This window comes from Lepidochelys kempii, chromosome 7, assembly GCF_965140265.1.
Source record: "Lepidochelys kempii isolate rLepKem1 chromosome 7, rLepKem1.hap2, whole genome shotgun sequence".
Classification (NCBI taxonomy): domain Eukaryota; kingdom Metazoa; phylum Chordata; order Testudines; family Cheloniidae; genus Lepidochelys; species Lepidochelys kempii.
In genome coordinates this window covers 126,090,176-126,660,190 of record NC_133262.1, presented here as the reverse complement: position 1 = coordinate 126,660,190, position 570,015 = coordinate 126,090,176, and the positions used below count along the sequence as shown (strand labels likewise).

At 50.6% G+C, this 570,015-nt stretch overlaps 12 protein-coding genes and 1 long non-coding RNA gene across 47 annotated transcripts in view; 6 read left to right on the top strand and 7 right to left on the bottom strand.

Moving 5' to 3' along the window:
- Positions 1-51,924, bottom strand: part of ALDH18A1 (aldehyde dehydrogenase 18 family member A1) — a 79,330-nt gene extending 27,406 nt beyond the window's left edge. For 3 of the 13 annotated variants that reach the window (XR_012160103.1, XM_073354706.1, XM_073354708.1), the window contains exons 1-3: positions 32,037-32,901; positions 30,459-30,581; positions 1,273-1,496 (exon numbers count right to left, since the gene is read on the bottom strand). Coding sequence is in view for 12 of the 13 variants with exons in the window: in XM_073354706.1 (XP_073210807.1) it covers positions 1,273-1,496; positions 30,459-30,581; positions 32,037-32,064 (375 nt within the window). In the remaining variant the exon portion in view is untranslated. The other 10 variants (XM_073354712.1, XM_073354714.1, XM_073354711.1 and 7 more) reach the window with 10 other exon arrangements.
- Positions 51,925-95,738: 43,814 nt separating this feature from the next.
- TCTN3 (tectonic family member 3) lies at positions 95,739-155,854 on the bottom strand. Its single transcript, XM_073354693.1, has 14 exons — positions 155,643-155,854; positions 154,964-155,102; positions 149,857-149,978; positions 140,263-140,393; positions 137,606-137,714; positions 137,399-137,517; positions 131,349-131,384; positions 126,363-126,437; positions 126,143-126,259; positions 110,779-110,874; positions 109,891-109,988; positions 103,972-104,137; positions 102,640-102,777; positions 95,739-96,884 (listed from the first exon to the last, which is right to left on the bottom strand). Exons 1-14 carry the CDS (start codon positions 155,755-155,757, stop codon positions 96,663-96,665), a joined length of 1,683 nt encoding a protein of 560 aa, XP_073210794.1. The 5' UTR covers positions 155,758-155,854; the 3' UTR covers positions 95,739-96,662.
- Positions 155,855-156,365: 511 nt separating this feature from the next.
- ENTPD1 (ectonucleoside triphosphate diphosphohydrolase 1) lies at positions 156,366-264,865 on the top strand. Of its 6 annotated transcripts, XM_073354695.1 has the most exons (12): positions 156,366-156,492; positions 157,055-157,100; positions 182,856-182,918; positions 232,411-232,544; positions 234,101-234,218; positions 250,051-250,201; positions 252,560-252,719; positions 253,476-253,706; positions 254,333-254,599; positions 256,486-256,605; positions 257,114-257,251; positions 257,516-264,865. In XM_073354695.1, the coding sequence occupies exons 3-12, from the start codon at positions 182,858-182,860 to the stop codon at positions 257,720-257,722; spliced, it is 1,587 nt and encodes a 528-aa protein (XP_073210796.1). In that variant the 5' UTR covers positions 156,366-156,492; positions 157,055-157,100; positions 182,856-182,857; the 3' UTR covers positions 257,723-264,865. The 6 variants fall into 6 exon arrangements, with proteins under 6 accessions (XP_073210796.1, XP_073210795.1, XP_073210800.1 ...); XM_073354694.1 differs by lacking the exon at positions 156,366-156,492 and having other exon boundaries at positions 156,594-157,100; XM_073354698.1 differs by lacking the exons at positions 156,366-156,492; positions 157,055-157,100; positions 182,856-182,918 and adding an exon at positions 187,324-187,400.
- Positions 264,866-265,921: 1,056 nt separating this feature from the next.
- Positions 265,922-312,197, top strand: CPN1 (carboxypeptidase N subunit 1). Of its 5 annotated transcripts, none has more exons than XM_073354703.1 (9): positions 265,923-266,338; positions 272,956-273,152; positions 289,767-289,946; positions 291,524-291,712; positions 293,343-293,454; positions 296,615-296,754; positions 297,128-297,182; positions 309,362-309,480; positions 311,933-312,197. In XM_073354703.1, the coding sequence occupies exons 1-9, from the start codon at positions 266,116-266,118 to the stop codon at positions 312,062-312,064; spliced, it is 1,347 nt and encodes a 448-aa protein (XP_073210804.1). In that variant the 5' UTR covers positions 265,923-266,115; the 3' UTR covers positions 312,065-312,197. The 5 variants fall into 5 exon arrangements, with proteins under 5 accessions (XP_073210806.1, XP_073210804.1, XP_073210801.1 ...); XM_073354700.1 differs by having other exon boundaries at positions 265,925-266,338; positions 297,128-297,227; XM_073354702.1 differs by having other exon boundaries at positions 265,927-266,338; positions 289,791-289,946; positions 297,128-297,227.
- An 11,745-nt stretch (positions 312,198-323,942) lies between these two features.
- On the top strand, positions 323,943-414,654 carry DNMBP (dynamin binding protein). Of its 6 annotated transcripts, none has more exons than XM_073354681.1 (17): positions 323,943-324,024; positions 355,248-355,402; positions 359,134-359,256; positions 359,699-361,666; positions 384,017-384,204; positions 391,414-391,507; positions 393,504-393,651; positions 394,241-394,258; positions 394,910-395,109; positions 395,447-395,577; positions 395,944-396,048; positions 396,281-396,409; positions 406,746-407,078; positions 407,598-407,780; positions 407,862-408,060; positions 408,281-408,747; positions 410,895-414,654. In XM_073354681.1, exons 2-17 carry the CDS (start codon positions 355,258-355,260, stop codon positions 411,078-411,080), a joined length of 4,617 nt encoding a protein of 1,538 aa, XP_073210782.1. In that variant the 5' UTR covers positions 323,943-324,024; positions 355,248-355,257; the 3' UTR covers positions 411,081-414,654. The 6 variants fall into 6 exon arrangements, with proteins under 6 accessions (XP_073210782.1, XP_073210780.1, XP_073210783.1 ...); XM_073354679.1 differs by having other exon boundaries at positions 391,408-391,507; XM_073354680.1 differs by lacking the exon at positions 323,943-324,024 and adding an exon at positions 352,213-352,236 and having other exon boundaries at positions 391,408-391,507.
- Positions 413,108-478,373, bottom strand: ABCC2 (ATP binding cassette subfamily C member 2). 2 transcript variants are annotated; one of them, XM_073354677.1, is made up of 32 exons: positions 478,262-478,372; positions 474,861-475,034; positions 474,151-474,297; positions 466,349-466,483; positions 465,779-465,901; positions 456,229-456,284; positions 455,547-455,778; positions 454,698-454,873; positions 453,853-454,030; positions 453,082-453,336; positions 452,512-452,577; positions 451,970-452,107; positions 451,183-451,329; positions 448,132-448,216; positions 447,562-447,628; positions 446,615-446,741; positions 444,184-444,360; positions 442,873-443,040; positions 441,941-442,127; positions 439,894-440,017; positions 438,999-439,131; positions 436,171-436,390; positions 435,695-435,849; positions 434,887-435,042; positions 434,514-434,713; positions 429,960-430,086; positions 429,336-429,437; positions 429,014-429,157; positions 419,691-419,849; positions 418,736-418,902; positions 415,744-415,938; positions 413,108-414,385 (listed from the first exon to the last, which is right to left on the bottom strand). In XM_073354677.1, the coding sequence occupies exons 1-32, from the start codon at positions 478,301-478,303 to the stop codon at positions 414,256-414,258; spliced, it is 4,692 nt and encodes a 1,563-aa protein (XP_073210778.1). In that variant the 5' UTR covers positions 478,304-478,372; the 3' UTR covers positions 413,108-414,255. The 2 variants fall into 2 exon arrangements, with proteins under 2 accessions (XP_073210778.1, XP_073210779.1); XM_073354678.1 differs by lacking the exons at positions 413,108-414,385; positions 415,744-415,938 and adding an exon at positions 415,945-416,258 and having other exon boundaries at positions 478,262-478,373.
- A 2,309-nt stretch (positions 478,374-480,682) lies between these two features.
- On the bottom strand, positions 480,683-503,757 carry CUTC (cutC copper transporter). 2 transcript variants are annotated; one of them, XM_073354690.1, is made up of 9 exons: positions 503,619-503,757; positions 497,843-497,914; positions 491,538-491,597; positions 490,764-490,973; positions 487,692-487,727; positions 486,063-486,196; positions 484,023-484,050; positions 483,505-483,610; positions 480,683-481,194 (listed from the first exon to the last, which is right to left on the bottom strand). In XM_073354690.1, the coding sequence occupies exons 1-9, from the start codon at positions 503,662-503,664 to the stop codon at positions 481,185-481,187; spliced, it is 702 nt and encodes a 233-aa protein (XP_073210791.1). In that variant the 5' UTR covers positions 503,665-503,757; the 3' UTR covers positions 480,683-481,184. The 2 variants fall into 2 exon arrangements, with proteins under 2 accessions (XP_073210791.1, XP_073210790.1); XM_073354689.1 differs by lacking the exon at positions 480,683-481,194 and adding an exon at positions 481,967-482,836 and having other exon boundaries at positions 503,619-503,755.
- LOC140915137 (uncharacterized) lies at positions 500,746-504,002 on the bottom strand. The gene is made up of 2 exons (XM_073354692.1): positions 503,804-504,002; positions 500,746-502,178 (listed from the first exon to the last, which is right to left on the bottom strand). Exon 2 carries the CDS (start codon positions 501,985-501,987, stop codon positions 501,349-501,351), a length of 639 nt encoding a protein of 212 aa, XP_073210793.1. The 5' UTR covers positions 501,988-502,178; positions 503,804-504,002; the 3' UTR covers positions 500,746-501,348.
- COX15 (cytochrome c oxidase assembly homolog COX15) lies at positions 503,902-517,727 on the top strand. Of its 4 annotated transcripts, none has more exons than XM_073354686.1 (9): positions 503,902-504,008; positions 505,826-505,995; positions 507,556-507,678; positions 507,983-508,169; positions 508,524-508,691; positions 514,679-514,760; positions 515,153-515,307; positions 516,203-516,316; positions 517,565-517,727. In XM_073354686.1, the coding sequence occupies exons 1-9, from the start codon at positions 503,940-503,942 to the stop codon at positions 517,592-517,594; spliced, it is 1,098 nt and encodes a 365-aa protein (XP_073210787.1). In that variant the 5' UTR covers positions 503,902-503,939; the 3' UTR covers positions 517,595-517,727. The 4 variants fall into 4 exon arrangements, with proteins under 4 accessions (XP_073210787.1, XP_073210786.1, XP_073210789.1 ...); XM_073354685.1 differs by lacking the exon at positions 517,565-517,727 and adding an exon at positions 516,680-517,062; XM_073354688.1 differs by lacking the exons at positions 503,902-504,008; positions 517,565-517,727 and adding exons at positions 506,379-506,833; positions 516,680-517,062 and having other exon boundaries at positions 505,911-505,995.
- On the bottom strand, positions 516,421-522,001 carry LOC140915138 (uncharacterized). The gene is made up of 3 exons (XR_012160102.1): positions 519,399-522,001; positions 518,644-518,828; positions 516,421-518,524 (listed from the first exon to the last, which is right to left on the bottom strand). It is a non-coding gene; the product is annotated as an uncharacterized lncRNA (long non-coding RNA).
- Positions 522,002-524,226: 2,225 nt separating this feature from the next.
- On the top strand, positions 524,227-530,660 carry ATP6V0E2 (ATPase H+ transporting V0 subunit e2). Its single transcript, XM_073354675.1, has 4 exons — positions 524,227-524,399; positions 524,498-524,545; positions 529,064-529,215; positions 529,614-530,660. The coding sequence occupies exons 1-3, from the start codon at positions 524,296-524,298 to the stop codon at positions 529,155-529,157; spliced, it is 246 nt and encodes an 81-aa protein (XP_073210776.1). The 5' UTR covers positions 524,227-524,295; the 3' UTR covers positions 529,158-529,215; positions 529,614-530,660.
- Positions 530,661-530,971: 311 nt separating this feature from the next.
- Positions 530,972-549,421, bottom strand: ENTPD7 (ectonucleoside triphosphate diphosphohydrolase 7). Of its 3 annotated transcripts, none has more exons than XM_073354670.1 (12): positions 549,173-549,421; positions 545,083-545,265; positions 541,798-542,003; positions 541,374-541,524; positions 540,832-540,935; positions 540,261-540,317; positions 539,537-539,685; positions 539,288-539,454; positions 537,288-537,612; positions 535,586-535,671; positions 535,303-535,464; positions 530,972-534,876 (listed from the first exon to the last, which is right to left on the bottom strand). In XM_073354670.1, exons 1-12 carry the CDS (start codon positions 549,178-549,180, stop codon positions 534,648-534,650), a joined length of 1,827 nt encoding a protein of 608 aa, XP_073210771.1. In that variant the 5' UTR covers positions 549,181-549,421; the 3' UTR covers positions 530,972-534,647. The 3 variants fall into 3 exon arrangements, with proteins under 3 accessions (XP_073210771.1, XP_073210773.1, XP_073210772.1); XM_073354672.1 differs by lacking the exon at positions 549,173-549,421 and adding an exon at positions 549,011-549,022; XM_073354671.1 differs by lacking the exon at positions 549,173-549,421 and adding an exon at positions 547,505-547,533.
- Positions 549,422-550,247: 826 nt separating this feature from the next.
- SLC25A28 (solute carrier family 25 member 28) lies at positions 550,248-555,974 on the top strand. 2 transcript variants are annotated; one of them, XM_073354673.1, is made up of 4 exons: positions 550,248-550,642; positions 551,404-551,632; positions 553,137-553,193; positions 554,870-555,974. In XM_073354673.1, the coding sequence occupies exons 1-4, from the start codon at positions 550,355-550,357 to the stop codon at positions 555,385-555,387; spliced, it is 1,092 nt and encodes a 363-aa protein (XP_073210774.1). In that variant the 5' UTR covers positions 550,248-550,354; the 3' UTR covers positions 555,388-555,974. The 2 variants fall into 2 exon arrangements, with proteins under 2 accessions (XP_073210774.1, XP_073210775.1); XM_073354674.1 differs by lacking the exon at positions 550,248-550,642 and having other exon boundaries at positions 551,485-551,573.
- The last annotated feature ends 14,041 nt before the right edge of the window (positions 555,975-570,015 follow it).

Genomic DNA, 570,015 nt, shown 5'->3' with positions numbered 1-570,015 from the left:
CCCCCTCCACCTCCCAGCACCTGGCTTCGTAGTTCCTTTCACAAATCAAGTACCATATACTTCATTGATGCAACAAGGTTTTGTACACACCTATCAAGTATACACTAGATCCGTCCCTCTACAGCTAGGTTTCTGTTTCATTTCAGGCAATACAAGCAAATTACTATATGGATCCCATCCATTCCTGGTGCATGTAAAATAAAAGAGGCCTTCAGAGGCTTTTCCAAAGGTAAGCATGCACATATCCCAGGGACGCAGAAGACATTACTCCTCACTGGTACATGAACTCTAGTACAGATACTGAAATGTCAGTGCTGCCTTCCTACCCAATTGCCTCTTGGGTCTATCTTATTACCTTCCTTTTGCTAAGATTACCTTGGGGGAACATTTCTCTCAGACTGGTTTGTGGGGTTACCCAGTATATCACATCTGCTCATGGGCAAGGAGAAGTATCGCACAGGCCACTGGGGAGAAACCCTACTCAAGTCTTTTCCCAACAGACCATGGGAATCTTCCACAATCTTCATAAGCATCCCCAACATAAATCCAAGTAACTGCATTTTAACGCTAAGCTTTTTGGAGGGGAAGATGTTAACTAAACTCATGTCACTAGAATGAAAAGCCAAGTGGGTGAGGCACTGAGAAAGGGGATGGATTCACAAAGCACTGCAGCATTCTGGGAAGAGTGCCCGTTAGGATAAGAGTCATCAATGTAGCAGAAGTAGGACCAACTCACTAGATGCCAACTGGCAGTTTTTTAACCAGAATTTTAACCGGATATGGATAAGTTTTATTTAACTCAATTATTATACATTCATATGTATCAAGTGCAAGTTACTGTGTAATCCAGGTGTCAGACAGAGCAATTTAAACATCAGCAGTGAAGCTCTGATAGAACATTATTCACTGGGATTATACTCCACAGGTATTTTTCAACAAAAGAAGTGGCAACAAGAGATACTCACGTCCAACTTCATCCCAGGACAAAATGTTCTCTCCCATTCCCTGATGGCCCTTCCTCCTCCAGCTGAAGGCAGGAACTCCCACTACATTTATTTCTGCATACTGCAGGTTCTCCTCTTGCACCACTCTACGTATATTAGGCCACATGTCTCCCTCACTACATCTTCCCCCTCTGCATACAGCTCAGTTTTGCCACATGATGATAAAAGCTGCAGTTAAAGTCTCCTGCTAAGTTTTAATATACAAACTTTAAGGAGACATTGACTAGCCAGTTTGCAAGAGCACTGGGTTTTTTAGCCATAAAGTTACCTGCTCAACAATAGATGCCAACCGCCCAAGAGCCAATCCACACTCATCTCCTCGAGTCACAACAGCACTACCCAGCTTCACCACAATCCTTTTAGCATGTTTCAGCTCACTGCGATGTGCGAATGACTTGCCATGTGTACGACTGAGGGGAATGGTGATAAATGGGATGTTGCTCCAGCAACGGATAGATTCGTTCCTTAACACCAGGTTATGGACAGGCAAATCTGTGGTTAAAAAAACAAACAACCACCACATGAAAGACAGGGAGAGATCCCACACTCCTAAATGTTGAGCCCACAACTTTGAACACTTAGTTCAGACCTCCCCCAACCCCTTATCTGTCAAGATTACCCCATCTTGAACCTAAAATCCCACAATGTGCACTCAATATTCTGACTTCCGAGCCCCTGGAACGTATCCAGTTTCCAAGTGACTGAGAAAGAAGGAATGCAAGCCATTGCTGGGGCAGTGTATAAGACCCATACTGGGTCAGACCAATGGTCCATTTAGCCCAGTATCCTGTCTTCCAACAGTGGCCAACGCCAGGTGCTTCAGAGGGAATGAAAAGAACAGGGGCAATCGTCCAGTCCCAACATCTGGAAGTGAGAGGCTTAGGGACACCCAGAGCATTGGGATTGCATTTCTGACCATCTTGTGTAATAGCCATTGATGGACTTATCCTCCATCACTTATCTAGTTCTTTTTTGAATCCAGTTATACTTTTCGCCTTCAGAACATCCCTTGGCAATGAGTTCCACAGGTTGACTGTGCACTGTGTGAAGTACTCTCTTTTGCTGTTTTAAACCTGCTGCTCATTAATTTTATTTAGTGACCCCCTAGTTCTTGTGCTGTGAAGGGGTAAATAAAACATTTCTTTATTCACTTTCTTCATACCATTCACAATTTTATAGACCTCTATCATGCACCCCCTAGCCATCTCTTTTCCAAGCTGAATAGGCCCAGTCTTTTTAATCTCTGCTCATATGAAAGCTGTTCTATACCCACAGTCATTTTTGTTGCCCTTCTCTGTACCTTTTCCATATCCAGTATATCTTTTTTTGAGATGGGGCAACCAGAACTGCACACCGTATTCAAGGTGTCAGCAAAACATGAATTTTATAGTGGCATTATGATATTTACTGTTTTATTATCAATCCCTTTCCTAATGTTCTATTAGTTTCTTTGACAGATGCTGCAAATTGAACATTGGCAACTGGTTGTCCCATATCCTATGTGGCAGGGTGGACTGATTTAATCAAAGCAATTAAAGTAATTAATTTTAATGTTTCATATTTGTCCTTTAAGAAACACTGATTCTCATTGGTTGATAATCATTAAAATACATTTATTTGCAACTAAATATAGCCTTTGCACTAAATTTGGTACTGTTTTTTGCTAACCAGGTGGATAAACTAGATTTATACGTATTTATTAAAGCAATTAAATAGCAAAACTTATCTTCTTAATTTTTATATTTATTACAGGGCTGTCGATTAATCGCAGTTAACTCAAAAATTAATAATTAAAAAAAATAATCACGATTAATCGCACTGTTAAACAATAGAATACCAACTGAAATTTATTAAATATTTTTGCATGTTTCTACATTTTCAAATATATCAATTTCTGTTGCAACACAGAATACGAAGTGTACAGTGCTCAATTTATATTTTTTATTGCAAAAATTTGCACAGTAAAAATTATAAACAAAAGAAATAGTATTTTTCAATTCACCTCATACAAGCACTGTAGTGCAATCTCTTTATCATGAAAGTGCAACTTACAAATGTAGCTTCTTTTGTTACATAACTTCACTCAAAAACAAAAATTTTAGAGCCTACAAGTCCACTCACTCCTACTTCTTGTTTAGAGAATTGCTTAGACAAACAAGTCTGTTTACATTTACCGGAGATAATGCTGCCCACTTCTTAATTACAAAAAGAAAAGGAGTACTTGTGGCACCTAAGAGACTAACCAATTTATTTGAGCATAAGCTTTCGTGAGCTACAGCTCACTTCATGAAGTAAGTTGTAGCTCACGAAAGCTTATGCTCAAATAAATTGGTTAGTCTCTAAGGTGCCACAAGTACTCCTTTTCTTTTTGCGAATACAGATTAACACGGCTGTTACTCTGAAACCTTCTTAATTACGTCAGCTGAAAGCGAGAACAGGCATTCGCATGGCACTGTTGTAGCCTGTGTCACAAGATATATATGTGCCAGATAAGCTAAAGATTCATATACCTCTTCATCAGGGCCGGCCCTAGGTTTTTTGCCGCCCCAAGCACCGGAATGCTGCCTGAGCAAGAAAAAGAAAAAAAAAGGTGGCCGGAATGCCACCCCTGGACATGTGCTGCCCCAAGCACGTGCCTGGTTTGCTGGTGCCCAGAGCTGGTCCAGTTCTCCATGCTTCAGCCATCGTTCCAGACGACACACTTCCATGCTGATGACGCTCATAAAAAAAAATGTGTTAATTAAATTTATGACTGAACTTCTTGGGGGACAATTGTATGTCTCCTGCTCTGTTTTACCCGCCTTCTGCCATATATTTTATGTTATAGCAGTCTCGGGTGATAACCCAGCACATATTGCTTGTTTTAAGAACACTTTCACTGCAAATTTGACAAAATGCAAAGAAGTTACCAACGTAAAATATCTGAAGATAGCTATAGCACTTGACCCAAGATTTAAGAATCCGAAGTGCCTTCCAAAATCTGAGAAGGATGAGGTGTGGAGCATGCTTTCAAAAGTCTTAAAAGAGCAACACTCCAATGTGGAAACTACAGAATCCGAACCACCAAAAAAGAAAATCAGTCTTCTGCTGATAGCATCGGACTCAGATAATAAAAATGAACATGCGTCGGTCCGCACTGCCTTGGATTGTTATCAAGCAGAACCTGTCATCAGCATGGAAGCATGTCCTCTGGAATGGTTGAAGCGTGAAGGGACATGTGAATCTTTAGCACATCTAGCACATACATATCTCGTGACACCGGCTACAGCAGTGCTATGCAAACGCCTGTTCTCACTTTCAGGTGACACTGTAAACTAGAAGCTGGAAATGTAAACAAACTTGTTTGTCTGAGCAATTGGCTGAACAAGAAGTAGGACTGATTGGACTTGTAGGCTCTAAAAACTTGTAGGCTCTTTTACATTGTTTTGTTTTTGAATGCAGGGTTTTTTGTACATATATCTACATTTGTAGGTTCAGCTTTCATGATAAAGAGATCGCACTACAGTACTTGTATTAGGTGAATTGAAAAATACTATTTCTTTTGTTTCTTACAGTGCAAACACTTGTAATACAAAATAAATATAAAGTAAACACTGTACACTTTGTATTCTGTGTTGTAACTGAAATCAATATATTTGAAAATGTAGAAAACATCCAAAAATGTTTAAATAAATGGTACTCTATTGTTTAACATCGCGATTAATTTTTTTAATCACGCGATTAATTGCAATTAATTTTTAATCACTTGACAGCCCTAATTTATTATGTTAGAAAATGGTGAATTATGCATTTCATATTTACTAGATGATTAATGTTTTACTTGTGATTTGTGTAAAGTTCTATTCAGAAGGAAATTTAAATCAACTAAAAATGCACAAAACCAGTATTTTATTTTTTTTTAATTAACTAAAACTACTTTATGGATATATAAGAAAAGTTCATCAAAATGTTTTGCATTTAAAACTAACTGATTTATGAAATAAAGGAAGTATTCATTGTAGTTAGTAAATTGAACTGATTGTTTCAGTTCGCCATGTCCTTCAAGATTTTAGAACTAACAAATCTCATCCTCACACCTTATTTTTATTCATAGATGGGAAGAGGAAAACAAGCTTTTCCAGCTACTAATTGGTTTCTTATTGAACTAATCATTGAGCTGAACTAGCTGAATAAAATGAAATTAAAAAAATATTCTCTCTGCACTTGCAGAAGAGGCTAGTGCTGTCAAAGGCTGGTTTAGCACTTCAACAAACTCTGGTTTCAGGTGTTTAGCCAGTGACCTCCTCCAGTTGAGCAGTTTGACTTTCTTTAACACTTGGCAGCAAACATGTACTGGTTAATATTATTGTTATATGCAATTTAAATTTTAATATAAATTATATATTATATAATATAATAATCCGTAACATAGGTTGTCAATTTCAAATAATTTTTTTTTAAAAACCCAACCCAGCACCCTGCCCGGAGCGGGGCTGAACCACGTGGTCCAGCTTGCAGACTGGCTTAAAACGGCTCACAGGCCAGATCCAGCCCGCAGGCCATAGTTTGCCCACCCCGTCCTAAACTGTAGTAACTGGAATCAAACTTTGGATAAGTCTAAGGAACAAACAAAGGCACTGCAGGAATGGTGAGCATTCTTCCCTCTAAGTTAGTAATGAACCTGATGCAATGCCTTCTAGCTTCGTGCTGAAAGTGCCATCATAAGGTTAAGTCAGGGGTTCTTAAACTGTGGATCGACACCCCAAGGTGGGTCAGAACCCCATTTTAATTGGGTCACCAGAGCTGGTGTTAGACTTGCTGGGGTCTGGAACCAAAGCCCAAGCCCTGCCACCCGGGGCTGAAGCCAAACCCCCTGGGCAGCAGGGCTCACATTACAGGCCCCATACCTGGGGCTGAATACTCCTTGGGCTTTGGCTTTGCACCCCCACCCCAAAGTGGTGGGGCTCAAACTTTGGCTATCGCCCCCCCCCCCTGGGGTGGCAGGGCTTGGGCGGGCCCAGGCTTCCGTCCCCGCTCCTGAGGACATGTATTAATTTTTGTTGTCAGAAGGGGACAGCAGTGCAATGAAGTTTGAAAACTGCTGGTTTAAGTGGTACAACAGTGATTATGGCAACTTGTCTAATCCTTAAAGATCCAGTAGCCCTTTTCCCAAGAGTCAGGAAATTGAGTGTGCTCTCCTGATCAAACTTGAAATGATTGCAAGAAAATCAAAGGGGCAAAATGTGGCAGTTTCAGTGTTTCACACAATAAGTCATCCAATTTCAAATTAAATGGATATTTTGGATTCACTTTCTCTCTGTCTGGAGGAGAGGATGGGTCAGAAAATCTTACTACAGTAGATAAGAGAAGCTTAGTTAATAATTTCTCTAGGCCATAGTTAAATGCATTTCTCCATCACCATAGACTCCCAGACCATCTTAGTGAGTTAATTATTCTAGAAGGCTGCACTGAAAAATGCTGCATGGTCCTCTACATATTCTGCTTCTTACTTGGGAAAGAAGAGAAAGAAAACGCAACTGTACCTGTATCTTGCTGGGGCTCTCGTTCAAAGGTTATTAGCCCTCTATACAAAAAGACAGATAAAGGATTGAGTGGGGTTCCACTCCCCTGCCCAATTTCGTTGATTTTCAGGGTAACAGAATGACACTGCATACCACACAACATAAGCCAGGAAGGGCTGAAGCAGGTAAAAGCTGACAGTGTTCTCAGCACTGTACAAGACAAATACAGACCTTTTTGGCTAACCCTCTAGGCCGGTCCTGAGAACATCAGGGAGCCCTTGTTGTTGTATCAGTTATGTCAATCAGTATCTAGTCTGAAGTATTCCCAAGCAGTTTCGCCCTCTGAGAAGGAAGCAGCATTTTTTGATTGCAGTAGAGAACTCTGAGGATTTCAGGCAAAGCGTGAACGGCTCACCTAGCTCCTCTATCCCTATGCAAACTTATCTATTCTGATTGTGTCCTGGCCAGCACAGGGAAGAAAGTTAGGTCAGAGGTTACACCACTGAAGCACATTTCTGATGATGTGGGGCTTTGAACCATCCACACATTCCTCCTGTAATTCCAATTAGTTTCAGGAATTCTCACTGCATACAGGGGGAAATTGGTATGGGCATCTAAGTAGCTCTTCCATCAAATTGTACCAGGTGAAAAACTCTCTCAGCATCTTCCTTGCCTTCCAAATATGCCCTGTTGAACAGGACCAGCAGCACTGCAGGAGAAGCACTCACTGCAGCTTTTATGTCCAGCCTGCTGCTAGAATATAAGAGACGTTTCTGATATTCAGTCAAACATTGAATACTGGCAGTTGGGCAATGTTAGCTCCTCTTTAGGTCAGTGCTGTTAAGGGATAATTCACAACATTTCTATGGGTAAAGTTGATGGGGTGTTCACCCCACATAAGGCAGAGCAGATTAAATTAGGTTAGTTTGCTGAAAAAGCTGCACCTGGGGGGGAGTCAACGATTGAAAGGCCAATTGAAGATGGACCCAGAAAAGAACACACAAGTGGGGCTGATATAAAGCCAGGAAGTTGGCAGCAGTCACACCCTAGGAGAAGAAAGGTATGTTTGGGGCTACAGAGTTAAAGTAGCCTGCAGCCACTCCCTGGCAGGAGAGAGTCTTGGCTGCTAAACCTAGCAAAGGGGGAAGCAGAAGATGCAGAAAGGAGTCCAGGGAAAGAGCAACAGGGTCTGAGAGGAAACAGACCACAGTTGCTAATCAGAGAGCGTCCCTGAACTGGAACCCAGAGTAGAGGGCCAGCCCAGGTTCCCCTACCAGTCACAGGGGGAAGCGGCATGGACTGGGATCACTGTCCAATGGGACTTTGATACCCTGGAAGGTGAAGACTATAGTAACCTGGCTGGAGGGCCAAGCCATGAAGAGAGAGCATTCTGAGCTGCAGAGAGAGATGGCAGGATGCACGAATGAGTAGCAGAAGGGGGCATCAGACTTGGAAGGCGCTAATTCCCAGAGCAGCCAGGAGGTGTTGCCCTGGCACAGTAACTATTAGAGAGTTTTAGCACTTTAAATATATGCACTACATTTAACGTTGCACTACTGGAGTCAGCGGAGCCGCAACAGACAAGAAGTGAGGGCAGTTGAGGATAAGCTACCATTTTAGATATTAATTGTTCATACCTGAAAGACTTGGGTGAGAGGGGGGAAGCACTACTCACACACAGACCAAGTATTCATCCCACCCCTGTTGACTCAGCAGGCTCTAGTTGGCAAGGCTACTGAGCACTGATGTCTCAAGTTTTCTTCAAAACCATCAGTATGCAGTCTCAAATGCCTCACAAACGCTCAAGTGACCTCAAGGAGTTGGAGTGTTGTGACTGGTCTGTGTTGGAGTAAGCAGTTAACCACAGCATGCATGCAGTGGTTAACAGTAGAGGGAGCCAGCACTCCATGCTTTCTCCCCTTTCTGAGGTTGGTGGATTCTGTGAAAATTGAAGGACTACATCTTGGAAGTATCAGTCAACTGATCTGGTCCACAATAGAACTGTGACCGATAGAGTAAATGGCTTAATATCTCTAGCCACTACCTCTGGACTTACTTCCAGGTGTCCAAGTTTCTAAGAAGAATTTTGATCTTCGCTCCAAGTAAATTTGGGCCTCACACCCTCCAATACCCATTTTTAGTTAGGGGTTCAAACTGCCTCACTGCAATCAATTCCCATCCCTCAAGTAGGACAGGTTATTTACCTTGTACAATAACTTGAGTTCCAGATCTGTGTGTGTCTATGGGTGCTCCACATCAGGATGTGTGCACCCCCCATGAACTCTTGATGAAAGATTTTAGTCAGCAATGTCTGCAGGTCCACGCCTGCACTTAGGCAGTCTCATGCTGTGGTACAAGGGTATACAAGGAGGGGTGGACCCTTCACAACTCAAGTTCCTTCTCAACCATGAAAGTCCAATACAACTCTGAGGCAGAGCATACTGGAGCATCTGTAGGGACATATCGTGAATAATTCAAGTTACTGTACAAGATAAATAACCTCTCCCTCTGCAAATACTATGGGTGCTCCACGTAACAAGACTCCCAAGCAGTACCTACATCATGGAGAGAATGCTGAGGAAGTGGATTCAGTATGGATCACAGGATGGCATCACCAAAAGTCATGTCAGCTCTGGAAGCAGGCATCAGAGCATAATGCTGGTAAAAAGTGTATGGCAAAAGACCAAGTGGCTGCCCTGAAAATGTCTGAAATAGGTAAATTTTTAAGGAGGGCTACAGAGATAGACTGAGTCCTAATGAAGTGAACAGTTACCCTCAGAGGGGATGAACCCATGAGGTTTCATAGGAGGACAAGATACATCCTGCAACCCTTCTGGACAGTCTTCGGGTGTAGATCGGATGCCCCCTCATTCATTCTACAATGGAGATGAAGAGTCTAGGGGAAGCCTGAAAGGGCCTAGTCCCATCAAGAAAGGCTAGCGCTCTTAACATACAGCGTATGGAGGCTTGCATCTTCTCTCAAAGCAAGACTTGTGGGTAAAACACCAGTATATGAACTTTCTGATTAATGTGGAACTCACGGTATGTCTACACTACCCGCCGCATTGGCAGGCAGCAATTGATCCAGCGGGGGTCGATTTATTGCATCTAGTTTAGATGCGATAAATTGACCCCCCAAGCGCTCTCTCGTCGACTCCTGTACTCCACCGCTGCGAGAGGCGCAGGCGGAGTCAATGGGGGAGTAGCAGCAGTTGACTCACTGCAGTGAAGACACCGCGGCGAGTAGGTCTAAGTACGTCGACTTCAGCTACGTTATTCACGTAGCTGAAGTTGCATAACTTAGATCGATCCCGTCCCCAGTGTAGACCAAGCCTCAGAAAAAAAACTTTAGAAAGGAAGCGAGGGTGTGTATTGCTTTAAGAATGTAGAACACCATGTACAATGGATCAGCCATCAAGACTCCAGGCTCTCGTACTCTTCTGGTTGAGGTACTGGCTATGAGGAATGAAGTCTTGAGGGACAAATGAAGAAAGGAACTCCCCCTTGGCTTAAATGAGGGTTTCCTTAGAGCACTGAGAACTAAGCTGAGGTCCCACTGTGGAGCTGGCTCTTTGACAGGACAGAAGTGGGGAGCAGACCTGCTCTATGACATAGACTCATCAAGTAGCTATGCCTTGGAGGTGAAGCGCCAAGAGACTGGGGTGGTGACTGATCCTGACTCCTGGGTAAGGAGAGCTGGCATCAGGGGAAGGCAGAGAGGAGAATGCAGAGACATGCAAACCAGCTCTGGGATCCACACATCTCAGCCAGGATGGCGCTACAAGGAGGAGTACTAGTTTCTCTTTTTTTCCTGTATGTTTTTGAACTCAAGCTGTAAAAGCATTGAGGGAAAAGCATATAGCAGGATGCGAGGCCAAGTCATTAGTAAGGTATTTCTCATTGAGTGGTAGCTGCACCCTCCCCTTGGGCAGAATCACCTGTGCTTCATATTGGATAGTGTCACAGAGATCCATCTCTGGATGATTCCTGGTAAGACATCTTCTGGGATACCTCATTGTTCAGCTCCCATTCATGGTCGATGCACAAATGTCTGCTAAGGGAATCTGTCACAGTGTTCTGTAGACTGGCAGACACATCGCTGAAGTGTGTATGTGACGTAATAAGCACCTGTTCCATAGTTTTATAGATTTTGTGCATAAGGACAGTGATCTTGCTCCTCTTCGTCAATTGGTATAATACATTGCTGCCTTGTTGTCCAGCATTATCTGATTGGGTAGCCATTTTTGAAGGGTAGGAAGTACTGGCAAGTGTAAAAGTGCTCTGAGCGCCAGTATGTTGATATGGAGAATCACCTCCTGAGAAGTCAATTTGCCCTGAGCTGTGAGGCTCTGGGAATGTGCACTCCAACCTATCAGGGAGGTGTCTGTGGTGATAATTCTTGTAGGAGGCTACAGGAGTGGAACTTCCACATGCACATTTTGTGGGTTCTGCCACCAGTTTAGAAAATCAAGGACTTTCCAAGGTACGGACACCAGCTTGGATAGATTGTGTTTGTTTGGGATGTAGACAGCTCTCAACCAAGCCTGAAGACACCCAGAATCTAGTCTTGCTAATCTAGCATGGGCCATATGGCCCAGAAGTTGTAGGCAAGCCCTTGCTATGGTTTGTGGGCTCTGCTGAATTGTCAAAACAAGGTTGGATATTGTGGTGAATCTCTCTTGGGTAAGTATGCAGAAGAAGAGTCCAGGGCAGTGGAATGGGCAAAGTGCAAAATGTGATACTGGTAGTGGTTCCTGCATGCCACAAAATGTATGAATTATTTGTGCGAGGGATGAATGGCAATGTGAAAAAAAGCATCCTGAAAGTTGGGGGGGGGGAGAATCATGAATCTCCTAGATCCAGGCACGGAACTGTCATTGTTAGGGTCACCATTCTGAACGGTTGGGGACAGACAAATGTGTTTAAATTCTTGAGGTCCAAATTGTTCCCCACGCCCTATTTTTCTTTGGAATGAGGAAGAGGGACAGGAAGGGCAAGGAGCTGAACTGGATGGAACAGCCTACAGAAATCACCTTTAAGATCCATCTGTCTGAGGTGATGAACTTCCAGGAAGATTGGGGATTACCTCTCCCATTTCCTTAGAGGTGAGCGTGGAGGGTGAGGGAGAAGATAGGCATAATGTGGGATCTGGGGTAGGTAGCTCATGACCCTTTACCAATGGGTCAAAACAGACATTTTGAAGGTGTCTCCAACTCAGAGGTTATTGTAGAAGAGGGTCCTTTCTTAGTAAATCTGAGCTTTATTCTGGAGGTGCGGGGGAGGGATGTCAACCTGTCTGGTGGGCTGACAGTAGACACGGCAAGACTGTTGAGTCATCTGGGAGTTACCGTATTTTCTTTTTGTCACAGGTGTATAGATGCCCAAAGATCATATCGTGTCACCCAGAAATCTTTGAGAAACTGATGAGACCCATCTGTGGCATCACAAACTTCGGCCCCTAAAAGGGAAGGTTCTTGACAGTATTTTGTACTTCTCAGGGAAGGCCAGGAGACTGCAGCCAGGAAGCTCAGTACATGACTACAGCAGTAGCCATGGAATGTGCAGCTGTGTTACTGGCATCAAGTGAGGCCTGGAGAGATGCCTTGGCAACTGTCTGGCCTTCTGTAGTGAGGGCCTAAAATTGTGTTACCACTCAAGAAAGAGATCTTGGAGTCATTATGGATAGTTCTCTGAAAACATCCAGTCAATGTGCAGCGGCAGTCAAAAAAGCAAACAGAATGTTGGGAATCATTAAAAAAGGGATAGATAATAAGACAGAAAATATCATATTGCTTCTATATAAATCCATGGTATGCCCACATCTTGAATACTGCGTGAAGATGTGGTCACCCCATCTCAAAAGAGATGCACTGGAATTGGAAAAGGTTCAGAAAAGGGCAACAAAAATGATTACGGGTGGTAAATGGCTGGCGTATGATAAGAGATTAATAAGACTGGGACTTTTCATCTTGGAAAAAGAGATGACTGGGAGGGAATATGATAGGGGTTTATAAAGTCATGACTGGTGTGGAGAAAGTAAATAAGGAAGTGTTGGATATTAACCAGGATGGGCAGTGATGGTGTCCCTAGCCTCTGTTTGCCAGAAGCTGGGAATAGGTGACAGGGGATGGATCACTTGATGGATTACCTGTTCTGTTCATTCCCTCTGGGGCACTTGGCACTAGCCACTGTTGGAAGATAGGATACTGGCCTAGATGGACCTTTGGTCTGACCCAGTATGGCTGTTCTTACGTTCTCTCTGATTCTGAGGCTTTCAACAGAAGATGAGAATTTTGAATCAACTTAAATCATTTTGCCATCAAGACTTGATAATTGACTACTCTGAACTGAAAGGAGGCCAAGAAATAGCTCTTATGCCCCAGAATGTCCACTCATTTTAGCTCCTTGTCAGTGATGTTGCCTGTTTTTTTCATTAACTGCCCTGAGTGAACGAGACCCCAGTGTAAATGTTTATTGGGTCTTTCCACCAATCCAAGGAGTGTTTGACTTAGACAAACTTCTCTTGATGTCTGCCAAACATGTCTGTTTGGTCTGTAAGCCATGCTGAAGTACGTCTGCAGACACCTTATGTGGAGTCTGGCATGAGGTACTACAAATAAACCAACCACCATGTGCCCCAGAAGTTGGAGGCAATGTCTGGCTGATGTTCAAGGGATGGCTTGAACTATCTCCCTACGTGTGCACAGGTTGTAAAATCTGTGCTGCGGAAGGAGTGCCCTTGCTTGCCGTGAGTGGACGTCAGCCCTTATAAATTCCAAAATGTTGTACTGAGTTAAGGTCAATTTTTGTACACTGATTTGCAGCCTCAGGTTCGTGCATATGTCTGGCCTGTAGGACTTCTTCGAATGAGAGGGACTCGAGGAGACAGTCATCCAGGTATGGGTATCCATTGTAGGGAGAGTGGTCACTTTGGATGAGCTATTACCAGCAGGAGAGTGAGTTTGTGTGTGTATGGGAGTGGGGGGGTGAGAAAACCTGGATTTGTGCTGGAAATGGCCCACCTTGATTATCATGCACATTGTGAGGAGAGTGGTCACTTTGGATAAGCTATTACCAGCAGGAGAGTGAGTTTGTGCGGGGGGGGGGGGGCGGAGGGTGAGAAAACCTGGATTTGTGCTGGAAATAGCCCAACTTGATGATCACTTTAGATAAGCTATTACCAGCAGGAGAGTGGGGTGGGAGGAGGTATTGTTTCATGGTCTCTGTGTATATAATGTCTTCTGCAGTTTCCACAGTATGCATCCGATGAAGTGAGCTGTAGCTCACGAAAGCTCATGCTCAAATAAATTGGTTAGTCTCTAAGGTGCCACAAGTACTCCTTTTCTTTTTGCGAATACAGACTATCACGGCTGTTACTCTGAATCCAGGTATGGGTAGATCATGATATCCCCCAGCATGTAAATGAGCTCCCACTACAGACTGGACCTGGGAGAATACCCTGAGAGCTGACAAAAGGCAGTACTCTGTACTGGTAATGGTCTTGACTCAGAGTAAACCTAAAGAATAGTCTGTGGGATGGTAGGATCGATACATGGAAATACGTGTCTTGGAGATTGGTTCTCGGCCCTCAATCTCTCTGTTCCAGAGATGGAATAATCATTGCTAATATGACCATCTTGAATTTTTGGGCCTTCACATATTTGTTCAGAGTCTTGAGGCTGAGTATGGGTCTCCAACCTTCCTTTTTCTTGGGGGATTAGGAAATATCAAGAGTAAAAACCTTTGCCACAGAGATGTAGAGGAATGAGTTCTATGGCTCCTAAGCAGAGAAGGTGATCTATCTCCTGTCACAACAGATTCTCATGAGAAGGGTCCCTGAAGAGGACAGGGGTGAAGTGGATCGAATACCCATTGGAGACAATTTCCAAGCCCCATCTGTTTGATGTTATATATTCACAGTTGTGGTGGAACAGGGCAAGGTGGCATCCAAAAGTATGCAAATGGTTGGGAAGTAGTAGCTGATATCGAAGGGGGTTGTCTCTCAGGGCCTTGACCGAGACATCAAATCTGATTATTTGAAGTGGCAGATTGCGATGCTGAAGACTGTGGCCCTGATGGTTTGCACCTCCGGAGTTTGGATTTCTTTATAGGATCATAGTAGCATTGTGGCAGGAACTGTGGTTTCATAGAATATCAGGGTTGGAAGGGACTTCAGGAGGTCATCTAGTCCAACCCCCTGCTCAAAGCAGGACCAATCCCCAACTAAATCATCCCAGCCAGGGCTTTGTCAAGCCTGACCTTAAAAACTTCTAAGGAAGGAGATTCCACCACCTCCCTAGGTAACGCATTCCAGTGTTTCACCACCCTCCTAGTGAAAAAGTTTTTCCTAATATCCAACCTAAACCTCCCCCACTGCAACTTGAGACCACTACTCCTTGTTCTGTCATCAGCTACCACTGAGAATAGTCTAGAGCCATCCTCTTTGGAACCCCCTTTCAGCTAGTTGAAAGCAGCTATCAAATCCCCCCTTATTCTTCTCTTCCACAGACTAAACAATCTCAAGTTCCCTCAGCCTCTCCTCATAAGTCATGTGTTCCAGGCCCCTAATCATTTTTGTTGCCCTCCGCTGGACTCTCTCCAATTTTTCCACATCCTTCTTGTAGTGTGGGGCCCAAAACTGGACTCAGTACTCCAGATGAGGCCTCACCAATGTCATATAGAGGGGAACGATCACGTCCCTCCATCTGCTGGCAATGCCCCTACATATACATCCCAAAATGCCATTGGCCTTCTTGGCAACAAGGGCACACTGTTGATTCATATCCAGCTTCTCGTCCACTGTAACCCCTAGGTCCTTTTCTGCAGAACTGCTGCCGAGCCATTCGGTCCCTAGTCTGTAGCGGTGCATGGGATTCTTCCGTCCTAAGAGCAGGACTCTGCACTTTGTCCTTGTTGAACCTCATCAGATTTCTTTTGGCCCAATCCTCTAATTTGCCTAAGTCCCTCTGTATCCTATCCCTACCCTCCAGCGTATCTACCTCTCCTCCCAGTTTAGTGTTATCTGCAAACTTGCTGAGGGTGCAATCCACACCATCCTCCAGATCATTAATGAAGATATTGAACAAAACCGGCCCCAGGACCGACCCTTGGGGCACTCCACTTGATACCGGCTGCCAACTAGACATGGAGCCATTGATCACTACCCATTGAGCCCGACAATCTAGCTAACTTTCTGTCCACCTTATAGATTTATGCGGTCTGTGAGAAGACCAAGGACTAAATTTTCTCTTTTATCCCCAGTGACTAAAAAGTGGCTTTGGAGTCTTTTAGTGTATGGAGTGATGCACTGGTCTTCTCAACAAACAACTTTGAGCCCTCAAAGAGAAGGTCCTCTACACAGTTGTTTGCACCTCCTTCAGGAAGCCCAAGAGATACAGCCAAAAAGCTCACCCCATCACAACCACTTTGAGATGGACTGGGCCACTACGTCAGATGCATCAAGCGCTGTCTGTAGTGCTGTTTTGGCCACTAACTGCCCTTCATTGATAGTGGCTTGAAATTGCTCCCGTTGTGATTCTGGGAGATGGTCAATAAAAGTGTTAAATTTGGTATAGTTCATATTTTGCCGTCAGGGCCTGATAGTTTGCAATTCTGAACTGCAAAGTGGCAGATGAATAAGCCTTCTGTCCAAATAGGTCAAGGCACCTCCAATCCCTATTATAAGGGTTGGACTTGAAATGAGGTTGCCGGCCACAGGAATTCACTGCATCCACAACAATGGAATTGGGCAGAGGGTGGGAAAAAAGGAATTTCGTATAACTGGGAGGTACATAATATTTTTAATCGGCCATTCTGCATATCAGTGTGGCCAATGCTGCTGTTTGCCATACAAGTTTGACTGGATCCAAAAAACACCTCATTGGCGGGGGAGGGCTGTCCTGGAGGAGGAGGAGGATGTATGTAAAATGTCCAGAAGTTTATGGTGGGTGTCTTAGCTCCTCGAGAGGTATTTGCAAGGTATCTGCCACCACCTTTGTCAGATCTTGGAAGAGTTTGAAATTGCGTATCAGAGACAGTGGAAGTGGCATTATTGCCTTGTCTGGCGAACAGAAAGAGATATTAGTGTGTGGTGTAACCTTCTCTTCTAGTTGGCTCCTGCTCCTCCAGTATCTCCTCAGGAGGTTCTGAGGCTCTAGAGGCAATAGCTGAGGGGGAATGCCTCACAATCTCAGTGTGTAACACTAGATGCCCAGGAAGAATGGTGCTTATAGGCTGCCATAGATCCCAACATGGCCATTCAGATGGTGGAAGAGGCCTGTGTGGTTGAGCCCATGGTTGGTCATACCACAGAAGTTGAGGTCCATACCAAGGGTATGACTGTGGACTTCCGGGTTAGTACTGGAGGAAACGTAGTGAGAATAATGGGAGAAGACCTCCTCCTGGTCGCTGTCAGATTCTCCACTGGAAAACGGTGGAGCTGCATGACTCAGTGGCGATTCCTGGGCTTGACATGTGCCTGGTACTGGAGACCCAATACCAATTAAAGGAGACTCAGATACCATGAGGTCCTCAGATAATTTGAATTCCTGTGGTGCCATAGTAATCAGTACCATAAGGACAGGTTTCAGAGTAACAGCCGTGTTAGTCTGTATTCGCAAAAAGAAAAGGAGGACTTGTGGCACCTTAGAGACTAACCAATTTATTAGAGCATAAGCTTTCGTGAGCTACAGCTCACTTCCTCAGATGCATATCGTGGAAACTGCAGCAGGCTTTATATATACACAGAGAATATGAAACAATACCTATTCCCACCCCACTGTCCTGCTGGTAATAGCTTATCTAAAGTGATTTCCAGCACAAATCCAGGTTTTCTCACCCTCCACCCCCCCCACACAAATTCACTCTCCTGCTGGTGATAGCCCATCCAAAGTGACAACTCTTTACACAATGTGCATGACAATCAAGCTGGGCTATTTCCTGCATAAATCCAGGTTCTCACATCCCCCCCACCCCCATACACACACAAACTCACTCTCCTGCTGGTAATAGCTCATCCAAACTGACCACTCTTCAAGTTAAAATCCAAGTTAAACCAGAACATCTGGGGGGGGGGTAGGAAAAAACAAGAGGAAACAGGCTACCTTGCATAATGACTTAGCCACTCCAAGTCTCTATTTAAGCCTAAATTAATAGTATCCAATTTGCAAATGAATTCCAATTCAGCAGTTTCTCGCTGGAGTCTGGATTTGAAGTTTTTTTGTTTTAAGATAGCGACCTTCATGTCTGTGATCGCGTGACCAGAGAGATTGAAGTGTTCTCCGACTGGTACCATAAGGGGTTGTCTGTAATGAGTCAGAGGCACCGAGGCAGATGGTGACTTTGACTGCCCAAGCGGGCTGATGAGGGCTGCCTCACAGTTGTCAGTACCAAAGGGGTCCATACTAACGATGTCTTCCAGGAGGCAGCGTGGTCTCCACTCCTGTCCCTGACTGGTGGTACCACTGCTTCAGTTCCTGTGCCCATGGGATCCTTAGGCATACCAATAGTATCAACTGCACTGGATCCATGTGATCTGTGGATACCGTGCTTGGACGCCTTCAATACCGAAGAGATAGAATGTGCTGGAATCATAGAATCATAGAATATCAGGGTTGGAAGGGACCTCAGGAGGTCATCTAGTCCAACCCCCTGCTCAAAAGCAGGACCAATCCCCAATTAAATCATCCCAGCCAGGACTTTGTCAAGCCTGACCTTAACAACTTCTAAGGAAGGAGATTCTACCACCTCTCTAGGCAACGCATTCCAGTGTTTCACCACCCTCCTAGTGAAAAAGTTTTTCCTAATATCCAACCTAAACCTCCTCTGGCTGGTTTGAGGCTCACTAAGAGGGCTCAAAGCTCTCTTTTTGGAAGTCTTACGTGGAAAGTCTGAGGATTTCTTCCTCTGCTCACTGGCCTTTGAGGTGAAAGGCTGTGGAGAAGACTCAATGCCTGGGAGACTCTGGGCACAAGTGAGACACAGGCCGAAGAGATCTCTCCATTAGGAGCAGCTTTAGTTTCAGTACCCTGTTTTTCCAGGATCTGGATTTCAGTTGCTGGCAGAAGTTACACCTCCCCAAGGCAACAGACACAGCGGGACTGCCTGTCTGTTACCAGAATGGACTCTTTGCAGAAATCCAGGTGAACGGGGCATGCTTCTTACTGGGGGCAATTCCCAGTATAGGTGAAAAAGGATAAAGGAAAACACACCCTTTTTTATAATAAGGGAAGAGAAAAAACTAAAGGAAACTATAATACTAGGAGGAAAACCACTAACAACTAGTTAAGAACGAATTTCTAAAGTATCCGTGAACGGACTGTGAATCGCTCTGTCTCTAACCAGGGGAGGTTGAGAAGGAACTGAGGGTGGTTCACCTGTGCAGCTCTAATTAGCCTCAAGGCAGCCCATGGGGAGACGAGAGCGCATGTGCAAGCCAAATGGACATTGCTACCAAAGATCTCTGATCAGAAACGCAGGGACGCACTTACACTTGCAGTGGAAACCCTACGGTGGAACACCCATTAGGACACTACTCGAAGAAGTGACTTTACACACAGTCTAATTGCTCTCAGCTCTAATATATTGATATGTAGACTCTTTTCCCTTGGTGACCAATGAGCTCTAACAAGTTATTGTTTAAATGAGCACCTCATCCAAGTGTCGATGCAGGGGAGGCAAGTATTACTGGTGTCAGAGGGAAATTAAAAAGCATACCCTTCTTTACATTGTGAGCATTTGTTCACGCATTAATGATGTTAAGCCCTGCTGTGGGATTACTAATTTGTGATGCATGCTGTTTAAACCTGATTTGTAATTTATTGCTAACTAGTGTTGAAGATCCCTCATCTCCCACATCTGAAGACAAGCATATGGTGTCACTGCCATGGTAAATGTCAACAGACCCAGCCACCAAGGTTGGGGGGGAGGAGAGGGAGAGAGAAATGGAGGTTTTACTTACTATAACTGGAAGTTTAGAGATACGTGGTCCCTATCTGAATTCCACACGTGGGGACACATGCCACGTACCCAAGTCCAGAAAGTCTAACAAGTAGCGTCCTCTGGCCCACACATATGCAGTAGGTCTCCTTGTGCGCCCAATCGAGGGTATAAGACAGTGTGGGCCAATGCCTCTCCAGTTCCTCCTCTTACCATGAATTCAACAGGATTCTGAAGCAGAGGGGATGGAGGGCAGGTATTTGAAAACAGATAGTTCTTTGAGGTGCGTGGTCCCTATCAGATACAGTAAGTAAGCTCCATTTCTTCTTTGAGTGCTGGTCCCGGTGTATATTCCACACATGGATGATTGGAGGGGTGGGGGTGAAAGGAAGCTGGTAACAAAGATGCTTGCACTACTGCAGATTCCACCACTGCATCTGTAGCAGAGACCTGAATTAACCTGTAGCGTGTAGCAAATGTGTGGATGGGGCTCCTGGTGGCTGCCCTGCAAAGGTGTTGTATTGGAACCTCCAGCAGGGACGATGTAGAGGTGGTCTGGGTACTCATGGAGTGAGCTGTGACACCTCTGGCAGGGGGTGGGGGAGAGGAGGTGTGTGCTAATCTGTAGCACTCTGTGATGCATCCCAAAACCCACACAGAGATCCTTTGAGAGGAAATAGCTTGACCACGTGATAAAACTGTTACTAACCTTTCATAACTGTTGTTCTTCAAGATGGGTCATTCATGTCCATTCCATGTTAGGTGTGTGTGCTCACCACATCACTGGTGCCGAAGTTTTTCCTCAGTGGTATCCATAGGGGACCGGCTCTGGTACTCTCTGGAGTGGCAAGCATACACGCCCGTATAAGGGGCGGTGCCGCCCCCCACGCCCTCAGTTCCTTCTTGCCGGAACTCCGACAGTGGGGAAAGAGGGTGGGTCATGGAATGGACATAAGCAACACATCTCAAAGAACAACAGTTACAAAAGGTAAGTAACCGTTTTTCCTTCTTCGAGTGATTGCTCATGCCCATTCCACGTTAGATGACTCCCAAACAGTATAATCGGAGGCGGGTAGGAGTTCATGGACATGTCGATTGCAACACAGCTCTGCCAAATCCAGCATCATAGAATATCAGGGTTGGAAGGGATCTCAGGAGGTCATCTAGTCCAACCCCCTGCTCAAAGCAGGACCAATCCCCAATTTTTGCCCCAGATCCCTAAATGGCCCCCTCAAGGATTGAACTCACAACCCTGGGTTTAGCAGGCCAATGCTCAAACCACTGAGCTATCCCTCCCACCCATCTCTGGCTTGCTGGGTGATGATGTAGTGCTTGGTGAACGTGTGTAGTGAAGACCACATCGCAGCCCTGCAGATATCCTGGATAGGGACATGCGCCAGGAAGGCAGCTGAAGACGTCTGAGCCCTAGTGGAGTGAGCCTTCACTATCTGTGGAGGCTCCGCCCAAGCTAACTTGTAGCAGGTGGTGATCCAGGGTCCTCTCAAAAGGATTTCAAACTGGAAGGCCCTTCATTCTGTTGGCAGTCGCAATAGAGTTCAGTCAATATACGGAAGGGCTTGGTGCGCTCCAAGTAGAAAGCTAGGGTGCACCTAACATCTAGAGTATGCAGAAGTCTCTACTCATTGGTCTTGTGAGGTTTCGGATAGAACACTGGAAGGAAGATATCCTGGTTGACATGGAAGTGTTACACCACCTTTGGCAGGAAGGCAGGATGGGGCCACAGCTGCTCCTTGTCCTTGTAAAACACCATATACGGGGGCTCCAAAAGTTAGGGCTCTAATCCCGGAGACTTGCCTTGCCGACGTAATGGCTAGAAGGAATATGACCTTGTATGACAGATGTGAGAAAGAGCATGAGGCCAGAGGCTCAAAAGAGGGACTTGTAAACCTGTGAAGGACCAGATTAAGGTCCCATTGGGAAACAGGATCCTGGACCGGGGAGCGAGGGAAATCGGGGGGGGACATCTTCTTGAGGCCCTTGAGGAACCTTATTTTATGGGAGAATACCAACCTTCCTTCAATGTGTGGGTGAAACGCAAAATGGCCGCCAAGTGCACCCTCATCAATGAGATAGCCACACCCTGATGCTTTAGGTGCAGGAGGTAGTCCATAATGGCTTCTAAAGAAGCACCAATGGGGGAGATATTTCACTCCGAGGTCCAGTAAGAGAAGGGGGATAGCATGCTGGTGGATAGCATGCTAGATGCAGAAGTCCCATAGGTGAAGGGCTTCCTGACACAGGGCCGACGACCGGGCTCCCCCTTGTCCTAAATTCCTTCTAAGCTGCGTGGCAGTGCAGCAGCCTATTAAGCACCTCAGGGCTGCAGCAGGAAGAGATGCCTCGCCCCCAGCCCCAGACCTGGCATAGCCAGGGGAGAGGCGCCCCTCCCATGGCCCCAACCCAGCCTCTCCCACCCAGGTGAGATGCTGCTACGGTGAGAGAGAGCAAGAGACAGCTGGGGGAGTCCCCGCTAGTCCCAGCACAGCCTGCACCCCAAGCCCCTCATCCTCAGCCCCAGCCCAGACCCCTCACCCCCAGGTGAAACCCTCACCCCCACCCACCCCAACCCTCTGCCCCAGCCCTGCACCCACACCCTGAGCCCTCACCCCAACCCTGTGCCCCAGCCCTGAGCCCCCTCCCACACTCCAACCCCTCGGCCCCACCCCCACCATTTGAATTTTGTTATGTGCACCAGTATGAAGGTTGCTCTGTCTCTAACCAGGGGAGGTTGAGAAGGAACTGAGGGTGGTTCACCTGTGCAGCTCTAATTAGCCTCAAGGCAGCCCGTGGGGAGAGGAGAGCGCATGTGCAAGCCAAATGGACATTGCTACCAAAGATCTCTGATCAGAAACGCAGGGTGCACATAACAAAATTCATTCCACACATGCGTGGGGAAAAAATTAGAGGGAACACTGTGAACTTGTCTGTTGACATAGAACATGGGGACCGTGTTGTCCGTCAGAACCTGCACCACCCTACCAGACAGATGGGGCAGGAACACCTTGCATACTAGGCAAATGGCCGTGAACTCTCTTACGTTTATGTGAAGACAGAGCTACTCCTGTGACCATAGCCCTGGAGCCTTGAGGGTATCAAGGTGTACTCCCCAACCGAGAGGAGCCAAGCTGTGGTGAGCGGGTATGCAATCTGGGCAATCAGATCTCACACGGCCGTGAACTTGGTTTGATATAGGAATGCTCTGGCTCGAGTAGAGTCAAGGACTGCTCTGATTAACTCTATCCTCTGAATGAGGACCAATATTGATTTTTGTTCATTTATCAACAGGCCCAGGTTGTGACAGGAGGCTTGCAGCACCTTGATATTGTGCCATACCTGCCTCTCAGAACCACCCTTGATTAGCCAGTCATCCAGGTAGGGATAGATCTGGACCCCTCGATGCCTGAGGTAGGCTGCAACCACCACCATGCACTTTGTAAACATCTTCGGTGCTGTTGCCAGGTCAAACGGGAGCGCTGCAAATTGGTAATGCATTTTCCTGACCACAAACAGCAGAAATCTCTTATGTCCAGGGAATATTGATATGTGGAAGTACATGTCCTTTAAGTCGAGGGTGGCATGCCAGTCTCCAGGGAGGGGATAGTGGAGACCAGGGAGACCATGCGGAACTTCAACTTCTTGAAATATCTGTTGAGGTCTCGCAGGTCCAGGATGGGGCGTAGGCCCCCTTTGGCCCTTGGAATGAGAAAGTACCGGGAGTAAAAACCTTTCCCTCTTCACTTCACGGGAACTTCCTCCATGGCTCCCAGGCACAGAAGGGCTTGCACCTCCTGGGCAAGTAGTTGCTCACAAGACAGAACCCTCATGAGGGACGGGGAAGGGGGATGGGAAGGTGGGATAGAACAGAACGGGAGGGTATAACCCACTACCACCGTATTGGGGACCTAACGGTGGGTGGTTATGGTGGTCCAAGCAACAAACAGTGGGAAAATAAGGGACAAGACATATCCTGGTCCTGATTGTACACTGGGAGATTGCCCTCGGGCATCCCTTCAAAATAACTGCATGTTTTTAGGAGGGGCACCAGTCGCGCCCAAATGTGCTCCTGCTGCTGCCATCTGACCTCAGTGGCGTCGATAGCCCTTGTGTCTCTTGGTTCTACTCTGGTCTGGCTCGGGAAGCGGCGGGCTGCAGGGACACACTGACCGCTGTTTCCCGCAGCTCCCATTGGCTAGGAATGTCAAACCGCGGCCACTGGAAGCTGTGGGGGGCCGTGCCTGCGGACAATCAACATCAGCAACATGTCTTGCGGCCCGCAATCAGCTTACCCTGATGGGCCACATGCAGTCTGCGAGCCGCAGATTGCCCACCACTGCTCTAGAGTCTTTCAGGACATGTAACTTGCTGTCCATCTGTTCAGCAAACAGGGCTAAGCCCTCAAAGACAGACTGCTGGACTTCTGCCAAGAAGCCAGATGATTGCAGCCATGATGCCCATATCATTGAGACCACCGACGTCATGACTCTGGCTGTTGAATCCACCGCCTCTGAGGCGGCCTGGAGGGAGGCCCTCACAATCGCTCTGCCCTCTCCAGCACTGCATTGAATTCCTGCTTCATGTCCTGCGGGAGTGAGTCAGCATATTTTGCGGTGTATTGCCACAAATTAAAATGGTATCTGCTGAGCAAGGCTTGGTGATTAGCTATCTGCAGCTGTAGACTTGCTGTGAAATAAACTTTCCCGACGTACAGATTGAGCCACTTGGCATCTTTATTCTTAGGGGTCGAGTTGAAGTGATCATGTCTGTCATGTTTGTTGGCAGCTGTGAACACTAGTGCCCCAGGAGAGGGGTGTGTATACAAGTACTTGAACCCCTTTGGAGGAAAGTAGTACTAACGCTCTGCCCTTTTGGACACAGGTGACAAGGATGATGGGGTCTGCCACAGGGCCTTTACAATTTTGACAATCCCATCGTGGACTGGCACAGCCACCTTTGCTGGTGGTGCTACGACCAGCACGTCAAATAGGGAGTCCGCTGGTTTGGACATCTCCTCTGCTTTTAGCCCCAGGTTTGCCACGACCCATGTAAGCAGCTCCTGGTGGGCTTTTACGTCATCCTGGGGCACCGTTTGCGATGGGTCTGCAACTGACTCATCCTGAGGAGGAGGCCAGCCCCGAGGGAGGGACAGGCTGTGCGTCCTGTGTCTGAGGCACCACCTGCCCTGAAGGGTGTTGGTCCTGGGCCCCTTGACTCGACCTGATCTGCGAGCCTGGGGGGGAGCCACTATTGCTGGAGGTCCTTCCGATGCCCCCGAGACTGAGTGAAGAGTCTGAGGTCCTCCAGCTTGTGGACAAGGCCACGGATTATACCCTGCCAGGGCCCTGGCCATTGACCTTGTGGCCACACACCTGTAGGCTGGCCTGCTGGCTGCACCGGTGTTGGTAGGTCCATGCAACTTTTCACTCTCTGAGCTTGAGGAGGAATACTTTTCTTCTGATAATCATGTTGGCGCCACCATAGGATAGGCCTCCCTCCTGTATCCAGTGGCCTCTCGCTTGCCATTTGGGGAGGGGTACCAGGAGCCCGCCGAACCATGCTGTGCTTCCGGCAATGGTTGGTGATATGTAGCGGCCCGGTAACAGTCTGAGGAGTGATGCCACCTGTGGCGGGCACGATGCACAGTCTCTGGTGATTGGGAGAGCAGGGACCATCCATAACACCACGGCAACTGGCATCAGAGCTTGTGAAAGCGCCTGGTGACTGTCTCCAGGGCTCTATGATACGCACCTGTGGCCTGGTACCACAGGTTCGGCAACTGTGTGTTGTGACCCCGGCGATCGGTACCCGAAGTTTGGCGATCAATGCCCATAACTCGTCTGGTCTCGGATCTGTAGTCTGGGATGCAGTTCTGGAGATTGTTGGCACAGTCCCGGGGACCTTCAGGATGACTTGTGAAGGGGTGCCATTGATGGCTTTCCCCTTGAAGCGGGTGGGAGGGCAGGGTTCCTGGGTCTCTCATCCCATGGAGTTGGCAGTACCACGAGAGAGAATCTCTCTTATTGCCTGCAAGGCTTCTGGGGTGGATGGCACTGTAAGGTACCACATGCCTGCAGCACCTTCAGGAGTGGGGGCCAGCTCATGGAGCAGGTTGGGCCCTGTTGGCGAGGTTGCCACCTGGCTGGGCTCTTTGTCCTGTCCTTGATCTCACAGGTGCCTGGGGAGCTCCCCCTTTCCGCGTGCTTCCTATGTCTTTTGACTGGTACCGGCGATGCAGAGCGATGCCGAGATGAACTCGGTGCTGGTGCTTCTTGCCAATGCCGACGTATTCGGTAACCGAGTCTGAATGTGCCAGCTCTGAGGCCAGTGCCAGCGCGGACTCCATGAGGAGCGCACAAGGTCTGAAGTCTCTCTCCCTCTTGGTCCAGGGCTTGAATCCTGTACAAATGTAGCACTTTTCGCAGATATGAGACTCACCCAGACACTTCAAACAGCTTAGGTGCTTATTGGCATGGGCTTCTTACAGCAAACGCATGGATTAAAGCCCGGGGAACATGGCATGCCCCCTCCCTGGGCTAAGTTCCTCAGGGGACTATTTGCTAAGACCTATTAAGAACTGAAAACTTACTACTAACAACTATTTACACAAAAGTTCAAAGAAACACTGCAGAGCAACCAGAGCTGGCGGTAAGTAGTAACTGGGGTGGGGTGGGGGGGCCAGCAGCACCCGTCAGGGTTCCTTCCCCACTCTGAATTCTAGGGTACAGATGTGGGGACCTGCATGCAAGACCCCCTAAGCTTATTCTTACCAGCTTAGGTTAAAAACTTCCCCAAGATACAAACTTTGCCTTGTCCTTGAACAGTATGCTGCCACCACCACCAAGCATTTTAAATAAAGAACAAGGAAAGAGACCACTTGGAGACGTCTTCCCCCAAAATATCCCCCCCCAGCCCTACACACACTCTTTCCTGGGGAGGCTTGAGAATAATATCCTAACCAATTGGTTCCAAAATCATGAAAGACCCAAACCCCTGGATCTTGGAACAATGGAAAAATCAGTCAGGTTCTTAAAAAAAGGATTTTGTTTAGAAAAAAAAAAAAGAAAGGTAAAAATCATCTCTGTAAAATCAGGATGGAAAATACTTTACAGGGTATTCAGATTCAAAACACAGAGGATCCCCCTCTGGGCAAAACCTTAAAGTTACAGAAAACAGGAATAAACCTCCCTCTTAACACAGGGGAAATTCACATAAAACAAAAGATAAACTAATCCGCCTTGCCTGGCTTACCTACACTAGTTGCAATATTGGAGACTTGGATTAGGATGGGTTGGAGAAGATGGATTTCTGTCTGGCCTCTCTCAGTCCCAAGAGAGAACAACCACGTAAACAAAGAGCACAAAACAAAAGCCTTCCCCCCCACCCCAAGATTTGAAAGTATCTTGTCCCCTTATTGGTCCTTTGGGTCAAGTGCCAGCCAGATTAGCTGAGCTTCTTAACCCTTTACAGGTAACAGAATGTTGCCTCTGGCCAGGAGGGATTTTATAGCACTGTATACAGAAAGGTGGTTACCCTTCCCTTTATATTTATGACAGCCCCTTATACCGGCACATATGCATGCCACTCTAAAGGACACCAGAGCCAGTCCCCTACAGATACCACTGAGGAAAAGCTTCCGGCACCGGTGCATGTGGCGACCATATACATCTAACATCGAATGGACATGAGCAATCACTCAAAGAACTTTCTGCTATGGCAATAAAAAGTCTTGATAACATCCTGATTGGTTTGGTAGTTTACAGGTCGAACACCAGGGCATGCTGGACATCAAAGGAGCTAAGTCTCTTATCTTTGGCAGAAGTGTGGAGTTTGGGGGGGGGGGGGGGAAGACAGGTAAGTAGATACTTTGGTTGTGGAAGAGAGGATGCAGGATTCCCACTCAGGCCATGCAGTGGTAAGAAGGAACTGGAGAGGCATCAGCCCTCACTGTCTCTTATGCCCAGGAGTGAAAGTAAATTAGAGGTACGCCGGAGTCCTGAGCAGGGGGCGTGGCCTCAACCAGAAGAGGCGTGGCCTTAAATCCCCAGGCCCTTTAAATCTTGATTTAAAGGGCCAGGGCTCCAGCTGCGGTAGTGGCGTCTGGGAGCCCAGGGCCCTTTAAATCACCCCCGAGCTACCAGCTGCAGAGGCGGCTGGGAGCCCTGGGTCTTGGGGTTGATTTAAAGGGCCCAGGGCTCCAGCTGCCGCTACCACAGCGGAGCCCCGGGCCCTTTAAATCACTCAGGAGCCCTGGGGGCTCCTGGCTGCCACTGCTACCCCGGGGCTCTGACAGAGCTTTAAAGGGCCTGCAGCTCAGCTGTGGTAGCAGCTGCCAGAGCCCCAAGCCCTTTAAATCCCCACCTGAGCCCTGCTGCCCTAGCTCTGGGGTAGCGGTGGCCAGGCTCCATTGGGGATTTAAAGGGCCCCGAGGCTCCAGCAGCTGCTACCGCCCCGGCCCTTTAAATGCTCACCAGAGCCCCACTGCCACTACCCCAAAGCTCGGGCAGTGGGGCTCAGGCAGGGATTTAAAGGGCCCCGGAGCGCCAGCTGCCGCTACTGCTCCGGGGCCCTTTAAATCCCCGCCACAGCCCCGCCGCCGCTACCCCAGGGCTTCAGCAGTAGGGCTCAGGCCGGGATTTAAAGGGCCCCGGGCAGGGGTAGCAGCGGCTGGAGCTCCAGGGCCCTTTAAATCCCCGCAGCAGCCCCGCCACCGCTACCCCAGGGCTTTAAATTGCCCTCTCGGAAAGCCAATCCTGGTACGGTGCACCGGCTCTTACTGGTATGCCATACTGGGGCATACCGGCTTACTTTCACCTCTGCTTATGCCCTCAGTCGGAAGCACAAGGAAATCCATTGCACACGTGCAGGCCAACAAACGCTGTTAGCATTTCCAGACTTGGGTGCATGGCTCACATGTGTACCCACGTGTGGAATACACATAGGGACCAGCATTCAAAGAACTCGTTGTTATGGGAATTAGGGAAGGAGCTATATAGCCATTTTTACTTCTAAATCTCTCCTCTGTTTAAGAAAAAGAAATCTAACACATATATGACAGATAGTATTGTATATCATCTTGAGGTGGTGGCAGCAAGCAAGCAGCATTCACAGAAAACATCAGTATTTCTTGACTGAAATTGTGGTTTGTCAGAATGGAAAGGATGATACCTCAGGCATTTGCTTGAATAATTATTATTGTACTGAGGAAAGAAGCTGCAGTAAGGACCCAGACCGCTGTCTACAGTTCACTCCAACAGGAGTAGGTCTTGAACGAGAGGGAAAGGCTGCCCATAAACTCCAATGTGGCGCAGAAAGAAGGCATGAAGATAAGGGTATAAGAGATGCTGAGAGACATACCCAGCCCTCTGTGGAGATAGAGGTGGTTAGGGACTATTTAGAAAAGCTCGACGTGCACAAGTCCATGGGGCCGGACGAGTTGCATCCGAGAGTGCTGAAGGAATTGGCGGCTGTGATTGCAGAGCCATTGGCCATTATCTTTGAAAACTCGTGGCGGACCGGGGAAGTCCCGGATGACTGGAAAAAGGCAAATGTAGTGCCAATCTTTAAAAAAGGGAAGAAGGAGGATCCTGGGAACTACGGCCAGTCAGCCTCACCTCAGTCCCTGGAAAAATCATGGAGCAGGTCCTCAAAGAATCAATCCTGAAGCACTTGCATGAGAGGAAAGTGATCAGGAACAGCCAGCATGGATTCACCAAGGGAAGGTCATGCCTGACTAATCTAATCGCCTTTTATGATGAGATTACTGGTTCTGTGGATGAAGGGAAAGCAGTAGATGTATTGCTTCTTGACTTTAGCAAAGCTTTTGACACGGTCTCCCACAGTATTCTTGTCAGCAAGTTAAGGAAGTATGGGCTGGATGAATGCACTATAAGGTGGGTAGAAAGCTGGCTAGATTGTCGGGCTCAACGGGTAGTGATCAATGGCTCCATGTCTAGTTGGCAGCCGGTATCAAGTGGAGTGCCCCAAGGGTCGGTCCTGGGGCCGGTTTTGTTCAATATCTTCATAAATGATCTGGAGGATGGTGTGGATTGCACTCTCAGCAAATTTGCGGATGATACTAAACTGGGAGGAGTGGTAGATACGCTGGAGGGGAGGGATAGGATACAGAAGGACCTAGACAAATTGGAGGATTGGGCCAAAAGAAATCTGATGAGGTTCAATAAGGATAAGTGCAGGGTCCTGCACTTAGGATGGAAGAATCCAATGCACCGCTACAGACTAGGGACCGAATGGCTAGGCAGCAGTTCTGCAGAAAAGGACCTAGTGGTGACAGTGGACGAGAAGCTGGATATGAGTCAGCAGTGTGCCCTTGTTGCCAAGAAGGTCAATGGCATTTTGGGATGTATAAGTAGGGGCATTGCCAGCAGATCGAGGGACGTGATCGTTCCCCTCTATTCGACATTGGTGAGGCCTCATCCGGAGTACTGTGTCCAGTTTTGGGCCCCACATTACAAGAAGGATGTGGATAAATTGGAGAGACTCCAGCGAAGGGCAACAAAAATGATTAGGGGTCTAGAACACATGACTTATGAGGAGACGCTGAGGGAGCTGGGATTGCTTAGCCTGCAGAAGAGAAGAATGAGGGGGGATTTGATAGCTGCTTTCAACTACCTGAAAGGGGGTTCCAAAGAGGATGGCTCTAGACTGTTCTCAATGGTAGCAGATGACAGAACGAGGAGTAATGGTCTCAAGTTGCAGTGGGGGAGGTTTAGATTGGATATTAGGAAAAACTTTTTCACTAAGAGGGTGGTGAAACACTGGAATGCGTTACCTAGGGAGGTGGTAGAATCTCCTTCCTTAGAGGTTTTTAAGGTCAGGCTTGACAAAGCCCTGGCTGGGATGATTTAACTGGGAATTGGTCCTGCTTCGAGCGGGGGGTTGGACTAGATGACCTTCTGGGGTCCCTTCCAACCCTGATATTCTATGATTCTATACCCTGACCAGTGTTATTACAAACAAGTCCTTTCTCTTGGATACTTACAAGGCTGGGAAACAGCTGTGATGTACTGTGGTGAGAAGAGGAGGTATCGTCCAGGGGAGCAGAAGGAGGGGCTCAGAGCAGTTCGACACAACATTGTGAGATGTTTGGGAGGATCAAGGATATCTGCAAGTTAAGGAAAAAAGTCTCATCAATCTCAGTGAACTTGCCTCCCTATTCCCACTACTAAAGTACACACCAATCCTGCACACCAAGATACCCAGCAGTACACACCCTTCTCAAAATCCTCTGTGGCATTAGGCATGTACCAGACTTCACTTCCTCCAAGAGCACTCAATTGCCAGCTGCACTCACAGCAGGCCTTCTGTGGCACGCACAGACCACCATGCATCCTGCTACGCAAAATTTTCACTCCATACACGTTTTGTGATCGTACCGGCATCTATAGTTATATTTAAAGCATTTATCTTGCCACATGTCTTGTAAAGGTGGCAAGATGCCTACCAGTGAGGAAGCAACAGCTGCCTAAATCTCAACAGAATGATATTACTCCAGACTTTCTTCTGTGCCCACCTCCTGCTGGACCACCGCACTGCCAGATGCAGAGCCCCAATATGCAGAGTTTAAACAGTGTGTGATCCATGTGTCTTATATTTAAATTACATACACACAGATTGCAAAATCAAATACTCAAAAGTTAGGAAATGCCAGAACTAAGTTTGCTTGTGCAACCTTTATGCATACATACAGAGGGCTGAATTACGATATAGTTTTCACTTACATGATTACATGCTGTTTTTTCTCATGGGCCCCTATCTCGTTCAGTGGACAGAACAGACTACGCTCACTTAATGACCAGTTCTTCAATAGTTTTCTCTTTGTTGTTCAGTGTGTGGTCATATGCCTTATTCACTGCACACTACTTGAACCCAAGACCGAATTATTAATTTCCTAATGGACTTTTCTGTAATGCTGATCATTATAGTATCTGAGTAGTTCACAAACACTCTGTGATGTGAAAGGGTATTATCCCCATTTTACAGGTGGGAAACGGACACACAAAACAATTAAAGGTCAAAAGAGTCCACTAATTTTGGATGCCCAATTTGAGATGCCTAGAACCTAATTTTTCCAGAGTACTTAGCATTATATGGCTCTTTATATGTTCAAATCGTAGCTTCCATCAACTTCAGTTACAGCTGTGAATGCTCAGCACTTCTGTGCATCAGACCCCAGGAACTCAAGTCAGGCATCCAGCAAATGAGAATACAATTAGTGATCACTTGTGAAAAGTTTGGTTTAAGAGACTTCCCCACATCACACAGAAACTGTGGCAGAGGCGAAGCAGTATGGAAAGAAGGAGGGAGAATACAAATTCAAAAGGAACAGAGGAAGCCAAGAGCAGGGGGTAGGAGGAGGAAAGACATTTGAAGGGAAAAGAATAGTCAAAAGAACTTAAATCTATATCAAGGCAAACACAAGAGACTCAGGTATCTGGGCCAGGATCACAAAAAGTTCTGTCCATCAAAGATAAAAGCTCATCTGTGAAGGGGACAGATTTTTAGGGGCTAGTTGAAGGCTGCAGAATGGACATGATTTAAGAACCAACTCAAACCTCACCATTTTCCATACCAAGTGCAAAGCACATTTCTTCATCTTCCCTTCAATAACAAATATGGTACAGCAAGCCAATTTTTTTTAAACTTCATTTATTTTTCCCCTTGAGGAGAAAGAGGAAGGAAGTAGAAAACATGTCACATATGCTAGATACGTTGCTTAATACACTTCTGGAAGACATTAATATTAAAGTTCATGAGGGTGATATAAGAACCTGCATAGACTAGATTAATTGGACTAGTAGCTACAAACTAAACTATAAAGAAATTTTCCACTAAATATTGGAAACCCCCATTTAAAAGAAGGCATGGTGGGGCAGGGGAGGGGGGGGAGGAGAGAGGAGAGAAGTCACCCTTGTATTATTATTTTTCCAGATAGAACATGTTACCCAGTGTTGAGAGATCATATCTATCCATGGGTCTTTTATGGCCCACATCACCAGAGTATGTGAGCATCTCAATCTTTCAACACATTTATCCTCTCAATACCCCTAAGTACTATTATCCCCCATTTTACAGATAGGGAACAAAAGGACTAAAAGTGACTTCCCTAACATCACACATGGAGCCTGTGGTGGAACAAGGAAATGAACCCAGGTCTCCCAATTCCTAAGCTACCACCTTTACCACTAGACCATCTATACCACAGACAATGGGACAATGAAGCAGAGTCAGTGCTTCCCTGGGGATTTAACTTGGCTTTTCCTGACGTATTGAGAGTCTTAACCTTACTGTTGCAGTCTTTTTTTGTATTTAGTTTCCTTACAGTTTAAGTTTAAAAAATAAAAACAAAAGCATTTAAATGCATCTATTTTTTAAGGTTTCAGAGTAACAGCCGTGTTAGTCTGTATTCGCAAAAAGAAAAGGAGTACTTGTGGCACCTGAGAGACTAACCCATTTATTTGAGCATAAGCTTTCGTGAGCTACACGTTTCCACAGTATGCATCCGATGAAGTGAGCTGTAGCTCACGAAAGCTTATGCTCAAATAAATGGGTTAGTCTCTAAGGTGCCACAAGTACTCCTTTATATTTTTTAAAAGCACTTGCATTTCTTTCAATGCTGAAACAGGACATTACACTAAAAGCCTCCCACCCACAAAATAATCCTTTCCTTAAGAGATTCTGTGCTAAGACAAAGATGAGAAAATTCAGCCCCAAAAACATAGTTGTATAAATACAGCTATGATTCACATCAAGTGGGGGCTCAGAATAAAGCATGGTCTTGCCCACAGCTAGTGAATAAATTCACTCGGGCTTTATAATGGTTTACAAGGGCCAGATGTGAACAACATAGAATATAAAATGTATCCCAGGATGTCAGGAATCCATTCCAGCAAGAAGTTGGACCAGAGAAATCGGCATCCAAAGGCATCAGGGATCCCTATAAGAGGAACAAAAACCTACCTTTTCTTTCAGTAAGAGAATAAATATAGTACACACTTCTATAGTGCTTTTAATCCGAGTATCTCAAATATGAAATGCAATTCTTTTGCAAATGAAGTGACTTGCCCAGGTCACACAGCCAATCTGCAGCAGAGTTTGGAATAGACCCTCAGAGCCCTGCTCTAAACTATCCTGCAACCTGCATAGGACAGACCTTGTTGAAGGGGTAAACTATGTTATTGGCAGGCACAATGGCCACTCAAGCATAGACAGGAAGTTAGTCCAGCTAACTCAGCACAGACTACCAGATGCAATCTATCGCTCTGCACAAATCCTATCACCTGCAAGTGTCAGTCCATGTGCAGAGCGTTCAGAACGGTGAAGAGAATTCGTTTCTGTACCTTACACGTCCTGCTGTGATGTGAGAGAATTTCTGACAGAAGCAGCAGTGAAGCCAACAGCAGCTGCAATGAAGGCAGGAGACAGACTACATTTCTGCAGTCTCAACTGAAGACAGACACAGCTCATTTGCAGCAGCCAATCCCAGAGCTTCTGGCGGTACAAGCCACATCAGCTCCACCAGAGTGTACCAAGAGCTATCCCAGAAGCTGATGTAACCTCACTCTAAACTCTTCCCTCCCACCAGCATACACCTCTCCAACCCTGTCCCAGCAGCTGATGTAACTCTACTCCACGTTGCAGCACAAAATCCAGTTTTAAAACTGCAGTGTCAACAAGTGGTTTATGGGTGGCAAGCCCCAGCGTAGGCCAGACAGTGCTACTCCCACACTTAGTGTGCAGCATGCTAGATTCCCATCCTGCACCCTCCTCTTCTTTCCAGGCCTATTAGTGTTCTGATAATGGTTGCAGACTGGCTGCAGATGCCCTCCTCCTGCTTTCAGGGACAGACTGGCCCTCAATTCTACCTTTACTCCAATCTCCTCCTCCCATTTCCCATAACATCACAGATCCCTTCACCATGGGGGAGAGAGAGACAGTTTGCTCTTTACTGACTTCCTCTCCCCCATCAGTTTGCAGTCCAGTTGCTAAGTTAAAGGGGAAGGCACTCTAGTTTTTTTGGTAATTAATAGTTTATACTTTCTATAGTTCCTTTCAACTTCACAGACTTTACAGAATGCAAGCTGACTTCTGTGCTTGATTCAGACACATGTTATGCAGCCTCAGGGCTGCACCCACTTTGACTCTAGTCCTATTTTGCTAGTGTAATTCCAAATTAATTCCAGTGTTGCAAACTATTAGGATTAGCATAGGTCTCACAATGTTTAGTGTTTTTATTAAAGCTTCAGCTACTGAGGTTGCATTACCCAAGAATTTTAACTTTCATATTCTTTTTTTAAAAGAAGTAAATTTCTAGCCCTCATGGCTGCAGTGAACAGCTTGAAAATTTGTGGACACTACAGACTCTGACACCAGAAAGCAAGCAGAGAGCAGAGAGTGTAGTAGGAAGAGGGCCTGAAACATAAGACCATGTATCAGAGGCCTCAGGCCCAGGCTAAAGTAGTCAAAACCTTGCTGATATAAAGCAAAGTTAAGTTGTGAACAAGAGGCAGGCCCTGCTCACAGAATTTGGCAAGCATAGGGCTGATATTGCAAAAGCACATATTCCTAAGAAATGCAAGGCACAAAGCATTCACGCAAGCACATTCCAGAAAGGTGGTACCAGAACACCCTGATAAACACATTCCCCAAAGATAACAGGAATATGCTGAGCCATCTTAAAGGATAAGGTCCAAATGACAGCATGATGAATATAGATGTTTTGATTGAACCTACCAGCATAGAATCATAGAATATCAGGGTTTGAAGGGACCTCAGGAGGCCATCTAGTCCAACCCCCTGCTGAAAAGCAGGGCCCATACCCAATTAAATCATCCCAGCCAGGGCTTTGTCAAGCCTGACCTTAAAAACTTCTAAGGAAGAAGATTCTACCACCTCCCTAGGCAACGCATTCCAGTGTTTCACCACCCTCCTAGTGAAAAAGTTTTTCCTAATATCCAACCTAAATCTCCCCCACTGCAACTTGAGACCATTACTCCTTGTCCTGTCCTCTTCCACCACTGAGAATAGTCTAGAACCATCCTCTCTGGAACTACCTCTCAGGTAGTTGAAAGCAGCTATCAAATCCCCCCTCATTCTTCTCTTCTGCAGACTAAACAATCCCAGTTCCCTCAGCCTCTCCTCATAACTCATGTGTTCCAGTCCCCTAATAATTTTTGTTGCCCTTCGCTGGACTCTCTCCAATTTATCCACATCCTTCTTGTAGTGTGGGGCCCAAAACTGGACACAGTACTCCAGATGAGGCCTCACCAATGTCGAATAGAGGGGGACGATCATGTCCCTCGATCTGCTCGCTATGCCCCTACTTATACATCCCAAAATGCCATTGGCCTTCTTGGCAACAAGGGCACACTGCTGGCTCATATCCAGCTTCTCGTCCACGGTCACCCCTAGGTCCTTCTCTGCAGAACTGCTGCCTAGCCATTCGGTCCCTCGTCTGTAGCTGTGCATTGGGTTCTTCCGTCCTGAGTGCAGGACCCTGCACTTATCCTTATTGAACCTCATCAGATTTCTTTTGGCCCAATCCTCCAATTTGTCTAGGAAAACATTAGAATCATAGAATATCAAGGTTGGAAGGGACCTCAGGAGGTCATCTAGTTCAACCCCTGCCAATCCCCAATTTTTGCCCCAATCCCTAAATAGCCCCCTCAAGGATTGAACTCACAACCCTGGGTTTACCAGGCCAGTGCTCAAACCACTGAGCTATCCCTCCCCCATCACCTTAGCCTTGCCTGCATCCAGCTTTAGCCAGAGGCTCTTCATCTAGGTGCTGATTTCACAGCCAGGCACTGAGACAGCTGCAAGAAGGTGATGTTATGTTAAACATAAAGGAGATGTAGAGCTGTGTGTTCCGATGATTATTCCAATTTCCTTGTGCTCAGAAATGGTGCCAAAGTCCCTTAGCATATTTCAATTCCTACCAACTCTCCTGTGATGAATCAGGGAATCTGTCTACATAAATTATAACTTCTGGTTGATATTATGACGTTATTATGAAATTGCTGTATCACTGAACGTTTCTATGTAAATATGGAATCCATGCTGGGCTGGCAGGGCCTGTAGAACACAGCTGCTGAACTAGGCACAGTACGGAGTAGTTAGGATACCCACTATGATACTATGGTCATAGTACGGCCATTAAGGAGGTTGGCTGAAGCAAGGAGAACCCTCAACAAGGGTTTTATGGAAAATAGATCCTGTCAGACTAACGCAATCTTTTTTTGAGGAGATTACAAGTTTGGTAGATAAAGACAATAGTGTTGACGTAACATACTTAAACTTCTGTAAGGCATTTGTCTTGGTACCACACAACATTTTGATTAAACTACAATGATACAAAATTAACATTGCATTGACTGGAATAAATACTGGCTAACTGATTAGGTCCGAAAATATAACTGAACAGGTAATCAGTATTAAGTAGGGGTGTTTCCAGTGGGGTCCTGCTGGGGATCAGTTGTTGGCCCTATGCTATTTAACATCTTCATTAATTACCTGGAAGAAAACAAATCATAGATACATGTTGCAGATGACACAAAAATTGGGGGAGTGGTAAATTAGGAAGAGGACAGGTCACTGACACTGAACGATCTGGATAGATTGATAAACTGGGTGCAAACATAAACTGAGTTTTAATATGGCTAAATCTAAAAGTATAAATCCAGGAACAGAGAATGTATGCCATAATTACATCTTGGGAGTCTCTGTCCTGGGAAGCAGTGACAGAAAAGATGTTGGGGTCATGATGGATAATAAGCTGAACATAGCTCCCAGTGTGACACTGTGACCAAAAAGGGTAATGTGATTCTAGGATACATAAACATAATCTTGAGTTGTAGAGAGGTTATTTTATTTCAGTATTTGACACTGGCACAACCACTGCTGGAATACTATGTCCAGTTTTGGTGTCCACAATTCAAAAAGGATGTTGATATATTGGAGAGGATTCAAAGAAGAATTACGAGAATGACTAAAGGATTAGAAAACATGCCTTTTGGTGATAAATAATTTGACCACCTTGAATCTATTTTAGCGAAGAGAAAGTTAAGGAGTGATTTAGTTACAGTCTATAAGGTACCTACATAGGGAAAAAATATTTGATAATGGGCTCTTCAATCAAACAAAAAGGTTAATATGATCCAGTGGCTGGAAGATGAAACTTGACAAATTAGCACTAGAAATAAGGTGTAATATTTTTTAACAGAGCAATTAACCATTGGAATAATTTACCAAGGGTTGTAGTGGATTCTTCATCACAGACAAGTTTTACATGACGATTGAACTTTTTTCTAAAAAAGATCCAAAATAATTCCTAGAGTGTAAGTTCTCTGGTCTGCGTTATACATAGAGCCCGACCAAATTCACGGCCATGAAAAACGCATCACAGACTGTGAAATCTGGTCTCCCCCCATGAAATCTGGTCTTTTGTGTGCTTTTACTCTATACTATACAGATTTCATGGGAGAGACCAGCATTTCTCAAATGGGTTTTCACCCAAAAGGTAGTTGCAGGGGAGCTGCAAGGTTATTGCAGGGCGGTTGCGGTATTGCCACCTGTTTTCCCTGTAAGCTGTGCACTTGGGCGGCTACCAGGAGAGATTCAAGTGCTGCATAGTTGATTAGCAGAGCCACACACATCCAGCCAGCAGCGTGTGTTCAGGTGCCCCTCCCCCACACTGCTTTGCAGCCACATCACTCCTGAAGCTGCTCCCAGGACCCTCCTGCTGGCTGTGCAGAGCAGGGAAGGGGGGGAGGGTGCTGTCAGGGTGTCCCCCTCCCCCAGCTCCTGTATCTTATTTCCAGAGAGCAGGGTAGAAGGGACTGGGCTCATCAGGATTCGCAGCAGCTCTGATATCTGAATAAGCCTTCCTGAGTGCCTTAAAGAGACAGTGCACGGTTTCTCAGACTTCCCCAGCAGCCAGCACACAATCTCTCTCTCTCTCTCTCACACACACACACACACACACACACACACACACACAGAGTCTCTCCTCCTCCCCATGTATTGCACCTCCACAGAGCGAGGAGAGCTTTCAGTGAGTGCCTTAAAAAGACAGCAGACAGGTGTCTCTCAGAAACTTCCCCAACAGCCAGCACACGCGCGCACCCACACACACAGAGTCTGTGTGTCACACACTTTCCAACACTGTTATTGTTACTTCTTGGTACTTTCTGCAATTCAAATATATTCTCTGTAACAATTTTATTCTTTCAAAGTGTGTTATTTTAGTTTTTTGACTGGTCTATGCATTTCATTGTTTTTATTTCTCGCTTACACTTAAACTTAATTCTTTGAGTAATGAGATCTAAAATGCCTAACTTGTCCTGGCTAGAGTAATTATCTGTTAGTAACTTTTTAAAAATATATCTAGGTATTTTTTGTTTCTACTGGTGGTCCTAACAAAATTTATTCTGCACATGGGTGGAAAAAATTAGAGGGAACATTGATTGCCACCCTTACTTCTTCACTGCCTTCAGAGCTGGGTGGCCAGACAGCGGTGGCTGTTGAAGTTCTGAAGGCAGTGCTGCGCCAGCAAAACCATACCAGGCCATCCTTACTTCTGCGCTGCTGCTGGCTGCTCTGCCTTCAGAACTGGGTTCCCGGCCAGCAGCCACTGCTCTCTGGCCTCCCAGTTCTGAAGGCAGTGCCGCCATCAGCAGCAGCGCAGAAGTAAGGGTAGAAGTACTGCAACTCCCGCTACAATATCCTTGCAATCCCAGCCTCCCCCCATCCCCCACAGATCATTTTTGGGTCAGCCCCCCTACAATTACAATACCCTGAAATTTCAGATTTAAATATCTGAAATCATGAAATTTACGGTTTTTAAAATGCTATGATTGTGAACTTGACCAAAATGGACTGCGAATTTGGTAGGGTCCCAGTTATACAGGAGATCAGACATGATCACCATGGTCCCTTCTGGCCTCAGAATCTATGAATAAGGGGCTGGCATTTGGAAAGTGGAAAATTTCCAAACAGGACAAAGATGGAGGCGACAAATCAGTGATTTAAGGAAGACTCATGGTGAAGGCTTTGGAGGCAGATACAGGAAGTTTTAGGCAGGAGAGAGGAAGATATAGGCATACTTTTGTAGTGTGGGACTGTGACAGGGTGCTGGCTAAGGAAATCTCAGCCAGGCCTCTGTCAGGCCAGCTCCAATCAAGAAAGGGGAATTGGAGCTGGCTGAGTAAGCCCAGGCCTGACTGGCAAACGGGGAACAGCTGCTGGCCTCATTATCCAGGGGCTATATAAAGGCTGGCAAGAAAGACGCCAAGGAAGAAGGAAAGGGAAGAGCCAGAGAAGTAGAGTAGGGGGTCTCAAACTGGGGGTCGGAACCCCCCCAGGGGGTCATGAGGTTATTACATGGGGGGTTGCGAGCTGTCAGCCTCCACCCCAAACCCCGCTTTGCCTCCAGCATTTATAATGGTGTTCATTAAAAAGTGTTTTTAATTTATAAGGGTGGGTTGCACTCAGAGGCTTGCTATGCGAAAGGGGTCACCAGGACAAAAGTTTGAGAACTACTGAATTAGAGTGAATGGGGGCTCTTTTTTGCTGGCTGCAGGAGCTAGCAGTCCCTGAGGCTGTAATACTGAAGCTGTTTGTAGCTAGAAGGTGGTGGGAAAGTATACTGTAAATAAAGAGCACAGATGATTTCACCAACGCAGAGATCTCTGGCTGGTTTGTGGGCACAGCAGGGGCAGAACCAAGGAGGGCCCAGTGCTGCCTTGTTACAGGGACCCAGTTTAGCTGATAGACTAAGGTTAAAGCAAGCTCATTTAGCTGGGAGAGGCTCCATTGTTCAGAAATCAAGCAACGAGGTGCAGCAGAAAGATCCTGGACACCCCCAGAGGACCCTGGCCCCCGCCCAAAGAATGTTATGAAGAGTGAGAAAACTGAGGGAGGGAACTGCGTAGTAGTGTTCATTATTTTTGTATAGATCTGTTTCTCATGCTATTAAGTAAAGAGCAATAACGTTTTAGAATCCTGGGCAAAGTCTGTGTGCATGTGCATCACATGCCCCTGGAGAGTTAGCCTGTGAACTCAAAGAGTTTCCACGTGACTCTTGAGTTCTGGGAGAGGGGATGTCTATGCTAAAGAGGAGTCAGCACTGGTCCCAGGGGATAGGCATCTGGACGACGAAGTCTCAGCTACCAGTAGGTTGGTGCCAGACAGAAGATGTACGCCCCAACGGTGTACCTACAGACCCCAAGCCAAAGGCAGTGCCTGGACTCTGCTCAGACTCTGAAGGTTTAAAACACACAACATTCAGTATTTGGATATCCTCACAGCAGTCTGGTCAGTATCTGATAGGGGGAGCTCTGGATCATGGGACTGCAATGCCTGCAACAATGAAAAAGGGAATACAGGTCACCATGTGAACACAGGAAAGACAGAGACATTAAATGCTGCTGTCGATCACTTTTGCTATTTGTGACCTGTCGTGGTTCAATCATCATCAACCAGAATTTGTTTCTTTTATAAACAGAACCTACAATACAGCCCTTTGGAGCTACATTACATAGGTTTAACTCCATATCAGATTGCCAAGATGATGATTTTTATAAGGAGAATTTCTGTGACTGACTTTTGAAATTTGTTTCAGTGCAGTTTTCCTTTAAGTCTGTATGTTAACTTTGAAGAGGGGGAGGAGGCTATCCCTGCAGTCTGGGAAAATAACTATAAAACAGCAAGTCATTGGTTGAATGAGTAAATAAAGACAGAAATAAAGTTCTTAGCAAACCTTGTTAACACATTATATACAGTTTGATTATCTAAAGCAAAATAAACACCTAGAGATGTGCTCATATTCCGTAGAGGAGGTAGCTGGAAAAGTACAAATGCTAGAGATGAAAGTTTTCTAAGAGGAAAACCTATCAAAAACTGGTTTCAGAGTAACAGCCGTGTTAGTCTGTATTCGCAAAAAGAAAAGGAGTACTTGCGGCACCTTAGAGACTAACCAATTTATTTGAGCATGAGCTTTCGTGAGCTACAGCTCACTGAGGTCCATACTCAAGTATCAAATTTGTTAGTATTCCAAGAGAAGGATCAAATGGCATGGGTTTTATAGCTAGGATCAGTGTCTTACTCTGGCCACCCTCAAACATGAGCACCAATAACTTGTCTTCCAATTATAGCAGGTCATTTTATCATCAGTAATGGGAGGTGACAATTAGTAAGGCGCTAACAAGATTTTACTGATTCAGTCCCTTTTGCACACCCTCTTCACAGGCAATCTCCAATTGAGAGTGTATTGTTATAACAACTCCAGTCCATCCTATGCCCATGCCTTCAGAGGAAGGCAAACTCTACCCCACAAACACCTAGACAGCTGTGCAAGCCTTGTCTACACTACATAGGTTGATGCAAGGCAGCTTACATTGACCTAGCCGTGTACATGTCTACAATCAAATTGGTCTCCCATTGCTGCAAGTGCCCTGTTATGCCGACATAGTAACACTAACTCCCCGTGTGGCATACAGCCATAGTCGATGTACTTAGGTTGATGCAGTGTGAGTGCAGACACTGCATTACTTATGTCGACCATATCTGTCCTGCAGCAGCTGTCCCTCAATGCCCCACACTGACTGCTCTGATCACCATTGTGAACTCCACTGCCAGGGGTCACAGAGACCAGAAGCCACGCCCTCCCCTTTAAAGCCCTTTGAATTTTTGAAATTCCTTTTCCTGATTGCCTGGCTTGGCAGCACACCTAGCAGCTCTCCATTGTTGAGTGCAACCACCCAGCTGACCATACTGGCTACATGCTCCTGCCTGGAGCAGACAGGAGATATAGGATCTCCTGGGCCTGCGAGGAGGAGAGGCTATGCAGGCACAGCTCCGAACCAGTTGTAAAAATGTAGATCTCTATGAGCAGATTGCTCAGGGATGCAGGACAAGGGTCGCGACAGGGACCAGCAGCAGTGCTGCGTGAAAGCCAGGGAGCTATGCCAGGCACACCAGATGGTCAGGAAAGCCAATGATCAATATGGTGCCGAGCTGCAGACCCGACACTGCTACAAGGCGCTGTATGCCATTACTCAGCAGAGACACCCCCAGCTCCCCAACAGCACTGCAGATACCTCCGAGTCACAGGTCTCTGCTGTGAGCAGAGAGGAAGAGGTGGTGAATGAGAAAGCAAAGGAGTATGGGCAACAGGTGACTGGAGTATTCAGCTGCACTGTGAGCCTGGACCTGTTTTTGCCTCTACCACAGTCCAGCCAATCCCACCACTCAAGCTCGATGTAGGAGAAGGAACCTCGGGTACATGTGTAGATAAATTTTCAATTACAGGGATAGCAACACCAAAGTAGCAGGATACATCTTTTGTCTTTTCATTAATTTACTTGTACCATCACCTCTTCTAGCACAACCAACAAAGGCAGAATTGCTACCTGTTTTTCACCCCTCTCTAGAGTTCCAAGAGGGTGGAAAGTGTGTGGAACAGTTTGTTTGTGTACCCAGGGATGTCCCTTAACCTCATGAGAGGTCTCAATGAAACTTTCACAGAGATACTCTGCAATCACCTGCCAAAGGTCTGTAGGGAAGGCTGCCTTATTTCTTCCTCTGCAGTCGGACACTTTCCCATGCCACCCAGTGGTACCTTCAGCAAGCACCACTGCAGTACACAGACTAATGGCCTATAGGCCCAGGCAGCTTTGGGACAGCACCACCAGCTGTGCTCTCTCTGCCTCTGTTCCCCTCAGGAGTGAGACGTCAGCTAAAGTCACCACCGCCTGTGGAAAACAGTGCCAGTGCTCAGTGCCATTGCGCTATGCTACTACAATCATGCAACCAAGCAATTCCCTCTTCATTTCCCCAACCCCAGTCAGCCATACTCACCAGGGCTGGATCTTGGACCATACAGCAGTGGTCAGGACTTTCAGTGTTGCTGCGGATTATCACAGCAGCTGGTGTATTGTTAACTACATTTGTGTTATGTTGCATATGGAAATGATCAAGGGGGCACAACTCCCTAGAGAACAGCCAGGAATTATAACCTATAAGTAATGTAGTAAGCCCTCCCCCTCCCAGTGTACTAGACAACCCGGACCCAACCTTCTCGGGCCCACTATACTGGGAAGTCTGGAACACTAACTGGAATAGGTGTAGTATGCCCATACGAGAGAAGGTGCAGGGCACGTGTACTACACAAGGGGCAGTGGGACAGATGGAGCATCGACACCTTCCACCTTGATGCCTGGCCCTTTCAGGAAATGTGTCGCCATATGTCCTATGCTTTCCCTGGGCAGGAGGATCCCAAAAGAAAAAAAAAAGGGGTGGAGTGTTAGGATATAGATATTCAGGCCTGCCTGTAAAGGTCTATACTCTAAGAGTGTAGGTATATGTTTACCATTTAGCTAGTAATAGAGGTATACAAGAAAGAATCTCTAAGGGCCTTCTCTCACTGTGACAGTCTGAGGCCCTGTTCTTAGGCCAATGCCTTTGGCTAAGAAGCAGAGGCAGCCATAAGCTGGGAAGCGTACGGTCACATCCTCACATTCCAAACTAGTCAATATGGGGCTGTTAGCAAGGGGATCCGATCTATCACCTACAGAGAAAGGGAAGAGCCTAGAAGATGTAAAAGGAAATTTAGGTTGATAATTTTCTGTCTGGTAAGAACTCACTTATCAATAGACACAGCTGGGAAACCCTTATGTCTTTATAGATTTAATTGTGAAATCCTCACTTCTGTATTGTTTTGTCATTATAGTTCCCACTTTCCTATTGTTTATTTGCACGGTCTCTGTCTGGTTCTGTGATTGTTTCTGTCTGCTGTAGAATTAATTTTGCTCGGTGTAAACTCATTAAGGTGGTGGGATATAATTGGTTAGCTAATCATGTTACAATATGTTAGGATTGGTTAGGTAAATTTCAGTAGAATGATTGGTTAAGGTATAGCTAAGAATATTACTATATAAATTAGGGGCAAACAGGAAGTAAGTTAGGATTCGAAAATAAGGAAAAAGGAACTTGGATTTAAGCTTGCTGGAAGTTCACCCCAATAAACATCGAACTGTTTGCACCTTCGGACTTTGGGTATTGTTGCTCTCTGTTCGTACGAGAAGGACCAGTGAAGTGGGAGAGTGAAGGAATAAACTCTCTAACACAGTGTAGACTCTTTACATAGCTATAGAAAGAAAAGGAGTACTTGTGGCACCTTAGAGACTAACCAATTTATTTGAGCATAAGCTTTCGTGAGCTACAGCTCACTTCATCGGATGCATACTGTGGAAAGTTTAGAAGATCTTATTATATACACACAAAGCATGAAAAAAATACCTCCTCCCACCCCACGCTCCTGCTGGTAATAGCTTATCTAAAGTGATCACTCTCCTTACAATGTGTATGATAATCAAGGTGGGCCATTTCCAACACAAATCCAGGGTTTTACAAGAACGTCGGGGGGGGGGGGGGGAAGTAGGAAAAAACAAGGGGAAATAGGCTACCTTGCATAATGACTAATTCAAGCCTAAGTTAATTGTATCCAATTTGCAAATGAATTCCAATTCAGCAGTTTCTCGCTGGCTATAGAAGGGATTTTTCCATCACTGTAGTAAATTCCCCACCTTGAGAGGTGATAGCTAGGTTGACGGAAGAATTCTTCCATCGACCTAGCAGTATTTACACTGGCATTGCAGGTCATCATAACTGTTTCAGGGATGTGAATTTTTAGATTTAAAAATTATCAGCAATGGAGAAGTGTAGCTTTTTGGGCATTACACGATTCCCAATTATCACCGACATTTTTCTGATTAAGTTCTTTCTCCCAGCTGATCTGGCTCTTAATTGTTTTCAGCTTTGTAAAATTGGCCCTTTTAAGCACCAAATATATATACACCACTGAGCTGGATTTTGTTTGCACCTTGTAAAAGTGATCAAGTCATGATCACTTGCACCTAAATTACCCTTAATTTTTAGTTCTGTGATAAGTTCTTCTTTGTCATGAAGAGATCTGACATAAAAAAAATTGGCCTGCAACACAGGGGAATTCTGCGTTAGGAAACTCATCGATAATATTTAGACATTCCAAGGGTACTTTAGTACTAGAAGCATGAGACCTCCAGCATATATCACTCAAACTGAAGTGCCCCCTTGGTCATGCAACTTTTGTTCCCTACTCATCATATAGACATGCATAAGGAGCCGACCCTCTTCCCTAGTGCAATTTAGAGGTCTGTAGCAGACACAAGTTTATACCCCATCTTGTGCTTTATCTGTGAGGACACTGATCCATAACTTGGAAGAAAACAATTTTGAATGTAATCAGCAACTTGCAAACAGGTAATGACATTTTGACAGAGTGCCACTCCCCCTCCCCTTTTGTCCACTCAATCCTTCCTAAATAGATTATAACCATTGATTTGTAACATTGAATGACTAAACGTGAAACAAGAAAAGGAGGACTTGTGGCACCTTAGAGACTAACAAATTTAGTTGAGCATAAGCTTTCGTGAGCTACAGCTCACTTCATCGGATGCATGCTGTGGAAAATACAGTGGGGAGATTTATATACACAGAGAACATGAAACAATGGGTGTTACCATACACACACTGTAACAAGAGTGATCAGGAAAGGTGAGCTATAACCAGCAGGAGAGCGGGTGGGGGAGTACCGGGGGGGGCCCCCTTTTGTAGTGATAATCAAGCTGGGCCATTTCCAGCAGTTGACAAGAACAGTAGGGGGGGAAATAAACAAGAGGAAATAGTTTTACTTTGTTTAATGACACATCCACTCCCAGTACAGTATTTTCAACTGTATGCATCCAATGAAGTGAGCTGTAGCTCACAAAAGCTTATGCTCAAATAAACTTGTTAGTCTCTAAGGTGCCTCGAGTACTCCTTTTCTTTTTGCGGATACAGACTAACACGGCTGCTACTCTGAAACCTGAAACAGTAGCTCTGAGACATGTGAGCTACTCAATTCATTTCAAAAAGAAAAGGAGTACTTGTGGCACCTTAGAGACTAACCAATTTATTTGAGCATAAGCTTTCATGAGCTACACGAAAGCTTATGCTCAAATAAATTGGTTAGTCTCTAAGGTGCCACAAGTACTCCTTTTCTTTTTGCGAATACAGACTAACACGGCTGTTACTCTGAAACCTGTCAATTCATCTCAGTGAGTGTGCCCATCCCCCCCCAGTACATGAGAAACCTATGATGTCGTGAAAGTAGAATGAATTATATTGAAATTATAATTCATTAAAGAAATGCTACTTGAAGGGTTTATTGAAATATAGTTGTCAGGAAGAGAAACATTAAGGAGTGTGAGACAATGGGTCCTCAAACTAATTAACTTAGAACTCCTACTGAGCTAGGAGATTAGTAAACGTTAGTATGCAAATAAGATATGTATGTATATTTGTCAGTTTCTGCTTTCTTTTGTCTCTTATGTTAAATTGGCTTTGGCTTAGCTGTATAAATAAGTTATCTTGAGCCTCAGAGAGGGGCTCACATCTGGGTGCATTAGCAAAGCGCTTTGCCAATAAACAGAGTGGTCTGACAAATTATGTGAGTCCTGAATCTGACTTTGACAATGTGCATCAAGTATACAGTGAGGAGTGGAGAACAGGCAGTCACAGCACTGTCTTCTTGGTGCATCTCCTAGCATGCCTGTTCTCACCTCCGCACCCAGAGGGTCAGGACTTTGCCAAATGCTGGCTCACCTGGGGTGCAGGGAGAGGGGGATCAGACTCCAGAAGGAAGAGCCCCCTCTCTCCCCCCAAGATTCAGGCTCACACTGGGGGCAAAGAGATGGGCTCAGACCCTCATCCCAAATCCCAGCACACACATGAAGTTAGGGTGAAGGGTTCAGTCCCTCCCCGCCCCCCTCCATCTTGACACATACACAAAGGAGGGAAGGATATTGGAATGAATTTGTGGTGCACCTGTCCCTTTTCTCCCCCAATTCCCCTACAACTCACCCCCAAGTTCCCTGACCGAGTGCCCCCACCCTCTCCTCCACCTGACCCTCCCAAACCTTCTCCCATCCCCATTACCTCTCTCTCCTCACTCCAGTCCCCCTATTTCCTGCACTGCCACCTAATCCTCCTCCTCCAGCAGGTAAGTGAATGACTACTTTTTTTCCCCTTCAACAATACTTTGATTACATTCCCCATTCTCTCCCCCACACACACACAAAAAAAAAAAAAAAAACCCAAGAGAGATTGTAGCAACAAGTCTTCAGACCTTTTTCTGATTTCTGCACTAGGATCAGTTTATCTCCCCTGAACCACCCAGCTAGGGTCAAAGGTTACTTCTTAACCCCTTGAGCTATCCAGTTGCAGTGAAGCTCTCCTTGCTATAAACTCCCTGGGCTCCTTTGTCTGCACATGCTCAGTGTAATTTCTTATTTTAAGAATGTTCTAGAGCTAAAGAACTAAACTTTTTGGCAAATATTCTGATCTACCAAAGGGACCAATGGTTGTCAAACATTAGTTGAGCGTAATCCTTGAACAACTGAGACTCCTGTTGCCAGGGTTAGAGCTCTGGTTTGATCCCCATGTCTGGGCAAAAAATGTTGGTAGACTGTAAACCTTAGGAAAAGCAGTTTGGAAGGGCCTGTATCTTGGAAACCCCTTTGTCACAGGTCCCCAAATTTGGACTATCCACCACCCTCACAAGTTACACCAAATTTCAAAGTGAGCCAAGTAACTACACAGATTTTAGAGCACTGAAATATAAATACTGGTCTAAAGCTACAGCAGGTCTGGTGGTCCACTATAACAGCGTTTTCAATATTGCTTACTCACAGGGGTAGCGGGTGTGATGGAACGCTAAATTGTATTCTATTGTTCAGCCACCGGTGGCGCTGTGTGCAACACCTTATGTAAGTTAACTTCAGCCCTACCTGGGAGAGTATTAAAGGATCTTACAGCGAACACATCTGGTGTCTCCCATGTTGAGAAGGAAGCTTTGTGGCCAGTCCATATCAGGTACAGAAGCCTGGCCTATTAGTAGAAGCCCTGCAACTTACTATGTACAAAGAATACATAACAGTGGGTCCCATGCACTAGCTGGGGTAAGACTTTAGTGACTGAGATCCTTTGTGGCCCAACCAGAACCATCAGTTGATACACTCCTCAACGTGTGTACAAAATATGAAGTTGTTAGAATCTGTCAATCTTAAAACAAGCTGCTTTTTCTTCCCAGAAGCTGTATCTCAGGAATCCCTTGGTCAAATGACTCCAAATTCGGATCACTAACTCTATTTTGCACCCTCATTAGTCACACCAAATTTCAAGCTAATCCAGATAAAGGACAACTCTTCTAAAATGGCATGGTTAAGGCTGGGAAGTCCTTTCTATTTAACTACAGAGGAGCTGGTGCTCACCTATAAAATAGTGGTCTTGGTCATCAAAAACACCATTGCTGGGTCTCTTTTAAACCTATTATAGTGCAGCAGGAAACAGAACAAACATAAAAATTCATTTTAATTTCAAAGAATAAGGTATGGAAACTACGTTGGTCTTTTTTAAAAAAATATATGCAACAGAAGAGAGTTACATTACATATGAAGAGAGATAAAAATATTATTTAACTCAAAATATTTCTTTGCAGATCAGTGCAATCAAAATAAAACTAGAGAAAGGACAGAAGCTGGACTACAGTATTATAATTTATAGCCTGAGTTTTTCTGAGGGAAGGAGAGTTCGGGCTGGGACAAGTGTTTATGGCAACATATTTTAATCCTACAGCGTAACCATTTCTTATCTAAAATAAGACTACACCCCTCATTTCATAACATATTTTTAAACTTGATCTCTTACTGGGATTTTCAAAAAAAATCTGTGATTCAAGTAATTTGTAAGTACATCCATTGGGTCATCTTTATTTACTATTACATTACTGCTTTCAAACAATGAGCAGGTTAGAGGCACACAATTTATTCTTGCAGAAGCTGTACTAATTTGAGCCTATTATTTCTTTTTGTGGAGATGGGTTATGCAACTGCAACAATCTTATCACTGAGCATTACACTAAAACCTTGGAACAACTGTTAAGTGTCACAGGAATGTCACCTGGTATAAATGCTTGAACAGTTTATCTCCTATTCAGAGGACTAAGCCCCATTGCCAGAAGCAAATACAAAACATTAATGGGACGCACCAATGAGGTTCAGGTGTATCACCTCAACTTTCAGGACGTGTACTTGAAAAATCTTTCAGGATGCTGCTTCTGGGCCTTGTTTTTTAATTATTTTAAAGTCAGCTTCAGCCTATTACGTATCATAAGTTTGAAGTTCACCCCTCAAGCTGCTGGAAGAGAAAAGGGGCCCTCCTCTTCCACGCCCCGGGGTCCCACCCCCACAGCAGCAGGGGTTAGACTCACTAATGCTCTGCCCAAACTGACTGCTGAAAATGTAAGGATGGCTGTTATTTTACCCCAAAGCCCAGACTCCTTTTTTCACACCTTCCTCTACCAAGCATAACTCCAAAAAGTTTGCCTTTGCTACTCACAGCTTTCCAAAGCAACAGCAGAGTAAAACTGCTACTTGACTGCTGCCCACAGGCTGAATAGGAACAAGGAAACAGACTAGTCATGTTAATGTCACTCTGCTAAAAATGCTTAAGAAAGTTCTGCTGAAGTCAACAGGTTAGCCACCCCTCTCCCCACTACAGGTGTAGGAGCCTTCCCTAGTACAGGTCAGGGATCTGGAACAGTTTTCTCTATAAACCATTATCTTAGGATGACATACAACAGCCACAGGGCTGTGTACAAGAGTTGCCAACTGCTCTGCTTATGGGACCAGGCAGCACGTGGCAATTCAGTGTCCCTCAGCAGCCTTCACCATGGTAGTAAGAGAGTCCCTCCTCCTCTGTCTCTATTTCCCTCCTCCATCTGTCTGACAGAGGAGCACACCTCCTTGTCCCAAGAAAAACAACCCAGGAGCAGGTTCAGCTAACCAATCCCAATCCAGGGCAGGCTCCTCTTCCCTTCCCAGCACAGGAGTCTTGCTGTCACTGCAGCAGTGCCGGCTTGTCCCAGCCCAACCAGGGGGTCCGGGAGCAGCCAGGATAGGGCAGTCAGCCTAGCCGGACTGGGAAGCGGCAAATGAGATTGTGAGATTCACAGCTGGAGGGGACCTGGGGCACGAAGTCACCCCAATACACCCCGCAGCCGGCTGAGAGATCATCGAGCACCCGCCACACCCCCATATCCACAGGTCCTGGCATTCTCCACACACACCCTGGATGCCCTCCAGCAGCCCCCACCCTCTAGTCATACCGCCCCCCCCGTGCCCCCCGTCGCCCCCACCCTCTAGTCAGTGCCCCCCTGGTGCCCCCCCCAGTCATACTGCCCCCCGCCACCTCGACCCTCTAGTCATAACCCCCCGGTGCCCCCCGTCACCTCCAACCTCTAGTCATACTGCCCCCCCGGTGCCCCCCGCCACCTACACCCACTAGTCATACCGCCCCCCCGGTGTCCCCCCCGCCGCCGCCTCCACCCTCTAGTCATACCGCCCCCCCCGGTGCCCCCCCCGCCGCCGCCTCCACCCTCTAGTCATACCGCCCCCCCCCGGTGCCCCCCCGCCGCCGCCGCCTCCACCTCCACCCTCTAGTCATACCGCCCCCCCGGTGCCCCCCCCGCCGCCGCCTCCACCTCCACCCTCTAGTCATACCACCCCCCCCCGGTGCCCCCCGCCACCTACACCCACTAGTCATACCGCCCCCCCGGTGCCCCCCCGCCGCCTCCACCCTCTAGTCATACCGCCCCCCCGGTGCCCCCCGCCACCTACACCCACTAGTCATACCGCCCCCCCCGGTGCCCCCCCGCCGCCTCCACCCTCTAGTCATACCGCCCCCCCCGGTGCCCCCCCCCGCCGCCACCTACACCCACTAGTCATACCGCCCCCCCCCGGTGCCCCCCCGCCGCCTCCACCCTCTAGTCATACCGCCCCCCCCGGTGCCCCCCCCCGCCGCCACCTACACCCACTAGTCATACCGCCCCCCCCCCGGTGCCCCCCCGCCGCCTCCACCCTCTAGTCATACCGCCCCCCCCGGTGCCCCCCCCCGCCGCCACCTACACCCTCTAGTCATACCGCCCCCCCCCGGTGCCCCCCCGCCACCTCCACCCTCTAGTCATACCGCCCCCCCCGGTGCCCCCCCCCCGCCGCCACCACCACCTACACCCACTAGTCATACCGCCCCCCCGGTGCCCCCAGCTCCTGGCCAGCCTCCTCCACCGGCCCCGCCACTCCCCCCGCTACACCCAGCTCCCGGTGCACCTCACCCCGCCCCCCGGCACCGGGCCTCCCTCCACTGGCCGCGCCCGCCGGACCGCGACAGTCCCCATTCGCAAAGCCACTTACGTACTTTCCGTTCGCCCGGAGGCCCGGCCGCTGCGCTGCGCCGGTGTCAGGGAAGGCGGCGCAGCACGCCTGAGGCGAGCGAGCGAGGCAAGCTCCCCCTCTGGGGAAGGGCAACTTCCGGTCCGCCCCGCCCCGCCCCGCCCCCCTCACGCGCACAGGGCGCCGGAACCTCCGCCACCTCCCGCCTAGCCCCCCCCTGCTGCCTGCCATCCCCTGACCGCCTCCCCGCGGGCCCCTGCAGTCCCGGGCTGACTTGGTGGCACACGCCCGCCCTGGGGCTCAGGGCACCCCGGGGCCTGTGGCTCCTCGGTGCGTGGCCTTGGGTCTGAGCCGCCATCTGGGTAACTGCAGGCCCAAAGTCCAGCCTCAGGCATGTGGGTGATGCCCAGGCAGATAACAGCTGCCCCTTTGCGTTGGGGGACCCCCACAGGCCCACGAGGAGAGAAAGTTCCCGTGGTTGAAAGCTTTATTTCCTTGTCAAATACAAATTAGAAACAAAATGGTAAGGGACCAAGTTTACTCTGGAAACACGTTGAGCCAGGAAACAGACAAGTTGCATATGCGATCCATGTGTGAACTGGCAACTTCCTGAGCTGTAAGGTTAATAAAGCTGTTACAGAGACAAGGGGGGGTGAGGTAATAGCCGGACCCACTTCTGTTGGTGAGAGAGACAAACTTTTGAGCTTACACGGTGCTTTTTTTCAGATCAATATCCTGGGACCAATATGGCTACGATAGCGCTGCATACCATAAAGTTTGTTATTGCACTTTCTCAGCGAGGTGGAACATGCCATGTCACTGAGACCCAGATAGGTGACACGTGCCATGCAATCAAATCCCAGACGGATAGCATGCACTCTACAACTGAGATCCAGAAGGATAGCACCCACCCTGTAACCGAGATTGGGGCATGTGCTGTGTGACTGAAAACCAGATGATTGCCATGCACCGTGTGACTAAGACCCAGACTGGCAGCCCATGCCAGTCAACCAAAACCCAGATTGAGAGGGGCAATATAGGTGATGACAGTCTAGGGTACAGGGTGCGTGTGGTACTGGGAAGGAGATGGGGAGATGGAAGAACAAATGATTGGTAAATTATAGGATGGAATGGGTAGGAAGAAAGGGTTGAACTCTTACTCACAGGAGATCTTAAGATGGGGGGAAAGAGGTGTACTGTTTGGTGAGGGAAGGGAAGGGAGCAGCAACTACTGAGACCATGTCTACACTACAAAATTACATCCAATTTATAGAAGTCGGTTTTATAGAAAGCGTTTTTATATAGTCGATTGTGTGTGTCCCCACACAAATGCTCTAAGTGCATGTAGTCAGTGGAGTGTGTCCACAGTACCAAGGCAACCGTTGACTTTCGGAGTGTTGCACTGTGGGTAGCTATCCCACAATTCCCGCAGTCTCCGCTGCCCATTGGAATTCTGGGTAGAAATCCCAATGTCTGATGGGGCAAAAACATTGTCGCAGGTGGTTCTGGGTACATATCGTCAGGCCCCCCCTTCCTTCCTTCCCTCCCTCCCTCCCTCCCTCCGTGAAAGCAACAGCAGACAATCGTTTCGCCCCTTTTTTCCTGGGTTGTCCATGCAGATCCCATATCACGGCAAGCATGGAGCCCATTCAGCTCACCGTCACCATATGTCTCCTGGGTGCTGGCAGACGTGGTACTGCATTGCTACACAGCAGCAGCTCATTGCCTTTTGGCAGCAGACAGTGCAGTATGACTGGTAGCTATCGTCGCCGTACTCCAGGGTGCTCTTTTAGCTGACCTCAAGTTGCAGTGGGGGAGGTTTAGATTGGATATTAGGAAAAACTTTTTCACTAAGAGGGTGGTGAAACACTGGAATGCGTTACCTAGGGAGGTGGTAGAATCTCCTTCCTTAGAGGTTTTTAAGGTCAGGCTTGACAAAGCCCTGGCTGGGATGATTTAACTGGGAATTGGTCCTGCTTTGAGCAGGGGGTTGGACTAGATGACCTTCTGGGGTCCCTTCCAACCCTGATATTCTATGATTCTATGATTCTATGATTCTCTCTGCTGGATACGTAGGCAGAGTAGGTGTCCAGTATGGTCCTGAAGCCTTTCCACCCACCACTGGCTCATCACTAGCTGTCAGGGGAGAGCTCATTCAGATTGCTTACAAATCATTACCTTGCTTACAAATCATATAATAATCTCTGTCTGTAGTGTTCAGCCACCAAACTTCCAACCCATCAGAAGTAGAGATGTTGGGTTTCACCTTAAGATTAAATGTGCTTGCTTGGAAAGGGCTGTGTGGTAACTTGCAACTGTTGGCAGTTACAACTGCTTAGAACTTCTCAGGGAAATGAAAAGCTCAGAAGCTGGCCTGGTTAGGCAGTCTGGCTTGCTGGAAATAACATGGTGTAGGCAGGAAACTGTAAAGCCTGTGTGACAGGGTTGGGCTGGATGGCTACAGGAGAGGAATAGAAGGCAGATATATTAGCCCCAGGTTAAGTAGGTCCCTTTTCCCTGGGTAAGGTAACAGGGAAGGTTTTTTTTTTTTTTTTTTTGAAACAGAAAGGAAATTTATTTATAACAATTACAAAGAATACAAAAGGATAAAAAAAAAAAAAAAAAACTTAGCAACAAAACAACGCAATCAGAAGGTATACAACAGCTTTCAGGAGGGAGAGGTGTTCAGGTTAGCCCAGGCCCAGAGCGGGGGGGCTTCCTCGACACTCGTGGTCTTCCACCCTCCTGAGTTACCTGGTGGCCTAGAGCGGGGGGGCTTCCTCGACACTCGTGGTCTTCCACCCTCTCGAGTTACCTAGTGCCGCGCCCAGGGTCACTGACCCACCCTCTCCTGAGAGTGCCCGACAAGATGGGCACGGCTGCGGGGTGGGTGGTTGGGAGGGAGGGGGGTACACCCATGTATTATACGACCCCTCCTAGAAGACAGTAATAATGGTATTCACAGCAACTAACGGCTGTGGCCGGCGGCTCTCGCTCTTTCCCTCATTCAGAGGGTCAGACGGAGGGAACCGGACGGGGTCACCGAGCAGAGAACCCCGGACAGCGCCCACCGCTCCTCGAAGGTGTCAAGGGAGTCGGTGGACGCTGCCCAGAGGAACTCCGCCCGGATACGTGAATGTACTGAGAGTCGGAAAACGGCCTCACAATCGCAGGACGCCTCATGAGCCAACCTCCGCTCTCTGGTCTTATAAATGGCTGTTTTAGCCAAGGCTAGGAGGAGGCTAACCAGGAGATCCCGCGACTTGGTGGGGCCACGGATGGGGAGTGAATAGATAAAGAGGTGGGGGGAGAAATGAAGCCAAAAGCGCAAAAGAATATTTGTGAGGAGCCGAAAAAGAGGCTGCAATCTGGCACACTCTAAATAGACGTGCGCCAGGGTTTCCCTCACGTTGCAAAAAGGGCAAGTCTCCGGAAGGGAGGTAAAACGCGTCAAAAACACGCCCGTGCTCACAGCCCCGTGAAGGAGCCGCCAACTGATGTCCCCGACGGGCCTCGGGACCAAGGTGGAGTACAGGCTGGCCCACTGAGGTTGCTCACCCTCCAAAGGTGGTAAGAGATCTCGCCACTTCGTATCGGGGCGGGACACCAGGGTGCGGGCATGAAGGGTATGGAGTGTGAGTGTATATAAACATTGCCGTGATGCAACTTGAAAACCGACCGGTTGCAGTTCATGCAGCCGGCTTGCAGTGAAAGGATGAGGGGTGTGTTGGGATCGGCAGGGTAGGGGCCCGATGGAAAGGTCCGGCGGGCCTGGGGTAAGGGATGGGCGGGGTGCGCCCTCGCACAAGGCTCGGCTAACATAAGCCCGAGCGGCGGGGGTCAGAGCGGCCTCCACCTCCTGAAGCACGCGCCGGGGGGTGCGAAGGCTGGAGAGCCCCATGCGTCGAGCGAGCGTCAGGGGATCCAGCCAGTCCCCCCGGTCGTAGTCCAGGAGGTCCCCGACCCTCGTAACTCCCGCCAGGACCAACCTCTGGCGCACCGTGCGGGACTCCGCCGCCTGCACACAAAGTTGGGGGTTGTGTAGCAGGGGCTCCGTGAGGAGATCTGCCCCCACGATGGCCGCCACGGACCTGGTCGTTGAAAACAGTTTCCAGGCCCGGAGGAGGTCCTGGTAGAAATCCGGCAGCCCGGAGAGGTCTCGCGGAAAACCTCTCGGGCAAAGATAAAAGAGCTGTCGGTCATATCGGAGCCCATGGAAACGGCGTAAAAAGGCATGCGCCAATATGCTCCACGTCGAACTACCTGCACTATAAAGGAGCCTTTGCAGGGCCTGGAGGCGGAAAACGCGGACCTGAGTGTACAGACACTTCAGGTTCTGCCCTCCTTCCTTCAGGGGCAAGTGGAGAACTCCAACAGGGGCCCAGTGCAATCCTGACCAAAAGAACTCCAGAATCAATCTCCGGAGGTGGGACAGGAAACCCGGGGCCGGGGCTAGGGTGTTGAGCCGGTACCAGAGCGTGGACAGGACTAGTTGGTTAAGCACCAGTGCTCTCCCCCGAAGGGAGAGACATCGGAGTAGCCTCGTCCATTTCCTGATCCGCTCAATCACGCCGCCTTCCAAATTTTGCCAGTTCTCCGGCGGAGAAGGGTGCGTGGCAGAAAGGTAAACGCCGAGATAGAGCAGAGGGCCGGCACTCCACCGGATGGTCTGAAGCGCGGGTGGGAGGGAGCTTACCTGCCGCCAGCCCCCCACCGCCAAGCCAGAGCTCTTGACCCAGTTGACTCGGGCGGAGGAGGCTGCCGAAAAGATGGCTTGGCAGGCCTCCACTCGCGCCAAGTCGCCCGGGTCCTGGACCACGAGGAGGACGTCATCGGCGTACGCCGACAGGACCAGCCGCAGCTCCGGCTCCCGCAGCACCAACCCCGTCAACCTCCTGCGGAGGAGACAGAGGAAAGGCTCGATCGCCAGAGCGTACAGCTGGCCTGAGAGGGGACACCCCTGCCGCACCCCTCGCCCGAAGCTGACCGGTTCGGTCAGGGTCCAGTTGAGCCTAACCAGACACTCCGCGGAGGCGTACAGCACCCGGAGAAAACTCACAAACTGAGGTCCGAATCCAAACGCTCGCAGGGTGCTCAGGAGGTACCCATGATCTACCCTATCGAAAGCCTTCTCTTGATCGAGAGACAGGAGGGCGAACGACAAACCATCTCTCCGCCCGAGTTCCAAAAGGTCTCGGACTAAAAAGAGGTTGTCGAAAATGCTGCGACCCGGGACAGTATAGGTCTGGTCTGGGTGAATCACGTCCGCCATCACGGACCCTAGCCGCAGCGAGATTGCTTTCGCTACGATTTTGTAATCCGTGTTAAGGAGTGAGAGGGGACGCCAGTTTCGTAAGTCGCGGAGGTCCCCCCTCTTCGGCAGCAAGGCGAGCACCGCTCGTCTGCACGAGAGAGGGAGGACCCCGCCCTGCAAGGACTCAGCCCAGACAGCGACTAGGTCTGGGCCAAGGATGTCCCAGAACGCGCGGTAAAACTCCACGGTCAGCCCGTCCATGCCCGGAGATTTATTGGTGGGCATGCGACGGAGGGCTTCCGAGAACTCGGCCAGGGTGAGAGGCAGCTCTAGCCGGTCTCGGTCGCCCACGCTGACCGTGGGGAGTTCCTCCCAGAGCACCCCGCAAGCGCCAGGATCGGTCGGATCCGGGGAGAAAAGGTTCGCGTAGAAGTCACGGGCCCTCCCACACATCTCCTCCGGATCCGTGAGGGGGGTGCCGTCGTCCGCTAGAAGGCAGGTGACGTGTTTTTTGGCCCCCCTCGTTTTCTCCAGGGCGTAGAAGAAGCGGGAGCCGCGATCCATCTCCTGAAGGAGGCGGATGCGGGACCGGACAAAGGCACCTCGGGCCCGGTGGTCCTCGAGGGCTCGAAGTTCCTCCCGCTTCTCCCGGCACGCTCCGCAGAGGGACGGGTCCCCGGGGCTGGCGGCCAGGCGCCCCTCCAGCTCTAAGACCTCCCGTTCCAACTGCTCTATCGCCGCATTTCTCCGTCGGCTGGTGCCCCGAGTGTAGTTGCGGCAGAAGAGCTTGGCACGTACCTTCCCTAAATCCCACCAGCGCCGCACCGAGGGAAAGGCACGCCACTGTTCCCGCCAGGCCAGCCAAAACTCCCGGAAGGACATCACAAAGCTCTCGTCCTCCAACAGGCTGTTGTTAAAATGCCAGTAAGCCGGCCCCGGTCCCTCTGCACGGAGGGAGACCGTGACGGCAACCAAATGATGGTCGGAAAAAGGGGCCGGCCGAATGGTGGAGGAGTGGGCCTGTGAAAGATGGAGACGGGATAGATAAATACGGTCTAACCGAGAGCGGTGTGACCGACGGGCCTCCACCCGAACGAAGGTAAACGTGGAAGTATCATCTGGGTGATGGTCACGCCAGACGTCCACTAGGGAGTGATAGTCGACTATGTCTCGGAGAATGGTCGCGGCGGCCGGGCTCGGCTCGGCCCCCGAGCGGTCCCGCTCCTCGAGGGTGGTGTTAAAGTCCCCTCCCAGGATCAGGCACTCGTGTGGATCTAGGGTGTCAAGAAATTCGGACACCTGCTGGTAGAATTGCGGCCGCTGTGAACTCACTTGCGGGGCATAGATATTAACAAAATTGACCACGAGCCCCTCCAGACGAACTCGGAGGTGCAACAAGTGGCCCGGCACGGCCTCAGTGACTCCTAGCACCTCGGGCCGCAGGGTGGGGGAGAACAGGGTCGCCACTCCAGCTTGCCAAGCCGTGCAGTGGCTGAAGTATACCCCGTCCCCCCACTCCAGCCGCCACCTATCCTCGGCGGTTGGGTCCGTGTGGGTCTCCTGCAGGAAAACCACAGAGTACCCCCCCTCCCGAAGGTAGGAGAGCACCTGGGACCTGCGGAGAGCCATCCTACAGCCCCTGGTGTTCAGGGTTACAATGATGAGAGGTGTCATGTGAAGGGCTGGGGGGGTGGGGAGTTCTCAGTGGTGGGGGTACTCATGGCCCCCGGCGGGTCGCGTAGCAACCCGTGTCCCATCCCGTGAGTAAGTAACTCTTTCCGGAAGCTGCGGGCCCGCTCGTAGGCCGCGGCACCGCCCTTCCCTTGCCCTCTACCCTCCCTCATAAGGGCTCTCGCGGCCCGAAGGAGTCGATCAAAGTCCCCCCATTGCTGGAGAGCCAGCTGTGCCCTATCGCGGGCACCACGGCATCGTTTCAAGAACTCCCGTAGTGCATGCTGCAGCTCATGGGGGGGTAGGGTTACAAGTCCCAGAGCAGTCCCTGGTGGGGCTTTTAATACAGCGTCGTGGTCCGCTAAGGCGGGTAGGCAGGGTGCGGACCGCCGACGGGGTGTCTGGCAGGCTGGGGTTATTAACTCCATCTCGTGCCTTGGGGCGGACGGGGATGGCAGGGGGAAAGGTGCAACTCCTGGGGAGTCGCAACTAGAAAACGTAAAGACTGCTCCCTGGGGGGAATCTGCAAAAGGCGGAAAAAAAATAACCCCAGGGGCGGCGGTAGCCTTGCAGGAGGAGGGAAACTGAACCGGAATAGGGGTGGGGGCAGGGGCAGAGGTAAGGCCCTGGGCTTCAGGAGGCGAGCAGCAAAAAGAAGGTGCCTCCCGAGCAGGGTCGGGGGTTAAGGGGCAAGGGAGGGGGCTCCGAGGAATGCTAGGTACTGGCTCCGGGGTGATCGTGGCAGCCATGGCCTCAGGTGGTAAACCACTTTCCGTGGGGTGCTCACCCGGAAAGGCAGTCAGGGGGAAAGAACATGGGGAGAGGGGGCCTGGGGTGAGATTGCCCAAATCGAGGCCGGCCGGCAGTAAGTCATCCCCTCCCTGGGTGACCGGGGTCAAATCCAGGGCTTCAATCTCTGCGTACACAGAGGAGAGGCCAACTCCCACCACCCCAGGGGCCTCTCCGCTAGGGCCCGCCTCGGCGGTCACGTCGGGGTTCATTGGGAGTTCAGGTGGTATCTGGTTAGAAGGGGCTTCCCCCGGGGCTTCGGAGGGGAGGGTCCCCCGCGGAGGGGGGATTCCACCCTCCAATGCTGGTCTATCTTCACCTCCCGACACCAGTGAATGGATCTCACTCGTGGCCGAGGCGGGAGGCTCAAGGTCGGTACCTCCCTTCCTGGTCTTCCGGGGGGCTTCCGCGTCAGATGAATGCAGCGGAGCTCGAGCCCTCCGCTTGCCTCGCTTCCCCTGGACTACAGTCCAGCCCTCCATGGCGTCGTCCGGGGGTTGAGTAGCAGGGGACGGAGCGGGGCGCGGAGGCAGAGGTTCAGGGGTTTGGGGGGGTAGCGGCAAGGCAACATTAGGGGCGGGGGGTTCTCCTTGGGGCGAGCCCTCTCCTGCACCCGGTAAAAGCTTTGCCACACCCCCCTCCATAGGCTCTGCCGAGGTGGTTACGGCAAGAGTAGGACTCCCGTGGTCGCCCGGGCGTTGTTGGAGGGGTGCCTCTTGGGCCCGGACGGGGGCAGCGGTGGATCGGGTGGGAGGGGGGGTGGTGTCGGGTGCCGGGTGGCCAGGGGTGTCGGCAACAACAGGGCCGATATCCCGCCGGGTCTCGGGGGTCTCAGGTGCCCCTCTCCCCCGGGCCAAAGGGCAGTCCCTGCGGACATGCCCTGCCGAGCGGCAGAGGTAGCACCGGGCCTCTCCGGTGGAATAAAAGACCCTATAGCGGGCTCCCTGGTAGGGAACTAGGAAGGACCCCTCGAGCGCCTCTCCGTCACGCACCCCCGCCGGCAGTAAAATCTGCACTTGCCGGCGGAACGATAGGACGTGACGGAGGGCGGGGTCCTTGCAGCCTAACGGGAGAGGGCTAATAACAGAAACAAGCTTCCCCAGGGCAGAAAGAGCAGGTAACAGGGCAACATTAGGTAAAAAGGGAGGAACGGAGGTGAGGACGAAGCGAACGCCCAGATCTTCTAGCGGTTCCAGGGGGAGAAACACCCCCCCCACCACTAGGCCCTTCTCCACCGCCTCCTGGGCGGCAGTCTCCGAGGCCAGAAAGAGAACGACCTTCCCATACATCTTGGAGGCCGCCACAATGGCCATGGGTCCTACCACTTTCGCCAACGCCTGCACGTATGCCTCCACGTGGGGCGAGGCGGGCACTAGGAGGCAACGGACACCGTGCTTCCTGGTCAGGGCGGGAAGAGGGCCCCGATTGCTAGTAATGGCAGCGGAGGCAGTGGGTGGGCGAGATGAGGAGGCGCCAGGTGAGGGGGGGCCTGTCGCCACCCGGGCATACGTCCTGGGGGCCGGGGGAGGGATGGTCGCAGAGCTGGTGGAGGGAATAGCTGGGAGGGGTGCCGCGATCGATGACGAGGCCACTATGGTGGGGGCGGCCTCTGCCACGGAGGGTCCAGCGGCATTAGCGGGGCCCTTCCCTTTTGGCCCGCTTCGATTTTTCCGTCTAACTGGGGGGGGGTTCCTAGAATCTAGTGGGGCAAGAACCAGAGCAGCAGTAGTAATCGCCCCGGTGCCTCCCACTGCCGATGCCCCAGCGGGGGCGGTGGCAGGGGTTCTAACAACGGAGGCGGTGGGGAAATCTTGAGGGGTGGGCAGGAGGGTAGATGGGGAAGGGGCAACCAATTTCGGTGGAGGGGCCTTGCGTCCCTCCTTCTCTGCCATTGTAAGCAGGGAGAGACAGGGAAACACTGGGAGGGGGGGGGGGCAAAAATCGGGGTCCGGTAGGAGGGGTAGGCTATGGGGTAAACAATCCGGGGGGGGGGGGGAGGACAACCCACCACAAGTGTCCAAAGAGTCTCGCTTGGTTGGTTGTTATGCCTGGTCCAAAAGGCAAAGTCCAAAGCAAACAGCTGGATCCGAAGGCAGATGGCAGATTGCCAGCAGGGACGAAGCAGCGGGGGCCGTGATAGTTGTAATAGTGGTGGGGGGGTTGGGGGCACCGATGGATCTGGGGGTAGCTCCCTGCTACACCCCTGTGCCGCCGCAGGCGCAGCTGAAATGCAGTCAACTCCCCCCCCCGAGGGTAGAAATTCAAAAGAAATCCCTCAGTCTTACGGCCTCTCTCCACGATGATTCATAGCTGCCCGGGAGTTCTCCGGCCTCTGGCGTCTGCTACAGCTGTTGGCACTGTCCCAAGGCTCTCGGAAAAAGTCCAGGCAAAAAACAAAACAGCTGGGTCTGGGGGGGTCCACTCCCCTCTCCGGACAGCAGGTTGGCAGTCCTCCCCCCTCCTCCGGGGGTTTCAAGTAAGCAAGGAGCAAAGTCCAAAAGCAGGCATCGGGGGGGGGGGGGGTGCTGGCGACCGGCCAGCACACTGACGCAGCTCAAAAAAACGGGAAAAAACGAAACCAAAAAAACAAAGCGTCCGGCCCAAACGCGGGGGGGGAAGCTAAGCAAAAGGAAAAGTGTGAAAAATCCGGGCCGGGGGGCTTTAGGAAAGAAAGGAAAGCAAATAGCTCAGGAGCGAGTGAAGAACGATTCCGGCTCCTTAACAGGGAAGATTCCAGAACAATCAAGAACCTTCTGTAGACAATTAAGACAGACAGGCTGATTAGAACACTTGCAGCCAATCAAGAAGCTGCTAGAATCAATTAAGGCAGGCTAATCAGGGCACCTGGGTTTAATAAGGAGCTCACTTCAGTTGTGGTGCGCATGTAAGGAGCTGGGAAGAAGAGGTGCTAGGAGTTGAGAGTGAGAACGCATACTGTTGGAGGACAGAAGAGTACAAGCATTGTCAGACACCAGGAGGAAGGTCCTATGGTGAGGATAAAGAAGGTGTTGGGAGGAAGAAGGGGAAGTAGCCCAGGGAGATGTAACTGTCGCCCAGCTGTTCCAGGAGGCACTCTAGACAGCTGCATTCCACAGGGCCCTGGGCTGGAACCCGGAGTAGAGGGCAGGCCTGGGTTCCCCCCAAACCTCCCAACTCCTGGTCAGATACAGGAGGAGTTGACCTGGACTATGGGTTCACAAAAATGGCCAAACTGAGGGCTGCCGTGAAGCTCCAAGGCGAGCAAATCCACCAATAAGCGCAAGACCCACCAAGGTAGAGGAGGAACTTTGTCACAACTGGTGTTAGCAGTGGCATCTGGTGTCCACAGCACGGCGGAAGAAGCGGGGGGGGGGGAGAAGGGAGAGGGTTTATTTTTTTTCACCACAATGGAGGAGGTAGTGCGGGCACTGATACAAGCCATGGCTGCCCAGCAGGAGGCTACTCGTGTCCAGGCAGCCACCCAACAGGAGGCAGTGCGGCTGTAGCAAGAGACGAATCGCCTGCTGATGGATCAGGCTGCTCAAGATCAGGCTATGTTGCGGGAACTGGTAAACCAGGTAAAGGCCCTTACAGAGCTGAACTGCGGCCATGATGGGACGCAGATAATATGGGCCAGCAATTGGCTGCAGAAAATGACGCGGGAGGATGATGTAGAGGCATACCTCCTGGCCTTTGAGAGGACAGCCCTGCGGGAGGCTTGGCCCCGAGAACAGTGGTCTGGCATCCTCGCTCCATTCCTGTGTGAGGAGGCCCAGAAGGCCTACTATGATTTGCCTGAAGAGGCTGTGGCAGACTACCCCCAGCTGAAAGCAGAGAGCCTGGCCAGATCTGGGGTAACAACCACAGTGCGGACCCAGTGATATCATGAGTGGAGGTACCAGGAAAACAAAACCCCGTTGTCCCAATTATATGACCTCATCCATCTCGCTCGAAAGTGGTTACAAACTGAGTCCCAGAGTCCGGAGGAGATATTAGAAGTTATCTAGACACTAAACTATTTAAACTACTACATGCCACAAGAGGCCACAGCAATGGTTCCCTTAACCCACCCAGCAATATTGTTAATCTATCCAACTATACTCTTAGCCAGCAGAAGAATCTGTCCTATCTCGGGGCCTCTCCTTCTGCCCCTCCACCCCCACAAACATGATACAGTTCTGTGGTGACCTAGAATCCTATTTTCGACGTCTCTGACTCAAGGAATATTTCCAACACACCTCTGAACAACATACTAATCCACAGAGACCTTCCTACCAACACTACAAAAAGAAGGATTCTAGGTGGACTCCTCTTGAAGGCTGAAACAACAGACTGGACTTCTACACAGGTTTCAGAATAACAGCCGTGTTAGTCTGTATTCGCAAAAAGAAAAGGAGTACTTGTGGCACCTTAGAGACTAAAATTGGTTAATCTCTAAGGTGCCACAAGTACTCCTTTTCTTTTGACTTCTACATAGAGTGCTTCTGCCAACGTGCACATGCTGAAATTGTGGAAAAGCAATATCACTTGCCCCATAACCTCAGCCGTGCAGAACACAATGCCATTCACAGCCTCAGAAACAACTCTGACATCATAATCAAAAAGGCTGACAACGGAGGTGCTGTCGTCATCATGAATAGGTTGGAATATGAACAAGAGGCTGCTAGGCAGCTCTCCAACACCACTTTCTACAAGCCATTACCCTCTGATCCCACTGAAGGTTACCAAAAGAAACTACACCATTTGCTCAAGAAACTTCCTGAAAAAGCACAAGAACAAATCTGCACAGACACACCCCTGGAACACCGACCTGGGGTATTCTATCTGCTACCCAAGATCCATAAACCTGGAAATCCTGGACGCCCCATCATCTCAGGCATTGGCACCCTGACAGCAGGATTGTCTGGCTATGTAGACTCCCTCCTCAGGCCCTACGCTACTAGCACTCCCAGCTATCTTTGAGACACCACTGACTTCCTGAGGAAACTACAATCCATCGGTGATCTTCCTGAAAACACCATCCTGGCCACTATGGATGTAGAGGCCCTCTACACCAACATTCCACACAAAGATGGACTACAAGCCGTCAGGAACACTATCCCTGATAATGTCACGGCAAACCTGGTGGTTGAACTTTGTGACTTTGTCCTCACCCATAACTATTTCACATTTGGGGACAATGTATACCTTCAAATCAGCAGCACTGCTATAGGTACCCGCATGGCCCCACAGGATGCCAAAATTTTTATGGCTGACTTAGAACAACGCTTCCTCAACTCTCGTCCCCTAACGCCCCTACTCTACTTGTGCTATATTGATGACATCTTCATCATCTGGACCCATGGAAAAGAAGCCCTTGAGGAATTCCATCATGATTTCAACAATTTCCATCCCACCATCAACCTCAGCCTGGACCAATCCACACAAGAGATCCACTTCCTGAACACTACGGTACTAATAAGCGATGGTCACATAAACACCACCCTATACCGGAAACCTACTGACTGTTATTCCTACCTACATGCCTCCAGCTTTCACCCAGACCACACCACACGATCCATCGTCTACAGCCAAGCTCTACGATACAACCACATTTGCTCCAACCCCTCAGACAGAGACAAACACCTACAAGATCTCTATCAAGCATTCTTACAACTACAATACCCACCTGCTGAAGTGAAGAAACAAATTGACAGAGCCAGAAGAGTACCCAGAAGTCACCTACTACTACAAGACAGGCCCAACAAAGAAAATAACAGAACGCCACTAGCCATCACCTTCAGCCCCCAACTAAAACCTCTCCAACGCATCATCAAGGACCTACAACCTATCCTGAAGGACGACCCATCACTCTCACAGATCTTGGGAGACAGGCCAGTCCTTGCCTAAAGACAGCCCCCAACCTGAAGCAAATACTCACCAGCAACCAGACACCACACAACAGAACCACTAACCCAGGAACCTAACCTTTGTTGTTATCCTTGCAACAAAGCCCATTGCTAACTGTGTCCACATATCTATTCAGGGGACACCATCATAGGGCCTAATCACATCAGCCACACTATCAGAGGCTCATTCACCTGCACATCTACCAATGTGCCATCATGTGCCAGCAATGCCCCTCTGCCATGTACATTGGTCAGACTGGACAGTCTCTACGTAAAAGAATAAATGGACACAAATCAGATGTCAAGAATTATAACATTCATAAACCAGTCGGAGAACACTTTGATCTCTCTGGTCACTCGATTACAGACCTAAAAGTCGCAATATTACAACAAAAAGACTTCAAAAACAGACTTCAACAAGAGACTGCTGAATTGGAATTAATTTGCAAACTGGATACAATTAACTTAGGCTCGAATAGAGACTGGGAGTGGATGGGTCATTACACAAAGTACACTATTTCCCCATGTTAACTCCCCCCCCCCCATTCCTCAGAAGTTCTTGTTAACTGCTGGAAATGGCCCACCTTGATTATTACTACAAAAGGTTTTCTTCTCCCCCGCCCCCGCTCTCCTGCTGGTAATAGCTCATCTTAAGTGATCACTCTCCTTACAGTGTGTATGATAACACACATTTTTTCATTTTGTGTGTGTATATAAATCTCCTCACTGTATTTTCCACTGAATGCATCCGATGAAGTGAGCTGTAGCTCATAAAAGCTTATGCTCAAATAAATTGGTTAGTCTCTAAGGTGCCACAAGTACTCCTTTTATTTTTTAGAAGTTCTTGTCATCAACCGGTACATGAAAGGATTACCGCCAGACCTTCGCGCCCGGGTAAGCCAGAACGAACCCTCCACCTACGACGAGGTTGTCGTGCTGGTAGAAAGGCGAAGGACAGCAAGGGAGCTGACCCGACCAGTTAAGGAAGAAGCACCCCGGGTTAAACTAGCAGCACAAGCCCTAGAGCTCGGATGACAGGGTCACCAGGAGAGCCCAGGTGGAAAAAGAGAGGGGCTGAAGGCCACCAGAAGCCACAAAGAGTCGGAGCACGGAGGGGGAAGAGGATCGTGATGTTAGACTACCCAAACCAAGAGACCAGGGAATGCCTAGGGCTCCATACAGATGTTATGCCTGCAGGGAGTGGGGACACATAGCTGCACAGTGTCCCAATGCCAAGGAGCCTATGCAGTGTAACCTGGGGAACTGGGCAGACCCATGCTCCCTAATCCACCTTGTGGGGGTCTCACTAACCCCACATATGTACACCAGACCAATGAAGCTAAATGGGGTACAGACCACAGCACTGGTTGATTCGGGGAGTGCTATCATGCTTGTCTCGGGGAAGCTCGTGAAGCGTAGTCAGCTGCTGTGGGCTAAGCATACGGGGATAACATGCATCCATGGGACAGTTGGTTGTTACCCCACCATCCCAGTAAAAATCAAGATTCAGGGGAACACTACTGAGGTAGCAGCTGGTGTAGTCTCTAAACTCTCATACCCGGCGCTTATAGGGAGGGACTTCCCAGGGTTTGGAGACTTACTCCCGGTAGGGGAATTGGAGAAAGGCGGAAGCCCTGAAAGTAGTGAGGCATCCACAGTAGACTGTCAACCCTCAACCGTCTCTGAAATATCCCCAGATTTGTTCTCCACTCCCAGACAGCGTAGAAAGATGAAAAGGGAAAGAAGGGCAGCTAAGGGAACCTTTGGGAACCCAAATATTGGCCCAAAGACAGAGGGTTGCTCTCGTAGGTAGGCGGACCCGAGCAGCTGAAAAGGAGGATGGAGAAGCACCCGAATCTGACCCACACCCTAACGCGTCTGAACCAGTAGAGGCAACAGAGACTGGCCCCCTAGATCTCAGGCAGATTAGCCCCGGGAGAGGAAATTTTGGACAGGACCGGGCTGAAAACCCAAGGTACAACAACATTAGGAAGGAGGTGACCGAAATACATGGGGTCCACGTGGAAGGGAAAACCCGGGGACCAGGACCCTACTTCATAATGAAGAAGAATCTCTTATACTTGGTTGCACCAGTACAGGGGCAGAAGGTACAGCAGATCCTAGTACCTCAACACCAGAATGCTGTTAAGTCTGGCCCATAGTCATCTTTTTGGGGGGCATTTGGGGGTAGAGAAGACCCTGGCACGGGTCCTGCGACGATTCTTCTGGCCCAGAGTACATGAAGAAGCGCGGAGGTAGTGTGCATCCTGCCCGGAGTGTCAGCTGCACAGTCCCCATCCCCACTTGAGGACACCTTTAGTACCCCTTCCCATCATAGAGGTCCCCGTTGAACGAATAGCCATGGACCTAGTGGGACGCCTGGAGAAGACAGCCCGCGGCCACCAATATATACTTGTCGTTCTGGATTATGCTTCTCGCTATTCAGAAGCCGTCCCCCTGTGGAAGACGGCCTCTAAAATGATAGCTAAAGAGTTGGTGGGGATCTTTGCCCGAGTGGGGCAACCAAAGGAGATATTAACAGACCAAGGTACCCCATTTATGTCAAAGCTAATGAAGGACCTCTGTACGCTGCTCCATATACATACCCTGAGAACATCAGTCTATCATCCGCAGACCAATGGGCTGGTAGAAAGCTTTAACCGAACCCTCAAGGCAATGATAAGGAAAGTGGTAAGTCGGGACGGGAAGGATTGGGACACCCTACTACCCTACCTTATGTTTGCAATCCGGGAGGTACCTCAGGCCTCAACTGGGTTTTTCCCCTTTGAATTATTATACGGATGCCACCCCCGTGGCATACTAGATATTGCAAAAGAAATCTGGGAAGAGGAACCCAATGAGGGGAGAAATATAACTGACCATATGTTGCAGATGCGAGAACGGATAGCCCGGGTCACCCCTATTGTACGGGAACATTTGGAAAAGGCGCAGGAGGCCCAGCAAACCCATTACAATCGCCAGGCAAAAGTCTGACGGTTCCAACCAGGGGATCGGGTGATGGTGTTGGTACCTAAGGCAGAAAGCAAGCTTTTGGCCCAATGGCAGGGGCCCTATGAGGTCGTTGAACCCGTGGGGGAAGTAACCTACAAGGTGTGGCAGCCAGGACGCCGGAAACAAGAACAAATTTATCACATTAACCTCTTAAAGCCTTGGCACCAATGAGAGGCATGTGTAGTGGCCCAAGAGACCCCGTTCCAGGGAAAAAACATGCAGGAGCAGATCAGGATATCCACTGATCTGACACCAAACCAGAAGAAGAAGGTAACTGAGATGATCAACAGGTACCAGGACGTGTTTTCAACCAAACCAGGTCAGACCACCGAAGCCTATCACCACATTATCACAGACCCTGGGGCAAAGGTAACTTTAAGGCCCTATCGGGTTCCAGCGGCAAAAAGGGAGGAGATCAAGGCAGAGGTAAAAAGGATGTTGGAGCTGGGAGTCATCAAAGAGTCCCACAGTCAGTGGTCAAGCCCAATTGTGTTGGTGCCCAAACCCAATGGCACCACTAGGTTTTGTAATGACTTTCGCCGGCTGAATGAGATATCCACATTTGATGCATACCCCATACCCCGTATCAATGAGTTAGTTGACTACGTGGGCAATGCCCGATTTTTGACCACCCTTGATTTAACGAAGTGATACTGGCAGATTCCCCTTGCCAAAGATGCGAAAGAAAAGACGGCATTCTCTACCCCAGAGGGTCTGTTTCAATATACTGTTCTTCCTTTCGGACTGCATGGGGCACCTGCCATCTTCCAGCGTCTTATGGACAAGTTCCTACGGCCCCATACCAGTTATGCAGCGGCATACCTGGATGATGTGATTATTCACACCCCTGACTGGGAAACCCACTTAGGAAAGGTGGAAGCGGTTCTAGACACGCTAAGATGGGCTGGCCTCACAGCCAATCCAGCCAAGTGTGCTATAGGGCTAGCCAAGGCTAAATACTTTGGCTACCTTGTAGAAAGGGGCATGGTCAAGCCCCAACTAAACAAACTAAAGGCTATCCAAAATTGGCCCCGGCCGAATCGGAAAAAGCAAGTCCGGGCATTCCTGTGTGTGGTGGGGTACTACCGACGATTTATTCCCCATTTTGCTACCAGAGCGAGTCCCCTGACAAACATGATAAAAGCCCGGGGTCCAGACATGGTGAAGTGGACAGATGCCGCAGAGAAAGCATTCATGTATCTACGGACTGCCCTCTGCAGTAACTCCGTGCTTATAGCCCCAGACTTCAACAAAGAATTCATTTTTACAAACAGATGCATCTGAAGTAGGATTGGGAGCTGTCCTATTGCAGATGGTCAGAGATGAAGAACACCCAATCCTCTACCTCAGCAGGAAACTCCTCCTGAGAGAGCAGAAGTATGCCGTGGTTGAAAGAGAGTGCCTAGCTGTGAAATGGGCCATGGAAACACTACGTTATTACCTTCTGGGACGACGGTTTACCCTTGTGACTGACCATACATCCCTCCAGTGGATGCAGCGAAATAAAGAGAAGAATGTAAGGATGACCAGATGGTTCTTGTCCCTACAACCTTTCCAATTCACCATACAACACTGGGCTGGAAGCCACCATGGCAATGCAGATGGCTTGTCACGAGTACACTGCCTAACGTCCCAAGTTGCTCAACCCCATAGTGTTGAGCAGAGGGGAGGGATATGTGACAGGGTCTAGCCGGATGGCTACAGGAGAGAAATAGAAGGCAGATATATAAGCCCCAGGTTAAGTAGGTCCCTTTTCCCTGGGTAAGGTAACAGGGAAGGTTCCAGAACAATCAGGAACCTTCTGGAGACAATTAAGACAGACAGGCTGATTAGAACACCTGCAGCCAATCAAGAAGCTGCTAGAATCAATTAAGACAGGCTAATCAGGGCACCTGGGTTTAAAAAGGAGCTTACTTCAGTTTGTGGTGTGTGTGTGTAAGGAGCTGGGAGCAAGAGGTGCTAGGAGCTGAGAGTGAGAACGCATACTGTTGGAGGACTGAGGAGTACAAGCATTATCAGACACCAGGAGGAAGGTCCTATGGTGAGGATAAAGAAGGTGTTGGGAGGAGGCCATGGGGGAAGTAGTTCAGGGAGTTGTAGCTGTTGCACAGCTGTTCCAGGAGGCACTCTAGACAGCTGCATTCCACAGGGCCCTGGGCTGGAACGCGGAGTAGAGGGCAGGCCCGGGTTCCCCCCAAACCTCCCAACTCCTGGTCAGACACAGGAGGAGTTGACCTGGACTATGGGTTCATGAAAACGGCGAAACTGTGGGCTGCCGTGAAGCTCCAAAGCGAGCAAATCTGCCAATAAGCACAAGACCCACCAAGGTAGAGGAGGAACTTTGTCACAACTGGAAAAAACCCTGGTCAGGAAGGAAAGAAATGTGGGTCTCCACTCAAGAGAGGTGACAGCTGAGAAGCCAGGAGCCTAAATTGCGTGTGCTTGCTGGACCACAGAGAGGGAACACAGGTGCAGGAGCCCTGAACTGTGACAGGAGGCTTTTCCAGAACCTCACCCCTCTAATGGTTAGAAACCTTCCAATTTCCAGATTGAATTTGTTCATGGCCAGTTTTTATCCGTTTGTTCTTGTGACAACATTGTCCTTTAGCTTATATAGCTCCTCACCCTCCCGAGTATTTACCCCCTCACACACTATATTTATAGAAAGCAATCATATGCTCTCTTATCCTTCTTTTTGCTAGACTAAATAAGTCAAGCTCTTCCAGTTACTTCTCACAAGACAGGCCCTCTGTTCCCCTGATCATCCTAGTAGCTCTTCTCTCCACCTCTTCCAGTTTAAATTAATCTTTCTTGAATATGGGTGACCAGAATTGTACACAGTATTCCAAATGAGGTCTTACCAGTGCTCTATACAATGGCATAAGTACTTCTCTCTCTACTGGAAATGCCTTGCCTGATGCATCCTAGGATCACATTAGCTTTTTTCACAGCTGCATCACATTGGTGGTTCATAGTCGTCCTGTGATTAACCCAGACACCCATGTCCCTCCCTTCATTTCTCAAACTCTGCCCTTTTGAAATAAAAAATGGCTTTGATGATCCTTCCATTTAATTTAAACTGAATCAACTCATGATCACTCAATACGTTATTTCCTATGACCAGCTCTTCTATGATGTTCTCACTACTTACCAAAACCAAGTCTAAAAATGTGAATCATTTCTTCTTGGTTTGGTGACAATTTGATGAAGAAATTGGTGATGAATGCAGTATAGGAACCTAGCTACACTGAAGGAATCAGAGTTGTTGGCTTTTCCTTCCTATACAATCCTCCTATCAAGGAAGTACTACAATGATTGTCAGATTACCAAAATTTTGGCTAAAATATCACATGGGCCCAGAGCATCCTTCTTCCCCCAAGGTCAGACCCTGGCCCCCAGGGACCTCAGCAGTACATGTGAACCACCATTGAGATCAGGCATCAATCTTTCCCTTTGCATGGGCCCTTAGCAAAACCTTTCAGCATCTTCCTGCAGGGGAAGGGGAAGGGGATCCCAGCAAAACTTTTCAGCATCCTCCTGCATCAGTCAGAATCCCATTTTTCCTACCTGTGGTGAAGAGCCAAGCAAAAGAGTTTCAGCTGATGTTAAAAGGAACAGGCTACAGCAGGAATAGTGGATCAACTGGGTCTTGCTTCCCAAATTTGTTCCTTTTCCTAGACTGTAGTGGAGTTCTGACCCTGCAGTATCATGTGACATGAGGCAGAGCAGCCAGGCGCAGGACACTGTATTGTTCTGATCTGTTGACTGACTACTTTCATATCATATCACAAACAACTATAAAGCTATAAATCACTCCCACTCCCATTTGGACTTTGAGACTCATTTTCCTGGAGTTGTCATTATAGATTTGACTACATCAAAGTTAATTGCCTCTTCACCTTACCTACCCCAAGATTACAGGGAGGCAGGGCAATGAGAACTAGAGGGGAAACCTGAGATGAAAATAGTACAGTGGAAGATTAATCTGTGAGTGAGAGGTTTGCAATGAGAGATGGAGGGCATATGAGGGTTTGCCAAGGAAAATGTCTGTGCCTCTCGCAGAGTACACAGAGAGCAGCACACTGAAGGTAAGGGACCCCCTGAAGGCTGTGGAGCAGACTGTCAAACTCTGCCACCACATTCTTCCCCTTACCTCTTCTCCTAAGCACAGCACAGACCCACGCTCAAGCACAGTGCTACTGGAGTTCAATTTAACCTTGTATTTTTTAAGCATTTATGCAGTTATCCTCCAGTTCTTATTCATGATTCACGGGTGTACCACTATAGGCCACTGAAGGGCAGCTGATTGCATAGCAACTTCTGTGTACCACTGAAGGGCGACTGTCAAGCAAATTATACCAGAGTGTCAGCTCTGCTATAGCTAAGATTGAGAAGTACATTCTGTTTAAAATGACAACTCTTCTAAGTAAATCCAGACACTCAGATTGTCCTGAAATTTGCTCTGCCTCATGGGTATGGGCAACAGGTAGCAGAGGCATGGGAAGGCTGTGCCTCCCCAAACAGCCTGGCCTGGCCCCACCCACACTCTGCCCCCAAACCCCCTCCTGCCTGCCTGCTTCCATCCATTTCCCAATTCCTTCCCAGTGTGGCCAAGAGAGGAGGCAGGCTGGGGCTGGTACATACAAGGCCTGGGGAGGGGGGAGAGCTGGGTGTCTGGGTGCTGGAGATAGGTGACCTGCTGAGCAGTTTTTGTTAAAGTCTGAGCTTTGGGGGCATGGACCAGACCTGGGTCTGTGTTGCAGCAGGCTAGTGTGTCTGGCTCAACAAGGCAGGGTTCTTGAGTGCCAAGCTGGCAGGGAAAATGGGCTCAGAGGTAATTCCAGCACATCAGGTGACAGTCCCAATGGAGTCTCTGTGACCAAACCCGTCAGACCAGGCTACAACTTTATTAGTCAAATTACATCCTAAGTTCCCATTAGGGACAGCCCACCATAGTCACTTGCACCCCATTGATACTTTGCCAATTCTTGGAGCTCCCACCACACGGGGAGCCAATCGTCACAAATGGAGGCTCTCTGGGCACCGAACCTTGCCTGCTAGCATCCCTCCCCCTTTCAGAGGATGAGGTGAAAAGGGACCTTGACCCCCAGTCAGCACTACCATCAAGCACATTGGTGGGGCGGTCCCCCTGGCATAGTGCCCCAGCCCTGGTTCACATTTGTCCTGAGGGGGTTAGACCCTATGCTCCCATCTCATAAGGAGATGCCCTCGGGATGCCCCTTGTGATACTTTTTTGGATCTGGAGCCTAAATCAGCGAGTTCCTGCACTGACCACCTGCCAAAAGTTGCAACAACTAAAGGATTCTCATATCGGTCCAAACTGTGCCCTCTGGAAAGGGAAGAATTCCAACCCACTGGTTTCCCAAAACCCAGTCCCTAGGTTTCACTGTAAGAAGGGTGAAAAAAACCTAACCAGCCTTTGCCAATCAGGTGGTGTAGGTAAAAAATCCTTCTCAGCCCCAAAATGGCAACTAGTATAACCCACAGCTACCTAGATAAGGGAGTAAGTGAGGGCTGACTGCTGGAAACCAGCAAATAGGAAGTCCTTAACAAATGGCTCTTATCATGGCTCCAAATGTCATGCCAAATCCCACAACACCTTAAGCCTACCCTGGAAGTCCTGTAAGGGCTGGAAATCTTGTGGGATCCAACCCAACCCACCCTATCCCTTTTGCTTTCTCCCATCATGGGAGCCACTAAAATACACCCCTCACTAGATTACACTGGCTTAACCAGGAGACCTTCAATGATCTGAAACTTTAAAAAAAGAGAGTCATACAAGGGGACACTAGGTTAAATTACAAAGGATGAATATAAAAAAACCCAACACACACAAGCATGTAGGGACAAAATTAAAAAGGCCAATACATAAAATAAGATTAAACTAGTGGGAACTAAAAGGGTAACAAGAAAACATTTTACAAACACATTAGAAGCAAGAGGCTGATCAAGGACAGAGTAGGCCCATTACTCAATGAGGAGGGAAAGACCACAGCAGAAAATGCAACAATGGCCAAAGTGTTAAATGCTTTTTTGTTTCAGTTTTCACCAAAAAAGGTTAGCAGAAATTGGCCAACTAACACAGTGAATGTCAGTGTCAATGGGGCAGGATCTGAGGCTAAAATAGGGAAAGAACAAGTTAAGAAATACTTAGACAAACAAGATGTCCTCAAGTCATCAGGGCTTGACAGAATACATCCTAGAATACTTAAGCAACTGGCTAAAAAGATCTCTGGGCCATTAGCAATTATCTTTGAGAACTCATGGAGTACAGGACAGATCCCAGAGGACTGGAAAAGGGGAAATATAGTACCTATCTATAAATGGGGGAATAAGGAGAACCCAGAAACTTATAGTCCAGTCTGCTTAACTTTGGTACCTGGAAAGATATGGAAACAAATTATTTAAAAATAAATTTGCAAGCACCTAAAAGATAATAGGGTTATCAGGAATCATCAATATGAATTTGTCAAGAACAGATCATGCCAAACCAACCTAATATCCTTATTTGACAGGGTAACAAGCCTTGTGGAGAGGGTGAAAGAAGTAGGTGTGATCTATCTAGACTTTAGTAAGGCTTTTGATACTTTCTCACATGACCTTCTCATAAGCAAACTAGGGAAATATAGCATAGACAAACCTACTATAAGGTGGATGCAGCACTGGTTGGAAAATCAGACACTATCAGTGGTTCACAATCAGTCTGGAAGGACATATTGAGTGGGGTTCTGCAGGGATCTGTCCTGGGTCTGGTTCTATTCAATATCCTCATAAATTATTTGGATAATAGCATAGAGAGTACACTTATACAGTCTGTGGACGATACCAAGCTGTGAGGGGCTGAAAGCGCTTTGGGGGACAGGATTAGAATTCAAAATGATCTTCACAAACTGGAGAAATGGCCTGAAATAAATAGGGTGAAATTCAATAAGGACAAATGCAAAGTACTGCACTTCAAAAGGAATAATAAATTTCACAAATACAAAATGGGAAATGACTGTCTATGAAGGCGTAGTGCAGGAAAGGATCTTGGGTTATAGTGGATCGCAAACTAAATACAAATCAACAATGTAATACTGTTGCAAAAAAAGCAAACGATATTCTGGGATGTTTTAGAAGGAGAGTTGAGAGCAAGACGTAAGAAGTAATTCTTCCACTCTACACAGCACCAATAAGGCCTCAACTGGAGTATGGTGTCCAGTTTTGGACACCACACTTTGGGAATGATGTGGACAAATTGGAAAAAGTCCAAAGAAGATCAATAACAATGGTTAAAAATCTAGAAAACATGACCTATAAGGAACGATTGAAAAAATGGGTTTGTTTAGTCTGGAGAAGGGAAGACTGAGGGGGGATATGATAACAGTCTTCATGTATGTAAAAGGTTGTTACAAAGACAAGGATGATAAATTGTTCTCTTTAACACTGAGACAGGACAAGAAGTAATGTAGCAAGGGAGATTTAGGTTAGACATATAGGAAAAACTTCCTAACTGTAAATGTAGTTAAGCACTGGAACAAATTACCTTAGGGAGGTTGTAGAATCTCCATCTTTGGCAGTTTTTAAGAATAGGTTAGACAAACACCTGTCATAGATGGGCTAGATCAGGGGTTCTCAAACTGGGGGTTGTGACCCCTCAGGGGGTTGCAAGGTTATTAGAGGGGGGTCATGAGCTGTCAGCCTCCACCACCAAACGCCACTTTGCCTCCAGCATTTATAATAGTCTTAAATATAAAAAAATGTGTTTTTAATTTATAAGGGGGGGACGGTCACATTCAGAGACTTGCTGTGTGAAAGGGGTCACCAGTGCAGAAGTTTGAGAACCACTGGGCTAGATAATACTGAGTCCTGCCTCAAGGCATGGGGATGGACTAGATAACCTCTTCAGGTCCCTTCCAGTCCTACATTTCTATGATTCTAAGGGGTTCTTGAGATACAGCCCCTGAAAAAAACCAGCATTTTACAAAATAAACAGGTTCTTATAACATTTTGTGCACACACCTGGGGCTCAAACTATGGCTCTGATCATTCCCCAACTGATCTCAGTCGCTTGACATTTATCTCAGCTAGTACATGGTACCCAGCGCTCCTTTGGGGAAGCAATGTTGAAAATGTTATTACAAAAAGAGTTTAGCTGTCTAGAACAATATCTGCCAAATACTCACATGCCAAAGAGACTGGATTTCACATATACAGCCAGGCTAGGAAAACCCAACACACACAAGAGGGTTTCTAGGCAGTCTATTATCACAGTAATTTGGTGGTTCAAAGGGACATGCTGTGGTCATTGAACCTGAGCTAAACCCAAGCACTGTAAATTCAATTAGAATGATCTCTAGGCATGTTGCTACTAGCCACCTCTGTCAGTTTTTTGGGAAGGAGAGAGGGAGGAAATGTGCCATTCTAATGTAGAAGGGGACTATAACTATTTTCTGAAAGATAACAAATTACACATACTCTGCACAGATATGTGAGAATGCCTGCTGGGCATATTGCTACTTTTGCACCTGAGGGATTATTATAGCACAATGCCAGCACTGATTACATAAATTAGCATTGACTAACTATAGAGGGGATGAAAGATAGAATAATATAATCATGTTTCCTGAACAATGGACCTGAGTGTGTTTCAGGTCAAGGCATTCCTCATACACAGCCCATAGCAAGAGATACTAATAACTTTTAAAAATTCTTATAAGCTTTTTGGTGCAGATTAGGAATATGGGGGGCAGAGCAGTGAGGGGGAGTGCATGTGCAAGGGGGAGCAGTGCCGAGAGCTGAAAAAGTGCAGGGAGGGGAGGAGAGATTAGGAGGCAGAGGAGTGGTGCGGGGGTCAATGGGAGAGGAGTTTGGGGCTGGGGCAATGGGGATAAGTGGGGTTGGGTGGTAAGGAAAGGGAAGGGGGTGGGATACTGCAAGGCAGGGGGACATGTGAGTAGATGGCCAGGGGTGTACAGGGAGATTAGGGATGTGGAGCCTGTGAGCCCTACCGTCTACCCTCCTATATAGGCGCTGGAATCTGGTGGCCTTGCTCCTTTAGGGTGGTCAGAGCCCCGCTTCCTGTGCCCACAGCCCCATGTAAACTGGCTTCTGGGGAATCCTTACGCCTCTGTGTAGGAAACTGAGAACAAGTATGTTTAGCTATGCAGTGCTAAGACTGGGATGAGAAGTTGAAATTGGGTGTGCTTGGTGCATATTAGGCTCACAAGCACTGACACTGGGGAAAAAGGGGATGAAAACACCCACTGAGATGAATGGAGCAGTTCCCACCTGTCAGAGCTACTCTTTCCATCTGTATTTATTTCCAAGGAGTGTTCTCATTCAGCTGAGATCACCACGTTGAAATGAATGGGCAACTCCACACCCTTCTGAGTCTTCTATGTTGTAGCAGGATGTGTACAGTCTAGGCCCAGATCTGGGGTAAGGGCTTTGCATCTCCATTCCTCTGACCCCACCTACCACCAGCTAATACATACAGTCTCCACACCCAACCATCTTCTCATGGCTCCTCCAAGCTCAGGAGGAACATGGTGTGGCAAGGAGGAGGGGGCAGCCAGTGCAGGGGTGAGGGGCTCAAAGTAGCAGATGTGTGTGAGGGTGGATTGGAGCAATGGGCTTGGTTGAAGTAATGTTGGAGGAGTTGGAGCTGTGGTTGGTGATTCTGACCATTTGGGGGAAAGTGGGGCTCAGAGCAGGGAGCGGGAGGTGTTGGAACAGTGCAGTGAAGAGTCAGGTAGAAAGGAGGGAGTCAGAGCTTTGCAGTGGGGACTGTTGCGAGGGCTTCAGTTCTGTCCCCGCAGTATCTCAATAGATACTTACGTAGGCTTGGCCAGATTTGATTTATATCAATATTTGTTGGTAAACATTGGTTTCCGCGGACCTGCTGAAATTGTCAAAAACCCATATTGATTGGAAACAGTTGGTGGGAGAGCAGCCTTCCCCCTTGCACCTGCAAGGATCAGGAGTCACCAGCTCTGCTGCCATGGCCCTGCCCCCTCACTCCCATGACAGTGGAGCTACAAAGGGCTCCCTGAACTGCTACAGGACAGATGACATCTGTTCCCTGTAGGCACGAGGTGAGGGGAAGGATGCGGTCCTGGCAGGGGACAGAAGAGAACCCTGACCAGGGCCTTGAGGAGGATGGGCCTCTGGCCACAGCAGAGGCCACCCCACTGCTGTATGGCTCCTGCCTGGAACAGCGCCATTCAGCAGCAAGGTGGCCTGCCCCCTGGCCAGGGTCTGCTCCTCCTGCTCCTGGCCCGCCAGGGACACAGCTTCCCCCCACCTTGTGCCTGCAGGGATTGGGTGTCACCAGCCCTGCAACCATGCAGGGAGCCCTCTGCGGCCCCAGGGTCACAGCCCCATACTCTCACTCAGCAGCGAGGGGAGGTGGAGCTGACCCCAGGCAGGAACTGTTCATCCACACCACTCACCCTGCTCCTTGCACACCAGTGTCTTGGGCCCCTTGGCTGAGCCAGGAGCCCTCAGCAGCTCCCCTGTCAGCACTGCCCTAACCCTTCCTCCTTAATTTCCAGCAACCACAAAAATAAAAATAGAAAAAAAATTCTTAAAAATAAAAATTGATAGTAATCATCAAATTTAGGAAAAAATCCCAAAATTGAATTCTGCCAAGCCTACATGTGTGGCCCTGTCCCCGCAGTCTCGGAGCGCCTCCCAATCTCCAATGTATCAATTCTCAGCGCCCCTGCGAGGCAGGGTAGGGCTAATATTCCCATTTTTATGGACAGGAACTGAGACAAGAAGAGAAAAAGGTATTTAGGCCTGTCAAGGTTCCTTCCCCACTCTGAACTCTAGGGTACAGATGTGGGGACCTGCATGAAACACCCCCTAAGCTTATTCTTACCAGCTTAGGTTAAAAATGTACCCAAGGTACAAACTTTGCCTTGTCCTTGAACTGTATGCTGCCGCCACCAAGCATGTTAACAAAGAACAGGGAAAGAGCCCACTTGGAGATGTCTTCCCCCAAAATATACCCCCAATCCCTACACCCCCTTTCCTGGGGAAGGCATGATAAAAATCCTCACCAATTGGTACAGGTGAACACAGACCCAAACCCTTGGATCTTAAGAACAATGAAAAATCAATCAGGTTCTTAAAAGAAGAATTTTAATTAAAGAAAAGGTAAAAGAATCACCTCTGTAAAATCAGGATGGTACATACCTTACAGGGTAATCAGATTCAAAACATAGAGAATCCCTCTACGCAAAACCTTAAGTTACAAAAAGACACAGAAACAGGCATATCCATTCCATTCAGCACAGCTTATTTTACCAGCCATTAAACAAAAGGAAATCTAACACATTTCCAGCTAGATTACTTACTAACTAACAGAAGTTCTGAGACTGCCTTCCTGATCTGTTCCCTGAAAAAGCATCACCCAGACAGACAGACCCTTTGTTTCCCCCCCTCCAGCTTTGAAAGTATCTTGTCTCCTCATTGGTCATTTTGGTCAGGTGCTAGAGAGGTTACCTTAGCTTCTTAACCCTTTACAGGTGAAAGGGTTTTGCCTCTGGTCAGGAGGGATTTTATAGCACTGTATACAGAAAGGTGGTTACCCTTCCCTTTATTTTTATGACAAGGCCCCTAACTGGTGCCTTTGAGTCTCTGGGCCTGAAATGACATGCTCAAAGTCACACAGGAAGTCTGACAGAGAGAAGAAATTTGAGCCTAGGGGTCCCAGTTCCTAACCGCTGGCCCATCCTTCCTCTCATGCCCTCACTCCGTGTCTGCCCCTGCTTTCAAAAAGTGTCCATACTGACTCCATGCTGGTCCCTCCTCCCTCTCCCCTGTTCCTCAACCAAAAGGTCTCTTAGGCTGATGCTTGCCTCAATGTGAAGAGGACAGCTGGGGAGAGAGAACCAGGCTGTTCTGGCTAGGCAGAGGGATGTGGGATGAGGAGATGACGTAGAAGCAGCGAAAGAACTAACATGCAGCCAGTAATCACTGCCAATGAGCCAGAGCAGAGAGAACTGGGCTCTGGTAAATAGGGGTGCTGAGAATATTTTTTATGCAAGGAAATTAAATGTCCAAAAACTTTAACAGAGTTAAGGTTGCCCAGTGGTGCCTACTGGCCTTCCAGAATGTGCAGAGTGGTTAAACTTAAACCTTTGAAAAATCAGGAAATACAAAGTTAAGGTACATGCCACCTCCACAGCACAAACTTAACTCTTCCCTCTTTGAGCACTGCCCCAGCACCCCAATAACACAAATACTAGCATTCTACCCACACAGATGCTGCAGAACACTTTGAGACCAGAGTGCATGAGCACTATAGGACAAAGTCTAACACCTGCTCTTTGCTAAGGCAAAGCCCAGGTTTAGGTCAGGCATAGCAAACAGGGGTTACCTATTCCTAGAATCATAGAACCACAGGGTTAGAAGGGATGGCAAGGATCATCTAGTCCAACCCCCTGCCAAGATGCTGGATTTATTGTGTTTAAACCACCCAAGACAGATGACTATTCAGCCTCTTTTTGAAAGCCTCCACTGTAGGAGATTATATGACCTCCGTAGGCAGTTTGTTCCATTTTCCCACTGTTCTTACAGTTAGGAAGTTTTTCCGGAGAGTTAATCTAAACCTGCTATGCTTTAGTTTGAACCCATTGCCTCTTGTCTTGATCTCTGTGGCAAGAGAGAGCAATTTTTCTCCATCTTTTGATGGCAGCCTTTCAAGTATTTGAAGACCACAATCATATTCCCCCCTTAATCTCTTTTCCAAACTAAACATACCCAGTTCCTTCAGACTTTGCTCCTATGGCTTGCATTCCATCCCTTTGATCATCTTCGTTGCTCACTTCTGGATCATTTCCAGCTTCTCTACATCATTTCTACACAGCAGTGACCAAAAAATTGGACATAGTAATATAGCTGAGGCCTAACCAGCTCTGAGTAGAGCGGTACTATCACCTCTCATGATTTGCATACTATGCCTCTGTTAATACAACCTAAAATTTTATTTGCTTTCTTTGCAACAGCATTACATTGTTGACTCATGTTGAGGTTGTGATCCACCTCAACTCCCAGATCCTTTCAAGCAGGGCTGCAGCCAAGCCAGTTAATCTCCCATTGTGTTTTTGTGCATTTAATTTTTCCTTTCTTAAGTGTAGCACCTTACATTTGTCCTTGTTGAATTTCATTTTATTGTCTGTAGCCCACTTCTCCAATTTATCAAGAACCCTTTGAATTTGAGTGTTATCCTCTAAAGTATTTGCAACCCCCTCCCCCAGCTTTTTGTCATCTAAAAACTTGATCAGTATGCTCTCTATTCCTACATCCAGGTTATTAATAAAGATGTTAAATAACACTGGATCCCGAGCAAATCCCCATGGAACCCCAACTGGCACCCCCTTCCAATCTGACCATGCCATTAATAGTTACTCTTTGTTTGCAGTCATTTAACCAATTATGTATTCACTTAATGGCAGTTCTACAGAGCCCTCATTTCTCCAGCTTACTTATGAGAATGGCAGTGGGAAGCCTTAAGAGATAAAAATAGATAATACTTCGTCCTGCCTCAATGCAGGGGACTGGACTAGATGACCTTTCAAGGTCCCTTTCAGTCTTACATTTCTGTGATTCTGTGAGTGGGTCAAAAGCCTTTCTAAAGTCCAGGTATATTATATCCACTGCATTACCCCATCCACCACATCAGTTACCTTTTCAAAGGAATGCATCCGATGAAGTGAGCTGTAGCTCATGAAAGCTTATGCTCAAATAAATTTGTTAGTCTCTAAGGTGCCACAAGTCCTCCTTTTCTTTTGAAAGAAGGAAATCAAGCTGGTTTGAATCATAGAATATCAGGGTTGGAAGGGACCTCAGGCGGTCATCTAGTCCAACCCCCTGTTCAAAAGCAGGACCCATACCCAATCAAATCATCCCAGCCAGGGCTTTGTCAAGCCTGACCTTAAAAACTTCTAAGGAAGGAGATTCCTTAGAAGTTTGGCATGTTTTGTTCTTAGTAAATCCACCTTGGCTGCTGGTGATCAGCCGTTCATCCTCCCAGTATTTGCAAATTGAATGTTTTATACATTTTTCTAGTAGCTTCCCAGGAATCAAAGTCAGGCTGACTGGTCTATAGTTCCCCAGCTCCTCCTTTTTAAAGATGACCACTACATTAGCCCTTCTCCAGTCTTCCAGGACCTTTCCTGTCATCTATGAGTTTGGAACTATTATTGTTTTGAAATCTAGGCTTGGTTGCTGACTGTCTGGGCTAGGTTGCCCTGGAGTTAAGTGAGTTAGTACCTGCTTTCTAGCAGAGCCTTTGAAGTGAGAGCAGCGCAGTTTTTGACTGGATAGGCCGGAGATCAGAAGCAGCTGAGTGAGAAGGGGTGAGTTACCCATTCCAGCTGAGTGTGGGGCCCAGGCTTTAAAAAACATACTGGCTCCCAGTGGCAAGTAAGACTCGTGGCTGGTGAGGCAAAGGCAGCAGGGAGACTAAGGGAATTAACCAGTTGAGTTCAACTTTAATTCTTCATTAATGAAGTTTTTTAGAGTGAATTTTCAGTGAGGGTATATACACATTAGCATAACTTACTAAGGTGCAGTGGCTGAGTGGTTAGGAGACTCAACTACAATTCTGCAGGCCGTAGATTTGAATCTCGCTTGATCTCAAGCTAAAAGGCCACATTTAGTTCACTAAGCTGCAAAATGTGTACCTGATCATAGAATCATAGAATATCAGGGTTGGAAGGGACCTCAGGAGGTCATCTAGTCCAACCCCCTGCTCAAAGCAGGAGCAATCCCCAACTAAATCTTCCCAGCCAGGGCTTTGTCAAGCCTGATCTTAAAAACTTCAAAGGAAGGAGATTCCACCACCTCCTAGGTAACGCATTCCAGTGTTTCACGACCCTCCTAGTGAAAAAGTTTTTCCTAATATCCAACCTAAACCTCCCACACTGCAACTTGAGACCATTACTCCTCGTTCTGTCATCTGCTACTACTGAGAACTGTCTAGATCCATCCTCTTTGGAACCCCCTTTCAGGTAGTTGAAAACAGCTATCAAATCCCCCTCATTCTTCTCTTCTGCAGACTAAATAATCCAAGTTCCCTCAGCCTCTCCTCATAAGTCATGTGTTCCAGTCCCCTAATCATTTTTGTTGCCCTCCGCTGGACGCTTTCCAATTTTTCCACATCCTTCTTGTAGTGTGTTAGGATAAAGATATTCAGGCCTGTCTGCAAAGGCCTGTACTTTAAGAATTTAAGTGTATTCTTATCACTTGGCTAGTTCTAGAGGTATAAAAGAAAGAATCAAAATCACTGTCTGCCGGTGGAAGGGCCTTCTCTTACTGTGGCAGTCTGAGACCCTGTTCTTAGGCTAAGGCCTTTGGCTAAGCAGCAGAGGCAGCCATAAGCTAGGAAGCGAACAGTCACATCCTCACATTCCAAACTAGTCACATTGAAATAAGGTGCTATTGGGCTGCTAGGCACTATCAGGACAGAATTGTATTCCTATCACCTCCAGAGAAAGGGAAGTGCCTAGAAAATGTAAAAGGAAACTTAGTTCGATAGCATCCTGTCTGGCAAGAACTCACTTATCAATAGCTGGGATTTGAAATCTTCACTTCTGTATTGTCTTGTCATTATAGTTCCCACTTTGCTATTGTTTGTCTGTATAATCTCTGTCTGGTTCTGTGATTGTTCCTGTCTGCTGTATAATTAATTTTGCTGGGTGTAAACTAATTAAGGTGGTGGGATATAATTGGTTACATAATCATGTTACAATATGTTAGGATTGGTTAGTTAAATTTCAGGAAAATGATTGGTTAAGGTATAGCTAAACAGAACTCAAGTTTTACTAATAGCCTTCTATGATGAGATTACTGGTTCTGTGGATGAAGGGAAAGCAGTGGATGTATTGTATCTTGACTTTAGCAAAGCTTTTGACACGGTCTCCCACAGTATTCTTGTCAGCAAGTTAAGGAAGTATGGGCTGGATGAATGCACCATAAGGTGGGTAGAAAGTTGGCTAGATTGTCGGGCTCAACGGGTAGTGAAAAATGGCTCCATGTCTAGTTGGCAGCCGGTGTCAAGTGGAGTGCCCCAGGGGTCGGTCCTGGAGCCGGTTTTGTTCAATATCTTCATAAATGATCTGGAGGATGGTGTGGATTGCACTCTCAGCAAATTTGCGGATGATACTAAACTGGGAGGAGTGGTAGATACGCTGGAGAGCAGGGATAGGATACAGAGGGACCTAGACAAATTGGAGGATTGGGCCAAAAGAAATCTGATGAGGTTCAATAAGGATAAGTGCAGGGTCCTGCACTTAGGACGGAAGAACCCAATGCACAGCTACAGACTGGGGACCGAATGGCTAGGCAGCAGTTCTGTGGAAAAGGACCTAGGGGTGACAGTGGACGAGAAGCTGGATATGAGCCAGCAGTGTGCCCTTGTTGCCAAGAAGGCCAATGGCATTTTGGGATGTATAAGTAGGGGCATAGCGAGCAGATCGAGGGACGTGATCGTCCCCCTCTATTCGACATTGGTGAGGCCTCATCTGGAGTACTGTGTCCGGTTTTGGGCCCCACACTACAAGAAGGATGTGGATAAATTGGAGAGAGTCCAGCGAAGGGCATCAAAAATGATTAGGGGTCTGGAACACATAAGTTATGAGGAGAGGCTGAGGGAACTGGGATTGTTTAGTCTGCAGAAGAGAAGAATGAGGGGGGATTTGATAGCTGCTTTCAACTACCTGAGAGGTAGTTCCAGAGAGGATGGTTCTAGACTATTCTCAGTGGTGGAAGAGGACAGGACAAGGAGTAATGGTCTCAAGTTGCAGTGGGGGAGGTTCAGGTTGGATATTAGGAAAAACTTTTTCACTAGGAGGGTGGTGAAACACTGGAATGCGTTGCCTAGGGAGGTGGTGGAATCTCCTTCCTTAGAAGTTTTTAAGGTCAGGCTTGACAAAGCCCTGGCTGGGATGATTTAATTGGGTATGGGTCCTGCTTTTGAGCAGGGGGTTGGACAAGATGACCTCCTGAGGTCCCTTCCAACCCTGATATTCTATGATTCTATGATACTATATAATCTGTAGTCAATGAGGAAGTGAGTGGGTGTGGGTGGGAGGGAGATGGGAACAGGGAATGGGGGTAAGAAAATTGGAATCATGTTTTGCTAAAGGGGGAAATGGGAAGAAGGAATGGGAGTAAGGAAGTTGGAATCATGTTTGGCTAAGGGTAGGAATGGGAACAGGGACACAGGTGTAAGGCTCTGTGGTGTCAGAGCTGGGAAGGAGGATACTAAGGAAGGAAACTGGAATCATGCTTGCTGGAAGTTCACCCCAATAAACATTGAATTGTTTGCACCTTTGGACTTCGGGTATTGTTGCTCTCTGTTCATGCGAGAAGGACCAGGGAAGTAAGTGGGTGAACGAATAAGCCCCCTAACATAGTGTGGGGCCCAAAACTGGACATAGTACTCCATATGAGGCCTCACCAATGTCAAATAGAGGGGAACGATCACGTCCCTCGATCTGCTGGCAATGCCCCTACTTATACATCCTAAAATGCCATAGGCCTTCTTGGCAACAAGGGCATACTGGTGACTCATATCCAGCTTCTCGTCCACTGTCACCCCTAGGTCCTTTTCTGCAGAACTGCTGCCTAGCCATTCGGTCCCCAGTCTGTAGCTGTGCATTGGGTTCTTCCGTCCTAAGTGCAGGACCCTGCACTTATCCTTATTGAACCTCATCAGATTTCTTTTGGCCCAATCCTCCAATTTGTCTAGGTCCCTCTGTATCCTATCCCTACCTGCCACCGTATCTACCACTCCTCCTAGTTTAGTATCATCCGCAAATTTGCTGAGAGTGCAATCCACACCATCCTCCAGATCATTTATGAAGATATTGAACAAAACCAGCCCCAGGACCGACCCTTGGGGCACTCCGCTTGATACCGGCTGCCAACTAGACATGGAGCCATTGTTCACTACCCTTTGAACCTGACAATCTAGCCAACTTTCTACCCACCTTATAGTGCATTCATCCAGCCTATACTTCTTTAACTCGCTGACAAGAATACTGTGGGAGACCGTGTCAAAAGCTTTGCTAAAGTCAAGTAATAACACGTCCACTGCTTTCCCTTCATCCACAGAACCAGTAATCTCATCATAGAAGGTGATTAGATTAGTCAGGCATGACCTTCCCTTGGTGAATCCATGCTGACTGTTCCTGATCACTTTCCTCTCATGTAAGTGCTTCAGGATTGATTCTTTGAGGATCTGCTCCATGATTTTTCCAGGGACTGAGGTGAGGCTGACTGGACGTAGTTCCCAGGATCCTCCTTCTTCCCTTTTTTAAAGATTGGCACTACATTAGCCTTTTTCCAATCATCTGGGACTTCCCCCGTTCGCCACGAGTTTTCAAAGATAACGGCCAATGGCTCTGCAATCACAGCCGCCAATTCCTTTAGCACTCTCAGATGCAACTCGTCCGGCCCCATGGACTTGTGCACGTCCAGCTTTTCTAAATAGTCCCTGACCACCTCTTTCTCCACAGAGGGCTGGCTATCTACTCCCCATGTTGTGATGCCCAGCGCAGCAGTCTGGGAGCTGACCTTGTTAGTGAAGACAGAGGCAAAAAAAGCATTGAGTACGTTAGCTTTTTCCACATCCTCTGTCACTAGGTTGCCTCCCTCATTTAGTAAGGGGCCCACACTTTCCTTGGCTTTCTTCTTGTTGCCAACATACCTGAAGAAACCCTTCTTGTTACTCTTGACATCTCTTGCTAGCTGCAGCTCCAGGTGCGATTTGGCCCTCCTGATATCATTCCTACATGCCCGAGCAATATTTTTATACTCTTCCCTGGTCATATGTCCAACCTTCCACTTCTTGTAAGCTTCTTTTTTATGTTTAAGATCCGCTAGGATTTCACCGTTAAGCCAAGCTGGTCGCCTGCCATATTTACTATTCTTCCTCTGATAGTGTGGCTGATGTTATTAGGCCCTGTGAGGGTGTCCCCTGAATAGATATGTGGGCACAGTTGGCAACGGGCTTTGTTGCAAGGATAGGTTCCTGGGTTAGTGGTTCTGTTGTGTGGTATGTGGTTGCTGGTGAGTATTTGCTTCAGGTGGGGGGGCTGTCTGTAGGCAAGGACTGGCCTGTCTCCCAAGATTTGTGAGAGTGTTGGGTCATCCTTCAGGATAGGTTGTAGATCCTTAATAATGCGTTGGAGGGGTTTTAGTTGGGGGCTGAAGGTGACAGCTAGTGGCGTTCTGTTATTTTCTTTGTTAGGCCTGTCCTGTAGTAGGTGACTTCTGGAACTCTTCTTTTTATTCGTAAAAGAATAAATGGACACAAATCAGATGTCAAGAATTATAACATTCATAAACCAGTCGGAGAACACTTCAATCTCTCTGGTCACGCGATTACAGACATGAAAGTTGCGATATTACACCAAAAAAATTTCAAATCCAGACTCCAGCGAGAGACTGTTGAATTGGAATTCATTTGCAAATTGGATACAATTAACTTAGGCCTGAATAGAGACTGGGAGTGGCTAAGTCATTATGCAAGGTAACCTATTTCCCCTTGTTTTTTCCTACCCCCCGCCAGGCGTTCTTGTTAAACCCTGGATTTGTGCTGGAAATGGCCCACCTTGATTATCATACACATTGTAAGGAGAGTGGTCACTTTAGATAAGCTATTACCAACAGGTGAGTGGGTTTTTGTGTGTTGGGGGGGGAAGAAAACCTGGATTTGTGCTGGAAATGGCCCAACTTGATTATCCTACACATTGTAAGGAGAGTGATCACTTTAGATAAGCTATTACCAGCAGGAGAGTGGGGTGGGGGGAGGTATTTTTTCATGCTTTGTGTGTATAAAAAGATCTTCTACACTTTCCACAGTATGCATCCGATGAAGTGAGCTGTAGCTCACGAAAGCTTATGCTCAAATAAATTGGTTAGTCTCTAAGGTGCCATAAGTACTCCTTTTCTTTCAGGAAGGACAGGCAGGGCAGAAAAGGTGGGGGAGTATCACTGTATGTAAGGGAGCAGTATGACTGCTCAGAGCTCCGGTATGAAACTGCAGAAAAACCTGAGTGTCTCTGGATTAAGTTTAGAAGTGTGAGCAACAAGAGTGATGTCGTGGTGGGAGTGTGCTATAGACTACTGGACCAGCGGGGATGAGGTGGATGAGGCTTTCTTCTGGCAACTCGCAGAAGCTACTAGATCGCATGCCCTGGTTCTCATGGGCGACTTTAATCATCCTGATATCTGCTGGGAGAGCACTACAGCGATGCACAGACAATCCAGGAAGTTTTTGGAAAATGTAGGGGACATTTTCCTGGTGCAAGTGCTGGAGGAGCCAACTAAGGGGAGAACTTTCCTTGACCTGCTGCTCACAAACCGGGAAGAATTAGTAGGCGAAGCAAAAGTGGATGGGAATCTGGGAGGCAGTGACCATGAGTTGGTCGAGTTCAGGATCCTGACACAGCGAAGAAAGGTAAGCAGCAGAATACGGACCCTGGACTTCAGGAAAGCAGACTTCAACTCCCTCAGGGAACTGATGGGTAAGATCCCCTGGGGGAATAACATGAGGGAGAAAGGAGTCCAGGAGAGCTGGCTGTATTTCAAAGAATCCCTATTGAGGTTACAGGGACAAACCATCCCGATGTGTCGAAAGAATAGTAAATATGGCAGGCGACCAGCTTGGCTTAACAGTGAAATCCTTGCAGATCTTAAACATAAAAAAGAAGCTTACAAGAAGTGGAAGATTGGACAAATGACCAGGGAAGAGTATAAAAATGTTGCTCGGGCATGTAGGAATGAAATCAGGAGGGCCAAATCGCACCTGGAGCTGCAGCTAGCCAGAGATGGGTTTCTTCAGGTATGTTGGCAACAAGAAGAAAGCCAAGGAAAGTGGGGGCCCCTTACTGAATGAGGGAGGCAACCTAGTGACAGAGGATGTGGAAAAAGCTAACGTACTCAATGCTTTTTTTGCCTCTGTCTTCATGAACAAGGTCAGCTCCCAGACTGCTGCGCTGGGCAACGCAGCATGGGGAGTAGGTGGCCAGCCCTCTGTGGAGAAAGAAGTGGTTAGGGACTATTTAGAAAAGCTGGACGTGCACAAGTCTATGGGGCCGGATGCGCTGCATCCGAGAGTGCTAAATGAGTTGGCGGCTGTGATTGCAGAGCCATTGGCCGTTATCTTTGAAAACTCGTGGCGAACGGGGGAAGTCCCAGATGACTGGAAAAAGGCTCATGTAGTGCCAATCTTTAAAAAAGGGAAGAAGGAGGATCCTGGGAACTACAGGCCAGTCAGCCTCATCTCAGTCCCCGGAAAAATCATGGAGCAGGTCCTCAAGGAATCAATCCTGAAGCACTTACATGAGAGGAAAGTGATCAGGAACAGTCAGCATGGATTCACCAAGGGAATGTCATGCCTGACTAATCTAATCACCTTCTATGATGAGATTACTGGTTCTGTGGATGAAGGGAAAGCAGTGGATGTATTGTTTCTTGACTTTAGCAAAGCTTTTGACACGGTCTCCCACAGTATTCTTGTCAGCAAGTTAAAGAAGTATAGGCTGGATGAATGCACTATAAGGTGGGTAGAAAGTTGGCTAGATTATCGGGCTCAACGGGTAGTGAACAGTGGCTTCATGTCTAGATGGCAGCCGGGTATCAAGTGGAGTGCCCCAAGGGTCGGTCCTGGGGCCGGTTTTGTTCAATATCTTCATAAATGATCTGGAGGATGGTGTGGATTGCACTCTCAGCAAATTTGCGGATGATACTAAACTAGGAGGAGTGGTAGATACGGTGGCAGGTAGGGATAGGATACAGAGGGACCTAGACAAATTGGAGGATTGGGCCAAAAGAAATCTGATGAGGTTCAACAAGGGTAAGTGCAGGGTCCTGCACTTAGGACGGAAGAATCCAATGCACCGCTACAGACTAGGGACTGAATGGCTAGGCAGCAGTTCTGCGGAAAAGGGCCTAGGGGTGGCAGTGGACAAGAAGCTGGATATGAGTCAACAGTGTGCCCTTGTTGCCAAGAAGGCCAATGGCATTTTGGGATGTATAAGTAGGGGCATAGCGAGCAGATCGAGGGACGTGATCGTTCCCCTCTATTTGACATTGGTGAGGCCTCATTTGGAGTACTGTGTCCAGTTTTGGGCCCCACACTACAAGAAGGATGTGGAAAAATTGGAGAGAGTCCAGCGAAGGGCAACAAAAATGATTAGGGGTCTGGAACACATGACTTATGAGGAGAACTGAGGATTGTTTAGTCTGCAGAAGAGAAGAATGAGGGGGGATTTGATAGGTGCTTTCAACTACCTGAGAGGTGGTTCCAGAGAGGATGGTTCTTCTACCACTGAGAATAGTCTAGATGACAGAATAAGGAGTAATGGTCTCAAGTTGCAGTGAGGGAGGTTTAGGTTGGATATTAGGAAAAACTTTTTCACTAGGAGGGCGGTGAAACACTGGAATGCGTTACCTAGGGAGGTAGTAGAATCTTCTTCCTTAGAAGTTTTTAAGGTCAGGCTTGACAAAGGCCTGGCTGGGGTGATTTAATTGGGGATTGCTCCTGCTTTGAGCAGGGGGTTGGACTAGATGACCTCCTGAGGTCCCTTCCAACCCTGATATTCTATGATTCTATGATTCCTCAGCCGCGAGGACCATGCAAAGAATTAATTTAGTTTCTCTGCAATGGCCTTATTGTCCTTGAGTGCTCCTTTAGCATCTTGATCATCCAGTGGCCCCTCTGGTTGTTCAGCAGGCTTCCTGCTTCTGATGTACTTGAAAACATTTTTTATTATTTTTGAGTCTTTGGCTAGCTATTCTTCAAATTCTTTTTTAGCCTTCCTAATTATATTTTTACACTTCATTTGCCAGAGTTTATGCTCCTTTCTATTTTCCTCACTCGGATTTAACTTCCACTTTTTAAGGGATGCCTTTTTGCCTCTCACTGCTTCTTTTACTTTGTTGTTTAGCCACAGTGGCACTTTTTTGGTTCTCTTATTATGTTTTTTAATTTGGGATATACATTTAAGTTGAGCCTCTATTATGGTGTCTTTACAAAGTTTCCATGCAGTTTGCCGGGATTTCACTTTTTGCGCTGTACCTTTTAATTTCTGTTTCACTAACTTCCTCATTTTTGTGTAGTCCTTTTTTCTGAAATTAAATGCTACAGTGTTGGGCTCCTGTGGTGTTTTCCCCACCAAAGGGATGTTGGTGGTCCAGCTATATTCACTTCTTGGACCAGATCCTGTGCTCTACTTAGGACTACATCAAGAATTGCCTCTCCTCTTGTGGGTTCCAGGACTAGCTGCTCCAAGAAGCAGTCATTTAAGGTGTCAATGCATCCCGGCCTGAGGTGACGACCCAGTCAATATGGGGATAGTTGAAATCTCCCATTATTGAGTTTTTTATATTAATAGCCTCTCTAATCTCCCTGTCCTTTAGAACCCTGTCCTCCTGGCATTCCAGTAGTTCCATTTTACAGTAAATATTTCTGTAACCACAGTTTTGGGAATTGGACAGCTATTGTTGATCACATCAGGGTTTACAAGAAAGGCAAAGCAGGATCTCAACTTCTGCAAGTCTTCAACCCTGGCCTGAAATTCATCAAGCAATCCTTGTAATTTACCTCTGTATTCCTCGAGTTTGTGATCTACTTCCATTTCAGGAATTGTGTTTACCCTACTTTTGAGATATGGAAACTTGTTGAAGTCTCTTAGCATTATGTCTCCTTTCAGAACTTGTTCTGGAAGCTGAAGACTGTGTGAATAAGGACAGAAATAACCTTCTCCTTCCCTTGGAGTGCCAAATTGAGAGTTTGCAGATGCTGCATAATATCAGTGAAAAATATCAGATCCTGCATCCATTGCTCATCTTCCAATTGTGGATAAGACATTTCCTTTTCTTCGAGGAAAGCATTGATAGGCTCCAACAGTTCCACAAACCTATTTAAGACACTGGTGGTTGATAACCACCTCACAATACATTAGAAAGAGATGTCATTAGGTTTGTCTTCAAGTTCCAGCTCTTCGATGAAATTTTTGAGTGTCACGGAGTCTTCCCATTTGAGCAGATGAAACTGACAATTTCTAGGACCACTTTTGTAGTTGAAGTATCTGCCTGTGAGATCCTCACCATGGATTATGCAATGAAGAGGGAGAAATTCCAGAAATTTGGGATCACTTTTCAAGAGTCTGATAAGGCCTACTTCCCCCCCCCCACCACCACCACCATTGCAGGTGCTCCATCCATTGCAACACTGACAGGTTTATCCAGTGGAACATCAGCATTTGTCAGTGCTTTGTCCAGTGCATTCTTTACGTCAACACTGTGGGTTGTTTCTTTTAGCATCACTAAGTCCATGTAGCGGGGCGGTCACCCTGCTCCGGCTCAGAAAGGGTTAAAGGCCAGCCCTTGGAGGGGGCTGGGGCTGAGAGCCAATCAGAGAAGCCTGGGAGACAGCCAATCAGAGCTGGCTAAGCCAGTATAAAAGGGAGAAGACCAGAAGAGATAGTCAGTCTCTCTCCAGTCTTGGAGAGAGATGGACCTGGCTGCCGGATAGAGAAAAAGGGGGGCGGGGGAGGCATTAGGGCTGTGGGGAGGCAGCAGGTCCGACCCCCTGGCTGATGATCAGTGGCCATTTTGGACTGCAATTTGCCCCTGAGGGAAGGGCCTAGATGAAGACTGGCAGTGGGTCATTAAGGCAAGATGGGCTTAGAGGATTGGGGTTCCCCGGGGAGGGGAGGACCCTGAGTGTCAGGGTACTGCTGCGGGCAGTACCCAGGAGAAGCGGCACTGCAGGCCGGTGAGGGACATGTAGTCAGAAATACTATAAGTGGTGGAGATTGAGCAGGAAGCAGGTACCCGTAGGGAGACACCAGCCAGCAGGAGGTGCTCTGAGGCTGGGATGAGCTAATTCCCAGATGACCGGCAAGAGGTGCTGTGGCAATGAGTGCACGTTATGCTACAGTCCAACATTTCTTCTCTCGCAATTACATCAGTGAAAACATAGTGAACAAATATCACTAGTTGTGGTTTATCTTGTATATCTGTGGATTCATTGAGAATTCTTTAGATCATTTTGCATCTTGCTTGCAACATCATCACTGATCTGGGAGATCTGCCTCTCTGCGCTATGGCACAAAATTAGAATTTGCTTTATTAGTCATTAAGTTTTGTGTTACTTGAATCTAAAATTGCAACCACTCCTGCAACATTCTTCTTAACAAATTCTCCATCACAATATGGACATTTAGCATGAGTGATATACCATGACTAATAAAACTAGCTTTGCTCATTGTCAGCTTCCTTATTGAACACCAAGTGTAGTCTGACTGTTTAGGCATGATTTTAATGCTTGTTTACCCTTAATTCTGATTCAGGAGGGTATTTAGATGAAAAATTGTGATTCATTTTGTAGTAACATTTCAAATTGCTCGCTTTGTAGTGAGTGAGCAATGCATTGCAGTTAAGGCACAGGGGTTTGCCACCTTTAACAGTGAATGCAAAATCTTCCTCCCATTCTGGCTTAAAACTTCAGTTTTCTTCTTCATGCTTGCATTTCTTACAATTTGAAGATATCATTGTCATCCACAAAATTAACATAGAGTTAACACTTAAATCTAAAACTATTCAAATGAGATTTGTGAACAGTAAACACAGCCTGTATTCTGTGGAATGCAGGGAGACAGTGAGCACAGGAGGTCAGCACAACATTCTGAAAACAGAATGATGCAATTTCCTGATATAATGCACATGTGAGAGCTTCTCTTTCTATTGGCCTCACTCTCACGGTAGCTCAGGGCTTAGAATCTTTTGAAGTATTTCCTGGAGGCCCCACACATACATTCTCTGCCTACCAGCTGTGTGTGGGGCGGTCTTGGGATTTTAGTCAGGGCTCGGGGCTTCAGCTCGTGAGCTCCACTTTAACTGTAAAAGAGACACATACAGCTCACGAGCTGTGGTTTGACCACACCTTGAATAGATCTGTCAAGGCTGATTCCCCACTCTGGAACTTTGAGTACAGAAGGTGGGGGCCCACAAGGATTCTAAAAAATTAATACTAGCCACTCCAGGCTAGTATTAAACTCCCAAGGTTACAGCTTTTCTCTGACCTTGGATGGGTAGATGCTGCCACCACTCAAGTGCAAAAAACCCCTTTTGAGAACCCAGGAAAAAGCACTTGGGAATTCCTTCCTGTGGGGTACCCTCAAGCCCTTTCACCCCCACTCTGGGGAAGAGCTGAGAAAGAAAACAAAGGAAATCAGCTGTTGCCACCAGCTAAACAAACAACATATGCACAAACCTCTTAGGACACAAAAAAGCCAATCCTGTTCTTTAAAAAGGTAAATTTTATTAAAAACAAAAAAGAAAAAATATATCTGCAATTTAGGCTATTGCTAGATTTAAAAAAAGCAAATATAATAATTAAGCATCAAGAATGGTTTCTTGATATCCAGCTTAAAGGTTACAAGCAAAATAAAAGCACCTGGGGTTAGCACAGAGGAGTCCACAAGCTGAGAAGAAATAACCCTAATTGCATCTTCCTAGACATTCCCTGATTTACTTACATATCTGGGGTTTCAGATAAGCAATTCCTAGGTATGATTTGATGGTTTTCCATACCTGGCTCAAACCTCTTATAGCACAGTCCCAGCTCTGTCTCTGCCCTCTCTCTGGAGAACAACAGACAGACAAAGGGAAGTTTTTTCCCCAATTTTAAAAAGTTCTAGCCCTCCCATTGGCTCTTTTGGTCAGGTGCCCGCTCCCTTTTTTTTAACCTATGGGCTTTTTAACCCTTTACAGGTAAAGCAAGTAGAGAACAGCTACCAAGAGTGATTTTATAGCTAACTGGCTGGCTGGGTGTCCATAAAAGGAAGCTACCCCCCCCCACCTGCCCCCTTCATTTATCCCAAGATAATAGAGGTCTTTTCCAGCCCTGAAATCTATGAAATGTCACTGAGACACAGGAGGCCAGGGTCAAACCCTAGGTGTTGCATGACACTGCAGCCTCATAATACGTTGCAAACCTGTTCTAAAATAATTCACTTTAATCTCCAACTGCTCACAATGGCCCATCTCCTATACATCATCCAACATTCACGATGGCTTTCACTGCCAGTATAGCCTCTGCTTGGACCTGAAGCAGTAGTACTTCCCAGTTTTAGAGATTCCTAAACCACCACAGGTGGGGAGTGTGGCACTGAGCCCATACGCATGAGGGAAGAGCTGTAAGGGTGGAAAGGAGAGCTGTCAAGATACCTGGGCATAAAATTCCCAGGACAGTAATCCCAAAGGACGGAACCTCCATAATTCCTTGTGTCTTGCATATTCATCTTGCAAATAAAAACATTTTTATAAAGTAATGCATGTTCAATTGATAATTTTATTTGAAGAGATTAACACAAAAATAAGAGATAAAGATTGACACAGATGCACAAGGCCAGCTTATTTAAAATGGGCCAGAGGAGACTAGTAGATAGGTCATTATAGTACCACTCACTGAATAATAATTCAGATCCCCTAACAAAGGCATACATTCTAAAGACAGTCACAGAGGCACTGATAGTTTCTATTGAAACCATCACTGGATAAATTATATCAGATTTAAAATGTATTATTTACAATTCCACATGGAAAGATGAGGCCCTTCTGTAACAGGGAGCTGAACAAGTGAGCTCCAGACTCCCCACCAATAGGGAGGGAAACTAGAAATGAAAGCCACACTTTTCTCCATACTGCTCAGCTCAGAAGGGACTTTTCCTTCTTGTAGGGGACAGAATAAAGAGAGTTCCTTTTCATTCCCTCTCTCCTCTTTGTTCCACACAGAGACTGCTCCTTCTGCCCTCCCATCCCCCATGAGCAATGCTGGGTTGACCTTCACAAATCTGCATAAAGGGATTGCAGACATGGAAGAATCACAGGTGACAGACGTTAATCATGTCACAATGCACTACAGGAAGGAATAGGGATAGCATGATGATAGGCACAGGGTGAGAACCTGAACAGAATGGAAGAGTCTTTGGTCTGCATCATATTCTGACTGTACCATTACATTAACAGGATTCCCTGAAACACCTGCCTTTTCTAGCTGTCAGATAAACACTTTCTTTGCTGTTCACAAGAACAAAGAGGAATCATTTAGGTCACTGTATCTCTCGTATTGTCTCACCCAGGTGAGGAACTGGCACCAGATATGACACCAGGATACAGCAGGATGGAGTGAGCTCTCTGGTACTATCTGGGCATAAATGTTGCCATGAGGAGCTGAGCACCAGACTTCATTCTCTTCAGAAGCTGAGAATGCTGCAGAATGTGAGAGACATCAGGAAAGCACCAGCCAGGTCTCCTTGACAGCTTATCCCCCCATTCAGTGCAACCTTGAAGGGGAAAAAGAAGTCAAATGGGAGTTTCCAGTACGTGCTGGGCTGGCTACGTGGAGGCTCTGGCCATTCTGTCATGTCAGTGAAGGCAACGACGGTTGTCAAAGGCACCATGGTCATGCTGAGGGACTGCAGGAAAAGGAAAACACCAACAGCTTAGCATTCCCAGAGCCACAGATGCATCTTCCAACATAGGGCATGTTTCTGCAGAGGTAAAGGCTGCCCAAAATGACTGGTGAGGCTCCAAATAGCAAGCAGTCTCCACTAGCTATTACTACCATCTCCTGTAGATAGATCATATTTTCAAAGTGAAAAGAACTCTGACACTGTGGTCAGGCATACCACAGGGAAGTGTTTTGATGAGGTATAAGAGAAATGTAGTACTTTCATGTGTGGGTATACCCCTTTCCCTTTCCCCTTCAGAATGAAGAACTGGGACACTTTACAGAGCAGTGTAGAAGAAGAATAGTTACTTACCCTGCAGTAGCTGTGGTTCTCCTAGATGTTTTTGTCAGTGTGGTTCCCACTGTACGGTGTGCACGCACCTCATACATACAAAACCAGACTTTTTTTTTTATTGCTGTGTCCATTGGGGTCACACATGCACCCTGTACTACCTCATGCTCCCATGACAGGGCACAAAAGGCAGAGCAGCCATGACCTTCTCTCGGTTCCCTCACAATCTGAAGCTCCTAGTAACCAAGGACTCTGAGAGCAGGTCATGAGATCCACACTGACAACATCTAGAAGAATCACAGTTACTGTAGCAAAAAGAAAAGGAGGACTTGTGGCACCTTAGAGACTAACCAATTTGTTTGAGCATAAGCTTTCATGAGCTACAGCTTATTTCATCGGATGCCTGTAGCGTAAGTAACTATCCTTTCTTCCACTATGTATCAGTATGGAGCCCTACTTAGGTGATTGGCAAGCAATATCCCCTCAGGACAGAGGGAATGAGGAATTCTAGCTGCATCAGTCAAATAAGGATTGTAGTTCTTGTGACCCATTGTGATTGGGGCAGCCCTCACTAGAAATGCCAAGATCAGGGCAAGCTGCAAAAGGAAGAGCAGATACTCCCAAGACTGGTGGGTAATACTGAAGTTACACTCCCCAACCAGTCACAAACTGTGCTTCTGATCCCCCACACTGGTTATCAAGAAGCAAAAAAAAAAAGAAATCACAAAGCCCCCTTTATTGCATTCCAATTCTCTGGCTCCCAATCAGCACCTAGGCCCAGTACAGTGAGAAGTTATTTAAAAAACTCTGCCCACATATACAAAATGTTCTTCTGACCCCAAAGGGTCAGCCATGTTACCAGATCAGTATAGGTTTGGATCTTACCCAAAATACCACACTGCCAGCCAATCCCTTAGTGTCTAAAACAAAAGGTTTATTATAAAGAAAAAAGAAAGAACAAGAGAGATGTTAAAGGGTAAAGCAGTCACATACATACAAAGACTTCAAAGTCCATATATCAGGTTCCTAGCAGTATTGGTGAGTTTGCTGACTTGAAAGTCCCTCTGGAATACATCCACAGCTTGGATGGATCATTCAGTCTTTATTCAGAGCTTCAGTTTGTAGCAAAGTTCCTCCAGAGGTAAGAAGCAGGATTGAAGACAAAATGGAGAAGATGCAGCTGTCTTTTATAGTATTTAGATCTAGACTGTTCTCAGTGGTAGCTGATGACAAAACAAGGAGTAATGGTCTCAAGTTGCAATGGGGGAGGTTTAGGTTGGATATTAGGAAAAACTTTTTCACTCGGAGGGTGGTGAAGCACTGGAATGCATTACCTAGGGAGGTGGTGGAATCTCTTTCCTTACAAGTTTTTAAGGCCTGGCTTGACAAAGCCCTGGCTGGGATGATTTAGTTGGGGATTGGTCCTGCTTTGAGCAGGAGGTTGAACTAGATGACCTCCTGAGGTCCCTTCCAACCCTGATATTCTATGATTCTATTTTGCCATGCGCCCTGTGCTTCCTTTGTTTCCAACACAAGCTGCCCAGCACAAGGCTTGGAGGACCTTTTCTGTCCATAGGCATGCCCATGCATGCCTTGCTGAGTCATAAGGTGTATTCTCTGCTGTCTCTCAATGGGTCAGTTGTATAGCTGATGGTCCTTAATGGGCCATCAAGCAGGCTAGGCAGTACTGATGCCAAACTGTCTGGGGGTGTCACCCAGAAGCATAGCATAAGTTTGAAATACAGACATACATATATATCTATAACTCATAATACAAAGGTGATACAAACACATAAATGAAATTATCATATCTGGCAAATTATAACATTTTTGCAAAAAGAAAAGGAGTACTTGTGGCACCTTAGAGACTAACCAATTTATTTGAGCATGAGCTTTCGTGAGCTACAGCTCACTAACACGGCTGTTACTCTGAAACATTTTTGCAGATACCTGGCACAACTCATTACAATTTTACAATATTGATATTCATAATATCCACAAGTATCTCCCAGATTCCATACAGCATCACAGTTCTACTCTCCTAAACTTGGCATCTGATCAGCTAAATCCAAGGCACAGTGCTTGACAAAGGTCAGTGGTTTACTCCACATTTCTGCCTTGCAGATGTCTGATAGTGGCACATATCTGAAAAAGGTGGAAGAAATCACTTGAATGCTGGTGGAGTTAGCCTTGATATTTAGTGGGAGAGGTACACTAGCCAACTAATAACATGAGGATGCATCATGTGATCTGTTTCAATATTCTTTGAGATGAAAGAAGTTGACCTTTTGAATACTCTGGTATAGGGAGAAAGAGACAGGATTGACAGGTGGAATGATTTTGTTCTGTCAATAGAGCAGAGACCTGGAAATGACAAGTGTGTGTAATTTCTTTTCTCCCAGTGATAAATGTGCTTTTCGGAAGGAGACAGGCAAGCGAATGGATAGGCTCAGATGGAATTTTGAGACCACGTTGGAGAGGAAGTTCTGATGAGATCTCAGCATCACCATATTCCAATGGAACTGCATTTGGGTTCAGCCAGGAGCGCCTGAAGCTCACTTACTCTTCTGACTGAAGTGATAGCGACTAGGAAGACTGTTTTCAGAGTTTCAGAGTAGCAGCCATGTTAGTCTGTATTCGCAAAAACAAAAGGAGTACTTGTGGCATCTTAGAGACTAACTCTAAGGTGCCACGAGTACTCCTTTTCTTTCTGTTTTCAGAGTGAGGTGGTCCCAGGAAGCATTCTGAGAGAAGCTCAACGAGAGGCTCCATCAGTCTCAAGAGGAGTACACTGAGGTCCCAGGCAGGAGTGGGTTCTCTGACCAGTGTTTGAGCATGTAGTAGCCCTTTAAGAAACTTTGATACCATGGGGTGAGAGAAGACCAAACATGACTGCACAGGCAGGTGATAAGTTGAAATCACTGTGAGGTGGACTTCAGTAGAACCGAATAAGAGACCTGTCTGCTTGAGCTACAGTAAGTCTTCAAGGATCTTTGGTACTGAGGCCTGGGCTGGGTCTAGGCCATTTTGGGCTATGCATAGTGAGAACCTATTTACCATGCAAGAATATGTCCTTCTGGTAGATGTTTTCCTGGACCTGTATGGAGCAGTTTCTCTGTGTGGTGGTCAGCCACCCACTAGCTATACCATCAGGTGCAGAGACTCTGGTCTGCATGATGTGTCTGGCCACAATGCTGCAAGATCAGATCCAGGCTGTCTGAGAGATGGATCAGAAGCTGAATGGACATCTGGAATAGGTCTGTGAGCCAGAACTGACTTGGCCCATATTTAAGGCACCAGAAAGATTGTAGCTTTGTCTCTTGATTTTGGAAATCACCCTGGGAATGAAGGGAATTGGTGTGAAGGCATACAAGCAAGCCCTTGTTATACTGTAGCAAGAAGGCATCTGTTAGCATCCTTGGACTCAGGACTCTTGTGGAGCAAAAGCTCTTGCATTTTGCATTGTCCTTAATGGCAAAAAAGTCTCTTATGGGAGTCCCCGCGGATGGAATATCAGTTCTGTGATGGATCTGTGTAATGACCATTCCTGGTTGGTCACTGACTGTCCTGCTTAGGAAGTCTTCTAAGTTGTTGCTGATTCCTGGGAGGTGAAGAGACATTGGTCTTACCACATTCTGATGGTACCAATTCCAAAAATCAGTGGCCTCTTGGCGGAGGAGCAAAGAGCAGGTGCCTGTTGCTTGTTTATGTTGTTGCATAGCTGTCATATTGTCTGCAAAGACCTGAATTATCGAGTTTGAGGACAGGCAGGAATGCCAGACAAGCTAGTCTGATGGCTCAGAGATCTACAACATTCACATGAAGCCCCATGTCATTTGGAGATCAGATGTCTTTGATCTGCAAGTGGTCCAAGTGAGTTCCCCAACTTGTCACTGATGCATCCATGAGCAGGGTCTTTGTTTGGGAGGGGTGTCACAGAGTCCCTGGGCAATGCTCTGGAACTGCTCCCTACGAAGCCAGTCAGGACTCTGGGGAAGTCTCCTCTCTGTGAGCAGATTGTCTTCAGGGCAAAAAGCTCACACAGCTTCCACTTTCCTGGGTCTGACCTTGGAGCATTCAGCATCCTCTGCCCCTCTGTGCATTTCCCACAGTGAGTCCACCCAGGCGGGGTCCTGGGGAAGCCAGATGGTCCTGCACCCCAACTTCTCAGTCATATGTGACTCTTAGCCAGCCAGTAAAACAGACATTTATTAGATGACAGGAACACAGTTTAAAACGGAGCTTGTAGGTATGGAGAACGGGACCCCTCAGCTGGGTCCATTTTGGGGGGCAATGAGCCAGACAACCATGTCTGCACTTCACTCCTCATCCCCAGACAAATCCCAACTGACTCACCCTTCAGCCCCTCCTCCTCTGGGCTTTGTCCCTTTCCCGGGCCAGGAGGTCACCTGATTCCTTTGTTTTCCAACCCTTTAGCTATCACTTTGCAGGGGGGAAGGGCCCAGACCATCAGTTGCCAGGAGACAGAGTGCTGGCCCTTTGCTCTGCAACAATTATACTCCCTTATCCCACCACCTAGAGACTTACGAAATGCATAGGGGAAACCGAGGCACCCCTACAGTATTCAGAGGAAACATTAAGAACAGTCCCACTTCGTCACAAGGGGATTGAAAAAGGGACCCCTTTTCATGTGATTGCAGGTTCAAGCCACGAAACCAGTTCTGCAATGACATGATGTAGTACTTTGACCTTCTTGGCTATTGGATGTTTCATCGACGAATAGAGAGCCTTGAGCCAGAACTGGAGGGTACACAAGCAAAGTCTGGCAAGTGGTGTCATATATATGCATACCAACATGTGGCCTAGCACTACGAGGCATATTTGTACTGTTGTGGTTAGTTGTGACATCAAATGAAGTAAGAGTCCTTGTAGCAACTGGAACCTGTCCTCAGGCAGTGCACTCTTTCTAACGTCAAGTCGATTAGCATTCATAGAGCTGCTATTATCTGCGACAGCATGAGTGACAACTTTTTGCAGTTCACTAGAAGTCTCATGCAATTGAATAGGGACAAAGCGCAGTCCCAGCTCGCTGAGGTCTCCCGTTGTGACCTGCCCCAGATCAGCCAGTTGTCCAAATAGGCATTGATATGAATACCTTGACTCCTCAGGTGAGCCATTACCACCACAAGGTATTTTGTGAAGATCCTTGACGCCGTAAAGAGTCCAAATTGCCATACCTTGTACCAATACTGATTCAACTCTATCATAAATCTCAGGTACTTACTATAGGCCAGGTGGCTGGCAATGTGGAAGTAATCTTGCCAATCTATGTGGACAAATGGTAAGATCCCGTGAACTCCAACCCTTCAATACCAGAGCTATATGAAGGATCCCTCAGACTTCATGTAACCCATATCCCCCACGTTATGGCCTTTGGGGGTGGAGATGCATAATAATGGTACTATACCTTCAGAGACTGACACTGATACCAATAACGTGCTCCCAGCACTTGACTTTGTGGGTTGGACTGGAGGCCCACCTCAGCCCACAATACCTGGATGTTCAAGGACACAGGAACCATACAGCAGGAGGCACAATTCCCAGCCTGAGAAAAAAAAAGGGGGGATGTTTTCATAGATTTTAAGGCAAGAAAGGACCATTAAGATAATCTAGTCTGACCTCTTGCATAACAAAGGCCACAGAACCTCACCCACTAATTTTAGCATCAAGCACATAACTTCTGGTTGAGCTAGAACATATATTTTAGAAAGATATCTAGTCTTGATTAAAAATTTCAAGTAATGGAGAATCCACCATATTTCTAACTAAAGTTATTCTAATAGTTAATTACCCCCACCGTTAAAGATGTGCACCTTATTTCTAGTCTGAATTTGTTCATCTTCAGTTTCCAACCACTGGATCTTGTTTTGACTATTTCTGCTAGAATAGGGCCACCTACTATAAGAAATCTCTTCCCCATGTAGTTACCTGAAGACTATGATCCAGTCACCTCTTAATCTTAGGCTAGGTCTACACTAGAAATGCTCCATTAGCACAGCTGCAGTGCTGCAGCTGCATTGCTGTGCATTACAGTGTAGACACAATAGCGACAGAAGGGGTTCTTCTGTCACTGTAGTAAATCCATCTCTCCAAGAGGCAGTAGCTAGGTTGAGCTAGTGCTGTCCATATTAGGACTTAAGTCAGCTTAACTACGTCCCTAAAGGGTAGTGATGTTGCTAGATTGACCTAACTTTCTAGTGTAGATCAGCCCTGAGATAGACAAACACTGGATAAGGGTAAGTCTCAAAGGACAACAATTCAGCAGGATAACTCAGTGGTCAGACAGAGGCCAATATTAACACAAAGATTACAATACTAGCATTATAACAGCAACAAAGAAGTGGGTAGAGTGAGCTCTACTGCACAGTCTCAGAACTGGCCAGTAAAACGTTGGCTGCAGTATTAGACCTCTCCTACCCACTTATACATGGGTAATATGGGGCTACAAAAGTTAATCCTGCTCGTTCCCTGCTTGTCTAGTCAAAGAGGAGCCTCTAAACAGCATGAGTGTGGAACAACAACATCTATTTGTATGCATTAGGGTCCCTGAACCAGGTCAGTGGTCTGACACACAGAGTAATATGTACCCTGTTTGACTCCAGTAGCGAGCTACTAACAAAGAAGAAAGAGAAAACTCTGATTCTCTCCCACTCCCACGATCCCCAAAGCAATATAATCTTGCATGCCGAGCTCAGAAGAGAAGAACTTGGGTTCAGAGTTGGCCCTCCATTCTTATTACCTGCATGCTGCAGTTCCGGACAATGAGGCTGGTCCACTGATCTCTCTGGGTTGGCTCAGCACTGCCAATTATGGCCAGAGCCTGTGGGCTGCTCACCCCTTGGAGGGCCTGGTATAGCTTCTCCTGAAAGTAGCTACAGTTTCCATCCTCCATTGTTTGGGATATGCTGGAAATGAGACAGAACACATCTTTGGCAGTCTGAGTCCTTTGGAGCAGAGAAGCAGCCAGTTCTTAATACAGAGCATTTTTCTTCAGTAATGACCCCATTTCAAGGTGTCTACTACTTTGGTAATGACTGCATGGAGGAATTTTGGAAATGTTAGTGTTCAATTCTGTATGGATTCAGCCCATGTCCTCCATGAAAGTAAAAGGGAGAAGAAGAGTGCACAAAACACTGACAATGATTTGCTGCATGTTGAGGAGACTGATGGAGTGCCTCAGATATCCTGTCACCATGGGGTTTTTTTGTTTGTTGGGGGAGGAGGGTATCTCGAGGAAGAGAATGAACCAAATTATTGACTCTGTAAATCATGGAGTAGGAATATCACTTCATAGAGTACTTCATTATAATGAAGGCTTGGCAGAATTCATTTTTTACACACACACACACAAAAAGTACATCAGAAGCAGGAAGCCTGCCACTGGATGATCTAAGTGCTAAAGGAATACTCTAAACAGACAAGGCCATTCTTTGTATCAGTCCTCACTGCAGAAGATGCGAGGGAGATTCCCACATCTGAGCCATTCTTTTTAGGTGACAAATCTGAGGAACTGAGGAACCAGACTGAGGTATCAACAGAGGAGGTTTCAGAACAAACTAACAAGTTAAACAGTAATAAGTCACTAGCACCAGATTGTACTCACCCAAGAGTTCTGAAGGAATTCAAAGATGAAATTGCAGAACTACGAAGTGTAGTATGTAACCTATCATTTAAATCAACTGTTGTACCAGATAGCTAACATGACACCAATTTTTAAAAAATGGCTCCAGAGGTGGTCCTGGCAGTTACAGGCCAGTAAGCCAAAATTCAGTACCAGGTAAATTGATTGAAACTATAGTAAAGAACAGAGTGGAATCAGACACATAGATGAACAGGATTTGTTGGGAAAGAATCAACATAGCTTTTGTAAAGGGAAATCGTGCCTCAGCCAATCTATTAGAATTATCTGAGGGGGTCAACAAACATGTGGACAAGGAAAGGAGTACTTGTGGCACCTTAGAGACTAACCAATTTATTTGAGCATAAGCTTTCGTGAGCTACAGCTCACTTCATCGGATGCATACTGTGGAAACTGCAGAAGACATTATTTACACAGAGACCATGAAACAATACCTCCTCCCACCCCACTCTCCTGCTGGTAATAGCTTATCTAAAGTGATCACTCTCCTTACAATGTGTATGATAATCAAGTTGGGTCATTTCCAGCACAAATCCAGGTTTTCTCACCTCCCCTCCCTTTTTTCCAAAAACCACACACACAAACTCACTCTCCTGCTGGTAATAGCTTATCCAAAGTGACCACTCTCCTTACAATGTGTATGAAAATCAAGGTGGGCCATTTCCAGCACAAATCCAGGTTTTCTCACCCCCCACCCCTCCACACACACACTCACTCTCCTGCTAGTAATAGCTCATCCAAACTGACCATTCTCCTTACAATGTGTATGATAATCAAGGTGGGCCATTTCCAGCACAAATCCAGGGTTTAACAAGAACGTCTGGGGGAGGGGGGTGTAGGAAAAAACAAGGGGAAATAGGCTACCTTGCATAATGACTTAGCCACTCACAGTCTCTATTTAAGCCTAAATTAATAGTATCCAATTTGCAAATGAATTCCAATTCAGCAGTTTCTCGCTGGAGTCTGGATTTGAAGTTTTTTTGTTTTAAGATAGCGACCTTCATGTCTGTAATTGCGTGACCAGAGAGACTGAAGTGTTCTCCGACTGGTTTATGAATGTTGTAATTCTTGACATCTGATTTGTGTCCATTTATTCTTTTACGTAGAGACTGTCCAGTTTGACCAATATACATGGCAGAGGGGCATTGCTGGCACATGATGGCATATATCACATTGGTGGATGTGCAGGTGAACGAGCCTCTGATAGTGTGGCTGATGTTATTAGGCCCTGTGATGGTGTCCCCTGAGTAGATATGTGGGCACAGTTGGCAACGGGCTTTGTTGCAAGGATAGGTTCCTGGGTTAGTGGTTCTGTTGTGTGGTATGTGGTTGTTGGTGAGTATTTGCTTCAGGTGGGGGGGCTGTCTGTAGGCAAGGACTGGCCTGTCTCCCAAGATTTGTGAGAGTGTTGGGTCATCCTTCAGGATAGGTTGTAGATCCTTAATAATGCGTTGGAGGGGTTTTAGTTGGGGGCTGAAGGTGACGGCTAGTGGTGTTCTGTTATTTTCTTCGTTAGAAAATCTATGTTAGAAAATCTATGGTGACAGGACAAGGGTGATCCAGTGGAAACAGTCTACTTAGACTTTCAGAAAGCCTTTGACAAGGTCCCTCAGCAAAGGCTCTTAAGCAAAGTAAGCCATCATGGGATAAGAAGGAAGGTACTCTCATGGATTAGTAACTGGTTAAAACACAGGAAACAAAGGGTCGGAATAAATGGTCAGTTTTCAGAATGGAAAGAGGTAAATAGTGATGTCCCCCAGGGATCTGTACGTGGACCAGTGCTGTTCAACGTATTCATAAATTATCTGGAAAAAGGCGTAAACAGTGAGGTGACAAGTTTGCCAATGATACAAAATTACTCAAGATAATGCGAAGAGTTACAAAGGGATCTCACAAAACTGGGTGACTGGGCAACAAAATGGTAGATGAAATTTAGTGTTGATAAATGCAAAGTAATGTACACTGGGAAACGTAATCCCAACTATACATACAAAATGGTGGGGTTTAAGTTAGCTGTTACCACTCAAAAAAAAAAAAAAAAAAAAAGGAGTTCTTGGAGTCATCATGGATAGTTCTCTGAAAACATCTGCTTAGTGTGCAGCAGCACTCAAAAAAGCAAACAGGATGCTAGGAATCATTAGGAATGGGATAGACAATAAGAGAGAATATATCATACTGTCACTATATAAATCCATGGTATCACCACACTTTGAATACTTGCAGTTCTGGTCACCCCAGCTCATAAAAAGATACATTAGAAATGAAAAAGGTACAGAGAAGGGCAACAAAAATGATAAGGGGTATGGAGCAGCTTCCACACAAGAACAGATTAAAAAGCTTGGAAAAGAGATGACTAAGGGGGAGATATGACAGAGCTCTATAAAATCATGAATGATGTGGAGAAAGTGAACCGGGAAGTGTGATTTACACCTTCACATAACACAAGAACTAGGGTCATTCAATGACATTAATAGGCAGCAGGTTTAAAACAAAACATAAGGAAGTACTTCTTCACACAATGCACAGTCAATCTGTGGAACATGTTGTCAGGTGATGTGCTAAAGGCCAGAAGTATAACTGAGTTCAAAAAAGAATTAAATAAGTTCATGGAGGATAGGTCCATCAATGGCTATTATCCAAGATTGGCAGGGATGCAACTCTATGCTCTGGGTGTCCCTAAACCTCTGACGGCGTGATGTTGGGATTGGAGACAGGACAGATCACTTGATGATTGCCTTGTTCTGTTCATTCCCTCTGAAGCATCTGGCATTGAGCACTGTCAGAAAACAGGATACTGTGGTATATGGACCATTGGTCTGACCATTCCTATGTTATTTTACGTACACACACATACACACTTTACAGAAATCAATTTTTATTTTAAGCATTTTTCTCAATTTTCTCCATTTAAATTCGCACAGTTGTGGAAAATTATAGGGTTGTGGTCAGACAATGACAGCAGTGTGATGTTGCACTCCATATGTTTTATGGAAATATGCTTATGAGTGTGAATATGATGTAACTGGAATATACTTTATGCAAAAGGTCTCTTGTAAGGTATCATAACAAAGGTTATAACCTACTGAATATATTCCTCCTATTTGAATTCTTGTATCTGAAGCTAGAAATATGAAGTATAACTCTGAAGTCCTACTGTAGTTACGCAAAGCGAGGGCCATTAATAGTGGTTTAGAATCTTGATAGCTCCCATTGACTAGGACAATTGGTTGTAAATGGTTTATTTACCTGCAAACCTTCCTGTGTAGGTAGGCCACCCCAGGAAGAATGGAGACTAGGGGTCTTACAGTGACATGTGACCATGTCACATGATACTGGAATCTACCTTAATCCTAGTACTTTTCCATTGATGAGGCGGGGGTGGGGACAAGCAGACAAAAGATTTTCGCCTTGTGCAAAAGCTTTAAAAGGGGGTGGAGCAGGACAAAGGAGGCTGCCAGTCATGAGAAAACTCCTGCTTACCACCTGAGATGTCTGCTGGATCCAACAAAGACTGTACCAGGGGAAAGGGACTGGGCCCAGACTAGGAAGGGCTCTAGTCTGTGAAAAAGGCTTATTGGAACATCTTTGAGGGTGAGATATTACCTATAATCAGTTTCTTAATGTATTAGGCTTAGACTTGCGAGTTTGTTTTATTTTGCTTTGGTGACTTACTTTGTTCTGACTGTTATTACTTGAAAACACTTAAATCCTACTTTTTATACTTAATAAAATCACTTTTGTTTATTAGTAAACCCAGAGTAAGTGATTAATACAAACAGCTGTGCATATCTCTCTATCAGTTTTCAGAGTAACAGCCGTGTTAGTCTGTATTCGCAAAAAGAAAAGGAGTACTTGTGGCACCTTAGAGACTAACCAATTTATTTGAGCATGAGCTTTCGTGAGCTACAGCTCACTTCATCGGATGCATGCCGTGGAAACTGCAGCAGACTTTATTTATACACAGAGAATATGAAAAAATACCTCCTCCCACCCCACTGTCCTGCTGGTGGTGCTGCTGTCCAGCAGGACAGTGGGGTGGGAGGAGGTATTTTTTCATATTCTCTGTGTATAAATAAAGTCTGCTGCAGTTTCCATGGCATGCATCCGATGAAGTGAGCTGTAGCTCACGAAAGCTCATGCTCAAATAAATTGGTTAGTCTCTAAGGTGCCACAAGTACTCCTTTTCTCTCTATCAGTGTTATAGAGGGTGGACAATTTATGAATTTACCCTGTATAAGCTTTATACAGAGTAAAATGGACTAGTGTGTCTGGGTCAACAAGGTGGGGTTCTGGAGTCCCAAGCTGGCAGGGAAAATGGGCTCAGAGGTAATTTCAGCACATCAGGTGACAGACCCAAGGGGAGCTCTGTGACCAATCCTGTCACAAGCAGATCTTGAGATTCAAAAAGTTCAAGCTTTATAACCATTAAAACACACATTGTCAACATCACGTGTCAAAACATACAAAGTAAATAGCTTCAAATCAAACTCTTAAATAGCACTTTACTTTGCCTATCTGTAAATGTCCATTATTATCAATGGAAATATTTTTCATCAGCTTGTGTGTATATGGTGCAAAATGGATCTTTGCTGATATTGAATAATAAAAATCTAATCCTTTCAAGGATAATTATAACACTACTCCTAATTATAATACTATTATAATACTACTCCTTGAATCCAAGCCCTGCATTCCTGTATTGTGATGTGAAATACATGCCTAGAACTGGAGCCTCAGAACCTCCCCAACAGACCTCCACAATTAATAGTGTTCAAGCTGCTCTGGAGGGCTCTCTCTTGTAGAGGTTCCTTGTCTCCAGTGCTGCTCAAAGCCTTCAGGCATGTGTGGGAGAGATTATCCAAGCCCAATATGGGGACTTACAAAGAAGGTACTACATGAGCTCCACAGCACAACCTGAGCCCTGCAAACCCTGTGTGGCAATGACAGGAGAGGGTGCTACCCAAGCTACTTGCAAACTTGTCTGAGGATTGGGGAGGAAGGAATGGTGGAAATTGTTACCTGAGCTGGCAGCTTGTCCTCACATTCATTCCAAACTGTACCTTGTACCTGAGAGTCTGAGAGCATATTCCATCACCCTGGCTCTGTAAGATAGTCACCTGAGGGAAGGGGCTATGTGTCAAGAAGCCAAATAGAAGGGAAGTTAAACAGCATGGGTTACCCAACCAGTCCTCAACAAGATAATCCTTTAATTAGTAGAAACCTCCTACCAACAGTGCCAGTTATTGTAGCACATGTACCTAACCCCCCCTAACCAAGTTAGCCACTGTGACCAAAGAAATACCCACCCAAACATGCCAGCGACACCCTCAACCAGTTAGAGAATCCCTAAAATCTCTCTTAACTCTTATACATGATTCTAATCCAGTCATAGTCAAGACACCTTCAATATTATTATCAGTTATTTGCTTCCAGTAGTGCTTTCCAGTGCTTCCCAAACATGGTCCTTGCTATGAAGAAATATACAGAGAAATGGACACAGGGTACAGGAAAGCACCTGAAGTGGAACATGGCTACCTCTTGGCAGATACCCAAAAAACCAAACAAGCACTGTGTTAACTACATAGATATTCCTTAGTACTCACAATGTTGCTATAGTCAGCAGGTTAATTTCTTGTAGGAGTGATGGTAGAAGTGGGTGTTCAGGAAGGAGTTGAACAGGGAGAGGGTGATGACCTAATGGATGAGCTTAGGGAGGGTGTTTCATGTGTATAGGAATGCCTAGAGACCCCCATTGAAGAACCTTTCCCACTATCCCCAAGAGAAAGGTTAGACAAAGGCTGCAATGTGACACTCACGTAACACCTCCCCAGTTAATCCAAAATCTAAAGGGTACAGCTACGCTAGAATGTGACGGTGACAGGTAAAACCTGTTATCAGAAAGGATACTTGCTGCCTGGCACCATTGTTTAGAGACAAGAGTGGTGCCCCAATGATATAACCAGGGTTTCCGCTTCTTGGCAAGGTATACGAAGGAGTCCTGCTCTGCTGAGAGGCAAGCAGAAGAGAAAAGCAGGAGAGAAGGAAAGAAAATGTTACAAAGGGAAGTGACACCATCAGCACCAGGTAGCTCAGACCTTCATTCAGCACAACTGATCAAATTCAGCCATGGGATAAACAGGAAAACTCTTTTTCGGACAAGGGAGTCAAACCTACTCATGGCAAGGCTGAGTGTGACTAAAGCTTTTTTTTTAATCACCCTATTAAAAGTCTCATTAAAAACAATACCCCAACCTCGGTCTATCTCAGAATCCTCTTCCATACTTACCAGCACCTCTGCAACCCAGGAGCTGGCAAGCCAAACTGCAGCGTGCCCTGACATTTGGATACCCATGCCCCAGAGACAGTTCCTGAAGCATCAGACTCCCACTGCCTAAGATTTTTCTGCAACTAAGGGTACTAGAGCCTGAGGAATTCTATAATCACACTTATGATCCATGTTACACTGTCTCCATAGGGAGTTAGGTGGTTCTCCAGAAATGAACTTACTTACTTGTAACCCATTTTCTTTGAGATGGATGCTACATATTCAACTCATTGGAATGCTCCGAGTGGTGCGACCTAAACTGTAAAATTTTACTGCGGTAGCCATTGGAGCAGCCACATGCCTCCCTTGCCTCCCTCCCCCTCCCAAACTCTGGACATTCCAGGGCAAGGCTTAAAAAGGAGTGTGGCATTCCACTGCCTCAGTGCCTTCCCCCGTGACTCCAAGCCCTTTGGTAAGTAAGGCTCTGAAGCAATGGGGAAAGGGAGGCATGAGTAAGACTATGCAGAGTCCATCTCAAAGAACCTTGGTCATACATAAGTAACCGTCGTTTCTTCCTTTGAGTGTCTTCTGCATATTCCCACTCATGGGATATATTAATAAGCAGTACTTTGACCCGGGATGGTAGGACGCAGAGTTCTAGTTAAACAGGGAATGCAGGACTGCCCTACCAAACTTTGCCTCCAATCTAGATTCCAAGTCTAAAGAGTAATGTGTAGTAAAAATGTGGACAGTATCCCAAGTTGTTGCTCTACTTGTTTCTAAGAAAGGAATATGTCTAGGGAAAGCCATGCAAGTTGACTTTGATCTAGTTGAATGAGTTTTGATGCCTTGAGGAAAGGATAATCCCTTCAATTGCATGCTCTGGATGTCCCTATGCGCTGATTGCCAAAAGCTGGGACTGGATGAGAGGCGATGGATCACTCAATAATTGCCCTATTCTGTTCATTCCCTCTCAAGCATCTGACATTAGCCACTGTCAGAAGACAGGATACTGGGCTTAGATGGACCATTCTGACCCAGTATGGACATCCTTATGTTCTTATTAATCTTATAAATTGAGGATAAGAACATAAATACCTAACCTAACCCACCTAGAATCTGTACAGAAATGGCTTTACCCTTGTTTTTTGGTCCCTAAGCTATAAACAGCCTAGAACACTGTCTAAATTGTTTAGTCCTGTCCAACACCATGTCTACATTTACAAGCTTACAGGATCACAGCTGTATCGATACAGTTGTGCTGCTGTAAGAGCACTCGTGTAGCTGCATTATGCCGACAGGAGAGACCTCTCCCATTGACGTAATAAAACCAGTTCGATGAGCAGTGGTAGCTATGTCAGTGGGAGAGCATCTCCTGCCAACATAGAGCTGTGCACATAAGCACTTTTGCTGGCAAAACGTATGTCGCTCAGGAGTGTGTTTTTTTTCAAACCTCTGAGCAACAAACGTTTTGCCAACATAAGTGCTAGTGTAGACATGGCCTAAGTAAAAAGATAATGCTCTCCTTATAAACTAATGTGTGTAATTTAACTTCCCCAACATGAGTATGGAGTTTGGGGGAAAAAATGGTAAAACTATAGATTGTTCTATGTCAAAATCGGAGACTATTTTTGGTAAAAACTTTGAATGAGTGCGAAGAACCATTTTATCCTTATGAAACACACTGAACGGTGGATCAGCATTCATGCATGCAATTGACTTATGCTCCTGGCAGAAGGGATTACTAAAACAGAGTTTTTACAGATAGGTTAAATAGAGACTAGCTCCCTAGAGCAGGGGAGGTGCCGCCTGGGGGGCCACATCTGGGCATAGAAATTGTATGGCAGGCCATGAATGCTCACAAAATTGGGGGGTTGGGGTGCGGGAGTCAGTGACAGCTCCGGCTGGGAGTGTGGGCTCTGGGGTGGGGCCAGAAATGAAAGTTCAAGGAGCGGGAGGGGGCTCCAAGAGGTAGCAGGGGTGCTGTGGGGGAGGGGGAGGGCTCCGGCTGGGGGGTAGAGTCTATGGGGTGGGACTGGGGATGAGGGGATGGGGGTGAAGTAGGGTGCTCTGGGCTGGGACCAAGGGGTTTGGAGGGCAGAAGGGGGATCAGGGGTGCAGGCTCCACGCGGCACTTTCCTCAAGCAGCTCCTGGATGCAGCGGCATGTCCACCTTCTGGATCCTACACAGAGGCGCAGCCAGGCAGCTTGGTGTGCTGCCCCATCCACAGATGTCGCCCCTGCAGCTCCCATAGTTCCCAGCCAATGGGAGCTGCGGGCGCGGTGTTTGGGGCAGGGGCAGCGTCAGCATTCAGAGTCCCCTGGCTGCCCGTACGCATAGGAGCCAGAGGGGAGACATGCTGCTGCTTCTGGGAGGCGCACGGAGCCACAGCATGTGCGGAGTGGGGCAAGCCCTGGATCCCGCTCCCCAGCAGGAGGTTCAGGGCCGGATTTAAACGTCTGAAGGGCCGGATGCGGGCCCTGGCTGTAGTTTGCCCACCCCGACCTAGAGGTTCAAAGGGAGAATCATAGAATCATAGAATATCAGGGTTGGAAGGGACCTCAGAAGGTCATCTCGTCCAACCCCTCGCTCAAAGCAGGACCAATCCCCAATTAAATCATCCCAGCCAGGGCTTTGTCAAGCCTGACCTTAAAAACTTCTAAGGAAGGAGATTCTACCACCTCCCTAGGTAACGCATTCCAGTGTTTCACCACCCTCTTAGTGAAAAAGTTTTTCCTAATATCCAACCTAAACCTCCCCCACTGCAACTTGAGACCATTACTCCTTGTCCTGTCCTCTTCTACCACTGAGAATAGTCTAGAACCATCCTCTCTGGAACCACCTCTCAGGTAGTTGAAAGCAGCTATCAAATTCCCCCTCATTCTTCTCTTCTGCAGACTAAACAATCCCAGTTCCCTCAGCCTCTCCTCATGTCATGTGTTCCAGACCCCTAATCATTTTTGTTGCCCTTCGCTGGACTCTCTCCAATTTATCCACATCCTTCTTGTAGTGTGGGGCCCAAAACTGGACACAGTACTCCAGATGAGGCCTCACCAATGTCGAATAGAGGGGGACGATCACGTCCCTCGATCTGCTCGCTATGCCCCTACTTATACATCCCAAAATGCCCTTTTCTGAGAATTGTAACGAAGTGAAGGAGATGAAGGTGGCATATTACCTTAGATATGTGTGTAATGGGAACTGAATGTGGCCTCTTCCCTGTATTAAAGAAACTTAAAGATCTAGCACAATGGTTCCCAAACTTGTTCTGCCACTTGTGCAGGGAAAGCCCCTGGTGGGCTGGGCCAGTTTGTTTACCTGCCGTGTCTGCAGGTTCAGCCGATCGCGGCTCCCAGTGGCCACGGTTCGCTGCTCCAGGCCAATGGGAGCTGCTGGAAGCAGCGGCCAGTACGTCCCTTGGTCTCATTATTTATGCTAGTATTACATTCAGATCCTAGAAGGGCACAGGAATTCTTATTGGAGTATACAAATTATTAAGGCCTTTCAAAAACCTCTACATTTCATCATTAGTAAAAACTGATTTTCCCTCTACAGATACATGATATGGCTGAGAGATTAACCTTAACTGAAGATAATGAAAGAGGTGTCTTCTTAAGATAATTATATATTAGCATTAATTGTAATTGGTGCCATATAAGGATCCAAATTATACATGGAAATCCACAATAGAAACCTATTCCATTTGAGACTGTAGCACATCCATGTGAATTCCTTTCTAGAAAAATAACAGTACATTGTGTACTTCTAATGAAAGGCTTTCTTCTAGCACCTCTGAAAGTCTATTCCTCATGCAGTCAAGAGAAGGGACTGAAAGTTCAGATGATAGACCTTCCCTGTTTATTGCATTAACAAGTCTAGTATCAGTGATAAAGATTCCACTAATCCTTGTGACAGATGTACCAAAGCCGGCTACCACTGCTGTCTGGGTCATGCTGGTGCTATTCAAATCACCCTGGTTTTGTCCTGTCTTCTCATTTATCACTCTCTGAATGAGGGGAAATGAGGAAAAAGCATTCCTTAGGCCTGACCCCCCTGTATTAGAAAAGGGTTCAATACTGATTCCTTGTTTCTGCCTGCCCTAGAACAATAGCTCTGATATTTCCTGTTGCTGCGGAATGCAAACAAGTCTATTATTGGGCTCCCCCCATAAACAGAAGGCGTGAATCACTACTTCTTCCTTCAAGAACCATTTGTGGATCTGACCTGATGATCTACTCAGATGATTTGCAAGAGTGTTCTGTTCTCCTGCCATGTGAATTGCTACTGGATTCATATCATGTTCTACAGAGTCCTTACAAATACTCTTGGCCTCCCTGCATAATTCCACAGAGTGAATCGCTTGTTTAGATAATATAACGCTGTCCTAGTGTAGGTTACTACCTCAACTGCTTTGTTTTTTATTTGAAGTAGAAAAGACCTGAGAGCTAATCTGATTGCTCTCAGTTCTAAAATATTCATTGTTCAGATGGGATCCCCATCCTGAGGTAGGTGCATCGGTAATCAGTGTAACTGATGTTATGGGGGACAGAAAAGTGTACACTTCACTGCATTTTGATTGTCTGTTCATCCCATTAATGACATTAGCACGTGTTGTGGAATTAATATTTTTCAATGCACATCATCTACACTGGTTCACAGTTCTTTGATAACCAGTGCTGAAGATCTCTCATCTGAAGATGAACATAAAGAGTCACTGCTGTGGTTAACGCCAATAGACCCAGTAACTGAAGGGTTGTCTTGGTAACTGGAAGAGGAGATATGTTTATTTTGATATATCTCACCTCTGGGAGAAAATCTCCCCCCCCAGATAAAAGCAAGATTGCTCCTATAAAGAGTCCTTTGAGTAGGGTTTCGACATGACTTTTCCCAATTTATCTGTAATCCCAGATTGACAAACAGTGAACATATCTGATATACATGTAGTAAGATCCCTTCCTTGGATGATACTTTTATTAACCAGTTGTCTAGGTATGGATATACATACATCCACTGCCTTCTTAAGTATGCTCCTACACTAGACAGGCATTTTGTAAACACCCAAAGTGCTGTGGACAACCTGGAAGGGAAGACCTTGTACTGAAAATGGTCCTCTTCAACAACAAACCACTGACATGGTCTTATAGAATGAAATGTGGAAGTATGCGTCTTTTAAATCCACAGCTGCAAACCAACCCTGGAGTGAAAGAGTATTACATAAATTAGAGGCAGCATGTAGAAACATAATTTCTTTATATAAGTGTTTAATCTACTTAAAACCAAAATAGGATGAAGGCCCTCCACCTTTTTTTGGGATTAGAAAATAACGTGAGTAAAAACCCCTTCCCTCTATGATCTCATGGAATTACCTGTATTGTACTTAACTGGAGCAGAGACTGAACCTTCATTTTTGAACAAATTGAGATGACTTTGATCTCAGCCCAGATATGAAGCAGGTGGATTGTTGTGAGAAAAGGTTTTGAATTGAATTATGCACATGCATGAAATAACTTCTAAAATCCATCTGTTTGATGTTATTAACTCCCATTGGTAATTAAAAATGGACTGCTGGACCCCAAACTATGGATAAACCATGTCCAGGTGGACTGTCTTGAAGCTCTGTGTCCTTATGTCAAATCTGATGTCTTAGATGAACTGTAGAGAACAAAGATGAAACATTCCCTTTGTTATTGTGAGACTTAAATTTCTTTCTCTGTTGTAGTTGGTGATGTGGGGAATAATATTGAGGTTGGAAAGGATATGCCCTTTTCTGAGAATTGTAACGAAGTGAAGGAGATGAAGGTGACGTATTACCTTAGATACGTGTGTAATGGGAACTGAATGTGGCCTCTTCCCTGTATTAAAGAAACTTAAAGATCTAGCACAATGGTTCCCAAACTTGTTCTGCTGCTTGTGCAGGGAAAACCCCTGGCAGGCTGGGCCAGTTTGTTTACCTGCCGTGTCTGCAGGTTCAGCCGATCGCGGCTCCCAGTGGCCGTGGTTCGCTGCTCCAGGCCAATGGGAGCTGCTGGAAGCAGCGGCCAGTAGGTCCCTTGGCCGTGCCGCTTCCAGCAGCTCCCATTGGCCTGGAGCAGTGAACCGTGGCCACTGGGAGCCGCGATTGGCTGAACCTGCGGATGCGGCCAGTAAACAAACCGGCCCAGCTGGCCAGGGGCTTTCCCTGCACAAACGGCAGAACAAGTTTGGGAACCACTGATCTAGCAAAAAATCTTATATTTTTTATCTTAGAATCATAGAATCATAGAATATCAGGGTTGGAAGGGACCCCAGAAGGTCATCTAGTCCAACCCCCTGCTCGAAGCAGGACCAATTCCCAGTTAAATCATCCCAGTCAGGGCTTTGTCAAGCCTGACCTTAAAAACCTCTAAGGAAGGAGATTCTACCACCTCCCTAGGTAACGCATTCCAGTGTTTCACCACCCTCTTAGTGAAAAAGTTTTTCCTAATATCCAATCTAAACCTCCCCCACTGCAACTTGAGACCATTACTCCTCGTTCTGTCATCTGCTACCATTGAGAACAGTCTAGAGCCATCCTCTTTGGAACCCCCTTTCAGGTAGTTGAAAGCAGCTATCAAATCCCCCCTCATTCTTCTCTTCTGCAGGCTAAACAATCCCAGCTCCCTCAGCCTCTCCTCATAACTCATGTGTTCCAGTCCCCTAATCATTTTTGTTGCCCTTCGCTGGACTCTCTCCAATTTATCCACATCCTTCTTGAAGTGTGGGGCCCAAAACTGGACACAGTACTCCAGATGAGGCCTCACCAATGTCGAATAGAGGGGAACGATCAAGTCCCTCGATCTGCTCGCTATGCCCCTACTTATACATCCCAAAATGCCATTGGCCTTCTTGGCAACAAGGGCACACTGCTGACTCATATCCAGCTTCTCGTCCACTGTCACCCCTAGGTCCTTTTCTGCAGAACTGCTGCCTAGCCATTCGGTCCCTAGTCTGTAGCTGTGCATTGGGTTCTTCCGTTCTTCCGTCTTCTCTAATACCTCATCAGTCTGAATAATAAACAGGCCTTCTCCTTCAAATGGATGGTCCTCAATCCTCATTTTTGTCTCATGAGGGAATCCCATTGGTCTTCATAGTGTGTGTCTCCTTAGTGAGACAGCCAAAGCTATTGACCTTGCTGAAGTATCTGGAGGGGTCAAAAGCTGCTTTCAATTGTTGCTTGACAACACTCAGTTCTTCAGTCAAAACAGCATTTGACAATGCACTTCCAGAGGAACACAAACTTAAGAAAAGAGGACATTTTGCTCAAGAGAGGGTATTGGCACCCAGCCACAACAGCTTCATAGCTGGACATGAGAATGTTTAATGCAGCGGAATATATATTTTTCTTCCTAACATAGGCAGCCTCTTCCCTTCCTCATCTGGTGAAATAAAGTGAACTTGGGCACCTTTTGATCTGTGAAGTACCACTTCGGAGGCTGAATGGTCTGAATATTCCAGACGCCTTTGCTTGCTGAAGCAGCTATCCCTCTAACAAGAGAAGTGTGACTCATTGACTAGCCGCTGCCCCAAAGACACTGAAGATAGGATTCAATGATTCCACCACAAAAACAGAAAGAATATCTAACATCTTTGACATTCTCGATATTAACTCATAAAAGGCTACAGCATCTTCAGATGGTGATGATACTGAGATGTCCCCACATTTTCATCCAGAGAAGATACATCCCTTAATTCTGAATCAGACTCTCCCAGCTCCAGTTCCTCCTCACTGAATATTTCACCTATTTCCATAGGTGACTTGTTCTGAGTAAGCTGCACTGGTTGGTCCTATCCTTTGGATATAATAACTGAATGTCCTCCTGATACTGTCTTGCTGAAGGTCGGAACTCATCCCTTCCTAGTCCAACCCCCTGCTCAAAGCAGGACCAATCCGATGCCACTCGGGCCAAAACCTTACTGATGGATCTGGTTTGAAATCTCTCTGGGCCTGCAGATCCAGAAGGCCAGCACTGAACTGATTATAAGAAGTTTTCCCTTATTCTGATCTGTGATCCACCTCCTCTACTGGCCCCAATCCATTTGCAACTCAGATGGGACATAACAATCTCCTGGAAAAGGAGAGTGGAGAGAAGTTCTTCTCCATGAATGCCAAAAGGGCTTTGTAGGATGCAGCAGCAGAGAGCTCCTGACCCTTTCCAGTTCTTGGCTGACTCTCAGAGAAGCAGTCAGCCTGACTGGTTGTAGTAAAACACCTGATGTGTTCTGAGATACAGTAACTGGCTCAATTGTCAGTATAGCCATAGACAGATCTGCCTGATGAAGTGAGCTGTAGCTCACAAAAGCTTATGCTCAAATAAATTTGTTAGTCTCTAAGGTGCCACAAGTACTCCTTTTCTTTTTGCTCTAACACTGTTGTATACAGGCTGTTGTAGCCATGTCAGTCCCAGGATATTAGAGAGACAATGTGAATGAAGCAATATCCTTTATTGGACCAACTTCTCTTGGTGAGAGAAACACGCTTTTGAGCTACGCAGAGCTCTTCCTGAGGTCTGGGAAAGGCACTCAGAGTGTCACAGCTAAATACAAGGTCAAACAGATAGAATCAGAGAATCATAGAATATCAGGGTTGGAAGGGACCTCAGGAGGTCATCTAGTCCAACGCCCTGCTCAAAGCAGGACCAATCCCCAATTAAATCATCGCAGCCAGGGCTTTGTCAAGCCTGACCTTAAAAACTTCTAAGGAAGGAGATTCCACCCCCTCCCTAGGTAACGCATTCCAGTGTTTCACCACCCTCCTAGTGAAAAAGTTTTTCCTAATATCCAACCTAAATCTCCCCAACTGCAACTTGAGACCATTACTCCTTGTTCTGTCATCTGCTACCACTGAGAACAGTCTAGAGCCATCCTCTTTGGAACCCCCTTTCAGCTAGTTGAAAGCAGCCATCAAATCTCCCCTCATTCTTCTCTTCCGTAGACTAAACATCCCCAGTTCCCTCAGCCTCTCCTCATAACTCATGTGTTCCAGTCCCCTAATCATTTTTGTTGCCCTCCGCTGGACTCTTTCCAATTTTTCCACATCCTTCTTGTAGTGTGGGGCCCAAAACTGGATGTAGTACTCCAGATGAGGCCTCACCAGTGTCGAATACAGGGGAACAATCACGTCCCTTGATCTGCTGGCAATGCCCCTACATATACATCCCAAAATGCCATTGGCCTTCTTGGCAACAAGGGCACACTGTTGACTCATATCCAGCTTCTCGTCCACTATAACCCCTAGGTCCTTTTCCGCAGAACTGCTGCCTAGCCATTCGGTCCCTAGTCTGTAGCGGTGCATTGGATTCTTCCATCCTAAGTGCAGGACTCTGCACTTGTCCTTGTTGAACCTCATCAGATTTCTTTTGGCCCAATCCTCCAATTTGTTTAGGTCCCTCTGTATCCTATCCCTACCCCCCAGTATATCTATCTCTCCTCCCAGTTTAGTGTCATTTGCAAACTTGCTGAGGGTGCAATCCACACCATCCTCCAGATCATTTATGAGGATATTGAACAAAACCGGCCCCAGGACCGACCCTTGGGGCACTCCACTTGATACCGGCTGCCAACTAGACATGGAGCCATTTATCACTACCCGTTGAGCCCGACAATCTAGCCAGCTTTCTATCCACCTTCTAGTCCATTCATCCAGGCCATACTTCTTTAACTTGCTGGCAAGAATACTGTGGGAGACAGTGTCAAAAGCTTTGCTAAAGTCAAGGAACAACACATCCACTTCTTTCCCTTTATCCACAGAACCAGTTATCTCATCATAGAAGGCAATTAGACTAGCCAGGCATGAGTTGCCCTTGGTGAATCCATGCTGAAAGTTCCTGATCACTTTCTTCTCCTCCAATTGATTCCTTGAGGACCTGCTCCATGATTTTTCCAGGGACTGAGGTGAGGCTGACTGGCCTGTAGTTCCCAGGATACTCCTTCTTCCCTTTTTTAAAGATGGGCACTACATGAGCCTTTTTCCAGTGGTCTGGGACTTCCCCCGATCGCCATGAGTTTTCAAAGATAACGGCCAATGGCTCTGCAATCACAACCCGCCAATTCCTTTAGCACTCTCAGATGCAACACATCCAGCCCCATGGACTTGTGCTCATCCAGCTTTTCTAAATAGTCCCGAACCACTTATTTGTCCACGGAGGGCTGGTCACCTCCTCCCCATGCTGTGCTGCCCAGTGCAGTAGTCTGGGAGCTGACCTTGTTCGTGAAGACAGAGGCAAAAAAAGCATTGAGTACATTAGCTTTTTCCACATCCTCTGTCACTAGGTTGCCTCCCTCATTCAGTAAGGGACCCACACTTTCCTTGACTTTCTTCTTGTTGCTAACGTACCTGAAGAAACCCTTCTTGTTACTCTTAACATCTTTTGCTAGCTGCAACTCCAGGTGTGATTTGGCCTTCCTGATTTCACTCCTGCATGCCTGAGCAATATTTTTATACTCATCCCTGGTCATTTGTCCAATCTTCCACTTCTTGTAAGCTTCTTTTTTGTATTTAAGATCAGCAAGGATTTCACTGTTAAGCCAAGCTGGTCGCCTGCCATATTTACTATTCTTTCTACACATCGGGATGGTTTGTGCCTGTAACCTCAATAAGGATTCTTTAAAATACAGCCAGCTCTCCTGGACTCCTTTCTCCCTCATGTTATTCTCCCAGGGGATCTTGCCCATCAGTTCCCTGAGGGAGTCAAAGTCTGCTTTTCTGAAGTCCAGGGTCCGTATTCTGCTGCTTTCCTTTCTTTCTTGTGTCAGGATCCTGAACTTGACCATCTCATGGTCACTGCCTCCCAGGTTCCCATCCACTTTTGCTTCCCCTACTAATTCTTCCCGGTTTGTGAGCAGCAGGTCAAGAAGAGCTCTGCCCCTCGTTGGTTCCTCCAGCACTTGCACCAGGAAATTGTCCCCTACATTTTCCAAAAACTTCCTGGATTGTCTGTTCATCGCTGTATTGCTCTCCCAGCAGATATCAGGATGACTGAAGTCTCCCATGAGAACCAGGGAGTGCGATCTAGTAACTTCTGCGAGTTGCCGGAAGAAAGCCTCATCCACCTCATTCCCCTGGTCCGCTGGTCTATAGTAGACTCCTACCACGACATCACCCTTGTTGCTCACACTTCTAAACTTAATCCAGAGACTCTCAGGTTTTTCTGCAGTTTCATACTTGAGCTCTGAGCAGTCATACTACTCTCTTTCATACAATGCAACTTCCCCACCTTTTCTTTCTTTCTCTGTTGAACACCTTCCTGTCCTTCCTGAACACCTTATATCCATCCATGACAGTACTCCAGTCATGTGAGTTATCCCACCAAGTCTCTGTTATTCCAATCACATCATAATTCCTTGACTTTGCCAGGACTTCCAGTACTCCCTGCTTGTTTCCCAGGCTTTGTGCATTTGTGTATAGGCACTTGAGATAACCCGCTGACTGCCCCTCTTTCTCAGTATGAGGCAGAATCCCTCCCCTCTCACGTGCTCCTGCTCGTGCTTCCTCCTGGTATCCCACTCCTTCCCCCGGTGAACCTAGTTTAAAGCCCTCCTCACTAGGTTAGCCAGCCTGCTTGCGAAGATGCTCTTCTCTCTCTTCGTTAGGTGGAGCCCGTCTCTGCCTAGCACTCCTCCTTCTTGGAACACCATCCCATGGTCAAAGAATCCAAAGCCTTCTCTCCGACACCACCTGCGTAGCCATTCGTTGACTTCCACGATTCGACGGTCTCTACCCAGGCCTTTTCCTTCCATGGGGAGGATGGACGAGAACACCACTTGCGCCTCAAACTTCTTTATCCATCTTCCCAGAGCCACGTAGTCTGCAGTGATCCGCTCAAGGTCATTCATAGTTTAACATAAGTAGTTAGCACATATTCTATGGGACCATTCAAGGTGAAGTGACTAAATAACATCCCTGTTGTCACATGACTACAAGAGGGGTTGTTTGTAATTAGTCATAAATCCAGTGTCTGTATTTAAGATCATGACTTTTAGTGTCTAGCAAAGTTATGAATTTAAGCTCCCAGGCTTGTCTTTTGAAAGTGTTGTGCAGGTTTTCTGTGAGGATCAAGACTGATAGGTCAGATATAGAGTGATCACTTTGTTGAATGTGTTCAGCCATAGGTGATGTGGTATCGTTGTCTATTATTTTCCTGTGTGAGTTCATTCAAGAGCGTAGTGATTGTCTGCTTTCACCCACATAGTTACTGGGTCATTTAGTGCACTGGATGAGGTACCCCCCAAGTTGTGATAGGCATGTGTAAGACCCACAGATCTTGAAAGCTGTGTTGTGGGGGGTGTTGATCATTGTAGCAATGGAGCTATGTCAGAAGGTTTTGCATCTGTTGTTCTGGCAGCGTCTGGTGCTGCTTTGAGTTAATGTGTCCTGATCTGTGGGGAGCTTGCTTCTGTTGAGCTAGGAGAGGTTGCGGGGAGGTTGTCTGTAGGCCAGAAAAGGGGGTTCCAGAAAGATTTCTTTCAGGGTGGAAAGAAACCATCGAGTATGGCTTTTAGTTTGATGATAGTTCATATGGGATCCAGTGTGAGGTGATAGGTGACAACGAGGGTGTGTGGTCAGAGCGGGTTTTATTTTTGTATTTAAAAAGGTTCTCTTGGGGTATTTGGGTGGCCCATTCTATGATGCGATCTACTTCTCTGGGAGTGTCCTTGTTTGGTGAAGGCAGTTTTGAGTGTTTTAAGGTGTATATCTTGGACTTGTTCCTCAGACAATATTATATGGTATCTGAGTGGCTGGCTGTAGATAACAGATTTCTTGGTGTGTTGGTTGGTTACTGGATCTATGAAGATAGGTGTGGTGATCTGTGGGTTCCTTGTATATAGTGATCTGTAGGGTGAAGCTGATTATGGTGTAAAGGAAGTTGATGCTAGTGTGGGAATGTTCCAGAGAGAGTTTGATGGATGGGTGGTGGTGGTTGAAGTTGTGGTGGAAATCTATGAGGGAGTTTAAGCCATCTGTTCAGAGGATAAAAATATAATTGATGTATCTCAGGTATAGCATTGGTTCTGTGATGCATTTGTCCAGTGGTGCAGTCCTAGGACTACAAGGGTGAAAACGGGCCACTTCACCTTTTTTGGTCCCTTAGAAAATGGGCTAACTACTTATGTTAAACTATCTATTTGACCTTGTATTTAGCTGTGACACTCTGAGTACCTTTCCTAGTCCTCAAGAAGAGCTCTGTGTAGCTCAAAAGCTTGTCTCTCTCACCAACAGAAGTTGGTCCAGAAAAAAAGATATTACTTCGCACTGCTTGTGTCTTTACTGCTTAATGGTAATACTATGCAGAGCAGTGCTAGTTAACAAATCCTCCTCAGTTCTCTGAATTGGCTCCATAGATCTCACCCTTCTGACAGGCTCCTCTAGATCCAATCTTGTTGGATCCATAGAGGAATGGCTCCTAGCTCTACACTGAAAGCTTAAATCAGAGCCTGGCTCCATAATGAGATTCTGTCCTGGTATGTCCTCCTCTCTCAGATTGGCAATTTGTAATAAAGCCGACACTGAGGAGGGCTGCAAATTTTTCCCCAGTACTGCAGCTGAGTCTCTCTGAAATGGGACAGCTCTGGAAACAGTTTGTCACTGATCCAGACCATTTTTCAGATCCTGATAACTCTCTTGGATATCGTGCCTGACATAGAAGCTGAATCTCACTTCTTCCCTGCAGAGCTGGCGGGAGGCAGAGGTGGGGCTGAAGCCGGTCTCTGAAAACAAGCTGCCACTGTCAGTGCTTCCTGCAATAAAATTGCCTGGAGCAGGTTTTGTCTCTCTTTGCCCTTGTGATAAATGATGAGAAGTTTGGACATTTAGAGGGAGAATGCCCTTCCCCCAAACATGCCAAACATCTGGGATATGTGCCCAATGCTAGGAATATACCTGGGCAGCACCAGATGCATCTTTTGAATCCAGGCTTTCTTAGCCTTCTGATCTGTCATGTTATCCTTTATGTAACCCTGTGAACGTATATACCAACTAACCTATACAAACTGCCTATTCACTTATAGGATCTGAAAGGATCCTATAGCAACAATGTAACCATCCAGCTGGCCACAGCTGAAGGCAATGAGGCAACAGAGCACCATGCTCCTTTTAAACCCTTGCCCTAGAACGTTTGGAATTCGTGGGGGAGGGAAAGAAGGGGAACGAGCAAGGGAGGCGCATGGATGCTCCAATGGCTACTTCTAGTAGAAGTTTACCGTTCAGGCTACTCTGGTCAGAGCATTCCCATGAGTGGGAATATGCAGAGGATACTCAAAGGAAGAACTCACCCTTGCCCTTCCACAGCCCTGAAGTTTTGGGTCACTGATATTCTCCCCCTCAAAACACACACTTATTACATTGTCCTTACTGGAGAGGGGTTTTGGGGATTACCTCAACAAGCTTCTGTTGTTCTGAGTCAACCAAACAACCTCACCACACCTCCCACGTTACACTATAGCCATTTGGTGTGAGAGTGGGCCTCTCCAGCACTAACTCACAGACAGATTTAATATTTCCTAGCTTTGTCCTCCAGCCTTAGAACCTAAGGAGTTGGAAAAGGTCACTGACCCTTCAGGGCAATTCCCATCCCCAACTGCCAGGGCACAGGTCAAGTAGCACCTGGAAAGGACATCAGCAGCTTTGCTCAGAACAAGTGAAATACAGCACTGCCTCCTATCCTCTCTTTACATAACATGCATGGGACAAAAATATTGACCCTGATCTCTTCCCTCCCCTCCCACAGAGACCATGCAAGAGCAGGACACCAACCCCCTCCAACCTTGCACAAGACCAGGGCACCTCTCCCTACCTTGAGGACCTACCCGAGACCAAACCATGGACCCCAATACTCCACAGGACCCATATAAGACTGGGACATTGACCCCTGATCCCTCAGGATCCACGTGCTCTCGTGGTACTAACCAGATCTCCTCACCCAAGGACTCAAATGAAGTCAGGGCACTAACCCCAGCCTTTGCAAGAATCCATGTGAGACTAGGGCACTGACCCAGAACTGCAGTGTGAACCGCTGCTGCAGAGAGTTTCCAGAGACACTGGTCACTTTCAGCTGGACAGAGACATTCTGGATTCCATGGGTCCCATTGAACTCTATTTCATAGATCACCTGCAAGTCCAACACAGAGGACAGTCAGAGAAAGGACGAGGACCTGGGGTCTTAACTCCAGCCCTGCACTGCATCAATGATGGTGGAAGGGTGGTTCAGGTACCTCAGAAACAACATTGTGACAGGTGTTGCCATCCATCTGGGGAGCTCCAGGCTGTGTGACAGGAGTGATTCTCACCTGGAGGCAGCAAAAATAAAAAATCAGTTAATCCAGTAAAGAGTGGAGTGTGCCCATCCATCCCTGATGTGGAGGTTACTTACCGTAACTGGAGGTTCTTCGAGATATGTGGTCCCTATCTGTATTACCATGGGCCAGAGTCCGGAAATTCTTCAAAAGGAGTATTCATTAACATGCGCAGTAGCTCCCCTTTTACTCCTGACTGAGGGTATAAGAGTCAATGCAAGTCAACACTTCTCCAGTTCCGCTTCTTATTGCAAATCCAACAGGATCTGAAGCAGATGGGGAGGGAGGGCAAGTAGTGAAATACGGCTAGGGCCCACACATCTCAGAGAACCTCCAGTAACAGTAAGTAACCTCCACTTCTTTTTCAAGTGATGGTACCTATGTGTATTCCATACCTGGGTGATTGGCAAGCAGTGTTCAGGCTGCAGGAGAGTGCGAGGAAGCTGGCAGCAAAGATATTTGCAATACTGCCATTCCTACCACTGCATCCACAGCTGATGCCTGACCTCGAGCGTAGTATGTTGCAAACATGTGGACAGAACTCCAAGTTGCTGCCCTGTCCTGCAGTGGGACATCAGATAGGGATGCTATACAGGCAGGAATTCTTGCTATTTTGTAGCACTCTAAAGATTCATCCCAAAACCCACTTAGAAATTCTCTGGGAGCATACGGCTTGCCTACACAAACTTTCTGCTATGGCAGTAAAAAATCTCTGAGATTTTTAATGGATTTGCTTCTTTGAAGATAGAACACCAGGGTGCACTGGCTGTCAAGGGAATGAATCTCTTCTCTTCCCATCTCGTTTAATAGCCATTGATGGCCCTATCCTCCATTAATTTAGTAGTTCTTTTTTGAACCCTGTTTTAGTCTTGGCCCTTTTCCACTTTCCACACACCAGAAAGAGAGTCAAGCAACTTCTGAATTAGAAACACACAGGGATTGAAAATATTACTAGAGATTAGCTGAAGTTGAGAGAACAAGTTTTCCCCAACTCCTCAATATGGGGCTGATGTCTGGAGTTCAGATAATATTCAAATGCAGAACAAAGACCCCAAGGTATTGATGCTAGCCTTTGGGGAAAAAACAAACAAACAAACACTGGGTGGGTTTTCATAGATTCCAAGATTAGAAGGGACCAACCACTGTGACCATCTAGTATGATCTCTGTTATAACACAGGCCCCAGAATTTACCTGAAATAATTCCTGTTTATACTAGAGAATCTTTTAGAAAAAGGTCCAATCTTGATTTTAAAAATGACCAGAGATGGAGAATACAGCACAACCTTTGGTAAGTTGCTCCTACTGTTGATTACTTTTACTTAAAATTTAGGGCTGTCAAGCGATTAAAAATGTAATCATGATTAATCGCACGATTAATCGCGTTGTTAAACAATAATAAAATACCATTTGTTTAAATATTTGTGGATGTTTTCTACATTTTCAAATATATTGATTTCAATTACAACACAGAATACAAAGTGTACACTGCTCACTTTATATATATATATATTTATTACAAATATTTGCACTGTAAAAACAAAATAGTATTTTTCAATTTACCTAATACAAATACTGTAGTGCAATCTCTTCATCATGAAAGTTGAACTTACAAGCGTAGAATTATGTACAAAAACTGCATTCAAAAATAAAAGAATGTAAAACTTTCGAGCCTACAAGTTCACTCAGTCCTACTTCTTGTTCAGCCAATTGCTCAGACAAACAAGTTTGGTTACAATTTGCAGGAGATAATGCTGCCCGCTTCTTGTTTACAGTGTCACCTGAAAGTGAGAACAGGAGTTTGCATGGTACTTTTGTAGCCGATGTTGCAAGGTATTTGCGTGCCAGATATGCTCAACGTTCATATGCCCCTTCATGCTTCGGCCACCATTCCAGAGAACGTTTCCATGCTGATGATGGATTCTGCTTGATAACAATCCAAAGCAGAGCGGACCGATGCATGTTCATTTTCATCAGTTGAGTCAGATGCCACCAGCAGAAGGTTGATTTTCTTTTTTGGTGGTTCGGGTTCTGTAGTTTCCGCATCGGAGTGTTCCTCTTTTAAGACTTCTGAAAGTATGCTCCACACCTTGTCCCTCTCAGATTTTGGATGGCACTTCAGATTCTTTAACCTTGGGTTGAGTGCTGTAGCTATTTTTAGAAATCTCACATTGGTATTTCTTTGCATTTTGTCACATCTGCTGTGAAAATATTCTTAAAATGAACATGTGCTCGGTCATCATCCGAGACTGCTATCACATGAAAATATATGGCAGAATGCGGGTAAAACAGAACAGGAGACAAACAATTCTCCCACAAGGAGTTCAGTCACAAATTTAATTAATGCATTATTTTTTTAATGAGCATCATCAGCATGGAAGCATGTCCTCTGGAATGGTGGCCGAAGCATGAAGGGGCATATGAACGTTTTGCATATCTGGCAGGCAAATACCTTGTAACGCTGGCTACAAAAGTGCCATGCGAACACTTGTTCTCCCTTTCAGGTGACATTATAAATAAGAAGCAGGCAGCAGTATCTCCCATAAATGTAAACACACTTGTTTGTCTGAGCAACTAAATGAACAAGAAGTAGAACTGAGAGGATTTGTAGGCTCTAAAGTTTTACATTATTTTGTTTTTGAGTGCCGTTATGTAACAAAAAAACAAAAAATCTACATTTGCAAGTTACACTGTCATGATAAAGAGATTGTACTACAGTACTTGTATGAGGTGAACTGAAAAATACTATTACTTTTGTTTATCATTTCTATAGTGCAAATATTTGTAATAAAAAATAATAATATAAAGTGAGCACTGTACACTTTGTATTGCGTTCCAACAGAAATCAATATATTTGAAAATGTAGAAAAACATCCAAAATATTTTATTAAATTTCAATTGGTATTCTATTGTTTAACAGTGTGATTAATCACGATTAATTTTTTGAGTTAATCACATGAGTTAACTGCGATTAATCAACAGCCCTATTAATTTTGTATGCCTATTTCCAGTTTGAATTTCTCAAGCTTCAACTTGTATACCTTTGTCTGCTAGATTGGAGAGCTCATTATTAAATATCTGTCCCCTCCTACGTATTTACAGACTGATCAAGTCACCCCTTTAACCTTCTCTTTGTTAATCTAAATAGATTGAGCTCCTTGAGTTTCACTATAGAAACCAGTGACGAACCCATGGTGATGTCATACATTTCACTTTAAATAAATAAAAGGCTACAGGAAGTTTATCTCTGAAGTCTGTGAGCCTGGAGTAGTTATTAAAGTCATATTTCACTAACAAAGGTTGGTAGTTAAATGACATAAAATTGCAGACCTGTGGAGGAGAAGACCTTCCTTACCAGGAGGTCTAGTCTCTTAGAGCCCTTATCTGCCAGGGTGAATTTCTGATAGTGCAACCAAACTCTGTCTGCAGTCACGTGTGTCACCACCAAATTGAATATACCCTCCAGTGTTACATAAGTAACAGCCTAGGGTCCAAGGAGTTCCAGCAGTTACACCTGAAGGACTCAGCTCATCTGTTGCAGTTGAATGGTCTTTAAATGAACAAGGCAGTGCCGACAATTGGTGAGGACCAGGACTCATAGAACCAGTAAGCATTTGTGCTTTATGCTTCGGTACCACCTTCAGAACCGGCAGATCTCTCTTTTTGCCCACATTGCCTTCCAGCTTGGGGGTCTTTGGCAGAGCTGGTTCCATTGGTTCTGAATGAGACATGACATCTCACCCAACCTGGACCGTCTCAGGGAGGAAACACGTTTCTTATTGACTGTCCTCTGCATGGTTCTGTCCTTGTGCACATCAGAGTGCTCTCTACTTTCACGGGGAGCCCTGGAGGAAGAGCCCTTGGGCTTCAGTGTTAGAGGCTCTGCTTCAAGGCACATGCTCGGAGGGCACTGCTGGTTGGTTGAGGCCAACATACAGGGGTTTTTCCTGGGCCTGGATCAGAGCGGGGCCTCATAGCCTCCTCCATCAGGTACTTTCTTAGGCAAAGCCCCCGTGCCTCTCAAGTTCTGAGTGGTAGGATCGACAGATACTGAACTTTGCAGAGATACGTGCTGCACTCAGACAGGACAAGCACTGTTGATGTTCATCATTGATGGAGAGGAAGCAAGGACAGGAGACGCAGTTCTTGAATCCCGGGACTCTGGGCATAGTCCCGGAACAAGGGATGGTTTCCCTCAACTGGGGAGGAAAAAACTACTCTAAATTTATTAGAAAATTAAACTACTAAGCTATGATATAAACTACTTAAAAATATTTTCTACTTTACAGGTTTTAGTGAAGGAGGACATGACTCCAACTCAGGCTATGCGGAGGTAAGAAGGAACTGGAGAGGCATCGACCCACCCTGCCTCAGATATCCTTGGTTGGGAGCACAAGGGGAGCTACTGCACGTGCAGATCAACGGACACTGCTTTTGAAGAATTTCCAGACTCAGACACGCTTGTGTATCCATGTGTGAAAAACACATAGGGATCATCACTTGAAGAAGAACTGGGGCCTTCCCCTGCCTCCTCTTTCCAAACCACTTCCAAGTCTAAGTCCCTTCCCTTCTCAACTACATCTCTGTCTGTGACCTGCCCCTCCACTCCCAATCTATCCCAGAACCAGGGCCTGCTCTCTACTCCTTCTCTGCCCATCCCAGGCCAAAGATCTTCTACTCACTCACACACGCACACCACCTTAGAGTATACCCCATCTCATATCTGAAACCTTCCCCATATTCCTTTTCCAGAGACAGTGTGGCTTTCTCCTCCAAAACCTTGTCTCAGACATAGAACTCTTCCATTCCCCCAAAGTGCTTGACTCAAGCAGCTCACTCTGTATGCCTCAGACTCAGGATTCCCTTCATCTCAGATGCAGGAATTATTTTCACTGGCAGAGTCTCACCTGCATGAGCTGGACAACGGTCATATTAACTGGGACCTGGAAAAGAAAAATCAACAGGTGTGTTTTGACTGTAGGTGCCCGGAGTCACAAGGAAATCACACACCAGTTTCTAGATACTGTGGTGATAAGCAGAGCCCTGCCTATTCCAAGGCTGTAGAACTTGCTACCAACTTTGTGCTCTAGAATCTAGAAGTATGGTCTAGTGGATACAGCACTGGTCTGAGACCTATGTTGTTTTCCTGGTTCTGCTAGTGACCTGCTGTGTGCAAAGCCAAATTAAGGTACTACAGGCCTGTGCCCAGGGCTCCTGTGACTGGCGTCAGATGATTACAGAAGAACCTCAGCTTTCATTTACGAAAATGTAATTTTCTAGGTCCCATGGTTGTGAAGTAAACCTTGAAAATACAAACCAGGTGTAACTGATGCAGTGACAACTGTTCTACTCTGCAGACATCCTGAAAAAATAATTCAGAGAGGAGCAAACTGTCCCATCCATTTCAATAGCATATTAATATTTACACCAATATTAATTTTTAATAAATCTTGGAATACCAGGGAAATTCCCAAAGACTAGAACAGCAATAATGGTGTGCCAATATTCAGAAAGGGAAAACAGGGGGATCCTAGTAAAATAGGCCAGCTAGCCCATCATCAACCTCAAGAAAAATAATTGAAAAGCTGATATGAGAGTCAAATCAATAAAATGCTGGGAATATAATTAATGCAGTCAACATGGTTTTATAGAAAACAGCTCTTGACAAACAAACCTGATTTAATTATTTGATGAAATTGCAAGTTTGGTTGATAAAGGTAACTGCACAGATGTAATAGATTTAGACTTTTGTAAAGCACTTGACTGGATATCACACAACATTCTGATTAAAAAATTAGCACTATACAATATCAGTACAGCACATATTAAATGGATTAAGAGCTGGCTAGCTGACAGATGTCAAAGCAGTTATCAATAGGAGATGTGTTTCTAGTAGGGTTCTTCAGAATCGGTTGAAACCTGATGCTATTCAATCTTTTCATCAATGACCCAGAAGTAAATATAAAATCACTGCTAATAAAATTTGTAGCTGACACAAAGATTGGTGGAGTGGTAATAATGAGTTGGACAGGGCTGTCATACACAGCGATCTGGATCACTTGGTAAACTGGGCCCTGTCAAACAAAATGTGTTTCAATACAGCTACTTGCAAGGTCATACATCTAGGAACAAAGAATGTAGGTCACTGTTACAGGGTGAGTTGACCTTTTTTGTGGGTTAGACCGCAGCTGCACCTGTGCCACGCTTAGCTTGCCTCCCTCGATGAAGGGAGAGAGTGCTGAAGTCATGTTACAAAGCTGATGAGACTAAACTGGGCCTTCATGGAAGCTAGTGACCTGTGATCAGAGCAAGATCAGATCAGAGAGACTCCAGAGAGAGTGGCACTGGGAATGGATGCTTCAGCAGCAGTGGGTGGGAGGACTCCAGAAAAAAACAGACCCGGGAGTCAGTGCTCTATAAGAAGAAGGAGGACAGGCTGGGAGAACACAGGAGGAAGACAGGGAAGTTTGGGATGACTGGGCAGACAGCCTGGTTGTGCAGGTTACCCAAGGCTGGGAACCCATAACTGATGATTGATGTGAGTTACCCCTATGCAGCCACCCTGTGAGTTTCCCCTTAATCTCCCCTAATATTAAGGAGAGGATGGACAGACTGTTCATACTGCCATCAAGCAAGGTAATGCAGTGACTCCTCTGAACAAGGGGAGGATGAAGGAACTAAGAGCTCAGGAGGGCCAGAGCTGAGTCCAAGAGAAGTGCAGTGTTGAAAAAGTGTGGTGCAGAAAAGAAAACAGACCCTAGGGGAGAAAGGGCTGTGCCTCATGAGACTTTGATGGAAGGTGTGTGTTTGTTTGGTTTGATTTAAAGGGATGATCTTTTTGTGACTTGGCCAGAGAGTTATGTCACCTGCTGAAGACGAAAAACCCATGGGAGATTAAGGGAAAATAAGGCACCAGAGCAAAATTGGGTAGATCCCTGTTACAATCACACTTCTACAATAGCAGACGATACTTTGGAAAACTGTGACACAGAAAAGGACTTTGGGAGATGAGGTATAGCTTGACTTTAGTAAGGCTTTTGATACTGTCTCGTATGATCTTCTCATAAACAAACTAGGGAAATACAACCTAGATGGAGCCACCAAGTGGGGGGGAGCGGTCAGTGCTAACGAGGCCAATTAAATTAAGGTGAAAGTGGCCTATTCTCTTGTCAACTGTTCAGAATAGGCCACTTCCATCTTAAGTGAATTGGCCTCATTAGCACTGACCCGCCACTTGGTAAGGGAACTCCCATCTTTTCATGTGCTGTATATATATACTGCTTACTGTATTTTTCACTTTCAAGTGGGTTTTAGCCCACGAAAGCTTAAAGATTCATAGATATTAAGGTCAGAAGGGACAATTATGATCATCTAGTCTGACCTCCTGCATAATGCAGGCCACCGAATCTCACCCACCCACTCCTGCAATAAACCTCTCTCCTATGTCTGAGCTATTGAAGTCCTCAAATCATGGTTTAAAGCCTTCAAGGTGCAGAGAATCCTCCAGCAAGTGACCCGTGCCCCATGCTGCAGAGGAAGGCAAAAAAACCCCAGGGCCTCTTCCAATCTGCCTGGAGGAAAATTTCTTCCCAACCCCAAATATGGCTATCAGCTGAACCCTGAACATGTGGGCAAGATTCACCAGCCAGATACCCAGGAAAGAATTCTCTGTAGTAACTCAGATCCCACCCAATCTAACACCCCATCACAGGCCATTGGGCCTATTCACCATGAATAGTTAAAGATCAATTAATTGCCAAAATTATGTTATCCCAAATAAATTTGTTACTCGCTAAGGTGCCACAAGGACTCCTCATTGTTTTTGCTGATACAGACTAACACGGCTACCACTCTAAATCTAGGTGTTTTGTTTTTTAAAACAATTTTAGTTAAAAACAGTGCAATTATTTGTATGTAGACAAGGCCTAAAAAAATAACAATGGGTGACTTCTACAATTTGCATATAAACTGGTCTCGACACCTTAAATGACTGCTTTCTAGAGCACCAGGAGAGGCTATGTTTGATCTGGGACTAACAATCACACAAGTAGTCCAAGGACTAATGTTGAGCCATTAAGTAACACTGGTTTCAATGACAGGTTTCAGAGGAACAGCCGTGTTAGTCTGTATTCGCAAAAAGAAAAGGAGTACTTGTGGCACCTTCAATGTAATTAAGCTCAACATTCCAGGAATGGGGGGAGAGGGAAATCACAAGTGCTGTCACTGGATACTATACTTTAGATAATTTTTGTTGTTTTTGACTAGCTTCCTCATTTTAAATTAAGTCAAAAGAAATTAAAATAGTCAGAGTTGGCATGGAGTCTACTTGAGCAAGTCATAATAATAATCTCAAAAACGGCATGCATTCCCCTAAACAAAACAAAACACAAAAGGCAAGGAAAAAAACCTGTATAGTTAATGATAAAATACAAGAGGTTATTTGAGTCAAAGAGATATCCTTCAGAAAATGGAAACCCAAACCTAGGGAAGTCAAAATAAAGGAGCAAATGCTGTGGCAGATAAAGCGTCAGATGGAAATTAGGAGGGCGAAAGGAGCAATTTTTGAAGTGCAAATAGTCAAAAACAGAACAGAAACAGATAGCCAAAGACTCAAAAAGTAACAGAAATTTTTTTTTTTAAAGTACATCAGAAGCAAGAAGCCTGCTAAACAACCAGTGGGGCCACTGAACGATCCAGGTGCTAAAGGAGCACTCAAGGACGATAACGCCATTGTGGAGAAACTAAATTAATTCTTTGCATCTGTCTTCACGGCTGATGATGTGAGGGAGATTCCCAAACCTGAGCCATTCTTTTTAGGTGACAAATCTGAGGAATTGTCCCAGATTGAGATATCATTAGAGGAGGTTTTGGAACAAATTGATAAATTAAACAGTAATAAGTCACCAGGACCAGCTGATATTCACCCAGGAGTTCTCAAGGAACTCATATGTGAAATTGCAGAACTATTAACTGTAGTCTGTAACCTATCATTTAAATCCGCTTCTGTACCAGATGACAGGAGGATAGTTAATGTGACGCCAATTTTTTGAGAAAGGCTCCAGAGGTGATCCCGGCATTTACAGACCTGTAAGCCTGACTTCAGTACCGCGCAAACTGGTTGAAACTATAATAAAGAACAATATTGTCATAAATATAGATGAACATAATTTGTTGAGGAAGAGTCAAATGGTTTTAGTAAAGGGAAATCATGCCTCACCAATCAACTAGAATTCGTTGAGGGCGTCAACAAGCATGTGGCCCAATGGGATCCAGTGGATACAGTGTACTTAGATTTTCAGAAAGCCTTTTACAAGGTCCCTCACCAAAAGCTTTTACACAAAGTAAGCTGCTACGGGATAAGAGGGAAGGTGTTCTCATGGACTGGTAACTGGTTAAAAGATAGGAAAAAAAGGGTAGGTATAAATGGTCAGTTTTCAGAATGTAGAGAGGTAAATTGTGGTATTCCCCAGGGGTCTGTTCTGGGACCAGTCCTATTCAACCAATTCATAAATGATCTGGGAAAAGGGGCAAACAGTGAGGTGGCAAAATTTGCAGATGACACAAAATTACTCAAGATAGTTAAGACCCAGGCAGAGCTACAAAAGGATCTCTCAAAACTGGGTGACTGAGCAACAAAATGGCAGATGAAATTTAATGTTTATAAATGCAAAGTAATGCACATCGGATTATGCTTTCCAAAGTATACATATAAAATGATGGGGTCTGTTACCACTCAAGAAAGAGATCTTGGAGTCATTGTGGATAGTTCTCTGAAAACATCCACTCAATGTACAGCGGCAGGCAAAAAGCGAACAGAATGCTGGGAATAATTAAGAGAGGGATAAGATAATAGGACAGAAAATATCATGTTGCCTCTATATAAATCCATGGTATGCCCACAGCTTGAATACTGTGTGCAGATGTGGTCACCCCACCACAAAAAAGATATATTGGAATTGGAAAAGGTTCAGAAAAGGGCAACAAAAATGATTAGGGGTATGGAATGGCTTCCGTATGAGGAGAGATTAATTAGACTGTGACTTTTCAGCTTGGAAAAAAGACGGCTAAGGAGAGATATGATTGAGGTCTATAAAATCATGACTGGTGTAGAGAAAGCAGATAAGGACGTGTTATTTACTCCTTCTCATAACACAAAAACAAGGGATCACCAAATGAAATTAATTGGCAGCAGGTTTACAACAAACAAAAGGAAGTATTTCTTCACACAATGCACAGTCAACCTGTGAAACTCCTTGCCAGAGGATGTTGTGAAGGCCAAGACCATAACAGGGTTCAAAAAAGAACTAGATAAATTCATGGAGGATAGGTCCATTAATGACTATTAGCCAGGATTAGCAGGAATGGTGTCTCTAGCCTTTGTTTGCCAGAAGCTGGGAATGAGCGACAGGAGATAGATCACTTGATGATTACCTGTTCTGTTCATTCTCTCTGGGGCACCTGGCACAGGCCACTGTCGGAAGACAGGATACTGGCCTAGATGGACTTTTGGTGTGACCCAGTAAGGCTATTCTTATGTTACGTTAAACCACAAGAAATTCTTTAAATATCATTTGTTTCTTCAACACAAAAGATGTGAAAAGATATCTCATTTACCTGAAGAGAGCAGGTGTAAAGAGATGGTGAAGAAACAAATGATTCATTAAATAGCAGCAAGTCACGAAGACAGGATGCTCTTGATTCAAGAGTTCTGTAGGAACGTAGAATGGAATGGATGGACTGCTCATAGTAAAGAACAATCTTTCATTAAAATCAGCTTCTGTACTGAAAGGGAGACCAAAGTGATTGGGAGACCCTGGGAATTGCACACAAGTGAGCTCTACTTTAGTAATAGCTAAATTAGCTGAAGAGGCAGTGGCAAAATAGTGCTGAAGTCAGGAGAACAGGATGTCAAGTCACAGTACAGGAAGCTGCTGAGGGTGGGGAAAACGATATACACCTTTAGTATAGTGAAGTCACGGTAATATGAGGCTGCGTCCAGGGCAGGATCAGTGGTGCAGCTGCTGCTCAGGTTGGTGAAGGTCCGAGTACAGCTTGTGCTTTTACTCTCCAGAAAACCTGAAAAAAGGGAACAAGAGACACAAAAAATATCAGTAGGAAATGTCATCCTCAATAAAGCTGGAACTGCTACCACCACCGCACTCACCAGCATGATTCCCATCAATACAAAGTCCATTGGCACCCATTCCCACTGGCTGTCTTAGTGTGCTCAGTACAGACAATGCAGCAAAATAGGTCTGGATTGGATCACCAGCCTGAAAAGGAAATGTGGAGAATTTACAAAGTGTTCATGGAACACCAGTATCAAGTGCAAGGGTCTGAATACCATCAATGCAGAAAGGAATTATAGCAAACCATCAGGTCTGCTAGAGTTAAGGTTTAAACCAGCTTCTGTTTAAAGCTTGACTCTTTGAAGTGCTCTAAAACCTGCATGGCTACTTGGATTGCCCTGAAATTTGGTGTGCCTCATTTTGGGGGTACAGGGGTAGAGTTAGTGACTCAAACTAATTGATATACTCCATTTAACCAAGGGGTTCCCAGAATACCCAGCCCAGCCTCACAGGAACAAAGGACACTGGCCTAGGCAGCAACAAAGGATCTGTTGGACTCTCAAGTAAGTCACCTCCCTTCCCTTGGTCAGTCAGGGACTATGATGAGGTAATGATCACCTGACCCTGAAGGGGGGTGGCAAAGCCAAGAGGGAAAAAAGAACATAATAAAAGGGAGAGACGTTTGCCATGCTCTTCCTCTCTCTTCCACCTCCATCTACAGACATCACCACCAAGAGACTGAAGCGCTGATCAAAGGGGAGAGCTTGGCTGAAGGGCAACCAGCCAGCCTGTGGTGAGAAGCATCTAAGTTTGTAAGAAGAAAAGGAGTACTTGTGGCACCTTAGAGACTAACAAATTTATTTGAGCATAAACTTTTCTGAGCTACAGCTCACTTCATCGGATGCATCCAATGAAGTGAGCTATAGCTCACGAAAGCTTATGCTCAAATAAATTTGTTAGTCTCTAAAGTACCACAAGTACTCCTTTTCTTTTTGCGAATACAGACTAACATCGCTGCTACTCTGAAACCTAAGTTTGTAAGGGCATTGAAACTGTTAAGATCAGCTTAGAATGTGTTTTGCTTTTATTTCGTTTGACCAAATCTGACTTGTTGTGCTTTGACTTATAATCACTTAAAATCTACCTTTTGTCGTGAATAAATTTGTTTGTTTATTCTACCTGAAGCAGTGCATTTGGTTTGAAGCATGTCAGAGACTTGGGATAACAAGCCTGGAACATATCAATTTCTTTGTTAAATTGATGAACTCATATAAGCTTGCAGCATCCAGTGAGCCATAACTGGACACTGCAAGACGGAGGTTCCTAGGGCTGTGTCTGGGACCGGAGATATTGGCTAGTGTCACTCTATTGCACAATCCAAGCTGGCCAAAAGTGCCCACTCATAAAGCTGGGAGCAGTTTACATGCCAGAGGCTGTGTGTGAATATCCCAGGAGTGGGGGTTCTCACAGCAAAGCAAGGCAAGGCTGGCTCCCAGAGTCGAGTATTGGAGTGGCCTAGCAGATCACCAGTCCAGATAACACCAAGGGAACGCCACAAGGAGAAAGAAAAAGACAGAAAGCATGAACTGGCCTTAATGGAATGGAGGAAACAGAACCCCACACTGTGGGGCTCCACTTCTCCAAAAATCCACAAGTGGGAGCAGTTCTGTCCTGCATACAGCAAGTCTGGGGACATTATTGAATATTTCATCACCTTTGAGAGGCTGGGTGTGCTCCATGAGATTCCTGAGGATCAGCAGATGACCACTTTGGTTGCAAAGTTCTCTGTGAGAGCTCTGGATATATTTAATAAAATGTCAACTGATGATTCTTCAAATTATGGTAAATTTAAGGAATTGGTTTTAAAACAGTTTCAGATTACACCTGAAATTTATAGAGTGAAATTTAGAAGCCTTAAGAGAGGGGCTGGATTGAGTAATGTGGCATATGTAAACCAAATGAAAGATTTACTGGATAAGTGGGTAAGGGGAAAAGGTATTCCAACCTTTAAAGAAATGTCTGATTTGGTGGCTCAGGAACAGTTCCTGAATATGTCTAATGATGATGTAAAACAGTGTTTATGGGATAAAAAGGTAAAAACGGTCGAAGAACTTGCAACTTTTGCTGATGAATTTGAACAATCCCAAGCATCTATTAGGTATAGATCACAGGCAGAGGGGTTTAAGTTTGGTGGGAAGCACACTTCCCGTTTTACCACTGGGAAGGAGGAGGGTGGATGGGAGGCTGGACGCTATAAAATCATGAATGGTGTGGAGAAAGTGAATAGGGAAGTGTTATTTACCCCTTCACATAGCACAAGAACCAGGGGTCATCCAATGAAATTAATAAGCAGCAAGTTTAAAACAAACATAAGGAAGTATTTCCTTAACACACACTCAACCTGTGGAACTTGTTGCTATCAGAAGTTGAGAAGGCCAAAAGTATAACTGTATTGAAAAAGGATTACCTAAATTCATGAAGGCTAGGTCCATCAATGGCTATTAGCCAAATGGTCAGGGACACAACCCCATACTCTGAGTGTCCCTAAACCTCTGACTGACAGAAGCTGGGACTGGACAACAAAGAATGGATCACTCCAAATTGCTCAGTTCTGTTCATCTGGCACCAGCCACTGTAGTGGGTTAGAGGGAGCAGTGATCTAACTCTGTATGACATTCTTATATCCTCCTCGCTGCCACCAAGAACCCCAGAGAAAAACAATTAGATTTTTGTGAGTGCTCTTCCAACTCACCCGGTAAAAGGCAGAAGAAGATGGCTGGTCTTGTGATGGTGGAATGAATGATGGTCCGCCATACTGTGCCAAGTACACAGAGAAATCTGATTTTTTAACTTTCTGCGGCTGTTGGAAATAGTTCAACTTTGCTAAAGATGGGGAGGGAAAAAACAAACAAATCCTCCATCAAATCACTAGACAATGATTGTGGAAAGGCTAATGTTGTGCCACTATTCTAAAAGGGATGACTTGGGTAAATATAGGCTCGTTAGCCTGACATCAATGCCAGGTAAAATCAAGGAAAAGCTGATATGCAATTAGTAAAGGACGGTAGTATATTTAATACCAATCAACATGATTTCAGGGAAAATATGTTGTGTCAAACAAATTTTATCTTTTTTTTTATTACAATATGAGTATGGTTGATAAAGGCAACCGTGACATAATAGGCTTAGACTTCTGTAAAGCATTTGACTTAGTCCCACGTGATATTCTGATTTTAGTAAAAAATAGCACTATACAAACCAATGTAGCCCATATTAAGTTAATTTAAAACTGATTAAATGATAAATCTCTAAGTAATTGTAAGTGAGGATGTGATGGGGCAGTCTGCTCCTCAAAGGCAGTAGCACAGTATTAGTCGTTAGCTCACCTCACGATGTGGTTTGGCCCTTCAGTGGTTCGAAAGGTCCAATATAAGGACCAAATGGGGTGTGGGGAGGAAACAGTCCTGGGAATGAGCAGTTCTTGGGAGGAAATCCTGCCACTGTATCCTTTAAGGGTCATGATCCTTGCAGAGAGGGAAGGGCAAGGCTCCATTCTCCTCCCAACCAACTGGGAATGAGCTGGGAGAAGGGAACCAGCATAAGTAACACTCCCTCCGTCCTCACAGCAGGGCAACAGATGCCTGGGGACACTGTAGGGCAGTGGTGGGCAACCTGCGGTCCATCAGGGTAATTTGCTGGCGGGCCGTGAGATAGTTTGTTTACATTGACCGTCCACAGGCACAGTTGCCCATAACTCCCAGTGGCTGAGGTTTGTCATTCCCAGCTAATGGGAGCTGCGGGAAGCAGCATGGACTGCAAGGACGTGCTGGCTGTCGCTTCCCGCAGCTCCCATTGGCTGGGAATGGCGAACTGTAGCCACTGGGAGCTGCAGGCAAGAATTTTTAATGAATCTGTAAACTCAGGGGTTGTACCGTATGACTGGAGAATTGCTAACATAGTTCCTATTTTTAAGAAAGGGAAAAAAATGTGATCCAGGTAACTACAGGCCTGTTAGTTTGACATCTAGTATGCAAGGTCTTGGAAAAAATTTTGAAGGAGAAAGTAGTTAAGGACATTGAGGTCAATGGTAATTGGGACAATATACAACATGGTTTTACAAAAGGTAGATCGTGCCAAATCAACCTGATCTCCTTCTTTGAGAAGGTAACAGATTTTTTAGACAAAGGAAATGCAGTGGATCTAATTTACCTTGATTTCAGTAAGGCATTTGATATGGTTCCACATGGCAAATTATTAGCTAAATTGGAAAAGATGGGGATCAATATGAAAATTGAAAGGTGGATAAGGAACTGGTTAAAGGGGAGACTACAACGGGTCACACTGCAAGGTGAACTGTCAGGCTGGAAGGAGGTTACTAGTGGAGTTCCTCAGGGATTGGTTTTGGGACCAATCTTATTTAATCTTTCTATTACTGACCTTGGCACAAAAAGTGGGAATATGCTAATAAAGTTTGCGGATGACACAAAGCTGGGAGGTATTGCCAATACAGAGAAAGACTGGGATATCATACAGGAAGATCTGGATGATCTTGTAAACTGGAGTAAAAGTAATAGGATGAAATTTAACAGTGAAAAGTGCAAGGTCATGCATTTAGGGATTAATAACAAGAAGTTCTGTTGTAAGCTCGGGGCGCATCACTTGGAAGAAACAGAGGAGGAGAAGGACCTCGGAGTATTGGTTGATCACAGGATGACTATGAGCTGCCAATGTGATATGGCCGTGAAAAAAGCTAATGCGGTCTTGGGATGTATCAGGCGAGGTATTTCCACTAGAGATAAGGAGGTGTTAGTACTGTTATACAAGGCACTGGTGAGACCTCATCTAGAATATTGTGTGCAGTTCTGGCCTCCCTTGTTTAAAAAGGGTGAATTCAAACTGGAACAGATACAGAGAAGGGCTACTAGGATGATCCGAGGAATGGAAAACTTGTCTTATGAAAGGAGACTCAGAGAGCTTGGCTTGCTTAGTCTAACAAAAAGAAGGCTGAGAGGAGATATGATTGCTCTCTTTAAATATATCAGAGGGATAAATACCATGGAGGGAGAGGAATTATTTAAGCTCAGTACCAATGTGGACACAAGAACAAATGGAAATAAACTGGCCATCAGGAAGTTTAGATTTGAAATTAGACGAAGGTTTCTAACCATCAGAGGAGTGAAGTTCTGGAACAGCCTTCCGAGGGGAGCAGTGGGGGCAAAAGACATATTTGGCTTCAAGACTAAGCTTGATAAGTTTATGGAGGGGATGGTATGATGGGATAGCTTCATTTTGGCAATTAATTGATCTTTGACTATTAGCAGTAAATATGCCCATTGGCCTGTGATGGGATGTTATATGGTGTGGGATCTGAGTTACTACAGAGAATTCTTTCCTGGGTGTCTGGCTGGTGAGCTTTGCCCACATTCTCAGGGTTTAGCGGATAGCCATATTTGGGGTTGGGAAGGAATTTTCCTCCAGGGCAGATTGGCAGAGGCCCTGGGGTTTTTTTGCCTTCCTCTGCAGCGTGGGTCACGGGTCACTTGCTGGAGGATTCTCTGCACCTTGAAGTCTTTAAGCCATGATTTGAGGACTTCGGTAGCTCAGACATAGGTTAGGGATTTGTTACAGGAGTGAGTGGGTGAGATTCTGTGGCCTGCATTGTGCAGGAAGTCAGACTAGACGATCATAATGGTACTTTCTGACCTTAAAGTCTATGATTCTATGATTCGTAAACAAACTGTCTTGTGGCCCGCCAGCGGATTACCCTGATGGGCCGCGTGTGACCCAGTATGGTCGTTCTTATGTTCTTATCCAAGAGAAGGTTAAGAAGCAGTTTTATCATGGCTTACCAGTACCTACATTGGGAGAGATTTCTGAGAGACGACTCTTTAATCTAGCAGAATACATAACAAGATCCAATGGCTCAAAGCTGAAACTATACAAATTCAGACCAGAAATAAGGTGCAAATTTTAAACTGTGAGTTATTAGCCATTGGAATAATTTAATGAGGGATGTGGTGGAATCTACATCACTTTAAGGTTTTGTGTCTTTAAATCAAGACTGATTGTCTTTCTAAAAATATAGGCTGTACCCCAACAGAAATTAGGGGCTTGATGCAGGAATTACTGGGTAAGTTCTCTAGCCTGTTATGCCAGAGGTCAAATTACAAGATTATACTTCTGGCCTTAAAATCTATGAATATTTGAGGGGTTTTTTAAATCACTGAATTCCCTTCTAAAAGCAGGATCTTTTCAGAAAGGACTGTACTGTACAGGTGTCAGGACAGAACATATGAGTTCTAGGTCAAAATTTCCAAAAGTGGCCAGTACCAGATGCTTCAAAGGCAGGGGAAAGAAACATCAAAGTGAACAGTTACACAGGGCATTGGAGCGGAGCCCAGAGCTGGAGCGCGGAGCCGCTCCGGAGCAGTGGAGCTGCAGGTTTTTGCCTGGAGCTGGAGCAGAGCACAGCTCCAAAGCCCTGCAATTACAGAGTAACATACCCCAAGGGTAACCTACCCCCCCTCGGCCTTAGCAATTGTCTTTTGCACTGAAAAGAGGAGGGTTTATATCCCTTACATTTTTTCTTATATGATACAATTCTGGATATTCTCCGCTATGTAAACATCTAATACTTTTTTAAATCCTTCTAGGCCCTTGGGCTCAGCAATATCTTGTAGGAGTGAATGAATGAACCCCGAAGCAAGGGAGGCAACTCAAACCCAGGCTCCCTTGAAAGTGTTGTCTGCCTGCCCTACAGCAAAGTGGGGAGTAGAAGATGTGGAGCGGTGTCACTCAACTTTACCAATTCTTGTTTCTTTGTCTCTTTTCAATTCACCAACTTTGTCCGAGTGGGCTGAAAGCATGACTGTTTCTTACACATCTGTTTGACCTTTCAAAAATACAGCCCTCTCCCATCCCCAAGATATAAATAAAAACAGTAGTGATAAAATCTTGGAAAACGATCCGGGGTCAAGAAGAGTGAGGTTGGTGTATGTTATGCTAGAGATCAGACTAGATGATCACAGTGATCCTTTCTGGCCTTAGAATTTGAAAGGAGAGGCTCTAAGATTAGAGCAGAAAGAAGTCTTTAGAGAGGACAATGGTGGTATCTGTACTCCTGGGGGAATACTGCACAAACTGTAGCCAATGATTTTAGTTATTATTCATTTATTGTGTAATGTTAAGATGAATCAATATGTTATACATATTCACTGTATGTTAACTAGAATGAATTTGTAGGATTATAAAAGTGTAAGATTGATCAGTATTTAGAGGAACCAAATATTAGATATGAGTAAGAAAAGTTGAAACGCAAGAACCTGTAGGCTGAGGCTTGCAAGAATTTAGCTTAGCTATTTTAGGCCTTGGAGACAAAAAATGATGACATAAGTGACCGGAAAATAACCCGATGCCCTAAAATTATGGGAAAAGTGGTACCAAGTGGTAATATTGCACAAAATTACCCAGAAGATTAATATTAGATCATAAAAATATTGTAAAGGCGCATCTGTCTGACATGTATCTTAACCACAGGATACATGTTGTGCATCAGTGCTAATGAGAATAAAGGGAATGTACATAGCCTATAGAAAATTGGGGTCTCTTAAGTTTCCAGGGGACACAGACCAATAAGAGAAAAGAGGGTTGACACTTTTATGGACATGCGCAGAATGTAGGTATAGACAGAATCACATCATAAAAAGGGGATGCCCAGAATGGGAAAATTGAGCTTCCTATGGGAGATTCCAGCAGGAACCATCCCTCTACTGATGATCAAGCCATTAGCGACCCATCAGACCCTAACATTATTGTTAAGGATGGGAGTATAACTATATTTGTAACTTGTGCATAGGTCTGTATAGAATTTCTATACGTTTGGGTAATCATAACTTTAATTGTAACTTTAATAAAACTTGTAAAACAGACTAGACCTTGTACTTGTGAATGTATGTGTGATCACTACCCGTGGTCTTTATGTGTTCCCAGGGACTCTAAATCTGAAGCAAGTAGCAGAGCTGACATTCACTCTGTTAAGCTTGAAACTGTAGCCATCAGAGCCAAACCTATGGTGGTGGAATACCAGATTACAAAATTCACTTAAAATAAAATAACAGGCTACAAAATGCAGAATTTATGTCCCCTGCAGATTCCCCCTCCCACCCACAGAATAATTGATTCAGATGGGGAGACAAAGTGAAGCTGCGAAAGGGGTCATGCTGCAGTTACATGTTTCATTCACCAAGAGCTGATTTGGCACCAGAAGAGAGGGCAGCTCGCTCACTGGCCAGAGAAGCCAGCTGTGGAGAGAGAGGGGGCAGAGGCTGCCTTCCTCACAACGCCCTGCCTGCTTGCAGAGCCAGGTGAGAAGGCACAGGATATGGGCAGGCTGGATGGAGCGGGGCACACGGTGCTGCTGGGGGGTCACACAGACTGGGGTTCAGAAGAGCTAGTGGGGGGGACAGACTGAGGTGGGGGAACAGAAGCTAGTGGTGTGACAACATTCAGACAGGCTGAATGGGAGTGCAGGGACACAAGAGGACAGAGGCAGCTATGCCTAGCTGAATGGGGAGTGGGGATGCAGGGACACACTGGGCCAGGGGAAGCCATACCTGGCTGGGTGAGGATGCAGAACACAGGGGAACAGGGGGAAATGAGGGTGCAGGGCCACATGGGGACAGGGGAAAATGTGCCTGACTGAACAGGAGAGGCTCGGGGTCTGGCAGGGTTTGCATGGGGGAGGCTCCCCAAGTCCCTAACAATTCCTCCCACCACAAAAAAAACTGTTCCACAATTCTCCCACCCACACCCCTCCAGGTTCACTCCCAGGTTCCTTCCCAGCAATTACTTCCCTTTCCCTTAGCTCCTCCATTACCTCTGACTCCCCTGAGCCTTTGCACTGCTTCTGAGGGGTGCGGGAAATATGCTCCTGTATTGTAGTTTAAATGAATTATTATTCAAAGTTCTCTATTAATGTGCCTAGTAAGAAATTTATTTGTCAAAAAACATTTCCTGAATCTTTTTTGTTGTCTGTATTGTTACAGACATACTTGCTGACAGGTATTTTGAAATAAATCACCAAAATAACTGAAACTAGTGTGATTATATTGCGTTATTTTGAAAAAATATGCAGAATTTTAAAATACTGTGCACAGAATTTTTAATTTTTTGGCACAGAATTTCCCCAGGAGTATATCTGAGACACTAACCATTATGTGCTATTCTATGTACAGTGAAATAACTGAGGTATCTCAAATATGATTGGTAAACACTTATTTTTGGCCAAGCAAAGCAAGGTCCAATGCTCAACCCAATGGCATTCTCTCTGTGGGTCATTGCACCCTTGCTTGGTGGAACTATTCCTGTTTCAGCCATCATCACTGCAGCCCAGGTTCAGCAACAGGCTGTATGACATGCAAGGATTTCGGAAATCTGTTTCCTTTTGATGATAAAAAGCCACAAAACACCATTTTCTCAAGAAGGAGAAGTAGAGACTATTCCAAGGGGAAGGAAGATGGTCTTCAAGTTAAGGCACAAAACAGAGAATAAGGAAATCTGAGCTCTGTTCTTGCCTCTGCCACAGACTTTGTCTGATCTTGAGCAAGTGCCTCCGGACAAAATTTTCCAAATCACTCTGATCATGGGTACCCCTGTTTCTCAGTACCCAACTTAAGACCTCGATGGTCTGGTTTTGAGAAGTGCTGAGTACCTACACCTCCATTAAATTGGAGATGCATATTTTGTTTTGTTTTTTTAAATCAGGCCCCATGCATCATAAGATTATAGAATCATAGAAGATTGGGGTTGGAAGAGACCTCAGGAGGTATCTAGTCCAACCCCCTGCTCAAAGCAGGACCAACCCCAACTAAATCATCCCAGCCAGGGCTTTGTCAAGCCAGGCCTTAAAAACCTCTAAGGAAGGAGATTCCACCACCTCCGTCCGTACCCATTCCAGTGCTTCACCACCCTCCTAGTGAAATAATGTTTCTTAATATCCAACCTAGACCTCCCCCACTCCAACTTGGGACCATTGCTTCTTGTTCTATCATCTGCCACCACTGAGAACAGCCTAGCTCCATCCTCTTTGAAACCCCTGTTCAGGTAGTTGAAGCTGCTATCAAATCCCCCCCCTCACTCTTCTCTTCTGCAGACTAAACAAGCCCCTTTCCCTCAGCCTCTCCTCATAAGTCAAGTACCCCAGCCCCCTGATAATTTTTGTTGCCCTCCGCTGGACTCTCTCCAATTTGTTCACATCCTTTCTGTAGTGGGGGGCCCAAAACTGGACACAATACTCCAGATGTGGCCTCACCCTTGCTGAATAGAGGGGCATAATCACTTCCCTCGATCTGCTGGCAGTGCTCCTACCAATACAGCCCAAAATGCCATTAGCCTTCTTGGCAACAAGGGCACACTGTTGACTCATATCCAGCTTCTCGTCCACTGTAATCCCCAGGTCCTTTTCTGCAGAACTGCTGCTTAGCCAGTCAGCCCCCAGCCTGTAGCGGTGCATGGGATCCTTCCGTCCTAAATGCAGGACTGTGCACTTGTCCTTGTTGAACCTCATCAGATTTCTTTTGGTCCAATCCTCCAATTTCTCTCGGTCACTCTGGACCCTATCCCTACCCTCCAGTGAATCTACCTCTCCCCACATCTTAGTGTCATCCACGAACTTGCTGAGGGTGCAATCCATCCCATCATCCAGATCATTAATTAAGATGTTGAACAAAATCGGCCCCAGGACCCCTGGGGCACTCCACTTGATACCGGCTGCCAACTAGACATCGAGCCGTTGATCACTACCTGTTGAGCCCAACAATCTAACCAACTTTCTATCTACCTTATTGTCCATTCAGTCAATCCATATTTTTTTAGCTTGCTGGCAAGAATACTGTGGGAAACCGTAACAAAAGTTTTGCTAAAGTCAAGATATATCACGTCCACTGCTTTCCCCATATCCACAGAGCCAGTTATCCCATCACAAGATGGGCACCTAAATATTAAGGTGCACAATATTAAAAGACACCCTTGAAAATTTTGGCCTTAACTTTTGGTGAGCTGAAATATGAATTGAAGAAGCAGGGGGCTGCTTTAGCTAGTAGATCACCTAGTACGCCAAGTCCTCGCTCCCTGCCCCTCCCTTCCAGAGCCTCCTGAATGCCCCCAAACAGATGATTGCTGCAGGCGGGAGGTGCAGGGAGGGAGGGGGAAGTTGTTGATCCATGGGGCTGCTGATGGGCGGGAGGGGCTGGGGGGTGGAGGAGAGCTGATATGGGGGCTGCCGGCCCAACCTTGTTCCAAGCCCCCAGGGCCAAACAACGTTATAAGCAAACACTGCGCAAATTTAAATAAGTATGTTCTCTAATAGATCAGCGATGTAACAATGAAACAATGTTAACTGGGACAACTTTAAGCGAGGAGTTACTTTACAGGAGAAGCATGTTTTAGAATCCATGAGGTGGGAAAAAAAAAAAACTAGACCTGTAGATGGGTTTATTCCCTGTTTTATATAAATTTTTAATATCATCACCATGATCCAGAAAAAGAAATACCACATGGCTGATAAACCTCCGCAGGCTCTTTGAAAGAGAAATTGTTACATTGGTATATATATTATATAATGTGATATACTGACTTCAAAGCACTTTGGCTCAGGCCCATAGCAAGTAAGTAAAATATTTTTGTTTTCCTAGCCAGCTGAGTGTAGGCCACATAAATCTGCATATTTGAACAGATCCTTGAAAGAGCAGTAGGTGAATGGAAAGCGTATTATGCAATCAGGAAATGTGAACTTAAAAATACGACCTAGTAGGGAGACTCAGGGGCGGGCACAGTAACATAATACAGAAATTGTCAGATTAGCTCAGACCTAACCCTAATCCACCGGCTCACCTAGTCTGGTCTCCAGTCTCTGACAATGGTCACTGCCAAATGCTTCAGAGAAAGACGCAAGAAAACACAAAACAGCCCATTATGGAGTAACATGCCCCTGGGGCAGCTGCTTTCTAACTCAAGATTCATGCCATGAAGCCAGAGGGTTTATACCCCTTATAGCATTCTCATCTTCTTTACTATCCTTGTGAATGTTATAATTATTCTCATAAATGTCTTAACTTTTTAAATCTCATTGAGCTCTTGGCCTCAATAATACCTTGTCGCAATCTTGTAGATTTCTTGGCCAGCTTCAGCTCAAAGGTAACTCCTCCTCCCACCCTGGGCCTGTAGTGATGCTGGCAAGTGCTGTGGAACAGCTGACTGTTCACCCCTCATATTCACAAGATGTTACAGATCAGATTCCCTGATCAGGGAGAACTTGGGAATTCAGTGTGCCGAGGGTAAGACTACTTACAATCACTCAGCTGCACACAGAACAGAGACTCATATCCGCTGGGGTCAGTGACGATTTCAGTGTGATAAGGGGTGTTATTTCTGAAAATAAGAGACTTCTCCACGCACACTTGGTTCACAATTCTGCACAAAAAACAGAAGAGAGAGAGAGCTAACGCTAAGGATACACTTACATTCCATGTCCTTCCGCCCCCCAACCAACTGGATACCGAATTCTTCTTAATTTCCTAACACAAACTGTATTGCATTATTAAACATTAAAAATAATGTTTTGCATTATTAAACAATTAGACAGTTAGTGTCTCACCCTAGAAGGAGCTGTGGGTGAGAAGTGAACTGTATATTTGCGGGGCACTTTAGGATTCTTTACAATGCAATATAATCGCAGGAGTACGAGCCTTCTACCACATCTCCCCCTTTCTAGAACAGCCCAGCCCATCCCAACCTCCTCCCCCTTCTCTCCAATCTGTCTCCCTATCCTCTGCCTCTCAGTTGCCATCCCTAATAATTTCATTATAAAGTCATCATGTCCAACCTTGCAAAACTGTCATGACAATGTATGAGCCCTGCCCAAACATCTCCAGTTCCTCCTTCAGAATCATTTAACTGACCTCAGACATTTGAACATGATCACACAAACACCAAGTGATATTAAAATAACTGTGTCTGGATTTTAGTTTCTGTTGGGAGTGTTCAGACAGTGAGAAAGCAAAGAAAAAGCTGGACATGCACAAGTCCATGGGGCCAGATGCAATGCATCCGAGGGTGCTGAGGGAGATGGCTGATGTGAGCCATTGGCCATTATCTTTGAAAACTTGTGGCGATTGGGGGAGGTCCCAGACAACTGGAAAAGGGAAAATATAGTGCCCATCTTTAAAAAAGGAAGAAGAAGAATCCGGGGAACTACAGACCAGTCAGCCTCACCTCAGGCCCCAGAAAAATCATGGAGCAGGTCCTCAAGGAATCCATTTTGAAGCATTTGGAGAAGAGGAAGGTGATCAGGAACAGTCAACATGGATTCACCAAGGGCGAGTCATGCCTGACCAACCTGATTGCTTTCTATGATGAGATAACTGAGTTTGTGGATATGGGGAAAGCGGTGGACGTGATATACCTTGACTTTAGCAAAGCTTTTGATATGGTCTCCCACAGTATTCTTGCCGGCAAGCTAAAAAAATATGGATTGGATGAATGGACTATAAGGTGGATAGAAAGCTGGCTAGATTGTTGGGCTCAACGGGTAGTGATCAACGGCTCAATGTTTAGTTGGCAGCCGGTATCAAGCGGAGTGCCCCAGGGGTCAGTTCTGGGGCCGATTCTTTTCAACATCTTAATTAATGATCTGGATGATGGGATGAATTGCACCCTCAGCAAGTTTGTGGATGACACTAAGATGGGGGGAGTGGTAGATACACAGGAGGGTAGGGATACGGTCTAGAGTGACCGAAAAAAATTGGAGGATTGGGCCAAAAGAAATCTGATGAGGTTCAACAAGGACAAGTGCACAGTCCTGCATTTAGAACGGAAGAATCCCATGCACTGCTACAGGCTGGGGACTGACTGGCTAAGTGGCAGTACTGCAGAAAAGGACATGGGGATTACAGTGGACGAGAAGCTGGATATGAGTCAGCAGTGTGCCCTTGTTGCCAAGAAGGCTAACGGCATATTGGGCTACATTAGTAGAAGCACTGCCAGCAGATCGAGGGAAGTGATTATTCTCCTCTATTCGGCACTGGTGAGGCCACATTTTGAGTACTGCGACCAGTTTTGGGCCCCCCACTACAGAAAAGATGTGGATAAATTGGAGAGAGTCCACCAAGGACAATGAAAATGATTAGGGGGCTAGGGCACATGACTTATGAGGAGAGGCTGAGGGAACTGGTCTTATTTAGTCTGCAAAAGAGAAGAGTGAGGGGGGGATTTGACAGCAGACTTCAACTACCTGAAGGGGGGTTCCAAAGAGGATGGAACTAGGCTGTTCTCAGTGGTGGCAGATGATAGAACAAGAAGCAATGGTCTCAAGTTGGAGTGGGGGAGGTCTAGGTTGGATATTAGGAAACACTATTTCACTAGGAGGGTGGTGAAGCACTGGAATGGGTTACCGAGGGAGGTGGTGGAATCTCCATCCTTAGAGGTTTTTAAGGCCTGGCTTGACAAAGCCCTGGCTGGGATGATTTAGTTGGGGTTGGTCCTGCTTTGAGCAGGGGGTTGGACCAGATGACCTTCTGAGGTCTCTTCCAACCCTAATCGTCTATGATTCGATGACTCAAAGTGTGACCCCAATCTCCTTGCACATGTGTATGTTAGTTACTTCAATCAGGCAACAGCATTATCATGGTCCCTTAGCCATTGCTTAGCCAAGATGTCTGCATGCAACACGGAACGGCATCAAGTAGCCAGTCCCTCACAACTCAACTACTGCTGCCTGGGAGATAGAAAGAGAAGGGTTGTTATGAGCAGAGTTAAAAAACCCCATTGAGATTGGTAGGTGTGAACTCACCCTTCAATTAACATAACTATAAGCATAAGCCCCATCAAAGACAAAAGATGTATGTGAACCTACCCAAGAGCTTTTGGCTGAGTATTGTTTTGGGTAGGGGTGTATGTATGGGAAGAGAGACCACGTAGAAACTGAGACCAGACTTGACTGAGGCTATGTCTACACTACTGACCTTACAGTAGCACAGCTGTACCACTGCAGTTGAGCCACTATAAGGTCGTCTGTGTAGCTGCTCTATGCCGGTGGGAGAGAGCTCTTCCACCAGCGTAATTAAACCACCATACGGTGGAAACTGCAGCAGACTTTATATATACACAGAGAATATGAAACAATACCTCCTCCCACCCCACTGTCCTGCTGGTAATAGCTTATCTAAAGTGATCATCAGGTTGGGACATTTCCAGCACAAATCCAGGTTTTCTCACCCTCCACCCCCCCCCCCCCAAATTCACTCTCCTGCTGGTGATAGCCCATCACATTGTGTAAAGAGTTGTCACTTTGGATGGGCTATCACCAGCAGGAGAGTGAATTTGTGTGGGGGGGTGGAGGGTGAGAAAACCTGGATTTGTGCTGGAAATGTCCCAACCTGATGATCACTTTAGATAAGCTATTACCAGCAGGACAGTGGGGTGGGAGGAGGTATTGTTTCATATTCTCTGTATATATATAAAGTCTGCTGCAGTTTCCACCGTATGCATCCGATGAAGTGAGCTGTAGCTCACGAAAGCTCATGCTCAAATAAATTGGTTAGTCTCTAAGGTGCCACAAGTACTCCTTTTCTTTTTATTAATACTTGAGGGGGCAAACAGCTGTGCATATCTCTCTGTCAGTGTTATAGAGGGCGAACAATTTATGAGTTTACCCTGTATAAGCTTTATACAGAGTAAAAAGAAAAGGAGTACTTGTGGCACCTTAGAGACTAACCAATTTATTTGAGCATAAGCTTTCGTGAGCTACAGCTTACTTCATTGGATGCATAAAGTGGAAAATGCAGTGAGGATTTTTTATACACACAGACCATGAAAAAATGGGTGTTTATCACTTCAAAAGGTTCTCTCTCCCCGCACCCCACTCTCCTGCTGATAATAGCTTATCTGAAGTGATCACTCTCCTTACAATGTGTATGATAATCAAGGTGGGCCATTTCCAGCACAAATCCAGGGTTTAACAAGAACGTCTGAGGAACAGTGGGGAGGGGGGAAGGAGAAAACAAGGGGAAATAGGTTTCCCAGTCTCTATTCAAGCCTAAGTCATTATGCAAGATAACCTATTTCCCCTTGTTTTTTTCCTACCCCTCCCAGGTATTCCTCAGACATTCTTGTTAAACCCTGGATTTGTGCTGGAAATGGCCCACCTTGATTATCATACACATTGTAAGGAGAGTGATCACTTTAGATAAGATATTACCAGCAGGAGAGTGGCGGGGGGGGGTGGGGGAGAGAACCTTTCGAAGTGATAAACACCCATTTTTTCATGGTCTGTGTGTATAAAAAATCCTCACTGCATTTTCCACTTTATGCATCCGATGAAGTGAGCTGTAGCTCACGAAAGCTTATGCTCAAATAAATTGGTTAGTCTCTAAGGTGCCACAAGTATGCCTTTTTCTTTTTGCGAATACAGACTAACGCAGCTGCTATTCTGAAACAGGGTAAAACAGATTTATTTAGGGTTTGGACCCCAATGGGAGTTGGGCATTGAGTGTTAAAGACAGGAACGCTTCTGTAAGCTGCTTTCAGTTAACGCTACAGCTTTGGGGCACGTGGTTCAGACCTGGGTCTGGGGTTTGCAGCAGGCTAGCGGGTCTGGCTCAAACCAGGCAGGGCACTGAAGTCCTAAGCTGACTAGGCACATCAGGTGGCAACTCCCAGGGGGTTTCTGTGATCCAACCCATCACAGCAGCTTCTTGTATAGGCACCATCTCCAGGGCTGGAGCTACAGGTGCCAACTTCCCAGTGGGTCAGGGGGTGCTCACTGCTCAACCCCTGGCTCTGACACAGGCCCTGCCCCCATCCCACCCCTTCCCCAGAGCCTGCCATGGCTTTGTTCCTCCCCCTTTCCCCCCAGAGCTTCCTGCATGCCACAAAACAGCTGATCGGGAGGTGTGGGGAGGGATGGGGAAGGCACTGATCAGCAGGGCTGCCAGGGGGCAGAAGGTGCTGGAAGCGGGGACGGAGTTGATTGGGGGGCTGCTGATGTATTACTGTGGCTCTTTGGCAATGTACATTGGTACATTCTGACTTCTCAGGTTGGCCACCCCTGCTCTACTGCATGAGCTAAAAGCCCCATGGCCCTTGGCTAAGGCTGTAGATCAGACTCATTAATCTCTCTCTAAGTGGTCTCAGTGCCACCAGATAGGACAGAACACCTCACCCAGGAGGTGTGTGGATTACATTTGTAATAAACAAAACTGCATCAAAGGTATACCTGCCTCTCACCAATTTCTACTCCCAGGCCCCAGACTTTGACTAGCCACTTGGGTTGAAAAGGGGGAAAAAATACATTACAACAGTCAGGCATCAGCACTGCCCATGGCCTTTCACCACTGCTTTGCAATGGTATCTGTATGCAGCACTGAGGAGCATCAGGAAGCTGGTCCCTCACACCTTACCTGGTACTGCCTGGAAGACAGAAGGAGAAGGTAGCCCTTGAGTCCCCCAGATCACAGCCAAGGTAACAGTCAGTATCACAGCAGCAGTTTATGTCACAGGATCCAGAGTGCAGGTTGCAGATACAGGTGGGCAAACAAGCTAAGAAGAGAGAAAGAGACACCAGATCAGGGGGAGAGGGGATCCCAGACTCCGTCCTCTAGGTGATATGGGGGGAAAGCTGGTTCAGGGGGAGAGGGGACCTTGGGGTAGGTGAGGGAGACCAGCCAGAGGGAAATTCAGGAAAGACAGGCTGATATGGGAAAGGACCCTGGGTATTGCCCTGAAGGGGATGAGGAGGAGTGACAAGCCAGGTCAGATGGAGAGGGGAACCCAAGCAGTAGGGTGCAGGGAATGGGGCAAGGGGAGGCTGGGTCAGCAGAAAGGCAACCCCAGGCACTGTACTGCAGGGGAATAGTCAGGAGACAGCCCAGGTCAGGGTGAGAGGGGACCCCGAGCACTGTACTGCTGGGAATGGGTGGAGAGACAGGCTGGGTCCAGATCAGGGACAGGGGACCCTGGGCATTTCCTTGCAGGGCATGGGGCAGGGAGGAAACAGGCTGGGCCGGAGGAGAGCGCACCCTGGGCCTGGGCAACGTCCTGCTGGGGATGAGCGAGAAGGGACTGTGGGCCCCTCCTCACCTTCGGGAGCGGATGGGTCTCCCTGGACTCCCGGAGTCGCGCTGGGCTCCGGCTCCGCGGAGCTGCCTCCCTCTGGGCTGGGGGGTCCGGGGCCTGAACTTCCCCCCGGAGTCATGCCACCAGGTTCGGTGGCCGGGCCGGGGCCGTCCCCCGCGGACGGGCTGGCGGGGCCGGGGCCGGGGCCGATCCCCGCGGTCGGGCTGGCGGGGCCGGGGCCGATCCCCGCGGTCGGGCTGGCGGGGCCGGGGCCGGGGCCGATCCCCGCGGTCGGGCTGGCGGGGCCGGGGCCGTCCCCCGCGGACGGGCTGGCGGGGCCGGGGCCGGGGCCGATCCCCGCGGTCGGGCTGGCGGGGCCGGGGCCGGGGCCGATCCCCGCGGTCGGGCTGGCGGGGCCGGGGCCGATCCCCGCGGTCGGGCTGGCGGGGCCGGGGCCGGGGCCGATCCCCGCGGTCGGGCTGGCGGGGCCGGGGCCGGGGCCGGGGCCGGGGCCGATCCCCGCGGTCGGGCTGGCGGGGCCGGGGCCGATCCCCGCGGTCGGGCTGGCGGGGCCGGGGCCGGGGCCGATCCCCGCGGTCGGGCTGGCGGGGCCGGGGCCGGGGCCGATCCCCGCGGTCGGGCTGGCGGGGCCGGGGCCGATCCCCGCGGTCGGGCTGGCGGGGCCGGGGCCGATCCCCGCGGTCGGGCTGGCGGGGCCGGGGCCGGGGCCGGGGCCGATCCCCGCGGTCGGGCTAGGGGTCCCAGCCCCCCACCGCGGCTGCAGCAATAGCAGGAGCTGGAGCAACAGCCGCTTCGGGCCCATAACATCAACTTGTTGCCAGGGAACCGATACACTAACGTCTGACGTCATGTCGTAAGCGATCTGGTCTCGCGATAAACCTTAGCGCAGGCGCGTGTCGAAGGCCCCCCCACCCAATGCGCAAGCGTACATCAATCTCCTCCTCGGCCCGCCCCTGGGTGGCTGGCAGACGCCTCGTCGGGGCTGGGTCTGAGCGCGAGCGTGGGGATGGAGGCGGCCCCTGGGCGGTAGGGGGGTTAGCCCCGCCCCCACAGAGCCCGCCCCTCGTGGGCTGGCCCGGCCCGGCTCGGCTCGGGGTGTGCGCAGAGGGGGGAGCCGGCTGGGCCGTCTCCGTGCGGCTTCGCCCCCAGTAGAGCTGGTCCGGTCTCCCCAGGGCCTCGCCTGCCGCCGCCGCGGTGGCGCGGTCTCCCGCTCCGGGAAGCGTGTGCCTGTCGGGACGATCCCGGTGGGGCGATGCCCCAGCGCCCAGGTCACAGGGCAGTCCTCGAGTGAGCTCCAGTCCCCACGTCTGGCAGTGAGGGGCTTGGCGACTGCGGGAGCGTGGCGTTGTGTCCCTGCCCGCTGATGCCCGCTCTCTGTCGTCCATGAGCGTCTCTCCCTCTTTTCATTAATCCAGTTATAGGGTCAGCCTGCACAGCATCCCCTGGCCACGAGATCCCCAGGTTGGTTGGCTCTCTTGTGTGAAGAAGAACTTCCTTGTGCTTGTGCTAAGCTTGTTGGCTATTCATTGTATTGGGTGATGCTCGTTCGTGTGTGAGGTGAAGGGGTAAATAACACTTCCTTATTTATGTTCTCCGCACCAGTCCTGATTTTGTAGACCTCAGTCGTAAGAGTGGCCATATTAAGTCATACCAAAGGTCCATCTCGCCTAGTATCCTGTCTTCCAACTGTGGCCAATGGTAGGTGCTCTAGAGGGAACGAACAGAACAGGGACTCATCAAGCTGGCTGTATTTTAAAGAATCCTTATTGAGGTTACAGGGACAAACCATCCTGATGTGTAGAAAGAATAGTAAATATAGTAGGCGACCAGCTTGGCTTAACAGTGGAATCCTTGCTGATCTTAAATACAAAAAAGAAGCTTACAAGAAGTGGAAGATTGGACAAATGACCAGGGATAAGTATATAAATATTGCTGGGGCATGTAGGAATGGAATCAGGAAGGCTAAATCACACCTGGAGTTGCAGCTAGCGAGGGATGTTAAGAGTAACAAGAAGGGTTTCTTCAGGTATGTTGGCAATAAGAAGAAAGCCAAGGAAAGTGTGGGCCCCTTACTAAATGAGGGAGGCAACCTAGTGACAGAGGATGTGGAAAAAGCTAACGTACTCAATGCTTTTTTTGCCTCTGTCTTCACGAACAAGGTCAGCTCCCAGACTACTGCACTGGGCAGCATAGCATGGGGAGGAGGTGGCCAGCCCTCTGTGAGGGAAGAAGTGGTTCGGGACTATTTAGAGAAACTGGACGTGCACAAGTCCATGGGGCCAGATGCGTTGCATCTGAGAGTGCTAAAGGAATTGGCGGCTGTGATTGCAGAGCCATTGGCCATTATCTTTGAAAACTCATGGCGATTGGGGGATGTCCCGGAAGATTGGAAAAAGGCTAATGTAGTGCCCATCTTTAAAAAACGGAAGAAGGAGGATCCTGGGAACTACAGGCCGGTCAGCCTCACCTCAGTTCCCCGAAAAATCATGGAGCATGTCCTCAAGGAATCAATTCTGAAGCACTTAGACGAGAGGAAAGTGATCAGGAACAGTCAGCATGGATTCACCAAGGGAAAGTCATGTCTGACTAACCTAATTGCCTTCTATGATGAGATAACTGGTTCTGTGGATGAAGGGAAAGCAGTGGACATGTTATTCCTCGACTTTAGCAAAGCTTTTGACACGGTCTCCCACAGTATTCTTGTCAGCAAGTTAAAGAAGTATGGGCTGGATGGATGCACTACAAGGTGGGTAGAAAGTTGGCTAGATTGTCAGGCTCAACGGGTAGTGATCAATGGCTCCATGTCTAGTTGGCAGCCGGTATCAAGTGGAGTGCCCCAAGGGTCGGTCCTGGGGCCGGTTTTGTTCAATATCTTCATAAATGATCTGGAGGATGGTGTGGATTGCACCCTCAGCAAGTTTGCGGATGACACTAAACTGGGAGGAGTGGTAGATACGCTGGGGGGTAGGGAGAGGATACAGAGGGACCTAGACAAATTGGAGGATTGGGCCAAAAGAAATCTGATGAGGTTCAACAAGGACAAGTGCAGAGTCTTGCACTTAGGACAGAAGAATCCAATGCACCGCTACGGACTAGGGACCGAATGGCTAGGCAGCAGTTCTGCAGAGAAGGACCTAGGGGAGACAGTGGACGGGAAGCTGGATATGAGTCAACAGTGTGCCCTTGTTGCCAAGAAGGCCAATAGCATTTTGGGGTGTATAAGTAGGGGCATTGCCAGCAGATCGAGGGACGTGATCGTTCCCCTCTATTTGACATTGGTGAGGCCTCATCTGGAGTACTGTGTCCAGTTTTGGGCCCCACACTACAAGAAGGATGTGGATAAATTGGAGAGAGTCCAGCGGAGGGCAACAAAAATGATTAAGGGACTGGAACACATGAGTTATGAGGAGAGGCTGAGGGAACTGGGATTGTTTAGTCTACGGAAGAGAAGAATGAGGGGGGATTTGATAGCTGCTTTTAACTACCTGAAAGGTGGCTCCAAAGAGGATGGATCTAGACTATTCTCAGTGATAGCAGATGACAGGACAAGGAGTAATGGTCTCAAGTTGCAGTGGGGGAGGTTTAGGTTGGATATTAGGAAAAACTTTTTCACTAGGAGGGTGGTAAAACACTGGAATGCGTTACCTAGGGCGGTGGTGGAATCCCCTTCCTTAGAAGTTTTTAAGGTCAGGCTTGACAAAGCCCTGCCTGGGATGATTTAGTTGGGATTGGTCCTGCTCTGGGCAGGGGGTTGGTTTAGATGGCCTCCAGAGGTCCCTTCCAACTCTGTTATTCTATGATTCTATGAAGTGATCCATCTACTGTTGCCCATTTCCAGCTTCTGGCAAACAGAAGTTAGAGACACCATCCCTGCCCATCCTGGCTAATAGGTCCATCAATGGCTATCTTCCATGAATTTCTTATTCTTTTTTTAACCCTGTTGTAGTCTTGGCCTTCACAACATCCTCTGGCAAAGAGTTCCACAGGCTGATTGTGCATTGTGTGAAGAAATACTTCCTTTTGTTGGTTTTAAAACTGCTGCCTATTAATTTCATTTGGTGGTCCCTATTTCTTGTGTTATGAGGAGTACATAACACTTTCTTATTTATTTTCTCCACACCAGGTGTGATTTTATAGACCTCTATCATATCCCTCCTCAGTCGTCTCTTTTCCAAGCTGAAAAGTCCCAGTTTTATTAATCTCTCCTCATATGGCAGACATTCTATACCCCTAATCGTTTTGTTGCCCTTTTCTGAACCTTTTCCAAGTTCAGTATGTCTTTTTTGAGATGGAACAACCACATCTGCATGCACTATTCAAGATGTGAGTGAACCATTGATTTATATAGAGGCAATATGATATTTTCTGCCTTATTTATGCCTTTCCTAATGATTCCCAACATTCTGTTTGCTTTTTTGACTGCAGTTGCACATTGAGTGGATGTTTTCAGAGAACTATCCACAATGGGCTGGATGAATGGACTATTAAGGTGGATAGAAAGTTGGCTAGATTGTCGGGATCAACGGGTAGTGATCAATGGCTCCATGTCTAGTTGGCAGTCGGTATGAAGTGGAGTGCCCCAATGGTCGGTCCTGGGGCCAGTTTTGTTCAGTATCTTCATAAATGATCTGGAGGATGGTGTGAATTGCACCCTTAGCAACTTTGCAGATGACACTAAACTGGGAGGAGAGGTAGATAAGATACAGAAGGCCCTAGACAAATTGGAGGATTGGGCCAAAAGAGGTCTGATGAGGTTCAACAAGGACAAGTGCAGAGTCCTGCACTTAGGACGGAAGAATCCAATGCACCGCTACAGACTAGGGACTGAATGGCTTGGCAGCAGTTCTGCAGAAAAGGACCTAGGGGTTACAGTGGACGAGAAGCTGGATATGAGTCAACAGTGTGCCCTTGTTGCCAAGAAGGCCAATGACATTTTGGGATGTATAAGTAGGGGCATTGCCAGCAGATCGAGGGACGTGATCGTTCCCCTCTATTCGACATTGGTGAGGCCTCATCTGGAGTACTGTGTCCAGTTTTGGGCCCCACACTACAAGAAGGATGTGGAAAAATTGGAGAGAGTCCAGCGGAGGGCAACAAAAATGATTAGGGGACTGGAACACATGAGTTATGAGGAGAGGCTGAGGGAACTGGGATTGTTTAGTCTGCGGAAGAGAAGAATGAGGGGGGATTTGATGGCTGCTTTCAACTAGCTGAAAGGGGGTTCCAGAGAGGATGGTTCTAGACTATTCTCAGTGGTAGAAGATGACAGAACAAGAAGTAATGGTCTCAAGTTGCAGTGGGGGAGATTTAGGTTGGATATTAGGAAAAACTTTTTCACTAGGAGGTGAAACACTGGAATGCGTTACCTAGGGAGGTGGTGGAATCTCCTTCCTTAGATGTTTTTAAGGTCAGGCTTGACAAAGCCCTGGCTGGGATGATTTAGTTGGGGATTGGTCCTGCTTTGAGCAGGAGATTGGACTGGATGACTTCCTGAGGTCCCTTCCAACCCTGATATTCTATGATTCTGTGAATGACTCCAAGATCTCTTTCTTGAGTGGTAACAGCTAATTTAGACCCCATCCTTTTATATGTATAGTTGGGATTATGTTTTCCAATGTGCATTACTTTGCAGTTGTCAACATTGAATTTCATATGCCATTTTGTTGCTCAGTCACCCAGTTGTGAGAGATCCTGTTGTAGCTCTTCGCAGTCTGCCTGGGACTTAACTGTCTTGAGTAGTTTTGTATCATCTGTATCATCATTTGTATCATCCCCCTTAGTCATCATTTTTCTAAAGTGAGCAGTCCCAATCTTTTTAATCTCTCACATGGAAATTGTTCTATACCCCTAATCAATTGTGTTGCTTATCTTTGTACTTTTTCCAATTCTAAGATAGCTTTTTTGCAGGAAACCAGAAAAGCATGTAGTATTCAAGGTGTGGGCATACCATGCATGTACATAGTGGCATTATAATAGTTTCTGTCTTATCATCAAAAAGAAAAGTAGTACTTGTGGCACCTTAGAGACTAACCAATTTATTTGAGCATAAGCTTTCGTGAGCTACAGCTCACTTCATCGGATGCATACTGTGGAAACTGCAGAAGATATTATATACACAGAGACCATGAAACAATACCTCCTCCCACCCCACTCTCCTGCTGGTAATAGCTTATCTAAAGTGATCACTCTCTTTACAATGTGTATTATAATCAAGGTGGGCCATTTCCAGCACAAATCCAGGTTTTCTCAAACCCCCCCCCCGCTCCCCCTTTTTTTTTTTTTTTTTTTGGGTCCAAAAACCACACACACAAACTCACTCTCCTGCTGGTAATAGCTTATCCAAAGTGACCACTCTCCCTACAATGTGCATGATAATTAAGGTGGGCCATTTCCAGCATAAATTCAAGTTTAACCAGAATGTCTGGGGGTGGGGGTGGGTAGGAAAAAATAAAGAAAAAGAAAAGGAAAGAATAAATGGACAGACATCAGATGTCAAGAATTATAACATTCATAAACCAGTCGGAGAACACTTCAGTCTCTCTGGTCACGCAGTTACAGACATGAAGGTCGCTATCTTAAAACAAAAAAACTTCAAATCCAGACTCCAGCGAGAAACTGCTGAATTGGAATTCATTTGCAAATTGGATACTATTAATTTAGGCTTAAATAGAGACTGGGAGTGGCTAAGTCATTATGCAAGGTAGCCTATTTCCCCTATTTTTCCCCCCCCCCCCCGACATTCTGGTTAAACTTGGATTTATGCTGGAAATGGCCCACCTTGATTATCATGCACATTGTATGGAGAGTGGTCACTTTGGATGAGCTATTACCAGCAGGAGAGTGAGTTTGTGTGTGTATGGGGGTGGGGGGTGAGAAAACCTGGATTTGTGCTGGAAATGGCCCACCTTGATTATCATACACATTGTAAGAAGAAAAAGAAAAGGGGTCTCTATCTCTATCTCGGGGCCTCTCCTTCTGCCCCTCCACCCCCACAAACATATTCAGTTCCTCCGGCTACAAAACTACAGGTCTCTACCACTTGAGCTGAAGGAGACTCTCCATCAGCTGCTGGCAATGTAGTGTCTAAAACCATAATTGACCAATTCCAACTACATCTGGTTCAAGGCAATGGGGCTCATTCCACTAGCCAGCTAAGAAATAATAAAGAAAAAAACCTAGCTGTTATATAGCACTGATCCTCAGCAGATCTCAGTGTGCTCTAAAAGGATGTCAGTCTCATTATTTCCATTTTACAGAAGGCAAAACTGATGCACAGGAAAGTGCCTGAGGTTATCAGAACATGATACAGTTCTGTGGTGACCTAGAATCCTATTTTCGACGTCTCCGACTCAAGGAATATTTCCAAAATACCTCTGAACAGCATACTAATCCACAGAGGTCTCCCTACCAACACTACAGAAAGAGGGATTGTAGGTGGACTCCTCCTGAAGGTCGAAACAGCAGACTGGACTTCTACATAGAGTGCTTCCGCCGACGTGCATGGGCTGAAATTGTGGAAAAGCAGCATCACTTGCCTCATAACCTCAGCCATGCGGAACGCAATGCCATCCACAGCCTCAGAAACAACTCTGACATCATAATCAAAAAGGCTGACAAAGGAGGTGCTGTTGTCATCATGAATAGGTCGGAATATGAACAAGAGGCTGCTCGGCAGCTCTCCAACACCACTTTCTACAAGCCATTACCCTATGATCCCACTGAGAGTTACCAAAAGCAACTACAGCATTTGCTCAAGAAACTTCCTGAAAAAGCACAAGATCAAATCCGCACAGACACACCTCTGGAACCCCGACCTGGGATATTCTGTCTACTACCCAAGATCCATAAACCTGGAAATCCTGGGTGCCCCATCATCTCAGGCATTGGCACCCTGACAGCAGGATTGTCTGGCTATGTAGACTCCTGCCTCAGGCCCTACGCTACCAGCACTCCCAGCTACCTTCGAGACACCACTGACTTCCTGAGGAAACTTCAATCCATCGGTGATCTTCCTGATAACATAATCCTGGCCACTATGGATGTAGAAGCCCTCTACACCAACATTCCACACAAAGATGGACTACAAGCCGTCAAGAACACTATCCCCGATAATGTCACAGCTAACCTGGTGGCTGAACTTTGTGACTTTGTCCTTACCCATAACTATTTCACATTTGGGGACAATGTATACCTTCAGATCAGCGGCACTGCTATGGGTACCCGCATGGCCCCACAGTATGCCAACATTTTTATGGCTGATTTAGAACAACGCTTCCTCAGCTCTCGTCCCCTAAAGCCCCTACTCTACTTGCGCTATATTGATGACATCTTCATCATCTGGACCCATGGAAAAGAAGCCCTTGAGGAATTCCACCATGCTTTCAACAATTTCCATCCCACCACCAACCTCAGCCTGGTCCAGTCCACACAAGAGATCCACTCCCTGGACACTACAGTGCTAATAAACAATGGTCACATAAACACCACCCTATACCGGAAACCTATTGACTGCTATTCCTACCTGCATGCCTCCAGCTTTCACCCTGACCACACCACACGATCCATCGTCTACAGCCAAGCTCTGCGATACAACCGCATTTGCTCCAACCCCTCAGACAGAGACAAACACCTACAAGATCTCTGTCAAGCTTTCTTACAACTACAATACCCACCTGCAGAAGTAAAGAAACAGATTGATAGAGCCAGAAGAGTTCCCAGAAGTTACCTACTACAGGACAGGCCTAACAAAGAAAATAACAGAACGCCACTAGCCGTCACCTTCAGCCCCCAACTAAAACCCCTCCAACGCATTATTAAGGATCTACAACCTATCCTAAAGGATGACCCAACACTCTCACAAATCTTGGGAGACAGGCCAGTCCTTGCCTACAGACAGCCCCCCAACCTGAAGCAAATACTCACCAACAACCACATACCACACAACAGAACCACTAACCCAGGAACTTATCCTTGCAACAAAGCCTGTTGCCAATTGTGCCCACATATCTATTCAGGGGACACCATCACAGGGCCTAATAACATCAGCCACGCTATCAGAGGCTCGTTCACCTGCACATCCACCAATGTGATATATGCCATCATGTGCCAGCAATGCCCCTCTGCCATGTACATTGGTCAAACTGGACAGTCTCTACGTAAAAGAATAAATGGACGCAAATCAGATGTCAAGAATTATAACATTCATAAACCAGTCAGAGAACACTTCAATCTCTCTGGTCACGCAATCACAGACATGAAGGTCGCTATCTTAAAACAAAAAAACTTCAAATCCAGACTCCAGCGAGAAACTGCTGAATTGGAATTCATTTGCAAATTGGATACTATTAATTTAGGCTTAAATAGAGACTGGGAGTGGCTAAGTCATTATGCAAGGTAGCCTGTTTCCTCTTGTTTTTTCCTACCCCCCCCCCCAGATGTTCTGGTTTATCTTGGATTTAAACTTGGAGAGTGGTCAGTTTGGATGAGCTATTAACAGCAGGAGAGTGAGTTTGTGTGTGTATGGGGGTGGGGGGGATGTGAGAAAACCTGGATTTGTGCAGGAAATAGCCAGACTTGATTATCATGCACATTGTGTAAAGAGTTGTCACTTTGGATGGGCTATCACCAGCAGGAGAGTGAATTTGTGTGGGGGGGTGGAGGGTGAGAAAACCTGGATTTGTGCTGGAAATGGCCCACCTGATGATCACTTTAGATAAGCTATTACCAGCAGGACAGTGGGGTGGGAGGAGGTATTGTTTCATATTCTCTGTGTATATATAAAGTCTGCTGCAGTTTCCACCGTATGCATCCGATGAAGTGAGCTGTAGCTCACAAAAGCTCATGCTCAAATAAATTGGTTAGTCTCTAAGGTGCCACAAGTACTCCTTTTCTTTTTGCGAATACAGACTAACACGGCTGTTACTCTGAAACCTGTCACTGTAAGGAGAGTGATCACTTTAGATAAGCTATTACCAGCAGGAGAGTGGGGTGGGAGAAGGTATTGTTTCATGGTCTCTGTGTATATAATGTCTTCTGCAGTTTCCACAGTATGCATCCGATGAAGTGAGCTGTAGCTCACGAAAGCTTATGCTCAAATAAATTGGTTAGTCTCTAAGGTGCCACAAGTACTCCATTTCTTTTTGCGAATACAGACTAACACGGCTGTTACTCTAAAACCTGTCTTATCATCAATTCCTTTCCTAATGGTTCCTAACATTGTTAACTTTTGACTGCTGTTGCACACTGAGCGGATATTCTCAGAGAACTATCCTCAGTGACTCCAAGATCTGTTTCTTGAGTGGTAACAGCTAATTTAGATCCCATCTTTTTGTATGTAAACTTTGGATTATGTTTTCCAGTGTGCATTACTTTGCACTTGTCAACACTGAATTTCATCAACTTTTCGGTGCACAGTCATCCAGTTTTGTGAGATCCTTTTGTAACTCTTCATAGTCAGCTTTAGACTCAACTATCTTGAGTAATTTTGTATCATCTGCAAATTTTGCCACCTCTCTGTTTACCTCTTTTTTCCATATCATTTATGTATATGTTGAACAGCACTGGTCCCAGTATAGATCCTTGGGGGATGCCACTATTTACCTCTTTCTATTGTGAAAACTGACCATTCATTCCTAATCTTTGTTTTCTGTCTTTTAACCACTTACTGATCTATGAGAGGACCTTCCCCCCTCAATCTATGACTGCATAATTTGCTTTAAGAGCCTTTGGTGAGGGACCAGTCAAAGGCTTTCTGAAAGTCCAAGTACGTCCACTAGATCACCCACCTTATTGTCCTTGATTCTGCTGATCATAGGTTCCTCCTTGTGTGCCATAGCTTCCCTTATCAGTTTTCTACAATTCCTATCAGCTATATATATAAAAAAATAAATAGCTACCTTCACTTTCCCTACATCACAGCATTTTTTTTTTTAACTAGTACAGCTTTCTTCTTCACTTGTGGCTTTTGGGGCACCTCGTATGGTGTTCTTAAATGATTCCCAATTATCATTCACTTTTTTCTGATTAAGTTCTTCCTCCCGGTATATGATTTGTCTTTTATAATGGTTTTCAGTTTTGTGAACTAGGCCCTGGTAAAGCACCAAGTATATATATATTACCGGTCTAGATTTTATTCTGCTTGCGCATTATAAATGTGATCAAGTCATTATCACTTGTACCTAAGCTACCATTAATGTTTAGGTCCGTGATTGAATCCTCTTTATCTGTTAAGACAAGATCTAATAAACAATTATCTCATGTTGGCTGCAACATTTCTTGAGTTAGTAAATTGTCATTTATAATGTTTAGAAATTCCAAGGATATTTTAGTACTGGCAACATGATTGTTGTTAGTACTCAAATTGAAGTCCCCTATCATCACAGTTTTTTTTCCTCCTATACATTATAGATAGGGATGTAAGGAGGCATAGTACAAGATAGTATGCAGTTTCCTAGTGTAGTGTTGATAAATTTTCACCACCAGTTAGTAGAATTAGTAGAATTTCAACAACTTCCACCCAGTCAGCTCCTTATAGATCTGGGCCATGATGGTTTGATATACTTGAAGTGCCAAGGAAATCCCAAACTGAAATCACTTAGGCACAGTGTGCCTATGTCAAAATTGGAGTTAAAGGTGCAGAGTTATGACCTTTCTCTAGTTAGACAGACCTGCCAAAACTCTTGGTTTGCAACCAAAACTGAAAATACTCTTGAATTTTGAAATCTAGGTCATGACCTACTCAATTGTTCTCATGGGAGAACATTTAAGAACATAAGAATGGTCACACTGGGTCAGACCAAAGATCCATCTAGCCCGGTATCCTGTCTTCCAACAGCGACCAATGTCAGGTGCCCCAGAGGGAATGAACAGAACAGGTAATCATCAGTGATCCGCTCATTCCCAGCTTCTGGCAAACAGAGGCTAGTGACACTTGCATTTGATAAGTTGCAACAGACTGTCACTCAGACACGATGATGATGGGTGCATTAGAAATACCCATTTAAGCAGAATGCATGAAGGTCATTCACTCATCCTGAATCATCAGCAGTGTTGGGGACGTGACCAGGGGAAGGCCACACATTTCTGCCCTAGATGTTTTGGTAGAGTGGTGCGTTATTTTCATCTAGCTAATAGGGCCAGACTCCCTTTTTCCTAAAATTAAACAAAGTTATTCTCCTACATGTTGTTCCATCACTTCCCCTGCAAAGTCAGGCAAACATTTAAATATTAATACAACACACTGTGATTGACTTATGTACTAATTGCATTCACAAGCTGACATACGTAACTACATAAAGCTCCTTCTTGGAAGGATGTATTTGCCAGGTAAGGAGTCAGTATGTATATTAAAAACCAAATATAAAGTGTCATGATATTATTCATCTACAGATTCAATTGTTATTAAAACAGTTGAGTGGAGTGAGGCACTACCTGCAATGAGGCTGCCATGTGCTCAGGACAGAATAGAAAATTTGAACACACAGTGGAATATCCTATGATGAATGAAGACGACTTCAGCTTTTTTTATCATCACTAATGGCTCAGCCAGATCTTTGTGCTATGTTTCCTGGGATAAAAGAAGTAGGAATTCATCTCTTTCTAGTCCCAGTTACAATAGCTACAGTTGAGCGTTCTTTTTCATCCTTGAATACAATTTTATGTTCTGAAAGAAGTTGCCTTCTGCCTGATCACGTGAATGAACTAATGAGCATATCTGTTGAAGGAATGGAAGTACCGGACACATGAGAAGCCACTGAAGATGAACGCACTGCATTCAAGAAGTTCATTAACATAGTTGTGCAAATTTATAACAAGAAACCAGGAAGGATGAGATATAGGGCTTCATAGAAAGCTAACTTTAATATGTGTGACTTTTAAAACATGAGTTAAATCTAATAAAATGGTCATGAAATACTTTTTTTTCAGTTTTTACTATGGTGCCATAGAGCCCATCTTCACCCTCAGTGTCTCACCCCTCATTGGCCTTGACCCCCCCCACCCTGTAAATTTGAACACCTCTCCCCGCAATTTCAATTCCTGGGGAAAACAAAATCTGTATCTTGGTTCTCAATGTTAGTTTTCTGTTATGCCAAACACATTTGGTCAGTTGGCAAAATGTGGTAGCTGTCTTTCTGATATGAGAATTAAACTTCTCATCTAGAACGAGATTGATACAGATGATCCTAGACAGCAGAACTTGTGCACAACTTCTACCAGGATGTTAGCTATAGAAGCTTCTGGTGCAGTCAACACACCTTGTGCCATAAGCATTTTATATACACTGATGTTTAGTCCAAATTGGCACAGCTTTGCCTTAGCAGCTTGATGAAAGTTGCTGGAGCTCCTCTTTACTGTGTGCAATGAGCACTGCATCATCTGCAAACAGAAGTTCTGTTATCAACAGGCATTTAACTTTGCCTCTTTTTTGCTCTTAGATGTGCAATGTTGAAGAATTTCCCATCTGATCCTGTATGCAGACGTATACCTTCAGTACTAGATGAGAGAGCATGACAAAGTAACAGAGAGAAGAATATATCAGAGTGCTAGTGCCAAAATGCATCCCTGTTTGAAACCACTGTGGCTGTCAGATTGATCACCCTCAGATTTGACTGTAGTTTTATGCCGTCATGGAAGCCTCAGATAAGACTGGGGGGACAACCAATTCCCTCCAACACTAGGAAAAGGCCCTTTGTGCTGAGCAGGCCAAAAGCCTTTGTGAACTTCTACCATAATAAACGTGTATTAATAGAATAAGCCAGGAGGGAAGTTTGTTACCCATTGTCAGAGGGAGGAAGATGAACAAAAAGGCAAAGCATGAGCAGATAACATGTCCTCTCTCTAGAGACAACTGTGTTGTAGACTGGATGGTCAATAACCATGTGAAGGTGTAGATGCTCAGTACCACCACATGAGATCTTGGAGAGGAAGGTTCACTCTGCTGTGAAAATATGTCCATTGGGAATTGGTGCATTTGGTAAGAATAGCCACTAGGTGCCACCAAATTTGTATGTGTGTACATACACGTTTGTGTGTGTGGTTGCTGTTACTGGGCTATGGCTGTGCCAACAGTGTTTACTTCTTCAGGGGCCCCTGAATTTTTCCAAAGATTTGAGGGGTAACTATGATCATAGAATCATAGAATATCAGGGTTGGAAGGGACCCCAGAAGGTCATCTAGTCCAACCCCCTGCTCCAAGCAGGACCAATTCCCAGTTAAATCATCCCAGCCAGGGCTTTGTCAAGCCTGACCTTAAAAACCTTTAAGGAAGGAGATACTACCACCTCCCTAGGTAACGCATTCCAGTGTTTCACCACCCTCATAGTGAAAAAGTTTTTCCTAATATCCAATCTAAACCTCCCCCACTGCAACTTCAGACCATTACTCCTCGTTCTGTCATCTGCTACCATTGAGAACAGTCTAGAGCCATCCTCTTTGGAACCCCCTTTCAGGTAGTTGAAAGCAGCTATCAAATCCCCCCTCATTCTTCTCTTCTGCAGGCTAAACAATCCCAGTTCCCTCAGCCTCTCCTCATAACTCATGTGTTCCAGTCCCCTAATCATTTTTGTTGCCCTTCGCTGGACTCTCTCCAATTTATCCACATCCTTCTTGAAGTGTGGGGCCCAAAACTGGACACAGTACTCCAGATGAGGCCTCACCAATGTCGAATAGAGGGGAACGATCACGTCCCTCGATCTGCTCGCTATGCCCCTACTTATACATCCCAAAATGCCATTGGCCTTCTTGGCAACAAGGACACACTGCTGACTCATATCCAGCTTCTCGTCCACTGTCACCCCTAGGTCCTTTTCCGCAGAACTGCTGCCTAGCCATTCGGTCCCTAGTCTGTAGCTGTGCATTGGGTTCTTCTGTCCTAAGTGCAGGACCCTGCACTTATCCTTATTGAACCTCATCAGATTTCTTTTGGCCCAATCCTCCAATTTGTCTAGGTCTTTCTGTATCCTATCCCTCCCCTCCAGCGTATCTACCACTCCTCCCAGTTTAGTATCATCCGCAAATTTGCTGAGAGTGCAATCCACACCATCCTCCAGATCATTTATGAAGATATTGAACAAAACTGGCCCCAGGACCGACCCTTGGGGTACTCCACTTGATACCGGCTGCCAACTAGATATGGAGCCATTGATCACTACCCGTTGAGCCCGACAATCTAGCCAGCTTTCTACCCACCTTGTAGTGCATTCATCCAGCCCATACTTCCTTAACTTGCTGACAAGAATACTGTGGGAGACCGTGTCAAAAGCTTTGCTAAAGTCAAGAAACAATACATCCACTGCTTTCCCTTCATCCACAGAACCAGTAATCTCATCATAAAAGGCGATTAGATTAGTCAGGCATGACCTTCCCTTGGTGAATCCATGCTGGCTGTTCCTGATCACCTTCCTCTCATGCAAGTGCTTCAGGATTGATTCTTTGAGGACCTATGATTTTTCCAGGGACTGAAGTGAGGCTGACTGGCCTGTAGTTCCCAGGATCCTCCTTCTTCCCTTTTTTAAAGATTGGCACTACATTTGCCTTTTTCCAGTCATCCGGGACTTCCCCGGTTCGCCACGAGTTTTCAAAGATAATGGCCAATGGCTCTGCAATCACAGCCGCCAATTCCTTCAGTACTCTCGGATGCAACTCGTCCGGCCCCATGGACTTGTGCACGTCCAGCTTTTCTAAATAGTCCCTAACCACCTCTTATCTCCACCGAGGGCTGGCCATCTCTTCCCCATTTTGTGATGCCCAGCGCAGCAGTCTGGGAGCTGACCTTGTTAGTGAAAACAGAGGCAAAAAAAGCATTGAGTACATTAGCTTTTTCCACATCCTCTGTCACTAGGTTGCCTCCCTCATTCAGTAAGGGGCCCACACATTCCTTGGCTTTCTTCTTGTTGCCAACATACCTGAAGAAACCCTTCTTGTTACTCTTGACATCTCTGGCTAGCTGCAGCTCCAGGTGCGATTTGGCCCTCCTGATAACATTCCTACATGCCTGAGCAATATTTTTATACTCTTCCCTGGTCATATGTCCAACCTTCCACTTCTTGTAAGCTTCTTTTTTATGTTTAAGATCCGCTAGGATTTCACCATTAAGCCAAGCTGGTCGCCTGCCATATTTACTATTCTTTCAACTCATTGGGATGGTTTGTCCCTGTAACCTCAACAGGGATTCCTTGAAATACAGCCAGCTCTCCTGGACTCCTTTCCCCTTCAAGTTAGTCCCCCAGGGGATCCTGGCCATCCGTTCCCTGAGGGAGTCGAAGTCTGCTTTCCTGAAGTCCAGGGTCCGTATCCTGCTGCTTACCTTTCTTCCCTGCGTCAGGATCCTGAACTCAACCAACTCATGGTCACTGCCTCCCAGATTCCCATCCACTTTTGCTTCCCCCACTAATTCTACCCGGTTTGTGAGCAGCAGGTCAAGAAAAGCGCCCCCCCTAGTTGGCTCCTCTAGCACTTGCGCCAGGAAATTGTCCCCTACGCTTATGATCTTATTCATGGACTGAGAGTGAGCTTTGAATGCAGCAAAAAAATTAAAAATAAAGATAAAGCATGAGAAATTTCAGCCCAATGAGAGTTTTTTTTTTGTTTGTGGGTTTGTTTTTTTTTTGAGACAGTCACAATGGAGTGAAAATAGGGTTTAGAGCTTTAACTGCTGTGATGATAATCTCAAATTTGACACCACTTCAGGGGATGCTCTCCCAGATAACCTGACACTGAATATCAAGAAAGGAGAAAATTATGGAGTTATTTAGAAACAGCCTGAAGGGAGAAATTAAGGAATTTAAAATCTATAGGATCACTGTGGAGTCTGTTAAAATCTAGGTTTCAGAGTAACAGCCGTGTTAGTCTGTATTCGCAAAAAGAAAAGGAGTACTTGTGGCACCTTAGAGACTAACCAATTTATTTGAGCATGAGCTTTCGTGAGCTACAGCTCACTTCATCGGATGCATACCGTGGAAACTGCAGCAGACTTTATATACACACAGAGAATATGAAACAATACCTCCTCCCACCCCACTGTCCTGCTGGTAATAGCTTATCTAAAGTGATCATCAGGTTGGGCCATTTCCAGCACAAATCCAGGTTTTCTCACCCTCCACCCCCCCACACAAATTCACTCTCCTGCTGGTGATAGCCCATCCAAAGTGACAACTCTTTACACAATGTGTGTAGACAATGGACCATGTGGTGTAGTCTGGGTGAAAGCTGGAGGCATGTAGGTAGGAATAGCTGTCAGTAGGTTACCGGTATAGGGTGGTGTTTATGTGACCATCGCTTATTAGCACCGTAGTGTCCAGGAAGTGGATCTCTTGTGTGGACTGGTCCAGGCTGAGGTTGACGGTGGGATGGAAACTGTTGATATCATGGTGGAATTCCTCAAGGGCTTCTTTTCCATGGGTCCAGATGATGAAGATGTCATCAGTATAGTGCAAGTAGAGTAGGGGCATTAGGGGACGAGAGCTGAGGAAGCGTTGTTCTAAGTCAGCCATAAAAATGTTGGCATACTGTGGGGCCATGCGGGTACCCATAGCAGTGCCGCTGATTTGAAGGTATACATTGTCCCGAATGTGAAATAGTTATGGGTGAGGACAAAGTCACAAAATTCAGCCACCAGGTTTGCCGTGACATTATCGGGGATACTGTTCCTGACAGCTTGTAGTCCATCTTTGTGTGGAATGTTGGTGTAGAGGGCTTCTACATCCATAGTGGCCAGGATGGTATTTTCAGGAAGATCACCGATGGACTGTAGTTTCCTTAGGAAGTCAGTGGTGTCTCGAAGATAGCTGGGAGTGCTGGTAGCGTAGGGCCTGAGGCAGGAGTCTACATAGCCAGACAATCCTGCTGTCAGGGTGCCAATGCCTGAGATGATGGGGCTCCCAGGATTTCCAGGTTTATGGATCTTGGGTAGTAGATAGAATATCCCAGGTCGCGGTTCCAGGGGTGTGTCTGTGCGGATTTGATCTTGTGCTTTTTCAGAGAGTTTCTTGAGGAAATGGTATAGTTTTTTTTGGTAATCCTCAGTGGGATCAGACGGTAATGGCTTGTAGAAAGTGGTGTTGGAGAGCTGCCAAGCAGCCTCTTGTTCATATTCCGACCTATTCGTGATGACAACAGCACCTCCTTTGTCAAATCAACAGCACTGCTATGGGTACCCATGTGGCCCCACAGCATGGCAACATGTTTTATGGCTGACTTAGAACAACGCTTCCTCAGCTCTCGTCCCCTAATGCCCCTACTCTACTTGCACTATACTGATGACATCTTCATCATCTGGACCCATGGAAAAGAAGCCCTTGAGGAATTCCACCATGATTTCAACAATTTCCATCCCACCGTCAACCTCAGCCTGGACCAGTCCACACAAGAGATCCACTTCCTGGACACTATGGTGCTAATAAGCAATGGTCACATAAACACCACCCTATACCGGAAACCTACTGACTCTTATTCCTACCTACATGCCTCCAGCTTTCACCCACACCACACGGTCCATTGTCTACAGCCAAGCTCTACAATACAACCGCATTTGCTCCAACCCCTCAGACAAACACCTACAAGATCTCTATCAAGCATTCTTAGAAGTACAATACCTACCTGCTGAAGTGAAGAAACAGATTGACAGAGCCAGAAGGGTACCCAGAAGTCACCTACTACAGGACAGGCCTAACAAAGAAAATAGCAGAACGCCACTACCCGTCACCTTCAGCCCCCAACTAAAACCTCTCCAACGCATTATCAAGGATCTATAACCTATTCTGAAGAACGATCCATCACTCTCACAGATCTTGGGAGACAGGCCAGTCCTTGCCTACAGACAGCCCCCCAACCTGAAGCAAATACTCACCAGCAACTACATACCACACAACAGAACCACTAACCCAGGAACCTATCCTTGCAACAAAGCCCATTGCCAACTGTGCCCACATATCTATTCAGGGGACACCATCACAGGGCCTAATAACATCAGCCACGCTATCAGAGGCTCATTCACCTGCACATCTGCCAACGTGATAGACGCGATCATGTGCCAGCAATGCCCCTCTGCCATGTACATTGATCAAACTGGACAGTCTCTACGTAAAAGAATAAATGGACACAAATCAGATGTCAAGAATTATAACATTCATAAACCAGTCAGAGAACACTTCAATCTCTCTGGTCACGCGATTACAGACATGGAAGTTGCGCTGTTACAACAGAAAAACTTCAAAACCAGACTCCAGCGAGAGACTGCTGAATTGGAATTCATTTGCAAAATGGATAGAATTAACTTAAGCTTGAATAGAGACTGGGAGTGGCTAAATCATTATGCAAGGTAACCTATTTCCCCTTGTTTTCTCCTACCCCCCCCCCCCCACTGTTCCTCAGACGTTCTTGTTAAACCCTGGATTTGTGCTGGAAATAGCCCACCTTGATTATCATACACATTGTAAGGAGAGTGATCACTTTAGATAAGCTATTACCAGCAGGAGAGTGGGGTGGGGGGAGAGAAAACCTTTTGAAGTGATAAACACCCATTTTTTTCATAGTCTGTGTGTATAAAAAATTCTCACTGCATTTTCCACTTTATGCATCCGATGAAGTGAGCTGTAGCTCACGAAAGCTTATGCTCAAATAAATTGGTTAGTCTCTAAGGTGCCACAAGTACTCCTTTTCTTTTTGTGAATACAGACTAACACAGCTGCTACTCTGAAACTTGTTGTATTAGGTGTCTTAAAGATCGCCCTGAATATAAAACCAGTCTATAGAAGTTCCATAATTAAGGTTGCAAGCAGGGTTCCATTATGAGCCCTATATTCACTCCCTTCTTCCTGTCTCAGAAAATTATCAGCTTAAGTTTGGCATGTCAGCAGTTAACATGCTAAACTTATTTTCATTCTACTGTAGTTTGAAGGCAAATCGTCAAACCAACTTTGAATTAGTGATCCTTAAATCTGAGACTTTTTTTTAGCATTCTGCTCCCCAGAATTGATTATCCTTCACTTACACTAGGTTCAGTCATGATCACCTCTGCTGAGGGCAGTTGAGTGACACTGGGGTAACACTTGAGAGAAGAATGAGGCCTAAAGTATTTAATTTGTTTGGGTTCCTTATGCTAGAAAACATTTGATCATAAAAATTACACATTAAAAACAGATGAAAACCATTTAGTCTATGATCTAGAGCAGACATTTCAAACTCTGGGGCCTGGCCCCATCTGAGGGAAAGGAGCTGAATTAGGACTCGCTTCTGTTTACAGTCCTAAAATTAAGAATATGCCAGTGGCTGGGAACCTCCCTGTTAAAGTCCTTCCTGCACCAGCTGGGTTGCAGGGACTCAGTGTAGATTCTCCTGCACTGACTCCTCCAGCCCCCATGGAATCTGCTGTTGAGTTGACATTTAGTGCAGACAGAGGTGCTGCCTCCTCTACTCAATGCTTCCCCTGCTGGTGCACAGGCAGATGGAAAAGACAGAGTTAAGCAGAGGAAGGAGTTTGTCATCTCAGGGCCTTGCTGGCAAGCTGTGGCCTGGGCTTTTCAGATCGTAACAGGAAGTAGGGCCACAATGGGTGAGTCTGCACTGGGATTCCCTCAAAAATTCTTCATTGCCCCCAATAATTCCTTTCCAAGCTGCCAGACTCTCCTGTCACCACCCATGTTTCCCTGACTCCCTTCAAAGCTTTTGATACGGTCTCCCACAGTATACTTGCCAGCAAGTTAAAGAAGTATAGATCGTTGGGCTCAACAGGTAGTAATCAATGGCTCGATGTCTAATTGGCAGCCGGTATCAAGTGGAGTGCCCCAGGGGTCAGTCCTGAGGCCAGTTTTATTCAACATCTTCATTAATATTCTGGATGATGGAATGGATTGCACCTCAGCAAGTTTGCGGATGACACTAAGATGGGGGGAGAGGTAGATACCTTGGAGGGTAGGATACCTCAGAGTGACCTAGACAAATTGGAGGATTGGGCAAAAAGAAATCTGAGGTTTATCAAGGACAAGTACAGAGTCCTGGACTTAGGGCGGAAGAATCCCATGCCCTGCTACAGGCTGGGGACTGACTGGCTAAGCAGCAGTTCTGCAGAAAAGGACCTGGGGATTACAGTGGATGAGAAGCTGGATATGATTCAGCAGTGTGCCCGTGTTGCTAAGAAGGCATATTGGACTTTATTATTAGAAGCATTGCCAGCAGATTGAGGGAAGTGACTATTCCCCTATATTCAGGACTGGTGAGGCCACAGCTGGAGTATTCAGAGTAACAGCCGTGTTAGTCTGTATTCGCAAAAAGAAAAGGAGTACTTGTGGCACCTTAGAGACTAACCAATTTATTTGAGCATGAGCTTTCGTGAGCTACAGCTCACTTCATCGGATGCATACCGTGGAAACTGCAGCAGACTTTATATATACACAGAGAATATGAAACAATACCCCCTCCCACCCCACTGTCCTGCTGGTAATAGCTTATCTAAAGTGATCATCAGGTGGGCCATTTCCAGCACAAATCCAGGTTTTCTCACCCTCCACCCCCCCCCCCCAAATTCACTCTCCTGCTGGTGATAGCCCATCCAAAGTGACAACTCTTTACACAATGTGCATGATAATCAAGTTGGGCTATTTCCTGCACAAATCCAGGTTATCACCAGCAGGAGAGTGAATTTGTGTGTGCAAATTCCACGGTATGCATCCGATGAAGTGAGCTGTAGCTCACGAAAGCTCATGCTCAAATAAATTGATTAGTCTCTAAGCTGGAGTATTGTGTCCAGTTTAGGCCCCCCTCCCCACCAACTACAGAAAGGATATGGACAAATTGGAGAGAGTCCAGCGGAAGGCAACGAAAATGATTCGAGGGCTGTGGCACATAACTTATGAGGAGAGGCTGAGGGATCTGGGGTTTAGTCTGCAGAAGAGAACAGTGAGGGGGGGATTCGATAGCAGCCTTCAACTACTTGAAGGGGGATTCCAAAGAGGATGGAGCTCGGCTGTTCTCAGTGGTGGCAGAAGACAGAACAAGGAACAATGGTCTCAGGTTGCAGTGGGGGAGGTCTAAGTTGGATATTAGGAAACACTGTTTCCCTAGGAGGGTGGTGGAATCTCCATCCTTAGAGGTTTTTAATATCCAGCTTGATAAAGCCCTGGCTGGGATGATTTAATTGGGGTTGGTCCTGCTTTGAGCAGGGGGTTGGACTAGATGACCTCCTGAGGTCTCTTCCAACCCTTATCTTCTAGGATTTTATGAATATCCTGCTCCCCACTAGCTTCCCTAGGTACACTTTCAGCTCCTGACAGATTAAATGTGACAGTGACCACATGAACATATAGCAGTGAACTGAAAAGGACCACAGGTCTGGATTGTCAGACTATTGTGGAAAAGAGATTTTTAAAGTTGTTTAGAAGTATTTTTAAAAAAGTAAAAATGCTGCTCCCTAAATACATTCCTGCAGTTCCTAAAATAATACAATTAATTCTGCCCTGGATATGTTAATACTACTCCTAAGATTAGCACTATATAGTATAAAAAAGGACATGCTAAATGCATTGATGATGGGCGATCATTCATTACCGAGTATGATCATCTTCCATGGGAGTTATAGGTCCTCAGGTGGCTAATAAGGCTAATCCTTGACCCACAAGTTCTATTACAATGAGGGCAGATGTTTTCAGGCTCAGGAGGAAGCTCTTGACCATGACTGGAGATCAGTCTCTCCTTCCTCCTGCGCCTCTGTCCTCTTCAGCTTGTCAGCGAGCAAGTTCAAAATGCAGGGGACCATCACGTAGGACTTCACTCTATTTTAAGTGATCCTGGGCAAGTGTCTCCCAAGTATCGATGTCAATATTATATTTTTTTTAAGGTTGTCCTTCAGCAAGTCCTTATAATGCTTCTGTTGTCCACCCACATTATGGTACCATTCTTTCAGCTGAGAGAGCAGGACCTGTTTTGGGAGGCAATGGTCTGGCATCCGGACAACGTGACCAGTCCAGTGGACTTGCTGACGGATGATCATTGCCTTGATCTTGCTCTTTGCCTCTTCCAGAACACTGATATTGGTGCGCTTGTCTTCCACTTTGATCTTCAGAATCTTATGAAGGCAACGTTACAGCTGGCATTGAAATCACTTACAGAATGGATGGAAAGCTTTTCAGGCTTAGCAGGCTGAAAGCCAAGACTAAGATTTTTCACAACATCTATTGTGGATCTTAAGTATGCTGATGACAACGCAACCTTTGCCCACTCTGAGAAAGATCTTCAAACTATCTTGAATGTGTTTGCCGATGCTTACGCATGTCTTAGAGCACTTCTTCTTAGTCTTCTTGATATTAAGACTGACACTATCAGCCCTCTCCAAATGAGGTATTACATGCCCCATCTATCAAAATCAATGGAGTGGCACTGTAGAAAGTCGATCACTTCTTCTACCTTGGAAGTCCTCTTTCATCCAAGGCAGATGTTGATGCAGAAATTCAACACTGCCTGAGCTGTGCCAGTGTAGCTTTTTCTCGTTTACAGCACAGGGTCTTTGAAGATCACGACATTCGAACAGATACCAAGCTTCTTGTTTATCAAGGCATTATCGTTCCAACACTGTTTGTTTGGGTCCAAAACTTGGACAACCTATAGACACCACTTGAAAGTCCTTGAGAGGCTAAATGCATTAAAAATTAGCTAACTGACGGATCTCAAAAAGTAGTTGTCGTTGAGAAATCATCACTGAATAGATGTTTCTAATTTTTTTGGACTCAACACTATTCATTATTTTTAATCAATGATCTGGAAGGTAATATAAAATTGACAAATGATTTTGTAGAATGACAAATGATGAGGACAGGGTGATCATACAGAGCAATCTGGATCACTTCGTAAACTGCTGGACCCATTAAATATGCATTTTTAATATAGCCAAATGCAAAGTGGATATATAAACAGGAGTAGTACTAGTGATTGAAGTAGGGAGGTGATTTTTACCTCTGCAAATGGCATTGGTGCACATATTTTCAAAAGGATATTGAAAATTGGAGAAGGCACAGAGGAGAGCCATAAATTATTAAAGGGCTGGAAAAAATGTCTTTAACTCTCTGTGTAAGAGCTCAATCTGTTTAGTTTTTCAGGCAGAAGATTGAGAGGTGACTTGATCAGTGTCTAAGCCTAGATCTCAAAGATATGTAGACTGCTGATTTCCACTGAAATAGGTTGAAGTTATGAGCCTTCACAGGCAAACAGTTGCGGGTACTAAAGAGCTGTTTAATTTGGAGAAAGATGTAAGAAGAACCACTGGCTGGAATTTAAAGCTGGACAAATTAAAATTAGAAGTAAGGCACAAGTGTTTAGCAGTGAGGGGGATTAATCATTGGAACAAACTACTAAGGGAAGTGGTGGATTTATCTCTGGGCTGTGGCAGGAGGGTATGGGCTCTGGGCTGGGGAGTGCGGGTTCCAGGAGGGGGCCAGAAATGAGGGGTTCAGGGCATGGGAGGAGGCTCTGGGCTGGGGTGAGGGGTTGCAGTGTGGGGGGTGAGGGCTCCAGCTGGGGCTCTGGTATGGGGCTGGAGATGAGGGATTTGGAGTGCAGGAGGGGGTTTCGGACTAGGGCTGAGGGGTTTGGAGGGCGGGAGAGGGCTCTGGGCAGGGGATTGAGGTGCGGTGGGGGAGTGTATGAATGCTGGGCGTGCAGACTCTAGGATGAGGTGGGGATGAGGGGTTTGGGGTGTAGGTGGCTGCACCAGCCTGGGACCAAGGGGTTGGGAGGGGGATCAGGGCTGGGGAAGAGGGTTGGGGTGCAGGAGTAGGTCAGGGGTGCAGGTTCTGGGCGGTGTTTACCTCAAGCAGCTCCTGGAAGCAGCAGCATGTCCCCACGCCGGTTCCTACATGAAGGCTTGGCCAGGCGACTCTGCATGCTGCCCTATCTGCAGGTGCAGCTCCCATTGGCCGTGGTTCCCGGCCAATGGGAGTTGCAGAACCGACACTTGGGGCGGGGGCAGTATGTGGAGCCCCCGGGCTTCCCCTACACATAGAAGCTGGAGTGGGGACATACCACTGCTTCAGAGAGCCGCGCGGAGCCACAGCAGGCAGGGATCCTTCCCTAGCCCCCCTGTGCTGCCAACCGGACTTTTAACGGCCTGGTCAGCGGTGCTGACTGGAGCCACAAGGGTCCTTTTCAACTGGGTGTTCCAGTCAAAAACTGGACACCTGGCAATCCTACACAGAACAGGTTATGCAGGGTGATGGGAGCCCTGAAGTTTGAAAACCTACAGACTAGGTAATCAAATAGTCCCTTCAGGCCTTAAAATTTATGAAAGCAATAATTAATTCTCCCCCAGTACACTAGTGCTTCCTGTAGCAGGGTCAGCCACCTCCAAATATCCCCTTGTGGCCTCAAATGGGATTGCAGCACCCTCCTCAGTTTCCCCTTCTGTTCAGGTTCCCAGAAATAATTATAAAGGGTTTCTGTCCAATAACATCCCTTCTCAAGGCCCAGGTTTATTAACAAGTAATTTAAATATCAGATTTCAGAATAGCAGCCATGTTAGTCTGTATTCGCAAAAAGAAAAGGAGTACTCGTGGCACCTTAGAGACTAACCAATTTATTTGAGCATGAGCTTTCATGAGCTGTAGCTTATGCTCAAATAAATTTGTTAGTCTCTAAGGTGCCACAAGTACTCCTTTAAATATCAGAGAGGTAGCCGTGTTGGTCTGTATCCACAAAAACAACGAGGAGTCCAGTGGCACCTTAAAGACGAACAGATTTATTTGGGCATAAGCTTTTGTGGATAAAAAACCCACTTCTTCAGATGCATGGAGTGAAAATTACAGATCAGGCATAAATATATTGGCACGTGAAGAGAAGGGACCTACCGCACAAGTGGAGAACCAGTGCTGACAAGGCCAATTCAGTCACGGTGGATGTGATCAACACTGGTTCTCCACTTGTAAGGTAATTCCCTTCTCTTCATGTGCCAATATATTTATGCCTGTATCTGTAATTTTCACTCCATGCATCTGAAGAAGTGGGTTTTTTACCCACAAAAGCTTATGCCCAAATAAATCTTAGTCTTTAAGGTCCCACCGGACTCCTCGTTGTTTAAGTAATTCAAAATTATCTTCAAAATAAAGGGCCAAAATAAGCAACTCCCAGCCCTTTCTATCTGGAGTTCTTTCACAGGCCTCTGCCAGCTTGGTCAAATCTCAGGCTCTAAGAGGTCAGCAGACCAACCTCTTCCACTGCTCTTCCCAGCACCCCCTTGGATCCACAGGGTCTCTGCAGTCTTCTGTCCCCCCCCCCCCGCCACTCCTACCCCTTTCTAACTGGAGTGTTTTGTCAGGCGCAAAGCTCTAAGCACAAGTCTCAGACAGGAGCCTCCTGCTTATTACAGCTCTCACCTACGTGTGCTTTTTCCTACCAGCTATAGTTCCCCAGGCTCTCCTGGCTGGCACCCTTTTAGCTGGAGTGTTATCTCCCCCAGGTCTGGCCTGAGTTAATCACATGACCTTCTTTCATCACTAGACACCTTGGGAGGTGAGCTGATATCCTCACAGGTGAGGCTGAGGCCCCAGTTCCCCTTAAAGGGGCAAGCAACCACATGACACTTCCCCAAAAATAATACAATGAATGCCGTTTCTTCCTGTTTTCCTCTCCCCTTTTCCACTTAGGATGGACACATTTGCTGCTGTTGCTCCCATGGCTCTCTTTGCACTTGAAAGATATGCAGCCTCCCAGTTGCTCCTCTTCCTCTCTTCATCTTTCTCCTTCTTCCCTTGCCTTGAAGGAGTGGAGAGGCTCCTCTAAGAGAAGGAGCTGAGCAGCCCCAGTGAGACTAGTTGTTCCAGAGGAGGGAGTGGAGCCACTGCATTTTTTTTCCAAAGGAAGGAAGGAGGGAGCAGAGTGATTCCTGATCCTCTCCTCCTGCTCAGTCTGTTAGAAGAGCATTGGTGCTCGGCCTTGTCTGCTTCCTGCTCTTTCATCCTGTCCTGTGAAACATGGAGCTTCTCCAGTAATTGTTTCCTCTTCAAAACCAGCAGGTGGCTTCTGGGCTGCTTAGCTACTTCCCTGGAGGTCTCTGTTCCTTCAAGGGGAAGAGAGGAAAGCGGAGCAGATGGCCTAATACAAAGTGTTAATACATCTCAGACCCAGGATGATGGAACAGCTGAAACAATGGACCAGGAACCCTAAACGTGTTCTGTCCCCCGGCTTGCTAGCTTATGTCCTATGAGTTGCTATTGACTATTGCTTCATGTGTCTTTACAGAAATGAATATTCTGTGCACACAAAACAAGTTCATCCGTCTCACTGAAGCTTGCCTCAGTACTGGTAAGACTGTTTTATATATCTCAGTGATAATTGTTTAATATTCACTTGATGAATATTGCATCTAGCACATATGAAGATGGGCTTTTGCTAAGTAACATCCTGTTAAAGCAAATGTCGTCCTAGGTTAATTATACACAACACAAAGAGATTTTCTTTATTCATTACAAATTTCTTGCTTTTTAATTTCATTGAGCGCTCCCTTGTTTTTATGTTATAGGCTTGGGGAACATGATTTCTAACAAACTTTCCTAGGCCATGCATTATTCTGTATCCTATCATGTTTCCTCTTGGTCTTCTCCTTCCCAAAAGTAAATTAGTCCTAGCCTCTTTAATCTCCCCTTGTACGGAAGTCTCCTCCTCCCAGCCTCTAAGCATGTTCTTTGTCTTTCTCAGAATTTACCATTTCTAATCTCTGTTTTTAGTGATACCATTGTGACGGGCTGGATCACAGAAACCCTTTTGGGACTGCCACCTGATGTGCTGGGACTACCTTTGAGCCCGTTTTCCCTGCCAGGCTGGGACTTCAGTAACTTGCCTTGTTTGAGCCAGACACGCTTGCCTGCTGCAAACACAGATCCAAGTCTGAACCACGTCCCCCACAAGCTGCAGGCTTACCTGAAAACAGCTTAAGAAGTGCTCCTGTCTCCAGCACTCAGATACCCAGCTCCAATGGAATCCAAACCCCAAATAAATCCGTTTTACCCTGTGTAAAGCTTATACAGGGTAAACTCATAAATTGTTCACCCTCTATAACACTGATAGAGATATCCACAGCTGTTTGCCCTCCCCTCCCCCAGGTATTAATACATATTCTGGGTTAATTAATATGTAAAAAGTGATTTTATTAAATACAAAAAGTAGGATTTAAGTGGTTCCAAGTAATAACAGACAGAACAAAGTGAATTACTAAGCAAAATAAAATAAAACACCCCAAGTCTAAGTCTAATACAGTAGAAAATTAAATGCGGGCAAATCTCACCCTCGGAGATGTTCCAATAAGCTTCTTTGACAGACTAGCCTCCTTCTAGTCTGGGCCAAATCCTTTCCCCTGGTACAATCCTTGTTCCAGCTCAGATAGCAGCTAGGGGATTTCTCATGACTGCAGCCCACTTTGTTCGGTTCCACCCCCTTATATATCTTTTGCACAAGGAGGGAATCCTTTGTCCCTCTCTGGGTTCCCACCCCTCCTTCTAAATGGAAAAGCACCAGGTTTAAGATGGATTCCAGTACCAAGTGACATTCTTCCCAGCCTAACTCACAGGAAGGCTTGCAAGTAAACAGAGCCATCCATAGTCAATTGTCCTAGTTGATGGGAGCCATCAAGATTCCAAACCACCATTAATGACCTGCACTTTGCATAATTACAATAGGGCCTCAGAGTTGTATTTCATATTTCTAGTTTCAGATACAAAAGTGATTCCTTTATACAAATAGGATGACCACACTCAGATTATAAATTTTGTAATGATACCTCACAAGTGACCTTTTGCATGAAGCATATTCCAGTTACATTGTATTCACACTTATTAGCATATTTTCATAAAATCGTATGGAGTGCAACGTCACAACCATATGAGAATGTGTCCCTGTTGCCCTTCTTCCTGGGGTGGTTCTGACTGCTGATCTTTGGTGGTGAAACAAGGAAGCGGTTCTTGACTTTACATGCAGGAATGTGTGAAGTGTTCCTCTGTCAAGGCCAGCGTTGACCTGTAGACAGATTCTTGAATCTGCCACCTGGCTTTGCTTCTGAAATATGTAGAAAGTGCTTACCACAGCTGCATGCATAACTTCCCTCTTCCCCTCCTTCTCTGCAACCTGCTGCAAGCAAAGACAATGTGGATCTATTTAATATTGCATTAGGGACTGGAAAAGGCACCTTCTGTTCTCTACTTCATGATTAATTGTTTCAGAAACCTTCATACCCATTTAATCGCCAGAGATCATCTCACTGGGTTTTAATTCCTGCAGATTTGTTCCAAGCTCCCATCCACCACACTTTTCTGTGGCTGTTTCCTTCCCTGCTCTCCTTCGGGAAGGATTCTCTCTGGCTTCCAGTGTAACCTTCTCCATTCCTCCCTCCTCTCCTGTTCCCTGGACATCAAGCTAGCATGTCCTAAATTCCAGTCTGTGCTTGGATTTTAAGGCAGCATGTCCTATCTCCTGGCAAATTTTAAACTAAAAAAAATTGTTTATATGTCATACAATTAATCTGTGGAATCTACTGGAGCAGGATATTGAGGCAAATAGCTTAGTAAGGCTAGAAAGAAGGGACTGGACACTTGTGTGAATAAATAGTTCATCTGCAATTATGCTAATTGTGATAAAATAATAAAGGCTTGTGATAAACAGACTTCAGCATTTAAGGTGATCACTAGCTGGGTGTAGGAAAAATTTCTCCTGCTATTTCAGATGCAGTCAACTCTGGTTTTCAGCACCCCCAGTAGTAGGAGATTGGCAGCCATTTGTCAGCTTTGTTCTGATTTCCGGCTGAATTCTCCCTCCAGACCCTGAGCTGTGTGGAAATTACATCTCGTTTCCTCTTTTTTTTTTATTTTTGTATTTTAAAACTTCCTCCCCAGATTGTCGGGAACCTGATCAGAGTACAAATGCTTTTCTGCCTTTGGGAGTTTGTTTTCTTTATAGAAACCTCAGTAACATAGGAGCTACGGTTGCCTTTCCATAGTTTGTAACAAACACTTAAAATTCTATCCATAAACAGAGGAAGAAAACAAGTCAAATAGCAAAAGCTGGATCCCGCTTCCCCTTCCAGACTGAGTCTAAATTAGCACGTTATGTGAGGCTACAGAGTCTGCCCTCCCCCTCTCTGGGCCATGGGGAAGTTCCATAGACCCCTCGTTTCTCAAATGCAGCCACCAGGAGGGGTTCCCTGTGGCCATGGCAGTTTACTGGGGAGGGGGAGCATCAGCCCCTCCCCTTCCTCACTGTCGCTCCTGCATGCGCGGCCTCTCTAGAGACACAGGTGGGACACACAGGTGAGGAGGCGAGGTGAGCAGCGGGCAGGGCGGTGAGGAGGCGAGCGGCAAGGCAAGTGGTGGTGGGGGCCTGGCAGGGGACTAAGGAGGCAAGCAGCGAGACAGCAGCAGGGTGAGGAGGCAGGAGGTGAGCCACCAGTGAGCGGGGGTTCTCATGGCTGGCAGGGGAGAGTCTGTGGCAGGGGAGTCAGGAGGCGAGCGGCAGGTGGGGGACTGAGGAGGGATGCAGGAGGCAAGCGGCGGGTGGGTGGGTAAGAGGAGGCGAGCAGCAGGTAGGGGACTGAGGAGGGAGGTGAGTGGCAGGTGGAGAGGTGAGGATGCAAGTGGTGGGTACATGGGCAGTGGATGGAGCCCCCCTTTGTGCACAATAACCCCCTCTGTACAGGAACCCTCCAGTGCCTGTACTGATGGATGTTAATTACGTAAGTATTCCAAAGAGAGAGAACTAGGAGCAATAGGATATAATTAAGACAAGGATAATTTAGGAGGAACCTCCAGAAACATTTCTGGACAACAAGATATTTCATACTGTGGAATAGTCTCCCAGCGGAAGTAGTGGAAGCCTCAGTGCTTAGAATGTTTAACCCCAGACTGAACAAAGCAATCATGGATATACTGAAGCTTTGCACTGGCCCTGGGGTGAATGGACTAGATGCTCTCTATGGTATGTTTGTTAGTGACAGAATGGATTCTGAGTATGGATTACTGCCCAGTTACCAACATTGGTGGTGGTATAGCCCACCTATTTAATGTGTGGTTTCTTTCTGAAAAGTGTCTAAAAATTACCCCTTCTTCCTGGACAGATCTGCTACCTCTCTTTATTCAGGGATGTATGTGCAGACTTTACTGACAACAGTTAATATAATGAGGTTGCACAGGTATAAAGGGCAGAATGTGGTCTGCAGAATCTTTGTTACTGCTCCTGGGATTACAAAGAGATGATAAACAGGCTGCAAAGTATTTTTATAGTCATTTTTCAGGGTTTAGCCATTCTTTGAAGCAGGGTGAATGTGTCACAAGCCAAATAGTAAACCAACCCTTCCTCTCTGCAGGAGCTCTAAGTGTGTGAAGGTGAGGGGCCAGGGCACAGAAGATGAGTGTCTGTGGGATGAGGAGCCCAGATTTGTACGGTTGTGATTGGAATTGGTGGATGCAGCAAAGTTTGCAAAAATTAATTATAAATCAACCTTTTTTTTTTTCCCCCCTCCTTTCCCAGCTGTACTTTCCATTTTTCTTGTGTGTTTGGATCTAGGTGGTGAAATGTAGCAGATGGAAGTGAGGAAGGGCAAAGTTATCTCCTTTTAAGAGTAGCTCTTCCTCTCATATACAGTCTGGCCAGAGCGGAGGGAGTCTGCGTGTTAGATGACTTCAAAGACTGATGAATAATTGCTTTCTGTTTATGTCCAGGACGCTGTTTTTCTTTGAAAAGTGCCAGCACAGCGAGAGATATATCTGCCTCTACTTCCGTCCCAAAAGGGGAAGGAACAAGGTATTCTCTTTGGCAGCTTTTGCATACTATTACCAAACACTTTGTGGCACTCTTAGTGGAAGCCTGGGGCTGAAGCAGGTTGCATTCATGAGTTAATTTCTGCCTTAGAAGCAGGTCACCCTGTGGTTTTTCATTAAGTTCCTTCTGAGTCATGCAGAGTTAAACTAACCCCTCCCACAGCCATGGACCGTTAAATAGCTCTGTTTCATGTGCACCTCTCACTAAGCAGCTCAGAGCCCGCAGAGGCTGAGAAAGGAGGGGAGAGAACACTGGCACTGATGGACGAGCCAAAGGGTAAGAACAAAAATGAGTTGCTCTGAACTTAGAAAGCAAAATCCGCCTCTAGGAAGGAGGTGGGGGAGAGGAACTTTGGGGAGCTGTTCAAATGGCTCTGATGTCAGGCTCACCACAAACAAAAGTTTGACAAGTTAATGAATATTCATAAGATGTTTATACTCATTAAGATTTGTCATTCTGGAGTGAACTAATTTTGAGACCCTCCTGCAGCCAGATGCATCTCAGAGCAGCACAGACTACACAGTCACATTAATTTCTCATTACAGAACTCGATGCATATGTTCTGAGACGATAAATTCATCGTCAAATAGATTTATTTTGGTCTCTGCTGCATGCAGTTGTCTACGTTCCTTTCCTATTGTGAAATTAGCACACAATTTTCATCTTGGAGTTCAGTTTCTCAGACAGTGTAGAGGGGCACTGACAAGTGATCCTGAGCCACTCTGTGTGTGTGTGTGTGTGTGTGTGTGTGTGTGTTGATGGGGGAGGGGAAGAACGACTTGCTGTGTCTGTAAAGAAAAGAGAGGAGGCAAGATGTTTATGACCTTTGGCCCTGAGGCTGTGTTATGTGAATGTCAGCCCAGAGGGTTCCCAGTTGTTGTTTCACTGCAGTTTGAAGAAAGCAGGTATGTGTGAAATTAGCCCCCGGGGGATCATGTCACCCTCAAGGTTCTTCTCATTTTTCAGTGACACGGGGGTGTTTCTTGCAGAGGGTGCTTCTGGTGGTAGAAGTCTTGCCATGAGACCTCTCAACACAGGGCAGGGAATGGGCAAAAAAGGGCAAGTGTGTGGAGGGGCATAAAGGTGTGAGGGTGCCCTGCTGGGGGGTAAGGACATGAGGGGATATGAAGGTGCTGCTGCAGCAGGACACAAGGAGTTCTCAAATCCTGGGGACTCTTGGTACACAGCTGGGAGGAACCTCACAGCAATAAGTCTAGAGCAGAGAGTCTCTTATGGGGGCACGTGAGGAGAGACTGATTCTTAGCCCATGTTTGGTGGTGGCGTGGTTGTTTGACAGCAGGGTGGTTCCTGCTAGAGCTAACAGTTGCTCTCCATTCTGGTGCTGGCACCTCTGATTTATCATCCTGGTGACCTGAGTAGATACCAGGTGACACCTGTAGCACATTGGCATGAGGTTTCACATCATCAATGTACACACCCTGGAGCTGAGCTTCAGCCAAACATTGACATCAGCATGGCAACCTTTTTCACAGAGCAGCCTGCAGCAAAATTTAAGTCTTCACCTTTTCTCAGGTTTCAGAGTAACAGCCGTGTTAGTCTGTATTCGCAAAAAGAAAAGGAGTACTTGTGGCACCTTAGAGACAAACCAATTTATCTGAGCATAAGCTTTCGTGAGCTACAGCTCATATCCGATGAAGTGAGCTGTAGCTCACGAAAGCTTATGCTCAAATAAATTGGTTAGTCTCTAAGGTGCCACAAGTACTCCTTTTCTTTTCACCTTTTCTCAATACATGATGAGGCTTCTAGATGGCATTGTCGTGTAGCCTTCCTTTTATAATCAGCTGGAATATTACACATAGCAGAAAACATATCTATCATCTGTTATGTTCAACATCTGGCAGAAACATTTCCTACTTCAGAATCTGCTTTTTCTGTCTGGCCATTTTACACTCTGTACCATAACTTGTACTTTACAGTCTGTTGTGATCTATAATTCAGGCTGATGTGAGGATATGTAGCAAGAATCCAGGCAAGTAGGAGTCTGGGCAAAGTTCTAGGCAGAAACTTTGCAGTGAAACGGAGAGAAACTTTAGGGATAATATTGTTTCTTCTTCTATTAAAGTTCTTTGTTCAGTGTTAGAAGAAAGTGACTCTTTCTGTAATTCTTTATCATTGTCACAATGACAGGGTGTCAGCAGGTGATTCATTTTGAACCAGAATAAATAAAATGCCAAATTTCAGCTCTCCTCAAGATTTTTGAGGAGCCCACTGGATGGTCTAAGTGAAAGAGTTAGGTTTATTAAGAACAAAAATTATAGCAGTGGTACAGGCTTGTTACTAGATGGAGATAGTAAAATTGTTGGCAATTATGCAGCAACGTTTAATATTTCTGTTTTGTCTTTTGAAAGAAGGAAGATGATTTAGTCATATCAGATGAGGCGGCTGAACCATTTTCCAGTCCATTAGTAACAAAGGATGCTAAACAACATTTATCAGGTATAGGCATTTTTAAATGCACAAGCCCAAATAACTTGCACTCAAGAATCCTAAAAGAGGTGGCTGAGGAGATCTCTGGCTGATATTCATTTTTTAGTAAATCTTGGAATACTGGGGAAATTCCAGAAGACTGGAAGAGATCTAATGTGGTGGTGTTCAAAAAGACCAAGTGGAACAATCTGGGTAATGATAGCCTGACATCAGTCCCAGGTAAAAAGATACAAAAACTAACACGGGATTTCATTAATAACTAGTTAAAAGACAGGAATATAATTAATGCCAATCAACGTGGTTTTATAGAAAATAGTCTTGACAGACAAACTTGATTCAACTTTTATGAGATTAGAAGTTTGATAGACAAAGGTAATCGCATAGACTTTTGTAAGGTGTTTGACTTAGTACTTCACAGCACTTTACAGTATCAATAACCAGGATGCTATTTTTTAATGTACATGCAAAAAGAAAAGGAGTACTTGTGGCACCTTAGAGACTAACCAATTTATTTGAGCATAATCAAGAACTAGCTAATTGGCAGATCTCAATAAGTAATTCACAATTATTACTGAATGGAGGTGTTTCTAGTGGTGGATTGGACATTACCATTTTGAGTTGTAGTCATTTGTATTTGAGTTGCATTTGACTTTAGCAAAGCTTTTGACACCGTCTCCCACAGTATTCTTGTCAGCAAGTTAAAGAAGTATGGGCTGGATGAATGCACTATAAGGTGGGTAGAAAGTTGGCTAGATTGTCGGGCTCAACGGGTAGTGATCAATGGCTCCGTTTCTAGTTGGCAGCCGGTGTCAAGTGGAGTGCCCCAGGGGTCGGTCCTGGGGCCGGTTTTCTTCATTATCTTCATAAATGATCTGGAGGATGGTGTGGATTGCACTCTCAGCAAATTTGCGGATGATACTAAACTGGGAGGAGTGGTAGATACGCTGGAAGGCAGGGATAGGATACAGAGGGACCTAGACAAATTGGAGGATTGGGCCAAAAGAAATCTGATGAGGTTCAATAAGGATAAGTGCAGGGTCCTGCACTTAGGACGGAAGAACCCAATGCACAGCTACAGACTAGGGACTGAATGGCTAGGCAGCAGTTCTGCAGAAAAGGACCTAGGGGTGACAGTGGACGAGAAGCTGGATATGAGTCAGCAGTGTGCCCATGTAGCCAAGAAGGCCAATGGCATTTTGGGATGTATAAGTAGGGGCATAGCGAGCAGATCGAGGGACGTGATCATCCCCCTCTAGTCGACATTGGTGAGGCCTCATCTGGAGTACTGTGTCCAGTTTTGGGCCCCACACTTCAAGAAGGATGTGGATAAATTGGAGAGAGTCCAGCGAAGGGCAACAAAAATGATTAGGGGACTGGAACACATGAGTTATGAGGAGAGGCTGAGGGAACTGGGATTGTTTAGTCTGCAGAAGAGAAGAATGTGGGGGGATTTGATAGCTGCTTTCAACTACCTGAGAGGTGGTTCCAGAGAGGATGGTTCTAGACTATTCTCAGTGGTAGAAGAGGACAGGACAAGGAGTAATGGTCTCAAGTTGCAGTGGGGGAGGTTTAGGTTGGATATTAGGAAAATCTTTTTTACTAGGAGGGTGGTAAAACACTGGAATGCGTTACCTAGGGAGGTGGTAGAATCTCCTTCCTTAGAGGTTTTTAAGGTCAGGCTTTACAAAGCCCTGGCTGGGATGATTTAACTGGGAATTGGTCCTGCTTCGAGCAGGGGGTTGGACTAGATGAGCTCCTGAGGTCCCTTCCAACCCTGATATTCTATGATTCTATGATTCATAAGAGCATTGCATGGTACAAAAAGGGGATAGTCCTCTGTACAGCTCAGCTGTGACCATTGCAACCTGTGTTTAGTTCTGGGCATGTAACTACCTGAAAGATATAGAAAAACTGATAGTAGCTTAGAGAAGAGCAAGAAATATAATCAAGAAGCTTGAGTGACTGGCAGAGAAAAAGATTACAAGAACTAAATAGGTAATAGCCCCTGAGGGCTCCCCTGACTTGCATCGCTGCTTCTAAGGCCCCTGCATAGCTTTGTAGGGGTGCAGAATCACTGGTGCAAAGGTCTACTCATAGAATCATAGAATATCAGGGTTGGAAGGGACCCCAGAAGGTCATCTAGTCCAACCCCCTGCTCGAAGCAGGACCAATTCCCAGTTAAATCATCCCAGCCAGGGCTTTGTCAAGCCTGACCTTAAAAACCTCTAAGGAAGGAGATTCTACCACCTCCCTAGGTAACGCATTCCAGTGTTTCACCACCCTCTTAGTGAAAAAGATTTTCCTAATATCCAATCTAAACCTCTCCCACTGCAACTTGAGACCATTACTCCTCGTTCTGTCATCTGCTACCATTGAGAACAGTCTAGAGCCATCCTCTTTGGAACTCCCTTTCAGGTAGTTGAAAGCAGCTATCAAATCCCCCCTCATTCTTCTCTTCTGCAGGCTAAACAATCCCAGCTCCCTCAGCCTCTCCTCATAAGTCATGTGTTCCAGACCCCTAATCATTTTTGTTGCCCTTCGCTGGTCTCTCTTCAATTTATCCACATCCTTCTTGAAGTGTGGGGCCCAAAACTGGACACAGTACTCCAGATGAGGCCTCACCAATGTCGAATAGAGGGGAACGATCACGTCCCTCGATCTGCTCGCTATGCCCCTACTTATACATCCCAAAATGCCATTGGCCTTCTTGGCAACAAGGGCACACTGCTGACTCATATCCAGCTTCTCGTCCACTGTCACCCCTAGGTCCTTTTCCGCAGACCTGCTGCCTAGCCATTCGGTCCCTAGTCTGTAGTGGTGCATTGGATTCTTCCGTCCTAAGTGCAGGACCCTGCACTTATCCTTATTGAACCTCATCAGATTTCTTTTGGCCCAATCCTCCAATTTGTCTAGGTCCTTCTGTATCCTATCCCTCCCCTCCAGCGTATCTACCACTCCTCCCAGTTTAGTATCATCCGCAAATTTGCTGAGAGTGCAATCCACACCATCCTCCAGATCATTTATGAAGATATTGAACAAAACCGGCCCCAGGACCGACCCTTGGGGCACTCCACTTGATACCGGCTGCCAACTAGACATGGAGCCATTGATCACTACCCGTTGAGCCCGACAATCTAGCCAGCTTTCTACCCACCTTATAGTGCATTCATCCAGCCCATACTTCCTTAACTTGCTGACAAGAATACTGTGGGAGACCGTGTCAAAAGCTTTGCTAAAGTCAAGAAACAATACATCCACTGCTTTCCCTTCATCACAGAACCAGTAATCTCATCATAAAAGGCGATTAGATTAGTCAGGCATGACCTTCCCTTGGTGAATCCATGCTGGCTGTTCCTGATCACTTTCCTCTCATGCAAGTGCTTCAGGATTGATTCTTTGAGGACCTGCTCCATGATTTTTCCAGGGACTGAGGTGAGGCTGACTGGCCTGTAGTTCCCAGGATCCTCCTTCTTCCCTTTTTTAAAGATTGGCACTACATTTGCCTTTTTCCAGTCATCCGGGACTTCCCCGGTTCGCCACGAGTTTTCAAAGATAATGGCCAATGGCTCTGCAATCACAGCCGCCAATTCCTTCAGCACTCTCGGATGCAACTCGTCCGGCCCCATGGACTTGTGCACGTCCAGCTTTTCTAAATAGTCCCTAACCACCTCTATCTCCACCGAGGGCTGGCCATCTCTTCCCCATTTTGTGATGCCCAGCGCAGCAGTCTGGGAGCTGACCTTGTTAGTGAAGACAGAGGCAAAAAAAGCAAGGAGGACTTGTGGCACCTTAGAGACTAACCAATTTATTTGAGCATAAGCTTTCGTGAACTACAGCTCACTTCATCGGATGCATACTTCGAGACACCACTGACTTCCTGAGGAAACTACAATCCATCGGTGATCTTAGTGGCCAGGATGGTGTTATCAGGAAAATCACTGATGGATTGTAGTTTCCTCAGGAAGTCAGTGGTGTCTCGAAGTATGCATCCGATGAAGTGAGCTGTAGTTCACGAAAGCTTATGCTCAAATAAATTGGTTAGTCTCTAAGGTGCCACAAGTACTCCTTTTCTTTTTGCGAATACAGACTAACACGGCTGTTACTCTAATTTCTAAGATAAAGGCTCTCTTATCCATCTGTACCGCTGCTTTCATCATTTTTTCTCAGCCTAGTCTACCCCACCTATCAGCTCTGGTTCGTTAGCAAAAATGTGAACTCTTGCCACCATTCCTCACTTGTTACATTTTCAAACAAGCACCTTTGTGCATTCTCCCATGCTGCTCCTCACACTTGGAAAGAGCTTCCTAAAAACATGCACAAAGCTACTTCCATTGTCCTCCTTCAAAACCCTCTACAATCTTTGCTGTGATGCCTCCAAAATCTTGACAATGGTCAGGCTACTTGCATTCTGAAACCACTACCTGTCCTAGAGTGCTGACCAATGTTTTCTCATTGTCTTCTTATACCCCCACATCTGTTTGTCTGTATCCAGCTGTTGTCTCTTGTCTCAGATTGTGAGCTCTTTGGGACTGGGACCATCTTTTTGTTCTGTGTTCGTGCAGAGCCTAGCACAGTGAGGTCCTGGTCCTTGATTGGTCCCTAGGCCAGCGCTATGGTAATACAAATAATAATAAGAGAGATGAATGTTCCCAGCTGTGTTTATTCTCAGCAGCTGTGAGACTGGTCCTGTTTCTGATTATACACAAGTCCTATTTTCCTAACCAGGGGTGAATACACTTACATAAGGTAGTTCTGATTTGGACAAAGGCATTTTAATTTAATTGAAGTGCAAATTAAGTTAAAGGATTTTGGTTTGGAATTTGTATTTCCTCCCATGTTTTTGCTGCTCTTGAGAATGTTTGGTCTGCGTATTTCGGGTCAGCAGTAGGTCCTTCCTAAGGAATAGAGTTGAGAATAAAAAATTACCCAACTTTCACCCTAGAATGAGACATAATATTTTTTGTTTTTTGTGTGTAGACTTCTATCTTCTCGATCAAAGCTCAGGCCGTTAGCTGGCCTTTGAGCTTTGCGTGGGGCCAGGAAAATGTGAATCACCAACCCCAGATGGGGACTTCTGTACTGTCCTCTCACAATGGTCTATCATTTCATTCTTCCCACGGGCCTCTGAAGAAAGCAAAGCTGTGATAACTTTGCCGTTGCTGCTGCTGTGGTTTCTGAGGGCTTGTCTACACATACAGTGCTGCAGCAGAATTGCGGCACTGATGCAGCTGTGCCGCTGTAGCATGTCTGGTGAAGTTCTGGAACAGCCTTCCAAGGGAAGCAGTGGGGGCAAAAGACCTATCTGGCTTTAAGATTAAACTCGATAAGTTTATGGAGGAGATGGTATGATGGGATAACATGATTTTGGTAATTAATTGATCTTTAACTATTCATGGTAAATAGGACCAATGGCCTATGATGGGGTGTTAGATGAGGTGGGATCTGAGTTACTACAGAGAATTCTTTCCTGGGTATCTGGCTGGTGAATCTTGCCCATATGTTCAGGGTTCAGCTGATGGCCATATTTGGGGTTGGGAAGAAATTTTCCTCCAGGGCAGATTGGCAGAGGCTCTGGGGGTTTTTCGCCTTCCTCTGCAGCATGGGGCACGGGTCACCTGCTGGAGGATTCTCTGCTCCTTGAAGTCTTTAAGCCACGATTTGTGGACTTCAGTAGCTCAGACATAGGTGAAAGGTTTTTCGCAGGAGTGGGTGGGTGAGATTCTGCGGCCTGCATTGTGCAGGAGGCAGGACAGTGGGGTGGGAGGAGGTATTGGTTCATATTCTCTGTGTATATATAAAGTCTGCTGCAGTTTCCACGATATGCATCTGATGAAGTGAGCTGTAGCTCACGAAAGCTTATGCTCTAATAAATTGGTTAGTCTCTAAGGTGCCACAAGTACTCCTTTTCTTTTTGAGGTCAGACTAGATGATCATAATGGTCCCTTCTGACCTTAGTGTCTATGAATCTCTGCCAACCAGAGAATGCTCTGTGGTCAGCATAATAAAGCCACCTCTGCAAGAGGTGGTAGCTATGTGACCAGGAGACGCTCTCCCATTGATACCGCGCCGTCTACATGGGAAGGTAGGTCAGTATAACTACATCTCTCGGGGGTGTGGATTTTTCACAGCCCTGAGAGATTTAGTTCTATGGATTATAGGTCTGTAATGTAGATCAGATCTAAGAGTGACGTTGTGGAAAGGAGTGCAGTGTAAACTCCCCTCTGAGAGCTTCAGCAACAGCTCAGTCACACACCAATAAAGGGGGTGGGGTGGGGAGGACAAGGTGAGGAGGAGCAGGATGAGAATTCAGAGGCTCTGTAGACAGATGATGAAAAGGAAGCATCCTAGGATATCCGGGAAGGCTGCAGGGAGCAGACACAAGAAGGGAGGAAAGTCTGAGGAGGCTGCTTGGACGAGGCTGGAAATGACAGCACAGCCACTGCAACCCAAGATTTTATATTTGGGGAAAGCAGAGCTTGTCGTTGGGCTTGACATTCCACATGGAAGGAATGGGGAAGGAGCACTAGCTGTGTCAGAGTTCCTGGCTACTCTAGTGCCAGCCTGTCCCAGCTTGGGCTCTGTAGGGAACAGGGCAGGAGTACTGGCTGTGAGAAACTCAGGGAGGCAGTGTGCTGTGATGGATAGTGCACTGGACTGGGAGTCAGGAGACCTGGGGTTCTATTCCTCACTATGATGCTGGTTTGCTGGGTGACCTTAAGCAAGGTCCTTCACCTCTTTGGGCCTCCAGTTCCATAAGTGTACAATGGAGATAATGATACTGACCTTTGTAAAGGGCTTTGATCTATGGATGAAAAGTGCTCTACAGGAGCTCAGTATTATTCCTGGAGAAAGACTAAGGTTTAGTAGCTGCAACAGGGCTCTGAACACTAGGTGTAATGACCAGTTCCAGCATTACCTGCCCGTTAGCCACTGCCCTGCTTTTCGGGGAAATTTTGGTTCTGGAGAGTGGTGGTGTCAAATTTACAAGCCAGATGACAGGAGAGGGCACTCTGGGAATATCAGGGGATTGTGGGAGGGGTGACAGAGACCCTCCCCTGGGCCACATGTGGAAGTCAACGAATGGCTACGCAGATGGTGTCGGAGAGAAGGCTTTGGTTTCTTTGACCATGGGATGGTGTTCCATGAAGGAGGAGTGCTGGGTAGAGACGGGCTCCATCTTACGAAGAGAGGGAAGAGCATCTTTGCCAGCAGGCTGGCTAACCTAGTGAGGAGGGCTTTAAACTAGGTTCACCGGGGGAAGGAGACCAAAGCCCTGAGGTAAGTGGGAAAGCGGGATACCGGGAGGAAGCACAGGCAGGAATGTCTGTGAGGGGAGGGCTCCTGCCTCATACTGGCAATGAGGGGCGATCAACAGGTTATCTCAAGTGCTTATATACAAATGCACAAAGCCTTGGAAACAAGCAGGGAGAACTGGAGGTCCTGGTGAAGTCAAGGAACTATGACGTGATCGGAATAACAGAGACTTGGTGGGATAACTCATATGACTGGAGTACTGTCATGGATGGTTATAAACTGTTCAGGAAGGACAGGCAGGGCAGAAAAGGTGGGGGAGTAGCACTGTATGTAAGGGAGCAGTATGACTGCTCAGAGCTCCGGTACGAAACTGCAGAAAAACCTGAGTGTCTCTGGATTAAGTTTAGAAGTGTGTGCAACAAGAGTGATGTAGTGGTGGGAGTCTGCTATAGACCACCGGACCAGGGGGATGAGGTGGATGAGGCTTTCTTCCGGCAGCTCACGGAAGCTACTAGATCGCATGCCCTGATTCTCATGGGTGACTTTAATTTTCCTGATATCTGCTGGGAGAGCAATACAGCGGTGCATAGACAATCCAGGAAGTTTTTGGAAAGCGTAGGGGACAATTTCCTGGCGCAAGTGCTAGAGGAGCCAACTAGGGGGGGTGCTTTTCTTGACCTGCTGCTCACAAACCGGGTAGAATTAGTGGGGGAAGCAAAAGTGGATGGGAATCTGGGAGGCAGTGACCATGAGTTGGTTGAGTTCAGGATCCTGACGCAGGGAACAAAGGTAAGCAGCAGGATACGGACCCTGGACTTCAGGAAAGCAGACTTGGACTCCCTCAGGGAACGGATGGCCAGGATCCCCTGGGGGACTAACTTGAAGGGGAAAGGAGTCCAGGAGAGCTGGCTGTATTTCAAGGAATCCCTGTTGAGGTTACAGGGACAAACCATCCCGATGAGTCGAAAGAATAGTAAATATGGCAGGCGACCAACTTGGCTTAATGGTGAAATCCTAGCGGATCTTAAACATAAAAAAGAAGCTTACAAGAAGTGGAAGGTTGGACATATGACCAGGGAAGAGTATAAAAATATTGCTCGGGCATGTAGGAATGTTATCAGGAGGGCCAAATCGCACCTGGAGCTGCAGCTAGCCAGAGATGTCAAGAGTAACAAGAAGGGTTTCTTCAGGTATGTTGGCAACAAGAAGAAAGCCAAGGAATGTGTGGGCCCCTTACTGAATGAGGGAGGCAACCTAGTGACAGAGGATGTGGAAAAAGCTAATGTACTCAATGCTTTTTTTGCCTCTGTTTTCACTAACAAGGTCAGCTCCCAGACTGCTGCGCTGGGCATCACAAAATGCGGAAGAGATGGCCAGCCCTCTGTGGAGATAGAGGCGGTTAGGGACTATTTAGAAAAGCTGGACGTGCACAAGTCCATGGGGCCGGACGAGTTGCATCCGAGAGTGCTGAAGGAATTGGCGGCTGTGATTGCAGAGCCACTGGCCATTATCTTTGAAAACTCGTGGCGGACCGGGGAAGTCCCGGATGACTGGAAAAAGGCTAATGTAGTGCCAATCTTTAAAAAAGGGAAGAAGGAAGATCCTGGGAACTACAGGCCAGTCAGCCTCACCTCAGTCCCTGGAAAAATCATGGAGCAGGTCCTCAAAGAATCAATCCTGAAGCACTTGCATGAGAGGAAAGTGATCAGGAACAGCCAGCATGGATTCACCAAGGGAAGGTCATGCCTGACTAATCTAATCGCCTTTTATGATGAGATTACTGGTTCTGTGGATGAAGGGAAAGCAGTGGATGTATTGTTTCTTGACTTTAGCAAAGCTTTTGACACGGTCTCCCATAGTATTCTTGTCAGCAAGTTAAGGAAGTATGGGCTGGATGAATGCACTATAAGGTGGGTAGAAAGCTGGCTAAATTGTCGGGCTCAACGGGTAGTGATCAATGGCTCCATGTCTAGTTGGCAGCCGGTATCAAGTGGAGTGCCCCAAGGGTCGGTCCTGGGGCCGGTTTTTTTCAATATCTTCATAAATGATCTGGAGGATGGTGTGGATTGCACTCTCAGCAAATTTGCGGATGATACTAAACTGGGAGGAGTGGTAGATACGCTGGAGGGGAGGGATAGGATACAGAAGGACCTAGACCAATTGGAAGATTGGGCCAAAAGGAATCTGATGAGGTTCAATAAGGATAAGTGCAGGGTCCTGCACTTAGGACGGAAGAACCCAATGCACAGCTACAGACTAGGGACCGAATGGCTAGGCAGCAGTTCTGCAGAAAAGGACCTAGGGGTGACAGTGGACGAGAAGCTGGATATGAGTCAGCAGTGTGCCCTTGTTGCCAAGAAGGCCAATGGCATTTTGGGATGTATAAGTAGGGGCATAGCGAGCAGATCGAGGGACGTGATCGTTCCCCTCTATTCGACATTGGTGAGGCCTCATCTGGAGTACTGTGTCCAGTTTTGGGCCCCACACTTCAAGAAGGATGTGGATAAATTGGAGAGAGTCCAGCGAAGGGCAACAAAAATGATTAGGGGAATGGAACACATGAGTTATGAGGAGAGGCTGAGGGAGCTGGGATTGTTTAGTCTGCAGAAGAGAAGAATGAGGGGGGATTTGATAGCTGCTTTCAACTACCTGAAAGGGGGTTCCACAGAGGATGGCTCTAGACTGTTCTCAATGGTAGCAGATGACAGAACGAGGAGTAATGGTCTCAAGTTGCAGTGGGGGAGGTTTAGATTGGATATTAGGAAAAACTTTTTCACTAAGAGGGTGGTGAAACACTGGAATGCGTTACCTAGGGAGGTGGTAGAATCTCCTTCCTTAGAGGTTTTTAAGGTCAGGCTTGACAAAGCCCTGGCTGGGATGATTTAACTGGGAATTGGTCCTGCTTTGAGCAGGGGGTTGGACTAGATGACCTTCTGGGGTCCCTTCCAACCCTGATATTCTATGATTCTATGATTCATAAGGCTGCCTATGGGAATGAGAAGATTCTGGAAGGGGATGTGATTAGCTGAGGGCAGCAAGAGACAAGCCTACAAGTGTGGCATTGAGATGCAGAGAGGCTGAGTAGGAAAGAGAAAAACATGGGGCCCCAGCACTCCTGGCTCTGGCAGATCTTTCCTGGAACTCATGAGGTGTACAGTGGGGAGAAAGGCCCTCACCACTCCTGGCCGCAGCACCCAGCAGCTCCCATTGTTCTGAACGATGGGGTGGGAGAGTCTCCATCGTCCAACGGGAATGGCAGGGTGCTGAACACTTGTAATTCTGACCCCAACAGAGCATGACTGGGGTAGAGCTGCTGCCCTTGCACGGGTCTCCCTAAGTTCAGGCTCTTGCCCCGGGCACTGACTTTGGATAGGTTATCTGGAAACTAATGTAAGAGGAAAGCTGTTAGGAACAGGACAAGAGTGTGAGTGTCAGAACAAGGCAGGGATTACAATGGGGTGGGTGAGAAGCCCGATGAGGCTGGTCAGTGCAGGTGAGGTGCCAGTGGGTCAGAGCATGGCTGTCTGGCTGACAGAGAGAGAGGTGAGCTGGGGGAAGGAGAATGCCTTGTGGGGTGAGGAACATGGCTGGGAGTGTGGGGCAAGGCACCTGATGGGATGGATACTTGGTGGAATTGGCAGAGCCAGGCGCTGCTTGGGGCAGGGTGTCTGGGCTGGGGAGAAATTGCTGCAATGTAAAGTAAGGGGAGCCTCCTGCCTGCCACCCCAGGCCACAGTTCTGGGTCACTACAGGCAAAGCAGCAGCCAGCTCTGCATGGGGGCAGTTCATGTTCGTCCCATTGTCACTACTGGACAATTCTTAATGTACTGAATTGACACTGGTCGCCATCTGGATTTGGAAAAAGAAAAGCAGGACTTGTGGCACCTTAAGAGACTAAAATTTATTTGAGGATAAGCTTTCGTGAGCTACAGCTCACTTCATTGGATGCATGCCACAAGTACTCCTTTTCTTTTTGTGGATACAGACTAACACGGCTGGGGGAGAAGAGAGACAAGCTGATGCAGGGCTAGTGGCAGCAGGAAGACTCCAGGGTGAGAGGCTGCTCTCCTCCCTCCAGGGGGAAACCCCCAAAGCGGAGTGCCCATTTAGCGGAAGGACTGACACCCCAGGGCTGACAGCAGGGCAGCAGCACCCCAGCAAAGGGGGTGGGGAAAGGTATCCCCTTTTGTAAGTTGGTTTATTTTTTTGTTTGCTGGAGGAAACCTCCTTGGGCCCGCCCTGAGGCCTACTTGAAAGCACTGATAAGGGTATACTCTCTAAAGTGGGACTGTTTTAACTAGGCCCCTGCCATTGCCAGAGGGGGAAGTGCAAAGTCCCAGGAGACAGAGGAGGCGCCTTGTCACAGGAGGCATAGAATGGAATGGGGAGGGATAGCCACCAGAAGCCTGAGGAAAAGGAGAAGTGAGAGGGAAAAGAAGCCCTGTGAGCTAGAGAGGGTTTCAGGCACAAGCCCTAGATTGTGAATTTCTTGTCACAGGGATCTTGCCATATTAGAAAAAATAACGTAGTAAATGAGGAGACAGCAGACTTCACAGTCTGCTGTTTCATGACTTGTCAGGACAGACACACTCTTGCTGGTATCAGGATAAATGTTTGGACAGTAAACTGTTCTAATCACTTATCCTGAACCAAACTAGTGACTTTAATGAGACACCAACCCCCATGCGTCCTGCTGCCTGCTCAGTCAGCTAGGCACACAGGACTCAAACCTGCAAGGAACTCGGCATCCTTGTGAGAAGCTGAGCAATCTCAACTTGTGGTGATATCAGTAGGAGCTGAGGGCATTCAGCACGTTGCAGGATTGAGCTCTTGGTCATTGGGGAAGCCTGGGGCAAAGAGATGCTCCATGCAGCTTTTTCTTAATTTGGTCAGGTTCATGCTTAATTGGTTCATACCCTTCCATTCCCCCACCTACAGCACCCTCAGGCTTCACCCTGGTGGTGCCTCTGTCTAGTATTCCAGATGCACACAGGTGGTCACAGTGCCCCAAGTGTCCACCCACTTGCTTTCCCCAGCCAAGAGGTGCATGGCCACAACCTGTGGCTCCCCTGCAGTCTGGGCAGCCGCACCAACCAATAATCAGCCCTTTAATTTAGTCCCTGTATTTCTAAAGTACCTTTTCACTGTGTTGTTTGGGCTTTTCCCCGCTCTGGCTTGCAGATTATCCAGTGATACAAATGGTGCCAGGAAACTAGCCTAACCAGGATCTCATGAAGCTTTGTTGTCTTCTGTATGTCTGTAACGCCAGTCACTGTAGCAGCTATGGGCTGACAACACTCTGAAGGACTTGGATTAAAAAGTGCTATAGACAGGCTAAGTAATATTATTGCTTCAGTCCTAGCTGCTCCCTTTGTCTCCAGCTACAGTGCAGGAATTCTGGAGTGTGATGGGTTGGACCCCCTCCCCCTGTCTGGGATGCCACCTGATGTGCTGGGGTCCCATTCATCCCTCTGGCCCTGCCAGCCTGGGTTTCCCTTGCACTGGGTTGGTGTGCCAGGCTCTCAAGCCCCTTTCCAGCACACACCCAGGCAAGACTACACCCAGCTGCAGACACAGACTGCAGTCAGATCTGTGTGAGATAATTCAGCCAGCACTTGTGTGCACACCCACTGTGGAGAGGTAAACCCCAGATAATATTGTCTTGTGCTGTATAGAAAGATCTGCACGGCACAAGCTCATAAAAATTTGCCTTCTCCCTCAATGTGAAGAGAAAGATGCACAACTTCTTGCCCCCTCCCAGTTAGAAATTGCACAACCTGGGTTTAATAATAAACACAACAAATTTATTAACTATAAAAGGCAGATTTGAAGTGATTATAAGGGATAGCAAATACAATAAAGCAGATTACTGAGCAAATAAAACAAAATAGCACTTACAAAGCTTAAGATCTTAAAGAGACTGGTTTCAAGAAGTAATTTCTCACCCTAAACATTATTTTAGGCAAGTTGCAGAGTTTCTGTAACTTAGAGTTCCAGTGATTTCTTCTTACAGACTAGATCCCTGTCTCAGTGTGGACTCACCCCTACCTTTTCCCTCAGGTTCGTTCCCTTGTCCCCCCAAATACTTTCAGCAGTCTTTCTTGGGTAGGCAATGGAGGAGAGTCCTGTTTGCCTTACTCCCCAGCCTTAAATACGATTAACATAAGGCGGGAATCTTTTGTTTCTCAGTCTTGACTTCCCCCTCCTTTTAGTGGAAAATTACTAGAAGTCCAAGATAGTTTTTAGTACGAGGTGACAGGACCACCTGACCTAGTAGTGTCACAGCTCCATTCCAGGACACCTCTCAGGAAGCAGAGAGATTAGTATCTTTAAAGTCTTATTGTTTCTTCCTAGGTTTAAGAGTAACGGCCGTGTTAGTCTGTATTCGCAAAAAGAAAAGGAGTACTTGTGGCACCTTAGAGACTAACCAATTTATTTGAGCATGAGCTTTCGTGAGCTACAGCTCACTTCATCGGATGCATAGCGTGGTTGCATCCGATGAAGTGAGCTGTAGCTCACGAAAGCTCATGCTCAAATAAATTGGTTAGTCTCTAAGGTGCCACAAGTACTCCTTTTCTTTTTGTTTCTTCCTAGTGGCCCATCAAAGCTGATGGCCTGTTATCTGGTGGGTGTCTCCCAAATACACACACAGTTGTAATTGTTACATAGTCAATATTGCTAACTTTAGATACAGAAATGATGTATGCATATAAATTGGATAATCACATTCAGTAAATCATAACTTTTCCAATGATACCTTACAAGACCCATCTTGCATTAAATATATCTTAGGCCATACTCCTATCATAACCATATTTCTATGAATAATATAGGGTATAACATCTTAGATTGCTCCTGGACATCCGAGTCCCAAACCCTGTTAGCAGGACTGGCGGTGAAGGGTGCTTATGGTGGGACGCTCACAGATGCTCCAGCCTCAGTAAAAGTTTGTGTGGAAAATATTGTTGCCATGTACTGGCTTTGCTGTGAGGATGGCTGCAGGAACAGCCCTAGATTCCAAGGCCAGAAAGGACCATTGTGATCATCCACTCTGACCTCCTGTAGAGCGCAGGCCAGAGAATGGCCCCAGAATAGTTCCTATAGTTTAGAAAAGCATCCAATTTTAATTTAAAAATTACTAGTGATTGAGAAACCATCACAGCCCCTGGAAAATTGTTCCAACGGTTATTACTCACTCACCATTAAAAATTTACTCCTTATTTCCAATCCTAACTTGTCTAGCTTTAACTTCCAGCCATTGGGTCATGTTAGATCTTTCTCTACTTGATTAAAGAGCCCTTTATTAAATATTTGTTCCCCGTTAGGTACGGATAGATTGTAATCAAGTAACCCCTTAGCCTTCTCTTTGTTAAGCTTAATAGATTGAGCTCTTTGAGTCTGTCTCTGTAAGACATGTTTTCAAAACTGGTAATCATTCCTGTTGCTCTGGAACAGGTCTGGATTGCTTTTTAGTGGCTCTGGTCTCTCGCTACCATCCCAGGGATCTGCTCACCATGTGACAGACTGGCAGCAGCTCCGGATTTCGTATTGTTAATCTGAGATCATGGGGAGAAGTTGTTTCACATCCCTGGTTTGGAGGCTGGTAGTAACACCCCGGGACAGGCTGCATTGTTCTCTTGTCAGATTTCATTATCGTCTCCGCCTGGACCAGAGAAATCAATGGTGGTGTTGTTTGAGGAGGAACTAGTTAATCCAGAGTCTCACTCTGATGCGGTGTCTGTCCATGTTCTGCCATGGAACAAGTCCTGACCGTGTCCTGGCAGGAGGGCATTTTCTAGATCAGAACCCACAACCATTGCTCTAAAGCCTGACTTCCATTTTGGACTGAGCACACACACACTGGACACTTCTGTTGTAGTTTGTGGTGGGTGCACCCTCCTTCTGGTGTCAAGGTGTGGTGCTGCCACTTTCTTCAGCTCCCAGTGCCCACTGCAGGCTCTCAGCCTACCTCTGAAGGTCGTCCGCGGCTCAGCTCTCCGGCCTGGGCACACAGTTCAAACCCCTCCTGGGATACAGAAAACCAGAAGATGTTCCTTGCGCTTCGGGGCCAATTTTAAATAAAATGGTTTCTTATCCTTCTGTGGTTTAACTTCCTCTATGGAGTTAAATCAGCAGGTTCCTCCTGAACTCCTACCACTGACTCTGGCCAGCAATAAGTCCTGTCCCGACCTGTTTCCTTTGGCTGTGGCCTAGGGAGCGTCTCTCCTCACTCCCTGGGCCCCAGCCAAGAACAGCCTTGCTAGCAGCAGGTAGCTCCAATTATTTCAGCCTGCTGGGCCTTGATTGGCTGTTGCTGATCCCCTGCCCTTCTAGTTGGTGGAAGACCAGCTCTCAATGGTTCCCAAAATGGCTGCTCCCCAGGAGGCTTCTCTAGGGGAGCCCAGAGGTCTAATACACACTGCTCCATTCCTTTCAGAAAGCTACAAGAAAAGGAGTACTTGTGGAACCTTAGAGACTAACAAATTTATTAGAGCATAAGCTTTCGTGAGCTACAGCTCACTTCATGCATCTGATGAAGTGAGCTGTAGCTCATGAAAGCTTATGCTCAAATAAATTGATTAGTGTCTAAGGTGCTCCATGTACTCCTTTTCTTTTTGCAAATACAGACTAACACAGCTGCTGCTCTGAAACCTCTCAGAAAGCTGTTTCCTGGGCAGGTGTAGCAGAGCAGCTGGGCCTCCGCGCAGGCCTGGTACACCCTGGGCCTCCGCGCAGGCCTGGTACACCCTGTCATGTACCTCCCTCTGCAGGGAGGAATTGGGGTGTGGTCTTGTCAGAGAGTAATGTCCCCTCCTAGTTGAGGAAGGAAAGTCTGTGTTCCCCTGTTGGGATCCCGAATGGTGTCATTGTAAAAGCATGGGGCTGTAATGCCAGCTACCACTATGTAATGCAGGGTTGGTATCTTTTTCCTTGTCCACATCCCTTTTAAGATGTGGTCTTTGACTAGCTTGAACGAAACTCCTAGATGGTAATATCACAGAGCCACTACCGCCCATTATATGGCCAAGCATTCGCTCTATGGTAGAGAACTTGGTTTCCTGTTGCTGGAGTTTCCTGCTTACATAAAGAACTGAATGTTCTACTTCTTGGAAATTTGCAGACTTATGACTCCTAAGCCCACTTCAGATTGTCCAAGTGCAAGATAAATGGTAATGAAAAGTCTGGACATCAGAGTACAGTTTGTTGCCCCAAGATTTCCTTTATTCTTTTAAAAGGTTTTTGACACTCCTGAATCCCCTGGACTGTTTTCATCATTTGTGTCTTTGTAACGTCTGCTAACGGAGCTGCCAACATTGTGAAATGAGGTATAAAGTGACAGTAGTAACTCACTAGGCCTAGAAAAGCCCAAACTTGCTTTTTGCTCTTTGGAACTAGCAGAATGTTAGGAATCACTAGGAAAAGGTTAAATACTAAGACAGAAAATATCAGAGTGCCACTATACAAATCCATGGTACACCCTCACCTTGAATACAGCGTTCAGTTCTAGTCCTCTCATCTCGGGTTCGGTCACAGAATCCCCCTTGCGACTGTCACCTGATGTGCTGAGACGACCTCTAAGCCTGATTTCTCTGCCAGTTTGGGCCTCCAGGACCCTGCTGTGTCAAGTCAGACACACCAGTCTGCTTCAACACACACCCAGGGTCTGAACCACGCACCCCAAAACTGCAGACTTAACTGAAAATGGCTTAGCAGGTGCTCCTACCTCTAGCACCCAGACACCCAATGGGATCCAAACCCCAAATAAATCTGTTTTTTTCTGTATAAAGTTTATACAGGGTAAACTCATAAATTGTCTGCCCTTTATAACATCAATAGAGAGAGATGCACAGCTGTTTGCTCCCCCAGGTATTAATTACTTACTCTGGGTTAATTAATAAGCAAAAAGTGATTTTATTAAGCATAAAAAGTAGGATTTAAGTGGTTCCAAGTAATAACAGACAAAACAAAGTAAGTTACCACACAAAATAAAACAAAACATGCAAATCTAAGCCTAATACATTAAGAAACTGATTACAGATGAACTCTCACCCACAGAGATGTTCCAATAAGCTTCTTTCACAGACTGGACTCCTTCCTCGTTTGGGTCCAGCAATCACTCACACCCCCAGCTGAAGACAAAATGGAGAGGCTTCCAGGGCCTTTTATATTCTCTCTTGTGGGCGAAAACCCCTTTGTTCTTCTGTGCAAAGTCACAGCAACCAGATGGAGTTTGTAGCCACCTGGGCAAGTCACATGTCCACAAATGATTTAGCTTTTTGCAGGCCGACGCCATTGTTTACATATTAATTTGAACATTCCCAGGAAAGCTCAGATGTAGATTGGCATCTCCCAAAGTCCACTGTCAGTTAAGTGTTTCCTGATTGTGCACTTACTGAGAATAGTCCTTTCTCAAGAAGCTGACCAAATGCATCACTGAGGCTACTTAGAATCAAACACAGAGATACGAGTACATAGTCAATATTCATAACTTCAAATACAAAAATGATACATACATACAGACAGCTTAATCATAACCAGCAAACTACCACCTTTCCATAGACGCCTCACTTGCCCTCCTCTGTACAAGACCTGGTGCAACCATAGGACCCTGGTTGCAACAATGATCTATTTGGTCACAGTTCATGTCAATGACGTCAAGCAGGGTGCCCTCTGCGAACCCTCAACAAGTTTGCAGATGACATTAAGCTGGGCGGGGAGAAGTAGATGCGCTGGAGGGTAGGGATAAGGTCCAGAGTGATCTAGACAAATTGGATGATTGGGCCAAAAGAAATCTGATGAGAGTCAACAAGGACAAGTGCAGAGTCCTGCACTTAGGACAGAAGAATCCCATGCACCGCTACAGGCTGGGGACTGACTGGCTAAGCAGCAGTGCTGCAGAAAAAGACCTGGGGATTACAGTGGATGAGAAGCTGGATATGAGTAAGCAGTTTCCAAGAAGGCTAATGGCATATTGGGCTGCATTAGTAGGAGCATTGCCAGCAGATCGAGGGAAGTGATTATTCCCCTTTATTTGGCACTGGTGAGGTCACACCTAGAGTACTGCATCCATTTTTGGGGCCCCCACTACAGAAATGATGTGGACAAATTAGAATCCAGCAGAACACAACAAAAATGATCAGGGGGCTGGGCCACATGATTTTTGAGGAGAGGCTGAGGGAACTGGGCTTGTTTAGTTTGCAGAAGAGAAGAGTGAGGGGGGATTTGATAGCAGCCTTCAACTACCCGAAGAGGGGTTCCAAAGGGGATGGAGCTGGGCTGTTCTCAGTGGTGGCAGATGACAGAACAAGGAGCAGTGGTCTCAAGTTGCAGTGGAGGAGGTCTAGGTTGGATATTAGGAAACGCTATTTCACAAGGAGGGAAGTGAAGCACTGGAACGGGTTGCCTAGGAGGGTGGTGGAATCTCCATCCTTAGAGGTTTTAAGGCCCGGCTTGACAAAGCCCTGGCTGGGATGATTTAGTTGGTGTTGGTCCTGCTTTGAGCAGGGGGTTGGACTAGATGACCTCTTGAGGTCTCTTCTAACCCTAATCTTCTATGATTCTATATTTTCCGGGTTCCACAGCCCTACAATGGGCTTTTGTCCCTGGCTCTTCCCACTGGTTCTTATTAAAAATAGCAGAACATAACTTGTTTCCTGTTGTTTGTAGTGGAAACGGAACCAGCACAAGGAACAGAGCATGGTATTCATGCTGAGTGCTGTGAGCTGAACTCTTTTTCACAATTCTAGGCACTCCTGACTGTGAAGCTGAGCTCTGAGAGGTCAGATTTAGGCTTTAAAGAGTAGTGAACACAGATGCAACCCTCAGAGGGAGGCAGAAGGCAGCTATATTCTGTGATAGGGAAGTAAAATCATAGAACCATAAAGTTAGAAGGGACTTCAAGGGTCATCTGGTTTAACCCCCTTGCCATGATGCAGGATTTGTTGTGTCTAAACCAGTGGTGGCTCTTCAAGTGCTTGCTCATGTTGATTCCATTATCGGTGTGTGTGCACCCATGTGCACAGTTGTCAGAGTTTTTTGCCTTAGCGGTATCCGTAGGGTCGGCTGTGGCACCCTCTGAAGTGCCACACTCATGTGTTGGGTATATCCGGTGCTGCCGGCCCTGTGCCCTCTCAGTTCCTTCTTACCACCCATGGTGGTTGGTCCGAGCGCCTCTCTCCCTTGCCTAGCAAGTGGTCAGCGGCTTCCTTCTTCACTTCATGTATTAGAGCTGTAAATAGTTTTGTTTACAGTAGTTAGCTAGTGAAGTAAGAGTTAAGCATCATAGTTAGTAAGTTAGGGGCAGGGACTTTGCCCCAGGTGGGGCATGCCCCAGTTTCTGGGTTTTAAGCCCTGGGCTGACTGTAACTGACCCCCATGGCAGCTGTCTGAAGTGCTTGGGGGAATCACATGTAAAAGAGACGTATCACATCTGTAAGAACTTTCGTCCCAAGTGACAAAAAGAACGCAACATCCATTTGAGGGTGCTCCTCAGGGAGGCTGCTCTCCACCGGGCCTCGGAGTAGTCCCAGCTGGACTCGACTTCTAGTACTTTGGCCTCGGTGCGTAGTGCACCCCCGGCACTGGGCTGTATCCAGCACCAATCCCCTTCGCTGGTGCCCAAGAAGAAGTCAAAAAAGCGTGATGTGGCACCAAGCAAGAAGGGCCAAGGGGCATTGGGTAAAGGACCCTGTTCGGGCTGCCCGCCCACCCTGGAGCAAAATAGGGACACATCCCCCTAGGAGACCTCCTACCCCTGCCCCCAACTCCTCCCCAGGGATCCACCACTGATTTCAGGGAGCGGTAAGGGACCCAGACTCATGGTGGAGCCAACGCCTTCCCAGCCCCTCCCGGTGCCCAGAAAGCAAAGGACTCTCCCAGTGCAACCTGCACCACGTGCTGTGATGAACCCAGCATAGGCTCCCTATGAGGGCAAGCCAGCTGTGAAAGCCTCCCGGAAGGCGAGTGAACACTGCCAGTCTCCAGAGCTGAGGCAGAGCTCTTTGTCGCCCCGCCCCAGGTCTCCGCATTAACCCAGGTCACCAGTTCGCCACTTCAGCTGTCCGCCCTCTTGACAAGACTCGCCCAGAGGGAGGTGCTGGTCACTGTATGGTTGGCACTGGTCATCCTCCTGCTGACCCTCTCCATGATGTTGATCGCCGTCGCCTAGACGACAGAAATGTTCCCCAGCACCGTGCCGCTCCCCCTACTCCCGGGACCAACAATCTGCCTATTCAAGGCACCGTTCACCCACAGCGTTGGTTAGCCACCAGACTCAGGCGTTGATGGCCCTGCTGTGGTCACCGGAGGAGGATTCCTCTGGCACGGAGAAGGAGTTTAGCCCCTTGCCGAGACAGTACTGTTGCGACTGGGCTCCTGAGGCTGCATCTGCCTCCACAATGCCATCCTGGTAGCAGGGCCAGTGGTCAGCACAATGGCCCTATTGGCGTGCTTGGGGCATGCTCGTTATGCCAATGCCCCCTTCACACCAATCGTTGGTCGCCACTTCAGACAAGCATCAGATGGCACCGGCGGCAGCACCGGTCTCAGCACACAAAGTGCAGTCAGACACTGGGGTGGAAAAGCAGGTACCCACCCCGAGTCCCCTTTGCCCCGTGGGGGATGATGCCCCTGGCCCTCCCCCAGTGGTCCAGCCCTCACCCTCTCCAGATGAGGCTGTGGTGGGTCTTCTCACACTAGCCCACCAACGATTTTAAGGAGCACCAAGCCCTGCTCTGAGAGGTGGCCACGAACTTAGGCCTAGAGGTGGAGGGGATGGTGGAGCAATCGGACACCTTGTTTAAAGTGCTCTCTGCATCAACCCCTGCATGTGTCACGCTTCCGGTGCACGAAGGGGTCCTAAATATTGCCAAAGCCCTCTGACAAACCCCGTCCTCAATCCTGCCCACCTCCAAGAGGGCAAAAAAGAAGTATTTCATCCCTGCGAAGGGGTTCAAATACTTGTACACCCATCTGCCCCCAGGGTCGTTGGTCATTTCTGTGGCCAATGAGAAAGACAGACAAGGGCAATCCAGTTCCACCCCCAAAAATAAGGAGGCCAAGAGACCAGACCTTTTTGGAAGGAAAATTTATTCTATGGCCAGTCTTCAGTTCAGGGTCATGAACCACCAGGCTCTTTTGGGGGGATATAACTTCAGTTTATGGGACTCCCTCCGTAAGTTTAAGGATTCCATGCCCCAGGACATGGCCCAAGAATTTGGGGCCCTTGTTGAGGAGGGTACTACAACAGCTCAGTGTTCCGTCCAAATGGCGTGGGATGCAGCCTATTTGGTGGCCAGGGTGGTCACCTCAGCGATGGTCATGAGGTGCAGTTCCTGGCTTCAGACTGCAGGTCTGTCCCAGGAGATGCAGTGCTCAATCCAGGATCTCCCATTTGATAGGGTTGTACTCTTTGCAGAGCAGACTGATGCGAGGCTGCATGGACTAAAGGACCCTCGGGCCACCCTCCACTCACTGGGGTTGCATACACCTCAGGTGGCGAGGAAGCAGTTCCAGTCGCACCCGCTGCCAAGGCCTAGGCAGCCTCAACAGGGATCTGCAAGGAGAAGGGATAGGGACACCAGTTTTAGTCATTGCTGTCCTTCCTCCTCCCATTCACCCACACAACCCGGCCCAGCATAACATCATGGGGGCCAGAAGCGGTTTTTTTGAGGGTGAGGTCAAGAGTAATCCCCCAGTCAACTCCCCGGATCCACCTTATCCTTTCCTCAACCGTCTTCGTCCCTACCGTTCAGCCTGGTCGCAGGTCACCTCAGACCAGTGAGTGCTAGAAATTGTATCTCTGGGCTACATCCTGCAATTCTCTCCCCCCACCCCCCTTCCCCATCCCTCTTCAGGGACCCTTCTCAAAAGCAAAGCCTCGTTCAGGAGGTCGACAACCTCCTGCAGCTGGAGGCAGTGGAGAAGATCCCTTGGGAAATGAGGGGGAAAGGATTCTATCCCTCTATTTCCTAATCCCAAAGGCAAAGGGGGCCTAAAACCCATTCTGGACCTGTGGTGACTCAACAAATATCTCAAGAGTTGAAGTTCCTCACGGTTTCTCTGGCATCCATCATCCCCTCACTGGATCCGGAAGACTGGTACACTGTTCTCGACTGGAAAGACTCCATGTGGGCCAGAGCTTTCCTTCGGGAGGCTCGTTTCTGAGCCATGTCGGATGTGATCTCCCATGTAAGGGGCGACCCACTCACCACCGCCCGCACTTGTCTGAGATTGTCAGGCCACATGGCAGGCTGTACTTATGTGGTCCGTAATGCCCAGCTCTATCTCTGGCCACTGTAGGTGTGGCTGGCATTGGTCTTCATCCCCAACAGGCACAACCTAGACCTGGTAGTCAAGGTGCTGGACCACATCCGGTCATCACTGGCATGATGGTTGGACCCCAGATCGGTGTTGGAGGGAGTTCCCTTCGCAGCCCCATCCCCATCGCTACCCCTGGTTTCTGACACCTCAGACCTAGGCTGGGGAGCCCACCTGGGTGAGTTCAGCACACAAGACTGCTGGTGATGGGTCGGCCACTCCCTTCACATAAATGTCAGGGAGCTCAGAGTGGTACGCTTGACCTGTCAGGCTTTTCGGTCCCACTTGAAAGGCAAGGTGATTCAAGTCCTGATGGACAATACCGCCACGGTGTTTTATATCAACAAGCAGGGTGGAGCCAGGTCATCAGAACATTTGCCAGGAAGCTCTCCAGCTCTGGGACTTTGTGTGTACAGCATGCTATTCATCTCGTGGCTGTGCACCTCCTGGAGACCCCGAGGTGGTCAGCGTGGTCTTCTGAAAGTGGGGATCTCCCCAAGTGGACTTGTTCGCGACTCGCCAGAACAGGAAATGCCACATGTTCTGCTCAGTTCGGGGGATTGACAGGAGCTCCTTGTCAGACGCCTTCTTACTCCCGTGGTCAGGAGCTCTGATGTACGCTTTCCTGCTGGTGCCATTGATCCACAGAGTCCTCATGAAGAACAGGACAGAGGCAAAGTGATCCTATAGCTCCAGCTTGGCCTCACCAACATTGGTTCAGCATGCTGCTGGCCCCTGCTGCAGCTGCTTTTCTGGCCGGATATCCTATCCCAGAACCACGTCAGGCTCCTGCACCCAAACCTGGCAGCGCTGCACCTGACAGCTTGGTTGTTGCATGGTTGTATGCCAAAGAGTAGGAGTGCTCGGCCGACTCTGTGGGTGCTCTGGGGCTGGAGCACCCACAGGGAAAAATTAGTGGGTGCTCTGCACCCACCAGCAGGCAAGCTCCCCTCCCCTCCCGTCCCTCCACCCCACCCCACCTCACCTCCATCTCCTCTCCTGAGCGCACCGTGTCCCCACTTCGCCGCCTTCTCCCAGCACTTGCCACCGCAAAACAGCTGTTTCACGGTGTACAAGCTCCAGGAGGGAAGGGGGAGGAGCAGGAACATGGTGTGCTCAGGGGAGGAGGTGGGGAAAAAGCGGTGCCGGGGCGGGGATTTGGGGAAGGGGTTAGAATAGGGGCAGGGACTTTGGGGAAGGAATTGGAATGGGGGTTGGGCAGGGGCGGAAGGGGGCAGGGCAGGGGTGGAGTCGGGGTAGCGGCAGAGGGGGGTCGAGCACCCACCGGCGCCAGCAGAAGTCGGCGCCTATGATGCTTGGCCTGTATCCAGCAGGTCCTATTGGGGAGTAGAAAGCCCTCCACCAGAGCTACCTACCTGGCCAAATAGAAACTGTTCACGTGCTGGGCCTCGAACCAAGGTAGGCCTGAGCAGGCCTCGCTGTAGTCGATTCTTGACTACCTTCTGCATCTCAAGCTCCAGGGAATGTCCCTTTCATCAATTAGGGTCCACTTGTCCACTGTATCAGTCTTTCACCCCCCATTCCAGGGCAGGTCGGTCTTTGCCCATATGGAAATGAGGTTGAAAGGTCTGGAGCAACTCTCTATCCCCATGTCCGAGACCCCGTCCCTCAGTGGAACCTGAATCTAGTGCTAACGCAGCTCATGAGAGCTCCCTTTGAGCCCTTGGCTTCCTGTTCCCTTCTTCTGCTCTCCAGAAGGTGTCATTCCTGGTGGTGATAACTTCTGCCTGAAGGGTCTCTGAGATTAGGGCACTTATTCGGAGCAGCCCTATAGGGTGTTTTTCAAGGACAAGGTCCAGCACCCTCCAGCAGTTTGAAAAGTCGGTGCCTGTGTTCCGTTGTCCTACTGTTCTTACAGTTAGGAAGATTTTTTCTGATAATAGATCCATCAGTGGCTATTAGCCAGGATGGGCAGGGATGGTGTCCCTAGCCTCTGTTTGCCAGAAGCTGGGAATGGGTGACGGGGGATGGATCACTTGATGATTACCTGTTCTGTTCGTTCCCTCTGGGGCACCTGGCATTGGCCACTGTCGGAAGACAGGATACTGGGCTAGATGGACTTTTGGTCTGACCCAGTATGGCCCTTCTTATGTTTCTGAGATTTAATCTAAATCTGCTTTGCTGTAGTTTGAACCTATTGCCTCTAGACCTGCTCTCTTCTATGGAAGAATCAATCCTGAAGCACTTGCATGAGAGGAAAGTGATCAGGAACAGCCAGCATGGATTCACCAAGGGAAGGTCATGCCTGACTAATCTAATCGCCTTTTATGATGAGATTACTGGTTCTGTGGATGAAGGGAAAGCAGTGGATGTATTGTTTCTTGACTTTAGCAAAGCTTTTGACACGGTCTCCCACAGTATTCTTGTCAGCAAGTTAAGGAAGTATGGGCTGGATGAATGCACTACAAGGTGGGTAGAAAGCTGGCTAGATTGTCGGGCTCAACGGGTAGTGATCAATGGCTCCATATCTAGTTGGCAGCCGGTATCAAGTGGAGTGCCCCAAAGGTCGGTCCTGGGGCCGGTTTTGTTCAATATCTTCATAAATGATCTGGAGGATGGTGTGGATTGCACTCTCAGCAAATTTGCGGATGATACTAAACTGGGAGGAGTGGTAGATACGCTGGAGGGGAGGGATAGGATACAGAAGGACCTAGACAAATTGGAGGATTGGGCCAAAAGAAATCTGATGAGGTTCAATAAGGATAAGTGCAGGGTCCTGCACTTAGGACGGAAGAACCCAATGCACAGCTACAGACTAGGGACCGAATGGCTAGGCAGCAGTTCTGCGGAAAAGGACCTAGGGGTGACAGTGGACGAGAAGCTGGATATGAGTCAGCAGTGTGCCCTTGTTGCCAAGAAGGCCAATGGCATTTTGGGATGTATAAGTAGGGGCATAGCGAGCAGATCGAGGGACGTGATCGTTCCCCTCTATTCGACATTGGTGAGGCCTCATCTGGAGTACTGTGTCCAGTTTTGGGCCCCACACTACAAGAAGGATGTGGATAAATTGGAAAGAGTCCAGCGAAGGGCAACAAAAATGATTAGGGGACTGGAACACATGAGTTATGAGGAGAGGCTGAGGGAGCTGGGATTGTTTAGCCTGCAGAAGAGAAGAATGAGGGGGGATTTGATAGCTGCTTTCAACTACCTGAAAGGGAGTTCCAAAGAGGATGACTCTAGACTGTTCTCAATGGTAGCAGATGACAGAACGAGGAGTAATGGTCTCAAGTTGCAGTGGGGGAGGTTTAGATTGGATATTAGGAAAAACTTTTTCACTAAGAGGGTGGTGAAACACTGGAATGCGTTACCTAGGGAGGTGGTAGAATCTCCTTCCTTAGAGGTTTTTAAGGTCAGGCTTGACAAAGCCCTGGCTGGGATGATTTAACTGGGAATTGGTCCTGCTTTGAGCAGGGGGTTGGACTAGATGACCTTCTGGGGTCCCTTCCAACCCTGATATTCTATGATTCTATGAAGCCTTTCTTGCCACAAAGATGGAGAAAATTTGTTCTCTCAAGTATTTGAATCATAGAATCATAGAATATCATAGAATATGAATCATAGAATCATAGAATATGAAGACCGCAATCATGTCCCCCCTCTTAATCTACTCTTTCTGCAAACTAAACATACCCAGTTTCTTCAGCCTTTGTTCATATCGCTTGCAGTCCATCCCTTTGATCGTCTTTGTCGCTCACCTCCAGATCCTTGATTCCTTTCCAGTTTCTCTACATCCTTTCTATACATTGGTGACCAAAATTGGACACAGGGCTCCAGCTGAGGCCTAACCCACGCCAAGCAGAGCAATACTGTCACCTCCTGTGACTTGCATGCTATGCCTCTGTTAATGTAACCCAAAATTGCTCCCTCTGCTCCTTCTTTTACATCCTTAACTTTTTGTCCCGGAACATACAGAAATGGAGACCATAGGGAAACGAGGTTCCTATTCTATACCAACTACAAGTGGCTATTTGCTTTATTTGCTAGAATTAGTGGCAGCTCGGATGTTTCTAGAGTTTTCTCCAAAATGAGTCCCTGCCATCCATGTTGAGGGAGAGCAACTTACATGGCTTTCTGAGGGCCTGACACGCAAACCATGAAAACAAAGAAAAGCAGAAATGTAACTGGAAATCACAGGCATAGGAAGTGCTTTATGATGCCTTCCCCCTGCACAGATTAACCCAATGGCTGTGCCCAGGGTATGTATCCTCCTCTTCACATGCACAGAGTCAGAGATAGTTATGCCCAGAGAATATGCGTCCGTTCCTGTCCTCTCCCCCCCACACACACAAACACACACTCTGGGCAGAACAGAAAGTGACTTTGTCCATAGGACATGCTCTCCCCAGACTGGGCCAGCCTCCCATCTGTTTGTAGTTTTGCAGCCAGTTTGCTACAGTTTCCTGTTCTGATGGGAAGTGAAACTTAAGAGAGGAAAACGGTGCACGAAGAAATCTCTCTAGGGCTCTCCTCATGCAACTCCTTCTCTGTGCTCGTGGGCACAGGCTTCTGCTCTTTGTATTTTGTTGCCTGAGGCATTTTGGGTCGCTGAGAATTTCTTAATAAGCAAAGACTCATGGGAAGAGGGAGAGTGGGGAGCCCCATTATTATTTAGCACGTTTGCATGGCACGTACTGGGATGCCTGGCCCTGGGGAGAGTTTGCATTGCTGAGGTTTGGCAGGTGGCTCGTGGCACCAGGATCTTTTTAAGGCAGGAGAGGATGTTTCATGGTGGGATGGTTGGTGAAGGAAGTGGGGTGTCTAATCACCACACAGCGGTTGCATATTGCCAGGGCCAGGGAACGCTGCAGTTGGATGCGTTGCTGGGATTGGAGTAGTGTTTGGATTGCGCTGGTCTGTGGCAGTTCCTTGTGCCAGCGCTTCCTGATGGGACCATCATCTTCGGTAGTGTCTAAGATTTCATTAAAAAATGAAATGTCTGGCCTTTTTGGCTGGGAATAAGATTTTGGGTCAGCCCAAAGGTCCATCTAACCCAGTATCCTGTCTTCCGACAGTGGCCAATGCCAGATGCCCCAGAGGAAGTTAACAGAACAGGTAATCATCAAGTGATCCATCCCCTGTCACCCATTCCCAGCTTCTGGCAAACAGAGGTTAGGGACACCATCCCTGCCCATCCTGGCTACTCGCCATTGATGGACCTATCCTCCAGGAACTTATCTGTACCTATCCTCCAGGAACTTATAACCCTGTTATAGTCTTGGCCTTCACAACATCCTCTGGCAAGGAGTTTCACAGGTTGACTGTGCATTGTGTGAAGAAATACTTCCTTTTGTTTGTTTTAAAATTGCTGCCTATTAATTTAATTTGGTGATCCCTAGTTCTTCTGTTATGAGGAGGAGTAAATAACACTTCCTTATTTACTTTCTCCACACCAATCATGATTTTATAGACCTCTATCATATCCCCTCTTAGTTATCTCTTTTCCAAGCTGAAAAGTCCCAGTCTTATTAATCTCTCCCATATGGAAGCTGTTTCATACCCCTAATCATTTTTGTTGCCCTTTTATGAACCTTTTCCAATTCCAATATATCTTTTTTGAGATGGGGGTGACCACATCTGCACACAGTATTCAAGATGTACGTGTACCATGGATTTATATAGAAACAATATGATATTCTCTGCCTTATCTATCCCTTTCCTAATGATTCCCAACATTCTGTTAACCTTTTTGACTGCCATTGCACATTGAGTGGATGTTTTCAGAGAACTATACACAATGACTCTAAGATCTCTCTCATGAGTGGTAACAGCTAATTTAAACCCCATCATTTTATATGCATAGTTGGGGTTATGTTTTCCAATGTGCATTACTTTGCATTTATCAACATTGGGCAACAAAATGGCAGATGAAATTCAGGTTTCAGCATAGCAGCTGTTTTAGTCTGTATCCGCAAAAAGAAAAGGAGGACTTGTGGCACCTTAGAGACTAAATAAATAAATTTGTTAGCCTTTAAGGTGCCACAAGTCCTCCTTTTCCTTTTTTAGATGAAATTCAGTCACCCAGTTTTGTGAGATCCCTTTATAACTCTTCACAGTCTGCTTTGGAATATCTCGTGATCCAATGTGAACGGGTGGAGGTTGAGTCAGAATGAAACAGCTGCTTTAAGGGCAAATGCTCCCCTCCTTCCTCAGGTGTGGTAGCTCTAACCAGCAGGATCATTTTGCTTTCTCTGTAGGGCAGGGGTCATGGAGGGGAGGCCACACAGGGGAACTCCACAAAGGAAAATTTAGTGACTGGTGAGGGGGTGCAGAGCACTGGCCAGAGCCACAGCCCTTAACTCTCTATGTAGAATGACACTGGAAAGGAAGATGGTCTCTAAGGTGCTGCAAGTACTCCTTTTCTCCATGTAGGTGATGCGAAAGGGCTTCATGGCCTGTAGTAGCAGAACAGGTGTGCAGCTGCTCAGCGCTGAATGGTGGAGATAGTTCCTTTTCCCTTGGCACCTCTCAGATTTCTTGTGCAAAGTCCAATTACTCATGCTTTGCATGGGGCTGGGAAGAAGGTCAGTGTATCTGAGGTCCCCTTCACTCCATGTAAACAAGCTGGGAAGTGCAGCTGGGGCTGCTATCTAATGGTCTGAGCTGTCTGTGCTGCTGGAGCGGAGACCGATTTAGTGGGAATGTCTCCAGATGGAAGGAATGTGCTTGGTGCTAATGCAATGAATGGGGAGATTGTCAGAATGTCCTGGCTGGGTCACAGGGAAGTCCTGTCTGTAACCCCCATGACATCACTTCATTGGAAACAAACTGTCTCCTCGCTGCCAGCACACACACAAAACCTGGAATTTTACGCTGAGCACAAAGCCCCACTATGCCCACTTCCAGGCTGTGCAATCCGCTACAGGAGTGGGGGAGGGAGAGGGATAGCCTGATTGTTCCTTCATGTCAGGAACTAGCTTTTGCAGTTACAAGCATCCTTGGGCTTGCAGGATCACCACAGGCTCTCTGCCCAGGATCTCCGATGATGTGCACAGATACCATGGCCTTACACCCGAATATCCACAGTAGTTAATAACAATCAGAGAGCCAGCATCTGGCTAGGCAAGCAGCAGGAGCTCACTGTTCATGGAGGATCAGACAGTGCTGTTAATTCTGCCTTGGGACATGTGGGATCCTGCCGCACTTAAAAAGAGAGAAGAGAAAAAAGCAGCCTAAAATAAATCTTTCTCCATCCCAGGCCCAGGCCCCACTCACAGCTCTGAATGTAACAGAAGGGTCCATGGAACAGTGGCCGCTCTGGTGTCCAACGCAGTGCTGTGTGTGTGTGCTCAGTAAAGTGGCTGCACTAGTTGCAGGACAGCAAGAGCAGAGGTATGGAACCCTGAATGAACGTGAGCATATGGTGAATTGCTGCACCCCATCTGCCTGACTTAGAGCCATTGTGGGTCTGCAGCCTCCTGAGCCACAAGTGTCACGCTGTCAGGGTCTCACTGAGAAACAGGCTTGTTTCTTGCTGATGATGGATTAAAATAAACTGTTTAAAAAAATCTAATCTCATTTTAAAGACTCCAAGTGATGGTGAATCCTCACCTCCCCGGTGAGCTGTTCCAACGTGTACTCACTCTGACTGCTAGGAAATTGCATCTTATTTCAAGGCTGAATTAGCCTAACTTCAACTTCTGGCAATTGGATCTTGTTATGCCTTTGACAGCAAGGTTGAAAAACCCCTTGCTATCAGATCTCTCTTCCATGTGGAAGTATTGTGATACTGTGGTCAAGTCACCTTTCAACCATCTCTTCAATAAACTTAGTAAGTTTAGTTCTTTTAGCTTCCCATTGTGAGGCTTATTTTTCAGCTCCTGGATCACTTTTGTGGGCCTCCTTTAAACTTTCTCTAGTATTTCCACATTCTTCCTGAAGTGCAGATCCCAGAACTGGACATGGTATTTTCATGGTGGTCTTACAAATGCTGTGTACAGAGGTAAGATCACTTCCTACTTCTACTTGATAGTCACCTTTTTATAGATCTAAGAATAACTTTAGCTTTCTGCCACTGCACTGCAATGAGAGCTCGTGTGGAGATGATTGTCTGCGGTGGCCTTTTTCACGGCCGGCTCTACAGTTTTTGCCGCCCCAAGCTATGAAAAAACTGCCGCTGCAGATGGCAAAAAGGAACAAGCTACCGCCGATTTGCCGCCGCCACGGGCGGATACAGAGAAGCTGCCGCCGCCGAATTCCCACCGCAGCCCCACGGACTGCCGCCCCAAGCGCCTGCTTGGAAGGCTGGGGCCTGGAGCCGGCTCTAGCCTTCTCTGAGTCACTGCTTTCCAAGACATAAGCTCCCATCCTGTAGGACAATGATTCTCAAACTTTTTTCTGTGTGGACCCCTTGAAAATTGCTGAGGGTCTCAGCGGACCACTTAATGATCTTTCCAAATGTTGTTTGTACCATTCGCTAACTGTTGTAAAGCGCTTTGGATAAATAATAATTAACGTTTTTTTGTTCTACAAATAAAAGTACACAACTCATATTTTAATATCTGTAGTCTTACCTTTCTAATGCGGTGGATGTGCCCTCTCTCCCCCACCATGGCAGCCCCCGAGCTGGGACTGGGAAGGAGGGCCATCTCTCCCCAGCAGCTGCAACCCTGGAGCTGGGGAAAGTCACCTCTTTTCTGGCCGCCACAGCCCCCCAAATGCCTCCCACCCCTGCTTCTCACCCCAGTGCCCCTCCCACCTACCCCCTATTCCCCCCAAGGCCACCACCTCACCTTACATGTGCATCTTCTCCATGGTCCAGGCACCTAATTAGCAGAGCCATGCCTGCGCAGCTCCACTAATTAGGTAGGTGGCCCTTCATTCTCTTGTGTGCAGCTGCCCAGGCGTGCACCTCCAGAGGAAACTATCCGCGGACTACCTGAATGGAGCTTGCAGACCACTGGTGGTCCACGGACTACAGTTTGAGAACCTCCGCTGTAGGAATAACCTGCACTCTTAGTTCCTAGATGTACTGTATTTGGCTGTGTTAAAACACATTTGGGACACATTTACAAGCACAGTCCCTGCTCCAGTGAGATTAAATCTAAGGACAGATCCCCATGTGTACTGTTCTGTTTCACAGCCATAAAACCTGTTGCAGAATCATGCTCCAGAATTTGAACTTACAAAATATTTTTAAATGAATAGATGTGAATAAAATCTCCCAAACATTGTAAGAAAGCTTGAGTATAAAGCAATCTTAGTTAAGCTACTGCTTAGCTGATTACCTGTTCCATGTTTCTTAGGGTTTGTTGGATTAATAATATTTGAAATTATTAATATTGATATGAGAAATTACCAAACATCAATGTAACCAGAAATTCCTTTATTAAATCAAAAAGGCCAAATGGTATTCATACAATTGCTCTAAACATGCCTAAAAAGCCTAACTAATAAGCAATATATAACCTCCAAACAGTAAGAAAACATTTATAAGCATTTGATCTAAGATACTTACAAACAGGCTAAACCCAGGGGTACTTAGACCATCCTGGTCGGTTCCAGTGTGGGCAGGCGGGTGTTAACAATGGACCCTTTAAGAGTTTACTTTTTATTCCCTTTAACAAACAAGTGATGTCATGGCCGAGTACTGACTTCAGCTGAAAACCAGTTGGAGACAGTTCAAACTTATTTCCAGTCTTAATCCAGATAACATTTACAACCACTTTTCTCCCCAAGGCCTTTCCTCCCTCCTTGCTGCCCCACAGATTCTCTGGGCTCACACAGGCTTTAACACTAATGTGTGGGGTTGGGAAGGGTGTTGCTGGATCCTTTTAAGAAAGATTATTTTTCTCTTATATAAAATAATCTACAGTCACCCCCATCAGTCAGAAGCTGCTTTTTAGAAACTTCCCCTTATCTCATTAGTTATTCTTGGAACAAGACGTCCTCCCTACTTCATTCCTTCTGGCCTGGTGGTAACTCATTATTTTCAAGGCCTTCCTTCTACTTGCTACTCAGCGCCTTTCTTCACAACACAGATCTATTTCCATAACCAAATTTAAGATCACTTTAATTTTATAAAAAGAAAAGGAGTACTTGTGGCACCTTAGAGACTAACAAATTTATTTGAGCATAAGCTTTCGGGAGCTACAGCTCACTTCATCGGATCCTGTAGCTCACGAAAGCTTATGCTCAAATAAATTTGTTAGTCTCTAAGGTGCCACAAGTACTCCTTTTCTTTTTGCGAATACAGACTAACACGGCTGCTACTCTGAAACCTTTAATTTTATACTTATCCTAGAGGGTTCTTTTAATTTTGATTGCTTAATTAAAGAAAAAGACTTGAGAGCTGAATTTAGTTGCATTAAGTTTTATTGATTATCCTTAACCACAGTAACTAATAGTATAGAAGAAAATAAGACAAAAATGGTAATGGACTATGATTTGGTGCAAACAGACTAGAAAGTTGGTCGATTTATAATAATTCAAGTTTTTTCAGAATGAAATCACACAATCACAATAGAAAATAACATTTATACTCAATTACTAGCTTGGGAAGGTGACTTTGTTTAGATTTTTGACTAGAATAGGGCCTCTCTTGTGCCAATTTATTATTAATTCCAGCTGAGGAAAAACAATCCAAAACTAGATTACAAGACAATTTGGTCAGTTACTTACATGCCAATTCACCAAGGTCTCCTTCTCTTATCTGTAATAGTCAGTCCTTTTTAACGTATTTCTCACAGAATGATATTAGCCCAATGTCTGACTAACACTCCTAACTACCTAAAATAAACTCCTACATTTCTTACAGACTCTCTAGACTGAGTGTTGGTGAAGCCATATTGGCCCCATGATATTAGAGAGATCAGGAGGGTGAGGTAATATCTTTGATTGGACCGTCTGTTGATGAGAGAGACAAGCTTTCGAGCTTGCACAGAGCTCTTGTCTCTCTCACCAACAGAAGTTGGTCCAGTCAGATAGTACCTCACCCACCTTGTCTTGGTATAGACAGGATCCAGTACAAAAAGCTTGCACACTCTGACTCATTTTATGTCAAATACACTGAGAACTTAAAGACAGTATGAAACCATTAACTGTAGTAGACAGTCTATAGTGTAGTGTTTATAATCCTAGTTAGCAACAGGAACTTGTTAAGTTTTAAAGCTACTTTACAACAGTCTTGATAAGGTTGCCAACTTTCTAGTCGCAGAAAACCGAACACCCTAGCCCTGCCCCTTCCCTGAGGTCCTGCTCACTACATTCCCCCTCCCTTGGTGGCTCACTCTCCCCCACCCTCACTCACTTTCCCTTGGCTGGGGCAGGGGGTTGGGGTGCAGGAGGGGGTGAGGGCTCTAACTGGGGGTGCAGGCTCTGGGATGGGGCTGGGGATGAGGGGTTTGGGATGCAGAAAGGGGCTCCAGCCTGGGGGGTGGGGCCAAGCGATTCAGAGTGTGGGAGACGGTTGAGGGTTGAGGCATGGGGTTGGGGTATGGGAGGGAGTGAGAGTTCTGGGCTGGGCATGCTGGCTTTGGGTTGGGGCCGGGGATGAGGGGTTTGGGGTACAGGAGGGGACTTCAAGCTGGGGAGATGGGTCTGAGGGATTTGGAATGCAGGAGTGGGCTGTGGGTTGAGGCAGGGTGTTGGGGTGCAGGAGGAGGTGAGGGATCCGGGGTGGGGCTGAGGATGAGGGGTTCAGGGTGTGGGAGGGGGCACTGGGCTGGGGCAGGGGATTGGGGGGCAGGGGTGGTGAGAGATCTGGGCTGGGGGTGCAGACTCTGTGGTGGGGCCGGAGATGAGGGGTTTGGGGTGCAGGAGGGTGCTCCGGGTTTGGGGGGGGCTCACGGCTAGGGCAGGGGGTTGGGGCTTGGGCTTATCTCGGGCGGCTCTCAGTCAGCAGCTCCGGGGGGCTAAGGCAGGCTGCCTGCCTGTCCTGGCTGGCGCTGCGCACCCCCCGGAAGCAACCAGCAGGTCCAGGTTCTAGGCGGGGGGCCAGGAGGCTCCATGCACCGCTCTCACCAGCAGGCACTGCCCTCCCATCCCCAGCTCCCATTGGCCGGTTACCCTGGCCAATGGGAGTGCAGAACCAGTGCTCGGGGCGGGGGCAGGGTGTGGAGCCCCGTGGACCTGCCCCCCTGCCTAGGAGCCGGACCTACTGGCCACTTCCGGGGCACAGCAGAGTGCCAGCCAGGACAGGTAGGGACTAGCCTGTCTTACCACCGCAGCACCACTAACCGGACTTTTAATGGCCTGGTCAGCGGTGCTGACTGGAGCTGCCAGGGTACCTTTTTGACCTGGTGTCCCGGTCGAAAACCGGACACCTAGTCACCCTAAGACTTGACTGGAGCCTGTCACAAAACAAGGATGCACACTGTAACTCTGTGGCAATCTCTAAAAAACATACCAAAGCATGTACACTTCCTCACTAATTTGGCACTCTGTTTCAGGAAGTGGTCAGCTGACTGATTTAGGCCAAGAGACAGTCTGTGTGTTACTTAGCACCAGCTCTTTGCTCAGCAGTCAGCTTTCATCTCAGTTATTGTTCACAGCAGAAGTTGACACTTCAAACACGGGGGAACAAAGGAAAGACATGACTATAGTCTTTTGCCAGCGAGCTGATGGACAACCTGAACTGCTGGAAAATAGAAAGAGACCAGTTTACAGGTACCTATCTGAGATTGGTACTTGATGTCACCAGGAGGACTCCCAGGTAGCCAGCTCAGAACCTCAGTCTACTCTCTTCCAGGTTTTTTGAGCTTTCAGAAAGTGATGTGCTGAAGGAGACAGGCTATTTTATCCTATATCTGCTGGGTGGTCCAAGTTGGTTCCTTTTCTTGGAGGTGCTGGCATGGACCAATCAGATGGTGACCCATACTTCTTCCAAAGATTCCAAATGTCCAACCAGAAGGAGAGTAGTCCTCTCATCATCCAATCAGGGAAGAGACTTCAGCTTTTGAATTCTTGCAACTGGGACCAGAAATTTCCAGTCTCTTTTGTGCAACACACCTTGTCACACAAGCTTGTATAAGAAAAGTTAGGCCATAGCTGTTTGTAGAACCATCTCGGGAATACCTTGGGCTGGCTTGCCCCAGACACCAATTTATCGCTGCAAGTTGCTTTCCATGAGCTCCTTGGTGGTGCATCCCTTGGCCAATTTTGCAGTTATGCTTGCTCAAGTTGCAGTTTCTCCATCAACATTCTGCAAGCTGCTGAAATGTCCAGTTTAAAGTTCCTCATTCTACTACTGTATCTGGCACATATAACATTGATGTTTGATATTAAATGAATAGGATTTTTAATTCTTTCATTCACAGACAGGGAAAAGGGGAGAGTCAAGTTTCTTTAGCTTCACTGTTTTGCGAAAGGCTGTAGCAACACTGAATTTCTTGTTTCAGAGTAACAGCCGTGTTAGTCTGTATTCGCAAAAAGAACAGGAGTACTTGTGGCACCTTAGAGACTAGCCAATTTATTTGAGCATAAGCTTTCGTGAGCTACAGCTCACTTCATCGGATGCATACTGTGGAAAGTACAGAAGACATTTTTATACACACAGACCATGAAAAAATGGGTGATTATCACTACGAAAGGTTTTCTCTCCCCCCACCCCACCCTCCTGCTGGTAATAGCTTATCCACAGCGACCACTCTCTTTACAGTGTAAAACCTAGCTACCGCCTCTCATGGAGGTGGATTAACTACACCGATGGGAGAAGCTCCCCCGTCAGTGTAGCGGTATCTTCACTGAAGCGCTATGCTGCTGTAGTGTTTAAACGTAGACCTGCCCCTAGTTACACCTGTTCTTCACCCTCCAGGGTTTCCCGCACACTAGAGACTCGTCATTTGACTGGTTACGCCAGTTTTACAGACACTTTTCATCACCACAGCAGCACACGGGGCCCATAGCATGAGCCACTATCTGGCCGCTTGTGCCTTGGCTACTGGTGTTCAGGTCTAAGAGCAAAAATCAGCTCCTAAATGTGGACTCATGAAGGAAAGCATTACATGTTAATCAGAGTTTTGTGTTTGTTGTATTCTGCACAAAGGGCCTGTAATTCATGGTGAATGGAGAGAGGTTCGTGCTATACCACCCCCCAGTCCCCTATCGGGTTATTGGGTGGTTGAGCTGAATTGCAGAAGCAGAGGTTGATTCCAGGTACCTGCCACCCACTCATGTGAAGTCTCTTTCAGTACTGGCAGTGCTCCTCTTCTAAATAGTAGCTGAGTTTGGGACTTAGAACAGCCTCTCGGGTCATCGTCTGGGAAATGCTGGCAGCTGTAACAGCAAAATTCCTCCTCCCTCTGCACCTTTGTGTTAGCCCAAAGCCTGAGACTGCTCTTAAATGCAAGTCCTGGTGCAGACTAAGCCCAGTTGGCCCATTGCAGGACATTTCTTTCCAGGGGTGTAGTCCTGACTTTTTGAAATTCAAGTACTCAGCTCCCACTGGCGTGATCTCATCCTGAGAGCGATACACACCCCCGCAGCGCATTTCTGTATAAAATGCTCTGTATGCATGCTCTGTGCGACATGACCTTGCATGTACAGCACCTGTGAGGACAATATTCAGAGTGGTAGCCGTATTAGTCTGTATCAGCAAAAACAGCAAGGAGTCCTTGTGGCACCTTAGAGACTAACACATTTATCTGGGCATAAGCTTTCGTGGGATATAACCCACTTCATCAGATGTATGGCGTGGAAAATACAGTGAGCAGGTATAAATATACAGCACATGAAAAGATGGGAGTTGCCTTACCAAGTGGGGGGGAGACTGTCAGTGCTGATGAGGCCAATTCAATTAGGGTGGATGTGGCCTATTCCCAACAGTTGACAAGAAGGGGTGATATCAACAGAGGGAAAATTATTTTTTGTAGTGACCCATCCACTCCCAGTCTTTATTCAGGCCTAATTTGATGGTGTCCAGTTTGCAAATTAATTCCAGTTCTGCAGTTTCTCGTTGAAGTGTGTTTTTGAAGTTTTTTTGTGGAAGAATTGCCACTTTTAACCTATAGGTGTTTGTGTTTATACCTTCAAGTCAGCGACACTGCTATGGGTACCCGCATGGCCCCACAGTATGCCAACATTTTTATGGCTGACTTAGAACAACGCTTTCTCAGCTCTCGTCCCCTAACGCCCCTACTCTACTTGCGCTATATTGATGACATCTTCATCATCTGGACCCATGGAAAAGAAGCTCTTGAGGAATTCCACCATGATTTCAACAATTTCCATCCCACCATCAACCTCAGCCTGGTCCAGTCCACACAAGAGATCCACTTCCTGGACACTACAGTGCTAATAAACAATGGTCACATAAACACCACCCTATACCGGAAACCTACTGACCGCTATTCCTACCTACATGCCTCCAGCTTTCATCCAGATCACACCACACAATCGATTGTCTACAGCCAAGCTCTAAGATACAATCGCATTTGCTCCAATCGCTCAGACAGAGTCAAACACCTACAGGATGTCTATCAAGTGTTCTTAAAACTACAATACCCACCTGGTGAAGTGAAGAAACAGATTGGCAGAGCCAGAAGGGTACCCAGAAGTCACCTACTACAAGACAGGCCCAACAAAGAAAATAACAGAATGCCACTAGCCATCACCTACAGCCCCCAACTAAAATCTCTCCAGTACATCATTAAGGATCTACAAACTATCCTGAAGGACAATCCCTCGCTCTCACAGACCTTGGGAGACAGGCCAGTCCTCACTTACAGACAGCCCCCCAACCTGAAGCAAATACTCTCCAGCAACTACACACCACGCAACAAAAACACTAACCCAGGAACCAATCCCTGGAACAAACCCCATTGCCAACTCTGTCTGCATATCTATTCAAGAGACACCATCATAGGACCTAACCACATCAGCCACACCATCAGGGGCTCATTCAGCTGCACATCTACCAATGTGATATATGCCATTATGTGCCAGCAATGCCCCTCTGCCATGTACATTGGCCAAACCGGACAGTCTCTACGCAAAAGAATAAATGGACGCAAATCAGACATCAGGAATTGTAACATTCAAAAACCAGTAAGAGCACTTCAGTCTCCCTGGACACTCAATAACAGACTTAAAAGGGGCAATTCTTCAACAAAAAAACTTCAGAAACAGACTTCAACGAGAAACTGCAGAAATGGAATTAATTTGCAAACTGGACACCATCGAATTAGGCCTGAATAAAGACTGGGAGTGGATGAATCACTACAAAAAGTAATTTTCCCTCTCTTGATATTCACTCCTTCTTGTCAACTGTTGGAAATGGGTGACATCCACCTTGCATTGGCCTCATTAGCACTGACCCCCTACTTGGTAAAGCAACTCCCATCTTTTCATGTTCTATGATGTATATACTGCTTACTGTATTTTTCACTCCATGCATCTGATGAAGTGGGTTTTTGCCCACGAAAGCTTATGCCCAAATAAATTGGTTAGTCTCTAAGCCACAAGGACTCCTCGTTTTTGTGAGGACAATAGCGCTCAAAAGTGTGGGAACACTGTTCCCGAGCCACTAGCATACTGTTTCTGTATCACATGCAAGATGCCTTTGTTCACAGCTGGTTTTCTGGTTTGCTTCAAACATGACCTGTTTGTCTTTCCATCAGTATTTAATGGGAAAGTAGCTGTGAGTGCTCTCCTGATTTCCCTGACCAGTTCCCATGTCAGTGACATCTCTGCCCTGGCTCATTTCTCTGAGTGCAGGGAGGTCCTTGTGGAGAATCACTCATCAGCCTTGTCAGCATCATTCTCGCGGATAACTAACTTGGAACCAGAAAAGCCATTTTATCCTGTTTTGGTCTGGAACCTGACCCAACGGCTGAACGGGGCCAGCAGGAGCCACTGCAAAAACAGAGACCAAAATTAGAAGCAAAGGCAGGGATGCCTGCAAAGCTTTTGACACGGTCTCCCACAGAATTCTTGTCAGCAAGTTAAAGAAATATGGTCTGGATGAATGGACTATAAGGGGGATAGAAAGCTGGCTAGATAGTCGGGCTCAACGGGTAGTGATCAATGGCTCCATGTCTAGTTGGCAGCTGGTGTCAAGTGGAGTGCCCCAAGGGTCGGTCCTGGGGCCAGTTTTGTTCAATATTTTCATTAATGATCTGGAGGATGGCGTGGATTGCACCTTCAGCAAGTTTGCAGATGACACTAAACTGGGAGGAGAGGTAGATACGCTGGAGGGTAGGGATAGGATACAGAGGGACCTAGACAAATTAGAGGATTGGGCCAAAAGAAATCTGATGAGGTTCAACAAGAACAAGTGCAGAGTCCTGCACTTAGGACGGAAGAATCCCATGCACTCCTACAGACTTGGGTTCGAATGGCTCGGCAACAGTTCTGCAGAAAAGGACTTAGGGGTTACAGTGGACGAGAAGCTGGATATGAGTCAACAGTGTGCCGTTGTTGCCAAGAAGGCCAATGGCATTTTGGGATGCATAAGTAAGGGCATTGCCTGCAGATCGAGGGACGTGATCATTCCCCTCTATTAGACATTGGTGAGGCCTCATCTGGAGTACTGTGTCCAGTTTTGGGCCCCACACTACAAGAAGGATGCGAAAAAATTGGAAAATGTCCAGCAGAGGGCAACAAAAATGATTAGGGGACTGGAACACATGAGTTATGAGGAGAGGCTGAGGGAACTGGGATTGTTTAGTCTGCAGAAGAGAAGAATGAGAGGGGATTTGATAGCTGCTTTCAACTACCTGAAAGGGGGTTCCAAAGAGGATGGATCTAGACTGTTCTCAGTGGTAGTTGGTGACAGAACAAGGAGTAGTGGTCTCAAGTTGCAGTGGGGGAGGTTTAGGTTGGATATTAGGAAAAACTTTTTCACTAGGAGGGTGGTGAAACACTGGAATGCGTTACCTAGGGAGGTGGTGGAATCTCCTTCCTTAGAAGTTTTTAAGGCCCGGCTTGACAAAGCCCTAGCTGGGATGATTTAGTTGGGGATTGGTCCTGCTTTGAGCAGGGGGCTGGACTAGATGACCTCCTGAGGTCCCTTCCAACCCAGATATTCTAAGATTCTATGATTCACATCTGGGCTTGGCTCCAATCTCTGGGGTGGAGTGCTTGATGCCTGCCCAGATGGGGTGGATTCCAACGTTGGGTCGGAGAGGGAGCAATGATGTACAGGCTGTGACCAAGTATGACGAAGTTTCACTTACGCTGGCAGTGCAGGGTGAAAGAGCAGATCTCCGGCAGTGTGGGGTTGCTGAGTGGACATGGGTCATGAGTTTACACCGACCTGTATCCTTAGGGTTCCCAAATCTGCTGTATGCTCTGGGGAAAGCCCCAGTGCCCCAGTTACGTGGGCAGCAGTGGGTGCAGCACTGCCCCATTCCACTACAGGACTGAGTGGTATTTGCAGGGCGCCACATGGTATTCAAGAATTTAAGTGAATAGGGTGCCCCAGGGCAGCTCAGACTGGGTCAGCAGAGCACTTGCTGCTCACATGAGCATCCTGGCTTCTCCTGTGCAGCTGTTCCTAGCTGTGGCAGTGAGGTGTTTCCCTACAATGGAGAAGCAGCTACTGAGGGGAAGCCCAGCAGCCTCTACCTCCACAGGGGCTGCTGCACCCAAAAGAGGAGGGCTGCTCGGAACCTATAGCCGCGTCTGGGAGAGCGTCACAAGCCACCAGCAGGACCAACTCGACTGGGGTCTGGTGGCAGAGCCAGGATGCTCCTCAGTGAGGTACTCCAAGGGGGAGAAAGGGCTGGGAGAGGAGAAAGGGCTGGTGGGGGCAGGAAGAGACAGGGCCAGGTGAAGCTGCAGAAAGGAGCTCACTTTAATTTAGTATTGTTTAATGTCCGCCTACAAAGGAGACAAGGTGGGATGGAATGGGATATGGGAAGATGACTGGATACAGCCATGGGAATGGGATGGAGGGAAGGGGAGGGGAGGAAGATGACTGGAAGCAGGATGGAGTTGGGGAAGGGAATGACTGGATCCAGCCTGGGGGAGGGGGATGGTGACTGGAGATGGGATGGGGTGGATGGGAGAGTGACTGAAGCCAGGAGGGTGGGAGGGAAGGTGATGATGGAAGGTGACTGGAGCTTGGATGAGGTGAGGGGGGAAGGTGACAATGGGGGATTGGAGCTGGGATGGGGGGGCCGGAAGGTGACTGGATCTGGGATGGGGGGTGGAGCAGGGGGAAGGTGATGATGGGGGGAAGGTGAGTGGAGCTGGGATGGGTGGGGGAAAGGTGATGATGGGGGGGAAGGTGAGTTGAGCCGGGATGGGGGGTGGGGAAGGGGGAAGGTGATGATGGGGGATGGCGCAGAGGGAAGGTGAGTGGAGCTGGGATGGGGGATGGCGCAGGGGGAAGGTGAGTGGAGCCGGGATGGGGGATGGAGCAGGAGTAAGGTGAGTTGAGCTGGGATGGGGCAGGGGGGCAGGTGACTGGCGCCGGGGTGGAGCGGGGATGGGGGGAAGGTGATGATGGGGGCGGGAAGTGACTGGAGCTGGCATGGGTTGGGGTGAGGGGTAATGTGACAGGGGTAATGTGCCAGTTACCTTCCCTCCCTCGCACCATCCCAGTTCTAGTCACCTTCTTCCACAAATGATTTCATCCTTCAGAAGAGGCTGCACTGGGGGGTAGGGGGGTGTTGAGACCCTCACTCTGTACAGTGACAGGAAGGCTGCATATACAGCTCACAGTGAGCCCAAGTAGTGGTTGCCATGCGAACCACAACTTTCTGTATTGCCCATCTTGGTGCATAGTGTTACATTAACACAAACGTGCACGTAATTTATGTTGTGAAGAACAGGTTTGAAGGTGCTGCCCCTGCATTTTGTTATAATCCACTTTTGGGTGATGTGGCCTTGCAGTCACATTCTCGACTGTACACGCTAGACCCTGCCATGGCCTCTCCCTGGGCAGGCCAGTCAGACATCTTGTGCTGTGGCCGTGAGAAGGAACAGTGCTGACTGTCCCATCACCTGCAATAGCTGCGGCTGCTGCTCTGAGTGCTTGGCATGGTTCCTAACATCCGCTCTTCTTTGCCAGTCACAGGTACCAAACCGAGGACATCCTGGCCTAGAAAGGCCCTGCTCTTCCTGGGGTTCCTCTTTGCTTTGGCTGTGATTGCCTTAGTCGCGATGGCAGTGAGTCAGAACAAGCCACTCCCAAAGAATATTAAGGTATTATGAAGAGAAACAGTATAACTGGGTGGGGCAAGGGTAGCTCCGAGACACCCCTGAATTTTCATGTGTTTCACCCACCACATCTTTTGGGTCTTGCTAATTCCCTTTGTCCTCTCCCTGAACCTCAAGCTTTTTCTCTTCCCAATTTCCCTGTAAAAATAAGCCCATTTCTGGTGGTCTTCATAGGTGAATCTGCACTAACCCACCGGTCAGTTCCATTTGTGGCACAGTAGCTTCCAAGTTCATACTCCCTTTCACAGGTTCTGGCTTCTTCCGGGCCCCCAGGGTGCTCAACCTCCCGTCCCACCTCTTCCCACCCAGTTCTGCCCCCTCCCCCCAGCACCTCCTGCACGCAGCAGAACAGCCGATCGGAGGAGGCAGGAGGCGCTGGGAGGGCGGGGGAGGAGTTGATTGGTGGGGCCGCAGGTGGACGGGAGGCTCCGGTTGGGAGTTGGCTGCTAATTTTTTTCCATGGGTGCTCCAGCCTTGGAGCACCCCTGGAGTCGGCGCCTATGCTCCCTTTGGTGGAAACTTTACAGGCCAGGACTTCCAGGAAGGCCAGTAATCTGCCCTGATCCTGGGGACACCCAATACCAGCAGTGTCTCTACGGATGCTCTGGGCATGCAGCTCAGAGCTGGCTGTCATAGAAAAGGCCTAGGGCAAGATCTGAGTCCTGAACCAGAGGCTGTGAACCAAAGCCAGGCCATGAATTAAAGCAGATGCTCACAAGTTCACTGCCCAGTACACACCCTTGGCAAAGTTGTCGCTAGTGTACAAGGCACTAGATAGTTACATAAATCTAGAGCCAGCCCCATCTAGTACAAGATAAGATGATTTGACAGAATAATGAGTAGGGAGGTTTTGTCCAAGATATCAGGAACAAGCGGAGGTAACAAACAAATGTCATGAAACACATATAAGGTGATATATTCTTGTTTGTCATAGCCTATAAGTGTTGGGGTACTTTGCCTTCATTCTTTGTTTGGCCAAGGGGACAGCAGAAATTCCTGTTGCTGACTGAACTGTTCCTTGCCATAGGGCACTCATGTTAGTGTACTGGTAACCACCGAGACAGGGCGCTACAACTGTCTTTGCAATAAACCTGGCCAAGTGCCTGTGTCACTGAACCGTGCCTGTGGTTTTTCTTTATGAGTAACATGAAAGTCTGCTGAATGAGTGGGCTGTACTCGAGGTCTGCTAACCAGCTGTCTGTGCGGAGCTGGACAGCACGCTGAAAAAGCACACACGCAAGCTGACTGACAACCCTGCTGCTAAATATTAGCAGACAAAGCAATTGCTTAGGGCTCTGAGCAGTTCAAGGGAGGGTCCCCTGTTCACTTTTTATTATAAGAACTTGCCTGTTTTAGTATGAGGGGTGGGGAATATTCCTGCTTAGGGCCCCCAATAGGCTAACACCGCCTCTGCTGTAGCTACACTTACTAGTGGTCCCAGTAAGTGAAAAGTGCTCTTGTCCCACTGTCTGGCCCCACTGACTACTATTCACAGTGTCCCGTGCATTGATCCAGAGATAACTGCTTTGTTTTATCCACAGTATGGGATTGTGCTGGATGCTGGTTCGTCTCACACTAACTTGTATGTGTATGCGTGGCCAGCGGAGAAGGAGAATGACACTGGGGTGGTGCACCAGGTGGAAGTGTGTAAAGTAGAAGGTAAGCCACCAGGGAGGAGGAAGGGGGGAACAGGAGGGGCAATGGGGTGATGAACAGATAGTCCAGGAGGAGGAGGGGATGGTGAAAATAATGTAATGCTCAACTGGTACAGCTTCCAACCTGCCCTAAATCACTTCTCGCCTGTGTAGAGGCCAACCTACCTCTCCTGTTTGGTTTTGTTAATACAGAAATCAACAGTAAAATAACACAAAGCTAAGCTCTTACCATCTCCTCAGTGTGGGCTGCTCCTAGATTCTGCCCTCAGGACTGCTCCATCCCCACTCTAGATCCTGTCTACCAGAGATCCATTTCCATTTCCCTCATAGCCTGGTGGGGTAAAATGCCATCAGCTGCAGTGAGTGAGCAGAATTCAACTAACTTTTGCAGCAGAGTCAGCACCTGCTAACGGGGAGGTGCAAACACCACCATCCTGTTAGACACCTACTTGCCAGAGCTTTCTATGACCTTGCAAAACAGATAAAATATCCTTAATCGAATCGCAATGCCATAGAAAAAAATCTCTGCTGCAGAAGTGACCTCTGGGGATTCCACAAGAAATCCCAGCAGGCTGCTGAGAAGTCACCCAGTTTTACTGACCTGAACTACTGTGTCAAGTACATCCAGGACTGATCAATACACAGTGCATCTCTGATCACATCTACCCTATTCCCCATATAGTTGAAGAGTCTGATATGCTCTATAAGAGAAGTACCACATTATCTGCATATAAACATAACTTCTGTTCATCAGGGCAGCTGGTGTATCTGTAGTCTGTATTCCTGGACTAGTTCTTAAACATAAGAATGGCCAAACGAGCTATTAAATAACCACATAGACCCAGGCACCCAAATCATATTCAGGTTGGCAATACTTTCTTAAAATCATCATGTAAATGGGTCTTTGTGTGATCCAGGAAGCTCTTGGCAGGGCTGGCCCTAGACCAAATGCACTCCAGGCGAGGAGTGTCTTCTCCCCCCTCTGCACCCCCACATTTGTTAAACTTTTGAATACCTTATTTTTTACAGTTAACAATAAAACAAGGTTCACAGTGTCACTGCTGGGTTCTCACTTCACTTCAGTTCGTTCTTATATCTCTCTGACTGGCGATGCCCCACCCCTTAGATATCCACAAGGGCATGGCTGACAACATTCTAGGAGTTTCGAAGAAAATGTAGTTCTCAGAAAGTCTGGAATGTCCATGAGTTTCTACAAAGGTCCAGAACATTCTAGGAGGTTAGTGAAAAATGTATCCACGTATAGAATACCTGAAACATTTTACTTCAAACATTCTATTTTCCCTTTTGTCGCTAACAACAAAAATAGCTCCCCAAGTCTGGCGTCCCTCACGCCTGACATCCCAGGCGCTCTCCTGGGTCACCTGCCCCTAAATCCAGCCCTTGTTCTTGGTGCCAGCTGGCATAAGGCACAGGGGGTGCATAGGGTTTTACAGGAATCCCCTGGGCAGATGCATATTAAGGTCACAAAAGGGTGGCATGTAAGGTCTCTGTCAAGAACCAGAACCCCTGGTTGTCATAATCTCTTTGAAATGCATATGCAGATAATAATTAATGAGTTATGTATCTATACTGGAAATTATGTTCTCGTACCCTTGGAGTTAAGACAGGTAACCATGAGATGACAGGCCTTAAACAGATTCCTTTGAAGCAGGAGATAGCAGACATTTACCTCCTGTCTGGTCATTGTGTCTCACAACATACGCATATGGAGCCAGATGCTGATTAGAAGATTGCAAAGTCGACAAGAAAGGGCAGTCACAGGAAAAACAATCAGCAGAGGGTGACCTGTTTATGAAAAAGAACAAAGGATGGTTCTGATTTAAGTAAAGGTAGCAAGAGACACCCTGCATCCTTCTCCTAGGCAATAAGCTGACAGGTGACTTATCTCATAAAAAGGGATCAGAGCCTGCCTGGCTGGAAAACACTGGTGAGCAATACTTCATTAGACATGAGAGTACCAGTAGTAGGTGAGATCAGTTGAAGCAGCCAAGCTAGAAGTGCATTCAAGAGCAAGTATCAGGGTATGTGGAATGGTGGGCCCTTTATTCTTGAATATTCTTTTCTGACAGTGCAAGGAACCTGAGCTTGCACAGGGCAAGTCCAGGCATTTCCCTGATGGGAGCAGAGGATGTTACATCTGCTAGAATCTAGGATGCAGTGTTTTTTGTTGGTTTTTTTAAATTGCTATTTCAAATTTATTGGTTTTAAGAAATTGTAAATGTCATTAATGGGGTGTATAAATACCAACGTGGCAGCTGGTGAAAGATGGTGTCTGTGCTGGATCAGACAAGAGGTGAGGTGTTGGTATTTTACTGTGACTAGTTATGCCAGAGGAGCCTACAGGCTGTTATAAGGTGTGTCAGGTGTTCTTGGACCTGCCTGTACAAGGGGAGGGGAGCATTTGTGGTCACTCCTGGGAATATAGTGTTACCCTTTTGACCTGAGCAGTTAGCCAATATTGAGGGTCTTGCAGGCTGTTTCCACTAAGAGATTTAAAGAATGTCATCAGTTTCAGATGTACGTAAAGATCTGTCCTTCTTCGAGTGATTGCTCGATTCCAACCAGGTGTGCACACACCGCAAGCACGGTCGTCGGAAAGTTTTCCCTTAGCAGCTCCCGTCGGGTTGGCTGTGGAGCCCCCTGGAGTGGCGCCTTCATGGCGCTCAGTATATGACCCTGCTGACCCGACCCCCCTTCAGTTCCTTCTTACTGTCCGTGACGGCCATTGGAACTGCATTCGCTTGTCTTGCAAGTGCTTCCCTTAGTTTTCTTCTTTAGCCTGTACTTTCTAGTCTAGATTTCAGTTAATAGTTAGTTTAGTTTAGTGTATATAGTAGTTTGGGTTAGGTTCCACTCGGTTCCAGGGCATGCCTCGGGGCCAAGGGTTTAAACCTTGCGGGTCCTACGGTAAGCCCATGCCAACGGGTGACCCCCCGCCCCCCAACGACGCGTGCCTGAAGTGTCTGGGGGAAGAGCACCAAACAGACAGGTGCAAAATCTGCAAGTCTTTCCGCCCTTGAATGAAGAAAGAGAGGGATTTCCATCTGAAACAACTTCTGATGGAATCCGCTCTCCGTCCACAGCCTGCCACAGAGTGCCGGGATCCGGCCCCAAGGACATCAGTGTGGAGTGCCCCGGCTTCAGTGTGCGACACGGTACCGAGGAAAGACTCTGATTCAAGAGACCCGCAGCACCTGCTCCCTGGCACCGCAAGCGGCACACTCACCGGTGCCGCACAAGCATCACAAGAAGACGGACAGGGGTTGTTCCCCGGTGCCAGAGGCCGTGCCAGGCGCAACAGCAGTGCATCCCACAAAGGAGCACTCAGCACCCAAGGACCAGGAGTTGGCGCCGTAGACTCCACGGACAGAGAGTGCCAGGTGGAGGAGTTGCAGTCCCCCTCCATCCCAGACACTTTCGAAGCCACCAGGGACCTGATAGAAATGACGGCCCCTCAACCTCTGGTTATCAGGGACAAAGCCCCTGGTATTGCCGTGCCTGGCACCATCTAGGAGCAAGCCGGCCATGATGCGGCGATCACCTTCCTCGGCTCTGCACTGTTCACCCCGGCACCATTCGGGTTCACCATTCCCGAGGCACCGTTCCCCAGCTTGGGACCCCGTGCATGGTTTCCAAGCTCGGTCCCTATCAGCGGCCTCTCAGGACCAGTCCCCATCAGTGGACTCTCGGCACCAGCGGAGCAGCATTGGTCCCCATCAGCAGCATCTCAGCACCAATCCCTGGCACAGGAACATCGGCACCAGTCCCCAACTCAATACCACTTGGGGCCACCATGGTCACCACAATCTGGATCAGTGTCATCTGACTTGTGCAGGGACTCATTTTATTCACGCTGCAGCAGGCACAGGTCGCATTGGTGCAGAAGTGAGGCAGCAGCGGCATGGCCTCCACATTGGCAGCTACAGCCTCAGTGGCCTCTTTGGAATCCCTGGGCTTATCCCTAGGCCCAGGGCTCATTCTCCAGGGGCACTCAGTCAGTAGCCTCCGAGGCCCGAGCACCTCAGTATAAAGATTGGAATTGACACCAGCACAGGGCCTGCAGCCTGTCCAGGACACCGTCGACGCAACCACAACTACAGCCCTGATAGCCGGCCAGACTACCATTGCCGCGACAACAGTCAGTGCAGAACCCACAGGCACTGACGAGGAGGACGCTAGAGAGCTGGATGGTCAGGAGCACCCGGTACCGCCTCTAGCTTCCTCATCCTCGTCCCCAGACAAGGCGGTTGCAGGGACTTCGACCTCATAACCTCCCCCGATAGACCACCATGCGCACCAGGACCTCTTGCGCAGAATCACCCGCAACATGGGATTGCAGGTGGAGGAGGTTATCGAACCAGAGGACCCCATGGTCGATATCCTGACGCCGGAGGGTACCTCATAATTAAAACTATACAGAACAATACAAAATGCTGTGGCAGACCCTGGCATCGATTTTCCCCTATGGTGAGGTGCGTGGAGCACAAGTACTTTGTCCCATCCAAGGGATATGAGTACTTGTTCTCGCACCCACAGCCCTGCTCCCTAGTAGTGACCGCGGAGAGGCAGGGCCAGCAAAGACCGATCCCAAATCCAAGGAGTCTAAAAGATTAGACCTTTTTTGGTGGACCTTCTACTCAACGGGGGGCCTGCAGCTGAAGATAGCTAAACAACAAGCTATCCTCAGCAGATACAACTTCAACTCGTGGACCTCCATGTTGAAGTTCAAGGAGCTAATTCCATCAGACTCCAGGGCTGAATTTGAGGCCATTATTGATGAGGGGAAGGCGGTGGCATGAACCTCTCTTTAAGCCTCCCTTGTTGCACCGGACTATGCTGCCTGCACCCTCTCATTGGGGTTAGCTATGAGAAGGGGTTCATGCCTGCAGGCGTCTGGACTTACCCCCAAAGTGCAGCAGACTCTTCAGGATCTGCTCTTCGAGGGCACAGGTTTAATCTTCTTCGAGTGATTGCTCATGTGCACTCCAATAGGTGTATATAAGTCCCTGTCAACCCACCACCTGCTCAGTTCCTTCTTACCACCAGTGACGGTTAGTGGAGCAGCTCAATCTCTTGCATTTGCAAATGCCTACCAAGTGATTCCCTTTTCTTAGTTGTAAATAATTATTAGTTAGTTATATAGTAGTTTGTAGTACCTGGGCTTACTTTGAGGGGCTTCTCACCCACCTTAGTTTACCCAGGCACCAAGGCATGCCTCAGTTGAAGGGGTTTAAGGCATGTAAGAGGTGTGCGAAACTTGTGCCCACAGGCGATCCACACGCTGCCTGTCTCAGGTGCTTAGGAGAGGGCCATCAGACAGATAAGTGCCCAATTTGCAGGAGCTTTAGACCCAGGACTAAGAGAGAGCAGGACTATCATTTAAAGCTCCTCCTGATGGTGTCGGCCCTCCAACCCCAGATGGCAATGAAAACGGCACTCGCATCATCAGTGCGCAGCACCTCAGCCTCAGTGCGGGATGTCCTGGCACCGAGCAAGGACTCCTCCAAGGAGCACCAGCGCCGCTCCCCAGCTCGTAAGGCCAGTGCTACTAGGCAGCACTGCTTACAGTCTTAGAATCATAGAATATCAGGGTTGGAAGGGACCTCAGGAGGTCATCTAGTCCAACCCCCTGCTCAAAGCAGGACCGATCTCCAGCTAAATCATCCCAGCCAGGGCTTTGTCAAGCCTGACCTTAAAAACTTCTAAGGAAGGAGATTCCACCACCTCCCTAGGTAACGCATTCCAGTGTTTCACCACCCTCCTAGTGAAAAAGTTTTTCCTAATATGCAACCTAAACCTCCCCCACTGCAACTTGAGACCATTACTCCTCGTTCTGTCATCTGCTACCACTGAGCACAGTCTAGAGCCATCCTCTTTGGAACCCCCTTTCAGGTAGTTGAAAGCAGCTATCAAATCTCCCCTCATTCTTCTCTTCTGCAGACTAAACAATCCCAGTTCCCTCAGCCTTTCCTCATAAGTCATGTGTTCCAGTCCCCTAATCATTTTTGTTGCCCTCCGCTGGACTCTTTCCAATTTTTCCTCATCCTTCTTGTAGTGTGGGGCCAAAACTGGACACAGTACTCCAGATGAGGCCTCACCAATGTCGAATAGAGGGGAATGATCACGTCCCTCGATCTGCAGGCAATGCCCCTACTTATGCATCCCAAAATGCCATTGGCCTTCTTGGCAACAACGGCACACTGTTGACTCATATCCAGCTTCTCGTCCACTGTAACCCCTAGGTCCTTTTCTGCAGAACTGCTGCCGAGCCATTCGAACCCAAGTCTGTAGGAGTGCATGGGATTCTTCCGTCCTAAGTGCAGGACTCTGCACTTGTCCGTGTTGAACCTCATCAGATTTCTTTTGGCCCAATCCTCTAATTTGTCTAGGTCCCTCTGTATCCTATCCCTACCCTCCAGCATATCTACCTCTCCTCCCAGTTTAGTGTCATCTGCAAACTTGCTGAGAGTGCAATCCACACCATCCTCCAGATCATTAATGAAGATATTGAACAAAACCGGCCCCAGGACCGACCCTTGGGGCACTCCACTTGACACCAGCTGCCAACTAGACATGGAGCCATTGATCACTACCCGTTGAGCCCGACAATCTAGCCAGCTTTCTATCCACCTTATCATAGAATCATAGAATATCAGGGTTGGAAGGGACCTCAGGAGGTCATCTAGTCCAACCCCCTGCTCAAAGCAGGACCAATCCCCAATTAAATCGTCCACCTTCAGTGCCACATAAGAAAAAGAAGGTGGACAGGGGTCATTCCCCCATCAAGAAGCCACGAGGGGATTCTAGCAGGGTGCATCCTCCAGCGGGCAACCCACGGTCTGGACCTTAAGGCCTGGCACTGTTGACTCCAGTCCCAACTGGAGGCCTGTCGAGTCCAGTGTTGGTGGACTCCCCGATTTGGGAGGATTTGGAGGAAGAGCTCGACCTCTCCTCCATGCTGGATAACTACGAGGCAGCACGGGACCTCATTGCCATGACGGCGCAGTCCCTGGCCCAGCAGGTGCGGGCTCCGGCACCACAAGCTTAGCCACCGTCAGTGGCACCAACAACGGCACCAGCTGCAACGTCTATCCCGGTGCTGCACATGGCTCCAGCCCATGATTTTACAGCGCTGCTCACCATCACCCCGGTACCATTCCCCGGCACCATCCAGCTCCGCTCCCCCGTGGTCGGGCACAGACTACTCGTCCGAGTCAGGCACTGAGTCTTCTGTCTCTAGACGCAGCCAGTACCGCTCCTGGCACTGGTCTCGGCACCGCAGACCGGTGGACTCATTGGCACCGGTGGTCACCTGGCCGCCCCAGTGGCAGGGCCCAGTACAATGGCCCTTTTGGACTCCTTGGGCCTACCACCAGGCTCAGAGTCAGGGCTCCAGGCCAGCATCGGTGACATCTGCTCCCTGTTCCCCACCCCCCAACAAAGTTGCTGGCTCGCCACACCCCCCAGGTCTCCTTAGGACCCCACACGAGACAGGGACTCTGGGCTGTCTCATTCAGTGCAGTGCTTGAACCAGCACCCATCAGTTATATTGGAGACACCTCCAGTCAGGGGTGCTCTGAGGTACCTGACCCAGCCACCAAAGAGCCAGAAGGGCAGGAAGACCCTGTCCCATGAGCCTCCTCCTCGCCGGACGAGACAGGCACCACCACCACCCTTCCGGCGATGGACACCAGGGGACACCAGGACCCTCTTAGAAGGGTGGCCCTAAACCTGAATCTCCAGGCAGAGGAGGTCACGGAGGAGTCGGACCCAATGGTTGACATCCTTGCTCTGGAGGGTCCATCTAGGGTGGCCTTGCCCCTAATAAGAACGAACCAGAACACCACTAAGGTGCTCTGGCAGACTCCGGCCTCTATACCACCCACCACTAAAGGGGTGGAGAGACACTATTTTGTGCTGCAGAATGGGTACGAACACCTTTTCACCCACCCCCAACCAGGGACTCTGGTGGTCAATGTGGCAAATCATAAGGAGTGGCAAGGGCATCCAAGTCCTTCGCCTAAGTCATGAGACTCTAAGAAGCTGGACCTTTTCGGCTAAACGGTCTATTCAACTTGGGGGCTTCAGCTTCGAGTGGCCAACCAGCAAGCGGTACTCAGCTGCTGGGCTTTCAACTCTTGGAGCTCATTGGCAAAGTTTCAGGAGTTGCTCCTGGCTGACTCGCGCAAGGAGTTTAATGCGCTCCTCAAGGAGGGCAAGGTGGTCTTGAGAACCTCCCTCCAGGCTGCGTTAGATGTGGCGGACTCAGCAGCTCAGACTATGGCCACCGCCATTACAATGAGGCGCAGTGCGTGGCTGCAGGTGTCGGGCATACCACCTGAGGTCCAGAACACGATTCAGGACCTCCCCTTTGACTGTGCAGGCCTGTTCACCCAAAATATGGACTCTCGCCTGCACAGTCTTAAGGACTCGTGGTCGACTTCGAAGTCTTTGGGGATGCACACCCCTGCACCTCAAAGAGCCTTTTAAGCCTCAGCCCCCGTCCCGCTTCTACTCTGGGCCTCCTAGGTGAGACTCATCCAGGAGATGGGGCAGAAATAACAGGAGGCGCCCACCACAGTCCTTCTCAGGCCAAGGCCAGGGTTCGGCCAAACATCTCCCGGGCCCGAAGCCAAACCTTTGAAGATGCACCCAAGGATGGAGCATCAGTATTGAACTTGGATCGTTACCCCCACCTTTGTGAATCGACCCTCCTGCTTCCACCGTGCTTGGTTCCAGATCACGTCATATCGCTGGGTCCTCAGCACGGTAGGGGTGGGATATTCTATCCAATTCTGTTCCCTCCCATCCTCCTTCCCTGTCCCTCTTCAGGGATCCTTCTCACAAACAGTTCCTTTTTCAGGAGGTGCAATCACTCCTTGCTTTAGAGGCAATAGAGAGGTTCCTCAGGAGTTCAGGGGCAAGGGGTTCTACTCCTCTATTTCCTCATCCCCAAGGCCAAGGGTGGGCTCCGGCCTATCCTAGATCTGCGAGACCTCAACACATCCGTAAGGAAAGTGAAGTTTCACATGATCTCTCTGACCGGCGTCATTCCTTCCCTGGATCCAGGGGACTGGTACGCCGCCCTCGACTTGAAAGATGCATACTTCCATATATCCATTATCCCGGCCCACAGACATTTTCTTCGCTTCATGGTCAGCGGCCAGCACTACCAGTTCAGGGTGCTCCCATTTCGGCTCTCAGCAGCCCCCCGGGTATTCACCAAGTGTATGGCGGTCGTGGCAGCCTTCCTCCGTAAACATCAGGTGCAAGTGTTCCCGTACCCGGACGACTGGCTCATCAAGGCCAAGTCGCAAGCACAGGCTGCAGAGCATGTGTCTCTGGCCTGGGCCACATTCCGCAGTCTGGGCCTCGTACTGAATGTGCCCAAATCCACACTAGCCCTGATGCAGAGAATAGAATTCATAGGGGCTCTCTTGGACTCCACGCAAGCCAGGGCTTCCAAGCACTCATGATCATTATCAAAAACCTTCTCCGATTCCCCACAACCACGGCCAGAAATTTCATGAAACTGTTGGGACATATGGCAGCCTGCACACATGTGGTCCAGCACACCAGGTTATGCCTTCGGCCCCTCCAGGCATGGTTGTCGCGGGTGCACAGCCCAGGCAGGGACCCACTAGACACGATAGTGACCCTCCCCCCTCGCATTCTCGAGTCTCTCCACTGGTGTCTGCAGCCACGAGCGGTCTGTGCGGGAGTACCCTTTGCCAAACCCCAACCGACGCTATCCCTAGTCACGGACGCCTCGGCACTCGGTTGGGGAGTGCACCTGGGCAACACCAGAACCCAAGGCCTATGGTCCCACGCAGAACTATCGCTGCATATCAATGTAAGGGAGTTGAGGGTGGTTCGTCTGGCATGCCAAGCGTTCCAGGCCTGCCTGCAGGGCACATGTATGTCAGTGCTGATAGATAACACTGCAGCGATGTTCTAGATAAACAAACAGGATGGTGCTCGCTCCTCTCCCCTGTGTCAGGAAGACCCTCAAGCTGTGGGATTTTTGCATCGCCCACTCAATACACCTACAGGCGTTGCACCTTCCAGGAGTGCAAAACGAGCTAGCCGATTGCCTCAGCCGCTCGTTTCATGGTCATGAATGGTCCCTTCGGCTGGACATTGCGCACTTGATTTTCCAGAGGTGGGGCTCTCCCCACATAGACCTGTTCGCGACGCAGAGCAACAGGAAGTGCCAGCCGTTCTGCTCTTTCCTGAACCACCTGCGCCCAGGTTCCATCGCAGATGCCTTTCACCTTTCATGGACAAGTCACCTGCTGTACGCGTTCCCGCCCTTCCCTCTCATACACAGAGTCCGCCTCAAGACTTGCCAGGACGAGGCTTCCTTGATCCTCGTAGCGCCAGCGTGGCCCCGCCGGCACTGGTTCATCATGCTGTTGAACCTCTCCTCTCAGTGGACAGACCAGTTGCGCTTCCTGTGTGCCCGACCCTCATCACACAGGACCACGGCCATCTGCAACACCCCAACCTGGAGTCCCTCCACCTTATGGCATGGAAACTCCATGGCAGAACCCGCTTGAGCGTCACTGTTTGGACCCAGTGAGGGAGGTCCTGCTGGCAAGTAGGAAATCCTCCACTCATGCCACATACTTGGCAAAGTGGAAGCATTACAAGAAGTGGAAGGTTGGACATATGACCAGGGAAGAGTATAAAAATATTGCTCGGGCATGTAGGAATGATATCAGGAGGGCCAAATCGCACCTGGAGCTGCAGCTAGCCAGAGATGTCAAGAGTAACAAGAAGGGTTTCTTCAGGTATGTTGGCAACAAGAAGAAAGCCAAGGAAAGTGTGGGCCCCTTACTGAAGGAGGGAGGCAACCTAGTGACAGAGGATGTGGAAAAAGCTAATGTACTCAATGCTTTTTTTGCCTCTGTTTTCACTAACAAGGTCAGCTCCCAGACTGCTGCGCTGGGCATCACAAAATGGGGAAGAGATGGCCAGCCCTCGGTGGAGATAGAGGTGGTTAGGTACTATTTAGAAAAGCTGGACGTGCACAAGTCCATGGGGCCGGACGAGTTGCATCCGAGAGTGCTGAAGGAATTGGCGGCTGTGATTGCAGAGCCATTGGCCATTATCTTTGAAAACTCGTGGCGAACCGGGGAAGTCCCGGATGACTGGAAAAAGGCAAATGTAGTGCCAATCTTTAAAAAAGGGAAGAAGGAGGATCCTGGGAACTACAGGCCAGTCAGCCTCACCTCAGTCCCTGGAAAAATCATGGAGCAGGTCCTCAAAGAATCAATCCTGAAGCACTTGCATGAGAGGAAAGTGATCAGGAACAGCCAGCATGGATTCACCAAGGGAAGGTCATGCCTGACTAATCTAATCGCCTTTTATGATGAGATTACTGGTTCTGTGGATGAAGGGAAAGCAGTGGATGTATTGTTTCTTGACTTTAGCAAAGCTTTTGACACGGTCTCCCATAGTATTCTTGTCAGCAAGTTAAGGAAGTATGGGCTGGATGAATGGACTATAAGGTGGGTAGAAAGCTGGCTAGATTGTCGGGCTCAACGGGTAGTGATCAATGGCTCCATGTCTAGTTGGCAGCCGGTATCAAGTGGAGTGCCCCAAGGGTCGGTCCTGGGGCCGGTTTTATTCAATATCTTCATAAATGATCTGGAGGATGGTGTGGATTGCACTCTCAGCAAATTTGCGGATGATACTAAACTGGGAGGAGTGGTAGATACGCTGGAGGGGAGGGATAGGATACAGAAGGACCTAGACCAATTGGAAGATTGGGCCAAAAGGAATCTGATGAGGTTCAATAAGGATAAGTGCAGGGTCCTGCACTTAGGACGGAAGAACCCAATGCACAGCTACAGACTAGGGACCGAATGGCTAGGCAGCAGGTCTGCGGAAAAGGACCTAGGGGTGACAGTGGACGAGAAGCTGGATATGAGTCAGCAGTGTGCCCTTGTTGCCAAGAAGGCCAATGGCATTTTGGGATGTATAAGTAGGGGCATAGCGAGCAGATCGAGGGACGTGATCGTTCCCCTCTATTCGACATTGGTGAGGCCTCATCTGGAGTACTGTGTCCAGTTTTGGGCCCCACACTTCAAGAAGGATGTGGATAAATTGGAGAGAGTCCAGCGAAGGGCAACAAAAATGATTAGGGGACTGGAACACATGAGTTATGAGGAGAGGCTGAGGGAGCTGGGATTGTTTAGCCTGCAGAAGAGAAGAATGAGGGGGGATTTGATAGCTGCTTTCAACTACCTGAAAGGGGGTTCCAAAGAGGATGGCTCTAGACTGTTCTCAATGGTAGCAGATGACAGAACGAGGAGTAATGGTCTCAAGTTGCAGTGGGGGAGGTTTAGATTGGATATTAGGAAAAACTTTTTCACTAAGAGGGTGGTGAAACACTGGAATGCGTTACCTAGGGAGGTGGTAGAATCTCCTTCCTTAGAGGTTTTTAAGGTCAGGCTTGACAAAGCCCTGGCTGGGATGATTTAACTGGGAATTGGTCCTGCTTCGAGCAAGGGGTTGGACTAGATGACCTTCTGGGGTCCCTTCCAACCCTGATATTCTATGATTCTATGATTCTATGAGGGGGCTCCCGATCTCGTCCCAGCACACTTCATCATGGATCACATCCTGTATCAGGACGTGCTACGACCTGGCTAAAATTCCAGACCCTCCACTTACGGCACACTCCACGAGAGCGCAGGCGTCGTCTGCAGAATTCCTGGCACAGGTCCCTATCCAGGACATATGCAAGGCAGCAACATGGTCTTCCATCCACACCTTCATGTCACACTACTCAAGAGGCAAGGAACAATGCAGCCTTTGGCAGGCAATCCTGCCTTCAGCAACTAGATGAACTCTGACCCCTCCCGCAAGGAAACTGCTTGGAAGTCACCTATTGGAATGCACATAAGCAATCACTCAAAGAAGAAAAAATCGTTACCTACCTCTCATAACTGTTGTTCTTCGAGATGTGTCGCTCATGTCCATTCAAAATCCCACCCGCCTCCCCCCTGTCGAAGTATGCCGGCAAGAAGGAACTGAGCAGGCGGCGGGTCGGCAGGGGACTATATACACCTCCATAAAGGCGCCACGCCAGGGGTCTCCAGAGCTGACCTGACAGGTACCGCTAGGGGAAAAACCTTCCAGCAATCGTGCATGCGGCACACGCACACACCTATTGGAATGCCCATGAGCAACACATCTCGAAAAACAACTGTTACGAGAGGTAAGTAACCATTTTTTCTCGGAGCGGACGGACTCCAAGCTGCACAGCCTGGAGGACTCCCGGGCGACCATGAAGTTGCTGGGTATGCACGTCCCTGCTACCCAGCATAAAAACTTCAAATCACAGCTTCAACAGCAATGCTCCTACCCTCCTCGACCCAGACAAGTCTTCTATAGATGGAGGGGTAGGAATGGTAGGTGCAGACTGTCACACCCCACATCGGGTCAGGGCCAGGGCCTGACCAAACCTTCCTCGGGCTCTAAGCAGGCCTCTTGAAGGGACGCCCAAGGACGCCACACCTGCTCTTGTTTTATGAATCATCTATCCCATTTCTACCGTGCTTGGTCCCAAATAACATCGGACCGCTGGGTCCTTCGCACAGTAGAGATGAGATATTCTCTCCAATTCTGCTCCTCCCCTCCCTGCCACCCACCTTCCCCATCCCTCTTCAGGGACCCCTCTCACAAGCAACTCCTTACCCAGGAGGTACAATTGGGGCAGTGGAGGAGGTTCCTCGGGAGCTAAGGGGGAGGGGATTCTACTCCTGTAATTTCGTAATCCCCAAGGCAAAGGGCGGTCTCAGACCTATTTTAGACCTTCAAGGACTCAACCAGTGCATGGTGAAGTTGAAGTTCTGCATGGTCTCCCTGAGCACGATCATCCTGTCCCTGGATCCGAGAGACTGGTATGCTACCCTTGACATGAAAGACGCGTACTTTCATATAGCTATTCGGCCTGTGCCCAGATGGTGCCTATGGTTTGTGGTCAACCACAAACATTATCAGTTCATGGTCCTCCCATTCGGTCTATCAATGGCTCCCCGAGTGTTCACCAAGTGTATGTCAGTCTTAGCAACCTTCCTCCTCAGGAGGCAGGTGCAGGTATATCCCTACCTCGATGACTGGTTAATACGGGGCACTCCAGGGAGCAGTAGAGCCTCAAGTCCGATTAGTCAGATTCACTTTCAAGAGACTGGGACTCCTCCCTAACGTGAGCAAGTCGAGCTTATCACCGACCCAAAGAATAGAATTCGTCGGGGCCATGCTGGACTCGGTACAGGCAAGGGCCCTGCTGCCAGAGACCCGGCTCCAAGCCATAACAGACATTATTCAGAACCTCAGGCAGTACCAGACTACTACAGCAAGGGGATGCCTGAGTCTCCTCCGCCACTTGGCAGCCTGCACTTACGTGGTGCGACATGCCAGACTGAGGCTCAGACCCCTACAAGCTTGGCTCGCATTCGTCTACCACCCAGGGCACAAGAGCCTGGATTCAGCGGTCACCGTGCCAGTGCAAACACTTGAGTCCCTCCAGTGGTGGCTCGACCCTCGGTCAGCTTGCGAGGGAGTCCGCACATGCTACGAGCTGGCTAAAGTCCCAGCCCCAGCTGTTACGGCACACTCCACAAGGGCACAAGCCTCGTCAGCGACTTTCCTGGCCCAGAGCCCCATTCAGAAGATCTGCAGAGCGGCAACCTGGTCATCAGTGCATACTTTTACCACTCACCAGCATTCCAGAGATGATGTGGCATTCGGCAGAGCGGTGCTCCTGTCAGCAATTCCTGAACTCTGACCCCACCTCCGGCGGAGAGCTTGGGAGTCACCTGATCGGAATGGACATGAACAAGCACTCGAAGAATTAAAAATGGTTACTCACCTTCTCGGAACTGTTGTTCTTTGAGATGTGTTGATCACGTCCATTCCAATACTCACCCTTCTTCCGGAGTAGCTGGCAAGAAGGAACTGAAGGGGGGTCGGGTTGGCAGGGTCATATATTGAGCTCCCTGAAGGTGCCACTCCCGGGGGCTCCACAGCCGACCCAATGGGAGCTGCTAAGGGAAAACTTTCCTACGACCGTGTACACGGCGCGTGCACACCTGACCAGAATGGACGTGAACAACATGTCTCGAAGGACAACAGTTACGAGAAGGTGAGTAACTGTTTTTTTCCATGTGCCCAGGAAGAATCCAACAACAGAAAATTGGTTTGTTGCTCATAGTTCCCAGCTTCTTTCCAACCAACACTCTACCCAAAAGTGCGCGCTCCTGCTATCTCTCACTCAGCTTTTTCTCAGGGTCACACTATAAGTGCTTCTTTGGCTGTCTCTGGGACTTCCTTGGGGCCTACTCTGTGGTGTTTCTCCTGCCTCTCTCTCTCACCCCCCACCCTCCCTCCAACAGTACCCAGCCCTCTGTGTTTGCATTCAGTCCCCAGTCAAACCCCTCAGCCCATATAGCTCAGATTCCTAACCAGCCTTTGCAAACAGCCTGTGTTTTGGGTGTTGGCTCCTGCTGTTTCAGATGTGTCTATTCCATAAAGGAGTTTAGGTGCTTTTTACATTTGTTCTGAGTGACAGGCAGCTGCTTCAGCCACCAGCTTCCATGAAGTTTCACCCACCCCCAGCATAAGGATGTGAAACACTTGATAGAGGAGAAATTCTTAGCAGTCTATTAGACAAGCTTTAAGGCTGGGTTTAATAAGAGGGTTGCTATTGATGTCTCTGCAGTAGAGGTTAGGAGTAATATGCAGGGTTCGCTATGGGCTGTAGGGCATGAAATGGAATGTCTTATTCTTCCCCTTCTCCCCAGGTCTGGGGATCTCGGGTTACTCCCAGGACACAGAGAAAGCTGGCCTCTCCCTCCAGCAATGCATGAAAAGAGCTCAGGAAGTGGTTCCAGAACAGCAGCACGGAGAGACCCCTGTCTACCTTGGGGCTACAGCTGGAATGCGACTGCTCAGGTACTGCAGACATGTAACCTTCACCTTCTCTAAGGCCTGGTCTACACTACACAGCTAGATGTAATGTCAGTGTGTACACACTACAGCCTTGCTCCTGCCAATGATAGTGCCCTACTACACCAACATAATGACTCCACCTCCATGAGAGGCATATGGCTTACCTCAGTGTAGTTAGGGTGACATAGTGTCTGTGTAAACACTCCGACTGTTGGCTGTCTTGTCAATTTCACAGCAGGTACCCTCAGGGACAGGAAATACCAAGGGCTGATTTCATAACTGGTGCCCCTCAATAGACTGGCATGGGACCGCACTCGCCCCACACTACACAGCTTGTGTCCTGTTCAGTCCCTCTTCTTCCCATCCACGGCAATGGCTCAGCCACATGTGAGCCCATCCTGCGTGTAGAACAGAACCTTCTGACCAGGGGACCATTGGGAATGAGTGTTCCTGTGTCTGAGTCACCAAGGGATATCCAGGATTCCTCAATCAGCCCTTGCTATCTCTGCCTCACACAATGTGCCTCTCTCTTCTCCTCACCTCAGATTCCCCCTGCTCTCCCCACCCAGGCTTCTCCCTCTATTTAGCTCTCTTCCGGCTTCCTCCCTTCACCACTCTGCTCTGACCCCTTTCCCTGCCCTGACTTTCTTTCCCCATACAGTGCCCATGCACTGTACTGGCCCCATTACAGGGATGCTCAGACGGTGGTAGTATCATCCCAAACTGGCCCATATGAGTGGATGTCTGGACATCTCTTGTATCCTAGTGAAACAGAGGCATATCCCCATCCCTACTTCCAGCTCCTTGGCTGGTCAGGTTACTCCCAGATGAGTATTGCCTACAGAGACTCCATGAAGATGGACTGTGGCATGCTGTTTCTTTTCTAGCAGCGATACAAGGGCTTATGAGGGGAATCCCGGGGTGTGATATCTAAGACTGCGATTCTTTCATGGAGGTCGTGGAAGTCACGGATTCCGTGACTTTCCACGACCTCTGTGACTTCCACAGCGGCTGATGTGGCTGACTCCAGGGCCTCATTGGCCTCTGCTGGAGCAACCCGGGGCCAGCTGCTCCGGCGGTACCTGGGGCCAGCCGCACCGGACACTGCTCGGGAGGCCCCGGGCAGCTGGCTCGGGAACCACGCAAGCAGTAGCTGGTCCCGGGCGCTGCACTGGGGCCAGCCGCACCGGACACTGCTCGGGAGGCCCCGGGCAGCTGGCTCGGGAACCACGCAAGCAGTAGCTGGTCCCGGGGGCTGCACTGGGGCCAGCCGCACCGGACACTGCTCGGGAGGCCCCAGGCAGCTGGCTCGGGAACCGTGCAAGCAGCAGCTGGTCCCGGGGGCTGCACTGGGGCTAGCCGCACCGCACACTGCTCGGGAGGCCCCGGGCAGCTGGCTCGGGAACCGTGCAAGCAGCAGCTGGTACCAGGGGCTGCAGTGGGGCCAGCCGCACCGCACACTGCTCGGGAGGCCCCGGGCAGCTGGATCGGGTACCGCGCAAGCAGTAGCTGGTCCTGGGGGCTGCAGTGGGGCCAGCCGCACCGCACACTGCTCGGGAGGCAGCTGGCTCGGGTACCGCGCTAGCAGCAGCTGGTCCTGGGGACTGCCCAAGCAGCGCTCCCACGGACTGCACCAGGGCCAGCCGCACCGGACACTGCTCAGGAGGCTCCGAGTAGCTGGCTCTGAGGACCGCCGGAACAGCAGCTGATGTGGCTGGCTCTGGGGACTGTCCGAGCAGCGGTCCTGGGGGTACCCTGGGGACCACCCAAATAGCAGTGGTCCCAGATCAGCTGGAGCAGTGGCTTGGGGTGCCTGGAAGCTGCCCAGAGAGCAGTGCCCGGGAGCAGCGACTGGGGAGCAGTCAACCCCCAGCACTGGAGCAGCCTCCCCACCCCCCAGCAGGGGCCCCCGAGAGCAGTGGGGCCCAGAAGTAGAGATTTAGTCACGGGTATTTTTGGTAAAAGTCATGGGCAGGTCACAGGCTGTGAATTTTTATTTATTGTCCATGACCTGTCCAGAAATACCCGTGACTAAAATACATGTGCCTAAATGTTAGCCTTAGTGATGTCCTCTAATGGGTGTGCTCAGTGGTGCGTGCCTGTGGGGATTCCTGCTCTGCTTCAGGAAGTGACTGCTGTTGTCGGTGGCAACTGAGAGAGCATCAGAAACAGCGGTGGACAAGCTGGGATGGTGAGATAGTAAGGAATGATGTCACTGAGAACATCTAGTGTGTTAGATCCAGATTGCACTCCTGTCTTACCAAAAGTATCACAAGTGTGTCTTGGGGGGTACAGTAAAACCAACAGGCTGCTGAGAACTTCTAGACCGGAGTCACTCAGTCCTTTCCTCTATACATCCAGCTTGCAGAACAGAAGTATAGCTGACAGAGTCCTCTCTGCAGTGGAGAAGACGCTGCACTCATCCCCCTTCAACTTCCAGGGTGCCAGAGTCATCAGTGGTCAGGAAGAAGGAGCCTATGGCTGGATCACCATTAATTACCTGTTGGGCAACTTCAGGCAGGTAACGTGTCCAATAGCTGGGGCAGGTGTAGTAGTCCAGAAATGTGGGGGGTGGGACATTGTAAACCATACTTGGCAAGAGGGCTTCCACCAGCACTGGCTTCTTTTACAACCCCTTTTACCAGGGGTCAGAAAGTGACCACACACAGTTCTTCAGCAATCCAGCTTCCAAGGGCTTGTTAGGAAACTAAATGCATCAGCTCTCACATGTCATGATGTGCTCCACACCATTGGTACAAGCACAATTTGTCAGTGCATTGGAACAGAAAGCTTCTAGAATTCCTCCTGCAGTTTCAGCTAGACAAGGTATCCTCCTTAATTTCCCGTCCTAAATCACTGCTGTGTTCTTTTAAACAGTTACTGTGTTCCACCCCAGAGTGGGAGCATTTCAGTGGCTGGCAGAATGATTCCTCTGTATTGTTGGTAAAGTGTTTGGGGTTCCGTGGCATACACGGCACTAGAGAGAGGTGTCATTTTTTTTTTACTATCTCTCATAGGGATCGTTCAGTTGCAGATTGCGTGTTCTAACCCTCCTATGGACACTTGCTGTACATCATCTCCTCTCTCTGTTGACCCCTCATTTTGCCCCTCTACCCTGTTCTCCACACACCCTGTGCCCTACTCCACGTCCCATGCCTCCCTTCTGCCTTGTGCTACCTCCTCTCTCTCTCTCTCTCCTCCCAACCTTTCCCCTTATTCCTGTTTCCCTCACCCCCAGGCCAGGAGCCTTGTCTCATTGTCCCTGTTTTCTTTTAAGCCTGGCTGGCTGAACTTTCTGCCTCACCTGAGATCCAGCAGGGGGACATCAGGGGCCCTGGACCTTGGCGGAGCCTCCACCCAGATCACCTTTGTACCAGACCAAGAGCCAATTGAATCTCAAGAGAACTCACTGCACTTTCGTCTCTATGGCAAGAACTACAACGTGTATACACACAGCTTCCTGTGCTATGGGAAGGACCAGGCTCTGCGCCTGAAGCTGGCCAGTGACCTACAGGCAAGTGTGAGAGCTCCAGGGCCAGTTCCTGTGGGGCTGAGAGTTTCTGGACCCTTCTCACCTTTGGCATGTTGCTTTTTGCACACACCACTGTGGTTCAGCCCGGTGTGGCTGGAACCTGAGCCTCACAACAGTGGATTTCAGTGGGAAAGTCTCATTATTCCTGACTTACAGCCAGGAACAAAGGCCAGAGGTTTCAAACGTGGCCACCAATTTGGGGTGCCTCAGTTCTTGGGTACCCAGCTTGGAGATATCAGGGGTCTGGTTTTGGGGGTGCTGAGCACCCACAGCTCTGACTGAAGGCAGCAGGAGCTGTGGGTGCTCAGCACCTCTGGAAATCAGGCCCAAAGCATCTCAAATTCCCACTCATTTTGAGTGCCTGACTTTGGAAATATGGCTGCAAATGACTTGCCTGCAGCCACACAGGAGGCCTGTGATGGAGCACGACACAGAAAGCAGGACTCCTGAGCACAGAGGATGAGTTTGTGGTTGGCATGAGAATCCTGGTGTGTTATATCTGTCCCCAGTCCCAGGGAAGCTTTCTTAGGTCAGTACATCCTGTTGCTGTTTTCATGGTCCTGTTCTCTGGAACTGAGTGCCAATGGCCTGGTTTTTTTTACCTGCAGAGCACGCGGAATGGCAGCCTCCTGGATCCCTGCTTTCACCCAGGATATTTGAGGATTATGAATATAAGTGACCTCTACATGAACCCCTGTATAGCTAATGGTGAGCAGCAGCTTCCATTCACACAGCTTCACCTTCAGGGGAATGGGGATTACCAAAGGTGCCGAATGACCATCCAGAAGATCTTCAACACTAGCCATTGCCCTTACTCCAGCTGCTCCTTCAATGGGATTTTTCTGCCTCCATTACAAGGGGAGTTTGGGGTGAGTCTGGACGCCCAGCAGCGTGCTCTAACCCAGAGCAGACATGAAGAGACTGCTTAGGGTATGTTTCTGGGGGGCTGGAGGGAAGACTGTGAGGCACTTTGGGGGGGGGCGGCGGCGGCGCGGGCTCTTTATAGTGTGGACTGAGCCTGTAAATGCCACCAGAGAACTCATCCGACCTAGTTATAACAAATTTGGTTTGAGTTGTGTCCACACAGCAGACTTTTGTACATCACAGCCATATGTCCAAAAGTTTGTGTCCCCCGACCTCCCACACGGCCTGTGTTTGTGTCCGTGCATTCTGGAGAGAGAAAGTGCCCAGAGGTCAGATACCCAGAGTGGCACTGGTAGCTTGCGGGGCAGTGAACTCTGAGATGATCTACACAGCAAAATAACGCCACAAGACCTGGTGACAGGAGGCCAGCCTGGACCTCTGCCAGGGCCAATGCACTCTTAGCTGCCATGATCACTAACCAGTCTGAGCTGTGTTGTGCGTGGGACATAGACCCCTTCTGCCATGTCCCTTCTAACCTGACTCAGTTCTCTTTCTCTCCCACCCCCAGCTCTTCATCCCATTCCTATTCTCCTTAACTACTCAGTCCAGTCTCCACTTCTCAGACGTCTCATCCCCATCCCACTCTTCTTGCCCTCCAGAGTCCCAGTCTCCCCCCTCCACCATCAGTCCCTGTCTCTTTGCCCAGCCAATCCCAGTCCCCACGCCCCAGCTTCTCGTCCGATCTGTCTTTCCCACCACCCCACACAGTCTCCCAGTCTCAGTTGTCTTGCCCAACAATCCCGGCCTCCACACCCTCCCAGACAGTTCTCACTACCAGTTTCCTTGCCCAGGCAGTCGCATTCTCCACTCCCCTGCTCTCTACTAGTCTCCCTCCCTCCCCTGGTTCCCAGTCCTGGTCTCTCCCCAGCTCCCATTCCCAGTTTCTCTCTCTTTCCCCTCTCCAGTCCCAGTTCCCCAGGCTCCCTGTCACAATCTATGCCTTTCCCCTCCCACAAGTCTGGCTCTTGTCTTCTCTGCTTTTAAATCGTGGTTTCCTCCTCCATGCTGCCTGGGCACCATTAGGAGAGTAATTGAGAGCAGAGAAGAGACAGGCTTCTTGCTCTCAGTGCCCACCTTGGGCTGGCCCACAGCAGCCAGGAACTGTAATTGCAGGAAAAGTCTGGCTTCACCCCTGTAGCCCTGATTTGAACATACTCAGTTGTTCTGTGGGGATGGTGCATGCACAGTCTGACACATGGAGGAACTGTGAGGGGAGGAAACATGCTCAGTGTGCACAGAATCTTTGGAAATTTTAGCTGCTAATTGCTATTGCTTCTCAAGGAAACAGTTACCAGAGTTTTTTAACATCAGAAAACACTCTATTTTTCCCGAAATTAATTCTTAGAAACAGCTGAAACATTTTGCCTGAAACTTCAAAAAACAAAACAAACACCCTCCCCCGCAACACAGTAGCTTGAGGTAGAAACTCAGTGTGGGACTCTCAAGTTTGACAAAGTTATAAGCAACTGAAAAGAGGCTCTTATAATGGGAAATGTCATGCAAACATAACAATAGGCAGTGCTACCAACCTCACCTATAATAGGAGGCAGTGATCCTTTGCTCCACCCCCATGAGAGTGTGAATACTTGGCACCTATAATCCTGACCCAGCCAGCTGCAAAACCCTCTCCCCAGACACCCAGATGTGCAGCCCATGGGCATGTTCATGGAGCCCTATGCAAGCTGGAATGCGCCCGTGTGCTGGGATTTCTGTTTACACAAACACTTTGGATTCAAAGAGGGAGCCCCTTGCTCTGGAGTTTCATTGCTTGGATTTGGACTCTGCTTTCCATACTAAGGCTAAGCAGTTTTAAAATTTTCTCCCCTTCCAGGCATTTTCTGCTTTCTACTTTGTGATGAACTTTTTAAACCTGACGACAGAGAAGAACCCAGTCCCCCTGGACAAAGTGACAAGCACCGTGGAAAGATTCTGCTCCAGACCTTGGCACGAGGTAAGAGAGTGACCGGCTGCAGCAGCATGAGGCTCTTGCTCTGCGATAGCACCCAGGAGTCAGGGATGAGCCCTGGTGGTGATGGCTGTGTGTGGGAGCCAGGCAGCAGGTGTACTTCCCCCTCACAAACCGTTTCTAGGGAACGTCTAGACTTGCCATTGTGCGGAATCCTCCCTATGCCAATTTACAGCACACGTACCTTCTCCTGCACTCTGGCGCTGCTTGCTGTGGTGTCTGGAGGAGTCCTTTCCTGCTCCGCTTTTGGCTAAGTGACATCTCTACTGGTGAGAAGCTGTTAGGAGAGGCCCACACATACATAAATACTTCCCACCATTCATCCAGTGCTAGGGGAGAACTTCTGAAACATCTGGCGCTGCTAGAATCTAGATTAATGCTAACGATGGAGTGGGCAGATGCTACCAGCACCTGGAGAGAGGTCTGTGGTGCAAGCCAGGCCTGTGGTAACCATGTGGAGCAGTAAGCAAGTGACGTCTTTGTCTTGCTCCAGGTAAAGGCAGAATTTCCCAAGATAAAAGAGAAGTACCTGAGTGAATATTGTTTCTCCGGGACCTACATCCTCTCCCTCCTGGAGAATGGCTATGGATTCACTACAGAGAAATGGCAAAGCATCCAGTTCCTTGGAAAGGTAACTTCACATGTGCAGAGAGTTTCTAGATAGGGAGGGCTATGCATGTGACACCCACACCCTATATACCACCCCCTCTCTGTTGGGCTACAACACTTGTGACACCACCTCCACCCTGCCCCCTCCCACACACATAGACACCTTGCCCCATACCACCGCCCCTAGAAGAGACCTGACCCTCTGAGTCTCTCTTGTCCATACCAACCCACTCCCTGTACATTCCTTAGTCCTGATAGGTAATTCAGGTCTTGTCCTCTTTTCCAGATTGGCAGCAGTGACGCAGGCTGGACTCTGGGCTACATGCTGAACCTGACAAACATGATCCCTGCAGAGAAGCCCCCGACACGCCCTCTCTCCCATGCCAGTTATGTGGGGCTCATGGTGTTCTGCTCTCTCGTGTTGGTGGCTGTGCTCCTGCTTGGCTGGCTTACCTTCCACAAACCGAAGTGCCTGCAGAAGGGACTCATTTAGGGAGGGGCAAATCCCGCAGTGGAGGCTGTAATGGGCCTCTGCCACACCAGCTGTCATACAGAGTTCTGAGGTCACCTGCAGAGCCAGTCTTATCCAGCAGAGTCCCTCCTGCCTTTCACTGAAGCTACTGCCTGTACAAGGGCATTCAATCTTCTCCTCTGGCTCACACCTGCACTGATGGATGCTGGGATACCACAGGCTCCTCTTCTCTGTGGAGGTATATCTTGCTGGGGTCCCTTCTTGAATGGATCACATGAAGCCGCAGCTTTTCGGCTCCCTTTGCTGCTTGTTCTTTTTGGTCTTGCTTAGACAGAGACAGCAGTAATCCCTGAGGGAACTGCTGTGACTTGGAAGCACCAAGCTGGCTGTGGGGCTAATCTCAGGGTTACGCAGGAAGCTATTGCACTGTGCAGAGATCTATTTCCTTTCCTTGGGAGACGGTCCCCACAGCTGCTCAGAGCCTGTCTGAGCAGGGCATCTGCACCAGCACAAACCAAGCTTGCTGCCCTTGGCCGCCTTCAGCTCCTCAGGAGCATGCTGTGTCCTAGCTCTGCCTATCATGCAAAACCTTCTGGATCCCAGCTGCCCACTGCTTAGCTGGCCACACAGCTGGACACCAATATGGGACAAGCAGATGTGAGGGAGAAGGAACAGAAGATGTTGTGTCTGGAGGAGGCCAGCAGCCTTGGCTGAGCCCTGGCAACAGACCTGAAATACTAGGAGGCAAAATGTTCCTTCCACAGAAGATTGCTGTATATATGAAAGGAAACCTCTTCTCTCACCACCTTCCAGAATTTATCACTGGCCCATAGCAGGCCCCTGTCCAGATTGAGTCTGATGTAAGGGACCTGTCTATCTGGCCACACACATTCTTAGCCAGACACCACTGATCTCTCCAGGAATAACTCACATTGGGCAAGGATCATTTGCAAACAGCTGAGATTTATATTGTACCTGCAGGCAGGGTTCCCTGGACACTGGACCCTACAGCACACCTACAAGATTCCAGCGGGACCATCTCTCTGGCAATGCTAATCACACAGAAATCTAGGCTTCAGGGAAGGGTGTTTAGTAGATCATGTTCCTTTAAAAGACACATGGCAGCATTGTAAACTGAAACATGCAAATACTGATTAATTGATTCATGCTTTGTGTTTGCGACGTGCATGAAAATTAGTCACAATCTGAAAATTTTTTCCTTTCCCCCTGCTTAGACTTACCATCTCAACCTCAAGCCCCCACACCTTCCAGCCCCTCCCAAATGTAGACACCAGCCTATTTTCTAGCCTTTAGTATGGGATAGCAACTGATCAGATTTCAGCCTCCTGTGAGGTCATTCTTCCCACTTTTTGCTAAAGAACTGGAGTGGAAGCTGGGACTCAACTTCGATAACAAGCAGAAAACACTGTGAGGCGTCGTCATACATCAAAAGGAGCCAGTTGCAAATCTCCTCCCATGATAGTGATCCCACAGCTTTGCAGGCAAAAAGAAAAGGAGATTCCCCAAAGCCAGTGCTGTGGGGTAAAGGGTTGGCTAATAAAGGTCTCTACTTAGTCCCCAAGTAGAGCTGTGGAGGGGAATCAGATGGAGGGAGCTTTATCCTGATCGGCACAACCTCCTTTCAGCAGACAGAGATGTATAGAGTTTAAGGCCGGAATGGTCCACTCAGATCATCTAGTCTGGCCTCCTGCATAACACAGACCTGAGAATCTCACCCAGTAATTTCAGCATCAAACCCATAACTTCTGTTTGAGCTAGAGCATATTTTTTTAGAAAGGTATCCAGTCTTGCATCAACATTAAGTGATGGAGAACCCACCACAACCGTAGGTACATTGTACTAATGGTCAGTTACTCTCACTGTGCAAAATCTGCACCTTATTTCTAGTCTGAATTTGTCTAGCTTCAGCTTCCATCCACTGATCTCATTATGCCTCATTTACTGTCAGAAATCTCTTCCCCCTTGTAGGTACTTGTAGACCATCATAAAGTCACCTCTGAACCTTCTCTTGGATAAACTAAATAGAGCTACTCTAGACTCACTCTAAGGCAGCTTTTCTAGACCTCAGGGCGTTTTTGTCGCTCTTTATTGAATACTTTCCAATATCTGAACATCCTTTTTTTGAAGCATTGACATGCTGTATACAGAGGTAAGACCTCACCCCTACTCCTGCTTGTTATTACCCTCTTTATAAATCCAAGGATTACATTCACCCTCTTAGCTACAGCATCATGTTGGGTGCCCACATTCGGTTTATCTACCATGACCACTAAGGGTATGTTTACACAGCAAAAAAAACTCTCTGTGACAGTGAGTCTCAGAGCCCAGGTCAACTGACTTGGGCTCGAGGGCCTTGTGCTGTGGCGCTAAAAATAGCCATGTAGCCACTCTGACTCAGGCTTGAGACCAGGTTCTGCAACCTTCTCCCCTTGCCCTTTACATCCAGATATAACCTTGCATCTGGCCGTATCAAAAGGCCCAGCTTACCAGCCGATCCAGTTGGTCTGTATAACTGGCATGGCACCTTCATTATTTACCACACTACGTATTTTTCTGTCATCTACAAATACACTGAGACCCTGGAATGGTCCCAGGGCCAGAGTCTTCATTCTGAACTCAGCGCTGGAATGGGAGAATACAATGGAAAGTTTGCCCTGTAAATGAAGTACATGATCAGGGCTGCTCCAGCTGAGAATAGTGACTCTGACACATCCCATTTCCTTCCACCAAGTCTGCATTGTCTAGGGAACCTCCTTCTGCACGGAGCCATTTCCACTGGGCTAACAGCCCCTTCTTGCTGTCAGAATGGGATGGAGAGTCTGCCCCAGCCTGCAGTCTAGTCCTCTCCCTCTTCTCAGGTCAGCAGTAACACTTCACCTCTGAGTGGGCAGCCCTCAGTTCTGGTAAGTGACGGCTGTAAGTGAGTTTTGCCCGATGGCTAGGGAGTTGGAATTGCCAAATGTCAGGAAATTCTGAGTTGATGAGCTAGATTAATTGAAGCTGGTGTGGGGAGAGGGGTAATTGAATGCCCCATCCAAGACTGGCCCCTTCTGTCCTAGTAGGGAATCATGCCAAGGGAGATCGGACAGATGTCTTGGGGTCTCTGTTGGAGAACCAGTGTTGCCAGTTCTCATGATTTAATTGCGAGTCTCTCTTTTTTAAAACCCAGCTCTTGGAATTGTGATTAGGTGAGAAGCTCAGATTTCTTTTCTTTTCTTTCAAAAAAGCAAGTTTCTAGCCCTGATGGTTGTGGAGAAACGTTGCCTGAATGAACCCTAAAGGCTCAGAAGGCAAAGAAAAAGAACCCTAAATGTGTGGGGTTTTTTTTTTTAATTTTATTATTTGTTAAGCTCATCTCATGATTCCTGGGAGCCAGATCTAGGATATTTGAGGACTTGAGATGGTCACTACTGAGAGAGGCAATTTTCATCTGGCATCCCCATAGGAGCCAAGGCTGTATAGAGAATGCACTGAATCTGTATATTTCCCACCAGCCTACTTCTTTCCAGGCCATCACTTTCTATGCCGTGGGCTGGAGGTGGCCTGCAGTGCTCTCTGTACTGGCCATTTCCCCCTGCTCTGACCTTCAAGGACTTTCTGCTTAGGGAAATCTGCCCCAAACCACAGAGTCATAGGCTTTCAGGCCAAACTTCCTATATAGCACAGGTCAAAGAGGTTCACTAGTTAGCCCTGCATCCAGCTCAGGAACTGGAGCCTGATTAAAGTGTATCTTACAGAAAGGCCTCCGGTCTGGATCTGAAGACTCCAAGAGATGAAGAACCCACCCCTTCCTGTATAGTTTGTTCCAATGGTTAATCACCCTTTTAAAAACTGGTGCCTCATTTCTAACTGACGGGCTTCAGCATCTAGTTGTTAGTTCTTATTCTGCCTCTCTCCTTGAGGTGAAAGAGCTTGTTAGTCCCCAGTATTTTCTCCTTGTGAATTTACTTCTACACTGTAATCGTGTCACCTCTTGGCTCTTGCTCTTCTTTTGGGAAAATGAAACAGACTGAGCTCCTCAAGTCTCTCCCTGTAGGGTGTTTCCCCAGCTCTTGCGTGGGAGTCAGCAGAGAACCTGGGCTGAATTTAGCCCAGTGTATGCAAGGCCTCCCTAGCTTTGTGACTCCTGGCTCCAATTTTGAGCAACCTCTTTCCAGGCAGGCTTCCTGAGTTGGACTTTATAACTTTCCAGGCTGCAGCAGGGACCTGCAACACAATCAGACTCTGCTGCCTTCAGGCCGGATAAATTCCACCAGCTGATCACCTTCTACCCTTCACACAAAGGTCAGGCTTGAAACTTCACAGCAGTAGAAACTTCACAGCAGTAGAACAGAATGAGACTCATGCAGGGCTAAAGGCTGGGTAGGTGCCCAGCCTTCCAGCACCATCCTGTCCCCTAGCTACTGACTTAAAACAACCCCACTTACTCCCCACTCCCAAGTCCAACAACCTCCCAATGCAGCCACTGGCTGCAAATGCTTCCCTTGGCCTATCGTTAAAACCTAGTAGAACAGGCTGAGTTACTGGAGTCTCTTGTCTGGGGCAGATGACATGGCAGTGGGAACAGTACAGGATGGCAGATTCTGACTGCTTGGGCCTTCACTCCCATTCTGAAAACACTGATTTGTAATGCTGACACTACCCAGTGTTTCTTATGCCTTGCTCCCTGCACTGAGCACCAGATCGCACCCCAGACCCAGAATTCTGCTGGGGCAGCTGGCATGTGCGAGTGCTGCGGGGCAGGTGCCGGAGCCTTGAGGGGCTGCTGGGTGTGTGCCCCACAGGGCTTTGGGGCATGTGCTGAGGCCAGAAGGTCTGCGCCCTCCTCACGGCGGTCACACACTTTCCTTGACACCAGTCTGAATCCCTAGCTCTCCTGCCCAGCCCTGCTGCACCAGATTTTTCATTTTACACACATATAAATTTTAGTATCCTTCTTAAAATCAAGACTTGTTGATCGACACCCGTGGAGTTTCCTCACTCTTTTCCAGAGGGTGGGAAAATGGCCATAATGAGGAAGAGGAGAGTCATTTTATTTTTGGAATGAGATGGAAAAGTGCCAGGAAGGATTTTTCTGCATTGCATGTTTTCTAGGGTCTTTCCTAGTCCAGTTTTAAACATCCCAGTGGTGGGGTTCCCACCGCATCTCCTGGCAGACAGTTCTCCAGCTGGATCCATCTGCCTCCCAGTGAGTGGTGGGGCTCCTGTCCCATCCCCTCAACAACCCAGCTTGAGGTGTCTCACCATCAGGAAGATTCTCCTGAGCTTCAAATTAAATTTTCTGTTGTTCAGTTTGATCCAATTCTTCATAATCATGTCCCCTTCGATTGTATCCTAAATCAGCCCTCTCCACCTGTAATGTTTATGCATGGCCACTATTTGTAGATATGTCAGCGTCCCCCTGCCCCACCACCTCAAAAAATTGTCACTTAGCCAAGTCAAATATATTTAGCTCTTTTAATCTTTCTCTACTGAATCTTTCCCTCCAGCCCCAGCTCATTTTTGTGGTTCTTCCCTGAAAATTCCTCCAGTTTTGCCAATATCTCTCTGGTAACAAGATGCTCAGAATTGCAAATAATCTTCCAGGTGGAGTCTTCCAGGCTGTGTATAGAGAGACCATCCTCTTCCTGTCCTGTGACCTGAGGCCTTTGCTTGTGAAACCTGGATCATGTTGGCTTTTTTGTTTCTCTTGCTGCACTCTCATATTGCAGATTCCTACCCTCACTCGTCACTATCATTGCCTCCCAGTTTTTCCCTCTCTGAATTTCTAGGGTTTGGATAAATGTTGCCAGCTGTAGTAGCTGCATTGTTTCCAAAGTAAGTCTCATTTTCTTTCCTGTCCCTGTTTCTAACACCTAGAGCTCTTTGTGTTGTTTCACTGTCCTCACTGGTGTTTGCAACTCATTTGGTATCTGCTGTAAACTTAATTAACTTGTTTGCCCTATTTGCAGGTGTTAACAAAGACCAGTACCACCTGCTACTCACCTTCCCCCAATTTACTGCTTCTGGTTCGTTTCCCCTGTAAACTTACTGTGAGTTCTTTCTGTGTCCCATTATTTCCTTAGGGCCAGAAGGGAGATTTACCAAACCACCAGTGCCCAGAGCAATCTTGGCATGTTTTCCACCATTAGGGCCCCAGGCTCCTTCCTCTTACAGCATCAGTCACAGGCCACCTGTGAATAGCAGAGCTGTGAGGGTATGGTGGAGGGAGGGGCTCGTGCCCAGGTGTTACAGTATCTCATTAAGCCCACGATACAGTGCTCCAATGGCTGAGTAACACCATCCTACACAAGAAATCTGCCACCCCCTCTGAGTGCACCTTCCCTGCCAAAAGCCAGTGCAGCCCACTAGTGCTCAGAGGTTACACCAGTTTCCTCCTTTCACTCTCTTCAGCCCTGGGGCACCTACCATCTGTACCTACAGAATTCCTCAAAGCCCTTTCCAAGTGTTATGCCTTTTGCTTTTTTCCTGCAAGCATTAACAGAGGCTGGTGCCTGCTGCACCATTTCTTATCTGATGTATTTAGCACCTGTACAAAACACAACTGGAGAGAGTTCCTGCTCCTGAGAGTGTATCACCTCCAGAGACAGAAGATGAGACTCGGGGGGCAAGGAGTTAAATTGGGGGTAGAAGAAGGGGGTTAATATATTGTTAAATGTATATTTATTCCTTTTCCTTGTATATCTGTGCCTCCCCAAAATGAGTCATTGTGAGTTTTAAGGATTTGCTCTTTCCATAGAATGGGGCCTTAAATGAGGCATGGGGTGGGGGCCTGGTGCCTTGGACTGGGAACCTGGGGGTGGGGGCTGGCATGGGAGAAAGCACCAAGACAGGGGCAGACAAAGGATACACTGGCCTAGTGCAGTGAAGTGGGTGAGGGTAGGGTGTGATGTGGAACAAGATCTAGAGGCTGGTGCAGAACAGTGCTCAGCAGGGTCAGGAAGTTTATTTTGAGTGGAGGGATTCAGTGAGCAGGGGATGTGGCAGGACTGACCCAGCCAAACGAATTTCTAATGGCGGCTGTGGGTAGGAGGATACTCTCGCCTCTCGATGCTACAGGCTGCGCATAGACCTGTCTGTCCCTGATTTGCCTATTAGCCTCCAATACTTGCTTTAGTAGTAATAAACAGCCTTTCCTCAGAATCGTGCTGCCCTTACCTGGAAAATCCTTGCAGAATGATGGAGGAAATGGAGCCCAGAAGGGTGCCGCATGGACCCCCTTCTCCAGGGTGTGGGGAATGGGTGCTGCACAGCACCCATTCCCCAAGGGGTGGGGGGACAGGTGGTTTATGGAGTGGAGGGGCGTGGGGAATAGGTTACGTGAGGGATCCTTTCTTAAGGAGTGCCCCGATGGTGCTCAAGTTTCCTTGTGTTGTCTGCTCCTGACCAATACAGGCATTTTGCTCTGGGACATGGGGAGCAGGGAGGGTCAGCAGCTCCTCAGGGGCAGAAGTTATAAACCTGGGACTGAAACAGCGCTTAGCTCTGAACTGCCCCACTCTGCACCGTGAGCAGGGGCTGGGGGAGCAGGCGTCTCCACTGGGATTGATGGGCACAGCATCTCACGTCACGATGGGGAGGGCGGGGCATGGAGCCCCGCTCCTGGCTGGCAGATTCTTCTTGGCCTCCAATACTCTGGCTTTGGTGGGTTGGTTTGTCTGAGCCAGTGTTTTGGCTGCTCTGGTTACTAAGGAGGTGGCACAGGCGGTGGCTGGAGTTTGGGGAATGCTGGCTCTGGGCTCAGCTCTAGCCCCCATTTGCTGGCCGGTGTTTCCTCCCCATGAAATAGGGTACAGTGATACCAACCTGTCCTTGGTAAAGTGCGTTGGGACCCAGAGCTGAGAAGAGCTGGGTATCCTTGCTGGCAAGTGCTGTGAAGGCCAAGTCTCTGCTCCCCCCGATGTCCCGTTCCTCTGGTTTCTGAAGGGCTCCTCTTGCATTTGGTGTCCCTCTTCTGTTCTCTTTCTTGCTTTGCAAGCCAACAGATATGGCAGCTGTGGAGCCTCTGTGGCTCCCGAACCCCACAGCAGCCAGCTGTCCAGCCCTGTGCTTCTCCTGCGGTGACAGTCCGTGGCTTCAGGGCCCTGTTTACCATCCAGTTAATAAATGAACAGGAATCAGTGAAACTTTCCAAACACAGAGCTGGCTCTGTAGTGATTCTGGGGCGGGTGGGAGCCCTGATGCTAAAGCTCAGAGCTGGAAAGCATTCCAAGCTGTGCGGGGGCATTCGCAGCCCAGTTCCAGAGACTCTTTCCCCAACTCCAGCCCCCACCACCCTGCAGGTGCAGTGGGCTGGCACTTGGCTGTGAAACTGGAGAGAGCTGGTTTGAGTTTGCACTTTAGTTCCTGTCAGGAAGGGAGCTCTGAGATCTGAGTTAATCCCAGCGCTAAGGATGTCTCAGTTGCTCTGGCCTTTTGTGAGATTCCTGCTTCTGATTGAAGTGGCAGCCTCTGTGAACTTTTTCCACCACCGCTATGAGCAGCTGGTGGAGGCCCTGTTCAATGTGCACAACGAGTGTCCCGATATCACCAGGATTTACACTATTGGCCGCAGTGTCCAGGGGAGACATCTCTACGTCGTGGAATTCAGTGACAACCCTGGAATCCATGAACCCTGTAAGTACTGAATGAGAGGAGGTTCCTGGGGGGGCCCTGTACCTATACAGGCTGCAGTCTGTGCCATGCCAAACCACATCCCACAAATCGTCCTACATGGTACAGGTTATGGGGCCAGACTGCTTCCTCCAGGGAAGTCACTGTCAGACGGGGATCTGAAGCTTTCCTGACGGCCCTAGACTGTGCTATGCTCAGTAGCCTCCATGTTCAGTGGTCAAGATGGCCCATACCGTAATTGTAGGCACACAATGCCCACTTCAGCAAGTGAGTGAGTAGGCCCCATAACCAGGGAGACAGGGTGCAGCAGCCATGGGGGTTGACAGGGACCCAAAACCCTATGGCCACGGATAAAGCTAGAGGTTACCTCTGCACATGGCCCAGTGCACATGGGCAGGAGCCTTAGCCCAGTCAGGCACATTAAATGGGACTCTGAGTTTTAAATCCAAGTAAATTTAATGATGAAGGCACCAGCTAGAATTCCCATCGGGCCCCTCCATTTTACTGCCCCAGTTAGTAATTGGCAGTTTTTCACACCACCCTGACCCACCCAGGGCTCTGTGCTAGGCAGAGGTGATCTGTGATGGGAGGGAGGAAAGACAAGGTCGCCCCCCACCACCATGCTGGCTGGCAGAGTCTGTGATGGGATGGACTGGCCGAGCCCCTCCACAGGGCACTGGGCTAGGCTTGCGTTGCCTATGATGGGAGGGCGGGGACAGGCCATGGTGAGGGGCTGAAGTCCTACACTGAGTCTGATCAGCCTTGACATACAGAGGGCTGTGAATTGGTGCAGAGCTCTCTCCCATCTCCTTCACTGTGGCCCACCGGTGCTGAGCAGAGGGACTGTTGTGGGGAGAAGCCAGGGAAGCCAAACCAGCTACAACATTTCATGCTCAGGTCCTTATAACATCACAGCACTGAGATATATGTATAGTGAAAACAATCATCAGATTACCACCAAAAAGTTAAGAAATGGTGAGTAAGGCTAACAAGAAGAATAGGTTACATAAAAAACAACAAGTATTACCTGCTTCTTAGAGTTTAAACTTGACTTAAAAATCTTTGTCTAAAGCAGTTTCTCACCTAAAGCAATCTCCCGCCATTACTAACCAACATGGCTAGGGTCCAACTTTTGTGAATGCAGAAGCATTGTCCTTTTTTGCTTTCTCAGTGAAGGATGAAAAATATGTCTCTTTGCCTTTCTCTTCTATCCCAAAGTCCACTGTTTTTGTCCCCTGAGTCAGGATGACCCCCAATAACTCTTTCCTGGGCTGCTGATTCCAAGTTGTCTTTGTGTTCTCCTGTTGACTCCATATGCAAAAATGGGCTTCCATTGTATTGGCTTACAATGCTTAATTTACATAGCTGAGCGTGAGACAGGTGAATCAGCTTCCTTTGTCTCAAAACCTGTTTGTCATCCCTGCCTTGATTTGGAGTTTAAAACGTGTGTTTAGTAAATATACCGAACTTCTTAAATAGCATCCATCTGCACATCCTGGCATGGTTCTGAGGATCAGCATGACATAAACTTTTATTAGATACCTCACACGACCCGTTTTGGATCAATACTGTGAAAGCAGCGTGTCGGGTGTAATATCTTTGTCAGGCTTGATAGGAATTGCTGTTACAGAACAGTGAGCCCTTTGCCACTGTTTGGCACTGAGGCGTTATTAGGGTCACAGGTGCTTTCTCTGCTTTGCAGACAAAACCCATCCAATTTAGATTGGATTGGCTGCCCCAAGTGAGCAGAACCTGCTGGAGTGGGGGGAAGGCAACCTCTCCTCTGGGTGAGAGGCTGTCCGTCTTCTGACTCAAGGAAGTCCAAGGTGTCGGGGAGAGGGCAATCACAGCCTGTGCTTCATGCCTACTTCTTTGCAGCTGGTGAAATCAAGCAGGGGATGCTGCATCCACCCTCAGGAGCCCAGCAGCACCTCCTCTGGGGCGTGGGCAGTGACAGTGAGGTACTTGCACTCTCAAGCAAACAACAGCTTGGCCCTTACCAGGAAACAGTCTTCTAACACTGATGGCCTCATAACTACTTACTACCCTGCTCTAACCTTTTAGACTGCTAGGGGTGAACTCTGCATATGCCCTAGTGCACATGCAGGGGAACCAGGCCTAAGCCTGAATGTCTACACCACAGTTAAACAGCCCCTTAGCCTGAGCCCTACAAGCCTGAGTCAGCTGGCACAGGCCAGCTGTGGGTTTTTAACTGAAGTGCAGAGATACCCGGGGGAGGGTGGGGGAACTATTGAGAAGTTTATGGTGACTCAGCTCTGCAATCACTAGAGCTCCGATTGCCCTGACAATCCAGCCTCAGCCTGGGAGTGGCAGGGAGATGGCCCTGGTCCTGAGAGTCAGTGAATTAAGCCTCCATGTCCACAGTGAGTCTTGTATTTCTAATGGCTGCACATTGGAAGACAGGATTAGAATTCAAAATGACTTTGACAAATTAGAGAATTGGTCTGAAATCAGCAGGCTGAAATTCAGTCAAGACAAGTGCAAAGTACTTCACTTAGGAAGGAAAAATCAAATGCACAACTACAAAATGTGGAATAATTGGCTGGGTGGCAGTGCTGGTGACAAGGATCTGGGGTCACAGTGGATCACAAATTGAATATGAGCCAACAATGTGAAGAAGTTATGAAAACGGCTAATAGGAGTGTCATATACAACACATGGGAGGTAATTGTCCCTCTCTACTTGGCACTGGTGAGGCTTCAGCTGGAGTTCTATGGCCAGTACTGGGCAGCACACTTCAGGAAAGATGTGGACAAACTGGTGAGAGTCCAGAGGGGAGCAACAAAAATTATCAGAGGTTTAGAAAACCTGATCTAGGGGGAAAGGTTAAAAAACCTGGACATGTTGAGTCTTGCAAAAAGCAGACTGAGGGGGACATGAGAACATCCTTCATGTATGTCAGGGGCTGTAATAAAGGAGACGGGGATTGAGTGTTCTTCAGGCCCACTGAAGGTAGGACAAGGACAAGTAATGGATTTAATCTGCAGCCAGGGAGATTTAGGTTAGATACACTAGAACCTCAGAGTTATGAACACCAGTTACGAACTGACCAGTCAACCTCTCGCTGCATTTGGAACCAGAAGCACCCAATCAGACAGCAGCAAAGACATGCCCTCCCCCCACATTCCCCCCAAAAACCATATACGGTACAGTACTATGTTAAAGATAAACTACTAAAAAAATAAAGGGAAAGTTTAAAAAAAAGATTTGACAAGGAAAGAAACTGTTTCTGTGCTTGTTTCATTTAAATTAAGATGGTTAAAAGCGGTATTTTTCTTCTGCACAGTAAAGTTTCAAAGCTTTATTAAGTCAATGTTCAGTTGTAAACTTTTAAAAGAACAACCAGTACATTTTGTTCAGAGCTATGAATGTTTCAGAGTTACGAACAACCTCCATTCCCGAGGCATTTGTAACACTGAGGTTCTACTGTATTAGGAATATCCTTATAAGGCTTCCCTGTCGCTGGACGTTTTTAAGAACAGGTTGGACTAACACCTCTCTGGGATGGTCCAGCTATACTTGGTCCTTCCTTAGTGCAGGGGGCTGGGCTTGTGCTCCCAAGGTCCTGTCCAGCCCTACATTTCTATGCACAGGCACCGGCTTTCAGGTTTCCCTGGGGTACTCAACCCCTGCTCAGCTCCAGGCCCTGCCCTCACTCCACCCCTTCCCCCGAATCCCCACCCCGCCCAGCCTCTTCCTGCCCCCACTATGCCCCTACCCTGTCTCTTCTCACCCAGTTCTGCCCCCTCCCCCAAACACACCCTATCCCTCGCTCCTCTCCCTCCCTCCCTCCCTCCCAGCGCCTCCTGCAAGCCGGAACAGCTGATCCACAGAGGGTGGAAGGTGCTGAGAAGGAGGGGGAGGAGTTGATTGGCAGGGCGCCAGTGGGTGGGAAGTGATGAGTGGGGGGAGAGCTGGCTGCCAGTGGGTACTAAGCACCCTCTAACTTGTTTCTGTGGGTCCTCCAGCCCTGGAGCACCCACAGACTCAGGGCCTGTGTTTCTATGATTCTATGATCATAGAATCATAGAATATCAGAGTTGCAAGGGACCTCAGGAGGTCATCTAGTCCAACCCCCTGCTCAAAGCAGGACCAATCCCCAACTAAATCATCCCAGCCAGGGCTTTGTCAAGCCTGACCTTAAAAACTTCTAAGGAAAGAGATTCCACCACCTCCCTAGGTAGCGCATTCCAGTGTTTCACCACCCTCCTAGTGAAAAAGTTTTTCCTAATATCCAACCTAAACCTCCCCCACTGCAACTTGAGACCATTACTCCTCGTTCTGTCATCTGCTACCATTGAGAACAGTCTAGAGCCATCCTCTTTGGAACCCTCTTTCAGGTAGTTGAAAGCAGCTATCAAATCCCCCCTCATTCTTCTCTTCCGCAGACTAAACACTCCCAGTTCCCTCAGCCTCTCCTCATAAGTCATGTGTTCCAGTCCCCTAATAATTTTTGTTGCCCTCCTTCTTGTAGTGTGGGGCCCAAAACTGGACACAGTACTCCAGATGAGGCCTCACTAGTGTCAAATAGAGGGGAACAATCACGTCCCTCGATCTGCTGGCAGTGCCCCTACATATACATCCCAAAATGCCATTGGCCTTCTTGGCAACAACGGCACACTGTTGACTCATATCCAGCTTCTCGTCCACTGTAACCCCTAGGTCCTTTTCTGCAGAACTGCTGCCTAGCCATTCGGTCCCTAGTCTGTAGCGGTGCATTGGATTCTTCCGTCCTAAGTGCAGGACTCTGCACTTGTCCTTGTTGAACCTCATCAGATTTCTTTTGGCCCAATCCTCCAATTTGTCTAGGGCCCTCTGTATCCTATCCCTACCCTCCAGCGTATCTACCTCTCCTCCCAGTTTAATGTCATCTGCAAACTTGCTGAGGGTGCAATCCATGCCATCCTCCAGATCATTTATGAAGATATTGAACAAAACTGGCCCCAGGGCTGACCCTTGGGGCACTCCACTTGATACCAGCTGCCAACTAGACATGGAACCATTGATCACTGCCCATTGAGCCTGACAATCTAGCCAACCCTCTATCCACCTTATATGATGTATTTAGCCATTAGATCCTAGGGCGTGGCTGCAGAGCCAGGCACAACTTGCTAGCGATTTGCTTGACCGCCAATGGAGAAGGGCTCGAGGTGGGTGCAGGGCACTTTGCTCTCTGGTGAGGGATGCTGCCCTGCCCCCTCCCCCCTACGCTGTGTTCTCTGCCTCTGGAGGAGATGAAGAAGGGGCTCGGGCCTAGACTCTTGGCCTGGTTCTCATCAGACCCTTTGCCTTCCCTGTCTGGCTGAGTTTAGGGTCTGGGTGGGAGCTGGCCCTGATGACTACTAGGAAATTCCAAAGAGTGTAGAGTTCAGTGTCCCATTTACTCATGTGGATGTACGGCACTGGTGCTCTGGTATCTCTCCAGCTATCTGGTGCAATTCAGGCCCTGTCCTTGGCTAATAAATCCACGTTCCCCCATGTGCTGTTCCCTCCCCCCACCCCACCCCCGGTGGAGCTCAGCTCCGACACTGTGTCACTCCCTAGAGCTGGACACTGGAGAGCTGAGGGCAGGCTGCTCTCAACAGGGGACTCATGCAATAAGCTTACTGTCATTACGCCGACAGAACGGCCTGTGGAGAGCTCCAGGGACGGAGTCCCACCCTCCTCAGGCCCACACCAGCCTGCCAGAGGGAGCTTAGAAGGTTTAATAGGGCAGCTCTTGCTTTCAATGCGTCTTTATAGGAAAGAATCTGGGGGTAGGCCAAGACTGAGAGAGTGAGTTTATCCTGCAGTTTAATTTAAAGCATCTTGAGGCTTGTGAAGTCAGGAATGTGACATGCCAGCAAGCAGCACTGAGAACAAACAGTGAAGGGGAGTTCTGGGCCAAGGGAGAGACCAGTGCAAATAGCTTGCCCTTCACGGAGTTTGAGCCAGTGACTCCCCTTCCCCCTCTGTAACAAAGTCGTGATGCCCCTGCACCCCCTCCAGCTTCAGAGCACCCCATGGTTGTGCCCCCCAGTTCTGGAGCCGTAACTCTCCTGCACCTGCCCTCCCCACCCCAGTGTCTGAACAGTGACAACCCCACCCACCTCCCCTCCTGTACTAGAGCAGTGACCCTCTGTTCAATGTGTTATGCTGCATTTCTTGTCCTAGTCTGATGCTGAGCAGCTGTTAAACAACCACTGTGTTCTACTGTGGCAGTGGCCGTGTCTCGGTGGTGGGCCACGCTTTCGGGTAGGTCCTAGGGAGGCCACTTCTGCTGCGCTTTGGCAGTGGAGGGGTTGGGCAGTGTAAGAATGCAGATACTATTCTGAAACCTGTTGTTATTGATTAGTGAGTTTACTTATTAAATGAGACAGAACATTATTACTTATCTGAGTGCCTAGGAGCCCCCGTCCTGGCCCAGGACCCCATTTGCTAGATGCGGTACAAACACAAATCATTTGGGTCATTCATTGGTTCTGCTCAGAGGTGTCACTGGGTTGCTCCATTGAATGTTGGCTCCCTGTTCATGGGGAATATCTGGCTCCAACCATATCTCAGCCCCCACCCTCCCTGTTTATGGTGTCACTGTTTATGGTGTCTCTTGTTTTTCCCAGTGGAGCCAGAGTTCAAGTATGTTGGGAACATGCATGGGAATGAGGTTCTGGGCAGGGAGCTGCTGCTCCAGCTCTCTGAGTTCCTGTGTGAGGAGTATCGCCGGCGGAACGAACGGATCACACGGCTCATCTGGGACACACGCATCCACATCCTGCCCTCCATGAACCCAGACGGATATGAAGTGGCTGCAAACCAGGTACCAGGCAAGCATTCTCCTCATCTTACCTGGCAGGGGCATGACATGCCCTTGTGCTGTAGGACCCCAGTGCCTCTTCCACCAGTAATTGCTAAGGATGAATAGAAAAGAATAGCACAGGCATGAAGGGACAAAATCAGAAAGGTACAACATGAGTTACACCTAGCAAGGGACACAAAAGACAATAAGAAGAGGCTTTGTAAATCCATTCAGGGCAAGAGAAAGATTAAAGAACATGTAGATCCACTACTTAGTGGGTTGGAGAGCTAACAACAGACATCAAAAAGGCGGAGCTGTTTAATGCCTATTTTGCTTCCATCTTCACCAAGCTGGAGGGGTTGCAAGCACTTTGGAGGAAAGGATTAGAACTCAAAATGACCTTGACAATTAGGAGAATTGGTCTGAATTCAGCAAGCTGAAATTCAATAAAGACAAGTGCAAAGTACTTCATTTAGGAGGGAAAAATCAAATGCACAGCTACAAAATGGGGAATAACTAGCTAGGCCAGGGGAGGGCAAACTTTTTGGCCTGAGGGCCACATCAGGTTTCCAAAATTGTATGGAGGGCCAGTTAGGGGAGGCTGTGCCTCCCCAAATGGCCAGGTGTGGCCTGGCCCCTGACCCCTATCTGACCCCCCTGCTTCTTGCCCCCTGACGGCCCTCCTAGGACTTCTATCACATCCAACCCCCCCTGTTCCCATCCCCTGACGGCCCCCCCGTGACTCCTGCCCCATCCACCACCCCCTGTCCCCTGACCACCCCCAGACTCCCCGCCCTTGACTGCTCCTCACCGTCCCATTCAACCCCTCCTGTCATTCCTGATGGTCCTTATGATGAGATTACTGGTTCTGTGGATGAAGGGAAAGCAGTGGATGTATTGTTTCTTGACTTCAGCAACGCTTTTGACACGGTCTCCCACAGTATTCTTGTCAGCAAGTTAAAGAAGTATGGGCTGGATGAATGCACTATAAGGTGGGTAGAAAGCTGGCTAGATTGTCGGGCTCAACGGGTAGTGATCAATGGCTCCATGTCTAGTTGGCAGCCGGTGTCAAGTGGAGTGCCCCAGGGGTCAGTCCTGGGGCCGGTTTTGTTCAATATCTTCATAAATGATCTGGAGGATGGTGTGGATTGCACTCTCAGCAAATTTGTGGATGATACTAAACTGGGAGGAGTGGTAGATACGCTGGAAGGCAGGGATAGGATACAGAGGGATCTAGACAAATTGGAGGATCGGGCCAAAAGAAATCTGATGAGGTTCAATAAGGATAAGTGCAGGGTCCTGCACTTAGGACAGAAGAACCCAATGCACAGCTACAGACTAGGGACCGAATGGCTAGGCAGCAGTTCTGCGGAAAAGGACCTAGGGGTGAGAGTGGACGAGAAGCTGGATATGAGTCAGCAGTGTGCCCTTGTTGCCAAGAAGGCCAATGGCATTTTGGGATGTGTAAGTAGGGTCTTAGCGAGCAGATCGAGGGACGTGATCGTCCCCCTCTATTCGACATTGGTGAGGCCTCATCTGGAGTACTGTGTCCAGTTTTGGGCCCCACACTACAAGAAGGATGTGGATAAATTGGAGAGAGTCCAGCGAAGGGCAACAAAAATGATTAGGGGTCTGGAACACATGACTTATGAGGAGAGGTTGAGGGAACTGGGATTGTTTAGTCTGCAGAAGAGAAGAATGAGGGGGGATTTGATAGCTGCTTTCAACTACCTGAGAGGTGGTTCCAAAGAGGATGGTTCTAGACTATTCTCAGTGGTGGAAGAGGACAGGACAAGGAGTAATGGTCTCAAGTTGCAGTGGGGGAGGTTTAGGTTGGATATTAGGAAAAACTTTTTCACTAGGAGGGTGGTGAAACACTGGAATGCGTTACCTAGGGAGGTGGTAGAATCTCCTTCCTTAGAAGTTTTTAAGGTCAGGCTTGACAAAGCCCTGGCTGGGATGATTTAATTGGGGATTTGGTCCTGCTTTGAGCAGGGGGTTGGACTAGATGACCTCCTGAGGTCCCTTCCAACCCTGATATTCTATGATTCTATGATTCCTCCCAGGACCCCTGCCCCATCCAATCACCCCTTCTCTCTGTCCCCTGACTGCCCCCAGAACCCTTGCCCCTGACTGCCCTCAGCTGCCCCATCCAACCTCCCTCTCTTCCTGACTGCCCCCCGGAACCCCTGCCCCCATTCATCCCCCCTGTTCCCCGTCCTCTGACCGCCCTGACCCCTGTCCACACCCCCGCCCCCTGAGCACCCTCTTGAACTCTCCTGTCCTCTATCCAACCCCCCCTACCCCCTTACCGTGCTGCCTGGAGCACCGGTGGCTGGCCAGGCTACAGCCATGCCGTTGTGCAGCACAGAGCACCGGGTCAGGTCGGGCTCTGCAGCCCCCCCTCGTCCAGAGCATTGTGCTGGCAGCGCAGTGAGCTGAGGCTGCAGGGGTGGAGGAACAGTGGGGGAGGGGCTGGGGGCTAGCCTCACGGGCCAGGAGCTCAGGGGCCGGGCAGGAGGGTCCCACGGGCCGTAGTTTGCCCACCTCTGAGCTAGGCGGTAGCATTGCTGAAAAGGATTTGTGGGGGGTACAATAGGTCACAAATTGAATGAGTCAACAATGTGATGCAGTTGCAAAAAAGGCTAATATTTTCAGCAGTATAGTAACAGGAAGATTGTATGTAAGATATGAGAGGTAGTTGTCCCACTATACTCAGCACTGGAGAGGCCTCAGCTGGAGTTCTGTGTCCAATTCTAGGCCCCACACTTTAGGAAAGATGTGGACAAATTTGGAGAGAGTCCAGAGGAAAGCAACAAAAATGATGAAAAGTTTAGAAAACCTGACCTATGAGGAAGGATTTTTTAAAAAGTGAATCTTTAGTCTTGAGAAAAGCAGACTGAGGGAAGAGGATTCAAAATTGTTACAGGCTGTTATAAAGAGGACTGTGATCAATTGTTCTCCATGTCCATTGAAGGTAGGACAAGAAGTAAGGGGCTTAATCCACAGTAGGGGAGATTCAAGTTAGATAACAAGAAAATCTTTATAATGCTCAGGGGAGTTAAGCTCTGGAACAGGCTTCCAATGGAAGTTGTGGAATCCCTGTCATTGGAAATTTTTAAGAACAGCCTGGACAAACACGGTTGTGCTTGGGCAGAACAAAGTAAACCTGGATCATCCCCAAGAGACTGAACTAGATGACCCTTTCTGTTCTACGTGTCTATGATTGTGGGGAGAAACCATCATTCTGCTGTCTCTTCCACCTCCACCCTCCAAATCCCTGATCTCTCAGCTTGTGTTTCATCCCATCCCCCTGCCCTTGCTCCCTCAATGTGTGTTTCACCCAACTTGGACCCCATCCTGGGAACATGGGTCCTTCAACACATCTCACCCCAGCCTGGACCTCCAAAACGCCCAGGTCCTCAGCCTGTGATTTAGCTCACTTGGGCCCCTCACCATTGTCTCTGTGGCTCTGTTGGTTTCATTATTGCTACAGATTGTGGACTTTACAAGTCCTCAGGGAGCTGACTCTGTTTTGTTTGTATTTCAGTCTCCCAGAGTTCAGCTAGCTCTGACCTGCATCTGCCCTCTCTGAGTGACAGTCTGGGAGCTGACCAGCAAACCTGCTGTCCTCCTTTATTCTTGCTCTGCATTGACTGGGGTGGGGGTCAGATAGCAAAGATGCCAAGAGCCATGGCACTGTCAATGGACTGTAGAGAATGGACTGTATCTGGACATCTGACTCTAACCCTGCAGAAGTTACAGGCACTGGGCCGATCTGCCCTTGCTAAATCCCACAGCAGTTGCAGGGTGGGAGGATAGAACATGGCCCCCAGGCTAAGTTGGTAAGTAATTCATTTAAGGGGACATCTCTCTGCTGCCCAAGAAGGCAAGTTGCTGAATCCGCACAGTGCTGGGGACATGTTCCCTACACAGCAGGGAAAACAGGCAGCTGAGAAATGTTGCTAAGAGCAGGATGGGAGGAAGACTGGTCCTGTGACTAAGGAGGCCTGTGGCCACCAGATTCTCTGGTCCAGCCAAGCAGTGCTCAGTGCTGAATCAAGAGTGTTGTGTGCGAGGGTAAAGTAGCTTTCCACCACCTTATGGGCCCCCCAGTGAAGCTGGTTCAGCCACCAACATGAATTGGAGTAGTCCTAATCTGATGGAAAATGGAATGCCGAGGAACATAGGAATTGCCAGACCGGATCATTGGCAAGGTCCATTGTCGCAGGGTCATGGGTCCCTTGAAGGCAGGATGGGACCAGCCCCTCGTGAAGTAGCTGCTTCCCGCCCTGAGGGAGGTGGGGCAAGGGGTCAGCCGATACGTTATTGTCACCTGGTCCTTATAAAAGGGCTCCACGCGCGCAGTCTGGGAGCGGCACCACAGGGGCTGGTGGCCGGCGGGCGAGCGGGCGGGCTCTTGTGGAAGGCCCTGAGCCAGTGTCTGTAGGAGGCTGAGGACTCCAGCCAGGACCGGATTTACCATGGCGCCAACGCCTCCATCGGGCCGGGCCCAAGCTCAGGCCGGGGGGTCCATGACACTCGCTTCCTCCCCCTCGCAGCGCTCACGAGCGGAGGCTCTGAGAGCGAGCAGCGGGCATCCAGCCCGCCAAGAACCCATGGGGCCCTGGGAGCCGTGGTTCCTTGGCCAGCTCCCTGCCTAGAGAGCCAGCCCTGGAGCAGGGAAGGAACTACATTTCCCAGCATTCCCTTGGCCACTCTCCACGGGAAAGGGGGGGAAGGAGTGGGGAAGCTGAGACCCCATGCGCTGCAGCTTGCTGTGAATGGGGAGCTGGCTGCTTGGGGGTGGGGCGCTGTGAATGGGGAACAAGTCTGCCCAAGGAGTAGAAGGCTTTGGCCCAGCTATCACCCTCAAAGACTTCCCTGGGCTGGATGAGGGATGCTGGTGTGACCTCACCTGGCATCCCCCAAAGAAGGAACTGGGTGGACTGAACGGACAGTGCCCCTCTCTGTCTGAAGCCTAGCAACGGAGGTCTGTGGACCCCACCAGGAGAAGTTAAAATGAAAAGTAAGGGAGGGGAGGCTCTACTAGAGGACACTGGGCAGCTTTAGGTACAGTAATAGGCATGTAGGAGGATTTCCACGGCCAAGCCATAGAAACAGAAATTGGCTTTTCTTTTCCAGATTTATCTAATATTCAGAAAGGGAATCTTGCACCTGCCTTCCAGATTTGAACACCCTCAAAATTCAGGGGTGCTCAAGCTCAATTTAGGCTGCTATTTACTTCATTTTACTTTACTTCATTTCTCCCAAATCAAATATGCTGATCCACTGTAACTTGCTGTAGAAAAAGTAGGATAAAATTGAGCAACAAAGGCTGGGGTCTTCCCAGTGCTAATTTGGACTGGAATTGCTATTTTCAACAGCCATGACCCTTTTTTTTTTTAGTTTTTGTTTAAAAGGAAGACAGTAATATTGCACTTGGAAATTCCCCACAGAAACAAAGAGTGGAAAAACGAATAACAAAGGCACCTCAACTTTTCCTCATTTATGTGGGACAGTCTTATCGTATGGATCCAGATATCCTCCAATCACACAAGCTGAAAATTGTTCCACTTTACTGCAGTTCTGTAACTGTGCAGGGACCAGTCCTTTCTGTGTTCTGTGCACATCCAAAATTCCTCCTGAATTCAGAAGGGCCTTGCTTTTGTGACCACACTACCAGATATTTTCAGCCCTGGTAAGCGAAGCAGGTTTACAGTTCGTAAGTGGGCAGGAGGCCTCTCAGAAAAAGTTAGGTGCTGTGGGAAGTGTTGCTTATTCACTAGGTAACGTGAGACCTTCCTGTTACCATAGTAAACCAGTGCAGCACAGAATGCGCTTTGTTCCCAGAGTCGAGAATGGGGTTTTTTGCTTCTGTACGCAGCCCTTTAAAGACGATGAAAAGACTCCCACTCACTTCAACAGGCTTTGGACAGAACTGTTTATACACAGGATAACTCCACTGTCTTCACAGGGTCCTGGTCCCACAGCGGCGGGGGGCCAGGTGAGCTTGTTGCAGAGCTGCTGCTCAGGGATGGGAACCTCCTGCACCCCAGCCTCCAAAATCATTCAGGCTGCACTTTCTGCATGACTACGTGCTAGCTGAGGGGTGTATGGGAATTAGTGCCCCTGCTGCAGGTGATGGGCATCTCAGGTACTTAAAGCCATGGCCTAGAGGAGGGAAGTGCATAACTGCAGAGTATGCAGCTGCCTAGGGCTGGCACTGAGGATTTAGAGTCCCTAGTGCTGCTGTTGCAAGGTTCAAGCATGCTCAGTCTTGGAATTGCCACCCCTCCCTTGCTAGCAGCTGCAGCTATCTGAGGCTGGCCTCTGGCAATTGGCCCCATGGCTGTAGCCAGAGAAGCTGCAGGTGGCTCTGTGACTACTGGGGCCATTAAGCTAGAGCAGATAAAGAAACTGGAATTAACCTCAAGGAACAGAGGTCACCAGTAGGAAAGGAACGTCAAGGGGAGCCGGGAAAGAGGAAGCAGGTCAGGTTTGCATGGGGAGAATAGCCCCAGCTGGTTGGGGAGCACATCCAAAGTAGAAAGGAAACAAGTGTAACCCTTCTGCCCGTCAGAGTTGGCAGCAACAAGGGCCGGGTTCAATATCTAGGGGTTCCATTCCAATAACACAATGCAAACCGGCTCGAGCCCCCACCCAGTGACCTGGGACAAATCTATACCACCCCCGCTGGGCGCCTCCAAGAGGCAATACTTCCCCTCTCGCAAGCACCTAGTCTGAGTGTAGCAAAAGTCTTTTAATAACAGAGAGAAACAATGTGGCATTATGTTGGGGAAACACCACCAACAGGATTCATAACACAACCCATGAGCAAAACAACCCCACCCCAGGCAAATTGGGGCATGCCCTTTTCCCTTTGGTTCTTGAGTCCAGCAACCCCAAAAGTCCAATGCCCCAAAAGTCTCTGTCCCTGGTCAGGGCAGCCCCAGAGTTCGAAAGTTTATCGGCGGAGCTTTACCTCCCAACCTGGGTGGAAATGGGACGGGGGTAAGAGGCACCTTACGTGATCTGAAGCTGACCGCCCCATAGCTCCATAGCGGCGCTCCGCTCCGCTCCGCCAGCCGCCCCACGAACTCCTTCGCGCAGCTGCGCTCCGCTCCGCCAGCCGCCCCACGAACTCCTTCGTTCAGCTGCGCTCCGCTCCGCCAGCCGCCCCACGAACTCCTTCGCTCAGCTGCGCTCCGCTCCGCCAGCCGCCCCACGAACTCCTTCACTCAGCTCCACGGCCCACAAGCAGCTCCTGCCATCCACACACTGCTCCGTGTCGAACTGCTTCACCAGCCCTCCCGCAAACTGCTCCACAATATATCTTCAGGCTCCCCCACTACTTAACACAACACTCAGTGATTTCAGCTCTTAGGTGAATTCAGCTTATAGTAGGGGAGCCCCAGTGCTGGGGCACTGTCAGCCCAAAGTGAGCTCAGCAGCCTATAACTAGACTTCTAATGAAATCAAAATTAGCTCTGATATTCCACAGTGGAGAGAGGAGGAAGTGCAATCAGCATGTAAGGCCCTCACCAAGGGGCCCATGCCACCAAGTATTAATACTTGTCCCCAGCCTCTCTCCATTCACACAGTTTTGGAACCCATGACCCTTGCCTAGCGAGTGCTACTTAGATGATGGTGAATCCCTCCATCGTAACAAAAGGCCACGTACAGTTCCAAGCACAGTTCCCATAATCAGGGTAATAACAATTTATTCTTCCTGCCCCAATAACAGAGACACTGGGGATCCCACAGCAGCCAAAGTGACCATTTGGGCAGCTATGGTCTCATTCTAGGCGTGGTGGGTGTGCCTATGCAAATGAGATCTGCCCCTGAAGTTCTTTTCCACAACTTGCCACACCTCACCACCAGATGTCAGGGTGGAGCTCATCCTGACACTGCTTACATCCTCCCCCCAGCCGAGACTTTGTCGTCCCAACAAATCACACTCCCTTTATACCAACTCATTGGTTTCCTCCAAAGGGCCTCAGGAAGCCCACTTTAGCTTCCACAAGCCTGTGTGCTAAATGTATTGGCTCCTCACTAGTCACCCCAGGTGCATCATAAGTTAACCGTTTCACTGGTCTTATCACCCTGTCTCGTCTATTGAGAATCTCTGTTGCCGAAGTAAGGGGAACATCCTCTTGAGTGACGGATGGAGAGGCTTCCCTGGAGGGTCCCTCGGCTACTGGCGTAGGCCCCTGCACTCCTAGTTCTAACGCTGGAGGGTCCAAGGTGCCCAGGACATCCTCTACCTGTCTGTCCCCATTGTCCAATAACCTGTGTGTGTCATCACAGGGGGGTCTCATCAGCAGCACCGGGGTATCAGAAAGGGGCCTAAATAGTTCCGCCATTGGGTTTAGGGCGGAAGAGGGAAAACTCTCGTTTGGTTCAGCTGATCGAGACTGAAATCTTGTCTCCATCCCAGGATACACCAGGGTTGTGTCTTCCTCCTCAGACTCACTCTCAGATGTGCAGAATAGGGGTAAGTTAGCTGCAGGGGGCCCACTGTCTGTGTTGGATGGCGGCTTTGGTCTAGCACCTCTGTTCTGCCCGGCGGCCCTGCCGTGGCCCATCTCACAAGGGGTGCTTACCAATTCCCCCACAGGGAGCAAAAGGTTTCTATGCACCGTCTTTATTTGCCCTGGACCGTCTTCAGGTTTGATCTTGTAGACCGGCAGATCTCCCAGCTTTTCCATCACCAGGTAAGGTATTGCCTTCCATCTGTCAGCTATCTTGTGTTTGCCAGCAATACCCAAATTTCGCAGCAGGACTCTGTCCCCCGGCTGGAGCTCCTGCGAACGCACTCTAGCATCATATCGATGTTTGTTGCGGTCTGCGTTCTTCCGAGCCGCAGCGGTAGCTAAGCGATAAGCATCCCGCAGCTTTTCTCTTAGTCGGGATACATATTGCTGATGAGTTTCATAGCTATCTCCATCCTCTGATACACCAAAGCACAAGTCTATGGGTAATCTTGGTTCTCGCCCAAACATCAAGAGATATGGGGTGACTCCCGTAGCATCGTTCTTTGTGGCATTGTAGGCATGCACCAGAAATGCGACATGCTGGCTCCAGGTTGCCTTCTGCTCTGGTCGCAAAGTTCCCAACATATCTAATAGGGTTCGATTGAACCTCTCTGGCTGAGGATCACCTTGGGGGTGATAAGGCGTTGTCCTAGACTTTTTAATTCCTGCTATCTTCAGCACCTCTTTCAGAAGGTGACTCTCAAAATCCCGCCCCTGATCAGAGTGTATCCGAGCCGGGAATCCATAGACTGAGAAATATTTGTCCCACAATACTCGAGCAACGGTGGTGGCCCTCTGATCACGTGTGGGATATGCTTGTGCATACCGTGTAAAATGGTCAGTCACTACTAGAATGTTTCCAACATTCCTCTTGTCTACCTCTACAGACAAGAAATCAATGCATACCAACTCCAAAGGTTTGTTGCTGGTGATGTTCTTGAGATATGCAGCCCTCGTGGGCAGAGTTTTCCTTTGAACACATCGAGCGCAAGTCTCACATTTCCTGCGAACATCTTCAGCCATTCGGGGCCAATAGAACCTACTACGAATAAGTTCCAGGGTCCTCTCCATCCCTAAATGCCCAAAGTCATCATGCAGGGCCCTCATGGCCAGGGCTCTGTACTTTTTTGGCAGTACTAGTTGTGCTCGTTGTTTTTGTAAAGGGTCAGTGGTCATTCGGTGTAGCACTCCCTGAATCAGTTTTAGTTTGGTCCATTCTCTCAATAGTAGTTTACCCTCCGGGTTAGGTGGGACAACCGCAGTCGGGCTTCGCCCCTCCCTTTTGGCAAGTAGTGTATCACGAATGTCAATATCTTGCCGCTGGGCTTCTTGCCAGTCAGCCGCATTGAGCATGGGCAAAGGAGATTGGTCTAATGCAATATAGTTCACCGAAGCAGAAGGCATGCATTCAGGGGGCAGGCCCAAAGCTTCTGCAACACATCCCTGAAAGTCTTCACGGGCCTCTGGCTCTCGGCGACTCACACTGCAAATAGCTCTCACTCCATCTGTGGGTATCACAGCAACTTCTGGAGCCTGCGGACGCCTGGACAATGCATCTGCATCTACATTGCTTCTCCCTGATCGGTACTGAATGCTGAACTCATAGCTAGCCAAGGCGGCCACCCATCTCTGCCCTGTAGCATCCAGCTTAGCACTTGTTAACACATAAGTCAGTGGATTGTTGTCTGTCCACACCTGGAACTGAGCACCATACAAGTAGTCTCGAAATTTCTCAGTGATGGCCCATTTCAAGGCCAAAAACTCCAGCTTGTGGGTGGGATAGCGAGTTTCACTATCAGACAATCCTCGGCTGGCAAAGGCTACAGGTTTACATTTGCCTTCCACTTCCTGGTACAGGACTGCTCCCAGACCCTCCAAACTGGCATCAGTATGCAGGATAAATGGTTTGCTTGGGTCAGCAAAAACTAGGACTGGAGCATGAGTTAGGCAAGTAATGATTTCTTGAAAAGCCCTTTCACATCTCTCATCCCACCGTGGCCCAAATGGTGCACAGGGGCCATTGTGTCTCTGCACAGGAGGCTTTGGGGACCTCCCCTTATTCTTGGACTTAGATTTGTTCTTGCTGGACTGATGTCCCCTGGTAAGATCATTCAGAGGCTTTACAATCGTAGCATAGTTTTTCACAAATCTGCGGTAGTAGCCACTAAATCCAAGGAAGGTCTTGAGTTCTCTGTAGTTACTTGGACGTGGCCATGTAGTGAGTGCTTCTATTTTATCAGGATCAGTACTCACACCTTCTTGGGACACAATGTGACCCACATACTTCACTGAGGTTCTGCAGAACTGGCATTTGTCAATTGAAAGCTTCAGACCATAATCCTCCAACCTATCAAGCACTTTAAGAAGTCTTTCTTCATGCTCCTCTAAGGTTCTTCCAAACACAATCAGGTCATCCAAATAAACTAACACTTGCAGTAAATTCATGTCTCCCACAACTTTCTCCATGAGACGTTGAAAGGTGGCAGGTGCTCCAGAAATCCCTTGGGGCATGCGTTCGAACTGATAAAACCCTAATGGGCAGATGAAGGCTGTCTTCTCCTTATCTTCTTCTCCCAGAGGGATCTGGTAGTATCCACTTCGAAGATCCAACACAGAGAACCACTGGCTTCCCAGCAAACAGTCTAAGGCGTCTTGCACTCGAGGCATAGTGTACTGGTCGACCACCGTACGGCTGTTTAGGGTGCGGTAGTCAATACACATCCGGATTTTCCCATTCTTTTTGCGGACTACCACAATGGGTGAGGCGTATGGGCTGCGGGACTCTGTAATGATGCCATTCGCAGCCAGCTCCTGAAGATGATGTCGCACATCTTCCATCTCAGAGAGAGCAATCTTCCTAGATCTCTCCCTGAAAGGTCGAGAGTCATGTAGTCTGATATTGTGCTCTACTCCTTTTGCACATCCCACATCCCACTCATGCAGTGAGAACACCTTGGATCTTTCACAAAGTTTCTTCCTCAGGCGATCTTTCCAGTCCTCGGACACTGGTGAATCTCCAAAGTCAAACTTTGCTGGGTCTATTGCCGGAACTGGAGTTTCATACTGGGGTTTTACAATCGACTCAGGCTCAAAGAGGTCTGCTATCTTTTGTCCTTGCTTCACAAAAATATCACGACTCGTTTCATTAGCAATCAGTATAGTCACCCTTTCCTGGGCTTCAGCAGGTAGGGTTATGACTCCACTGGGGACCAGCACTCCTTCAGGGAGCTCTCCTCCCATCGGCTGCTCTATCATTGCTAACTTCCCTTTACTGCCTTTCAGACAGGTACTCATGACAAGCACTTCTTGCTCTGTCCTTGCAGGCACTACTAAGGGGGTTGTGCCCGCGTACTTCAGTGCCCCAAGCGGTAGCTCAGATGTGTCCCTTTTAGCGCTCTCAATTTTCCTATAGGCTTCAGCACAAAGCGTATGGATCATCAGGGTATTCAGGTACTGGTCCCCAGCCCGCCTTCTGCAGTAATCCGCGAGTACCTTGAAGAGACTGGAGTTGGTCCCTATCAGCACAGACACATCAGAAGTCCCTTTAGGGTCAGGGCATATTAAGGCAGCTGTGTCTACCTCTTCTCTTACCCCAGCAACCTCCTCTGGGAATTCCAGGTGCAGTATGACATACCCTTGGTAGGGGTATTCATCCATGCTGAGGCCACATAGGCCAAGGCCAGTCAGTGGCTGTATAGGCAAGTGCCTAAGCATCTGTTGGTAGAATGACTGAAATATAATAGTCACTTGAGATCCAGTGTCAAGCACTGCTTTACACTCCACCCCTTCGATCCTCACCATGACCTCTGCTCGAGGCCCTATCAGTCCTGCAGGGATCCCAGCTGGAAAGTCTTTTCTGGGGGAATCTTCAAATCCGGCAGACCTGGGGGGTCCCCGTCCCCAGACCCTCTGGCAGCTACCGGATCTCTCCCAACTGATCCTCAGCTTTCCATACACTAAGGAGGGGTTTTCTTCATTACGGCACTTGGCAGCACTGTGTCCATCCTGACCACATCGGTAGCAGAAGAATTGACCTTTCCCCCTTCGCCTGGGGGGGATGGTGGCTCTAAGTGCGGGCTTCTCAATCGCCACAGTTTGAGGCTTCTTATTCCTAGAAGTCTTAACTCGGTCAACGGTACTTTGCAGCTCAGCTATCCGTTCCGTCAGGACCTGCATTTGTTGGGCAAGTTCCTCTCTGGTGCTCACCATCAGTACACTGGCCATTTGCAGTGGTGTTGTGCTGGCTGGCTCCGATGTTTGGGCTTCCCAAAACTCACTGGCAGCCTGCCTTTCTTCCTCCTCTCGGACCTCTTTTATCAGCTGGGAGTAACTTGGGGGATGTTCCCGTCGTTCTCTTAGCCGGAGATGAAGTAGAATCGGGTTCTGATACTGAGTTCCTCTTACAATTTGAGCCAGTCTGGTCTGATCCATCTGCTCAGCAGTCACTGCTCCCCTCATGACAGCTCTCTGAAGCAGTCTCTCCAGTCTCTGTATGTAGGCTGAAGCCTTCTCGCCCTTTTGTTGTCGGGAATTAAGGAACTTACAGTAGCTGTCTTCAGGGCCCTCTACGCTCCCAAAGTTGTGTTCAAGGGCCTCTAGGCAGTCCTTCACACTGACCCCAGGGTCAATGAGCTTCAGGGTGCGAATCACATCTAATGCTGGGCCGCCAAGGCTCTCTATAAGGCATCTTCGCTTTTCTGCATCTGGTACGGCCCACTCTTGCAGCATTTCAGTGGTATGCTCTAACCAGGGTTCAAACTCCTCCTCCCCAGCAAATAATCTTAACTTACGACAAGAGTCTGACTCAGCATGGGGCAGCACAACCTTTTCCAATATTTGCCCCAGAGCTTTTGTCCAATCATCAGCCGAGGCTGCAGCCTCCGAGCTAGAAGCTGCTGAGCCAGGGCCCAACAAACCTGACATATTAGCCATTATACAAACAGTAATTTCCTCAAAATATAAGCACAAACAAAAAAAAATATATAAATTGTTTCCCAATGTAGTGGATCACTCAACAGGTGCTTGCGAGGGGTACTGACCCAGGCGATCCCGGACGAGCCCCCAAAAATGTAACCCTTCTGCCCGTCAGAGTTGGCAGCAACAAGGGCCGGGTTCAATATCTAGGGGTTCCATTCCAATAACACAATGCAAACCGGCTCGAGCCCCCACCCAGTGACCTGGGACAAATCTATACCACCCCCGCTGGGCGCCTCCAAGAGGCAATACTTCCCCTCTCGCAAGCACATAGTCTGAGTGTAGCAAAAGTCTTTTAATAACAGAGAGAAACAATGTGGCATTATGTTGGGGAAACACCACCAACAGGATTCATAACACAACCCATGAGCAAAACAACCCCACCCCAGGCAAATTGGGGCATGCCCTTTTCCCTTTGGTTCTTGAGTCCAGCAACCCCAAAAGTCCAATGCCCCAAAAGTCTCTGTCCCTGGTCAGGGCAGCCCCAGAGTTCGAAAGTTTATCGGCGGAGCTTTACCTCCCAACCTGGGTGGAAATGGGACGGGGGTAAGAGGCACCTTACGTGATCTGAAGCTGACCGCCCCATAGCTCCATAGCGGCGCTCCGCTCCGCTCCGCCAGCCGCCCCACAAAACTCCTTCGCGCAGCTGCACTCCGCTCCGCCAGCCGCCCCACGAACTCCTTCGCGCAGCTGCGCTCCGCTCCGCTCCGCCAGCCGCCCCACGAACTCCTTCGTTCAGCTGCGCTCCGCTCCGCCAGCCGCCCCACGAACTCCTTCGCTCAGCTGCGCTCCGCTCCGCCAGCCGCCCCACGAACTCCTTCACTCAGCTCCACGGCCCACAAGCAGCTCCTGCCATCCACACACTGCTCCGTGTCGAACTGCTTCACCAGCCCTCCCGCAAACTGCTCCACAATATATCTTCAGGCTCCCCCACTACTTAACACAACACTCAGTGATTTCAGCTCTTAGGTGAATTCAGCTTATAGTAGGGGAGCCCCAGTGCTGGGGCACTGTCAGCCCAAAGTGAGCTCAGCAGCCTATAACTAGACTTCTAATGAAATCAAAATTAGCTCTGATATTCCACAGTGGAGAGAGGAGGAAGTGCAATCAGCATGTAAGGCCCTCACCAAGGGGCCCATGCCACCAAGTATTAATACTTGTCCCCAGCCTCTCTCCATTCACACAGTTTTGGAACCCATGACCCTTGCCTAGCGAGTGCTACTTAGATGATGGTGAATCCCTCCATCGTAACAAAAGGCCACGTACAGTTCCAAGCACAGTTCCCATAATCAGGGTAATAACAATTTATTCTTCCTGCCCCAATAACAGAGACACTGGGGATCCCACAGCAGCCAAAGTGACCATTTGGGCAGCTATGGTCTCATTCTAGGCGTGGTGGGTGTGCCTATGCAAATGAGATCTGCCCCTGAAGTTCTTTTCCACAACTTGCCACACCTCACCACCAGATGTCAGGGTGGAGCTCATCCTGACACTGCTTACACAAGCATGGGCAGAGGTGGTGGGGACCAGGCAGTAGACTAGCCTGTAGATGGGAGCAGAGGGAGAAAGGCTGGTGTCTTCAGATTCCCAAGGGCTAAGTCTCACTTTGGGGAAATGGTGTGTGCAAGGGGCTTGCTCAAATGGCAGGATGGGTGCTGAGGGAGGGATTTGTCAGAATTGATCAGGTATCTGCGGGCTGTGGAATTTTATTGAGCTGAGACCAGAACCACACACACTGACTGGTGACATGGGGTGGCACTGGAGATGTGGCTATAGAAGGTCTAAATGAGGAAGGAGATAAATCTGTGGGGAGTTTCCCTGATCACTTGTGAAAGTTCTGCTCACTGTGGACACTGGTAAACCCACATGGGTGTACAGCTCAATGAGAAGAACTGGGGGCTGAGGGAGCTGCGTACGGCAATGCAGCTAGTCATGTAGAGGTGTGGGATCAAAATGAAAAATGTCTCTGAGATTCAGGACCGGGGACACTAGGGCACCAATGGCCCTCCCACACCAGGCCCATGCTCAGAGCCCACAATGCCGACATAGGGGCCCACAAATGTGTTTGGTGCCAGTTCCCACAAAAGGTTAATCCGGCCCTGACTCCAAGGGACTGAGCCTGGGGGGTTAGTGCTCTGTATTGGAGCAGGGAAAGACTCAAAGGTAGCCCAGAAAAGGGTGTAAACAGGGCCCAAAGGGTGGAAAGCCCAATGCAATATTACTGTATTATTGCATTGGCAAAGGGTTAGCTGACGAGAAGCCCACAAAAGCCAGAAGAACTTGGTGTTGCTTGGGACTTTTTTTTTTTTTGCCCTCCTGGAAGCCTGGAAGGGGTTCAGTTTGTGGCTTGGCTGGAGGGCCAAGTCACAGCTCCAGCCCTGACCCATGTGCATGGAGTTTATTAAATGAGCCCTGAGGAAGAGGGAAACCTGCAGTAGCATGCTGCAGTGCCACCCCAGGCCATGGCGGGGGAGGCGGATGTGCTGTTAGCATCCAGCTAGTCGAGTCTCCTGTCTGACACTGGCAGCACCACATCCACCAGAAGGGGGACAAACTGCCCTGCAGTTGGCAGACATGGGATATGCTGGGCCCTGGAAGGGCTCATCTGGATCAGGCGGATTTGATCTCTGGGCCATGATTTTCATTGGCAGTAACCACACTAATGCTGGATGCAGAATGCAAACAATGATCCCATAAAATAAATGTAAATAGCATTAGTGAAGGTGCGATGCCCAGTACTCAGGTGCATGCCTGGGTCTGTGTATGATTTCCCTGATTCCTACTAGAATTCATCCCACTCTCCTGGTGCTGTTAAACATGGTCCATGGGCATGGAAATCAGGCTGATCTAGTCATGGCTCTGTGACTGACTGCTGCGTGACCTTGGACAAGTTGCTTACTCAGGCTGTGCCTCAGTTTCTCCTTCTGGGAAATGGAGATAATGATACTGACCCTCCACTGTACCATGCTCAGAGAGTGCTGTTTCTTCCTCTGGCCTGCAGTGACTCATATCTGGTGGTCTCAGACACTACCGAAGCCCAGTTACCTTCTGTAGCTTTTGGGACGTATCCAGGCTCTTCCCAGATGGTGTTTGGATTGAGCCTGTGCTCTCCCTGCTCTTACAGGAGTTATGTGCCTTCTCCCTCCAGGACCCGGATGCCATTGGGTACCTGACGGGCAGGAACAATGCCAACGGAGTTGACTTAAACCGTAACTTCCCCGATCTCAACACTTTCATGTACTACAATGAAAAAAATGGTGGCCCCAATCACCACATCCCTCTTCCAGCCAACTGGAAAAGCCAGGTATGGACCAGGAATTTCCAGCAATATTATAGGATTGCACCAGCACTGCCCGCATGGAGAAACATCTACCCCTGCTCTGTACTTCCCAGCCCCCCTTTTCAAAGAAACAGCATCTCCTCTATGGGCCCCAGGTACAGAAGTGAAAGTAAGCCAGCTCAGTCTGGTCTGGCGTGCCAGCATGAGCCAGTATGCCATGCCAGACCGGACCGGCTTCCCTAGTCTGGCACTTTAAAGGATTAGGGTTAGGGCCCGGCCACGCCTCTTCCGGTCAAGGCCACGCCCCCTGCTCAGGACTCCCGGAGTACCAGTAAGTCCTTTAAGTTACTTTCACCCCTGCCCAGGTATTGGTTTTTGTCTGAAGAAATGACACAGTTTGCGTCACAGGGCTTTCAAGAGGAGCCTGACCCAGCAGTTGCCCATTTTAGTGCACACCCGGAGTTCCATCCCGTATAAGTCTGCATTGGAAAAGTGTTTTTGTCTGAAAAATCCTATGAATACTTTTACTTTGGGGGGGATTTGAAAGCAATTAGTCAAATGGGGTGTCTAAAATGAGATTTACCAAAAATCTCGACTTTCTAATAGTTTGCGTCGCTCTGCCTAAAAACACTGTGTGTAGCGTTTACAACCAGCCTAAGTATGTCAGGTACTTCAAACATATGAAAATGACTTCTTACTGCTCCCCAAACTCCATTAACTCTGGAGGCACGTCTGGCATAACAGCCCCAGCTTTAGAAATGTCTGAAATCTTTGAGCACAAGTGAAAATGTGACACCCCGCCCCGCTACACCATGCTCTCCTCAGTGGCGAGTAAGGTACTAGTCTGGCTTGGTGAGTGATTGCTGCCCTCTGGGTAGCGATGGATGCATGGATTCTGTAGACGACATGGCAGAAGTGAATTTTAACAAGAAGATTTGAATGAAGAGGGAAATGAGGCACATGGGCCAGGCACACAGGGCAGCATGGAAGGATGCCCAAAAAGGGGAGGCACAGAAGGAAATTAACAGGTTGTCAAAGTTGGTGTAGTTTGCCTAGTGGAAGGTTTCTGGGAATATGGTAGGTAATAAGGTCAGACATGCAGGTGTGAGTGGGCTAGGGAGGGCCTTGAGTCTGAGTTATGCAGAGCAATGGGGAGGCATCATGGCCTTCGGCGAGGGGCCAGGAGAACAATTCTGGCAGTAGTGTTTGGACAGACTGTAGGGGCAAGGCAGGTACCTTGGCAGCTGTGGAGGAGGCAGGTGCCATGGTCAGGGCAGCAAATGTTCAGGCCTGCATGAGCAATTCAGCCATCTGAAGAGAAGTGGAAGGCTTCCAGATGTGTGCTGGAAGAAGAGAGAGCAGGATGGAGTCACATCAGGATGTGAGAGGCTGGGAGAGAGGGGCTGGTAACGGCAGGTAGTGGAGGACAGCAGAGAAGGGAAGGGGAGGCATACGGAGCGCAGGCTAGGAGGTAGCACCCTATCATCCTCCTCGACCCCCCAGAGCACTGTCCACAAGCCAGGCTGTGCTGAGACTCCTCCCTGAGCTCTGTGCTGCAATGGTTCTGCTGCCTCCCATGCTGGCGTCTCCTTTGCTTGCAGGTGGAGCCAGAAACACTGGCTGTGATTCACTGGATGAGCCGCTACAACTTTGTCCTCTCAGCCAATCTCCATGGTGGAGCTCTCGTGGCGAATTACCCCTACGACAAAGCCCAGGAGCAGCGGAGCCGGGGCTATCAGCGGAAAAGCAACACTCCATCCCCCACGCCTGATGACAAGCTGTTCCGGAAGGTGCACAGGGGGCATCATGAGAGCTCCTAATGGGGCTTGGGCCCCACATGTCAGAGATCTCACAAGATCAGCTCTTCTTCATTCAGTATCTGAACCAGACTGTAGGGGTCGAGGGTTTGGGTCTGGGATTTGAATCCAGACTACCTCCCCTTGATTGCCCAGCCCCCAAACAAACGTGATGGGGTTTGGATCGGAAGTTCCAGTTTTAGCCCAGGCTTTGTTTTTAATCATCTGCAACAATCTCTTTGAAACTGGCAATAATGGGATGTTGGTCTAAATACGTCTCTGGTATAAACACCACTGATGTCCAGGGTGTTTGCACCAGGAATGAATCTGGCCCATTTCCCATGCACAGGGAAGTCTAGGCACAAGCCCCTCCTTATCAGTGCAGCCATCCTTTCTATAGGTCTGAGAGCCGCCAGAGCTGGCCTGAGCGCCCTCAATTCCCAGGGGCTTCAATAGGAGCAGGATTGGGCCCTATGTGACACTAACAAGCTCCCAACTAATTAGTTTTACTCTTCCTCCTCCTTGCCCAACCCACCGCTCTGGAGAGGGTCTAACAGGCCTGCACTGTGGTAACCTGCAGTTTGGTGTGTGCTCTGAAGTCATGTCTGACTTTCCACCGTGTTTCCCAAGTCAGCCTGTGCGGATGGAGGGTTAGTTTTACTGCTGGGCAGTGATTGCTGAGCTGAGAGAATCCAGGCTTGACAGCTGGGATAAAAACGTATCCGGACGATAAATCTGCTGCTTCTGGGGTCAGATCCAACCTCTGCCTCCTGTGGCCTTGGAAGAAGCTGCCTGAGGGGCTGGCTATTCCATAACTGTCCATTATGGGCTTTCTTGCACCTTCCTCCGGGTCTGTCTGTTGGCAGAGGCAGGAGACTAGGCTCCGAGCTAGCCTGTTCCTCTCTGCTCCTATGGGCTCTTGTGTCTGGGTAGGGAGCAGCAGGGACTGTAAGGGGTAAACGGAGAGCTCGGGCTGACCTGCCTCATTCAAAAAGACCTGCATGACCTCGGCCTCCAAGGGTTACTTTCTGAAGAGGCGGGATCTTGTTGCTATGGCAATGAAAGCCAAAGCCAGGGCTCCAATCAGAAAGCTCTGTGGGCAGGTTTTGTCCTGGATTTCCCATTACAAGTTGGACTGAATTTATATTGCAACAGAGCCCTTCCCCCCACCCCTCCTATCAGGGCTCCCACTGGGCAGTAAACCCCAGGAGGGGGACGGGCGACCCCACCCGACTGTGCAATGGCATCCCCCAACTCCAATTCTCTGTGGGCTTTGTGGGAAGGTTCCTGAGCCCATGGGGTCAGAGCTGGGGTCAGGTTCCCTTGCTGGGGGTGTGGCAGGGGGCAGGTTCCCCTGCGCGGGAGGGGCTGGGGGGGGGCAGGTTCCTGAACTCAAGAGGGCAGGGGCAGGTTCCCACACTCATGTGAGCAGGGCTGGGGTATGGGTTCCTATGATGGCGGGCTGGGGGAGTATCTGTGTGAAGAACAGTGGTGGGGCTGTGCTGGGCCTGCTCTCTCTCACTTGGGTTTAGCTCTTAGTGTCCATGGGAGCAGACTCAGGCTGAGAGACATGGGCCGGAGGGGCAAAGCCAGTGCTGTGACCAGCCTCATGCTCTCTCTGCAGCTGGCCAAAGCCTATTCCTACGCCCATCACTCGATGCACCAGAGCCCAACCTGCGGAGACCAGTTTGCAGACGGCATCACCAATGGGGCCTCCTGGTATTCTCTCAGCAAGGGTAAGGGCTGGGGGAGGGGGTACCGGGAGCTGGAGAACAGTCCAGGGAGAACAGGAGAGGTGAGGATACAGGAGATCTGGGCTGCAGAGGGGGTAGTGTGACAGATAAGGGCTGAGGAAGGGATGAGCAGGGTCGGGGGGGGGGAATGCGGAGGTGTAATGGCTATGGGGAGGGTATAGGGTTAAGGGCTGGTGAGACAGTATGTGGAGATAATGGCTAAGGAAGGGGTACTGGGATATGGGGGTGCACCCTCGGTGAGTGATGAGTACCCAGATTCTGGGGGATTGGTCAGGAGTACTCATTTCTGTCAAACCTTGAGTATGAAGCTGGGAGGGGCCACAATGTGGAAGTGACAAGACATAAAAGCAGCAATAAAATTTAAAAAATAATAATGGAAAAAGTTTATATCACTGGCTGTACACTGCCAGTCATGAGTGCTGACAACTGATAAGGGAGGTTAGATTTTCCACAGATATCTTTATGTCCAGTAGGGTTAAAGACATCAAGAAAGATTTAAAAAGACTATATTAGGAGCAGGAGAAATCCTAGCAATGGTATAGGTCCATTACTAACTAGGGATGATAAAATTTCTATTCTGTGTTTGGGAAGAAGCTGGATGGCACAGTCACAGCTTGCGCTGATAATGAAAGTTTATTCTGACAGTAACGTGGGAGGATGTTAAACAGCAACCGCTAAAATTAAACATTTTCTGATTATAGAATACAAAAACTTGCGCTAAAGAATTGTCCGAGAATCTCTCTAAGCCAGTGGTGTTGATATTTAACAATCTGGGAACACTGGGAAAGACCCAGAGAACTAGAAAAAAGCTAACGTGCCAGTATTTAAAAAGGGTGAACAGGATTACCTGGGTAACTACTGTAAGCCAGTTTGCTTGACATTGATCCCAGGCAGAATCCTGGAAAGGCTGATACGGGGTGCAGTCAGTGACGAATTAAGGATGGCAGCATAATTAATGCTAATTTGTGTGGTTTTATGGAAAATAGATATTGTCAGACAAACCTGATACCACTATTTGATCAGATTACCGGTTGAGTTGGCAAAGCTAACTGTGCTGGTACAATATATATTTGTAGGGCATTTGGCTTAGTACTGCCTGACATGCTGATAAAAAATGGCACTACACAAAAATCAATCCCGTTTATATTAAATGGATTAAAACTGACTAAATGATTAATCTCAAAAATTAATTGTAAATGGTAAGTTGTCATGCTATGCAGTGTTTATTTCAGCAGATTTTTCAGGGATCTCTTCTTGGCTCAATGCCATTTAATATCTTTATCAACAATTTGGAAGAATATATAAAATCATGGCTGGTAAAGTTTGCAGATGACACCAAAATTAGTGCAGTGTTAAATAATGATAAGGAAAGGCTACTGATACAGTGTGATCTAGGTCACTTGGCAGTCTGGGCTCACTTGAATCACATGTTTTAATACAACTAAATGCAAGGTCATACATATATTAACTGAGACTACAGGTCACACTCACAGGATAGGGACTGTGTTTTAGAAAGCGGTGAATCATAAAAGGACTTTGGGGTCATGGTAGATGCAAACTGAACTCCCAGTGCAATGTGGTGACTAAGAGAGCAAATGCAATTTTTGAATGTCTATATAGGCCAGAGGTGGGCAAACTATGGCCTGCGGGCCACATCCGACCCACGGGACCATCCTGCCTGGCCCCTGAGCTCCTGGCCTGGGAGGCTAGCCCCTGGCCCCTCCCCCACTGTCCCCTCTCCCCCACAGCCACACCGCTGCATGGCAGCACATCAGCGTATCTGGCTCCAGCCTGGCAGCACTGCAGCCAGACATGCCGCTCTGAGCGGCATGGTAAGAGGGCTGGGGCCAGGGGCTTGGATAAGGGGCAGGGGATCCCAGGGGGCAGTCAGGTAACAGGGAGCAGGGGGCGGTTGGATGGGGCAGAGGTTCTAGGGGGATTGCAGTCAGGGGATGGGGAGCGGCGGGGGCTAGATAGGGGGTGGATTCCCAGGGGGCGGTTGGGATGGGGGTCCCAGGAGGGGGTGATCAGGGGACAAGAAGCGGGGGGATTGATGGGGGGATTCTGAGGGGGACAGTTGTGGGGGGGGCAGGCTATTTTGGGCAGGCAGCCTTCCCGGCCCTCCATGCAGTTTCTCACCCCGATGTGGCCCCCAGGCCAAAAAGTTTGGCCACACCTGAAATAGGCAGTACAATGCTGAGCAAAAGCAGGCAGGTAGTGTTACCACAGCACATGGCATTAGTGAGACCATGGCAGGGTCCTATATCCAAGTCTAGTGTCCGCAATTCAAAGGGTCTGTGGAAAATTGGAAAGGGTTCAGTAAAGGGCTCCATTGATGCTCTGAGGTTTGGCAAACCTGCCTTACATTGCGTGTATCTAATCTCTCACTACATTTAGTTTATTAAAGAGACGGTTCAGAGGTTATTTGATCATGGTCTACAAGTCCCTCCATGGGGAAGAGATTTCTAACAGTAGACAGTTCTTTAATCTAGCAGAAAAAGCCTGAACAAGGTCCACTGGTTGGACGCTGAAGCGAGACAAATTCAGGCTAGACATAAGGTGCCAATGCTGTACAGTGAGAGTAATTATCCATTGAAACAACTTACTGAGGGACACAGTGGCTTCTCCATCTCCTGTAGACTTTAAATCCGGGCTGAATGTCTTGCTAAAAGACAAGCTCTAGCTCAGCCAGCAGTTATGGGCTTGAGGCAGGAACCATTTGGTGTAATTCTCTGGTCTGTGCCCTGCAGGAGGTCAGATGAGACAATCATAATGTCTCCGTCTGGTCTGTGACTCCTGCACTTGGAGAGGCACATGCAGCTCCTAAGCACAGAGCTCTGGAGAGCCGCACCTGGCAGGTGTTGTGGGAGAGGAGGGGACAATTGGGTTGCAAAGAGGATAGAGAGAGGCAGCACTGAGAGGGGCTGTGAGAAAGATTTGGGGTGAATGCTGGAGATATGAGGGGGTGTTTGGGGGACCGGATATGGGAAGGGCTGCTGGGGAGGACTGGAGAGGTGGGCCGTACATTTGGAGGGAAGACAGGGAGTGTCTTTGGGAAGGAGGCAGAGGGGAGTGCCATACTGGAGGAGGGGGCATGGTGTGTCTCTGGGCCTGGCCACAATCTCTCCTTGTCTCCTCTCAGGCATGCAGGACTTTAATTATCTTTACACCAACTGCTTTGAGATCACTCTGGAGTTGAGCTGCGATAAATTTCCACCTCAAAAGGACCTGGAGAAGGAGTGGCTGGCCAATCGTGAGGCGCTCATCACCTACTTAGAGGAGGTAAAGGGGCCACACGTAGACCCTGATACCAACCTCATGTAGGGGTGAGATCCCTGCCCCCCCCCCCGCTTTGCATCGCAGGGGGAAGAGATGCAATGGCGGGGGCACCAGCAGAGGCTGGGAACACGGAGGGAGGCCTTGGGGCTCCCTCGCTTGGTGCTTTGGAGACAGCACTGAGAAGCTCCAGCAAAGGTGATGCCTCCCGCCCTGGCTCGGCCAGAGAAAGGCCAGCCCAGCTATGGGTCTTTGGCGGGGAAGAGAATGGAGTATCACCAGGGCTCTGTTCTCCTGCTCCAGTAGGGTCTGGCAGGATCTTGACATGGAGAGAGACTCCAGCCCTCAGGAGTGAGTGACTCTGTCTGTCTATCTGCAGGTTCATCAGGGTATCAAAGGACTGGTGTCCGATGAGAACAACAATGGGATTGCAGGTGCTGTGATTTCTGTCCATGGGATCGGCCACTATGTCACTTCTGGTGGGTTGCCCATCCCTCAGCTTGCTGACCCTTTTGGTAACAGCCTGATTAGCCTGATTTGGGAGGAACACGGTGTGATAGGCCCCCCCAGGGTGCAACCTGGAACTGGGGTACCACTGAGCCCTCTGTCTCACCAGCCTGGGCTCCCTCTCACACTGTGCTGCGGTGACAAGTTGCAGACTGCTCTCAGTCCTGCACTCGCACAAACCTTTACACAGGCAGAGACACACCCAGCTGTAGTTACATGAAGGCTTCTCCGCAGCACGACAGCCTAGGACCCCAGAGCTGTACCATCTTGTCCTGGTCAAAAGCCTGCCCAGTATAAATTTACTACTCAGTCTGTACCTCCCTCAATGTGGAGAGGACATGTGCCAGCTCCTGTTCCCAAGCAGATTCCCCAAGCACTTCTGGCAAAACGCACTGTTTCAGGTTAAAAAAAAAAAAAAAGGACAACAATTGTATTAACTACAGAAGGATAGATTTTAAGTGATTCTAAGTAGTGAGTGTACAGATCATAGAATCATAGAATATCAGGGTTGGAAGGGACCTCAGGAGGTCATCTAGTCCAACCCCCTGCTCAGAAGCAGGACCCATCCCCAATTAAATCATCCCAGCCAGAGCTTTGTCAAGCCTGACCTTAAAAACTTCTAAGGAAGGAGATTCCACCACCTCCGTAGGCAACGCATTCCAGCATTTCACCACCCTCCTAGTGAAAAAGATTTCCTAATATCCAACCTAAACCTCCCCCACTGCAACTTGAGACCATTACTCCTTGTCCTGTCCTCTTCCACCACTGAGAATATTCTAGAACCATCCTCTCTGGAACCACCTCTCAGGTAGTTGAAAGCAGCTATCAAATCCCCCCTCATTCTTCTCTTCCGCAGACTAAACAATCCCAGTTCCCTCAGCCTCTCCTCATAAGTCATGTGTTCCAGACCCCTAATCATTTTTGTTGCCCTTCACTGGACTCTTTCCAATTTATCCACATCCTTCTTGTAGTGTGGGGCCCAAAACTGGACACAGTACTCCAGATGAGGCCTCACCAATGTCAAATAGAGGGGGACGATCATGTCCCTCGATCTGCTCGCTACGCCCCTACTTATACATCCCAAAATGCCATTGGCCTTCTTGGCAACAAGGGCACACTGCTGACTCATATCCAGCTTCTCGTCCACTCTCACCCCTAGGTCCTTTTCCGCAGAACTGCTGCCTAGCCATTCGGTCCCTAGTCTGTAGCGGTGCATTGGGTTCTTCCGTCCTAAGTGCAGGACCCTGCACTTATCCTTATTGAACCTCATCAGATTTCTTTTGGCCCAATCCTCCAATTTGTCTAGGTCCCTCTGTATCCTATCCCTGCCCTCCAGCATATCTACCACTCCTCCCAGTTTAGTATCATCCGCAAATTTGCTGAGAGTGCAATCCACACCATCCTCCAGATCATTTATGAAGATATTGAACAAAACCGGCCCCAGGACCGACCCCTGGGGCACTCCACTTGACACCGGCTGCCAACTAGACATGGAGCCATTGATCACTACCCGTTGAGCCCGACAATCTAGCCAGCTTTCTACCCACCTTATAGTGCATTCATCCAGCCCATACTTCTTTAACTTGCTGACAAGAATACTGTGGGAGACCGTGTCAAAAGCTTTGCTAGAGTCAAGATACAATACATCCACTGCTTTCCCTTCATCCACAGAACCAGTAATCTCATCATAGAAGGCGATTAGATTAGTCAGGCATGACCTTCCCTTGGTGAATCCATGCTGACTGTTCCTGATCACTTTCCTCTCATGTAAGTGCTTCAGGATTGATTCTTTGAGGACCTGCTCCATGATTTTTCCGGGGACTGAAGTGAGGCTGACTGGCCTGTAGTTCCCGGTATCCTCCTCCTTCCCTTTTTTAAAGATGGGCACTACATTAGCCTTTTTCCAGTCATCCGGGACTTCTCCCGTTCGCCACGAATTTTCAAAGATAATGGCCAATGGCTCTGCAATCACAGCCGCCAGTTCCTTTAGCACTCTCGGATGCAACTCGTCCGGCCCCATGGACTTGTGCACGTCCAGCTTTTCTAAATAGTCCCTAACCACCTCTTTCTCTACAGAGGGCTGGCCATCTATTCCCCATGTTGTGATGCCCAGCGCAGCAGTCTGGGAGCTGACCTTGTTCGTGAAGACAGAGGCAAAAAAAGCATTGAGTACATTAGCTTTTTCCACATCCTCTGTCACTAGGTTGCCTCCCTCATTCAGTAAGGGGCCCACACATTCCTTGGCTTTCTTCTTGTTGCCAACATACCTGAAGAAACCCTTCTTGTTACTCTTAACATCTCTCGCTAGCTGCAGCTCCAGGTGCGATTTGGCCCTCCTAATTTCATTCCTACATGCCCGAGCAATATTTTTATACTCTTCCCTGGTCATATGTCCAACCTTCCACTTCTTGTAAGCTTCTTTTTTATGCTTAAGATCCGCTAGGATTTCACAGTTAAGCCAAGCTGGTCGCCTGCCATATTTACTATTCTTTCGACACATCGGGATGGTTTGTCCCTGTAACCTCAACAGGGATTCCTTGAAATACAGCCAGCTCTCCTGGACTCCTTTCCCCTTCATGTTAGTCCCCCAGGGGATCCTACCCATCAGTTCCCTGAGGGAGTCGAAGTCTGCTTTCCTGAAGTCCAGGGTCTGTATCCTGCTGCTTACCTTTCTTCCCTGTGTCAGGATCCTGAACTCAACCAACTCATGGTCACTGCCTCCCAGATTCCCATCCACTTTTGCTTCCCCTACTAATTCTTCCCGGTTTGTGAGCAGCAGGTCAAGAAAAGCTCCCCCCCAGTTGGCTCCTCTAGCACTTGCACCAGGAAATTGTCCCCTACGCTTTCCAAAAACTTCCTGGATTGTCTATGCACCGCTGTATTGCTCTCCCAGCAGATATCAGGAAAATTAAAGATCAAAGCAGATTACCTAGGAAATAAACAAAAATGCAATCTAAATCTTGTACACTAGGCCAGATTTGAATCAAGCAGTGTCTCATCCTGTAGATAGTACAAATAGTTAACCAAGCTTCCATTCACAGGCAGGCTTCCTTCTTTCCCCACCTGGGACCTCCTTCTCCAGTTCAGTCTTTGTTCCTTAGATGTTTTCAGGTGCTGTGTTGTAGAGGAAGTAAAGCCGCTTGGTGATGCCACTTCCTCCTTTTATAGCTTCTTCCATCTTGCTGGAAAGATATTTCGCTGTGACCTGAGTTAAACAGTCCCTATTGTGTAGTGTTATCTCTGAGAGATTTCTATTGTACCCAGTTCCTGGGGTAATCCTTGTGAGTATGTGTATTTTCCTCAATGGGCCATTAACGCTGTTTGGCCTTTGCATTGTTGTACCTGAACGGCTGGTTAGGGGTGTTTTTAACTTCACAACATACTTCAGTAACAGACACATGGCAAAACTTCATAACTCTAGATACAAAGATAGCACATACAATTTAACAGGATATTAATACTCAGCAGATTAAGACTTTTAAACTGATACCTTACAAGACATACTTTGTGAAAAACACATCATAATCCTGTCACCATGGTAAATACGGGGTGCAGAGCGTCACACATGGTGAGCCAGGCAACGATGTATGTTGCCTGTCTCCTGCAAGCACTGCCCGCTATGGGAAATTAGCGACCCTCACAGTGGTGGAAGGTGAGAACCCTTTGGCAGGAAGGGCAAAACGAGCAAACCCCTCCAGCCACTCCTCCCCGTCTGACACACAGCAACCTCGAGAGCCGCAGATTATTAAAATGCTCCTTATGTGTATGTGTGTTGGATTGAACGGGTGGACACAGGTTAACTGGTGTAATGAGTGATATGGCATGTGGGCTCTGTGGATGCAGCTTCACATTTGGGATGGATCAAAAAGTGAAATGGATTTGTTGGTTCTGATTCTTCTCTGGAGAATTTTTGTTCAAATCACAAACAGACCTTCCAAACCTCATGTGTTGCACGACTTAGGGTCACAGTGGATAATCAGCTAATCGTGAGCTCCCAGTGGGATACTGTAGCTAAGAGGATGAACACCGTCCTTGGATGTATAAGCAGGAGAGTATCAAGTAGGAGTAGGTAGGTGGCATTCCCTCTGTATATAGCATTTGTGAGAACATTGCTGGATCCCGTGTCCTGTTCTTGTGTCCAAAATATGATCTGAAGGCTGGAAACAGGCCATATAGGAAAAGACTTACGAAGATCAGTCTATTTAGTTTACGCAAGAGAAGGTTAAGAGGTTTCTTGACTCTGGTCTACAAGCACCTACATGGGAAACAGATTTATATGTTATTTCATATTTTTATCAGTAACGTGGAAGAAACCATAAAATCATCACTGGTAAAATTTGCAGAGGGCACAGAGAGTGGGGGAGTGATAAATAACGCAGAGGACAGGTCACTAATACACAGAGATCTGGATTGATTGGTAAGCTGGGCACAAGCAAACAATGTCTGTTTCAATACAGCTAAATGTAAGGTCATAACCTGAAGAACAAAGGCTGCCAGCCATATTTACAGGCTGGGGGGCTCTTTCCTGGGAAGCAGTGACTCTGACAAAGACTTGGGGGTCATGATGGATATTATTAGCTGCGATGCTGTGGCCAAAAGGGCTAATGCAGTAGTTCTCAACCAAGGGTCTGGGGCTCCCTAGAGGGCCTCGAGCAGGTTTCAAGGGGGCCTTCCAGCAGGGCCAGCCTTAGATTTGCTGGGGCCCAGGGCTGAAAGCTGAAGTCCCACCACATGGGACTGAAGCCCAGGTCCTTGTGCCCCGCAACCTGGGGCTGAAGCTGAAGCCTGAGCAATGTAGTTCGTGGGGGCCCCTGTGGCATGGGGCCCCAAGCAATTGCCCTGCTTGCTACCCCCTAACGCCAGCCCTGGCTTTTATATGCAGAAACCCAGTTGTTGTGGCACAGGGGGGCCATGGAGTTTTTATAGCATGTTGTTGGGGGGGCCTCAGAAAGAAAATGGTTGAGAACCCCTGGCCTAGTGCAATTTGTGGCTCTATAAACAGAGGAATAGCCAGCAGATATAGGTGTGCGGAGGTTGTATTACCCCTCCATTTGGAACTGGTGTGGCTGCCACTGTAATGTTGTGTCCAGCTCTGGTCTCCACACTTAAGGACAGATGGTGAGAAACTGGTGAGGGTTCAGAAAAGAGCCACAAGATGACCAAAGAGTTGGAAAACCTGCTAACAGTGAGGCACAAGGAGCTCAGTCTATTTACCTTACCAAAGAAAAGGCTAAGGGATGACTGGATCCCAGGCGATAGCTACCTACAGTGGGAACGGAAAGTTGTTAATAGAGGCTCTGCGATCTAGCAGGCAAAGGTATGACTAGATCCAGTAGTGGGAAGCTGAAGCTAGATAAATTCAGCCTTGAAATAAGGCACAACTTTTTAACAGTGAGGGTTATTAACCATTGGAACAACTGACTTAGGGCTGGGGTGGATTCTCCATCACCAGAAACTTTTTAAAATCGAGATGGTCTTCTAAACTATCTGTTCTGGTTCATCCAGGCTCGTAGACCTGAAACAGGAATTAATTCAGGGACATCCCATGTCCTGTGTTGTACAGGAGGTCAGACTACATGGCCACAGTAGTCCCTTCCAGCAGAGGCACCATAGTGATGAGTCGCACCCCATCACACATGGTGGAGAGTGTAGGCACAGGGTCACCCCGATATAAGGGGAGGATAGAGGACTGTGGGAATGATTGCCTGTCTCAGAGATTTGAGAGAGTGAGGGACACAGAAGGTGGAGAAAATGAAACCAGGGTATGCAGAGGCCTTGTTTGCAGAGGGTTCTTGTGCCTTCCAGGACTGGACTCCAGAGTCAGTGCCCCTGCAGAAAGGGGCTGACCAGCAGCATGGGTGGCTTCAGGCCCTGCTGTTAAAGGTACTTGAAACCCAAGAGAGTGGGAGGCACAAGGGTACCAGAGGGACTGTATGACCCGGGTAGCAGAGCAGCCGTTGTGCCTGTTCAAGTCGCTGGTGGGGGGGGGGGGTGAGTCCACAGAAACCACAGAGAGCAAGAGGGGAAGCAAGGCATCAGGACCAGGAGGATGTTACACCTGTGGGCGACAAGAACACTGGAAGGCAGTGTCCCTACTGGGATGGGTGACAGAAACCTCACCCAGAGAAGGGGAAGATAAGAGAGCCCCAGGGAGGGGATGGGTGTACTGGGCCTGTGGGCAACAGGGGCACCTGCAGAAGGAGTGCCTGGACCTGAGTGGTGGGGTTGAGACTGGCCCTGGGGAAGGGGCTAAGCAAGCGAAGGATCATGGAAAGCCCTTAGCCAAAGGGAGGCAAAGAGTTGGCTGTCAGTGCCATGAGGAGGGCCATATAAGAAGGTACTACCCCCCTGGGAGAAGGCAGGGTAGCAAAGGGGTGCCCGGGAATGAGGCTAGGTCAGAGACTGTCAAGAGGGATGTGGCAGTGATGACTGAGGACCTGGCAGAGAGCCATCTCCCACATCCAGCAGGGGGAGGTAGGGAGGTGATGGATAAGATGACTGGGATGGAGAGGACCCAGATGGACAAGGGAACTCACACTGGAGCAGGACAGGCTGTTGTAGGGACCCAGACCCTGGAGGAGGAAGGCAGATTATTCCTCCTGGTAGAGAACCTGAGGCAGGAGAGGGATGTCCTGTTGGCACAGCTGCGTGGGAATCAGGGGTGGTTATGCACCCCCTGGGGCAGTCAGTCTTAAGGGAGAGGGTGTGTGATGGGGCATCTGCCCCACACTGGCCCATAGGGGGTTAAAAGCTGCCCAGGGGAGGTTGCACTGGAGGCAGCCAATTAGAAAGGGGCTGAGAGGAGCAGCCAATCATGGTGGCAGGCTCATATAAGAAGGGCTTCAGGGAAGAGCAGAGTTCAGTAGCTGACTGGAGCTTGAGGGGAGAAAACCAGGATCCTAGCAGAAGGAAGGCACACCAGCTCCTGGGACAAAGCAGAGCTGCAAGCAGGGACCAGGGGAGCTAGAGAGAGCTCCTGGCTGGCTGTTAGGGCCTGCAGGCTGAGGCCCTGAGGTAAGGGCAGAAGAGGGTGCTGGAGCTGCATGGTGTAACGATGCTGCCCGTGGGAGCCAGCTGAGGTCACTCAATCAGGGAGAACTGCAAACAAACGGGGCAGACAAACCCCACACGCTGGTGGATATTAGATTTAGCCTGTGGTGGACTTAGATTTACCCAGCCAGCCCAAAACAGCTTCTATAGCCCCTCCCTGGGTACTTAGACGTCCAAATAATGCAGTTCCCTTAAAGTGCCAGCCTCAGGCCTCTGTCCAGACACACATGTCAGATATGATGATGGTTACTGAAAATCTTATCATATAACAGAAAGGTTCTTCCAACCCCAAAGGATCAGCCACATGCCCAGGTCCAATTATAATTTAGATCTTGGCCAAAATACACGCTATAGTCAGTTCTTGTTAACTAAACTAAAATTTATTAAAAAAAGAAAAGAGAGAGCGTGCTGGTTAAAAGATCAATATACAAACAGACTTGAGTTCAATTCTTGAGGTTCAGATACACAGCAGAGATGAGCTTGTTGTTGCCAAAAGTCCTTTTAGAAATAATCCATAGGTTATAGTCCAATGTCCGTATTCAGGGTGACTCCAGTCAGTGACTGGGGATCTCAATCCTTATGGCTTAAGGTTTCCCCCTCTTGAAACCCAAAGCAGATCTGAGATGAGGAAGGATCGTGTCCCAGGGTTTTTATACATTTCCTGCAGCCTTTTGGCCTGAGAAAACAATAGGCTTAACTTTCCTTCTCCCAGACACCGTGGCAATTAGCACAGGGTAATTTATCCATTAAACCAGTCAGATACAGGTTACCACAGCCTTCAAAGAGACATATAGACAGCAGTACGATTTCACTCAAGTGTCGTCCTAAATGTTAATATTCCTCTTTTGATCTTTGAATCAAAGTTACAGCCATAGACAAGACTTCTTTGCTGACATCACAAGACCTGAACAAACATCTACCTTTCTATCTCTAATAATGCAGGCTTGCATTTCAAAGCTCTATTCATTTACATCTCTTCCTAACCAGTCTTTAAAGTTCGGCCATGGGTCAGGTCAGTCTGTGAGTTAATTAACTCTGGCCTTGTCACCTTTCAATGAGATAGTATATTACACTCTTAACGTCACACATGGGAAGCAGCCCTGGGACAATAGACTGCAGTTGCCACTGAGGGAAGTGACTGGACAGAGATTGCAGGTCCCCCAGAAGGGGGGAACGCAGAATGTGGCAGAGCTGGAGGGCAGTGTCACTGAAGAGGACCCCGCGGTCCTGGGAGTGGCACAAGTCTTGGAATGAAAGTGATGGCGCTGAGGCACCACCAGAGAAGGGTGCAATGGCGAAGAGAGCTAATGCCCAATGGCGAAGAGAGCTAATGCCCAAGGAGGTGCTAGAGTGGTGAGTGAACCCTATCACAATGAGGTTTTCTAAACTTTTTATCATTTTTGTCACTCTCCTCTGGACTCTCTTCAATTTGACCAAAACTTTCCTCAAGTGTGGTGCCCAGAATTGGATACAGTACTTCAACTGAGGCCTCACCAGTGCCAATTAGAGTGGGACAGTTACCTCCCATGACACTCCTGTTAATACACCCCAGAATGGTATTAGCCTTTTGTTTTCCAGCTGCATTACATTGTTGGCTCATATTCAATCTGTGATCCATTATAACCCCCAGATCCTTGTCAACAATATTGCCACCTAGCTAGTTATTTCCCATTTTTTGTTGTTGTACATTTGATGTTTCCTTCCTAGGTGAAGTACTTTGCACTTGTCTTTATTGAATTTCAGCCTGCTGAATTCAGACCAATTCTTCAACTTGTCAAGATCATTTTGAATTTTAATCCTGTCCTCCAAAGTGCTTGCAACCCCTTCCAGCTTGATGTCATCTGAAAATTTTAAAAGTATACTCTCCAAGTCATTAATTAAAATATTGAATAGTACCAGACCCAGGACTGACCCCTGCTGGTCCCCACTAGATACATCCTCCCAGCATGACTGTGAGCGATTGATAACTACTCCTTGAGTATGGTCTTTAAATCAGTTGTACACCCACTTTACAGTAATTTAATCTAGATCACATTTCCTTAGTTTTCTTGTCAGAATGTCATGTGGGACTGTGCCAAGAGCCTGACTAAAATCAGATCTATCACGTCTACTGCTTCCCTCCTATCCACTAGCCCAGTAACCCTGCCAAAGAAGGATATTAGATTGCTGTGGCATGATTTGTTCTTGACAAAGCCATGCTGATTATTCCTTACAACTCTCATATCCTCCAGGTGCTTACATATTGATTATTTAATAATTTGTTCCAGTATCTTTCCATTGAAGTTAGGCTGACTGGTCAATAATATCCTGGGTCCTCTTTGTACCCCTTTTTAAAGATAGGTACTATGTTTGCCCTTCTCCAGTCTTCTGGGACCTCACCAATCCTCCAGGAATTCCCAAAGATAATTGCTAATGGTTCCAAGATTTCATCTGCTAGTTCCTTAAGTACCTTAGGATGAATTTCATCAAGATCTGCTGACTTGAAGATGTCTAAATTATCTAAATATTCTTTAACCTGATCATTCCTCACTTTGGCTTGCTTTCCTTTCCCCTTGTTGTTAATATTAGTTGTGTTGAATATCTGGTCACCATTAACCTTTTTAGTGAAGACTGAAGCAAAATAAGCATTAAACACCTCAGCTTCCTTGATGACATCAGTTATTAGCTCTCCTTCCCCGTTAAACAGCGGACCTACACTTTCCTTGACCTTTCTCTTGCTCCTAATATATTTAAGGAACATCGTCATATTGCCTTTTATGTCCCTTAGGTGTATCTCATTGTGTGCCTTAGCCTTTCTGATTTTGTTCCTACATGCTTGTGCAGTTCTTTTCTATTCGTCCTTAGTAATTTGTCTATGTTTCCACTTTTTGTAGGATTCCTTTTCAATTTTCAGGTCTTTAAAGAGCTACTGATGGAGACATATTGGCCTCTTACTATTCTTCCTCTCTTTCCTTTGCATCAGAATAGTTTTCAAATGTGCCTGTAATATTGTCTCCTTGAGAAACCACCAGCTCTCCTGAACTCCTTTTTCCCATTAGATTTTCTTCCCATGAAACCTTAGCTACCAGTTCTCTGAGTTTGTTAAAGGCTGCTTTTTTGAAGTCCAGTGTCCTAATTCTGCTGCTCTCATTCCTTCCTTTCTTTAGAATAATAAAATCTGTCATTTCATGATCACTTTCACCCAAATTTTTTTCTACCTTCAGATTTGCTACCAATTCCTCTGGGTTGGCCTGAGTCAGGTCTAAAATAGGTGTCCCCCGGGTTATGTCCTTCACTTTGCTGGGGACAACATTTTGTTCCAGATAGGTGCCAACTCTGTGGATGCTCCAGCCCTGAAGCACCCATGGAAAAAAATTATAGGGTGCTCAGCACCCACCGGCAGCCAGCTCTCCCCTTCCCCCCGTGCTTCCCATCCGCCGGTGGCCATGACGATCAATTCCTCCCCTTCCCTCCCAGAGCCTCCCGCCCACCGCAGATCAGTTGTTCTGTCGCATGCAGGCTGGGGGAGGGCGAGGAGTGGCAACAGGGCACTGTCAGGGGAGAGGGCAGAACTGGTGGGAAGGGGCAGGGGTGGGAGTGGGGTGTGGGATGGAGCGAAGGCAGGAAGAGGCGCGGTGGACTCGGGGCTTGGGGGAAGGGGTTTAGTGGGGCCTGGGGCAGAGCTGGGGGTTGAGCACCCCTGGGGCTTGGAGGAAACCGGCACCTGTGGTCTCCAGTATGTTCCAAGAACTTACTGGAAATTTTGTGTTGCACCATATTACTCTTCCAACATGCAAAATGCTGTGCTGCATGTATCCCCTGCCTTAACCACAAGACCACTCTCTTCTCACAGTCAGAACGCAACCCAAGCATCCTGATACCCTGTGTCTGGGAAATAGCTGTATAAAGCCAGTGGTAAAGCATGTGTCCTGTCCCCTCTAGGGACTGTCATGTTTGATTTTTCAGCTTGGGGGCCAGATGTATTATTTCAAACAGAACAAGGGGCCACAGTCAATACTTAGGGATGGAGTCTCTGCCTGGTCCACTCCCTTGGTGCTGGCCAGCTGCAGCAAAGGGAGTAGAAACTACCCATAAGTGCCCAACTAGGGAGTCTCCAGTGAACACAGAGCCAGCATAGCTGGCCTTACATCAAATTCCCTGCAACCCCTGGTGCGGAAGGTATAGAAGGGGAATGGCTGGAATGTGCTGTGACCATTGCCAGCTGGTGCACGTTAGAGTTGTTTAAGTCTGTGCCAGGCCCGACCCCAGGTTGTTCAGGTCTGTGCCAGGTCCGGAGCAGAGAATCAGAGCCATAACAGGGTGTCTCTTCTCAGCATCTCCCCTTTCCTCCTCTGCTGGGCTGCCCTGGTGCCTATGCGTAGGGCTAGGAGCTCGCTGAGATTCAGGCAGAGCCAGTAAAGCGCCTATCCTGTTCTTCCTGGGGTTCCCACAGGCCACCAGGGAAGCAGGCAATGGAGCAGCTAGAGCTACTCCCTGCCATATACTCTGATAGCTCCGGTGGAAGAGGTCAGTGCCGAAGGTCCTGGGTTTGTTTAACCAGAACAATTTGGCAACTTCAACATAAATTTCTGAAATGTTTTGGGGAACCTGAATTGGTATTTTTGTCGAACAAAAGTTCATCCAAAAATTGTACCCAGCCCTAATCAGGACTGAGCAGCACCAGCAGAGGGGTTTGTGTGGGCTGTGGAGGGGAAAGGGAGTGAGTCTTTCTCAAACCATGCCCATATTGTTCAGCTCTTACAAATGTAAACCAAAGCCCCCTATATTCGAGCTAGGTGAGTGCACTTACCCCCAGCGCTTTTTTCAAATCCACTCTCACTGGAAAGTCCCTGCACACTGTGGGGTCGTTCTGGGGTGATGGGAAGTCTGTCTGGATGCACGGGAGCAGAGTGCGGGGAAGGGGTGGGAGTGCTGTCATGTGACACATTTTAAACTGGCCAGGACAGAGCTCTAGGTGAGATATAACAGGGGCAAGTCTGGTGAGTGAGATTGGCCCAAATGGAACCTCTGTGCCTCTGACTCAGAGCACTCTGGCTGCTGCTCTTTCTCATTCCAGGTGATCAGGGGGATTATTTCCGGTTGCTGCTGCCTGGCACTTACACCATCACTGCCTCAGCGGATGGGTATCGACCACAAACGGTGACCATAACAGTTGGCCCAGCCGGGCCTTCGCTGGTGAGTTGTGCTGAATAATCAGCAAGGGCTGTGTCAGGACATCTCAGAGTGAGTGAGAGATGTGCCCCTGATGGGGCAGTGGGCGAATGACACATTCTGCTGGTTCGGGTCACGTGGTGCAGTGATGGGCAGAGGTGAGAGAGAGATGTGTGGTGCAGATAGTGTCTCTGGCCATCCGGCCTCGGCTGTGGTTCCCTGCTGCCAGCAGATGGAAACAGGGAGCAAAGAAACCACACGTGACCAAAGGTGCTGAGTGGGGCTGTTCTACTCACACGTATTTTTCTGGCTCTCGGCAGTGGAGAGAACTGGCTGGGCGAGACTCCTGCCGGGTGCCTTTCCCCACAGCCTTCCCCTTCTTGTCAGGGTGAATTAAGTTTAGACGGGGAGGGTGTGCTCCCTGGTGCATGACCAGAGCCTTGGCTTGGGACAGACAGAGGCAGTCCTGCTCCACGGGGCAGGCGAGACCCATGGTTTCACTGGCCTGGCATAGCTCATTTCCTGCTTTGTGACCAAAGATATTTTCAGCCCCACAGCAGGGCCCTCAGTCTTCTCTGAGACAAACTCTGTCAGGGTGAGGCAGGGACATGTGCTCACAGCCACTTGCCACACTGCTCTGGGCAGTGGTGTAACCAGGGAGTGTGAGATCTGCTGCTGGAATAGTGCACCCACAATTCAGGCTGGATGTTTATAAATTGGAGAGGGTTCAGAGAAGAACCATGAGAATGATTAAAGGATAGATAACCTGCCTTACAGTGATAGACTCAAAGAGCTCAATCTGTTTAGCTTCACAAAGAGAAGGCTAAAGGGTGACCTGATTAAAGTGTGTGTGTGTGTGTGTGTGTATATATACACACACACACACACATACACCCCTAGGGAGGTGGTGGACTCTCCTTCCTTAGAGGATTTTAAGGTCAGGCTTGACAAAGCCCTGGCTGGGATGATTTAGTTGGGGATTGGTCCTGCTTTGAGCAGGGGGTTGGACTAGATGACCTCCTGAGGTTCCTTCTAACCCTGATACTCTATGATTCTATGATAACATATATACTTACATGAGGAGCAAGAGAAAAGTATAACATGATCCAGTCACTGGAAGTTGAAGCTAGACAAAGTTAGATGGGAAATAAGGCATACATTTTGTGAATAAATTAGCCATTGGAGCAGTTTACCAAGAGTCATGGTGGATTCTCCATCACTGATAATTTTGAAATCAAGATTGAATTTTTTTACAAAGCTCTGCTGTAGGTATTATTCAGAGGCCATTCTCTGGCCTGTGCCGCACAGGAGGTCAGGCTGGACGATCACCATGGTCCCTTCTGGCCTAGGAACCTGTGACTATAAAAGCAGAAATGCTTTGAAATCACCGGTGGCTTTGGGGATAGGTGATTTTTGTGGAATTTCCACAGTCTCAGCAGGTGTTTTGTCTCCTAGTGTCATAGGAGCTGTCATGGGGCTGTTCTGCTGCACCACAGGTTATAAGTGTTAGTCCCCACAGCACTCAGTGAAATCACTACCTTTCCCCCACCGTTAATACTGTTCACTGTTATATATTCTTCCTATCTCTCTGTCAACCGGCCAGCACCCTGCTCAGCTCGTCCGCCTCCTGGGGGAAGGAATTATAGCTACTGTTTTTCTAAAAATTGGGCTTTGGCCTTTTTTGTGCCTTTGTTATGAAGAAGCCTGGAAATTATTAAAAAATCCTGCTTATTTTGTGTGCTAGGAATAGCAGGTCTGGTCACATCTAGTTTCCCTGGAAGAGTTCTTGGGGTCTCATCAATGTGTATTTCAAAATCTCTTTCACCTGGACTGAAGGGGGGATGTACTGAGTCTTTAACAAAGGTTTCCTTGCTCCAAAATCTTCATTACTCTTGGAAGTTAAATGTGTATTTAAACTCTGCGCACGTGCGCACACACACACACACACACAGAATTTTAAAGAGCTCAGCTGAAATCCTGTCCTCTCTCAGCTGTTCACATTTTACTTTCTCAACTCTAGTAGAGTCCTTATTTCACTAGGTCACCTGTTACCATAGAGTCTACTAGACTAGAGGAGACCTAAACTTCTAATGTGAAAAACAAGCTGGGGGGCGGGCTTTAAAATATATCTGTCTGGCCTTGTGTGTCCATCACAGAGAGGCAGAAAAAGGCACACATGAGTCGTTTCCCCTTTGCAGGTCTCCTTTCAAAAAAGCATGGGCCTTTGGTGCCCTGGGAGCATTCTACATTCGCAATGTAGGTGTTTGACAGCATAGGTGTGTCAATGGAAAATCAGGTTCTAGCTGGTTTGACCATTTTTGTTCCCGTCATGTCACAACATGCCCCTTATCAGCTTTGCTTGTCTCAGCCTTGAAAGCTAGAACTCTGTCCTGGCAACCAGGACTGACCTCTCTCCAGGCCTGAGCTTGCAAGGGATGAGCAGAAAGAGACATGCTTTTCTTCCTTTTCATGCCAGGTCCATTTCCAGCTCAAACAAGACACACTAAAAGGGCCCACGGAGAAAAAGGCCCCAGCCACCAGCCTGAGCAGCAAAGCGCTTCAGAAGAAGGTAGTGCCGAGAGCAGCCCATAAGAAGACACAGAGATGAAGATGGCCCAATCAGCCAAGAACTGGAGGAGTCCTATGAAGTAGCTGAGATCAAGAACTCCAACAAGTGAATGTCCTAACACGCAGCATAACAAGCCCAAATTGTCTAGTTTATTAAATGCAGAAATATTTAACTCCTGAGCAAATAGTGAACTCATTCAGAAAGAACTGCAGCAGTCTGAGTCTGAGAGCCCTTGGGCCAGTCAGGTTTCAGAGTAACAGCCGTGTTAGTCTGTATTGGCAAAAAGAAAAGGAGTACTTGTGGCACCTTAGAGACTAACCAATTTATTTGAGCATAAGCTTTCGTGAGCTACAGCTCACTTCATCGGATGCATGCCGTGGAAACTGCAGAAGACATTATATACACACAGAGACCATGAAACAATACTTCCTCCCACCCCACTGTCCTGCTGGTAATAGCTTATCTAAAGTGATCATCAAGTTGGGCCATTTCCAGCACAAATCCAGGTTTTCTCACCCTCCGCCCCCCCCCCCCCCCAAACTCACTCTCCTGCTGGTAATAGCCCATCCAAAGTGACCACTCTCTTCACAATGTGTATGATAATCAAGGTGGGCCATTTCCTGCACAAATCCAGGTTCTCTCACTCCCTCACCCCCCTCCAAAAACCACACTCACAAACTCACTCTCCTGCTGGTAATAGCTTATCCAAAGTGACCACTCTCCCTACAATGTGCATGATAATCAAAGGATCATCTGAGGAAGTGAGCTGTAGCTCACGAAAGCTTATGCTCTAATAAATTGGTTAGTCTCTAAGGTGCCACAAGTCCTCCTTTTCTTTTTATGATAATCAAGGTGGGCCATTTCCAGCACAAATCCAGGTTTTCTCACCCCCCCACCCCGATACACACACAAACTCACTCTCCAGCTGGTAATAGCTCATCCAAAGTGATCCTCAAGTTGGGCCAGTCAGTCTCTCTGTCTCCTACATCTCTAGGTCTGTGTGTTGTCCGGGCACGTACCTGGGCCCTTTACCATTGGACTGGCCTCAACAGGCCATACTAGAGGTTCAAGCAGTAATGATTAGATCCGATTCTGTTCGGAAGCAGGGGTGCTGAAACCATGGATTTGGGTTGTTATTACTACTTCCAGCCAGGAGGTGCAGCAGCGCCCCAGCACTCCTCGTTTTAGCACCTCGGTTCAGATGCTGGGTTTGTGACACTTGTGGGTGAACACTATTGCATTTGCAGGCTGTGGGAATGAATCCTGGCTCTAGTGCTGTGGGTGTGACTATTAGTCTGCGCCCCAAGGAGGCGGGTGTGAGGTGTGGACCCTGAAGCTGAGGGAAGGTCAGGCTGGTGGCACCGTGTGAAAGCAGTCAGTGATATGGCCAATGCTGAACATGGTTTGTGCCCATGAACAGTCTGGCTAACGCTGGTTAGTGACTCCAACAGCTAAGAGTTCATTGCCCCTGTAGCCAGATCTCATGTCATTGTTCTTTTGTTGTATGGATGGGACACTCTGTGTACCTGGCTTGGCTGGTTCCCTCCTTCCCAGCTCTCTACGTAGTAGGACATCCCAGAGTGCACTACCCCATGAGGATTACTGAGCCACCAATGGGATGTAGCCATCAAAAAGGCTAGTATGATCCTAGGATGTATCAGGCGAGGTGTTTCCAGTAGAAATAGGGAAGTATTCATGTCATTGTACAAAGCAGTGGGGAGATCTCATCTGGAATATTGGGCAATTCTGGTCACTCTTGTTAAGAGAGAGTAATTCAGACCGGAACAGGTGCAGAGAAGGGCTGCTAGGATGACCCAGGGAATGGAGAGTGTATCTTGTGAGAGGAGATTAAAAGAGCTGGGCCCGTTTAATCTAGTTATGTAAAATGAAGGCTGAGAGGGGAAAGGATAGCTTTCGATAAATACAGCAAGGGGGCAAACACCAGGTAGGGTGAGGAACTGTTTCAGCTAAAGGACGACGTTGGCACAAGAACCAAGGGCCATGAGTAAATTTATTCTGGAATATAAAAGAAGTTTATTAACTAATAGATGAGCAAGGTTCAAGGAACAGCCTTCCAATAGGAGGCGTGGTGGCAAACAACTTAATGAGTTTTAGGGCAGAGCTTGGTCTAGCTATGAATAGCATTATATAATGGGGTTGTCCATGATAGCAGGGCCTGGACTCGATGCCCCAGGATGCCCCTTCCAATCTGATGTTCCATGAGCTGCTGATGCCACCCTGAGACTCAGTGTTGCAGGTTTCTTGTTCTTTTGGTTTTTGCAGTGTAGATGTACCCTCAGACGCTATGGACAGGCAGCCTGGGAGGCTTGGATTTACAATGTGCTCAACACATAGCTGTGGTGTGAAAAATAATGTTTGTCGTAACTGGGTCCAATAAGTCATGGCCCAGTCACAAAAACATGGTACTATTTGGTACTGCAGGCAGAGTTGTTACACCCTAGGGCACTGAGACACTGCTCCAGAATCCAAGGGGGTTCAGTTGGGATGCAAAAGCAGCAAAGACAAGACTTGATGTTTCTAGAGTAAAACACAAACAGGTAAAACATTTTTGGCATTCTTTAAATTAGGAAAAAAGGCACATACACAGCTTTCTCTTCCTTTTGTAGCTCAGTTTTATGGTCCTACTACAGGAGATCATACCTAAATCCAGTTCTGGTGTCCCCTCGGAACTTGCCTTCTGTAGCATGCTGCGGAGCTGTGAGCCACTGTGTTACCTCTCTGCTTCAGCAAAAGTGTTTTGCTGACGATCCGACTGTCAGCTCCCCGTCACATCAGCCCGTCTTCCCCACCAGCAAACTCCTCAAGGCTCTCCCGCCCCAGACCTCACCCAGCAAGTAACAGTCAGTGCGCTCCAGCCCTCAAGCTCCTCAGATGTTTCCCTGCAATGCACAGCCCCTACCATGGTACATTCACAGAAGATACTAAGTTCACTGCTCTGTTGGCGTCTCTACATCACAGCTTATTAATTTAACTGGGTAAATACCCTTGAAACCCAGCACTGAATTGGGATATAGGAAAATTAGAGAGTTTATTAATAAAAGAGCATAGCTTAAGTGATACAGTTAAAGAGATAAACGTAGAGATGGTTACAAGAAAATAAAGTGAAAAAACACATTTAAAACTTAATCTAGCAAGATACAGTCTGTTCAAGACGGCTTCTCTCAGCACAGTCTCCTTTTCCAGCTTATTGCTGGCCAGCCTGGCCAGGACTCATCACAGAGATAAAATCACTTGTTTTCTTCGTCTCCTAAAGTGAAAGATAAAGATGGATTCTCGCTCTGCCCCTTATGTTCCCACAGGGATGTCTTTGTCTCATAAGTCAGGAAGGCTTCCTGAGCACTCAGTCTCTTGTGTCTCTCTGGAGTGCAGGAGGCATGTTTCTCTGTCTTTGAGTATGGGCTCAGGATAATCCCTGCTGGTTTAGCTTGATGGCTTTTGTGTACTGCTAATGTAACTGGAAGTAAACCCTTTGTCTAGGACAGACCTCCTTACCACCTTTATCTAGGCTAGGCTGTCTGGTCTTAAACCATGTTCTAATAACCTCATGCAGAGGGAAATGATAACTTCCCATATAACATTAACACAGGCACTTTACAATATTAATAACCAGCGTGTTACTAGTTTTCATACCATACCTCACAGGGTGTATTTTGTACAAAAATGCTTGCAGTAAGGTGTAGGGTATGAATACAGGGGTGCCTACCGTCACACGTCCCATCTTCATCCTTTCCATTTCTCTCCTTACCTCAGACCTATCCAGAGACATTACCAAACTGTCTTGCAAACTCCTCCTCTTTCCCAGGTGTCTCTTGGTCTCATCTCCATCACTCCTGAGCCACCCAACAGCCCATCACATGAGCCCTATTCAGCATCAGTACTCTCAGGGACAAATCCCTCCTTGGCTCTGTCTTCTCCCACACAAATCACTGACTCTCTGTCTTACTGGGCTGCAGTGAGCAACTCCACCTCAAACCTCTATTTGCTTCCAGATGCTGCTTCCCTACAATGTCTCCTCCTGAGAAAGGACCATGGCTCAGGCCTAGAAAGAGGTGGTCACTTTTATATTGTCTCTGTTGCCGGGAGGACACTGGGTAGGAGCACATAACTACATCCATTTGTGAAAGTGATTTCACGCTGACTGCCCACACTGGGTGTGGGAGGCATACAGGTTAGTTTCCCACTTGTAGCCAAGGCTGGATTCAGATTCTCTATGCTCTCCTCCTTGAGGCTGAGAGAAAGCAAGGAAGAGGCTGAGCCATTCAACCGCTCTGTGATTTAACACCACCTTCCCCAGCCAAGTCTGGCTGCCTCTCCCCATGTTCTTGTCTCTTCTTATTTTCAGCCAGATTTTTTCATAAGAACCTGTCAGCCATTGATTGTAAACAAACATTCATGTATGAAAAGTGTTTAAACTGAGTGCGCAGGGAGAGGTCCAGCTCTTGGCCTATCAGGCAGCCTGTGGCCCCTGTTGCATGTAGCATGACTGGGGTATATTTGTCTGTCTGTTGGTGTAATTCAGAATGCAGGCTATTTGGGGCAGGGCCTATGGCTTCCTCTGGTTGTCCAGAGCTGACACCACTCAGGGAGTAATAACCAGGCATCACACTGTTAGCTGGACATGTTACGGGTCCCCATTAGCTGCAGGACAAGAGCACACTCATCACCCTCTTGTGCCGCTGGAGAGTGTGACAGGAAAAAGTATGTGTCTGTCTTGCTTTTCAATTTCAGCAAGATCCAGGGACTCGGGATTCCTTTGCAGCTCTGCCTTTGGAACAGGGCTGCACGTCCCAGAGGACTTGCTGGTTTCACCTGCCTATGGCCTGCCTTCACTCTAGGTAGAGATGCATGAAGTCCTATAGTCCTGGGTACAGAGGCCCTTTCATTATAAAACTGTTCCCATGAGCGTGTAACTTTCTGATGGAATCTGCCTCAGACCTGGAATTCGTCCTGTTTATTCTCAGCCCAGTGAGGAATACTTTGTGTGTGGACAGTTTGGCAGAGATCCATTTGGCTCTTTTTGAGTTATCCATATGTAGGGAAAAAATGGTTACAAAATGTTTCCACTGTGTTTAGCCATTGCTCACTTAAACCTGCTCTCACATAGCCTCAATGTGCTGGAAGACGTGTGGGCTAGAAATGACATTGCTAAATGTATACAGCTAATGTGACCAGCTGTCCCGATTTTATAGGGACCGTCCTGATATTCGGGGCTTTGTTTTATATAGGCACCTATTGCCCCTCCACCCCCGTCGCAATTTTTCCACACTTGCTATCTGGCCACCCTATATACAGCACAAGGTTTTCCACTAATTTTGGGAGGCAGTTCCAGTTAAAAGAGTTGATAGTGTTGGATCGAACTGGGTCAGGGTCTTTTAATAATTAGTAATTAATTAATAAATAAATAATAGTAATAGCCCTGGTAGCACTTCACATCTTCCAAGTGCTGTAGCTAATTCACCCCACAACCCTTCTGAAAGGAGGATCAATATTTTAGGTTGGGAGCTTTTCAAGGCCGGAAGTCTGTCGTCCTCCCTGCATGAGAAATTGGGAGCTATATGAGAGAGGGGGAGAATTATTTCAGCTGAGACTGTGGATTTGCAGCTCTGTACATGTGACGCATGCTTCTTTTCTGTGGACTTGGTGGGCCATAGTGGAGGGAGTTTCAAGTAGCTGAGGTAAAAGGAAATGAAGGCTGCCTGGCTGGGGATTGCAGCAGAGATGGCCTCAGGGCAGTGGCTGAATCACAGAGATGGCCATGGAGGATGTGAAAGACATCAGGACAGTGGCATTCATGGGCAACACAGCGGGATAGGAAAAGTCAAATATAGAGTGTCACGGAGTCCCCGGGCGATGCTCTGGAACTGCTCCCCATGAAGCCAGGCAGGACTCTGGGGCAGTCTCCTTTCTGTGAGCAGCCTTGTCTTCAGGACACAAAGCTCACACAGCTTCCACCTTCCTGGGTCTGACCTCGGAGCATTCAGCATCCTCTACCCCTCCGTGCGCTTCCCACAGCGAGTCCGCTCAGGCGGGGCTCCTGGGGAAGCCAGAGGGTCCTGCCCCCCAACTCCGCAGTCAGACGTGACTCTCAGCCAGCCAGTAAAACAGAAGGTTTATTAGATGACAGGAACATGGTCTAAAACAGAGCTTGTAGGTGCAGAGAACGGGACCCCTCAGCTGGGTCCATTTTGGGGGGCAGTGAGCCAGACAACCACTTCTGCCCTTCACTCCATGTCCCAGCCAGCCTCAAACTGAAACTCCCTCCAGCCCCTCCTCCTCTGGGCTTTGTTCCTTTCCCCGGGCCAGGAGGTCACCGGATTCCTTTGTTCTCCAACCCTTTAGCTCTCACCTTGCAGTGGGGAAAGGCCCAGGCCATCAGTTGCCAGGAAACAGGGTGTCGGCCATCCTCTGTGTCCAGACTCCTGCACACACATGCCCTCTAGGGCTCTGCGGTGATTATACACCCTTACCCCACCACCTAGATACTTAAGACCTGACTAGGGGAAACTGAGGCACCCCCACACTATTCAGAGGAAACATTAAGAACAGTCCCACTTCGTCACATCGAGACAAAAAGAACAGGAGGACTTGTGGCACCTTAGAGACTAACCAATTTATTTGAGCATAAGCTTTTGTGAGCTACAGCTCACTTCATCGGTAGGTTTCCACTCCATACGGCTAAATGCAGTGCCTTGCATAATGAAATATAGAGATGTGCGTGAAAAGGAGAGAGTGAAATCTGCCTGGTGAGGGAGAAAGGAAGCAGCTGAGGATTTTTTAGGGCTAAAAATATAAAAGTATTCTTTAAACCTGCAACTCTTCTTCGAACACTGGAGGGGCTGGGACCAAAGTTAGGTAAGGAGTGAATTGGGAATAGACATGGCAAAGAGAAGAGGAGAGAAGCCAGAGCTATCGAGGTGAATAATATCCAATCGCAGTATGAGAAGCAGGATGTCTGCCTGTGTGACTGCACCCTTTCCTCACTCAGGGGCCAGGAGAGCGATTACAGAATGAGCAAGGAGCAGAGAAGCTGGAAGACGCTTCTCAATTGTGCATTGCTTGCTGATATAATTAGCTATAGGTAAGGCTAAGATTTTGTTATGGATATCTTTAGTAAAAGTCATGGACGGGTCATGGGCAATAAAGAAAAATTCACAGAAACCCGTGACTTTTACTGAAAATATCCCTGACAAAATGGGTCCCCACACCATCTGCAGAGGTTGGGCAGCTGTGGGTGCTGCTCCGAGCTCTGGGGGCCCCCATTGCCCATGGGGGCTTGGAGCTCCAGGTCCCCTGCTGCCCCGAGCTCTGGGGGGTCCCCGCAGCAGATGGGAGCTCTGTGTGTGTGTGGGGGGGAGGGGGGCTGCTGCCCGCGGCGGCCAGGAGCTGTGGCGGTGGGGTGACCTTGCAGCTCCTGGCCAGCATGGCTGAATTCATGGAGGTTGCTGGAAGTCACAGATTCCATGACTTCGGCGATTTCCATGAAGAAATCATAGCCTTAGCTATAGGCTGCAATCTAATAGGAGCCACGGCAGGATGGAAGGAAGCACTTGGAGCTGAGGAAATGTTATGAAGGTTAGTTCCCAGAAAGGACCCGTTTTTCCATGAGTGGATACAGAGTTTGGTGTTTGTGTATATGTTTATCCATTGGTACTGTTTGCTATGATGTGCTGTCTGCACATTCAGCCCATCTTTATCTCCCTTATTCTTTGTATTTTCTGTATTGTTGTTATATAGTGTAACAAACTTGTGGCCACCTGCCACATAGCTGAACATTCCTGACTGTGGGTCAGATAATGTCTTTATTGGGCCAACTTCTATGGGTGAGAGCCCAGGCTCTGGCATCCTCCCTCCTCATGGCCTGTCAGAGGTGGGGCTCCAGCCGGAGCCTGAAAATCTACCTGGAATTGTACAGCCCTGCAAGCTTGTGTCAAATGACCCAGGCCAGCCCCGGGTGTTTAATAGTAGCATAGAAACTCCCAGGGGAAGGGAATATGTGGAGCGCTGGGTTCTGGGAGCTGTCTCAGCTCGCAGGGGCAGCACTCAGCCAGAGGGTGGGGATGTTACTGAACTGAAATAAAACAGCAGGGCTGGACAGCTGCTGCTCCTGAAGCCAAAGGTTCAATTTAAAAGGAGCCAAGATTGATCGCAGGAGTGAGAGACCTGGCAGGTCAACTCTGGGGAAGTGACTGAGTCTCACACTGGTCTGTGCCAGGCCATGACCTGTTGCTGCAATGGGTCACCTGTGCTAGGTCTGGGACCAGTTCCACTGCCCATGTAGATGGGACAAAGCCGAGTGCAGCCCACAACAAAGCATGTGAGTGAGATACATTCCCCCACAAGCTTGCAACACTGCGGGAGCTAGGGTGCACCCACCTTTCCCCTAAGAATCACCATGGATCAGCTCCCCCGTTTCAGGTGCATGGTAGGTGTTTGTGTCCATGTGCCTGTCTGGCATGGTGTCAGCTGTATGGTGACAGGGGCTCTGTGTCCCCCTATGTGGCGTGTGTCCCTGTGCTGTTGGGGGAGGGGGGATGTAAGTTTGTGCCCCATGCCATCCCCATGCAGGGGGCTGCATGTCATGCGCCTCTGTCCTGTGTAGGGCGTCACTGTGTCCCATGGCTATGTAATGGGCTGTGCATCCATGTCTGTGAGTGGTGTGACTCTGTGAGGTGTCCCTATGTCTGGGTCCATGTCCCTGTATCTGGGTATCCCTGTATCATGGACCCATATCCCTGGGTCCATGTCCCTGCAGAATGTCCTGTGTCCATGTCCGTGAGGGGTGTCCCTGTATCCATGGGGGAGGGGAGAAGAAGGGGTTGTGTCCACTTCTTTGTGTCCGTGCAGGGTGTCCCCTTGTCAGCATCCCTGTGTCCATGTGGGGTGTCCCATGTCCATGTCCCCATGCTGGATGTCCTATGCCACGTGTCCCCATGTCCACGTGGGGTGTCCCATGCTGCATGTGGAGTGTCCCGTGTCTGTGTCTCCATGCCCATGGGGGGTACCCATGTCCCCATGACTATGCAGGGTGTCCCTGTGTAGGGGTGTTCCCATATCCGTGTCCCCGGGTCCATGTGGGATGTCCCTGTGTCCGTACAGGGCAGCCTATGTCCACGCACCGGGGGTTAGTCAGTGTCTGTGTCCCTGCAGGGTGTCCAGTGTCTCTGTGTCCTCATGTCGATGTGGGATGTCCTGCATCCATATCCCTGTGCCCATGCAGGGGGGCTGTGTCAATGTCCCTGTTTCCCCAGGGGGTGTCCTAGGTCCCCATGGGGTATCCTGTGTCCTTGCGTCTAAGCAGGCTGACCTGTATCCATGTCCCCATGTCTGTGTGTGATGCCCTGTGTCCCATGGGGTGTCACCATATCTGTGCAGGGGGTCTGTGTCTGTGTGGAATGTCCTGTGTCCACGTCCCCCGTGCTGTGCAGGGTGTCCTGTGCCCACAGATGGGATTGTCAGTGTCCCCACAGGGTGTCCCATGTCCCTCTGAGGGGTGTCCCCATATCCATGTGAGGTGTCCCATGTCTCTGTGTCTGTGCAGGTTGTCCTGTGTCCAAGCCTGGGGGATTTGTCAGTGTCCCTGTAGCGTGTCCCCATGTCCATGAGGGATGTCACCAGGTCTGTGCCATCTCCACAGAGGGGTTTGCGTCAGGGTCCCTTTGTCTCTGTGAGATGTCCCTGTGCTGTGTGCAGCATCTGTGTCCCTGTGTCTGTGTGGGATGTCCATTGTCCATGTCCCTGGGTCTGTGTGGGGGCTGTGTCTATGCAGGGTCTATGTCAGTGTGTGTTCCCCCCCCCCGGTAGGGTGTCCCTGGGTCTGTGTCTGGGGTCCTATATCCGTGTCCCTGTGTCTGTGTGGGGTCCTATGTCAGTGTCCTGGTGGGGTATCCCCGTTTCTGGGGGGAGTGGGGAAGTTTCCTGTGTCTCTGGCTCTGGGTCTGTGCAGGGGTGTCCTACATCCATGTGGTGGGATGTCCCTGTCCCTGTGGGGGGTCCCTGTCCCGGCGGGTTTGTCTGTGTTCCTGTGGGGGGCCCTGTCTCCATGGGGTGTCCCCTGTCCCCGTGGGGGGGCCCTGTCCCGGCGGGTTGGTCCCTGTCCCCGTGGGGGGGGTCCCTGTTCCCGTGGGGGGGGGTCCCTGTCCCGGCGGGTTGGTCTATGTCCCTGTGAGGTGTCCATGTTCCCATGGGGTGTCCATGTCCCGGTGGGTTTGTCTGTGTTCCCGTGGGGGGGCCCTGTTCCTGTGGGGGGGTCCCTGTCCCGGCGGGTTGGTCCCTGTCCCGTGGGGGGCCCTGTCTCAGTGGGGGGGGGCCCTGTCCCCGTGGGGGGCCCTGTCTCCGTGGGGGGTCCCTGTCCCTGTGGCGGGTCCCCTGTCCCCGTGGGGGGCCCTGTCTCAGTGGGGGGGTCCCTGTCCCCGTGGGGGGCCCTGTCCCGGCGGGTTGGGCCCTATCCCAGTGGGGGTCCCTGTCTCAGTGGGGGGGGGGCCCTGTCCCCGTGGGGGGCCCTGTCTCAGTGGGGGGTCCCTGTCCCCGTGGGGGGCCCCTGTCCCTGTGGCGGGTCCCTGTCCCCGTGGGGGGCCCTGTCCCGGCGGGTTGGTCCCTGTCCCCGTGGGGGGCCCTGTCTCAGTGGGGGGGGGGCCCTGTCCCCGTGGAGGGCCCTGTCTCCGTGGGGGGCCCCTGTCCCTGTGGCGGGTCCCTGTCCCCGTGGGGGGCCCTGTGCCGGCGGGTTGGTCCCTGTCCCCGTGGGGGGCCCTGTCTCAGTGGGGGGGGGCCCTGTCCCCGTGGGGGGCCCTGTCTCAGTGGGGGGGGGCCCTGTCCCCGTGGAGGGCCCTGTCTCCGTGGGGGGCCCCTGTCCCTGTGGCGGGTCCCTGTCCCCGTGGGGGGCCCTGTCCCGGCGGGTTGGTCCCTGTCCCCGTGGGGGGCCCTGTCTCAGTGGGGGGGGGGCCCTGTCCCCGTGGGGGGCCCTGTCTCAGTGGGGGGGGGCCCCTGTCCCCGTGGAGGGCCCTGTCTCCGTGGGGGGCCCCTGTCCCTGTGGTGGGTCCCTGTCCCCGTGGGGGGCCCTGTCCCGGCGGGTTGGTCCCTGTCCCCGTGGGGGGCCCTGTCTCAGTGGGGGGGGGGCCCTGTCCCCGTGGGGGGCCCTGTCTCCGTGGGGGGCCCCTGTCCCTGTGGCGGGTCCCTGTCCCCGTGGGGGGCCCTGTCCCGGCGGGTTGGTCCCTGTCCCCGTGGGGGGCCCTGTCTCAGTGGGGGGGGGCCCTGTCCCCGTGGGGGGCCCTGTCTCAGTGGGGGGGGGCCCTGTCCCCGTGGAGGGCCCTGTCTATGTGGGGGGGCCCCTGTCCCTGTGGCGGGTCCCTGTCCCCGTGGGGGGCCCTGTCCCGGCGGGTTGGTCCCTGTCCCCGTGGGGGGCCCTGTCCCGGCGGGTTGGTCCCTGTCCCCGTGGGGGGCCCTGTCTCAGTGGGGGGGGGGCCCTGTCCCCCGTGGGGGGCCCTGTCCCCGTGCGGGGCCCTGTCTCAGTGGGGGGGGGCCCTGTCCCCGTGGGGGGCCCTGTCCCGGCGGGTTGGTCCCTGTCCCCGTGGGGGGCCCTGTCTCAGTGGGGGGGGGGCCCTGTCCCCGTGGGGGGCCCTGTCTCAGTGGGGGGGGGGGGCCCTGTCCCCGTGGGGGGCCCTGTCTCAGTGGGGGGGGGGGGGCCCTGTCCCCGTGGAGGGCCCTGTCCCGGCGGGTTGGTCCCTGTCCCCGTGGGGGGGGGGGGCCCTGTCTCAGTGGGGGGGGGGCCCTGTCCCCGTGTCCTTCCCCGGTCGGGCCCGGAGTCGCGGGGGGCCGCCGGGCCGGGCGTGGGCGGCTAGAAGGGCCCGGCCCGGCCCGACCCCCCCGGCTCCGAGCGGCGCCGCCCCGAGTCTCGGTGCCCGGGCGGGGCGGGGACTCGGCCGGGCCGGGCCGGGGCCGCGGCGGCGGGACGCGCAGGGGCTGGAGCGGCCGCGCGGGAGCAGGTAGGAGCCGGGGCCGGGGCCGGGAGCCGCTTCCCGCGGGGCGAGCGCCCAGAGACCCCCCTGGCGCCCCCCGAGACCCCCCTGGCCCCCCCACCCCCGCCGACCCCTCCCTGCCCTGGCCCCCCACCCCCGGCGCCCCACCCCCCGCCGACCCCTCCCTGCCCCGACCCCCTGAACCCCCCCGGCGCCCCACCCCCGCCGACCCCTCCCTGCCCCGACCCCCTGAGCCCCCCCTGGCGCCCCACCCCCGCCGACCCCCCCTGGCGCCCCACCCCCTGAACCCCCCTGGCCCCCCACCCCCGCCGACCCCTCCCTGCCCCGACCCCCTGAACCCCCCCGGCCCCCCACCCCCGCCGACCCCTCCCTGCCCCGACCCCCTGAACCCCTCCGGCCCCCCACCCCCGCCGACCCCTCCCTGCCCCGACCCCCTGAACCCCCCCGGCGCCCCACCCCCTGAACCCCCCTGGCCCCCCACCCCCGCCGACCCCTCCCTGCCCCGACCCCCTGAGCCCCCCCGGCCCCCCACCCCCGCCGACCCCTCCCTGCCCCGACCCCCTGAACCCCCCCGGCCCCCCACCCCCTGAACGCGCTATCTCAGAGTGCCCCACCCCCTGAACCCCCCTGGCCCCCCACCCCCGCCGACCCCTCCCTGCCCCGACCCCCTGAGCCCCCCCGGCCCCCCACCCCCGCCGACCCCTCCCTGCCCCGACCCCCTGAGCCCCCCCGGCCCCCCACCCCCGCCGACCCCTCCCTGCCCCGACCCCCTGAACCCCCCCGGCCCCCCACCCCCGCCGACCCCTCCCTGCCCTGGCCCCCCCACCCCCGCCGACCCCTCCCTGCCCCGACCCCCTGAGCCCCCCCGGCCCCCCACCCCCGCCGACCCCTCCCTGCCCCGACCCCCTGAACCCCCCCCGGCGCCCCACCCCCGCCGACCCCTCCCTGCCCCGACCCCCTGAACCCCCCCTGGCCCCCCACCCCCGCCGACCCCTCCCTGCCCTGGCCCCCCACCCCCGCCGACCCCTCCCTGCCCCGACCCCCTGAACCCCCCCCGGCGCCCCACCCCCGCCGACCCCTCCCTGCCCCGACCCCCTGAACCCCCCGGCCCCCACCCCCGACCGACCCTCCCTGCCCCGACCCCCTGAACCCCCCCGGCCCCCCACCCCCGCCGACCCCTCCCTGCCCCGACCCCCCTGAGCCCCCCCGGCCCCCCACCCCCCGCCGACCCCTCCCTGCCCCGACCCCCTGAACCCCCCCTGGCGCCCCACCCCCCGCCGACCCCTCCCTGCCCCGACCCCCTGAACCCCCCCTGGCCCCTCACCCCCGCCGACCCCTCCCTGCCCCGACCCCCTGAACCCCCCCTGGCGCTCCACCCCCGCCGACCCCTCCCTGCCCCGACCCCCTGAACCCCCCCGGCGCCCCACCCCCGCCGACCCCTCCCTGCCCCGACCCCCTGAACCCCCCCTGGCGCCCCACCCCCGCCGACCCCTCCCTGCCCCGACCCCCTGAACCCCCCCTGAACCCCTCCGGCCCCCTGAACCCCCCCACTGCGCCCCACTCCCGCCGACCCCTCCCTGCCCCGACCCCCCTGAACCCCCCCTGGCCCCCCACCCCCGCCGACCCCTCCCTGCCCCGACCCCCTGAACCCCCCCTGGCGCCCCACCCCCCGCCGACCCCTCCCTGCCCCGACCCCCCGAACCCCCCCTGGCCCCCCACTCCCGCCGACCCCTCCCTGCCCCGACCCCCCGAACCCCTCCTGGCCCCCCACCCCCGCCGACCCCTCCCTGCCCCGACCCCCTGAACCCCCCCGGCCCCCCACGCCCGCCGACCCCTCCGGCCCCCTGAACCCCCCCATTGCGCCCCACTCCCGCTGACCCCTCCCTGCCCCGACCCCCTGAACCGCCCCTCCGGCCCCCCACCCCCGCCGACCCCTCCCTGCCCCGACCCCCTGAACCGCCGCTCCGGCCCCCTGAACCGCCCCAGCCCTCCCATTGCGCCCCACTCCCGCCGACCCCTCCCTGCCCCGACCCCCTGAACCCCCCCTGGCCCCCCACCCCCGCCGACCCCTCCGGCCCCCTGAACCCCCCCACTGCGCCCCACTCCCGCCGACCCCTCCCTGCCCCGACCCCCTGAACCCCCCCCTGGCCCCCCACCCCCGCCGATCCCTCCGGCCCCCTGAACCCCCCCCATTGCGCCCCACTCCCGCCGACCCCTCCCTGCCCCGACCCCCTGAACTGCCCCTCCGGCCCCTGAACCCCCCAGCCCCCCCATTGCGCCCCACTCCCGCCGACCCCTCCCTGCCCCGACCCCCTGAACCGCCCCTGGCCCCCCACCCCCGCCGACCCCCTCCAGCCCCCTGAACCCCCCCCAGCCCCTCATTGCCCCCCACTCCCGCCGACCCCTCCCTGCACTGACCCCCTGAACCCCCCTTGGTCCCCTATTGCCCCCACTCCCTCCGACCCCTCCCTGCCCTGACCCCCTGAACCCCCCTTGGCCCCCTATTGCCCCCCACTCCCTCCGACCCCTCCCTGCCCCGACCTCCGAACCCCCCTTGGCCCCCTATTGCCCCCCCACTCCCGCCGACCCCTCCCTGCCCCGACCCCCTGAGCCCCCCCGGCCCCCCACCCCCGCCGACCCCTCCCTGCCCCGACCCCCTGAACCCCCCCGGCCCCCCCACCCCCGCCGACCCCTCCCTGCCCTGGCCCCCCACCCCCGCCGACCCCTCCCTGCCCCGACCCCCTGAGCCCCCCCCGGCCCCCCCACCCCCGCCGACCCCTCCCTGCCCCGACCCCCTGAACCCCCCCCCGGCGCCCCACCCCCGCCGACCCCTCCCTGCCCCGACCCCCTGAACCCCCCTGGCCCCCCACCCCCGCCGACCCCTCCCTGCCCTGGCCCCCCCACCCCCGCCGACCCCTCCCTGCCCCGACCCCCTGAACCCCCCCCGGCGCCCCACCCCCGCCGACCCCTCCCTGCCCCGACCCCCTGAACCCCCCCGGCCCCCCACCCCCGCCGACCCCTCCCTGCCCTGGCCCCCCACCCCCGCCGACCCCTCCCTGCCCCGACCCCCTGAGCCCCCCCGGCCCCCCACCCCCGCCGACCCCTCCCTGCCCCGACCCCCTGAACCCCCCCTGGCGCCCCACCCCCTGAACCCCCCCTGGCGCCCCACCCCCGCCGACCCCTCCCTGCCCCGACCACCTGAGCCCCCCCGGCCCCCCACCCCCGCCGACCCCCTCCCTGCCCCGACCCCCTGAGCCCCCCCGGCCCCCCACCCCCGCCGACCCCTCCCTGCCCCGACCCCCTGAGCCCCCCCGGCCCACCACCCCCTGAACCCCCCTGGCCCCCCACCCCCGCCGACCCCTCCCTGCCCTGGCCCCCCACCCCCGGCGCCCCACCCCCGCCGACCCCTCCCTGCCCCGACCCCCTGAGCCCCCCCGGCCCCCCACCCCCCGCCGACCCCTCCCTGCCCCGACCCCCTGAGCCCCCCCAGCCCCCCACCCCCGCCGACCCCTCCCTGCCCCGACCCCCTGAGCCCCCCCGGCCCCCCCACCCCCGCCGACCCCTCCCTGCCCCGACCCCCTGAGCCCCCCCGGCCCACCACCCCCCTGAACCCCCCTGGCCCCCCACCCCCGCCGACCCCTCCCTGCCCTGGCCCCCCACCCCCGGCGCCCCACCCCCCGCCGACCCCTCCCTGCCCCGACCCCCTGAGCCCCCCCGGCCCCCCACCCCCGCCGACCCCTCCCTGCCCCGACCCCCTGAGCCCCCCCTGGCGCCCCACCCCCTGAACCCCCCCGGCGCCCCACCCCCTGAACCCCCCCGGCGCCCCACCCCCTGAACCCCCCTGGCCCCCCACCCCCGCCGACCCCTCCCTGCCCTGACCCCCTGAACCCCCCCGGCCCCCCACCCCCCGCCGACCCCTCCCTGCCCCGACCCCCTGAGCCCCCCCGGCGCCCCACCCCCGCCGACCCCTCCCTGCCCCGACCCCCCTGAACCCCCCTGGCCCCCCACCCCCGCCGACCCCTCCCTGCCCTGGCCCCCCACCCCCGCCGACCCCTCCCTGCCCCGACCCCCTGAACCCCCCCGGCCCCCCCACCCCCGCCGACCCCTCCCTGCCCCGACCCCCTGAACCCCCCCTGGCCCCCCCACCCCCGCCGACCCCTCCCTGCCCCGACCCCCCTGAGCCCCCCCGGCCCCCCACCCCCTGAACCCCCCCTGGCCCCCCATCCCCGCCGACCCCTCCCTGCCCCGACCCCCTGAACCCCCCCGGCCGCCGACCCCTCCCTGCCCCGACCCCCTGAACCCCCCCTGGCGCCCCACCCCCGCCGACCCCTCCCTGCCCCGACCCCCTGAACCCCCCCGGGCCCCCCACCCCCCGCCGACCCCTCCCTGCCCCGACCCCCCTGAACCCCCCCTGGCGCCCCACCCCCGCCGACCCCTCCCTGCCCCGACCCCCTGAGCCCCCCTGGCCCCCCACCCCCTGAACCACCCTGGCCCCCCACCCCCACCAACCCCTCCCTGCCCTGACCCCCTGAACCCCCCCTGGCGCCCCACCCCCTGAACCCCTCCCTGCCCCGACCCCCTGAACCCCCCCTGGCGCCCCACCCCCGCCGACCCCTCCCTGCCCCGACCCCCTGAGCCCCCCCGGCCCCCCCACCCCCTGAACCCCCCTGGCCCCCCACCCCCGCCGACCCCTCCCTGCCCCGACCCCCTGAACCCCCCCGCGCCCCCCACCCCCGCCGACCCCTCCCTGCCCTGACCCCCTGAACCCCCCCCTGGCGCCCCACCCCCGCCGACCCCTCCCTGCCCCGACCCCCTGAGCCCCCCCGGCCCCCCACCCCCGCCGACCCCTCCCTGCCCCGACCCCCTGAGCCCCCCCGGCCCCCACCCCCGCCGACCCCTCCCTGCCCCGACCCCCTGAGCCCCCCCTGGCGCCCCACCCCCTGAACCCCCCTGGCCCCCCACCCCCGCCGACCCCTCCCTGCCCCGACCCCCTGAACCCCTCCGGCCCCCCACCCCCGCCGACCCCTCCCTGCCCCGACCCCCTGAGCCCCCCCGGCGCCCCACCCCCGCCGACCCCTCCCTGCCCCGACCCCCTGAACCCCCCCGGCCCCCCACCCCCGCCGACCCCTCCCTGCCCTGGCCCCCCACCCCCGCCGACCCCTCCCTGCCCCGACCCCCTGAGCCCCCCCGGCCCCCCACCCCCGCCGACCCCCTCCCTGCCCCGACCCCCTGAACCCCCCCTGGCGCCCCACCCCCTGAACCCCCCCTGGCGCCCCACCCCCCGCCGACCCCTCCCTGCCCCGACCCCCTGAGCCCCCCCGGCCCCCCACCCCCCGCCGACCCCTCCCTGCCCCGACCCCCTGAGCCCCCCCGGCCCCCCACCCCCGCCGACCCCTCCCTGCCCCGACCCCCTGAGCCCCCCCGGCCCACCACCCCCTGAACCCCCCTGGCCCCCCACCCCCGCCGACCCCTCCCTGCCCTGGCCCCCCACCCCCGGCGCCCCACCCCCGCCGACCCCTCCCTGCCCCGACCCCCTGAGCCCCCCCCGGCCCCCCACCCCCGCCGACCCCTCCCTGCCCCGACCCCCTGAGCCCCCCCTGGCGCCCCACCCCCTGAACCCCCCCGGCGCCCCACCCCCTGAACCCCCCCTGGCCCCCCACCCCCGCCGACCCCTCCCTGCCCTGACCCCCTGAACCCCCCCGGCCCCCCACCCCCGCCGACCCCTCCCTGCCCCGACCCCCTGAACCCCCCCGGCCCCCCACCCCCGCCGACCCCTCCCTGCCCTGGCCCCCCACCCCCGCCGACCCCTCCCTGCCCCGACCCCCTGAACCCCCCCCGGCGCCCCACCCCCCGCCGACCCCTCCCTGCCCCGACCCCCTGAACCCCCCGGCCCCCCACCCCCGCCGACCCCTCCCTGCCCTGGCCCCCCACCCCCGCCGACCCCTCCCTGCCCCGACCCCCTGAACCCCCCCGGCGCCCCACCCCCGCCGACCCCTCCCTGCCCCGACCCCCTGAACCCCCCCGGCCTCCCACCCCCGCCGACCCCTCCCTGCCCCGACCCCCTGAACCCCCCCGGCCCCCCACCCCCTGAACCCCTCCCTGCCCCGACCCCCTGAACCCCCCCTGGCCCCCCACCCCCGCCGACCCCTCCCTGCCCCGACCCCCTGAACCCCCCCGGCCCCCCACCCCCGCCGACCCCTCCCTGCCCCGACCCCCTGAACCCCCCCTGGCCCCCCACCCCCGCCGACCCCTCCCTGCCCCGACCCCCTGAGCCCCCCCGGCCCCCCACCCCCTGAACCCCCCTGGCCCCCCATCCCCGCCGACCCCTCCCTGCCCCGACCCCCTGAACCCCCCCGGCCGCCGACCCCTCCCTGCCCCGACCCCCTGAACCCCCCCTGGCGCCCCACCCCCGCCGACCCCTCCCTGCCCCGACCCCCTGAACCCCCCCGGGCCCCCACCCCCGCCGACCCCTCCCTGCCCCGACCCCCTGAACCCCCCCTGGCGCCCCACCCCCGCCGACCCCTCCCTGCCCCGACCCCCTGAGCCCCCCTGGCCCCCCACCCCCTGAACCACCCTGGCCCCCCACCCCCACCAACCCCTCCCTGCCCTGACCCCCTGAACCCCCCCTGGCGCCCCACCCCCTGAACCCCTCCCTGCCCCGACCCCCTGAACCCCCCCTGGCGCCCCACCCCCGCCGACCCCTCCCTGCCCCGACCCCCTGAGCCCCCCCGGCCCCCCACCCCCTGAACCCCCCCGGCCCCCCACCCCCGCCGACCCCTCCCTGCCCCGACCCCCTGAACCCCCCCGGCCCCCCCACCCCCGCCGACCCCTCCCTGCCCCGACCCCCTGAACCCCCCCTGGCGCCCCACCCCCGCCGACCCCTCCCTGCCCCGACCCCCTGAACCCCCCCTGGCGCCCCACCCCCGCCGACCCCTCCCTGCCCCGACCCCCTGAACCCCCCCTGGCCCCCCACCCCCGCCGACCCCTCCCTGCCCCGACCCCCTGAACCCCCCCCGGCCCCCCACCCCCTGAACCCCCCCGGCGCCCCACTCCCGCCGACCCCTCCCTGCCCCGACCCCCTGAACTGCCCCTCCGGCCCCCTGAACCCCCCAGCCCCCCCATTGCGCCCCACTCCCGCCGACCCCTCCCTGCCCCGACCCCCTGAACCGCCCCTGGCCCCCCACCCCCGCCGACCCCTCCAGCCCCCTGAACCCCCCCCAGCCCCTCATTGCCCCCCACTCCCGCCGACCCCTCCCTGCCCCGACCCCCTGAACCCCCCCTGGCGCCCCACCCCCGCCGACCCCTCCCTGCCCCGACCCCCTGAACCCCCCCTGGCGCCCCACCCCCGCCGACCCCTCCCTGCCCCGACCCCCTGAACCCCCCCTGGCCCCCCACCCCCGCCGACCCCTCCCTGCCCCGACCCCCTGAGCCCCCCCGGCCCCCCACCCCCTGAACCCCCCCGGCGCCCCACTCCCGCCGACCCCTCCCTGCCCCGACCCCCTGAACTGCCCCTCCGGCCCCCTGAACCCCCCAGCCCCCCCATTGCGCCCCACTCCCGCCGACCCCTCCCTGCCCCGACCCCCTGAACCGCCCCTGGCCCCCCACCCCCGCCGACCCCTCCAGCCCCCTGAACCCCCCCCAGCCCCTCATTGCCCCCCACTCCCGCCGACCCCTCCCTGCACTGACCCCCTGAACCCCCCTTGGTCCCCTATTGCCCCCCACTCCCGCCGACCCCTCCCTGCCCCGACCCCCTGAACCCCCCCTGGCCCCCCACCCCCGCCGACCCCTCCCTGCCCCGACCCCCTGGACCCCCCCTGGCGCCCCACCCCCGCCGACCCCTCCCTGCCCCGACCCCCCGAACCCCCCCTGGCCCCCCACTCCCGCCGACCCCTCCCTGCCCCGACCCCCCGAACCCCTCCTGGCCCCCCACCCCCGCCGACCCCTCCCTGCCCCGACCCCCTGAACCCCCCCGGCCCCCCACGCCCGCCGACCCCTCCGGCCCTCTGAACCCCCCCATTGCGCCCCACTCCCGCTGACCCCTCCCTGCCCCGACCCCCTGAACCGTCCCTCCGGCCCCCCACCCCCGCCGACCCCTCCCTGCCCCGACCCCCTGAACCGCCGCTCCGGCCCCCTGAACCGCCCCAGCCCTCCCATTGCGCCCCACTCCCGCCGACCCCTCCCTGCCCCGACCCCCTGAACCCCCCTGGCCCCCCACCCCCGCCGACCCCTCCGACCCCCTGAACCCCCCCTGGCCCCCCACCCCCGCCGACCCCTCCCTGCCCCGACCCCCTGAACCCCCCCTGGCCCCCCACCCCCGCCGACCCCTCCGGCCCCCTGAACCCCCCCCATTGCGCCCCACTCCCGCCGACCCCTCCCTGCACTGACCCCCTGAACCCCCCTTGGTCCCCTATTGCCCCCCACTCCCTCCGACCCCTCCCTGCCCCGACCCCCTGAACCCCCCTTGGCCCCCTATTGCCCCCCACTCCCTCCGACCCCTCCCTGCCCCGACCTCCGAACCCCCCTTGGCCCCCTATTGCCCCCCACTCCCGCCGACCCCTCCCTGCCCTGACCTCCTGAACCCCCCCGGCCCCTCCATTGTGCCACACTCCTGCCGACCCCTCCCTGCCCCGACCCCCTGAACCCCCCATGGCCCCCTATTGCACCCCATTCCCGCCGACCCCCTTATCCCTCCCACCACCCCCTGCCCCGACCCCCTGGCCTCCTGAATCCCCCTCATCCCTCCCACCACCTCCTGCCCAGACCCCCTTGCCCCCTGAACCCCAAAACAGAGGCTTTTCCAATTCTTTTTTTTGAGATCGGTGTGACCAGATCTTCATGCAGTATTCAAGGTGTGGGCATACCATGGATTTATATAGAGGCAACATGATATTTTCTGTCTCATTATCTATCCCTTTCTTAATGATTCCCTGCATTCTGTTCCCTTTTTTGGCGGCTGCTGCACAGTGAGTGGATGTTTTCAGAGAACTATCCACAGTGACTCCAACATCTCTTTCTTGAGTGGTAACAGCTAATTTAGACCCCATCATTTTATTTGTATACTTGGGATTATGTTTTCCCACATGCATTACTTTGCATTTATCAACACTGAATTTCATTTGCCATTTTGTTGCCAGGTCACCCAGTTTTTGAGATCCCTTTGTAACTCTTCCCAGTCTGCTTTGGACTTAACTATCTTGAGTAGTTTTGTATCATCTGCAAATTATACTATCTCACTGTTTATCCCTTTTTCCAGGTCATTTATGAATATGTTGAACAGTACTGGTCCCAGTACAGACCCCTGGGGGTCACCACTATTTACCTCTCTCCTTTCTGAAAACTGACCATTTATTCTTACCCTTTGTTTCCTATCTTTTAACCAGTCAGTGATCCCTCAGAGGACCTTCCTTCTTATCCCATGTTTGCTTACTTTGCTTAAGAGCCTTTGGTGAGGGACCTTGTCAAAGTCTTTCTAAAAATCTAAGTACACTATATCCACTGGATTCCCCTTGTCCACATGCTTGTTGACCCCCTCAAAGAATTCTAATAGATTGGTGAGGCATGATTTCCCTTTACAAAACCCATGTTGACTCTTCCCCAACATATGGTGTTCATGTATGTGTCAAACAATTCTTTTCTTTACTACAGTTTCAACCAGTTTGCTCAGTACTGAAGTTAGGCTTACCGGCCTGTAATTGCCAGGATTATCACTGGAGCCCTTTTTAAATATTGGCGTCACATTAGCTATCCGCCAGTCATCTGGCACAGAAGCAGATTTAAATGATAGGTTACATACCACAGTTATCAGAGTAGCAGCCGTGTTAGTCTGTATCCGCAAAAAGAACAGGAGGACTTGTGGCACCTTAGAGACTAACCAATTTCTTTGAGCATGAGCTTTCGTGAGCTACAGCTCACTTCATCGGAATGCATCCGATGAGGTGAGCTGTAGCTCACGAAAGCTTATGCTCAAATAAATGGGTTAGTCTCTAAGGTGCCACAAGTCCTCCTGTTCTTTATACCACAGTTAGTAGTTCTGCAATTTCACATCTGAGTTCCTTCAGAATTCTCTGGTGAATGCCATCTGGTCCTGATGACTTATTACTGTTTATCAGTTTGTTCAAAAACCTCCTCTAAAGGCACCTGAATCTGGGACAGTTGCTCAGATTTGTCACCTAAAAAGAAAGTCTGTATTCGCAAAAAGAAAAAGAGAACTTGTGGCACCTTAGAGACTAACCAGTTTATTTGAGCATAAGCTTTTGTGAGCTACAGCTCACTTCGTCCGATGCATAAAGTGGAAAATACAGTGAGGAGATTTATATACACACAGACCATGAAAAAATACACATTGTAAGGAGAGTGATCACTTAAGATGAGCTATTACCAGCAGGAGAGTGGGGTGGGGGGAGAGAAAACCTTTTGAAGTGATAATCAAGGTGGGCCATTTCCAGCACATTTCCAGGAGTTAACAATAGAGATTCTGTGGTACAGTTTCGTTCATTTAAGGTTTTTACTTCATTTGACTTTACGTTTTCTTCCACATATACCTTTCTTAATAGTTCCCAACCTTCTGTTAACCTTTTTGACTGCTGCTGCTCATTGAGCTGAAGTTTTCAGAGAACTATCCACAGTGACTCCAAGACTCTTACTTGAGTGGTAACAGCTAATTTAGACCCCATCATTATATATGTGTAGTAGGTATTCATTTTTCCAATGTGCATTACTTTGCACTTATCAATGTGGTATTTCATCTATCATTTTGTTGCTCAGTCACCCAGTTTTGTGAGATCCCTTTGTAATTCTTTAATTTGTAATTTGTAATTCGCGGGTTGGATTGAAAGCCCTGACAGGCTGCATCTGTAGTTTGCCCTCCCCGATCTATATGTTGATAATTCTGTACTGTACTGTAGTTTCTACCAATTTGCCTGGTACTAAAGTTAGGTTTGCATCCTGTAATTGCCAGGGTCGCCTCTGGAGCCCTTTTAAAAAAAAATCAGTGTTACGTTAGTTACCTTCCAGTTATCTGGTACAACGACTTGTTTCAGTGATAGGTTACATACTAGAGATAATAGATCTGCAATTTCATATTTGAGTTCCTTCAGAACTCTTGGGTGACTACCATCTGGTCCTGGTGATATATTAGTGTTTAATTTATCAATTTGTTCTAAAACATCTTCTGTTGATGTATCAGTTTGGAACAGTACTTCAGATCTGTCACCCAAAAAGAATAGCTCTGATGTATGTATCTTCTCCACATCCTCTGCCGTGAAGACCAATGCAAAGAATTCATTTGGCTTCTCTGCAATGACCTTGTCTTCCTTGAGTGATCCTTTAGCATCTTGGTCTAGTTGCCCTAATGTCTGTTTGACAGATTTCCTGCTTCTCATGTACTTAAAAAATTCTTACTGTTAATTTTTGCAACTTTACCATGTTGCTTCTCAAATTCTTTCTTTGCCTGCCTTATTACACTTTTACACTTAACCCGCCAGAGTTTGTGCACCTTCCTATTATACTCACTAGGATTTGACTTCCAAATTTTAAAGGATGCCTTTTTGCTGTTGACAGCCTCCATTGTTCTGCTTTCTAGCCATGGTGGTGTTCTTTTGGTCCTCTCATTGTTTTTCTGATTTCGGGTATACATTTAGTCTGAGCCTCTGTTATGATGTTTTTAAATAGTCCCTATGCTTGCTGGCATTTAACCCATGTCACAACTCTTTTTAATTTCCATCTAACAAGCCTCCTCAGTTTTGTGTAGTTCCCCTTTTTAAAGTGAAATTTTACCGTGGTGTGGGTTTTGGTGTTATCCCTCCATACAAGGATGTTACATTTAATTACACTGTGATCGCTATTACTGAGCTCTTATGTAATCACTATTACATCTGTGATATGGGTCCAGCAGCAAAGGTGGGTGAAGCTGAGGCATGCAGAGATTATGCTTGGGGGTTTAGTATGACGGTGTGAGTCACACAGCTGCAGTTTGTGGGTGAAATCCTGGCTCTGTTGAAATTAATGGCAAAATTCCCATTGATTTTAGTGGGGCCAGGATGTCACCCTCCAAGTGTCTCATGGCTACTGCTCCCAGAGGGCCTGGCATGCTAACTGCACAGTTAATACCCACCTTAGTTTGTTAGGAAGACTGGAATTGGGATTACAGGTACATGGAAGCTCTGATTTAATGATGCACTGTGCCAGATCTGCCCGTGCTACTGGTAGGTCTGGCAGAGTAAATTCTGATGGTCTGGGGAACATCGTCGATGTGGTGATGGTGTCAGAAGTAGTAAAGCTGTCGAACAGGCAGGACACCGAGAGGAACACTCCATTTGTAGGGCTAACGATATAGGCCTGATTTTAAAATCTGGCCTCTCTGTGCCCACAATTTGCTGCCCAGAGACATACATGTATAAATGACCTCAGTTGTGCCCACATTTAAGGAGACTGGGTTGAGCAATGTCCAAGCCTGGGACTGCTGCTTTAGGCAGTATTGTCACTGTTACTCCATCTGCAGCATAAACGCTGCCTTGTAAACACTATGGGCATGTGGCCCAGCTGTCAGGTAAAGCCATTAATGCTGCAGAGCACTGCCTTTATAATTCCTGTATAGAGCACTCTTGACAGAGGGCCATCTGGCCTAGGGATTTCGATCCTCTGGGGACATGTCCACACAGCGAGTGGCAGCAAGCGTGGAGCCAGGCTCAGGCTAGCTGTGCAAATGTAGCCTAAGAAAGGGGGTGGGCTCAGTCTGTACAGCTGTTTTTAGTGCCCTAAGAAAAGGAGTACTTGTGGCACCTTAGAGACTAACCAATTTATTTGAGCATGAGCTTTCATGAGCTACAGGGCTGTGTGGACATACCCATGTGATCTGAGTTCCAATGGCCAGGGGGCTGTTCTGGGGTAAACCAGCAGGAGGGACCTGTATTTTGTGGCACTTGGTATTGACCTAATAGCTTATGAGAGAAAATAACTCCAGGGAGAGACAGGAGGGCAGCACAGCGGCTCCTAACTGTATAAACCCAGGGGCAGATGTTGGGGCCTCTGGGTGCTGCTGTGATACAAACATTGAACAATGTTATTTTGCTTGTCAGTAATTTGGGCCTGCCCTCTCTACCAAGCAGAAACACTAAGCCTGAGGCCTCAGAGTTCAAAGGTAGGGTTGGTGCTGTGTGCATACTACTGGGGCGCTGAGGCCTTGTTGGTGTTGAGGAGTGGGGTACAGATGGGCAGACCCCCTCCAGTTGAGAGACCAGGTGCAGGCTTCACCCCATGGGTGTATCTTGGCTAATGTTCTCATTCTACTAAATCTCCTTTGTTTTTTAGAAAAGCCTGGGTTCAGGCATAGTGAGGGACAGAGGCAGCTTACTTTATAGATGATATGAGCTGAGCGGCAAAAGGTGCCACCTTGATCAGCTCCTGAGGGGGGTGCCTTATGACATCCGCAATCAGAGCAATGGAAGCAGGCACCTCCTGCACCTCCTCTCCCTGCTACAGGATGTCTGACAGAGTGATGCCAAAGCTGATGTGTTATCCTTCACTTGGTCTAGCCTCTCCTTGTGCAAGCACCTTCTCCTCTGCAGCTCCTGACAGGTAGAGCTGCCTCGCTCTACTCTTTTCTAGTTCTAGTTCCTATCCTGTCCTCATCTCTGTAGCATCTTTGTGCCTTCCAGTCATTCATTAAGCAAAGTGACTTATGTCTGTCATGTGAGGTTTGCCATGTTTCCATGGCTTTCAAATTTCTGCTGAAAAGAACCACTCTCCTGCCCCCCACTTGCCACTGCCTCTCTCTCCTTGGCTTCTGTTACAGTCTCTGTCTTTACCTCTGACAAAGATAGGAGAGAGAGTGTCTGCCCTACACAACTCTCCCAAATACAGTCACTTTGTACCATACGGCACAATCTCACCCCATCTACTCCTCCTTACTCACTTCCCTGCTTCCCATTGTGCTGTGTGTCACATTTCAACTTCTCGTCTGCACTTTGAGTGCAGAAACTGCCTACATCTCTGAGCTGGCTGGTGTCTGCTTCCCACACCCCCTGTTCTGCCAATGACAGCAGCTGCAGTTGTCTCAGTTTTTGTCTCCAGTGCGCCTTGTAACCTTCCAAGATCTTTTTGTCACCAAATTCAAATCTCTTTTATAAACCTGCTTCTGAAATAGTTTACAAAAGGAGCCTGTTTGCAGTTTAATTACAGGTGGCCTGCAAAGGGATTTGAAAGGATTGGGCTTGGACTCTTGTGTGACGGAGAGGGCAGCCCAAAGGCGTTTTATTCTCATTTATTCGTTTCCAGCTTTTTTTAACCTGAAAAATATTATGACTATAAAGAAATATGGCTTTGTTGGAGGATCAGTGGGAGGCCTCAGAGGTATTTTGTTGAGCTCTTTGTGCTAATAAAACTAACAAAAACAACAAAAAACCCCTAGACTAGAAATCTTCTCTTTCAGCACAGGTTTTCTGTGTTGTTTTGTGAGGTCATCATGTATGCAAGCTACCCTGTCACCACAGAATCCTCCAGCCTTGACAGTACTTAAGTACTGGAAAAACAAGCAGAATTTTATTGTATTTATTTTTACAGAACCTTTTCGGGATCCTACGTCTATCATAAAAGGGAAGAAATGGCACAAGCTCAGTTTTTTTCCTTTGCAGGTTCCTGTTGAAACAAGTAGTATTAACCATCCTGCTGAAGGGCAGCTGGGGGTAGTTTATTTTGTGGAAGTGTCGGTCACAGCTCTGTAGCAAAGGGTGGGTGAAGATTTCTCTCTGAAGTTTGGCTGAGATCCCTCTGTATCTCTCACATGTTAATGATTGAATTGAGTCTCCAGATCTAGCACATGCTCTTCAGGGATAGTTGGACTTTCTATAATATTGTTATGGTAAAATATTTGCTCACTCTTGCAGAGGAAGCACTTAGAACTACCTTTCTCTAAGATTTTTCCCCAACAGCCTCAATTCACCACCCCCAATTAAAATACCAGGGTCCCCACAAATTGCAAATTTTCATGCATGTGTCTTTCTCCCTCACATGTCTCTGAGAGAGGCCACTGTTTAAACTGTGCAATTATGTTTAACCTACAAGGTGTTATTCCCTGTTAGGTACAGGTATTTTTTTGTGAGAGCACCCCGATGTGCCATGTGCTTTCCAGATATTCAAGAAGGAAGGAGAGTCCCTGCCCTGAGAAGCTCAAAGTTTAGAGATAGACCAAAGCCAGGGGAGGGAAGTAACAGAAAGTGATTGTTATACAAACCATCAAGATTTGCTGTGGGCAGCACAGTTCTGTTTGTTATAACTGAATGAATATCACCAAAGAAAAGCCAGAGGAACTGCCCAGGCCTGTTAGCTACTTAGAATCATAGAATCATAGAATATCAGGGTTGGAAGGGACCCCAGAAGGTCATCTAGTCCAACCCCCTGCTCAAAGCAGGACCAATTCCCAGTTAAATCATCCCAGCCAGGGCTTTGTCAAGCCTGACCTTAAAAACCTCTAAGGAAGGAGATTCTACCACCTCCCTAGGTAACGCATTCCAGTGTTTCACCACCCTCTTAGTGAAAAAGTTTTTCCTAATATCCAATCTAAACCTCCCCCACTGCAACTTCTGTGCGTGGACATGACTTCCCTAGTTCCTGGCTACAGCTGCTCTCCCCACATGCCTCTGTGATCCTCCATTCACTGGACTTAACGTTTATTTTTAATAGTTAAATATTAATAAAAATGGACATTGGTAAAACGAAGTTGTTTAAAACTTTGGCAGGGGTTAAGGGAGTGGGGAGATGTGGCGGGGCATGAAACTAGTGAGTCTGGCTGAGCAAGAGGGGTGGAGAACTGGTGTGGGCAGCATGGCTGTGTGACCTCATTATGTGGAGCTCAGAGTTCAGCGTGTGAGTGGGATGTGTACACTGTGGGTGGCTCTGTGAAGGGACTTTGTAATGAAGATGATGTGTGTGAGTACACTTGCTGCCTTATGCTTGGCTTGGAAGTTAATGTTGCCTTAACTAGTTGTTTCCTACATTTCCAGTGATTGTGTCACTTGAAAATGTATTTGGGCAAAATTATAAAAGCTTTTTGCTATAATTACTTGTATTCCAGTACCACCTAGCAGCCCAGCCAAAAGCAGGCCCCCAGTGAGCTAGGAGTTTACAAACTGAGTAAGAGACAATCCTTGCCCCAAAGAGATGACAGTCTCAATAGACAACGCTGACAGAAGGATTGGAAATGTCCCAGATCACATAGCAGAGCTAGAAATAGAAGCCAATTCTCTTGACTCTCATTCCAGTGCCCCATCCACTGGACCATGCTGCTTCCCAATGGACTCCATCCAAAATCTAAATGAAAAGTCAAGCAATTAGAATTAGAAATGCTCTTGCAACTGTAATTCATATTGCAGGGGCTCTAATACCCTATCAACCTCCAGTGATCCCTTTACATAGCTGCCTTGTCTCTTAAGTACTGGGGCCCCATGTGTCTGTGAGTGTGTTAGTCTTCCAGCAAAAACAGGGTAAACAAAATCCATATTTCCAATGTACAAAAAACTCCATTAATTTTATCTACATCCATCCTAAAGAGGCTAAAAAGGGCACAAACTCATTTCATCATCCTCTTTCAGGTCACCCTCCCTCTGAGTGGTGGCTTCTTTGAGTAAGGGTCTAACACTCATCTTCTCCCTTGCCTTTCCCCAAAAATGGTGAATCCATTAATGAAAATTTCTTGTCTGGCCTCATTTCAGATGCAAAGAGAGAGGCTGAGGGATGTGGGAAATGGATCTGAAATCTATGAGTCGCTGTGCGGCAGAAACGTGACAAAGTCTCCACTACCCCTTTCCGCTGTATAACCTGGTTTGGTCCAGTCTGGACAGATGGCACCAAACAACATTGTAACCAGGTTAAAAGCTGCTGTGCTTTGCTTCAAGTCTCTACTTTCTTATCCTGCACTGGCTGGTCTCGCTGAAAGGACAGACGGATTTGTTGTAGGATACCGGTCTGGCTCTGCCAGGCTGCAGATTCCTCAGCGTGCTGCAGCATGGAGCTGGGATTTCTTCAGTAGGGCTCTGGGGAAGTAGCTAATCTAGGAACTGAGATGCAGTTAGGTATTGACATGTGTCACCTGCTCCGGTTCCGGGAGTGGGGGTGAGGAGTGCCTTGACAGGGTCAGGTAATTGCCTAGCTTTCTCCTCATATTCGTACAGGGGGCCCCAAGCCTGCCTGGGAGGGGTATCTTGCTGCTGCTGAGCTGAGTCAGGAATTCTGTGCTCTGTTTCAGCCCTGACCTCTGCTAGGGTGAAGTCTTCATGTTTGTTCAGTCCTGGGCCTTCCCTTCCTCTCCTGCACTGCCTTGAAGGGATTACCCAGTTCTGAGGTGAGAGGGAAATAGTGCTTGGCCAGAAGTCAGGGATAGTGACTCATTGCAGATATCAGGCGGAGTGCAGCTCTCCCTAGAATTTGCTTTTCGGGCTGCTGTGTCGGGCACAAAGAGGAGGCTCTTGGGCGGAAGCTTGGGGGAGTTTTGTTTTCACCTTTAAATCCAGAGGTTTAGATTCTGTAACATCTTCATTAATGATCTGGATGATGGGATGGATTGCACTCTCACCAAGTTCGCGGATGACACTAAGCTGGGGGGAGAGGTAGATATGCTGGAGGGTAGGGATAGGGTCCAGAGTGACCTAGATAAATTGGAGGATTGGGCCAAAAGAAATCTGATGAGGTTCAACAAGGACAAGTGCAGAGCCCTGCACTTAGGACGAAAGAATCCCATGCCCTGCTACGGACTGGGGACTGACTGGCTAAGTGGAAATGGTAGGAGGGAGAACAGCACAATAAAGACAATGGATTTCAAGAAGGCAGACTTTAGCAAACTCAGGGACTTGGTAGGTAAAATCCCATGGGAATCAAGACTAAGGGGAAAAACAAGTGAGCACAGTTGGCAGTTTTCCAAAGAGACATTATAAAGGACACAAGAGCAAACTATCCCACTGTGTAGGAAAGACAGGAAGTATGGCAAGAGACCACCCTGGCTTAACCAGGAGATCTTGAATGGTCTAAAACTCAAAAAAGAGTCTTACAAAAAGTGGAAACTTGGTCAAATTACAAAGGATGAATATAAACAAATAACACAAGTATGTAGGGACAAAATTAGAAAAGCCAAGGCACAAAACAAGATCAAACTAGCTAGGGACATAAAAGGAAACAAGAAAACATTCTACAAATACATTAGAAGCAAGAGGAAGACCAAGGACAGAGGAGGCCTGTTACTCAACGAGGGAGGAAAGACAATAACAGGAAATGTGGAAATGGCAGAGGTGTTTAATGACTTATTTGTTTTGGTTTTGACCAAGAAGGTTGGTGGCAATTGGATGTCTAAAATAATGAGTGCCAGTGAAAATGAGGTAGGATCAGAGTCTAAAATAGGGAAAGAACAAGTCAAAAATTACTGAGATAAGTTAGATGTCTTTAAATCACTAGGGCCTGATGAAATGCATCCTAGAATACTCAAGGAGCTGACTGAGGAGATATCTGAGCCCTTAGCAATTATCTTTGAAAAGTCATGGAAGATGGGAGAGGTTCCAGAAGACTGGAAAAGGGCAAATATAGTGCCCATCTATAAAAGGGGAAATAAGGCAAACCGGGGAATTACAGACCAGTCAGCTTAACTTTTGTACCCGGAAAGATAATGGAGCAAATAATTAAGCAATCAATTTGGAAATGTCTAGAAGATAATAAGGTGATAAATAATAGTGAGCATGGATTTGTCAAGAACAAATCACGTCAAACTAACCTGATAGCTTTCTTTGACAGGGTAACAAGCCCTGTGGATGGGGGGAAGCAGTAGATGTGGTATACCTTGACTTTAGTAAAGCTTCTGATACTGTCTCGCATGACCTTCTCATAAACAAACTACGAAAATGCAACCTAGATGGAGCTACTATAAGGTGTGTGCATGACTGGTTGGAAAATCGTTCCCAGAGAGTAGTTATCAGTGGTTCACAGTGATGCTGGAAGGGCATAACTAGTGGGGTCCCGCAGGGATTGGTTCTGGGTCTGGTTCTGTTCAGTATCTTCATCAGTGATTTAGATAATGGCATAGAGAGTACATTTATAAAGCTTGTGGATGATACCAAGCTGGGAGGGGTTGCAAGTGCATTGGAGGATATGATTAAAATTCAAAATGATCTGGACAAACTGGAGAAATGGTCTGAGGTAAATAGGATGAAATTCAATAAGGACAAATGCCAAGTATTCCACTTAGGAAGGAACAATCAGTTGCACACACACAAAATGGGAAATAACTGCCTAGGAAGGAGTACTGCGGAAAGAGATCTGGGGGTCATAGTGGATCACAAGCTAAATATGAGTCAACAGTATAATGCTGTTGCAAAAAAAGCAAGCATCATTTTGAGATGTATTAGCCGGAGTCTTGTAAGCAAGACACAAAAAGTAATTCTTCTCCTCTACACCGTGCTGATTAGGCCTCAGTTTGAGTATTGTGTCCAGTTCTGGGCGCCATGTTTTAGGAAAGATGTGGACAGATTGGAGAAAGTCCAGAGAAGAGCAACAAAAATTATTAAAGGTCTAGAAAACATGACCTATGAGGGAAGATTGAAAAAAATGGGTTTGTTTAGTCTGGAGAGGAGAACACTGAGGGGGGACATGGTAACAGTTTTCAAGTACATAAAAGGTTATAAGGAGGAGGGAGAAAAATTGTTCTTGTTAACCTCCTTAAATTGCAGCAAGGACGATTTAGGTTGGACATTAGGAAAAAATTCCTAACTGTCAAGGTGGTTAAGCACTGGAATAAATTGCCTAGGGAGGTGGTGGAATCTCCATCATTGGGGATATTTAAGAGCAGGTTAGACAAACACCTGTCAGGGATGGTCTAGATAATACTTAGTCCTGCCTTGAGTGCAGGGGACTGTACTAGATGACCTCTTGAGGTCCAGTTCTTCTAGATGTGAGTTTGCAGCAGGTGGTCAGCAAGCAGGCACTCCTGGGGCGAGACAAGGCCAAGGTCCTGGAAAAATTAATAATACATCTGAGTCTTGTTATGGAAGAAACAGAGGTGAAAGTAAGCCGGGTTGCTCCGGTGCGGCCTACTGGCAAGAGCCTGTGCGTCACAGCAGGGCAGATCGGCTTCCCCAGGTGGCAATTTAAAGGGCCTGGGGATCCCAGCAGTGGCTGGAGCCCCAAGCCCTTTAAATTGTCGCCAGAGCCCTGCTGCCAGAGCCCTGGGGAAGCGGCCTGGGTGGCTCCTGCCGCAGCTACTGCCGCGTGTCCTTTAAATTGTCCCTGGAGCCTGCCGGAGCCCTGGGGTAGCTGGTGTCAGGGCTCCGGTGGCTATTTAAAGGTCCCAGGGCAGTAACGGCGGCCAGAGCCCTGGGCCCTTTAAATCGCTGTCCGAGCCCCCCAGCTGCCACTGCTACCCCGGGGCTCCAGCAGGGGGCTTGGGTGGTGATTTAAAGGGCCCGGGGCTCCCACTGCTGCTACCCTCCGGAGCCCTTTAAATCGACAGCCGAGCCCTGCTGCTGGAGCCCCAGGGTAGTGGCAGCCGGGGGCTCCAGCAGTGATTTAAAGAGCCAGGGGCTCCCAGCTGCCACTACTGCAGCAGAGCCCTGGGCCCTTTAAAGCTCCGCCAGAGCGTGGGGCCCCGGGGTAGCAGAGGCAGCCGGGAGTCCCTGGGGCTCTGATGGTTATTCAAAGGGCCTGGGGCTCCGCTGCGGTAGTGGCAGCTGGAGCCCCGGGCCCTTTAAATTGCCTCTGAGCCCTGGGGCTCCCAGCCGCTTCTGCAGCTGGCAGCTCCAGGGTGATTTAAAGGGCCTGGGGCTCCCAGCTGCTGCTACCATAGTCCCAGCCCCGGGCCCTTTAAATCTTGATTTAAAGGCCCTGGGGATGTAAAGGCCCCGCCTCTTCCGGTAGAACCCTAAGTCCTTTAAGTTACTTTCACCCCGGGAACAAGTAAACTTCACAGGTTGGTTTGCTCCCTTCAAACAGATTAGCACATTGACTGAGCCCACAGAGAAAGACACAACACACACTCCTGTGTTCAGGGAAGAGTCCCAGCGCATTCCAGAAAAGGGACAGCTTTTCTCAAATGCTGAGACCTGAAGTTTCATGGTGCTTGCAAGGGTGTAGTTTGCAATGCTGCAAACCTTTGTGTGCAAAGAAATAGCATTACTTCTGGAAGCCCCAGTGAGATATCTGATGTAAATGGGAATAAGAGCAGGAAGGGCTTGGTGCTGCCTAGTGATGTGCACAATCTTTGCTCAGATTCTCCAGAAATCCTGGGAGCAGTTTTTGGGCTCACAACTCCCCCATTCAATGGCTCCTGTAACCCAAAAGAAAATTGTTAGCAGATGAGAGTTTGAACTGTGGTGAGACCAAATTGTCACTTAATTGAAAATATGGACTTCCCCCCAGCTCCCTTAGACTTCTCACATTATTAGTTTGTCACATTTTACCATTCCCCTGAAATTCTGGCCTTGCTCTTCCCAAGGAGCTGTTACTTTAACCATTTTTTTGGGTTCCTTAGCAGCTGGGTGAGAACACCCCTCTTTCCTCACACAGCTGAGAGAGACATGAGATGGCTGGGATTTTATTGGCAGCTTTGGCAGTTGTTTCATGCTTCCTTCAATTGTGGGTGCTCTCTTTAAAGATCTTGTTTGGATAAATACATGTTAGTGGATCAGACATGATGTGCAGAGCAACACTCGCCCCCAGTGCCACTTGGAGGTTGAGCAGAGGAGTGCAAGTTGACTTTCTTCCAGGCATTCCCCTTTCATAGCACAGCTCTGCCGCGTGGTGGTCTGTCCTTTCAGTGACTCAGCCCTCCAGACAGGTCACATTTTCAAGTCCACTCCTTTTGGGGTAGCAGAGTCCAGTAATGGGGAGGTCTTTAGGATTAAGCAAGGTATTCAGGGCTTCCCCCTTGGGTTGGGGGTCTCATGGTCCTGGACCCTTGTATCTTCATAGTCTTTCCCCATCTAGGTTCCCCCAAGGGATAAACTTCCATAGTTATCCCTCTTGAGGGGTTGGTAGGGGAGCCCGGACCATCCTCTACACTAAGCTCCAATCCAGAGCCCAGCTGAGTCCTGCACCCTAGGTGGCTATGTGGCTGCCTTCTTGGATCACTTCCTACCACTCCCCTCTCTTTCCACAGGGTAAAATAAATATCTAAACACACAAATCAAGTCTCTGACCTTCAAAGAGTCACAGGTCCCTTCTTTGTAGGCTTGGTCAGGTCACTATCATAGAAATGTGGGACTGGAAGGAACCTCAGTAGATCTCATGATCCAGTCCCCTGGATCAATATTATCTAGAGACCATTAGTGACAGGTGCTTGTCTAACCTGTTCTTAAAAGCTTCCAATGACAGAGATTCCACAACCTCCCTAGGTAATTTGTTCCAGTGCTTAACTACCCTGACAGGAAGTTTTTTCAAATGTTCAACCTAAATCTCCCTTACTGCAAATTAAGTCCCATTACTTTTTCTCCTATCCTCAGTGGTTAAGGAGAATAATTTATCACACTCCTCGTTGTATGGACATTGTATATTCTTGGAGACACTTACCATGTTCCCCATTCAGTCTTCTCTTCTCCAAACTAAACAAACGCTGTTTTTTCAATTTTTCCTTGTAGGACATGATTCCTAGAACTGTAATAATTTTTATTCTCCCCTCCGGACTTTTTTCAATTTGTCCACATCTTTCCTGAGGTGTGGCGCTCAGCACTGGGCGCACTGCTCCAGGTGAAACCTTATCAGTGCTGAGCAGAGCAAAAAAATTACTTGTGGTATCTAGTGTACTACACTCCTGATAGTACATCCCAGAATGCTGGTTTCTTACATTGTTGAATCATATTCAGTTTGCAATCTGCTATAACTCCCAGATCCTTTTCTGCAGTACTCCTTCCTAGGCAGTCATTTCCCATTTTGTATTTGTAATTCTAATTCTGTCCTCCAAAGTACTTGTAACCCCTCCCAGCTTGGTATTGTCCACAAACTATATAAGTGTACTCTCTATTCCATTATACAAAATATTTATGAAGATATTGAATAGAACCGGCCTGAGGATAGATCCTTGCCGGACCCCACTTGATATTCTCTTCTAGCTTGACTGTGAACTATTGATAACATTTCACCACAAAGATGGACTACAGGCCGTCAGGAACAGTATCCCCGATAATGTCACAGCAAACCTGATGGCTGAACTTTGTGACTTTGTCCTCACCCATAACTGTTTCACATTGGTGGACAATATATACCTTCAAATCAGCGGCACTGCTATGGGTACCCGCATGGCCCTACAGGATGCCAACATTTTTATGGCTGACTTAGAACAACGCTTCCTCAGCTCTTGTCCCCTAATGCCCCTACTCTACTTAGCACTATATTTATGACATCTTCATCATCTGGACCCATGGAAAAGAAGCCCTTGAGGAATTCCACCATGATTTCAACAATTTCCATCCCATCATCAACCTCAGCCTGGACCAGTCCACACAAGAGATCCACTTCCTGGACACTATGGCGCTAATAAGCGATGGTCACATAACCATCACCCTATACTGGAAACCTACTGATAGCTATTCCTACCTACATGCCTCCAGCTTTCACCCAGACCACACCACATGATCCATTGTCTACAGCCAAGCTCTATGATACAACTGCTCCAACCCCTCAGACAGAGACAAACACCTACAAAATCTCTATCAAGCATTCTTACAACTACAATACCCACCTGGTGAAGTGAAGAAACAGATTGACAGAGCCAGAAGAGTAGCCAGAAGTCACCTACTACAGGACAGGCCCAACAAAGAAAATAACAGAACGCCTCTAGCCATCACCTTCAGCCCCCGACTAAAACCTCTCCAACGCATCATCAAGGATCTACAACCTATCCTGAAGGACGACCCATCACTCTCACAGATCTTGGGAGACAGGCCAGTCCTTGCCTACAGACAGCCCCTCAACCAATATGCAAACTAGGTACAATTAACTTAGGCTTGAATAGAGTCTGGGAGTGGATGGGTCATTACACAAAGTAAAACTATTTCCCCATGTTTATTTTCCCTCTCCACCCCCCACTGTTCCTCAGATGTTCTTGTCAACTGCTGGAAATGGCCCACCTTGATTATCACTACAAAAGGTCGTCGTTGCGCCCCCCCTCCTCCCCCCCCGCTCTCCTGCTGGTAATAACACACCTTAAGTGATCACTCTCGTTACAGTTTGTATTTTACACTGAATGCATCTGATGAAGTGAGCTGTAGCTCACGAAAGCTTATGCTCAAATAGATTGGTTAGTCTCTAAGGTGCCACAACTACTCCTTTTCTTTTTGCGAATACAGACTAACACAGCTGCTACTCTGAAACCTGTTGATAACTAGTTACTCTCTGAGTGTGTTTTTCCAACCACTTGTGCACCCACCTTATAGGAAGTTCTTCTATGCTATATTTACCCAGTTTGCTTATGAGAAGATCATTTGAGACCGTATCAAAAGCCCTACTAAAGTCGAGATATATCACATCTGTTGCGTCCCCCCATCCACAAGACTTCTAGGTCCTTACAAATTGATTGTTTGATTATTTGCTCCATTATCTTTCCGTGTACTGAAGTTGAGCTAACTGGATCGTAATTCCCTGGGTTGTCCTTACTCCCCCTTTTACAGATAGGCACTATGTTTTCCCTTTTCCAGACCTCTGAGATCTCTCCTGTCCTCCATGAATTTCTCTGAGATAATCACCAATGGCTGAGAGATCTCTTCAGCCGGTTCCTTAAATATTGTAGGATGCGTTTCATCAGGCCCTGCTGACTTGAAGACATCTAACCTGTCTAAGCAATTCTTAACTTGTTCTTTCCCTATTTTAGACTCCGATCCTGCCCCATTGGCACTGATGTTCACTGTGTTAGTCATCCAGTCTCTGCTGACCTTTTTGGTGAAAGCTGAAACAAAAAAGACATTTAACACTTCAGCCATTGCTGCGTTTTCTGTTGTTCTGCTATTGCCAGGCCTCAGACAGCAAGAGCTCCTGTGGAATTTCTTCCCAGGAGTTCAGAGTGTAGGTCAGCTCACCTGCACTGTCTGCCTGCCACTGAGCTCCTCAGCCAATCCAAGCTTTGCAGGTGCATTGAAACACAGTTCCCAAACCCCTTCCTCTCCAGGGTACACCCCATCACACATGGATACTGTGTTCTATTATTACTGACATTGTTTGATACATAGCAACAGAGGAATTGCCATACTGTATCAGAGCAGTGGTCCATCTATCTGGGCATTTATATGGCTCACATCTGTGCCTCTTCCCCCTGCTGAGGTAGGGAGAGGAGTTGTTATCTGCATTTTACAGATGGGGACCTGAGGCACAGCGAGTGGAAGGGACCTACCCAAAGCCTGACAGAGAGTTGGTGGCAGAGCCAGGAACTAGAGTCAGAGAATTTAAGGCCAGAAGGGACCACTAGATCATCTAGTCCAGTGTTTCTCAATGACCGGTCTGTGGACTGGCGCCGGTCCCGGAGATCTCCCTGACACAGGTTAGGAAGGCAGCAAGCCGGTCACTGGTATCAAAAAGATTGAGAAACACTGGACCTAGCCTGACCTCTTGTATGTTGCAGGAACGGAACCTATAACCTCCAGCCCAGTGCACTCCAGATACTTCCTGTCATAGCTTCTGACCACAACCAGCGCCAGCTGCTTCAGAGGAAAGTGCAAGAAACCCCATACGGGCCTGTTATGGAATCATATGCCCATGGGGGAAGTTTCTCTCTAGTGCCCATCTTTTAACTGGCTGGCTTATGTTCTGAAGCAGGAAAGTTTAGTATACCCTCTTCTAATTTTAGCCTTTCTAATGTACCCGTGTACATTCATATTCTCGTTATAAATGTCTCATCTTTTTCTGACTCTCACTAAGATCCTGACCTCAGTGGTTGGTATCTTGTGGCAAGGAGTTTCACCGGCTAATTATAAGTTGTAGAAAAATATTTCCTTCTACCAGTTTTAAATGTATTGTCTTTCAGTATTCAGAATGTCCGGTGTTCTGCATTGGTTCGTATTTTTATGGTGCTGTTCCGTTCTCTTTGTGGATTATATTGCTATACATTGTATCACATTTGCTGTGAGTTTGTCTCACTGACTTTTTACTTTGCTACATGTTAGTACAGAAATGTTTGATAAATGTGTTATAGAGCTGTGGGAGCAGTGTGGTCACATGAGGTACAAAAGCACTATCCTGTTGGGACATCTCTGGTCCCGTCCCCTTCCTGTAGGCTATAGAGGGACTGTTCTCTTCAGTATTTTTCCCATTGCTTTCTAGCTCAATTTTAAAGGCCACCTGCAAAGGAAAGGACGATTTGGTTAGTGCCCCTTTTTAGCTGCTTTATGGTGAATGCAGGGGCCTGGAATGTTGTAGAGGTTACATTTTTTCCTCTGATACAGAAATTTTAGTAAATGAGGGTTGGGCATTTGACTAGTCCAAAAATTAGTGGTCAGTTGACCAGTCAAATATTGGTCAAATAATGTCAAAAACAGTCAAATATTTTAAAGATTAATTTATTGGAACAGTAACAACAGTAACAAAAAAGAGAGAGGCCAAAGAGGAAAAGAAAAAACAGCCCTCTGAGCGACATAAGTTACACGAATATAAGTGCTGTGCTGTCAGGAGAGCTTTTCCCACTGACATCGCTCCCGCTGCTCGTTGGGAGTGATTTAATTACATCGACAGGAGAACTCTCTCCTGTCAGCACAGAGCGTCTCCTGCTGACATAGCACTGTCCACACTGGCCCTTCTGACGGCGTAACTTAGGTCGCTCTGGGGTGTTTTTTCACACCCATGAGCGTCATAAGTTTTACTGACAAAAGTGCTGGTGCAGACACAGCCTGAGTTATTTTAACTCAGAAAAATGCAAAACAAAGTGAAGTGAAGCCCTAAAAAAGGGGTGGCACCATCATGCAATCAAACAAGTAGGCTGCCGCCAACATCAGGACATTCTTGCTGGAATATTTGACGGTATTTGACCCTGGTCAAGTAATAGGTCGTCAATTGACATTATTTGATTGGTCAAATTATTTGACTTGCCACTCCTAGTAATGACAAATCCAGACTTCCACAACCTATGTTGCAGGATGCTTTGGATGACCCAGAGATGTGCCTTGGGAACCTTCTTAGCCCTTAGTTGAAGGGATGGGGGTGTTGAATCCTTAACAAAGACCTCTTGTCTCCTAAGTAATTGAGTTTGGAAGGTTTCAGAGTAACAGCCCTGTTAGTCTGTATTCGCAAAAAGAAAAGGAGTACTTGTGGCACCTTAGAGACTAACCAATTTATTTGAGCATAAGGGCTTTCATGAGCTACAGCTCACTTCATCGGATGCATTCAGTGGAGATGCATTCAGTGGATGTTCAGGATTGAAAGCCCTGACAGGCTGGATCCAGCCCGCGGGCTATAGTTTGGTCCCCCCGCTTTAAGGTAAAGATTCTGTCACAGGTATTTTTACTAAAAGTCAGGGAGAGGTCACAGGCAATAAACACACATTCATGGAAGCCCATGGCCTGTCCCTGACTTTCACTAAAAATACCCTGGGGTGGGAGGAGACTAACAGTCAGAGCGCTGCAAGGGGTTGACCTCCTGCAGCTGCTCCAGCCCCAGGAGGGCTGACCCAACCACTTCAGCGCTTTGGCCGCTGCTTCAGCAGCCCCGGGGCTGACTGCTGCTCCAGCCCTGCCCCGGAAGACGTCACGGAATCCATTACCTCCATGACAGAATCATGTCCTTAGTAATACCCTTTAGCTGCATCCATGTGACACATCTGTTGAACACATTTACACATTCTTCTATTTAAACGGGCTCCAGTTATCCCATCATGAACCACCCTAAATAATTCTTCATCCTCCTTCATGCTTACAGATAGTTATCATGTCTCTCCTCCCTCCCCCAATCAGGATTTAGATGAGTAGCACATAGCTTTGTTGTTCGTTCTGCATCAGTCTGTCCCTGCAGCCCCGAACTTGTGTCTGGTACATGTCCCTGCATTCCCTCAGGTCCCCTGATTTCTTTCTGGTACAAAATTGCCTTCCATTTTATGTGTTGTATATTATTTGTATTGAAGCGTGCCTACTAGACCTTGTTCCACTGTGCTGTGAGCGCTGTACAAACATATAATGAAGAGAGAGCCTCTGCCCCAAAGAGTGTATATGGGAAGGATAAGATGAGACGGCAGGTCGGTACAACAGCCAGACAAGCCATCAAAGGTGACTGATTCTGGTTAGTGTGATAAGGAGCCATCACAGCACACTTGCTCATTGTTGAGTGTTATGCAGGCGCTGTGGCAGAGCTGAATGTTAAGAGGCAATTTGGAGGACGCGATGTGGCTTTGTGGATGTCTGCAGGGAGCTTGTCCTCTGTTTGAGGAGCAGCATGGGAGAAAGCAGGATGATGCATGCTGGAAACTGTAGTCACCCTGTATGCTCTTACTGCCCTCTAGACAGAGGCTGGCGTTACTCTCTGTTGTTGTCGATGCTGCTGTATGACGTTCCTGGAAGCATCTGTTTAATTTCCTGCCCGCTCTCACTCTTGGGTTTCCCCTGCAGCCCACCCACGTAGTTTGATTCTCGTTCGGATGCACATTAGGGTTTGTGCTCCTCGGGGCCACGTGTTGGGCGTGTCTCCTGGGCACACTTGGCCTTTTGGACGCACTAAGCAGGCTCCTTTTTTGAAAATTCTCTTTGAAGGGAGAGACCGAGAACTCTCCAGTGCTCAGGTTTCCTGCATTCTGGCTCGGTGTGTCTATGAACCTGTCCCCGTTCTGTGCGGCCCCTGCCAGCTGTGAGAGCTGCCGAGGCCCTTTGCTGGGTGGTGCGTGTCTTTTCCTGTGTGCTGGCTGTATGGGAGAGCCTGGGATGAGGAGAGACATGCCAAGGCAGTGTTCTGGCAGAACACAAACTCTGCATTGTTCCTGTGAGGTAATTTGCACTTGATAAATAAAGCAGCCCCGTCAGCAGAAAGTGTTGCCATGGCTGGGTTCTCCTCTGCATCCAAAGGCACTGCTGCAGACCTGGGGCGGTTGGGGGAGCCTCTGGCTCGTCTGGGCCCGCTGTTTTCTGAGGTACAGACCCGGGGCTGGGGGTAGCTGCTGGCTGGTCCAAGCCCCGCTGCTCTCTGAGGTGCAGACCTGGGGCTCTGGGGGGAGCCTCTGGCTGGTCTGGGCCCTCCTGCTCTCTGAGGTGCAACCCTAGGGTATGTGTGGGGAACTGCTGGCTGATCCGGGCCCAGCTGCTCTCTGAGGTGCAGCCTTGGGGCGGTGGGGGAAGCTGCTGGCTCGGGGTTGGGGCCCTGTTGCTCTCTGAGGTGCAGCCCCGGTGTGGTGTGAGGGAGCTGCTGGCTGGTCCGTGGCCCACTGCTCTCTGAGTTGCAGACCTGGGGCAATGTGGGGAGCCGAGGCTGATCTCGGCCCCACTGCTCTCTGAGGCATAGTCACTGAGAGGTCCTTTCTGGTCCCCAAGTCAGAGGATCCCTTCCAGTTCCTCTCCTGAGGGCTCAACGGCCGTAGGTTGGGATGAGAGGAATGCTCTGCTCAAGCTGCAGGTTCATCCCTTGGGCTTGGGCGCGTTACAGATGCCTTTAGAGAAGACCTGTTGGATGCAAAATGGAGCTGAGTCAGACGGGGGGGTCTCAGCTTGCAGAGTCATTTCCAGCAGCACCCCTGAGTTGTGCGGCCCGTTGCAAGCAAGGGGAACTGGTGCAGTGTGTGCATGTGCCCACCTCGCTGGGTGTGTTCCCAGGCATGTTTCTGCAAGGAGGGCTCGGGGCCTGGCCCATGTTTGCATTGTGTATGTGGCCGTTTCAGCACCAGTCTCCAGAACGCAAGCTGGGGTCTCGCTGCTCCCTCCCCGGTGCCAACCCCAGCCGCTGGGAGCAGGCAGTTTGGGGGCTATCTCAGACTGTTTTGTGCTGGCACCCTTCCTACAAGGGGCACTGTGGAGCCGCATGGAGAATAACTGACGCTACAGGCCGTGGGAGCTTTCATCGTTACTGGCGTGTTCCACTCTGTACAGGACCCAGTCTCAGCCACCTCTGCCCAGAGATCACAGTGTATAGTACGTGTCAGGGGACTATGCCAGGCCAGGCCACGAAGGGCACACAGGGGGAACGACAGGGCGACATTTTCCTGTTGGTTCCTTGAAGGTATTGTGAGTGGGGAGAGTGATTGGGTGGACTGGAATGGGGAGGGAAATCCATGCCCACAGCTCTTACTGGGGAAATGAGTGGCAGTGCCCTCTGCCCCCCTCTGTAACTCTGATAGGGGGTTGGTGGTGCCCCGTGGCTCTGGCAGTGTGCGGGCGGGTGTTGCAGTGACCCCCCCCCTTGCTCTGGCAGTGCACACAGGTGGGTGTTGCAGTGACCTTCCTCTCCCCCGTGGCTCTGGCAGTGTGCGGGCGGGTGTTGCAGTGACCCCCCCCTTGCTCTGGCAGTGCACACAGGTGGGTGTTGCAGTGACCTTCCTCTCCCCCGTGGCTCTGGCAGTGTGCGGGCGGGTGTTGCAGTGACACCCCCCCTTGCTCTGGCAGTGCACACAGGTGGGTGTTGCAGTGACCTTCCTCTCCCCCGTGGCTCTGGCAGTGTGCGGGCGGGTGTTGCAGTGACCCCCCCCCCCCCTTGCTCTGGCAGTGCACACAGGTGGGTGTTGCAGCGACCTTCCTCTCCCCCGTGGCTCTGGCACTGCGCGGGTGGGTGTTGCAATGACCCCCCCCCATGGCTCTGCAGTGGGTGGGTGGGTGTTGCGGCGCCCTGTACCTCTTCTGTATGACTGTCAGAGGCAACGCCATGTTGCTGCTACTGTTTATCTGCCTGCAGGTCCCGCAGGCAGCGTGCCCAGTCCGGTGTGTCAGGGAAGCGGTGAGCTTCCTCTCCCGCCTCTTATTTCCTTTCTGACGGGAATTAATTTCCAGCATCTCTCGCTGCTTCTTCCCCATTATCTCCCCCTGAGTTCAGCCCAAGTGCGCTCTCTGGCACCAGGGTCCAGAGATACGGGACAGGACAGCTAAAGCACTGCGAGCCATCCTTGCTGCAGGGTTTCAGCTCCCCCTTGCAGTGAGCTCTGATCCCTGTGGGATGAGTGAGTGCAGGCATGGGGACCCCTATGCGGTCATTAGCCCGTTTTCCTCGGGGAGGGTTTACACCACCCTCATTGCTCTGTCTGTCTCTCTGGTGACTCTGTGCTCATTGCCATGTATTTCAGCCTGAGGGACTGAGTCTGTCTGTGTCCTGTCCTGCAGATCCTGAGCAATGGAGGCTGGATCCGTGGTGCGAGCTGTCTTTGATTTCTGCCCCAGCGTCTCTGAAGAGCTGCCCCTGTTTGTGGGGGACATCATAGAGGTGCTGCGGGTGGTGGACGAGTTCTGGCTCCTTGGGAAGAAGGAGGGGATCAGAGGTAAGAGCTAAAAGGTGCTGAGCAGGATCCACAGAGATGGAGGTTTCCTAGGGTCAGTGGTTCTCACCCTGTGGTCTGTGGACTATGTCTAAGGCTGTGGTCCCCAAACTATGGGGAACACCTCCTAGGGGGCACGGAGGAACATTTTGTGGGGGGAGCGGCAGGGCCCAGGCCAGCCCCAATGGGGAAAGGGAAGGGCGCACCACCCAGCCCCGCTCTCCTCCCAGCCACAGCTGCAAGTCCAGCTGTGGTCCCTGGCTCCTGGCCCCAACCATGGGCCCACTTCTGGCTGCAATTCCCGACCCCAGGCCTGCTTCCGGGCTCCTGGCCACAGCCACAGCCCTGCTCCTGGCCCCAGCTCCTGATCGTGGTTCTGGGGAGGGTGCGGAACAGGTAAGGGGGGACATGGACAAAAACATTTGGGGACTGCTGGTCTGAAGGGGTCCATGAAAGCCAGACTGAAAACTGAACAGAATTCAACTGTAGGTAAAGACCATAGATTTCCAAAGGGGTCCACGCCTCCATTCAAAATTTTTGGGAGTCCGCAGGTGAAAAACAGTTGAGACCCACTGTCCTAGGTAACTTTGGGTAGGTCAGTTACCCCATCTGGGTGCATTCCCCCTCGGCCAAGGGCCATTCTGATGGCGAATGCGGGGGCCAGAGCTGTTTGACCAGATCCTGGAGTCTTCTCTCACTTGGGCTGTATCTGATGCTCAAAATGTTTTCCCGTCAGCTTCATGTTGAGTCTTAAACAGTCCTTGTTCTTGTTTGTTTTTCAGTAGCGCTGAGTGCAGATAAATCCTCAGCAGGTGGGAGCTAGGTGCTGTACAACACATAGTGAGAGAAGACAGTCCCTGCCCTTACAGGCCTACTGGACGAGGCCATGAAAGGGTGGGAGGGAAACAAAGGCACAGAGAGGGGAAGTGACCTGTGGGTCAGTGGCAGAACTAGAAACAGACCCCGAGTCTCCAGAGCTCTGGTCCAGTGCCCTGCCCGCTGGGCCCTTCTGCCTCTCCATGACAGTCTCTTCAACATCCACCTATTTCTGCTCCTGAAAACTCCCTCTCCCACGGGCCAGTATCCGGACCTGTCTGGATCAGGATAGAATGTGATTTCATTGGGCTCCTGAAAAGACATAAAGAAAAATTGGAAGCTCCAAAATTCCCATAAAGGGCCATTTTAAACTTTTGTAATCTCAACGGCTCTTTCTCGGTGTAATAACAATATTGAGAGAGCATTCAAGCTCTCAGTCAGATGGGAACCAGATCACCTCAAAATGTGATGATTGTTCTCGTCTAGTTACAAAGTGGGCTCAAAACAACCTTAGAATAGGACTGGGATTGCAGCCTTCGGAGAGGCTACTTCGCCTCCTTTGTAACAGAGCAGAGACCCAGAGTCCTGGTCCTGTAGCTCCAAACATGCAGACCTCTGCCACTTGGGCTAAAAAACAAAGGTCGACATTAACTCGAATCTTCAGAAGAGCCCTTTTCTTCTCTCTAGGCCTCAGGTGGCCAACAGAGGGCAATATGTGTGCACATGCATGCACACACAGTCAGCCTGCTCCTGCTTCTACTGACATCACTGGCCCCAAACCAGCTACAAGGAAAGTCACCACAGCTACTTAATCACAATATTTTTTCCCCTGGGCCCGCATTCTTAAGGAGATATGGCTGTGGAGAGTGTGAAGGGGCAGTAACCAGGTGTGTCCTGCGAGCTCAAAGATGAAGAAACAGACAAAAGTCAATCAGGCTAATTCTTAATGACTTGTAACTGAAAAACCATTTGAATTTCCTGCTTTCTCTCTGAGGATATCTGGCTATTTTCAAACTAATTTTCCAAACCAAAAGTTATAGGGGGCCTAAAATAGACCTTTAGAATGGAGAGGCTGCAACCTACCCATAATAATACTTAACACGGTATGGAAATTAATTAATGAAGCCTCACAATTTGGTGTAAGACACAGCAGGATTATTATTTCCATCAATGGGGAGGGAGACCCAGGCAGAGAGCAGGGAACAGACTTGGTCTAGGAAGTCAGCAGCAGAGCCTGGACTAGAACTCGGGTGCATATTAGGCCACTGGCACTGCAGATTAAGGATAGTGACACACTGAATTACACTGAATTGGGAAGAACCATGTCAGGGCGTCAAGAGAGCATCCAGCTCATTATCCCTGTGATTCTTCCAGAAAAAAATATGTAAGCCCTACTTTACTGGTTACCAGAACATCTGCACAGGGCAGTTTCCCTCATCATGGTAATCAGCCTGTCGCTATCTGAGCCATATCTCACCGTAGTATCTGAGTACCTGGCTCAACACTGGGGAGATGCTGCGAACCTGTCCTACGGAATTGCAAACTATCGGTCCAATATATGTAGGGCCCTACCAAATTCACGGGCCACTTTGGTCAATTGCTTGTTCATAGGGTTTTTAAAATTGTAAATTTCATAATTTCAGCTGTTTAAATCTGAAATTTCACGGTGTTGTAATTGTGGGGGTTCTGACCCAAAAAGGAGTTGTGAGGGGGTTGCAGTATTGCCACCCTTTCTTCTGCGCTGCCTCGGAGCCGGGCAGCTGGAGAGTGGCAGCTGCTGGTCGGGAACCCAGCTCTGAGGGCAGGGCCGCCACCAGCAGCAGCGCAGAAGTCAGGGTGGCCGGGTATCGTATTCTGCGCTGCTGCCTGCAGAGCTGGGCCTCGGTCAGCAGCCGCCGCTTCCTGGCTGCCCAGCTCTGAAGGCAGCAGCGCAGCGTGAGGGTGACATGGTGTGGTGTTGCCATGCTTCTGTGCTGCTGCGGGCGGGGCACTGAAGGCAGCACAGAAGTAAGGGTGGCAATCCCTTGATCCCCTAAAATAACCTGGCAACCCCCTGCAACCCCCGTTTGGGTCAGGATCCCCAGTTTGAGAAACGCTGGCCTACCCCATGAAATCTGTACGGTATCGGGTGAAAGCACACGAACGACCAGATTTCACTGTCCGTGACGCGTTTTTCATGACCATAGCGCTTTGTAGCTTCCAGCCTGAGTCTTGCCATCTGATCTGTGTGTGCAGCACCCCAGGGGGCAGGTCCGATTGCAGGATTGGGGCCTCTTTTTATAACCAGTGCATCCTGATCCTGACATGGGGCTTCCCTGTCATAAGACAGAAGATGGAGGCTAAAGGTTATATGTTTGCTTTCCCTGTCTGGGTGTTGGTGACAGTGAGATCACAGTACGCATCCGATGAAGTGAGCTGTAGCTCACGAAAGCTCATGCTCAAATAAATTGGTTAGTCTCTAAGGTGCCACAAGTCCTCCTTTTCTTTTTGCGAATACAGGCTAACACGGCTGTTACTCTGAAACCAGTGAGATCACAGTAATTCAGATGGGCTGCTCATTGCCCTGGGGTATTGGTTGGTCTGTTGGGCATGCAGGGTGGAGGGTACTGTATTTTTCTTTAAAAACTAATAAAGAACAACATTTTCAGAAATCCTCAAGAGCGCCTGACTTCCAAACCCATGGTCATTCCTGTGGTCCATGGGGCCAGCCAGAGGGGATCCTGGGGAGGGGTGGGACTCTTTCCCACACAGAGGAGGGAAGAGTCTGAGTGATGGTGGGGCCGGAGGCGAGGTAGATCCCGGGGGAGGCTGGGTGGTGATGGGGGCGGGGTGGATCTTAGAGGAGTTGGGAATGGGGGACACAGTCTGGGCCCCTGAGAAAGGGGTGACCATGTGCTGACAACTGCTTCTCGTTCTAGGGCAATTTCCCAGCAGTTTTGTGGAGGCAGTGGATATTCCCAGTTTGAAGCAGGGGGAGAAGCTGTTTGTCTGCACCAATGACTTCACGTCCCAGGAGCCAGGGAGCCTGTCACTGCAGAGAGGTAACCTCTGCTCCCTCCCTTTGGCTCCTGCCCTCCCGCTCCCCTGTCCTGTCACTCATGTGCCTTGGGAAACAGAGGGAACCTAGAGCAGCTGAGAAGGGGTTTCCTAACAGCTGTGGATTCTAGGTCCATAGGCTGCTTTGTGCTCCTGCCCCTGTGCACCTGCGGGGCTCAGGCCAACTTTGTACCCTGTGTCCTGAGTTCTGCATGTCCTGCCCCTGCCCCCCAATACACATGTGCTGCACTGGGGTGGCCCCCCAACCCTGGTGTCTCTGTGGGGCTGGGCCAGTACCATATACATGTGCCGCAGGTGCCCCACCACTGCACTCTGCATGGCTGGGCTGGCGAAGGAGGTGACCAGGCCTGGAAGGGGAGTGGGGAAGGACTCAGAAATTGCCATCGGGGTGAGTCCTTGACCCTGTGTTTCTCATTCTCCCCCCAGGAGACATGGTGATCCTGAGTGGCTCCCCAGCCTCCAGTTGGCTCCAGGGTAGAAGCTGCTGGGGCTCCAGGGGCTTCTTCCCATCCTCATGCGTGCGGGAGCTTTGCCTCTCGCCCTGGGGCCGCCGGCTCTCTCAGAGCACTGTCCTGAAGGTGCCTGCTGACTCACTGGGCCAAGCCCGAGCCTTGATGAGCCTCTCTGCTCAGCTGGAGGAGGAGCTGGACTTTAGGGAAGGGGATGTGATCACCATTGTCGATATCCCTGAGCCTGGCTGGTTCACAGGGGAACTGGGAGGTCGAAGCGGGATTTTCCCAGAGGGTTTCGTGGAGCTGCTGGGTCCCTTGAGAGTGACAGGTGGCCCAGAGGAGCTGGGGCCCTACGAGCATTACAGTGTTAATGGCGTTGCAGACATGCCCCCCCAGGAGGAGGGCGGGCAGGAAGGGAGTGAGAAGCCACTGGGCACGTATGGCATTGCACTCTATCAGTTCCAAGCGCTGGAGCCCCAGGAGCTGGATTTTGATGTGGGAGACAGAATCCAGATTGTGGGGGCACTGGAAGATGGCTGGTTGGAGGGCTTGCTGAGGGGGAGACGTGGCATTTTTCCTCACCGGTTTGTGAGGTTGGAGGGCTCTGCTCCCTGCAGGGAAAAGAGGGGCACTGGGATGTTGCAGGAAGAGGGCAGCTGTGGAATGGCCATCCATCAGGACCCAGCAAGTGCCTGCGTTGGGGCCCTTCCCCTGCAAGGGGAAGAAGGGGAAGACGTGAGTGCCTGGGGCTCACACCATGTTGAAGGGAAGTCCAGTACAACTTTGTCCCAAACACCAGTGAGGTCAGAGGATCCTTCTGATGTTGGGGTTGGACAGTGCAAGTCTGCATCCTTGGAAGGGCACCCTCCCAGCACAGAGCTCCAGGGACCCCTTCCCAAGGACACAGTGGGCTCCCTCCCCATTGACTCTGCAAAGGCTATCAATGGCATTTTCCCTACCCCGCAGCTCCCTCCCCAGCCAAAGAGCAGACCCCGTTGCCAAGCAGTTGAATTGGAGCCCAGCCAGAGCCCTGGGGCCTTGCAACGGCCCTTGGACATCCCTGCTTCACCAGAGAGGGAGGGAGAGAGTCCCAGTGTGCCCCCATGGGCACCATGCTCCCCCCTGCACAGTAGCAGGAGCCAAGTCTTCCCTCCTCCCAGTAGCTGGGCTGCAGCAGAGCCCGGAGAAGGTCGGAGGAGCACCCTTTTCCAGGACCTGGCCAGCTGGGTGGAAGATCAAAGGCAGAAATCTAAATCCCGTTCTTCCAGCTTCAGTGGTGCCCATGAGGGCCTGGATACATGGCCTGGTGCCCGAACAGACCGGCCCTCGCCCATGCTGCATGGAGACAGCTGCACTGACCTCGACTCCAAGCTGACAGAGCAGCTGGCACAATTTGAGAAGAGCGTGACTAGCTCTGGAGCTGAGTCAGACAAGAAGGTCTCCCGCCACTTCTCCATCCTGGACTACAGTTCAGAGAAGGACATTGTGTGTGGCTCCCCAGAGTGTGCCCCCCATTGGAGGCTGCCAGAGAGGAGGAAAGGCCTAAGGCCTCCACCTCCCCGCCCCAATGCCCCAGCCCGAGCCGTTTCTCCCTCCTTCTCAGTGCGGCCCTCCCGGCCAGCCCCTCTCCCTCCTCCAAGTAGGCAGAGGAGGAACATGGCCTCTCCACAGCTTCAGCACAGGAGCCAGCCCAGGCAGGAGCCACAGGCAGAGGCGGGCCAGGGGGATTCAGCTGGGGCAGCTGCACGTCAGTGCCCCTTTCTGCTGACAAGGATCCGGGAGGTGGAACAAGACCTGGAGGCTTATGGCAAGACTCGAGCTGAGCTGAACTCGATGCTAGAGCAGCAGCAGGATGAGCTGGTGAGATCAGAGACCCTGGAGAACCTGGATTTCTGTGACTCCAACATCAAAAGCCTCAACGCAGAGTTGCAGGAGCTGAGAGGTGAGACTGCAGCAGCCCTGGAAATCAGGGTGTGGGAGGTACTGGCCCTTTCTCTGTGTCACAGGGGTCCTGGCCGCTGTGGCAACTGGTTCCTTCTCTTTCCTTCTGAGTTCTGAAGTTTGTCTATTTTTGTCAGAGTTGTTCTTATACTAATTTTCATTAATTAAGTTCTCCCAATGCCCCCTCCCTGTTCCCCCATCTCCTCCCCCTCTTTTGACACCCCCTTCGGTCATCCTTCCCTGTGTCCCTCAGACTCACCTTCTCCACTGTCCACTCCTCCCCTTGTACTGCTCCCCCTTCACACTCCTCATCCCTGTTTCCCTCCTGTCCTTCTCCCCCTCCATTGCCCGTCCCCATCACCAGTCAGGGCTGTTGCTGGTGCTACCCTGCCGTGCCCCCTCTCTCAGGAATAATATGGTCCCTGTATCCCACCCTCTGTCCCCTTGTCTGCTGTGGGGGAAGCAGCAGGCCCAGAGTTGCCTTAGAGGCTGGTGATCTCTCCCTGGAAACAGCAGATCAGACAGTGCCTGTGGAGAGAGAGGTGGCAGCTTTTGGCCAGCTCTGGCACTAGGCTTGCTGAAGGACTCCTGCCTGAGATGGAGCTCCAGAGCCATGGGAAGTTGTGTTCCGCTCTGGACCTCTCCGTGCCAGACAAATCAGAGTATGTAGAGAAGAACAGTGAAGCTGAGCTGAGTTAGTGGGAAAGACTAAAGCAGGGTCCCATGCACCTGCCATTCTGTGGAGTCCAGAATTTCAGCTTCCATTGGAAAAAATAACTCTCCGATGCTTACGATGGTCAAGAAAAGCTTAAACATGTGACCTGAGAGTAACTGGTGCAATGATATCTGCCTGAGTTTGCAAAGAACCTGTAACAGTTGCTCTAAGAGGGGAGACCTTCCCAATTTCTCTCAGTGGAGTGTTGTCTCTGAAACATAAAGATGGTGAGTTAAATATCAACATTGTTTCACTACTGACCATTTTAACAGAAACATCTGACCCGTGTGGTACTCCCACACAGCACCTCTCTTTCCTTCCAGGTGCCCCATCACCCCCATTAGTGTTTCTACAATCCAGCTCTCTTAGCAGCACAAACCATGGGCCCAGCATACGTTAGTTTGGATCCACTATCAGAACAAATAGCACGAGAGCTGCTGCTGGGGGGGGTCTGCATTCTTTACTAAATTAATTACAGATCTCTATTCTATCTTTTAAACGAAGCTGCCACAAACCTCCTGTTGCCGGGCTGCAGAATGCAGGGTTCTAGTTGCAGAATTTAGGTTTGTCTGGTTCAGAGCACATGGGGCCTTGATTCAAAGCAAATAAATCCATGTAACTCAGTTGGGGGAGAGAGGATAACAGACTGCAAAGCACTGGAGAGGGAGAGATGATTTGGTGTGATGCTGAACCCGAGGGAATATTCCCTGTTGGGGGATGCATCTGGCCAGGGCACTGTTTCCCCAAGGACGAGGTGAGAGCCCCACTGCCCTGGAGAGGGGAGGGATCTGGTTGAACCTGTGCCATGGCAGTGACTGAGACTGGAAGATCCTTCTCCAGAAGTACAGTGTTAGCCCCCTCCTGATGAGGGACATTGCTCAAGCTCAAATGAACCTGGAAGAGCCTGTCTGGACCCATGACCAGCACCTGCCATGTCAGAACTGGGTCTGTCCTGCAGAGGGAGGCATAGAAGGGAGCCCCTGCAGCCTGGACCCAGGCCTCTCCCAGGTGCTCAAGGTCAGCAAGGGAACACCTGGCCCTTCTGATCACAGAAATTACCGAAATCCTCTGGCAGGTGCCCTGGCCCGTGGTCCTTGGATTCTAGCCCTTCTTGCCAATGTCCTTACAAACACCTGCCCCAGCACTGACCACCCCATCCTGGCACAACTGTCAAGGTGGTGGCAGGGAACTGATTCCAACAGCTCCTGCCTCTGCTGAAGCCCTATATCCCTCCCAGCTGGGTCTAGGCCAGGCCATGGAACCAGAGCCATGCTGGCCACACTGAGGACCGATGACCTCCTGACAGTGGACACACATGATATGCCGAAGCAGCTGCTACTCAACCTATTGTCCGCCTTGGCAGTATTGCTCCTGAAGTACTGTTGACCGGCCTACCTGTCCTGCCTGGGCAACAGAACTGCGCTGCGTGGGCCTTGTTCATTCCTTCCCAGCCGGTCCCACACGGTGCTGATGTGCAGCTGTCGTGCTCCTCCTCTCTCTGGGTATTTGGCTGCGTTGTGTCCCTCCGGGCTTCTGGAAACCACTCCCAAAGGTGGTGGTGTCAGCAGTATGCCAGTAGAACCGCCGTATGGATCCTTGTGTCCAGAGCAGACCCCAACATCTCCCTGGTAATGCAGGGCCAGAGGAAGACTGTAGTGTGCCTGAGGAGCGGCTGGGCTAAACCAAGTCTAGGAAAGACCTAAGTTATTCCAGTCAGAATAAGCAATTGCTCTGAGGAGCTGTTAACCACCTCCACCTCTCCTCCGTAGTTACTGTAGTACCCAGACTGACCCTGTCTCAGTAGTCATTAAAACCATCTCCACCTGGCAGGCTGATTCTGTCCATTCTTCTTGAATGAAGACCAGGCCCTGGCAGCTGACATGTTCATCACCTCCAGGCTGGTGGCTGCAGCTCCTCTGCCTTGACAAGAGCAGCCCAACCCCTAAGTAGAACGGGCCGGAGAAAGTGTATCACACTGGGGCTTTCGTTAAAGTGAACACCCCCTTTTACCCCAAACACCCTGCCATCCTCGAACAAACAAAAACCTTGAAACAAATCAACCTTAAAAAATAAAAGTAAATTAATATATTTACAATACAATACAATAAAACAACCCAAACCCCTCTCTGAGGCAGAGTTTTCACCCTATAAAGAGAGAAGAGCCAGAGACTCCGTGGAGTCCACTGGAGTCTCTTCTTTTGCTGTCAATTCGATGTGGAAGGCACTCAGATACTACAGTGCCGGGCAGCAGATACCACTCTCAGGTGGAAGATGATAGCTTTGCAGCCCACTCTGCCAGATCCAATGCAGGACTGAAGATTGCAGATGAATCTGAAGCAGCCTGTCTGGCCCCATGACCAGCACCTGCCATGTCAGAACTGGGTCTATCCTGCAGTGGGAGGCACAGAAGGAAGTCCCTATATCCTGGACCCAGGGCTCTCCCAGCTGCTCAAGGCCAGTAAGGGAACATCTGAACCCTATGGCTATGTCTACAGCAGCACTTTTGTTGGTCAGGGGGGTGAAAAACCCACCCCCCGAGTGACATAAGTTTTACTGACAGAAGCGCCGGTGCAGACAGCGCTATGTCGGCGGGAGAGCACTCCTGCTGGTCTTTGGGGGTGGTTTAATTATGCCAGCAGGAGAGCTCTCTCCCATCGGCATAGGGAGACCTTACCGCAGTGCAGCCGGTACAGGTCTCTAGTATAGGCATAGCCTTAGTGGGACCTGTTGAGAAGGAATGAACATGGCCCACCTAGCACAGCCCTGTTGTCCCCCGGCAGGCCAGTAGTCCTTCAGGAGCAATAATTCAAGATGGATGACATGTCAAGCAGTAGCTACCTCTGTTCAGTTGGAGAGGCTCACATTGCCTCATAGACCAGCCTGTAGGTGAAGGGCCACCCACCATGGCAGGAATGACCCCCTGCGATGCCGCATTAGTTGGAGCTAGATGCAGACCAGAGTGAGCAGGGCAGAGCTTACTCCAAGCCGCCCAAGGCTTTGGCCACCTCCCAGGGTAGGGCAGGAGGAATCCTGGAGAAGGGCCCAGCCTCGTTCAAAACGTTCCCTTTGGGAAGCCAGAGCAGGAGAAAATATGTCAGTCATTAACGTGGAGGAGGGCAGAGACTGTGCCTAGAACGGGGCAGCTCTCACTGTGTGTGACTGACGGCCTGTGTTGGTATAGCTTACGTCACTCAGCAGTGTGAAAAAACACCCTCCCGAGTGACCTAAGTTACGCTGACAGAAGCGCTGGTGTGGACCGTGGTATTTTGGTGGGAGACGCTCTCCTGCGAACATAGCTGCCGCCATAGCTATCGTGAGGGGTGGTTTAATTATGTTGACGGGAGAGCTCTCCGCCGTTGGTACAGGGCGGCTACAGGGGAGGCCTTACGGGGTGCAGCTGTGCTACTCTAAGGTCTATAGTGTAGATGTTGCCTTAGATGCTGCCCAGTTCAGTGCTATAACGACTGGGGGCGACATGTTACAGCAGAAATCCCAGTCAGCCCTGCAGGAAGAGCTTTGTGCTGCCTGGTTGCTCCTCCTCTCTGTCCTGGCAGCTGATGACTCTGCTCTGTGGGTGAGGTAGTTAAGGAGGAGCCTCGGGCAACCCCCTGGAGTTTGGCCGGGGAGAACTAGGGAGAGCCCTGGGGAATATGTGGGAGAGGGTTGCTACCCTCATTTGTGGAGGGCTCCACAGGAGCTAACTGGTCTTTGATTTCCTCTGGCCCTGCTTGTTTCTCTTTTTCGGCAGGGTGGGGTGCGGGTGTGTGCTGTTCTCAGCATGAGGCTACCTCACACCCCAGTGCCAGCTCCTCCCTGCCTCTGAGCAGCCTGCAGGGCCCTGCGGAGAGGTCGCTGGCTGCCGCCTTCAACATAACAAAGCAGAGAAGCCGGTTTGGGCAGGGCAGGCCCATCCAATCCGCAGCCCCAGCTCACAGAAGGCTGGTTACTAATTACCTCGGGCAGCAGGTGGGAGAGGCTGGAGCTGGCTGCTGATTGGGTATGAAGGTTAAAGTCTCACAAGTGAATTTCAGGCAGAGAGTTTCAGAAGGGAGCGTCAGGAGTTACTCAGGAAGAGTCCTGGAGCGCTGGAGAGAGGTGGTTGCAGGCCGGGCCCTAAGGCTGGGCCTGGGCTCTTGGAGCTGACCAGGGCTGGGCACTCTGCACGCCAAGAGAAACATGTGCACTTACCCCAGGGCAAGAAACGGGGCCGAAGTTCCAAAGCAGGAGCCCAGGCTCCTCAACTGGGAATATGAGGACTGCAGCATTCTGAAGAGAGGGAACATCACTGAGCTGGACAAGCTCTGCAGAGACCATGGCTGGAATGACAAATACAGAGGAGAAGGGCAGTATGTGGACTCCTGGTCACTGGACAGAGAATGTGGGCCTTATAGGAAGGGAGAAAGCCAGTATATGGAACATGGGAGAGTAGATGGGGACTACAGGGATTATAGGAAGGGAGAAAGCCAGTATATGGACCGTAGGAGAGTGGAGCATGACTGCAGGGATTCCAGAAAGGTAATAAACCAGTATAGGGATGATGAAGACTATGGGGATTATAAGAAGGGAGTTACTCGGTATATGGATCACAGGAGAGCAGATGGGGACTATGAGGATTACAGGAAAGATTATACCAAGTATATGGACCGTAGGAGAGCAGATAGCCAATATAAAGAGGATGAAGACTATGAGAGTAATAGAAAGGGAGAGATTCCGTATATGGACCACAGGAGAGCAGATGGGGACAGAGATTCTAGGAAGACAGAAAGACAGTATAGAGAGGATGTAGACTATGGAGATCATAAGAAGGGAGTTATTCTGTATATGGATCACAGAAGAGCAGATGGGGACTATGAGGATTACAGGAAAGATGATTCTAAGTATACGGACGGTAGGAGAGCAGATAGTTGCTATAAAGAGGATGAAGACTATGGGGGTTATAGAAAGGGAGGTGTTCAGTATATGGACCACAGGAGAGCAGATGGGGACAGAGATTCTAGGAAGGCAGAAAGACAGTATAGAGAGGATGTAGACTATGGAGATCATAAGAAGGGAGTTATTCGGTATATGGATCACAGGAGAGCAGATGGGGACTATGAGGATTCCAGGAAAGATGATACTAAGTATATGGACCATAGGAGAGCAGATGAGGAGTATAGGAAGACAGATAGTTGCTATAAAGAGGATGAAGACTATGGGGGTTATAGAAAGGGAGGTGTTCAGTATACGGACCACAGGAGAGCAGATGGGTATAGAGATTCTAGGAAGACAGAAAGACAGTATATCAGGGATGTAGACTCTGGGGGCTACAGGAAGTGGGAAGGCCCGAATATGGGCCTCAGGAATTTAAATGAGGACTTTGAGCCCTGTAGGAAACCCAAGAGCTGTGTTATGGATTGTAGGAATCTGGCTGGAATCAGTGAAAATTGTGAGGTGTCTAATCTGGGGCCAGAAATCTGGAGCAGAGAGCCCAGGACTTGGGATGTGGAATACAGTGGCTTTGGGGAGCCAGAGGAAGTGGCCACAAAGCATAGGCAGCTGGATTTGGAGAGTTTGGGAAATGGATACTTAAGGAAACATATGGAGCATTCAGACTGGAGCCGGACCTGGGAGCGTGAGGCCGAGCGAGCAAGTGGTGCAGAGTCCTGGCAGCGGAACAGCTGTTACAGGCGGACAGCCCCGAGTGCCCTGAGGCACTGCGAGTTTGTACGGACCAGGAAGGAACAGCAAGGTACAAAACAGAATTGGTTGGGAATTAGCTTGGGACACTGTGCGTGTAAGGGATTTTTGTGCTCCTCCTCATCCCAACACCAGAGCTCCCAGTGAGACTAGCCCCCTGCCATGAGCTGTAGTAATACATTGCACAGTGAGAACAGCCTATGAGTGAATTACATTTTCAGTAGCACATTACAAATGTTAAATAACCATCACTGAGAGTCAGAATCATTGCCGGAGGCAGGGGGAGGAAGGGACTTTTCCCAGAGTTACTGGGTCAGATTCAGAACTAGGATTCAGAGTAGCAGCCATGTTAGTCTGTATTCGCAAAAAGAACAGGAGGACTCGTGGCACCTTAGAGACTAACAAATTTATTTGAGCATAAACTTTCATGAGCTACAGCTCACTTCATCGGCTGCATCTAGGATTAGAACTAGGATTAGAACTCAGGAGTCCTGGCTTCCAGCCCCCTGCACAGATTGCTAGACCACGTTTCTGCTTTTCATTTTTTTGGTAGGTCGCAAGCTATGAGCCTGCTTTGTCCATCCCTTCTAACCTTTGACTGACTCCTGGCTGCATTCAGCTGGTAGTGACTTGTGACTCGCTGAGTATTTAATCTGATAATCTTCCATTTCTATAGTGCTTCACCCTACTGGTTTCCAGCCTGCTTCAGTAACTGTATCTAGGAACCACGCCCCAACTCTGCCATGCAGCCCTCCCTGGGTGGAACCTGAGAGCTATTTAGCAGCAGTTCACAGCAATCATGCTATGCAGCAGTTTGAGATAGGAAGGGAAGAAAGATTTTGTATCCATTTGGAAATGTAGGGAGGGCAAATACCACCTTTCAGAATTCCACTGTTCAAAGACACCAGGGCTGATCCTCTGACACTTCCCCAAGAGGAGGGATTTTTAATGAACATGAGAGATCAGGGATGTGGTCTTGAATTTCAAAAGATGACACCTATCAGCCTAGCTGTCCCTGGTAGTGAGCTGGTCACTGATATCAGAGGGAGGAATGCCCCTTGCTTATGGCAGCCACCAACTCCATATTCTGCAGCGCCTAAACTTTCCCCTAGACTATCCCATCCAAGTAAAAAGAAAAGGAGTACTTGTGGCACCTTAGAGACTGTACTGACATCCAAGTACTGACTGCATAGTTTGTGAGGTTTAAATGCACAGCTGGAGGGTGCAGGCTGCATAGCTGCTGAATGGATTATCCTGCTGTTCTTTGATATCTGTTGTTGATTTGGGCACAACAGCTTCGCTGGGGTTTAGTTTCCTGCTTGAGAGCAGGTTAGTGTGTGTGTGTGCACGCGCGCGTGGGCGGGGGTGGGGTGGGAGGGAGGACATAAGAGGGGCACATCTGCTGGGGCTAGAGCTGCCCTCTTGGGGGATGCAGGGAACTGTGCTTGATTAGTGAAGCACCCTGTTGGAACTGCAGGGGTGTTTGAGAATCAGTGTTCATATGGTTACATCTTCTCTCAGGATCTCCTTTCCAGCCATCAGAAAGAGTAGGAACTTGGTCGGAGCTGTCAGGGCTGCAGGCTGCAGCAAGCTACCGGCTTGTGTCCTGTGGAGTCTGTTCTCTGGAGGCAGCTGGGAGAGCAGGCTCTGTTGTTTGCATTCCTGAGCTCACAGTTGCCTGGAGCTCTGTCGTTTGCATGGAACCTTCTTGTGCCTGCAGCTTCTCCAGGGCGGGGAAGGCAGGGAGATTACAATGGAGGAGTGTTCAAAGGGCAGCAGCACAACTGATGCTAAATGGGGAGGAGCCGAGGAAAGAACTAACCCAGAGCCTGGGGAGAGCAAGAGCATGGCTAAGCTCTGGAGAATGAAAAGGAGTACTTGTGGCACCTTAGAGACTAACCAATTTATTTGAGCATGAGCTTTCGTGAGCTACAGCTCACTTCATCGGATGCATGCCGTGGATACTGCAGCAGACTTTATATACACACAGAGATCATGAAACAATACCTCCTCCCACCCCACTGTCCTGCTGGTAATAGCTTATCTAATGTGGCTACTGCTCTTGGGGAAACTATCGGAGCCCTGCTTCTCCCTTGGAGGTAGCAGCCCTGCTGCGGCTCTGCTGGGAAAGTGCTGACCTGTGGGAGTTACGGCTGAGGCTGAGGTGCAGAGAGGGCCTGTGTGCATGTACTCCCAGCAGGGTTAGAAAGAGAGCAGGCACTCCCCTAGGAGAAGGAAAACTCTGATTTCAAACGGAGGTGTCAGGCTTGGACAGCCAGGCTGTAAGGCTCATGTGAGCTGAGTGTTAGACAAGAGAGTGGTAAAAATGCCCAAACCCCGTCTACACTAATACCTGCACTGCGGGTGAATTAGGCCTTTGATTGTTTTCCTAGAGTAAACAAAGTCCAGGGAAGCAGGAACAGCTGAGAGATACCAAGGCATGAGATGTATTTTAGAGTACTGGTAGCAAACTGGGACTTAGTTTGCAAGATAGTGTGTGATGCTGTTCATCCCGGGGAGGAGGAATGTGGCTGGAGCCTGGCTTAGGTCTTTGTAGCAGTGTTCACTCTGTTGCCCTCTTCTGGCTGAAATTCCATTACCTTGTCACCCCATCCTGCCCCTGTGGGGACAGTTTTACTTACTGCTGGACTTCTCCCTACTACAGGACCTACTACAGGACATGCAGCTTTGCTAGTGCCTCTCCAGCCCCATCAGATTCCAACAACCCTTCCCCGCCCCCCCAGCTCCTCAGAGCCTACCCACTTTCCCCAAATCCTCCCAAAGTACCTTGCTTCTCATCTGCAGCTGCCTGGCTTGCTTGGTTGGAGGTTGGTGCCTTGAACTCCTTCCTCTCTGTTCTTTTCTCTTAGCTTACACCATGCCCCTCGCTGTGTTGTCTGGGCTTCTTACAATGGGCTACAGTTCCCTACAAACTTCCCCCTTTTCAGGATCAGCAGGTGAGGGTCCCACTCTCCTCTTTTTGGGGTGATTTTTCTGCTCCCCTGTTCTCAAAAGGGTGGGTCATGAATTATTCTAGTAGACCATCTGTAGCTCATGACAGCCTCTCAGTCTTTACGCTCCCTGCTGCCTGGGCCCCTGACTACAGAACCCTGTACACTACAGCCTGTCTGTCCTGCCCAGCTGTGGGTCCTCTCCCAGGGCTCTCTCCCTCTGTTGGAAGGGGAGTCGCTTCTAAGAGAATTTGTCCCTCAGTCCCTGTCTCTCTTGAATTGAATCTGCTCCAAGTCAACACTGGTCCTTTTTTCTGAGGATGCCATCTTATGTTCCAGAATCTTGGCTTTCATTAAAAAGTCTGTAGCCCTTATGGTTGTGAAGCAAACATTCAGAACATGGCCTGAATATAGCTGATTCAGTTCTGCCTCCCTGAGTTTACAGACAGCTTGAAGCAGTAGCAACTGCCCCATTTAGGGAGAGGTCACCAGTCTGGTTGGGCTCCCTCTGCCTGCCACCAACCAGACTGCTAGGAGGAGAATCCAAGCTTCTGGATCCTCCAGTGTATTTAAGCTTCCCTGGGTCTCAGCAGGCTGCAGCCTTCTTTCCTCCCTTGACCTCTCTGGCATATGTCCTAGTCCCTGACTCTGTCTGCGACCCCTTCGTGGAAATGGAGCCCCTCAGCTCAACTGCCTTAATCTCCCAATATCAGTGCTGACCCACAAGGTACCCCAAGTAGTTTAACACGCCCTTTTCCAGAATCCCATTGAAAGAGTGAGCCTTTTGGGTTGCATTTTAACTCCCTCTGTGGCCCATTGTAGTTGAGTAGCATAGCACACAGACACTTTACTCAGAACTCTTAACAAGTTATTGCTCTTTAATAGTGTGATAAATACACAGAATCATACACAATAATAAGTGCCACACACATTTCCCTGCCTCAGTTTCCTCACCATTCAAGACCATTCTTTGGGCTTGGGTCATCCAGGTTCTTCTGCTGCAGTGCATGGCTTGGGTTCTGTTTGGTAACTTTCCACTCCCCCCCTTTCCTTCTTCCCTTTGAGAGGTCAGGTAAAACAGGGTTTCCCCTAGAATGTAGTTACTCTTTAGTATAACTATTGACTGGATGTTAAAAGTAAAGTACTGGGGAAGACTGAAACCACCTTGCTAGGCCACAGTGGAGAGACATATAGGGGCATTCGTGGTATGGTAATTTCCATAGCAACAGCTTCACAATATCATCCAAAATTGATTTTTTGTTGTTGTTGCAGAAAAAGCAACATCATTCTGGGATGTATTAGCAGGAGTGTTGTAAGCAAGACACAAGAAGTCATTCTTCTGCTCTACACGTGGTGCTGATTAGGCCCCAACTGGAGTATTGCGTCCAGTTCTGGGCGCCACATTTCAGGAAAGATGTGGACAGATTGGAGAAAGTCCAGAGAAGAGCAACAAAAATGATTAAAGGTCTAGAAAAAATGACCTATGAGGGAAGATTGAAAAAATTGGGTTTGTTTAGTCTGGAGAAGAGAAGACTGATAGGGGACGTGATAACAATTTTCAAGTACATAAAAGGTTGTTACAAGGAGAAGGGAGATAAATTGTTCTGGTTAACCTCTGAGGATAGGAGAAGAAGTAATGAGCTTAAATTGAAGCAAGCGTTGTTTAGTTTGGACATTAGGAAAAACTTCGTAACTGTCAGGGTGATTAAGCACTGGAATAAATTGCCTAGGGAAGTTGTGGAATCTCCATCATTGGAGATTTTTAAGAGCAGGTTAGACAAACATCTGTCAGGGATGGTCTAGATAATACTGAGTCCTGCCATGAGTGCAGGGGACTGGACTAGATGACCTCTTGAGGTCCCTTCCAGTCCTACACTTCTGCAGATTAAGCCCATTACTTCTCATCCTACCTTCAGTGGGCCTGGAGAATAATTTATCACAGTCCTCTTTATAACTGCCCTTAACATATTTGAAGACTGTTATCACATTCCCTCTCAGTCTTCTTTCATCAAAACTAAACATGCCCAGTTTTTTTTTACCCTTTCCTCATAGGTCAGGTTTTCTAAATCTTTTATCATTTTTGTTGCTCCTCTCTGGATTCTGTCCGGTTTGTCCACACCAATTTTTGATCCATTCTAACCCCCAGATCCTTTTCAATAGTACTGCCACCTGCCCAGTTATTCTCCATTTTGTGGTTGTGCATTTGATTTTTCCTTCTTCAGTGAAGTGCTTTACGCTTGTCCTTATTGAATTTCATCTTGTTGATTTCAGACCAGTTCTCCAATTTGTCAAGCCCTCCAATTTTAATCCTGTCCTCCAGAGTGCTTGCAACCCTGCCCAGTTTGGTGTCACCTTCAGATTTTATAAGCAAACTCTCCATTCTGTTGTCTATATCATTAATGAAAATGTTGAATAGTACATGACCCAAGACTGACCCCTGTGGCACCTCACTAAATACACCCTCCCAGTTGAACAGTGAACCATTGATAACTACTCTGGGTATGGTCTTTTAACCAAATGTTCACTCACTTCATAGTAATTCAATGTAGACCATGTTTCCCTAGTTTGCTTATGAGCATGTCATGTGGGACTGTCAAATCAAGAAATATCACATCTACTGCTTCCCCCTAGCCCAGTAACTCTGTCAAAAAAGGAAATTAGGTTGGTTTGGCATGATTTGTTCTTGACAAATCCATGCTGGCTATTCCTTATCACCTTATTGTCTTTAAGGGCTTACAAAGTGATTGTTTAATAACAATCATTATAAGCTATAATAATGACCATAATGATAATTATTATAAACTATATTAAAATCCCATGCTTCATGTCATTAACTGGTTAACTGCAGGGATCAGGAAGAAGTTTTTTTCCCTGATGCACTCTGTTCTCTCCACCTCTGAAGCTCCAGAGGTTGGCCACAGCCAGAGGCAGGACCCAAATAGGGTGGATCAGTGGTGTGACTTGGTACAGAGAATCTTTTGTCTTAAGAGGTTGGCTGGTGTTATCTTGGTTACCTGCTCAGTGTCAATCTGATCACCAGATTTGGGGCTGGGAAAGAATTTTTACCCCTGTCAGACTGGCAGTGTTCTTGGGGGTTTTCACCTTCCTCCGCAGCATGTGCATGGATTGTCTGCTAGGATCATCTGGGCATACTTCACCTAATCAGTTCCCTGCCTTCTCAAGTGTCTTGGGCATTGGTATTACCTTGGTCTCTCCTGGTCTCCGCCTGTGGCCACATAACAGTTTAGTCTCCTGAGGACTGAAATGCTTTAATCTAATTAAAGTATTTGGGCTGAATATAAGGGTATCTGCGTGAACATGAATTGCCAGTGATATATAGGAAATCAGACTAGATGATCTAATGGTTCCTTCTGCCCTTAGACTCCATAAATCTATGAAACCCCACTGCAGGGCAGCCAAGCCCACAGATTCTAGTAAAGCATCCCTGCCCCTGGAGCACATCTTCACTGTCCACTGAGTGGTGTCTCGTTCTAGCATCTTGAGTGGATGGAGCCTGGAAGAATCATAGAATCGTAGGACTGGAAGGGATCTCGAGAGGTCGTCTAGTCCAGTCCCTGCACTCAAGGCAGACTACCCTGCTGTTTTGTTCTAGTTTGACCCCTGCCTCCTTCCATCAGGACACTGGCTTTCTTGAATGGGGAATTTAGCCATCCAACGTGACAATGTCCCAATACACTATATCTCTTACCTGACTGGCTCTGGCTCTCCCACTCATCCATGCACACTCACACAAGGAGTGTTTCTTGGTTGGCAGACCCTAGAGTTTCTGGCACCATTACATAAAATAGATTAGCCCATTGGCCACATGTCAAGTTGTCACACATTCTACAGTAAATTGTGTACCACTCCCTGAGCAAATGGCTTGATGCCTTCTCCCCATACCTGGCTGCTGACTCAAGGGCTGCACCTCTCCAAGAACTGAGCTGACGCTTCTGGTTTATGTCCCGTCCTTTAGTCACTGGACTCTGGTTTGTGTGGTTGAATTTACTGTCTCAGACCAAAGCTCCCTTTAACAGAGCCCTTCTCTGCCATGTACCTCACCAGTTAGTCCTTGGGACATGACATTTTTTAAATTCCAGAGCTGGAAGGCACCTCTTGGGTCCCACCCAGTCCCTCTCTCAAGAGCCGCTGGAGTACAGTTCTGTACTGTGCTGTTTACTGATGTTTCGTCCCTAGCGGTGGGGTTTCCACCCCATCCTGTGGGACCCTGTGCCCCAACCAGCTCCATCCCCTGGCAGAGAGTTTAGCCTGACACTTGGCCTAAGTTTTCTCTCTTTTCTTTCACCACCTCCTTCTTAGTCGATACCCTTAGTATCTATCACCTGAAATAACTCCTCCCTTCTTGGTGTTTAAACAACAGATATTTTCAGCCTATTATTTGCCTCCATGCTCATCAATTGCCTGGGCCTTATTGAAATATGGGGCTGGATTCACCCCACAAATTATGGGTATAACTCCCATTGCCTTCAGAGGGAGTTGGGGATTTGTACCTGCTGAGCCAGGACTGAACGTGGCTTACAGTACTGAGCTGTTCTCATCTTTCTTCTGCCCCCAATCATCGTTGCTGCTCTTCTTGGGTCTCCCTCCAGTTTGTCTCTCTCTGTCCATCTACCTCTCTAACCTATCTCAGCATCGTGATGGTATCCAACTGACTCTCTTTGTCTGGGGAGCTGAGTTTCTCAGCATCTTTCTGGTAACGAGGTGCCCAGAAATAAAAGCAGGTTCCCATGTGCAGTTATGCTGGAGCTGAAGCAAGAGGAACTGCCCCCGCCCAATTGCTTCATATGATGCCCTTATGCTGAGGGGAGCCTAGATTAAAAGATTCATAGATTGAATGCCATATGGGATAACTAGAACATCTAGTCTAACCTCCTATATAACAAATACCAAAAAATTTCATCCAGTGACCCCAATGTTGAGCCCAATAATTTGTGTTTGACTACAATATCTTCCAGAAAGGCATCCGATCTGGATCTGAAACATCAGGAGATGGAGAATCCACCACTTCCCTTGGTGGTTGGTTCCAATGGTTAATTACCCTAAATTGCTAAAAATGTGTGCCTCAGTTGAGACTCATTCTGGGGGCCCCAAAGCAGCTGGCTGAAACTAAGTCTGGGGAATCGGAGAGATCGCTTCTAGGAGACAGAAAACTTTTGGAGTATCCTGCTTGTTTGCTTCCAGCCCTCTGCAATGAGATCTGCCACAATCAGGTTGATAAGGTTCACTGCTTGAGAGCTCATCTGGGAGTGGCTTCTTGACTCCTAGCCTGCATGAGTAATGCACTTTATTTGGGGCACCCTGAAACCACTCATGAGGTGCAGCTATTGCAGAATGTGGCCACATGACCGCTTAAGGGCCTTTGCACATAAGAGTTAGTGACACCGACTCTTTCTCAGTTGCTTTGACTGTGCTCCAAGGCACGAGGCACTGAACAGCATAGGGCGAGCCTATCGTGCTCTGTCCTTCTGCAACCACTGAACTCAGCAGAGCTGGGTCTGCTCACCCGCTGTAGGTGGAGTGGCTGATAGGCAGGAATCCATTCATTGGCTGAGGACGCTCTCCTCCTTCCTATAGCTGGGCATTGTGTAAGGGAGAATCCAGACTCTTCTCTTCCCTTTTCCTGTTTGCTGAGGGGCAGCTGTTGGTTCTGTAAAGTTATTCGGCTCCTGCTTTTTCTTCAATTCAGGAGGTGCCCTTCTATGCTGAGATGTTTAGTTACCATTTGGTGAGCTGCCCCTGAGCTGAGCTGTCTAAGGCTACACTACAGCTTATGTTGGCAGAACTTATATCGCTCAGGGGTGTGAATATCCCACCCCCCCAAGTGACGTAAGGGCTGGTCTATGCTAATGCTGTAAGTTCGTTTAAATTAAGCTACTTCAGTTACGTAACTGAAGTCGATGTAACTTAGGTCAACTTACAGCGGTGTCTACACCATGCTATGTCAATGGGAGACGCTCTCTGTTGACATAGCTGTACAGACATCTATGGAAGATGCTGTCCCATCAACTTAGCGTGTCTTCACCAGACCCGCTAAATTAACACTGCTACATTGATTGCAGCAGTGCCGATTTAGCTGGTAGTGTAGACATGGCCTAAGTTACACTGACCTAAGCGCTGGCCTGGACAGTGCTGTGTTAGCAGAGTTCTCACCAACATAGCTACCGCCGCTCACGGGGGCTGGAGTCGTTAAGCCGGCAGGAGAGCTGTCACCCGTCAGCTTAGAGTGGCTACACAAGAGAGCTTACAGAGGCACAGCTGCATCAGTGCAACTGTGCTGCGGTAAGCTCTCAAGTGTAGCCATGTCCCAAAAGCAGTAACATGGCTTAAAGCATAAATACAGGCAAATTCTCTGCCTCATCCCAACAGAATTTCTTCCCTTATCTGGGGCATCAGTTCCATGGGAGAACACCGCTCATTAGAGGGCTGGGCAGGGTCCTGGAGAATTCTTTTAGGCTATGACAGCAATTACCCTGAATGTCTGTCACATTGTTGCTGGTTATTCATGTGTTATTCATGTTATTCATTCTCTCTGCACGTTCCTGAGCAGGACACCTGCTCCTCCTGGATCCCAGAGCAACGCACCTGTTATTGGATCCTGGGAAGAGGGGCGGGCTGGGGGGAACAACCGTGGAGCAGCTTCAATGGGATCTATATAGATGTATGTTAGTGAAATGGGGGGAGCATGGAGCAGCGGTTACTGGGCCCTGGGGAGCTTCTGTTCAGGCCCTGGGGAGCTTCTGTTCAGCCCCAAGGGAGCTTTGCAGTAGGGGAATATGTTCCCTAAACAGCCTAATGCCAACTCTCCTTTGTACTTGGTTGCACAGTCTAGTTAGGATTTGTAGATTCTGCCCCAGGGAGTTGCATTCTGGGTGCCTCTGGACTTGGACTTCCCCTCTGTACAGTGGAGACTTTTGCCACTAAGTGCAGAGTCCTGGTGCTAAAGGGAGTCTCTGGGCATTGTGCTCTCAGCTTTGCAGTGGGTCTGAGGAACAGACATGAGCTGGGAACATCCCAGCTGCACCACCAGGAATGCAAGTCCTGGAGGCATCTATTCCTGAATGACAGGGCATGGTCAGAGATTGGCCTCAAGTGGAGATGTTGTGAACTCCAGCTCTGCAAGGGGCTGGCAAGATGCTGTGTGGGATGTACTTGGGCTGCTTAGGTTTCAGAGTAGTAGTCATGTTAGTCTGTATCTGCAAAAAGAAAAGGAGGACTTGTGGCACCTTAGAGACTAACAAATTTATTTGAGCATAAGCTTTTGTGAGCTACAGCTCACTTAATCGGATGTATGCAAAAAGCTTTTGCTCAAATAAATTTGTTAGTCTCTAAGGTGCCACAAGTCCTCCTTTTCTTTTTGGGCTGCTTAATGATTCACTGGGCATGGACCCCTCCCCCCGGAGCTGGCTGCTGCAGCTTGCCACCGTTGTTAGCACTGATTCAGCCCCACTGATGTGAGCACTGAGTGCAAACAGGGCTGCAGGCAGCTGCTAGCATTTTTACCACCATATCATCTAACCCTGCCAGAGCACAGCTTGACGTCAAGGGGGAGCTGATCCTGCCTTAGCAGTGGTGGGAAAGTTGGGGAAGGAAGATGAGCCGAGATAAAGCCTTTGATACCATCCAAAATGAACATACCGCAGGGTGCGGGCCTGCTTACCAGGGGTTGTCAGGGTGTCTAGTCACTGGAGCAGAGATCCAGCCCAGTGGCATGAGGCTGGAGTGAGTGCGTAGTGCATGCGGACAGAGTGCATTGGAACATTTTTGTCATCGTAGTTTTCTGTTGGAAAATTTTTCATGAAATCATATTGATTTCTATGAAACTTCTTGCTAAATGAAAATTCTGAGTTGTGACTAGTTCTAGTATAGAATCACCTTGTGTTGCAATGTGGGGCTTGGCCTGGGCGGGTGGTGGCTCCAGCATTTGGGGAGGCTGGCACGAGCAGCAGAAGTTCCTCTGGTGCCTGGGCCATGGCTCTGCCCTGAGGCCCACCTCAGTTTGGCCTCTTCCCCCCGAGGCCCTGCCCATGCTCTGCCCCCATTCTGCCCCAAACCCCGCTCCTACTCGGCCTCCCCACCAGCGTCTCGCCATTGCTCCTCTTCTCCACTGTGGGAGTGAAGGAGAGGAGTGACTTGGCAGGTGGTGGGGTCTTCAGGGGAAGGGGCGGAGCAGGGATGGGAAGGGGGGAAGAGTGGGAGTGGGACCTCGGGGCAGGCAGGGCAACAGCCCAGGCATCTGTACTGTCAAAGGCAGCGGGTTGGCAGTTGTTTGGGGAGGCCTAGCCTCCCCTGGTCTTTAATACCTGCCGCCCATGGGGCTTGGCTTGTTAGAAGGGCCGTAAGCAGCTACAGATGAGGATCATTTCCCTGGTTTTGTTACATGTTCAAGCACCTTCTCCCATTCCAAGTGCAAATCCTGCTCCATTCCTGCACTGGTTATTATTATTCCAGAGAAGCTGGATATGAGTCAGCAGTGTGCCCTTGTTGCCAAGAAGGCCAATGGCATTTTGGGATGTATAAGTAGGGGCATAGCGAGCAGATCGAGGGACGTGATCGTTCCCCTCTATTCGACATTGGTGAGGCCTCATCTGGAGTACTGTGTCCAGTTTTGGGCCCCACACTTCAAGAAGGATGTGGATAAATTGGAGAGAGTCCAGCGAAGGGCAACAAAAATGATTAGGGGACTGGAACACATGAGTTATGAGGAGAGGCTGAGGGAGCTGGGATTGTTTAGCCTGCAGAAGAGAAGAATGAGGGGGGATTTGATAGCTGCTTTCAACTACCTGAAAGGGGGTTCCAAAGAGGATGGCTCTAGACTGTTCTCAATGGTAGCAGATGACAGAACGAGGAGTAATGGTCTCAAGTTGCAGTGGGGGAGGTTTAGATTGGATATTAGGAAAAACTTTTTCACTAAGAGGGTGGTGAAACACTGGAATGCGTTACCTAGGGAGGTGGTAGAATCTCCTTCCTTAGAGGTTTTTAAGGTCAGGCTTGACAAAGCCCTGGCTGGGATGATTTAACTGGGAATTGGTCCTGCTTTGAGCAGGGGGTTGGACTAGATGACCTTCTGGGGTCCCTTCCAACCCTGATATTCTATGATTCTATGATTTATAATTTACTTGTATTACCATAGTGCCTAAGAGCCCCAGGCATGGCCCAGGACCCCATTGTGCTAGGAGCTGTACAAACACAGAACAAAGCTGTCCCTGTCCCAAAGAGCTTACAGTCTAAGGGCTTTTCTACACTGGCACTTTACAGCACTGCAACTTTGTCACTCAGGGGTGTGAAAAAACACCCCCCCTGAATGCAGCAAGTTTCAGCGCTGTAAAGCCTCAGTGTAGACAGTGCACCAGTGCTGGGAGCCACGCTCCTGGGGTTGGTAGCTACGCCCCTCATGGAGGCGGGTTTTTTAGACTGTTGGGAGAGCTCTCTCCCAGCGCTTTGCCATGACTACACAAGCCATATTAAAGCGCTGCGTTGCCAGTGTAGACTAGCCCTAAGCCTAAGACAGCTGGATCCAGACAGAAGAGGGAGTACAAAGAACTGATTGGGGCAGAGGGGTTTCAGCAGTGGGCAGAAGCTGGAGTGGAGAGGTTCTAGCATGGAATTGGAGGAGAGGAACTCCAGACTTTGTGCCTGTATGTCCCTGAATGTTACTGAGAGATGCCATTGGAACTGGTGGGAGACTTTTTAGCTCAGCAGCAATAAAATCCAAGCGATATGGAGTGGGAAACTATGCCCGAAACTCCATCCCATACAGGTTTCAGAGTAGCAGCTGTGTTAGTCTGTATCCGCAAAAAGAACAGGAGGACTTGTGGCACCTTAGAGACTAACACATTTATTTGAGCATGAGCTTTCCTGGGTTACAGCCCACTTTATCAGATGCGTAGAATGGAACATATAGTAAGAAGATTTTATATATATATATATATATATATATATATACACACACACACACAGACACATAGAGATAAGTTGGAAGTTGCCATACAAACTGTGAGAGGCTAATTAGTTAAGATGAGCTATTATCAGCAGGAGAAAAAAATTTTGTAGTGATAATCAAGATGGCCCATTTAGACAGTTGACAAGAAGGTGTGAGGATACTTAGGGAAATAGAGTCAATATGTGTAATGACCCAGCCACTCCCAGTCTCTATTCAAAGCCAAGTTAATGGTATCTAGTTTGCATATTAATTCAAGCTCAGCAGTTTCTCGCTGGAGTCTGTTTTTGAAGCTTTTCTGTTGGAAAATTGCCACCCTTAATCTTTTACTGAGTGGCCAGAGAGGCTGAAGTGTTCTCCTACCAGTTTCTGAATGTTATGATTCCTGGTGTCAGATTTGTGTCCCTTTATTCTTTTGCGTAGAGACTGTCTGGTTTGGTCAATGTACATGGCAGAGGGGCATCCCCTACAGTTCCTGCAGGCAGATCCTCTGAGGGGGTAGGAGGCTCTGGACAGAGCTTAGAGGTGGGAGAGAAACGGAGCCCAAAGGAGGAAATGCCCCTGAATGAGGGACTCAGTCTGGGGCCCAGGGAAAGGATGGGGATGCAGGCTTTGTGGCTGGCCGGCCTGTGCTGCCCCTTTAAGAGCAGGCGGAAGGGCAAGTGGTGTACTTGAAAGTTGCTGGGACCCCAGAATCTGCATGGATAAAATGTCTCAGAACTTGCCTGAGAATGAGGGGGCTGGACTGCTGAGGAGCATCAGGTGGGACAGAAAATCAGGAAGCAGGCAGCTGCCAAGGAAGGGCACAGACAGGGAGGCAGGAGCCCATCCACATGCCCACCTGCAGACCCTGTACCGCCTGTGTGTGCGTGTGTTCCACCTGATCTACCTGGGTGTGTCTGTTTAGCCACCTAGCCTGCCTGCTTTGTCTGTCCACTCAATTCAGGGTGCTTTATTGGGGTGACACGCAATTCATGTGCTGCCGGCATGTATCAGAGACAGACCCCGTGGCTCCATCTGCAGGTCTGGTCTGCCAGGACAAGACTTCACACTCTGTCGGGCTTTGAGCCCTGGCCATTCCTGCTCTGTAGCGCAATGCCATCTGTCCATCTCGCCCATGTGCGTGTCTGTCTATCCCACTTTGCCTGTGTGTGTCTGTCTGCATTGTTCTGCCTAGGGGCGTGTCTGTCCTGCTGTGCGTGTGTATATGTCCTTCTGTCCTGTTCTGCCACTGTGTGTCTGTCCTCCTCTGTGAGAGTGTGTATGTGTCTCTCCCGCTCTGTCCATTTGTGTGTGTGTGTGTCCTGCTCTGTGTGTGTGTGTTTGTCTGTCTCCCCCGCTCTGCTCGTGTTTGTGCATTCCCTTTGGTGCTTAGCAGAGGGAGACACTGGGCAGGGAGCCTGGACCCTGGCTGTGCACTCGGACCCCAAGGATGAGGGCAATGCGAGTGGCTGCATCTGCTCAGGCCCAACCCTCGTCATGGCCAGTCCAGTGTGCACAGACTGAGTCTGGCCTGGCCTGTTATCTGTGGTGCACCAGCCGGGGAACTTTGGCATCTAGGATCCAGGAGGTTGGTTGTGTGGACTGTGGCACTTCCTTGGAAGCTGATGCCAGAGCCTGCAGACCCCACGCAGGGCACTTGGAGGCCATTCCTGGGTGTGATGTGTGGGCTCCACTCTCTGGAAAGAGCAAAGAAAAAATTATGGAGACAAAAGCCATGCTCTGGGGAGCTTACCTGTCCATGGAGGGCTCTGGTACTCACTCCCAGTTGCCTGGGGCAGGAACTCCAGCTCCAGGCTTTGGCACCTGCCGGCTCCATTGTGGCTGCTGGAGTCATTCTCGGCTATTCAGATGGAAATGCCCTGAGCTGGAGAATAGAGGCCCTGTTCCCACAGCAAGGGGCAGTGCAGGGGAGAGGAGAGCCAGGGGCTCCCGGACATGCCCTGCACCCGAGCAGGTAGGTAGCTCTGCAGTGCTTCCTCTCTAGGATCCCACTGCTGAGTGCTTCCCCAATCCTCATCCCAAAGGGAACAAGGAGGAAAGGGGCCCATCCTTGGTGTGAGAAGGGGAAGCAGGTGGGCTGCCTAGTTCAGCAGGGATCAGTGGAGGGACAGGCTGGGGAAGGAGGGAGGACGCGGGGGAAGAACCCGTCAGCTCTGCAGGAGTTGTTCCCAGAGTCCCATTCTGCACAAGAAGGGATAACTCAAGTCCCTGCCTATTTTCTTCGTGTGTATGTCAGAGTGGGCTTAGTTTTCTCCTCCCCTTTGCCTGGAGCATACAGTTTTAACAGCCAGTGTTTCCTAGCTCATTAGCATTTGCTGTCAGCCCATTTTGAATCCGAACCCCACTCGCAGGGCCTGACCCTCCAGTCTCCCAGTCTGGCCAGACTAGGTGATTGGCCACTGGTCTAGTTGTGTGTTTGAAAGGTGCAGCCCAGACAGGTCCCCGGGGGTTCAGGAACTAGAACGTTGTGGGGCTGGGAGAGGTCTGTGCAGCAAGGCATGCTCACCTGTTTTGCCTGCTGCCAGAGTCAGCAGGGAAGTGGTTAATACTGGCACCATATTCCAAGGTGGCCTTCAGCATTTCCCCGTCCCCCTCAGGCTGAAGTGAATAGACTCCTGGCAGCAGCCTCCCTTTGGAGGTGAGCTGGGGGCTGTGACTGTCTGTGTCCACGCAGCACCAGTGGAATGAGGCCCTAGCGGTCTCCTGCAATACAAATAACCGTAATGTGAGAGCGGGAGCACTCCGGGCAGCCGATGGGGTCAGACCTGGAGCCCTCAGGATTCCTGGAGTCGTGGCAGGACATGCCAGCACGCCAGGGTCTGTCCTCAACAGTCTGGAACCTGAGGGCAGGGCATTCCTACTGGCCAAGGTCCTCGCCATTCAGGGTGGTTCAGCTGCCCCGGGGCTTGGGGAGATTTCTGCACTTGTCGGGGTCCAGGCAATGCAAGTGCCTTGTTGATGTCACAGACCCATGGAGGATGCAGGCATCAAAGGGGGCCTGGCCATCTGCTGTCAGTCCCTGGAGCTGACTGTGCCTGTTTCTTTCAGAAATGACCCTCCTTTCCTCTCAGACTGTGTCCCTGGAGGCAGCATCTGGTGCAGCTGCCACTGAGAAGCAAAGGATGCTGGAGAAGAGGTCGAAGGTCATTGAGGAACTTCTTCAGACAGAACGGGATTATCTCCGAGACCTGGAAATGTGTGTGGAGCAGATCATGGTGCCTCTGCAGCAGGCGCAGGTGGGGAGCCTATGGCAGGAGGCGATGGGACAAGAACAGCCAGACAGGATCAAATCCGGGGTCCACTGAGTCCAGTTGCTGTCTCTGACAGTGGCCCCGGCTGGCTGGTTCAGTCCCCCTAGACTCCCATAGTGGCAGCTATGGAATCTCGTGGTGGGATGTTTCGCTCTAACTTGTGTCACTTAGTGTTTGGTTTGATTTTTGTTGTGGCTTATGTGACTCGGACCATTATCATTCTCCATAGAAATGTCCAATCCTCTTCTGAATCTTGCCAAATTCTTGGCTCAGTCTTGTGGCAGTTTTCAGAGTAGCAGCCGTGTTAGTCTGTATTTGCAAAAAGAAAAGGAGGAGTTGTGGCACCTTAGAGACTAACCAATTTGAGCATAAGCTTTTGTGGGCTACAGCTCACTTCATCGGATGTGAGTTCCACAGATTAATTATCAGTGGGGTAAAAACTTGTCTCCTTTGATCTGTTTTAACTTTGGTGGCATGAGAGATTGTCGTGGTTAGTGGAGCTGGATGACAGCCTGTGGGAGGATGGTGGTGCGAGGCAGAGGTTGCTGTGGGGGACGGGGGTGCGAGGCAGAGGTTGCTGTGGGAGGGTGGGGGGAGTGCGAGGCAGAGGTTGCTGTGGGAGGGTGCGAGGCAGAGGTTGCTGTGGAGGGTGCGAGGCAGAGGTTGCTGTGGGCGGATGGGGGGTGCAAGGCAGAAGTTGCTGTGGGCGGATGGGGGCTGCGAGGCAGAGGTTGCTGTGGCAGGGTGGAGGGTGCAAAGCAGAGGTTGCTGTGGCGGGGTGGAGGGTGCGAGGCAGAGGTTGCTGTGGCGGGGTGGAGGGTGCGAGGCAGAGGTTGCTGTGGCGGGGTGGAGGGTGCGAGGCAGAGGTTGCTGTGGCGGGGTGGAGGGTGCGAGGCAGAGGTTGCTGTGGGCGGATGGGGGGTGCCAGGCAGAGGTTGCTGTGGGCGGACGTGGGGTGCGAGGCAGAGGTTGCTGTGGGCGGACGGGGGCTGCGAGGCAGAGGTTGCTGTGGGCGGACGGGGGCTGCGAGGCAGAGGTTGCTGTAGGGGGACGGGGGCTGCGAGGCAGAGGTTGCTGTAGGGGGACGGGGGCTGCGAGGCAGAGGTTGCTGTAGGGGGACGGGGGGTGCGAGGCAGAGGTTGCTGTGGGCGGATGGGGGGTGCGAGGCAGAGGTTGCTGTAGGGGGACGGGGGGTGCGAGGCAGAGGTTGCTGTAGGGGGACGGGGGCTGCGAGGCAGAGGTTGCTGTGGGGGGGATGGGGGTGCGAGGCAGAGGTTGCTGTGGGGGGGATGGGGGTGCGAGGCAGAGGTTGCTGTGCGGGATGGAGGGTGCGAGGCAGAGGTTGCTGTGGGGGGACGGGGGGTGCGAGGCAGAGGTTGCTGTGGGGGGGATGGGGGTGCGAGGCAGAGGTTGCTGTGGGGGACGGGGGCTGCGAGGCAGAGGTTGCTGTGCGGGATGGAGGGTGCGAGGCAGAGGTTGCTGTGGGGGGACGGGGGGTGCGAGGCAGAGGTTGCTGTGGGGGGGATGGGGGTGCGAGGCAGAGGTTGCTGTAGGGGGACGGGGGCTGCGAGGCAGAGGTTGCTGTGGGCGGATGGGGGGTGCGAGGCAGAGGTTGCTGTGGGAGGGTGGAGGGTGCGAGGCAGAGGTTGCTGTGGGGGACGGGGGCTGCGAGGCAGAGGTTGCTGTGGGGGACGGGGGGTGCGAGGCAGAGGTTGCTGTGGGAGGGTGGAGGGTGCGAGGCAGAGGTTGCTGTGGGGGGGATGGGGGTGCGAGGCAGAGGTTGCTGTAGGGGGACGGGGGTGCGAGGCAGAGGTTGCTGTGGGGGGGATGGGGGTGCGAGGCAGAGGTTGCTGTGGGCGGACGGGGGGTGCGAGGCAGAGGTTGCTGTGGGGGGGATGGGGGTGCGAGGCAGAGGTTGCTGTGGGGGGGACGGGGGCTGCGAGGCAGAGGTTGCTGTGGGCGGACGGGGGGTGCGAGGCAGAGGTTGCTGTGGGGGGGATGGGGGTGCGAGGCAGAGGTTGCTGTGGGCGGACGGGGGGTGCGAGGCAGAGGTTGCTGTGCGGGATGGAGGGTGCGAGGCAGAGGTTGCTGTGGGGGGGACGGGGGCTGCGAGGCAGAGGTTGCTGTGGGCGGACGGGGGGTGCGAGGCAGAGGTTGCTGTGGGGGGGATGGGGGTGCGAGGCAGAGGTTGCTGTGCGGGATGGAGGGTGCGAGGCAGAGGTTGCTGTAGGGGGACGGGGGGTGCGAGGCAGAGGTTGCTGTGGGCGGATGGGGGGTGCGAGGCAGAGGTTGCTGTGGGAGGGTGGAGGGTGCGAGGCAGAGGTTGCTGTAGGGGGACGGGGGGTGCGAGGCAGAGGTTGCTGTAGGGGGACGGGGGCTGCGAGGCAGAGGTTGCTGTGGGAGGGTGGAGGGTGCGAGGCAGAGGTTGCTGTAGGGGGACGGGGGTGCGAGGCAGAGGTTGCTGTGGGGGACGGGGGCTGCGAGGCAGAGGTTGCTGTGGGCGGATGGAGGGTGCGAGGCAGAGGTTGCTGTGGGGGGGATGGGGGTGCGAGGCAGAGGTTGCTGTAGGGGGACGGGGGCTGCGAGGCAGAGGTTGCTGTAGGGGGACGGGGGCTGCGAGGCAGAGGTTGCTGTGGGGGACGGGGGCTGCGAGGCAGAGGTTGCTGTGGGCGGATGGAGGGTGCGAGGCAGAGGTTGCTGTGGGGGGGATGGGGGTGCGAGGCAGAGGTTGCTGTAGGGGGACGGGGGTGCGAGGCAGAGGTTGCTGTGGGGGGGATGGGGGTGCGAGGCAGAGGTTGCTGTAGGGGGACGGGGGGTGCGAGGCAGAGGTTGCTGTGGGGGACGGGGGTGCGAGGCAGAGGTTGCTGTGGGAGGGTGGAGGGTGCGAGGCAGAGGTTGCTGTGGGGGGGATGGGGGTGCGAGGCAGAGGTTGCTGTAGGGGGACGGGGGTGCGAGGCAGAGGTTGCTGTGGGGGGGATGGGGGTGCGAGGCAGAGGTTGCTGTAGGGGGACGGGGGCTGCGAGGCAGAGGTTGCTGTGGGAGGGTGGAGGGTGCGAGGCAGAGGTTGCTGTGGGGGACGGGGGCTGCGAGGCAGAGGTTGCTGTAGGGGGACGGGGGCTGCGAGGCAGAGGTTGCTGTAGGGGGACGGGGGCTGCGAGGCAGAGGTTGCTGTGGGGGACGGGGGCTGCGAGGCAGAGGTTGCTGTGGGCGGATGGGGGGTGCGAGGCAGAGGTTGCTGTGGGGGACGGGGGCTGCGAGGCAGAGGTTGCTGTGGGGGGACGGGGGGTGCGAGGCAGAGGTTGCTGTAGGGGGACGGGGGCTGCGAGGGAGAGGTTGCTGTAGGGGGACGGGGGCTGCGAGGCAGAGGTTGCTGTGGGGGACGGGGGCTGCGAGGCAGAGGTTGCTGTGGGCGGATGGAGGGTGCGAGGCAGAGGTTGCTGTGGGGGGGATGGGGGTGCGAGGCAGAGGTTGCTGTAGGGGGACGGGGGGTGCGAGGCAGAGGTTGCTGTGGGGGACGGGGGTGCGAGGCAGAGGTTGCTGTGGGAGGGTGGAGGGTGCGAGGCAGAGGTTGCTGTGGGGGGGATGGGGGTGCGAGGCAGAGGTTGCTGTAGGGGGACGGGGGCTGCGAGGCAGAGGTTGCTGTGGGAGGGTGGAGGGTGCGAGGCAGAGGTTGCTGTGGGGGACGGGGGCTGCGAGGCAGAGGTTGCTGTAGGGGGACGGGGGCTGCGAGGCAGAGGTTGCTGTAGGGGGACGGGGGCTGCGAGGCAGAGGTTGCTGTGGGGGACGGGGGCTGCGAGGCAGAGGTTGCTGTGGGCGGATGGAGGGTGCGAGGCAGAGGTTGCTGTGGGGGGACGGGGGGTGCGAGGCAGAGGTTGCTGTGGGGGACGGGGGCTGCGAGGCAGAGGTTGCTGTGGGAGGGTGGAGGGTGCGAGGCAGAGGTTGCTGTGGGGGACGGGGGGTGCGAGGCAGAGGTTGCTGTGGGGGGGATGGGGGTGCGAGGCAGAGGTTGCTGTGGGCGGATGGGGGTGCGAGGCAGAGGTTGCTGTGGGGGGATGGGGGTGCGAGGCAGAGGTTGCTGTGGGGGACGGGGGCTGCGAGGCAGAGGTTGCTGTGGGCGGATGGGGGGTGCGAGGCAGAGGTTGCTGTGGGGGGGATGGGGGTGCGAGGCAGAGGTTGCTGTGGGGGGGATGGAGGGTGCGAGGCAGAGGTTGCTGTAGGGGGACGGGGGCTGCGAGGCAGAGGTTGCTGTGGGGGGGATGGAGGGTGCGAGGCAGAGGTTGCTGTGGGGGACGGGGGCTGCGAGGCAGAGGTTGCTGTGGGCGGACGGGGGCTGCGAGGCAGAGGTTGCTGTGGGCGGACGGGGGGTGCGAGGCAGAGGTTGCTGTGGGGGGGATGGGGGTGCGAGGCAGAGGTTGCTGTGCGGGATGGAGGGTGCGAGGCAGAGGTTGCTGTAGGGGGACGGGGGCTGCGAGGCAGAGGTTGCTGTAGGGGGACGGGGGCTGCGAGGCAGAGGTTGCTGTAGGGGGACGGGGGGTGCGAGGCAGAGGTTGCTGTAGGGGGACGGGGGTGCGAGGCAGAGGTTGCTGTGGGGGACGGGGGCTGCGAGGCAGAGGTTGCTGTGGGGGACGGGGGCTGCGAGGCAGAGGTTGCTGTGGGCGGATGGGGGGTGCGAGGCAGAGGTTGCTGTGGGGGGGATGGGGGTGCGAGGCAGAGGTTGCTGTGCGGGATGGAGGGTGCGAGGCAGAGGTTGCTGTGGGGGGACGGGGGGTGCGAGGCAGAGGTTGCTGTAGGGGGACGGGGGGTGCGAGGCAGAGGTTGCTGTAGGGGGACGGGGGCTGCGAGGCAGAGGTTGCTGTGGGGGACGGGGGCTGCGAGGCAGAGGTTGCTGTGGGCGGATGGGGGGTGCGAGGCAGAGGTTGCTGTGGGGGGGATGGGGGTGCGAGGCAGAGGTTGCTGTGGGGGGACGGGGGGTGCGAGGCAGAGGTTGCTGTGGGGGGACGGGGGGTGCGAGGCAGAGGTTGCTGTGGGGGACGGGGGCTGCGAGGCAGAGGTTGCTGTGGGGGACGGGGGCTGCGAGGCAGAGGTTGCTGTGGGCGGATGGGGGGTGCGAGGCAGAGGTTGCTGTGGGGGGGACGGGGGCTGCGAGGCAGAGGTTGCTGTGGGGGACGGGGGCTGCGAGGCAGAGGTTGCTGTGGGGGACGGGGGCTGCGAGGCAGAGGTTGCTGTGGGGGGGATGGGGGTGCGAGGCAGAGGTTGCTGTGCGGGATGGAGGGTGCGAGGCAGAGGTTGCTGTGCGGGATGGAGGGTGCGAGGCAGAGGTTGCTGTGGGGGGACGGGGGTGCGAGGCAGAGGTTGCTGTGGGCGGACGGGGGCTGCGAGGCAGAGGTTGCTGTGGGCGGACGGGGGGTGCGAGGCAGAGGTTGCTGTGGGGGGGATGGGGGTGCGAGGCAGAGGTTGCTGTGCGGGATGGAGGGTGCGAGGCAGAGGTTGCTGTAGGGGGACGGGGGCTGCGAGGCAGAGGTTGCTGTAGGGGGACGGGGGCTGCGAGGCAGAGGTTGCTGTAGGGGGACGGGGGGTGCGAGGCAGAGGTTGCTGTAGGGGGACGGGGGTGCGAGGCAGAGGTTGCTGTGGGGGACGGGGGCTGCGAGGCAGAGGTTGCTGTGGGGGACGGGGGCTGCGAGGCAGAGGTTGCTGTGGGCGGATGGGGGGTGCGAGGCAGAGGTTGCTGTGGGGGGGATGGGGGTGCGAGGCAGAGGTTGCTGTGCGGGATGGAGGGTGCGAGGCAGAGGTTGCTGTGGGGGGACGGGGGGTGCGAGGCAGAGGTTGCTGTAGGGGGACGGGGGGTGCGAGGCAGAGGTTGCTGTAGGGGGACGGGGGCTGCGAGGCAGAGGTTGCTGTAGGGGGACGGGGGTGCGAGGCAGAGGTTGCTGTGGGGGACGGGGGCTGCGAGGCAGAGGTTGCTGTGGGCGGATGGGGGGTGCGAGGCAGAGGTTGCTGTGGGGGGGATGGGGGTGCGAGGCAGAGGTTGCTGTGGGGGGGATGGGGGTGCGAGGCAGAGGTTGCTGTGGGGGGGATGGGGGTGCGAGGCAGAGGTTGCTGTAGGGGGACGGGGGCTGCGAGGCAGAGGTTGCTGTAGGGGGACGGGGGCTGCGAGGCAGAGGTTGCTGTGGGGGGACGGGGGGTGCGAGGCAGAGGTTGCTGTGGGGGACGGGGGCTGCGAGGCAGAGGTTGCTGTGGGGGACGGGGGCTGCGAGGCAGAGGTTGCTGTGGGCGGATGGGGGGTGCGAGGCAGAGGTTGCTGTGGGGGGGACGGGGGCTGCGAGGCAGAGGTTGCTGTGGGGGACGGGGGCTGCGAGGCAGAGGTTGCTGTGGGGGACGGGGGCTGCGAGGCAGAGGTTGCTGTGGGGGGGATGGGGGTGCGAGGCAGAGGTTGCTGTGCGGGATGGAGGGTGCGAGGCAGAGGTTGCTGTGCGGGATGGAGGGTGCGAGGCAGAGGTTGCTGTGGGGGGACGGGGGTGCGAGGCAGAGGTTGCTGTGGGCGGATGGGGGGTGCGAGGCAGAGGTTGCTGTGGGGGGACGGGGGGTGCGAGGCAGAGGTTGCTGTGGGGGGACGGGGGGTGCGAGGCAGAGGTTGCTGTAGGGGGACGGGGGGTGCGAGGCAGAGGTTGCTGTAGGGGGACGGGGGGTGCGAGGCAGAGGTTGCTGTGGGGGACGGGGGCTGCGAGGCAGAGGTTGCTGTGGGCGGATGGGGGGTGCGAGGCAGAGGTTGCTGTGGGGGACGGGGGCTGCGAGGCAGAGGTTGCTGTGGGGGACGGGGGCTGCGAGGCAGAGGTTGCTGTGGGGGACGGGGGCTGCGAGGCAGAGGTTGCTGTGGGCGGATGGGGGGTGCGAGGCAGAGGTTGCTGTGGGCGGATGGGGGGTGCGAGGCAGAGGTTGCTGTGCGGGATGGAGGGTGCGAGGCAGAGGTTGCTGTGCGGGATGGAGGGTGCGAGGCAGAGGTTGCTGTGGGGGATGGGGGGTGTGAGGCAGAAGATGCTGTGGAGGGTGCGAGGCAGAGGTTGCTATGGGGGGCATGGAGTGCTGTGGTGGGGTTGTGGGGGGCATGGGTGAGGTGACTGCAGGGCCTGCCCTTGAGTGTTTCTCCCACCTGGATGCCTCTCTTCCCTGCCTCTCTTCCCATCTTTGCAGGTGCAGGGTGTGGACTTCGAGGGGCTCTTTGGAAATATTCAGATGGTCATTAGCTTCTCCAAGCAGCTGCTGAGCGCCCTGGAGGCTGGGGATGCTGTTGGTATGGATTCTGTTATTCCTTCTTCCAAGCCAGGCGAGGGCCTGGGACCCTTTGGGGTGGGGGCGGGGGAGAGGGGGAGCTGTTTCAGGGGGAAGGGGCGGTCTCAGCTCGTATGCTGCCTCACCGCCTTGGGCCAGGCCAGTCTCGGGCCCTGCTGCTTGTTCTCCAGGGCTTTGTCCCATGCTCAGTGACTCCAGTAAGGAGGCTTCCCCAGGAAATCGTTCCATGTCTGCTGGGTCTGTGCGCTGGGACATTCAGATCCCTCCAACCCCCAGGAGGCTCACTGTGTCCTGGGTCTCACTGGAAATGCCCTGGCGCGCCTCAGGATGTTCCCACTCTATTCCCTTCCTCTCTCTTGTGACCCTCCCCCTCTCCGTGGCTGCCCAGGTCACTCTGCCCCAGTGCTCTCCTCCACTCATGCCAAGGGTGCAGCTCCCCAGACTCTGTCTTGCTCCCCTCCGTGGGCTCGGCTGGCCAGGGATCCTGCCGTTGGGGGTCTCTGGCATTAGGCTCCTTTGATTTTTTTCCAGGTTTTTCTTGACTAGGATAAAAGGTATTTTGAGGTATTAGTGAGCATGTTCTAAGTAGTTTGAAGTCCCCTTGGCAGCAGCTCACCCAACAGCACGTGCTAATGGGCAACTTGCCTCATGAGAGAACCCACAGGGATACCTCCTACCACTCCCTTTCTGTCCTAGTCATGGCAAACCCTCAAGGCTGCTCAGTTTCTCACCACTCCCCCTCCCGCCATGCACAGTGGGCACCTCAGGGGCACAATTCCCTCCTGGGCTTTGTGCATCCCAATGGTTGACTGCCCTGGAACATGCCTCGGGGTTATTCTCCGCCCCAGAGGCGGCTTCTCTGCTCCTAGTGACCCTTTGCGCCTTCCGTCTCCTGCCGGAGCTGGGCTCTCTGCTTTCTCCTTTGAACTCCCAGGAACTCAGCTCTTTTTGGTTTGCTGCGTCCCACCTGTGACAAACGAGTTGCCCTGGGGTTGGAGAGAGGGGCAGGATGGTGGGGGTGGGAGTATGAGGGTCCTGTGGAGCCTAGAGCAGTTGGGAGGAGGAAGTGCCCCAGTGAGGTGCTGACATCTGCTGGGGACTCAGCTGGTAAATGCCAGAGGGATTAGGGGAACCTCCAGAGGGATAGAAGTACTGTACGTTGGTAGTGCAGTCAGCACAGTGGCATGCAAAGCTCAGCTTGTGCCATTAATGTGTGTGCAAAGACAGTCTGAACTGCCCTGGACTCTGTGGGTTTCTGAACATGCCAGACCCTCTGAGGAGAGATGCAGGAGTCAGAGCTATGATCTCGTCGTGCTATTGTCTTCTGTCTCCACTGTGCCATGAGCCAGCCTCAAACCCTGCTTCTTCGTCTGTGCTGACTCCCTGGCCTCCCCATTTGTGTGTGAAAACCCTGTCCACATCCATAAAGCCAGTGTCTTTTCCTCCTTGGGTCCATCCTTTGCTGTGCTGTGATACCCGCAGAGCGCAGCCAGGGGTAATAGCCAGGAGGGTGGGGAGATGAGACTGCTGCCCACTATGCAAAATGAACTAGTCTTACTGTTCACCGTGTCTTCCTTCCCACCCCCATGTGTCTGCTTCTGCCTCTGTTGTGTCTTGTTGTAACTCAGGCTGTGGGCTTCGGGGCAGGGACTGTATTTTTGTTCATGGCGCAAGGGGGCCACAGTTGTAGCAGGGCCTTTGGGCACTGCCCTAATACATGGAATAAGTAATGAGTTGGCATGGGGCGCTCGGTGCCAGCAGCTGCACAGGGACGGCAGCGGGCGGAAAAGCAGGAGGATGTACAGGTGCATTAAGAATGATTGGAAAGTAACCTGGGTGCTCTGATACTGCCGTCCCCTCGAGCAACATGTGTGCACTGGGGAGTGGACAGCTCTGGGCATCTCACCAGGACAGAAATAGAGATTGTAAAGGCACCAGTGCTGTGCAGAGCTCAGGGTGGGCAGGAGTCACTGAGCAGCCTTCATCATTCTCCGCAGGGCCAGCATTCCTGGCACACCAGGCAGGGCTGGAAGAGGTGTACAAAGTGTATTGCCAGAACCATGATGAGGCTATTGCGCTGCTGGAGGCCTACGAGAAGGATGAGAGGATCCAGAAACACCTGCTGGACTCCCTGGAGAGCCTCAGGTGATTACCTTCCCCACTCCGCATCCTGGCCAGGAGTCTGGGCCGCCTCCTTCCCCTCTCTGCCCCTCATCCTGAGCATGCTGAGACAGGAGCCTGCCTTCCTGCCCCTTTTGCAGACTCTCTCTTTACCCCTACAAGAATACACGGGACTGTCTTGGTGCCCAGGTCCTTTTGATCTCTGAGGCCTTAGCAGAAGAGTAGAGACAACGGTAGAAAAGGCCCCCTGGCCTGAATGCTTCGTCTCCCGCTCCCACCCCAGGCAGGATACCTGCAGGGTCCCTCCAGCCACACAGGGTTACAGAGAGCAGCACATCTCTGGGGCGAGGATTCCTGAGCTTTCGGTCCTGTCGGGTCAGCGGCATGACGGCGCTGTCTTCCTTGCCTGGCTGACGTTCTCAGCTGCCTGCTCAGGGTCACAAAAGGCTAATCCCCTGAAGCCAGCAGCTTCAGTCTCTGGACTCTGCAACAGAGCAGGCAACTGCTTCCCAGTGTCATTGCAGGGCAGAGGTGCTGGCTGCTGGAGCCTGCACCTGATCATCCCATTAACCAGCTTCCTTTCCTTGCTTTTCCACCCTCTGCGGCCCTGCAGGAGCCTGTACAGTGAGTGGTAAGTGCCTCCTTCCCATTACTCACTGCATGCCTGTCAGTTTATCTCAGCCCTGCCACCGATCCCCACAACTAACATCCTCCTTCCCTGGGCTGTGTGCGTGCCTGCAGAAACGTAATGGTGCTGCATGGAGCCTGTGAATGCAGAAGCCTGGGGCTGGGTTTGGTGGGTCTGTGGCTGGGCTGGGCAGAGGAGGGAGGCGTAAAGAGTGTCTGTGCAGGAGTGTGGCAGAGCAATGGAGAGGTCATGGGGACAAGGTATGTCCAGTGTAGACAGTTCATATAGAATCAGCCTGTGTAGAGTTTAGGTTAGGATCTGGGCTCTGGGGCGCACAGCCAGGATAGTGGGATGGGAAGGTGTGAGGCTGATGGGTTGGTGAGATTGTGGGGTCAGGATTGATGGGAGGCAGGATTGTGGTAAAAGGAAGGGGCTGGCGGTGCACTGGGCCCGGGCAGTTTGAGGCTGATGTGGATTGCAGGGTGAGAGTTTGCGGCAGGTTTGAGATGGGTGACCCCTGGGTTGTTAGGAGCTTGTTGAATCTGGGGGTTGAGGCTGGGAAGCTGTGAGGATGGAAGGGTGCAAAACAGGGTAGGCCCTGTTCTGTGGGGCTGGATTGGAGTTTGATCCATCTCTTTCCTCCTGACTACCAAGGGGCTGCACAAACTACATCAACCTGGGCTCCTTCCTCATCAAGCCTGTGCAGAGGGTGATGCGATACCCACTGCTGTTGATGGAGCTGCTGAGCGCCACACCCGAGTCACACCCTGACAAGGCACCACTCACTGCTGCAGTCCTTGCAGTCAAAGAGATCAATGTCAACATCAACGAGTACAAACGTCGCAAGGACCTGGGTGAGCCAGCCTCGCAGAGCCGGGCTGGGAGGCACCCCCTGAGCAGCTGGGCACGGGAACGGGGAGGCAGCAGGGGAGATGCAGCAGCTGGACTGGGAAAGCAGCTGCGGAGAGGATGTGGCAGCTGGGTGTGGGGGACACGGTGGCAGGGCTGCAATGGAGATGTGACAGCAGGGCTGTGGGGTGGCAGTGGTGATGCAGTGGGCGGGGGGATGGAGATGCTGCGGCTGGAGGGGAAGAGGGAGGTATCTGGGGATATGCAGCACCAGGGGTAGGTGATGAGATTGCAGGGCTGTTCCCGGTGTGGAGCTTTGACTACTGCTCCTCCCTCTCCTAGTGCTGAAGTACCGAAAAGGGGATGAGGACAGCCTCATGGAGAAAATCTCCAAGCTCAACTTCCACTCCATCATCAAGAAATCCAACCGTGTCAGCAGCCACCTCAAGCACCTCACAGGCTTTGCCCCCCAGGTAATCTACACGCACAGCTGGAGCCCACTTCAGGCAGTGGGAGCAGGAGGGAGGGGGTTGGTATCCCTCTGGCCTTCCCCTTCCAATTATGCTCATCATGCGGCTCTGCCTGGTGATCCAGAGCTCAGCACAGATGATGCAGGGAATGGTCAAACAGACACAGCCAGGGGTCAGTTCCTCTGGCCTCTCTCCCCTCTGGGTAAAAGTGTATGTTGGGGTGTCAGTGTCCCTCAGTCTCTCTTCCCTTGGAGGGAGGCATTGCCCATGGCCTGTCTCTGCTCTGGGAGCAAAGGGCCACCTGCAGTTCCCATTGGGTAGGACACTGTAGTGCTGTATTTGACCCCTTTGAGCCACTCTCCAACACAGCTGAAGGATGAGGCCTTTGAGGAGACGGAGAAGAATTTCCGGTTGCAGGAGCGGCTGATCAAATCCTTCATCCGAGACCTTTCCCTCTACCTGCAGCATATCCGGGTGAGTCCATGCTCAACTGGGACTGCCCTCGCTAGTCAGCCTGGTGGGGTCAGTGATTCCCTTCTCCTAGAGGAGGGTTCAAGCTCTGGCAGGTCCCATTCTCTGGGGTGAAAGTGGAAGGGGAGGGAAAGGACCCTGTTCTCTGGGTCCCTGACTGTGTGGGAGGGGTTCTGCACAGCCCTCAGCAGCGGGTGATCATTGCACTGGCTGCTGTTTGTGTCCCTCACCCCAGGAGTCGGCCTGTGTGAAGGTGCTGGCAGCTGTGAGCATGTGGGACTTGTGCGTGTGGCAGGGCAGTGGGGATCTGGAGCAGTTCCAGAAAGTGCATCAACTCATCAGCGACCAGCTCTTCTCCAGCTTTGTGAGTGAGCCTCCTCCCCTTGTGTCCTCTCTCCTCTCTGCTGACCCGCTGTCTCTGCATGGGCGGGGGCAGTAGGGCCCTTGGAATGAGTGTGGGCGAGTAACGCGGCCCCGTCACATGTTCCGGAATACGTGCTCAGTCTGACTACGAGCGTTTGTATGTATTTACTCTCCGGGTAATGCCAGCTGGGCGGTTGGACCGTGCTGTTTTGAGCTGGGGAAGGCTGTGAAGCTTGGTGTTAGGCTTGGTTTTTTGGGCTATTCTCTGACAAAACACATAATTGACATAGAGTTACGATAAGGGAGGAGGATTTAGGGTGAAACATGGGGTGTTAACTCGAGGGGAGGATTATGGGTGAAATACAGCAGAATAGAGTAGGGGATGAAGAGGGAATGACACAGGGTTGATGGGGATGCTGATTTATGAAACATGGGGGTTTAGCAGTGGCCAGATTACGGTGAGACAGAATGACGGTTAGCAGGTAAAATTGAGAGTGAGAGTCGAAGGGGTCATTAGGAATGAATTGGGATGATACTTGAGGTGATGTGGGGATCAGGGATATGTAGAGGGTGTGACTCACAGGAAGGTTTAAGGTGAAACGAGCGATGTGATGAGAGGCGAAGATTAGTGAGAGAAAGCACGGGTAAGTCGGGGGATGACTGAGAGGGATTCGTGGAGTGGTCAGTGAGTGTGATATAGGGTGGTGACTAGAACGGATGATTTACTAATAAAATGGGTATTACTAGAGGGAAGATTTAGGGTGAATCATGGGGTGGCCGCAGGAGATATATAGTGAAACGAGGATTGACTAGAAGGGAGGACTTAGCTTGAGACACAGTGTTGGGGACTAGGAAGGAACGTTTCATGTCAGATATGGAGGCAACGAGGTCTGATGTTAATGGAGACTAACCAGGGGTTTTAATTAGGTTTGTGCTCTGCCTCCTTGGATCTGGCAATGGCCACTGGGAATTATCTCCATGTACTGCTGCTGTGTTCACTAAGTTAGGTGTAGCTGCATTGAATGGTAGTGGGTTAGTGGGAGCAGTTTGGAAGAGCTGTGATTGTGATAGGAGGTGATCTGAGGGGCTGTACTGTATCCCGGGGGGTGAGCCCCTCTCCCTGACCCCCATGTATCTGATCATGGGGAAAAGTGTACCTTGAGAGATCCAGTCAGCCTCACTTCAGTGCAGCGCTGTGTCAGTGGCTGGGTACAGGGTGGTGCTGGATGTGTGCTCTGCATTTAATGAAGGGTAAGGGAACATATTGTGTTAGACAGCATTGTACGTATAGGGGTTAGTGGGTTGTGAAAGGCGTTGAGGAGGTTGTAAAGTTTAGCAGATGTGCTGTTCTGTCTAGGGAGTAGGTTAAATGTTTGAATGTATGGCAGGGATAAGTAGCTCTTGTTCAGTACAGCGCAAAGGTAGACTGAGAGTATGTGTCACATGCATATAGGGGCTTTGCTCAAAGAGGGCAGAGTTACGGTTATGTGGGCATGTATCTTAACTCTGTATTTCCTGGTTTCCAGAAGTTTGAGTTTTCCATTCCACTAGTATCTCTGGAGCAATGGTTCTCAACCTGTCGTCCATGGACTACGTCTAAGGGGTCCGTGAAAGATTTTGACTGAAAACTGACTGAACAGAATTCAACTATAGATACAGACAATCGATTTCCAAAGGGGTCTGCACCTCCATTCAAAACTTTTTAGTGGTCCACAGATGAAAAAATGTTGAGAACCACTGCTCTGGAGGACATTAAACAGCAGCTACTAAAGTTAAGACATTTTTAAATCAGCAGGTCCACACAACTTGCACCCATTGCATCTGGACTGTTGATGTTGATTTTCAATAAGTCTTGGAACACTAGGGAAGTTAAAGAAGACTGAAAGAAAGCTATTGTTGTGCCAATATTTAAAAAGGGCAACCAGCATGACCTGGGCAATTATGGGCCTGTCAGCCTAACATTGATCCTGGGCAAGATAATGGAGCAGCTGGTACTGGACTTAATTAATAAAGAATTAAATCCTGAAGCACTTACATGGGAGGAATGTGATCAGGAACAGTCAGCATGGATTCACCAAGGGAAGGTCATGCCTGACTAATCTAATCACCTTCTATGATGAGATTACTGGTTCTGTGGATGAAGGGAAAGCAGTGGATGTATTGTTTCTTGACTTCAGCAAAGCTTTTGACACGGTCTCCCACAGTATTCTTGTCAGCAAGTTAAAGAAGTATGGGCTGGATGAATGCACTATAAGGTGGGTAAAAAGTTGGCTAGATTGTCGGGCTCAACGGGTAGTGATCAATGGCTCCATGTCTAGTTGGCAGCCGGTGTCAAGTGGAGTGCCCCAGGGGTCGGTCCTGGGGCCGGTTTTGTTCAATGTCTTCATAAATGATCTGGAGGATGGTGTGGATTGCACTCACAGCAAATTTGCAGATGATACTGAACTGGGAGGAGTGGTAGATACGCTGGAGGGCAGGGATAGGATACAGAGGGACCTGGACAAATTGGAGGATTGGGCCAAAAGAAATCTGATGAGGGTCAATAAGGATAAGTGCAGGACCCTGCACTTAGGACGGAAGAACCCAATGCACAGCTACAGACTAGGGACCGAATGGCTAGGCAGCAGTTCTGTGGAAAAGGACCTAGAGGTGACAGTGGACGAGAAGCTGGATATGAGTCAGCAGTGTGCCCTTGTTGCCAAGAAGGCCAATGGCATTTTGGGATGTATAAGTAGGGGCATTGCCTGCAGATCGAGGGATGTGATCGTCCCCCTCTATTCGGCATTGGTGAGGCCTCATCTGGAGTACTGTGTCCAGTTTTGGGCCCCACACTACAAGAAGGATGTGGATAAATTGGAGAGAGTCCAGCGAAGGCAACAAAAATGATTAGGGGACTGGAACACATGACTTATGAGGAGAGGCTGAGGGAACTGGGTTTGTTTAGTCTGCAGAAGAGAAGAATGAGGGGGGATTTGATAGCTGCTTTCAACTACCTGAGAGCTGGTTCCAGAGCGGATGGTTCTAGACGATTCTCAGTGGTAGAAGAGGACAGGAGAACTTTTTCACTAGGAGGGTGGTGAAACACTGGAATGCGTTACCTAGGGAGGTGGTAGAATCTCCTTCCTTAGAAGTTTTTAAGGTCAGGCTTGACAAAGCCCTGGCTGGGATGATTTAATTGGGGATTGGTCCTGCTTTGAGCAGGGGGTTGGACTAGATGACCTCCTGAGGTCCCTTCCAACCCTGATATTCTATGATTCTAAAGGAGGGTGATGTAATTAATGCTAATCAACATAAGGTTCTGGAAAATAGATCCTGTTAAACTAACTTGATAACTATTTTTGAGGAGATTACAAGTTTGGTTGATACAGGCAATAGCGTTGACGTAATAAACTTAGACTTCTGTATGGCGTTTGACTTGGTGCCGCACGACAGTTTGATTAAAAACACCCTAGAATGCTATAAGATTAACCTGGCACACATTAAATGAATTAAAAGCTGGCTAACTAATAGGTCTCAAAACTATAACTGTAAATGGGCAATTGCCATTGAGCAGGTATGTTTCTAGTGGTCTAGCCAGGATCGGGTTTTGGCCTTATATGATGTAACATTTTTATCAATGACCTGAAAGAAAACATAAAATCATCACTGATAAAGTTTGCAGATGACACAACATTTGGGGGAGTGGCAAATAATGAAGAGGACGGGTCTCCAATACAGAGTGATTGAGATAGCTTGGTAAAGTGGGCAGAAGCAAACAAATGTGTCTTTTATATGGCTAAATCTAAATGTATACATCTAGGAACAAAAAAATGTAGGGCATACTTACAGGATGGTGGACTCTATCCAGGGAAACTCTGAAAAAGATTTTGGGTGATGGTGGTGGATAATCAGCTGACCTGAGCTCCCAGTGCAACCCTGGGGCCAAAAGAGCTAATGCAATCCTGGGATGCATAGACAGGGGAATCTTGAGTAAGAGTAGAGAGGTTACTTTACCTCTGCGTTTGGCAATAGTGTGACCGCTGCTGGAATACTGTGTCCATTTCTGGTGTCCACAATTCAAGAAGGATGCTAATGAATTGGAGAGGGTTCTGTGAAGAGCTACTAGAATGATTAAAGGATTACAAAACCTGCCTTACAGTGAGACTCAGGGAGCTGAATTTATTTAGCTTAGCAAAGAGAGGATTATGGGGTGACTTGATTACAGTCTATAAGTATCTACATGGGGAACACATATTTTATAATGAGCTCTTCAGTTTAGGAGAGAAAGTTCTAATGTGATGCAAGGGCTGGCAGTTGAAGCTCCACAAATTCAGGTTGGAAATAAGGCTTACATTTTTTACAGTGAGGGGTAATTAACCTACGGAACAATTTACTGCTGATAAAAAGACTCTGTATCCCCCCAAGGATATGGAATTTCTTTTCTTCCTCCTTCCGCCTAAGTCCATCCTGATTGATGCAGTGAATTCCCGTGGCTGCCAACATCATTCCAAATCCACCCCTTGTGATAGGGATTGGAAGCTCCTTCACAAGTTTAGAAGGAAGGCCTGCTCTTCTGCTGTTCTGCAGTTCAGAATTTCAAATTACCAGGCCGTAATGGCAAAGTACAACTATATGAACTATGCCAAATTCAGCACCTTTATTGACCATCTCCCAGAATGCAAACGGGAACAATTCTGGGCCATTATCAGCCCAGGGCAGTTAGTGGCCAAAACAATACTCCAGACAGCACTTGATGCAGCTGATACAGCAGCCTGTTCCATCTCAAAGGTGGTTGTGATGCAGTCAGCTTTGTGGTTGCATATTTTTGGTTTCCTGAAGGAGGTTCAGACAACTGTTGAAGGCCTCCCCTTCGAAAGCTCTAAGTTGTTTGCTGAGAAGACTGATGTGTCCCTCCACACACTTAAGGACTCCAGAGCCTCACGTTGGTCACTGGGAAAAATTTAGTCCTCAGTCTTCTCACAAACTGGAGTTCCCACCACAACTCTATTACAAACCAGAGTAAAAGGTCCAAATTTCAGAGGCACAAACTCTCAGGTTCTCAGTCCTCAGCACCGCAATCTTTGACCTCAAAACATCAGTTTTGACGCCTTGGTCAAGACCTCGAGAGACCACTCGCTTAGACACCAGCTGCCACTTTCCAACTCCTCGCATCCCTTTGGATGCTGCCTTGCTGTGTTCCATCCCAACTGGGAACAGATAATGTCTGACAGATGGGCTTTGGAAATTATCTCCCATGGGTATTCAATCCACTTCACCTCCCTCCCCCACCCCCTTTCCCTGTCCCTCTTCAGGGACCCTTCTCACACGAGAGAATTACAACAGGAGATAGGTCACCTCCTCTGCCTAGGAGCCATAGAACCCGTACCAATGCATCTCCAAGGCAAAGGATTTTACTTTTGATATTTTCTGATTCTCAAGAAAAAGGGAGGTTGGAGACCCACACTGGATCTCAGAGCACTGAACAGATACATCAAGGCTCAAAAATTCAAGTTGGTCACACTAGTGGTGATTATTCCATCTCTGGAACAAGGAGATTGGTTCTTGACCGCCAGGACACGTATTTCCACACATCGATCCTACCATCCCACAGATGAGTCCTCCGCTTTACTGTGGGTTAGACCCATTACCAGTACAGAGTACTCCGTCTTGGTCTCTTGTCCACCCCCAGGGGATCATGATCAACCCATTCTTAGATGACTGTTTCCTCAGGGCCTGCTCCTTCGAAGAAGTCCTGTGGGCCACCCACGGAACTATAGACGTGTTCATGAACCTGGGCCTACAAATCAATGTCCAAAAATAGTCCCTACCTCTGGTACAACGCTTGGAGTTTATAGGGGCTGACCTCGACTCATTGCAAGTGAGGGCACTCCTTCCACAGCACAGATTTCATAGCCTGTCCGCGCTTGCAGAGTCAGTGCAAACCAGCCCTCACATGCTGGCCAGACATTGTCTCCAGCTTCTGGGGCACGTGGCAGATGGCACGTTTGTAATGTCTCATGCCAGACTTCACATGAGGTGCTTGCAGACACAGTTCAGCTTGGTTTACAGGCCAAACAAACCTCTCTCAATGCTTGCCAGAGTCAAACACTCCCTGGACTGGTGGAAAGACCCAGCAAACGTTTGCACGGGGGCCCTGTTCAGTTAACCCCGCCCCAAAATTACTTCTCATTACAGACATATCCTTTATGGGTCAGAGTGCTCACCTCAACAACCTCACAACTCAGGGCAAATAGTTGCTCACAGAGGTGACTCTCCACATCAACCTCCTCGAACTCAGGGTGGTCAGGAATGGTTGCACCCACTTTTTCCCACTGATCAGAGGTACACACACGAAGGTCACGACGGACAGTGTTGCATGCATGTACTACATAAATCATCAGGGAGGCACCAGATTGTCCTCCCTATGTGCAGAAGCGCCAAAACTCTGGAACTGGTACATTTCCCACCATGTTCTAATGTCAGCAACCTGCCGCCCAGGAGCGCAGAATACAACAGCGGACAGTGTCAATCTCAAGGTCTCACGTGACCACGAGTGAGAACAGAACCCAGCAGTACTCTGCATCATATTCTGTCAACAGGGGACACCAACAATTCCTTGTTTGCTACGTAGCTGAACAGGAAGTGCCCATGTTACTTCTCCAGGGCCAGCCTCAGACAGCACTCCGTAGGGGACGCTCCCCTTTTTCCATGGGACAAGGGCCTTTACGCCTTTCCCCCATTCCCTCTGCTGTTAAAAAGAAAAAAGAGCAAACGTCATACTGATTGCTCCCACCTGGCCAAGACAGATGTGGTACCCGTACCTGTCATAGCTGGCTGTGTGTCCATTGATCCCTCTTCATCCCTCTCCATATCGCCTCTCACAGAATGAAGGGTGTACTCTCCATCCCAACCTGCGGATACTCCAGCTCAACTGGCTCCTTCTTGGTTCCTGTGCATAGAGAGCTCCTGCCTCAAGAAGGTACAGGAAGTGTTACAACACAGTAGGAAATTGGCAACCCATCATAATTACCTACAGAAGTGGACCAGGTTTCAGGTTTGATGCAATTCCAGGTACATTACCTAGCATCCGCTACTCTCCCCGTGATGTTAGACTACATTCTGACTCTCAATAAGTCAGGACTATCTCTCAATTCGCCCAAAGTACACCTGGTGGCCATTGCGACTTTCCATCAGCAAATAGAGGGATACTCAGTTTTCTCACACCCAACTACAAAGTGGTTCCTCAAGGGCATAGCAAACCTCTTTCCCCAACACAGACATCCAATCCCAACATGGGACCTGAACTTAGTTTTTAAGAGCCTGACTAGATCACCCTTTGAACCTATGGCCACTTGTTCACTCACATATCTGTCACTGAAGACGGCATTTCTGGTCGCCATCACATTGGCAAGAAGAATAGGGGGAGATGGCCGCACTTTTGGCGCACCCCCCCTTTTACAGTCTTCTTTCATGAGATGGTTACTCTCAGGCCACACCCAAAGTTTTTTCTCATCTTTCACATGAACCAACCGAGTCACCTCCCGTCCCGACCTTTTATCCTAAGCCTCACCGTGATAATAGAGAAGTCATACTTCACATGCTAGATGTTAGGAGAGCCCTGGCCTTCTACCTGGAGAGGACAAAGGCTTTTTAGAAAATCTCCTAAACTCTTCCTTTCCTTTGCCGATAGGTCTAAAGGTGTGGCAGTATTGGCCCACAGACTCTCCAAATGTGTCTTGAACCGTATCAAACACTGCTATCAGGTTCGCAGTGTTGTACCTCCATCTGGAATCCACATACACTCCGTGAGATCAATTTCCTCCTCTGTCGCCTTCCGCAAGAATGTCCCTATCTCGGGAATCTGCAGAGCAGCCACCTGGGCGTCTGTGCATACCTTTGTAGAACAGTATGCAATAATTGGGGAGTCTGCTTCCAACGCTAGCTTTGACTCCATGGTATTATCGTCCATAACAGACTCGACTCCGAAGCCTCAGCCTCCCATCTGGGATACTGCTCAGGAGTAACCTAGGGTGGAGCACCCATAGGGACGCTACTTCAAGAAGAGGAGGAAGTTACTCATCTTGTGCAGTAACAATGGTTCTTTGAGATGTGTGTTCCTTTTGGTGCTCCACAATCCACCCTCCTCCCCTCTACTTCGGAGTTCTTCATCGGGACTCTGCGGTAAAGAAGGAACTGAGGGTGGTTCGCCCATGCAGCGCTCACTAGCCTTGAGGCAGAGTATGAGGGAGGGGGAGCACATGTGCGGGCCGAACGGACATTGCTATCAAAGATCTCTGATCAGCAACACGGGGCTGCACATACATGGACAGTGGAGCACCCATAGGGACTCACATCTCGAAGAACCATCATTACTGCACAAGGTGAGTAACTTCCTCATCTTTGGTGGTCTGGATGGGCACAGTATGCCACCAGGCAACCTTAACATTGAATTAACAAGGTTTTTTGTCAGTGAATTTCCTAGTTTTTTTTTAACCGAAAGACACTTAATGGCAGGACTTAGTAGTTATTTAGGAAGCTGTAATTGTGTACATGTGTAGCTGTTCTCCTATGATAATAGTAAGGATGATAATCGCTAGCCTTTACATAGTGCTTTTTGTCAGTGAAGCCCAAGGAGGGAAACATCATTAATCTCATTGTACAGATGAGAAAAGTGAGGCACAGAGAGGTGAAGTTAGTTGGCCAAAGTCACCCAGCAGGCCAGTGGCAGAACCAGGAATTGAGCCCAGGTTTTTTGAGTCCCAGACGGTTGTTCTCGTCACGTGGTTGTGTCATTCCTAAGAGCTCCCTCCACCAGTACACTTTTTGTGATCATGGAATGGGGGTAATGTCATGCTTTGAAATGATTGGCGTATGTGGTTAACAGGATGCATGAGTGATTGGGGGACTATTCCTGGTGAGAGGCAGAGAGGTGATTGGGGGGTCCAGTTTTGTGTGAGAGATGGGTTTGAACAGGGGGAGATTTAGGGTGAGACCAAAGGTGTGTGGGACTGAAGAGGAGGGAGGATTGAGCATGAGACACAGCGGTGATGACTAGGCGATGATTTAGGCAGAAGCACGGTGTGACTGGGGGATTTAGTGATACAAGAGGGTGATTGGGAAAGAGGGTGACACGGGGGTTGACTAGCGAGGAAGGATGCTTCAGGGTGAGACACTGACGGGGATACATTAGACTGATACTGGGCTGAGGAGCAGGAACGAGTTGGGGTGGTGGGGAGGAATTGAGGTAAGATGGAGATGCAGAATGTGGTATTGTAAGGGTCGAGTTAGGGCAAAGTGCCGTGGCCCGTGACTAGAATGAGACCGTGAGAAGCGATTCGGGAGGTGGGTTAGGCTGAGGTGCAGGGTGGTCATTTGGATGGTGGTTTTGTCTGAGAGTTGGGAGGTAACTGGGATGGAAGCTTCAGCCTGAGGCACAGTGGAGTTGACGGGAGTGATTTAGGGTGAAACACTGAAGTGGCTGGGAGAGAGGGTTTAGGGTGAGGTGCGCCAGCAGGAGATGTGGGAATAGTGTAGGGAAGAGGTTCTCAAACTTCTGCAACCTGAGGCCCCCTATTTTGATATACAAAATTCGGCAGACTCCCACCCCTGCTTCACCCCAGCCCCTCCTCTTCTCCCCCTCTTTTTGCCCCCTCCCTTGAACACCCCCCCCATCCCTGCTTCCCCCCCCTCCCTCCCTCCCAGGGCCTCCTGCACACCGCTGAACAGCTGTTCCCCGGTGTGCAGGAAGCCCTGGGATGGAGGGGGAGGAGTTGATCAGCGAGGCCCACAGACTCCAGTTTGAGAAACGCTGGTGTAGGAATATGCTGGGACAGAGGAGAGAGAGGGCAGAGATGGCATTGTGCTGCATACAAAGCTGTCACCAGTGCAGGAATGGACACTGCTGACAAAAGGGTACAGGGATTCGGACCCCAGGCACAGCATGTGGTCCTACCCTGTGTGGCTTATTTCTACCCACAGACCTGCCACTTTGGAAACACTTGTATAGCTTGCCAGGTCGCACTGGATGGAATTGACAAAGAGGGAAGATTCAGGGTGATCCATGGGGCTGACTCAGGAGCCCAGGGGGAGATGGCTTAGGAGGTGATTGGGGTAAGGGGTGACTAGGAGCTTTCTGATGAAGGTGAGTGAAGGGTAATGTAAATTGAATCTCAGTCCACGTTTAGTGCCAGTGAGATGACTCTGGCTGTCGAATCAGGACAGCTAGGACGCCCCATCACTTGGGGCACGTGCAGCTAGCTAGATAAATCCCTGAATAGCCAGCTGCCCTGGCTGAGAGAGGCTGAACCAGGAAAGAGAGGGATGCCCTATCACCTGCCTATTGTTTTACTGTCTTCCAGAAAGAGAGGACGGAGCGGCTGGTGATCTCCCCTCTCAACCAGCTGCTGAGCATGTTCATGGGGCCGCACAAGCTGGTGCAGAAACGCTTTGACAAGCTCCTGGACTTCCACAACTGCACGGAGCGGGCGGAGAAGCTGAAGGACAAACGGACACTTGAGGAGCTGCAGTCAGCTCGCAACAATTATGAGGCGTTGAATGCCCAGCTGCTAGATGAGCTGCCCAAGTTCCAGCGCTTTGCCAAGGAGCTGTTTGCCAACTGCTCGCGGGGCTATGCCAGGGCTCACTGCGACTTTGTGCACCTGGCACTGGGGGAGCTGAGGCCATTGCTGTCGGTGAGTTGCCAGAACCCAGCCAGGCCCAGCTCAGCAACAGGGGCAGGGGATGGAGCAGGGAGGATGTGATTGCAGATGCTCCTGGCTCACTGCAGACATGTTGCCTCTGTGGAGTTCCCCGGTGTTCTACTTCCTGAGGCTCGTCTCGCTTGTGTGCGAAGCTGTGCCTGTCGTGTCAGACTCTGGCTTCCCCTCGAGGCTACGCCTGTAGGCTCCCCGTGCTCCAGGGGATTGGATACTGTTGGTGGCAGGGGCTGCTGTGAAAGGTGCTGGATCAGCAGGCCTGGGGGCTCACTGGCTGTCCCCACCCTCTGTCAGGGACCACAGGGGAAGTGGCAGGATAGGCTCACCCCCTGCCCTGCCAGAGGGGAGTTCCAGGGCTGGCTCCGTCCTGGCCCTGAACACTGGTGCAGGTTCTAGATCAGCATCTGGCTCGTCTTCCGTCCCCTTTGGCTTCTGGGTCTCTGGGTTAGCAGCGCTCTGCTAATGGCAGCTTCCTACCCTCTGCTCCTGTTCCAGTTGCTGCGAGTGGCTGGCAGGGAGGGGAACCTCATTGCCATCTTCCAAGAGGAGCACAGCCGAGTTCTCCAGCAGCTCCAGGCCTTTACCTTCTTCCCGGAGTCCCACACGGTTGCCAAGAGACCCTTTGACAGGAGGAGCGTGGAGCACCAGTCTGCCAGGAGGCAGCCACTCCTGGGCCCAGTGAGTCTCTTCTGCCTTATTTCGGGGGCTTGGTCTGGAGAGCCCCAGGGGCTTTCTCATGGGTGTCTTGTTCCCCTCCAGCCCAGCTACGTGCTGCAGTCGGATGAACTCCGAGCTGCCCTCCTGGCCAGGTACCCCCCGGAGAAACTCTTCCAGGCAGACCGCAATTTCAACGCAGCCCAGGACCTGGATGTCTCGCTGCTGGAGGGTGATCTCGTGGGTGTTCTCAAGAAGAAGGACCCCATGGGCAGCCAGAACCGCTGGCTCATTGACAATGGAGGTAGGTGGGGTTCTGTGCCTCCAGCAACACAGGGTCTTCCCTGACTTTGCCATTGGCCGGGATCCATGAACAACTAACTGTAACCCCCCGGGGACAGGCGGGCATTCGGGCCTGTCTCCTGTGGTCTCCTCTCTGGTTTATCATCCTCTCCCCTTTGACCCACTCCCCTCTCCATGGGAGCCTTTTCGTTTCTGACTATGATCCGCTCCCTTCTCCGCAGTGACCAAAGGCTTTGTATACAGCTCCTTCCTGAAGCCCTATAACCCACGTCGCAGCCACTCGGACGTCTCGGTGGGCAGCCACTCCTCCAGTGAGTCTGAACACAGTAGCTCCTCACCCCACAGCAGCAAAACCCTGACCTTCAACTCCAGTGGCATGACCATGACCTTCACCCAGAAACCTCTGCAGGACTGTGCCTCTCCAGGGGATCCATACCACTCCCTGAGGTCCCCCTCCGAGACAGATGCTGCCTCCCCACCCCAGGCTGGCTCCTCTGGTAGAACGGTTCCCATGGAATCCAACCCGCAGCCCAACATGACACCAGCTCTCCAACACGACAGTCGCCCTGAGCCGAACAGCAGCTGCAGCGCCCGCAGTGGGCACCCTGCCAAAGCATACCTCAGGCCGGCGCCTTCGCTGGAGGACAGAGACTCGGGGCTGGAGAGCAGCGAGTCTGAAGGCAGCCAGGTAAGCCCCCCTGCTGTCTTTGCTCTATGGTGGAGGGGCTGCAAGTCACACCCTTCCCTGGGCAGAGGCTGAACCCTCCCTTCACTAGGGAAGGGGTGCTGGCACATGTGAGGCAGAGGCTGATCTGTCCTCTTTACCCCGGGGGTCCTCAACCCCAACTCCGCCCCAGGCCCCGCCCCCACTCCACCCCTTCCTCCAAGCCCCCACCCCGTCCCACCTCTGCCCTCCCACAAGCATGCCCCAGCCCCCCTTCTCCCTTTCCTCCCAGCGCCTCGTGACCGCCACTGAACAGCTGTTCCGAGGTGGGCAGGAGGCAGTGGGAGGGAGGGAAGGAGTTGATCGGCGGGGTCACTGGTGAGGGGAGGCACTGGGTGGAGAGGGGTGGGAGGGGAGCTCACCTGCTGGTCGGTGCTAAACCACCTACTAATGTTTTTTCCATGGTTGCTCCAGCCCTGGAGCACCCACGGAGTCAGCGCCTATGGACCTCAACCCCGTCTCTTGTGAGGAATGTGCAGACCCCCAAGGCTAGGTGGGAAAATGGGTTGTACAGGGTCTCTCGGGCGTGGGACAGCAAGAAGATACCTGCCTTTCAGGACCAGCCCTTCTCCATATTTTCAAGTAGAAAATCAGCCTGGCTAGTGACCCGGGCAGGAGAACGGGGCTCTGGGAGTGATTGCCCTAGAATTCTTTGAGGGGGTCGACAAGCATGTGGACAAGGGGTAACCAGGGGATCTAGTGTACTTAGATTTCCAGAAAGCCTTTGACAAGGTCCCTCACCAAAGGCTCTTAAGCAAAATTAGCAGACATGTGATAAGAGGAAAGGTCCTCTCGGGGATCAGTAACTGTCTAAAGGACAGGAAACAAAGGGTAGGAATAAATGGTCAGTTTGCAGAATGGAGAGAGGTAAATAGTGCTGGGCCCAGTCCTATTCAACATATTCATAAATGATCTGGAAAAAGGAGTAAACAGTGAGGTGGCAAAATTTGCAGATGATACAAAATTACTCAAGATAATTAAGTCCCAGGCAGACTCTGAAGAGCTACAAAAGGATCTCTCAGAACTGGGTGACTGGGCAACAAAATGGCAGATGAAATTCAATGTTGTTAAATGGAAAGTAATGCACATTGGAAAATGTAATCCCAACGGTGTGTACTTATAAAATGATGGGGTCTAAATTAGCTATTACCACTCAGGAAAGAGATCTTGGAGTCATTGTGGATAGTTCTCTGAAAACATCCACTCAGTGTGCAGCAGTTGTCAAAAAAACTATCAGAATGTTGGGAATCATCAAGAAAGGGATAGATAATGAGACAGAAAATATCATGTTGCCTCTATATAGATCCATGGTAGGCCCACACCTTGAATACTGCATGCAGATCTGGTCACCCTGTCTCAAAAAAGATATATTGGAATTGGAAAAGATACAGAAAAGGGCAAAAAAAATTATTAGGGGTGTGGAACAGCTTCCATATGAGAAGAGATTAATAAAACTGGGACTTTTCAGTGTGGAAAAGAGATGATGAAGGAGGAGATATGATTGAGGTCTATAAAATCATGACTGGTGTGTAGAAGTTAAATTAGAAAGCATTATTTACTCCTCATACCATAAGAACTAGAGTTTACCAAATGAAATAGTAGGTAGCAGGTTTAAAACAAACAAAAGGAAGTATTTCTTCACACAAGGTCAGTCAACCTCTGGAACTCTTTGCCAGAGGATGTTGTGAAGGCCAAGACTATAACAGGGTTCAAAAAAGAACTAGATAAATTCATGGAGGATAGGTCCATCAATGGCTATTAGCAGGGATGGTGTCCCTAGCCTCTGCTTGCCAGAAGCTGGGAATGGGCAACAGGGGATGGATCACTTGATGATTACCCGTTCTGTTCATTCCCTCTGGGGCACCTGGCATTGGCCACTGTCGGAAGACAAGATAATGGGCTAGGTGGACCTATGGGCTGACCCAGGATGACTTATGCCCTTATGACCCTGGGAGATAGTGCTTTCCCCTTGCTGTGCCTCAGTTTCCCTCTCAGAGTGTGTCTGAGTAATCCTCACAGTACACAAAGAGCTACATGATAGTGTTGATCCTGGCTTGTTGTTCCTCAGGCCTGGCCCAGCTCTGACCCGCTTTCTCCCCCTGTCCCTCTAGGTCTATTATGCTGTCTACACCTTTAAAGGCCGAAGTCCAAATGAGTTGAGTGTTTCAGCCAATCAGAGACTCAGGATCCTACAGTTTGGAGATATCACGGGCAATCGAGAGTGGTGGTTAGCTGAGGTGCATGGGAGGCAGGGCTACGTGCCGTCCAGTTACATCCGGAAGACAGAGTATACGTGAGGCTGCACCATCCCCACAGCGAGACCCAAGTTCTGGTGCCTTAATCCCAGCTGGACCATGTCAGAGACTTGGGGGGGGAGGGCTCTGCGACCCCTGCTGTGCTGAGTCAGCGTGTGAAACACCAACCCTCCAGCCCCGGAAAGCCATGCAGTATCGCCCGTGGTGCTGGATGGTCCGGGACCGGCAGGGGCTCTGCCCCGCCCAGGCTGCAGGCAGTTGGCGTGGTGACCGGGCTTGGCCGGGGCGGTGAGGTTACAGTCCAGCCTGTGCAGCAGGAATTCCTGTTGCCTCCTGTCCTGTCTCTTCCTCCTAGCAGGGCAAGTAGCCTCCCCTTAGATCTAGCTGCTAGAAAGAAGCTGGCTGGGCCTGACTGGGCAGAGCAAAGCCAACTCCCTGAGGAAGTGGCCCCCTCGCTCGGGCCACAGTGCTGCTTCCTGCCTGTGTGCGGCATTTCCTTTCCCTTCAGGGTTTCTGGTTTAATGCAGATTCCCTCTTTAGCCAAGTACCGTTAAAAGCAACCGGGGCTGTTGAGAACAGGAGCCCCACAGCTCCTCAGCAATGAGCATTGGGAGCAAGGGCCAGGCTCCCTCACCGGGCAGGGGGTAGAATGTAGCTGGGAAGTTGGGGCTGGAGTACGGTACCTGCTCAGGGTGGGATTCTGCCCCTTCCCCCACTCCATACAGAGGACCCATTGTCACTGGTTATAAGCCATTTGATTCCACAGCTGGGAAGACCCATCTCCCCAGAACTGCGAGCCTCCCTTGGGGGAGCTGCTGGTCTCCTAGGGTATTTCCTGCTGCCCGTGGCCCTGTAACTCGCAGCGCAGACAGGCTCACACGCTCAGCTGAACCATGGGCGATGGGCAGGGCTAGCTTCCCAAGTCCAAGCCCCCCAAGTCTGCTGGGCCCTACCTTGGGCGGCTAGCCTGTGCTGCAGCAGCCCCTCTACTGGTGTGAATTCCCAGCACGGGCTGAACAAGCGCACGTGGGATCTGCCCGTGCTGGGAACTCACACCTCCCCTGCAGTGGAGCCATCCCGGGGTGGGGCGCTCCCAAGCCCTCGTTTCAGGACTAGCAGCACCCCGCTGCTGTGGGAGATACGTGATACTCCTTCCCATAGCGCCCAGCAGGCAGCAGCTGCCCACAGCAACCCCTGACTCCAGTCGTTCAGATGAGCCAAAGGTAAGACAGCAGCCTCACCACCCTGTCACTCAAGCCATTTCCCCTCCTCACTCCAGCCCGCCACCAGAACTTGGGGGTCCGTCCGTTTGCTCTGACACGCGTCCCAGAGTGCTGTGAGGGGCTGGTGAGACTCAGGCAGATCCTTTGGCAAGAGTGTAGGTTAAAGGCATCAACACCCCAGACTGCCTGCTAGGCTTTGGCCGGGCGCCCCCGGAATGGGGCAGTACTATTGGAAGGGTTGTATTTGGGGGCTGCTGCTCCTGGCCCAAGAGACACTTTCCTCCTCCCCCTCACTCCCCTGCACTCTGACAACAGTGTCTGTGTCCCCTAAGTAAAGTGTCTCCCGTGGTGGTGCTCAGGTTTGTTTGTGTCAAGCACCATGTTTCTGGTCAGGGACATGCACATGGCAACGCTGTAAGCAGCTGCGCATGGGCCCCCGCAGCCCAGGCCGCAGCGACAAACTGGAGCAGCAGCCGCCCTGCTGCTTGCTGAGAGACTAACACAAAGTTTGGGACCCGTGCCCAGAAGCTGCTGGAGTACAACAGTTTATAGGGCAAGAATCCAGCAAATGGCGTGTAGCCAGATGGCCCAGCTCCTGTGCAGAGGCGATAGGGCGTGCAAGGACAACCAGAATAGCTGTTCCAGGCCTTAGACCCCAGCGTCACACTGGAGCCATGTTTCTATTTCAGCTTGCAACTCACAATGGAGCTCTGCAGAGCAGCAAACCGGTGCTTAGGCAAATCCTATGCCTCCTCTGTCCTCCGCCCCTACTGCTGGACTAGGCCCAGGCTTTAGCAACATTCCTCAGCAACTCCCCCGGCCCCCCCAAGTAATATCACAAACAAGTGTTTGAATATCCTTTATAGAGACAGAATTGCAACCACACACTTAATAGGGTTCTTCAGGGCTCCTGCCTGGACGAATGAGCACCAGCAGGGACCAGGGGAGTGTCAAGTTGTTGCGTGGGCTTGGAGCAAAGCCCAGAGACTAACACTGACTCCAAGTCTTGCAGTGGGGGGCGGCGGGGACAGCCCAGGGCTGCAGTCACCTTTCATGGGGATGGAGCTAAGTTTTGCCTGTGCATCCAGACATTAGTATCAGGAAATTCTGTTCTATGTAGATTCTATACTGCCCTCATCAGTGAGGTGTCTGCATTAAAGCCGTGGGTCTAATGTGTCACGTGGGGTTCACTTGTGCTTTCAGCCTCTTCCCCAGGGTATTCGTCTTTTTACAGTGTCCTGACATGCTGTTTCTGCTGGGGAGGGCTGCTCGGAGCAGTGGACCTGACACTTGGAGCAGAAAGTGAGGAGCTCTGCGATGGGCCATGGTTCGAGCCCTGGACTGGCCCCTGAGGCAGCTGTCTCCTGCCCAACTTTGCCCTTGCGGTAGAGAGCTCCACTCTGCTAGAGGAGCATTGCTGTCAACCATGGTCTTCAGGCTGGAGCTTTAGTTACTCTTTCAGCTATGCTGGGCCTATGCTAGTGAGTGCCTTGAGAATAAGGACCAATAAGTAAAATGATTGTAAAAATACCCCCTTGTTCAGCCAAGCTATTCCCACGCTGCATGTCGGGTCACAGTCACCCCCGGGGCTCTGTTAGAGCTGCTGCCCAAGTGCACGTGGGGTCTGGTCTGCACACGTCTACGTTGAAGCTACCCCCCATAGCAGGGTTTGGATCTGTCCCCCGGGTATGGCAGCAGCAGGTTCAGAGCTGCTGCCTGCAGTGAGGTAAGTCCTAGCCCAGCCCCAAAGCCCCCTCTTCAAGGGACTCAGAGCCCCGTGGCTTCATTCTCTCCTTTAAAGTCCCAGGTGAAGAGGAGTGAAGTCCTGGGCAGGTCCCGCTGCTCGGAGCTGCCAGGCGCCCAGAGGCAACAGGAAACAGATTCTGGCAATCCGCCGTTTGTCCGTCCCAGTTTGCGGTGGGCCCTGCCCTAGGTCCTGATGCTGGAGATGGGTGACTCTGGAGATGGGGCTCACCCTGTCAGCTCCAGCTGTCCTACAGCACCGTGGCTTGAGCGCTCACGATCCCGGCGTCCCTCGCCATGGCAGAGAAAAGGCCTTGCTGCTGGAGCAGCCGCTCAGGGCTGTCATACTCCACGATGCGCCCCGCCTGCAGCACCATCACCCTGCAAGCACAAAGGACACTGGGCCCCTCAGGACCAGCTCTGCTCTCATGCAGCTCCTCGCAGCGCATGCCCTTCCCGGTCCGAGGTTGTCTGCAGCCTCTTCCCCACCCGAGGCAGGACAGTAAATTGCTCCCCGGGCCGGGGCCTGCCTGCGTCAGTCCAAGACGACATAAATGATGCCTCTGCTACTGGAAAGACGGGAGGGGGCTGACGCAGTGAGCTGCAGCCCACAAAAGCTTGTGCACAAATAAATCGGTTAGTCTCTAACGTGCCATGAGTCCTCTCCTGTTCCTTTAGGGGACAAAGGCATCTCTTTTACTGGACCAACAGCTGTGAGTGAATGCGACAAGGTTTGGAGCTGCACAGGGATCTTCAGGTCCTCTACGGCCTGTCCAAGATGGGGGGCTAGGCCGCATCTGCATACCCACTTGGTGCAGGCCACAAAGGAGTGCCCAGTGCCCCATCCACACCCCCTCGGGCAGTGGGGGGTCGGAGTCTGCCACCCCTCCCCCATTTGTTTGTGTGTGTATAGCCCCCTGCACCTACCATCTGGCGCCTGGCCCCTTGCACTCCACCCTCAACTTGTTTGCTTGCCCTGATGGTGGGTACAGTGCCCCTTCTCTTCTGCCCCCCTGCTAGCCAGGATGATGCAATCTTGCCTGCAACTTCCCCCACCCCAAGTGCACAATGATGCGTATAGGAGCTGCTCCTGGGGAGGGTCGGGGGTCCAGGATGGTGTGTACAGCACCTCCCCCGAGCCTAGCCACAATGGTGTGTATAGCGCCCATGTGTGCACCCCTCACTGCTGTCTGCGATGGTGTGTACAGTCCCCCCCCCCCCCCGGGGCTGGCCACGATGGTGTGTATAGCACCTCTCCCCTCCCCCCGGCTGGTCACCATGGTGCGTATAGCACACCCACCCCCCCAGGCTGGCCACGATGGTGTGTATAGCACCTCTGTGCGCACCCCCCACTGCTGTCTGCGATGGTGTGTACAGCCCCCCCCCCGGCCACGGTGGTGTGTATAGCACCCCCCATTGCTGTCTGCAATGGTGTGTACAGCACCTCTCCCCCCCGGCTGGCCATAGAACCTGTGTGCACCTACCCGCGCAGAATGGAGTGTACAGCAACTGCTCCTGGGGGAGGGGGGTGGTCCAGGACGGTGGCTACAGTGCCCTAACCCCCTTCGGGCGAGCCAGGATGGAGCCCCCCGCATTGCTCTGTGGAATGGTGTGCACAGCAACTGCTCCTGGCTGGCCACGCTGGTGGGTACAGCGCCCCCACGCCCCTCCCCCACGCCCCTGGCCATTGCGGTGAGTATTGCAGGGGCGCGAGTGTGTACACACAGACACACACCCACCTGTTGCTGTCCATGATGGTGTGCAGGCGGTGGGCGATGGTGAGGACAGTGCAGTTGGCAAATTCGCTCTGGATTGTTGTCTGGATTAAATGATCTGTTTCCAGATCCACAGCTGCTGTTGCCTCATCGAGGACGAGGATCTTGGATTTGCGGAGCAGGGCTCGGGCCAGACACAGCAGTTGCCGCTGCCCAATGCTGGGGTGGGGAGAAAACACCCGCTCTGACGCTGGGCAGACTGAGAACTGGCCCAGCACCAGCTCCGCCACGGAGGGCGAGTGAGCGACCTGGAGTAGCCTAGTGGCAGCATCACATCCTTCCTCTCCTGCCTCGTCAGCCAATCACTGAGCAAGGTTAGGCCACAGGGCACGAGGGAGCCGGGCTCAGACACAAGGCTGTCTAGCCCAGCACCGGATGCTGCCGAGGAAGGTGTAAGAATGCTGCTGGCAGCAGATGTTGGAGCCTCTGCCCCCATTGGGGCTCAGATGGACCTCGCTTAGTCAGAGAGCAGCCTGTACCTTGAAGAATTAGACTTAATCATGTAGCAACATTTTTCTTAGCATTAACCAGTCTAACGCTGGATAGTCTTACTAGCCATACACATGTCCAGTTCCTTTCGGAAGTGTGTTAATTTCTTGGCTTCAACAACTTCCTGTGGCAAGGCGTTCCACAACCTAATTACACATGTGGGGATGGGGAAGCCAGGAGGGTCCTTGTCTGTCTCCTTGGTCTTGTTTTAGAAGACAGGGAAAACAGACATTCCCCATTTAGCCTCTCACTTTGTCAGTATTTTATATAGATTTAGCCCAATATGGCCATTCTTATGTGTCTCCACCCCCTTAGCTGTCTTCTATCGAAGGGACACAATTCCAAGCCTGTCACTCGCTTGTCATGTGAGCGTTTTTCCAGGCCCTTGCTCATTCTCTTTGCTTGCCTCTGAACCCCCCTCCCGCCCCCCCACACACACACGTCAGCACTATGCTGAGTGAGATGATGAGGTGACCGATACTGGACACGCTATTCAAATGCGGCCACATCACTGACTTAGGAAGTATTATGCACCAGTCTATTCCTTACGCGACCTCACACAGAAGCGTAGAACTGCAGGGCAGGAAGGCCAGAGCATCTAGTCCAGGCCCCTGCAGTGGGGCAGGCCTACGTCTTAGCTAGAGCAATGGGTCTCAACCTTTTTATAGTTGTGGACACCTAAAAAATTTCGGATGGCGGTATGGGCCCCTTTGGAAATCTATTGTCTGCATACATAGGCGAATTCTGGTCAGCCAGGCTTCAGAATAAGTCTTTCGCGGACCCCTTGACATAGGCCAGAGACCCCTGGGATCCGCGGACCACAGGTTGAGAACCCCTAATCTAGACCATTCCTGGGAGCTGTTTAATCTGTTCTTTAAAAACCCCTCCAATGATGGCAACTCCACACCCTCCCTAGGTCGTTTGTCCCAGTGTTTAACTACTGTTACGGTCAGGAAGTTTTTTTCCCGATGTCCAACCTAACTCTCCCTTGCTGCAACTGAAGCCCACTGCTGCTTGTCTTGTCCTCAGTGGCAAAGGAGAACAAGTTAGCATCCTTCGCTTTATAACAACTTTTTACATACTTGAAGACTGTTATCATGTCCCCTCTCAGTCTTCTCTTCTCCAGCTTAAACAAACCCAATTTTTCCAATCTTTCCTCATAGGCCATGTTTTCTAGCCCTTTAATAATTTTTGTTGCTCTCCTTTGGACTTTCTTCTCTGAAGTGTGGTGCCAGACCTGGACACACTAAATCCAGTTGAGGCCTTATTAGTGTGGAACAGAGTAGAAGAATTACTTTTCATGTCTTGCTCACAACACTCCTACTAACACATCTCAGAATTATGTTCACTTTTTTTGCACAGTATTACACTGTTGATCCACTATGTTTGTGATCCACTATGATCCCCAGATCCTTTTCTGCAGCACTCCTACCTAGGCAGTCATTTCCCATTTTGTATTTATGCATTTAATTGTTCCTTCTGATGTGTAGTGCTTTGCATTTGTCCTTATTGAATTTCATCCTATTTACTTAAGATCAATTCTCCAGTTTGTCCAGCTCACTTTGAATTCTAATCCTGTCCTCAAAAGCGCTTGCAACCCCTCCCAGCGTGGTATTGTTCACAGACTTTATAAGTGTACTCTCTGTGCTAGTATCCAAATCATTGATGAAGATACTGAACAGAACTGAACCCAGGACAGATCCCTCAGGACCCCATTCGTTATGCCCTTCTAGCTTGACTCTGAACTGTTTTGTACCCTTTTTGGACCACAGCTGCACTTTGAGAAGCGGTCACCATTGAGCTGGCTACAGTGAGGTACGAGTGTCACTAATACAGTTAATTTACAACCCCATATGGTGTGTGAGTTGTTCAGTTTTTCCTCTCCCTCCAGTGTGCATTACTTGCACTTATCACCAGTGAATTTCATCTTTCATCATGTTGCCCATTCCCCTAGCTCGATCAGGTCCCTCTGAAGTTCCTCCCAGTCATCTCTGGATTTGACTCCCCCATATAGCTGTGTGTTAGCTACAAAATCACTGCCTCACTGCTCAGCCTCTTTCCGGACCATTAATAAATGTATTGTACAACCCTGGACCACGTACTTCCTGCTGCCCACCTTTAGCCAGAATGAAAATTGGCTATTTAAGCCTACTTTTTGCTTTCTGTTTCCTAGCCAGTTTTTGATCCATGATGACACTTTGCCTCTCACCTCATGATGACTAGGTTGCACCCATATGCGCCTTGCCCGCCCCCTTCCCCCTGGCCTTGCTGCCCCCCATGCACTCCCTCATTCCCTATAGCCTCACAGAGGGTCATGCATTCCTACAGGGATTAGTCCTGCTGGCTGGCTGGACTCTTGGACAGCCTAGGGCATGTTCAGGCTGTGCTCTACTCTCCCTGGGAGGGAGGAAGGATGTGTCTCTGGAGCTGGGCAGGCGGTGAGGCCCCCCAAGATTAGCCCACCTACCTCAAGTTCTCCCCTGCTTCGCTCACTTGGTGGGACAGTCTCTCAGGTAGGTCCAGCACGTATGTCTTCAGGTGGGCCAGCTCCAGGGCTTTCCAGATCTCCTCATCCGAGTACTGGTCAAACGGGTCCAGATTCATCCGTAAAGTCCCGGAGAACAACACCGGGTCCTGCAAGGCCAGCTCAGGGGTCTTTGACTGCGCTAGGTCTGGGGTCCTGCCAGCCCCAGAGCCATGAGGTGCTTGTAAGCCCATTACAGTTAGACACAAGGGGGGACACCCGCTGCAGCTAAGTCTGCTCTGTTTGGCTCGAGCCAGCTCTGAGCTGTTTGTCCAGCCACTCAAACTGGCTGCCCACGGTGCCCACAGCTGGGCAACGCACTGGCTGGAGGGGCAGGGTTAGTCTCCTACCAGGGATGCTTCACCAAGAGCTCGGCCATGCTGCAGCTCCAACAGCCACAGGCTGAGGGCAGGTCACCAGCCTTGCGGATCAGAGGAGCCAGCAAGTCGGTCTCAGAGGCTGGGTGAAGGTGACTGGCTGAGTCTAGGCTCCCAACGAGAGACCAGCAGGCTGATCCTGGGCCTGGGCTGAACATTTCCCACAGTGCCCAGGGAGCAGAATGGGAGGCGTCTGAGCTTTCGCTTCCAGAGCTCAGGAGGTGCCCAGGATGGGATGGGCCCCGTCATGCTGTGTCTCCTGGTGCAGCCGCTGTCAGCTCCCCTCCTTCCACGCCGAGGGGCTGGGGGCTCCGGCTTGGGCCCCTCCTGCTCATAGTGCCCCATTAGGCTTTGGCTGCCCCACGGTAGCAGGTGGGGATAAGTTAACGAACAGAGACACCTGGGGCATGGAGCTTCTATGGAGAGGCACAGCGCCCACCCCACACATTTGCCCTATTGCGAAATCCCTGGCCAGCTGCTGCCAGAGACCGGGCACGCAGCTCTGCCCGTGCAGCGCTCACCTGGGGGATGATGGTGAGACTCTGGCGTAGGTCATGGAGGCCAAGGGTCGATATGTCCACCCCATCAATCACGATCTTCCCTCCTGCAGCCTCCAGGACCCGGAATAGGCAGTTGGTGAGAGAGGATTTTCCAGCCCCCGTCCTGCCCACAACCCCGACCTGTGGAGACAGCACCCTGGGCAGTTAGCCTGCTGGAGCTGGGAAGGCTGCCCCCCCCCCCCCCCCCCGCCTCGCTTTAGTCACAGTGGGCAGGTTTTGCTCTGTCGCTCCCACTCACTGGCCCCCTGGTTAGTTCTGTGGCTCTTCTCTGGCTGGCTCCCGTTCTCGGTGTCTGTATGGTAGGGGGTGCCCAGCCCTTGTGCTGCCCACACTCACGTGCCCTGCGGTAGCCCTGGCTCTCCCATGGCTTCATTCCCCTGGATTCGCTTTCATAGATTCATAGATATTTAGGTCAGAAGGGACCATTATGATCATCTAGTCTGACCTCCTGCACAATGCAGGCCACAGAATTTCACCCACTACTCCTACAAAAAAACCCTCACACCTATATCTGTGCTATTGAAGTCCTCAAATCGTAGTTTAAAGACTTCAAGGTGCAGAGAATCCTCCAGCAAGTGACCCGTGCCCCATGCTACAGAGGAAGGCGAAAAACCTCCAGGGCCTCTTCCAATCTGCCCTGGAGGAAAATTCCTTCCTGACCCCAAATATGGCAATCAGCTAAACCCTGAGCATATGGGCAAGATTCATCAGCCAGCTACTACGGAAAATTTTTTCCTGGGTAACTCGGATAGATACTTTCCTGGCATCTATCCCCGGGTACTGCTGCCCCCTCCCATGCCCACCTCGCTGCCCCTGCCTGTGCCTCACGGGCTGAGTTCTGGTAGCTCACGTCACTGCTGCCCGGCTTCCCAGCTCTCACAAGCGCAGTGAGTGCAAAGCCAGGACAGCTCCCTTCCGGTTGGAGGCTGCATGGCAAAGAAGCTTCTTGGTGTGTAGGGTCGGCTCTGCTGACCCGGTGACTCCAGTATCCGGTGAGGTCAGATCCCTGAGTTTGGCCAGGCAGATGGGATGAGACTGACAAAGAGACCACTGACATCCTCCGCTCCGGACTTGGGAGCAGGCCTTGCTATTTCAACTAGAAGATGACGGGAGAAGGTTGGGAGAGACTCATGAAATTTCCATGTCAGGCTTCCATGCTCAGGTGCGGAAAAACCAGCCAAGCAAAGCTATAGTAAGGGCCAGGCAAACACCACAAGTTGAGTGGATGGGGAGTAAGGAGAGACAAAGTACAAATACGAGTGTTACAGTTCATGAGTCCGGCCTATCGAGGTCGCTTCCAGTCCTACAGGGCTGTGATTCTTTGTGCTGTTCAGGAGGGATAGGCATAAAAGTAAAGGTGGTGGGGTAGCTGTGATGTTATCTGATTAAAATATGACCGTATAGATCAGTGTTGCAACCACTGTTATATCTTTGCAGGAAACTTGTACAAAGGGTGTCGAGTGAGGTGTCTATGGAAAGGTTATGATTATGCTATTTGTATTTATGTATCATTTTTGTATTTGAAGTTATAAGTATTGGCTCTATACCTGGATTGCAAATGTTTGCTCCTGAGGTAACGCCCACAAGGCAGCACATCGTGGAGGGACTGTTCAAATTGAGTGACCCATCAAAGTACATTAACTCACAATGGACCATGGGAGACGCCCATCTACACTGAATGGAATGTCCTGCTGTGACTAGACAAAATGCATGGACATGGGACTTGCGCATGTGACTCCAAATGCCATCGTGTTGCTGTAATTTTCCACAGTAAGAACAATGGCATGCTCTCCACATGGCAAAAGCTATAAAAGGCCCTGGAAACACCTCCATTTTGTCTTCAGTCCTGCTCCTCATCTCCGAAAGAACTTTGCTACAAATTGAAGCTCTGAACAAAGGACTGAATGACCCATCCAAGCTGTGGATGTACTCCAGAGACTTGACTTAAGCCAGCAGTTTATTCATCACTGCTACAAGCCTGAACCAAGAACTCTGCAAATACTGTATGTATTTGTTTCTTGTAACCAATTTTAACTCTCATCTTTATTTGTGTCTTTTTATGAATAAACCTTGAGGGGGCTAGGGATAGTTCAATGGTTTGAGGATTTGCCTGCTAAACCCAGGGTTGTTAGTTCAATCCTTGAGGGGGCCATTTAGGGATCTGGGGCAAAAATTGGGGATTGGACTAGATGACCTCCTGAGGTCCCTTCCAACCCTGATATTCTATGATTTTACCTACTAAAGGATTGGCATCAGTGTGATTTTTGGGTAAGATCTAAGTTATATATTGACCTGGGTCTGTGGCTGGTCCTTTGGGATCAGAAGAACCTATTATTTGATGAGACTGGTTGTAAAGAACCACTCATCTCTGAATCCAGTGTTTTTGGTGGAGATATAAGAACTGGAATGCCTGAGGAAAGTGCCTTTATGTTTTCTTGTTAGCCAACGTGGTGAAACAGAAGTTTACTTTTGTTGCAGATTTGGTATATCTTATCGGGGATTAGCCACCAGTCTCGGGGTGTATCTGCCCTATTTCTCAGCAGTTTGTCTTGAATTTGACATCCTCAGTTGTGACCCACTGAGGCATGATTACAGTAGCATTGTACATCAATGATTCAGTAAACTGTAAAGAAATAAGAGGTAATATGGACAAAACAGAATCTGTTTGGGTCAAAATCATCTTGAGGAGGGATTGTAAAAGAGGTTCTGTTAGGATAGTGTTAGGGGTCTGTTGTAGACCCACAGGGTCAGACACAGATATGGACAGAGAGCGCTTGAATATTATTATTAGATCAATCAATACTATTGGGAATTGTGTCATAATGGGAAACTTCAACTGCATGGACATAGCTTAGTGAATAAAAGCTACTCATACCAGTAGGGCTCAGTTATTCGTGGATGTGATAGACAACAGTTTTCTTCATCAGCTTGTCACTGCACCAACAAGAGGTGATGTAATTTTAGATGGTTGGGTAAGTAGTGAGGATATCACAGAAGAGCTGGTTGGAGGAGCTAACCTTGGATCAAGGGATGACGAGTTGATTCAGTTTAGATTAAATGGAAGGATCATCAAAACCAGGGCATCAGCTATGGTTTTGATTTCAAAAGAGCACAGTTTGAGATTTTAATGGAATTAGTTAAAGAAGTCAACTGGACCGAAGAGCTCAAGGACTTAAAAAAAACCCAAAAACTTGTAGGGAAAGGCTCCAGATCCAGCTGGATGAATAACCACCTCAAAAAAGTGGCAAAGCATCGTGCAGCCTCATGCATCCAACGAAGTGGGTATTCACCCATGAAAGCTTATGCTCCAATACATCTGTTAGTCTATAAGATGCCACAAGACTCTTTCGCTTTTACAAATGCAGACTAACACGGCTACCCCTCTGATACTTGACACCTCAAAAAAGTTATTAGGAGTAAGCAGAGAGCCTAGGGGAATGGTAAAGGGATTAATCAAGAAAACTATATTGTGGAGATTAGAAAATGTAGGAATAAAATGAGAATTTCTAAAAGTCAAAATGGTTTAATGTTTGTCAAAGAAATTAAAATAACTAATGAAGTGCTTTAGTTATAAAAATAAGGAAGGATGAGGCTTGGTCACTTTTCAGTGTGGATGGGAGGAGATTAAAGATAACCTAGGTGTTGCCCAAAAACAAAATGAATACTTTGCCTCAGTTACCAATCAGGATGATAATATGGAACATGTGTATGAAGGCAGTATGGCTGAGTGAAGTTAACCACATCTGAGGAGGAAGAAAAATTCCAACAGCTTAATGTACTCAAATTGGGGAGAAACCTGATAATTTCCATCCCAGAAGGCTGAAAGAACTGGCACATGAAATTGCTAGTCTGGTAACAAGGATTTTTAATAAATCTGTCTATTTGGGGAGGTAGTACCATATGACTAGCGAATAACCAATGTTGTACCTATATTTAAGAAACAGAAAAGAAGTGATCCAGGCAATTACAGACCTATTAGTCTGACCTCAGTAATATGCAAGACTTTGGAACAAGTTGTGAAGTAAATAATAATTAAATTCATGGAGGTAAACAAAAAAGGGGATGTAATGCAATATGAGTTTACCAAAAGTATATTATGCCAGAGTAACCTGATTTCCTTCTTTGATAAATAACTGCTTTTTAGATAAAGGAAATCCAGCAGATCCAATATACTTGGACTTCAGTAAAGCATTCAACATGATACCTGTGGCACTCTGTACCTCAAAGCAGCACCCTGGAACCCTTGTCGTATAATTATGATATATTTCATAGAAAGCATGCCATGTAGAATATCATATGAATGGTCATGATCTGCTGAAACACATTGTTCTGTTAAAATATGTATATCATCGATATGGATGAAGTTATGAGATTTTGCTGTATGGTTGCTAATGAAATATGTTGTAAGTCTGAGAGTCTCTACTATAAGGGTGATGAGCCCCACCCAGGAGGGTGTTAAATGACCATTAATCAGCAGGGGAGTTGTAATCAAGGAATTTACATCTCTATGACTCAGTTGCACAAGACTACACCGGGGAATTGCTTAGCTCTGTGACTCAGCAAAGCCCACCAGGACATGCCTGGGCTAGTGTCTTCCAAGCACATGGACGAAGGATATACAATATGGGACAGTGGCATCATGTTTTCACCTTTCTCCTCCCTCTACCTACACTAGAAGCAACAAAAACACTGAGAAGACACACTTCAACTGAGGAGACTGGTCCCAGGCTTGAAAGGGGAAGTCTGTGTATTAAGAATTGTAACATCCAGTAGGGTGAGAAAACTGCTTGATCCAAATACTGCCTAGTCGAATAAGGTTTAAGATTTAGATTGTGCGCTTACTTTTATTTTCTTTGGTAACTAGCTCTGACCTTTTATGCCTACCACTTATAATCACTTAAAATCTATCTTTCTGTTGTTAATAAATCTGTTTTATATTTTACCTAAAACAGTGCTTTTTGGTTGAAGTGCTTGGGAAATCTCAGTTCAGTTTACAAAGGCTTGTGTATGTCTCTCCACACTGAGGGAGGGGCAGACTGGGTAATAAACTTACACAGGTCAGGATTCTGACCAGGCAGAACAGTACAGCTCTGGAGTGCCAGGCTGGGGAGCTGAGGGGAATTAGAATCATAGAATATCAGGGTTGGAAGGGACCTCAGGAGATCATCTAGTCCAACCCCCTGCTCAAAGCAGGACCAATTCCCAACTAAATCTTCCCAGCCAGGGCTTTGTCAAGCCTGACTGGTGCCTTTCTCTGTGTGATTCGTGAGTGGCTCTGGGAGCATGCATGCAATCTAGCTGAATGTGGGGCTCCACACGCTGTTGTGCTGAGTGATAACAGCACCTGGAGGGGTTTGCTGTTTGTCCCTAGCAAAACATTGGCAAGACAGCCCAAGCTGGAGAGTACAGTGGTACTCCCCAGGTTTTACCCCGGGGATCCTGTCACAGAACAACATGGAAAATTACTAATTAGAGAAGATGGGGATTAGTACAAGAATTGCAAGGTGAATAAGGAACTGGCTAAAGGGAAGAAGGCAACGGGTTGTGCTGAAAGGTGAACTATCAGACTTAAGGGAGGTCACTAGTGGAGTTCTTCAAGGAACCAATTTTATTCAGTATTTTTATTAATATTAATGATCTTGGCACAAATAGTAGAAGTGTCCTTGAAGACAGGAGTGACAGATATGAGATGCAATTCAATAATACAAAAGTGTAAGCTCATGTACTTAGGGTCTAATAATAAATAATAGGGAAAGCAGTGGATGTATTGTTTCTTGACTTTAGCAAAGCTTTTGACACGGTCTCCCACAGTATTCTTGTCAGCAAGTTAAAGAAGTATGGGCTGGATGAATGCACTATAAGGTGGGTAGAAAGTTGGCTAGATTGTCGGGCTCAACGGGTAATGATCAATGGCTCCATGTCTAGTTGGCAGCCGGTGTCAAGTGGAGTGCCCCAGGGGTCGGTCTTGGGGCCGGTTTTGTTCAATATCTTCATAAATGATCTGGAGGATGGTGTGGATTGCACTCTCAGCAAATTTGTGGATGATGCTAAACTGGGAGGAGTGGTAGATACGCTGGAGGGCAGGGATAGGATACAGAGGGACCTAGACAAATTGGAGGATTGGGCCAAAAGAAATCTGATGAGGGTCAATAAGGATAAGTGCAGGATCCTGCACTTAGGACGGAAGAACCCAATGCACAGCTACAGACTAGGGACCAAATGGCTAGGCAGCAGTTCTGCGGAAAAGGACCTAGGGGTGACAGTGGACAAGAAGCTGGATATGAGTCAGCAGTGTGCCCTTGTTGCCAAGAAGGCCAATGGCATTTTGGGATGTATAAGTAGGGGCACAGCGAGCATATCGAGGGACGTGATCGTCCCCCTCTATTCGACATTGGTGAGGCCTCATCTGGAGTACTGTGTCCAGTTTTGGGCCCCACACTACAAGAAGGATATGGATAAATTGGAGAGAGTCCAGCGAAGGGCAACAAAAATGATTAGGGGTCTGGAACACATGACTTATGAGGAGAGGCTGAGGGAACTGGGATTGTTTAGTCTCCAGAAGAGGAGAATGAGGGGGGATTTGATAGCTGCTTTCAACTACCTGAGAGGTGGTTCCAGAGAGGATGGTTCTAGACTATTCTCAGTGGTGGAAGAGGACAGGACAAGGAGTAATGGTCTCAAGTTGCAGTGGGGGAGGTTTAGGTTGGATATTAGGAAAATCTTTTTCACTAGGAGGGTGGTGAAACACTGGAATGCGTTGCCTAGGGAGGTGGTGGAATCTCCTTCCTTAGAAGTTTTTAAGGTCAGGCTTGACAAAGCCTTGGCTGGGATGATTTAATTGGGGATGGGTCCTGCTTTTGAGCAGGGGGTTGGACTAGATGACCTCCTGAGGTCCCTTCCAACCCTGATATTCTATGATTCTATGAATAAGAATTTCTGCTACAAGTTGGGGGGGCTCATCATTTGGAAGTGACAGAGGAGGAGAGAGACCTGAGTGTGTAGGTTGATCACAAGGATGACAAGCTACCAATGTGATATGGCTGCAAAAAAGGCAAAGTGATCCTAGGATGTATCAGGCGAGGCATTTCCAGTGGAGAGAGAGAAGTATTAATGCCACTGTACAATGCACTGGTAAGACCTCATTTGGAATACTGGGTAAAGTTCTGGCCAACCATGTTCAAGAAAGACAAATTCAAACAGGAACCAGTGCAGAGAAGAGCTGCAGGGCTGATCCAGGGAACAGAGGGTCTATTTTATGAGAGCAGACTGGAAGAGCTTGGGGTTATTTTAGCTTATTTAGAAATTAGAAGATTTCTAGCCTGCAGAGGAGAGAGGCACTGGAATTAACTTCCAACAGGAGTTATGGAGGCAAACAACTGAATTAGTTTTGAGAGAGACCTGGGCACATTTAGGAGTGTAATTGTATGACAGGGTAGCATGTCATGGTTGTTGTGAAGAAGTAAAAAGGGATCTCACAAAACTGGGTGACTGAGCAACAAAATGGCAGATGAAATTCAATGTTGATAAGTGCAAAGTAATTCACACTGGAAAACATAATCCCCACTATACATACAACATTATGGGCTCCAAATTAGCTGTTACTACTCAAGAAAGAGATCTCAGAGTCATTGTGGATAGTTCTCTGAAAACATTCACTTTGTGCAGCAGCAGTTAAAAACCTAATTATCTATCCCAATTAGGAAAGGAATGGATAATGTGATACAGAATGGCCAGGGAGCAGTGGTAGAGGCAAAATATATAAACCCTAGGCTAATTAAGGCGTGGTTCCCTGTGGACTAGGGAGGGTTGCTACAGGTTAATTGGAGCACCTGTAGTCAATTAAACCCTGTCAGGACCCTAATAAAACCCCCTGCTTCAGGCAGTCAGAAAAAGGAGAGAGGACTGGAGCTTGGAGGTGTGTTGTTAGATTTGAAAGACCAGAGAACTGAAGTGAGGAAGACTTCCTCCCCCAGTGTCTAAGGACCAAAGGTTCCCCATCCAAGGGGGAAGAGGGTAAGAACCTGCAGGGGTTAATAAGAGGGGTTGAGGCTCAGAGTGAGGAGCAAACCCAGACCCCTCCCCTGCTTCCCTCCTCTACCACCTTTCTGGGCCACTAGCCGAGACCTCGGTGGCCCAAGAGCAGGGGCAAGGGGTGGTGTCTTAGCCCCCCTGCCAAGAAAAACGCAAGACCCACCATACTAACATCGGCCATCTTGCCACAATAATAAGACAGAAAATATCATATTGCCTCTATATAAATCCCTGGTGTGCCCACATCTTGAATATTATGTGCAGATGTGGTTGCCCCATCTCAAAAAAGATATATTGGAACTGGAAAGGTTCAGAAAATGGTAACAAAAATGATCAAGGTATGGAACAGCTTCCATATGAGAAGAGATTAAAAAGACTAGGATTGGTCATCCCTCTGAAGCATGTGGCACCAGCCACTGTCAGAAGACAGGATATTGGGCTAGATGGGCCTTTGGTCTGACCCAGTCTGGGCGTTCTTATGGTGGGGAGCAGGGCTTGGAAGCCCTGGGGTTCCTTTCAGTTTGTCTCATGCTTCAGGACTTCAGCCACCTGGAGGGGTCAGGAAGGAATTTTTCCTTTCCCTCAATGTATTCTGTGGGTTTTTTTCTGGGGAGGTGGGGTGTCTCCTTCCTCTGAACCATCAGGGATGGCAACAGCTGGAGATGAGACACGGGATGTGGGGGGACAGGGCTCTGAGGTGAGACCGAGCATTCATTCTTTCTTTCAGGTGCTGGGCTGGCTGGTTCTAGCTCCCATGCTAAGGGTCTAACTGGTCACCGTATGTGGAGTTGGAAAGGAATTTCCCCTGGTCAGATTGGCAGTGACCCTGGGTGTTTTTCATCTTCCTCTGCAGCATGTGGGTCACTTGCCAGGATTATCTTGGTACATCTCAGTCAATTCCCTGCCACTGCAGGGGCCTCGGGCACTGGTGCAACTAAGTGTCTCCTCTCCTCTGCTGCAGCAGATAATCTAATCTAAGAGCTGTTGTAGTTTTGTCTAATTTTGGTTGTTGGGCTTCGGGGGTGGGTGCTGAGTGGGGCTGGTGGCCTGTGATACACAGAGGGTCAGACGAGATCATCTGGTGGTCCCTTCTGAACTCAAACTCGAGGATTCTCCAAAATAAAGTGATGTCTTCTGGCTCTGATCTGAATCAATGAGTGTTTCAGTCCTGGAATCAAACTCCTGAGGGGGTTCCCCCCCCATCATTAGCTGACAGCAAAGAACCAGAGGGGTCTGTCGGGGAGGCTTCTCACCTTTTCAGTGCTCCCAATATCACAGGTGAGCCCATGAAGAACCAGCTCCAGCCCAGGTCGGTATCGGGCTTGGTAGTTAGTAATCTGGATCTCGCCTTTGCTAGGCCAGCCGGGGGGTGGTCGCTGCTCCGTCACCCACGGAGCCTGGGGGTTGGCGAAGGAGTGTTAAAAGGATGTCTGATAACTGGGGAACTGTGGTGCAAAGCACTCTGGGTAGCAACATGCAAATGAAGTGAGATATGCAGAGAAGCAGAGGTGCCCAGTTCTCCCTGTACCACTTCCCGCTCTATCTCCCAGTCACCTTTCCCTCACCCGCTCTCACCTCATTCTCCACCTGCGTGTACTCATGAACTCGCTCCACTGCCACGATGTTGGTTTCCAGCTCCGATGTCATCCGCACCAGCCAGTTCAGCGTCTGGGTTATCTGCACAGCAGAGACCAGCGGGTCCTGAGCCTGGAACACCCAAACCTTCGCCCCTTCCTAGGGCCCAGTGCCCCAAGCAGGAGCTTCTGCATCCTGACCCCATCCTGCTATAACACACCAAGCAGCAGGCCCCCCAACCTCGCTCACCCCGTTGCATCCAGCAGCAAGGCCCCTGCCCTGTCCCCACCTCCTCCCAATGGGACAGTCCCCTTCCCAGCCCCATCCTGGCCCAGGACCCACAGAGGGAGTGCCCCTGTCCTGGACCAGCATATGCCTCCTCCCTCGCTATGGGAACATCTTTCTTATCTCCAGCCATCCCAGCACCCCCCAGCAGTGTCCCCCTCCCAGCTGGCAGCCCCCGGAAGAGAGCCCCTTTGCCGGCCAAATGCCCAGCAGCACTTCCCAGCTGAAGGCAGGAACCAGCCACGGAGGCTCTGCCACCGGGAACAGCCCTGCCCCCCTGGATGTGAGCAGGCCCCTGCACAGCAGAGAGGCCTTGTTCCCCTGAGCGGCTGGACTCACGTTGAGTGCTGAGGAGATGGAGAGCCCAACGATGCCACTCCCCAGAGAGTCCCTTGTAATCACGGCCAGGAGAGCCGCAAAGAAAACCACCAGGTTCCCGACAAACTCCTGGCGGATGGCCAGCCACCTGCAGCAGGGAGAGCGTTGGCGGTGAGGTGTGGGAGAGAGAAGCCTGCCTGCACCTACGCTCGCATGGTGGGGCACTTACAGTGAGCACCATCAGCACCATTCCTGGCCACCCGGAACACCCAGCACCACCCCATCCGCTCACCGCACCCATCAGTGCAGTGAACGTCCATCACAATCCCCCTCCCCAGGCCTCACCATAAATATTCCCCTCAGGCACCTGTTTCTCACACAGAACTGGTGCTCTTAATCTCCTACCTGTGGCCTCAATATTCCCTACTAATCCACCCTGTCACACCCTACCTCATCTGCGAGCGAGCACCCTAATAAAACCCCACTGGCAAACAACTGTCTGACCAGCAATATTCTTTCCCAGTAATCACCCAACTCACACTAAACTGCCCCTCCCAGGCAGCTGGCTGTGCCTCATTTTAAATATTTCCCTCTCATCATCCCCATCTCCCAGTTACATCCTAAATTCTCCCCGTCCCATCACGCCTGGGTATTCACCTGGAAAGCCCTTGTGTAACACCATATATCTTCCCTTGTATTTATATATACAAAAAATAAAAGGGGGCACAGCTGCAGGCGCATCACAGAAGGGGGGGAGACACCCACTCAGTCAAAGGTGAGGTATCAGCCTCGCCATGTCATCTGGTTACGTCCCCCAGGCTACCAGCCCCACGTCAGCCTGATCTGGATGGAGCTAGTCCTCACTAGCATCTCTCCTAGCATCCCATGACTCCCACAGTCACCTCACGCCCAGGTATGTGCCACCAGGGACATTACATATGCGTCTGACCATTTCCTCAACGTTACACCAAAAGGGGCTGTGTGTGGTCTCTGGCGAAAGCGAAGGTCTAGCTGATTGTCCTAGTTATTGGGAGATGTTTTATGGAAAACAATTTTAGAGCCATGTAATGTAGGATATTCGTGTTCCAAATCTGCTGGGAGTGAAAACTACCACTTGAGGAGGAGGCATCTGAGAGCCCACCAAATCCACATGAGAACAATGGACGCCCATGGAGACAGGGTGTTTATTTACTGTCTGGAGTAGATGTTGGCTGGAGATTTACAAGGACAAACAAACTCCAAGAGAGTTCTGGGAAAAGGGGCCATGGGCTAACAGACAATAGGCTCTGACTGTAAAAGAGGAGAAGAGTTGCCCATGTGGTTATCCATGACAGGAGAAGACACTCTGTCAACCTGGTTCATAAAAAGTTGACCCCAGCTTTTTAGACTGGTCAAACGCTGCAAGAACCAACCTTTGGGTGAGAAATATCTGATTAGACAGAAAAGTAACTTGTGAATAAGTCTAGGCTAGAGATTGAGCGTAATGTTTTTCTTTTACTTGTAATCTTATCTTTCCAAATCTTTAGACTTGCTTTGATTTGAATCTTTACCTCAAGCTCTGTTAAATAAACCTCAATTTCTGTCCAAGTGCCTTGTGCTAGGGCAACTGCTGAACTGAGGTGAAACCGGTGAACTATGGTGCACGATCTCTGTGGAGCCAGTGGATCAGTGTACACAGCAGGTGTTCTGCAGATAGGGGACTGGTCATTCAAGTGTGACAAAGCAGGTGTGTAAATTGCTCGCCTGCAGAGGGAAAGAGCAGGCGCTCACAGAGACAAGTAGCTGGTGTCTGAGGAGTGTTTCCCCTGGTGGGCACAGACAAGGCTCTCTCATGCTGTGAGCAGGTGGTAGTGATTCACCCTGGGTGTAGCTCTGAAACACCGTCACACCATGTTTCATCATAAATCATCCTCCCAAATCACCAGGTCTCATGCTCAATTGTCCCCAAGTCACTTTCACTCTCTCATCCTAAATCCTCCCCCAAATCAACCAGTATCTAACCTAAACCAGTCACTTCCATTGCACCTCACACCTACATTGTCTCCCTGTCCATCCCATCTCTCCTTCTACCCTGCTCCGCCTAGTGGGTTCCCTCAGGGATTGGTTCTTGACCTTGTGCTATTGAACATTTTTATCTATGTCATGGAAGAAAACGTAAAATCGCCAGTGATAGCATTTGCAGATGACACACAGATTGAGGAAATGATAAATAATGAAAAGGACAGGTCACTGACAGAGAGCAATCTTGATCAGTCAGGAAGCTGGGCACACTCAAACAATATCTTTTTCAATACTGCCAAAGGTATAATCATATCTCTAGGAACACAGAACGTAGGCCATATTTACTGGATGGGGGACTCTATCCTGGGAAGCAGTGCTCTGAAAAAGACTTGGGTACCAATGTGAGATTTCTAAAAATAGCTACAGCACTCAACAGAGGATGTAGGCTCAGATTATGGTTACCTCTACATTTGGCACTGGTTTGACTGCTACTGGACTACTGTGTTTTAAATGAGGACTGGACGTTTTTCAAAAGGTCTGCTCTAGTTCAAATCTGCATGAATTCCAGGAAGTCCCATGGCCTGTGCTATGCAGGAGTTCATGATACATGATCACAATGGCCCCTTCTGGTTTTATAACCTATGAATCAATGTACCTAGGCGGAGCAGGGTAGAAGAAGAGATGGGGTAGACAGGGAGACAATGTAGGGCAGCATTATCTCCTGCAAATTGTAACCAAACTTGTTTGTCTGAGCAATTGGCTGAACAAGAAGTAGGACTGAGTGGACTTGTACACTGTAAAGTTTTACATTGTTTTATTTTTGAATGCAGTTATTTTTTAACATAATTCTACATTTGTAAGTTCAACTTTCATGATAGAGATTGCACTACAGTGCTTGTATTAGGTGAATTGAAAAATACTATTTCTTTTGGTTTTCACAGTGCAAATATTTGTAATAAAAAATAAAGTGAGCACTGTACACTTTGTATTCCATGTTGTAATTGAAATAAATATATTTGAAAATGTAGAAAACATCCAAAAATATTTAAATAAAAGGTATTCTATTATTGTTTAACAGCACGATTAATTGCGCAATTAATTTTTTAGATCGCGAGCTTAATCGCGATTAATTATTTAATAGCTTGACAGCCCTAAAAAAAACTATTGAAACAAGACACTTCACTGCACACACCTCTCCCTCTGGGGAGAGGATGATAGAACAAACAACATGTGACAGATGTGTAATTATAGTGCTTAATACACTACTAGAAGGCGCTCATACTTAGAATAGAATAGGAAAATTTTAGCATTTCCATCTAGTAATGGATCAATACCGTTGTTAGGATTCCTTCTGTTCTTAATACACTTTTAAAAATCCCTTTTTATTGTCCCTTACTCTTCTGGCTATAGATGTCGCAGTGTGTTATTTTGCTTCCCTTATCAATTTTCTACAATTCCTAGCTTCTAAGCCCCACCCACCCAAAGCACTCAACCAGCAATGTGCCCAACACCCAACAATGCCCTCCAGCATTCAGTCAAGCACTCCAACACCCATCAGAACCATCCCAATCTATCTGAAGCATCCAATACTCCTAATACTGATCCAGAACACCTCAGCACCCCACAGTGTAACCTCCCCAGTTCTCCATGAATCCCATGGGCACCAGGTTTGTATAATTTTTGGTGGTGCCCAGAATGGGTCCAAGCAGAACCGTCCCATCCATAGGATGTACCGGGACAACCGCCCCAGGCCCCACGCTTCAGGGGGATGTGGGGTACAGGGCGGCCTGGGGAGATAGTGGGGGGCCTGGCACCGGCAGCAGCGAGCAACCCGGCCCCAGCCTTCCCTGTCCTGCCGGCTCCTGGCATTGCTTGGGGGAGGGGGAGGAAGCTGGAAAGAGGCAGGGTGGGGACTTGGGGGAAGAGGTGGAATTGGGGTGGGGAGGGGGTGGAGCAGGGCTTGGGGGAAGGGATGGAGTGCGGCAGAGGAGGGATGGGAAGAGGCTGGCCAGCACCAGGCCCCCCGCTAGGCCCCCCAGGATGCCCTGTACCCCACGTCCCACTGAAGCGTGGGGCTCCCCAAAGAGCGGGGCCTGGGGTGGTTCCCCCGGTCCATCCTATGGACAGGATGGCTCTGAAAATATAAGCCCAAACATTGGTGGAGCCTGAATATTGATGGAGCATAGGCCCATATAACTCGCCGCCTATGGAAGCCCCCAGCAGCGCCCCACCCTATCAGCCAAAATCACCCCAACAAGGCCCCGTGCTAGAATGTGATCCTGTCCCAAAAGTCCCCTGTTCCTAACAGAAATATGCAGACTCCATGCAGGGTCTGGAACCTTATGGTGTTAGCTCCACAGTATCCAGTTCAGCCAGCCAAGACCCAGAACATCCAGAGGCCAAATGAGGCTCTTCAGATAAGCCAAAGGCCAGGAGAGCCCCAGCTCCTAGTGATCCCCCCACAGCCATCGAAATCACGTGCACTGATTTTACTGCAGCGAGCTGCACTCAGCCCAGTCACATGATGAATACAAGCCCTGCTGGTCTGTCCCTTTGGGGGAGGAGTCATCTCACCTATTCGAGACAATCCAGGAGTAAACACTTTTCTGGTTGATGTCCATGATCTGGTCGTTGTGCTGCAGGAACCGCGCCTGGTGTCCGTAGGCCCTGATCACAGACAGGCCTGACACTGTCTCGCTGAAGTGGGAATAGATGGGAGACCTGGTGACGGAATCCAGACGTCTCAGCTGGCGGGACGTGGAGACGTAGATGCGCTGGGACCAGAGAAGCAGCTCCATTACTGCAATGGGCACCCAGGACCTTCCCACCCGTGGCAGACGGCAGAGACCTCAGTTCCGCTAGGTGTGTCTGCTCTGGGAATGCCCAAGGAAGGAGAGAGGCTGAGCTCTGCCCCGCCCATTGCGCCAAAAGTGCCAGAACCACTCACCAGCAGGAAGAAATAGAAGATGCCCAAGGGAATGATGATGAGAGCGAAGTAGGGGGTGGCCAGGCAGATCATGAGCAGGGTGCTGATGATGCCCAGAAAGCAGGTCAGCCAGCTACGGAAGGACATGGGGATGGTCTCATCCACAGTAAAGATGTCCTGGGAACAGATGGAGAAGAGGGGAGACGCAGGCAGTGATGCAAGGCCCTGCACGTCCTAAGGGACGCTCTGATACCACTCTGCCTTCCAGCCCTGGGGCTCAGCGTGATCCTGCTGTCCAGACAGGGAGACTGACGCAGAGAGAGGGGAAGGGGCTTGCCTCATGGGGCATGTCGTGAGTCAGTGGCACAGCTGGGAAAATGAACGCAGGGGTCTTGATTTCCAGATCCCCATATTCTAACCATTAGACCCCACGTCCTCCCAGATCTGAGAACAGAACCAGGAGTCCTGGCTCTCAGTCCCCCCAGCTCTAACCACTAGACTCCACTCCTGCTCTAGCTCTGCGTGATTAAAGGCCAGTCAGGTTCCTAGTTTGGACCCACCTTGTTCACATCACAAAGCCCTGCTGAGACCTGACCAAATGCTGCCACGTGAGGCTACTGACAAGGCAGTGGGCTGTTGGGGAAGGCGTCATGTCTCCACCAGCACAGGAATTGCCCCGGGTGAGGGTTTCTAGGATAAAGCTCCTGGCATTGCAGCAAGAAATGTGCCTGTGAAACATTTGACGGAACGTCCCTCCCTCTGCTGCCACCCCTGGCGCTGATCCCGCCAGGACAACTGGGCACAGGGTCCCCCCGACACAAGCTCTCACCTTGGCAAATCTGTTGATGATGCGACCCATGGGGGTCGTGTCGAAGAAGCTCATGGGCACCCGCAAGATATTGCTGAGCAGCTGCTGGTGCAGCACGTGGGAGGCCCGGATGGCACCGCGGGAAGCCAGGAGGGCTCCGGCCATCAGGAAGGCAGCTAGAACGCATGCATGTGCCAGTTAGGGTCAGGCTCACGGGACCTTGGGCCCGACATAGCCCCGGCACACATGGAGAGATTGGGTGCTGCTGGGCTGCAATCCTCCAGCTTCCAGGGAGGCCTCAGACCCCAGCTGCCTGCTCCCAGCTCCCAGGGAAATCTTGGCAACCCCATCCAGTGCACTGGGGGGAATCTTGGGCCCTGGCAAACTGCCAGCTCAAGCAGAGGCCTGGGGCCTCAGCAACCCTTCCCTGGGCTCTCCAGCCCAAGTGCCCCCAGCTCACAACATCCCATTTCAACTGGGTGGGTCCCCAGACGTACCCTGCGCCATGCCCAGCGCCCCGAAGACCCCGATCCGCATGTCCCGCTGAGAGGTTGGGTAAGTCTTGTTCCAGTACTGCAGCGAGTCGTCGGTCCAGTCACTGAGCCACAGGTTGGAGCCCACGAAGGCGGCATATTGTGCAACGTAGGTGACGAAAACCCAGGCGGAGAATCCCCAGCCCACGGCGCGTAGGTACCGCAGGTACAGAGAGAACTTCACCTGCAGAGCTGCACAGCTGTGGTGGCGTCCCAGGGAGTCCAGCCGCCGCACGCACCCGACGCAGCTCTGCCTGCAGGCCACACCTCTGCCCTCCCCACACAGCGGCACTCAACCCCCCCACAGCCTCCGCCCAGCCGCCCCCCAGGCTCCCGCGCCCTCCCCACACAGCCCAGCCCGCCCCCCCAGCACCGCCAGGCTCCCGCGCCCTCCCCCCCAGCCCCCGCCCAGTCCCCCCCCCCAGCACCACCCAGCCTGCCCCCCCCAGCACCGCCCGGCTCCTGCGCCCTCCCCCCCAGTCCCCCCCCACAGCACCGCCCAGCCTGCCCCCCCCCAGCACCGCCCGGCTCCCGCGCCCTCCCCACCCAGCCCCCGCCCAGTCCCCCCCCACAGCACCGCCCAGCCTGCCCCCCCCCAGCACCGCCCGGCTCCCGCGCCCTCCCCCCCAGCCCCCGCCCAGTCCCCCCCCACAGCACCGCCCAGCCTGCCCCCCCCCAGCACCGCCCGGCTCCCGCGCCCTCCCCACCCAGCCCCCGCCCAGTCCCCCCCCACAGCACTGCCAGGCTCTCGCACCCTCCCCCCCAGCCCCTGCCCAGTCCCCCCCCAGCACCGCCCAGCCTGCCCCCCCCAGCACCGCCAGGCTCCCGCGCCCTCCCCACCCAGCCCCCGCCCAGTCCCCCCCCCACAGCACTGCCCAGCCGCCCCCCAGGCTCCCGCGCCCTCCCCACCCAGCCCCCGCCCAGTACCCCCCCAGCACCGCCCAGCCTGCACCCCCCAGCACCGCCCAGCTCCCGCGCCCTCCCCATCCAGCCCCTGCCCAGCCCGCCCCCCCAGCACCGCTCAGCCTGCCCCCCCAGCACCGCCAGGCTCCCGCGCCCTCCCCACCCAGCCCCCGCCCAGCCCGCCCCCACAGCACCGCCCAGCCTGCCCCCCCCAGCACCGCCCGGCTCCCGTGCCCTTCCCACCCAGCCCCCGCCCAGTCCCCCCCCAACAGCACCGCCCAGCCTGCACCCCCCAGCACCGCCCGGCTCCCGCGCCCTCCCCACCCAGCCCCCGCCCAGCCCGCCCCCCCAGCACCGCCCAGCCTGCCCCCCCCAGCACCGCCAGGCTCCCGTGCCCTCCCCACCCAGCCCCCGCCCAGTCCCCCCCACAGCACCACCCAGCCTGCCCCCCCCAGCACCGCCCGGCTCCTGCGCCCTCCCCCCCAGCCCCCGCCCAGTCCCCCCCCACAGCACCGCCCAGCCTGCCCCCCCCCAGCACCGCCCGGCTCCCGCGGCCTCCCCACCCAGCCCCCGCCCAGTCCCCCCCCACAGCACCGCCCAGCCTGCCCGCCCCCAGCACCGCCCGGCTCCCGCGCCCTCCCCCCAGCCCCCGCCCAGTCCCCCCCCACAGCACCGCCCAGCCTGCCCCCCCCCAGCACCGCCCGGCTCCCGCGCCCTCCCCACCCAGCCCCCGCCCAGTCCCCCCCCACAGCACTGCCAGGCTCTCGCACCCTCCCCCCCAGCCCCTGCCCAGTCCCCCCCCAGCACCGCCCAGCCTGCCCCCCCCAGCACCGCCAGGCTCCCGCGCCCTCCCCACCCAGCCCCCGCCCAGTCCCCCCCCCACAGCACTGCCCAGCCGCCCCCCAGGCTCCCGCGCCCTCCCCACCCAGCCCCCGCCCAGTACCCCCCCAGCACCGCCCAGCCTGCACCCCCCAGCACCGCCCAGCTCCCGCGCCCTCCCCATCCAGCCCCTGCCCAGCCCGCCCCCCCAGCATCGCCCAGCCCGCCCCCCCAGCACCGCCAGGCTCCCGCGCCCTCCCCACCCAGCCCCCGCCCAGCCCGCCCCCACAGCACCGCCCAGCCTGCCCCCCCCCAGCACCGCCCGGCTCCCGTGCCCTTCCCACCCAGCCCCCGCCCAGTCCCCCCCCCACAGCACCGCCCAGCCCGCCCCCACAGCACCGCCCAGCCCGCCCCCCCCAGCACCGCCAGGCTCCCGTGCCCTTCCCACCCAGCCCCCGCCCAGTCCCCCCCCACAGCACCGCCCAGCCTGCACCCCCCAGCACCGCCCGGCTCCCGCGCCCTCCCCACCCAGCCCCCGCCCAGCACCGCCCAGCCTGCCTCCCCAGCACCGCCAGGCTCCCGCGCCCTCCCCACCGAGCCCCCGCCCAGTCCCCCCCCACAGCACCGCCCAGCCTGCACCCCCCAGCACCACCCGGCTCCCGCGCCCTCCCCACCCAGCCCCCGCCCAGCCCGCCCCCCCAGCACCGCGTAGGGTCCCACACCCTTCCCACCGCACTGCCCAGAATCCCATGCCCTCCCCACACAGCATCATCAAGCCCCGTCAGAGCACCACCTAGTCCCGCACACTCTCCCCACACACCCCAACCCTGCTCTCCCCAGCACTGCCCGCCCACCCTGCCTTCCCATAGCCAGCAGCCCACCCTCAAAACACACCCCAGCAGCACCCCTCCATGCCTCCCTCTTCACCCAGAGGCCGGGAGCAGTGAAATGGGGGTCAGCAAAGCTGAGGGTCAGTTTTCTCAAGCAACTATTATGGTTGTAAAGCGGCGAGCTGTGGGGTGGGATTTCACAGTGTCCCCGCCCCCAAGCCACAAGATCCCTTCTCTCACCTTCCCCGTTTCCATGGCCTCCTTCTCAATCAGCCTCTGTCCTGTCACCTCCTCAGAAGGCTGCTTGTCCTTGGGCCCCACCTCACTCGCTCGCAGGGCCTTTCGCAGGGACCCGTTGCTGCTGGTGCTGAGGCTGCAATAGGGCGATTGCTCATCGTTAGCCACGGGGCAGCTGCACTTGGAGCCACCCACCCGCCTCGCCCCGCACTGAGCCTCCCGCTCCAGCATGCTGGCTGCAGCGGGATCTGCCAGGGACCAGCCATGGGACTCACTGACTTTGGCGAGAGAAACATTTCAACTGGACCCTTTGGTAATTCCTCCGAGTCCAGCGTTGTTCCCACCCTCTCCAGCTAAACAAGCCCAGCCCCGCACTCCGGACACACCTTTGCCCAGCCAGCCAGCCCCAGGGAAAAGCCCAAGGGCTGGATGTCTGACATACAGAAACCGCTGGATAAGTCACACTAGAGGGGAAGCTAGCTACTCAGCAGCGCGATCCTGCCCAGTGCATTGTGGGGGAGCAGAAAGCGGTGGGGTCGGGAGGCAGCTGCAACAGGGGAGCGTGGGGGGAAGACTGCTGGAGAAACCCTGCAGGCAGGAACTTGCCGAGCCTGGGCTGGGGAGCAGAACCATGACAGACAGGCCCTTTCCGATCAGCAGCTGAGCAAAGCAGAGGGCCCCACATGCCATGCAGGTCAGGGAGGCTCCAGAGACCAGGGCTCTCAGACGCTTTCCCACAGGTTCCCCAAGAAGTGAAGCCTCACACAGGGCCCCTCCATCCCAGGAAGCCCAGCAGAGGCCCAGGGTAGAGGGAGATGCCTGGACAGGGAGAGGGACGGAAAGGGAGAGGTTCTGGTGGTGGGGGAATGAGATCCAATGACTGGGGACAGGTTCCTACCTGCGGCTGAATCCTCTCTGCTGGATGCTGGCTTCTCTTTTCAGGGTCATGGTCACTATGTCAGCTGGCACTTCCTCCGGGCTAGTCTCAGGGACCTCGCCGTCTTGCTCCTCTGCAGCTTCCACTGAAATAGCAGACACAGGAGTTAGGAGGCACCTGGACTGGATGTGGCATTCGGCATTGAACAGAGAGCAGCACACGGCTACGTAGTACCAGGCCTGTGCTGTGTCCTCCTGCACAGCAGCCAAGAGCTCCCTGCAATACCTTCAGGAGCCCTTATTAAACTGTGCTCAAGTATCCTTGGGGTCCATTGTATTACATGAACGGCTTGTGTGTGATGGTGGGCAGGGATGTATGTAACCTCTGGAGTGGGGAGATGTAATTCCTGGGGGCTCAAAAGACTATATCGAACAATGTGTCAGACTAAAACAGACTCTTGGAAAAGTGTGGAGTGGAATATACAGGGCGCGGGGAATCCCCACCTCCGGTGATGCAAACCAAGGCCCTGAGGAGGGGCTACTGTCTGCTGATCACTCTTGCTGCCATCTGACAGGTTCCTAGCTCTCTCCCCTGAAGCAGCTGGTGCTGGTGGCCCCTGTTGGAGATGGGGTACTGGGCTACACAGACCCCTGCTCTGAGCTGGAGTGGGAACCCTTCGCCCCTAGGAGTAAGAGTGCAGTGTTCTCTAGGTGGAACCGTCCCACTCCTTGTCAGGGCCCGTCTTGGGGAAACCAAGGGCCTTTTCTGGCTTCCCAGGACTGCACACTCTCCTCAGGTGAGACGCTGGGCTTGCTCCTAGCCACAGAAAGGGGAACGTCCAAGCGGCAAGGTGAGCGCGGTCTCCCAGCCGCAGCATGGGGCTTTGGGGCCTGAGCTCCAGCCAAGCTGAACAGGGAAGGAGAAGAGACCATGCTCTGGGAACCACTGTGGGTGGGAAGGTTCCCAGCAGGGGTCAGGGCAAGGTTCCTGCAGAGCCATATAGCTCTTTCTGCTGACTCATACTGAGGTAAGACGAGCTGCGTCACACTGGGTCCAGTTCAGGAGGAGGCAGGGTTGGTGTGTCCCCGGAGGCAGAGGGGAAGGGGCAGAAACAGAAAGGCCCTGCAGAGACAGACCCAAGCCCCGGAGACAGTGCAGGCCGAGACTCTCCTTGTATTAGTGTTACCCTCTGTGACGGGGCAAGGCCAGATGGCTATAGAAAAGTAGTGGAAGATAGATATGTTAGCTCCACGCTAAACAAATCCCTGGTACCAGGTTAAGTGAAATGGCAGCTGCTCCAGGTCAATTAAGACACCTGGGGCCAATTAAGAACTTTCCAGAAGGCAGGGAGAAGGCTAGGTTGATTGGGACACCTGAAGCCAATCAGGGGACTGGCTGAAACTAGTTAAAAGCCTCCCAGTTAGTCTGATGGGTGTGTATGTCAGGAGTTGTGGGAGGAAGTTGTGCTGTTGGAGAGGCTGAGTAGTACACACCATATCAGGCACAAGGAAGGAGGCCCTGAGGTAAGGGTGAAGTGGAGCTTGAGGAAGTGAGGGCTGCGGTGGGGGAAGTAGCCCAGGGAATTGTATATGTCATGTTTCTAAAAGGTCAGCTACCATAGCTGATACTATTAGGGTCCCCGGGCTACTCTACCTGGAGTAGAGGGTGGGCCCAGGCTTCCCGCCCCCACCTTTGCCCTCTGATTAATCACTGAGACTGGGAGACAACAGAGACTGTGCAAGGAAGGATAACTTCTCACCTCCCTCGCTGGCTTATGATGAAAATGGCTCAGTAAACTGTGACCCTTGTCCCTAGAGAAAGACGGGTTACGTGGAGGGTCACAGTGAGCCTCTGAGGCTAGCGAAATCCGCCAGGAAACGCGGGACCCACGGAGGCAAGGACAGAACTTTGTCACACCTCGTTAACAGGGGCAAACCCCAGGTGGGTGAGTTAGGGCTGTCTCCTTTCCTCCCGCCAACACTGCGGCGCTCTGGGCAACACAGCACAAAACAGGACTCCATGGGCACCTGTATGAAGCTGACCCTGGGTCCAGCACATGCCCCTGTACCTGTGGCCTCCCCCTCGGGGGTGCTACCCTCCTGGCTTCCATACATGCTCAAGAGCTGAGCGAAGGCCCCCCCGTTAGCCAGCAAGGTGCTGTAGGAGCCCTGCTCAGACACGGCACCGGCCACCAGCACGACAATCTCATCCGTCTTTGGCAGGAAACTGATACTGTGCGTCACCAGGATCCGGGTCTGCCACGAAGAATGGCACAGAGGTTACAGGGTCCAGCAGCTACAGGACTGCCGCCCCCTCCCGTGTCCTTGGCTGGAAACACATGCCACCCCCGGCTGAGGACCGGCAGGGCACTCCATCACCTACCTCCCCCCCCTGGTTGGGGACCTGCAGGGCTCCCCCTCACCCACTCCCCCCCTGGCTGGGGACTCACAGGGTTCCCCCTCTTTCAGCCCTGCCCCAAGCTGGGGACCCAGAGGGCTCCCCCTCACCTATTACCGTCCCCAGCTGGGGACTCAACGGGCTCCCCATCATCCACTCCTGCCCCCCGCTAGGGACCTGCCAGGCTCCCCATCATGCCCCTTCACCATTTAGATTTAGTTGGGGATTGGCCCTGCTTTGAGCAAGGGGTTGGACTAGATGACCTCCTGAGGTCCCTTCCAACCCTGATATTCTGTGATTCCCCCAGCTCTGTCTGGGAACCTGCGGGGCACTCTGTCATCTACCCTCACCCCTGGCTGGGGATGCACAGGGCCCCCCTCGTCCACTCACGCCCCCAGTGGAGAGCCTGGAGGTGTTCCTGTTGCCAACTGCACAGAACTGCCCACCAACTAGCCCCTCGTTCAAGCCCCCTGTTAAGCCACTAAGAGGGCTTGCCTGGCTGCAGAGGGGGCCACACCAGAAGTGCCCCAGATGAGGGTTGATGGGGGAAATCTCCTAGGTGGGGACTGCTCCCTGCCCCGATTAGTTTGGGGCTGTTCTCACCTTGCCCTGCAGCAGCCCGTCCGGCCCCAGCACCTGGTCAAAGAGGTGCTTCCCCACGTGAGCATCTACGGCCGACAGGGGGTCGTCGAGAAGGTAGATATCTGCGTTGCTGTACACTGCCCTAGCCAGGCTGACCCGCTGCTTCTGGCCCCCACTCAGGTTAATGCCCTGGTAGGGGAAAGCACCTGACTGTAAGTCCTGGGTCTCTCCCGGCACCCCAGTGTGCTGACTGAGGGGAGCAAAGTCTTCCACTGGTGCTCACTCACCCTCACCCAGCCCCATGTTCTCCAGACAGCCCCCCCCCGAGCATCACACGCTCTCTGCACCCCCACCCTACCCTCACAGGCTCCAGACACTCTGTACCCCCTACCTTATCCCTACATGCTCCAGACAGCCCCGACAAGCACCATACGCTCTCTGCACCCCCACCCTACTCCCATGTTCTCCAGACAGCCCCCCCCGAGCATCATACACTCTCTGCACCCCCATCCTACTCCTACATGCTCCAGACAGCCCCTAAGCAACATACGCTCCCACGCCCTCTGCAGCACCGTCCTACCCCACGTGATCCAGATAGCACCATACGCTCTCTGCACTCCCACCCAACCCCCACAGGCTCATACAGCCCTCCAGTACCACACACTCTCTGCCACCCCCTGCTTCCCCCCCATGCTCCAGACTGACCCTGAGCACCATACACACTCTGCACCCCACCACCCTACCCCCACGTGCTCCAGACAGCCCCCCTGTGCCCCATATGCTCTCTGCACCCCCACCCTACCCCCACATGCTCCAGACAGCCCCCCTGTGCCCCATATGCTCTCTGCACTCCCACCCTACCCCCACGTGCTCCAGACAGCCCCCCTGTGCCCCATATGCTCTCTGCACCCCCACCCTACCCCCACGTGCTCCAGACAGCCCTTCCCCCGAGCGCCACATGTTCTATGCCACCCCCATCCCACCCCTAGGAGCTCCAGACACTCCCCAAGTGTCCCCCATCATTACCTCCCAAATACACACCCAGGGGCTGCTGCTTCTACCACCAAACATTCCTCCTCAGCCTTGGACACCCGTGCACCTCCCCAACTCCACATACCTCCTCCTCTTCTTCTACCTTCCTCAGATACCCACGAGCCACCCATTCCTACTACCGCACGACCCTCAAGCTTCCTACACTAACACACCCTCCACCCTCTCTGAGCCACCCCAGACACCTCCCCCGCTCCTATCCCCCACCTACTCCCCAGGGCGCCTCCTCCCAGCCTTCCCCTCCATCACACTCTCCTTCCCCGACATGCCCAGTGCCAATACCTTCTCTCCAATCTCCGTGAGGTCACCTCCAGGGAGCAGCTTCAGGTCTGGAAGGAGAGCACAGGCCTCCACAACCCGCTGGTACCTAGCCTCATCCAGTTCTAACCCAAAAAGAATGTTGTCCTTCAGCGTGGCGTTCTGGATCCAGGCCTGCTGGGGAACGTAGGCCACAGAGCCCTGGAGGGAAGAGCCCAATCTGAGCTGACTCATCCAGTCAGTGCAGGACTTGGGCCCTGGACTAGGGGCTGGGGAAAGGAGGGATGGGGGAGTTGGGCCTGGGATGGGAGCAGTCACATCCCCTGTGCAGGGAACTAGACAAAGCCAAGATGAGATTGTGACATTGGCAGACCAGGTGCCAGCTCATGCCAAGGCCTCTAGGCCTCAGCTGAACATAGACCAATACATTGCTGGAAACCAGTCTGGCTCAGCTGTGTGTTGGCATTGTTCAAATAAAGTTGAGGTGTATGAGAATGTGGTTAGACATTATGAAATGCTGGTAGGAGCTGCATGTAGTAATCTCACTTACAACATCTGTACCCCACATTTTAAGGTTATATTGAGCATTTACTTTGTAATCCCCTGTAACTGTGTAACTTGTGAACCAGGAACGAAGCATTAACTAATGTAAAATGCTGGCTTCCTATTGAAGTGGTTAGGCCTTGCCCACCAAGAAAGCCCATTGAAACAAAGGAGCCATTGTGAAACATGAGAGGACAAAGACGTTGTTAATTGCTCCCCACACTCCCAGGAAGAGGAATCATCCCATCAGCTTGAGCTCTGGGGGAAGGGAATAAAAATTCCTGCCAAAGAAGAAGCTGGATCTTTTATGTCACTTGGACTTTGAAGGGCAAGAATTACCAGGCATAAACAAAAGATCCCCAATGCTTGGCCTCGCTTAGCCCTAAAGGACACATAGAGCTTGCTTATTATAGAAGCTTCTATTACTTTTTGAAACTTTAGATTGGAACCCATTGGTGTGTTTGTTTATTTGCTTTAACCTTGTAAATAGCACTCATTTCTTTTTCTTAGTCAATATATCTTTAGTTAATTTATTATAGGATTGGCTACAAGCATTGTCTTTGGTGTTAGATCTAAGGTGCAACTGACCTGAGGAAAGTGACTGACTGGTCCTTTGGGACTGGGAGTAAACTGAATGTTGTTGTGATTTTTGGTGTAAGGGACCATCTATCACAAAGACAAGTTTACCTGGGTGACAAGATAGATCAGAGTACCCAAGAGTACTGTCTGTGACTCCCTGGTTAGGCTGTAATAATGCCTGAGGAGTTTACACTTGATGCATGGCTGGTGAAATAATAGAATCCTAGAACTGGAAGGGACCTCATCTAGTCCAGTCCCCTGCACTCAAGGCAGGACTAAGTATTATAGACCATCCCTGACAGGTGTGTGTCCAACCTGCTCTTAAAAATCTCCAATGACAGAGATTCCACAACCTCCCTGGGCAATTTATCCCAGTGCTTAACCACCCTGACAGGATGTTTTTCCTTATGTCCAACCTAAACTTTACTTGCTGCAATTTAAGCCCACTGCTTCTTGTCCAATCCTCAGAGGTTAAGGAGAACAATTTTTCCTCCATGTAACAACCTTTTATGTACTTGAAAACTGTTATTATGTCCCCCCTCAGTCTTCTCTTCTCCAGATTAAACAAACCCAATTTTTTCAATCTTCCCTCATAGGTCATGTTTTCTAGACCTTTAATCATTTTTGTTGCTCTTCTCTGGGCTTTCTCCAATTTGTCCACATCTTTCCTGAAACATAAGTACAGAACTCACAACAGGGGTGTGTGCTCTGGCTCTTAACAGACAGCTTGGCAGAGCTGATAATTCCTGTGACACTAAACATCCTGCAGGATAAATGTTGTTCACTGCATCTCCCCACGACTTAGGGGGAAGAGGGTGCTGGAGGCTAGGACCCTAACTAGCCTTTCCACCCTACAGACCAAGGGTTTGCTCTCACTTCCATGAACTGGGTGGATATTTGTCCATGGCACCAAGCTGCCATGTGATCGGTTGTGACAGTTAGTGGATGTCCGGAGCAATAGCATGAAGTGTGTGAGGGAGGTCTGAAGCGTATTGGCAGAGTCGGGTAGGAACAATTTGAGTAGCGGGGGGCTGCAGATCAGGATTGAGGGGCATCGGCAAAGATATGCACATAGGGAACCCAGGGCTGGAAGAGCAGCAGGCTGTGGGGCGGGGCTGAGGGGCACCAGCAGAGCTAGAGGGTGTCCCAGAGCTGGAATACCAGGGAAATCTGCAAGTCATGACTGAGGCTGTTTGGCCTGGATACTGGCTGGGGAGAAGGGTGGGAGGGGCCTTGGTGTTCACATCTTTGCCTGGGGTGGGAACTCTTAAGTGCCCCCCAGGATCCAACAGCAGCTCACGGGGCCTCCTCCACCCAGGGCAGCTCCTCTCACCTGGATGTTAATGTGCCCCTTGAGGTTCTCCATCTCTCCTAGCACGGCTGACACCAGTGAGGATTTCCCTGAGCCCACAGCCCCGACTACAGCCACCAGACACCCAGGCTTGATATCCAGAGTGACCCTGGAAGGACAAGAGAGCTGAGTGGGACACAAAGCAGCGCTGAGCAGCTACTAGGGATGTAAATAACGCGTAAAAACAATAACCGTGTAACCAATTAAAATTCTACGGTTACATGGTTAAACGTTTAACCGGGGAATTAGGAATGTGGGGGCTGCTACAGCATGGGGATCCCTGCTGCCCGGGGATCCCCATGCCCGGGGATCCCTGCTGCCAACCCCATGCCCAGCATCCCGGTGTGCCTGGCATCCTGGTTTCCGGCCCGCGCCCAGGGTCCTGGCTGCCATCCCATGCCACAGATCCCGGCTGCCGGCCCGCCCTGGGGCTCTGCGCTGTGGTGGCAGCCGGGTTGCTGGGCGCAGATGGCAGCAGAGCCCTGGGTACGGGGCCGGCAGCCAGGATCCCAGACGTGCGGGGCAGCAGCCGGGACCTCGGGCGGAGTTTAATTGTTAACAGAAACCGATAAGCCTCAAGCTTATTGGTTAACCAGTTAAATTTTTACATCCCTAACAGCTACGTTATCCAGGCTAACCACAGACTCCTTCCTGGACTCCTGCGTCTCCTGGACTTGCCACCTGGGCCTTGCATGGGGCTGGAAACGTCATGAAAGGACCCAGACCATGTGATCAACGAGAACAAGCCAGCGAAGCAGGTGTTTCCAGCTGCCCGTGTCTCTGCTCTGGGGGATGTGTGTCCTGCAGGGCCAGGCTGCACAGGGGGCTGTGTTCCACCCATGACAGCACAAGGCGATTGCCTGGCAAGTCAGTAACAGGGAAGGGAGCCCCCCCAGCACAGCACAAGGCCCTGAACGCAGCACACTTACTCTCTGATCACAGGCCCGGCACCCTGCTCCCAGGCAAAGGAGGCCTCGGAGAACTGCATTGCACAGTCTGCCAAGAGAACGGGCAGCACCTCAGAGACTGGGTGGGGAACAGATCTCTCCCCAGCCCAACCCCAAACTCAGTGTGTCCAGCTCCCAGGAGCCACCAGCCCACTCGGGGGCTCCCCCTCATGCCTAGTGGATCCTGGATTTGGGCTGAGGGAGGAAATCCTCCCCAAAGGGCCCTGCACATGAGGGGAGGGTTGTTGTACCACAGGACCCTGAAAACCAGGTGCCCCCCCATGAGGTGCGAGTGGGGGAGGGTGTATCTAAGGGCCCCACACATGGGGTAGGAGTGGAGGGGACATTGTGCCAGGGGGCACCACACACTGGGTGGGAGAGGGGGGATGTATCTAAGGGCCCCACACATGGGGTGGGGGTTGTGCCCAAGTGCCCCCCACATGCACTGGTGCTGATGGGGAGTTGTATTTGAGGGCCCTACACACCCATGATGTGGCAGCGGGCCCCCCACAGGCACACCAGGGCCCTCTGTAAGACTGGCAGTTTATTTACCAACACTGGGGTTATCTCTTATGGCTGAGGGGTCCAGGTCGCCACTCCCCAGGTACCGCTCCAGCCGCTCGGTGGACACGGTGGTCTGCAGGAAGCAAAAGGGGATGTCACACAGGTGAGACACAAATCCATCCGAGTGGGGTAGAGAGCTCCAGAATCTTCCAGCCCAACCCTCACACCCTGGGGGCAACTCCCCAGTTCTGTATTTCCCACGAGATTGAACAAAAAGGCAGGGGCCGTGTGTCTGTGTGTGCAGCACCCAGAAGGTTACTCTCCCTGCGCAGCACCTCGGGCGCTTCGAGGTGTGTGTTCCTGTGGACACTCCCCTGTAGGACGCTCCTGTGGACACCTCCTGCACCTGGGTTCGGAGAGCTTCGGCACCCACCCCCGCTGGGCTGCACTTGTGCTCCTCCCCGTCTCGCACCATCTATATAGCGCCCTGTGGTCCAACCACCCTCAGTTCCTTCTCTGCTGCAGAGTGTGTGTGTGCGCTTCGAAGCAGAGAGGAAGGAGGGTGGGGAGCGGAGCACCCGGAGGGACACATCTTTCAGAACCTCCGTTACTGCACAGGGGGAGTCACCGTTCCTTCTTCTTTGAGTGGTGTTGTGATGGATGGTCCACTGTCAGTGACTGTAGAGCAGTGCCCCGAGATGGAAGTGACTTCGGAGTGATGTCTACTAAAGCTGGGAGGTTTTGCCAATACAGAGAAGGACTGGGATATCATACAGGAAGATCTGGATGACGTTGTAAACTGGAGTAATAGTAATAGGATGAAATTTAATAGTGAAAAGTGTAAGGTCATGCATTTAGGGATTAGTAACAGGAATTTTTGCTATAAACTGGGGACGCATCACTTGGAAGTAACAGAGGAGAAGAAGGACCTTGGAGTATTGGTTGATCACAGGATGACTATGAGCCGCCAACGTGATATGGCCGTGAAAAAAGCTAATGCGGTCTTGGGATGCATCAGGCGAAGTATTTCCAGTAGAGATAAGGAGGTGTTAGTACCGTTATACAAGACACTGGTGAGACCTCATCTGGAATACTGTGTGCAGTTCTGGTCTCCCATGTTTAAGAAAGATGAATTCAAACTGGAACAGGTACAGAGAAGGGCTACTAGGATGATCCAAGGAATGGAAAACCTACCTTACGAAAGGAGACTCAAAGAGCTTGGCTTGTTTAGCCTAACCAAAAGAAGGCTGAGAGGAGATATGATTGCTCTCTATAAATATATCAGAGGGATAAATACCACAGAGGGAGAAGAATTATTTCAGCTCAGTATCAATTCAGTGGACACAAGAACAAATGGATATAAACTGGCCATCAGGAAGTTTAGACTTGAAATTAGATGAAGGTTTCTAACCATCAGAGGAATGAAGTTCTGGAACAGCCTTCCAAGGGTAGCAGTGGGGGCAAAAGATATATCTGGCTTCAAGCCTAAGCTTGATAAGTTTATGGAATGGATGATATGATGGGATAGCCTAATTTTGGCAATTAATTGATCTTCAACTATTAGCGGTAGATATGCCCAATGGCCTGTGATGGGATGTTAGATGGGGTGGGATCGGAGTTACTACAGATAATTCTTTCCTGGGTGTCTGGCTGGTGAGTCTTGCCCACGTGCTCAGGGTTTAGCGGACAGCCATATTTGGGGTTGGGAAGGAATTTTCCTCCAGGGCAGATTGGCAGAGGCCCTGAGGGCTTTTCGCCTTCCTCTGCAGCGTGGGGCACAGGTCACTTGCTGGAGGATTCTCTGCACCTCCAAGTCTTTAAACCATGATTTGAGAACTTCAATAGCTCAGACATAGGTCAGGGGTTTGTTACAGGAGTGGGTGGGTGAGATTCTGTGGTCTGCGTTGTGCAGGATATCAGACTAGACTATCATAATGGTCCCTTCTGACCTTAAAGTCTATGATTCTATGATTATTTTTGTTGAAGTGGTGGGTACCGCTTTTGAAAGTCTTACACTGTCTTTCTCAGTGCCAAGAGACCATGTTTCCACCTGTGATCCCGCCCACTTTGGACCTGTCCTTTGCACCAGTACAGGAGGTTCCCAGACAGTCACGGTAGCTGTCTCACGTCTGTAGCCACAACATCCTCACAGCTCCCTGGGGATGCCTTTTTCTGAGGCAGCTCCTTAGCGGGGGAGCTTGTGGCCCTTTCCTTTTTGCCTGGGCGAGAGAGGGTGGGTTTCCTCTTGGTGGCGCGCAGTGAGTGAGCGTCGGCTGATGACCGGGCAGATGGTGAGCACCGCATAGGAGAGGCATCGGGGCCAGGGTCTGAGGCTGGTCGCAAAGAACTCTCCATGAGTAAAAGTTTTAGCCTCAGTTCATGGGCCTTCAAGTTGAGGCAGCAGGTACACTTCTGAGAGATGTGTCCCTCACCGAGGCAGTGTATGCACCAGGAGTGACCATTGCTCATGGGGATGGCTTCGCAGCAAGAGAGGCACCTCTTAAACCTGGGGGATTGGGGCATAAACGACCAGGGAGAGTTTCCCGATCGGGAAAGGCATATTAAAAAAGGGAAACCTATGCTAAGTTAAAGAATAATGGGGAAGAAAGAGCAATGGAATTTTTTTTTAGGGGAAAGAAAAATGAAAGGAAACGGCGATTCTACAAAAGAACAGAAACACGACTATTACTGCTACTACTAAAGGCTAGGGATGTCCGAAGGGCTCTGCTCAGGATCCCATCCCAGACCAAGGGCGGTTGAGAAGGAACTGAGGGTGGCTGGACTGCACAGCGCTATACTGCACAGACACCACTCATGGCATGCATGGGCGGCCCAATGGGCCCGGCTACCAAAGATCTCCGATCCCAGGCGACACTACTGGACGAATTACAGCCCCAATCCTGGCAGGGCCTCCGGGTGCCGCCACAACACACTCGACCCACCGAGGAAATAAATCAGAATGCCGGGTGGATAGGGAGCCTTGCAACCCAAGTCCTCCTGAGCCCCACACGCTGAGCCTGAACCATACGATTCATTTGGAGGTTAACAAAAGGGCCCAAGACTCAACCTCCTTCTCTCCGCCCTGCCCGGGGGGCTCACCTGCACCAAGGAGGAGATGACCATGGGCAGCATGGCCAGGGGGAAGCGCAGCACGTTGAAGAGGGAGATGGAGGTAAATGCCTTCTGTGCATCTAGGATGTTCTTCTCATCCACCATGACGTAGACAGCGAAGCTGGCCACAGAGACCTGGGGGCAGGGGGTGTTAGAGCCACAGCCCCATCTGCCACTGCAGCCACGCCCTCACCCCCACCCCACCTTGTGCTCCTGCCCGGCATCCCATCCTCCGCATGCAGGGGCACGTGCTCAGGCCAAGGGTCCCATCTCCCAGGGCTTGGTGCTCCTTTTGGGGCCCCAGCCCATGTGTCCTCCACACACAGCGCTCCAGCTGGGGGACCCTCCAAAGCTCTTGTTGGGGTCTCCCCAGAAGAGTGGACAGTGGACAATAAACACTTTGGTGCTTTGCCTGCCTTCCCTGGGACAGACGCCCTGGCACAGGAGCCCTTCCCAAGGACAGACACTCCGCCACAGGGGCCCCTCGGGACAGGCGCCCCGCCCAGGGCAAGTCCCAGTCCCTGATCATAGGGAGGTAGTATGGGATGGTGCGGGGAATAGGCACATTACTCCCCATCCGCAGCCTGTCAGCCCCTGGGCACATCCTACCCCCTAACCTCAAAGCCTGATCCCCCCCTCCCCTCCCCCAAAACCACCTACGCATCCACGCCCACAGCCTTATCATCCTGGGCATATCCCAATCTGTCCTGCCACCCCAGGAGGCAACCCCGTCTCCCCGGAGGCCTCCCACCACTGCCAGCCCCCGAGCACTCACCAGGAACGGGGCACAGGAGAAGATGAAGATGGAGAAGGCCTGAAGGTAGGTAAAGTGCAGCAAGCCCTTCAGCTCACGCACCCGGATCTCCCCAACCTGTTGCTCAAATGAAGGCTCCCAGGCAAACAGCTTCAGGATCTGAGTGACGACCAGAATGAGCGGATCCAGCTCCCACAGTGACCCCTGCTCCCAAGGCTCATCTCATCTGCACGCAGCACCCCATCCACCGGCTCTGGGTCTCACTCTCCTGCCTGCAGCCCCACCCATAGGTAGCTGCACAACCAGCCAGGGGCATTATGGGGGTCACCTTCCTGGACTCATACAGCAAATCCTATACCATCACATGCCATCAGCTGGGGGGGTGGGGCACTGCCAGACTGCTGCCATGCAGAGAAGGATGGGACCCCATGTGCCCTGGGGCGGGGATGGCCAGGCACCAATCCCAGGTGTCCTGGTGGGGGGCAGGGCAGCCAGGCACGCCCCTAATGCCCTGGAGGGGGAGGGGCAGCCAGGCACTCGGGGGTGGGGTCCATGGTGCTCACCTTGATCCCACTAAGGATTTCATTCATTATTTTCATGCGCTGATCCTTGTTCTTCATGTTCTTCATCTGCCAGTGAGAAAGGCGAGTTGGATCCCCCAGCCCGAACCCCAGCCCAACGCAAAGAGCAGCTCCTAAAACCCAGGAACTCCACAAACGCCCCATCTCGGCCCCAGGCTCACTCATCCCTCATCTGCCTTGCCAGCACTCCCCATCTGCAGGCCCCACCCCTGGACTCCGGTCTATTCCAGGCGGGCCCCCTCTCCCGCTGGCAGGGCCTGGACCAGCACAGGTGCAGGAGGGTCAGCTCACAGGGCTGGGGTCTCTGCTGGAGCTTGGTGCTCCACAGAGCGGCCTCCGGGCTGCAGGGTAAAGGGGCAGCCCCAAGCAGGCTCTGCATTTCCTCTCTCGGACCCCATCTACATTCCCACTCCGGAGAGCCACTGGCCGTGGGCAGGGGCACTGGAGGGAAGAAGACGGGGTGGCTGGTGCGTGGGGGGCTCAAGCGGAGAGGGGCAAGGAGGAAGCCTTTGCCAGGCCAGCCCGGGGAGTGGACCCTGCCCAACCACTGACCTGAATGGTTCTGGCCTTGGTGGCCAGGAGAGCGTTGATGGGGATGAGCAGCACCATGACCCCGATCCCTGCCAGGACGGAGGGGCCCAGCTCCCACCACAGGAAGACAATGGACAGGGCGATCTGCAGTGGTGCCGACCACAGCTGGTGGATGAAGTTGGCCAGATCCATGAACCTCTGGGCATCGGCCGACATCAGGTTCACCGTCTCACCCTGAGTGTACTCCTTGCGGGTGGCATTGGAGATAGTGAGCGCCTAGGGTGGACAGCACAGTCACCAGGGGCCAGGTCAGCCCCCAGCCCCTGGGCGCCGTGCAGAGTGCTGCGTGTGAAGTCGAGGCCAAACGCATCAGAGCAGCTCCTGGTGGGGGCCAAGCTTCCTGGACTGACTCCTGAGTCCTGGCTCTTGGACACTCCTCCTTGCCGGGCCTCCCGCCTGGCTCTGGGGGCCGCTGCACTATTGTGGGTAAATGCCTCCCACCAGGACTCTGCAGCCTGCGCTTCACTGCATGGGGATTACAGCAGGGAGCCGGCCTGGTGTGCATGGTTCTTACTGCATGACTCCCGGCAGCTTACTCCCAGGATCTCCAAACCTCCAGCCCCTTCACTGGGGAACAAAGGCCCAGCTCATAGGTGCCCTTGGAGGAGAGGCAAAGACACAAGAAGAGGGAAGTGTATTTGGGGGACAGGGTTTGGGGGGAGCAGGAAAGCCCGACATGCCGTCCTGCAGCTGTTCCTGGCAGGGAATGCTGATGGGGGTACACACACCGACCTTCTTGTAGACAGCGGCCATGAGTGCCGTGCGCACACTCATGCCCAGCAGGAAGCAGAGCTGAAAGTACTGCTGCAGGCAGATGGACTGGACCAGCGCGGTTACGAACAGTAGCAAGGCGTAGAGGTAGCCCTGCCAGGCATACGCCGTGGGGTCCGCAACAAAGGAGATCAGCAGTCTGACGGTCAGAGCAGCCCGTGAGACCAGTCAGGCATGGGGAGACCTCTGCCCCACAGAGACCAGCCCCCCAGGGACACCGCCACCCCAGCCCCACAGAGACCAGCTCCCCAAGCATGCTATCACTTCCTCCCTGCAGAGACTACCCACCAGGGACACCACAAACCCTACCCACAGAGACCAGCCCTCCAGGGACACCCCCACCCGCATAGATCGGCCCCCCAAGGATGCTGCCACCCCTCCCTGGAGAGACCACCCCCCCCCCGGGATACCACAACTCCTGTCCCACAGAGACCAGCCCCACACAGATCCCGCCACCCCTGCCCCACAGACACCAGCCCCCCCAACACCCCTCCACCCCACAGAGACCCAGAAGGGTATTGCCACCCCTTGCCTCAAAGAGACTAACCCTGGGGGTGCCACCACCCCCAGCACACAGACGCCAGCCCCCGGGGTCCCCCACCCTCATTCCATCTAGAACAACCAGCCACTGATGCTAAAGTCTGGACCTGACACTGATGCTAAACCCTGGACCATGAAGCAGCCCCCTTGTCTGGGCATGTCCCTGCACCGTCCACAGAGAAACCCCCTGGGCCTGCCCTAGCTCCTGGCTGGGTGCAGGGCAGGCGAGAGGTCTCTGTGGAGGCAGCCCAGAGATGGGGACTCACTTCAGCAGCTGGGGGCTGGCAAACACCAGCAGGTCATGCACCAGCTTGAAAGCCACCGATTTCAGGAGGTTCCCTGCAAAGGTTCTGATCAGGACCTTGGCCAGCCAGGCCTTGGGGTAATCCCCACTGGGGCCACTCACATCTTCCTTCTTCTTCCTCTTCGGCTGCTTCTCCTCCTAGACAGGAGCCAGCATGTGAGAAAGGAAACTGGATCAGACAGGCATCCTGCCGGACACCCACCCTGGGTCAGACACCCCACAGGGTCCTCCCCCACACCCAACACTCCATGGGCCCCCTGGATCAGACACCCTGCATAGGTGCCCCCACCCACCCAGAGGCCCTTCCCCGGGACAGGTGCCCCCCCCCCCCCAGCCAAGGCACCCTTCTCCCTGGATCAGACACCCCACTCAGGGGCTCTTCCCTGGGACAGGTGCTCCGCACAGGTGCAAGGCCCAGTCCCGGATGGCAGGGAGGCAGCATGGGATGGTGGAAGCAGTGGGTGCTCGGGAAGGGGTGGGGGAGCTGCAGGCGGCTGGTTCCCGGGGCTGGGAGGGATGTGTGGGCAGCACAGAACCCCAGAGGAGAAGGGGCGTCACAGCCCTGTGCTTAGACCCTCAGCTCATCACGGAGCAGCACTGATGGCCCAGGGAGAGGGGAGTTGTCAGACAGGCCTGTGGGGAGCTGGTGAGGGGAGAAAACCTTAAGACATGTGGAGCATCTATTGAGGGTTCCCTCCAACCCTCCTCACTCACGTCATTGCAAAGCCAAAGCTCCAATGGCCTGTGCCAGAGACACAGTGACCTGGAGCCAGAGCCCCAAGTCCAGCCCAGAGGGCAGTGAGAGAGTTACCAGCACCAGGATGTCTTGGCTCTGAGCCTTGCTGAGCCCATTCCTGTGGTCTGGGGCTGCCTCGTGCAAACTCCTCTTGCAGCGCCGTCTCTCCAGCCCCCGACGGGCCTTCCTCACCTCGGCCCTCATGTTTCTGTCAAACCTGCTGAAGATTTGCTGCGTTTTCACGTTTTCTTTCAAGTCCCAGAGATCTTCCATCTCCAGGGGTTTGCGATAACCCTTCAGAACCATCCTGTGGGGCAGAGAGAGCCTCTGGTCAGCAAAACCTTCTCCTGCACACTACGGAAACGGGTCTCTTCTGCTGACTGTCCCTCATACCCAGCCCGGAACAGACACAAAGACAACACTCGGGGTCACCGGGTGCAGGCAGCTGAGTCCACCGTGTCCCAAGCAACCAAGCTGCCTCTGGGGTGCTCAATCTCGCTGCAGTGCAAGCCAGGAGCAACTCATTTCACCCACAATTCCTCCCACCCTGCACCTCCTGCACCTGGCAGACAGTGAAACTCAACAGAGTAAGAGAACAAGAGTAAGGTGAGCAGACCTTAGCCTTACACAATGCCCCTCCCTGCCATCCCAGTCCTGGCCTCGCCACAACTCACTCCACTCTGCCGGGGTCCCTCAGTCCCAGCTTGCAACCCCTGCTGTTCCCGCCCTGGGCTCCCTCCCACCCTGCTTTGCCTACCTGGTGTACCAGCCAAAGGTGATGGAGCTCAGGAAGGAGGCTGTGACCTCTGGGTTCTAGGACACCAAGAAAGAGGACAGGTTTCAGAGTGGTAGCCATGTTAGTCTGTATCAGCAAAAAAACCGAGGAGTCCTTGTGGCACCTTGGCCCTGGTCTAGACTACAAGTTTAGGTCGAATTTAGCAACATTAGATCGATTTAACCCTGCACCCGTCCCCACAACAAAGCCATTTTTGTCGACTTAAAGGGCTCTTAAAATCAATTTCTGTACTCCTCCCAGAGGAGGGGATTAGCGCTGAAATTGGCATCGCCGGGTCGAATTTGGGGTAGTGTGGACACAATTCGATGATGCTGGCCTCTGGGAGCTATCCCAGAGTGCTCCATTGTGACCGCTCTGGACAGCGCTCTCAACTCAGATGCACTAGCCAGGTAGAGAGGAAAAGCCCCAGGGACTTTCGAATTTCATTTCCTGTTTGGCCAGTGTGGCACAGGTGACCATGCAGAGCTCATCAGCAGAGGTGACCATGGAGTCCCAAAATCGCAAAAGCGCTCCAGGATGGACTGAACGGGAGGCACTGGATCTGATTGCTGTAGGGGAGATGAATCTGTGCTATCAGAACTCCGTTCCAAAAGACGAAATACCAAAATATTTGAAAAAATCTGCAAGGGCATGAAGGACAGAGGCTATAACAGGGACCCGCAGCAGTGCTGCGTGGAAATTAAGGAACTCAGGCAAGCCTACCAAAAAACCAGAGGCAAACGGCCGCTCCGGGTCAGAGTCCCAAACATGTCGCTTCTATGATGAGCTGCATGCAATTCTAGGGGGTGCCCCTACCATTGCCCCACCGCTGTCTGTGGACTCCTGCAAGTGTGGAGTCTCACGCAACAGGGATGAGGATTTAGGGGACGAGGAAGATGAGGGGGAGGATGAGGATGAAACCGTTCTATCCGACAGCCAGGGACTGTTTATCACCCTGGATCCAATACCCTCCCAACCCTCGCAAGGCAGGCTCCCGGACCTTGAAGGGGGAGAAGGCACCTCTGGTGAGTGTACCTTTGTAAATATAATACATGGTTTAAAAGCAAGCGTGTTTAATGATTAATTTGCCCTGAAGACTTAGGATGCATTCACGGCCAGTACAGCTACTGGAAAAGTCTGTTAACGTGTCTGGGGATGAAGCAGAAATCCTCCAGGGACATCTCAATGAAGCTCTCCTGGAGGTACTCCCAAAGCCTTTGCAAAAGGTTTCTGGGGAGGGCAGCCTTATTCCATCCTCCAAGGTAGGGCACTTTGCCACGCCAGGCCAGTAACACGTGTCTGGAATCATTGCATAACAAAGTATAGCAGTGTATGGTCCTGGTGTTTGCTGGCATTCAAGCAACATCCATTCTTTATCTCTCTGCGTTACCCTCAGGAGAGTGATATCATTCATGGTCACCTGGTTGAAATAGGGGAATTTTATTAAGGGGACAATCAGAGGTGGCTGTTCCTGCTGGGCTGTTTGCCTGTGGCCAAAAAGAAATCATCCCCGCTGTTAGCCACGCGATGGGGGGAGGAGTGAAGCGATCATCCCAGAGAATTGGGTGTGTGTGTGTGGGGGGGCGGGTTAGTTGGGTTTGTGCTGCACGTTAACCCAGAAACTTCAGCCCCTCCTTTTAAATGGTCAACCCAACAGGTGCTTGGTATGGGAAATGGGGGTGCTGCTGTTTGGAACTATTCCCACATGTTAGGAAAGTTAAAGAAGCCAAAAGACTGTGGCTTACCATGGCTGCCTGAAAGCCGAATTCTGTTGCCTGGCCCTGCGTGTGTGATCTCTCACACCAAACCAGCACGCCCTCAATATAAGAGGCAAAATGCGACCTTGTACCGAAAGCACATGTACTATGTAATGTTAACAGCTTGGTTCATTGTTCTAACCATTGTTCTCTAAAAGGTGTCTTTTTAAATACTACTCTCCCATTTTTTCCTCCCACAGCTGCAAATGTTTCAACACTCCCCCTATCATCTCCATCCCAGAGGCTAGCGCAGATAAGAAGGCAAAAAAACTGCACTCGCGATGAACTGTTCTCTGAGCTCATGCAGTCCTCCCGCACTGAAAGAGCTCAGCAGAATGCGTGGAGGCAAGCAATGTCAGAGTCCAGGAAAGCACAAAATGACGTGAGGACAGGAGGGACACGCGAGAGGAGAGATGACGGGAGCAAGAGGAGAGGTGGTGGCAGCATGATGAGAGGAGGCAGGATGCAATGCTGAGGCTACTGGAGGATCAAACTGATATGCTCCGGCATATGGGTGAGCTGCAGGAAAGGCAGCAGGAGCACAGACCGCCGCTACAGCCCGTGTAACCGTCCGCTCTCCTCCCCAAGTTCCATAGCCTCCTCACCCAGACACCCAAGAACACAGGCTGGGGAGGCTCTGGGCACCCAACCACTCCACCCCAGAGGACTGCCCAAGCAACAGAAGGCTGGCATTCAATAAGTTTTGAAGTGCAGTGTGGCCTTTTCCTTCCCTCCTCCTCCACCCTTCCCGGGCTACCTTGGCAGTTATCCCCCTATTTGTGTGACGAATTAATAAAGAATGCATGAATTTGAAACAACAATGACTTTATTGCCTCTGCAAGCGGTGATCGAAGTGGGGAGGTCGATTGGCTTACAGGGAAGTAGAGTGAACCAAGGGGGTGGGTTTTCATCAAGGAGAAACAAACAGAACTGTCACATCATAGCCTAGCCAGTCATGAAACTGGTTTTCAAAGCTTCTCTGATGCGCAGTGCGCCCTGCTGTGCTCTTCTAACTGCCCTGGTGTCTGGCTGCGCGTAACCAGCAGCTAGGCGATTTGCCTCAACCTCCCACCCCGCCATAAACGTCTCCCCCTTACTCTCACAGAGATTGTGCAGCACTCAGCAAGCAGTAATAACAATAGGAATATTGGTTTCGCTGAGGTCTAACCGAATCAGTAAACTGCGCCAGCGCGCTTTTAAACGTCCAAATGCACGTTCTACCACCATTCTGCACTTGCTCAGCCTGTAGTTGAACAGCTCCTGACTGCTGTCCAGGCTGCCTGTGTACGGCTTCATGAGCCATGGCATTAAGGGGTAGGCTGGATCCCCAAGGGTAACTACAGGCATTTCAACATCCCCAAAGGTAATTTTGTGGTCTGGGAAGTAAGTCCTTTGCTGCAGCTGTTCAGACAGACTTGAGTTCCTGAAGATGCGAGCGTCATGCACCTTTCCTGGCCATCCCACATTGATGTTGGTGAAACATCCCTTGTGATCCACCAGAGCTTGCAGCACCATTGACAAGCACCCCTTTAGATTTATGTACTGGCTGCCAAGCTGGTCCGGTCCCAAGATAGGGACATGCGTTCTGTCTATCGCCCCACCACAGTTAGGGAACCCCATTGCAGCAAAACCATCCACTATGACCTGCACATTTCCCAAAGTCACTACCCTTGATAGCAGCAGCTCAGTGACTGCGTTGGCTACTTGGATCACAGAAGCTCCCACAGTAGATTTGCCCACTCCAAACTGATTCCTGACTGACTGGTAGCTGTCTGGCGTTGCAAGCTTCCAGAGGGCTATCGCCACTCGCTTGTGAACTGTGAGGGCTGCTCTCATCTTGGTATTCCTGTGCTTCAGGGCAGGGGAAAGCAAGTCATGAAGTTCCATGAAAGTGCCATTACACATGCAAAAGTTTTGCAGCCACTGGGAATCACCCCAGACCTGTAACACTATGCAGTCCCACCAGTCTGTGCTTGTTTCCTGGGCCCAGAATCGGCGTTCCATGGCATGAGCCTGCCCCATTGCCACCAGGATGTCCAAATTGCCGGGGCCCGTGCTTTGAGAGAAGTCTGTGTCCATGTCCTCATCACTCTCATCACCGCTCTGCCGTCACCTCCTCACCTGCCTTTGCCGGTTCTGGTTCTCAACATACTGCAGGATAATGCGCAAGGTGTTTACAATGCTCATAACTGCCGTGGTGATCTCAGAGGGCTCCATGCTTGCGGTGGTATGGCATCTGCAGGAGAGCAGAGTTGCAGTGGAAGTGGTGGCTAACGACGGATGCCACGAGAATAGATATTTATAGAGAAGGACGAGAGGACCTGAGAGGTGGATTCATGAGAGCAGAAGAGCAGAGTTGCAGTGGATGAGGGAGACCATGACAGCCAGCATGGAGAAATTCGTTATCGAGACAAGAGCAGGAGAGCAGAGTTGCAGCGGAAGCGGTGGTTGGATGGCCAGGATCCCCTGGGGGACTAACTTGAAGGGGAAAGGAGTCCAGGAGAGCTGGCTGTATTTCAAGGAATCCCTGTTGAGGTTACAGGGACAAACCATCCCGATGAGTCGAAAGAATAGTAAATATGGCAGGCGACCAGCTTGGCTTAATGGTGAAATCCTAGCGGATCTTAAACATAAAAAAGAAGCTTACAAGAAGTGGAAGGTTGGACATATGACCAGGGAAGAGTATAAAAATATTGCTCGGGCATGTAGGAATGATATCAGGAGGGCCAAATCGCACCTGGAGCTGCAGCTAGCAAGAGATGTCAAGAGTAACAAGAAGGGTTTCTTCAGGTATGTTGGCAACAAGAAGAAAGCCAAGGAAAGTGTGGGCCCCTTACTGAATGAGGGAGGCAACCTAGTGACAGAGGATGTGGAAAAAGCTAATGTACTCAATGCTTTTTTTGCCTCTGTTTTCACTAACAAGGTCAGCTCCCAGACTGCTGCGCTGGGCATCACAAAATGGGGAAGAGATGGCCAGCCCTCTGTGGAGATAGAGGTGGTTAGGGACTATTTAGAAAAGCTGGACGTGCACAAGTCCATGGGGCCGGACGAGTTGCATCCGAGAGTGCTGAAGGAATTGGCGGCTGTGATTGCAGAGCCATTGGCCATTATCTTTGAAAACTCGTGGCGAACGGGGGAAGTCCCGGATGACTGGAAAAAGGCTAATGTAGTGCCAATCTTTAAAAAAGGGAAGAAGGAGGATCCTGGGAACTACAGGCCAGTCAGCCTCACCTCAGTCCCTGGAAAAATCATGGAGCAGGTCCTCAAAGAATCAATCCTGAAGCACTTGCATGAGAGGAAAGTGATCAGGAACAGCCAGCATGGATTCACCAAGGGAAGGTCATGCCTGACTAATCTAATTGCCTTTTATGATGAGATTACTGGTTCTGTGGATGAAGGGAAAGCAGTGGATGTATTGTTTCTTGACTTTAGCAAAGCTTTTGACACGGTCTCCCACAGTATTCTTGTCAGCAAGTTAAAGAAGTATGGGCTGGATGAATGCACTATAAGGTGGGTAGAAAGCTGGCTAGATTGTCGGGCTCAACGGGTAGTGATCAATGGCTCCATGTCTAGTTGGCTGCCGGTATCAAGTGGAGTGCCCCAAGGGTCGGTCCTGGGGCCGTTTTTGTTCAATATCTTCATAAATGATCTGGAGGATGGTGTGGATTGCACTCTCAGCAAATTTGCGGATGATACTAAACTGGGAGGAGTGGTAGATACGCTGGAGGGGAGGGATAGGATACAGAAGGACCTAGACAAATTGGAGGATTGGGCCAAAAGAAATCTGATGAGGTTCAATAAGGATAAGTGCAGGGTCCTGCACTTAGGATGGAAGAATCCAATGCACCGCTACAGACTAGGGACCGAATGGCTAGGCAGCAGTTCTGCGGAAAAGGACCTAGGGGTGACAGTGGACGAGAAGCTGGATATGAGTCAGCAGTGTGCCCTTGTTGCCAAGAAGGCCAATGGCATTTTGGGATGTATAAGTAGGGGCATAGCGAGCAGATTGAGGGACGTGATCATTCCCCTCTATTCGACATTGGTGAGGCCTCATCTGGAGTACTGTGTCCAGTTTTGGGCCCCACACTACAAGAAGGATGTGGATAAATTGGAGAGAGTCCAGCGAAGGGCAACAAAAATGATTAGGGGTCTGGAACACATGACTTATTAGGAGAGGCTGAGGGAGCTGGGATTGTTTAGCCTGCAGAAGAGAAGAATGAGGGGGGATTTGATAGCTGCTTTTAACTACCTGAAAGGGGGTTCCAAAGAGGATGGCTCTAGACTGTTCTCAATGGTAGCAGATGACAGAACGAGGAGTAATGGTCTCAAGTTGCAGTGGGGGAGGTTTAGATTGGATATTAGGAAAAACTTTTTCACTAAGAGGGTGGTGAAACACTGGAATGCGTTACCTAGGGAGGTGGTAGAATCTCCTTCCTTAGAGGTTTTTAAGGTCAGGCTTGACAAAGCCCTGGCTGGGATGATTTAACTGGGAATTGGTCCTGCTTGGAGCAGGGGGTTGGACTAGATGACCTTCAGGGGTCCCTTCCCACCCTGATATTCTATGATTCTATGATCTGCTGCCAGCAGCACCAGGACACAACAGCGGCAGTGTCGGTGAGCTGAGCTGGGCGGGCTGCACGCTTGCCATGGTATGGTGAGTGTCACGGAGTCCCCGGGTGATGCTCTGGAACTGCTCCCCATGAAGCCAGGCAGGACTCTGGGGAAGTCTCCTTTCTGGGAGCAGACTGTCTGCAGGACACACAGCTCACACAGCTTCCACCTTCCTAGGTCTGACCTCGGAGCATTCAGCCTCCTCTGTCCCTCCATGCGCTTCCCACAGCGAGTCCACCCAGGCGGGGTCCTGGGGAAGCCAGAGGGTCCTGCCCCCCAACTCCGCAGTTAGACGGGACTCTCAGCCAGCCAGTAAAACAGAAGGTTTATTAGACGACAGGAACATGGTCTAAACCAGAGCTTGTAGGTGCAGAGAACAGGACCCCTCAGCCGGGTCCATTTTGGGGGGCAGTGAGCAGACAACCCCGTCTGCACTTCACTCCAGGTCCCCAGCCAGATCCAAACTGAAACTCCCTCCAGCCCCTCCTCTGGGCTTTGTCCCTTTCCTGGGCCAGGAGGTCACCTGATTCCTTTGTTCTCCAACCCTTTAGCTCTCACCTTGCAGGGGGGAAGGGCCCAGGCCATCAGTTGCCAGGAAACAGGGTGTCGGCCATTCTCTGTGTCCAGACCCCTGCACACACCTGCCCTCTAGGGCCTTGCAATGATCATAGTCCCTTACCCCACCACCTAGATACTTAAGAACTGCATAGGGGAAACTGAGGCACTCCCCACACTATTCAGAGGAAACATTAAGAACAGTCCCGCTTCGTCACAGTGAGACAAGAGCAGGAAAGCAGAGTTGCAGCGGAAGCAGTGGATGACGACGGTCATATAGAGGACCTGCAAAGTGGATTCATGGCACCAGGAGAGCAGAGTTTCAGCGGAAGCAATGGTTCAGTGACAATGGTTAGCAGTCCTACTGCACCGTCTGCTGAAAGCAGTATGGCATCCGCACGGAAAAAAGGCGCAAAACGATTGTCTGCTGTTGCTTTCAGAGAGGGAGGGGCGATTGACGACATGTACCCAGAACCACCCACGACAATGTTTTTGCCCCATCAGGCACTGGGAGCTTAACCCAGAATTCCACTGGGCGGCGGAGACTGCGGGAACTGTGGAATAGCTTCAACTTCTATAAATTTGACCTAATTCCGTGGTGTAGACATACCCTTAGAGACTAACAAATTTATTTGGGCATAAGCTTTTGTGGGCTAAAACCCACTTCATCGGATGCATGCAGTAGAAAATACAGTAGGAAGATATATATACACAGAGAACATGAAAAAATGGGTGTTGCCATACCAACTGTAATGAGACTAATCAATTAAGGTGGGCTACTATCAGCAGGAGAAAAAAAAAACGTGTGTAGTGATAATCAGGATGGCCCATTTCAAACAGTTGACAAGAAGGTGTGAGTAACAGTAGGGGAAAAAATTAGCACGGTGAAAAAGTTTTTACTTTGTGTAATGACCCATCCACTCCCACTCTTTAATAAGCGATGGTCACATAAACAGCACCCTATACTGGAAACCTACTGACCACTATACTTACCTACATGCCTCCAGCTTTCACCCAGACCACACCACACGATCCATTGTCTACAGCGAATCTCTACGATACAACTGCATTTGCTCCAACCCCTCAGACAGAGACAAACACCTACAAGATCTCTATCAAGCATTCTTACAACTACAATACCCACCTGCTGAAGTGAAGAAACAGATTGACAGAGCCAGAAAAGTACCCAGAAGTTACCTACTACAGGACATGCCCAACAAAGAAAGTAACAGAATGCCACTAGCCGTCACCTTCAGCCCCCAGCTAAAACCTCTCCAGCGCATCATCAAGGATCTACAACCTATCCTGAAGGACGATCCCTCACTCGCACAGATCTTGGGAGACAGGCCAGTCCTTGCTTACAGACAGCCCCCCAACCTGAAGCAAATACTCACCACCAACCACACACCAGAACCACTAACCCAGGAACCTATCCTTGCAACAAAGCCCATTGCCAACTGTGCCCACATATCTATTCAGGGGACACCATCACAGGGCCTAATCACATCAGCCACACTATCAGAGGCTCGTTCATCTGCACATCCACCAATGTGATATATGCCATCATGTGCCAGCAATGCCCCTCTGCCATATACATTGGCCAAACCAGACAGTCTCTACACAAAAGAATAAATGGACACAAATCAGACGTCAAGAATTATAACATTCAAAAACCAGTCTGAGAACACTTCAGTCTCCCTGGTCACTCAATTTCAGACCTAGAAGTCACAATTCTCCAACAAAAAAACTTCAAAAACAGACTCCAACGAGAAACTGCAAAATTGGAATTAATTTGCAAACTGGACACCATTAAATTAGGCTTGAATAAAGACTGGGAGTGGATGGGTCATTACACAAAGTAAAAACTATTTCACCATGATAATTTTTTCCCCTACTATTACTCACACCTTCTTGTCAACTCTTTGAAAAGGGCCATCCTGATTATCATTACAAAAGTTTTTTTTTCTCCTGCTGAGAAGAGCCCACCTTAATTGATTAGTCTCGTTACAGTTGTTATGGCAACACCCATTTTTTCATGTTCTCTGTGTATATATATCTTCCTACTGTATTTTCCACTGCATGCATCTGATGAAGTGGGTTTTAGTACATGAAAGCTTATGCCCAACTAAATGTGTTAGTCTCTAAGGTGCCACAAGTACACCTCGTTTTTTTTTAAAGAAAGAGAAGAGGCTGTTCACCAGAGCTGTGTCTGTGGCAAGAGCTGACTCAGTCTCCCCCTTCCAAGGTGGAATCCTGGGGGCCTCACACTGAGGCAAAGGGGATGGGCCACTGCAAGTCCCACAGAGCATGTGGGGCAGGTCTGGCCAGTCCTGGGACCTGCACAGGCTGAAAGGCAGGAGTTGAGAGCCTTGCAGGGCTGAAGTGTGGGGACTCTCTACACCCACCTGGCCCACACTGAGACCTCACAGATACTGTCTCACGACCTCGGCCTCAAAGATGCGTGGAGATGGGATCTTGCTATGGAGCCCATGTGCCACCAGCCCCTCTAAGCTGAGGCACCTTGCGGCAGCCTCTCCCTCCCCAAGCCGCTTGCAGGGTCTACAGGCTGTGCTCACCCCAAAGCCCAGATGGGGGCATAGAGCTCTCACCTTCTTGGCCATTTCCTCTGTTTCTGGGGCGACATCTGAGAAAGCTGAGATGATCAAGAGGAGAAGCTGGAGCCCATAGGAGATGAGGAAGAGGCTGAACCGTGGCAGGTCAGGAACCAGGCCCTGTGGGGGAGGAAAGCCCTCAGGGATAACTGATGGCACCTGCAAGTGAGGTACAAGCCCAGCCTGGACCCAGGGACAACCAGGAAAGTGAGTTGGGCTAAGGCTGCCTGAGCGTTTCCGCTCAATCCCCCATTTCAACTGCTCCTGAATTCCTGGAGCTGTCTACTTTCAGCCCAGGCACCTCTGGACATGACCCCCAGGGGCACGCATTGGGGTGGGCAGAGCTGAGGCCCTATGGTAGGAGAGATAGGAGCTATTTCTGCTTTACCCCCACTCACGTTCCCCATGGGTGCTTGCTCACAGGGGGCTGCAGTGCCCCAAAAGCTGATGCTAGTTAACAGCCCACAAGGGAGGGGATTTCCTGGGCCAAACCCTGCCCCTTTGGGAGAACTGGGAGTGTGAGGGATTTCCCAGGGGCCCTTGCCCGCGGTCCCCGCTGCTCCTGACCGGCAGTGCCTTCCGGATCAGCGTCTGGAGCGGGAACACCCCGCAGAGCAGGGAGAGAATCCAGAAGAAGAAGAGTGGTCCGGAGTCCCTGCGCAGGTGGAAGCGCTGGGTGTCATGAAGCAGCAGAACCAGGAACTGGGGAGAGAGCAAACTGGGTTAGAGCAGGGGGTGCAGGGAGGCTGGTGACAGAGGAACCCAGGACAGTGTAACCTGGGCAGGGGGCTGAACTTGAGGCTCATGACCTGGAGATTATACATGGGTCCCAGGATATCACAGATGCAGAATCGGGCTGTACAGTATTGGCTTCCATTTAAAAATGTGATCCAAGTGTACCCGATTGTGATGTTATCTGATTAAACTATGACCATGTAGATTATTGTTGCTATCTCTGTTATATAATTGCAACAAATCTTGTACAAAACATGTCATGTAAGATGTCTATGCACAGATTATGATTTACTGAATATGATTATGCTATTTGCATGCATGTATCATTTTTCAGAGTAGCAGCCGTGTTAGTCTGCATCCGCAAAAAGAACAGGAGGACTTGTGGCACCTTAGAGACTAACCAATGTATCATTTTTGTATCTGAAGTTATGAATATTGGCTCTATACCTGGATTTCTAATGTGTTTGCTTCTGGGAAACACCAACAAGGTGTTTAGCTAGCACATTGTGAAGGAACTATTCAAGTTAACGAGTTTCAGAGGGGCAGCCGTGTTAGTCTGTTTCGGCAAAAACAACGAGGAGTCTTGTGGCACCTTAAAGACTAACAAATTTATTCGAGCATAAGCTTTCATGGGCTACAGCTCACCTCATCAGATGTTTGAAGAAGTGGGTCATAGCCCACGAAAGTTTATGCTCTAATAAATTTGTTAGTCTTTAAGGTGCCACAAGACTCCTTGCTGTTTTTAGTCAAGTCAAGCAGCTCATCAAAAGGACACTTAACTCACAATGGAAGACACCCATCTACACTGAATGGACTGTCCTTCTGTCTGGGGTGTCGTTAATGGCTTCTTCTGTGACTAAGCAAAATCAGGCATGGACATGTGACTTTCCCATGTGACTCCAAACTCCATCTTTTACTTGTAATTTTCCACCAGCAGCTGTGAGGGCTTTGTTTGAAACAATGGATTTCTCTCTACATGGCAGAAGCTATAAAAGGCGCTGGAAACACTCCATTTTGCCTCTTTCCTGCTCAAGCCTCTGGACTATGGGTTTATAAAAAGAAAAGGAGTACTTGTGGCACCTTAGAGACTAACCCATTTATTTGAGCATAAGCTTTCGTGAGCTACAGCTCATTTCATCGGATGCATCTGATGAAGTGAGCTGTAGCTCACGAAAGCTTATGCTCAAATAAATGGGTTAGTCTCTAAGGTGCCACAAGTCCTCCTGTTCTTTTTGCGAATACAGACTAACACGGCTGTTACTCTGAAACCTATGGACTTATACTAATCGGAGCATTCTAATCAAGGGATCAAGGACCTTCCAATGTTTTGGAAGCAACCAGAGACTTGACTATGGCCCCGTCTACACAGGCAAGTTTGTGCGCAGTAAAGCAGCTGTGAGCGCTGTAACCCCCAAGGTGCACACACTGGCAAGCCACCGAGTGCACAGAAACTGTGCAGATGCAGCGCTCTAAAAAAACCACCCCGAGGAGAGTTGTACACCTTTCTGCACCAGGGTGTGACGTTACTGACATAATCTGGGTCCGTATAAATCATTGTTGCAACCAAGATCCTGGAGTGGCACCAAATTTTGTATAAAGGGGGTCAAATAAGGTGTCTAAGACAAGGTGATGGTTGTCTGGTTATGATTATGCTGTCTGTATGCAGGTATCATTTTTGTATTTAAGTACTGGCTGTACATGGTCTGTATTTCAAACTTGTGCTATGTTTCTTGATGACACCCCAGACAAGTTGGTGTCAGCTCTGCCTAGCCTGCTTGACGGACCATTAAGGACCATCAGCTGTACAACTGACCCACTGAAAGAAGGAGTGGACTACATCCACCCTGATGGAATTGGCCCTGTCAGCACTGGTTCTCCACTCGTGAGGTAACTCCCTCCTCTCCATGTGCCAGTATATTTATGTCTGCATCTGTAATTTTCACTCCATGCATCTGAAGAAGTGAGGTTTTTACCCATGAAAGCTTATGCTCAAACAAATCTGTTAGTCTTTAAGGTGCCACCGGACTCCTGTTTTTGTGGATACAGACTAACACGGCTACCCCGATACCAGACACACCTTGGGACTCAGCAAGGTGTGCAGGGACCTGCCTATGGACAGAACTCTGAGGGTTTTCCAGGCCATGGGATGGGCAGCTTGTCTTTGGGACAAAGAAAGCAGAGACCACATGGCAAGAGACTATAAAAACCTGCTGCAGCTCCTCCATCTTGTCTTCGATCCTGCTTCTGACCTCTGGAGGGACTTTGCTACAAACGGAAGCTCTACACAAAGGTCTGATGACCCACCCCAGCCGGGGATGTTCTCCAGAGACTTGATTTGAACCTGCAGCTTATTCCATCATTGCAACAAGCCTGAACCAAGAACTTTGCCATTGCTGTGTGTCATTGATTCCATTTAACCAATTCTAGCTCTCATCTCTATCTTTTTCCTTTTATGAATAAACCTTTAGATTTTAGATTCTAAAGGATTGGCAACAGCGTGATTTGTGGTAAGATCTGATTTGTATATTGACCTGGGTCTGGGGCTTGGTCCTTTGGGATTGAGAGAACCTTTTTTCTTTTACTGGGGTATTGGTTTTCATAACCATTTGTCCCCATAATGAGTGGCACTGGTGGTGATACTGGGAAACTGGAGTGTCTAAGGGGATTGCTTGTGTGACTTGCGGTTAGCCAGTGGGATGAGACCAAAGTCCTCTCTGGCTGGCTGGTTTGGTTTGCCTTAGAGATGGAGAAACCGCAGCCTTGGGCTGTGACTGCCCTGCTCTAAGCAATTTGTCCTGAATTGGCACTCTCCTGTTGGGTCCCGCCAGAACCAGCCTCGTTACACGGGGGTACAGCGCTGCGATGCCTGTGTAGACACCGTGTGATTACAGCGCTGTGATTGGCCTCCGGGAGGTGTCCCACAATGCCTGTTCTCACCTCTCTGGCCATTGGTTTGAACTCTACTGCCCTGCCCTCAGGTGACCAACCGTCAGCCCCCCCCATACATTCCTCTGCAAATTTGAAAGTCCCCTCCCTGTTTGCTCGGTGATGCACGCAGTGGTCTCAGCGCATCTTTCCGGGTGGCCACCCAGATGACCCCCAGCTTGGAGCAATGCCGAGCTGCTGGACCTCATCGGCATTTGGGGAGAGGCGGCAGTGCAGTCCCAGCTGCGCTCCACCCATAGGAATTATGATACCTACGGGCAGATTTCTAGATGCATGACAGAAAGGGGCCGTGACCGGGACACGCTGCAGTGCAGGGTCAACGTGAAGGAGCTGCAGGACGCCTACCACAAGGCGCGGGAGGCAAACCGCCGCTCCGGTGCTGCGCCCATAAGCTGCCGGTTCTACAAAGATACTCAGTGGTGACCACACCTCCACGGGGAAGGATCCTGTGGATACTTCGCTGGCTCGCGTGCCAGTCGAGAGTGGGCTGAGCCAGGGGAGGCAATCCTGGACGAAGAGGGGGAGGGGGACCCAGAGGCAGAGGATGACTCGGAGGTCAGAGATGCAGGCAGCCAGGAGCACATTTCTACCCCGGAAGAGCCTAGCCAGTCACAGCAGTCAGAGCTTGGCGAAGCGCAAACAGGAAAGGAGGCCCCTGGTAAGTGGATCTGATTTTGGGAATCGCTGAAGCGAGGTGCTGGGGGCAGGCGGGTTGCAGGAAGCAGGCTTGTCTCCCGCCTCACGCCTAGTCTGAGCGACGGACCAGGCTGTTGATACACTCCCTCACTTCACGGGAATCTGCCTCCGAGATCTCCAGGAAACGCTCATGGATACATGGGGCAATCCACTGCCGCAGGTTGCTCAGCAGAGCTGCTTTGTTTCTTGCCCCATTAACGGTAACTTCCCCGCGCCACTGTGCCGTGATGGATGGGGGGACCATTGCTGCACACAGGCTAACTGCACAGGGGCCAGGGTGGAAGCTGCAGGCTTGGAGAAGAGCCTCCCTTAATTCCCTGCTTACCCTCAGCAGCGAGATATCTTCCATAATGATCACCTCCTGTGGAAAGTGTGGGGACAGGAATGATTATCAGGCCCACCCTACAGTGCTGGCTCTCCCCAAGTGCCACGTGCCCAGTGTACGGCAGGGTCCAGGAACAGTGATTTACCCTGCCCCTGCGGCTACTCACCATTTTGGGGGTCTTGTGGCTCATATGTGCTTGCCTGGGGTCAGTCAATTAGTGACAGGTGTGTGCGTATTGGCTGTTTTAAAGCACCGAATCAGTGTTGTCTGTGTTGCAAACAATATTGCTTCTGTAAAATGTTGCATTTGAACTTCACAGAGATGACCTTGGGAGCACAGCCTCCCTCTTTGTTATCGGTGGCAGAATGGTTGTGTAGTATTAGGAAGTGTCCAAGAAGAATAAGGAGGACTTTCTGCGCGAGGTTATGATGCACTCCGCCGCCGAGAAAAAAAGAGTCAAAGGAGTGGCAGGACAGCAAGAAAAGGGACTGAAACAAGAATGCAGGACACCAGAAAGAAGCCATGGAGCAGCTCCTAACAGTTATGGAGTGCCAAACGGACATGTTCCAGGCGACACTAGCTCTTCAAACCGAGCAGCTCTGTGCCCGCCCTCCCCTGTAGCCGCTGTTGCCAAACTCTTTCCCATGCACCCCCCCCACCCACACTGCCAACACAGTTATCAACCTCCTGGCTCCACTCTACCCGCAGCATTCCACTCCTCCTGCTCACAGTCCAGCAGTGCGGACTCCCACTACCCACTGCACTCAACACCCATCCCTCTGTAGTTTGGCCCGGCTGAAGTACAGCACCCGCTACATCTTACTCCAAAGGAGAAGGTTGGGTATGATCCCTGGACATACACAAATCTGTGGCCATCCTGGGACCCCTCCTCCTCTTGAGACCTTCCCTTCCCCCTTCCCCCATCCCCCTCCCTGCTGATGATTTCTTTCGTTTGACTCTCTCCTCTCGTTGTTGTCTTTCCATAAAAGAATTGTGTGTGTTTATTTGAAAGCAATCTTTATTCTATCATGTGAAAGCAAAAAAAGCACTGCAAAGCAACATACAATTATGTTAAGGCCCCTTCTTGCATCATGTGCACCAATCACCTCCTAGCATTACAAGCACTGCAATCCCAAGCATAGCAACAAATATTAGTGGCTTTCAGCTTCAAATTGCTGCCTCAAAGCATCCCTGGTTCTTGTGGCCCCGCGCTGTGCCCCTCTAATAGCCCTGGTCTCTGGCTGTTCAAACTCAGCCTCCAGGCGTTGATCCTCTGTGATCCAGCCCTGAGTGAAGCTTTCACCCTTCCCTTCACAAATATTATGGAGCGTACAGCATGCTGCTATGAGCATAGGAATATTGTCATCGGTCATGTCCAGCTTCCCATACAGGCATCACCAGCAGGCTTTTAAATGGCTGAATACACACTCAACAGCCATTCTGCACTTGCTCAGCCTGTTGTTGACAGGCTGCTCCTTGCTGCTGTCAAGGTGCCTTGTGTATGGCTTCATGAGCCATGGCATTAAGGAGTAGGCGGGGTCTCCCAGGAGCACAATGGGCATTTCGATTTCCCCTCTGGTGATCTTGCGGTCAGGGAAGAAAGTCCCTGCTTGCAGTTTCTTGAACAGGCATCTGATGAAGTGAGCTGTAGCTCACGAAAGCTCATGCTCAAATAAATTGGTGAGTCTCTAAGGTGCCACAAGTACTCCTTTTCTTTTTTTGAACAGGCCAGCGTTCCGAAAGATGCATGCATCATGCACCTTTCCAGACCAGCCTGCATTAATGTCTGTGAAAAGCCCACGGTGATCCACAAGCACCTGGAGAACCATTGAGAAATACCCCTTCCGATTAATGTACTCAGTGGCTAAGTGACTGGTGCCAGAATTGGAATATGTGTGCCATCTATCGCCCCTCCGCAGTTAGGGAATCTCATTTGTGCAAAGCCATCCACAATGTCACGCACGTTGCCCAGAGTCATGGTCTTTCAGAGAAGGATGCGATAAATGGCCCTGCACACTTCCATCAACATGACTCCAATGGTCAACTTTCCCACTCCAAACTGGTTAGCGACTGATCGGTAGCAGTCTGGAGTAGCCAGCTTCCACAGTGCAATCGCCACATGCTTCTCCAGCGACAGGGCAGCTCTCATTCTCATGTCCTTGTGCCGCAGGGTTGGGGCGAGCTCATCACACAGTCCCATGAATGTGGCTTTCCTCATCCGAAAGTTCTGCAGCCACTGCTTGTCATCCCAGACGTGCATCACGATGTGATCCCACCACTCAGTGCTTGTTTCCTGAGCCCAAAAGCGGCGTTGACTGTGGTCAGCACCTCCGTGAATGCCACAAGCAATCTCATGTCATAGCTAGTATGCGTGGCGAGATCAATGTCGCACTCCTCTTGCCTTTGCAGTTTAAGGAATAACCCCACTGCCACTCGTGATGTGTTGGTCAGAGCGAGCAGCACACTGGTCAGCAGCTCGGGATCCATTCCTGCAGCCCGAAAGAGGCAGGGCCCGGCGCGCAGTACACAAACCGTTGAGAGATGGCGCCAAATGCGGACGGAAGCAAAGGGATTGCTGGGATGCAAAGCAATGCATCATGGGACATTGGGACAAGACCCAGGATGCCCTGCAACCCCTTCCGCCTTCCCACAAGTCTTAGTGGCAAAAGAGAAAGAGGTGCTCTGTGGGATAGCTGCCCAGAGGGCACCGCTCCAAATAGCGCCGCAAGTGTGAACACGCTACTGTGCAGGCAGCTGTCAGGGTGAACACACAACAGCGGTTTTCCTTCGGTGCTTTCTGAGCGGCACTGTACCTTTGCAAGTGTAGACATGCCTTTAAGTCATCAGGTTATTCCATCACTGCTACAAGCCTGATCCAAGAACTTTGCAATTATTGTATGCATGTGATTCCTTTAACCAATTTTAACTCTCACCTTTCTTTCTTTCTTTCTTTTTATAAATAAACTTTCAGATTTTAGATACTAAAGGATTGGCAACAGCATGATTATTGGGTAAGATCTGAGTTGTATATTGACCTAGGTGTGTGGCTGGTCCTTTGGGATCAGGAGAACCTTTTATTTGACAAAATTGGTTTTAAAGAACCACTCATCTTTAAGTCTAGTGTTTTGGGTGGTGATACAAGGACTGGAACGTCTATGGAAACTGCTTTTCTGACTTCTTGTTAGCCAGTGTGGTGAAACAGAAGTTTACTTTTGTTGCTGGTTTGGTATATCTCATGGGAGAATAACCACCAGTTTTGGGGTGTGTCTGCCCTATTTCTCAGCAGTTTGTCTTGAATTTGGTATTCTCAGTTGTGACCCATGGAGGCACAGTTACACCAATGCAGTGACCACTGCCTGAGTGTGCAGGGAGCCTGGAACCATCACTCACCAGCCCTCCAGCTGAATGAGTGGTTCGCTCTGGAATCTAAAGGTGCAGTTACATTTCTATATTAACTACTTCACTGCAGCCTCTGTTAGCAGACACATCTAATCAGTGTGCTGCTCCCACAACCCATCTGTCCCCTAGGCTATGGCCCCGCACTGCTAGGGAGTTTTCCCGAGATTCAGCCTAAACCTCTCTTTACTGTTTCCTCCCTTCACCCCAGCTCTGTCCCCTCGATGACCCAGTGTGAATTCAGCCAGTGGCAGGCTTGGCAATCTCTTACCCATGTCACGGTGTACAGAGCAGGGTTTGTGTATTGGACAGCGGGGTTCCTGCTGGCGGGAGTCGGGTGGGGGTATTGGCCAAAGTCCTCTGCAAGCGTGAAGGCCAGTTCAGCCATTGCTGTCAGTAAGAGCAATGTGGTCAGCGCCTGGGGGAGAGCAGCTGTTAGGAGAGACACTGGCCTTGTCCCTGCCTGTTGGACTACTGGGGAACACAGCCCTAGGTCTGTCAACACCACCGCAGGGGAGACAAGTGGTGGAAGTGGTAGCATGCCCACAAGCCCCACACCCTGTTACATCCCTCCACCCCATGCAGGCCTAATATTAACCCTCTAGTCCAGGGCCATTCCCAAGGTCCTGTTCCATCTGTCTGGGTCCACATGCCTCCTTCCTCATGAGTTCATGCCATTCTGGCCTTATGAGCACAAAACTCCGATACCCCACAAAGCCCTCGTTCCCACTGTGTTCTCCACCCTGCACCCCATTACATACCTCCAGTCCAGGGCGTTCCCCAACCCACGCCCCAGTACACCCCATTACATCCCATTCTATCCCTCCAGCCCAGGACGTTCCCCACCCCATTTCCCATTCCACCCCGTTACATCCCTCCAGTCAAGGGCATTCCCCACCCCTGACCCCATTACAGCAGATGACATCCCTCCACCCCGGCCCCATTATCCCCCTGGTTCTGTAGGGCCATAGGATGCTGTACCTGCTTGGTGAGGTAGATTTTGGTTAGAGATGATTTCTTGGTCCTGGGTTTAAACATGGGAAGAAGCTGCCAAGGGGATGAAAGCCAGAGAAAGCCCAGAGGGATCCAAACAAGCACGGTCTGTTCAAAGCAGAGCGGCAGGTCGGGCTGCGGTACATCCAGTAAGGAAGCGTTCTGGGTGGGGCAGACACAGCGAGAGCAGAATCAGAGTCACACCACAAACTCACCAGCATCCCCTGCCCGGAGCACCACTCCACCTGCATGCACCCTGACACCATGCGCCCAAGTACCTCTCCCGCTGCAAACCTCAGCCTTCCCCTGCAGGCAACCTGAACCCAAAACACTGAGAGCATCCCTCCTGCTTCACCTGCCTGACCCCTAACCCCTCAGACCTCTCCCCCTAAACACACACCAAACCCCACATACCCCACAGCACCCCTCCCCTTCACCTGCCTGACCCCAAACAGCCTCAGCACATCCCTCCCCTAATCATGCACCCAACCCCATATACCCCACAGCACCCCTCCCCCTTCACCTGCCTGACCCCTAACCCCCCAGAGCACCTCTCCCCCTAGACACCTCAGAACATCCCCTCCCCCTAAACAAACCCTGACCCCAAACCCCTCCCCAAACACCCACTCAATTCCTAAGCCCTCAAAGCACGCCTCCCCCTAAACACACACCTGACCTCCATCCCCTCAGAGTACCCCTCCTACACACTTGTACAATAAATACAAAATTCAAGAATTAGAATGAATTTAAATTTGGTTGAAGAAATAGATTTGTGCTGTAAAGAAAGGCCCTAAGCAGCAAGCAGAATGAAGGCCTTGAAAATAATGAGTTACCAGGCCAGAAGGAATGAAGTAGGGAGGACGTCTTGTTCAAGGAATAACTAATGAGATAATGGGAAGTTTCTAAAAAAAAGCCTCTGGTGATAGGGGTGCCTGCTGATGGCTTTCTATAAGGCAAAGAGAATTTGTCATAAAAGGAGCCAACATGGCCCTTCCCAACCCCACACACGTGCTACAGCCTGCGTGAACCCAGGTGCCCCGGAGAAACTGGGGCAGCAAGGAGGGAGGAAAGGCCTTGGGGAGAAAGGTGGTGGTAAATGTTATCTGGATTAAGACTGGACACCTCGTTCCCCTGCACACCCCCAACCCCATCCCCCCAGAGAACACCCCCGACACCGTCCCCCCGGGAGCCCTCGTCCCCCTGTGTGCCCCCGACCCCATCCCCCCAGAGCCCTCATCCCGCTGCGCACCCCCGACCCCATCCCCCGGGAGCCCTCATCCCCCTGCGCACCCCCGACCCCATCTCCCTGGAGAACACCCCCAACACCATCCCCCCGGACCCCAGTCCCCAGGAGCCCTCGTCCCTCTGTGCAATCCCGACCCCATCCCCCCAGAGACCTCATCCCGCTGCGCACCCCCGACCCCATCCCCCGGGAGCCCTCGTCCCCCTGCGCACCCCCGATCCCATCCCCCGGGGAGCCCTCGTCCCCCTGCGCACCCCCGACCCCATCCCCCGGGAGCCCTCGTCCCCCTGCGCACCCCCGACCCCATCCCCCCGGGAGCCTTCGTCCCCCTGCGGACCCCCGACCCCATCCCCCCGGGAGTCGTCGTCCCCCTGCGCACCGCGGACCCCATCTCTGGAGCCCTCATCCCCCTGCACGCCCCCGACCCCATCCCCCTGGGAGTCGTCATCCCCCTGCGCACCCCCGACCCCATCCCCCCAAAGCCCTCGTTCCCCTGCGCACCTGTCACGAATTACACCTAATTGGTCACGCACACAAACTGCTGCGAATTATACCTGATAGGTCACGCACAGTTCGAGTCTAGGCTGAGGCACACGAACAAAGTCCACAACTGCAGAGTTCCCAAAGATATTAAGTTTATTACGCTCGAGCGTGGTGCACCCCTGCTATTCAGGAGGGGACCCCGAATGCAGGTTATACAGAGATTATATACCTTTTAGCAAAGCATGTTGCCCTCCTCGGAAACCTTAGCCAATAGACAAACCCTTCCCTTATCTACCACCTAACCCTGCTAAGTGCACCCCCCCCCCCCACAAACCATTACTTCAGCTACACAGCATGGTCCTAAAGCAATGCACCAGTAGCCTTTCTTTACAGGATGGGAGGCTCGCATCAAGGCCAGGAGGCAGGGAGTTAGAAACAGACAAAGAACAGAAACCGGGAGTCGAGGCAGGCTGGAAACAAGGAGGGGGGGTTTTCACAAAAATGCAGTATCTAAGAAACTCCTCCTGGTGCATAATGTGTTTGCTTTTAAACAATAGCGGGCCCCAAACCAAAATAAAGTCACATATGCTAACTTTTCCTTAACAGCACCCCCGACCGCATCTCCCTGGAGCCCTCGTCCCCCTGCGCACCCCCGACCCCATCCCCCGGGAGCCCTCGTCCCCCTGCGCACCCCCGACCCCACCCCCCCGGGAGCCCTCGTCCCCCTGCGCACCCCCGACCCCACCCCCCCGGGAGCCCTCGTCCCCCTGCGCACCCCCGACCCCATCCCCCCGGGAGCCCTCGTCCCCCTGCGCACCCCCGACCCCATCTCCCGGGAGCCGTCGTCCCCCTGCGCACCCCCGACCCCATCCCCCCGGGAGCCCTCGTCCCCCTGCGCACCCCCGACCCCATCCCCCCGGGAGCCCTTGTCCCCCTGCGCACCCCCGACCCCATCCCCCCGGGAGCCCTCGTCCCCCTGCGCACCCCCGACCCCACCCCCCCGGGAGCCCTCGTCCCCCTGCGCACCCCCGACCCCACCCCCCCGGGAGCCCTCGTCCCCCTGCGCACCCCCGACCCCATCCTGCAGGAGCCCTCATCCCCCTGCGCACCCCCGACCCCATCCTGCGGGAGCCCTCGTCCCCCTGTGCACCCCCGACCCCATCCCCCCGGCTGCCAGTGGAGTCCTTGCCATCCTGTAACACTGAGTTAAAACAACTGCCTCCTTCCCCGGAGCAGAAAGGGCACCTGGGGCTGTGTCTGTCCTGTCTCCGGAGGACAGCGTGCCCTGCCGTGCCGTGCCCCATGTCTCTGGACACAGTCTGGGAGGGGGCGAGCTCAGGCCACTGGCTGCTTTTCAGATCATGCTCATCTCACCATTACCTGCTCCTCCCCAGTCTGGCTTGCCACGGTGGATGGTTGGGCTGCGTGCTATGCATGTGCAGTGTCCAGCACCCGACAGGGCCCTTCGGCATTACACCCATGGGAAACAACGACTACAACGCCAGAGCCCCGACCTGGGCCATGCCTCCTTCCCATGAGGGTGCTTTGCCTCTGAAAGGACTGGGGGACCCCAGGCTTTGGCTTGTGTTTTCTGCTCTCCCCAGGTATTCACGTGCCCCTGCCCTGTGGGGTGAGGACTCTGCGAGGACATGCAGCCACTTACCCAGAAAACGGAGCCACAGAACTCCTCCAGTGGTGCAGGCATGGCCCAGGCGTTTGCGGAGCTGACAGCTCCTTCCTCTTCGCCCTCTGCAGGGGTGTGTTAGCCCTGAGCGGGTGAGCAGGGTAAAAATCGCAAACACCCCGAAGAGGGAGGATGAGATCAGATGGCAGGGCAGTTAATCATTAACTTTGTCTTGCTCTTGCACAAAGCCCCAAATGGAGCGATGACTCAGGGTCCTCGGAAACCTGTACAGGACCCTGGGCAGGCAGACCCCAGCTGAGAGCCACAGGGGGGCCCCAGCAGGCAGACCCCAGCTGAGAGCCACAGGGGGCCCCATGGATCAGCTATCTGTCTACACTGCAGTTGAAAACCCTCAGCTGACAAACAGCGCCAGCTGACTCGGGCTTGCAGGACGTTTAACTGCCATGTAGACGCTCAGGCTGGAGCCTGGGTTATAGGACTCTGCGAGGTGGGAGGGTCCCAGAACTCAAGCTGCAGCCTGAGCCCAAATGTCAACACTGCAATTCAACATCCCCTTAGCCCAAGCCCGGGCCAGTGCAGACACAGGCTCTGGGAATAGCCCAGGCTCAGAAATTCCAGCAGACCCCAGCTGTGATCCATGGGATGCCCCGAGAGACACAATCTCAGACTGATCTAGTGAAACCCTTGGCAGCAGGAGGAAGACAAGTGTTGCCAAAGTGTAAGAAAATGCCCCACCCCTCAGGTATCAGTCAGGAGGGGTAAACCCCTCTGCGTGCCTCCCCAGCCCCATGGGCCCTGCTCACACCTGTGTGCCCCCTCAGCCCCTGCTCACACCCGTGTGCCCCCCCCAGCTGAGAGCCCTATGGGCCATGTTCACACCCTTCTGTGTGCCCCCCCCGAGCCCCACGGGCCCTGCTCACATCCTTGTGTGCCCCTCCCCAGCATGGCAGGGGTTGAGCTGACAGCACTGGCCTACACCACCGGCTTGAAGGGGGCCCTTTACTCCTTACAACATCAAATGGGGATATGGGGCAGGAGATGGACTTCTGGGCTTTACACTGGGATGGATGGTCCTCCAGAGCTCCCTCCCTGCCTCGGGGGGATGGCGGGTCACTCCTGGTGAGGCTGCCTGGATACCAAACCGTAACCACCCAGCTAAGGGAGTGCAGAGCAGGGGAGGGCAGCAGGCAGGGCCACAAGAGAAGCTACATGGCATGTCTTCTAGATAAAGAATTGGACCTGCCCTTGCAGTTCCACCCGAGGGCCAGCAGGCAGCGCAGGATCTCATGAAAGGAGCACATGCGGGATGCTGGAACAAACTGGGATAAGCCAAGGGAAAATTTGTTGTCTCATTCCTTAAGTAATTAGTAACTAGCTCAAGGTCAACAATGGTTCAATAAGTAATTGCACTAGCATTAGCTACGAGCCACCGGCAGAGAGGCGGGTCCAATGTCCAGGGATGACAATGCAGAACTCTCACCAGTTAATTATTAGAGGCTTCATCGATTTAAATACCATCTTCATTTCACAAACAACGCCAGCCCCGACCCCACGTCGGACCCTTTAACACAGGGTTTCTCAATGCCGGGTCCGCCAGTCCCTAAGATCTCCATGACACAGCTGAGGAAGGCAGCAAGCCAGGCCCCGGTAACAGAAAGGTTGAGAAACACACCGTGCAGGTACCAAAACATTCCTGATGGACACCCAGGAACCTGCAGCCTTGTACACAGGGGAGAGCTAGAAAAAACAGCCGTTCATAGTGCAACAAAATCCCATCTGTAGTGTGGATTGTGACCTCTCTTTGAGACCTGCAACACAGCTGCTCCTTTCCTCCTTTCTTGATCACCAGGGACAACTCCACTAGCCTGCCCATAACTCAACCCTGTAACCTGGGCATCATCTTTAACTCAGCTCTCTCTCTAGAGCCTCTCATCCAGGCTGTCTAAATCTTACCAATCCTTTCGGCATGATGTCTGTAAGGTCTGGCCTTTCCCAGCCATCCACACAGCGAAAGCTCTGGTCCAAGCTCTCCTCATCTCACATCTCGATTACTGCACAATCCTTTTCTCCAGCTGTGACAAATGCAATCTGCCCCCACTCAGATCCATTCAGAATGTGCTGCAAAGACCATTTTCCTTGCTCATGACTTTGACCATGCCGTCCCTCTCTTTGTGTCCCTCCACTGGCTCCCCCTTCTCTAGTTCATCAAACATAAGCTGCTTGTCTCCACTTTCAAGGCCCTTCACCATCTCTCACAGGCTATTGAGAGGCTGCCTCCCACCTCCATTCTGCCAGTGGCTCCAGCCTCCATTGTCCATCTGTCACAAGCAAGCGCCTTTGCACTTTCCCCCATGCTGCCTGCCCTCCCCCCGCAAGGTATGAGCTCCCCATAAGCATCCACAAAGCCACCTCATTATCCGCCTTCCAATTACTCCTTTGCTGGGATACCTACAAAATACTTGGCAATGATTAGGCAGTTGGTGTGCTGAGGCCGCAGCCTGGCCTACTGACCGAGATTTCTTCACTTCTGAGGGCTCAGTTTCTCCATTTTGCAGCCAATGATTTTAGTTTATTGTTCATTTATTGTGTGATTATGATTAACATATTATGTCATATAGTTATTGTATGCTAGAGCAGTGGTCTCCAAAGTGGGGGGTGCGCACCCCAGGGGGTGAGCCAGAGGATCCCAGGGGGTGCAGGGCAGGAGGAGTGCCACCGGACGGCACTCCAGTGTTCTTTTTCTTCGGCGGCAGCTCTGCATGCCTGCAGCAGGTCTTCCCCTCCGGTGGCACGACTGCGACAGGTCTTCCCTCCTTCTTTCTTCGGCGGCACGTCTTCCCATCTTCTTTCTTCGGCAGCACGCCTGCGGTGAGTCTTCCCCTCTCCTTTCTTTGGCGGCACCGTGGGGGTGCATGATCCAAAAACTTTGGAGACCACTGTGCTAAAGAGAGCTAAATTGTAGGATTATAGAAGTATAAGATTGATCAGTAGTTAGAAGGGATAATTATGTATTAGATATCTAAGTAAGAAGGGCTGAAATGCAAGGCCTACAGGCTGAGACCTGTCAGATGTCAGCTTACCCATACAAGACCATAGGCTTAAGAAATGCTTGACATAAGTAAGTGACCAAAGAATGACCCTATGCCACAAGATTACGGGCAAAGCAGTATCAATGGGTGATATTGCAAACAATTAACAGTAATTTTTTGCTTACAAGATCCCCGGTAGTCACATTTTTCTAACACATGCCCTAATCGCAGGGTGCACAATGCGTGTAAATGCTAATGAGGTATAGTCAGAATCACATTATAAAAGAGGGTGCCCAGAGTGAGACAATTGAGCTGTCTATGGGAAACCCAGCAGGAACCATCTCTCTACTGAGGATCAGTCCATGACAGACCCATCAGATCCTAACACTATCTAGGAGGATGTGACTATAACTATATTGGTAACTTGAGCATAGGTCTGTAGAGAATTTCTATATGCTTGGGTAACCATAACTTTGCTGATAACTTTAATAAAACTTTGTGAGAGACTTGTACTGGTAAATGTGTGTGTGGTCACTACCCCTGGTCTTTATGTGTTACTAGAGACTCTAAATCTGAAGCAAGTAGCAGAGGTGACTTTCATTCTGTTAAGCTTGAAACTGTAGCCACCAGAGCCGAACCCACGATGGTGTAATGCCACATTACTAAATTCACTTTAAATAAAATAAAAGGCTACAATTTGTTCTTTGTACTAACTCCAAGATTTTTTCAAATGATTTCCCTGTGGTTTTCTTTAAGAAAAGGGGAAGAGACCTGAGCTTTCTGTTTATGAGGCTGACAAGCTTTGTCAGCAGAACCTGTGTGTTGTTTGAGTTCTAGATATAGTTCTCAGTTCAGTGTCTCCTGAACGCCTCTGCCAACCTTAGCCATGGATTGCTAAATCAGCCTGAAAGCAAGAGTCCTGAATTCAAATGACCTTAACTCTGAATGAAATCATTTCCTCGTGCTGACTGCATCCTGCGCAGATTCCCTGGAACATGACTCCTTTGCAAGCACGTCACGACTCACCATAGCAGATACCATTCACATTGGCCAGCATGACACAGACCATCAAGCCCTTTCCGTAAGAATGAGCCACAGTGACACGGGAGTGGCTGCAGGGTGTTTATTTGACAATCACTGCTGGTAATGCACAATTTAGTTACCCTTAGCTAAGGTCCCCCCTCCCAATTGCTGCTGAATGGTTTGTGCCACTACAACAGCCAGGAATGGGTCCTTGGTGGTTGTTTTTTTTTTTTTTTCCCTAAAAAGCCAGTTTAAGCCTACAGTCCAGGGAGCGTGTCCAGGTGAAGCCAATGAAGAGACTGCAGGTTCCGTCATAGTATCCACTTCATTGACAGCCCTTGTGAGACGGAAGTCTGAGCCCATCTGTTCAGATGGGCAGAGAGGATCCCAGGGTCTGCGCGCTCCTGTCCCCCACTCAGCACTTGCCCTCTACAGGATGTTCTTTGCAATAGCGTTCAGGGTCCTCACTTGAGCCACATCTGCTACCTTTAGGGAATATTCGGAGACAGAGAGAGAGGATCCCATGGCAACACTGCTGTTTCTGTCAGGAAAACCAACAGGGGACTGATTACTGTCTGGAATGTAGAACAGCTGGACACAGACCCTAGCCAGGAGACATCAAGGTAACTGCCAAGCTACAGCATTGTCTCCTCTTTTCTCAGCAGCTGGCAGAGGATCTTCCGGTGCCACCGCCGAGTTAACAGAGATGCTAGACAGTAGCAGCAGGAGAAGCGGTATCCCAAGCAGAGGAAAGGGTCCTACCTCTAGGCCAGAGGCACCAGCATTACGGGAACGAAGTACAGACCTCCTAGACCCATGTCTCACAGAGATGCACCCCCACAGCCCACCACGGCACCAGCATCAGGGCTCATGCTCCCAAGTGCCATTCACATACCTCAGTGCGCTCATGCCAGGAATCATGCTCCCAACAGCTGAACACAGGAGGTTAACGCATCCAAGGGGACCTCATCGTGCACAGGACTCGCGCCCCCAAACGCTGAGCCCAGCTGAATTCATGTGCCCCAGAATACCAGTGCCAGGATTCACACATCTAGCCCCCCCGAAGCACAATTCTGACACCCTGGGGCATCAGCAGGATCAGGGAGTTTTCTCTGTAATTCGCAGACTCACTTTCAGAGCAGCAAATCTGTGGGAGGAACAAGCCAGACTGTAACTCCTCACTGGCTTAGTGCAGAGACAACCTCTTACCTGAACTTCATTCCTGAGTCCCGGGCTGAGCGAGCAGAGCAGTGAAACTCAGGTGCACCAGAGCCCTCAAGAATCCTCTGCAGGTTCCTCTCTGTTATACCACCCCCTAGTGGAAAGAATACATTCATACATCACATTCGAGCAGGACATCCTGAGCATCACCCGGTGACTAGCCCCTAAGACCAGATCCAGCCTGGACAGCAAAGGGAAACAGCACCACAGAGGCACAGGAGGCTGGATGAGGAGCTGCATGGGACCCCTGGCTGATCCAGAGAGTATCCCCAGACCTCACAGAATGCAGCAGCTGTACAGGGCTTCACTGCCCACAGCAGGTAGCGGGAATGGTGGCCTTTACGTTCCCTGGAGGGAGGGAGAGCCACTCCCCGGTGAGGCAGCAGAATGGTTCAAAGCTGAAACATGGATCTTATGCACCTGGGCACGTGCATGAGACTGGGACCCCAGAGCCAGGGACAGATTCAGCCCCCAGTACGTGCACAAAGTTGCAATAGAGTCATTACCTGGCACCACCACAATCCTGCCCTTTGCCTGAAAAGGAGCAGAGTGACAGGTGTTAATGCTCTTGCCCACTCCAGCTTGACACACAGGAGAGACACAGTACTTGCATGCGCCCCATCTATATGCAGCCTATCATGTGGAGGATCTTGGAGTAGCATGAAGAATTCACACTCACACACCTCAGGACATGCCCAGTTATGCAGCTCACAGCATCGTCCCCAAGACACATTAGACCAGGGGTCGGAAACTTTCAGAAGCGGTGTGCCAAGTCTTCATTTATTCACTCTAATTTAAGGTTTTGTGTGCCAGTAATACATTTTCGCGTGCATTGGGGGGGAGGGATAGCTCAGTGGTTTGAGCACTGGCCTGCTAAACCCAGGGTTGTGAGTTCAATCCTTGACGGGGCCATTTAGGGATCGGGGCAAAAATTGGGGATTGGTCCTGCTTTGAGCAGGGGGTTGAACTAGATGACCTCCTGAGGTCCCTTCCAACCTTGATATTCTATGATTCTAATGTTTTTAGAAGGTCTCTTTCTATAAGTCTGTAATATATAACTAAACTATTGTTGTATATAAAGTAAATAAGGTTTTTAAAATGTTTAAGAAGCTTCATTTAAAATTAAATTAAAATGCAGAGCCCCCTGGACCGGTGGCCAGGACCCGGGCAGTGTGAGTGCCACTGAAAATCAGCTCGCGTGCTGCCTTTGACATGCGTGCCATAGGTTGCCTCCCCCTGCATTAGAGGAAGCCACTGTCCTTGTGATTTTGCCGGACTTTCATTCTTCAGCCTGGTGCCTCCAGTGCGACTCATGCTGGAAACTCCTCCAGCTCTTCTGAAACTCAGCCCCCTGAGACACTTAGAGGCTGGCTCAAGGACTCTGCCTACTTAACATGCTCCAGCCCAGGAACCTCACAGACTCTGGGACACTGCAGCCACTTCTTTCAAGAGCCCCCTAAACTCCAATAACTTACAAGCCAACCAATAATACATGTGTGTGTGCATAGCCGTGTACATGCCCGTGTGTGTGTCTCCATGGACATGCATGTGTCTACATGCATATATGCATATAAAGTGTGAGTATTGTGTCTGTGTGCATGCATGCTGTACTATGTTCTCAGACTTAGCCCTTTGTGCTGTTGGAGTTTAGTCTGCCAGACTGCAGATCTCCCTAAACACACCAGCCAGAAAGTGAGCAGTTAAGTCATTCAACACCCCAGCTACACTCCGCTCATCAGTCCCCCTTGTCAGCCCCAGCTGTTCCCTGCCTTCTGACACTCCTAGCCCAGAGAGCTCTCTCCTCAACCCACGCAATCAACCCCGGAGCACCCCAGCCAGCACCCAATGGTAACATTCATAAACCATCACACTGCGCCGGCCCCTAGTGCCTTCCATCTGACAGTCCCACTGCCTGGGCGGCTCACTCTCTCCGGCGAGGCACTTCGCGATTTTATGTACGTCTCAGACAGAAAAACATGCAGATGAGCCGGACTCATTAAAGCCTCATCTCAGAGAGTCTGTATCCTTGGGATCCTGTCACCATCCCCCCTCATTTCACTCTTCTCGTCCTGCACCTTTCTTACTCCCATTTGTTGCATTTCATCTTAAACAGGATCGTGAGCTTGTGTGTGTGTGTGTTGTTTAGCACAACAGGGCCCAGGCCCTGATGTCCCGGGGGGCCTCCATGTGCTACTGCAATACAAATATGGTGTGAAGGACAACAGACACAGGTGCTGTCACACCAACAGGGAGAGCAAGTTAGAGACAAGGCCCCTCCCCTCCGTGAGGTCACCCCATCTGTAGCCTGTGAGCAAGAGCAGCCCAAGTGGCCTCCCTGTTGGCAGACGCAGATCTCTGCCAAGTGGGGCCTCACAGCTCAAACCCACAAAGCCCTGTTGTGCCCCTGGGGCCAGTGCAGAAGCAGGAGCAGATGGGGAAGGTGCTCCCAGCCAAAGACTTCCCTAGGGGCAGCCCCCACAGAGCAGTGAGTGGTCAGGGTAACTGAGAGCAACAGCAGAGACAGAAGTGGGGGAGGGGGCGCTCACCTGTTCTGTGAGTCTCTTTATTAAGGGTAACCCCTCCAGTGCTGAGCTGTCACAGCCGCTGGTCAGCACCCGCTCGAATCCCAGGGACACCAGGGTCTCCAGGGCCACAAGAGGATCATGGACCATGTCGAAGGCTGAAAGACCAAACAAAGCAGCTCAGAGATGCCATGCTGGCACAAGCTGCAGCACTGAGTCATAGAATCATAGAATATCAGGGTGGGAAGGGACCTCAGGAGGTCACCTAGTCCAACCCCCTGCTCAAAGCAGGGCCAATCCCCAACTAAATCATCCCAGCCAGGGCTTTGTCAAGCCTGACCTTAAAAACCTCTAGGGAAGGAGATTCCACCACCTCCCTAGGTAACGCATTCCAGTGTTTCACCACTCCCCTAGTGAAAAAGTTTTTCCTAATATCCAACCTAAACCTCCCCCACTGCAACTGGAGACCATTACTGCTACCACTGAGAACAGTCTAGATCCATCCTCTTTGGAACCCCCTTTCAGCTAGTTGAAAGCAGCTATCAAATCCCCCCTCATTCTTCTCTTCCGCAGACTAAATAATCCCAGTTCCCTCAGCCTCTCCTCATAAGTCATGTGTTCCAGTCCCCTAATCATTTTTGTTGCCCTTTGCTGGACTCTCTCCAATTTATCCACATCCTTCTTGTAGTGTGGGGCCCAAAACTGGACACAGTACTCCAGATGAGGCCTCACCAATGTCGAATAGAGGGGAACGATCATATCCCTTGATCTGCTGGCAATGCCCCTACTTATTCATCCCAAAATGCTATTGGCCTTCTTGGCAACAAGGGCACACTGTTGACTCATATCCAGCTTCTCGTCCACTATAACCCCTAGGTCCTTTTCTGCAGAACTGCTGCCTAGCCATTCGGTCCCTAGTCTGTAGTGGTGCATGGGATTCTTCCGTCCTAAGTGCAGGACTCTGTACTTGTCCTTGCTGAACCTCATCAGATTTCTTTTGGCCCAATCCTCCAATTTGTCTAGGTCCCTCTGTATCCTATCCCTACCCTCCAGGGTATCTACCTCTCCTCCCAGTTTAGTGTCATCTGCAAACTTGCTGAGGGTGCAATCCACGCCATCCTCCAGATCATTAATGAAGATATTGAAGAAAACCGGTCCCAGGATCGACCCTTGGGGCACTCCACTTGATACCGGCTGCCAACTAGACATGGAGCCATTGATCACTACCCATTGAGCCCGACAATCTAGCCAGCTTTCTATCCACCTTACAGTCCATTCATCCAGCCCATACTTCTTTAACTTACTGGCAAGAATATTGTGGGAGACCGTGTCAAAAGCTTTGCTAAAGTCCCACCCATCAGCCAGCTCACCAGCCAAGGGCGGGTGGATATATCCGGGGCCTAGAACCAAAGGCTTCCCTCACAGCTGCCAACCCCTGCACAGAGGCTTGGCATACACTGCCCCCACTCAGGGCAGCAGCACGGCCATAGAGCCTGAGCCCGCACGGCCCCCACTCCCAGGCAGCCGGACGGCTACAGAGCCTGCTGGATCCGCAAGACCATAGAGCCTGGGCCCTCAGAGCGCCGGGCAGGGGCACAGGCATAGAGCCTGGGCCAGCTCCTTCACAGCAGGACAGCACAGAGAACAACTCACCGCGGTGGAAGGTGACTGGCAGGGGACGACAAACAGCTGCAAAGAGAAGAGTTCACATGGTTAGTGCAGGCCTCGCTGTGTGAGGAGAGGATGCTGCATCAGAGTGGGGTCCCTTTCTGTCAAGGTTCCCTCCCCACTCTGAACTCTAGGATACAGATGTGGGGACCGGCATGAAAGACCCTCTAAGCTTATTTCTACCAGCTTAGGTTAAAAACTTCCCCAAGGCACAAATCTCTATTTGTCCTTGGACTGAGGTATGGTGCCACCACCAAGTGATTTAACAAAGAACCAGGGAAAAGGACCACTTGGAGTTCCTATTCCCACAAAATATCCCCCCAAGCCTACACCCCCTTGCCTAGGGAGGCTTGAAAAATAAACAAGGTGAGCACAAACCAGACCCGTGGGTTTGTAGGACACTAAAAACCCCATCAGATTCTTAACAAACAGAACTTTATTATAAAGAAAAAAAAGTAAAAGAAGCACCTCTGTAAAATCAGGATGGAAGATAATTTTACAGGGTAATCAGATTCAAAACACAGAGGATTTCCCTCTAGGCAAAACTTAAAAGTTACAAAAACCAGGGATAAACCTCCCTCTAACACAGGGAAAATTCACAAGCTGAAAACAAAAGGTAATCTAACGCGCCTTGCCTTATTTACTTACTCTTTTTGTAATATCAGAGATTTGTACAGGATGGTTTATAGAGGAAGGAGTTTTTTGACCTGATGCTTCTCTGCTTTCCCCAAAGAACACACCAACAAAGCCTCCCCCCCGCCCCCATGTGAAAGTATCTTCTTTCCCCACTGGTCCTTTTGGTCAGGTGCCAACCAGGTTATTTGAGCTTCTTAACCCCTTACAGATAAGGAGGAATTCTAGGCTACCCTTAGCTGTATGGTTATGACACTTTCTCTTCCTAACTGCTGAAAGAGTGGCCCAAAGACAAGCTCCTGGACCATCTTTGGAGAGCCCAGCAGGGAGCATAGCCACACTGGAGAGGTGAGATGGCTGTTTCCTCCACCAGCCTTTGGAGAGGCCCAGGCTACCTAGGCTCCGGCACGGGTTTGTATATTTATGGGCCTTTTAAAGTCTCCATGTGTTTTCTGTGAAGCTCCTTGTGTATGGACTGCCCTGCAGCAGTGGGAATGGCTGGGACAGTGGCCCATCCATGCGATGAGCCCTGCAATCCTAAATTCCACTCTCTACTGCATACTGTGCTTTAGACTCATGGAAGACGGGGCTATGCATCACCGAAAGCCTGAATCGGAGAGTAGCAAAGGGTGCTCTGCATTGCAATGGCTGAAAGGCCGACCAGATTGCCAGCTTTTGTGTAGCAGACAGAGCCTCAGTCAATGGCCCTGAGAACAGTGATAAACTGGGTTTGTGCCTAGAGTCCCTCTACCACCCAGCCCCACTTGTGGTGTGCATTAAGGAGAAAGGATCAATCCGGTGGGGTGGAGGGCCTGGGAAACCAGGGGAACAAACTTGACACTGGCAGGAGTGTTTCCAAGTGTCTGAAGGGAGTACTCAGACACATCGCAGTTCCTCTGTCTGGAACACTGAAAGGAACCACTGTCTCAGGAGGGCATAGCTGAGTCCATATTCCCTCAGATACACACTTCTGCTACCACTATGAATGACCCAATGATTGCTGGGAACGCGGTGGGTGCTTCTCCCCTGACTGTCCAGACTCTCTCTGGATGACAAATTTTTTGCCCCCAGTTAGTGGGTCTCTATTCCCACCATGGGAGCAACAAAATTTTGTTCTGCTTATGAGTAACATCAGCAGCTGCTTTCAAGAGCTGATCTTTACCCTGGCTGTTAGACAGGGACAGTGATGATGCTGCCTATATCACCCTTATCGTCTAATTCACACAGAGGGATTCTAGCTCCTTTAAGAGACAGCTTCCTCTGCAGGGACGATTTCTAGGCATTCAGAAAGGAGTCTGCTCTCCCATCACAGAGGCAGGGAAAGGATCAGGATCAAAGCTATGTGGGAAGCCAGAGAGTTAACCAGTCTGAGCTCTCCCCTGCTTTTCCACCACTTCCACAGAGCCCTCCACTGAGGACTGCTCCTTCGGACCGGAGCTGGTTATTTTCCTGACGAAGCTCAAGCTGTCTCCTCTGTTGACTATACCAGCCCCTGCAGACCATCCCATGTCACATGTAGTGCAGAGTCCTGGACAGACCCCTCTCCTCTCGCTGCACCTTCTAGGGTGTGTTCGTCTGCAGCCCAGGACCCCGAGGATCACAGATCTCAGACAGTCAGCTGCTAGCTTGGCCTCCCTGTGTCTTGGCTACAGCTCACAGATGAGGTGCTGGAGGATCCTGTCCTCCCTTGGCTCAGAAGGGGTTCGGGTCTCCCACAGCCCAGCTGCTCCAGGCAACGCCAGTTCCACCCACTTTCTGCATTTTTTCATTTCTCCCCTTTAGGCCTGTTTTTCTCAGCTATTTTGAAAGACAGAAAAATTCAGAGCGAGGTCTGGAACAGCTGGTATGCAGAAGGCCAAGACAAGCACTTCCTGGGTATCTTTACCAAGGTTTCTGAGCTGGCTCTGCTCTCACCCACAAGTAGGAAAGGAAGGTATGGGGGGAGTTTGCTAGCCATAAAATACACTGGCCTCTCCTGCATATACCCTGGATGAGCCTCTCCAGGACGGGCTCTAGGCACCAGCAAAGCAAGCACAAAGCAGCACAATTCTAGGGGCGGCGTTCCAGACATCCTTTTTTTTTTTTTTTTTTTTGGCTTGGGCAGTTGTGGTCTCGGAGCTTGGGGCAGCAAAAAACCTAGAGCCGGCCCTGAGCTTCTCCCTCCCTTACCACATCATCTCGCCCAAGACTGCATTTCAAGCTGGGAACTCCTGGGGACAGCCGCGCTGCCTGTCTGCAAAGCGCTCACCCACAATGCTAGATGGCAGCATGAAACCAGGAGAGGCTGGAGTGAGGGGGCCAGACCCCAGCCAGCTATCATTAGCCAGAGCAACCTACACGACATCTTCCAGCATCACCAGGTCAGATAGCACTAAGCTGTCTGCATCAGTCAGAGCTGAACCCCATAACTGGGGGCCTCCTTACCCAGCAGGGCTGTGCAGAGCTCTGTGTCGATGCGCCCGTCCTCAGTCAGGGCCCCAAACACCAGTCCATCGGCTCCATGCAGCTTGGCTAGGCGGATATCAGCCTTCATCACTTCCAACTCCCGGTCGGAGTAGAGGAAATCTCCCCCACGAGGGCGGATCATCACAAACACTGGGACCCGCACACACTGCTTTACCACCTGCAGGAGTCCTGCCGGGACAGACAGAGAGAGCTCAGCATGGGGACAAGCAGGGCAGACACCCACCCTTCCCACTACAGAGGCCTCCCAGCCCTCACTTCTGTCCAGCAGGGAGAGCCTCACCTGGGGTTCAGGGATGGGAAGGGACCTTTGACCCCCATTATCCTGGAGCATGGGAGTTAGGCAGGAATCCCTGGGGACAGCAGGAGTGAAGAGCTAGGTGGATGGAAGTGAGGTGCTGAAGGGATTGGGAGATTGGGATGCAACTTCCATGGCTGGGCCAGCTGAAGAGCTGGGAGGTTCCCTGCCAAATCCAGGACACGTGGGACCTGCTCCCTGCACTGAGGCCCTGGAGGGTAGAGAAGCCACTAAACTCCATGGACATTGGCAAAGTTTGGGCCAACTGGACAGGAGGCTTCAGAAAATGCATGAATTGGCTCTTCCTCATGCACCCATGGCCCTGCAGGACTGGCCCTCGTCCCACTGAATGCTTCCCCAGTACGTATTCCATTGGTGCACTTGCAGGGCAGTAGTCCTGATGTCCCTGTATGAGCAAGATGCCCTGGGGCACTCACCCATACTGGGCGTGGTTCCTCCTTCCATCAGGCCAGCACACAGCTCAATCCGGCCAGCACCTGGACAAGAGACCGAGTAACAGTCGCTAAGTAAGGGGCACAAACCATCCCTCTAGACTCCTCAGAAGGCCTGGACATGGACCAAGGAAGGGATCTAGGGCTTATGGAATAGGGCCACTGGGAGACAGAAAACTGGGACCTACCGCCTGTAGAGCCAGGACACTAGAACAACAGGCCCCTGCCTTCCCATCAGGATGATAAGCCCGGACACCAGAGCACTGTGCCAAAGGGGAGAGTCACCTGCCCCACTCTCTGCTTCACACCACCTGTGATGGGATCCCTGAGGTGCAGCCTGGGAGTGTGGGATCACTGTGCCCCCCTAACTCTCTCCAGACTGGGCTGTCTCTCACAATGCCTTGCTAGTGACCAGCAGCAAACCCCTCCAGGTGCTGTTATCACTCAGCACAACCATATGTGGAGCCCCACACCCAGCTAGATTGCATAAATGCTCCCAGAGCCACTCATGAATCACACAGAGAAAGGCACTGGCCGAATCCCCCCAGCTCCCAGCACTGTGCCTCAGGACTATACCATCTTGCACTGCTCACTTGAGCAGAGCAAATTTCTTAGTTGGTTCACCACTTCATCAATGGAAAGTGGATATACACCAGCCTTTGCAAATCTGAGCAGATTTGCCACACACTTCAGGCAAACTCACTGGTAAAGATAAATAGTTAAACAAACTTATTGACTACAAAAGATAGATTTTAAGTAACTATAAGTGTTAGGCAAAAAGTCAGAGTTAGTTACCAAAAGAAATAAAATATAAGCATGCAGTCTACACTCTCAACTCTATTAGATTGGGCAACAACTAGACTAAGTACTTTTCCTCACCCCTTTGGATACTGCAGTCCTTAATATACAGATTTGTCCTGTAAATCTGGGCCAGTCTCCTCTGTTGGAGTCTTCAGTCTTCTTCTCAGGGTGTGTCTACACTGGCAGAGTGACAGCACCGACAGTTACAGCGCCGCTCAGAGAGCACTGAAGGGAAACCGCTGTTGTGTGTTCACACTGTCAGCTGCCAGCGCAATAGCATGTTCACCCTTGTGGCACTTGCAGCGGTATTTGGAGAGGTGTACTCTGAGCAGCTATCGCACTGAGCACCTCTTCCTCTTCTGCCGCTAAGAGTTGTGGGAAGGCGGAGGGGGTCACAGGGCATCCTGGGTCCTGTCCCATCCCAATGCCCTGTGATGCACTGCTACGCATCCCAGCAATCCCTGTGCTTCTGTCCACATTTGGCGCCATCTTTCAACGGTTTGTATACTGCATGCTCTGCCTCTTCGGTCTGCAGGAATGGATCCCGCACTGTTGACCAATATACTGCTTGCTCTAACATGTCACAAGTGGCAGTGGAGTACAAAGGCAAGAGGAGTGCGACAATGATCGCGCCACGAGTCGTAGCTACAACACGAGATTGCTTGTGGCATTCACAGAGGCGCTGACCACAGTGGAACGCCACTTTTGGGCTCAGGAAACAAGCACTGAGTGGTGGGATCACACTGGCATGCACGTCTGCAATGACAAGCAGTGGCTGCAGAACTTTCGGATGAGGAAGCCACATTCATGGGAGCTCACCTCAGCCCTGCAGTGCAAGGACATGAGAATGAGAGCTACCCTGTCGCTGGAGAAGCGTGTGGCGATTGCATTGTGGAAGCTGACTATTCCAGACTGCTACCGATCGGTCACTAACCAGTTTGGAGTGGGAAAGTTGACCGTTGGACTCGTGTTGACGGAAGCTTGCAGGGCCATCAATCGCATCCTGCTCCGAAACATCGTGACTCTGGACAACGTGCATCACATTGTGGATGGCTTTGCACAAATGGGCTTCCCTAACTGCTGAGGGGTGATAGATGGCATGCATATTCCAATTCTGGCACCAGATCATCTAGCCACAGAGTATATTAATTGGAAGGGGTATTTCTCAATAGTTCTCCAGGCACCTGTGGGTCACCGTGGGCATTTCACGGACATTAACACAGGCTGGTCCGGAAAGGTGTGCAATGCATGCATCTTTCGAAACACTGGCCTGTTCAAGAAACTGCAAGCAGGGACTTTCTTCCCTGACCGCAAGATCACCAGAGGGGAAGTCGAAATGCCCATTGTGCTCCTGGGAGACCCCGCCTACCCCTTAATGCCATGGCTCATGAAACCATACACAAGGCACCTTGACAGCAGCAAGGAGCAGCCTGTCAATAACAGGCTGAGCAAGTGCAGAATGGCTGTTGAGTGTGCTTTTGGCCGTTTAAAGGCCTGCTGGCCCTGCCTATATGGGAGGCTGGACCTGGCCGATGACAAAATTCCTATGCTTATAGCCGCATGCTGTATGCTCCATAATATTTGTGAAGGGAAGGGTGAAAGCTTCACTCAGGGCTGGATCGCAGAGGCTCAGTGCCTGGAGGCTGAATCTGAACAGCCTAGAGGGGCACAGCACGGGGCAATAAGGATCAGGGATGCTTTGGGGCAGCAATTTGAAGCTGTAAGTCACTAATTTGTTGCTATGCTCGGGAGTACAGTGCTTGTAATGCTAGGAGGGGATTGTGATTGGTGCAGATAATGCACTACAGTGTAAGAAAATCGCCTGTTGCCTTGCAGGGCTCTGTTTGCTTTCAATTAATGGAATAAAGATTGCTTTCAAACCCAAACAATTATTTTATTAAAAAACAACGAACGGAGGAGAGAGACAAACAAAAAACACATCAACACTGAGGAGGATGGGGGAAGGGAGGGTCCCAGGAGGAGGTGGGGTCCCGAGAGGGTTAAAGGTTTGTGTATGTCCAGTATCATATGCAACCTTCCCCTCTGGAGTACAGTGCAGCGGTACTGTACTTCAGCAGGGCTAAACTGCAGAGGGACAGGTGTGGAGTGCAGTGGGTACTGGGAGTCTGCAGGGCTGAACTGTGACGAGGCAGGAGTGGAATGCAGCAGGTACAGACTGGAGCCAGAAGGTTGAGAAGAGTGTGTTGGAGGTGTTTGGGGGGCTCATGGGAAAGAGTTTTGCGACAGCGGCTGCAGGGGAGGGAGGGTGGGCGCGGAGCTGCTGGGTTTGCAGTGCTAGCCGCGCCAGGAGCCTGTCTGCTTGGCGTTCCATAACGTTTAAGAGCTGCTCTGTGGCTTCGTTCTGGTGCACCATGTTCTCCTTTTGGTCCCTCTTCTCCCTGTCCCACCACTCCTTCAGTTCTTGTTTCTCAGTGGGGGAGTGCATCATGACCTCACGCAGAAAGTCCTCTTTAGTTCTTCGTGGCCGCTTTCTAATTCTTCACAGCCATTCAGCCGGCGATAACAAAGAGGGGGCTGGGCTCCCAAGGTCATATCTGTGAAGCCAAAATGCAGCATTTTACAGAAGCAGTATAGTTTGCAACACACAGACCACTGATTTAAAACACAGCCACTCTTCACATACCTGTCACGAACTGGCTGACCCCAGGCAAGCACACATGAGCCACAAGACCCCCAAAATGGTGAGTAACCACAGGGGCAGAGGAAATCAGTGTTCCAGGACCGTACTATACACTGGGCATGTGGCTCTTGGGCACTGTAGGGAGAACATCATAATCATTCCTGTCCCCACATTTTCCACAGGCTGTGTTCATTATGGAAGATCTCGCTGCTGAGGGTGAGCAGGGAATCAAGGGAGGGTCTTCTCCAAGACTGCGGCTTCCATCCTGGCCCTTATGTGGCTTGCCTGGGTGCAACAACGGTTCTCCCCATTCCAATGACGGCAGAGTGGCGTGGGAAATTTACCCTTAATGGGGCAAAAACCAAAGCAGCTCTGCCAAAGAACCTGCAGCAGCGGATTGCCCAGTATCTCCATGAGAGTTTCCTGGAGATCTCTGAGGCAAATTCCCGTGAAGTGAGGGAGTCAATCAACACCCTGTTCCGTCGCTCAGACTAGGCATGCAGTGGTATATGCATCATACAGACACAAGCCTGCGTTCTGCAGCCCTCCTGCCCCCAACAACTCGCTTCAGCAATTCCCAAAATCAAAGCCACTTACCAGGGGCCTCCTCTCCTGTTTGCACTTCGCCAAGCTCTGACAGCTGTGACTGGCTAGCCTCCTCCAGGGTAGAGAAGAGCTCTGGGCTGCATGCATCACTGACCTCCAAGTCGTCCTCTGCCTCTGGGTCCCCCTGCACATCCTCGTCCAAGATTTCCTCCTCCTGGCTCGGTGCACTCTCAACTGGCACATGAGCCACCGAAGTATCCACAGTGGCCTTTGCAGTGGAGGTGGGGTCATCACCAAGTATTGCGTCCAGCTCTTTGTAGAACCAGCAGCTCATGGGCACAGCACCGGAGCGGCGGTTTCCCTTCTGCACCTTGTGGTAGGTGTTCCACAGCTCCTTCACTTTGACCCTGCAGCGTGTCCTGGTCATGGCCTCTTTATCTCATGCATCGTGAAATCTGTTCATAGGTATCACAATTCCTACGGCTGGAGCGCAGCTGGGGCTGGACAGCCTCCTCTCCCCAAATGCTAGTAAGGTCCAGCAGCTCTGCATTGCTCCAAGCGGGGAATCACCTGGTGCATGGAGCAGGTGTGGTCATCTGGAAAGATGCGCTGAGACCAATGCGCCACCAAGCAAACAGGGAGGGGACTTTCAAAATTCCCAAGGAATTTAAGGGGAGGGGCTGACGGTTGGTCACCTGAGGACAGGGCAGTAGAGTTCAAACTGATGACTAGAGAGGCGAGAACAGGCATTGTGGGACACCTCCCGGAGGCCAATCGCAGCGCTGTGATCGATTAGGGTGTCTTACACTGGCACCACGGCGCTGTACCTGTGGCACAGAAAGCTGTACGCTTCTCATCGGGGTGGTTTTTTTACAGCACTGATTCTATGCAGTATCTGCACACTAAGTGGCTTGGCAATGTGTACACCTTGGGAGTTACACCGCAGAAAGCTGCTTTACTGTGCAGAAACTTGCCAGTGTAGACAAGGCCTCAGTGTCTTTGTTGCTTGCAGTATAGGTGGGGCCAGGAGAAGAGACGAAATATGGGCCTGCTCTGTTCTGTTCTATACCCCAGTCCCATGTGCACACAAGTCCAGGCATGTCTAGGGGGCATTGCTGAGTCTCTCCAGGCAAGGTTGAGCAATTCCCCTGGTGTGGCCTCACGCAGGTGAGTCATTGTATTGTAGCTCCCTTGCTGGACAATGACTGTTGGTGGGTTGACACCCTGCCCGGGCATTAGTTACTTTCCTTGCTGTTGAGTTAAGATCTGGCTGATTCCTCAACTTACAGCATGTTTTAGTGACAACTGTACAACACAATTCTCATAACTTCATACACATTAATGATACACATCTCTGGATAAAACATGACTTTCAGCAGATCATAACCTTTCCTGATACCTCACACAGCCTGCTTTATATGCAAGATCACAATTATATATACATGAGGAATATGGGGGTTACAAGGCGCTTCCCCAAGGTACAGAATGTCACACCACCACCTACCACTGTGCTTGGACCTGGGGTCATTGTCTCTTGGAGATCTTGTATCTAAGTGTTGGGCCAGCCCCGGTTAGCTTGTGAGGGCTGATGCACACATTCACTGACATACCTTAGCGGCAGATTTCTAGTACTAAACATTCATAAATTCTAAGGCCACTCTGACCTTCTGTATCACACAGAAGTTCCCGGAAATAATTTCTGTTTGAACTAGAGCAGAGCTTTAAAAAATCTTGATTTTAAAATGGCCAGCGATAGAGAATGCAGTCTGGATTTGTCTAGCTTCGCCTTCCAGCCATTGGACTGTGACATACCTTTGTCTGCTAGCTTGAAGGGCACATTATTAAATATTTGTTTCCCAAGTAGATACCTCTAGACTGTGATCAAGTCACCCCTTCACCTTCTCTTTGTTAAGCTAAACAGATTCAGCTCCTTGTGTCTGTCACTATCAGGCAGGTTTTCCAATCCTTTAATCATTCTTGTGTCTATTCTCTGAACCATCTCCAATTTATCAACATCCTTCTTGCATTGTGAGCACCAGAACTGGACACACTATCCCTACTGTGGTCATGCTCTATGTCTGCTCCATACAGCTATATTAGACTGTGAGCTCCTTGGGGCAGAAACCGTGTCTTTCTCGATGGTCTGTATAATAAAGCTGAGACCCCTGAGTGCTCAGCTGATAGCACTGAGAATCCCTCTTTCAGGAGAAGCCTTGGCACCATAGAGGCTGTTGCATTCTACCCCACCAGGTTTTATTACACTGAGGACAGGTCAAGTCCCAGCTGTTCCCCTCTTCCTTACCTCCTCTCTCTGCATTCACAGCAGACTCCACTGAGTCAACACACACTTCCATGAGAAAGCCATCAGCCATTCCTAGGAAGGAAACACAGCAGCAATCAAGGAGGCAGCTAAGTCCAGTCACAGCTTACGGGCAGGGTTTGCCTCAGGGATCCTCTCAGCTCCAGCCCTGGAAACTGGTCCTCCCCTCTTCAGTATCCTGCCCCACGTGGGGTTTCCAGTTGGCCCAACTCGATCCCTCTCCTGATCTCCTACTGCGTCCTGTCTCCAGACCCTTCTCACATCCACATTTCCCATCTCTTAACACTCTGGTTGGGCTTTGACCAAACATGCCTGCAGCTATTTTTGGTCCCGAATCCCTACTTTGTAATATCAAAGAACATAAACTGAAAGGGACCCCCAGGGCTTCCAAGCCCTGCTCCCCACCATAAGAACATAAGAATGGCCATACTGGCTTAGACCAATGGTCCATCTAGCCCAGTATCCTGTCTTCTGACCAGGTGCTTCAGAGGGAATGAACAGAACAGGGCAATTATCAAGTGGTCTATCCCCTCTCGTCTAGTCCCAGCTTCTGCCAGTTGGACGTTTAAGGACACCCAGAGCATGGGGTTGTATCCTTGACCATCTTGGCTAATAGCCAGTGATGGACTTAGCCTCCATGAATTTACATCATTCTTTTTTGAACCCACTTACAGTTGTGGCCTTCACAATATCCCATAGCAATGAATTCCAAACGTTGACTGTGCGTTGTGTGAAGAAATACTTCCTTTTGTTTAAATTTGCTGCCTATTAATTTCATCAGGTGACATCTAGTTCTTGTGTTAGGTGAAGGGGTAAATAACATTCCCTATTCACTTTCTCCACACCAGTCATGATTTTATAGACCTCTCTCCTATTCCCCCTTAGTCGTCTCTTTTTTCAGATGAACAGTATCAGTCTTTTTAATCTCTCCTCATACAGAAGCTGTTCCATACCTTTAATCATTTTTTGTTGCCTTTCTCTGTACCCTCTCCAATTCTAATATATCCTTTTTGAGATGAGGCGACTAGAACTGCATGCAGTATTCAAGCTGTGGGCATACCATGGATTTATATAGGGACATGATGATATTTTCTGTATTATCTGTCCCTTTCCTAATGGTTCCTAACATTGTTCGCTTTTTTGACTGCCGCTGCACACTGCGTGGATGTTTTCAGAGAACTATCCACTATGACTCCAAGATCTCTTTCTTGAGAGGTAACAGCTAGTTTAGACCCCATAATTTTATATGTATAGTTGGGATTATGTTTTCTAATGTGCATTACTTTGCACTTATCAACACTGAATTTCATCTGCCATTTTTTGCCCAGTCACCCGTTTTTGTGAGAACCGTTCGTAATTCTTCCCAGTCTGCTTTCGACTTAACTATATTGAGTAGTTTTGTATCATCTGCCAATTTTGCCACCTCACTGTTTACTCCCTTTTCCAGATCATTTATGAACACGTTGAACAGCACTGGTCCCAGTACACATCCTTGGGGGAGTATGCTATTTAGCTGTCTCCATTTTGACAACTGACCTAACCTATCCTTTTGTTTCCTATCTTTTAACCAGTTACTGATCCATGAGAGGACCTTCCCTGCTTACTTTGCTTAAGAGCCTTTGGTGAGGGACCTTGTCAAAGGCTTTCTGAAAATCTAAGTACACTATATTCACTGGATCCCCTTGGTCCACATGCTTGTTGACCCCCTCAAAAGAATTCTAATAAATTGGTGAGACATGATATCCTTGTGAGTCCTGGGATAAGCGAGCTCCCTTTACCGAGGGGGTGGAACCACAAAGCACAGGCCACAATTGAATTTGAGAACAACAAATGCAAAAATGGGAATGGGAGTGTGGATGACAGTTTGGACATCAGGACTCCAGATAGGGGCACCAAGCAAAGAACCCCAGACAGTGCCCACTCTTCTTGAAAGGAGTTTAATAGCTCGCCTATACTAGAAAATTAAATCAACCCAGCTATGTCACTCAGGGGTGTGAAAAAGCCACACTCCAGAGTGACTTTGTTAAACTGACCTAAATCCCCATGTAGACAGCACTAGGTCAATGGAAGAATTCTTCTGTTGACCTAGCTGCTGCCTCTTGGGGAGGTAGATTACCTATGTCGATGGGAGAACCCCTCCTGTCGGGATAGGTAATGTCCACATTGAAGCACTGCAGCTGCGCTGCTGTAGCATTTCAAGTGCAGACAAGCCCCAGGAATCAGCAGACATTACCCTGAGGAACTCTGCTCGGAGACGTGATATGACAAGGGAACGGAAACAGGTCCCACAGTCACAGAGCACCTGCCATCGAGCTTTCTCCTGGTCTGGTGGCTGGCCACCTTGGCCAGTACCACGAGGAGGCTGACGAGGGAGTCTTGCAACTTTGTGGGGTCACGGATGGGGAGTGTGAGAACAAACAAGTGAGGGGAAAAGTGTAGCCAGAACCTCAGTTAACGGTTCTGGAGGAGCTGCAAGAGGGGCTGTAGCCTGACACCCCCTACATAGGTGTGCACCAGGCCTCTGTGTCACCTAAAGAGTAAGTGCAGCCCCACCTAATCCCTTTGAAAACCCCATCCCCCAATTTGTTCTGGCACGAAAGCTACAAAAGCGTGAGTCTGGCCCCTGGCCCCTGTGCTGCATACCCTGCCTATTCCCTTGCTCCCCTGTGAACAAGTCTCTTCTTTCCCTGCACCTCCTTCAGGCTCCTCTACACAATGCCTCTGGTTCACTTTGTTCCATGCACATGTTGCCCAGCTGTCAGGTTCCTTTCTCCCATGAATATTCCTCAAACCACTCCCATTGGTGAGTCATGACAGTGGTTAGCAGCTCTAGATTTAAAAATTTTATTAAGAGGATGTTAAAATAAAAAGAAAACGGTATAGAGTTTAAGGATAGAAGTTTCTGCTTATCAGGCAATAACGTACAGATTATCAAGGGTTGCAAAATTTGGTTTAGGATCGAATGGCGTAAGGAATACATAATCTGCAATATCCCCGATTGGGGGGTAAAAGGTTAATGGGTCAAAGTACAGACATTGAGATATGAGGGTATGTTGTTCATATAATGGCTATGTTCAGGTGTGGAGTATAATGACTCGATATGATGATGAGGATGGATTGACCCTCATTTGGTGAGATTTAATGTCCAGTGAGTTTATGGTTCCAGTTCATATGGTCCAATGGAAAAGTCTCTTGGTCCCCTTCTCGTAGTTGATGCACGATGTTGTTCCGGCTCGCACCTCCTGGTGCTGTCGGTGGCCGGTGATGTGTTCGATGTAGATGTCCCTGGACCATCGAATGGTGTCCGAGACCATGAGGCGCCGCATGAGCAGTGCGTAGCGTCGACCGATCCCACAGGTCCGCAGCACACGCTCGTTGCAGGGGTCCCAAGTGCCCAGGGCTCCAACAATCAGGGAGTCCATCTGCATGTCATAGCCCTTTGCTCTCAGGGTGTCGGCCAGGGGGGTGTATTTTTCCAGCTTACGAGCTCAGGCTTCGCAGAAGGCCAGGGTCCTGTTCTCAAAGAAGACCATGACATCGACAAGAATGAGCTTTTTCTGGGCCTTGTCGGTGACGACCATGTCAGGTCGCAGCTGGTTGTCAGTCCCGGGGATGGCGCAGTTCACAGTGACCTCCCCCAGACGCGGTGCAATGGCTTTCACCAGGCGGTTCTGGATGGTGTTGTGGCGCAGCTGCCAGGCTCTGGAGTGGAGCTTGCAGCTGCACAGGACGTGGGGCAGAGTCTCGTTGGAGTAGCCGTACTTCCTGCAACGCTTCTCTCGGTTCCCATGGCAGACGGCTCCGTTGACCGAGACGCAGTTGATTCGGGCACGGTGGATGAACCGCCAGTTGGCGAAACGAGTGAAGCCGCCCCAGGCGAGGAAGTGGTTGCTGGCATCACACTTGCTGGTCAGTTCGAAGGCTTTACCCTGGTCCAGTTTATGCTTCAGGGTTTCCATGTACAGTGAGTGGATGGCTGCCTTCAGGGTCCTCTCCAGCATGCCCCTGGCGCTTGGGGTGACAATGGTGGTGTTGTCGGACCTGATCTGCGGCACCAGGACTCCCAGATCCTGGCACTCCTCGCACCATTCCCAGCGGCAGCCGATGCGCTTCCCCAGGCGACGCATGGCGTTGCGAGCGCGGGACCACAGTGAAGCGATGTCATGCCCGTCCCGTCCGAATTTGCCATCCAGGGATCCACTCAGGAAGGTGGTGATGTCTTGGTTGGAGGGGGCTCTGCCAATCCACTTTCCTTTTGCCTCTTATATAGCAGTGGCCCCCAGTGGAGGCTGCTGGGCTGGTTCCTCCACCTCATTTCCTATAATTTTTACAAGCAATGATGGAGCTGGGGATGTCTGGATATATCACTGGCAGAAAGGTGGCCGCAATAGTGTCAATGCAGATATTTCTTGTGGGACAAATTTTGGTCACCATTGCTCCCCAGCAGGGACCCTGTTCTGGTCCCTGCTTGTCCTCCCCCGGCCTCCTCTCTCTCTTACCCAAACCGCACCTGAGCTGGTGTCACCAGGAGTCAAGTTCTCAAGAGAACACTCGTGTGCTCTACTGTACAGAAACAAACTGTGTGTGTGCCAGGCTGGAGCATCATGTGACCTAGCTGCCTCTTTGTCAAACATCAGTGATGTGGTGACCACACAACTGCTCTGGACCATTCTGATAGCAGTTGTGCTGATTAAGTATGGGACCACTGCTTAAAAATGATCAGGCCAAGGCCCCCCTGGCTCTGTGACCTATGGAACTTTAAGTAAGTGCAAAAATCTTGGGGATGGTCCCACCACCTCCTCAGCCAGTGCCATTACCGCAGTATCATGTGACCTGTCAACTTCCCACAGACTACCAGCAGTTCCCCTGTAAGTTACTGTAGAAATGTTTTTAAATTCATGGAGGATAGGTCCATGAACAGCTATTAGTCAGGAGGGTCAGGGGTGTCTCTAGCCTGTTTGCCAGAAGCTGGGAATGGGCGACAGGGGATGGATCACTGGATGAGTCCCTGTTCTGTCCATTCCCTCTGGGGCACCTGGCCCTGGCCACTGTCAGTCCTCCTGTTCTTTTTGTGGATACTGACTAACACCGGCTGCTACTCTGAAACCTGTCGGAGGGCAGGATACTGGGCTAGATGGCCCCTTGGTCTAACCCAGTCTGCCCGTTCTGATGCTCTTGTTTGGTCATGGGTACTTTGTGGGTCGCTTGGAAATTTCTGGGTTAGGGCACAGGAGAGCAAGGGCAGGAGAGAGACAACTGAGCCGCTGTAAGAGAGCGCAGGCCAGCAGGCCCGGCGTGCCCGCGACCCGGGCAGCGAGCAGAGGGACCGGCCCAGGGGTCCAGACCTAGGGGCCGCTACCCCCACGCTCGCTCCGGGCCGCCCTGGGCGCTCGGCAGCCTGGGCTCACGGCGCCAGCTCGCGCCCCAGGCCCGCTCAGGTAGCGGGCGGCGGGGGGGGGGGCGGCGGCGCCGGCGGGGGGGGCGGCGGCGGCGGGGGGGGGGGGGCGGCTTCCCTTCAGCCGGGGGCCCCGCTGCGGTACAAGGCGGCCCCGCGGGACCCCGGCCACGGAGCGCCGCGCCGCCGCCCGGGCCGCGGGGAGCCGCAGTGACTCCGCAGCGACTCCGCAGCGCTGCGAGTCCCGTCCACACGCGGCCGCGGCCGACCCGGTCCCCGCGCCGCCACCTCAGCTCAGCTCAGCTCTGCCCCGGCCCGGCCCGGCCACAGCCGACCGCCGCCAGGGTTTCCGGGCCCGCTCACCGGCATTTCCGGCCCCCGAGCCCCGCTTCCGGTCCCGTCGCTCCATGGCCAATTCACCCCCCGCTCTGCCGGCTCCGCCCGCGGCGGAGCTGAGACGCCCTGGTCACGTGTCCGGAAGGAAGCCCCGCCCCGAATCATGTGGCCCCGCCCCCGGGGATCGGGCCCCGCCCAGGACTCGCGCTCACCTGTCCTCAGGGCGCGCACAGCGCTCCCTCCTGCCTGTCACGTGCTGGATTGTCATGGCGACGGCGAGGTGGGTCCGGAAATGCTGGCTTTGTTTCCGGGTCACAGGTCAGGTGGCCGTTTCCGGTTGTGCTCGTGATGCTGCGGGTGGCGCTGGGGAGTGCGCGGGTCCGCCTGCTCCCGCGGTGCGGGGGCCCGGGGGCCCAGGTAAGGGAGGCGTCGCGGCTGCCCCCCCGGCTGCGCTCGTCCCCCGCCGGGCCGGGGCCCCGGGGATACTCGGGCCCCGCTCGGCTCCGCCCCGCACCGACCCCCCGCCCCGCACCGACCCCCCCCCCCCTCCCGCAGCGATGTCTCCGTCGGCTCGTCCCCCGCCCCGCACCGACCCCCCCCTCCCGCAGCGATGTCTCCGTCGGCTCGTCCCCCGCCCCGCCCCGACCCCCCCCCCCGCAGCGATGTCTCCGTCGGCTCGTCCCCCGCCCCGCACCGACCCCCCCCTCCCGCAGTGATGTCTCCGTCGGCTCGTCCCCCGCCCCGCACTGACCCCCCCCTCCCGCAGCGATGTCTCCGTCGGCTCGTCCCCCGCCCCGCCCCGACCCCCCCCCGCAGCGATGTCTCCGTCGGCTCGTCCCCCGCCCCGCCCCGACCCCCCCCCCCGCAGCGATGTCTCCGTCGGCTCGTCCCCCGCCCCGCCCCCCCCCACAGCGATGTCTCCGTCGGCTCGTCCCCCGCCCCGCCCCGACCCCCCCCTCCCGCAGCGATGTCTCCGTCGGCTCGTCCCCCGCCCCGCCCCGCCCCCCCCCTCCCGCAGCGATGTCTCCGTCGGCTCGTCCCCCGCCCCGCACCGACCCCCCCCCCCGCAGCGATGTCTCCGTCGGCTCGTCCCCCGCCCCGCCCCCCCCACAGCGATGTCTCCGTCGGCTCGTCCCCCGCCCCGACCCCCCCCTCCCGCAGCGATGTCTCCGTCGGCTCGTCCCCCGCCCCGCCCCGACCCCCCCCTCCCGCAGCGATGTCTCCGTCGGCTCGTCCCCCGCCCCGCCCCGACCCCCCCCCCGCAGCGATGTCTCCGTCGGCTCGTCCCCCGCCCCGCACCGACCCCCCCCCGCAGCGATGTCTCCGTCGGCTCGTCCCCCGCCCCGCACCGACCCCCCCTCCCGCAGCGATGTCTCCGTCGGCTCGTCCCCCGCCCCGCCCCCCCCCACAGCGATGTCTCCGTCGGCTCGTCCCCCGCCCCGCACCGACCCCCCCCCGCAGCGATGTCTCCGTCGGCTCGTCCCCCGCCCCGCAGCGACCCCCCGCCCGCAGCGATGTCTCCGTCGGCTCGTCCCCCGCCCCGCACCGACCCCCCCCCTCCCGCAGCGATGTCTCCGTCGGCTCGTCCCCCGCACTGACCCCCCCCCGCAGCGATGTCTCCGTCGGCTCGTCCCCCGCCCCGCACTGACCCCCCCCCCCCCGCAGTGATGTCTCCGTCGGCTCGTCCCCCGCCCCGACCCCCCCCCCCGCAGCGATGTCTCCGTCGGCTCGTCCCCCGCCCCGACCCCCCCCCCGCAGCGATGTCTCCGTCGGCTCGTCCCCCGCCCCGACCCCCCCCCCGCAGCGATGTCTCCGTCGGCTCGTCCCCCGCCCCGACCCCCCCCCCCCCGCAGCGATGTCTCCGTCGGCTCGTCCCCCGCCCCGCAGCGACCCCCCCCCGCAGCGATGTCTCCGTCGGCTCGTCCCCCGCCCCGCAGCGACCCCCCCCCGCAGCGATGTCTCCGTCGGCTCGTCCCCCGCCCCGCACCGACCCCCCCCTCCCGCAGCGATGTCTCCGTCGGCTCGTCCCCCGCCCCGCAGCGACCCCCCCCCGCAGCGATGTCTCCGTCGGCTCGTCCCCCACCCCGCAGCGACCCCCCTCCCGCAGCGATGTCTCCGTCGGCTCGTCCCCCGCCCCGCACTGACCCTTCCCCCGCCCCGCAGCGATGTCTCCATCGGCTCGTCCCCCGCCCCGCCCCCCAACCAACCGCACTGACCCCCCCCCTCTCCCGCAGCGATGTCTCCGGTGGCGGCCGCCGCGGCGCGCGGTGTCGGAAGTCGCTGCCCGTCCCGGGCCGTCGGCCCCGCCTGTGCCCGTCTCCGGCGCGGAGCGGCTCGTGGGGCGCTGGCTCCTGGGGTGCAGCGGCGCGGTGGCCGGAGCTGTCGTGCTGGGCGGCGTGACCAGGTGAGAGCAGCCGGCGGCGTCCGCCTCCTGCTCGGGCCGTACCCGGGCCCCGCTTCGGGCCCTGCGCACCGCAGTCCCCGCTGCAGCCGCAGCTCCCTCTGGCCAGGCCCCTCGCCCCGCTCGGTGGCAATGCAGCAGTTTAATCGGTTCACAGTTAAACTCCGCCCGGGGTCCCAGCTGCCAGCCCCGCGCAGAGTCCCGGGGACCCCCGGGGCGGGCAGCGGAGCCCCGCCTAAAATGTGGGGATGCTGCAGCTCCCCCCGCCCTCCACCGGACCCACTAGCTCTCTGGTTAAATGTTTAACCGTGTAACTAATAGAATTGTAATTGGTTACCTGGTTATTGTTTTTACACATTATTTATATTCCTACTTCTCATCCACAGGAAGTGCTGCTGAAAACACTATCGACCTACTTCCAGCCCTCCTTCAGCCTCCTGCATTGCCATCTCTTCTTCCCTGTGTGCCACGTTAACCTGCTTTTCTTAAAGGCCCCTCGCCATCCCATCCCAACTGACCTGCGTGGTTTCTCATGCCTTCCACTGAAGCATATGGCTTTGGGGATACTGAGACCATACTGAGCCAGATAGAACAGCAATACCTTTCGTTGACTGCCTTCCCATTACACCTTCATGTCCTCCTCCTGATCCCACCTCCAAGTCTTTTTCCCCTGGGTACCTGGCTAACTGACCTGCTGCTCCAAAGCTCCATGCTCTCCTCTAAATTTCTGCACCTTTTATGACATTTTCCCTCCCTGCAGAAGTGTTAAGGAATCGATGAGAGAATATCATAGAACACTGACTGCATCCAGGCAGACAAATGGATGAAGGAACTTTAACAAGTCAGATGCTTAAAATTCACCATTCTCTCATTGCCTTTTCTTTGGCACCCATTCTCCTCTCCTTTATTTGTATGGTGTCTGTTTAGATTGTAAGCAATCTGTGGGGAGAACCTTGTTTTCATACCTGTCTGTCCACCCCCATGCAGCTGGTGCTGTACAAACAATAAATACCCCCCGTCTTGTCTGAACTGTTTTGAATCTACAGCATTCTATTGTATGTGGCTAGTCACTTATTTCTTCTCCTCAAAATGAGTAGTGTCATACTGGTCTCTTTCCTTCTCCATCAGTAAGCTCATCCACTCCTTAACCGTGGGCTTCCTGTAGGGATAGGAGGCTTCTGTCACAGATCCTGCCTTTTTCTCCGCCCCACCCTTCTGTGATCATCTCTGTAGAAGCAATTGATCTTTATTGCAGCCTCATTCTTCACCTGTGCAGGGCTAAATGGTGTCAGTTATGAGGACAACACCCTTCCCACTAGATATGTGGGGGGGCTGCAAGGCAGGTCTTCTCTGTATTACACTGCCTCCAACTTCAGTTTGTTGTACCTACCTCTGGCTAGTATGTGCCTGATAACTTTTCTGGCCTAGTTCATAGGGTCCTTTCTCCCCATCACCTTTGCTGCTGGGGAGTGGCTGTAGTTCATCTGTGGAAATGTGCCAGTGCTCTCCTTATTTTAGTTAAGGAGTGAGTGAGTCACATCTGTGTGTGTCTGTCCTTCCTAGGCTGACAGAGTCTGGGCTTTCCATGGTTGATTGGCACCTAGTGAGGGAGATGAAGCCCCCACGGACACAGCAGGAATGGGAGGCTGAGTTCCAAAAGTACCAGCAGTTTCCAGAATTTAAAATGTAAGTGCTGCCGGTTCCAGGCAGAAGAACTGGGATGGGACAGGGAATCCTCCTCTTTGTGTTCACCGAGCCCAGACTGACTGTGAGTCAGCAGCACAAGCCTCTTTCTTTCTATGGGAATGGACTAGCACCAACAAGGGGCACTCAATACATAACTGAGCAGGATCCAAAGGTGGCTTTGGTGCTCATCTTCCCTGGCTATCCAAGGTGAAGAAAACCCCTGTGAAATTGGGAGTGTGAAGGAGGCCACTGTTCCATACCAGGGAGTTTCTTGCTTATTCTTCTGCTCTGTCTTTTCCAACAGCCTGAATCATGACATGACATTGAGAGAGTTCAAGTTCATCTGGTACATGGAGTATTCGCACCGTATGTGGGGTCGGGTTGTAGGTTTGGCCTACGTTTTGCCTGCTGTCTACTTCTGGAGAAAAGGCTGGCTCAGCCACCCCATGAAGGGACGTGTCCTTGCCCTCTGTGGGCTTGTCTGCTTCCAGGTATGGGAGCTCTGCAGCTGCTGGGATATGTAGCATTCTCTCTAGAGGCTTCTGGGGGATGAAGATGTGCAGTGGTGATGCCTAACTGTAAGTATTTCTTAGTGGTGGGCTGAGACTATGGCATCTGTGAAGGCTTTGGATGGTGGTACTGATGGTGGAAGTATGGTTATTGTACAGCTAACACCTGTATTATGTTTAAGATCAGTGATGGAACAGATAGTTCCCTCTCCTTCCCTTTACCATGTTGAAATTTACATGAAGGTGGGTTCTTTGTTTCTCCCAGCTGAGGCTATGGAAGGGGGCTGGGTTTTGCCCCTCAGTAGCTCTCATGTTATCTCTTTGGTCCTTTGGCAGGGACTGCTAGGCTGGTACATGGTGAAGAGTGGATTGGAAGAGAAGCCAGATTCTCATGACATCCCCCGAGTCAGTCAGTACCGTCTAGCAGCACATCTAGGCTCTGCACTGGTTCTGTACTGTGCCAGCCTGTGGAGTGGACTGTCCCTGCTGCTCCCGCAACACAAAGTAAGTGGGGTCCATGTGCAGTATATGGGGAGTGCAGGAAAATAGTGTTGGTGCAAGAATCTGGGGGATGGGTGGGTAGTTGGGGTTCCAAGGGATGTCTTGGAATATCTTTGTTTTAAGGAGGATCTTAAAGGAGTAGGGAAGGTGAAAGGTAATAGCACAGCCCTCACATCTCTGCTTCTGGCTTACCTTTGATCTGACCAAGTACGTTGCAAAACACTCTGCTGCATAGAATGACTAACTGTGGGGTCATTTCCTTCAGCATCCCAGTCCATCCTGATTGACAGTGATGCCTCACCCTTCTCTTGCTCCCAGCACCAATTCACTGGGACATGTGACTAACAGAAGATAGTTCTGAGTTCTTTGGCTTAGACACTTTGTTCCATTAAGGAGGAAGTCAGGAAAATGCATTGGGGTATCCCCAGAGTCAGAATATTTGACCCGGGAAGCAGGGGATTGCCTTGCATCAGGATTGAATCCAGTACTGGGGCACTGTTCCAGTAATTTTCTGCTGGCCCCATTGGTTTCTGTAGGATTAAAGATTTCTCACGTAAATGAAAGGCTAGTTGTTGTGGTTGCAAAGAACCACCTGAGTGTGACTCTGCTAAGCTGCTGTTACTGAGCCCGAGCTGGACAAAAAAATACAACCAAGCATAGTCCCTAACACATCTACTGGAACCATTCCCTGACTTGTATTTGAACTGCATGACTTTAGTGGTGCGTGAAGTGTTTTGCATTTAGATTCCTATGCTTAATGAGAGCCCTGAAATGGTCACTGTTAAGCTTTGAAATCACGCTTCTGGTTGGGAAAGGGATAAGTCCCTACCGTCACTTCTGATGTGGCTTGTTTGGAGACAGCTTCCTGCTGAGCTAGGCGATTTGACAGTGGAAAAAGAGAAACTTTCTTTTTTCAGTGAATACTTACAATCTGAAGGCAGTCAGAGGTTAAGGGACAGCCAGAGGCCTGGGAAGGGATCCCTGACCATGATGGCTAATAGTCACTGATGGACCTATCCTCCATTAATTTATCTAATTCTTTTTTTAACCCACTTATACTTTTGGCCTTCACAATATTCCATAACAACAAGTTCCACAGGTTGACTTTGCATTGTGTGAAGCAGTACTTCATGCTGCCTATTGATTTCATTTCAGTTCTCGGTTTGTGAAGAGGTAAATAACGCTTCCTTATCACTTTCTCCATGTTATCCATAGTTTTATGGACCTCTATTGTATTCCCCGAGCCCTTACTCATCTCTTTTGTAAGATAAACAGTCCCAGTCTTTTTAATCTCTCCTCATATGGAAGCTGTTTCATACCCCAAATTATTTTTGTTGCCCTTCTCTGTACTTTTTCCAATTCTAATATATCATTTTTGAGATGGGGCAACCAGAATGGCACACAGTATTCAAGGTATGGACGTACCATAGATTTATATGTTGGCATTATGATCTTTTCTGCCTTATTATCTATTTCTTTCTTAATGGTTTCTAATATTCTGTTAGCTTTTTTGACTGCCACTGCACACTGAACAGATACTTACTTTCAGAGAACTATCCATGATGTCTGCAAGATCTTTCTTAAATGGTAACAGCTAATTTAGGCCCCATCGGTAGGTATATATAGTTGGGATTATTTTTTCCAGTGTGCATTAGTTTGCATTATCAATGCTGAATTTCTGTTTCCCCGTCACCTAGCTTTGTGAGATCCCTGTGTAACTCTTTGCAGCCTGCTTTGGACTTCACTATCTTGGTAATTTTGTATCATCTGCAAACTTGGCCACCTCTCTATTTACCCTTTTTCCAGATCACCTATGAATATGTTGAACAGCACTGGATATCTTTGGGGAGACCCTGCTATTTACCTCTTTCCATTGTGAAAATGGACCATTTATTCCTACTCTTTGTTTCCTATCTTTCAACCAGTTTCTGATCTATGATACGACCTTCCTTCTTACCCTAGGACTTCTTACTTTGCTTAAGAGATTTGGTGTAGGACCTTCTCAAAGGTTTTCTGAAAGTCCAAGTACTCTATCCACTGGATCACTCATGTCCACATGCTTGTTGAGCCCCTCAAAGAATTCTAACAAATTGATGAGGCATGATTTTCCTTTACAAAAGCCATGTTGACTCTTCCCCAACATATGGTGTCTGATAATTCTGTTGTTTACTATAGTTTCATCCAGTTTGCCTGGTACTGACGTTAGGCTTCCTGGCCTGTTATTACCAGGAGTGCCTCTCTGGGGCCTTTTTAAAAATCAGCCTTCCCTTAGCTACCTTCCAGTCATCTGATACAGTGGATGATTTAAGTGATAGTTACACACTACAGTTAGTAGTTCTGCAATTTCATACTGGAGTTTTGTCAGAACTCTTGGGTGAATGCCATTTGGTTCTAGTGATTTATTACTGTTTAATGTATCAGTTTCTTCAAAAACCACTGAGTAGTTATCATTGGTTCACAGTCAAGCTAGAAGGGGATATTGATTGGGGTCCTGCAGGGATCAGTTCTGGGTCCAGTTCTGTTCAATGTCGTCATCAGTGATTTAGATAATGGCATAGAGAGTACACTTAAAAAGTCTGTGGACGATACCAAGCTGGGAGGGGTTGCAAGTTCTTTGGAGGATAGGTTAAAATTCAAAATGATCTGGACAAACTGGGGAAATGGACTGAAGTAAACAGGACAAAATTCAATAAGGACAGATACAAAGTATTCCCCTTAAGAAGGAACAATCAGTTGCACACATACAAAATGGGAAGTGACTGCCTAGGAAGGAGTACTGCAGAAAGGGATCTGGGGGTCATAGTGGATCACAAATTAAATATGAGTCAACAGTATAACTCTATTGCAAAAAAAAGCAAACATAATTCTGGGATGTATTAGCAGAAGTGTTGTAAGCAAGACACGAAAAGTAATTCTTCCGCTCTACTCTGCACTGGTTAGGCCTCAACTGAGGTATTGTGTCCAGTTCTGGGCGCCACATTTCAGGAAAGATGTGGACAAATTGGAGAAAGTCCAAAGAAGAGCAACAAAAATTATTAAAGGTCTAGAAAACATGACTAGTAAGGGAAGACTGAAAAAATTGGGTTTGTTTAATCTGGAGGAGAGAAGAGTGAGAAGGGACATAACAGTTTTCAAGTACATAAAAAGTTGTTACTCTGAGGAGGGAGAAAGGAGAACAATTTTAAGCTCGGAGATTAGGACAAGAAGCAATGGGCTTAAATTGCAGCAAAGCTGGTTTAGATTGGATATTAGGGAAAAAAAACCTTCTGTCAGTATAGTTAAGCACTGGAATAAATTGCCTAGGGAGGTTGTGGAATCTCCGTCATTGTCTAACCTGCTCTTAAAAAAATCTTCAAACACCTATCAGGGATGGTTTAGATTGGGGTGGCCAAACTTACTACCCTCCGAGCCGCATATGACAATCTTCAGAAGTTCGAGAGCTGGGGTGTACCTGCCAGGGCTCAGGGCTTCAGCCTTGCAGGGAGGGGGATCTCGGGGCTTCAACCTCATGGGAGGTGCCTGCTGGGGCGTGGGGCTGAAGCCCTGAGCCCCGACAGGCATGCTCCACAGGGCTGAAGCCTTCAGACACCCCTCCCTAGTGGGCAGAAGCCAGAGGTGGCGGGGACATCATGTACCCCCTCCAGATTTTTGCCAGGGTTTGCTGGCCCCACTCAGTCACATAGTGCCACCGGGCTTCCTCCCTGCATGTGGCAGGTTCTGAAGCTGGGAGCTGCAGCTGTTGGGAGAGGCAGCGGCAAACATCTGAGAGCTGCAGGAGAGCTGCTGCCTCTCCCCACAGAGCTAAAGCAGTGGCCTCTCCCTGCAGCTCCCAACTGTTTGCCACTTCATCTCCATGGGGAGCTAACACCTGGGAGCTGCAGGGAGGCACTGCTGAGGGGAAGAGGGGGGCATGCCTGGGGGACATGACTCAAGCTGTTGGGGGGACCCGAGCCTTTAAATTCTGCTGCCTCCTCTCATCTCTGGCAGATGCCCTTAACCCCCCCACCCCACTGCAGGGCAAAAGCCCTGAGATCCCCCCCACCCCAGTCTGGTAGGCTGAGAATGGGGGAAGGTGGCGGGGGAGCGCCACGAGCCACACTTTAATGGTAAAAAAGCTGCATATGGCTCACAAGCTGCAGTTTGGCCACCCTGGCCTAGGTAATACTGAGTCCTGCCATGAGTGCAGGGGACTGGACTAGATGACCTCACAAGGATCTTTCCAGTCCTCTGATTCTGTTGTTCTAAAACCACCTCTATTGACAACTCAATCTGGGACAGTTCCTCAGATTTGTCACCCAGAAAGAATGGCTCAGGTGTGGGAATCTCCCTCGCATCTTCTGCAGTGAAGGCCAATGCAAAGAATCCATTTTGTTTGTCTGCAACACCTTTATCTTTCTTGAGTGCTCCTTTAACACCTTGAATGTCTAGTGGCCCCACTGATTGTTTGGCAGGCTTCCTGCCTTTGATATACTTAAAACATTTTTGCTGTTAGTTTTTGTCTTTTGCTGGTTGCTTTTCAATTTTTTTTTTTTGGCCTGCCTAATTATTCTTTTATGCTTGACTTACCAGAGTTTGTTCCTTTCTATTTTCCTCAGTAGGATTTGACTTCCAGTTTTTAAAGGATGTCTTTTAGCCTCTAACCACATCTTTTCTTGCTGTTTAGCCATGGTGGCATTTTTTGGGGTCATCTTACTATTTATTTTTAATTTTTATTTGAGGTACGCATTTAGTTTGAGCCTCTATTATGCTGTTTAAGTACTTTTTATGTAGCTTACAGGTATTTCACCCTTGTGACTGTTACTTTTAATTTCCATTTAACTAACTTCCTCATTTTTGTGTAGTTCCCCTGTTTGAAGTTAAATGCTGCTGTGGTGGATTTCTTTGGTATCTCCCCGGCCCCCTTCCCACAAGGATGTTAAATTGAATTACATTATGGTCAAGTGGTTCAGCTTTATTCACCTCTTGGAGCAGATTCTGTGCTCCACTTAAGACTGAATGAAGAATTGCTTCTCCCTTTTTTGGATTCCAGGACTCGTTGCTCCAGAAAGCAGTCATTAATAGTATCTAGAAATTTTATTTATGCATCCCGTTCTGAGGTGATACATACTCCGCCAATATGGGGATAACTGAAATCCCCCATTATTGGGCTTTCTCTTTTTTTGTAGCCTCCCTATTCTCCCTGAGCATTTCACAATTACTATCCCACCCTGGTCAGGTAGTCAGTAGTATATTCCTACTGCTATGCTCATATTATTTAAACATGGAATTTCTTTCCATAGACATTCTGTAGTACAGTTTGATTCGTTTAAGATTTTTACTATATTTGGCTCTCTGCTTTGTTTCAAGTATTGTGCCCCTCCCCCACCAGCACTACCTATTCTATCATTCCTGTATATTTGTACGCTGGTATTACCGTGTCCCTTTAATTATCATTGTTCCACCACATTTCTGTGATGTCTGTTGTATCAATATTCTCATTTAATATCAGGCACTCAAGTTCACCTATCTTAATATTTAGACTTCCAGCATTTTTATACAAGCACGTACAATTTGTAAATATTTGTCTGCCTTCCTATGATGCAATTGAATGGGTCTTTTTCATTTGACTGTTTCTCTTCAGTTCCTATCTGTGTTTTATCAACTTCTTTCATCTCCTCTTTACTAGGATATACATATTCCCCTTAATAAATCTTCTCCTTAAGGGGTGTGTCTGTCCAAAACGTGGGCTGCTTCACACCACTGATCATTGTGTCCTGTTGCTATGAAAAGGGAGCAATTAGTGATCTCTTTAATCACAGAAATTTTCTCTTTTACAAGTTGGCTGCAAGTTTATTCACAAGCTGCCTCACTCTTTGTATGTTTCTGCACTGGGGGAACGTTCCTCACCTGGTGCAACGAGCTCACCCCACCAGGAGCATCTGTGTCCATTCTCTTGCAAGGCCCCTGGGAAGTTTGTTTCTGTAGCCCCTTTTGTGGCTTGTGTTTTACAGTTACCTGAAACCTATCAGCTCCTCCGTCTGAGACGATTTGCTCACGGGACAGCAGGTCTCATCTTCCTCACTGCTCTCTCAGGTAAGGGCCTCTCCCCTTGTGGGGCTGCCTCCTTTGTGACCCTGCCTGCCCTATCGCTCTCCTGAGGGGTGAAATATAGCAGACCCTACCTCCCACCCAAGAAGTTTCATGTCCCATGGGGGTTTAGCTCCTTTCACATGTATAGGCACCTTAGAATTGCCTTTGATGGTCCCAGACAGAGCAGCTGGGACATTTCCTTCTGCAGGGCGGACGGTGTGACAGAGCATCACTGTCTGATCACCAGTGTGTTGCCGTGGGAGAAGGAATACAAAATCAGGTTGCCCTGCCCTCAAGCCCAATTCCAAGCTTGCCTAACTCTAGAGGCTAGTCTGGTGTGTCACCTGCCTTGTCCCTGGTATGTTAGTCCCTAACTCTCTTCTCTGGAATTATAGGTGCCTTTGTGGCAGGACTGGATGCAGGCCTTGTGTACAACTCCTTCCCCAAGATGGGGGAGCGCTGGATCCCAGATGATCTCCTCTCCTTCTCCCCAGTGCTGAAGAATATCTTTGAGAATCCCACTACTGTGCAGTTTAATCACAGGATATTGGTAAGTGCTATCCAGCCTCTTCTGGGGACCATGCCATCCTGTTATTGCTTTCCCTTCATTGGCCTCCTAAAGTCATTGACTGCTCACTCTCAGGCTACCTCCCAGAGTGAGCGAGGGTGAACTTCAGGGCATCATATGCAAGGTTCCTGCTCCTGGGCACTCATTACTTTCAAAAGGCGGAAGCATGGTCTCTTAGCTGGCATGAGTCTCCTCTTTATCTGTGAAGTACTCTCACTTGCTGGAGGAGTTGTGGTCTTACTTCCACACCTGGCTTCCCCCCAGAAGGGACATGTTGGGAACAAAAGAGCCCTTCCCCCTGTGTGCCTCAGTTTCCCCAATCTGTAAATTGGGGATAAAGATAACAGGCTCCTTTGTAAAGTGTTCTGAGAACCCTGGATGAAATAACATTTGGATACCAGGAAAGGATTGGATGCTGTACATCGGGGACCCTCCACTAGAATGCTGTACAACTGCAAAGCTCTGTGCGAATACTAGCTCAGCGAGCTGCTTGGGCAAGCTCATATGAATGTTTCTAGTACCCATGATGTCATGGACTGAACCACAATTGAGACCACAGACTGAGAGGGGAATACGAATGAGTGCCTTGAGCTGGGATGGGTGTTGTGGGGTGACACAATGGTCAGAGTTCGGTCTGGTGTTACTGAACACCTTCACTGATGTGCTTTAGGTGGCATCTGACACTAGCTAATCATGTGTTTGTGAAATGCAATGGTGCCCCATAAAACTTCATCATTTTGCTCTGTGGAAAATGCCGCCAAACAAGTGTGTGGTAATCTCCTTCCAGCCCCCAGGTTAGCTGGTGTGTGGGATTCCTCACCTCCGCCCTTCCCACACCCACTTCCCTCAAGTAACTGCTAGCTTCTTCCACCTCTAGGGGATCACCTCAGTCACTGCCATCACAGCACTATATCTCCTTTCTCGGAAGATCCCCCTACCACGCAGGACCAAGATTGCCATGGCTTCCTTAATGGCTGTGGCATATATGCAGGTACTGTCCCCTTTTCTCTCCTAGTGCTAAGCTGCTGTGTCACATTCAGCAGAAGTACCTTTAGTTACCCAGAGCTGGCATGTGGAGCTGCAGAGTCTGTGGGAAAGTGAAGTATGGCCGTAGCTGAGGGGTGGAGGTATACAGGTCAAGGTGCCTGTGGCAGTCTGTACTATATATGAGGATGGGGCGTCTGGGTCTTGACGTTTTTATTTCTGGAGCCTCTCCCTCTCCCAGTGGGTAGGGTTGTGATTGGGAATGTGAGGGTTTCTGGAAATGTTTTGACAGGCACACCCTGTGGAGTGATTTAAAACATCAGTGTTGAATCAGCTGTTGCTCGTCTCACTCCTGGGTGCTTCTTGACAGGTGGGCCTGGGCATCAGCACCCTTCTACTGTACGTCCCAACTCCTCTGGCTGCCACTCACCAGTCGGGATCCCTGGCACTGCTCACTGTGGCTCTGTGGCTTATGAATGAACTACGTCGGGTCCCAAAATAGCCTGGCTTCAACTGTGCTCTCCAAGGATATCTAGTTCTTTTCCCCATTGCACTGATGTAGATGCTCTGTCTGATTGCTTTCTTTTGTGGTGACTTGCTGGGGTTTGAAGGGTCTCTGAGTGGGGAGTTCTGCAAGCCTGAATTTAGACTGACCAGTATTTGCTGGTTTGTTTACTGGGACAACTTCTTGACTGTAAGATCATGTTCACTTTTGATTGTAAACTTTGTAACATAAATTTATTTGTTTATTAAGCTGTTTGTCTTTGGCTGGATCCCTGGATCATGGGACTGGGAAGTGAGGGGTGGACTAGGATGGCACACCTCTGTGGTGGCAGCTGTTCCATGCTGTAGCATCTTAGGTCTTGCCTACCCTACAGTTTTGTCGACAGAAGTCAGCTTTCGTCAACAAAGCAGTGGAGGTGTATGCACGACAATGCTGCTTCTGCGGACAAAATTCTCCTTTTTTGCTGACAAAACCACCTCAATGAAAGGTGTAGAGCTTTTTGTGGCAAAGTTATATTGACAGTGTCAATGTAGACACTGTGCTTGTAAATAGCCTCCAGGAGGTGTCCCACAACGCCCATGCTGACTGCTTTGATCAGCAGTTCAAACTCTGCTGCCCTGCACCCAGGTTCACAGGTATCTGCCCCTCTCTCTTTAAAGGCCCAGGAATGTTTGAAATTTCACTTCTTGTTTGCTTGGTGTGGAGAGCTCACATTGCATCTTCCCAGCTGACCATGACCACTCCACACAGAAAACGCTCTCTCGCTCGGAGCACAGCTGAGTTGTTGGATCTGCTGGCACTGTGGGGAGAGGAGGCTGTGCAGTCCCAGCTCCACTCCAGCTGTGGGAACTTCGATACCTACGGTCAGAATTTTCATGGCGTGTTGAAGAAGGGCTATGAAGGGGACGCACAACAGTGCAGTGGGAAGATAAAGGAGTTGAGGTAGGTGTACCAGAAGGCAAGGGAGTCAAACTGTTGCTCTGGTGCTGTGCCGAAAACTTGCTGCTTCTATTAGGAGCTGGACGCCATCCTCGGCAGCATCCTCACCACCTCTACCAAGAGCCCCGTGGATGCGTCAGTGGGGCTGGACACAGCAGACTTCACCCCCAAAGTCATGGACGAGGTCAAGTTGGAGGACGATGTGGAGCACATAGCAGGGTCTTCCGTTGACGCAGTGAATCAGGATCTCTTGTCCACTCTGGAGCTGTCTAGCCAGTCCCAGCATTCAGTCTCTGGCGCGCATGATGCAGAGGAGGAAAGCTCTGGTAAGTGATCTTTTTGAGTTGATGATGCTCGGTTATAAGAGGTAGAGCAGTCCTTTGCTCTGTATATTCTAGAAGTGCATGAAGGGATAGAAATGTACAAGACTAGCTGTGTTTGCATGTGCTTCTCATTCCCCTGTGCAGCTAAGCAGTGCGGCAAAACTGTGTCTTAATTCACACTGAGATTTCACGTGAATCCTCCAGACAGCTCTCTAGGAAACTTTCCTGGAGGTGCTCTCCAATCCTCTGCTGAAGTTTCCTTGGCAGAGCTGCTTTGTTCCTTCCCACGTCATAGGAAACTTTCCCATGCCAATCGGCAATCACTTGTGCCAGGGACCAAAGCGGCACCCAGGGAGCAGCATAGGGACCCAGTCAGAAGATGCAGGCATGCAGGAGATGCACCCTTGCATACCCTCAGGAGAGAGAGAGTGGCTTCAGAGACCCCCACCTGTGGGAAATGATGGCAAAATTTAAAATATTGTCCTCAGTTGCCTGCAGTGATCTCCTTAAAAAACCACCTAAACCCTCTCCCCCCACCTGGAACCCCGTCTCCCGGGCGAAACTCACCATGTTTAGGGCATTTGCCAAGCTGTGTGCTTGCCAAGGGACAATGAGAAACAGATTTGTATTTTAAAAGAGATGTATTATAGGTAATTATTTAATGCTGTTCATGCACTAATAATCATGCTTCTGTTTGTTGTGCTTCAGCAGATGTGGCCTTCAGGGGAACCCCATATACACCAGTGCAGCGCCTGAGGAGCAAAGAGGACATGTTTTGAGAGGTGCTCCAATCATAGAATCGTAGAATGTCAGGGTTGGAAGGGACCTCAAGAGGTCATCTAGACCAACCCCCTGCTCAAAGCAGGACCAATCCCCAACTAAATCATCCCAGCCAAGGCTTTGTCAAGCCTGACCTTAAAAACTTCTAAGGAAGGAGATTCCACCACTTTCCTAGGTAACGCATTCCAGTGTTTCACCACCCTCCTAGTGGAAAAGTTTTTCCTAATATCCAACCTAAACCTCCCCCACTGCAACTTGAGACCATTACTCCTTGTTCTGTCATCTGCTACCACTGAAAACAGTCTAGAGCCATCCTCTTTGGAACCCCCTTTCAGGTAGTTGAAAGCAGCTATCAAATCCCCCCTCATTCTTCTCTTCTGCAAACTAAACAATCCCAGTTCCCTCAGCCTCTCCTCATAAGTCATGTGTTCCAAACCCCTAATCATTTTTGTTGCCCTTCGCTGGACTCTCTCCAATTTATCCACATCCTTCTTGTAGTGTGGGGCCCAAAACTGGACACAGTACTCCAGATGAGGCCTCACCAATGTTGGAAAGAGGGGAATGATCACGTCCCTCCATCTGCTGGCAGTGTCCCTAGTAACACATCCCAAAGTGCCACTGGCCTTCTTGGCAACAAGGGCACACTGGTGACTCATATCCAGCTTCTCGTCCACTGTAACCCCTAGGTCCTTTTCTGCGGAACTGCTGCCGAGCCATTCAGTCCCTAGTTTGTAGCGGTGCATGGGATTCTTCAGTCCTAAGTGCAGGACTCTGCACTTGTCCTTGTTGAACCTCATCAGATTTCTTTTGGCCCAATCCTCTAATTTGTCTAGGTCCCTCTGTATCCTATCCCTACCTCTCCTCCCAGTTTAGTGTCATCTGCAAACTTGCTGAGGGTGCAATCCACACCATCCTCCAGATCATTTATGAAGATATTGAACAAAACCGGCCCGAAGACCGACCCTTGGGGCACTCCACTTGATACCAGCTGCCAACTAGACATGGAGCCATTGATCACTACCTGTTGAGCCCGACAATCTAGCCAACTTTCCATCCACCTTCTAGTCCATTCATCCAGTCCATGCTTCTTTAACTTGCTGGCAAGAATACTGTGGAAGACTGTCAAAAGCTTTGCTAAAGTCAAGGAACAACATGTCCACTGCTTTTCCCTCATCCACAGAGCCAGTTATCTCGTCATAGAAGGCAATCAGATTAGTCAGGCATGACTTGCCCTTGGTGAATCCATGCTGACTGTTCCTGATCACTTTCGTCTCCTCTAAGTGCTTCAGAATTGATTCCTTGATGACCTGCTCTATGATTTTTCCAGGGACTGAGGTGAGGCTGACTGGCCTGTAGTTCCCAGGATCATCCTCCTTCCCTTTTTTAAAGATGGGCACTACATGAGCCTTTTTTCAGTTGTCCGGGACTTCCCCCGATCGCCATGAGTTTTCAAAGATAATGGCCAATGGCTCTGCAATCACATCCACCAACTCCTTTAGCACTCTCGGATGCAGCGCATCCGGCCCCATGGACTTGTGCTCCTCTAGCTTTTCTAAATAGTCCCGAACCACTTCTTTTTCCACCAAGGGCTGGTCACCTCCTCCCCATGCTGTGCTGCCCAGTGCAGTAGTCTGAGAGCTGACCTTGTTCGTGAAGACAGAGACAAAAAAAGCATTGAGTACATTAGCTTTTTCCACATCCTCTCTCACTAGGTTGCCTCCCTCATTCAGTAAGGGGCCCACACTTTCCTTGACTTTCTTATTGTTGCTAAGATACCTGAAGAAACCCTTCTTGTTACTCTTAACATCTCTTGCTAGCTGCAACTCCAGGTGTGATTTGGCCTTCCTGATTTCACTCCTGCATGCCCGAGCAATATTTTTATACTCTTCCCTGGTCATTTGTCCAATCTTCCACTTCTTGTAAGCTTCCTTTTTGTGTTTAAGATCAGCAAGGATTTCACTGTGAAGCCAAGCTGGTTGCCTGCCATTCTTTCTAGACATCAGGATGGTTTGTCACTATAACCTCAATAAGGATTCTTTAAACTACAGCCAGCTCTCCTGGATTCCTTTCCCCCTCATGTTATTCTCCCAAGGGATCCTGCCCATCAGCTCCCTGAGGGAGTCAAAGTCTGCTTTTCTGAAGTCCAGGGTCTGTATTCTGCTGCTTTCCTTTCTTCCCTATGTCAGGATCCTGAACTCGACCATCTCATGGTCACTGCCTCCCAGGTTCCCATCCTCAGATGCCAAAAAACACAGAGCACGGAGAGAGACTTTAAAGGAAAATTTTAAAATAGGCAGGAGAGAAAGAAGAGCCAGGAGCAAATTTTACTAGGCTAGATGCGGATGATAAAAGTGATGGAGGGAGCAAAAGGAGATGCTGAAGTCCCTAATCACACTACAGCCAGAACACATGCATGCTCAGACACCCCCATCCCCCACCCTTGCTGATACGGAACTGCTTTCCATGCCCTCCTCAAACGTCTCCCACAAATTCCTTGCAACTTCCTGGCCCATCTTGGTTCCCTGTTCACTCCACCCCTTCAGACAGCTTCCACAATGATAGCTGGACTTACAGACAGCTATAAGAGCCTATACTGTCCTTTACTGTTATCTCTCTTGCCACCAAGCCTTTTGTTTGTGGTGTTAATTGATATTTAATAAAAACTCCCTGAAAGATAGCTGATCTTTGTCTCCTACATGTGGTGGTTGCTGCTGGAATAAATACACCATGGCAATTTGATCATTTGCTGACCACAAATCACAGTCAGGACTCCAAAATTTTCAGCAAGTCAGCAAATAAAGCATGACTGTGCTATATTGAAAGACACATTACTAGGGCTCACTATCAAAATGGTGCCTCAAAGCCTCTTGGATTCGAATAGCCCCCTCCCACCCCCCTGTGCTCCTCTACTAGCCCTCAAAATCAGCTGCCAGGTGATCCATCTCCACACTCCACCCTAGGGGAAACTTTTCACTCTTAAAAAGAAAAGGAGTACTTGGGGCACCTTAGAGACTAACCACAAGTACTCTTTTTCTTTTTGCGAATACAGACTAACACGGCTGTTACTCTGAAACTTTTCATTCTTAGCCTCACAAATGTTATGGAGTGCACAGCAGGCTGCTATGACCATGGGAATGTTTTCCTCATTTAGGTCTAACCTGCTATAAAGGCAGCGCCAACATGCTTTTAATCTGCCCAAGGCATGTTCTATAGTCTTTCTGCACCTGCTCAGCCTATTATTGAAGTACTCCTTGCTGATATCCAGGTTTCCCAAGTAAGACTTCATGAGCCATGGGAGTAAGGGGTACACTGGGTCTCTCAGGATCACTGTGGGCATTTCAACATCCCCTATTGGAGTGCTTCCCAAACTATGGGAAAGCCCCTGGTGGGGTGGGCCAGTTTGTTTACCTGCCAGTCTGCAGGTTCAGGGAAAGCCCCTGGTGGGGCAGGCCAATTTGTTTACCTGCTGTGTCCGCAGGTTAGGCCGATCATGGCTCCTATTGGCCATGGTTCTCCGCTCCAGGCCAATGGGGGCTGTGGGAAGCAGCATGGGCTGGCCGCCCTTCCCACAGCCCCCATTGGCCTGGAGCGGCAAACTGCGGCCACTGGGAGCCACGATCGGCCGAACCGGCAGATGCGGCAAGTAAACGAACCGGCCCGGCCTGCCAGGGGCTTTCGCTGAACAAGCGGTGCCCTGAGTTTGGGAACCAGGGCACTAGGGGATGTTGAAATGCCCATCCTGATCCTGAGAGACCTAAGGGAATCTTCTGGCCGCCGTGCTCGACAGACTGGCCCAGGCCAAGCCCGAGGCGCCAGCTGCGGCCCGCACGCGCGGGGCAGGAGCCTCTGCCAGGGGAACCCCCCCCCTGCACCCCGCCACGCCCTGCAGCCCCCCCTGCCCCCGCAGCACCCTCCACGCCCCACAGCCTGGCCCCGCAGCCCCCCCGCCACGCCCCGCAGCCCCCCTGCCCCTGCAGCACCCTCCATGCCCCACAGCCCCGCCCCACAGCCCCCCGCCACGCCCCGCAGCACCCCTGCCCCTGCCACGCCCCACAGCCCCCCTACTCCCTGCAGCACCATGCCCCGCAGCCCCCCCCGCAACACCCCACCATGCCCTTCAGCCCCCCTGCTCCCCGCCACGCCCCGCAGCCCCCCCGCAACCCCCTCCACGCCCCACAGCCACGCCCCGCAGCCCCCCTACTCCCTGCAGCACCATGCCCCGCAGCCCCCCCGCAGCCCCCTCCATGCCCCACAGCCACGCCCCGCAGCCCCCCTACTCCCTGCAGCACCATGCCCCGCAGCCCCCCCCCGCAACACCCCACCATGCCCTGCAGCCCCCCTGCTCCCCGCAGCCCCCCCGCAGCCCCCTCCATGCCCCACAGCCACGCCCCGCAGCCCCCCTACTCCCTGCAGCACCATGCCCCGCAGCCCCCCCCGCAACACCCCACCATGCCCTGCAGCCCCCCTGCTCCCCGCAGCCCCCCCGCAGCCCCCTCCATGCCCCACAGCCACGCCCCGCAGCCCCCCTACTCCCTGCAGCACCATGCCCCGCAGCCCCCCCCGCAACACCCCACCATGCCCTTCAGCCCCCCTGCTCCCCGCAGCCGCCCCACAGCCGCGCCCCGCAGCGCCCCCCGCAGCCCCCCTGCTCCCCGCCACGCCCCGCAGCCCCCTCCACGCAACACCCCACCATGCCCTGCAGCCCCCCTGCTCCCCGCAGCCCCCCCGCAGCCCCCTCCACGCCCCGCAGCCCCCCTACTCCCTGCAGCACCATGCCCCGCAGCCCCCCCCGCAACACCCCACCATGCCCTGCAGCCCCCCTGCTCCCCGCCACGCCCCGCAGCCGCGCCCCGCAGCGCCCCCCGCAGCCCCCCTGCTCCACGCCACGCCCCGCAGCCCCCCTGCCCCCCGCAGCCGGCCCTGACGCCGAGGGCGCCCCTGGGCGGGCGGGCCGGGCATCGGCTCGTGGCCCGGCTGCTCCCGCCCCGCTTGCGGCGGGGGCGCGGCGCGGGGCAGGTCCCCGCCCCTTGGCGGACCGGCGGGTTCCCGGCTGTTCCTGCGGCCGCAGCCGGTCCACGGAGCCCCGCCCCTTCCCCGCGGGCTCTCACCGGACCCGGCCAGGAACCCCCCCACCCCCCCGGAGCCGGCACTGCGCACGCGCTGTCAGCGACCCCCCCCCCGCCCCGAGGAAGGGCGGACGCGCAGGGCCCCACCCCGTCTCCCCCTAGCGGCCGGCCCAGGCCGCTGCAGCCCCCCGCTGACGTCACCGCCCGCAGCCCGGCAACCGGCCAATGAACCGGCCGAGTGATCTCCGATTGCGCCAATGGGCGGGAGCGAGCGGCTGCGTGGGCCAATGGGTCTCGAGGGGGCGGGGCCGCGGCTCGCTACGGTGGCTGCGCTGGCGGGGCTGAGGAGGCTCGGTTCTCTCGCCCGGCCGCCATGACCGCGCACAGCTTCGCGCTCCCGCTGATCCTCTTCTCCGCCTTCTGGGGCCTCGTGGGCGTCGCCGCGCCCTGGTTCGTGCCCAAGGGGCCCAACCGCGGGTAAGAGCCCGGGGCTGCCGCCGCCGCCCCTCCCCCGTCCGGTCCGGTCCGGTCCGGTCCGCCCCGCCGCCTCCGCTAACTGGCCTCTCTCTCCGCAGGGTCACCATCACCATGCTGGTCACCGGCGCCGTGTGCTGCTACCTCTTGTGAGTGCGGGGGGCGGGCCGGGCTGGCGGCGGCGCGGGAGGGCGCGGGGGGCTGGCGGCGGGGGGGGGGTGCGGCGCGGGGGGGGGCGCGGGGGGCGGGCCGGGCTGGCGGCGGCGGGGGGGGGGGCGCGGGGGGCTGGCGGCGGGGGCGGGGGGCTGGCGGCGGCGCGGGGGGGCGCGGGGGGCTGGCGGCGGGGGCGGGGGGCTGGCGGCGGCGCGGGGGTGCGGCGCGGGGGGGGGCGCGGGGGGCGGGCCGGGCTGGCGGCGGCGGGCGCGGGGGGCTGGCGGCGGGCGCGGGGGGCTGGCGGCGGGGGGGGGCGCGGCGCGGGGGCGGGGGGCTGGCGGCGGCGCGGGGGGGGCTGGGGGCGCTGGCGGGTGTGTCGGCCCCTCGCCGGGCTCAGGGCGGCCCCGCTGGCGGGCGGGACCCCCGGGCCCTGCGCTGTGGGATCCGTCGAGTTGTGGGAGCAGAGGGACGTTCGCCTGACCCGCCCTCCCCCAGAAAAGCCCTAACATCCCCCCGGTCCGGGGCCGCCAGGCGGGGCGTGAGGAGACGGAGACTCCGCCGCTTCGCTGGGGACGCTCGGACCTGCTCTTCCGCTGTGAACGGGCCTGTCCGCCCCCACCCGCTCTGCGGCTCTCAGCCGGGTAGATGAGCCTCTTGGTACCTGGTGTCTTCTGCTGGCGAAGATTCCTGACGCTGCAGTCAGCTGGCCTCTCCTTCCTGGCTGCAGTCAGCTGGCCTCTCCTTCCTGGCTTCCCTAAACTGAGCAGGCTGAAGTAGCCTCTGGCTCACAGCTTAACTTTGCTTTATGTTAGCAGAGTCTTGACCATTACTTTAGTTCAGGCGTTAGGCCTCATACCGGGCCTCTGATCTAAGGGTTTGTGTTTCAAAAGGGCCTCATCTTACTACAGTTAAGACACATGACAATCTTCTTAGCAAACTAGCAGGTTCGTCGTGGGGTGCTCGTGCTCCAACTTTGCGGACATCAGCTCTTGCCACCTCCTATTCAGCGGTGGAGTACTACACACCAGTCTGGTGGCTACGCAGTTACATGCCGCCATGCGTATCGTCTCCAGCACCCTGCATCCGACTCTATTCCCATGGCTTCCAGTTCTGAGCAAAATTGCTCTTCCTCATATCAGATGAAAGGTTGCCACTGGCAAGTTACTGGAGAAAGTACGCGCCAATTCAAGCCTGCCGCTGCACAATGACCTTTTTAAACCACCAGCTGCACGTTTGCTGTCACGTCGCCCATTATGGTCTTATCTGCCAGGCCAGGATGTTAGGACAGAAACACTCTGCGAGAGGAATAGGTGAATGTCATAATCCCCAACCAGTCTCTCGTCGCTGACCACACAATTTGTCTGCCTGGTTTTGACCTGCCCCGTCGTCAATGGTCCCTGTTGAACAGGTTCCAGACCAGGCAAGGTCTCTGTGCAGCCAACCAGTATCGCTGGGGCATTCGTGACAGCCCTTTGTGCAGCCGCAGAGCAACACAGACAATGACACAGGTCGAAGAATGCCTGCCAATTTTGTTCAGCAGTGGCCTAGAACGGGGTAGCCAAGCTGAGCCTGAGAAGGAGCCAGAATTTACCAATGTACATTGCCAAAGAGCCACAGTAATATGTCAGCAGCCCCTCGTCAGCTCTCCCCAATGCTTCCCACGCACCGGCAGCCCCTCCAATCAGTGCCTCCGCCTCCCTCCCTGCACCTTCTGATCAGATGTTTTGTGGCATGCAGGAGGCTCTGGGGGGGAGGAGCGAGGGCAAGGCAGGCTCAGGGGAGGGAGCGGGAAGGGGTGGAGTGGGGGCAGGGCCTGTGTCAGAGCCAGGGGTTGAGCAGTGAGCGCCCCGTGGCCCATTGGAAAGTTGGCGCCTGTAGCTCCAGCCCCAGAGTTGGTGCCTAGACAAGGAGCCGCATATTAATTTCTGAAGAGCCGCATGGGGCTCCGGAGCCACAGGTTGGCCACCTCTGGCCTAGAAGAACTACATCATGCCACTGAAGATGCCTTCGCTTGACTAGACGATTATGCACATGCTCAATAAGTAACAGATTATCCATTGCACCTGGGTTCACATAGGTTTTACTTTTAAGATAACACTGATATGGGTTGGGAAGGGCCATGTCAGCTCATTTTAAGACAGATTGTCTTCTTTAAAATCATCTGCAGTCACCCCTATCACCAGAGACCTTCTTTTTAGTAACATGCCCGTATCTCATCAGTTATTCTTTGAACCGGAAGTCCTCCCAACTTCTTTCTTTCTGCCCTTATAACTCTTGCTTTCTTTTACTTGCTAGTCAGGGCCTTTCTTACAACACATTTCTTTAACCAAACTTAAGCTCACTTTAATTCTCTAGTTTTGTATTTATTCTACATGATGGCCTGCACACCTTGTACCTAGAGGTGTGACCTTGCATTTGGCTGCATTAACATGCAGGTTGTTTGGGCCCAGTTTATCAAGTGATTCGGATCCCTCTAGTTGACTGTCCTGTCCTTATCATTATTTACCATTCTGCCAATCTTAGTGTCTTCTGCAGGTTTTCAGCAGTGCTTTTATATTTACTTCCATGCTTTTGATTAAGAACATTGAATGGTGTCCGGCCTAGAACCGGTCCCTCAGAAACCCGCTAGAAACGCCTCCATTTGAAGATGATTCCCCATTGACAACTGCCTGTTCAGACTTCTCAGTCAGTTTTTAATCCATTTAATGTGTACTCTACAGATATTGTATAGTGCCAGTTTTTTAATCAGAATGTCATGTGGTACTAAGTCAAAGTATATTACAACTATGTGTTTACATTTATCAATCAAACTTGTAATCTCATCAAAGAATGAAGTTGGGTTTATTTGACAAACCTGTTTTCCATAAAACCATGTTGACTGGCATTAACTTTAATTCTTCATTGATTTGAGGTGGTATCAGCTTTTCCATTAGCTTGCCTGTGACTGATGTCAAGGTAACCAGCCTGTAATTTCCTAGGTAATCCCACTTGCCCTTTTAGCACATTAGCGCTCTTCTGGAATTTCCCTGATATTGCAAAACTTACTAAAATGAACATCAGTGGGGCAGAAAAACAGAAATATTGATTGAACACTTCTGTCTTTTACCATCTCAAGTAATGGGCCTGGATCATTGTTAGGATTTCTTTTATTGCTAATGTACCTTCTTCATGCCAGCTATGGATTTTTTTCTTGCGCAGTCTTCAGCTTCCCTTATGCGTTTTCTACACTTCATAACTAATTTATATCAATTGCTGTTTTCCCCATTTCCCCCTCTCTCCCAGTGTGTTTATATAAATTTCTAATGTCTGCCTGCAGTTTCCCACTGAACCAGGATAAGCTTTTAGCCAAAGTTGTCCACTTTATTGGTTATGGAATTGTGGGTTTTTTGGACATCTAAGCTCTTCATAAAGAAACTCTTAATTTTTATTCACATTTTTCTGTCTAAAATTTTCCTCAGATTTGGGAAATTAGCCCTTTTGAAGCTGTCAGACAGACACAGATAAAAATTACCAGTTGGGACTGTCCTCTGTCCATAATGACTATAATCAAATCATGATCACTAGTCTCCTAGGTGACCACCAACTTCCAGTCCAATGATTGATTGATCTTTATCCATCCTACTGAGGTTCAAAGTAGTTACTTCATGTTGGGAGCAATACATCTTCTGTGTTAGTTTCTAAAACATACAATTTTCTAAGATTTTCTTATGCTAGAGGGCTCACACAGCCAGATTTCCCCCAGGGAAGTCCCCTGTACAACAACAGTTTTTCCCCCACACCTTACACACAGGTGCCTAAAGAGTAACTTCTCCTGTTCTCTGGTTTGATTCCATGTTCTGTAACAGACCCCACCAGTACCCCATCCTGGGCTTTGTTAGTTAGCACATGGATACCTTCAAGAACCTGTGCTTCTGAGTTATGAATAACAGTGTCTTTGAGGTAGAGTGCCACTTCCCCCACACTCCTGTTTTAGCCGCTCTGTCTTTTATAAGAGGTTGTAACCAGTGACTTTAACCTTCCAGTCATGTGAATTGACCCACAGGGTCTCAGTAATACCAGCTATAGCAAGGCCTGGTCCACACTTAAGATTTAGATTGGCGTAGCTGTGGTGTTCAGGGGTGTGAAAAATTCACACCCTCGAGTACCATAACTATGCCAACTAACCCCCAGAGTAGACATGGCTAGGTTGCTGGAAGAATGCTTCGGTCAGCCTAGCTACCGCTGTGTGGGGAGGTGGAGTTCCTACAGTGGTGGGTAATCCCCTTCTTGTCACTGTGGGAAGCATCTGCACTATGGCATTACAGCACTGTAGCTAAGCCTGTAATTTCCAATTCCTCTCGCTTCTTACTCAGATGCCTAGCACACTTCTTCACTCTTTGTCACCTCCAGATTCAAACCCTGAGTTTGAACCACACGTGCCCCCTTAGTACTTTCCCTTTGGGGTGTTCTGTAGTACCTGACAGCTCCTGCTGGTCTCCACGGGGGAAGAGTCATTCACTGTCTGTTCTTTGCAGCTGGCTCATAGCCATCTTGGCTCAGGCAAACCCCCTGTTTGGGCCCCAGCTGAAGAATGAGACCATCTGGTATGTGCGCTTCCTGTGGGAGTGACCTGTTGCCAGTTCAGAAGGTACCAGGAAGGACATGAGATCAGCACCCATATATCATGGTGAATGGAGCCTCCTGTGGGACAAACCACCTGGACTTGGGGAGTGGGGGGGTTGTGGTATAGAGCCCTCCCTTGACCTGCTGCCCTGACATGGTTTGGGATGGGGGCAGGAGTTACTTTACCAAAATGAAGTCTTGCAAGCTGGGGTGCTTTACTCTGCAGCTGCCCGGGCAGTTTCTGGTTGGGTTTGGTTTCTGTCAGTGGCTCCTTGGGAAGGTGATTTGCGGCTGCCTGTTAGTGCTCTGTTCTGGAGCCAAACAGAGGATCCCTGGATTCAGCCAGGAGAGGGTCTTTCTCCCCTGTAAGTGGGTCTCCCTCTCCCTGGGGTGGCTCTTTAGGTCCCCTTTGTGGGAAAGAGTTTGGCACTAAACATCTGCCCCCCCCTCTCTCTCTCTCAGCTCCTTCTGAAATCCAGATGTTGCCCCATCCTCTGCACCCTCCAGTGCTGTCCTGCCAGACCCTGCCAGAGTTGGTTCCCAGGTCGGACCAGCTGCAGCGCCACACCTGAGCCACTGCATCGAGGAACCAAAAAGCAAAGGGCCACCTGTGCAGCCCTGTCTGAGGCATGATCCCCACCCCAAGATGGGCCCTGAGAAGTAGGGTTTCCCCTAGCAGAGCTGGGCCTAAGCTCCCTTTTCTGAGCCAGGCACTGCAGAGGAAAGTCCCACCTCCTTAGTGTGGGAGGGATTCTGAAATGGTGGCTGGTTGAGCTCTGGTTCCCAGGGAATTGGCTGGTGCTGAAGACCACCCGTACCCCTTCCCTTAAAGGACAGATACAAGGACCCCTGGGAGCAGCACCACTTGCCTCTGTTTAGCCCTTAAAGGAGGGAGTGGAGACCTGAGTTTATCCTCATGATTCCTGTTGCATGAAAACCTGTTCCCAAACCAGCCATAGAATCTTAGGCCTCTTCTGGTCCTGGCAGCCTCTATCCTCTGGGCCTGCGCATGTGAGAACCAGAACCCGAGGCATCCTCTGAATACTGAGCCCCCTCGGGGTGAGGTACCTGGACCAGCATCCCTGCTTTCAAGATAGGTTCTGATTGGTGGCCATTGTTGACTATTTCTGGGAGGGCGAGTCCTGAGGAATAGGATACTGACATGGGGAGGGAGTGCTCTGCTAGAAGTCATGGTGAGTGGGTAGGTCAGGGTGGGACTTTCCTGTGTCAGTCTGGAGGGAGAGGACTCCTCTTTCCCTCCCCCTGAGCCTCTCAGAGATCCTGGTCCTGGAGCTGGTACCACAGACACCAGGCTCTTCTCTGTTCAAAGGGTTGCCACGCCCACCCCCTCTTGCGTGTTCTGGTTGTGGGGCAGGTGCTGATAATCTGGGCAGTGTCCCGGCCTACCCCTCCCTTTCCCATAGTTATTGGTTAACTACAGTGTATTTATTTGTCTTGTTTGGTATGTAAATTTGTGTTGTGAAAATAAATGTTTTTCTAGTAAGTGTCTCTGGCAGCAGCAACTCTGGTCTCTCTTGCCACTGACAAAAGGTCTAGGAAAAGCCCTAGGTGCAGCATCTCTTCCTTCCCCTGCCCCCAAGCTGGCCTTGCTGCAGGGGAGAAGAAATGTGGGCCTTGCCTGGACTTAGCATGGGAACTGTTTCGGGGAGGATGCAGAATATACTCTACCCTTCTTAAAAAGAAAAGGACTAGTGGCACCTTAGAGACTAACCAATTTATTTGAGCATAAGCTTTCGTGAGCTACAGCTCACTTCATCGGATGCATGCCACAAGTCCTCCTTTTCTTTTTGCGAATACAGACTAACACGGCTGCCACTCTGAAATCTACCCTTCTTGCTACTTCTGAGTACCATGGTGCTGTTTCTGTGTGGAGCCTGGGTCTTCACAACACTGTGTGTGGTGGAGGCGGTGTCAGCTGAGTGCAGCTGCCTTCCCGTAACAGCTGTGGGAGCACAGTTGTGTCTCAGGTCTACTTTGATCTCGTAATAACAATGGCTATGTGATTTCAGTAACCCCTTTCGGGTGCAGGCCCCTGCCCGTGCCCTGCTGGGTTGGGGAAGGCAGCTATCCCTCCTAGCTGAAGGACACCTGGTGGCAAGGCATTATGCTGCTCTGATTTCTTACTCCCCCTCCTAGCTGTTCTAAGGGGATTGGTGGAACACTGCAGTTCCTGTCCCTGGGTGTCAGCCGTTCATGCCTGTGCCCTCTGCAGTGATCATGTCAGCAGGTGCAGCCTGGATCAGAGCTACCCATGTTGTGCTGAGCACCTGGGACAACAGCATGTGCTGATAGCTGCAAACAGCTGATGTGAGACACAGCATCTGTGACTGGGTGGAGCTTCCACCTGGGGTCTCTTCCCACAGAGCATGGAGGGGAAGAGGTCCTGCAGCAAAGACCATAGTGAGCATGGACATGATCAGCACATATATGGACAAAGAGGCTGTTGTGGGTGGTCAATAGATTGTTTATTGCTCTAGTAACTGGAGTGGGGGGGTTCAAGTAATCCAAGTGGGTTCAAACAGTGGATGTACAGCCCAGCTCAAGGAGAGGAGGCCTTATTGGAATTTCCAGGAGGCAGGTGGGTGCAAGACCACTTGTGTCTAAAGGCCCCTCCCTCAGCCTTTTGAGAGGGACCACTGGACCAAGGATCCAAAGGAATATAGGGGATAACTAAGGAATAACAGGGATGGGAGAGGAGTTCTAGATGGGGACACTGAGCAGAGAACCCTCAAACCTGTCTAGGGAGCCAGTGGGTGCTGCCCAGAGGAATTCTGCCTGGATGCATGAGACTAGGGAGGACCAGAAATAGGTCCCAGTCACAGAGCATCCCCTCATCCAGCATCCTCCTGGTGGTGTACATGGCCACTTTGTCCAGGGCCAGGAGGTCTCAATATCCCTGGGGGACTGTGAGACCAGTGTGGAATAGAGGCTGGCCCACTGGGGGAGGTTCCCAAGTCACACCACTTGATATCAGGGCAGGACACGAGGGTGTGGAAGTGAAATGTGGAGCACAAGCATGTATGCTTGTTCCCTTGGCATGGTTTGAAATTGAACTGGCTGCATAATATGCAGCTGGCTCAGATCATCGAGGGGGGGGGCCCACGGAAAAGATCTGGAGGGCCTGGGATGGATAGGGAGCACCCTCTCACAGGATCCACTCAAGAAAACTCAAGAGGTGGGCAACAAGGCCTCCCCCACCCCCTGCAGTATGCACAGGGTGGAAAGCCCCATGCACTGACCAAGCGCTTGGGGATCCACCCAGTTGTAGTCCAGGATGTCTCAGATTCTGGTGGTTTCTGCCAGGACCAGCCTCCAGCTCACCCATGGGAACTCTACCACCTGTACACACAGATGGGGTTGTGTAGCAGAGGCTCCATTCTCACTGGTAGCAGCTTTCAGGTCTGGAGGCAGCTCTGACAGAAAACTGGCCGCTCTGAGAGGCTGGGGGGGGAAGACCCCCTAGGCTAGAGGAAAAAGCTGCTAGTCATGGCAGAGGAAGGCGAGCACCAACATGCTCTTTGCCTGACCACCTGCACCATAAAGGAGTCTCTGCAGGGCCTGGAGGCTGAAGACATGGACTTGGCTGTCGCGGAAGACTCAGAACCCCTGCAGAGACCCAGTGCAGTCCCAGCCAGAAGAATTCCAGAGCTAACCTCCGGAGCCAGGTTACAGCAGGGGTTCCATGGCCAAGTTGAGCCAGCACTGGCTGGGGGAGGGATTGCTGCCCTTGGTAGGGAAAGTGATTTGGCAGCAAATGAGCATGGGATAGGGTTGGAATGAGGAAGGCCCCTGCCCACCCACGGACAAGTACTGCCTCCCCTTCCAGAGAACAAGCTATTGGCCCTTCCAGTCCTGTTGCTGCGGCCAGTGTCTTATCAGCCCTTACAAGATATCAAATGTAATCTGAGATAACAGCACCCCTCCTTAGGGTGAGAGCTGCAGGGATGCAGTATTGGGTCTGTGCACCTCTTTACCAAACAGAGATGGGCTGGAGAGAGGCTTAAAGCCCCAAAACTGGGATAGGGGCATAGGGAGAAGAAACCCACTTCAGCACAGAATTGTGCAGTTTCCAAGTACTGACCCCTGTCTGAAATTGAGAGACCCCATGGCTCAGACTGGGGCATTATGCCCTATGGACCATGAGGCACCCCATTGGGTGCTTGGGAACAGGACACATCAATGGAAACAGACTCTCTGCTGCTCAGCCCTTTGTGCTGGGTCAAACTCCTCACCTTCTGTGAAGACTGGAACACATGACTTATGAGGAGAGGCTGAGGGAACTGGGATTGTTTAGTCTGCAGAAGAGAAGAATGAGGGGGGATTTAATAGCTGCTTTCAACTACCTGAAAGGGGGTTCCAAAGAGGATGGCTCTAGACTGTTTTCAGTGGTAGCAGATGACAGAACAAGGAGTAATGGTCTCAAGTTGCAGTGGGGGAGGTTTAGGTTGGATATTAGGAAAAACTTTTTCACTAGGAGGGTGGTGAAACACTGGAATGCGTTACCTAGGGAGGTGGTGGAATCTCCTTCCTTATATATTTTTAAGGTCAGGCTTAAAGCCCTGACTGGGATAATTTAGTTGGGGATTGGTCCTGCTTTGAGCAGGGGGTTGGACTAGACGACCTCCTGAGGTCCCTTCCAACCCTGATATTCTATGATAAGATAAGGTGAGGGACTCTGGCCCTTTGGCTCCAGGGAGTTGATGTGACAGCTTGGCCGGTAGTGCCCAAGGAAGCCCATCATGCTGGCTGGCCAGCTCCAGCCAATTCTCCGACTGCTGCAGGCACAGCCTGAACATAAAGCCAGGGCCAAGGTTCCAGGTCCCAGTCTCGTCCCCTTGGAGAGAAAAACTGAGCAAAGGGTGCAGCCTGTCTGTGAAGACAGGAGGGGCAGGGGCTCCTCTGTGTCCCCAACAGGGCAGAAGGACAGAGACTTAGGGGCTAGGGCTCCCTGCTCCTTCGCAGGCAGAAGCTGGCTTAGGCACCTGTAAGTCCTTTAGGATTGACTTTTCAGAGGGAACCACAGTTGTGCTTGTTGGTCCTTCAAGTGTCTAGTCATCCTCTGAATTCTACCAACTGTGGGCCTCACTGATATCTTATTGCAGTGAGTTCCACAGGTTTGCAAGATAGCAGATCAGAGGAAATGCTACAACTGTGCTGCCTTTACACTTCCATGCGTAGGAAGTGCTAGCTCTGCCTTGCTGATGCCACCTCTTAGTGGGTATCACCTCTCCTGCCTCAGCAGGAAGCCCCTCCAGGCCTTTGTGTTGGTCAGAAATACAAGCACCAGAGCCACGTCCTGTGCTGCTCGGGACCTGTCGGACACTGGTTCTGGCTCTAGGAGGGGGAGATGATGGACCTCCTGACAGGAGACTTTGGGCACTTGTCATCCAGCCTAGGTTCCAGTTCGGATGCTGGAACTGGGAGCTAGAAGCAGGCTGAATTGTGGCTCAGACGGATTCCTGGGCTGTGGCAGCATTAGGGCCCCAGTTCCTGGCCTGGCAACAGCACCACCTCTTCCAGCCACAGCAGGTTGAGCGGAGCTGAGCGCAGCTGGCGTCTGTGAATGCGGCGCAGCCGCAGTAGGTAGAGAATGATGGCCAGCAGCACCACCAGGATGCAGACGAAGAAGAGATAGTGATTGTAAACGAAGGAGAGGCGGAGCCAGGGGCTGTGGGCCTGCCGGCTGCTCTCCTGCCGGAGATCCCTAGGCGGGGAGAAAGGAAGAGAGGTCAGCACCCGCCACTGAAGAATTACCAAGAAAGGTGGCAATGCAGCACATGCACCTTGTCTTACTCCCAGCACTTAGTGCCCCCTGCTGGGAGAGGTCAGGCTCTCCCCTTAGGGCCAGTGCCTTTGCCCTGCTCCCTACAATGCCGTTGCTGGGACTGGAGTAGCCAGGAGCTCGCGCTGGTGTGTGACTGCGAGCTGGAACAAGTTTTAAATCAAGATGGGATGTTTCTCAAAGCTCTGCTCTAGGAGTTACTGTAGGGACGTTATCTGGCCTGTGCTATACAGGAGCTCAGATGAGATGATCACCATGGTCTCTTCGGTCCTTGGAATCTATGAATCCCCCTCTGCAGGCCAAGCACTGCGGGGCAGCCCCTGGGCTCCCACCTCAAATTTGCTTTACCTGAGTGGCAGAAACCGTGTTTTATAGAGAATGGCTCCCAGGGTCCACTGCACCTCGCGGTCGTACACCAGCTGGGCTGTGTGCAGGCTGGAGTAATCCAGGGGAAAGTGGAAACCCTCATGAAGGACTTGGTACATCCAGGCAGATTTAAAGCACTGATACCTACAGACAGAGCACATGGGACAGTCAACCAGATACCAGGCCTCCTGCTTCTGAGAGCCCCTGGTGCTAGACACACTGACAGGAGCCCCAACTGTGCTTGTGGTGAGGGGAAGCTCCTTACTTGACCCGATGCTGGTCTGCGTGTGGTGAGTACAGGCCCTCTTGGAACCGCTGAGTCAGCACTGACCAGCTCAGGCTGCAGTAATCCTGGGGCAGCAAGGGAGAGAGTGCACTGTCAGTGGAGAGACTGGTGCCCCCTCCCTCGGGGCACAGGGCAGCACCAGTGACACTGGGCACAAGGTAACACCGGCACAGCAGATAGAATCACAGAAAGGTATGGCTGGAAGGGACCTCAAGTCCAGCCCCCTGCACTGAAGCAGGACCAAGGAAACCTAGACCAGTGGTCCCCAACCTTTCGGGTGCTATAGCATATTCATGTTCCCAGAAGGGTGTGTTGGGCGCCGGACAACCAGCTGCTGAAATGCCGCCGAGAAGCGGCGTCATCAAGCAGCGTCACTGCTGAAATGCCACCGAGAAGCGGCGTCATTTCGGTGGCTGGCTGTCCAGCGGCCGCGCTCCTCGGAGGCGGGTTGTCTGGCGGAAGCGCTCCCTTCTCACTAGGCGGGCACATGTAAATGCCCCAGCGGGCACTGCGGCACCCACAGGCACCGCACAGGGGATCACTGACCTAGACCATCCCTGACAGGTATTCGTCAAACCTGTTCTTAGAAACCTCCAGTGATGGGGATTCCACAACCATCCTTGGAAGCCTAGGCCAGAGCTTAACTACCCTGATAGTTAGAAAGTTTTTCCTAATATCTGACCTAAATCCCCCTTGCTGCACATTAAGCCCGTTACTTCTTGCCCTCCCTTCAGTGGACATGGAGAACAATTGTTATTTTACCCTTTCCTCATAGGTCAGGCTTTCTAAACCTGTCATTTTTGTTGCTCCTCTCTGGACTCTCTCCACTTCATCCACATCTTTCCTCAACCATAGTGCCCAGGATTGGACACAGTGCTCCAGCTGAGACTTCACCAGTGCCAGGTAAAGTAGGACAATTATCTCCTGCGTCTTACAACACCCATGTTAATGCACCCCAGAATGAGATTAGCCTTTTTTGCAACTGCATATTATAGATTCTCAATCTGTGATCCACTCTAACCCCCAAATCCTTGTCAGCAGTATTGCTGTCTAGCCAGTTAGTCCCCATTTCCTGGTTGTGCATTTCATTTTTCCTTCCTAAATGAAGCACTTTGCACTTGTTTATTGAATTTCATCTTGTTGAATTCAAACCAATTCTCCACTTAGTCAAAGTCATTTTGAATTCTAATCCTGTCCTCCAAAGTGCCAGCAACCTCCTCGCAGTTTGGTATCATCTGCACATTTTATAAGCACACTCTCTGCTCCAAGTCATTAATGAACATTGTAAATAGCACCAGACAAAGGGCAGACCCCAATAGATACCTATGCCCTCCCAGTTCGACAGCAAACAATCTTTCAACCAGTTGTGCGCCACTTTATAGTAACGTTATCTAGACCACATTTCCCTAGTTTGTTTATGAGAATGCACCAGAAGGCTCACTAAAAATCAAGAAATCCTATCTATTGCTACCCCCATCCACCAGGCCAGTAACCCTGTCAGGGAAGGATCCCCACAGGAGCTAGAGAAGGGTCAGGGTGGAACAAGTGAATCTGGGCACAAAGTAACATGCTCATCCCCCAGCTAATCCCCTGGATCAGGGTGGTGCTCACCTGGGCAGAGTGACCATCCAGGTGCAGCCCGGTCCCCACCCCCCGGGCATTAGGTCAGGGCAGTTCTCACCTGGGCAGCGCGGGTGAAGCTGGGTGCACGGTAGCGGCCCCCAAGACGCAGCACGTCCTCAGTACAGTAGAAGAACTCAGAGAAGCCGTAGAACTCACTGTTGTTGAAGTCAATGGGCGCCTGGTAAGTGTGGGTCAGGGAGGCCTGGCTGCCGTTGACCCCTGCCAGCAGAGGGTGTAGCAGCTGTGCACAGGCCTGCCAGTCTCCTCGCCCTCGGACATGCAGGGTCTGGCCACCCTCTTCTACTGTGTCCTCGAGCCCCACAGGCAGGCAGGGATCCAGAAAGGGTGTCTCGGCACTTGTCCCCATCTGCTGGCCCTGCAGCCTGGAACGAGAGCCAGGGAAGAGACTGATTAACGGGGCTCTGCACTGACAGAGCTGTGCCCCCTGCTAGGCGCACATGTGCTCACTGCCCCGGCCACTGGGAATAACCCCGAGTGCAGAGTCACCCCCTGCTAAGAGCCACATTCCCCCTCCCCCAGCCCAGCTGGGCACACCCCAACAAGCGCAGCCCACTGCTACACACCCCAAGCTGCTGGACACACCTGCAAGGCCCACCCTGGTCTCACCCTTAGGGAGGTAGAGCGCTACACGTTATCGCAAGGCAGTGTTGTGTGGATCAGGCTGGCTCCCAGCACTCATGCTAGCCTGATCCTGGCCATGCCCATGTTGCTATGGGGCTGTGCCTTGGGTGGCCCTCTGTTCTTCCTGCCTATTGGGCTGATCCTCCCAACCTGACAAGCACACATTGCCTTTGGGCACGCACACACACACAGCAAAGAGCACACAGCTGTGCAAAGGGACACCCTGCCCACCCAATGGGAGGAACACAGCCCCAGGCCTCGGCGGCAGAAACAGGGTTACCGGCACTAGACTATCCCTGAAGCTCTGGCAGGGAGGTTTGCTCTGGGCACTGAGTGTGTCTGGCCCTGGCTACAACTCCACATGGCATTCCAAGACAGGCACTAGAGAAATGGAGAGCAGGAGAGAAACATCAGAGAGAGAGACTGGGTCAGCAAGGAGCAGGAGAAGAGTTGCTGACGTGGGCTCCTGCAGCTGGGTCATCCCACTAGGGGACGTGGGAGAGGCCAGGTTGAGGGAGGGGAGGGAACTGAGGCACAGCCGCCTCCAGGGGGCGGTGGGTACTGGGAAGCTGGGAGGGGCAGCGCTGTGCTCTGGGTGCTAGGACCACATGCGTTCATACAGCTGCACTAGCTGCTGCCTCATCGCCCATCTGCCTAAACCTGCTGGAGAATCCCACCCTGACTGAAACGAGCAAATACCCACTCCAGTCCACAACTTCTGCAGAGGGCCCTGGTGCCGTCCCAGCCCATGGTGGGGTCCAGAAATAGGTGGCATGGGCTGCAGGGAGGCACCCGGCATCAATCCCAGGAGAGGATGGGCTGGAGAGGCAAGGCGTCGGCTGCCTGGAGAAGAGGAGGCTGGAGGGAGGGTAACACCACAGCTAATCACCCTCAGGAAGATCCCATGCAACAGGAGAGCATCCCATGAGAACAGGTAGGTACCCTGGGTGAGCACTGGGGAGTCCCCCAAACAGATAAAAACAAGGGCAGTGAGCCCTGGACATGCTCCTCCAGCTGGAGCTGAGATTCTTTCCCACAAGCCCTGGCTGATCTCCATGGGAGCACGTAGAACCCAGCCCCGCACAGGCTGGGCTGGCCCTGCAGGGCCAGTGGTTGTTAGCAGAGCCCATAGAACCCTGACTGCCCACGTGCTGGCCTCCACATACTCAGAGATAGCAGGACCTCCAGCTCCGATGCATACCCATGAGGAGTAGCCCTGCAGACTAAGAGGGGCCATTTTAAAGCAGTCATCTTACACCATCACCCTTTAGGCTTCTGCAGAGAGTGCTGAGATTAGACCTCACAGAGGTCACCCTCCAGTTACAGGCCCTACATCTCCAGGGGCTGGGACCTCTGAGGAACTCCCCGCTGCAGGCAGGTACCAGTGGGGGTCTGCTGATCCTGGGGCAGCATTACCTGTTGTGGGCACGAGTCTGGTTCAGCATAAGCTCCTCGTAGCGCTGCCGTGCGAAGTTGCCCCCAAAGCCCAGGAAGGTGCTGACATAGACACGGTACACATGCTCTGTGTGCTGCACATCACAGCCCAGGTTGAACTCCGCCAGCAGGCTCTTGGCAGCCTCCTCCTAGGGCAGAGAGGGGTGAGCAGCAGGGCCAACCCTGGGGACCGTAAGGGCTGCTTTCCTGCCCTGCCAGCAAGATACGCACCTGCTGTGGGGAGGAGAAGGTCTCTATGCTGGGCACCTCATAGGCAATTTGCAGAGAGGCACCACCCATGTCCAGGATCCCCACCGTCCGCTTCCGCACCAGGGACTCTGCCTGACCCCCCAGGGCCACAGTGATCATCGCATCCTCCTCTGCAGCCCACAGAAGTATGTTAGCAGGACCCTGGGACCAAAGTGCACAGGGCAGCCTCCTGCTCTGCACGCTACCGACAGGGTCCCAGGAACCAATCTCACATGGCAGCCTCCCTCCCCACCAGGTCAGGGCCTTGGGAACTGAACTGTGTTGGGGACAGGGACGGGGCCAGGATCCCATCTGGTTGTTGCCTAATGCAGGGAGCTCCACAAAGTGGCATAAATGGCTGACAGCAACTAAAGAGATTCCACCACTTCTGCAAGCCTCTGCTCCTACAACATCCTGAGACACCAACTCCAAACACACCACCTCATCCCATCTCTACTGCCCTGCCCTGCCCCGCCCCCTCCCATCCCTGCTCCACCATCCCTACTGACCCCCCAGCTCTCTACTACCTCCTTCTCCCCACCTCACTGAGGCTCAGGGACTCTCCCTCCCCTGTGGCGGGTCTGCTGCCTTGGACTGTCAACATGCCAGGCCCTGGTTTGCTCTGGGTGCTGGGTTCACTCCAGCAGAGCTCCACCTACCCCAGCCCCACAGGCTAGAGAGAGACGCAGGTACTGGCTGGACTCACCCTCCTCGTGATCGAATCTCCCCAGGACAAAGTTGATCCCAATCCAGGCATAGACCCCTAGGTGGGGGGACACAAACCAGTTGGTTAGGCAAAGCGCCCGCAGCAGCCGGGACGCTGGAGCCAGAGTTAGCTCTTGGAATCTGCAGTCCCTAGACTGGAGAAGGACCAGCACTCGGGGGGTTCTTTCAGCATCTGACAGGATAGTTTCATCAGGCCTAAGGGAGCGCAGAGCCCAGCAGATTGGTGAGTCTGCACCATCAGCTCAGTGGCAGGGAATAAAGTGTACAAAGACCCATCGTCTTCACCCTGCCTATGCTGTCTGGCTTCAGAGTGAGACCATCTCAGAGCATGCACCAGGGCTCCCACAATGCTTGTACAGCACTGTCCCCACTCCAGCATCCGGCCCCTCCTCCTGAAAATAATAATTAGCACCACCTGCCCCCAGAACCACACTCCCCAGGAGGGAGCAGCCAAGCCTCTTCCTACAGGCACCTGGTGAAGTCTTATCTCCCCCAGGCTCCCTACTCATAACACATGTTTAGGTATTAAAGGAGCTAGATATTGTTACCACCTTCCTGCTTCCCTGAGATCACTTCAGCTTGCGACTCGGAGAAAAGGAAATCAAACTCCAGGGGCACATTCCTCACCAAGTCCTCCAGGATCGCAGCCTGCTGTCTACGGAGGGTACAGGAGACAGGCAGTGAGTATCCTGCCCAATGGCTGACTCTCCTTCCCTTTGGGTTAAGGCACAATGAATCCCCCTCAACATGCCCATTCTGGTTTGGAGCCAGGGGATTGGGATTTTAGCTACTTCATTTGAGACTGAAATGTTGCCCCTCATCACAAAGGCTGCAGTGACTCCAACACCCCCATCCACACCCTCCCAGGATTGAAGCCTCCCCTCTGTCTCCACACCTGGGCTCCCCAAGCCATCCTCTCTCCCCCAGCACACCTACTGGGTGGTCTCAGGAGCAGCATGCGCCTTTCTCCCTTGCTCGTGGCACCAGGGTTCTCTCACGAACTCCCTGCCCTCCTTGGCTCGCCGAGTGACTGGGTGCCCCTAATGCTGGTGGAACCCAGTGACATAAGCAAGGTGCACTGGGGGGCACTCACCTCTCAGACAGCAGCCTCATGCCCGCCGTGCACAGGATGTAGAGCGGAGTCTCCTTGTGCTTCGTTACCGGCACATGAGCTGCAGCGAAGCTAAGCAGCGGGCGCATGTAGTGACTGGCTTGGTCAGGAGTTGTTGCCAGCACGGAGATCCCTGCATGGGGAAAGGGGAAAACAAGTAAGAAATCAGTGTCACATACACACATAGAAAGGCAGCAAAGCTCTGTCACTTAGACACAGCGCAGGGACTGCCCCCCCAGTCTGAGGGAGGCGAAGGGACAAGATCACTGCCCCAGACTGCAGGGTGGACAAGCTCCTTCACTTGCATGGCCTTCACCAGCCCTGTCCCCACCTGCATGAAGGGAAAAGCAAGTGATCCATCCCCAACCCTTGCTTGGGTTCGCGTAGGGAAGAAGGGGGCACAGACCTGGCTTGATTTTCTTGACAACGGGCTGGCTGTTCCGGTCTCTCATCTGCTTGACATCCAACAGGTCATGAGGGTTCCCATTGTGCGGTGGCCAGAAATACACAAAGACCCGGGAGCCACTGCTCCCACAATCAACAACAATCCCGTAGTTCAGCGTTGAGTCCTCTGTGTCTGTAGCTTCCAGGTCTCCCACCCTTGCCAGGTACCTGGGAGAGGGGAAGAGGGAGGATCAGCCCAATAGGCAGGAGGAGCAGAGGGCCACCCAAGGCACAGCCCCATAGCAACATGAGCATGACCAGGATCAGGCTAGCATGAGCGCTGGGAGCCAGCCTGTTCCACACAACACTGCCTTGCGATAACGTGTAGCTCTCTGCCTCCCTAAGGGTGAGACCTGGGTAGGCCTTGCACAGGGGAGGAGAATGGAGAGCAGATGGGACAAGCCAGCAAGGACTCAGTTCCACCCAGGGGGCACTGGGAGGGATCCCATGCAGTCAGGGCAGTTGTGGTGCTGGGGAAATTCCACTCACAGCATCTGTAGCCGGGCAGGTTCCTCGGACACCAGCCCCCATCAGCCCAGCAGCCAGGAGAGGTGTCTACTGGACCGAGTGTTTGCACCAACCGTTAGGCATCAGCCACATGGGGGCTGGAGGCTACGAGGGGGGGACTGAATATCAGGGGTCAGAACATCAACCAGTCATTGTAGGAGTCAGGGAGGAGTCACCCCCCTACACACATACACCCATCAGACAAGGGCACTGTAGGGGCTTGGCCGTGGCTGATGGCAGAGTCCGGGGACATGAACTTAACAGCGAACCTTAGGAGGGCTTTGCCCCCACACAATGTCTGGTCTGTCCTTCCAGAGGCCATAGGACAGGTGTAACCACCCACAGACTGACGGGGCCTTCTCTCCTCATTAGCCTATGCTGTAGGCTCTGCTGATGCTGCACAAAGAACTTGCCCTCAGAGCTCTGCTTCCAAAGTGGCAAGAAAGCTCCAGACTCCCTCAGGGCACTGACGAGCTCTTCTGGATCCTCAGGGCAGGAGATCAATATGGCTGATTGATCCTTTCCCTCGCAAGCCCCCCCTCCGGCTGCACATGCAGCTGTGCCCGTTGGCTGAGTCAGCGCAATGCTAGCTGCCCACATGTGCGCAGTCAGGGCAGAACCAGGGGGCTGCAGCTTCACTTTCCATTAGTAAAAGGAATAACAGAATTAGGATGCCCTAGCTCAGCACCATTATCCAATCCAGAGCATCCGCTTCCATGAGGCTCCGATGACCCCGGGGCTATAATATGGACAATAAACAACCTCAACTCAATTACAGCGGCACTGTGGGACACGCCTGCCCTTCCCTGAGCCCCAAAGCTGGTGCTGAAAGTGGAACTGCCCAGCACAGAGCTGGCGCCTCACTGGCCCTTCTGGGGTAATTGTGTTACAGCCAGAGCCCTCGGCACTCTGACAAGGGAGGGGAAAATTACTGACCTTGTGAGCCTGTGTCTCTGGAGATGCTGCTCCAGTAGGACTCACTCTGGCCTCTCAGCCCCGCCACGTGAGACCCCTGGAGCTCCCCCAGAGCAACAATAGCACGGCAGTTTCATATCAGTCACATGCCACCCCCTCCTGAACTTTCCACACAGGGCTTTCTTTAATCCATACGTAGAAACACAGACCCAGAAAGGAGCAAATCCCTTCTTTCAAGGGCAACTTCAGACAACATTCAACGTGCAGGAGCAGCAATTAGGGACACAGCCCTGTGCCCATGGTTGGCCAACTGCTAATACAGGACTCCCCAAGAGAGAACAAAGCTTTTCTTGGGGGCCGGAGAGTTTGGCCTTTCTATTGTGGAAACGAGTTCTGTAGGGTGGAGGGGCTGAAACAGGACTCCTCCTTGGTAGCCAGTGCAAGCACTGATGCTTGGGGACGTTGGGGGAAGAGGACCACAGAGCAGCTTTGCACATAGCTGTGGAGACACTCCTGAGACAGGCTGATGCGACAGCCTAGTGTTGCCTTCTAGTGTCAGGCCAGCCAGGTGACAGATACAATGTGACATGCAGTTGGACATCCATAGTACTCTTGGGAACAGCGCTGTCCACTGAATTGGTGTCTGGAGAAAGAAGAAGCTGGGTAGACTTGCTGAGGGATTTAGTCCACTCCAAGCAGAACACCAAGGGTCTTTTAACTTTAAATTCCAATGTCATCTTGGAGAGGAACTGTGGATGAATGCAAAGCACCACACTTCCCTTGCTAGATGCTACCCATCTATGGGGAAGATACGGGACTCAAGACCAGGGGTCACCCAATGAGAAGTAAACTGCATAACATTTCTGTCATCTGTGCCGTTCTTCAGAAGTCTAACAGGAAAGGGCTAAGTGGCGACGAAGTCAAACACATGCACCTGGCAGGATCATCTGCCTGATAAACCCCAGAGGAGGTACTGCTAGTGAGGACGAAGGCAACAGCTCTGAGCAAAGAGTGAAAGCAAGACACAGAGCTCCCTACACTAGTACAATGTTTCTGTTTCTCTGAACAATTTACTATGAGCTGTTGTCTATACACAGAGGGGGACGTGTGTAAGCAGCTTCTGGGCAGTCTAAGGAATTTCATTTCCTTATTTTTTTATTGTTGAGTATTTTATTTTATTGTAAATCCCCCTTTCTGAAGTTTATTGTCCCAACCCTCTGTCTCCTGAGGATGCTGAACTTGATTATATTGTTGTCAAGACCGCTTAGTAGATCAACTGTGCCTCCTTAAATCAGCTGTTGCATGTTCCTCGGGACTAAGGTGAGAATAACCTCTCTCCTTGTGTGCTCTGGAACTAGTGGTTTCAAGAAGCAGTTGTTTAAGGTTTCAACAAATGGCTTCTCTAAACCTTGTCCTGCTGAGACATTTCACTAGCTTATACCAAGTCACACATTATTACTGGTTTCATTAGACTTTGATCCCTCTCCACTTCGTGCATTCAGTCTCCAGTCCCCGGGCAGGAGGCTGCTAACCCGACATGTATAATCACATTCTTATGGGTTAGGATTTGTAGCTGTACAGATCCTGCTGTGTGGCCCTCTCCCCTCAAAAATTCTCTCTTGCTAGATTCTGCAGAATCTTCTCTGTGTCCTGGTCTGCTGCCCTGCCTTCATGGCATAATCTGTCCTGCCTGTATAATCTAATTCTAAGTCATACAGCGTCCCACCAATTTGTCATTTCACCACATTTCTGAAATGCCCACGATGCCAAGCTCCTCTTCCTTTGCCAGGTACAGAGAAAAGACTCAAACCCAGGGCTCGCTCACCTCTCAAACTGCTTGTCTGGGGGGGGAGAGGAGCCCCAATTGCGCAGATCTGTGGCTGCCATGAGTAGCAGGAGACAGACTCCAAGAAAGAGTCCCAGCAGGGCCAGTCGCTGACGGGGACACAGGCTCACCAGGGGCACAGTGAAATGCCATGATGCTGGGCACAGGCAGGAAATGCTGATTCTGAAAGAGGACAGAAGGGAGCAGTGAGAGCACAAAAAGCCAGCAGGTACCTGGGAGGACCCTACAGGGCCCTCAAGCCCACACTGCCTCCTACTCACTTACCAGAAATGTCCCCAGGCCCTCCTTCATAGGTACAGATGCACTGTCCAGCCTGCCATTGGCTCCCACAGTGCGCTTAGCACTGTCCACACCTTAAGGCGGCAGGAAGGGGTGTATAACACACTGGGGTGTGATGGTCTGTCAGTTATACATATGCTAGTGTGTGGATTTGGGGGTTGGTTTGTTTTTTAAACACCCTGATTTCTCCTATACCTCCTCCTTCCACCCCATACGCACCAATTGAATCCCCAACTCTTCCCCTACCCCACCCTGCAGCTTCCACTGCAATTTCCTCCCTGTCACACCCACTCCCATCAGCATTGGATCCTTGCTACCCTTGAGATAAGATGCTCACTCATGAGAGGAAAAGTACCAGTACCATCACTATAGTTAAGGCTGAGACTAGCTTATTGTTTAATAGCCAAATTTTCTAAGTGGTCTAAAATCCAAATGTTGACTTGGATGGTCTTGAAATTTGCTGTGCCTCATGGGGCTGGAGTAAGGGTAGCAACCCAAACAGGAGGACATTGAAGCAAGGGGTTCCCAAGACACAGACGCCCTTCCCTTCCTCCCCAAAAAAACATGTGACATCAAATTTTTTGCAAATCTGGGGCTCAAACTATGGCTCTGACTCTCCCCAACCTGCTATCACCTGCTCAGGATTGATCATAGCTTTTGTCAAACACTCACTGCCCCTTTGGGAAACAATATTTTTAAAGCTATTCAGGGGGAAATGCTGGACCTACAACGTGGCTTGAGCAAAACCGATAAGCTAGAGAAAGTCATTTGTGCCTTTGAAGCAGGACGAGGCTCTTGCAAGCCAGAGTGTTTGCAGGGACCTGGACAGCAGAGTAAGTGGGTGGCCACTAATCTGGAGCAGCACCCACGAACTGTGAGTTTGAGTCCTGCCTTTGCAGCTTTTGGAGACTGTGCGTTCAGCACATTAGCTGTTCCTTGCCTGTGTTCTGCATGGGTGTTTTCTGGAAGTTTTGCCTGAGAGCAACACTTCTGGTTTAAGAGTTAATATTTCAGAGTGCTCTAAAATGTATGTGCAGACTCTGATTTTACTCTAGAAGTATTGTTAAGGAAAATAGCATTAAGGAAATTGCTGGAAGATGGAGACTCTAGTAAGTAGCAGCATTAGTGTAATGTAATTGTTCTCCATGCGCTTCACTCATTTTCTGAGCAATAGGACAGAGTGTTGATTGCTCATTACAACCATCTGTAATCCATGTAAACCAGCTCGCACAGCCTCTCCCCACCACCGTCCTGGCACCCATGACTGGAGAAATGTGTGTTAACTACTGAGGGCCGGGAGGGAGGGAGGCTTAACCTTGAAATGTGTGTTAACTACTGAGGGCCAGGAGGGAGGGAGGGAGGCTTAACCTTGAAATGTGTGTTAACTACTGAGGCTAAACAATCTGTTCCATCTTGTATGTAGCTGAGGCACCTTGAGTTCATTTCCCAGACCCGAAGAAGAGCTCTGCCTGCCTAAGCTCATCTCTCTCAGCAACAGAAGTGGGACCAACAAAAGACACACGCCCCCCGCCCCACCCCGTGTCTCTCACATCCTGAGACCAACATGACTGCAACAAGACTGCTCGCACCTTCCGACATCTGCGCCCACAAGCCAAGGGATCCCACCTCAACCTCACCCCAAAGCGTGGCTGGCCCTGTGAGGAGCGGGTGAGAAGAGACGCCAGGCGCGAGGAACAGCCAGGCACCGGGCTCTTCTTAGGTTCCGCAAACCCCAAAGGGCGTCCCGCCCCGACTGGCCACAGCAAAGCCAAGCGGCGGCGGGCGGGCGGCTGAACAGCCCAGTGGTCAGGACACCGGCCCCGGGTCGCTGCTCTGCCACCACCGCGGCCGCGGCCCCCGCTCCCAGCGCCCGGAGCCGCCCAGCGCTGCCCGGCCTGGCATGGGCGCCGCGGCGGGGCCGGCCCTGGGGAAGCGCCGAGGCAGGGAGCCCGCCGCACGCCGACACAGTCCCGGGGGCGCCGCGGGCAGCCTGGTGGGGGCAGCGCTGGCGTGTCCCCGGGGCCGGGCAGCCCCCCAGGGTCGGCGGCCCCGCCCCGTCTCCCCGCGGGCCCCGCGGCCCCCCCCCGCCCCATCCCCCCGCGGGCCCCCCCCCCGCACTCACCTGGCCATGGGCCCCGCTCTCGGTGCGGGCCCCCCCGCCCCGTCCCCCCGCGGGCCCCCCCCCCCGCACTCACCTGGCCATGGGCCCCGCTCTCGGTGCGGCCCCCCCCGCCCCGTCCCCCCGCGGGCCCCCCCCCCGCACTCACCTGGCCATGGGCCCCGCTCTCGGTGCGGCCCCCCCCCCGCCCCCCCCCCGCGGGCTGCCCCCCCCCCCGCACTCACCTGGCCATGGGCCCCGCTCTCGGTGCGGCCCCCCCCCCGCCCCCCCCCCGCGGGCTGCCCCCCCCCCGCACTCACCTGGCCATGGGCCCCGCTCTCGGTGCGGCCCCCCCCCGCCCCGTCCCCCCGCGGGCCGCCCCCGCACTCACCTGGCCATGGGCCCCGCTGTCGCTGCGGCCCCCCCCCGCCCCGTCCCCCCCCCCGCACTCACCTGGCCATGGGCCCCGCTCTCGGTGCGGCCCCCCCCCGCCCCGTCCCCCCGCGGCCCCCCCCCCCGCACTCACCTGGCCATGGCCCCCCCCCCGCCCCGTCCCCCCGCGGGCCCCCCCCCCGCACTCACCTGGCCATGGCCCCCCCCCGCCCCGTCCCCCCGCGGGCCCCCCCCCCGCACTCACCTGGCCATGGCCCCCCCCCGCCCCGTCCCCCCGCGGGCCCCCCCCCCGCACTCACCTGGCCATGGCCCCCCCCCCACCCCGTCCCCCCGCGGGCCCCCCCCGCACTCACCTGGCCATGGGCCCCGCTCTCGGTGCGGCCCCCCCCCGCCCCGTCCCCTCGCGGGCCCCCCCCCGCACTCACCTGGCTATGGCCCCCCCCCCCGCCCCGTCCCCCCGCGGGCCCCCCCCGCACTCACCTGGCTATGGCCCCCCCCCGCCCCGTCCCCCCGCGGGCCCCCCCGCACTCACCTGGCTATGGCCCCCCCCCGCCCCGTCCCCCCGCGGGCCCCCCCCGCACTCACCTGGCCATGGCCCCCCCCGCCCCGTCCCCCCGCGGGCCCCCCCCGCACTCACCTGGCCATGGCCCCCCCCCGCCCCGTCCCCTCGCGGGCCCCCCCCGCACTCACCTGGCCATGGCCCCCCCCCGCCCCGTCCCCCCGCGGGCCCCCCCCGCACTCACCTGGCCATGGCCCGTCCCCGCCCCGTCCCCCCGCGGGCCCCCCCCGCACTCACCTGGCCATGGCCCCCCCCCCGCCCCGTCCCCTCGCGGGCCCCCCCCGCACTCACCTGGCCATGGCCCCCCCCCGCCCCGTCCCCCCGCGGGCCCCCCCCCGCACTCACCTGGCCATGGCCCCCCCCCCGCCCCGTCCCCCCGCGGGCCCCCCCCGCACTCACCTGGCCATGGGCCCTGCTCTCGGTGCGGCCCCCCCCGCCCCGTCCCCTCGCGGGCCCCCCCCCGCACTCACCTGGCCATGGCCCCCCCCCGCCCCGTCCCCCCGCGGGCCCCCCCCGCACTCACCTGGCCATGGCCCCCCCCCCGCCCCGTCCCCCCGCGGGCCCCCCCCCGCACTCACCTGGCCATGGGCCCCCCCCCGCCCCGTCCCCCCGCGGGCCCCCCCCCGCACTCACCTGGCCATGGGCCCCCCCCGCCCCGTCCCCCCGCGGGCCCCCCCCCGCACTCACCTGGCCATGGCCCCCCCCCGCCCCGTCCCCCCGCGGGCCCCCCCCGCACTCACCTGGCCATGGGCCCCGCTCTCGCTGCGGGCCGCGTCGCGTCACCTCCCCTCCCCCCTGGCCCGGCCCGGGGCCGCGGCGGGCCGCAGAGGCATCGCCCCGCCGGGCTGGTGGGCGCGGGCCGGGCGCCGAGCCAGGGGCAGGAAGCTCCGCGGGCCCCGCCCGCAGCCGGTCCCGAGCGCGTCTCCCCTCAGCCGCGCCGCGAGCTGCGCCGAGCACAGCGGCGGCCACGTCACGAAGGCGACAGCAAGTAGCCAATGAGGGAAGAGGGGCTCCCCAAGGTTCGTCCTCTGAATGGATCATATTGGACCTGTCCATCTTTCCAAAACCCAATCCGTGCCCTGTTCGGCGCCGGAACCCCACCCCCACAGCGTGAGGAGCCAATCACAATGCTGGCGGAGCCCAGCAGTTCCTCTTGCGTCACGGTCGTGGCCAATCAGACACCGAATCTCAGATCAGTAGCTCCCTCTCATTGGCGAATGTCACCGGAGCGCTGTCCAATCGCAGGGGCCGCAGTGTGATTCTGCCCCTTTGGGCGGGGTCATCTGAAGATACGCGCTCTATTTTAGGTTTTCTCAGCCAATCGCGGTACGAGCTAACGCTTATCCGGCTTCCTCCCCGGGCGTCACCATCATGAAAGAACCAATCAGGGGCTTTCAAACAAATAACAGTTGCGTTGGCCCTCGAAGCAAGAGCCAACCAAGATCCGCGATTCTGAGTGGCAGCCGAAAAACCCAATAGCGGCTCCTCTGCCATAATAATGGCGATTTTGAGGGAAAGGAAGAACCAATAAAGCTTGAAGAGTACAAAAGGTCAAAGATAGCCTGCCCAATCGGCTCTTCAAATGGGCGGGAGAAAAGGATCGGTTGGCCAATAGGCTCTGCGGATGGGCGTGGCTGAAGACGCAGCTGGCCAGTAGGCGTTGTGGATGCGTGTGTCGGAGGGAGCGGCTGCCCAATGGGAACTGGGCATGTTTGGGGCCCAGCGCGCGGCTAACCAATAGAAGGTGTCGGTAGGCGGGCGGGAGTCTGGCCAATCGAGGCCGCTGACGGGCGGGGCGGAAAGTGCCGCCGGCCAATAGGCGCTGAGGAGGCGTGGCGGGCTGAGCGGGAGCCTCCGGTTGGACGCGGCCCGTGGCTGAGACGGCGGCTCCCGGAGCGGGATCCGAGGCCCCGGGCGGCGCCATGGAGCTGGGGGCGGGCGCGGGGGCGGGCGCGGGCCCCGGGGGCGGGCCGCGGCCGGGCCGCATCCTGCTGCTGCTGCTGGGCGGGGGCCACGGCTGGGCCCGGCGGGGCGGGGCGGAGGCCGCGCCCGGGCCCGGGGGCTCCGAGGCGGCGCGGAGGCCGGAGCCCGCCTCCGACCCGGACTACGAGGCGCTGCCGCAGGGCGCCGCCGTCTCCACCCACATGCTGGCCGGGGCCGTGGCGGGGGTGCTGGAGCACTGCGTGATGTACCCCGTGGACTGCGTCAAGGTGAGGGGCGCGCCGCGCGCGGGGGCTGCCGGCCCGGGGCAGGACCCTCCCTCCCTCCCTCCGGCCCGGGGCAGGACCCTCCCTCCCCCCCTCCCGGCCGGCCCGGGGCAGGACCCTCCCTCCCTCCGGCCCGGGGCAGGACCCTCCCTCCCCCCCTCCCGGCCGGCCCGGGGCAGGACCCTCCCTCCCGGCCGGCCCGGGGCAGGACCCTCCCTCCCGGCCGGCCCGGGGCAGGACCCTCCCTCCCTCCGTCCCTCCCTCCCGGCCGGCCCGGGGCAGGACCCTCCCTCCCGGCCGGCCCGGGGCAGGACCCTCCCTCCCTCCGTCCCTCCCTCCCTCCCCGCTCGGGGCAGGACCCTCCCTCCCTCCCGGCCGGCCCGACATCCCGGCCCGGGGCAGGACCCTCCTGCCTGGCGCTGCTCCCTGGCCCGCGACTGGAGCCTCCCGGCCCGGGGCAGGATCCTCCCGTCTGGCGCTGCTCCCTGGCCCGGGGCAGGACCCTCCCGGCTGGCCCGACATCCCGGCCCGGGGCAGGACCCTCCTGCCTGGCGCTGCTCCCTGGCCCGCGACTGGAGCCTCCCGGCCGGCCCGACATCCCGGCCCGGGGCAGGACCCTTCCGACCGGCCCGGCGTCCTGCCTGGCGCTGCTGCCTGGGCTCTCCAGTCCAGCCCGGGCAGCCTGGGGAGAGCTGGGGGCCAGGGCTGGGCTGTCCACAGAGCTGTTCGGTGCACGTAACGCCCCTCTCTTGCTGCACTTTCAGACGCGGATGCAGAGTTTGCAGCCGGAGCCTGCCGCCCGCTATCGGAATGTGCTCGAGGCCCTGTGGCGGATCGTCCAGACAGAGGGTTTCTGGAGGCCAATGCGGGGCATGAACATCACGGCCACTGGGGCCGGCCCTGCCCACGCCTTGTATTTTGCCTGCTATGAAAAGTTAAAAAAGACATTGAGTGATGTTATCCATGCTGGGGGCAATAGCCATGTGGCCAATGGTATTGATCCTTCCTGCACCGCTTCCCTGCACCACCATCCCCGAGGGGCTAGAGCAGCTGAGGGCAGCCCTGCTGGCTGGGGTGGTAAAGTCAAGGGCAGGGCATCCCCAGAAGCCAGGTCTCTTGTGCTCCCTCAGGATGACTCAAGAGAGCTCAGACTGGTTGTCAGAGCTGTTTCTCTCCCTCTGCATAGGTACCATCTCCCAGACATTGTATCTGCATAGCTCTGTACCAGCTCTGCTGGGCCTCTGTGTCCGCTCCTCTGCACTGGCGGTAGAGCAGGCAAGGGCTGTGTGCATCAAGGGGAGAGCATGAGTGGCACTAGAGGTGCTTGCTACTGTTTAGACCTGTTCAAGGGGCCAGGTGCAGCAATGGGGAAAACAACTGTGCCCCAGCTAATGGGAGGGGAGCACGGTGCGTGTGTGCCGGTTCTTTGGGGAGTCAGGCGTAGGGGCCTGGGCTTGCTGTGTGGCTCTCCAAGGTGCTGTAATGCCACCAGTTTCCTCGCCCAGCCCAGGGCAAGGTTTCCTTGGTGATGGTGGCCAATGGGCAGGGAGACACAACTGGTAGCAATAGCCGAGGCTGATACTTAGTGCGGTGGGCTTAAAGCATTAGATGTGCTGCACTCAGGCCAGTCTGCTGAAGATGGAGCAGATGTCCTAAGCAATGTCCTCTCTCCAGTCATTAGCTAGCAGCCCATCTGCGCAGTGCTCTGGTTCCACATCACCCTTCCCTACCAATCCCAGTGCTGGGCAAGGGGAAGTACTGTACTCGTGCTTGAACCTATTCATAGACCTGTCTGAGATGTTCCCAGGTATCTGACTTTGAGGAACAGGTTAGTGGGGCTGGGAGCTGGCCAACACCTTCCCCTTGCTCACAGCAACACCTGTGGATGGGAGCTGCCTGCAGGACTTCCCCTCGTCTCTGAGCTGGGATTGACTGCAGCATTGTGGGTAGGTAGAGTGGAGCTGGGTTCAGGATGCAGCCCTCAGAGTTCCCGTGCCTTACTCCTAGGGTGCCTTTGACTTTCTCTGGCTCCCCACGCTGCTGTGCTTGAACAGATTTGGGACTCGTTGGACCTGCATTGGAGGGTGTATTTTACCCTGGTGGATACTGGGGTTCAGTGGGATCCTGACTATGGAGTGGTTTCTCACTCTGGGACATGGTGAGGCATGGTCCGATGGGGTCCCTGTGAGTCTGTTTGCATCTTCTCTCTAGTAGGTGCTGGGATTAAGTGAGGCCTAGTCGTCTCCATAGGGATCTGGCAGATTATTGCACTTCCCCTCAATTTGTGGGTTCTGAAGCTGGGGGTTGCTGGCATCTGGCCCTCCTCTTGGGCAGGATGTGGTGGCTGCATTAGGAATTTACCAGTCTTCTCCTTTCTGGTAGTGGAGTCCTGGCAGTGGGTGTCTCCCTCTTCTCTGGCGAGGGGCTCTGGGGCTCAGTGGAGCCCTGGGTCTCTCGCCATCTCCTCCCCTCACATGTGTCAGTTCTTGTTTTACAGGTGCAGCGGGGTGTGTAGCAACTTTGCTCCATGATGCAGCTATGAACCCTGTGGAAGGTAATGATGACCCCATCTCCTCTGCAGGGGAGGCCCCATAGGCGGGGGTGAGGGTGTGTGGTGCTTCCTCTGTGTGGGAGCTGAATTCATCTCTGTGCTGTGCTCCTGTCTGTGGCACCAGGGGGCGCTCTCATTCTGCCCTAATGAGGGAGAGTCCTGCAGAGAGCAACATCCCCTGCCTAAGGCCCAGGCCTGGATAGCTCAGTGATATCCATTTAGGGAGTTGGATTAGCCAGAAGGTTTCTGTCCTAGGAAAAAGGAGCCAGCCTCAGTCTGGGGAATCTAGTGGCAGAGAGTGAGGGAGTCAGCCGTTTCCCCCAAGGGACTTGTCATGGGGATCAGCAGAAAAAGCAGCAGCTCTAGCTAGTGGATCTGGATTCAGATTACCAGCGATCTGGGCTGTGGTGAGTGCAGTTCTCACTTGGGCCCACCTGTGCTGAGGCTAGGGAGAGGGTGTGAGTGCTGGGAAACACTGCTCTGTGGAAGCGGCCTTCCCTCAAGGTCCTGCATCCCCTTTGTAGGGTGTTCCTAGGAGAGCCTTCGCAAGATACATACTTGCAGCCAAATGCCTCTTGAGTCTGAGTGCACCTGCAAAGGCAAAGAGCTGGGCTTGCCCATTGCTTGGATGTTACTCCCCAAGAACATGCAGGTGCTTTTGGCTCAGTAGATGACATTCCCTCCTTGTGGTGAGGCTGACCCCTATGCCCCACGCTAAGGTGTGCTCTGGCTCTTTCTGCAGGACATGGGGTGTTAGGCCTGGTGACCCGCCCAAATTCCAGCTCAGTTATTTGTGTTCTGTCTCCTGAATCCCCCTGCAGTCGCAGTCAGAGAGTTGTTTCTGCTCTGCTGCGTAGAGCTTGAGTTAGGCTCTTGAACAGCTGCTGTTTTCCACTTGGAAGTAATCTGGGCTGTGGCTGTAAATGAGCACATGTGTCTGGCTGAATTAGTGAAATACTTGGGGCTATTCTGGGATGGAAGATGCTGTAGAAATGCAGGGATCTGCCCAGATGCTGAGATCCATCTGAGAAACGGAATGATGTTCTCTGACTGCCTCATAGGTCTGTAACAACAGAGGGAGGGATTGGTCTCTCCAAGGGAAGACGTAGATGCTTGGTGCTGAGCTCAGTGTGCGAAAGCTGACTGAAATGAAGTGTAGCAGCCCTTGGGTGTGCAGCCGGATACTAATATGGTGAGGTAGCTGGCACCCTGCAAAGAGCAGTTCTAGCTCAGTGGTTCTCAAATGTTTTTACAGGTGACCGCTTTCACATAGCAAGCCTTTGAGTGCGACCCCCTCACCCCCCATATAAATTAAAAACACTTTTTTTTATATATTTAACACCATTATAAATGCTGGAGGCAAAGTGGGGTTGGCGTGGAGGTTGACAGCTCACGACCCCGCCATGTAATAACCTTGCAACCCCCTGAGGGGTCCTGACCCCCAGTTTGAGAACCCCTGCTCTAGCTAGATTCCTGGCTGGGTGTGGGGTTGCTGGGAGTTACGGATCTTGAACCAGGGGTTTTCTGGTCTTAGTTGTCAGTTGTCTCTGAAGCCAGTGAGAATAGAACCCAGGGAGCTCCCTAGCCCTATACTCATCCTTTCTCTCTCTCGTTATCCCCTTGGTGGCTTGGCCACTGGACGCTGTCGCTGACTGCTTGCTGCTGTCATCTGCCCCAAGTGGTCAAGCAAAGGATGCAGATGTACAACTCACCTTACCAGCGGGTGACGGACTGTGTGCAGGCCGTATGGCGCAACGAAGGGGCTGGGGCCTTCTACCGCAGCTACACTACCCAGCTCACCATGAACATCCCCTTCCAAGCCATCCACTTCATGACTTACGAATTTCTGCAGGAGCAGCTCAACCCCCAAAGACAGTATAACCCTGGCTCCCATGTGGTCTCAGGGGCCTGCGCGGGTGCTGTGGCCGCCGCTGCTACCACGCCATTGGACGTTTGCAAAACACTGCTCAACACCCAGGAGTCCCTGGCCTTGAACTCCAACATCAGTGGACATATCACAGGCATGGCCAATGCCTTCAGGACGGTGTACCGAGTGGGCGGTGTGACCGCCTACTTCCGTGGGGTCCAGGCCCGGGTCATTTACCAGATGCCCTCCACAGCCATTGCTTGGTCCGTGTATGAGTTTTTCAAATACATCCTCACCAAGCGCCAGGAGGAGCGCCGGGCTGGGAAGTGAGTCAGAGCTTGGCCCTGCTCTGGGCCCATGTAATCTCCCCTCCCTGCCTCTGCCTCTCGGTGTCTCCCTTTTGGTTTGGTTTGTGCGGGAGACGGGGAGGCAGGAAAGCCCTTGGGTTCTAGCAAGGCCATCTGTTGCCTGGGGCTGCTGCAGCTCTGCTCAGACAGCACAGCCTGCCCCTGTCCCCAGAACCCTCGAGTGATGTCATCCTGTAAGCTACAGCCCAGGTTACCTGCCCTTGCACTTCCACCTAGGAGCTGTGTTCCTGCTCTTCCCCCTACCAAATCTCCTTGAACGTAAAGCTTTGTCTCTCTGGGGATAACGAATACCATGACCCACCACTGGCAAGTCAAAGCTAAGGTGCTCAGGAAAGGTCCTTGCCATTGCCTGGAGTGCCAAGGGCTATTGGCTGGTTTCTGGCTGGGGGAAGTGTAAGCTTAGCCGTTGTCTAGCAGCACGCACACACAGATGCACGCCTGACACCGACTGCCCTGTTGCCAGCTGGCAGGAAGGATTGCCCGGGAGGGGAGTTCGTAGGTTTGTGATTGTTCCTACTCTTGGCGCCTCCAATAAATAATTCTGCTTTATTGTCATGTCCCTTGTTACTCTTGTAAAGCCCAGCTCCTGTGGTCTGGCTTGGGGCCTTTCAGTAGCTCTCCAGTGAGTGTTATGCAGTTGTACAGGCTGCGGATGGTGCTCCCATCTTGCATGTTGGGGAGATGTAACTAAATCTGCTGAAAACTCCCTGCTTGGAGCTGGGAGAGAGGCGGGAGAGAATGTGGCAGGCTGGTGGTGAGGCAGGGCTGTTAGCCAGCAGCCAGAGAGTTGGGAAATGGGCAGGGTGGTGGCGAATGAGGTGTGATGGGAAAACGGCAGTGGCTGGGAGGGAAAGCGGAGAAAGGAGGAGCTGAGTGACAGCAAAGGAAGGGAGACTGGGCTGGCTGATGATCCCTATTGGGAGAAGTGGGACCAGCCAGTGGTCAATGGGATGTATGCCGAGAAGCTCTCTCAAGATATGGCCCTCAGTATGGAATCGTTCCAGAGCTCTAGGCAGGGGCTGGGTTCCTGCAGAGTTGGAGAGTAAGGGGAGGAGATTCCTGTCTGCTATTGAGGGAGGGAGGAGTAGGTGTATGGGAAGGGCCTCTGGCTGCTAGTCAAGGAGGAGTGGGAGCCTTGGCTGCCCTCTGAGAAGGTGAGAGGGACCCTGGTGCTCAGTGGTGGGGATGGGTTATTTATTTCCAGCTGGGGGATGGGTTATTTATTTCCAGCCCATGACCTGTTGCTCAGCAGCTGGCATGGATCATGATCAGAAGTGGGAGAGGCTGCAGGAGATTTGTCTGGGCTACAGGACTGACCTTCTGCTAGCTGCTCTGCATGAGTGTGTCTGTAGGGTGTGGTGTGGCTGAAATACAGGTGCTCTCAGGACAGTTCACCTGCACCAGGAAGGTCAGCAAAGAGCATGGGTGAGATGGAGAGGGTGTGAATAAGAGCAGTGGGTGGCATTTTGGGGGCTCTTGGCTTCATGCAGGCTAATGCTAGAGAGGACTGGAGCTACAGCCCATAGGGCAATTGCAGTGCTCTGCAATGCTCCAGGAGGGGGCTACAGCTTTCCTGCCCATGGGGAGATGAGCCAGTTGCTGGCCTTTGGCTGAGCCAATGTATGTAACACATCACCTCTGGGGCTGTCTCCTCTGCTGGCACAGACATGGACATAGGGCTGATAGAAAACTCATGGAAATAAATGGAAAGGCTTGAGTGGCCTTTGGGTCAGAGCCTCCTTGGTGAACAAGTCTCTTGCATCTTAACTTCACTGATACTCTAGGCCCTAAATACCTTCCTGCTGCCTTCTTGGTCCAGCATGCAGTGCTGGAAAGGCAGCTGGCTCTGTTTGCCATGGGAGCATAGGAATTGCTGTATTGGATCAGAGCAATAAGCCAGCTAATCCAGTGACCTGTCTCTGGCAGGAACCAATCCTAGGTACTTCTTGCACTGACATGCAGGGATAGGCAAGCATGGGTTCCTCTGCCCGCAGGGAAAACTTCCTTGTGAGCCCAGATAGGTTGGTTCTTGCCTGTGAATGATTGGATTGCTTCCCCCAATTCTTTTACTATAACTTCTGGATCTTCTCTCGAGAACTATCAAATCCTTTTTTTAATTCTCCAAAGCTCTTGACCTCAATGGTCTCATGTAGCAGCAAGTTCCACTGGGCAATGGTGTGTTGCATGGAAAAGTATTTCTTTGGTCTGATTTTTTTTCTGTAAGCCTTGTGGCCTTACAGAGAATGGAGCTCGCTATTGATAACTGTTGGTGACTGGAGGGAAGAGCTGCTCAGAGCTCCCCGAGAGCTCCAGGTGGCCAGGGGCTCCTAGGGAAGGGTGCTCTCTGCTTGTCCATTGGAGAGCGGGGGGAAGGGGCTGAATGGGCCGGCCTCATTTGCATTTCCTTCCCGTGACCGTTTGGGCCACGTTTTTTAACTACCTCTAAGCTTTGAGTTTGGGGCAATCCAGTGGCATTGACCCTTTTGGGAAAAGGGACAAAACACTGACCCAAAGGTGTTTGGAGTCACCCTGACCACAGCTGCGGTGAGGCCCAATTGGGTCAGGGAGATTGGAAACGCTGGTGGCAAAGGGGAGGGGTGGAGCGCAGGTGTTGTAACGTGCGGGTTTTAAGTTAAACTGATTTGTTCCAGACACGTGGATGTGGCTTTGCTGTAGCTGCTTCGGCAGGGTAGATGTGGTGACTGTTGCGCTGCAGGGTGATGGTGTGTTTGAAGATAAAACCACAGTGTGTGGCGGGCTGCGTGCAGCCCGTCCCAGCCAGTAATTAAAGCTGAAGTTGTTTCAGGTGAGTCATGGGGTAGAGTCCCATGAGCAGCATGGGCCTGGGAGAATCCTTGGAATTAGAGGATTGGGCCAAAAGAAATCTGATGAGGTTCAACAAGGACAAGTGCAGAGTCCTGTACTTAGGACAGAAGAATCCCATGCACTCCTACAGACTAGGGACCGAATGGCTAGGCAGCAGTTCTGCAGAAAAGGACCTAGGGGTTACAGTGGACGAGAAGCTGGATATGAGTCAACAGTGTGCCCTTGTTACCAAGAAGGCCAGTGGCATTTTGGGGTGTATAAGTAGGGGCATTGCCAGCAGATCGAGGGACGTGATCGTTCCCCTCTATTCGATATTGGTGAGGCCTCATCTGGAGTATTGTGTCCAGTTTTGGGCCCCACACTACAAGAAGGATGTGGAAAAATCGGAGAGAGTCCAGTGGAGGGCAACAAAAATGATTAGGGGCCTGGAACACATGAGTTATGAGGAGAGGCTGAGGGAACTGGAATTGTTTAGTCTACGGAAGAGAAGAATGAGGGGGGTTTTGATAGTTGCTTTCAACTACCTGAAAGGGGGTTCCAAAGAGGATGGATCTAGACTGTTCTCAATGGTAGCAGATGACAGAACGAGGAGTAATGATCTCAAGTTGCAGTGGGGGAGGTTTAGGTTGGATATTAAGAAAAACTTTCACTAGGAGTGTGGTGAAACACTGGAACGCGTTACCTAGGGAGGTGGTGGAATCTCCTTCCTTAGAGGTTTTCAAGGTCAGGCTTGACAAAGCCCTGGCTGGGATGATTTAGTTGGGGATTGGCCCTGCTTTGAGCAGGGGTGGGACTAGATGACCTCCTGAGGTCCCTTCCAACCCTGATCATCTGTGATTCAGGACAATAAACTATGACTGGGGAACAGTGCAGGAGGGAAGTGGTAGAAGACACCTGCCACTTATAAATGCTGGAGGAGGACTGAGGTTGGGACTATTGTTAAGATACCCAGGGCATGGGGGAGTCTTAACACACAGAATTTGTTAATTGCAGGTTTTCCCCAATTCACTCTGCTGTCCTGCTCCCACCTTGTGTGTCTCCCGCCCCGCCTCCCCACCCGCACCCCCCAGTAAAGTTCTCTTTGTTTCATATCTCTGGACTCGGTGCTGGTGAGTGGGGAAGTATTATTCACCAAAGGTGCCCAGGGTAGTATTGTTTGTTTGTTTTCCCTTTTTGTTGCCAACACCTCCTGGCAGAAGGGCTACACCCCTTTGCTGTGGACCTCTGTCTCCAAGTCCATTGTCAGCGCAGGGCGTAGGGTTCCAGAGGGAGGCTCTGCTTCCTTTTCACTATCTGGAAGCGCGGCTGCCTGTAGGAGCAGTGCTGGGCCAATGGAATCTGACAGCGTAACAACGGCTGCTTTTTTATTAGGAGCCAGAAGCTGAGGTGGGACCTTTATTTATTACAGAGGCATTAGGCAGGAACTGCACAAATCTTTGGCTGTTCCACTTGGTGGAGGTCTCTGATTTCTAAGGGTTGCTCCTGGGACCATGAGGTTCCGATTTGAAGTTTCTGTGCAGTGTGCCTCATTGGCTAGTCTGGATCTGTTAGAGCTGTCCAAACCCAGACTGTTAGAGCTGTCCAAACCCAGACTGTTCAGCAGGGAGGTTATGGCAAAGCTCCAGGGCTGTTGTGCATTGGCTGTCTGGTTTATCCCTGTTCTTCCCTCTTCATATGTTGCTTGTTGTGTCAGTCTCTGCCAAGAATTCACAACCTGTCTCCCACTACATGTAGGTAGCACATGGCACGTCATGGGAGCTACCAGACACCAATAACTGATCATTTTAAGATCTGATTCCTTGTGACTTGCCAGGGCCAGTAATGCTGGTGAGACCAGGACAAATGCTTTCAGGACCAGTCAGGCCTTGGTCGCAGGGTTTAGTCCTGGCCTTTCCACACACTGCTCCCCCTGCCTTTCTCTGTTCACTGCAGAGGGGTTTCTGGAATTTACTCCCTGCTCTCCCGGCCCCAAACCTTCACAAATTGGCCTCTGAAACATGGCGACAGTCCATGGCCTCTTGCACTGGGGGTGTGAATGAACTGGTGCAATGTGGGATGATGCACTGCATCCACACAGCTCTCCCTGCAGGCATGGCAGAGCCTGTGGCTTATTGCACATACCCCACAATGCCCTGCGGGGGTCCCTGGAGCCGAGGCAGCTAGCCCACATTGCCACACACAAGATGACTCCCTGGAGGAAGTGCTTAGCATTTATGGTATCTAATGTCTATTAACATCTGTTCACAATTTTAGCTTGTTCCAATGGATTATTTGAATGGGTCTGTCCTGCACGGGCTGTGACAGACAGACAATATGCTGTAATATCCTGAACAAACCTTATATAAGTGAGAGAAACTTTAAGGACATTAAACCTTCTAGGATTAGCATTGATGCCTTTGGGGTCCATTGTATTAAATGTGTAATTGTGTACATGCTATTGTGGCATTGTACGTGCCTTCTCTCATACTGTACTTCCTCCCTGAGCAACCCTATGAAGTCACCCCCCTGGACAGAGATGCATGTACTGGTTCAAACCAGATTCTCCAGGGCACATGTGCGTGCACACACAGGATTTTTGCATAAATAGCCTGGTTTTAAACTGGCTCAGGGCCTTATTTCTGATCCAGCAAATGGACAGGACCCTGGTCCGTGGAAGGCCCCAGTCCTTAGCGTACAGTTGGAAGGACTGGGCCTACTGAGGTGCTTGTTCTGAGCTGGAGCTGTGGTGAATTTGTGATCACAAAGAACCACAATTTGTCTATCCTAATAACCTGCCAGGGAAGGATGGTTCAGGCTCTCCGCAGACCTCCAGCGCATTGGCAGAGGGTCCAGCAGATGGGGAGAATCTTAGGGCCAATGCCCTGGAGGGAAGCAGGAACGAGGCTGATGAAAGCTGCAGCCTGTTCCATCCTGGCCAAGCACCCCACTGCAACCGGAGCAGTGGACAACCCAGCGGCTGGAGCAGGAGAGGGTGCCTGGAACTCCAGCATTTTGCAGACCAGGAAAGGCAGTGTCAATATGAGAGAGAAGAGAAGGAGAAACCAGCACAAGAACATAACATAAGACCATCAGAACGGCCAGGCTGGGTCAGACCAAAGGTCCATCTAGCCCTATATCCTGTCTTCTGACAGGTTTCAGAGTAGCAGCCGTGTTAGTCTGTATTCGCAAAAAGAAAAGGAGTACTTGTGGCACCTTAGAGACTAACAAATTTATTTGAGCATAAGCCTCAGTAGGCCCAGTCCTTCCAACTGTATGCTAAGGACATTGGTGAGGCCTCATCTGGAGTACTGTGTCCAGTTTTGGGCCCCACACTTCAAGAAGGATGTGGATAAATTGGAGAGAGTCCAGCAAAGGGCAACAAAAAATGATTAGGGGACTGGAACACATGAGTTATGAGGAGAGGCTGAGGGAGCTGGGATTGTTTAGCCTGCAGAAGAGAAGAATGAGGGGGGATTTGATAGCTGCTTTCAACTACCTGAAAGGGGGTTCCAAAGAGGATGGCTCTAGACTGTTCTCAATGGTAGCAGATGACAGAACGAGGAGTAATGGTCTCAAGTTGCAGTGGGGGAGGTTTAGATTGGATATTAGGAAAAACTTTTTCACTAAGAGGGTGGTGAAACACTGGAATGCGTTACCTAGGGAGGTGGTAGAATCTCCTTCCTTAGAGGTTTTTAAGGTCAGGCTTGACAAAGCCCTGGCTGGGATGATTTAACTGGGAATTGGTCCTGCTTCGAGCAGGGGGTTGGACTAGATGACCTTCTGGGGTCCCTTCCAACCCTGATATTCTATCATTCTATGATTCTATCATTCTAAGCTTTCATGAGCTACAGCTCACTTCATCGGATGTCTTCTGACAGTGGCCAATGCCAGGTGCCCCAGAGGGAATGAACAGAACAGGGAATCATCAAGTAATCCATCCCCTGTTGCCCATTCCCAGCTTCTGGCAAACAGAGGCTATCCCTTTTCATACCTCACAGGGATGTTGTGAAAATAAATTAATTAATATCTGTGAAGTATTCAGATACTATAGTGTGAGTACTAACCTTGGGGTGAGTGAGTTTGTTTGGCAGTTTTTTCTTTTTCTTTCAGGTTATTTCAGTTACAGGGTCAATTGGGATTGTGTGTTTGGGGACAGTCTGAGCCATTGTTCCCTTGATCAGCCTCAGTCAGCCTTGTGATCACCCTCCCCCTATGTGATTAACGAGGGGTAGGGCTGACCTAGGAGGGAAGGCCTTAAAAGTCAGAGCCTAAGCGACCAAGGGGAGCTAGAGAGAGGAGTCTGTAGGAGGGAGTCATAATATTATTGTTATGCTTAGGAATGGCCACATCGCCAGTGCCCACGCTGCTCCTGTCTCCTGCGCCTGTATCCAGACAGAGAACCTAACCGTGGATGTCTCTACCCAGATCCTGGCATGGACTTGCAGAGACTGGGCCCTGCATTTCCCACTCTCAGAAAGCCAGGATGGGGGGAGCATCCAATGTGAAAGGTGCCTGCTGGTGGAATCTCTCAGGAAGCAGGGGGGAGAGGTACAGGAGGAGGTGGCTAGGCCGATGCGCATCCGTGCCCACAAGGAATTCATTGACAGTTTTCATATGGAGGCTTCCATGGCTGAGGACGCTATCCAGCTACAGAGGACTGCGCATGCCGCCGGGGGAGGAGGATATGGCTCTGTCACAGGGAGGTCACTGGCTGCTGGTGACGTCCAGCAGCAGGCTGTGCCCCATCCCTACTCCCAACCCACCCACCATGATGATGGAAAACTGATATGCTGCCCTGGCGATTCCTCATCACTCGTTGCTCCCAAAGGTGGAGGAGGAGAGGCCATGTACCCCCAAGGCTGGGAGGATCACAGCCGCCACTCCCAAGAGGAAACGTATGGTAGGGGTGATGGGAGCCTCTCTTCTGAGGGGGATGGAGGCACCTATCTGTTGCCCTGACATGGCATCCCGGGAGGTATGCTGCCTGCCCGTATCTGAGATGTTACGGAGGGATTGTCGAGGATCATCCGTCCCTCTGACTACTACCCCATGCTACTCATCCATGTGGGCACAAATGATACTACGAGGTTTGATCCTCAGCAGATCCGAAGTGACTACAGGGCTCTGGGAGTAAGGGTGAGGGAGTTGGGAGTGCAGGTGCTGTTCTCTTCAGTTAAGGGTAGGGGCCCAGGCAGAGACCGATGCATCCTGGAGGTGAATGCCTGGCTGCGAGGATGGTGTCGCCGGGAGGGTTTCGGCTTCCTTGACCACAGGATGCTGTTCCAGGAAGAAGGATGCTAATCAGAGATAGGCTGACCTCATAAAGGAAGGGGAAGAGCATATATGTCTACAGACTGGCTAATCTAGTGAGGAGCGCTTTAAACTAGGTTCGATGGGGGCAGGTGACCAAAGCCCACAGGTAAGTAAAAAACATGGAGACCTCGGAGAAGGATCAGAATCTGGGGGGAGCATGGGCTGTTATAGCAGAAATAAAGGAGAGACAAGACAGAAGTCAGGGGAGGGGAATCAAATAAGTATCTGAGATGTCTGTATACTAATGCAAGAAGTATGGGGAATAAGCAGGAAGAACTCAAAATGCCAGTAAATAAACTCAACTATGACATAGTTGGCATCACGGAGACTTGGTGGGATAATACACATGACTGGAATATTGGTATAGAAGGGTACAGCTTGCTTAGGACATCTGCTGGGAAAGTAACACAGCGGGGCACAGATTATCTAACAAGTTCTTGGAATGTATTGGAGACAATTTTTTATTTCAGAAGACTGAGAAAGCTATGGAGGAGAGGCTGTTCTAGATTTGATTTTGACAAATAGGGAGGAACTGGTTGAGAGTTTGAAAGTGGTAGGCAACTTGGGTGAAAGTGATCATGAAATAGTAGAGTTCATGATTCTAAGGCATGGTAGGAGGGAGAACAGCACAATAAAGACAATGAATTTCAAGAGGGAAGTCTAGCAAACTCAGGGAGTTGGTAGGTAAAATCCTATGGGAAGCACTTTTAAGGGGAAAAACAACTGAAGACAGTTGGCAGTTTTTCAGAGAGACATTATTAAGGGCACAAGAGAAAACTATCCCCCTGTGTAGGAAAGATAGGAAGTATGGCCAGAGACCACCCTGGCTTAACTGGCTTCAATGATCTAAAACTCAAAAAAAGTCCCAAAAAAAGTGGAAACACGGTCAACTTACAAATGATGAATATAAACAAATAACACAAGTATGTAGGACAAAATTAGAAAAGCCCAGGCACAAAACGAGATCAAACTAGCTAGGGACATAAAACGAAACATGAAAACATTCTACAAATACATTAGAAGCAAGAGGAAGACCAAGGACAGGGTAGGCCCACTACTCAATGAGGGGGAAAAGACAATAACCGAAAATGTGGAAATGGCAGAGATGCTTAATGACTTATTTGCTTTGATTTTCACCAAGAAGGTTAATGGCAATTGGACGTCTAACATAGTGAATGCCAGTGAAAATGCACTTCCTGGACACTACAGTGCTAATAAACGATGGTCACATCACCACCACCCTATACCGGAAACCTACTGACCGCTATTCCTACCTACATGCCTCCAGCTTTCACCCTGACCACACCACACAATCCATAGTCTACAGCCAAGCTCTGCGATACAACTGCATTTGCTCCAACCCCTCAGACAGAGACAGACACACCTACAAGATCTCTATCAAGCACTCTTACAACTACCCTCTGATCCCACTGAGAGTTACCAAAAGCAGCAACAGCATTTGCTCAAGAAACTCCCTGAAAAAGCACAAGATCAAATCCGCACAGACACACCCCTGGAACCCCGACCTGGGATATTCTATCTACTACCCAAGATCCATAAACCTGGAAATCCTGGGCGCCCCATCATCTCAGGCATTGGCACCCTGACAGCAGGATTGTCTGGCTATGTAGACTCCCTCCTCGGGCCCTACGCTACCAGCACTCCCAGCTACCTTCGAGACACCACTGACTTCCTGAGGAAACTACAATCCATTGGTGATCTTCCTGATAACACCATCCTGGCCACTATGGATGTAGAAGCCCTCTACACCAACATTCCACACAAAGACGGACTACAAGCCGTCAAGAACACTATCCCCGATAATGTCACGGCTAACCTGGTGACTGAACTTTGTGACTTTGTCCTTACCCATAACTATTTCACATTTGGGGACAATGTATACCTTCAAATCAGCAGCACTGCTATAGGTACCCGCATGGCCCCACAGGATGCCAAAATTTTTATGGCTGACTTAGAACAACGCTTCCTCAACTCTCGTCCCCTAATGCCCCTACTCTACTTGCGCTATATTGATGACATCTTCATCATCTGGACCCATGGAAAAGAAGCCCTTGAGGAATTCCACCATGATTTCAACAATTTCCATCCCACCATCAACCTCAGCCTGGTCCAGTCCACACAAGAGATCCACTTCCTGGACACTACAGTGCTAATAAATGATGGTCACATAAACGCCACCCTATACCGGAAACCTACTGACCGCTATTCCTACCTACATGCCTCCAGCTTTCACCCTGACCACACCACACGATCCATCGTCTACAGCCAAGCTCTGCGATACAACCACATTTGCTCCAACCCCTCAGACAGAGACAGACACCTACAAGATCTCTATCAAGCATTCTTACAACTACCCTACCCACCTGCGGAAGTGAAGAAACAGATTGATAGAGCCAGAAGAGTTCTCAGAAGTCACCTACAACAGGACAGGCCTAACAAAGAAAATAACAGAACGCCACTAGCCGTCACCTTCAGCCCCCAACTAAAACCCGTCCAACGCATTATTAAGGATCTACAACCTATCCTGAAGGATGACCCAACACTCTGACAAATCTTGGGAGACAGGCCAGTCCTTGCCTACAGACAGCCCCCCAACCTGGAGCAAATACTCACCAGCAACCACATACCACACAACAGAACCACTAACCCAGGAACAGAGTAACAGCCGTGTTAGTCTGTCTTCGCAAAAAGAAAAGGAGTACTTGTGGCACCTTAGCGACTAACCAATTTATTTGAGCATGAGCTTTCGTGAGCTACAGCTCACTTCATGCTGTAGCTCACGAAAGCTCATGCTCAAATAAATTGGTTAGTCTCTAAGGTGCCCCAAGTACTCCTTTTCTTTTAACCCAGGAACCTATCCTTGCAACAAAGCCCGTTGCCAACTGTGCCCACATATCTATTCAGGGGACACCATCACAGGGCCGAATAACATCAGCCACACTATCAGAGGCTCGTTCACCTGCACATCCACCAATGTGATATATGCCATCATGTGCCAGCAATGCCCTTCTGCCATGTACGTTGGTCAAACTGGACAGTCTCTATGTAAAAGAATAAATGGACACAAATCAGATGTCAAGAATTATAACATTCATAAACCAGTCGGAGAACACTTCAATCTCTCTGGTCACGCGATTACAGACATGGAAGTCGCTATTTTACAACAAAAAAACTTCAAATCCAGACTCCAGCGAGAAACTGCTGAATGGGAATTCATTTGCAAATTGGGTACAATTAACTTAGGCTACCTTGCATAATGACTTAGCCACTCCCAGTCTCTATTCAAGCCTATTTCCCCTTGTTTTTTCCTACCCCCCGCCTTCCCCAGATGTTCTTGTTAAACCCTGGATTTGTGCTGAAAATGGCCCACCTTGATTATCATACACATTGTAAGGAGAGTGATCACTTTAGATAAGCTATTACCAGCAGGAGAGTGGGGTGGGAGGAGGTATTTTTTCATGCTTTGTGTGTATATAATAAGATCTTCTAAACTTTCCACAGTATGCATCCGATGAAGTGAGCTGTAGCTCACGAAAGCTTATGCTCAAATAAATTGGTTAGTCTCTAAGGTGCCACAAGTATTCCTTTTCTTTTAGTGAAAATGTAGGATCAGAGTCTAAAACAGGGAAAGAACAAGTAAAAAATTACTCAGACAAGTTAGAGGTTTTCAAATCACCAGGTTCTTATGAAATGTATCCTAGAATACTCAAGGAGATATCTGAGCCATTAGCAATTTTCTCTGAAAAGTCATGGAAAAGGGCAAATATAGTGCCCATCCATAAAAAGGGAAATAAGGACAACCCAGGGAATTACAGACCAGTCACCATAACTTCTGTACCCAGCAAGATAATGGACCAAATAATTAAGCAATCAATTTCCAAACATCTAGAAGATAATAAGGTGATAAATAACAGTCAGCATGGATTTGTCAAGAACAAATCGTGTCAAATCAACCTGATAGCTTTCTTACAGTGTAACAAGCCTTGTGGATAGGGGGGAAGCGGTAGATGTGGTATATCTTGACTTTAGTAAGGTTTTTGATACTGTCTTGCATGACCTTCTCACGAACAAACTAGGGAAATACAACCTAGATGGAGCTACAATAAGGTGGGTGCATAACTGGTTGGAAAATCATTCCCAGACAGTAGTTATCAGTGGTTCACAGTTATTCTGGAAGGGCATAACGAGTGGGGTCCCACAGGGATCAGTTCTGGGTCTGGTTCTGTTAAATATCTTTATGCCATTTTCTAAATCATTGATGGAGCAGAGGTTCTCAAACTGTGGTCCGTGCACCACCAGTGGTCCGCAAGCTCCATTCAGGCAGTCCACGGATAGTTCCCTGTAAGTTGCGTGCCTGGGCGGTTGCACGAGAAAATGAAGGGCCACCCACCTAATTAGTGGAGCCATGTCTGTGCGTCTCCACTAATTAGATGCCTGGACCCTGGAGAAGATGCACATGTAAGGTGAGGTGGTGGCCTTGAGGGGAATATGGGCAAGTGGGAGGAGGCAGTGGGGTGAGAACAATTGGTGGGGGGAATCTTGGATGTGCAGGGCTGTGGCAGCCAGAGAAAGAGGTGACTTTCCCCAGCTCCAGAGCTGCGGCTGCCAGGAGAGAGATGGCCTCCTTCCCAGCCTCAGAGCTGTGGCTGCTGTGATGAGGGAGAGACCCCCCCTCCTTCCCAGCCCCAGCTGTGGGGTTGCTGTGGCGGGGGAGAGAGGGCACATCCATTGCATTAGAAAGGTAAGACTACTGATATTAAAATGAGTTGTGTGCTTTTATTTGTAGAACAAAAAAAGTTAAGATTTTTTTTATATAGCGCTTTTGTCAAGGTTCCTTCCCCACTCTGAACTCTAGGGTACAGATGTGGGGACCTGCATGAAAAACCTCCTAAGCTTATCTTTACCAGCTTAGGTCAAAACTTCCCCAAGGTACAAAATATTCCACCCTTTGTCCTTGGATTGGCCGCTACCACCACCAAACTAATACTGATTACTGGGGAAGAGCTGTTTGGACGTGTCTTTCCCCCCAAAATACTTCCCAAAACCTTGCACCCCACTTCCTGGACAAGGTTTGGTAAAAAGCCTTACCAATTTGCCTAGGTGACTACAAACCCAGACCCTTGGATCTTAAGAACAATGAACAATCCTCCCAACACTTGGACCCCCCACTTCCTGGGAAATGTTGGATAAAAAGCCTCACCAATTTGCATAGGTGACCACAGACCCAAACCCTTGGATCTGAGAACAATGAAAAAGCATTCAGTTTTCTTACAAGAAGACTTTTAATAAAAATAGAAGTAAATAGAAATAAAGAAATCCCCCCTGTAAAATCAGGATGGTAGATATCTTACAGGGTAATTAGATTCAAAAACATAGAGAACCCCTCTAGGCAAAACCTTAAGTTACAAAAAAGATACACAGACAGAAATAGTTATTCTATTCAGCACAATTCTTTTCTCAGCCATTTAAAGAAACCATAATCAAACACATACCTAGCTAGATTACTTACTAAAAGTTCTAAGACTCCATTCCTGGTCTATCCCCGGCAGAAACCAGCATATAGACAGACACACAGACCCTTTGTTTCTCTCCCTCCTCCCAGCTTTTGAAAGTATCTTGTCTCCTCATTGGTCATTTTGGTCAGGTGCCAGCGAGGTTACCTTTAGCTTCTTAACCCTTTACAGGTGAGAGGAGCTTTCCCCTGGCCAGGAGGGATTTCAAAGGGGTTTACCCTTCCCTTTATATTTATGACAGCTTTTATCTAAAGTGCTTTACAATAGTTAGCTAATGGTGCAAACAACATTTGGAAAGATTATTAAGTGGTCTGCCGAGAGCCTCAGCAATTTTCAAGTGGTCTGCGAAAAGAAAATTTGAGAACCACTGGGCTAGAGAGTACACATATATAGTTTCCATATGATACCAAGTTGGGAGGGGTTGCAAGTGCTTTGGAGGATATGATTAAAATTCAAAATGATCTGGACAAACTGGAGAAATGGTCTGAAGTAAATAGGATGAAATTTAATAAGGACAAATGCAAAGTACTCCACTTAGGAAGGAACAATCAGTTGCACACATACAAAATGGGAAGTGACAGCCTAGGAAAGAGAACTGTGGAAAGGGATTTGGGGGTCATAGTGGATCACAAACTAAATATGAGTCAACAGTATAACTCTATTGCAAAAAAAGCAAACATAATTCTGGGATGTATTAGCAGGAGTGTTGTAAGCAAGACACGAAAAGTAATTCTTCTGCTCTACTCCGCACTGATTAGGCCTCAACTGGAGTACTGTGTCCAGTTCTAGGCACCACGTTTCAGGAAAGATGTGGACAAATTGGAGAAAGTTCAGAGAAGAGCAACAAAAATGATGAAAGGTCTAGAAAACGTGACCTATGAGGGAAGATTGAAAAAATTGGGATTGTTTAGTCTGGAGAAGAGAAGACTGAGAGGGGA

Bases quoted from the DNA above. Each gene is read 5' to 3' on its own strand.
- ENTPD7 (XM_073354670.1), bottom strand. The intron at 540,318-540,831 runs GTGGTAACAATA...CCCCCCACCTAG, and splicing joins GATCTCAGGGAAGCAGGAAG to GGGTCTATGCCTGGATTGGG. The intron at 534,877-535,302 runs GTAAAGCAAATT...CTCCCCGCCTAG, and splicing joins ACACGGTTTCTGCCACTCAG to GGATCTCCGGCAGGAGAGCA.
- ABCC2 (XM_073354677.1), bottom strand. From the start codon at position 478,303: ATGCCTGCACCACTGGAGGAGTTCTGTGGCTCCGTTTTCTGG. The intron at 440,018-441,940 runs GTACAGGGGCAT...CTGCTATTTCAG, and splicing joins CCCCGAGGGGGAGGCCACAG to TGGAAGCTGCAGAGGAGCAA. The intron at 436,391-438,998 runs GTGAGAGAAGGG...GCAGCTCTGCAG, and splicing joins AGGCCATGGAAACGGGGAAG to GTGAAGTTCTCTCTGTACCT.
- TCTN3 (XM_073354693.1), bottom strand. From the start codon at position 155,757: ATGACTCCGGGGGGAAGTTCAGGCCCCGGACCCCCCAGCCCAGAGGGA. The intron at 140,394-149,856 runs GTAAGTAGTCTT...CCCCATCTTTAG, and splicing joins CTGTGTGCAGCTGAGTGATT to CAAAGTTGAACTATTTCCAA. The intron at 137,715-140,262 runs GTGAGTTGGAAG...TTTCCTTTTCAG, and splicing joins CTTCTTCTGCCTTTTACCGG to GCTGGTGATCCAATCCAGAC.
- LOC140915137 (XM_073354692.1), bottom strand. From the start codon at position 501,987: ATGCGTCGCCTGGGGAAGCGCATCGGCTGCCGCTGGGAATGGTGCGAG.
- ATP6V0E2 (XM_073354675.1), top strand. From the start codon at position 524,296: ATGACCGCGCACAGCTTCGCGCTCCCGCTGATCCTCTTCTCCGCCTTC. The intron at 524,400-524,497 runs GTAAGAGCCCGG...CTCTCTCCGCAG, and splicing joins CCCAAGGGGCCCAACCGCGG to GGTCACCATCACCATGCTGG. The intron at 524,546-529,063 runs GTGAGTGCGGGG...TGTTCTTTGCAG, and splicing joins GCCGTGTGCTGCTACCTCTT to CTGGCTCATAGCCATCTTGG.
- CUTC (XM_073354689.1), bottom strand. From the start codon at position 503,664: ATGGAGCGACGGGACCGGAAGCGGGGCTCGGGGGCCGGAAATGCCG. The intron at 497,915-503,618 runs GTGAGCGGGCCC...TTTCCTTCCTAG, and splicing joins CTCGGGGGCCGGAAATGCCG to GAATGGCTGATGGCTTTCTC. The intron at 486,197-487,691 runs GTGAGTTGTTCT...TTGGTCTTTCAG, and splicing joins GCCAGTCACCTTCCACCGCG to CCTTCGACATGGTCCATGAT.
- ENTPD1 (XM_073354695.1), top strand. From the start codon at position 182,858: ATGAATATTCTGTGCACACAAAACAAGTTCATCCGTCTCACTGAAGCT. The intron at 234,219-250,050 runs GTAAGCCACCAG...CCTTCTCCCCAG, and splicing joins GGAAGTGTGTAAAGTAGAAG to GTCTGGGGATCTCGGGTTAC. The intron at 254,600-256,485 runs GTGAGTCTGGAC...CTCCCCTTCCAG, and splicing joins CATTACAAGGGGAGTTTGGG to GCATTTTCTGCTTTCTACTT.
- CPN1 (XM_073354700.1), top strand. From the start codon at position 266,116: ATGTCTCAGTTGCTCTGGCCTTTTGTGAGATTCCTGCTTCTGATTGAA. The intron at 266,339-272,955 runs GTAAGTACTGAA...TGTTTTTCCCAG, and splicing joins CCCTGGAATCCATGAACCCT to TGGAGCCAGAGTTCAAGTAT. The intron at 291,713-293,342 runs GTGCACAGGGGG...CTCTCTCTGCAG, and splicing joins ATGACAAGCTGTTCCGGAAG to CTGGCCAAAGCCTATTCCTA.
- SLC25A28 (XM_073354673.1), top strand. From the start codon at position 550,355: ATGGAGCTGGGGGCGGGCGCGGGGGCGGGCGCGGGCCCCGGGGGCGGG. The intron at 550,643-551,403 runs GTGAGGGGCGCG...CTGCACTTTCAG, and splicing joins ACCCCGTGGACTGCGTCAAG to ACGCGGATGCAGAGTTTGCA. The intron at 551,633-553,136 runs GTATTGATCCTT...CTTGTTTTACAG, and splicing joins CAATAGCCATGTGGCCAATG to GTGCAGCGGGGTGTGTAGCA.
- COX15 (XM_073354685.1), top strand. From the start codon at position 503,940: ATGCTGCGGGTGGCGCTGGGGAGTGCGCGGGTCCGCCTGCTCCCGCGG. The intron at 507,679-507,982 runs GTAAGTGCTGCC...CTTTTCCAACAG, and splicing joins CAGTTTCCAGAATTTAAAAT to CCTGAATCATGACATGACAT. The intron at 508,170-508,523 runs GTATGGGAGCTC...GTCCTTTGGCAG, and splicing joins GTGGGCTTGTCTGCTTCCAG to GGACTGCTAGGCTGGTACAT.
- DNMBP (XM_073354679.1), top strand. From the start codon at position 355,258: ATGGAGGCTGGATCCGTGGTGCGAGCTGTCTTTGATTTCTGCCCCAGC. The intron at 355,403-359,133 runs GTAAGAGCTAAA...TTCTCGTTCTAG, and splicing joins GAAGAAGGAGGGGATCAGAG to GGCAATTTCCCAGCAGTTTT. The intron at 391,508-393,503 runs GTATGGATTCTG...CATTCTCCGCAG, and splicing joins GGAGGCTGGGGATGCTGTTG to GGCCAGCATTCCTGGCACAC.